The 533,108-nt window shown below is 57.7% G+C and overlaps 12 protein-coding genes and 1 pseudogene across 38 annotated transcripts in view; 6 read left to right on the top strand and 7 right to left on the bottom strand.

Moving 5' to 3' along the window:
- Positions 1 to 8,621: 8,621 nt before the first annotated feature.
- On the bottom strand, positions 8,622 to 31,578 carry ALKBH5 (alkB homolog 5, RNA demethylase). Its single transcript, XM_045985023.1, has 4 exons — positions 30,070 to 31,578; positions 21,180 to 21,260; positions 11,156 to 11,311; positions 8,622 to 10,358 (listed from the first exon to the last, which is right to left on the bottom strand). The coding sequence occupies exons 1-4, from the start codon at positions 30,837 to 30,839 to the stop codon at positions 10,181 to 10,183; spliced, it is 1,185 nt and encodes a 394-aa protein (XP_045840979.1). The 5' UTR covers positions 30,840 to 31,578; the 3' UTR covers positions 8,622 to 10,180.
- Positions 31,579 to 31,907: 329 nt separating this feature from the next.
- On the bottom strand, positions 31,908 to 32,875 carry LOC123929318 (translation initiation factor IF-2-like). The gene is made up of 2 exons (XM_045984844.1): positions 32,717 to 32,875; positions 31,908 to 32,594 (listed from the first exon to the last, which is right to left on the bottom strand). The coding sequence occupies exons 1-2, from the start codon at positions 32,873 to 32,875 to the stop codon at positions 31,908 to 31,910; spliced, it is 846 nt and encodes a 281-aa protein (XP_045840800.1).
- Positions 32,876 to 34,262: 1,387 nt separating this feature from the next.
- Positions 34,263 to 83,665, bottom strand: MYO15A (myosin XVA). Its single transcript, XM_045984143.1, has 65 exons — positions 80,008 to 83,665; positions 77,906 to 77,988; positions 77,238 to 77,301; positions 76,577 to 76,686; positions 76,160 to 76,234; positions 75,797 to 75,887; positions 72,524 to 72,529; positions 72,090 to 72,193; positions 71,903 to 71,966; positions 70,677 to 70,790; positions 70,062 to 70,223; positions 68,669 to 68,782; positions 68,161 to 68,219; positions 67,949 to 68,072; positions 67,630 to 67,725; positions 67,105 to 67,236; positions 66,529 to 66,654; positions 65,742 to 65,819; positions 64,804 to 64,952; positions 64,639 to 64,684; positions 64,343 to 64,467; positions 63,946 to 64,063; positions 63,492 to 63,667; positions 62,923 to 63,007; positions 62,220 to 62,273; positions 62,044 to 62,125; positions 61,829 to 61,959; positions 61,246 to 61,341; positions 60,049 to 60,284; positions 58,622 to 58,803; positions 58,246 to 58,318; positions 57,854 to 58,045; positions 57,451 to 57,566; positions 57,209 to 57,303; positions 56,543 to 56,663; positions 56,279 to 56,346; positions 56,126 to 56,203; positions 55,788 to 55,968; positions 55,544 to 55,676; positions 55,112 to 55,217; positions 54,900 to 54,972; positions 53,681 to 53,802; positions 53,426 to 53,485; positions 52,887 to 52,962; positions 52,423 to 52,538; positions 52,218 to 52,336; positions 51,092 to 51,233; positions 50,369 to 50,480; positions 50,210 to 50,284; positions 49,618 to 49,796; positions 48,871 to 48,986; positions 48,546 to 48,618; positions 48,225 to 48,297; positions 47,915 to 47,988; positions 47,585 to 47,667; positions 45,994 to 46,124; positions 45,145 to 45,239; positions 44,887 to 44,964; positions 44,474 to 44,570; positions 42,966 to 43,126; positions 42,430 to 42,563; positions 40,480 to 40,613; positions 40,038 to 40,171; positions 38,707 to 38,847; positions 34,263 to 35,989 (listed from the first exon to the last, which is right to left on the bottom strand). The coding sequence occupies exons 1-65, from the start codon at positions 83,587 to 83,589 to the stop codon at positions 35,888 to 35,890; spliced, it is 10,527 nt and encodes a 3,508-aa protein (XP_045840099.1). The 5' UTR covers positions 83,590 to 83,665; the 3' UTR covers positions 34,263 to 35,887.
- Positions 83,666 to 91,002: 7,337 nt separating this feature from the next.
- On the bottom strand, positions 91,003 to 108,243 carry DRG2 (developmentally regulated GTP binding protein 2). Its single transcript, XM_045984142.1, has 13 exons — positions 108,085 to 108,243; positions 105,673 to 105,833; positions 101,672 to 101,761; positions 101,164 to 101,224; positions 99,503 to 99,593; positions 98,868 to 98,940; positions 98,686 to 98,776; positions 97,788 to 97,885; positions 97,333 to 97,409; positions 96,039 to 96,127; positions 95,202 to 95,260; positions 92,122 to 92,175; positions 91,003 to 91,778 (listed from the first exon to the last, which is right to left on the bottom strand). The coding sequence occupies exons 1-13, from the start codon at positions 108,146 to 108,148 to the stop codon at positions 91,692 to 91,694; spliced, it is 1,095 nt and encodes a 364-aa protein (XP_045840098.1). The 5' UTR covers positions 108,149 to 108,243; the 3' UTR covers positions 91,003 to 91,691.
- Positions 108,244 to 118,581: 10,338 nt separating this feature from the next.
- On the bottom strand, positions 118,582 to 141,311 carry GID4 (GID complex subunit 4 homolog). Its single transcript, XM_045986301.1, has 6 exons — positions 140,849 to 141,311; positions 135,168 to 135,227; positions 128,767 to 128,874; positions 123,289 to 123,390; positions 121,573 to 121,703; positions 118,582 to 118,710 (listed from the first exon to the last, which is right to left on the bottom strand). Exons 1-6 carry the CDS (start codon positions 141,035 to 141,037, stop codon positions 118,647 to 118,649), a joined length of 654 nt encoding a protein of 217 aa, XP_045842257.1. The 5' UTR covers positions 141,038 to 141,311; the 3' UTR covers positions 118,582 to 118,646.
- Positions 141,312 to 141,489: 178 nt separating this feature from the next.
- ATPAF2 (ATP synthase mitochondrial F1 complex assembly factor 2) lies at positions 141,490 to 160,053 on the top strand. 3 transcript variants are annotated; one of them, XM_045985782.1, is made up of 8 exons: positions 141,490 to 141,806; positions 150,497 to 150,541; positions 150,813 to 150,958; positions 152,289 to 152,386; positions 153,713 to 153,793; positions 156,808 to 156,920; positions 157,424 to 157,539; positions 159,327 to 160,053. In XM_045985782.1, exons 1-8 carry the CDS (start codon positions 141,674 to 141,676, stop codon positions 159,462 to 159,464), a joined length of 870 nt encoding a protein of 289 aa, XP_045841738.1. In that variant the 5' UTR covers positions 141,490 to 141,673; the 3' UTR covers positions 159,465 to 160,053. The 3 variants fall into 3 exon arrangements, with proteins under 3 accessions (XP_045841738.1, XP_045841737.1, XP_045841740.1); XM_045985781.1 differs by lacking the exons at positions 141,490 to 141,806; positions 150,497 to 150,541 and having other exon boundaries at positions 150,820 to 152,386; XM_045985784.1 differs by lacking the exons at positions 141,490 to 141,806; positions 150,497 to 150,541; positions 156,808 to 156,920; positions 157,424 to 157,539; positions 159,327 to 160,053 and adding an exon at positions 154,111 to 155,283 and having other exon boundaries at positions 150,820 to 152,386.
- Positions 160,054 to 161,069: 1,016 nt separating this feature from the next.
- DRC3 (dynein regulatory complex subunit 3) lies at positions 161,070 to 191,670 on the bottom strand. Of its 3 annotated transcripts, XM_045983855.1 has the most exons (14): positions 191,596 to 191,670; positions 190,688 to 191,047; positions 187,249 to 187,413; positions 184,164 to 184,280; positions 181,493 to 181,659; positions 179,723 to 179,869; positions 176,620 to 176,739; positions 175,861 to 175,973; positions 174,504 to 174,678; positions 170,257 to 170,388; positions 168,416 to 168,486; positions 166,416 to 166,539; positions 161,684 to 161,815; positions 161,070 to 161,328 (listed from the first exon to the last, which is right to left on the bottom strand). In XM_045983855.1, exons 3-14 carry the CDS (start codon positions 187,406 to 187,408, stop codon positions 161,215 to 161,217), a joined length of 1,572 nt encoding a protein of 523 aa, XP_045839811.1. In that variant the 5' UTR covers positions 187,409 to 187,413; positions 190,688 to 191,047; positions 191,596 to 191,670; the 3' UTR covers positions 161,070 to 161,214. The 3 variants fall into 3 exon arrangements, with proteins under 3 accessions (XP_045839811.1, XP_045839810.1, XP_045839812.1); XM_045983854.1 differs by lacking the exon at positions 191,596 to 191,670 and having other exon boundaries at positions 190,688 to 191,587; XM_045983856.1 differs by lacking the exons at positions 170,257 to 170,388; positions 191,596 to 191,670 and having other exon boundaries at positions 190,688 to 191,587.
- A 513-nt stretch (positions 191,671 to 192,183) lies between these two features.
- TOM1L2 (target of myb1 like 2 membrane trafficking protein) lies at positions 192,184 to 307,833 on the top strand. 7 transcript variants are annotated; one of them, XR_006815799.1, is made up of 17 exons: positions 192,184 to 192,302; positions 250,143 to 250,227; positions 257,280 to 257,358; positions 264,069 to 264,218; positions 272,647 to 272,781; positions 274,234 to 274,389; positions 277,011 to 277,127; positions 287,032 to 287,165; positions 289,311 to 289,359; positions 289,889 to 290,012; positions 292,313 to 292,430; positions 293,407 to 293,482; positions 295,736 to 295,798; positions 301,309 to 301,368; positions 303,258 to 303,294; positions 304,030 to 305,793; positions 305,830 to 307,833. XR_006815799.1 is itself a non-coding variant. In XM_045983741.1 (16 exons), the coding sequence occupies exons 1-16, from the start codon at positions 192,251 to 192,253 to the stop codon at positions 304,176 to 304,178; spliced, it is 1,587 nt and encodes a 528-aa protein (XP_045839697.1). In that variant the 5' UTR covers positions 192,184 to 192,250; the 3' UTR covers positions 304,179 to 307,833. The 7 variants fall into 7 exon arrangements, 1 of the variants encoding a protein (XP_045839697.1); XR_006815797.1 differs by having other exon boundaries at positions 295,733 to 295,798; XR_006815800.1 differs by lacking the exon at positions 295,736 to 295,798.
- Positions 305,803 to 314,162, top strand: LOC123929317 (collagen alpha-1(III) chain-like). Its single transcript, XM_045984843.1, has 6 exons — positions 305,803 to 305,867; positions 305,975 to 306,026; positions 306,194 to 306,316; positions 311,727 to 311,739; positions 312,282 to 312,947; positions 313,339 to 314,162. The coding sequence occupies exons 1-5, from the start codon at positions 305,803 to 305,805 to the stop codon at positions 312,944 to 312,946; spliced, it is 918 nt and encodes a 305-aa protein (XP_045840799.1). The 3' UTR covers position 312,947; positions 313,339 to 314,162.
- A 991-nt stretch (positions 314,163 to 315,153) lies between these two features.
- SREBF1 (sterol regulatory element binding transcription factor 1) lies at positions 315,154 to 337,277 on the top strand. Of its 4 annotated transcripts, XM_045984064.1 has the most exons (20): positions 315,155 to 315,447; positions 327,564 to 327,662; positions 329,085 to 329,516; positions 329,890 to 330,077; positions 330,166 to 330,303; positions 330,383 to 330,604; positions 331,219 to 331,333; positions 331,766 to 331,977; positions 332,207 to 332,408; positions 332,529 to 332,707; positions 332,966 to 333,227; positions 333,301 to 333,467; positions 333,659 to 333,827; positions 334,222 to 334,330; positions 334,594 to 334,703; positions 334,821 to 334,953; positions 335,129 to 335,294; positions 335,749 to 335,949; positions 336,039 to 336,147; positions 336,490 to 337,277. In XM_045984064.1, the coding sequence occupies exons 1-20, from the start codon at positions 315,357 to 315,359 to the stop codon at positions 336,717 to 336,719; spliced, it is 3,534 nt and encodes a 1,177-aa protein (XP_045840020.1). In that variant the 5' UTR covers positions 315,155 to 315,356; the 3' UTR covers positions 336,720 to 337,277. The 4 variants fall into 4 exon arrangements, with proteins under 4 accessions (XP_045840017.1, XP_045840020.1, XP_045840018.1 ...); XM_045984062.1 differs by lacking the exon at positions 327,564 to 327,662 and having other exon boundaries at positions 315,163 to 315,447; XM_045984063.1 differs by lacking the exon at positions 315,155 to 315,447 and having other exon boundaries at positions 327,540 to 327,662.
- A 651-nt stretch (positions 337,278 to 337,928) lies between these two features.
- RAI1 (retinoic acid induced 1) lies at positions 337,929 to 451,731 on the bottom strand. 5 transcript variants are annotated; one of them, XM_045984058.1, is made up of 6 exons: positions 451,287 to 451,731; positions 414,700 to 414,834; positions 348,144 to 353,688; positions 343,764 to 343,857; positions 339,786 to 339,835; positions 337,929 to 339,368 (listed from the first exon to the last, which is right to left on the bottom strand). In XM_045984058.1, the coding sequence occupies exons 3-6, from the start codon at positions 353,670 to 353,672 to the stop codon at positions 339,354 to 339,356; spliced, it is 5,688 nt and encodes a 1,895-aa protein (XP_045840014.1). In that variant the 5' UTR covers positions 353,673 to 353,688; positions 414,700 to 414,834; positions 451,287 to 451,731; the 3' UTR covers positions 337,929 to 339,353. The 5 variants fall into 5 exon arrangements, with proteins under 5 accessions (XP_045840014.1, XP_045840012.1, XP_045840016.1 ...); XM_045984056.1 differs by having other exon boundaries at positions 348,144 to 353,690; positions 414,706 to 414,834; XM_045984060.1 differs by lacking the exon at positions 414,700 to 414,834.
- A 16,598-nt stretch (positions 451,732 to 468,329) lies between these two features.
- On the top strand, positions 468,330 to 468,818 carry LOC123929947 (annotated as a pseudogene).
- A 40,907-nt stretch (positions 468,819 to 509,725) lies between these two features.
- Positions 509,726 to 533,108, top strand: part of PEMT (phosphatidylethanolamine N-methyltransferase) — a 74,935-nt gene continuing 51,552 nt past the window's right edge. Inside the window, exons 1-3 of one of the 10 annotated variants that reach the window (XM_045985604.1) lie at positions 510,901 to 511,602; positions 519,659 to 519,783; positions 520,835 to 520,942. In XM_045985604.1, coding sequence (XP_045841560.1) covers positions 520,850 to 520,942 — 93 coding nt within the window. In that variant the 5' untranslated portion in view covers positions 510,901 to 511,602; positions 519,659 to 519,783; positions 520,835 to 520,849. Of the gene's footprint in view, positions 510,023 to 510,074; positions 510,321 to 510,486; positions 510,676 to 510,900; positions 511,603 to 515,575; positions 515,954 to 519,107; positions 519,128 to 519,658; positions 519,786 to 520,834; positions 520,943 to 533,108 lie in introns of those variants that run through there. The other 9 variants (XM_045985602.1, XM_045985600.1, XM_045985605.1 and 6 more) reach the window with 9 other exon arrangements.

Here is a 533,108-nt window from a genome sequence, read left to right as displayed (position 1 = left end):
TTGGATCTGGGCCGCTCCAAGATGGGGGAAGGGCCACCCCTGCACCCCTGCCCGGGAGCCGCATATAAACAAAGCTGCGCCCGCCTCCAGCGACCATGGGGCCTGTCCCCACCCACCTCCCAGGCTGCCCTTTCTCCTCTGGAGGATGGCCTCAAGGCTGAACCTCTTCTTCCAAGGCTGAGGATAGGCTGCCTGGGCTCCGGGCCGGCAGCAGGGAGCTCCCGGGAGCAGTGGGGCAGGTGGACCAGGGCCGGGGCCCATAGGCTGGGTCAGGGGAGGCGGGCCTGACTTCTGACCCCGAGGTAGCTGCCAAGAGACTGGAGCCTGGCTGTCCCCCACCGCCCGCCCACGCCCACAGCAGCCCAGCCCAGCCCTTCCCTGGGCTTGGGGCTACATCTGGAAGAGGAGTGGGCTGGGGAGCTGGGAGGGGAGTGCAGGGAAGATGGTCGGAACAGCGTTGAAAGGCACCGCCCGGGTGGCAGGCACTACTCCAAAGCCTTTCTCGGTTCAACTGACCGAATGCTCTCGGTTGATCTGTGCGGGAGGAAGCAGTATTCCCGGCTGGACTGTTGAGGAAGCTGATGGGCAAAGACAAGTGAGGGCTTTGACCTGAGCTGTAGGCAGAGCTGGCTGGACAGAGTGGCCGCAGAGCCCACTCCACACCCCAACGCAGGCAGCTCAGGCCACTGCAAGGCCCAGGTCCTGGTCCCTGCCCTGCCACCCACTGACCGAGTGACAAGACCTGAGCCCCAATCGCCTCCTCCGCAAAACGGAAGCCTCACCAGCGGAAGTGTGAAGTTGTTCATTTACATTCCCAACTCACTGCTTAGAAGCTGTGTGGCCTGGGGCAAGTTCCCCAAGCTCTCTGGGCCTTGAGTCCTCACCTGTGAAAATGTGGAGACTATTAGTACCTACCTCAAGGGGTTGCTATGGAGATGAAATGAATTAGGACTTGTAAAGCCCTTAGGAAGTTCCAGGCAGACAGGCAGGGCCCTGTGGGTGTTAGCAGTTCCCAGCGTTCTTGCTAATTGCCAGGGGAGCTCTTCCCTTCATCACCTTGGGCCAGTCCCTGCCCTTCCTCAGTCTCCTGTTCTCTGCTTTGAAAGGGGACTTAGTCATCAGGCAGTGAGCAGCCGGGCCTCCCCACCCCACCCCCGGCTCCCAATTGCAGGGGGGTGGGGTGCAGAGCTGAGTGGAGACCATGACCACCCAGGGTTTACTCTGCTGTGATGGAAGACGTGTTGGGGCTGCGGGAGCCCAGCAGAGGCATCTGACCCGAGGTGGTGTCCTGGAGGTCTGGGGGTAGACAGAGAAGGGTCTCGCGGCAAGGAGGGGTACATCAAGTGTCAGAATGCACCCTCCACATTTGTAAACAGTGCAGATCCTAGGTCCCCGAAATTTGAGTGCCTGTGGTGCGGGGGCCCAGAATGTGGATTTGAAACTAGCCCTTTTTCTCAGGTGACTGCCTCATCCGATCAGTGTGAAGAGGGCTCAGGGGGTCCACTAGGGTACAAATGAGTAAACTGAGATGCGGGCAGACTGGTCCAGCCTAATCACTTGCGGGGCAGGGTTTAGGAATGGCACCAGGGAGGGTGTCAACCCAGGCGGGGAGGGTCTGGGACACTAATGACTCTCTCGTCACTCCCCTCCCCCAGAGCCTCCTTGGGAACAGGCCTGTGATTACTGCAGTAGCCCAAGGCAAGAGCACCCCCCCCACACACACACCCGCCAGCTCATTGCTTCAAGCAGGAAACCGAGGTTCAGGGGAGCCCAGGCAAGGGCAGGAACACAGGACCTTCAGTGATCTCAGACACCATACTCATCCTGGGAGCACTGGAAGGGAAAGCAGGTCCCTCCTTGGAATCTTCCAGCCTTGGGTCAACCTCAGGCCAGGGAAGGACTGTTCCCTTCTCGGCATTTCCTGGGTGCGGTGGCCTCTCCCTCCTCTCTCCTCCTCCTCAGGCACTCCAGGGCCCTAGCCTAGCTCTGAGGTGAGACTCAGGTCTTGCTTCAAATCCCAAGACATCTCCTTGATAGCTGGATGACCTCAAGTAAGCCACTTGTCCAGCTCGAGCCTCAATTCCCCCATCCTCATCTGTAAAACATACTAAGGACTAAATGAAATTATTCCAAGCAGGAATTAAGCACGGGGCAGGTTCTTAACCTAGTGAGGCACCTGGTTTTAGGATTCTCTGCAGGACCTGCTGGCTGCCTCACCATGCTTCAGACGTGCTAGACATGCTTCTGCCACAGGACCTTTGCACTCACCGATTCCTTGTCTGAACACTTTGCCCCTAGGTTTTCACTTAGCCAAATCCCTCACATCCTTTTGGTTTTAATTTAAATAGCATTTGCTCAGAGAAGCCTATTTCCCTCACTCGTGATGCCCTTCTCTGCCTGATTCTTCTGATGACCTCTTTGTAACCATCTATTTGACTTTTTCATTTTTACAAAATTACTTGAGAGAGAGAGTGTGAGTGAGTGGGGACAGGGTAGAGAAAGAGAAAGAGAGAGCGATCTCAAGCAGACTCCCGCTGAATGCAGCCAGAAGCGAGGTTGGATCTCATGACCCTGAGACCATGACCCGAGACCCTAAATTCATGAGTTGGATGCTCAACCGACTGAGCCACACAGGAGACCCTTACCTTCTTTATGTGTATATTGTCTCCCCAGCTTGAGAGTGAGCTCCCTACAGTTTTTTTTAAGATTTTATTTTTTTGAGAGCGAGCGAGCGAGCACGAGCGAGTGCACACCAAGCACAGGCAGGGAGAGTGGCAGGCAGGGGAGAAGCAGGCTCCCCACTGAGCAAGGAGCCCAAGCAGGGCTCGAACCCACAACCCTGGAATCATGACCTGAACCAAAGGCAGCCACTTAACCCACTGAGCCACCCAGGTGTCCCAAAGGTCTTTCTGGTTTTTAATTCTATTCACTGCTGTGTCCACTATGCCTAGAACAGTGCCTGGCACAGAGTAGGTACTTAACACATAAAAATAAGTAGACAGATAGATAAAATAAATTTGAAAACTATCTGAAGCCAGCACAACAAAATATTAACGTGTGTGGGTGGTGGGTGCTCCTGTGGCTTCTCTTGTTCGAGTATTTTTCAACGTGTTTGAAAAAATTCATTAAAGGGGCGCCTGGGTGGCTCAGTGGGTTAAAGCCTCTGCCTTCAGCTCAGGTCATGATCTCGGGGTCCTGGGATCGAGCCCCGCATCGGGCTCTTTGCTCTGCGGGGAGCCTGCTTCCTCCTCTCTCTGCCTGCCTCTCTGCCTGCTTGTGATCTCTGTCAAGTAAATAAAATCTTAAAAAAAAAAAAAAGAAAAAGAAATTATTAAAAATATAAAACACAGGGACGTGTGGGGGGTGCAGTCTGGTAAGCATCCAGCTCTCGGTTTCAGCTCAGGTCACGATTTCAGGGTCATGGGATGGAGCCCCCCGTCAGGCTCCACGCTTGGTGCAGAGTTGGCTTTGGATTCTCTCCTCCTCTCCCTGCTCCTCCCGCTCATGCTCTCGAAATATATAAATAAATGAATGCTTTCCAAAAAATGTAAAACACAGGAGCCCTGACTTTGGGACGCTCAGGTGGCTCAGTTTGTTAAGCATCTGGCTCTCAATTTTGGCTCAGGTCATGATCTCAGGGTTGTGGGACCCGAGCCCTGTGACGGGGTCCCTGGGGAGCATGGAGCCTGCTTGGGATTCTCTCTCTCCTCCCTCTGCCCCTCCCTGCTCCCACATTCTATCTTTAATAAAATAAACTTAAAAAAATAATCCACACTGCTTAGAAGCCCAATCCACAGAAAAGGGCGGTGGACGGCATGTGGAGAGGCAGGAGGGTAGGAGGGGTGTCCCCGCGCCAGGCTGGCAGGCATCAAGGACGTCCTCAGAGGCAGACCCCCCAATAAATGCTGTATCTGTGCTTTATCTGCTTGAATCCTCGCAGCAACGCTGGAGGGAGGTACAAGGGCGATCTCGCTGTACTGAGTGTAAATGGAAGCTAAGGACAGAGAAGTGACTTGCCCAAGGCCACCCTGAGGGGGGAAGGAGGGAAGAAGGGGTGACATGGGAAAGCCCCAAAAAGGCAGAGTAGGGGCAGCGAGGGAAGGGGGAGGAAAACCTGGCTGAGGGAGGCAGGCCCTGCCTTCCAGGAGCTGGCCCAGATCCCGGCTGAGGCCACGACCCTCCTTTGCTGCCCAAACCACACACGTAGCTTCTTCCTGGCGGCCCCTCCAGGGACCTGGCAGGCCCGAGGATTCCTGGAGCGGAGTGTGGGCTGGGGCCCGGGGTGGGCAGGGCCTGGGGTGGGAGAAAGGTGGGTGGGGGTTGAGAGGTCACAGGGGAGCCTGGCCTAGAGGTGGGGAGGAGAGACCCCCCTCATCCCCCCTCATGCTTCACGGCATGCAAAATGAAGCTGGCTCTGAGGGCCATTCTTCAGGGCCCGGGCAGGCGAGGGGCCAGCGGATCTGGGGCTCTCAGTCCGCAGAAGGCGAACAGCGTGCTGGGCCTCCGTGGAAGAAAGAGGCCGAACGAGCAGGGAGAGCGCTGGAGCACAGCCAGCCTGTCCTCATTTTACAGGGAGAAAACGGGCTCGGAGAGAAGTGACTGGTCTCTGGACCGCCAGCCCAGGGCTCCTTTTCTGGGTGCAGGACTCAGCCCTGACACTCCCGATCCTCCCCCTGAACCTGGATCCTGAGCGGGGCTTTTCTTCAGCTCACGCTGCACCACAGCATGACTCGCGTGCACCGGCCTCCTGCTTCAGCCCGACTCTGTGGTAGGGTCATCCGTGCTTCATTCCCGTGGCCCCCCAAGTTCTAATCCTGCCTCTGCCACGGCACCTCTCTGGGCCTCAGTTTACTGGCCTACAGAATAGGGGCAAATGTTAATTGCTACCATTTATTAGTACTGAGCGTTTCATCTGTACCAAGCACCACTGTCCTTCATTGAATCCTATGCCCATCTTACAGAAGAAGAAACCAAGGTCAGAGAGGTTAAGTAATTTGCCCAAAGTCACACAGCTAGTATGCAGCAGTCGGGATTTGAGCCCAGGACCCAGGGAAGGTATTAGAGTTTGTGGTGAGGATAAACTGGGACAGCTTGTACAGGGCCACACTCTCAGAGTCCAGGAGAGGGCAGAGAGTGGGCTGGAGTGGAAGCCGTGGGACCACACAGCACACGTGGGGCTGTGCTGAAGCCAGCCAGGGGTCTGGGGAGCCCAGAGGAACCCTGAGGAATTGGGCGGGGCCCGGGGACGGCAGTGGGCACTGGCACGTGACTCACAGGCTCATGCCCTGGTGAGTCGGTGAGCTGGGTCCCCTCCACACACCCATTACGCCTGGGGTCCTGGCAGAGCAGGGCAGATGCGGTGGGGAACCTAAGTTCTCGCTCTGGGGCCTAGCTCCCCAGCCAGACAGCAGTCCCCTGCAGTCCCCTGCAGTCCCCTGCAACCCCTCCCCACCCCCACCCCGCACCCAGCACTGTTGCTTGGGCTCTGCTGCCACCCCGTGGGCACGGCGGGTACTGCACCAGAGAGCAGGCGGACACCCAGCCCAGGGACTCCGGCCCCCCAGCAGGCGGCAGGGCAGCTCTTGGGTTTGGAGCCCCTTAATCTCTTGCCAATGCCAATCTTTTAATGATTTTGACTTGTCTTCAACACAGCAGCTTGAGGGATCCTATGTCTGATCATGCCCTCTGCTCAAAACCCTCTCATGGGGAGCTACTCGCAAGAGTCAAATTGTCAAATTTTATGGAATTTCACAATTCATCTGTTAAACACTCTTGAAAATTACTTAAAATTCTGTTAGAAAAACGGATAGTATTCAAAACAAAGCACTTCCTACGTTAAGGTTTTGTTATAGTCTGTACACTTTCATTCCTTCCATCTGTGGGATCTGGGGGGTTGAGACACTGTACAACCGTGTGCTCTGTCCACCTGTCTTCAGGACTCTGTGTTCAGGGACCTCACGTTGACAGCTTTCAGTCAGCCACCAAGCGAGTGTTTACACCACAGAAATCGGCAAACGCCGCGGATCAGGCTGAATTTATTGCTGACTTTCTAGACCAGTGCCGTCCAATAGAAACAGAGTACAAACCACGTATGTGATCTCAAATCTGAGTAGCTAGATTTACAACAGTAAAAGGAAACAGGTGAAATTAAAGTGTATTTTATTTAACCCAGTATGTCCAAAATATTGTCATTTCAACATGTAACCAATATAAAGTAACTAATGATATATTTTACATTCTGTTTCATACTAACTTCAAATTCTAGTGTGTATTTGACACTTAAAGCACATCTCAATTCAAACCAGCCACATTTCAAGTGTTCAACAGCCAAACTGTCCAGTGGCTGCCATATTGGACAGCACAGGTCTAGATTTAAGAAATCAGTAGAGAAAATAATGTGGATCAAATTTAATAGAAGTGCTGAGGCTGAGAAATTTCAATCCAATTAACATAGTTTGTTCCAACGATGCAAAATCAGTAGGCCATGTACAAGATTTAGTGACAGACTATCGGGAAAAGAGTAGTGTAGTAGGCTGACCAGTGGCCTCCCCCCGCCCCAAAGATTTCAGCTCCTAATCCTTGGAATTTGTACATTTTTCACTCTGCAGATGTGACTGAAGATCATTACATGGGCAGATTATTTCTGCTCGTTCAGGTGGGCCCTAAATCCAATCACTAGTGTCCTCGTGAGGGACGGGCAGAAGGGGATCTGGTACCCACAGAAGAGGCAGCCACGTAGCCACGGAGGCAGAGACAGGAGTTCCCGGGCCACGATCAAGGAACATCAACAGCCACCAGAAGCTTTTAGAGGCAAGGACTAGAGCCTCCAGAAGGAGCGTGGTTTGAATTGTGATCTCAGCCCAGTGATCATAATTTTGGATTTCAGACCTCCAAACTGTGAGAAACAAATTTCTGATGTTTTAGCCACAAAGTTTGTGGTGATTTGTTACCGGAGCCCTGGAAAAGTATCATCAGCAATGGGATGCAACTCCATTTGCCGTATCACGGTTGAATTACAACCACGGGCACGCTACAAATTAAAGACTCTATCAAAAAAGATCAACAAAAGGCTTCTATAAGGAACACTTGGCTATACAGAGCTAGTGTACTGTGTATTTTATCTGTAATTTCTGTGCTACACATCTCTCACGTTGGCACAATTTAGAACAGCCGTGTGCGCGAGAGATCGAGACCAGGTCTTGTACCCTCAGCACCCCGCACAGAGCCCGGCACACAGCAGGACACTCGTACTTTTGAATAAAGGGACTTTGGGCCTCAACTTCCCCCAGCACAAGGAAGGGATAGGGTGCCTAAGAAGGCAGGGCTGGTGCCAGATGTCAGAGCACCTACTGCGTGCAAGACTGGGGTGGGGGCAGAGTCAGATTCGTGGAGTCAGGGACGGAGTCCCCACTGGCTTAGGGACTACTCAGAAAATTAGTTTAGTCCATGGGATGCTGTGGAACCACTAGGCAGAGACTAAAGCCAGTGATACAGCAGGACCTATAAGGGCTGAAGCCCCTTCCCCTCGTCTCTCTGTCCCTTATTCCTGCAGAGCAAAGGGCCTTTTTTGGGACTAGGAAGAGCCCAGGTGTGATTGTCACAGCTACTGTAGAGTTTCAGCTCCCCAGGCCTGCATATGGGCTCCCGTCCTATGCCTGAGCCAGGGGCCTGGGCCCTAGAGTGGGAGGTATCCCCCTCTGCCATGTAGTCTGGATGACTTTGAGCAAGTTACCATCCCTTTCAGCTCTAACATCTCCTCTCTGGGGCAACTGTGGCCCTGTCTACCCCCACAGGCCCAACTAGCTATGGAGCATATGGAGCCTCTCCCCCAGTGCCCTTCATATCCTGTCACCGATTTGCAGGACTGAGCCCTAGCCGGTCACCTCTTCCCTCTAGAGTCTCTCTTCTCCTCTCTGAAATGGGCAGGTAAGTGACTTTCCAGGTCTCCACAGCAAAGAAATGGCCAGACTTGTTTGGGCACTGGAAATCAATGAGGGAGACTCCACACCCAGGCTGACCAGAATCTGGCAGCCAGGTCCAGGACCTGGAGGGACTAAAAACCCTCTGGGCCCAACCCCAGTCCACACAAACACATCTGGCTGACGCCTGTAATTGTATCCCACAACTCTGTGGTACACATCTTGAAAGCAAGGACCAAGACTTTTGCTCACCGATGAGGTCACAATGAGGGCTTGGCCAGAACATAGTGGAACTCAAGAATTTGCTTAATGAGCAAAACCACTTGCCTATCTTTTACAAAGGCCAGGCTCTCCCTGCCTTTGCTCACCCTGTCCCTCCTTCACTGGCACACACCCTATCTGATCACACCAAGGGGGAAGGGCTTCAAAATTCAGCAGGGTATGATCCTGGCTCCTGTAGGACCGTGGCATCCTGGGCACCTGGACACGTGGTCCATCCTCCTTGGAGTGGGAGAGAGCACAGTAAGCAGAGGGCAAGTTCACCTTCGGCCCTCAGCCCTATTATCTCCCGGGAGGACCTGGATGGGCAAAGGACTCTGTCTGGCCTCCCCAGCCCGGGTTCAGAGTTAAGAAAATAAGGGGATTAGGGAAGCACCAAAGGCAAGTCCTCTCTTATAACAGTATCAGACAACTGTTTCAAAATATATTAGATTTGGTTTTTATTGTAGAGCACACATATCAGGGCAAAGTGCTGCACACACAACTACAAATCATTTTTGGGAAAAAAGCTGTAAGAAAAATAAACCTGCAACTGCTTTAGTTATGCAGTCCCGACTTGAATCCACGCTGGCAAAGGAGTTCTGGCCCCTGAGAGGGGCTGCTTGATGACGGCTGCCCCAGACTTCTGCCACCTCAGGCCTGGGCCTCTGTAAGACAAGCCCCTTGGGGTGGTGGCAGCCTGGGGACTGGGAAAGCCTCTGCTCTCAGCAGGCCCGGGTCTCGGCCACGGCTGGCAAGGACACATTCCTAATGAATCTAGACCATCAAAACCTCGCAGCCGTCAAGAATCTGAGTAGGTGGGAACTGCCGAAACCTTATCTTTTTCCTTTATGACTTCTTAACAGCCCCTTCCCCAGCTCCCACACCCCTGAGGCAGAGGAGGTGCCAACCCAGTCTGCAGACCTGAGCTCTGGCCTTGGATGCATGCTACAGGCAGACAGAGCAGGTGGGCAGGCACCTTCCTATGGGGACGACATGGAGAGAAGGCCCAAGCTGGCCAATGAAGGAGAAAGGAAAGGGTTAGGAAAAAGTCCGGAGATCAAATGAAAAAATAACTCAAAAACAAAAGAAAACAAAAACCCTACCACACACCACAACAATTTTCCATACCCCAAATGCTAGACTTGGAAGGACACCAGTCCTTCTAGCTAGAAACAATTCCTAAAACTGCCCCAACATGGCAAACCTAACTGTTCCGTACAATCACACGCATATGCTTGAAAGGAGCAACCCAGCAAAGACGTGTGCTCTTGGCAAGAAAGGTCAGAACCACTGTAGCCAGCCCCTCAGCAGCTCAGGGACCTGTGGGCAGAGCAGGCCAGTGGGCATGGAAGCAGCCCGGGAGCTCAGCCAATAGCTCTGGGGTGGCGGAGGACGGTTTAAGCCTCCACCCCGTCATCCTGGACAACTCTGCTGCAGGAGGAAGAGGGTGCTTGTGTAGGCTTCCAGGCCCTGGAGAACAGGTGAGAGGGGAGGACAGGCCCCCAGCAGAACCAGTACGGAGCATGAGACTTCAACCCAGCACGCAGACACAGGTGGGAGGGAAGGGGCAGAAGATTGAACTTCATTTACAACATTGAGAAGATTTACATTTAAAGCAAAACAAGAATTTTCTGAACCAAAACATTTTGTTGCTTTGAAATAAACCCAGCCTGACAGCCCCCCTTGAGGACAGCTGCCCCCCACATCTCTACTGGCCACTCCAGCGTGAGCTTCCGGCCCCTACAGATGCCAACAGCCTTTCCATTTTGTAGGAAAACCGAGAACGTGAGAATCAGGTCCCAGCCAATCCTGTTCTTCAGCCTTAACAGGCAACAAACCCAAGGGAAAAAATTCAAGATCAAAAAAAAAAAAAAACCAAAAAATGAAAACAAAAACCAAACAAAAACAAAACCAAAACGGAACACCGAAAAACCGAAACGAACAAAAGGAGGGGCAGCTACGTGAGGAGTAACCAGAGTCCCAGGGGCGCACGGCCCGCCTCAGTGCCTCCGCATCTTCACCTTTCGGGCGGGGCTGCCTGCCGCCTCCGAGCAGTCCTCCCCGGACTCGTAGGACTTGCGCCAGTAGTTCTCAGAGCTGAAGCTACTTCTCCGACGGTGTGTGGGCAGCAGCACCGAGCGCCGGTTCTCCTCCTTGTCCATTTCTAGGATCCGAGGCCTGCAAGGGAAGGGGTGGGTGGAAGCGTTCCCTCACACCTCAGCGTCTGCGCTGGGCCCTCACCATCTGCGGGATGGCGCGCTCCAGCTCGGCAGTTCTCCAGGAGGGATGGTAACGGCAGAAATGCTGGCATCGTCTCTTTGCCCACTAAGCGCAGCGGCCACACCTAGTCTCTGAAACACTTCCCAATTACCCCGGGGGGGTCTGCTGCGTCCAGGACACCGCCAAGGCTGCTGGACAGGAGGCGGCCTTCCCTAGTACAGCCTCAAGGCCCTGCCTGGTCCCGCCATCACCTCCCCGCGCTCTGCTCACCCACTCCACTAGCCCCTGACCAGCAAGCTCTTCCTGCCTCAGGGTTTCAGCCCAGTACCTCTTGCCTAGATGGGCCTTCACGTACGGCTTCCTTACCCTTCTCATCTCAGCTTACACATGTCCCCAGAAGTCTTCCCCAGCCCTTCCGAAATGGGTCCCTGGTCTGCGATCTTCCACATCCCAAGCTTCCCTCCTAACATTTAAGTACTCAAAAGAGCGTCTGTCTGGGTGGATGGAACAAGGGAAGTCATGGGGAGCCCACAAAGCCTTCCCACTTGTCAGAATCTCAGCCCAAGCCCTGCTCGCTGGGGGTGCAGGCAGCTGGTCACGCGCTAGGCGGGAACGCCCCAGTGCCGCTGACCCAGAAGCAGACCCCAAGGCTTGGCAAAGTGGTCAGTGCCGCGCTTCTAACCGCACACCCAGGCTCCCCACCGGGCCATGGGGCTGCTGTGTTGGCCTTTGTTGAAGGTCCCTAAGCTGAGTACCTGTGGGCGGCATCGGGGTCTGCCTTGCGATGGGACCGCTTGGGCTTCAGAGCAGGGTCCCTGTTGTTTCCCGACAGACGATCGGAAGCATAGCTGGGTGGTAACACAGAGCTGCTCAAGGACTTTGTTTCCAACCGGGGTGCGTCTAATCTCGTCCTGCAAAGGAAACACATGGGGTCACCAGTGGGCCCCATGAGACCCATCTCTGGCCAGGGAGAGGGGAGCCAGCAGCCTCTGCTCTGTGCCTCAGTTTCTTCATATTTCAACTAGGTCTGGCTGACTTGCAAACACTTGCCTTCTTACGTTCAGGCTTAGGAGTAGGAAGAGGAACATTCCTCTTTGAAGACCTCCAGTGATAGGGATCTGCTGCACCAGGGGAAAGATCTAGGGCTCACTCTCTCTCAGTTGGACAAGCAGCCCCACTCACCCTACTCCAGCCCAGAGGTTCTCCAGGGGCTTCTACTCCACCTGCCAGAGTCCTGAGGGCCCCCAAATACTCCAGCAGATGCCCTCATCCTTCCTGAAATATCAAGACAGGAAGGAAGGTTCCCCTGGTCCAGGCCTACAAAAGGAAGAGACTCTCCTACTCTCTTACACAGTAACACTAGAGCCAGGAGAGTCCAGGCCCCACTCAACATTCACACACTCGGCTCTGATCTCACCACAGCCACCTGGCAGCTTCTGCTGGTCACAGGATGCTAACCAAGTCATGGCCGAAGGGCTTTTGAAGGCAGAATCCTCGCTGAACACTAGGCCTGAGTTTTAAGGAACATGTTGCCCAGTAAAGGGAAAACATGAAGTACAGACGGGGCAGTGATCGGAGTCCTTTATAAAGCCAGGCCAGGAGGAAGCAGCCTGGGAAACCTTGAAGAAGCCCCGAGGCTTCCTGTGTGATACAGAGAAGCCTGAAGGGGCAGGAGAGAAGCCTGGTCTGGGGAGTGATGGGAACACATCTGGCAGAAGGCCATAAAGGCACCCTTCCCGTAGGCAGCCACGCACAAAACGGTCACTTGGTTCTGAGGAAGGTGCTGTGGTCAGAGCAGAGCACCTTCACAAGAACACCGCAGGGAAGACGGCAGGAGGGAAATCCGAGAGCTGCCCTGGCCTAACCCATACAGTGTTCTTGGTCATAACTGCATGCAAAACTCACGGATCCCTCTACCTACCCCCAACTGGCTGACCTGCTGTGAACAGATGGGGAAAACTAGACCCAAAGGTTATGGTAATTCACGGGTCCTGGAAGTCGTGGGAGAAAAGTTTAAGCCCAGGTGAGACTCCAAACAAGCCTAACAAGCTGGAACGACAGGGCTCTGACCCGGGGTAGCGGTTTTTCTCCTGAAGCCAGCAGGGGGCACCTTCTAGCTGGGAACCAACATTCTAACACCCTCAGGCCCAAAGTGGTGGGCAGACCAGCAGAGCAATTTCGCCTGCCTGCCTGCTTTGGCCTTACAGACAGGGAAGCCAGAATGGTCAGCTGTACTCACTGGCCCACCAGTCTCGGCCTCCACTCTGGGCCCTCCAGGCTCAGGGAACCAGGACCTATCTAGCAGCAAAAGGAAGAAGATCCAACCCTAATGGTGCCACTTAGAATCGAGGATAATTGCCATCATTTTCTGGGCCTTCTCCATCTAAACAAAGTAGGGAAAAATGTGGCTGTCCCTAGGTCCTCTTTCAGTTCTATGAGTCTAGAAATCAAGTGGCCTCCTTCAAGGCTAGGACTTTCAAGATTTTGGGGGGGGGGGGTGGCGCCTAGGTGTCTTAGCTGGTTAAGCATGTGCCTTCGGCTCAGGTCATGATCCTAGAGTCCTGGTATGGAATCCCACATCGGGGTCCCTGCTTGGCAGGGAATCTGCTACTCCCTCTGCCCTGCTCATGCTCACCATTTTTCTCTCTCCCCAAAATAAATAAAATCACTGGGGCACCTGGGTGGCTCAGTGGGTTAAGCCTCTGCCTTCGGCTCAGGTCATGATCCCAGGGTCCCGGCATCGAGCCCCGCATCGAGCTCTCTGCTCAGCAGGGACCTGCTTCCCTTCCTCTCTCTGCCTGCCTCTCTGCCTACTTGTGATCTTTGTCAAATAAATAAATAAAATCTTTAAAAATAAATAAATAAATAAAACCACCCAAAAAAGTTTTAAAAATACTTTCTTAAAAGATTTTATTTAGGGCACCTGGGTGGCTCAGTGGGTTAAAGCCTCTGCCTTCGGCTCAGGTCATGATCCCAGCGTCCTGGGATCAAGCCCCACATTGGGCTCTCTGCTCAGCAGGGAGCCTGCTTCCTCCTGTCTCTCTGCCTGCCTCTCTGCCTACTTGTGATCTCTGTCTGTCAAATAAATAAAATCTTTAAAAAAAAAAAAAAAGATTTTATTTATTAGGGCACCTGGGTGGCTCAGTGGGTTAAGCCTCTGCCTTCGGCTTGGGTCATGATCTCAGAGTCCTGGGATCGAGCCCCACATTGGGCTCCCTGCTCAGCAGGAAGCCTGCTTCCCCCTCTCTCGGCCTACCTCTCTACCTACTTGTGATCTCCATCTGTCCCTCTCTCTGTGTCAAATAAATAATTTTTTAAAATTTATTTATTTACTTAAAAAGGGGGGGGCAGAGAGGAGGGAGAGAAAGAGGGAGGGAGAAGAGAGAGAGGAGAAGCAGACTCTGTGCTGAGCAGGAAGCCAGAGTGGACTCCAGGACCTGGAGGTAATGACCTGAGCTGAAGGCACACGTAACTGACTGAGCTACCCAGATACCTCTCATGCCTAAGATTCTTGAGAGGGTTAAGGGGAAGAGATGGTGCCAGGTAACACCCAGACACAAGGGTGGGAATCAGAAATCACTGGAGCCCAAGGACCTCTTCTTTAGCAGGCCAGGCCTCATCCCCCCCATTATGGGTGTAGCCGCTGGAGAGGTCAGGGAGACAGGTATGAGACTAGACAGGCCAAGAACACAGACTGGCTCTGCTCCTCTCTCAATGCCTGAAGGTGAGGAAGGAGGTTCTGCACAGGACCATCCCACTGCCATCAGGATGCAGCCTCAAGAGAAGAGATGGTCAGGAGGCGGCCCGGCTGAAAACATCCCTGCCTCCTGTTCCTACTTCTGGGACAGTATAAGCTCTGGGGTCCAAAGTGCTCCCGACGAATCCCCCGGGCTTTACAAGTACATCTCAGAACAGCTGGAGGAGTTTCTGCCCTCCCTCCATTTCCAAAAAGCTACTGTGCTGCAGGAAGCCAGGCTAGAGCAAGATCCCAAACCCAGTGCCCACTGGTAGCTTAATTTCTGAGAACAGCCCTCTTAAAAGGCAGCTAACTTTCCAGGAGCACGCTAGACCCCTCAGGGTTCATCAAACATATCCGTAAGCTTCTGAAGTCAGGAAGTTCTGGCAGTAAGGGCTGGGCCGGGGTCTCCTCAGGTGGCAAGAGGCAAGGAGACCTGGCTTACAGATCTGAGTCAACGTCCAGGCGTATATGAGGTATATGAGGTCACCCAGGCATCAGGACAAAAGCAGGGATTGGGCAGAGGTACCTGGGAAGCCACAACACAGGATGACTGAGCATTAATGTTAATATTGGGTGAAGGGAGGGGGCTGACCATCCCAGAAGCTCTCCTCATGTTCCTTTATTACTCACTGAATCCTCTCATCTTCTGGAGAAGTTGCTGAGGAGGACTACTCCCACCGTAAGGAAGGGAAAGCAATACTAACTGGAGACCAACTCGTTGTCCTAAGCCACACAGCCACTATCCCATGAAGGCCTCTGAAGGTGGGCTCGCTGCACTGCAACAGGACAGACTGCTGTCCAGGCAGACACCGTTTCTAGGAGACCAGGAACCAGCCTGCGCCTCAGGCCAACCATCCCTCAACTTCTGGCTCCACCCTCCCACCAAGCACCCTTGCGCTTACAAAGCCGGACACCCCAACGGAGCAGAGAGGCAGTGTGGCAAGCCTGTCTGAGCACCCCTTGTCTACTGAGTGACCTGGGCCTCTAGGTCCACGCTTCAGGACCAGAGTGTCAGATTCCCACAAAGCACAGACCTGTACCGTTGTCTCTCCTGCAACAGCATTCAGACCTCCTGTCACCACTCCCCATCGTCCACCAAACTCTTTCCAACATCACACGTTGCTGTCTGCAAAACAGTTCTGACCCCAGCGGGCTTCCACACCGGTCTCAAAAAGCCTAAAAAGCATGCGAGGGGTATAACCCAAAGAGAGGGCACCCAAGGCCCATGGTCCTAGCAAGGCTTCCAGAGGACCTCCATACCCAGGCCTGCAAGACAACGAGGCCCCAAGGGCCTCTCCAAATCATTCAGCCTGATCACCAACATGTCGTATCACATACTTGTAACTCGGGGCTCCAGAAACCAGTGCTGCACAGATGATAGCCAGACAACAGGGCCAGCATCGTGGGTGCCCAGGAGGCTCCCGTTCGGGCCTGGTAAGGTACTGATATCCTGCACGACACCAGGCGGTCAGACAACAAGCTTGCTTTCCCTGGCCTGGGCCAGTGAACAACCTATCTCCAGGTTCCCTTTCCTCTCATTCGCTGTGCCTGTACTCATCTCTTACCTCGACTGGACACAGCCTTCCTCATCCCCTACTCCTGACTCATCAAAGTCAGAGGCAGTATGGTGAGGAAGAGGCCAGGAGAAGCAGGCACGACATTCTTTGATTTAACCATCCCTAGCACACCGCTGCCCCAACTGATGTGAGGACACAGGGCTCAAGCAACCAGCTCGTCCTCAGTGAAGGCGGGGCAAAGCTGGCCAGTTTCATCTCCAGGTGGTCTTACGCTCTCCCACTCCTTGTGCAGGATACATGCACGTGCACACACATAATCACTGGACCAGGCAACAAAGGTGGGCTAACCCTTGGCCCAGGGGATGAGAATCTTGGAGACAGAAGCAATGGCACGTGTCTTGATGGGGGCAATGTCTCAGGCCAAGTCAGGGAAGCCAAGAGCTGGCCACCCCCGCCCCGAGGGACGAAGCCCAGAATGCACCCTCCATTCCCACCCTCCCCTCATCACAGAGCCTCATACTTGGGCTACTCTTTCAGGAACAGTCTCCCCCTGACCCCTTGCAAACCCTGGTCTGAAGGACCAAATAAGCCATTCAGCTCGACTGCCTACAATCTCTCTCATGCAAATCCCTCACCCCACTGCTTCCTGGCACACGCCAGCCTTGGTTAACGTTCGGCAAATGAACCTCTAGCTGCTCTTCCCAGCTTCACCCCACTGCGCTGAGCTCACTTAGCCAAATGCAAAGAAATGGGCGATTAACACTGCCTTGAGCCACTTTATCTGATTAACTGGAGATCAGCTGTGCAGGAATATAAGGTTTTATAAGCAGACCAGGGCAGCCCAGGGTGTCTCCTGAAGGCCAAGGGACTGGGTGCCCTGGCCACAAACTGAAGGCTCTGAAGGCCCACAACCCATCTCTGATGATCAAGTGTTGATCCCAGACCTCCTTCCCACACCTCCCCGCAACTACAGAGATCCTCTATACTTGGCACCTTCTAGCCTTTGAGCTGTTTTTTTGTTTCTGAAGAATTTTTATTTAATTGAGAGAGAGAGAGAGAGAGAACGCGCACACGGAGGGGCAGAGAGAGAAAAGCAGACTCCCCTTGAGCAAGGGAGCCTGACGCGTGCGGGGCGCAAACCCAGGAGCCTGGGATCATGACCTGAGCTGAAGGCAGACACTAACCAGCTGAACCACCTAGTAGTCCCAGGCTTACCATCTCTGCCTGGCCGGCAACTTCAGCTCAGGAGTCAGATCCACCAATCCCGTCCCAACCCACCCCCAACCCCTACCAAGCTGGACGTAACTGCTGAATCTGTTTGCTGCTGCTCCTGTTTGCTGGACTCCAGCAGATACACTTTGTGGTTTTAAGACAGTGTTTACTCTGGTGGTGGCGTACGAGCATGCAAAATGCCAGCTCCGTTACACACCAGCAGACCCGGGTTCAAGGTCTTCCTCAGCCATATACCAGCTGTGACCCCGAAAGGACTGTAACACAGCTGAAGCCCAAGGATTCCACTCATGGGGAAACTCTCAGGTGATCACTCCCAGCCTCCAGTTCTCTCTGTGAGAAACAATGGTGCCACACACATGAAGACTCACATTCAAAGATGCCACATTGTGTGGAATCAAAAAGCACTTGGTGGCTACCCACCCATTTCCCCCCATGAGGCATTTAGGACTGTCCCAGCTCTGACTGACCCGAGCTGGTGACAGAGCCCCCAGGCCCTCCCACAACAGCCTGTGCAATTTTTATCCAAACTTAAGAGAAGGAAAGACTGGCTCCATCCCCTCTGCCTATGGAGCAGGACCAGGCTCAATGCCCAGATTCCACCCATCCAGATGTGGCCTCACCAGCAAGCAAGTCAGCCAGGTGCCCATCAAGACCACATCCTTGGGACCACATCCCAAGACCACCTGGGCGGCTCAGTGGGTTAAGCCTCTACCTTCAGCTCAGGTCATGATCTCAGGGTCCTGGGATCGAGTCCCCACATCAGGCTCTCTGCTCAGCGGGGAGCCTGCTTCCCCTTCTCTCTCTGCCTGCCTCTCTGCCTACTTGTGATCTCTCTCTGTCAAATAAATAAATAAAATCTTTAAAAAAAAAAAAATCACATCCTTAATGCCTGGGCAGTGCCTGGGCCAGGATGCTCCCTTTTTCATCCCGTCACCAGCTTGTCCTTTTCCAAGACAAGCCGATATAGCTACTCTGGAGCTGCTCCTCATTCACCTGCGTTGTCCCCCTCTGGCATCTCCTCTGGGCTGGCCCTCAGTGCTGGGCCTGGATGAGCAGGGTCCCCGTCCCCACAGAATGCAGATTTGGAAATTCACAATGGCAAGTATGCAGCCTCTAACAGTCTAAAGAGGGAGGGGATACACTAACGGGGCTACAGGTATGTGTCTGATGCTTTCTGTGCGTCAAACAGTCACACCTGAGCCTGGAGGGATGGCTAGGTCAACCGACTTTCACTGTGCGTAGGTGAGTCATCTGCAGGGTAGGATATGGAGGAAGATGAACATGTTGATGGGAAAACATTTCCAACAGAGGTCATACTGTTACAAGGATCCAAGCCCGAGGACCTCACTAGGAGCTGCAATACTTTAATGTAAGTGTGAAGTACAAGACAACAAGGAAAACTCCAAAAGGTTAGGCTGGATGGACAGGCAAAGCCCAACAAGGAGCCTGGTGTTTATCCTGGGCCTCTTGTCTAGTCCCGAGTTGGCTCCCTACAGCTGGGCGGTATCCTAGCTCAGCTGACCCAGGGAAGCTGCGGGCCATCCTCCTGTTCCTCTCCAGCTCCCTCATACCAAAGCTCTGTGCTTCTGCTGTCTAACCCAGTCTGTGGTTGGCTCCTGGGCCCATTCAGGTCAGTAGAGGACTGATGCCCTTTGACCTTTCAACAGTCATTCTCCAAAGTCAGACCACTGCGAGGAGCCCGGCTGGCCGAAGAGCTTCCAGGGGGACCTGGTGAACAGTGTAGGCTCCTAACTCCACTGAGAAGCATCCAACCCAGCCAGCCTGAGATGTCACGTAAGGGAGCTACTGCCGAAGAGGAAGGAAACAGCTGGAAGAATGACCTGCCACTCTAGCTATGGCTACTTCATTTGCACCTCCAGTAAAGATTTCCCTGGGATAAGCTATTTTGAGAGCCTTGCAGGGAACACCTGGGAAGTTGTTGCTCTGGTTTTGTATCACCCTGGGAGTTCCTCTCCAAGCTCCTGGCCTAGGTGGGGCACTTGTCCCTGGCTGCAGCTGAAGTGCCAGTACAGCCCAGGAAGAAATGACAGGGGAGAAGAGGCCAGAAGGGAGCTACACTCTGGACTGCATCACTTCCGTGTTCTGGGTTTTAGCCTGTGCTGGGAACCACAGGAAAAGAAAGCAAAAAGGCAGCTCTGATGAATTCTGGGACTATGTGCAGGCTAGAGGCGAGACACTGCCAGCTCCTGTACAGACCCCCGTCTGCAGGTCCCACATGCGCCTGGTGCTCTGCCTGCATCCCAGGATCGTCCTTTGGGTCTCTATCATTTCCATGCTACACTGGTACAACAGATACTCGAAGTTTTGACTTGACAAAGTGGCAGAGCCATGCCAAAGAGACTTCATCCGTTCACATTCACTTCAGCCAACACATTATGTTGGCATTCTGGACCCAAAAGGCCAAGATGCTTTTAGTTATAAACTGAAGTTAAAAAGATGGCAAGCCAGGGGTACCTGGGTGGCTCAGTGGGTTAAGCCTCTGCTTTTGGCTCAGGTCATGATCCCAGGGTCCTGGGATCGAGCCCCACACTGGGCTCTTTGCTCAGCAGGGACCCTGCTTTCCCCGCCGCCCCCCCCCCCCGCTGTTCTGCCTGTGATCTGTCAAATACATAAACACAATCTTTAAAATAAATAAGTAAGTACGTAAGTAAAAGATGGCAAGCCAGAAAATAAGGATGTACTTAAAAGAGAGAAAGAAAAAAAAAAAAAAAGAGAGAGAGAGAGAAAGAACTCCTAATGGCCAAAGCTGGCGTAACTGGAGCATAAAACAAATACCCATAAATTCATACTGACGTAAATAAACAACTGAATAAACATGTAAACAAATGAACGAGAGAAGAGGAAATGAAATCTCCTTGCCGAAGAATTCCAAATAACTTGGAACTCTCCCCGCTCAGGGAGCCACAGCTAACTCCCCGCTGCTTATGGGCCGGCTGCGCACAGAGACTTCTTTCCTACCCCAGGGGAAGCAGCAACTCTAGAGCACAGAGCGCAGCCAGCGGACGCAACCTCAGCCAGGCATTCCCAGTCGCCATCAACAGTGAGAAGTCCTGTGCCCTGGATAGGACGAAGACGAGCGGGCTTTACCTCCGTGGTCTTTCTCCCCCAAGCCCTGAGCCCCAGCAGAACCAGGAGAAAAATGCCAAATTCCAGTGGAGAGATACTCTACAAATACCTGACCAGTGATATCATGAATAAGGCAAGTCTGAGAAAGTGTGACAGCCAAGAGGAGCCTAAGGTGAATGACGACTAAATGTAATGTGGGGTCCTGGCACAGAAGAAGTATGTTACGAGGAGACTAAGGAAATCCCAATACATAGGAACTTCAGTTAATAATAATTTATCAATTTGCTTTCTTGACTATAACAAACATATCTCACTAATATAAGACGTTAATATCGGGGAAGTGGTGCTTGGAGTACAGAGACTCTGTACTATCTTTACAATTTTTTGTAAATCTGAAACTGTTCTAAAAATAATGTTTATTTAAATTAAACGAAGAAAAAAAAAGATGGCAAAGCTATAGGACGCTGTGTTCTAGCCAGGGCGGAGGGTGGGGGCTGTCCCGGCACTGGTTCTGCTCTCCTCACTGTCATCTGCGCAACCCTGGACAATCATCTAGCCTCCTGGACTCCACTCTAAAGACAAGCCTGTCTTGACCCAGCATCCGCTTTCATCCCATGAGCAGAAAACCAGAAGTGCGGAAGAGGCCAGGACTGGTGATACTGGTCAGTATATCCCTGACTTCCTGGCCAGAGAGGAGAGACAGCCACAAGCTGTGCACCTGCTAAACACTGCAGCCTATAACCTCCCACCTTCGTTTCCTCTTCTCACTCCCTGCTCCTCCCAGAAGTGAAAACCCAGGCATTTTAAAGCAGGCTGCTAAGGCGCAGTCTAAAAATAATCAGCAAGATCACATGTGACAAATCAGAACCAAAGAGATGGGGAAAAAGAGAGGGGGAAGGGAGGTCTGGAAGAGGGGTCCCTAAATCTTGTCTCAAGACTGTATCCATAAACACAGGGAGCATAAGCTTTTGCTCAGCCCCTAACTCCCTAGTTAAACCACCACAGAACTTAATTTTCCAATGAAGAAAAAACAAGATAGCTTTCTCCTCGAAGAATTAAAATCAAAAAGTAGGAGACCTGATAGCCTTTTCCTCTCCCAGGCTTCATGCCGCTACGCTACTGATACAGAGGAGCCAAGTTCTAAGGGAATCCAGACCTACATCTCCAGACAGGCCTGCAGGTGCCAGACACCGGGGCACTTACTTCCTGAGGATGATGACCGCTCTGCGCTCCTTGATGTCCTGAGGCCGTATGCAGTGAGTGATTTCATCAGCAGCATATCCACTGAAAATAAACACAGAGCATATGAGCTTGGAAAGTGAACAGACAACCGAAGTTCCCAGAGGGCAAAGAGAGAAATATGGTCCAGGTCTTATGGGCACCACTGCCATGTTATTTTGAGAGGTTCAAGGATCTACGTGGAAAGGGAATTCATCTGTTAAGATCCAGGACATGCCACTGAAGGAAAAAACCTGGGATGAGGCAAAGGCAGGCCTGAAGGTATAAATCACAGCAGCAATCTCTCCACGCAAGCCAAGAGCCCTTCTTTTACAGGGCCCCCAAGAAGGTATACCTCTGATCACTCTGGAGGCAGCTAGAGTGACTCAGGCCAAAGCTTGGTGAGAAGACAAGAACTCCACCACCCCGCCACCCCCACCCCCTTCAGCACAAAGAGGAAGCCTGGGCAGACACTGACAGCCCTGAGTCACCAGAGCGAACTAGGGCTGCAATGTTTAAAAAGACAATTTGTCTACTTGAAAACAAGCTTTCAAAAACCTCCATTTGGGGGGATCCAAAAATCTTGAAGACAGCTGTGTTTGGGATATTTTAAGAATTCCCATCACACTCAAATATCTATTTATTTTCATCAAGTTACACAATTTAAAAAACTGCTTAGACCAATGAATGTGGGGAGATGACTGTCCTCTTCACAGCTACCATCTTTCCGATTTGAAACTCTGGAAGCAAACTCAGCAGCCTGAGCCTCCTCACATGCCCTCACCAGGAGCCTGGCACCCAAGAGGCACTCCCACCCCACGTTCCTCCACGAAGCTGAGGCAGGGCTCTACACAGCCAGACCCACGCTCAGCCACAGGTGTAGTGGGAGGTGAACACCTCAGCCTGGTCTCGCTCAGCTTTTCCCTGGTCACCCCTAGACCACAAATCTTCCTCTCCATGGCTGCTCATCAGCTCCCTTCTCAAGGGCAACTAAAAAGACAACCGTGTAACTGTTAGAAACACTGCAGGCCTGGGAGGAACTCCTCAAAATGGCCAGGCTGCCCCAATGTGGACAAGAACTAGAAGCAAGACAAATAAAAAGTAAGTCCAAGAAGGGAAAAAAAAAAACCCTCTGCTTTGAGGCCATGCTGGAAGAGACAAAACCTTTATTTTATTATTATTTTTTAAAGATTTTATTTATTTGTCAGAGAGAGAGACACACCCACACACATACACCATGTATGTGACCGTGTGTGTGCACACAAGCAGAAGGAGTGGCAGGCAGAGGGAAAAGCAGGCTCCCAGCCTGATGTGGGACTCAATCCCAGGACTCTGGGATCATGATCTGAGCTGAAGGCAGACCCTTAATCGACTGAGCCACCCTGGCATCCCCAGAACCTTTATTTTATTTTTTTGTTGCTTGCTTGTTTTTTAAATGATTTTTGTTTAAAGATTTATTCATTTGACAGAGAGAGGCACAGTGAGAGCTGGAACAGAAGCAGGGGGAGTAGGAGAGGGAGAAGCAGGCTTCCCATGGAGCAGGAAGCCCGATGTGGGGCTCAGTCAGGACCACGACCCCAGTTGAAGGGGGCCACTTAACAACTGAGCCACCCAAGTGCCCCTTATTTATTTAAGATTTATTTATTTATTTGACAAGGACAGAGAGAAAGAGCACATGAGCACAAGCAGGGAAATCAGCAGCATGCTCCCTGCTGAGCAAGGAGCCTAATATGGGGCTCGATCCCAGGACCCTGGAATCACGACCTGAGCCGAAGGCAGATGCTTAACTGACTGAGCCAAGCAGGTGCTCCCAGAACCTTTACTTTAAAGATTCCTTCTCTGAGCTGCTCCTAGACCAGAACTTTTCCATTTTCTGTGTGAACATCAGTCGTAGAAGAGATTATGGATAAGTGTCCACAATCAAATCAACGTGGAAAATATTGAAGAGTTTAAAAAAGCACGGCTACGTTAAGAGATCTGAGAATTACTACAGCAAAAGAATCTGCTGACTTTGTTTAATTGAGCACTGACCAAAGAACCTTCTCGCCAATAACACCTATTAATATCTGTAGGCCTACAGTGAAAAATGCCACACAGAGCTAGAGGAGTTGAAGAGGCCTGCGTGAGAACCTGAGTTTTGTTGCCTACTAGCGCTGTGACCTTAGGGAATTCACTTGCTGGGCACCTAAACCTGTTTCTTCATCTGTAATAAGGACAGCAGTAGGTTTTGGGTGTTCACTTTGTTATGCTTTACAATTTAGGTATTCTTTTATGCCCACTAACGATAAGAAAGAGAGAGAGAGACACCATGGATGCAATGCACAGAAGTGGAGAGGGGAGGTTGATGGAGAGAAAGAATCCCAAGCTGACTCTGCACTGAGTACAGGGCCCAACAGGAGCTTGATCTCCTGACCCTGAGATCATGACCTGAGCTGAAATCAAGAATCAAATGCTTAACCTACTAAGCCACTCAGGAGCCCCAATGATAAGATTTTAAAAGGGGGACACTGCCTCTTCCCTTGAAGGGAGAGTTCTATGACTACATGGTTGGCACCCCAAGAACCTGTAGGGCTGTTGTGAGAATTAACTTAGATAGTGCACTGTGCCTGACACAGCATTCCCATTTACTAAGCACAGGACACAGGCCAGAGGCCCTGGACCACCCTGAGGGAAGCCCGAGACTTGGGATCAGTACCTGCCAAGGAAATGAGATCTGCGTTCCTCTTGCGGGGATCTGCCAGCAGAAGAGGCCTCATGGGCCCCATTCCTCAGGACTAGTTCTAGGGCTCGTTCTAGGCTCTTGTCACTGCCCACTGGGAGAATACAGGTGTAGGGAGCAAGACAGCCCTGTATGAACAAAGGACTTCCCCCAAAGAGCTAAGTCCAATTCGCCAAAGGTAATCCAAGGCACATTTCTAAAGCCTGAACCTGAAGCACTGGCCACAGGCAATCTTTCCTACTGTTAACAAGTATCAGTCTGTTTGACACGGCGACAGGCAACTGGGGCCCTCACCTCCCATATTCAGCAAGGAACCACTCCCTTTAATGCAGAAGGAGTAAACCCAGATGTCTGTCAAAACTTACCTGCCCGTTATATGTTAATAAAAAAATTAAAATTTAAATTGAAAAAAACAAAACAAAAAACTTTAACTGCCCCCACTCCCCAAGGGCTCCAGAACTGTGCCACTGAACGCAGGCCTCAGAAGAGCTAGTGTGGAGGTACGACCACCTGGACCCCAGAAATGACCATGTCACTGGATGCACCTGAACAGCTCATTAGCACGGGTCTTCTAGAACTTCCTGGCAGCTGTGACATGGCCCACTGACCCCTCCTCAGTATCTCAGGCTCCTGTGGGAGCAGGAGGCCCCAAGTCCTGGCCAAGGAAGCTCTTCTGGTAAACTTCCACAGAAAATGTCCAGCAGAGACCACAGAGGATGACTTACTGCTAAGGCACCGACTTACCACAAGAGAAACTCTCTGCAAGTCCCAGGCTGCCAGCTTGAAACTTAACATGCCCTGGGTCCAGCCCTGCCCTTGGCGTGGAGACAAGTCCCAGGGTCTCCTGCTCTTTGTTTCACAGGGAAAGGAGAAGAGGAAATATTCATGTGGGTCCGCCTTCGGCTCCCTGCCTGGGCTGAGCCCTTTCAAGCTCCCCCACCCCACGCAGAGAGACAGCCCTGGCTCCGTAGCCCACCAGCACCACACCGTACAGCGACTCTCAAGAGTCTTTCTTCTCCACAGGGAAGCTTTGCTCAAACCCCCCAGGAGGGGTTCCCCCCACACCACCCTCCCTCCCTTACTACTATGTCTGGCCCCTGGAAAGTGTGTCTTCCCTGTAAGACAAAGTGCCGCAAAGGCCCTACTCATCTCTGCGCTCAGTGGACGTGTGCTGGGCTCAACTCTTCTGTTTCTACAAAAAAAGTTCTCACAGCAAATCCTCCCTTAGAGGACTAGCTGCAAGTTAAACGAGGAGTCTGAAAAACTCTTTCTAAGCGACTGTGCCGGACTGAGTATCTCTCCTCTAGGGAACAGTTTCGGAGACAGCGTTAAGGCAGATTTCCAAGACAGTGACCGTTCTCCACCCACTCTGTGCCCTGCCGAGGACAGAACAGAACTAGAGGTGGAGGGACTGGCCAAGACCCCCAGCACTGCCAGACAACCTTCCTTCAGCTATAGCTACCTGCTCTGGGCCGCCCCCGCGAGCCTGCCGCACATCCCTAATGGGCCTAGAGGATTACGAAACTTGGGCTTTGGGGAACAGCAGGCCAGCCACCTGGGCACAGGGGTGGGATTGTAAGCTCACGCTCATTATAACCAGACCCAACCTTTTTTTTTTTTTTTTTTAAGATTTTATTGATTTGACAGACAGAGATCACAACTGGACAAAGAGGCAGGCAGAGAGAGTGAGAGGAGGAAGCAGACTCCCCGCTGAGCAGAGAGCCCGATGCGGGGCTCGGTCCCAGGACCCTGGGATCATGACCTGAGCCGAAGGCAGAGGCTTAACCCACTGAGTCACCCAGGCGCCCCCAGACCCAACAAGAGGACACATGGCCTAGCTTTATGAGAAGTCCTGGGACTTTATGAATACAGAAGGAAGGTCAACAGGTTCCAGGTCCCAATTCTCTCCACATCAAGGTATAATTAGAGAGTAGCTAAGCACAGAAAGTAGCTCATCTCCAGAGACATTTTACCTAAACTTCAAGCATTCAATCGCGTGAAATTCAATCTCCGTTAACAACTCTATGCCATCAATAGCCCATTTTGCAGAGAAAAACTAAGGCCCAGAGAGGTTAAGGTACAACCCAAGGTCAAACAGCTAAAATGTGACACGGGAACTCTAATCAAACTCTTAATTTCGGTATTCACGCTATCCTGCTTTTTGGTGTTTTGGTTGAGGGAGGAGGTAGGTAGTAGGGAGTAGAGAGAAAAGCCCATCTGTGTTTTCTGGTAATAAGGTCCAATCTGTCCTGAGGACCTCACTGACCTTAGAAAAGGACATTTAATACCTACCACCCCCAAGGAAGAAGTCTGCAAAGATGAGCCCATGCTCCAGAGAGCTAGCACCGTATCTCAGCAATGGCTGAACACCAACTCCCCAGGCGAAAATGGCCAGCCAGCCCTGAAATCTGTGCGGCCTGTTTACTTCCCGCTTGCTCGAGCTTCGTGATTAAGACCATGGCTTACCTGCTACCTCCTTCCCTTCGCCGCTGCTGCCTTCTTGTTGGGCCTGGCAGAACCAGGCAGCCAATCCCCTCGGCCCAGAGCGCCTCCTAAGAATGCACAGCACAGCCCTGACTTCATCCGGAGGTTCCTCCCCCTCCCATGGAATCAGACTGCACACAAGAGATGTGGCCCAGGACCTATCTGCCCTACTTTCCCAACTATTTTAAGCCAGAAAGCTAAATATTGCTTCAAAAGCTGAACAAGATCAGCCCTTAGCCCAGAACGAACAGGGGTGCTCACTCCACCCAACCTTAGTTTTCACCTAGAAGGCACAGGCTGTGCCCACCTCTGCACGTCCCATGGCTGGGGCTAACAGTCATTTCCAAACAGGTGGCTAATAAGGCCTAGGTCTCTCGGCATGCGGCCACAACCACAGACCATGGAGCAGTGATTAAAAGTAGCAGCAAGTAAGCAATTAGTCTTGAGGTAATTATTCTAATTAATCCAACTAAAATGTGTTTTAATCTGCCCCTTCACCCTGCAGAGAGCAGGAGAAAGAATGTGGAAAGAACTGATAGAAAGAGGTGAAAGAAACTTATTTCCCTGGGGAACAGTATTAAGAGGGGACCCAACCAGGCCCAACATGGCCCAACATGGGAAGGTTACAAAAACAACAACAAAAACTGGGTTTGGAAAGACACTTAAAGCACTTCCAGAAGGGTCTGTGAGGCACTGCTCTAAATGCCCGCATTTGGACACTGCTGAGTCAACGTTTGCCACGCGCTAACGTCTACACTGACGACTCTTACACATGAAACAGTACTCCTGCCCTGTAGGCCTTGGAACGGGTCTAGACTCCACCAACAACTAATGTCTGAGTCACATGAGAATTACTAAAAACCCTCCCCACCTGCAGAGAACCACTATCTTCATCAGCCCCCAGGTTCCAATCTGCAGCTTTACAGCTCATCACTTCTGGGCTGGGATACAGACCAGGACGTCAAAGACAGCATCCCCTCTTACCAGCCTGGGGAAAAGCCCAAGGAGCACTTAAAGGGGCACTACTAACAGACAGGTGTTCACCCACCTGCATACCAAGTAAACAGAGTACGCTAAGCAAGCAGGTGCTAGAAAATTAAAATTAGTGGGGGCATCCAGAACCCTAGAGCAGTGGCTCTTAATTGGAAGGATTTTTGCAGCCCTACCTACCCCGGGGATAGCTGGCAATACTTGGAGACAGTTTTGGTCACCATGAAAATGAAACTGCTATTTCGTAGACAAAGACCAGGGATGCTACTGAGCATTCTGCAATGCACAGACCAGCCCCCACAAAACGAAGAATCAGCCAACCCAAGATGTCGACAGTACTACTACGGAGAAGATCGGATGTGGTGCTTTCCCATGGCACGCCTCGCCAGAATCTCTACTTCAGGTCCAGGCTGAATGGGGAAACTAAAATCGAATTCCATCAGCCTCAAGTTAGCATCTACCTGCCCCACCCCCTTACCTATGGCTACTCTCTGCTACAGCCACCAAAGCTTCCATGCTCTCCCTGCTAACTTCTAGTCACCCTTCAAGTTCTACCTTATTTCCTCCTAAAAACTCCTAACACTCCAAAATGGGTTCCCCCACCTTCCAAGTACTCCTGCAGTTACTTTCCTGGGCTGTAACTGCCCGTGGCTTCCATGAAGGGAAGAGCCACGCTGTAGGTTGCACCAAATGCCTAGCCCTTTCCCCAACAAGAGAGCAAGGGATCACTAAATAGTTGTGTACGAAAGCAAATACCCATTTAGGTGCCTACTCTGTGCCAGGCTCTGTATAAACACCCAATCACCGTGTTTAGTTCTAACAGGTTTTGGAAGTAGGCATTACCCCCACTTTACAGATGCGAAAGCCAGCTCAAAGAACACCCACAAGGTCCCAAAGCAAATGACAGCCGAGCTGGATTCAAAGCCTGGGGCAGCACTTTTCAGGGTATGGCTGAGCCTCCCACAGTAACTGTACAGCCAAGTCAGAATCCAGGAGTTGGAAGAGACTGGGAAAGCTTTAGGACTTTACTATCCCAAGGAGAAGATGAAGAAAATTTTCCTGATGATGCAATCCTGTTGCTGATCACTAGCAGACCTGCACTTTAAGAACTTGAAACGTCTGCTCTTCAATACAGTGGGGGGGGGGGGGGTGCACGCGAGCTGGGGAACAGGAAAGCCTCAGAGTAACCAACTGTTTTTTATGACCACCCATTACACGTCCAACCACTGCTACAGCTCAGGACAACCTTAAAGACCTGTGACGATGTGGAAAATTACTATCCCCCTAAGAGACTAAACGGCCTTTGCGTGAGGTCCTTTTAGCATCAAGAGCCCTTCAACAAAGTCAGACACCAAACTGCCTTGCGGGGTAAGCCACTTGTGAGGGTCTGCCCTGGAGATCCCACCTTCAAGGGTTCTACTGAGACATCAATCTGGGATCTGGGATCACCACTTAGATCTAAGGACAAGCTCGGAAGCCCAAATGACAAAGGGGCACCTGACAGGTAAGCGGCTGTCTTCCGTTTCAGACGCCAAGTACTGTTTTGGCTACCGCTGACTTCCCCAACTTCCCCGTGAGGAGACCCTGGGGTATCACAAGGCTCCGCCGCCGCCCCCAAATGCAGAAGCAGCCTCAGCTGTTTAACTCCAAAGAGACTGGTGACCTGCCTCATATTAAGAGGGCTCCGGGGTACCCACTTCTCCCCAGACCTGGGCCCATGGCACAGACTTCAGAGGTTACGCGGGTCACAAAAACTCAGCATGTCCTGATCCTACACGAGAATTCGGTGGTCAAGCAGCGTCTCTGAGAAGCTGCAGTCTAGAGCTCCTAAGAGGTTTTGGGGATTACTGAGGTACAGTGCTAGGTCACTTGCTCTAGGGCTGGAAGGACGCAGCCTCCAGACAAATACTGCACCTTACAGAGGCAACAGAGGGGTTCCAGCAGGCACGCGTTCCGGGGCCAGGGTACTGGGTGAGTTCTCGGCAGGATCTGGGACCCAAAACAGACCAAGAACCTAAGTTCTGTGGCTGCCGCCACTACAAAGCCAGACACCTGGTCAGGAGACCTGCTTTCCTTGGTTTCACAGGGCCCCGGTAACCCGTAACACGTTCTTACAAAGGCCCAACGGGCTCTTCAGCAGACAACAGGGGCTGAATTCTCAGAGCCCGCCGCACTGTTTCTGCCCCCGCCACTGCCCGTCCGACTGCAGCGGAGCCGCTCCCTGTGCTGGGAAGGGGCCTTCCTCCATACTTTCCCTGCTAAGAAGGCCCCACACGTGTCCTCCGCTGGCCCGTTTTTGAACAAACAGGAAAACGCCGAGCTGGAGAGACTCTCAGATAAGAGTTCGACTTGTTTTTCAGAAAATGACAGGTCTGGAAACAGACCCGGGAAAGGGAAAAGTGACCCGCTAAAACCACACGCGGAAACAGCCTCCTTCCACCCCCGCCTTCTAGACAGATGCCTCTGCGGCCGGCTTGGTGGAGCCTGCGGGGGGACGCGAACTGCCCTCGGGACACACAATTCCAGACTGGCACCCTGACCCACCCCGACTGTGCCGCGGCCCGTGTTTCCAACGCAGGCCCCTTCTCCCCCCAACACCAGAAGCATGGGTCAGAACGGCAGAGCGCGCTCCTGTGGCCGCTGCCCGCGCGGAGGGCCGCCCCCTCCTCCCGGGTGGGTTACCTGAGCACAGTCACGCTGCCCCTGCGCACCGGCAGAGAAAGCACCGGCTCCGACACCCGGATGGGCTTGAACTGGAACTTGCAGCCGAAGCAGAGCGCCGAGTCGCTGAAGAAGGACACGGACACGATGGGGCGCTCGAAGATGTGGATGGGGTCCACGTGGGACACGATGCAGCCGCCCGGCTGGTAGTCGTTGATGACGGCGCTGTTGACGAAGCCCTCGGGGATGACGCGGTGCTCCACCAGCTTCTGGATCACCAGCTGGTGCACCCACTCGGGGATCTCGTCCACGTCGCCCGGCGGGTAGAGGCGCTCCTGGCCGGGCCCGCGCTTCTGCAGCTGCGCGCCGTAGGTGTAGCCCTCGCCGAAGAAGTACTTGTTGCGCAGCGGCGCGCGGTCCACCGTGTGCTCGTTGTACAGGCCCTTCTCGGCGCGGGACACCACCTCGTCGATGCGGGCCTCGATCTTGGCGCACTCGTCCTGGCTGAACAGGCGCATCTGGCGGATGCCGCTCTTCACCTTGCGCGCCTCCTCCTCCTTCTGCAGCTGCTGCTCCTCGAAGTCGCTGCGCTCGGGGTCCGAGTCCTCCTGGTACTTGCGCTTAGCCCCGGACCCCGGGTAGGGCTCGGCGGCGGCGGCGGCGGCGGCGGCGGCGGCTACGGCGGCGGCGGCGGCGGCCGCTGCCTCCCGGCTGCCCGCCTTGTAGTTGTCCCGGGACGTCATGGACTTGAGCTTCTCACGCAGGTCCGTGAAACCGCTGGCGGCCGCCATGGCCCCCGCGACGCTGCTCTAGGGTCCTCCGGGGCGGGAGGGGCGGCCGGGCATGGCTCTCGGAGGACGCGCCCCGGCGCCCCCGGGGAAGAAGTGCTCCTCAGCGCCAAGCCCCCATGCGAGACCGGGGGACCCGGCGGGGGGCGTCGAGGGGCCGGGCGCGGGGTCGGGCCTCAGGGGCGGGGGGTCATGCAGCGGTGGCGGCAACGGGGCTTCCTCCTCCTCCACCTTCTCCGCGTCCCAGGGACCAAGGGCGCCGGCAGCGCCTCATGCCGCGGTGGGCCGCCGCGGAACACCGACCCGACTCCCCGTCAGACCCCCGGACGCCCGGCCCAGCCCGCACTTTAAAGCGCTCCTCACGACGTCACGGGCCGTCCGCCCGACGTCCGCCAGCGCCGCTCCTCAGCGGGCTCTTCTGCGCGCACGCGCAATGCCGCCGGCCACCGCGGCTCCACGCGCAGCGGGCATGCGCGTGCGTGTAGGCCGGGTCACCGGAGGCGCCGGCGCAAGCGCAGACGGGGAACCGCTCGGCGTCCGCCGCCCCTCCCCCACTCACTGAAGGGCTCCGAGGGAGCCCCCTCAAACAGCAACCTGCCTCCTCGACGCGCCACCTCCGCGACCGAAGGGCTCCCTCCACAGGGGTGCGCTCACGCTGTCAACGCTGTCGCTATGCTGCGTCACGGCATCGTCCAAACGCTCGAAAACGCCTCAGCTCTCAACGCGCAACCACCGGGGAACCGCCACAACCTAGGCTGCCCCGTCACCGCCCCCTTTGGCGTTTCCAGTTCTTTCATTGGGCCACCGGCCAGGCGCCGGGCGGGCCCAGACTGCAGCTCCCGGAAGTTGGTTTGCACGCAGGCCTGTCGATCAAGCGGTCGCCTTGGCTACTGCGTCCGTCACTTAATTAGCTGCGTGGAGGGCGTCGAGGACCCCTGAAGGGTGAATGGGTGGCTAGGTGAGTGCCGGCATGTAGACGCCCACAGAGAAGACCCTCAGCCTCCTCAGGAAACTTGGGAACCCGGCAGAGACTTTTCCCGCTGCGGGGCCGAGAGCACGGGGTCCCAGCCCTCAGTCCGGACGGCGACGGCCGCAGACGCGGGGCTCAGGGGGCGGCTCCCCGCCCCCACCCCGTCGTCCGGAGTGGACGTTCCCCGAGTCACGTCCCGGCGGCGGCGGCGGGCGCGTGCGCAGCCGCGGGTGCGCGGGGCTGCGGCGTCGGTTTCCCTTCGCGATCGGGGGGGGGGGAGCCGGGGCTGCTCTTCGCAGCGGCAGCAGGAAGCTCCAGGGGACGAGCGGACTCACGGCGCGGCCCAGCTCCCGCCGACGGCCGCGGACCACTGCAGGGTTTGACGCCGGGCGTCGGACGGCGTGCGCGGCGCGGCGGGGGCGCGGCGGTTGGCGAGCGCCGGGCCGCAGCCGGGGTCTCCTCTCGCGGCCCTCCCGCGGCTCCCGGGGTCGAGTTGGCCCGCTGGCTCGGCGGTCCGAGCCTCGGGGGGAGACCCTGCGGGCCGCGCCGGCCTCGCTCGGACGAACTCTCCCACCTCCTGGCCTTGGCGCCGCCGGGTCCAGCTCCGGCGCGCTGGTCGGTGTGAGTCTCCGCTCACCTCCGGAGCAGCCGCCCGGACGCGCGCCGGAGTGAGATGCGCCTTCGGTTCCGCGGTGCGGCCCGGCCTCGGCCTCCAGCCTCCCCCGGCCACTTCGCTCCCAGCCCACGAGTGGGTCTGCATCCTCCCTCTCGTCTGCTACTCGTGCGCACTACAGAGGTCGTGGGTGTTAAGCGGAGTCAGGGTCTCGGTTTCCCAACTGGGAAAGCAGCAGGTGCAACGGGAAATGGGGCCTGAAGCCTGTAGTAAGCTTGGCTCCTGCCCCTGTCTGACAGCCGTGGGGGCGCTGGCGGGGTCGGTGGTAGGAAGGCAGCTGCAGGTTGTGAGGCGGCGGCCAGTGGGCAAGGCTGTGGCCAGGCCCCCGGGCTCCCGTTTCAGGTGTGCCTGGGCCAGGCCGTGTGAACGCCTGGGCAGGGACCCCCTTGCCTGCATAATGAGCGGCTGGCCCGTGGCGGCTCAGGCCGTCAGAACCCAGCACCCACCCACCTCTAAACTGCCCTCTAACATGGGGGGGTCACTGGATTCTGCCCACACTCCTGCTTGACAGGGAGGTCACCATCGCAGTCGTAAGAAAATCCTTCCGGAGACAACTCTGCCGAGCGCAGCGCTGCTCACCCAGCCAAGGATGAGGGTCACCTCTTCTCTGGGTCTCCACGACCCCTCCCATCCCTGACCCCTCCTCGTAAGCTTCCGTGTGCTCCTTTCTGATGCTGTGGAGCCCGGGCCCTCCCTCCTCCGAGCCTCCGCGAGACAGCCACCAGCTCTGGAGCCAGCCTGCCTGTGTTCGAGTCTGGCGCCGGCCGCTTCACCTCTGCGGGCCTCACGTTTCCCGTGCGTGAAACAGTGACGACGGCACCCAGGCACCCACCTCACGGGGTTCTTCTGCGGGTCGGGTGCATCAGTGTATGTAAACTTCCTGGTGCAGAGTAAAAACTTGTTAAGAATTAGCTTTTTAAAGGAAAAAGTGTCTTCCCCACCCCCACCCCGGACACGCATTTGTATCCTGTGCTGGACATGATGGTGGCCCCTTCGGGAATATTTGCTCTAACCCTTGTCGGTGCTTCCCGTTTACAGAGAAGGAAGCGGAGGCTCAGAGCGGGCAAGGGGCTTGCAAAAGGCCACACGGCTGATCAGGAAGCGTGGCACTGAACACCGTCCTCTCTGGCTCCACACCAGAGATTCTCTTCATAGGCTTGTGGGTTCTTGGCAGCAGGGGGAACCAGCAAGGAGAACAGGTGGACACCCGAACCTGCCAAGTCTAGCCACTCGTCCCACACAGGGGATGCAGTGAAGTCCTTTTGGTTACTTTTCGGTGCCCAAATATGGTGCCTCCTGCCACACCCATCTGGGACCTCAAGCCTGTACCAGTTGACTGTCTCGGGCTCCCGGGCCACCTAGACCTTTCTCTTGTATGGTTCTCACCACACACTCAGCTGGGAACCCTAAGGCTTGGTCCCTTCTGTTCTGGATCTCCCCACACTTACCTGGAGTTCCTTTCTAGGGCCTGGCCCAGGTAGAAGGGCCCTGTGTCGTACCCCTCCGGTGCCTGAGGGACACAGCAGGGTCTGACTCTCCTGTCACCCCTGACTCTCCTCTCTGCCTTGTGGGGATTGTGACCTCCTTTTACAAGGGCTTGAATTGGTAGGTCCTGAAATCCCCAAAGCTCTGGTGTTTGGGTTGTCCAATGCTATGTACAGCAAACTGGTGGGCTGGAAGGCTCCTCTCGGTTCCATGCGCATTAGCGAGGCTGCTCAACCTCAAGGAGCCACTTACAAGGGGACGCGTTCACACGGCCCACCTGGATTCTGAAACCCAGAAGGCCTCTTGCCTCTCCCCTGGGCAGAGTAATTGCAGCAGGAGTAGCCTGATGGATAACGCACTTTCCGGCCCCTTTCCACTTCCCTCACCTCCCAAATCAGCTACATGCGCTGGACTGGCTTCGGGGCACGCCAGCCCGACAGTGCTACGAGTGGGACAGCCCCGTGGCATATGAAGGGCTCTTCCTTGACCTTCTGTCTCAGGACAGCCACCTGCCTGAGTCCCACTCACAGACCTTGTCATGGTTTATAGCCATTTCACTGTGAGCAAGTCCCAGGGCTTGGCACTTGCCAAGTACACAGTAGGTGCTTAATAGGTACTGAATGAGTAAATACATCGGTCCTCAGGCACCATGGCTCCAGCTACTCATGCCCTCACATAGCTATCCAGGCTTCTTCTCGCAAGCCGAGTGCTTCTGTCCTCCCCAAGTTCCCCAAAGCACCAACACTTTCCGTCAACATTTATTCATTCTTTTATCCGTGTAACAAACGCTTAAGCGCCCGCTCCATGATAGGCATTGTCCTACGCTCTGGGGGACAACATTAGGGAACGAACAGTTTTCTCTGTTTGGAATGTTCAATCCCCTTCCCTCCATCTATTCCTAGCAAACATCTACCCATCCTTCCAAACCCAACCCCAATGTTCCATTCTCTAAGGAAGCCTTTCCCAGACTTCTTCCTCCCCAGACTCCGATGTGAAACTTCTCTCTCCCACCACTATACCCCTCTCAAACCTTGCGCAAGCCATCCAGTGATGGGGGCCTGGGGTTGGGGCCACCTAAGGAGTGTGGAGTTGGGGGACAGGTCTGCTAGAAGTTGTATTCACGGGCAGTGAGTCAAGGGCCCAGCTGGGCCTCCAGTTCCTGCCTCCTCCCTTAGACTGCCTTCCCAGCTACTCAGCAACTGCCGGGGGCGGGGGGGGGGGGGCGGCAGGAATGTCTGCCAGGCGCATCTTGGATGTGCACAGACATGACCAAGGGTCCCAAATCCCAGCGGAGCAGCAGTGCAGGGAGCACTCAACGAGGACATGTGAGTGGCTGAGATGTGGGGCTGGGACAGACTTGAACATCAGACCTGGGGCGCCTGGGTGGCTCAGTGGGTTAAGCCTCTGCCTTCGGCTCAGGTCATATGATCCCAGGGTCCAGGGATCGAGCCCCACATCGGGCTCTCTGCTCAGCAGGGAACCTGCTTCTCTTCCTATCTCTCTGCCTGCCTCTCTGCCTACTTGTGATTTCTCTCTGTCAAATAAAATCTTTAAAAAAGTCAGACCTGCGGTAAACCAAATTCACAGTCCAGTTTGACTAAGCCATTGGTGTGGGGCTTCTCTGCCACAGGGGTGAGTCAGGGCCAGGCCCATACGGGGTATATGACTCCGGTCCCCATGGGCCAGCCTTTGGAAGTTCTTCCTGCTATCTGACCCAAGTGTGCACACTGCAATTCCATCCCAGTTGTGGGTCTGCCTTCTTGTGTTCCCAGGGACTTAGGTCATTTGTCCTACCCAACCTTGGTCTCTGCACCAAGGGTCTGGCCCCTTCCAGGGGTCACTGGCCCACAGAGGCCCAGTAACTCCCCTGGGGCCACACAACAAGCCGTCCGGCAGAGGGCAGCAGGAGGGCTGGGGGCTGGATCAAAGCAGTGTAATCTCACTGGGGGGCAGCGTGAGCCGCTTCTCCCGGGCACTGAGCAGGTTCTCCACGTGCACAGCCACTACCCGACACAGCTCCAGGCCCTGCAGGAGAGACGGTGAGAGTCCCACACCCAGCAACCCTTCCCCAGCTCTCGCCTTGGGGTGAGGTGTGGTTGGGAGAGTCGTGGCAGGTCCCACCCTTGTCCCCACCTCCAGGCTGAAAGGGGTCAGTTCGCAGGAGACCCAGTGCATCCTCCAGCTTTGCGGCAGGTGACGAGTATGACCTCTCAGAGCCTCAGCGGCCTCAGCAGTAGGGTCCCAGTTTCCCAGGGCCCGCCTCACGGGGCTGCAGGGAGAATTCCCTTAGGTTTTGTTACCTGTAAACCCTTTGCATGGAAAAATATCAGTCTAGTAGCTAAGGGGTCCTGGCTAGTGATGTGTTGCCATGGCTACCGGCTGGCCCCCCAGGGCGAGAATAAGCCGAGGGCCCGCCTCAGGGCTCCCGGATGGGGTGGGGAGGAAGAGGCGCAGGGAAGTGTGGAAAATCCACCTGAGCGTGGTTCTCGGCGGCGGCCCCACAGGGATCTCCGAGGGGCCGCAGGAGCTGCTCTGACAGAGGTAAAGAGAAAGGACGCTGACTGAGCGGACGGTGTGCCCGGCACCGTCCCGAGAGCTTCCCGCACCCCTTCTGGTCCGCACCGCGCCAGCCGATGCTCCAGCCAGCCCTCCCACCCACGTGCCGCATGCGAGGCCTCCCTGGAGCTGGGGCCCCAGCCGACAAGTGTGGGAACTGAAGCTCTGTAAGAAGTGGGGGTGCCTTGCGATCTCCCACGCAGCCTGTCAGAGGTGGGCAAGGAAGGGACCTAGGTCTGTGGGCCGTACGCCGCCGTACTCAGTTTCACCTCCTCTTGGAAGCCCTCGCTGATTACATCCCAGATAGCTCAGCTACCTCGTCCTTAGCACTGATCGTGGGGTCTGCTGGACAGATTCTTTGACTCGGGGCTCGGTGGGGGCGAGGGCCGAGGGGATCCCTGTAGCCGGCGTAGAGCCTGCTACGTAGAGCATGTTATGTGCTGAATGAATGCCCCCGCCCCGTCAAACATGCCAGAGGCAGAGGCAGCAGCATAAAGGGGTTGGAGGTCTGCGAGGACGTGGAAAAGCCAAAAAGGCCCCATCGTACCAGTCACTTAGTGAGCATCCGCTACATGCGGGGCTGTGCTATGGCGCCAATGTGGACAAAACGGACATAGCTCTGGCCTCTGGGGGCTGGTGTTCTGGTTGGGGAGACAGATAATATGTAAACAAGTGTCGGCTCCACACGCCATAGGGAGGTCTGCCGAGGTGCGGACAGTCATGCGTCCAGGAGGCGAGTCAGGGAAGCTTCTGGAAAGAGCTGACGCCTGTGCTGGCACCCAAGCAGAGGGGAGCAGTGAGCCAGGGAGGAGCACCGCAGGTAGACAGGGCAGTGAGTGCAAAGGGTCTGGGGCAGAGAGGCAAGGGCAAGCTTGGCATCAGGAGCTGGAAGAGGCCAGGGCTGTGCGCAGAGGGGAGGGGGGTGAGAGCAGAGGCCAGAAAGGTAGAGAGAGGAGGCAAGAGGGACGGAAAGGGCCCCTGGGTTAGGGCCCGAGTGCCTGTGAGGGTTCGGAGATAAGTGCTGTCGGTCTCCAGGGAGATGAGGGGTGAGGGCAGGAGGCAGAAATGTGGGGGCTGTCACAGATGGTGGTCTCAGGGCCAGAAGGGGTGAGGAGTGCGGACTCGGCAATACTTTGCCATCATCGGGGGAGGGGGCAGCAGAAAAGGAGCCCAGGAAGACGCGGAAGGTAAGTTCACTGTGCTGTGAACTCAGAAGGTCCTGGGAAGCAGGCTAGGCCAGAAAGTAAGGCCAGGACTGGGGTGAGCTTGGCAGGAGCAGGACTGGGGTGTGGTGGGAAGCAGACCAGGGGGCTTGGTCCTGAGTAACAGGCTCTCCAAGGGGTATATGGAGGCAAAAGGGCTCTGCTGTATCCCTCACAGGCAGGGCCAGGGCGGTGGGAGTCCCTCCGTCTTGCCCTGCAAGGTCAGCCCCTCCAAGGGAGGCCCTGGTGTGGGGGCTGGTCGTAGGCCCTGATCTTGAGGGGGTGCGGAAGGCTGGCAGGCACAGACATGCATGGCCCTAGCCCAGGTCCCAGACCTTCCCTGGGCCTCAATCTTCTCTCCCCAGGGATGTGAGACTTGGAAAGGAGTCTAGAGATCAGCCAAGCCTTTTAAGAAGCAGCCACAGTTGCTCCAGATATGGGAAGGTACAGGACAGGTGGACCTCAGTTTCCCTATCTGTCACCTAGGAACGCACCCTTTCTACCCTCAACCCCAGACCCCACCATCCATCTTCCAAGCCTCCGTCCAGGAGAGCTTCCTCAGACTTCCTGTGTCCCTGCCCTCTCACCAACCTTCTGTGGCTCCCTAGTGCCCTCGGAATGCCCCAGAGTCTTATCTTGACATTTAAGGACTTTTAAGACCTCTCCTGGGCTAGCTGTGTCTCCCCAGTTCCCCACCAAACTCTTCAATCTTCTACAAATAACCTGGCCTTTTCCCGCGAGCCCACCACTAAGATGCTTCATTGCCAGACTACCGTAATGACCCACAGTTCTGTGCTGGGCTGGGTTAGCTGGTTTGGCTCTGTCCCCGGCAGCCGGCTGGAAGCTCCTGGGGGCGGGGGGCGGGCGTATGGCCGGGACCTGACCCACCATGGAGGCAGGCCTGGCAGGGAGCCTGGTGGCTGGAACTAAGGAGGGAGGGGCCGTGTGGGAGGCGGGGGGGGGGGGGGGGGGGGGGGGGCCCACCTGCTCCAGCTGTAGCTGCAGGGTCCGCCGGGCAGCTGCGTCCCCCAGGGCGATCTCCACGTACGGGCAGCTGGAGCTGGCCGTGGGTCGCTGGGTCCGAGTGGACTGGATCTCCTTCAGAGGGAACTTCACCATCAGCTCCTGGAGGGAGAGGGAAGGAGACAGGCCTGTGGGTGGGACAGTCTCACCCACGCCGACCTCTCCCCCGCAGATCAGATCAGCAGGAGGCAGGGAACCCCCCCCACCGGGGGCTGGAGTGCCCCTTCCCCGCGACTTGCTGTGTAATGTGAGGCAAGTCACTTTACCTCTGGACTTCGGTTCCCTCGCCTCTGAAACGGATTCTGCAAATAGGATGCACCCATCTCCACAGTGCTGGGCCCTGCTCTGAATGCTTGGGATCCCCGGGTGCAGCAGAAGCCAGCGGTGCCCTGACCTTCCCACCCAAGCTGCCCCTTAATGTCTGCTCCTCTTGGCCTGGAGCTTTCTTTCCACCCCTAGAAGCAAACCCTGAGCCCATGCATGGAAAGCCAGGGCAATGGGAGTTAACACCATGATTAGTGACAGGGGGTGACAAGGTGCGTAGACACCCCAGCTCCCTGGCCCCCAGAACATCCCCGCAGGGGTGTGTCCCAGGCTGTCTCAAGCCCTGTCCCCTCCCCCTCCCCACTGAGCACCAGTTCCCACTGGCTGCTCACACACCCTTCCAGAAGGTGTGTTTCCAAGGTGCAGGAGACTGTCCCCACTTCCTCATTCCAGCATCTCCTAGATCACCTCCAATAAAGTCCTAAGGCCCTGTCCCTCAGACTGCGACTATACTTGGAGACAAGGCCTTGAAAGAGGGATCCAGGTTGAAATGAGACCGTCGGGGCGGGTGAGCACAGTTCAAATCCAACCTGTGTCCTTAGGAGAAGAGAGAACTCGGACATGAGGAAGACACCAAGGATGTGCCCTCAGAGGAAAGTCCATGTGAGGACCCGGGGAGCCGGGGGCCATCTACAGGCCAAGGAGAGAGGCCTCCAGGGGAAATGAACCCCACCAGGTCCTTGCTCTCTGGCTTCGGGCCTCCAGACCTGCAGAAATCAGCGCTGCAGCTGCTCAGGCAGGCGGGGCAGACCTGTGTGCTAGTTCCGTGAGCGCCCGCAGCGCTGACCCTCATGACGGCCCGTGGGCCGGGTTCTGCTACCATACCCGTGTTCCGGAGGGGCAAGTGAGGCTCAGAGCGGGCCTGCGGTGTGTTGGGGCTGGCTTCCACCGCTGCCCCGCTCAGCGTCCCCCACCCCAGGGAGTGCGCTCGGAGGCCAGAGGGCGGGGGCCGGGCTCAGGCCACTTACGTGGGTCTCGGTGCTGAGGAAGTTGAGGCCGTTCTGGTTTACGGCGAGGATGCAGGGGGCTGGCACCGAGGCATTGCTGCAGCTCTGGACGAGGAAGAAGGAGGAGCCGAACATGGGTAGGGCACTGATGAGGCCTGGGGAGGGGAGAGGGGGGCAGTCGGTCAGCCTGCTGCCTGCATCCTCCCTCTGCTGCTCCAGCATCCAGGTCCTCGCCCCAAGGTTCCTCCTCCTCTCCAGGCCCCCGCATCTGCCTGCAGCCGCCCAGAGCCTCAGTGGTGCCTTGGTGAACTTCTTGGAAAGGTGTTCTCTCCGGGCAGCTGCTCAGCTCTGCTAGCACTGAAAATGCCTTTGTGCAAAGAAAAAAGTGCCCCCTCCCCTGCCTCCAGAACCCGTTCCGCAGTGGGGTGCCCTTCGCTTATCCACCCCAGCCGCAGACTCTTACCCAGAAACTGGGCCCGGGCCTGGTGGGGGCTGAGCGCCTGTGTCTGCTGTCGGTGCTGGCCCAGCAGGCCGAGCCAGGCCGAGCCAGCCAGGGAGCGGTAGAGCTGGGCCGGAATGTAGTCCTGTATCTCTCGCCTGCGTGTGGAAGGAAGGATGGTCCTGAGTCCCCAGCGTCATAGGCTCCGCACACGGTCTCCGCCATCCTCGCTGTCCGGCAGGTGTTAGGCCAAATGGATGTGATCTCTGCACCTCCCTAGACGGCTAAGTGCCGCCTGTCCAGCGTGCTCACTCGGCGCCCGGGGCCACGGCAGGTACTCCATGACCATGGCCGCTACTACTAGGGTCCCTGCGTGAGGGTGCAGGGATGGAGGCTCTGAGATGTTCCCCGACTGGCCCCGGGTCCCATGGTGACTGAGTGAACTGGGGGGCTGAGACTTGAACCCAAGGTGGGTTAGTCCTTTGTAGCCCCGCTCCCCAAAGGGAAGCCCAGGCCCTGGAGGTGAGGTGCACTAGAGTGGGGGAGATATGGGGGCGGGGAGCAAAGTGACCACCAGCTGCGGGTCAGAGCGTGGAGCAGGGAAGCGTGGGGCTCCAGGCTGGACCCGTTGGGCCAACAGACCCCCTACTCCAGTCCCTTCTGTCTGGATCCTGGTCCCCCACCTATTAGCTGGGTGAGCTGCGGTAAGCCCTGTAACCTCTGTGGGCCTCGGTTCCCTCATCTGTAAGGGGGAAAGTAAAGATTAGCTGAGATGATGCATGTTAAGTACCTTCCAAAGAGTAAAACTCCGTGATTTTTCCCCCCAATATTGGGATTATAGCTGTCCATCCTTCCTTGACCTTTCCCTTAAAATTAGAACACGAAAAGAGCCTTGCATCCGGAGTTCTTACCTTATTACGAGTTCCTGGAAATACAGACAGCATCCCTACGTTATCTTACTGTTATTCATACCACGGCTTCTCAGGGTGTGGCTGAGGGCCTGGGAGGTCAAAGCCACTTCCCGGAGGACATCTGAGGAGCTGAACTGTCAGCTGGACTTGCCCTCGGATTCTCTCACAAGTGGAGTTTGCAGGAGGCCCCATGACCTGTGAGATCCCAGCTCACCCACCCGCAGAAGCACATCTGAGAACCCAGCTGTGTTCGGTTATGCCAGTCGGCGAAGAGATGCGCAAAATGCAACCACCGCCACTTTCCTCACTAGATCTTTTTGGGGAAACACAGTTGGTTTTTAGAAGTTGTTTGCTGGGGCGCCTGAGTGGCTCAGTGGATTAAGCCTCTGCCTTCCGCTCAGGTCATATGATCCCAGGGTCCTGGGATCGAGCCCCACATCGGGCTCTCTGCTCAGCAGGGAGCCTGCTTTCCTTCCTCTCTCTCTCTACCTGCCTCTCTGCCTACTTGTAATCTCTGTCAAATAAATAAATAAAATCTTTAAAAAAAAAAAGTTGTTTGCATTAGCACATAAGGTTAATAATTTCTACTACTTGAGTTACAAATGCTTCTTACATGTTTTTAGAACTACAATTATTACATGGTTATTTATGTTAATGTATAATACATCATCCTTATTTTTCAAGCCATACATATCTTAAGGCGGTTCTCAATTTCAGTTTTCAGTACGGTAAGTGCGACCCACATAAACAAAAGCTCTTTGGGGTCCTATGTTTAAGAGAGTAAAAATGTTCTGAGGCCGAAAGTCTTAGGATGACCAAGGTATCGCCTCTTTGGGGAACTCAGTTTAAAGGCTGCCTGACACCCAGGATTTATTTAAGGAATCTCCTATCATGGGGGGTTGGGGTTGCGGTACGGCAGTGAACGTTTCTGCCCCAGGGCCGGGACCGCTCTCCACTTCCCAGCCAGCTGGGCAGACACGGCTGCAGGAGCAGAGCGCTGGGGCCTGGGTGAGCCAGCTCTGGGGGCGGGGGTGGGGAGGGCTGACAGGGGGCAGGTGCTCACGTGCTGGGCAGGTGGGAGTGGCCCTTGGCCCGGTGCTGTAGCACGGCCAGCTTGGACACCTGCTGCAGCTGCTGTTCGCTGGGCCGGCCGGCTGGCACGCTGCTAAAGAGGCCCTTCAGATAGTCAGGCAGGACCTGCGGGGTTGAAAATTCCGATGAGGGGCTGCAGGCCACCCCGCACTCACGGGTTCCTCGGAGGAACACGTGAACACATGCGATTGCAATAGTTCCCGTCCCGCTCGTTTCTGGGCTGGGTAGGGGGCGGCCACCCTCCTGGGCTCTGGGGAACGATGAGACGTACAAGAAGTGAGTGGGGAGGGCCGTGGCCCGGAAGCCCACATGGGAGTCCCCACAGCGGCAGGGGAAGAGTGTCCTGTACATCCGCGTCATGGCATTCGGGAACGGCCAGTGCGCCGGGGTTTCTGAAAACGGAGCCTGCACCAGAGTCCCTATAGCCGGGAAGGCCTCAGGTGCCACGGCTGTGGAGTCTGACTTCACGCAGGCAAGCGTGGAAGGTTCCAAAGCCCACGTGCTGACCTGGTTGTAGTGCATGGTCACGTAGAGCTCATTCTCGAACTTGAGGGGCTGATCCCAGAGCACACGCCGGAACCACAGCATGTAGCCCCCGTCCACCGGCTCCATCTCCGAGGCCACATCCAGGATGTACGCGCAGCGGCTGAGCGGACACACGTGCTGGGCTGTGGAGAAACAGAGGCGGCTGCAGAGCGGACATGCAGAGCCCGGGCAGGGCCCCTCCCTGCTCCAGGACGTGGGGTCCTCCCTGAAGGGGAGCATGTGTGTGGAACACGGTGCCCCGCGCCTGCGGAACGCTGATGAGCAGAGATGGGAATAATGCCAATCCAAGCTGCCAAGCTACAGCCCACCTAGGTCTCGGAAAGTGCCTTGGGTCATGCCAGGAGGAAGCCCAGCCCCTTTCTGGAGGAGGCTGGGACCCGGAGAAGTACCACAGGCCTCAGGGCGTGACACCCATGAGTGCCTTCCTACAGAACTCCTTCAGGGGAGACCTCCTTGCAGACTCCTGGAATGGGTGGGGGGTGGGGAAGATGGGGCCTGGCAATGGGGGGGTCTGAGTCTGTGAGGGAGGGTTAAGCGCTTCCTTTTTTTTTAAAAGATTTATTTATTTATTTATTTAACAGAGATCACAAGCAGGCAGAGAGGCAGGCAGAGAGAGAGCAGGAAGCAGGCTCCTTGCTGAGCGGAGAACCTGATGTGGGGCTTGATCCCAGGACTCTGGGATCATGACCTGAACTGAAGGCAGAGGCTTTAACCCACTGAGCCACCCAGGTGCCCCACGCTCTTCCTTCTTGCATAGACCTTTCTGCTGCCCATCCCAGGTCTTCAGTGACATTTTACCGAAGAGGAGGTATGGCGTGATGATAAAGTCCAGACTCCTGAGGCTAGACTGCCCATGGTGTGACCTTCAGGAAACCCACTGAACAATGGACCCCCTCCGGGAGTTTTTACAATCGAAATGCTTAGAACTGTGCCTGGAACACCATATCCGGTCCATACATGTCTGTCGTGAGGACCATTTTGTTACCACCATCCCCTGCCCCGTCTTGGCTGGCCCTGGGCGGGCAGGGCTGAGGACACACAGTTCAGAACCCAGCCAGCAGCCACTAGAGTTAGGGGCAGGAGGCTGGCGCCAACCCCTGGGTGGCAGGAGGCAGACCACGGTCCAGTGGGCAGCAGACAGAAGGGGCTTTGGGCCGCGTGCGAAGGGCTGGGGGAGACCGCTGCTTCTGCCTGAGAGACAGGAAGCAATGCACGCGCGGCGGGCTCCAGAAACCAGGGTCCACTCAAGGAAACGTCCAGGATGTGAGCTCCTTGAAGGCAGGGCCCATGGGCTCCCGCCGAGCAGGCCACGGTCCTCCCTGAGCTTCCCGTCTGGTAGGTAAAACCAACATCCGCAGCTGGGGTGCTTGGTGCACAGAAGAGTTCTTAGGCAGCCCGGGCTTCCCGGAAGTGGCATCTAACCTGGGACTTAAGGGCTGGCAGCGTCCCCAGTCCCCCTGGCCCCTCACCTCGGTTGGTGACGACAAAGATGACATACTCGCTGAAGGCCTCGGGGCGGGTCAGAGCCATCTCGGCACAGATCTCTTCCACCACGTCCAGGGCCACCTGGAGGGAGGGAAGGGTGAGGCCACGCCAGCGGAGCTGACCCCTGTCTTCCCGGTGGCCCAGGCCCTGCAAGGCCAAGCACAGAGTTCCTCGAGCCTCTGCAGGGCCGTGAAGGGTCCTCTGAGAATCGGCCTCATGCAGGGAAGGAGCACAGCCTCTGGAGTCCAAATTCTTTCTCGGCAGTATGGCCCTTTGCCTCTCGGAGACCTGGTCTGCTTCCCTGAGACGTAAGTCCTGCCCTGTGGGCCTCAGCACCCTAAGGCAACGCCCCCACTGCCCTCCCGCCCCTGCCTGCCAGAAACATTCCCTCACGTACGGTGCACGTTTTGATTTTGAGGTGGCGTTCAAGGCCTCCGGGGAGAAGAAAGAGCTGCCTCTTGGAACTGCGGCCCGCCTGGGACAGAGAGGGGAGGGGACGAGAGAGGCCACGTCCTGGGATCTGGGCCAGCCATTGTCCCCGGCCATGGAAGTGCCCAAGCCAAGGGGCTCTGGACTGGCCAGGGCTGAGAGCCCACGGCGTCTCTGGGCCGGGGTCCTGTTTCCCCCGCTCCTCCTGACCCCACCTGACACTCACCAACATGGCCCGGAGCTCCATGCTGCTGGGGAGCTCCAAGCGGCCACCGGAGCGCAAGGTCTTCTGAAGATTCTGCTCGCATGCCTTGGCAATCCCTGTGGAGACAGAGAGTCAAGGCCTTGCCCAGGGTAGGCAGTGCAAGAAAGAGGCTCTTCCGGCCACCAGCACCAGCCTCCTCGTTTTCGCTCCACAGCCTACAGGGTATTTATTTAGCTGAGCAAACAGTCCCGAGAGGGGCAGGGATTTGCCCAAAGCCAAGAGCTGCATTCGAACTCATGGCCCACGTCATTAAAGCCTTTTGTCTAGCGCATGGTCCCCGCTACCCAAGGGCCTTGGAACCAGCCGTCACCGCCAGCTACTGCCCGGGGGGTGTGCTCCCCTGTCAGCTGGGACCCCCTTGCCAACCCCCCCCCCCAGAGCTGGGTGCAGAAGACGCCACCGTCTGTTTCTCTGGAAACGTTAACCGAATGAAAGAGGACTACTGGGGGAGAGACAAAGTGAGGTCCACTATCTCCTTCATGACTGCTGTGATGACCTTTTTCTTAAGGGGAACCCAGGGGTTGCTCTGGAAACAAGGGTAGGGGTGAGGCTGAGGACCAGCCCCTTTCCTCCAGTCTCCAAGGGAGGAAAGGCTGAGACCCTGCCACCAGCTGGGTCTCACCCCTGCGCAGACCCACTCAAGACCCTTGGGGATTCTCAATGGCGGAGAGAGAAGCAGGGCCTCACCCAGCGCTCCAGGCCCTTGCTACCCACTTCCTTTGCCCGCATGTAGGCCTTTGCTCCTGCCACTCGGCCCACCCAGAAATCCCTTCCGTGCGCTCACTACCCAGGGTCGCCACTGCCCTTCACCTTGGAAGGGCAGGCCGGGAGTCCGGCTCACGTCCTGGAGGAAGCGAACGAGGTGTGGCTGGAGGACCGTGGAGCAGCTGTGGTAGGCAGCCACGATGTACAGCAATCTCCAGCCTCTCTGGCAGCTGTCCCTGTGGGGACACGCACACAGGGCCGCATCACAGCTGGCCGCGGCCCCGGAGGGCCATGCAGGGAGACTCCGGGGATGGGGCTGGACGTCTCCAGCTCTCAGGCAGCTTGTTGGCGGATGGTGCTCCCAAGCCAGGGAGAGAGGGCGGGAGGGCCCCAGAGCCATGCAAAAGGTAATTGTGCTTGGGAAGACAAAGTGGGAGACAGGGAAAGGAGATGAGGCCCTTGACAGGACAAGCCAGACGTGCACAAGACAAACAAACGAACAAAAAACAAAACAAAAAAACCCACAAGTATTCTCTGGGTGTAATCTCTCTGGGGAGGCTCCTGGATGGGGGGCCTTGAAGGAGAGCAAAAGGAACGCGCTGGGGCTGGGCACAGGGAACGGCAGGGAGGGCCAGGCAGTGGGAAGGGGCAGGAGGATTTGCTGAGTGCTTCTAGAACTCCGGGGGGGGGGGGGGGGGTAGACAGCAAGTGGGGGAGGTAGACCAGATGGGGACGGGAGGGTGGATCTGGTGGTAACAAGAGCGCCCCACACTGGCCACTTGCTCTCTGCCAGTCCCATGTAAGACACATTCACCTTCGCACCGCCCCACAGGCGAGGTTTCATTTGTGGGACCTGTTGGAACCTGGGGGCAGCACTGGGGCTTTTTTAGGAAAGCACCCACTCCTCCCCAGTTCACCGTGGTTTGGTGACAGACATGGGAGCCAGGTCTGGCCCAGAACTAGAACACTGTAGATTGTAGAACACCGTGATTGGTTTAGGGATGGTTTGTTGATCCTGATCTAGCCAGTCAGAGTTCAACCTTCCTTTGGATCCAGTGACTGGTTGAGGGACAAAAATCTGACTCAGTTCTAGCCAGTCAAAGCTCCGTATCCTCCAGCCATTGTGGTTGGTTCAGGGATGGGCACGGGACTAACTGAACTAAAATCCCAAACTAGTCCTAAAAAGACTAGATTTGGGAATTTTTGCTATAATCTTGGGTCAACTGGCTTTCCCTAAGATTACTAAACTGGGAAATGTCTTCCCAGAGCCGGTATCTTGCCAGTGGATGGGAGACATTACTTAAGAACGCTATCAACACAGAGAGCAGCAGGACTAGAATGTAGAGAAAGCCTGTTCCCAATGACACCTGGATCCAGCCATGCCTGAAGCCATACTTGGGCTTTTCAGTCATCTGAATCCTCTTTTGGTGAAACCATCTTGAACTGGGTTTCTGTCACTTACAACCAAGATCCTGGATTTATCACACGATCAATGCCATTTTACAGACGAGGAGAGTGAGGCTGAGAGAGCACCAGCGGCTTGTCCCAGACCAAATTCCAAACATGTGTACTCTATCCATTGGGTGAGGAAGAGGATGAGGGGGAAGAGAATTAGGAGGGAAGACCTGGGTGGGGGGTGAGAGCGAGGACCCAGCGTGGGGACTAGGGGACAGAGCAAAAGGCCCAGCTCACTCACGGCTTGGTGCTGGTGTTGTCCGTGATCTGCTTCACAACTTGGCAGTAACACTCGTCCCGCATGACTTCATGGTCCCCACACAGCTGAGGGAGGGCAGGCCATCACATGGCAAGGCCAGGCCAGGGCCCGTGCCACACGCCAGGCACAAAAGAACAGGATGTGTGCTTGGAGAAAGGCCTGGTGTCCTTTCCACAGCCCCCCCCCCCCCCGCAGGATACACTCCTCTTTGGGCTTCCCCTCCGCCCAAAGTCCTCAACTTTGGGTGACAGATGGGGAAACTGAGCCACACAAGCCGGAAAGGGAGCATCTGGCAAAGTCTGCCGGACTGACCTTCAGGAGGGTGTAAAGCACGTCCAGTTCACTCTGGCCCTTCAGCGGAGCATCGCCCATGAACCTCATCACAGCTATAGGAAAGACTTGCCCCACTCAGGCCAGCAGACACCTAGCTGCCTGCTCCCCCCAAGGGCACCCCAAGGTTGGTCCATCCCCGGGAGGCAGCTGGGGGCTTAATGGGGCCCCAGGTCTGAGGTGAGGGGCAAGGTAAGACTCAAGACCAGAGGGCTGGGATGGGCAGGGTCATGGGGTGCTGGATCCCAGCTGGTCCCGGGGCCCTGGCCGCGGGTCCATCCCGCCCCCATACCTAGGAACATGTCGGTGGCCATCTTGTTGAGGCTGCTGTCGCTGAGCTCGATAAGGGATTCCTGGAGCGGGGTCTGTGAGGGGAGGAAGGGAGCTGTGTCGGGGCCAGGGGCTGCCTCCCGTCTCACGGCAGGAGAGTCCATATCACAGAAGAGGCGCCAGGCTTGCTCGGCAATGGGGACAGATCCTGCCCTGGGAGGAATCAGGTGGCTGGGGTGCTGAGAGCTGGGAGGGGCCCACTGAGGACAAGGCTGTTTTCCCGAGGGGCCTGGAAGGGGGATGTTGCATCACCATTTTACAGAAACAGGCCGGGGCTGGACACCTTGGTGAAGGAGAGCATGTCTCCCAAGGCTCTGGGTTCCCGACCCTCCTCGGACTTGAGCCTGAGGCCATCCCTGCAACAGGAGACAGGCGCGGCTGACTAGTCTCGCCTCTGAGCCTCTGACGAAAGCCCCTTCCCACCCAGAATGTTCTCGACCCACGTCAGTCCTCCAGGCAGGAAGGCTCCCAGAAGCGGAGGCTGCAGGCGGACCCCACATCTGGGGGGTTTCTCACCCCCATCACGAGTGGGAGCCCCCACGTGGACGGCTGTAAGCCCCAAAAAGATCTTCCTCAGAGTGGGGATTCAGGGCGGGGCCGCCACTCACTGGGGTCTCCTCTGAGGGTCTCGGAAATACTTCTGGGCAAACTCAAGCATCGAGCACGGAGGGAGAGTCAGGCCGTCCTCGACACCGTCAGGGCAGCCAGCCCTGACCAGGGGCCCCTGCAGGAGGGCCAGAGCTAAGAGGTCCTGTCCTGCCACACGGGGCACACTCATAGCTGCCACACCCAACTCCAGGCTGACTCTGTCCAGAGTCTCTCGGGCTACCCCTGACCTGCACCCACCGAGACACACCCCCATTAGGTCGTCCTGGCCCCTTTCTCCTGGCCCCACTTTCCACAGCCCAGCTGACCCCGCCCCCTGCTGCACCTGGCCACGCCCCCACCTGCACCTGGCCACGCCCCCCATCTGAGCCTTGGGTTGGCTTCCCCCTTCCCCAGCTGCTTGGCGGTGGCTGACCTTGTCCTTCACTCCTAAGTTTTACCTCACCCCACCCCTCGCTAGCTCCATTCCACACACCCAAGCCCGCTCCATTTGCCCGCCCCACCCCTACTGGCCCCCAGGCTGGTCCTGCCCCAGGGGCCTCATCACAATCTTTCTGCTGACCCCCACCGCCCGACCCCATTTGGTCACACCTCCAGCCGTCTCTGGTCCCATCCCCTAGGTCACCCCCCTGGCTAGCCCTACCAAGTTCTCCTATCCTGGAACTGGTCACACTCCCGGCTGACCTTGCCCCCTCTGCCTCCACCATCAGGCTGAGCACCCCCCCCGTGGCCAGCCCTGCCGGTCTCACCTCCCTCCTGCGGCCCACCTCCCATGCAGCGGCTGTGGAGGCCACGGCAGCAGCCACGGCCGCAGCCTGGCCCCGGCCCGGCTCAGCGGGCAGCTGTAGGAAGTCGGGGGCGGCCGCGGGCTGCACCAGCTCCGCAGGGAAGCGGCCCACGCGCCCGTGGATGGTCCCGAACCTCCAACCTAGGGGGCAGGTAAGGGGCCTGAGACAAACAGAAGGGTCTCGTCTTGGGATTAAGGGGCCCAAGGGGTAATCGAAGCTCCTTCCTGGCCCAGGGTGGGTGAGGGAGCCCTGCCGGGAGCCTGTCTGCAGACGCAGCGTTCCCTCAGTGGAGGTGGACGAACAGACACGGTGCGTGTAGACTCCCGAGCAGAGAGAGACCCAGGCCACATACTGGGGAACACTAGCACTTGGAGAGACCCCTCAGCCCGGCGTGCAGACAGAGGCCTGGGCTAGGGGGCTGCCAGCAGGCCGCTGTGGGGCCAGAGAAACCCCACCGAGCCTGCGCAGTGCCAGCGCACGAAGCCAGTTAGGGTTTCGGTTTGGGAGCCAGGGAGGCTAGACAGGGAGGAGGGAGGGATCCGGGGGTATCCACCAAAGTCGGGGCCTCTGCGCCGCAGTTCCTCCAGGTACACGACTTTCTTGCGGACGACGCAGCCGGCACTGTAGCCTGGGGGTCAAGCTGATGTCAGCACGGGCGGGAGGCCCCTGGCCTGGCCTCCCCCTCCAGGACCCAGCGTCCCAGGGCCCTGACCCGTTCGGGGAGGCTCCAGGGGCTGCAGGTGGATGATGTCGCCCTTGTGGAAGGCCAGCAGCGCTGGGTCTTCGGGCAGGAAGTTTCTCACCGCGACCACATAGTCCGAGTCCTGGGTGGAGGGGCCAGGAGAGGGGCTGCGGTCACATCCCCCTCCTCCCAGAAGCCTGGGGCCATGCCGGGGCTCTCTCTCCCGCAGGTATTCCTCCCTGATTCCTGGGCAAGTGAACATCCCAAACGTTCCGTGGGTGCAAGAGGGAAGGACACCATGCAAGTCGAAGGGGTTCCCGCAACTGTGAAGTGTTCGAGCTGAGACTCCGAGGGACACTGGTGGCCGTCAGGACGTGTACAGGCCTTACCCATCCTCCCCCCCAAAGCTGCCCCACTGAGGCCAGCTGCTGGGCCTGAGGCTGCCTGGTGGGGAGGAAGGGAGGCTGCAGAGGCCGAGGCGGGCACTCGCCCTGGAGCTCGGGGTGGGGGGTACACCTGTGATGAGGGCATTAGGGAAAGGCTTTGAGGGAGCTGGCAAAAGTGGGAACAGGCGTCCCAGACACAGCCTGTGCAAAGGCCCGAGAGATGCCAGACGTCTGTGGACACATGCACACGCACACACTCACACCCGTGCCTCCCAGGCCGGCGAGACAGGCATGTCCACGATGCAGGAGAGCCCTGATCTCTGCCCCTGGGCCCCTGAGGAGAGGGCATCCGTAGGAGGACCCTGACCTTCTTCAGCTCCAGGATGAAGTCGTCCACCAGGGTCTTGACCTGGTGAGCTCGGGCTGAGAAGAGGATGACCTTCTCACTGGCCAGGTTGAACTCCAGCATGTTCTGGGAGGGGATGGTCACAAAGAGGATATCCGCAAAGCTGGAGGACGGGGAAAGTGGCATGAAGGCAGGGCTCCTTGGCCGGAGGGTGCCTTCCTCCCTTCCCATCCTGCTCGTCTGCTCCTGCCCTGTATGGTTCCCAAAGCCCAGTTCCACCCCAGCCCCCTGCCCCCATGGGACCTGGGAGCCTGCCTAGCCTCCCCACCCCATCCTGCCTGTAGCTCCGGCTCATTTCCCAGCACCCTGTGAACTCACACTCCAGCCCTCACTACGCTTTGCCTTGCTCTGTTTCTTTTTTTTTCTCTCTTTCTCTTTTTAAAAGATTTTCTTTGAGAGAGACAGCGTATGCACAAGTTGGGGGGGCTAGTGGCAGAGGGAGAAGGAGAAACAGGCCTCCTGCTGCGCAGAGAGCCCCATGCAGGGCTCCATCCCAGGATCCTGAGATCATGACCTGAGCCGAGGGCAGACACTTACCCACTTAACCGACTGAGCCACCCAGGCGCCCCCGTTTGTTTCTTAATCCAGTCTCCTAGGTCTTGCCCACAGAAATGTCTCTCTTTCACCCACTGACCAAATTCTCTGCATCTCTCAAAGCAAGGAGCTCTCACACAACCAGCGAGTGAGACTCTGTCTCTGGGCTTGTGTGACAGAGGACAAAAGGGGCTGCCGGCAGAGGAGGGTCCGCAGACCCCGTGAGGTCTTATGCTGGAGCACCCGCGCCCTTCCTGGCTCCTCACAACTCGACGCCCGCACTGCACAGTGAGCTCTGGGCTAAGAGGCAGGACAGGGTGGCGGGCTTCTTGCTCATCCCCTTCCTGGCTTTGTGAATTGAGACAAGCCACTTCTGTCACTGAGCCTCAGTTACCCTGTCTGTAAAATGGACTTGCTTAAAGGGCTTGGCCCAGAGCCTGGCACATCACAGGCAGCTGGCAGTTGGCTGGGGCAAGAGTAGGGGAGGAGATGCAACTGTCGGTCCACGCCCACCTCCAGCAGGCCCCATTCTCACCCGCCTGTCCCCAGTCACCTGTACGTGCGCAGGACCTGCAGCTGCCCGCCAGCCTCGCGGCTGCCCTTGACCATCCGCAGGAGCTTGATGCCTGTGTGGGACACGGCTAGGATCTGCACGCCGGTGCCCACGCTGCCCTGGGTGGGGGTGAGGGACATGTGAGTGTCTTCTAGTCTCCTCCCCGAAGCCCCTGGGTGAGTAGGGGCCGGCAGGGGGCTCGCACCGTGGCAGGGAAGAGGCGGGAGAAGTAGACCTCCCAGCTGTCACGTGCAGTGCTGACCACGGCCCGCTTCACGCTCTCCGTTGCCAGGGGCCTCTGTGTGTCCAGCTGGTTCTGGGCTAAGGGATGCCGGGTCAGGTCAGAACCCTCCCTCCCCTCCCCTGCCAGCCCACATTGCAGGGAGGGAGGCTGACACCTGGCAAGAAGGTACTGGAATTGTGTTCTCAGTGTCTACAAGGAGAAACCAAGATCCATGGACAGACAGGATGGCTAGAGACACATGGTGTGTTAGGCAAATCTGAACTCGGCCTGACACCTGGCCAGGCAAGATGCCAGAAACAGAGCCAAGGGGGCTGTCCAGGAGGCAAACAGGGCTGGGTTCGTCATCCCCAATCTCCCTGTGGGAAAGGGCTGGCCTGACTCTAGCTGGATGCCCCATCCGTGTCCTTTCCTGCCCCCTGTGGTACCAAACAAGGCCTTCATCTTCAGTCTCTCGTCCTCGGAGATGCGCAGGCAGGCCTCGGACAGCGTGTCATGGAGGATCTGTGGGAATGAGCCGCAGTGCCGGGGGCTGGCGAGACTCCCCAGCTGGGAACCCAGGCTGGACTGTTCTGGTGGGCGTGGGAATGCGGAGGGCCCTACTAATGTGGCAGTAGGGTCATCTGTGTGAATCAGATCCCAGTTACAGAGGCCCCTCTCCTTCCTCCTCTCTTCTACAACCCGTGCTGCCCTTCCTGGGCCGCAGCTTCCTCCTGTACTTACTGGGGCTGGGATTTGACTTCTGAGTACCATCCAGCTCAGACAAACGGTGTATCTGGTTAAATCCAAATTGCGGGCTTACTGACCTTGGCAGTGGAGGTGGGAAATTCAGTAGAACAGCTTCCCATCCTCGCTGTGGCCAAGGACCCACATCCAAGAGGACAGAAATGAAATCTGCAGACAGCTAGTCTATGTACCCATTGCCCTGAGGAGTACACTGAGGCAGAAGGGGAGGAGAAGACCTCACCTGCCGGAACAAGAGGTCTAGCTGCACAGGATGGCTGTAGCTGTCCTTGGGGTAAAACACCTGTGGGATCGGGGCTCCAGTGAGGCCCTTGGGACGGTCCCCTCGCTTTGCTTCCCACCGGGCTCCATACTCTGGCTCTGACTCCGCCCCCTTACGTGGACCGCGTTCTTGGCCCCACCCCCGCCCCTCCCTGCCCCCTCCGGGGAGAGGCTCCGCCCCCCGTGCAGCCCCCCTTGGCTTCAACAGGGCAAGTACCTCTTTGCGCAAGAAGATCCGCCAGGGTGCGCCCCGGTAGCCGTAGAAGTCGGGGTTCAGCAGGCGGTGCAGCCGTGTCTGCAGGGGCTCCTCGGGGGGCTCCAGGGACCGCGAAGGCGGCGCTGGGGAGCACAGTGAGTCGGGCAGGCATGAGTGAGACGCAGGGCCGACGAGGAAGGGGATGGGGGGCGACTCTTGTCAGGTAAGGGACCAGGGCTAAGAGGTTTCCCACGCCCCTGACTGTGGACACACCAGTCATGAGCGCACGGGAACAACCCTAACAGCTCAGCTCCGGCTCAGTCTTTCATTTGACGCCGGTACAGATCACCTAGTGTGCGCAGCCGGTCCTGCTAGACGCTGGGTGTGAGCAGAGGAGACAAAGCTCCTGCCCGCACGTTGATGGAACGGCGGGAAGTACAAAGGTCTCAGTTCTAGGAGCTGGGATGGGAATAAATCTCGTGCATTTAGGAGGAAGTCTAGGGTTTTGTCTGTGAGGGTCCTTCAGTCTCTGTGATCTGGCATACCTCTCCGAGATGACACTGAGCCAAGACCCGAATGACGAGGCGGCCGGGCATGCAAAGATCTTCTGGGGAGGAGCATTCTAGGTACAGCAAGTGCAAAGGCCCTGGGGTAGGAGTGGGCTTGCTGTGTTCCAGAAACAGTGTGTGCCAAAGGGAGAGTGGGAGGGGGTGAGGTTGGGAGGTGGGCAGATCGTGCAGGGTCTCATAGGCCATAGTGAGAAGTCTGGAGTTCATCCTAGAAATCATGGGAGCGCTCTTGGCAGAGACATGATGTGAGCTTTTAAGACATACTGCGGTTGCCATGAGGCAGAGGACAGAGAGATTAGGGCCCAATTATGAGGCTGGGAGGGCTGAGTTTATGTGCCTGGTCTGACCCATTTGAACCGTGTGATCTGGACAAGTCATGTAACCTCCCTGTGTCTCTTTTCCCATCTCTAACATAGAGACTGGAACAGCACTTCCTTGAAGGATTGAGTGGGGATTTACTGAGGCCAGAGCGGCTCTGGCCTGGAATCGGTGTTAAACAAGTGCTGATATACGTACACGAATGCACACACAGTAGGTCCACGTGGGCTCAGGGACACAGACACACACGCCACACGCCACGGACATGAAGACCGGGACTCCCCTGTGCTCACAACAGGCTTACACCCTTGGACCCTTGTGCCCCTCTCCCCCCTCTCCCCCTGGCTTCTCACCTGGAGTGGGTCCCACAGACGGCCTTGGTGTGCTGGTCACTGGCTTGACCAAGGCCACTGCCTCTCTGGGCACCTGTCCCCACCACAAACAGAGTGCTCAGGGGGCAGAATGGAGAGGGGGGCCAGAAGGGGAGCAGTGGCAGGGGCAGCAGCTTATAGGGGCAGCTGGCTCTGGAGGCAGTCCAGGGCCCCAGCCCAAACGTGTCCCTCACCTGGCTGCCCCCTGCTGCCGCTGGGTCACCCATCTGCCCCTTGAGGATCATTAGCGCCTCCTCGTGGGGATCCGGCCGCTTTGCAAACATCTTTCCGCCGTCCTTCCTGGTGGATTGGATAGGGGTTTCTTCTTCCCAGTCACAAATACCTGTAACGGGGAGCTTCTTCCTCCACCCCCAGCCCCACCCCGATCCTTACACGTGAGCGCCCAGAGAGGGTCAGAGACTGGCCTGAGGTCACACAGCACGACCTAGAGAGCAGCGATCTAGGCCTTCCTCTGGCTGAAGGATCACTGGGACCATCTGCGTGAGCAGACTCACTCCCTGCAGGGTGCCGGGCAGGGGGCTGCTCCCCGGGTGGATGGCCCTACAGCAAGGAGGGCTCCCCCACCGTCCAGAGTGCCGGACGGCAGGGACAGGGGCAGAGCTGACCTGAGGGCCTCGGGCCGGCCTCCCCAGGGCGGCTGCTGGTATTGCCTCACGATGTTCCTGATCTGCTGCGTGGGCTGCGGGAAGTGCTCTGAGTTGAGTGTGGAATACCGGACCAGGTCTGGGCAGGGTGCAGCTGTGGGCAAGGTGGGGTGGGGACAGGGTGAGGCCCCAGGGGACACACTACAATCCCAGTCCCCTCCCGGGAAGCCCCTCCCGCTTCCTGCCAGGGGGATAGGACACTCACTGGTTTCTGGACAAACCCGGTGCTGAGCTAGAACAGGGGCGGCCACGGGCTTGGTGGGGGGTCTTGGGGCCTTGGCCAGAGGGGCAGGGGCCAGAGGCTTTGGAGAGGAGCGGAGGAGCACAGGCTTGGCTGGGGGTCCAGTGCCCACAAACTGCGGCCGTGCTTCTGGCGGTAGGGGTTTCTGCAGAGAACAGGGGATAGGGTGCACTTCCTGGGACACACCGGCCTGTTCTTGGGGACCCCACATTTGCCCAGGATGGGCTGCGGGGCGACTGCCCCAGAGAGACACAACAATGCCCCAGAGCAGCACGCCTCTCGGCTGGGCAGGCCAGGCTCACCTCTGGGGACAAGGGCCTTGGGGTGGGGCCCAGGGGCTGCTGCTGGAGCGCCATGGCCTGCAGGGTCATCTCCCGGGCCTGGGGAGAGGTGGTGGCGGTGGTGACTGGCAGGCCCGAACTCAGGGCAGCCCCCGCCCCCCGTCTGGCACTCACCAGGAGGACAGCCTGCTTGTGGATGAAGGCCTGCTGCAGGGCCAGCGTGGAGGCATCTAGGCCTGGGACTGGGGGGGGGGGGCGAGTCGGAGGGCGTGGATCCCGAGGGATGGGAGGCAGAGGGAGTAGGAATTCCCCAGCTATCCCCCACCCTGCCGCTGTCCCCCCACCCCCGCCAGGCCCGTGGCCGCCTCCATCCTAGCAGGTGGAGGAGCCCCGAGAGCCAGCCCGATCCCGGAACCACCCCGGGGGGCAGGCACTGACTTGGCTTTGGCTTTGGCTCTGGGGATCTCCTGGGGGGGTCTTCAGGGCTGCTGCCGTCGCTGCCACCGGGCCGGCCTCCCCCTTTCATGCGGTGGGCAATGGCTGTTGGCTTCTCCAGGTCCTGGGGGCAGCAGGTGGCTCAAGTGTCTGCCTCACTGTCATGCTCCTCAGGCGCCAAGGCAACGGGCACCTGACACCGGCCACCTCCTCTGTCCCCGGGGCGTCTGCTCCATGCCCAGCCTCCGCTCATGCGGCGTACCGGTCGGTACTCCCGCAGCCGGGCAGACTCCCCAAACCCGTCCCCCCTCCCACAGGTGAATGAACAGGTTCCGGGAGGCGCTGTGCCCTGCTGAGGGCCCACATCATGCCGTGGAGGGGCTCCTGGAAGTTCCCAAAATGAACAAGGGTGCCTGAGGGGGCTGGCTCCCACCAGAGGTGGAGGAGGGGCCCTGGACCTTTAGCCGTGGGTCCTTCTGGGGTCAGCCTGGAGCATCTTGAGCCATGGGGACACCCTCATCTTTGCCGGGCCCCCAGCAGAGACCCAGGTGAGACATGCCACCCCCCAGCCCTGGCTGTGAGATGCTCCTGCGTCCCCCTGTGGGACGGTGACTTGGTGTGGACACGTGGTCCCAGCTGTCTGCAAACACCTCCCCCGCCAACCCCTACCGCATCCCCGTAGGACAGCACGGGGTCGAAGAGGCTGTCCAGGTAGCCGTCCAGTCCCTTGTGGGGCACAGAGGGTTCTCCCAGGCTGTCTGAGTCTGGTTGGGAGGGTGGGGGACACAGAAGCCAAGTTCTTTTCTCCTGCTAATCACCCCATCGCCTCCAGGATCCCTCCCCACCAGAGACAGTGGCCACTGCTGGTTGGCCTTGGTGGTTCACTGTCCCTCTCTGGGCCTCATTAGTACCGTCCTCGTCGTGGCTGCAGTAGCTATCGGAGTCAGCTACTCTGGGCACGTGTCCCTGGGCCTGGGGACATCCACATGGCATGTCCTCGTCTGAGTCCCAGCTGTTCCCAAACAACCTGTAGGGAAGGGGACCATGGAGCGGCTCCCCTCCTACGAGACCATGGCTCTCCCCGAATCACCCCCCCCCGACCTTCTCTCTGGGCTCTGGAAATGGGTGACTCCCTCCCTTTAAAGAAGGGACCCTGGGGGGCGGCAGAACATCGGGCTCTTGATCTTGGGATGGTGAGTGCGAGCCCACGCTGGGTGTAGAAGCTGCCTAACGCTGGGGATTAGAACTCAGCTCCGAGCTGCGGCTGGGAGGAAAGCCGCATGCTCCGCGCGAAGGGCCCGGGAAGCCACCTACGCTCTGGGGCCTCCCTTGCTGGCCACGGGCCCTTCTGCACCCACGAGGAAGTAGGACTTCTGTCTCGGGAAGTCCCGGAGCAGCTCGAGGTTGGACACCAGGTCCAGCACGTAGTCGTGGCCTGCCAGCTCTGCCCACTGGACCCCGTGCTTCATGGCCACCGTCCAGCCCCGCCAGCCGTCTGCCAGGCCCCTGGAGACAGCATAGGGAGGAGCAGGGATGAGGGACGGAGCCAACAGGTACTGTCTGGAGAAACCACGGAACACGAGCCAGACTAAGCCTGACCAGAGTGAGCCCCGTGGTGGGGGAGGGGTGTCTGGTCTCCTGCTCCTCCCCCTCCCTCCTTCTGCACTACCCGAGGCTGTGCCGGGTGGGGCCGTCCAGGAGCCAACCTGTGCCGCAGAATGTCTCCAGCCACCTCTTCCCCCGTGCTCCAGGAGTGCACCGGGCAGGAGAACTGGTCGCCTGGGGCAGATGCTGGGCTCAGCCAGGATGCATCCGCGGCCCAGGCCTGCTCCTCCCCTGCCTGCTTGCCCGCTCTCGCCCTGGAGCCTGGATCCGCACCCTCCCGGCCCCCGCTCCCGGCCCCCGCTCCCAGCCCCCATTCCAGGTCCAGCCCCCACCTCCACCTGCTGACCTCTCTCCCGAGCCACACCCAGAGCATCTCCTGATCCCCGGGGCGTACTGGGGCCTGCTGACTCCAGGGGCCCCTCTGAAGGGAGAGAGGGAGGAGGGAAAGCCGCCCGTGGTGGGGAGAGGACAGCTCACCGTTGAAGCAGCCCACGTCCAGCGCCATGCTGGCCTTCTGCTGGGTTGCTCTCCACTCGAGCTGGGTCGGCGGGAAGGTGCGGGCCGCCCCTGAGCCCTGCTGTTGGCCTTGGCCCATGGCCTGCAGGAGACGGTGCTGACACACGGCCTGGAAGCCGTTCTGCCCGTGATCAGACACAAACCTGATGGGCGGCAGTTGGAGCCAGGATGAAGAGGAGACTATGGCTAGCCCGCCATAGAGGGGGATTCTAAGTCCAACCTGAGGGAGGCCCAGGCTAGCCCAGAGCTGTGAGGTGAAGCTGACAAGGCTCCAGCTCTGAGGCTGGCTCAGAAGGGTCCCAGGCTAGCCGGAAGTATCTTTAGCCAGCAGAGGTCCAACGAAAGGCCAAACGGGTTCCAGGAAGGGCCACCAAAGCTTGTTGGAGCAAAATGCCATTGACAAGGTGGGCTCTGCAGCAGGGTGTGGGCAATAATAGGGACTCTGGAACACTTCCCATCCCTTCACCAAGCCTCCCAGGGGGTCATCTGCCCCCTCTGAGCCCGCCTCCAGCTTCTTACCCATATAAGAGATGGCTGAGAGGGTTCAACTTGACCCAGCCCCAATCAGACTGATCCCCTCCAGAGTCAGGTACCCCACATATCTGGCTCTCTGGCTCCTTCCCTCCCTGCTGCTGGAACAGCCGTGGAGCAGGCCCGCGGTGGCCGCAAGAGGGAACCCAGAACTGTGCCCACAGGAAGCCCCAGACAGGCAGGCAGTGGGCCTAACCTGCTGCCCCAGCTTCCCAAGACTGACTCTCCGAGCTGTCCACCTACTGGGTGCAGCTCTGCACACTGAGGCTCACCGCCCCCCTCCTGTTACCAATGCTAATTCACAGGTGAGGAAAGAGACTCAGAGAAGGACAGTGACTTGCTCCAGGTCACACAGCAGGAAGTATCAGAGCTGGGCTTTGCACCTGGGGCCTGCCTGAGCTCTCTCTTTTGCAAATCACTCTTCTCACCCAGTATCATCATCATCGGCATCATCAGTATGATCAGGATGCCGGCAAGATCCACACCAACACACCACTTCTGGTATCCTATAGGTTGAAGCTGGGATTTGAACCCTAACTGTCGCGTGTCCAGCATCTCTGCTCCTAACTCCCTGGTCCTTTTCCCATGACATGACAGATCAGCGCCTTTTCCCCAAATTCCCCAGACCCTGGTCTCGGCCATCGTCTGAGTTTTGCCTGAGCCCTACCCTCCAGAGTGAACACCTGCCCTCTTTCTGGCTCTGAGCCCGGTGGAGACGGAGACCAGCCCCGGGCCAGCCCCAGTGCCTGAGCTTCCTGCACAGAGACCTCACTCCCGCCCGGCCTGACCTCTCCCAACCCGCCCCGGGGGCCTCATGCCCGCGTCACCGTCCTCATGCCCTGGCCGGGTCCACTCACTTGAGCAGGTACTTGTTCAGGCGCGAGGAAGGCGCGAAGCCACCGAGGCAGGTCGCCAGTAAGAGCCAGCCGCGCTCGGCATTGTGGGTACTGGGGTTGCGCCACACCTGGTTCGCCAGCTGCGCCAGGATCTCGTCCCGGAGTTCAGGCCTCGCCAGCCCCTTGTGCACGACGTAGTTCCCGACGACGGTTTCCTGGGCACCGTGCAGGTGGGGGTCGCCCATGAAACGCAGGATCTGGCCACAAACAGACTCTCCTGGGCCTCTTGGAAGGTGGTTCCTGCCGGGGTCCCACCACCCCCAACACACACCCCTCCCCCGTCCTTCCCCCATGTCCCTGGAAAGCCCGGATAACAGCCCCCGTGTCACAGTATAACCTCCATGCCCCGTGCCAAATGAGGAGGTGATTTGCGCCCACAACGACAAAGGTCAGGATCCAAAGTGCATTCTGACTTTCTCTCGTGCTCATGAAGCTTCCACAAGCGCTCCCCACACTGCCCCCACTCTAGCCTGCATCCCTGGCCTCCAGCCAGCCCCCGTCTCCTGCTCCAGGCCCCAGAGAGCGCTCTTTAACGTCCATGTCTGACCAAGCACCTTCCTTGGCTTCCCAGGGCCCTTGGAATGAACTCCAAGCTCCTGATCTGGCCGACAGGCCCTTGGGACCCCTCCCTGCCTCTGCCCTTCCGACTTTCACCAACTGGTGTGTTCTGACCCGCTTTTCTCCTCTCTCTGCCTTCTCCGTCTGTCTCAGCTGGCAGATTCTGAGCTCAAATGCTGCCCCCCAACCCCGCACTCTCCCCCCAGGAAGCCCTCTCTGATTCTGTCCATCCAGAACAGGATTAGGGCATCAGTCAGCCTTCCTGGCCTCTGTGCCCAACCTCTGTCCATGCTAGTCGTCACTGGTCAGGTGTGCTCTGCCTTCCCCCTCGGACTAGGAAGGCCTCGAGGAGAGGACCCGGATCTATTCTTGGTCCCTGGGAAGCTCTTTGCCAGGAAGACGGCTGGGAGAAGAAAGGCTCCCAATCCTCCGAGTGGGATTAGCCCTAGCCCGGAGTGGAGCCTGGATTCCATCCCATGCCAGAAGTCTTTCCTCCAAAGAGCTCTGGGGTAAATGGCCTGGGCTAGTGGAGGACCAAGGATGGCAAGACAAGGAGCCTCACGGCCTGAGACTTCAAAGGCGGCCTGGGCGGACCCTTACCAGCTTGAAGACACTCACGGCCTCCGCGTGGCATTCTGCCGGCAGCCTCGTGAGGGGTGTCCTCAGGGGCACCGTCAGCATCCCGAAGGCAGGTTCCTGTGGGCACAGGGCTGGGCATGGGGACCGAGCTGGGGCTTGTGGGCGCATCTGGATCCGCTGCTCTGTGCCAGCGAGGGGGACGAGAGCCAGGGAGCTGCAGGCTCCTTTCCCCAGGGTGTGGATGGGGCTACTGAGGCCTGAAAGGGGGCAGACCCTGGCCATCAGCAAGCTGGGGGTGGAGACCATCTGAGCGTCCTGAGAGCCGGAAATGAAAGACGGGATGATGTCTCGTGGCTTGACCGCTTGTTAGACATCTGAAATAATTCCAACTGGCGGGCAAACGGCCACTTCCCAAGCCCTCGAGGGCCCCCCACTTCCATCCAGCCCTCCCCTGGAGCCCCCAGACTCCTCATTATCCAACAACTCGGGCTGATACCCCACGCCGCAGGGCACGGCCAGGAGCCTGCCCAGGCTGACATCAGCGTGAGTTCTCATCTGTCAGGGCCCACCGGCCAGGGCCACGTGGGACCACACCAGCCTTTACCTTAAAGTGGCATCGGACAAACTTGGCCATGGGGTAGTTGTTGATATCCAGGGGCAGTGTGACACGGGGTTCAGCCTGGAGCCGGGGAGTCCGCACAGGGGCCACCGGGGGCACCTGGGCCGCTCTGAGGCCTGTGGAGAGAGGGAGGTCGTGGGGCACCAGAGTCCAGCGCCCGCCCACAGCCGCCCCCACCCCAGGGTCCAGCACTCACGGACCTGCCACAGCTTGTAAGAGTCCTGCCAGCTCAGCAGGGACCTCCAGGTGGCCCACAGCCACCACTTCGCGCTTGCTCAGCTCCTGGAGGTACAGCACCGAGTGAGGGGCGGGCCCGCCACAACGCCTGCCGGCCGGCCTCCCCTCCTGCCCTGCTGCTGCGCAGCGCCCGCACCACCTCCAGCTCCCGGAGCCGCGCCTCCTCCGCCCGGAGCCTCCGCTCTGCCCTCAGCTGCAGGAGAGCAGGTGGTCAAGGCGGGGGAATGGTGGGCAGAGGCGACGGCAGGCCCCAGGCCGGGGGCAGCCTGAGCCGGCTCCCAGAGGGTGGCTGGTGCCTCGCAGGCGACAGAGGGAGGCAAAGATACGGCCGGAGAAACAGGAAGGGAAGAAGAGCGCGCGAGACAGAGGCACGAGGCAGAGGGAGTAATACTTGGGAGAAAGGGAAAGATCCACAGGAGGTTCCCGCCTCTATCCCTCCAAGGACTTCAGTAGAAGCCAGGTAGTTCTCCAAGGCTTTGGGGACTACATTTGTCCTTTGAGTCACTGGTTTATATGACAACAGGCCAAGACGGGCATTGAGGCAAAAGGAACACCATATCTGGGGTGGCTTCGGTCGACAAATTCCGTCCTACCCGACGACTGCAGGCCTCACCGTGAACCCGGCACAGGCCAAATCCTTCACGACAAGATCTCAGGGAACCCCCTACACAACCCCAGGGGAGGGCGGGGAAAGTGAGGATGGGGAGGGCCAAGGTCCCAGCCGGCGAGAGGAGGAGCGGGCACTGGGACCCAGGACTGTCTGAGCCAGGAGTGCCCTCCTGGGCGCCTCCTCCCTCCCGCTGCTGCCTGGTTCCCCGGAGCGGGAGGGGGCCGGCCTGCACCTTGAGGTATTGCCGGTGGTTCATGTACGTGTGCACCAGGGACCGGAATTTCACCAGGTTCCTCCTCATTTGCTGATACCGCTGCCTGGAGGGAGCCGGGGGGGGGGGGGATGGAAAGAAGGGTGTGGGGGGAGGGAATGGGGGATCACGGGGTGGCCAAGGTACAGAGATGCCCACGCCAGCCTGGCCTGGATATCAGTGCCCAGGGTTCTCCATGGGAGCCCTGCAGAGCTCAGAGAAGGGCGGTGACTTGGCCAAGGTCATGCAGCCAATTAAGTGGCAGGGCCTGGACCACACTGCCAGGAGCAGGCACACCCCAATGGGTTGTCCTCCCAGGGCTCCTAAGATGCAGGCTGGGGCCCCTCTTGGCTGGAGAGATCACCGGGGCCAAGGGCTTGGTGGGCAGGACGGCCCAAGGCAGAGCCATAGTGGGAACATCCTTCTGGCCGAGGCCCGGCTCTTACTTGCTCAGCTCGGGGCCAGGGAGCTTTGTACCCCAGCTCTGGCATGGCCCCGCCGGCGCCTCACCATGGGGCTCCGGCGAGCCCTGACCTACGAGGGCCGGGTACCTGGCCAGGTAGCCCCGGGCCCGGCTCTGCAGCAGGACGATCTTGCGGCGCAGCGAGCGGAAGTGCCGGCGGATGAGGAAGCCGCGGAGGCAGCGCTGCAGGGTGAGGGCCGCCAGCTGCAGGACGCGCTCCCGCATGCTCTCCAGCAGCTGGTGCAGGTGCTCCTTGAGGAACAGCTGCGGAGGGCAGGCGGCCGTGAGGGTCTCCGGGGAGGCGGGGGAGGAGGACCAGCCAGGCTGGGTGCGGGGCGGGCTGGGTGCCGAGAGGTGGGAGGAACCGTGAGTGGGAACCAGGCGGTGGGACCGGCCTGAGCAACGGTCCCGAGACGGGACCAAGCCCCACTGCGCTGCTCTGGGTCAGGATGTTTGGTCGCGCCGTGTCTCATTCCGTCATCCCCCGCTCTGAAGCCCCCGAACTTGAGGCTTCCAGGGGCTGCGCGCGGGGTGGGGCTCACCTTGCTGACCCCGACGCGGTACATACTGGGCAGGACGGTGCACAGGCGGCTCAGCACGGACACGCACAGGTCCCCGCCGGCTGGCAGGTTGGGCTTGAGGGCCACGAGACAGCGGTACCTACAGTTCCGGGGAATAAGACGCTTTACTGCCGCCTGCTGGGAACTTGTAAGAGCTTCAAATCACTCCTGGAATCCACACGCACACCGGCGTGAAACTAGGACAAATGCGGAAGGATAAATTGGCTCTGTGATAGCTAGCTGGTGATGATCTTGGGTGGTGAACAACCTGAGCAACTGTGCATGGCAGGCTGCGTCCTGCCTGGGTTCTGTACTCCTGGGGCCGCGGGGGAGCTGGGTAAGGACCTGCGGAGCTCAGGAACCACCCGGACTGCGGTACCTGTCAATGAACACCTGGAAGGGCAGGCGCACTGGAAAGCCCTCTTTGCGGATTCGCACAGTCTCCAGCACCCCGGAGTAGCGCAGCTGCGCCAGCACCACGTCTGGCTCAAAGAGGCCTGGCTCCTGTAAGGACGGCCCAGATGGGGAGTTTGCACACTGGCCCACCCACGTGCCCCAGGCACTAGCAGTCACAAAGAGTCCCCACCGCGGGCTGGGCGGGTGGAGGCCCAGAGAGGCACAGCCACCTGCCCCAGGTCACACACCACGGGGAAGAGGATGTCAGCCTTCACATACCTTCTTGTGGTTGGGCTTCAGGCACCGTACGAACAAGGGGTTACACCTGCGCGGGGGCGGGAGGGCGGCCGTGTGAGGTCCCAGAGAAGGGAAGTAAGTGTTGGCCCGTAAGGGTGGTGACGTGAGTCAGAGGTGAAGCTGGCTGCCCACCCCCTGCGCGCTCACCTCTCCATCTTTTCTACCAGATCCAGGAGCGACTGTTGGAACTTTGCGGCCACCGTGTGTGCCTTGTGGAGCCGGGTGGTAGAGCCGCTCCGGCCCGGGCGCTGAGGGGCGGCCTGTGCGGCGCGGCTGGCGAAGAGGTGTGCCACCACCTGGGCGGGGGCGGGCAGCGGCCGGGGCAGTGGTCCGGGCGCCGAGAGACAGGGAGACACGGCAGGGCAGGGGCCGAGAGACAGAAACAAGGAAACAGAGGTTGGTGGTGAGGCAGGAGGAGGGGGTGCAGAAGGAGTTAAAAACAAAATGAGCCCAATCTCCAGACCAGAGGGATCAGAAAACCACCTCCCTGGGCCCCTGCCCTCTCTGCAAGGCCGCTGTCCTCCTGGACCCCACCCCTCTCAAGTCAAGGTGCTCAGCACCTTCCAAGGGACCTGTCCCGTGTCCAGGCTGACTTTTTTCCTTCTGTCTGACTGTGCACCTGGTCCCGAGGTGGCCTTCTACACACACGGTCATGAACTCTGGCAATGACCTCAGCAGGGTGCCCATTTGACAGAGAAGAAGGTGGACACCCAGAGAATGGGGGAGGGCGTCTGGGAACAACAGGACTCTGGGAAAACTGCTCAGTGAGGGGACAGGGCAGGGCACGGCTGAGTGGGCAGGGCCAGGGGAAAGGCAGGGTGATCCAGTGGGACCCGCCAGGGGCATCGCCCTTCAGGGGGCAGGACCAGCAAAGGGAGAAAGTACAGAGCAAGGCAAGACTCTGGGTTAGGGCCGAGGTCCGCGTCAGAGCCTGCTGGACCCGGAGTGTGCTGGAGGCAGGGCCAGCACCTGGGTCCCTAGGGGACCTCCCCGTCTCCTGGACCAAGAGAGGGGCCCGATGGAAGGCTGGTTGCTCTGGGGGGGGGGCGGAGGGGGCAGAGCAGCAGCAGGTGAAGCTCGCTCACCCGTGTCCGGCTCTGCACAAAGAGATCCAGCACGTCCTGGCGCACCTGGTCGTGGTTCTTGTCTAGGAACTTGTTCACCTGCAAAGGGGTAACAAGGGGCAGCTTGGGTTGGAGCCCATGCAGCCTGGGGGCAGGGCAGGGCGATAACCTACCCCAGTGTGCATCAGTCTGTCTGCTCCCCTCCTCCTTCCTTCTTCTCTACAGCGGATGAGGGGCTCTCAGCCCCTGGGGGACCCTGGCCCTGCCCCTCCGGGCCTCTATCTCCCTATCTGTCCTAGAGAGTACTGGACCCTTCCTCCTCCTGTGGTCCCCTCCCTTTCTGCCCCCAATACCCTTCCCATCTTCCGGGGAGGGGGCACCATCCATAGCTTCATGTAAACAGTCTGGGTCTTGGCCCCATCCTTAGTGGAGGACCCTGTCCTGCATCTGTCCTCCAGATGAGGAAAACGAGGCCCGAATGGAGACAGAAGCTTCAGATCCCGGCCGACACCACCCCCTGGGGCAGGAACGTGTCTGAGATAACAGAGTGAGAGCATCCGCATCGTTACTAATAACAGCTACTGCTAATCACACTCAGCACAGGAGACGGACCCTATCGTTCGCCCCATTTTCCAGATGTCTCCACTAGGCTCGGAGAGGTAAAGCAGTTTTCCCAAGGTCACACAGCTGAGGATCGGCAGGGGGCCAGAACTAGAACCGGGGGGAGTGTCTGCAGCCCCTGGTGTGCTCCCGTCTCCAACTGCGGGACCGTTTCGCAGGGCGCTGTGCAGGCTGTCCTGGGTCTCACCTGATAGGTGACTTTGCCTGCGTAGTGCTTGATGGTGAACTCGGGCAGCGGCATTTTGGGCTTGGAGTAGAGCGGGTTGGCGCCGTGGTGGTAATGGCATTTCTGTAGAAACGTGTGGTCTGTGGCCTGCGGGCAGGCGGGGGTCAGCGGCTGGGCAGGGGAGCCGGGCACCCCGTTCCGCGACTAGTGGCCAATCCTTCAGCCCAGACTGCTTCCAGGTGAGCACTGGGGAGGAGCAAGTCGCAGCTGCCTCCAGCGGCCCCACTGCCCTGATTGGGGAGGCTTAAGCGGAATCCCACCCCCGACTGGCGTCTTCCAATCAGAGTCTGAGGTCCAGCCTCAAGGTCACCTCCTTCGGGAAGCCTTCTGTAATTTCCCAGGCTGGTACCCTCTTCTGGGCACCCACAGTCCGCATCCAGCCTCCGTCCCCCCAGGTTGTGAATTGTAGGCTGGGTGCCCTGAGCTCCTGTCCCCCAGGCCAGAGCAGGTAAGAAGGCAGGACCCGGGCCTGATGAGGCCATGAGGCTCAGAGACGTTGGCCAACCTGACCAGGCTCACACAGCGCCCGTGGCTCACCTGGGGAAAGCAGCACTGGTCATCAAGGATCCGCAGGATGCCGTAGGGCTTCAGCGAGATGAGGTTGATGCATGGCTGGTTGTCGGCAAAGGTGATCTCCCGCCAGTCGATCTGTTCCCGGATGTACTCCTCCTGCAGGCGTCCAGCGCTTGGCCTCCTTGCCCTGCGCAGGCCGCACCCACCCTGCCTCCAGGCTGGAGCCCCGTGAAAGGGTCTGGCCGGGACACCTCTGCTCGCACAGGGAGCTCGCTCCCCACACGAACCATCTCTGAGCCCTGTTCCACCCTCCCCCTGGGACAGCCCTGCAGTGGGGAGAAGGACCCCCCCCAACACCAAGAGGGCTTTTGTCGGCTCGGCACCCGGCATCTTCTGGGTCCAGAGCACAGGCCTTCACGGGTGCTGGTCCCAGCCCAGAACACCTTTCCCTCCCCTCCACCTGACCACTTCCGGTTTGCCCTTTGAGAGCCAGTATCGTCCTGCCTGGCCCCGGGGAGGCCGCTGGCGGGTCAGGGAGGCTCCGCACACCTGCTCCTCCCGGAAGACGATCTTGTTGAAAAGGTACTGAAGGTTCTCGCTCGCATAGTTGATGCACAGCTGCTCGAAGCTGTTGAAGCCCAGGTCCTGCCGGGGGGCGGCGAGGCTGGGCCAACTCCCTCCTCAGCCAGTGGCCCCCGTGTCCCCACCCAGGGCCCCGCTCACAGGCCCCGGCCGCCCAGTGCCCTCCCTGCCTTCCGCGGCCTCCGGGGGGTACGTGAAGGAGGACAGAGGAGATGGCGGGGGTGCTGAGAAGGGAGGGAGATGTGGCTTAATGTCCTCTGCCCCTCACCCACCCGTGCAGCCCTACCTCGAAGCCATAGATATCCAGGATGGCGACGGACAGCGTGTCCTGCCGAGGGGACACCAGGGCGTTGACCCGGGTGATGAGCCAGTCGAAGAGCAGCGCGTACAACACCTTGGCGATGGCGTCCCTGGAGCAGAGATGGTGCTGGGACAGGTGGGAAGGGGCGGGGGATGTGCAGGCCTCTGGGGGTTAGGCGGGGAGGGGCAAGGCCTCACCTGGCATCCACAGCACTCTCCACGGTCAGTGGGGTGAAGATCTTCTCTCGCATTGTCTCCTGCGGAGGGATGAGGCCCTTGAATGGCAGCGGGCTGGCTGCCGCCTCCAGGAAGCCCCCGGAGGATTGGGGGGAGCACGTGGAAGAGAGCCGGAATGTTGGTGTGACTGGTCTCAGGCGCATGGCTGGCCAGAGGTGGAATAGGACACCCTGACCCCCACTTCTGACTATGCTGCGGGCGGGGGCAGGGCCGCTGCTCTAACGCGGAGACAGATGCGTAAGGCGACAGACCCAGGGAGATCAGCCTTGGGAAGGGACACAGGGCCAGGGGTTGTGGGAGCCCCAGGGAGGTAATGACCCACCCAGGGCTTAAGGGTGCCGCCCTGGATGGGGGATGCTTGCATCAGGTCTTGAAGGACGAGAAGGAATAGCATTCAAAGCAGAGGGAACAGCCCATACCATCCAGGTGCTGGCAGGGGGCTCTGACAGAACGGGGGCCCGGGACTCACGGTCACTTTGAAGGTGATGGCCTTCTGCAAGCCCTCAGGGGAGATCTGGAGCAGCTCCGCCACGGCCTGGATCTCCCGGGCGCTCACCACCGAGGCCGTCTCCTGCGCGTCCGTCTACATGCCAAATGCCAACAACAGCATGCTTCAAACTACGGAACTCGGCTTAAAGTTCATGTGAAAAGCATAAACAAGCTAGAAAAACCAGGAAAATTCTGAGACAGAAGGGGAGTGAAGGAGCACAAGGAGACAGAGAGTCAAATGTGTTATAAAGTTACAATAATTAAAGCACTGAGGGGGATTTTAGGGCCGTCTGGGTGGCTCAGTAGTTAAGCATCTGCCTTCAGTTCAGGTCATGATCTCAGGGTCCTGGGATCGAGCCCCGCATTAGGCCCCCTGCTCAGTGGGGGGTCTGCCTCTCCCTCTCCCTCTACTACTCACACACTCTCCCTCTCTTTCTCAAAAAAACAAATAGAATCTTTAAAAAACAAAATAAAACAGTGGGAGGTAGACACACAATACATAAGTTAATAAAGCACAACAGGAAATGAGGAACTGGGCATAAATGTATGTGAGAATTTAGTACATGGTAAGTTTCTATTTCTTGAATTACAGGATTAGTGTAACTGCTAACCACACGGAAAAAAAAAGGAACAGGATGGCTACTTCACGCTTTACTGGGATAAACTGATGAACTAAAGATTAAATGTGAACACACACACACACACCCCATAACACGTTTTGAAAAAGTGCTGGGTGAAAGCTGTTACAATTTTTTTAAAAAATTTTGTTTATTTATTTGACAGACAGAGATCACAAGTAGGCAGAGAGGCAGGCAAAGAGAGGGGGAAGCAGACCCCCCCACTGAGCAGGGAGCCTGATTCAGGGCTCGATCCCAGGACCCTGAGATCATGACCTGAGCGGAAGGCAGAGGCTTATCCCACTGAGCCACCCAGGCGCCCCAGCTGTTAAAATTCTAGAGAGATAAGCCCCTTTCTAAAAATGATACAAAGTCTAAAATTTATCCAAGAAAATGTTCATAAAATACCTGAAAATAATTCCAAAAAACTACATGGCAAAAACAAACAAACAAACAACCAAAAACGGAACCAACCAACCACCAAGGAAAACGCCAAAACAAAACACCCTGGGTACAAATCAAAATACAAATGACAAGCCAGAAAATGTATTGGCAATTCCCACCAGGAACCAAGAGTTGGTCTCCTTCTCATATATAAAAAGCTCTCATACATCAACAAGAAAAAGAGGAGCAACCCCAATGGCTGGGGCAGGGGTGGGAGAGAGAACAAATGAAACGCACGTGGCATACCCTGAAAGGCCAGTATCCACGGCCCCCAAGCCTCTGAGGAGAGGACCTGCAGGCTGGGGCTCTCACCTCATACTTCTCGAAGTAGACATTGCCCAGGTGCAGAATGGATGCCAAGATACGGAAGATGCTGTCCTGGTCCTCACCGCTGAAGCCTAGCACCTCCATGGCGGCCAGAAGCCGACGGAAGTCATCAGAGTCACTTTTCCCTGAGATCTCACAGTTCCCGCCCTGGGCAAGGACAGGGGCTGGAGGTCAGGGACCCTGGGCAGGCACTCCAGCTCTGTCCCACTCCTATGGGCCAGAAGGCAGGCCCCTTATATATGTTTGCTCATCTCGTCCTCAATATATCCCTGAAACGTGGTCTTATGCTGTCCCCATTTCACAGATGAGGAAACTGAGGCACAAAACCGGAAGTGCCGTAACTCCGAGCTGCTTATCTTTGTTCTAGGTTGTAAAGAAACGAAGTCAGGTAGGCCTCCTCTACCCCTACTTTGGACCCCAAAGATGCCTGTCACCTTGTTGTGATAAGACACACGAAATCCAAAGTTGTGCCCTCCCCACGCCCATCCCCACCCCCTTCGCTGGCTATCAGGACACCATGAGCTGGTTCTCTCAGCCTGCCCAGGGTGATGGGGCAGGGGTACCAAGCCTGGGGGCCCTCAGATGTCTGCCAGGGCTCACCTGGTTCAGGTAGTAGTAAGTCTCAGCCTCCTGCAGACCGAAGGCCTGTCGCAGCTGGGCGGGCAGCCCGGCCAGCAGCTCGTAGAAGATGTGGTAGTTCCTCTCGTTTTTGGCCTGTAGCAGGGGTGGGCAGGGGCAGAGAAGGGAGCCACCCACCTAGGTGACCCCCAGACACACACAGGAGGCCAGGTGTGCCCGCCCATACAGATACAGGTGAGACCGGGCACCTGTGAGCAGTGAGCCCCCAGCCTGGCTCTGATTGGGGGTGGGTGCGGGGGCAGAGAAGCCCTGGAACCGCGGTAGGAAGGGGGCTCTGGCCAGGAATTAATTTTGTTTGGAGGAGTGAGGCCAAGGTCTCATGTGCACGCTGGGCACACCCGGCTACGTGTACTATGTACTACGTGCACACGCCAGGCCTCATGATGGTTTGTTGTTTTTTTTTTAAAGATTTTATTTATTTATCTGACAGACAGAGATCACAAGTAGGCAGAGAGGCAGGCAGAGAGAGAGGAGGAAGCAGGCTCCCCAGGGAGCAGACAGCCCGATGCGGGGCTCGATCCCAGGACCCTGGAATCATGACCTGAGCCGAAGGCAGAGGCTTTAACCCACTGAGCCACCCAGGCGCCCCTCATGACGGTTTTCTTAGCCTGGGCGGCCAAGCCCTAACTGCACCCCAGGCCCTCTTATAGGCCCTTGAGACCCAGTGGGGAACAAGGGACACAGAAGCCCTCGATATCCCGGAGCCCACCTGCTGGCTGTGGAGACAGACACCCAGCCAACCGCTAGTGAAAATAAGACATGTCAGAAAGAACAGAATGCTCTGGAGAGAAATAAAGCAGGGAGGGGGTGGGAGTTCTGAGGGAGGGGTGGAGAGGGGCCGCATCGTAAATGGGGTAGCTTCCCCCAAGCAGGTACCATTCCAGGGGAGACTTGGAGGAGATGAGGGGTTGGGTCACATGGGTGTCTGGTGGGGAGGAGTGCTTAGAAAGAAGAAATCGTAGGTACAAAGGTCCTGAGCAGGATCATGGGTGGTGTGCTTCAGGGACAAGGAAGTGTCAGTGTGGCTGTAGGGGGTGAGAGAGGAGAGGAGATCACAGGCTCACCCAGAAACATGTCTTTGTTCACGAATTCAACGTTGCCCCAGCTCCACCAGGTGCCAGGCTCTGCGCATCTGCCTATCCCCAGCCCCTCCCAGCGCACAAGGGCCCCGGGAGGTCCTGTCCCACCTGAAACACAATCCTGGATTTCTCGAGCAGGTACTGGGAGGTTATGGCACCAGAAATCATGCCCCTGGAAAGGGGGAGCTCAGTCAGCTTGTGCAGGGTGGTGGCCAGCGTGGGCTCTGAGGGCCCACCAGGACATGGGGTGCACCGCGAAGCCTTGGGGGGCCCCTCCTGCCACCATCCCACTCACCCTTCCAGAAAGACCTCCACGAACTTCCCGAAGCGGCTGGAGTTGTCGTTCCTGACGGTTTTGGCGTTACCGAAGGACTCCAAGAGGGGAGTTGCCTCCAGGATCTGGACCCCAGAAGACATGGGAATTGTTCTGGGGGCCCGGAGTAGGGATCATAGCTAGGGCCACCCCTAGGTTTTCCCAGATCCGGACCCCCTGTGTGAGGGGCACCTGCCGGTGGGCTCCCTGTAGCATCCTTGGGTCTCCCCAGTGTCCCCCAACACCCCTCATGCCGCCAGCCCCCACACTCAGCACAGCTACCCTCTCCCGGCCCCCGGCCCCTCCCACAGCAGCCCCCAGCCAGCCAGGCCTCTGGATGCCCCTGCCTGCCCATCCTGCCGTGGCACAGGAGTGCACGCGCACGCACACACACGCACACAGGCACACTGCAGTACCTTTATCTTCAGGAGCGCCCAGGACGGAGAAGGAGGGGAGAGGGACAAGAACAGAAGCAGGTCACCTAAAGGACTGAACCTCTCCCCTCCCGGACACCAGGGGCCTTAGAGCATGGGAGGACCACTGACCCCTTTGGGCCCCTGGGCTGGGCAGGGGGTGCCAGGGGAGAGCAAACCCACGAACCTCCGAGACCCCAGCTGTCTAGGCACGGGGCCTGCAGTGTGGCCCCAGGGTGTGGGAGTCTGCTGGGTCTACCTGCCAAAAAGCTCTGGGGATGTCCTCTTTACACCGTCCCCAAGGCCATCACCGCCTGTCAATCACCCGGGCTCCCAGGGGAGCCTCCTTCCTGGTCCTGGCCCTGCTCCCCCCAGGGGTCCTTTGAACACTGTTAGGTCACGTTTCCCCTCACGGCTTCCAGGGCGCTCGGGCTCAAAGCCAAGCCTTGCACAGCCAAGCTCCTGATTGGCTCTATCTCCGCTTCTTTCCTCCCTCGCCCTGCAAAGCCCTCCTGACCCACCCGGGCCCAGGCCAGCCTCTGGACCAGGGTTCTCACCCTCTGGAGCCCCCGGCACCGCTGGCAAATGCCCTCACTTCCTTGCATCGTGTCTCCCCCACCCTAGAGCATCAGCCCCCACAGGCAAGAATCTTTGCGTACCGTCTCTGGGTCCCCAGCATCTACACCAGACCAGGAGCATCAGAGGCCCTCAAAAAATATGTGCTGAATGAATGCCACGAAGACCAGCGTTTTAGGACTGCAGAGCTGCCCAAGGCAGAGCCAGCGGCCCCTACCACGTGCCAGGATGACAGGATTAGTGGCCCTAATTATGTGGCTGAGAACCGTCCTGGAGGTAGGTACTGACGCACCCATTTCACAGATCAGGAGAACCTGGGGACTGCAGAGTCCCACGAGTGAGATCACAACACCGTGCCAAGCATGTGGGTAACTGTGTACACAGCAGTTTTAGGCTGAGTCATTTCCTCGGGATGAATTCTCAGGAAAGAAGCAGTTGGGAGGCCTGCTCTTTGCAGAAATGTTACTTGGGGGAAGGCACCAGTTCGTTCCATCTGTTCACAGTCATGGTCCCGTTTAGTCAGGAAATACCATGTCCATCGCACAAAGGAGTAGACCTCAGCCCAGATGAGAGTGTGAGCTGGCCTGGGCTTGCTCAGTGACTTGGCGTCTGCCTGGGTGTTGGCCCACACTATCCCCCAGTCTGGAATCCCCTTGAGGGTGTCTGAGTGGGAGCCAGCCGCTCCTCTGTCCCTAGCACCCAGCCAGGGGCTGGGAAGAGGACTGCTGGGCTGGATGGCTGAACGTGCGGTCCTGGGGGGCCCCCTAGCTCAACCCGCAGATGGGGTGATGGCCTGTAGTTTGGGCTGGGCAGCATCCAGCCACCCTCCACCCCTGGGGAACGCATGTCGCATTCCCAGCCCAGTGGCAGGGACTTTGGCCCAGGCCTCGGCCCACTGAGGCACAACTGGGCCCAGAGAGGACACGTGGCCCAAACTAGTCCAACAAGAGAGAACCCTGAGACTTTTCCTGGCACGTTAGGAGGTGTGGCTGTCACACTGTGGCCCTATCTTGCTGATCAATGGGAGAGAGATTGAGAATGAATGATGCCCATAGAGGGGGATGGAGCCAAAACAAGGAACACTGTTTAAGACCCTAGATCCAGCCGAACCTGAAACTGACCCTAGGTAAGGACTGTCAGATTACGTGAGCCGGGCCAGCAGCAGCTAGGAAGTGAGCCAACAACATCACAGCTGCAGGCCCATCCTCACGTCTATGGAAGGCACAGAAGCTCCCCGACCCAGCCACATCCCACCACTCTCATCGTCCTCCCCGACCCCTGCCGAGACAGCTCTCGGCCTTGAGCTTCAAATCCCAGCTCCTCCACCCCCACACTTTGGGACTCTGGGTAAGTGCTCTCCCTTCCCAGACCTCAGATTCCCAGTCTGCAAATGGACACAAACGCACCTGCCTCCCAGGGCTGCGGGGCTGCCCTGGGGTGATTCCGTTATCACGCTAGACGTAGGGGTGCTCAAAGCCCACGTTGCCCTGCCCACCTAGCCAGTCCTTCCAGAAACCCACACTTAGAGGTTTTGAAAGTCCCGCCTGGGGCAATGGAAGGTTCTGAAGCCCGAGTTGCTGGGCCTTCGCCTCCAGCCTCAGCTTCCCTGAGCTCCAGGCTGGCGGCGTATCAACCACCTTCCCACCATCGCTGTAGGGACGCCAGGCAGACTCCCACCTGTTTTTTCTCCGCTGCCTATGGCTCGGGCCAGATGCCTGGGCTTGCCCTTGGACCGATCGATCCCCTGTCTCACACCCCGAATCTGGTCCCTCAGCAAGTCACCGGCTGATCTTTAAACTGCTCCCGGGTCCAGCTGTGCTCACCACCTCCGTCACTACCTCCCGGGTCAAAGCCACTGTCCTCCCTCACCCGGGCTCCCCCAGGCCGCTTTGCCATCCCCTGGACACACCAGACCTCCTTGCACCGCAGGGCCTTTGCACTTGCCCTTTCCTCCACCTGCTTGCTCTTTCCCCAGATGTCTTTAGGGCCCGCTCCCCTGCCTTCTCAGTAGAGCCTTCACTGACCACCATGCTTCGAATGACAAACCCCCAAATTCCCCAACCTCCTCCATTTTTTGTTGCGTTTTTTTTTTTTTTTGTCCACAACTTCCCATCCTTTCACATAGATGTAATTTCCTTGTGTATTTCTTTCCTTCTACAGTAGCGAAAATTCCCATGAGCGTGGGAATATTTGTTCGCATCGCTGCTGCCTGCTTCCTCATCTCCTACCTAGCCCAGGCCTGGCACACAGTATGTCCTCGGGGAAGTTTTCCTGAGGACCTAACACGCTCAGATTTGGAGGACCTAGCACGCTCCACAATGCTCCAAGCCAGCATCTCCCAGATTCCATGTCCTCAGTGCCCCAGCACCTTCTGCAGCCCATCCCCTTGCCTAGGCCTGTCCTGTCTCTTACACCACTAGGAAGATGAGGCCAGGCAGGAGAAATGGGGCTTCTGCTCTGGCCAGGCCCGGCAGGGCAGGAACCAGAGCTGCTCTGGAGCACGGGCAGAAGGGACTCCCCTGCAGTCGTGCCCTGGGTGGGGAGGGTGGTGGCAGAAAAGCCAGAGTCCTAGGAGCCCTCCCAGGGCAACCCTGCCTCAACCTCCCCATCCTCCAAGTGGGGCCTCGGAGCCTGTCTCGGGGGAGCACTAAGCTCGGGAGTCCTGGGGAATCAGGCAGATCACGCAACAGACAGACTCACCTGCTGCGTGATGCCTCGTTTCTGGTTCACGGCAGCCAGGTAGCGCAGGATCAACTTGGTAGACTCGGTCTTCCCAGAACCGCTCTCTCCGCTGACGGGGAAAAGGAGCCGAGTGAGCATCCACAGGGTCACAGCCTCTTCTAAGCTCCCCTCCCCTTACCCTTCTTTGACCTCCTATGACGTAAGAGGACGTGGGCAGGCCGGCCCATCCCAGATGGGATCCCAGATGGCAGAGATGCCAAGTGATTTAGCCCCGCTCCCACGGCAGGTCTGGCCTGATGCAGCCCTGTCATCTGAGATTCCTCCCGCACGTCCCCACCCCCACCCGCCCCCACGGACACAAAGGTCCCCAGCCTGACGCACCTGATGATTATGCACTGGTTCTGTTTGGCATCAAGCATTTTGGCGAAAGCAAGGTTTGCAATTGCAAAGAGGTGCCTGGAGAGACGGGCCGCAGGCATCCCTGAGACAGGACCTTGCCTCTCAAACCCCTCGGGGGTCAGCTGGAGAGCATCTCCGTCCACCCAAGCAGTCAGGTCTGCTCTACCCTTCATCCTGGGGAAATGCTCCCTGCGCCCATTCTGGTCGGGGCCACAGTGGCCTCTCACCTAGAGAGGACCGTGGCCAGACTCGGGGAGAGATCAGTGGGCCGAACAGGTAAGCTGGCCCTACACATGGCTTGGGCGCGGGCAGGCACTGGGCGAGCTCAGGCAGACGGACCCAGGAGACCCCAAGACAGCACCGCCCCACCCCCGCTGCCCCAGCCCCAGAGACACTCACGGGGGATTTTCTCCCAGGCCCCGCCCACTGTACTGCCGCACGTGCTCAGGCCCATAAATTCCAAACATTCGGTATGGGTTCACCGACACCAGGATGCTGCCGATGTAGGTCTGCTGGGCAGACGGTGGCCTTAATGCTATGCCTCCGCACAGACCTCCTCCCCTGCTTCCGGGAGCCTGTTTCCACGGAGCCAGGCGCTGGCCACCTAGCCTCCGTGTTCACGCCCGGGACCCTCTGACAGCTCGAGGGGTCCTCTACTCTGGCTGAAGGATTTCAGGCACTGTACCAGGCTGAGGCTCGGGGAAGGCTAAAGTGAGCCAAACCCCACAGCCAAGAAATCTGCAAAGGTGGCCACGTCAGCGGTTGTGTACCCCATTTATGCAAAGTCAGGACTAGGCCCCAGAAACTTCTGCCTCGAGGTGAGGTCAAACCTCTCCTGCTTGGAGTGGGGAGGGAGTCAGGAGCCCAGGGCATTCTGAGGTGGCCAGAGCCCTTGTGGGTGACATCCACCATCTAGAACCCCAGATTCTAGCATGTTTACTCAAATGGTAGAAACCCCACATTGGGAGCTCAGCAGGAGAAATCTGAGCTTCCCACTGTGGTCCCAAGAGGCAACCGCCCTTCTGATCGGAGCCCAGGGAAGGGCAGCCCTGGGACTTACATAAATGAGGTTCTGTTCAAATCTTGTCTTGAGGTTGGACAGCACGGTGGTCTCCTGGAGGTCTCTGGGAGGGCGTGAAGAGGGGACATCAGGGCCCACCTTCCCCCTCACGGCAGGGCCTTGGTCCGAAAGGCCTGAGCTCGAGTCCCGTCTCTGACACCAACCCGGTGTGAGGCCTCGGGCAAGGTCCCTGACTTCTCCGTGCCTTGGTTTCTCCATGTCTCTACTAATCGCTGTCTCTGCGTCCCTGGGTGGGGGACCCTCTGGGGAAGCGGACGTGAGGGCTGAGGCATTGCCACCAGCTAATGACACCAACCCTACCATTCTGGGCCCCTCCGAGGTGCCGGCACCCTCACGGTAGCAGCCACCCGCCCCCGTCTTGCAGATGAGAAACTGAGGCGCAGAGATGCAAACCGATCTGCCCAAGGTCTCCCAGCCAGGAGGTGGTGGGCCTGGGATTTGACCTCAGGCCTGCGAGACTCACAGCTCTGACAAGCGCACACTGGCTTTGTGCCGTCGCATGACCCCACTTCACAGGGGAGGACATGGAGGCTCTGGAAACATTCCGGGAGGTGAGAGGCCCCCTTCGCAGGAGGAGGCGCCCTGGCCGGGAGTGGGCCACCCCATGGTGACCCCTTGCTACCCCTCCACCCCCACACTCCACTCACTCCAGCTGCGTCATGTCCTCCACGCCGTCGTCCCGGCACTGCTCGCGGAACCCTGTGGGGGGCAGGCTGCGGATGGAGTGCATCTGTCGGAGAGAGTCTGCGGTCGGCCCAGATGGAGGGCACCCGTGCGCGGCCGCCTGTCCTGCGCACGCCTGGGACCTGCTCCTGCTGGGGAGGAGAGAACCCCAAGGCCAAAGCCAGACCGGGTCCTGGGGCCTCCCTGCTGTGGAATACTGTGGCCCATGGAGGCTGCCTGCAACCCCTAGGGACACAGGCCTGCCCTGTGCCCATGTCTGTGACAGGTGCTCCTGCGTCCTTGACCTGGGGCTGAGCACACACACATACTGTTCCCTCTGACAGCTTGAAATCCTCCCAACCTCCTGCTGTCCCAGCGTCGACATCCTTGCCCTGGGTGGACCCCACATCTTTGCTTATGTGACCATCTAACGAACACCCACGTCCTGGTGGAGGGCAGACCCTGAGACTGTGCCCCTCCGCACCACACCTCCGCTTCGAGCCCAGGGCAAACACATCCACCCCTGCGCTCAGACCCATATGCAAAGGCATTCACAGCTCACGTAACTCTCACCCACACATGACCACACATGGTCTTGCAACATGCCTGGGGACACGCACGCGGGCCTAGGCTGCCTGGCTAAGAGGCACACGCTCTCAGGGTCTGTCTGACCCACTCTCAAGGGCATGGGGGGCTGAGGCTCTCTTGATCACAGCCGGCAGGGGTCTCAAGACAAAGGTCCTATGCACCGCCCCCACCATGGGCTGTGGGATCTCCACCGCGCCCATCCGTGTGCACACTCGTGACACCAAGGATACCCCGTTTGCTCAGAGCCTGGCCGCAGTACACCTAAGAACGTGTCCCAGGCCCAAAGGCCTGCCTGTGACCCACACGACTGCGAGAGCGTGTGTGCGTCCCGCCTTCCCAGCCTCCCTGCACCCTCCTCTGAGCGGGCAAGGGAAGGGGACACCAGGAGGGAGCCCTGCGTGCTGCAGGCCTATCCCCAGGCTGTTAAGTAGGGCACAGAGAGTCTCACCCTGCAGGCCCTGGCCTCCCGCCCACCCGTCTGGCCATGTGCGCCAGTGGCCACAAACCCTGAATAATTCAGCCACTCACGTATTCCAGGGTGAGGAGGGCCCAGGCATCCTTGCCCCTCACCCCTGGGCGCCCCGCGCCCCGCTCCCACAAGGCTGCGGCCCACACGGCACGGGGCACCCGGCGCCGGGGCCAGGGCCCTCCCAGCAGCCAGGCCGCCCCAGTCGCCATTGCCGGGCCGGCTGGCCGCCCGCTCCCCGGGGCACCGTGTGCAGAGGCTGAGAAACACCGGCCGCCCTGCGTGCCCCGCCCACCCCAGGCGTCCCGGGGGAGTCTCCGGTGACCACCCCCCTCCACCGAGGGCCACCCAGCATCGGGCTCGCGTTCCGCCATGCGCGTGGTAGCCAGGCATGAGCTTGGCACCCTGCAGACAAGCACCTGCCTTGCACCCCACAGGGGGCCCAGGCAGACTCATCCACTGTGTGGCCTTCTGGGCCTCAGTTTCCTCCTCATACCATGAGGACACGGGAGGTTTGGATCCTGAGCCTCTCACCCTTGGACAGTTCAGAATTCTGCAGCCCAAGGAACTCCCCTTAAGCAGGAAGTCGAAAGAGGAAGACTCCAGCCCAGGGGAGGGTCAGCAGGCGGCAACAGAAACAGTGTAAACATGGATGTGAGATTGGGACGGGGGGGACAGGCATGTCCTGAAGTTCTGTGCTCAGACAAGATCTCTGAGGGGCTGCTGGGGGCAGACACGCCATCCAGACTGGCCCAGGACAGGGCTGCCCAGAGCACAGGCTGGGCCAAGATCCCTTCCCTAAAGTGACTGGGAGGAGTTTCCAGAGTCCCTGTACTGTGCCCGCCTGTGCTGGGCATCCTTCGTGTTCAATCTTCCAAAAGCTCTGGAAGCCCAGAGGCTGTTCTCCTCAGGTTACAGGTGGGAAGACAGAGGCCCAAACAGGAAGCAGCTCACCAGGTTCGTGAGGCTGTCTCCTGTCCTATTTCCCAGGACAGAACCCCCAAACCCTCCTTCTGACCTATGCCTTCATACCTTGTTCCACCAGCTTTTGGGGCCAACTTCTTCCCAGGGGCCCCCATGGGGCAGGCAGTTGGCTCCAGGGCCCAGCCGGCAGGACTGGGGGCTGGTGAGCACTCGTGGCCAGGGTCGATGGGCCTCTGCCGGCAGCCAGAAACAGGACCAGAGCAAACTCCAGGCTCTTGGCTTGGGGCGGGACTCTGGGTCCTGGGTCACCTGTACAGGGGGCTGCAGGGCGGCAGGACGAACTCGCTGGAAAGCACTGAGTTTTTGTACCTGGGGCATGACCACTGCAAAGCGCCCAGGGCCTGCCTGGCGCCGCTCACCCGCCTTGGGCAGGGGCGCTGGGGCCCCAGAGGGTGACAAGGGGGGTGGGGCGCTGGGCAGTGTCCCCCAGCGGCGCCATGGTGGCCCCGTGGCTCTCATCTTATTGCATGTGGCCAGCGGGTGGGAGAGGCTGAGACTTAATGCCTTCCGCTCTGGCAGGGAATCCTTGGGGGGTGTCGGGCTGGAGGGCTCCGGCTCTGCAGGTGGCCGAGGCTCCCCCAGCGCGGCCTCTTCTTCTGGCTTCTCAGGGATCGGGCTGGCTGACTTTAGCAACTGTCCAGGCCCTGGGTCATGGTGTCTACCCAGGAAGACATTGGTCACGTCCAAGGCTGGGTCCTCAGGCTGGGAAGCAGGGGGCCACACAGGACCCACGTGCTGGAGGAAGGGGTTTTCCCGCACAGGGGGTGGCCTGGAAAAACCGCGGAGGCTGCCCGCACCTCCTGGCCAGGGTGAGGGTGGACGCTGGGCCGGAGGCATGTCCACGTCCCAGCTGGGGGCCAACGGGGGCACCGTCCAGGGTGTCTCTGAGTCCTCAGGCTCCCGCTGGTTCTCAGGGGCAGCTGCAGCCACCGGCCAGGGGCCAGCACTGGGAGGCCCCGGAAAGGGCTGGCGCACGCACGGCTTCACGGCCCTGGTCGGGGGCGCACTGAGCCGGCGCCACGTGTGCGGCAGGTGCGAGGCCAGGTTGAGGGACCGGCACCGCGAGCTGTGGCCCAACAGAGGGGGCGGTGACGGCGGCCTCGGGGAGCCCAGCACCGGCGAGCGCGGTGGCCCCAGGCGCCCAGAGCCAAGCGAGCGGGGCCGGCGGGGTGGGAGCGAGAAGGGAGGCTGGAAGGGCCGGGCGCGGAGGGATGGCTGAGGGGACAGGCCCCCCACGGGCGAGCGGTAGCCCGGGCCCGGCAGGCTCCTCAGCGAGGGCTGGGGCGAGGGCAGCGGGGTCCAGGGAGGGCCGAAGGCCGCCGGTAGCCGGCGGGAGCCTCTGAAGGAGGGCCGGGGGCGCGGGTACGCCAGCGGCTCGGGGGGCCCCTCCGGGCTCGCGCGCTCCATGAAGGCCCAGCAGCCGGCGGGCGGCGCGAGGGGCACGTGAGCCGGGGCGGCCCAGGGCGGCGGGTGGCGGCGGAGGGAGCCGTAGGGCGACGCGAGACGGGGCAGGCCGGCGAGGGCCGGGGCGGGCGGGGCCGCGGGGCCGGGGCTGGGGGGCCGCCGGGCCGCGGGCGGGGAGAGGCGCGCGCTCCAGTGCGCGGGCGGCCGGGACGCGGGCGGGGGCGCGGGTGCGGGCGGGCGGCGCGAGTTGTCGTTGTTGCGGGCGCGCGCCCCGGCCCTCCGCAGCACGACGGGCGTGCCGGGCCGCTCCGCGTCCATGCCGGCCAGCTTGTAGCCGAAGCGCTTGTAGGCCGCCTCCCGCACCGCCGCGCCGCCCGCCCGCGCCTTCTGGCTGCTCCTGAGCCGCGGGCCGGGCTGCTTCTCCGACAGCGTCGTTTTGAGGAACCTCGCCAGCGAGGTGGCCGGGCGGGGCGGGGGGCGGCCGAACTCGGGGCCGAGGCGCGGGCCGCGGTGGGCGCCGAAGGCGAAGGCGGACAGGGCGCGCCGCAGGTTGCGCTGACGCGGCGCCAGGAAGCCCCAGCAGGGGGGCGCGTAGGGCACCCGGGCCGGCGGCGGCAGCTCCTCCTCGTCCTCGTCCTCGTCCCCCAAGGGCAGGGGGATGTCCAGGGACGGGGGCAGGGACACGTCCAGCTTCTCCTTCCCGAACAGCTTCACCTGGGGCCGCGGGAAGAGGCGGAACCGGCGGATGAGGGACAGCCTGGACCTGGCGGGCGTGTCCATGCCCTGCTGCTCGAAGAAGGCCGCGCTGGGCAGGCGGAGGGACGTGCTCGGCCGCTCGCCGCCCGCCTCCTCCGGCTCCTCCAGCTCCGCGATGTCATCCATGGGGTGGGCGTACGGGTTGCGGGGCGACAGGATGGGCGGCGGCGCCCACGGGCAGGCGGAGGCCGGCGCCTCTGGGCGACGACCGGGCGCTTCCGGCGGGAAGAGAGCCGCGGCCGCGCCGCCATAGCTGCCGGCGGCGTAGGGGGCGGCGTAGGGGTCAAAATAGGGTACGTCGTGCGGGAGGTCGTACGGGAGGTCGTAGGGCAGGTCGTGCGGGAGGTCGTAGGGCAGGTCGTGCGGGAGGTCGTAGGGCAGGTAGGGCGCCTCATAAGGGGCGTAGGGGTCCGGGTGGGAGCCGTGCGGGTGCGGCTCGCCTTCGTACGCGTCGAAGTAGCTGCAGGGGGACGCGTACCCCCCCGGGGGCGCATACGGGGGCTCGCAGTCGTCGTAGCCGTAGCCGTAGCCGTACGTGGGGTAGTAGGGGCCGTAATAGTCCCGGCGGTGGTAGTCGCAGGGGTCCTCGGGCGGGTACCCGTGGGGGTGGTCTCCGCAGGGCGGCCAGGCCGGGCCGTGGGGGCCGTGGGGGCCGTGGGGGCCGTAGGGGCCGTGGCCGCCGTGGCCCGCGTAAGGCTCCTCCTCCGCGTACCGGGAGAGCGACTGCCGGTCGTAGTAGTCGTCGCCCTCGCGGTGGTAGTCGTAGTACTCGCCCAGGTCCTGGAAGCCCTCGAGCCCGTACAGCGACCGGCGGGAGCCCGAGGGCCGGAACGGGGCCTCGTCCTCGAAGGGCAGGAAGCCCGCCGGCTCGCCCGACGCGTAGATGCTGCGGCTGCGGGGGAAGCTGCGGAGGCGGCCTCCGTGCCGCAGGATCTCGGCGCCCGACGGGAAGGGCAGCTTGCGGGAGCCCGCGCGGGAGTCGGAGCGGCTGAGCCAGGCGTCCAGCGCGGCCTGCTCGCTGCCGGCCTCCTGGGCCTTCTTGATGAGGAACTTCTTGGTGAGCCAGTTGATGGCCGAGGACGCCTTGCTGAGCGAGCGGGCGCGCGGCCGCAGGCGGCCGTAGCCGCGCCGGCCGGGGAAGCGGATGACCATGAAGGACGGCTTCTTGCCCCTCATCGCCCGCTTCTGCTTGCCCAGGCGCATCTGCGTCATGAGCTTCGACGTGGACTGGAGCACGGTGCGCGCCTTCTTCTTGCGTCTGGTCTTCCGCGGGCCGGTGTGCAGGCCCCAGAAGAAGGCCGACGCGCTCCGGAACTGGCCCTTCTTGGAGATCTTGGGCGTGCGGTCGCGGAAGCCCATGAACAGCCGCGACGTCCCCTTCAGGCTCCGTTTGGGCTTCTCGGGCTCCGGGGCCTTCTTCCCCTTTTTCCCTTTCTTAGCTTTCTTCTCATCCTCCTCCTCCTTTGCCATGGTGGCTGCCGGCTCCCCACCGGGCTGCGCCCCGTGTCACACGCTCTGGGACTTGGAGACGAAGGGACACGCTGTGTCCCCTGCCTGCCGCTCGACACGCGGCCTCCTCGGGCTGGGAGCAGCGGGCACTGGCCCGGGTGGCCCTGGAAGGGACAGCCAAGCTGCTTCTGGCTGTGACCAGATTCCGGGAGGGCGGATCCATAATTCATCTCCTCCAGAGCCGCCTTGGGTTTCACCCCAGCTGCGGTGGAAAGTGCGTGGGTGTTGTTTACCCGCAGGGGAGGGCTGGCGCAGGCCGTGCTGGGGGCGACCACCTTGGCCTTAGAGTCGCCAGGAGGACGAGCAAGCTGACGGGTCAAGCCCTCCCTATGGTTCAGCCGCCTCAGCCCACCGAAGGGAATGCTTGGACCACTGCCACTCCACAGAGGGAGACTCTGAGTCCCAGAGCAGGGAAGCCACCTAGCTCACGTGTCCTGCTCCAGAGGGGAGCCACCTCTCCTGAGCCAGCGTAGGAGGTTCAAAGCCCACCCAATTCCCTCGGGAACCTTGGACCCAGGAGGACCTGGGCAATGGAGGAGGGGACTGGACAGAGCAGGTGTCCAGGGCTGTGGTCGGTGTAACCAGAGCTGGCCAGCTCTCGGGAACGTGAATAATGCATTGGGGAGAAACGAGCGGCCAGCTCAGAAGGCAGGAAAAAGTGGGGGTGTCTTCAGGGAACTTCACCAGGGCCTTGTGAAGCTGCACGCCAGGGGGCTGGGGTAGCAAGCAGAGGGCGGGTCAGTCATGGCTCTGAGTCCTAGCTTTGCCAGCAACTGGCCGCGTGGCCTCGGGAAATCCCTTTATCCTCTCTGGGCCTCAGTGTTCTCATCTGTAGGATGGAAGCCAGGCCCTGTCTCCTCCGTGAGGGAGCAAGACTCGACGGAGCTGCTGGGTAGCACAAGTGGCTAGAGGGGCCACGTGCGTGGCTCGTACCTGGGACGCCTCCCCAGCCCTGGCCTCTCCTCCCAGTTTCTGTCCTTGGAGAGAAGGCCGTGCTCTTGTGACCGCTGCCTTCTCTGGGTGCAGCTCATTGCTCCAGTGTGGACATTTGGCCCCAAGGCCAGACACCCACCATCTAGCCAGTGACCAGTCCACTTTTGAGAATCGGCATCATAAGTGGTACGGGTTGTTGCTCGTCAGACAGTGGGTATCGGGGCATTGGGGGTTGTGAACTCAGGGGCAGGAGCTCTGAGACCTGAGGCCTCGGGTCCTCTTCCCTCCTCTCCCCAAAGATCAAGGATCAGGACATACAGGGCTCAGAGCAGCTGAAGACAGATCCTCAGTTACTGATAGGTGAAGGCAGGGGCTTAACTGAGCTGACCCCAGAGCCTGGGCCTTCCAGGAGTGTGAGCGGGGCTGAAGGCCAAGCCAGAGACCCAGTCAGGTCTCCATCACTCAGACACCGAGGCCTCCATGGTGCCCATCTCTAGACATGCCCGTAGCGATCGCCCAGGCCGTGTCCTTGTCTGGGGCTCCCACCTGGATTCCTCAGCCAGCCTGGCCTCTGTCCCGCAGGTGCTGTAGCCAGCGTGCCCTGGTTTGTTTGTTCATTCATGGGCCGAGCACTGGGGATGCAGGTAAGAAGGAGACCGAAAAACCCTGTCCTTGGGGAGTTGGCGTACGGGGTGGGGGGGATTGTCAACAAGGAAGTTAAGGAAGAGCTGTAACTGGTCAGGTGGTGATGAGCGCTGTGGGAGGGGCTGTGTGTGCAGCCCTGAGTAGGGCCTGGGGAAGGCGACACTGGGAAGGGACACGGTGGGGGCGTCCAGCCAAGAGCTGCAGGAGGTGTTGGAGGGACCCCTGGGGGGTAGCAGGAGGGCCCTGATGTGACGGAGAAGCAGGGAGACCGGGGTGACCAGAGTGCAGTGAGAGGGGAAGATGGGAGGTGAGGTCAGAGGTCAGGGTGAAGACTCGACCTTGACAGCCAGTGAGGGTGTTGCGGTGGGAGCGTTGTGGCAGAGAAGGGGTGGAATTTGACCTTGGTCTTCCCAGGACGACTCTGGCGGCTTAAGGTGGATAGAAGGCAGGGGGTGAGGGCCGAGGCAGGAGACTGGCATGAAAGCCCCAGCATGGTGGTCCAGGTGAGCGACACCAGGGGCCTGGCCCGGGCCAGAGGCAGAGCTGGAGGGCCGTCGTGGGATGTTGGTACCTTTTGCAGGCACAGCCACTAAGATTTACAGGGATCCTGTGAGTACCTCTGAGGTTTCCTCCCTGCCCGAGGGGGAGGCTAGAGATGCCACTGGCTGAATGAGGAACACTGTGAGCAGAACAGGTAGAGGCCGAATGGCCAGACACCTCAGCTTTGTACTGTTGGTCTCAGGTGTCCATCGGGCATCGCCAGGGACTCAGTGGGGGCGTGGGTGGGGGTGCACTGCAGAGATCAGGACTGACAACTTCAGTTAGGGCGTCGGGGCACCTAGACAGTGTTGGAGGACAGTTCCAGAGGACGACACCGGGGAATGAGTGCAGATGAAGGAGAAGACATGAACCCCGCAGGGCTACACTGTTGGGGACAAAGGGGGGGAAAGTACGCTGGGGAGGAGGGCAGAGCAGCTGCGCCCAGCGGGCACACGGGGCAGGTTTGAGAGCCATCTCTCAAAGATGGAGAGTTGAGTGCTGGAGGCAGCTACCATAAGGGTGGTCCCCGCCTAATGGCAGAAGGTTCAAGGAAGCCAGGGACGCCTTGGTCACAGGGCGTGCATGCCCGTGAACGTATCAGACCCTACTGCATCAGACACACTTTTATAGGTGAACCATGTGGCGTGTGAATTATATCTCGAAGCTGTTAGAAAAAAGAAAGGGGGGGAGGGAGGAGCCCATGGCCAAGACTCCATCCTGCAGAGCCCTCCTGTGCACAGAGGAATGGTGTACACACTGAGCTACTCCTTGGTACCCACACTGTTGTACCTTCCATGGTGGAGTACTACACAGCCATAAAAAGGAACACAGACGATCTCTGTGTACGGATAGGGGATGATCCCCAGAATCTGCTAACGGTCGGAGGACGGTGGAGAACAGTGCTGACTATGCTTCATACCCAGGCCTTCTTTTTTGCAACCAGTGTAGGGGCAGGAATATACATTGCTATTTGCTTTCATGTGCATATAGAAATACTGAGAAAGGTATTCAAGAAATTGATGAAAATGGTTATCCGGCTGTAAATCTTTCTGTATCATTTGGATTTCTGAACCATGTGAGTGCATTTCTGATTCCAACAAACAACATCTGAAAAGAGAAAAAGTGAAAATGGAGAAAAAAGGGATTGGAAACAGTGTGTGGAAACACCCCGTTAGAGGAGCTCTTGGGAAGAGCGTTGGCCTGGGACCGCAAGATCCAACGCGTCCCCAGGCTCCATGGAACAGTTGAGGAAACTGAGGCAGGGTAGGTTTGGGCTTCAGGACGTGTCCCAGAGTCACACCTTTCCTCTGCGGTAAGTGGAGGGTCCTTGATCCAGATGAGGAGACTGAGGTTCAGAGAGGTGAACCCTGCTGCAGGAGGGTCCACGGTGCTCTGAGGAGCCCAGTGGGATGTGGAGCGGGTGTTTAACTACTCACTGCCAGCCACTGGGTTGGGTGCTCGGGGCTCCCACGGTTGACTGGAAGCAGCCACAGGCTGTGTGTTCGTGGAACTCTCGGTGTCATGGGGACATAGAGTTGAAGCAAAGAGCCTCCCCGAGGGGGACACGGCTGGCCATGAGAAGGGCTCTGAAAGCCAGGACGTAACAGTCCATTGGAAGACCACAAAGGTGCCCCTGAGCCAGGAACTGAAGGATGAGTGGGAGCTGATCAGATGAGAGAACAGTGTTCCAGCCAGGTGGAACCGCATGTGGGAAGGCCAAGAGGTGAGGGGGCAAGGGGAAGCAGAGCATGTGGAGTGAGAAGCGGCCAGGATGCAGGAGGGACCTGCTCCAGGAGACCTGGAGGCTGGGGTGGGACTTCGGTCTCTGTCCCTGGAGTAGCATGGAGCCTTGGAAGGGTTTTAGGCTGTCAGGAGGGCCAAGACCACATATGTATGTTGAAAATAACAAAAGTAACCAACATTGCCAAGTTTTACTGTGGGCCAGGCTTGGTCCTGAATGCTTTGCTCTAGTATCTCATAATCTAAGATATATCATATCTCCTAAGATTCGCATGATATGTAAGGTGGGAACCGCTCTTCCCATCCCATAGATGAGGGGCTCCAGATTAGAGAGTTTCCATCACTGGGCAGAGAACCCCAGCGAGGGAGCGCGAACTACCCAGCCACACAGCGTTCATCCAACCCTCACTACCACCTCGGGAAGTAGGTACCATTCTTCCTACTTTACAGATGGGGAGACGGGCCCAGAGAGGTCTAGTGAGTTGCCCGAGGCCACAGAGCCTGAAACGGTCCATGCTCTGGGCCATTGCCTCACGTTGCTTCTTGGAGAGTGTGGGAGACGCTCCTGGGCCTCCGTGTGGCGAAGCCTGGGGTTTGTTCTAGCACAGGGAGTGTTGGGGGGGCCGTGGGGTGGCCAGATGAGGAGGCAGGGAAATTTAGATCCGTAGGTCACATGACACAGGCAGGGGGTGGGGTGAGCCCGTACAGGAGGACGGGGGAGGAAGTCGGGTCTCCCCCCCCCCCCCCCCCCCCCCCGCTTACGGGCGATGAGGGATGGAGGTGAGCGGGCGCTCACTGGCTACCCCGAGTTTGCTGGGCGGGTAGACGTGGTTAGAAATGCTCAGCTGTCTAGAAACGTACGGCATCGGGCTGGGGCAGGAGCTGTTGGGGCAGCAGGCTGGGGAGAGCTGGTGGCTGAGGAGACCGACACGGGGGAGGGCAGGTGCTTGGAGGAGCTGAGCCATGAGAAGGAGGCGGCCACAGAGAATGACACGTCCAGGGGCTCATAATTTTTCCAGAGGACAAGCTGCGCAGACAAAACGCTGGCTGAGGGGGGCCTGTGAGCCTGCGAGCCGAGGAGACAGGCCTCCGGAGAAACCGGCCCCGCTGCCATCTTGATCTCAGCCCTGCAGCCTCCGGAACAGCGAGGAAACCATTCCTGGGGTCTAGGACCGCCCGTCTGTGACCCTTCGTTACGGCAGCACGACCAGCCAACACAGATCAGGTGGCAAATCCGTGGGATAGACCCAGGAGAGACAGAGAAATCGAGAGAAACAGGGAGGTTGAGTCAACCTTTCCAGGGTGAAGGCCCGGAGGAGGCGGCCCGGACTCGGCCTCTCCATCCTGGAGAAGTGGGTGCGGAGAGCCTGGAGTGTTTGGAGATGAGTTTCCCAGCTGGGGGCCGAGGGGGAGCAGAGGTGGTTCCAAGAGCTGCTGAGGGAGCCCCTCCCCAGCCGGTGGAACGAGCCCCCCAGCCCCGCTCCTGGGGCCAGGCCGGAGGGGATCCTGAAGGCAGATGAGCTTTGGCCGGGGGCATCCTTGCCAACGGAGGTTGCTGAAAGCCTCCTTTCAGCTTGAAATCTAAGGTGAGGAGGAGGGACATAGAAACGCACAGATGGGGATGAATATTCACAGCCCCGGCTCCTTGGCCCCTGGGCCGCGCAAAGCTGCGGGCTGGCTCTCTGGGAACACGGCCCTGCGGTCCGGCCCGGCCTGAGGGCGGCTGTGGGTCTCACTGACCTTCATGGAAACAGGCTGTCTGAGCCGGAAGGGGCTTCCGGGCAGCCCGGCCAGAGCCTCCCCGCACAGAAGGCGGCCCGGGGAGGGGGAGTGCTGGGAACAGGGGCGCCATCTGGGGCGGGGCCCAATGTTTGCCGCTCAGCCTGCTGGGGTGGGGGCAGGGACTTCGGGGGCTCTTAGGGGGCCTTCTCCAGCCCTAAGGACCTCTTCTCTGGCACGAGGCCCTGCAAGCTGCCAGCTCACACGGACCTGGGTGTGCACAGCGCACGGTTCCTTCGGCTCTCACGCGGGCCCAGACAGTACGATGCCAGCCACTCATCCAGAAAACCCAATGTTTAGCACAGAGAGGCAGATTGCCCTGATCTGTGGACACGCAGACCTGGCCCAGGAAACAGCCTGTCCGTGGTGAGGACACGTGGCCCCGTGGCTGGAGACTCTGACAGCGCCTGCCCCGAGCCCACACTCGCCGACGATCTCTAGTCTCATTTCCCCCCGCAGCCTTTCCCAGCCAGCCTGGTGCACCGAGTAGGCCTGGATCTGATGCTCCGTGAACACAGAGCCCTTCCCCAACTGCACGGCAGAAAGTGGCAGTGACCATCACCCCGGCAGAAAGCCTTGCATGGGACCTCATGGCCAGGCCTTGTGGCCGTGGGCAGAGGGGCTGAGGTAAGCCACGCAGCACTTACCTGCCCTGGCATCGACCATCGCTGAGGGAAACTGCGCATCATGCCCAGGTTACGGATGAAAACAGCGAGGCCAGTGGCGCTCCTCGCGGTGAGTCCGGGCCAGGCCCAGCTCTGCCACTGCCCTCTCCCTTCCCTTCCCGGCAGCCTGGGGAGAGTTCCTTGTGGCAGACCCCAAGGGCCTGGGGCCAGGGACTTCTTACCTGGGTCCCGTGGCCTGCTCCCTGCCTGCATGCCGCCAGATGGGGGTCCTGCGGGTGGCCCCAGGAGCACAGCCAGCCCAGCCCGCAGCTCAGCGCTGCGGGGAAGCGAGGCCCGGCCCACCACGCCGACCGCCTGGGGCCCCATGTATATTTAATGATGTCTATTATTCCTGTTTTGTCTCAGGAAAGGAACCCAAGCAGCTGACGGAGGAGCAACAGCCTGGAAAGCAGGGCAGGGGGCCTGCTCCACACCCCGGCTGGACCTGAGACCTCTGGGGGAGCCCTCACCGCCTCCTGCCAGCACAGCGCCTGGGAGCCCCGTGAAACCTGTTACGCCCCAAAGGCCCACCTCCTCCAGGAAGCCTCCCCTGTGGCTGAGAAGCCCCAGCTGGAGCTGAAATCCCAGCTGTGCGCTCACAAGCTGTGGAAGCCCAGGGCACGCTGCCGCCCCTGGAGACCAGGCTGTGGGGACGGCCCCACACCCACCCTGGCAGGGGCCCAGCGACCATGTGCTGCCCCTCCTTGGCCCCACACCAAGGCCGTCCACCCCTGCCTGCTGAGGTAACATGACAGACCCGGCTGCTTGCTCTCCCAGGGGAGCCTCCCTGCCACCCCAAAAGCCACAAGGACCTTCTGAGAATTCTCCCCGCCTTGGCAGCCAGGCCTAGCCTTGGGAGGTACCGCATCTGGGGCCCGCGGCCTCTGGCCCACCCGCCAGGGCAGAGACCACGTTGGAGGTCCCCCACACTCTCCTCTGCACCCCGACCTGGGCCTGCTCTCCCACAGCCGAAACTCCACCCACTCGGATCCCCAGGCTCGTGGCTGGCCCGGACGCAGCCTGGTGACAGAGTCCAGCCAACTGACAGAACTATCCTCAGTCTGAACAGGGATTGTTTCCACTCTTTATTGCAGAAAGTACAGCCAAGGCCAGGGGCTTAGAGAACAAGTACAGAAACCCAATGCCGAAGCCGCCACTCCCGGCATCCGTGCAGGCCCTGGGTCGTGGGCTCTGGGCAGGGGCGGCCCTGGGAGGGCCGTACATCAGGGCTCCTCGGGCTGTGGGGGGCATGAGCTGGGGCTTAAAGCCACCACGGAGCAGCCCTGGGGTAGGCAGAGGGCTTGTCCTGGGAGGCCCCCTCCTCAAGTGCCAGAGAGGACGGAGGGAGCTGAAGGCCCAAGGCGCCCCACCAGAAACAGAGCTTCCTGGGAGCCGGGCAGGCTCGGCTCCGCGCCCCGGCACTGAGGGAACCGTCCGCATGAGGCCCTGGCTGCAGGGTAGGAGGGCAGGGTGTCCCCTCGGTGCCTGAGGGGGCCAAGTGTAGGGCGCAGGCTCAGGGTTCCAAACACGGAATCCCCATCCGAGGGGCCAGTCTCACAGGAAATGCCGCCAGACCAGCCCAAGTTCCCCGACCCTGTCCCCCAGTACACTCTGTATCACCTGCCTACTGAAGAAACTTCCAGAAACAGCGGAGACTTGAGAGACCCCTTCCTGGGGTGTATGTATTTGCACGGTATTGCCTGTCCGGCCGGGCCGACTCCCCGAGGAGGCAGGGTGGGGGCAGGGGCCCGGCAGGAGGCACTACTTCTTGACGATCTGGATGACGTCCTCGTGCTCCATGGTGTGGGTCAGGCCCACTCGCTGCGGGCTGTACTTGGTACTGGTGCCCTAGGCGGGGGACAGACAGGGGGACCACATCAGCCTCTGTCCTGAGCAGGGCCAAGCCCAGAAGAGCTATGACAGGAGGATGGCGGGTGCGGCGGTAGGTACGTTGGGGGGACGGGAATGCCGGAGACTGAAGAGGGCGCCACAGCCCTGGCAGACCACCTGCAGACGGGGCAATGTCCCCAGGAGACTGACCATCCCGGGACCCCAACGCGAGAGAGGCCAGCACGAGTCAGCACGCAGGCCCCGGACCGGGACGCCGGGCAAACAGCACAGATGCCGCGCTCCCGCCCAAGCCAGGGGCGATGCTGGGCATGACCCCACCCACGTCCGGCCAGAGACTTACCCACACCAGCGCGTACTTAAACTGGCTGGCGAGTGACCGGTGGATGCGGTGGCACTGAAAGATGGGAGAGAACAGTGAGAGGAGTCCGAACCCGAGGCCCCGCGCCGGGCCACACCCCAAGCCCCAGGCCTGTGCTAAGCGGCAGCAGTTCCCCAGGCCGGTGCTCGGAGAGCCGTGGCCTTGTGGACACCACAGGATCGAGACACACGCAGCAGGCTGTTCTGATGCTCCCACTTCCAGCCTGGCCCGAAGGCTGTGGCGCCCGTTAGCATGTTCTCGAAGCCTTCAGACGACGCCTGGATCTGGCTGTCAGCAGCGTTCTGCTGGCCTTGCCTGAATGACAGCCCCGCAGATGCCCCTTCGGATGGGTGGGGGTGGTCTTCAGGACACCCCGCCTCAGCCCGGAGTCACCGCCGCTGGTCCCCGTCTCCTGGCCACAGCTGGGACCTGAAGCCTCCCGCCCAGGACGTCATCCAACCCCGCCTCAGGAATCCCAGAGCTCTTAAAGGAAGCTGGAAGCGGGCGCCTCGGTGGCTCAGTCATTAAGCGTCTGCCTCCAGCTCAGGTCATGATCCCAGGTCTTGGGATCGAGCCCCGCATCGGGCTCTCTGCTCAGCGGGAAGCCTGCTTCTCCCTCTCCCACTCCCCCTGCTTGTGTTCCCTCTCTTGCTGTCAAATAAATAAATAAAATCTTTAAAAAAAAAAAAAAAAAAAAGGAAGCTACAAGCAGGGAGCCTTGGAGGGGCAGCCAGCTCTGCCCGAGATCGGGGGCCCCCGGGTGCAGAGTGGCGCGGGGGCAGTGCGGGGGGCCAGAGGGAAGGCTGTGTGGTGCTGCCTCACCTCCCACGCGCCCGCAAGCCTTATAGGTCCTGCTCAGAGCCCTGAGCCCTCCGCCCCACTCCTGCCAGATGCCAAGCCTGTAAGAACATCTCCCACCCGCTCTGGGCCTCCTGTGTCTTTCTCGTACTTGTCCCTAGCAGTTAGGGACAATGAAGGTCGTCCCAGGCCATCTCTTCTACTGGGGGACGGTGTTGTCTGATGACGGCAGGCTCCTGCTCCCCTGTGCCCACACCTCTCACTGCCGAGAGCCCAGCAAGGTCCTCGCTGCCTCGGGGAGGTATGGCCCATGCAAAGCCTTTGACAGCTCTCACTGAATACACACCAGGGCTGGGTGCATCACAAAGGCCTGGGGCCTGGGGGGTCAGTTACGCCCAGGACAGGAAACTGAGACACCAGGAGGCTGACCCAGGATGGGGGAACCAGGGTACGACCCTGCATCTGCCTGACTCCGTATCTCCCTGGTTCCTCTACTTTGGGTCCCTGCCGTCAGCGTCTAGGCAGGCCTCCTTGTGTATACCCTGTGGCGCTGGGACGGTTGGGTGTCCCGGGAGGGAGGCACCTGTGGGGAGGGCGAACAGGGAGAACGTGACCACTGAAGAGCACGCCTCTGGGGGACACAGTCCAGGCTCCGGAGCCGGCCCCCAAAGCCCCTCCCCACCCCACTGGGCGCTTCTCGCCCTTGGGTCTAGCTCCTCCTGCCTGTGACCCTCTGTGCAGCTGACAGTAGACAGCCAGCCCTCCCCACATCTGCTCCGGCCTCTGGGCCTTTGTACCTGCCATTCCCCCTGCCTAGAAAATCATTCTCCTGCTATCTCCCGCTTTTCTTCCCGGGAGTGGCTGAAGTCCTACATCCTCTTGGGCAAGCAGCCAGGGCCTGAGAGGGTGGAGGAAAGTACCCACAGAAGGGGCAGGGTAACCCCACCAGCACCTGGGGGGGGGCACCCTGTACCAACAGCTGCTCGGTCCCCAGGACACACCTCACTCACAGGTTCTGAGACAGGCTTGTAGGAACAGGGACTTCCCAATGGAGCTCCTTATGAGTCATCTAAGGGATGTGGCTTTGCCGGGCATGCTAGCCTTCAAGGCCGAGTCCCATCCATTTGTATCAGGGCCTCTAGGTGGCAGGGGCCTTGGGCTGGGCTTGCTAAATGAATGAATGCAGGAGCCCAGCCTGCAGGCCAGCCCACCACCTGACCACCATAAAGATCCTGAGAAGAAATGAGCTAGATGGAAAACAAAACCGCCCAAAACCAAAGCCTGGCACATTGTTCCAGGCTCTTGGGCCCTCACCGGCTCCTGAAGGGCCCATATGCCTTTGTAAGAGATGGTGCAAGGTCACATTCAGGAACAGGTGACCTTTGGGCCTGCAACAAAACTCCAGATCCGGAATGCACCCTCCCCTCGGAGCCCACAGGCTCAGCCTAGAGCCCCTCTGCCTCAGGACCTTGGCATGCCTCACTCCTCTGCCTGGGAGGGCTTCCACCACCCCTAATTCTTCCAGGTCAGGTCCTCCCTGATCTACAGGCCCAATCAGGTCCCCTTCCCCGAGACCATCTGGCCTGTCTGTGTAGACTCAGGGTCACTCCCCGTTCCCTTACTCCGTGGCACTTCCCCTCAGGTGTGACTTCTTGACTCTGGCACTGGGTGTCTGGCATCTGTTGCCCCTGAAGGACCCTGTTCTGGCTGCAACTAGGGCTGCTCGGTTTACCGTCCACACTTGAGTGCAAAATGCATTCAGAGCTATTGCGGGTGGGGTGGGAGCAGGGAGGGCTGAGGGGGGCTGGCTGGGGGACAGGAAGCCAAGAGGGGCCACGGGCAGGGAGGCCGTAACTCTGAGCCATAGGCTGGAGTTAACGATACAGAAATGCCCCAGGGCAGCAGCTCTCCGTGGTGCAGCACCCGAACAGGAGACTCTGAGAGGCCTGCGGCGCGAGGATGTGACGGGATGGGGATGACCACTACTTCCCGGACCTTCCCAGTGCCCGGCCTGCTGCCAGGGACCTCATGCAACTGCACGCCCACCTTGGGGGTGGGCAGAACATCCACGCCTCTAGGCGAGGCCTGCAGGCTCACTATGCACCTGGAACAGTGGCTGGAAGGCGACCCCAGGTCTCACTCTGGGGCCTGCCCGCGGCCACTCTGCGGCTGCAGCTGGTGTCACCCAAGCCAGTCGAGGGCTGGGAGGGCCTTTGGCAAGACCCCGCAGGGGGCACGGAGACCTCCCTGACTCGGCAACTCACCACGTGCTCCACGGAGGCCCCTTTCCGGAGGATGATGGCGTCTGTGAAGTCTGGCCTCTCTGCGAAGGTAGAGACTGGAGGTGAGGGGACAGGGAGGCAACCACGGTTATGGCCCCGAGCTGCTCTGTGGTTGCCTTCCACCAGGGGACAGAGGCCCTTCCAGCCCCCAGCCTTGGTTTAACCTTTCCCTCGCCGTTTGGCACACCCTCCCTACAAGTCCTCGTGCGGCGTTCTGCAACCTTGACTTTAACACAGGAAATCAGCATAAATCCACATCCAGGACTCAGGCGGCCTGCAACCCCGTCAGACACAAGGGCCCTAACTAAGTCCGGCCACGGGGAGCATCTGGACAGCACTGGCAAGACACGACAGCTGCTGGCGACCAGTCAGGGCAGCTGCAGCGCCTTCCTTGCTGACGAGGTCAAGGCTGCACAAAGTGCCAGGACTCAGCCGCAAGGTCACAGGGTGTGAGAGGTGGTGGTGGGGAGACCCGACATGGTGAAGGCTCCCCTGTGTTCACGTGCCTCAAGTCCTGACCCAGGGGAGGCTGGGAGGGAGGTGATCACGGTAGCCCACGGGGAACCGCAGTCCGGCCTCTAGCCACCCCCCGCCCAGCCGAGGCATCCTCAGGACCGGCAGCCCCAGGAAGCAGCATTCTTTACTGTAAAGGCTCAGCCACGGCCTCTAGCAGCCCCGGGCAGCGGGCAGTGCGGGCTCTGGGATGGGAGAAAAGCTGCAATCTGCACGGACCCGCGGAGTCGGGCACTGCCAGAGCCTGGCAGCCCCACCGCGAGGCGGATCCAGCCCGTGTCCCGCGCCGCCCGCCGCCGCACTCACGTCCTCTCTTCTTGGTGTAGATGCAGGTCAGGGCCAGGTACTCCCAAAGCATCTCGAGCAAGTAGTCCAGGTTCAGCTTCATGCCACAGCTGCCAGGGACGAAGGCGGCCAGTCAGAGCAGCCCCGTGGGCTCAGAGACCAGGGTTCCCTGCTCTCTCACTCGTGCCGAGGACAACCTGCCCCGAGGCCAGCGCGGCCCATCTGGCACCCATGGGAACCAAACCCGCAGATCTGACGGCAGCTCGACACCAGCGGCCGGAGCCTCCGGTCACACCCACGGTCATGCCCAGGAGAGCTCAGCCATCTCTCCTGGGGGTCTCCGCGGCGCTGTGGAGAGCACAGGCAGCGCTAACGGACGCAGGGTGTCTGGAGGGGGGCTTCCCTCCTGACAGTTGCTGGGAGACTGGCAGCCCCAGGGCTGCCCGGTGGGGATTTCCGTGATGGGGCAGCCCCTGGCTTGACCGTTTGCAGACATGACCTTGAGCGTGACATGTTGTGAGCACAGCAGGTGAAGATGTGGTGTGGAGGTGACCTCACGCCTTGAGGATGACATGTCCTCGGCAGCCCCTGAAGAGAGCCTGGGACACAGCAGGAGAGGAACTGAGCTGTCCTTCGGGAAGGACGCCCGCTCTCTGCTGCCCTTGGCGGTAGCTGGCAATGCCCAGGAGATGGTCCAGGACCCCTACCCACCATTTGTACCGGCACCCCACTCGGTCACTTAGCATCCTGCTTGCCCTAAGCCTGTGAGGCTAGAGAGCCTTGTCTGAGCCGGGCAGCCGGCAGAGCGGAGACCCCAAGTCAGGCTGCCCCAGAGGAAGCAACCGCAGGGACGGTGAGGAGTGAACAGACAGCCCTCAGCCAAGGTGCAGGCGGCACCCCAGGACCCCCAACTCCAAGCAGGGCTGGGGGCCACGGCCAGGATGGCCCCACCCACCCAAGGACTTCAGTTCCTTTTACCCTCCAGGCTGCCGCTGCTGGAAGGCCCGGCTTCCGGGGACCTCGAGGAGCAGGCTCGCACCCGTGGGCCTTCTGAGGCCGTTGACTACGAGGCTCTGAGGCCGCAGTGATTATTAACCGTCTGCATGGGTGGAAGGTTTCCCTTCTGTTTTCTTAGCCAGAGCCCACCCCGCATCACCCACTCTGCCCAGGCCGCTCCAGGGTAGGACCAGATCAGAGCCGTTACGGAGATGGGTCTCCTCCGCCCTGGGCGCACGTGGGGGGCTTGCCTGGCCAAGGTGCCCGGGAGGCCCGGGGGCTCACAGACGCGAAGGACTCGGGGCAGCCGAGTGCTCACCTGATGACCACACTGTTGGGCTTCCGGGCCAGGCGGTCCACTTCCTCCATTGAGATCTGGTCGATTTTGTTATACACCTGGGATCGAGACCAGGGAGGTAGGTGTTGCGGAGGGAAAGGAACAAAGAAGTGCAGGAAATGGTCCCCGAATGCCTCGGCTCGGCCCACAGTTCCTCGCTCTGCAGGCCGTAGCAGCGCGGGGGCAGGGAGGCCAATGCGTGTCCTCCCTTCCCTGCTGCCTCGAGGATGGGGAAAGGCTGTGGGGGCTGTTGTCCACGCCCAGAAGGGAAGGCTAGACTGGAGCCCGGGTGCCAAGCTAGATAGTTTGCGGGCCTCACGCAGCCCCCAGACGGGGGTGGGCGGAGCAAGGCCAGGCCCCTCCCGCTCCTCTGGGACACCTGCCTCCCACGGGGGTCCGCCCTCCTGCACATGCACCGGGGGCGCGGCCCCACTTACATACAAGCACGGCATGTACACCCGGTTGCCCACGATCACGTCGATGAACTCGTCCGGGGAGCAGTCTTCTCGGAAGAGCACCTCCGCGTTGAAGATCTCTGAGGGGCTCAGGTTAAGGGCCACCAGTGTGCCAGCAGCCCCCCGGTCCCCATCGGAGGGCCCCACCGGCCAGGCGAGCAACAGAGTGCCGAAAGGGACCTCGGAGCTCGTCTGCCTTGGCGGATTTACAAGACCGTGAAGTGTGGGGATCGCCCTCATGTTTTCAAGGGAAACCAGAACATGTGAAGTTTAGTCGGTGGCTTTGCTCCTCACCGCCAGGCGAGAAGAAAAACGTCCTTGCCAGAATGCTCAGCGGCACCCCAGGCTTCAGGGCCATGAGCGCTGTCTGCAAGCACCGGCCTAACCCACCTGCCCCCATGCAGCACTCTCCCCCGGGGGCTGCCCTGCCTCTGCTTGCATACCTGCGGTGACAGGGGCCTCACCACCTTGCAGACAGCCTGTCCCATGGGGAGTTCTCCATGTGCTGAGCTTCTCTGCCTCTGGGACTCTGCCCTGTCCTCCAGACACTCACCTAGCCCTGGTTCTCCCTGAGCCTTACCCAGGCTGTCCTCGGGGGCTGTTTCCCTCACCATGTCACCTTCTTCCAGATGTGACTGGCCACTAGGCCCAGAACCCACAGGGAGTCAGGAAGGTACCGCTGAGTGCACGGCCGTGGCCCGGCCGGCCTGCAGCTCGGGGAGCACGGAGGTGAAGGGGACAGGGGGTGCCCCGTGTCCCTGGGCTGCAGCCTTCCTGGCAGCGGCTCGGACGGCTCTGCAGCGGCTTGGGCTGCGGTGTGTCAGCGTCCTGGGCCATGCGGCGCCCATCTCCCGCCGCCCCCCGTGCGGCTTTGGGATGCTGTACTCGTGCAGGATGAGCTGCACCAGCTTTTCCGAGCACTGCGTCAGCGCGACTGTGGAGTTGAAGGAGATGCCACCGCCTTTCTTGGGCTGCAGAGGAGAAGCGGGAGCGGCTCACGGAGGGGCAGCGGCGGTCGTCCCCATCCCACCCAGGCCGGGCCTCCCAGTAGAGGGGCCTCACCTTGAAGTAGATGCTGGGCCTGTGCTTGTTGAGGCGGATCCCCACGGACTCCAGTTCCTTCTCCAGCAGGGACCTGGCCGAGCCGCAGCAAACCTTCACCAGTGCCCGGGGGCAGGCTGGGCAGCTTCCGTGCTACACCAGAAGTCTCTGCCCACCCGGAGGGAGACCAGTGCCCTCTCACCCCCACGAGGAACCCAGCAAGCCAAGGCCGCTGGCAGGCAGGCAGAGGGAGGCCCGGTGTGCCCCCCGGCCAGCAGATCAGGGCATGAACAAAGCTTCTGTGGCTTGGGGCCAGGCTCCTCGTGGGTCTGGGCAGCAACTGAGGCCCCTCAGCCTTGGCAGGTGGGGCCAGAGCCGGGACGGCCTGTGCTGACAAGGGGCCAGTGGCAGACGCTTCTGCCAGCCCAGCACGGCCCTCAGTCTCCAGATGTCTGCGTGCCAGACGCAAGCCTCTGCAAGAGGATGCTCCAGGTGGCTGCACGCGTTTAGCCCGTGGACAGGCCTGCCGCTGCTCCCACGTGGGAGGGACCCAAGCACCCCCTGGGCCACCCATCACGAGTTCAGGGTCACAGCGTCCCACGAGCCCGCCCAGGGCCCTCCCCAGATCAGCCCGCCCCCCGCACCAGCCTGCGGACCTCTGCACTTCCCCCTTGGTGGCGTCCAGCATCATGATGACAACGTCTGCCGTCCGCGCCACAGCGATCACCTGCCGGCCGCGGCCTTTCCCTGGACGGGTGGGAGACACGTGGTGACACGGTAACAGAGGCCGCGTGTGACCTGCACCCAGCCCACGGGGCCCCAGACTCCGGTCCTTCACCGCTCCTCCTGGGTCTCGGCCGCGTGCCTGCCCTGGGCTGGGATCTCCCTGGCCCTGTTCTTTGTTCCACGTGCTGTCCTACTCCCGGGGGCTTGTTGCAGAGAGAAGGCAAAGTGACACCACCACCCCCGGAGAAGTAACCCCCCTGCCCCGTCCCTACCATGCGGCAAGCCCCCTGCCAAGTGCTTCACAAACATTTCCTCACTTAGTCTTCGAAACCATCGTGTACCAGCAACGTTATCACACCCACTTCACAGAGGAGAAAACTGAGACCTCGTTTAGAGATACTCGAGCACTTGCCCAAGATCACAAAGCTAGTGTGGTATGAGGACTTCAACACATCTGCCCTTCCTGGAAACGGGCGCTGTGACCCAGCCCCACTCCGAGGGCTGCAGAGGGGGTCACAGGAGACGTCACAGAAGAGATGCTGTGGGGACCGCCACTTCATAAGGACCAGACCCTGTGGCTACGAGGCCACCACAGAACCCAGGCACCTTGCCAAGGTCACAGCACTAGGATCTAGTACAGATTTCAGCCACAACTGGCCTCTCTCCTGAGAAAGAGGGACTTGGATCCAGTGACGTTCATGGGCCAGCTGCCTCCTGACGCTATCCGCACACTGCCCCCCACTGTGGCCAGACCACCCTCAAGCCCCACGATGCTAGAAGGGACAGCAGGTTCCTGGGGGACCATCACTGCTCCCCCTGCCCCAATGCAAGCAGGTGGGACTTTGCCCTGATGAGGACAGTGGGGTACGGGAGGGTGCAGGGCAGAGACGGCAAACGGGCAGGAGGACCTGCCGCCCAGCCATGCGGGGGCTGCAGACCCACACAGGTGGGCGCTGACCCCAGCTCTGCCCCTGAGTGGCAGGCCCTTTCAGTTCAGGGCAGACCCTTTATCTGTCATCCCTGACGCTTCTCCCAGCTACGGAAAGGAAATGGTGACGCTCACTAAGTCAAAGGGCCAGCTGAGGACCGGGACAGCGGCCAGCACACAGCCCGTCACTTGCCAGAGAACCGTCAGCTGGTTCCCATCTCTGCGAGGCTGCAGGCCACCCCCCGCCACCAGAAGCCACGAGCATGTTCCCATCTCAGAACACAGAACCGAAACGACAAAGGATGGGGCTCCAGGACGAGGAGCACAACTGACGGGTGTCCACTCCTTGTCGGGGTTCCTGCGGGCCACACCGGAGCCCGTGGAGTGGAAGAGTGAATTCAAACCCGTCAGGTGAGCTACATGACCTTGGGAAAGTCACTTCACCCCACGGGGCCTTGGTTTCCTCGGCTTTAAGATGGGGCCAGCCAGGACCATATGAGGCCAGAGCAGTGTAAGCAGCTACAATCCTCCCCCGACCCATCAGGCCCCGCAGCCACGTCCAATTTTAACAGTGAGGCCAGGACGCCCAACAGGCTCTGGAAAAGGGCAGGCTGGGGTGCCGAGGTCCACCCTGTCTCCCCGCCGCCTGTCCCCACCTCCTACCTTGTGCTGCGCCCTCGATGATCCCGGGAAGGTCCAGGAGCTGGATATTGGCTCCTTTATACTGTTTTGGGGAAGAGAAGACGGTCAGGGGAGGAATCCCTGCAGGAAGGGCCTGCCTGACCCCAGGACCCCGGCCTTGTCACCGCCCCAGTCTGGCACAGACGCTATAGCGCGAGCCGAGGAGCCCCCGGGGAGGGACTCTCCGGTGACAGTAAGAGCAGCGCGCAGAAACGTCCCTGCACCGCAGCGGCCCCAGACTCTGAAGCTTCACGGGAGCCAGAGGGATCCGGCCAGCCAGGAACAAGGGACCCAAGCTAGAGCGGTGTGGGACGTGGAGCACGACGGATACCGGTGAGAGGTGCCAGTGCTTGAGGGCAAGGCAGCTCAGTTCAGAGTCTTCTCCCTCCCCAGAGACAGCCCCCCCCACCCGCCATGACACCCATCTACACCACTGCAAACCCGAGCACACACGCTTTCCCCTTCCGGAACCAAGCACGCCCCAACTTACTTCGATGACCCCAGGGATGCACGTCAGGGTGGTGAATTCATAGGACGCAGCTTCGCTGGCTGTGGAGGTCATTAGACTCAAGAAGGTGGACTAGAGGAAAAGGAGGTCGTTGTAGTGAGAACTCTTGTCCCAGCCTCCTGGGAGGATCCCCATGGGCTGGGCTGAGCACGGACTCCCTCCTCAGCCTCAGCGTGGGGTCACAAAATGGCTGGAAATGTCACCTCTGGCCCTGCCCAGGGCAGGTGGGGGCACCCCCTTCTTTGGAGGCCTCAGGCCTATCTCATGTGGCCAAAGGAAACCGGTTCCTAAATCGGGGCCCCCTGCCTCGCTCCACCAAACCCGCCAGCCCCTCCTGGGCCCCAGAGAGCTTCAAGCAGGCAACAGCCCCTGGCACTCAGAGCGGCTGCTCACCCAGGGAGGGGTGAGATGTGCAAGGGGACAGACGTGGTCTGAGACAGAGCTAGATGGCAGGAAAAGGTGTTGCCAGGCAGGAAGGGGTGAGCCGGGAAGGGTCTGGATGGGAATGCTCGCGCCACGGCTCACTGTGGGACTAGAGCCGTGGCTTGGCTGGGAGTTCGGAGAGACCGGGCTTCCCCCGGGCAAGGAACTTCTTCCTCTGAGCTTCTGAGTCCTTCGTATGCATGCTGGCCATCTGCTCGGTCCCCACCTTGGAGGGCTGCGTGGGGTGGAAGGAGATAAGGCCCAAGGTGCGCCGAGCCCAGAGTGTGGTGAGGCCACGGCAATGGGTGCAGTGGGCCAGAGGGCCAGCAAAGCAGTGGGCAGAGCCAGAGGGGGAGGAAACCCAGCCCGGGCCCCGTGGCCCCAGGCCAGTCAGCAAGGCACCAGGAACAGAGAGCCCGAGACACAGCTGTGACTGGGCCGCGTGGACCCTGCCTCTTGGGCAACCAGGAAGGCTGGGGGCACATCTCACTCATATACCCTCACGCCTTGAAGGCAAACCCTGGCCTCAAACCCAGAAACTCTCTGTCCTGGGGGCCTCTTAGAAATCTAAGGTCAGATAAAAACCTGCTGGGGCAGACGAGTATGGGTAAGTGGGGTGACCCTGAGAGCAAGGGCTGCTGAGATACTGAGTGACTGTTGCTGGAGGCCGACAGGAGGGCACTCTGACCCTGTCTGGTCTCTGCGGGGGGAGAGCCCCGGTCCCCAGCGGGGTGGTAGGATCCGGCCACAGGGCCAGACCCTCAAGGGCACACTTGGTAAACGACGCTCTTCCCCCAGCCTGGGCTTGGAAAAGAAGTCCTTGGCAGGCTGGAAGTAAAATCAAGTCCAGGTGAAAACTGGAGTCCATCACAACACCCCAAGAATTAAAGCTTAAAACCAGTTCCCGGTCACCCTGCGGGACAGCTCTGACCCCAACGTCTTGCTGGTCGTTCAACGGCAGCACACACGCACTTGTCCTGCCTTTCCAGGAACTTCTCAGGCGAGCCAAAGAGCTGACCCCGATGAGCGAAAGCGCTGCTCCCCAGAGGAACATCAGCTAATTAGCGAGGAAGGAGGAAGACAACTGGAAAATTGACATTTTACCACAGCTAACAAACCTCCTAGGCAAGGACAACTCACTGGCGTCAAGGTCACCACGGGGACGCTGACAGGGATGGACTGCCGCACGCCACCGCAGCAGCACCTTGCAGCGGACCTTCCAGTGACCTGGACTTGAGGGGACACCGACGCAACCACACAGAAGGGACACAGGGCAAGCCTCCCCCTAAGCCATTCTGGAAACACAAGCAGCGGTCAGGGGTTTATCTTTGGGACAAAATGAGGTCCGCCCCACCTCCTATGCGGATTCTGGCCACCAGTCCCGGGTCTCCACCTGACTCTCGGCTTCCAGGAAATACGACAGACGAGCCAGCCAGAGCGCACCACCGGGAAGCAAGCGGCCACCTCCCGAGTGCGGACTCTCTGCAGGGCCGCTGTCTGGTCCCTTTAGAGCTCGGGTCTTGGCAAAAGGGACCGTTCCAGAGTAGAGCAGGCAGAGGCATGACACCAACAGGGGCCACACGCGGTCCTGGAACAGACCTTGGTGGGGACAGAGCAGCCTCAAAGGTCATTTGGGGGTGAGTGTTGAAATCAGAGTGTGGTCCCGGCCTTAGATCATTCCTAAATTACTGTTCGTTTTGTTTGGTGTGGTAGCTCACGGCTACGTAGGAAAATGTCCTTATTCTTTAGGGACACAGGCTTAAATATTTTGGGGTGAAAGGTCAGGAAGCACGCTGTCTGTACTTGATTCTCAAATGGGTCAGTCGAAACAGAAAGAAAACCGCGAACACCCGCACAGACACAAATCCGAAGGGACGGAGCAATACGGCGAAATGGACGGACTCAGAGGGCAGGTGTGCTGAGCTCTCCTTTAGCCTCTTCCGCGTGTTTGGAAATTTCTAGTACACAGAAGAAAAATGAGAAACGGCCAGAGACAGAGAGGGATCCGGACACCCCACGAGGACAGAAGACCGTGAGGCTGTTCAGCCGGCAGACTGCAACGTGGGGGTCCCAGCTCTCCCGGGGGACCCCCGCCTCGAAGAGGGGGCATCAGCTCCTTCTGAGCTGCGGCAGCAGGAGGCCCCTGCGCTGCTCCGTGTCTGGCTTCTGTCCAGCTGAGGGGTCATAAGCACCCCGACACTACTATGGGGATCTGAGCTCCGGTCGGGAAGCTCCGTGTCAGACGGCGCACTCAGGTTTGACGCTGAGCATTGCAAGGCGTCGGCTGGGGGAACAGCCACGGGCCCCAGAGGAGGGGACCCATGGAGGGCAGTGGCTCATGTCCAGCCCCTGGTGTCACTTCCACCTCCAGCAACACTCCCCTTCTCGTCCCTGGATGGTAACCAAAACGACGTGGTGTCCTAAGTCCACACGGATGGAGGACAAGGGGACAGTGCAGCCCGCACCCGCCCACCACCAGTACTGACGGGAAAGTCCACCCGGGACAGGGGCGCGCTGGAGAGTAAGAGGCACCTACGAGCCCGCGGGAAGGAAGCCTGCAGACCTCGACGCCGAGTGTGGTCTCCTCTACCCCGTCCGGGCCCGGCCCACAGCCCCACGCTGACGCGGCTCCCCATGGGGGCGTCTGTGAGCGGGCGCGCGGAGACATTCCCAACTGTCCCCACCTGCGGTCAGCGCTGCGTCGGAGGGTGAACGGCGGCACGGACAGGCGTTTTTAAAACCCGCCACCTCGAGCCCCTGGGCGGCCGTGGAGGAACGCGTCCTCCAGAAACACCAGCTCTAGGACGCGATCGGCGCGGGAGGGAAGGAGCGGACTGTGAGGATGCTCTGGGCACAGTGGGGGCTTCCGGGCAGCCATTACGGGGTGAGGGAACTCTCCTGCGGGAACGGGACAGACAGCCACGGAGAAGGGGACACGCCAGCGGCCAGGGCAGCCACAATCGCATCGCGCGCGCGTGTGTGTGTGTGGACAGAGCGCAGACCAACCCGCACCTCCTGTGATATACACACCCACGATCCAGCAGAGGGAAAAACAAAACCAAACCCGCACAAAGCACAGCTACCCCGCTCAGCCGGCAGCGAGCACTCAGTTGCTGGTAGCGGTTAGCGGCTTCCCCTCGTGCGTGGCCCAGAGGCGCGGGCTTCCAGCTGAACTGGTTTAAAAGTTGCCCCACCAGCACCTGTCCAAGCCACCTGTCACTGTTCCCTCAGCCTGCATCTGCGCAGCCTCTTCCCTGGACAGAACTATCTCGTTGCTTCGCATCACCAGGACCTGGCCCAGAGCCCGGCCCAGGGTGCGCACTCAGTAAACGTTTGTACGTGACGGATGGGTCTGAGACTGAGCGGAAACACTCCTCCCAGAGACAAGCAACGATGGTCACCATGGCAGGATGATCAAGGGGTGGGACTGGATCCTGGGGGATGCCGGGTCTCCTCGGTCCCTGGAGCTAATTCAGAAAGGCAGCGAGAGAAGGCGCTGGACAGTCGTGCCTGGAAGACAACCTGCTTCCTCCCCAAGGCCCACGCTGACCATCACTGACCTTACCCACAGAGGGAAATCCAATCAGCGCCACACGGGCGTCACCCGACTTCATGACATCGAAACCCTCTCCTTTGGATGAGGCCGATTTGGATGGTTCCAGAAGCTGAGCCCGGTACTTGGCGAGTTTTGCTTTCAGCAGACCCAGGTGATACTCGGTGGCTGAAGGACGTAAAGGAAGACGGAAGGTAAGTATCCAGGGTCTCCAATCCCCATGGGTCAGGTGTGCCCCCACACACAGCCAAATGCTGGCTGGAAACATCAAGAACCAGATCGGGGAAGAAAACACCCTCTGCTTAACAGGCCCACTTAGCCTCTCACTTCATTTAGGATAGAAGCTAGTCTCCTCATTGAGACCACGCGACCCCAAGTCAGTGGTTCTCAATGGGGGCAGCAGCACTCCCTGGGGAGTCTGGGGGATGGGATGTTTTCTGTTGTCGGTGTGATGGCGAAGTCCCCATCGGCATTCATCAGGCAGGGACCAGGGAAGCCTGCAGCCCTACAAAGTGTGAGTCAGTCTGGCACAGCCATCAATCGTCCCCTGTTCCATATGAGTTTTCACAGCCCTAAGACATCTGCAGAGGGAAAACCTGGGGCCTAGAGCCTTCTGTTTCACACAGTAACACGGGACTTTTTTTTTTTTACAGTGTCAATAAACACTGGAATTTCCAGGAATACGACTTCTGTGCATGTTAAGGAAAGACTCTAGCATGTGTTGTTGGAAACTTTACCTGGAGGTTTTCACCATCTGGGGATCCCAGGCCTCTTGTAGGGTGCCCAAGTCACCAGCACAACACACTGAGCACTGGGCTGCGTCGCGGCCGGCACACGCCCTGTGATGCTGCCCAGAGGTGTGAACACCTCACGCCTCCGTTGTAACATCGCTGTGTCTGGGCCATGCCCCGACATGTAAATACTGAAATCAACACTATTTCAATTACGCCTTCTTTTTTCTCCTCCTTTGTATTATGATTAGGGCACTACACTGATTTTTCTCAACTTCTGAGCATACAAAAGTTACAGTATCCAAGGGGAGCTGCATTTCCTGATGGTAAAGGAGGTGTTACCAAATCCTGGCTACAAGAGCGGACCGGGGCTAGGGAACCAAGTCTGTTTCTGCCTCAGTGATATTCATTGCTCCGCCAGGAACAGTCTTGCCCCCGATCTTTGCGTGGTTGGTTCCTTCTCATTCTGGTCTCAGCTCAGAAGTCCCCAACTCATGGAGGTCTCCGATCATTCCACCTTAGGAGGCCCAGCTCCCATGCCCCACACTCTTGCTCTACCGGCCTCGTCTGTCGTCACAGCATTTATGGCTGGCGGAAATGATCTTGTTTATTTGGTTATTCATTTAAAGACTATCCACTGGAAGGTCAGCCCCAGGAGGGCAAGGACGTGCCTGCTGTGTTCAAGCCCAGCACAGAGTAAGGGCCTGGGGAAGATTTACATAATGAACGAAGTCCCCCAACTTCAGCCTCCAGAACTACACAGAGCCAGGGAAGGGCAGACACTGACACTAGGTACCTAGTATTCCCCACGTCCTGCCTCTGCAGCCCCGCCGCAGGTCTGCTTGGGCACCGGGCCTCACCCACCCTGGCCCATCGCATCCCCCCTTCTGATCTAGATTGTTCTAGATCTAGAACTGCCCCAGGAACACACCATGCTCACCCGGACTGCCACGGTGTGGCCTCAGCAGTGCCCCTCACCCGGGTACCCTCCCCTTAACCAGTTCAAGTCCCACCTCCTCTTGGAAGCCTTCCTGGGTGTGATCATTTGATTCTCCCCACTGCTCTTCTCCAGCCATCGCCTCCAGCCCTACCGTCCGACTGCACACTGATCCCTTACTACCGCTATCATGTTAAGGGGTAACTTGACACACGGAGAGCTTACCACGTGCCTAGTCCTGTGCGTACACTATCTAGCCTGACTGAGCTGTGGGCTAAGACGAGACGGGGTTATGATCCCCGTCTGCGGATGAGGACACTGAGGCTCAAAGAGGCGAAGTGACCTTCCAGGCTTTCACAGCAGGTACGGGGGGCGCCGGAGTTCAAGCCCAGGTCCGCCAGGCTCGCGTCCTCATGGCCTCCGTTCCGAGACGCCGGTGAGGCTGCACCCGTGAAAGGTCTCCTCCCGGGCCTTGCAGTACAAAAGGGAGAGCATCGACTCCCCAGGCCCGGCCGCCGGGAGACCCGGGTTCGAAGCCGACCATGCCTGTCTCGGGTCAGACGCCGGCTGCGGGCTGCGACTCCTGCCCGGTCGCCCGCTCTGGCGCCGAGCCGACCTCACAGCGATCGTCGGCCATCAGACCGGACCGCGCCTGGTCCTGCCCGCCTCGGCGCTCTCGCCGCGTCGTTCCCCCACTTTACAGACAGGAAAACTGAGGCAGAAAGGAAGGCCCCGCCAGGCCGGCCCTCACCCTTGTTCTTCTGCGTCCGGGCGATCTCCTTCTCGATCTCGGAGATCTTCTCCAGGATCCCCATGGCGGCAGCGGGACCCGGCGCACCGACACACACGGCCGCGCACCCGGGGACTCCGCCCTCCCGGCGGCGGCGGGACTGCGCGCGCCCGGAAGCCCACGGAGAACAGCGTCCTCGCGCGCCCGGCGCCCCGGGATTCAGAGTCCGGACGGAGGACGTCGAGCGGAGTGCCAGACACTATTGGTTCCGCCCGCCGCGCCGGGCCGGGGCGGGGCCGAGACGGGCCGGGGCGGGGCCAGGACGGCCCGGGGCGCGACGGGGCGGGGCCAAGCTCGGGGCGGCCAGGGCTCGGGTCTGGGCTCCGGGGACGGAGTGGGGGGCGGGGAACCGCGAACGCGGGCTTCCAAGCGCAGCCGAGTTGGAAGCCGGTGCCTCACCGTCGCGGCTGGCGGCGGACCCCGCTACCCCAGGTTTCCACCTGGCCGCTCCCCTGCCGTGTCCTCCTGCGCTCCGGCCCAAGTCGTGTGTCCGAGTTCAGACGCGAGGAAACGTCGGACGCGTCGGTACGTGGCCGGGGCTTCCCCACCGCCGGCGCTGGGGTGAAAGGTGCTAAATTGACCGCGAGGACTTCGCCGGGGCTCTGACGTCCTTAAGACCACCGAGAGGCCTGACTTGGGTAGGACGTTGCGGCCTCGTTGCTGATTTCCTTGGTGCGACCGCGTCGGACAAGGTCTTCACCCTCAGCCCTGTACCGGGTGGCACGGAGGGGCCGTCTGAGTCTTCCCAGGCACAAAACAGCGCGGTGCAGGGCGTGGAACAGCAGAATGTCGTCCTCCCCGCAGCTCCGGAGGCCGTGCCGAGAGCCCTGTTCTTCCACTGCGGACTGTCGCCCTCTGCCTGTGTCCTTACATGGCTTTTACCCAGTGCATGCACACAGGGCAAGAGCGAGAAAGAGCTTTCTGGTGTCCGTCCTTTTTGAGAGAGGGAGCATGAGTAGGGGAGAGGCAGACTTCCCCGCCGAGCAGGGAGCCAGATGCGGGGCTCGATCCCAGGACCCTGGCACAATGACATGAGCCGAAGGCAGCGGCTTAACCCACTGAGCCACCCAGGCGCCCCTCTGGTGTCTGTTCTTATAAGGCCACTGATCCCATTGTGATCTCATCTGGCCCTAATAACCTTCCAAAGACAAATCTCCAAGTAACATCACACTGGGGGCATAGGGTTTTAACATATGAATCCGGGGGACAAGAACATTCAGTCCATATCTGGGCTAAAGGACATGATGTTTGTATCTTACTTTAAGATGTTCCAACCAGGGGCGCCTGGGTGGCTCAGTGGGTTAAAGCCTCTGCATTAGGCTCAGGTCATGATCCCGGGGTCCTGGGATCAAGCCCCGCATGGGGCTCTCCGCTTAGCAGGAAGCCTGCTTCCCTCTCTCTCTCTCTCTGCCTGCCTCTCTGCCTACTTGTGATCTCTCTCTGTCAAAATAAAATAAATAAAATCTTAAAAAAAGATGTTCCAACCATGTATATGTGTAGAGAAGGCAGGCTAATGTAAAGTGGTCATATGTTAACAGTCTGTCAATGTGTTATATACTGTATGAAATGCACAGTTGAAAGTGTATCATTCTTTCAACTCTTCCGTATGTTTTTAGGAAAAAGTTGGGGGTGGAGAGTGTGTCCTTAGAAATGACTGTTCAGATCTGCGGCTCCTAACAGCGTGAGCTTTTTTAAGTATCTTAACCTCTCTGAATCCATTTCTGTATCTTTTTTTTTTTTAAAGATTTTATTTATTTATTTGACAGACAGAGATCACAAGTAGGCAGAGAGGCAGGCAGAGAAAGAGGAGGAAGCAGGCTCCCCGCGGAGCAGAGAGCCTGATGTGGGGCTCGATCCCAGGACCCTGAGATCATGACCTGAGCCAAAGGCAGCGGCTTAACCCACTGAGCCACCCAGGCGCCCCAATTTCTGTATCTTTTTTTTTTTTTCATTTCTGTATCTTAAAAATGGGAAAAGGCATGGCTGCTAAGAAAATGGGCACCAGGCCCATTGTTTGCCCATTAAGTTCTCGAATGTAAGTGATTTTTCCTCCATGGGTCTCACAGCCTCCTCAGATCCCAGCCACACTTACTGAATGCCTGTCGTGTACCAGGCTCTGAGCTAGAGAGGGGCTTTTGTAAGCTTTGAGTTTGCAGTTCTCATCCACCTTCTAGAAACCAGGATTACACAATTACAAGGCACATGGTGGCTCACGCTATTCAGGACAGGGCTGAGATTTGAGAGCAAAGCTTTCAACTACAAGTCCACTGCTTGCAAGGGATGTAACCTGCTAGACTGTGGATAGGGGTATCTGTGCGTAAGGTCGAAAGAAGATTCTGTGAAAGCCCTTTGGGACCTAGGGAGGCCCGCATCAATGTGGAGGCCTGTAGGAGACCCGGCCCAGGAGTGGGTCTCCAACACTTCTCTGCCTCCAGCTTCGATATGACGTGGCTCCCGGGGCTTCCCTTCCTTTCCACCACGCTTATGCCCATGGAGATGTGTTCATTTCCGGTTCGCCCTTGGGGAAACACAAGTGTTCTGAACCATGACTCACCTCCCAAGAGTCTTGGCATCTCTGCCGTTGTCACTACCCCCATGGGCCTCCATTTCTTCCTGAATTACATGAGAATCGTTCCTACTTCGGGGGTCAAAAGAGACAAACCAAATATCAGGCATTCTCTGGGCAACTGGCCTTTTCTGCTTGGAAGGTCTGGGTCCACCAAACCCAAACCTGACCATCCAAAGCTGGTTTGTTCGTGTCACTTGAGGAATCTTCGAAATAGAGTTTGCAGACTTCTGGAGAGGCAGGGACTAGACCTGGAGCAATATTTGATTGTCCATCAAAAGATTCCGTTGGCAGAGCAGAGGGGCAACCCATGAAACGGGAGAAAATATTTGCAAATCGCAAACCCAGATAAGCGGTTACAGAAAAAAAGTCCTAAAGGTAAAACAAAACAACCCGGTTTTTTAAAAGATTTTTTATTTTATTTATTCAGCAGAGAGAGAGATCACAAGCAGGCGGAGAGGCAGGCAGGGGGTGGGGGAAGCAGGCTCCCCAGCGAGAAGAGAGCCCGATGCGGGGCTCAATCCCAGGACCTTGAGACCATGATCTGAGCTGAAGGGGAGACGCTTAACCCACTGAGCCACCCAGGCACCCCGGGGCCAGCTGATTCTTACAGAGCAAAGAGCTCCCCAGTTCCCACTATGTGTTCATATGCAAACAAGCCATACAGACTTTGCACCCCCAGCTGCCTCCTTTTCAATCGCTCACACACCAAGCCAGTGTCCCTCTCCCTGATTACCCCAGGGCCAGGTACCAGACCGCTAGGGACTGGCCTCGTGCCCCAAGCCCTCCGGAATTATTTAAACTAGCCAATCCTAAATTCTTTGCCAGGTCCCGACTAGACATTCCCTCGGAATCTTCAACTAAGCCTCTTGGCCTTGGCTTTCCTCTTGCTCCTTCTGCCTTGGAGCCCAAACCCGGCGCTCCCCATGTGGCCCTGTGTAACGTGGCATGGCCCCTCCTCCTGGGAAATACAAGTAATGAAAACCTTTCAACGGCATTGACTTTTCTCTCATCCCTCCCGTCACCTCTGCAAATTAAGATCCCCCGGGCTGGGGGGCGGGGAGGTGGAACCCGGCCGTCTCAGTCGGGAGAGCGTGTGACTCCTGATCTCGGGGCCGCAAGTTTGAGCCCCACGTTGGGTGCAGGGGTCACTGAACTCAATAAAGCTTAAATAAAATAAAAAACAATAAAATTCCTCAGTAAACAAATAACAAGGTGGCCACTGCAGCCTTTGAAACCCCCCGGAGTCCCCCTCAACCGCTGTCTTGCTGAGAGTTTCAGGCCCATCAGCGAATCCTTGCGGCTCTACCGACACAAGCTAGGCAGACAAGGACCTCTCTGCTGGGGCACCGCGGCCTCCCAGGGGTGCGGTGGGCTCCGACCGCAGTCTCTGCGTGCACGCCTGCCCCTTCGGTCCGCCCGCCAGCCAGCAAAATCCTTTGAAACCTAAACCGGTCACGTCCCTCCTCTGCTCCCAACCTCCAGCAACTCCACTCTGAGGAAAAGCCAGAATGCTTATTGTGACGATGACCCACGATGTCCCACAGGGGCCGACGCTCCTACACACCCCCCATCCCCACCACGGTGGTGCCCTTGTGGCCTCTGCCCTCCCGCCTCCGGCTCAGCTCCTTGTTGTTTCTCTGGCACGGCTGGCTCACGCCCTGGGGACCCTGCCCCCATCCCGGGAACGCTCCACACATCTGTGGCTCACACCTGCCCCCCTCCCGGCTCTTTGCTCAAATGTCACCCGCTCCCTGTGGCCCAACCTGCCTGTCTTTTTAACAACCGCAACCCACCCCCTTCCCCCAGGCTCAGGTTTTTCCTTTCCTGGAAGGCTTATCATTTAATACCGCATCTGACCTGCCACGAGCTCTTCCTTATGCCATTGTTGTGCGTCCCTCCCCTCCAGAGCGGAGGCCGTTCCTAGGATTTGCTGGGCAAGGATGCGACCCAGGCACACAGAACGGCGGTTGGCACACAGCGAGTGCGTGGAAGTGATTGTCCGTGAATGAAAGCCCCGATGAAGATAAGCACTGACCTCATAAGAAATGAGACTGTCACCCCTCCTCTTTATTTTCCCAGGACCTGAGCTTTTAGATGGAGTGACATTTTCGCTGGCTCTGTCTGCACATGATAGGCATTTGTCATTCTTTTTTTTTTTAATAATCTTCTTAAAAAAAGATTTCACTCATTTATTTGAAAGAGCGAGAGATAGAGCATGAGAGCGGGGAGGGTCAGAGGGAGACGCAGACTACCTGGGGCTCGAGGTGGGGCTCGATCCCAGGACTCCTGGGATCATGACCTGAGCCGAAGGCAGATGCTTCCCCGGCTGAGCCACCCAGGCGCCTGTGGCATTTGCTATTCTGACGTCGTGATACTCAACACCTGTCTCTCCTCCACCCAGTGGGGACCATGCTCAGTAAAGCAACACCTAGAGCCTGAAAGCCCTTCTCTCATTTCTGCGGGAAACCCAATCCTCCCTGCACGCTGGCATCACCTGGGAACTTCAAGGCACTCAGGAGGTTGTGAGAGAACAGGTCTGGCGTGCTGCCGGACGAAGGTACTGGAAGTGAACTGGGAGGTTCGAACGTGCTACCAGGCTTGAGAAGCAGCGCCAGTTGGAGAAAGCGTGCAGGTTGGGGGCTAGTCACTGAGCAAACAGGGAGAGGAACGAGGACCAATGCTGAGAATGATGAAGCCTGGTGAAAAATCTGAAGGACTAAAAAAAAAAAAAAGGCAAAATGAACTTGAATTACAGCCGATGCTTCTCTGTAAAGGAAAGGCCTTGCGTATTTTGCTTGCCATGTGCAAGCAGGGAGTTTTAATCTTTAGACGTTTGGAAGGAAAATCTAGAAGAAAAAGCTGCTCAATTGCAATCCAATTTTCAGGCACTTTTCTGTGTCCCAGCCAGCTGCCTATTTCAGTCTTGGGCAACGTTAATGCTTTCCTCCTCGGGCGCCGTTGAGATCGATGTACGCAGCGCTGATATTTACAATTCCCCCTTTGTCCTGTCCTGCCGTGGGTTTCACGCTTCACACGATCCGCACACTTTCCACCGTTCCTGTCGATGGTTTAAAAGCAAAGCCAACAAAGCTTTCAAAGTGAGGCTCTAACACTTGAGATACGACAGAGGGTTTTGCCAGCTGTACGGATGAAAATGCCAATTTCCACCCGACCGCAGACTGGTAGTTCCTCCAGCCGCGGGACCGGAGCGTGTCTCTGCACCTACCCATACTTAGAAGGGCGCAGCGCACACGGCAAGCCTTGGCAAATATGTTGTAGTATTATCTGGCAAGAAGGACACGTGAATGTGTGGGGTGTTTGCACGGTTTGCACCTCCTAGAACCCTCAACTCTCTGACCCACGTAAAGGTTGTTCCTTCCGCTCTCCAGGCTCAGAGGGTTTGGCTGGTGCATGGGAGGTCCGGGGAGGACTTAAAGGGAGATAGATCTGGGATCGAGAACCCAAGCATCCCACAGCTTTCTCCCCCTACAGAACCACCAGTAAATGGTGTCTTCATCTGTAAGCAGTTCGGCCTTGTAAATAGCCTATTCCTTCCGTGACACGTCTCGGGAGAAAGGTTATTAGCATTGCCGCTCGAACAGCGGGAGATGAGAGGATACTTCACACACACACGGGAACTTTGCCCCGACAACGGGGATGTAAGTTCCCTTAGCATTTCAACTGGCTTAACGTTAAACATTTTCAACACTGAAAACATTTTCTCAGAAATTCATATGGCGTTTCCAGCCTTGTTCCTCGGCCCTGCCTAGAGAGGTGGTCTAGAAACCTAACACTGTTAATGAGAGAGCCAAGGTGTCCTGGGGCACCGGGCAGGGTGGTGTCAAAATCAAAGTCAGGCGTTAACGGGCTGGGCTAGGGCCCTCGGTTGCAAGGTGCAGAGACGTCAAGGCCCTGAACTTGGCTTCAGGGTGCCGCTGCTGGAGAGCTTTGGGGCTCGGGCATTTGCTCTGAGAACCAGTCCCCCATCCACACTGCCCGTGCTGGCCCTGGACTGAGAAGCAGACAGTGAACAGAGGGCTCTGTTCATGAATTTCCTGTGTGTGAAATAAAAGTATGAATCCTGAACACATGCAAAAACAACAACAACAACAAAACCCACAAAAGCTTCCACATTGTTACAGAAATGTAGAAATTAACAAAACGGAGCTCAAATGTCAGTGTGGCCCTGCGGCCAGCACTGGAATGAGGAGGAAAAAGGATAAGAATAATGGGGGGAAGGGGCGCCTGGGTGGCTCAGCGGGTTAAGCCTCTGCCTTCAGCTCAGGTCATGATCCCGGGGTTCTGGGATCGAGCTCCACATCGGGCTCTCTGCTCAGCGGGAAGCCTGTTTCCTCCTTCTCTCTCTCTCTGCCTGCCTCTCTGCCTACTTGTAATCTCTGTCTGTCAAATAAATAAAATCTTTTAAAAAAAAAAAGAATAATGGGGGGAGGTTGTCTCAGCCCAGGAACCTCCAGAGACACAGGGCCCAAAAGGGGACTGGTCTCTTCTAACAGAATAGTTTTGATTTATTTATTTATTTTAAATATCCCACTTATTTATCTGACAGACAGAGATCACCAGTAGGCAAAGAGGCAGGCGCCCAGGTGCCCCACAGTTTTGATTTAGAAGTAGGACAAAGATGGGGCACCTGGGTGGCTCAGTCTTCGGGTCAGGTCACGGTCCTGGGGTGTTAGGATCAAGCCCTGCATCAGGCTCCCTTCTCAGCGGGGAACCTGCTTCACCCTCTCCCTCTGCTTGTGCTCTCTCTCTCTGTGTCAAATACATAAATATTTTAAAAAAAAATAGAAATAGGACAAAGTCACTGCTTAAATACCTTTATTATTTTTTAAAAATTATTTGGACATTGATATCTCTGCAAAATACTTCTCCCGTCCCAAACCCTCAAACCCTTTCCACATGTCCTCCCTAAAGAAACAAAATATTCATACTTTGTGCCCCTTCGTATCTAATTTTTAAAAACATGTAAGATTCAAAATCAAATATTCTTTCCCAGAACTTGTTAGTAATTTTAAACCACAATGCAACATACTTAATGGCATTTCTTTTTAAAAATTAGCTTATCAGACTATTTTATGAGAAAAAAAAAAACTCAATTCAAGGCCTTAGAATATAAATTCCCTGTTTCTGAAAGCAAAAGACACTGACAAGCCCCTTTGCTCCCCTGGAGTTTGTGAGATCCACGTCACCAACAGAACCAGAACACAGGTGGGACTTTCTACTTCCTATCAGGCATTGCTTACTTTTGGGCTGCAGCTAAAATGCTGTATAGTTTAAGAGGGGCAGGTGGGCAGGGATAATTCCAGCACAGAAGAGAGACAAAGCGGGGGGCGCAGAATGGAGGCCTTCTGAGCAGTGGGAATCCCCAAGATCCCACCTCACGGCAGGTCTGGGACGGAGGAAGACGGTAGAAAATCTGCACCTGCACCGATTTCTTACTGATGACCACAGGCGTCAACCAAAACTATTGCACATAGTACCAGAGGCATGTAAACCGCTGAGGTGGTTCAGGAAAGGGTAACCCCGGTGGGGATGATCCCCAAAGTTCCTTTGGGGACTCCAGAGAGAGAAAAGCGTTGATGTCGATCGTTTGGGAATTACTAAGAGGAGGTGGACAGATAACGCCTTCCCTGTCCTCAACCGCGCAGATGTTTATGCAAACAAAGCTTCATCCCAGATGCACCCAGAAGATCTAGCAAAAGTATCATCACTTCTTCATTTTCCCCGGTACAACGCGTACACTTCATTACCTTGCTAAAAAAAGGAAGGAAGGAATCCTACAGTCGGACCTGGCCCGTCCGGCTAGCTGAGTGGGAGCAGTGTTTGCATATGGCTTTCCTGCGCGCTGGACTGACCGACTGACCTCCAGAGCCACACGGACAGGGTCCCGATGAGCTCCAGGGGGTGAGCTCACCCCTCAGGTTCAGAGTGGGGCCTCCCTCTAGCCTTCAAGGAGCTTGCAAAATTCAGCCGAGCTGGGTGAGCACACTATGAGAAGGGAATGGACGGCTCCTGCACCCCGGGAAAGCACGGCCCCACTGTGTCCTCTACTCACAGGACGCCCGCCAGCTACACAGGGGCCAAGCCAGCGTGGTCTCCTCGGTACTGTGCCATCGGCTGGTGGGACCAAAGCCAGCCATCCTGATGCCTGGACGTTTCAGAATCAAGAAAACATCGGACTCATCTCTGCCAAACGGACGGGAATCCTTTTTCCACTGCCGTCACTGGGGCTCCAACGTTCTGGGGCCTCCAAGATCCTGGCCTCCCTACAGGGGTCGGTCTCACCTCGCCCAAAGCCTTAGGAGGACACTGCCTCGGTGTCCTGGCGCCACTGCCTAGTTTCCCAAGTATTTCTCCTTGAAGGCTTCCCCGGACTTCAGTCTCAGTCACGTACAGTACAAAGGCTGTCAAAAGGAAAGTCACTTTTTAAGAATACACCATGTCCCCAACACTCCCGCAGACCGAGGGGCCGCGAGTGTGCTTACGCCGACCCCGGAAATGCAGCTTTCAGCCCGTTGTGCTCCTGTGGGTTCCAGCTCTCCCTCCTGAATTCTGAGCAAGTCTCATAAACCGCCAACAGATGCGATGCCCCAAATGATGCCAACCTACTAAGCTTTTTAAAACGTTAAACAACACCCCCCCAAAACCACACCCCGCCCACACACACCCACACACACACTTTGGCACGTGAGCCTTGAGTTATTCGAGCGTGTTCCTGTTCCCACCCCTCCCCCGACCCAACATCTCAGAGCGCCGTTTCGGGAGGACGGCGGCCCCTTGGGCTCCACGGAGAAGGTCGCCTCGGAGCACTGTTGTCGTGAGTAGCAAAAGGAGAGGTACAAATGCTAACCCGGCCCCAAAGACAGCTCTCAGGGTTAGTACTAGACTGGGTGCGATGCCGCAAAACTTCTGTACCAGGATGACTAGTTTGAAACTGCTGGTTGATTAAATATACATTTACATATAGATATAGGTATAAAAATTACTAAGTCAACATTTGCTGTTTTCAATGTGAAAACGATAAAATGTAATTCTGAATAATTGTGCATTTGCCATAGGGTCCTTGTTAAAGGGACCATAAAAATAATTTTGTAATAAAAAAACTCTTTTTTTTTCTTTTTCCTTTTTTTTTTTTTTTTTGTTTTTAAAGTTTATATTGCCCTCAAGTTCAAAAGTTTGGAGCAAACGTGCTGAGTGGAGCAGGATCGGAATCTGTTCCTGCCAGGGATCTGGAAGCCTTAAAATTCAGTGATCCCCGACGGCAGGCCCAGGGAACCTGCCAGCCACTGAGCAGGTTGGCGTGAACACGGCAGGGTGGGCAGTGCCAGGTGACCCCGTGAAGCAGCCTCTGCCTCCCGTTTCATTGGCAGATGCTGCTGTAGCTCCCCGATTCCCTGCACAGAGCTCTGGGGAGGGGTGGGGGGAGACGCGTGTGCTGGGGCTCTGCCTTCTCTTGAGCTGCCAGACTAAGCAACCGGGGGTGGGGGAGGGGCGGCACACAGGGCTGGGGCCTGGGCAGGGACCCCTGAGCACCAAGGCTGACGGGGGGCACTGACCTTCTAATCGGTTGGAGGTGGGGATGGAGGAAGGAATGGGCCTCATGGGCCTTTCGGTGATACAGAAGTTAGCTGTGCAGGAAGGAAAAGTGCATTCAAGGTAGCTTGAAACCAGATGAAGACCAAACTGCCGCAGAGAGCGGGGAAGGGCGGAGCACGCTCCTGGCGCCTGCCCCGCTGCTCGGCCATGCTCCTTGGATTCTGTGGGTTAACATTCGTGCTTTCCAATGTGAGTCTGCTCGTGAAGAAACAGGAACACGCGTTCTCCTGGTTCTGGCAGGTACAAAATTTTCTTGGCAAAGTTCTTTTTTTTTCCTTTTTCTTTTTTTTTTTTTTTTTTGCCAAGTTCAGTTTTATTTGGTTCCTACTCTGAACCGCTGTCACCGGAATTCGTAGATGGGCGCGCTGTGTTCAGGAACGTGAGTTAGATTGAGAGACTGATACCTGCAGTGTGGGGAGAGAGAGACACGGAGGCGATCTAAGCAGCCTGAAGACTGAACAGATGCGCAGAGTCCCCGCCCCACCGCCGCAGTGCCCGGTGCGCCCCAGGCTGGAACCGGAAGGCAGACGCATCGCAGACCTCTGCAGCCGCACCAAGGTTGGTTCTCTTTCTATTTCTTTGGTTCATTCTCCTGAGCCTTTGAGGAGCTGCTTCTAGGCCTCGTGCTAGGGCACCTAGTTAGGGCACCTCTTACGAAAGGAGAGGCGGGGGCGCCTGGGTGGCTCAGTGGGTTGGGTCTCTGTCTTTGGCTCGCGTCGTGATCTCAGGGTCCTGGGATCGAGCCCCACATCGGGCTCTCTGCTCGGCGGGGAGCCTGCTTCCCCTCCCCCTCCTTTCTCTCTGCCTGCCTCTCTGCCTACTTGTGATCTCTGTCTGTCAAATAAATAAATAAAATCTTAAAAAAAAAAAGAAAAGGAAAGGAGAGGCGGACAAGCTCTGGGCCTCATCCCTGCCCTCCACTCTGCCTCTCTCTGTTGTCCAGCACTCAGCTCCTCCAGGAACATCTGGCTGGACCAGCCTTGGGGCCTCATGGGGAGCACAGGCACACCCCACGACTGCTCATGGAATACAGGGACTTTCCAGCCAATCCCAAAGCCTATGTTACCATTCACCTGCCTTTTCTCGCCTTCCTAGACACGGCTATGAGGCTTTGAGAACATCAGAGTTCTGAGGTGTTTGGTTTTGCCTCGCTGGCAGGTGCTCCAAGGAGTTGAGTGGATGAAGGAAAAACAGAGGCTGGGACAATCCGCACACGGGGACGATAACCCCCGGGGGACAATCAGAGTTGACCGGGAACATGCTAGCTCTCCCCTTTCTTGTCTCATGTGGGAGTGAGGAGGAGCATGGGAAAAAGCAGTTTATTTCTCACCAAAAAAAACACCAAAAAAATGAGGAAAAGCTCATGCATTAGCCATCAGAATATACGAATCCAAATCACAAGACCCCACTTCATTCCCACTAGGACGGCTATAATTGTAAAGACATCACAACAAACGTCGGGAGGATGTGGAGAAACCGGAACCCAGTGCGTCACACGCTTTGGCGGTTCCTTCAAAAGTCAGGGAATTACCGTATGACCCAGCAGTTCCATTCCTGGGTCTACGCCCGAAGGAACTGAGAGCAGAAACTCAAACAGATACTTATACACTCTGCAGCATTAGTCACAACAGGCAGAAGGGGAAACAACCCCGCAACCGACGCACGGAAAAATAAAACGTGGGACAGCAGTCCCCCCCTTATCTGGGGGGTATGTTCCCCAGCGGATACCAGGAACTGTGCATAGTACTGAATCCTATGTACGCTGTTTCCTTCCTGTACAGAAACCTACGGTAAAGTACAATTGATTAAGTCAGGCACAGGAAGGGATGAACAACAACCAGTAATAAAACAGTTATAACGATATTCGGGGACGAAAGTTACGTGAATGTGGTCTGTCTCTCCCGAAACACCTTCTTGTGCTGTTCTCACCCTTCCTGCTGTGAGGATTGGAGGGGACGTGCCTGCATGAGGAGATGAGGCGAGTGAGGCAGGCACGTGACCACTGACCACCATCTGCCTCTGCACTGCGCTGGCCGCGGATAACCGAAACCGCGGAAGGCAAAACCGCAGATAAGGAGGGGCTGCCATCCACCCGTACCACGGAAAATTATCCAGCAGTTAAAATGAAGGGCTGACCCATGCTGCCACATGGCCAAACCTTTGAGCACCAGGCTGGGTGTAGGAAGCCGGACACGAAGGCCGGTTCGTCATGTGTATGAGGTTCCCTTTATAGAAAATGTCGGGAATAGGCACGTCTGTATGGAAAGACGGTCAGTGGCTGCCTCGGGCTAGGAGGAGATGGGGACTCGAGGCTGAGGGCGTAGGGGCACAGGGTTTCTGGTCACGGTGGTGGGAGTGATGGCCGCACAACTGGGAACATTCAGGACGACCGCACTGCACGCTTTCAGTGAGTGCATTGTATGGTATGTGAATTCTCTCCATCGAGCTAGTACTTTAAAAACGCTACAACAGGTTTGAAAAACTCCTTTGAAAACAGGGCAACTGCTGAAACCCTGGTAATTGGGGCACTGACCTGCAGATCTCATTTTGCTGCCACTGAACAAGGAACCCGAGTCAAGCCGGCGAGAGACACCACTCGCAAGTCGCCAAAGCGGGAAACGTCCGGCAGGGAATATAGTGCTCCTACGTTCGGAGAGGAAATCAGGTATTTTGCGACCGGGTTCCTTCTTCAGGTCCGGCAAGGTGCTTGGAGCAGCAGCAGCAGTGGGTCAGGAGAGTCCCCCGAAAGGGGACCAAAGCCAGCACTGGAGGTGGCACTCCGCCCCTCACCTCAGACGAAACACGGGGCAGGACCGCCAGCTCCCGTGGGGGCCCCTCGGTCACCAGACTGAGACCAGCGCGCGTGGGGCCAGCGTCTGAGGACCGTGACCCCAAAACCAGAAAGGCTGCTAACAGCAAAACTCACCCTGTCCGTAGCTGGAGCCTATGTTTTCGTTACTGACTCAATTTGGGAGGAAATACGAGAGTGGCCAAGGTTGGGAGAAACACTGCTAATAACAGAAGTGCCTGAAAGCTTTGAGCAGTGTGTGTCCTCAGCGAGCACCCTGAGCTTTACTCTGCTCTGTGGTTAGGGGTAGGAGTCCCTCCACGAGCAACTGAGATCATTCGAAGAGGCCCCCACGTGCAGGAAGAGCACAGAAGCTACGCAAAAACAGGTAGAGAGGGTTTTGGAGTCGGCAAGCGGAGGGAGAGCCCGGGGTGGGGGACAGCGGCAAGCCACGCCCTTCGCCTCTGGGGTGCCTTACCATTCTGAACTCCTATGGTAATAGTAGCCCTCTATGGAGGCTGCCGACTTCTGGAAGCAGATGTAATAGAACCCGGCAAAGGAAGCGCCGCTGATGTCTTTGATCGTGTGGTCTGGGACCAGGAACTGCTCCTGCACACAGATGGGGGCGGTCAGTAACAGACGGCGTGCTCCAGCCGCGTCCGGGACTCCCCGCCAGCCTTCAGGTGGTTCTCAGGTTCCAGTGCCCCTGGCCTTGCCCGGACTTGCCGGACGATGGTGGACATCTGCGTTTCAACCCGACCTGTCCACAGCATTCTAGATGCTAACACAGTAGCCTGTGTCTTGAGCTCACTGAGATGGCAAGGAAGAGAGGGCTCGAGAGTCCACGCATCTCAGAAATGCCTCGATACCACCTACGTGTCAGAGCCCACAGACAGAACGACCCGGGGAGAGGAGGTTTCTGGCCCAGCCCGGGAACGGGTGCTGGTAGGCCCCTGATCACCTCTGCTTCTGAGGGCAGATCAATCACCACTTGCCCCCGTAACACCCCCTCAAAGAGCCCGACACCTCATCCACGGCCACAGAAGGGTACTGTTCTTGCTCGGGCACCTTGGGAAGAGGCGAGCCTGTGATCTCCCGTAGCCAAGCTGAAAGGCTACATCCAGGGACCTACTCTCCGGGCGAGATGAGGTCAGTGGGCTCTGGGCCCCAGGTCGTCTACTGAAAGCCCACAGTGAGTCATGCTGAGACGGTCTTTGGAGACCAAACAACTCCACTGGGTTTTTAGATTTTTTTTCTTTAAAGACTCTCTCTGTCCCTTTCCTCAACCTCTGCAATGGTAGTTTTTAAAAATTTTTAAATTAGAACCTTGCAAGATACTTCCTTTAGCACTTTATTCGCTGGTACGGTTCCCACCAGACAGCAAGCTCGCAAGGGCAGACTGAAACCTTTGCACTTGGCTCGTGTCTGTGCAAGAAGGGACGACGCCCGCCCCCCTCCCCAAATTCTTAGCCGTACAAACTAAAGATTGAGAATAACGCTCAATGATTCGCCTGTATGAAAGCTGGCAAGATTTCAAGATAAAACCGCTTTTTCCTGCAGACTGGCAACCAGGGGTTGGAAGCGGGTGTCCGCTCACAAAGTGATTTCACAAACCCGCTTCATGATTTTGCCAGCCTGTGGCTGGAACCCAGTACATCCCAGGCTATCAAAAGGGAACACAAAAGACGTGTCAGCGCAAAGCCAATCTCTCGAGTTCAGCCAGAGGGAGCTCTCTGAGGGCTAGTGAGAGTGGAAAACCCAAATTCCATTCCTGGTCCCTCACTTCCTGCTGGAGGGAAGCAGGCAAGCCGAGAGTGCGCTGAAGCCTGGCTAGGACGTGACGAGGGACAGTCAGTTACACGGGTTCTCAGCTGAGAGTAGGAAGTGACCGGGAGGGACTCTGGGTCTCCCCTGAGTCCCCAGAACACCAGGGACGACTCAAGCTGGAGAGTCAAGGGTGCTGAGGGCCGACCACCCCCTCCCCCCAAGCATGAGTTCATCTGCTAACCACCAAACGGCATCACCACAGACAGACCACGGGGCATGGCGGCAGCTGGCCGGGGTGGCCTGGAGCCGTGCCCGCTTTTGTGAGCGTGTAAAGGCGCTGCACGGAGACAAGCGGTCCTAAGCACGGACCCGGGGAGCAGACGGGGCGCTGGGTGCGGTGCAGGCTCTGGCTGGCCTGGGACCTTACCTTCCACCTCATGAAGACATAATCCCCATTCTTCAGCTCTTCATAATCAAAGTCATCGGAATTAAATGATTTTGCATACTGATAAAAAGCCAGAAACTTGCCCTGAAAGCAAAAGAACAAGCATGAGGACTGACGGGCAGAGGGGGAGGCGGGAGTCACAGCTGTCCTGCGCCCAGCGGCCAGCGGCGGCTGGATGTGACCACAGGGCAGCAAAGGTGCAGGACGGGGGCAGGGAGCCCGGGGAGCCGAGGTCCCCATCCGAGCCCTCAGGCCTGACCCGCCCCCCACCGCCCCTGCCAAGGCAGCAGGGGCGACCCCTGCCTAGGTAATGCAGTCTGAGGAAAGGCCCCCCACCCCGTTGGGAACGAATGTGACTCCAGGGGGCCTTTTCTCAGGACACCTTGCCACAAGCAGAGCCAGGAAGATCTGCTAATCGCCACGAGCCACGCAGAACAACTCAGAGCCAGCACGTCACCCCGAAAGGAGAAAAGGGCTTTACTAAAGCGGGGTCCTCTGACACAGGAACGCAGCTTGGGGCCAGCCAGTGAAGTAGAAACAGGAAGTGGGTAATATACGTTAAGTCCTTTTAAAAGCGGAGACCAGAAATAGGCTACAAAACTGTGTCTCATGATCCTATTTTTGTTAAAGAAAAAAAAAAGAAAAGAAAAAAGAAGATTAATACCTGTTTTAAGTTCGGGTATTGTTGTTATAGATGATTTTTTTTCCTTCTGCTTGTCTATTTACTCAAATATTTAAAAATAAATATGTATTCATTTTATAAGAAAATACCTTAAATAAGATTTAAGATACAGAGGTATTAACTCATAGAATTTGTGACACATATATTTCTTTTTCTTTTCTTTTTTTTTTTTTTTTAAAGATTTTATTTATTTAACAGAGAAAGACACAGCGAGAGAGGGAACACAAGCAGGGGGAGTGGGAGAGGGAGAAGCAGGCTTCCCGCTGAGCAGGGAGCCCGATGCAGGACTCGATCCCAGGACCCTGGGATCATGACCTGAGCTGAAGGCAGACACCACTCAACGACTGAGCCACCCAGGCGCCCCGACATGTGTATTTCTATTCTAACTGGATTAAGTATATGGAATCTTGACTTTAGGGTACCACCGTGATATTGACAAGTATTAGGAAAACTTGAGGGTGAAAAACAAGGTCTCTGATTCCAGTTGACAGGGGGTCCTGGTTTTATTGCACTTTACCTCATTGCTCTTTGGAGATACTGCATTTTTAAAAAAGATTTTATTTATTTATTGGGGGGGGCAGAAGGTGAGGAAGAGAGAAACTCGAGCAGACTCCACGCTGAGCGCAGAACCCACTGCAGGGCTCGATCTCACAACCCTGAGATCACGACCTGAGCGGAAACCAAGAGTTGAAGGCTTAACCAACTGAGCCACCCAGGTGCCCCAGATGGTGCTTTTTTTTTTTTTGAAATAAATCGAAGGTTCATGGCAACCCTGTGTTGAGTAAGTCAGTTGGTACAATTTTTCCAACAGCATTTGCTTCCTTTGTGTCTGTGTGTCACATTTTGGTGATCCATGCAACATTTCAAAACTTTCATTACTCTGATCTGTGATGAGTGATTTTTGATGTTACTAATGGAATTGTTTTAGGGTGCCACCAATTGCCCCCATGTAAGACAGCAAACTTCATCAATAAATGTATGTGTTCTGACTGATTGTCCATTCCCCTCTCTCTCTCCCTGTCTCCTCAGGCTTCCCTCTTCCCTGAGACACAACAATATTGAAATGAGGCCAATCAATAATCCTACCACAGCCCCTAACAAAGAGTCGCATGTCTCTCCCTTGAATCAAAGGCTAGAAATGACTGAGCATCTCAGAAGCTGAGACAGGCAGACGACTAGGCCTCTTGCACCAGTGAGCCAAGCCGTGAACACAAAGGGAAAGTTCTAGAAGGACGTGAGAAGGGCCTTAGAGGGAACAGACGGATGATAGCAAAGCCATTTAGTGGTCTGGAGAGGCCAATCCAGCCCCGACACCCCCTTCAGCCCAGGCCTAACCCAGAGCCAGGCCGTGACTCCCTTCAGCTGGGGGAAGGCGGGGAAGTGAGGAAGCGGCGGGAGAGGCTGCAGCTGGCGGAGGCCGGTGCAGGCCTGAGGTACCACAGACCGGCCGCGTGAAGCAGCAGGCGCTGACGGAGAGGCTGCAGCGAGTTCTCCAGAAGATTCCAGACCCTCGTCCAGCTACAACGCTACACTAACCAACCAGGCCCAGGAACAGACTCTCAACACAGATGACACCGCTTTCTGTCGCCGGAGACGCCACCGCGGACGGTCGCGGCCGGAGGGCAGCCAGCGCCCGGCTTCAGGGTGTCGGCGTGAGGGCGACTCTCCTGCCCGGGCCGACGCGGCTGGTGACTTCGAGTGAAGCCGTCACCGCTGGCCATTCCGAGAGCCCCACGGCCCTGAGAGTCATGCGGCGGCGCCTCCCCCGCGCTCTAGACAGGGACCGAGGCCTGGTGACGGCACGTCTGCTCACGACACGGTGTCCTGGATGTTTGATGTCCGCTGTGGAGACCTGCTGCTCAGAACAAAGATTCCTTTAAAATATTACCGCTTCCGGGGCGCCTGGGTGGCTCAGTGGGCTGAGCGACTGCTTCAGCTCGGGTCATGGTCCTGGAGTCCCGGGATCAAGTCCCGCATCGGGCTCTCTGCTCAGCAGGGAGTCCGCTTCTCCCTCTGACCTTCTCCCCTCTCATGCTGTCTCTTTCTCAAATAAATAGAATCTTTAAAAAAAAAATATTACTGCTTCTTGGCAAGGCACCGGGTCACCCAAGAGCTCCGACGGCGACGGACGGTGAGACTTCCGCTGTGCTCAGGTCTGCTAACACGGCACCGGCCCTGCGGCCTGTGCAGCAAGGGCTCCTTTCAACTTTCCAGGCTTTTTATTCAAGAAACAGACTTCAGAAGGCCCTAGCTGCACAGACAGTGACTCCTCGGACTGAAGACCTTCTGGAAAGGATCCACCATCCCGGATACCATTAAGAACCTTTGTGACTCACGGGAAAAGGTCAAAATGTCAATACAGGAGTTTGGAAGAAGCGGATTCCAGCCCTGCGGGTGACCGTGAGGCTTCGAGACTTCAGTGGGGACGGTCACTGCGGATGTGGAGGCAACAGCAAGAGAACGGGAAGCAGAAGCGGACGCGGAGCCTGAAGATGGGCCCGAGTGGCCGCGAGCTCATGATGGAACGTGAGCAGAGGAGCTGCTTCTCCTGCACAAGCCGAGAACGTGGTTTCCTGAGATCGAATCTGCTCCTGGTGAAGCTGCTGTGAAGACTCTTGAAACGACAACAAAGGACTTAGAATACGACGTGAACTTCGCTGGTAAAGCCGCAGCAGGGGTTCAGAGGACGGACTCCAGTCCAGAAGGAAGTTCCATGGTGGATAAAGCGCTATCGAACAGCATCCGGGGCCACAGAGAAACCGTCCCCGAAAGGAAGAGCCCCCATCATGGTGGTCAACTTCACTGTCTTCTCGTTTGGAGAAATGGCCAGAGCCACCCGAACCTTCGGCAAGCGCCCCCGTTGCCAGTCAGCAGCCATCAACACTGGGGTGAGACCCTCCACCAGCAAAGAGATTAGGATTTGCAAAAAGCTTAGAGGATGCTAAGCGTTTCTCAGTCTTTGAATTTATTTTTAAATTAAGGCGTGTACATTGTTGTTTTCGACCTAATGCTATTGTGCCAGTCATAGACTACAGTATCATGTAAATGTAAGAGTCACAGCCACTGGGAAACCAAAGCGACTTCCTTTGACTCGCTTTACTGCAACAGTCGCTTCAGTGCGGTGGTCTGGGACAGAACGGAGCCCGCCGTGTCTCCGGGGCACTGGCAACCGCCGCAAAGCCCTGACACACGGGGACCCCACATGGGACGCTGGGACACCAGCGTGGGCTGGGAAAGGTACAGGAAACGGAGTACTGCAAAGGTGCCCAGACTGCTGGGTGAGGAAGGGCGCAGAGGCCCAGCTCCTCATCCTAACATAGCAAGGGTGGCCTTCTTCATCCCCGTGTCACTAAAATATGTCAATTCAGCCTAACAAAGGAGAAGCAGATATTTTCCAGTGTTCCAGTGGGAGTCTGGCACGCTAACAGCTGGTTTCCAGGTAGTTAAATTGCCACGGACCTAGCTTAGAACTGACTTTTCACTGAGTCTCAAAGACCTTGCCTTTTTGGCAGAGCTGATTTGAGATGGAAAACCCAGGTTGGACGGGAGATAGGCTGTGGCTCAGTACAAGGAACAGCCTTCCCGCCGGGGCCCAGAGAGAAGGGACCCATCTCGTGAGGCCTTGAGCAGCACGGAAGAGCCCGCCTTGGGCAGGCTGGGAGCAGAGGGCAGCGGGGAGCCCCTCCAACTCTGCTCCTGATGCTGGCTCCACGCGCAGCACTCGGGCTCCCCAATTCCCTCTTGTTCATTCCCTCGTGTCGTACACACACAGGACTGACTTTCGGTGTCTATTTGCAACAACAGGTAAAACATGTAACTTACCAACAATGGTTTTAAAAGCTCAAGTTTAAATTGAATTGAAATTCAGCATCTGAAAGATGTTCCTTTCCGATCTCAAGGAGAAAACATGAACGAGCAAGGCGGCTAACCTACAGTGAGGTGAACTAGGACAAGGGTGTGCGGTAGGGAGTCCTGTCCAAGGACTATCATGCTGGAATCAGGAGAGGGCTCGGACAGGCCAGGTGAGAGGTGCAGTGGGGAAGCCTGAGGCGTTCTAGAGTTTTCGTTACGGACGCAATCGCTCCAGGTGGGTTTAGAGGGTGAGCACACTGGACTTCCTCAGTGTTAAACCAAAATTCACTGGGGTGCCTGGCTGGCTCTTCGGTGGGGCGTGCGGCTCTTGATCTCAGGGCTATAGGTTTGAGGCCCACATCGGGTGCAGAGATTACTTACAGATAAAATCTCAAAAAACTAAAAACTAAAAAAAAAAAAATAATAAAATAAACCAAAATGCATCATGGCCATGGTCAACTAAGCCAGAAGGCTATTATGACAGGCTGGGAAATGGGTTTTTGAAGGCATAAACTGGTATGACAGCCAACGAAAAGACTCGAGGACGGTGACTCTAAGTTGTCTCAAAATGTTCAGTAATGGTGAGTCAGAACACACCCCACATGGGGCACCCTGATGATGCTGAAGTTGAGACCATGCATATCGGTCTGGAGCTGGGTGAGAACCCCGCCCCTCCCACCGCCAGGGCTCTCCCCACACGGAGATGCCAGCGGAGAAGGAGCTTTCTAGAAACTGTGTCTTCACCTCATGCTAACCCCGAAAGCAAAGCCACTGCTCTGTCTCCCAGGGCTCCCCAACTACAGGGATGAGGAAGGAATGGAGTACAGGTGCACTGGACAGGGGACAATGATAAGACCCAGAGAGCCAAGTTCCTTGACTTTCCAGCAGAGCCTGGGGAGCCCGGAGGAGACCAACGACCTACTCACCCAGTGTTTCCGATCCACGTCCTCGTCTGCGTCCCACTTTCGCGTTAAGAAAGGATGTTTTTTGCTGATTATTTCTCCTTCAAAGAACGTCGTAAGGGTTGGATACTCCTACGGTAAAAACCCAAATATCAGAATAAGGTCTCAGACAGGAGTTTTTACCTTTCGCGAAGGAAAAAATCAACGTGACTTTAACTTAATCCCAGGACTTTGACAAAATGATCACACTGCTAAGCAATGACCTTTGGGTCAGTCCAGCAATCCGCCAACGGCAGCAGCATCAACCTGATCTGGGTGCCCAGAGAGTCTTCTGGACTTTATGGAGTTTGCCAGGAGCAGAGAACCCTCCTTCGATGTCACTTGTTACATACTGCTCCCTCAGAAAAGAGTTTTGGACAAGTGCATTCCGAGTGTTCTAGAATACGAAGCAGACAGTAACTAAGTAGAATTTACTTTCCAAGGAATTTACTTTCCATTCTTCAGGCTTCCAGGGGTGGGTGTTTTGTTTTGTTTTGCTTTGCAGAATACTTTGGTATATTAGGGTACATTTAATCTATCATAGGAACTAAGGCCATCCACTCTAGGGAAAATACATGTAAATCACGTCTGTGATGGAAAATCACAACAACAGAAACAAATACCACAGGGAAAAAGATAAGCTGTCATCCTAACCGGGTGCTTAGAATACTCCCGTCAATTTAATTTGCTATTTGGTCACGTGCTAATAAGGAGGCACCCAAGATTTTTTTGCTAATGGAAGAAAAAGTTCACACCGTTACAAGTCCACCATTTATTTCTCTGCATTGTGAAAAAGCAACCAAATGACCAACCAACCAGGCAACCCTTGGCCCAGCCTGCCAGGCCCTGGTGTTTCCTGGAAATGTGGTAATGATGGTCATTGGCCCGGCAAGCTGCGGATTACAGTCCTAATGTCCCTGGGACCACAGAGGTCCCACTTTCTTCTCCAGACCCTAGGTAGGCCCCTCTTATTCTGCATCAGACACCTACACGTGTTTAAAATAAATTTGTGGGGCGCGTGGATGGCCTCATCGGCTCAGGTTATGACCCCAGGGTGCTGGGACTGAGTCCCACAGCAGGATCCCTGCTCAGTGGGAAATCTGCTTCTCCCCCTGCCTGCCTGTCTCTGTCAAACGAACAAATAAAATCTTTTTTAAATTTTTTTAATTTTGTTTTTTAGGATTTTATTTATTTATTTGACAGACAGAGATCACAAGTAGGCAGAGAGGCAGGCAGAGAGAGAGAGGGAAGCAGGCTCCCCGCTGCTTTAACCCACTGACGCTTTAACCCATTGGGCGCACCCAGGTGCCCCGGAAACCTGATTTTAAAGGTATCAACTAGGAGCGTCTGGCTGGCTCAGTCAGTAGAACATGTGATTCTTGCTCTCAGGGTTATGAGGTCGAGCCCCATGTTGGGTGTCAAGATTACTTAAAAATAAAATCTTGAAAAATAAATAAATAGGGGCACCTGGGTGGCTCAGTGAGTTAAAGCCTCTGCCTTCGGCTCAGGTCATGATCTCAGGGTCCTGGGATCGAGACCCGCATCGGGCTCTCTGCTCAGCGGGGAGCCTGCTTCCCCCCTCTCTCTGCCTACTTGCAATCTCTCTCTCTGTCAAATAAATAAAATCTAAAAATAAATAAACAAACAAATAAATAAATAAAGGGCTGCCTGGTGGCTCCATCAGTTAAGCATCTACTCAGGTCAGGTCAAACCTGCTCAACGAGGAGTCTGCTTCCTCCTCTCTCTCTGCCCATCCCCCTGTGCGTGCTCTCTCTCGCTCTCTAATAGATAAAATCTTTAAATAAATAAATAAAATAGAAGTATAAACTAAATCATGCTTATCTGTTTTAGGGAGATCTACTAAGAGAGAAAGTCCTGGATCAGTTAGTATCTGACTTGAGATTTTTTTTTTTTAAGATTTTATTTATTTATTTGACAGAGAGAGATCACAAGTAGGCAGAGAGGCAGGCAGAGAGAGAGGAGGAAGCAGGCTCCCCGCTGAGCAGAGAGCCCGATGCGGGGCTCGATCCCAGGACCCCGGGACCATGACCTGAGCCAAAGGCAGAGGCTTTAATCCACTGAGCCACCCAGGCACCCCCTGACTTGAGATTTTAAATGGAAGTCTACACGTGCGGATTTCCTGAGGTTTGAGCTTTAACATTTTTTTTAGGCTTCCACAAAAAAGACAGAAAGGAAGAAAATGATAAAGCGGTCGTCTTGCAGTACAAAGAAGATAATTATGGCTCAACTGTACGTTTTCCTAATGAACTGGTTCTGCGCTGGAAACGTTTCGGGCCATGTATCAAGGGGACTGCAAGGTACCCCAAGCTCTGAGAATTAAAATAAAAGAAACACTGCCTGAGGAGCGAGTCAATAGGTTCAGAAGTTACCAGAGAGATGAGCTGTCTCCCAGGGTAGGACCGGGAGATTCAATTACTTGCCTAGAGCCAGACTGGCGGTAACTTTTAGAGCCAAAGGAAGAACTCTGTTTGCAGGAGGGACATCAAGAAAATGACTCAGAGAGGAAGAGACAAAGCCAGCAACCCCTCACCACCAAGGCAGGCAAGGGCCTCCTATGGGGGGTTCCAGCTGTGGTCAGGCGTCCGGGTCGTCCAAACCACTCCCCACACGGATTCCGGGCCCACCAAAAACTCTCCGGTGATGGGTCTGGCTTTCCATGTAGACCCTCTTCCTGGGGATTAACACCCAATTGGCTACTAAGTCAGAGGGAACTTCTGGAACATAAATGTACCTCAGTTCAGAAACGAGTAAATGCGCACTCTTGAGTATATATCCGTCTCGGCAAGTTTGGTTAGTGTGACTTATCTCCTTTGTTCAGACAAGTCTGCCCAACCTCAGCAGAAGCTTCCAAATTCGTCTAGTGAGTGAGGGGAAGGCTAGCCCATGACTCCCCGAAGGCTGGGCTCGTAGGCCCTGTGCCAGGCGCGGGCCGTCCCTAGAAATGTCCCCTCTCTCCACTGGTAGTTGGCTCAGAATTGCCAAGAAAATGTTACCTGACACCCATTCTTCACAATTCTGGGATTTCATTTCCAGAAGGCACAGTTTAAAAACTGTGCTCAGGGGCACCTGGGTGGCTTCGGCTCGGGTCATGATCTCGGGGTCCTGGGATCGAGTACCACATTGGGCTCTCTGCTCGGCAGGGAGCCTGCTTCCTCTTCTCTCTCTGCCTACTTGTGATCTCAGTTTGTCAAATAAATAAAATCGTTAAAAAAAATAATAAAAACTGTGCTCATTTGTGAATGTGAGGTAGCTGAGAGACAAAAATTACCTCCAATTTAAGAGTTCACTTTCCATATTGTATGCACGAGGAAGACTGGGGCTAAAACCCAACCATTCAAATGCTTTTATTAAAATAAGTTACATATGGGGCGCCTGGGTGGCTCAGTGGTTTAAGCTGCTGCCTTCGGCTCAGGTCATGATCTCAGGGTCCTGGGATCGAGTCCCGCATCGGGCTCTCTGCTTGGCAGGGAGCCTGCTTCCCTCTCACTCTCCCTGCCTGCCTCTCTGCCTACTTGTGATCTCTCTGCCTACTTGTCATCTCTCTCTGTCAAATAAATAAATAAAAAATCTTTAAAAAAAAAAAAAAAGTTAAAAAAAAAAAAAGTTACATATGTGGGGCACCTGGGTGGCTCAGTGGGTTGAGCCTCTGCCTTCGGCTCGGGTCGTGATCTCGGGGTCCTGGGATCGAGTCCCACATCGGGCTCTCTGCTCGGCGGGGAGCCTGCTTCCCCCTCTTTCTCTGCCTGCCTCTCTACCTGTGATTTCTCTGTGCCAAATAAATAAATTTAAAAAATAAAAATAAAATAAGTTACATATGTGATATTTTTACAACTATAAATGGAAAAGCGAACAAACCTGAAAAGCTCTATTTTACAATACAGGTAATAAAGTCATTCAGAGAATCCCACCATTTTTTGGCATTTCCGTGATTATATACAGTGACCACATACTGGATTTAGAATTTAAAACTTGTATTTATCTGACAGAGAGCGAGGGAGCCTGCACAAGCAGGGGCCGTGGCAGGCAGAGGGAGAAGCAGGCTCCCCACTGAGCAGGGAGCCTGATGTGGGGCTTGATCCCGGGACCCTGGGATCACGAGCCAAAGGTAGATGCTTCTAACTGACTGAGCCACAGAGGTGCCCCTGGATTTAGAATTTTAAGTATTTAATACAGCTGTTCGGGGCCACCTGGGTGTCTCAGTCAGTTAAGCATCTACCTTTGGCTCAGGTCATAATACCAGGGTCGTGGGATCAAGCCCCGCGTCAGGCTCCTTGCCCAGCAGGAAGCCTGCTTCCCCCTCTCCCACTCTCCCTGCTTGTGTTTCCTCCCTTGCCGTGTCTCCCCCTGTCAAGTAAGTAAATAAATAAATCCTAAAAACAGAAAAAAAGAAAAATGGGTGTTCAGCGCCGTGACTGCACTAAAGGCCAACGAACTGTACCTTTTCCATGGGTGGGCTGTGTGGTAGGTCAGCTGACTCAGGACAGCTACTTTAAAAAGTGGTTAAAGAAGACAAAATTCAAAGAATCCTGAGGCGTGAGCAGGCCCCGGACAGCTCAGAAGCACGGCCGCTCTCCTGTGATGAAGCACGCGTTAGCGCCATACCCGAGCCCTGCTGCTCAGGAGAAGACGTCAGGTGGCCACACGCTCATGAGGCTAAAGGACTGGCCTGGGACGGTGGTCTCCCCAGGCTGGCCACGAGCCTAAGTGCCCCCCACCCTGGAGCCTGGCCTCCTGTGACTAGAGGTGTTTCCCTCTGTTAGGGTGATTGGCTCCTGGGGGATGCCGTTGCGGGATTCTTAATGGTACTCACATTTCCATGAGCACTCCTAGGACCACAGTGGCTGGGCTTAGGGCCCATGGTAGCATTCCACGGGACAGATTTTGCTGGGTCCTCGTGAAGCTAAATGTTTACGTTCTGCACTCCACAGACACACCTGGCTGCTGACCGGCTGAGCATACTCTGTTTCCCACTGCCCTAAATTCAAAGGCTGGAATCCTTCATTTTGCTCTCATTTTCTACCCCTACTCTATTGGGTAAGTTTCTGGAGGCGAGGAACAGGTTACCTCTTCATCCCAAAGACAAACGTCACAGAAAATTCTCAAACTTCTAATAGAGAAGGGGGAGGACCCGAGGGAATCAAAGAGACAGAAACAGCTGTTTCAAGGTGAAGGTTGTTCAGGACCTTAGTTAGTATCCCTCCATTTGTATCAGGTTAGAGCCCTCCTCTTGCTCTTATGTTGTTTCCTTCCCCCCAGGACGAGCCCCTGGAGTGGATGGAGTGGGTCTAGTTTATCCTATCCTTTTTTTTTTTTTAAAGATTTTATTTATTTGACAGAGAGATCACAAGTAGGCAGAGAGAGAGGAAGGGAAGCAGGCTCCCTGCCTGGCAGAGAGCCTGATGTGGAGCTCGATCCCAGGACCCTGGGATCATGGCCTGGGCCGAAGGCAGAGGCTTTAACCCACTGAGCCACCCAGGCGCCCCATATCCTATCCTTCCTACTCTATTTACTATCCCAGTCTAGTTGACACGCACCATCACACGGGTTGCGGGTCCGTGTGGTGATTCAACAATGCTAAACCTTGTGCTGTGTTCACCACAACGGTAGCAGAGCGGGTATTTTTCATTCTCATTTTACAGAGAAGGAAAGAGAAACGAAAGCTCATGGCCCCAGCAAGGGGCAGAGCAAGGACGTCCCTCCAGGCCTTCCCAAGGCTCGGTGGAGCTGGGCCATGGAGACAGGGAGGACTGGTCAGGCCCACACCACGGCAGCCAGGTCAGGCCCAGGCCCTCACGGAGGAGTTGGGCGGCTGGGCTTCGTCCCCTCCTTCTCTTCCTACTGACTGACTCACTAGCAGGGAAAGAATGGATGCTCTTTCTTGCTTTCCATATCCCCAGGAGTCCTGAGATTTTAAAAGTTTGGTGCAGAGAAAGGAAACCCCTCTACATTTCCCTAGTAGCTCCCTGGGTTAGGATCTGGGTGATCACCTGACATTGTTCCAGTGAGTGAAGGAGTTTAAGGAATGTCGAAGACCTGGGGCCTGGACGGATTCGTGCGTAGCTCAGAAACCATGAAACTTCGGACGACGGGTAGCCATATTCCTCCTCTATTTTTTTCCCCACCAAAGGATTAAGAAGAAAATCAATCGTGTTGGGAACACTGTGACTTCTTTATAAATTTTAAAGATGTGTGCATCCGTACACTCTCCAACAGGACACATCAAAACTACATCCTGTGTGTGTGAAGTACAACTTCACGGGAGCTTTAGTCGGGCCTCCGGGTCCACGCTCTTGGCCATTCCCAGCCTTAGACGGCCACGCGTGCGGCCCACCGTCTAGTCCTAGTTCGTTTGAAGGAGCGCTTACCTCAGTAAGGCCTTTTATCTTCAGGTATCCGCAAAGGTACGAGTTCCCCGTGTCCACATGCTGGAAGGAAAAGGACACACAGTCTGGTTACCCCTGGGATGAGCTGGGGAAGCTGTGGAAATGCACGTGTCCTGCGGGCACAGGCCGGGTGGGCGAAGGGAGATCTGGAGGTGCGTGCCCACCGGGCTCAGCCGGGGCTCACCAGCCTTCAAGACCTTCGGGAGTCTGCCCTACCCAGCGGCCTGTTCAGACCCCGCGAGCCGATCCCAGGACCCTCTCAACCTCCCAAGCTCAGTATCTCGAGACCGAGGCGCCTTTCTGGAGCGGCGAGTCCACGCACGCAGGCCGCCTGCGGTCTCAGCAGCGCACTCCTCCCCACACGCACACTAAGCACAACCCTGCACTAGTTTTCCTGTTTTTTAAGATTTTATTTATTTATAGAGAGAGACACAGAGAGAGGGGGAACACAAGCAGGGGGAGTGGCAGAGGGAGAAGCAGGCTTCCCGCTGAGCAGGGAGCCTGAGGCAGGGCTTGATCCCAGGACCCCGGGATCGTGACCGGAGATGAAAGGTTCAGACACTTAAGGACGAGCCACCCACGCGCCCCGGTGCATTAGTTCTTTATGAAACGGGCAGCATATTGAGAAAGGGCCTCATACGAAGACTGCTTGGGCAAACATCTCCGTTATGAACCAAAATGCTGACCCCCAGATCGGAATATGTTGTTAAGTGTTCACTCTGTCCATTTCATAGACGAGCGCCTGTATTTTTTGGTGAAGAGCTGGGAGGCTACAATGAACAGGGGTAACAGGCATGGGAGATTTTAAGGCTGAGTACCCAGCACTTATGGGTTGCTGAGACACTGCAGGGTGCCTACCCAACAACCAATTTCCTACCTTTCCATGCTGCCAGGGCCCAGATCCTGTTCTGGCACCCACCCTGGCCCCACAGGGCCTGGTCAGCGCTGATGAACCCAAGGAAGACACGTGCCCCTGTTCCCTCGTGAGTCATCAGTTTAGGGGTGAGTGACCCAACCAATCAGGTAGGTGCGTCCGTCTCCTGGGGGCCTCTGGGAAAGATGCTGGCTTGTGAGGAGGCCCTCTTTCTTCCCCCGGAAGCGGCAGTACCTGTACGAGCGCTCCAGGCCATCTAGAGACCATGAGGACAAACGGGCTGGGAAATGCCAAGGATGGCAGCGGAGAACAGAGAAGGGAACGAGGCCTCTGAATGACCGATCTGGAACCCAGCCACCCCCAGGTTTCTTGTAATCCGAAGTGCTGGGTTCACTCCTCCTTTAAACTGCTTTTGAGGTGGCCATGGTTTACGTACAGCTTAGTGCACCTGAACTGATACACTTCACCCAAACCTCGACAGACTGGGCCCGAACAGGCAGATTTCCACATTTCACGACAACGTGGGCTCCCGGAAAAAGCAGAGCCCTGGAAAGAAAGCAAACCCAAGTACAACGCCACTTGCACGCTGAGATGTTAATGTTAAGCGAGGTCTCATTTGAGGCAACTAGGAAAGTTTTGTGGTGTTTTTCAGATTTGGAGACTTAACTACTTTCGTTTCCACCGTAAATCAAATACTCCAGCAATCCTCCAAAACTGTAATGAGCACAGTCCGCCAGAGGAGGTCAGCACCAACGCAAACGGGCTTCAATGAAGCTGAAATGCTCCCAGTTTGGACCCGGTGACAAAGGTAGCCCATGCGAAAACCGCCAAAGCACTGGAAATATCCTCATCGCTGGCCTTGGCCTCGGATGTGGTCTAAAGTGGCTGATCTGCACTAACACGGCTCAGCAAAGAACTTTACTTAAAGGACACACAGCTCCAACCTGGGGCCATAAATCTCATGTATGCAGTTCTCACTGAATTCAATACACTTTGGGGTTTCACAGCTGCTGGAAAGGGTATCAGGTGGCCAAGATACCTGCTAATAAGATTAAAAACCGAACTGGAAGTTGGCTAACATTTTGCATGGATTATCACATGCTCAAGAATCAGAATTTCCATTTGGCCTCCGTTCAAACATGTATCCCTCCCATTCTGCCCCAACTCATCTCGATGACAGTTGGTGAACTCAAACACAATACAATGCAGAGACCCTACACCGAACGCCAGGCCAGCATCTCAGTGAGAAAGATAACAAGGCAAATGTTTAGCAAGAACGTCTCATAGCACAGCTTTGTCCAACAGCTGCTCTTTCTAGTACCCCTTCACTGTGGCCCTGGCCTTCACTTTGGTCTCGGCTCCTTGATGGCAGAGGAGAAACAGAGTAGTTACAGTAACAACGGCAGCAAGGAAAACCCAGCCAGAATCTCATGCAGGTTTGGGAAACTCTCTAAACTAGAATTAAAGGAAAGGAAGGAAGGAAGGAAGGAAGGCAGGAAGGCTCCAGAAAGCCCAAGAAAAGATATGCAACGCTGTTAGTCATTAAGGAGATTCCAATCAAAACCACAACGAGACACCACTTCACACCCACCAGCAGGACTGCGATCAAAGAGATAGGCAGTAAGTTGAAAGTGTCAGCAAGGCTGTGGGGAAACTGGACCCTCATGCGGGGCTGGTGGGAATGAAAACTGGGGCAGGCACTTCGGAAATCGGTGTGGCAGCTCCTCGGCGTGGGGAGCACAGAGCCGCCATCGGACCCAGCGCTCCACTCCCACGAGGAATGAAGACGGTGTCCACACGAAAGCTCATACAGCAATGTTCACTCCATCGGTAACTGGTTTCCAAAGTGGAAACCACCCAAACGTTCACCGACTGCTCGAAGGCTCAACAAAATGCTGTATATCCATACAATGGATTATTATGCATTGATAAAAAGAACGAAGCACGGTCACATCCTATGACGTGGGCGAACATTGAGGACATGACGCTCGGCAACAGAAGGTCCCATAGTGTGTGACTCCACGTACACTGAAATGACCAGAATAAGCCAATCTTCGGGAACGTGATGGCTAGGAGGTGAGGTTTCTCTCTGGGGGGATGAAAGGGGCTAAAATTAGGTTGCAGAGATGCTTGCCCAACTCTGAGTACACTAAAAACTACTGACCTGAACACCTTCAGTGGGTGAGTTGCGCAGGATGTGAACTGTATCTCAACAGAGCTGTTGGGAAACAAAGCAAGCAAGCAGGAAAGAGGCTGAGGTATATTCTAAGAAGGCTGAGTCCAAGAAACTGGTCCTGGCTGAAAAACCAGGGTGACGATGGGCCAATTCACAGGCCACTGATGGTCTCAGTGATGGACAAAGAGCTCACCAATCCAGATGTAGGGTGGCATTCCTGGGCACGGCCACAGCTCCCACCAGCAGACATCCTACTGAGGTCTGAGCCGGGCTTTTGCTCTGGGCTGCCCTGAGACCAGTCAGTCCTGCACCAACTCAAACGCTACTTCTATTGGTTCACGAGGACATGGGCACCCGACAGGACGTTGGAAACAACACACGAATGACAGAAGCAGGATGCTGCTGAAGAAGTCGAAGACCACTTCTCTTTGACACTTAGTGACCCTGCTGGTCTACCGCATCAGAAACCGTCAAAATAAACAATCGGCACAAATTCGCGATCATTCCAAACACGACCCACACCAAGGATCTCACTGCCAGAATTTTATGATGTTGCCCCAACAATAAAGAAAAGAGTCTTGGGGCGCCTGGGTGGCTCAGTGGGTTAAAGCTTCTGCCTTTGGCTCAGGTCATGATCTCAGGGTCCTGGGATCGAGCCCCACATCGGGCTCTCTGCTCAGTGGGGAGCCTGCTTCCTCCTCTCTCTCTCTCTCTCTGCCTGCCTCTCTGCCTACTTGTGATCTCTCTCTCCGTGTCAAATAAATAAATAAATAAAATCTTAAAAAAAAAAAAGAGTCTTTACCTTTAGACTAAATTCTCACATTTTAAGCAAAAGACAAGACGGATCACCACGTGAGGCGTATAATTATGAAGACTGAACGAATCAGTCACAACAGTTTTCCAGTTATAACAAATGCCACGGCTCACGAGAAAAAGTTAAGTTCATGGAGCAAAGATACAATTGACATGAAGAGGCAGTTTCCTCAACCAAAAAAAGATGAAACTATTGATTCCCCCCAAAACAGTAAGAAAAAAGAGGTTAATGGTGCTCTCCGGTTAGTAGGAAAAAAATGTATCCGCACTGTCTTTTGGGTGGGACTCCTACTTGCTCAGAAGAGAGGCTGTCCAAGATGTAATATTTTTAAAGAGCCAAGGGCACATAAGGCAAAGACACATCTTAGGTTCTGTCCTCACACATGGGAGCAGTAAGGTGGAACACTAGGTCCTCAGAGTTTCTGTAAAAGGCCTTTCAAGAGGGCAGATGGGGAGGGGCTTTGGGGAACAGCCCAGAGGTGGGGCCTCACACTAAGGGAAAAAGGGGCAAAGGGAGGAGGAAAGTGGATCCTGAGACAGGCAAGGGTAGCTACACGGGAAGGGTTTTGCGGGGAAGGGAGAGAAAAAGGAGTATGAACTACTGTTGATCTCTGCCTGGAGAAAAAAATGTCAAGTGTGTTGCTATTTGCATGAGAGGGGCGAGGGGCAGCAAAGGGCCGAGGAGGCAGTGCTGCTCCAAAGCTACCAGGGGCTGGCACCGGGTATTTGAAAGCCAGGTCAAATTGGGGGAGGCAGGGGGAGGCGTACACGGACAGCAAGGAAATACCGTGTGAGAGAGAATACGGGGTGAGTTCGATCTCCCAGCACATGGCTATCAGAGACCAGGAGGGAGCCCTGGTTGTGTAGATAAAAGAACACAGAAAGAGGGTCCCCTGGAGCCGAGGAGGAGGAAGATGAAGGCGTGGGTTGGGGAGGCAAGCCCAGGAGGCTGGGAGGGGACCGGAGGTGGCCAGAGAGCGGAGGCAGGGAGCATGAGAAGCCTGGAGCGGGAGGCCTGGGGCTGGGGGCAGCTGGGGGCCCAGGCCAGGAAGAGACTGGGCCAGCTGTGCGGGGAGGGAGGCCGGGAGGCAAGATCCCCACAGACTTGGAGGGGCTGCACTCAGCAGCACCCAGCATGTGCGTGCCAGGTCTTGAGGGAGTAATCACCAGAGGCTAGGAGTCGGTGTGGGCTGGGGGGCGCTCAGGGGCTCACGGAGGGAGGGTGCGCCAGGTCGCCAGGTCGGAGGGGACTAACTAGGCTGTCCCAGGGAAGAAATCCTGGGAGGAGGGCCCCAGGGCTTGCGGATCCCTGGCACTCAGGAAAGGGGAGGGGAGCAGGACTGTCCCAGGTCTGAGATCATTTGACATGGGCCCAGCCACGGGCCGGTCCCGAGTCAGGAGAAACCGATGCAGAGCTCTCCAGCGTCAGAGAGGGACTGGAGGAGGGGCTGATCTCGGGGCGACAGGTCCTGGGGAGGAAGGACTCAGGTCTGGGGCTGGCCAGCACGGGGGCTTCCGGTCCCAGGCAGGCCGGTCACCGGCGTCGAGTCTGGGACAGTGCTCGGGGTCTGCCGGGAGCTGCTCCCGACGGGCTCCGGTGTGAGCGGCAGGTCAGGGCTGGGGCTTGGAGAGTGTGAGACACCAGCGGGGCAGGTCCCGGGGGGTGAAGCGCCGGGCGCAGGAGGCCCGGCGGCGAGGGCCTGGTCCGCGGCTGCGGGCTCGAGAAGCCGGGGGGCGGGCACGGCCCGTGAGCGCCGCGAGGAGGCCCGCGGGCCCCGGCCGGCCCGGCCCGGCGCTCACCTGCAGCACCACCTCTACGTCGTACGAGTTCCCCTTGCTCTTCTGGTGGCCGCGGAACTTGGAGCCGCTGTAGAGCAGGCTGGTGGCCACGCCGGGCTGCTGGGTGTTGATGGGCGGCGGCGGGATGAGCGAGGCCGCGCAGGCGGCCGAGGCACCGGCCGGCGGGGGACACTCGGTGCGGACCGGCATCGCGGGGTCCCCCGGAGCCAGGGCTGGGGGGAGGGGGAAAGGAACCGCCGCCGCCGCGCGGGAGCCGAGGGGGGGTGGCAGGGAGGGAGGGGCCGGGGCGCGCACGCGCGGGGTGGGGGCGGAGGGCGGACCACCCGTCCGCTGCCGGCGGACCAAGCGCTCCGGCTGCCACCGGGACCCCGGGACCTGCGAGCAGGGCCTCCCTGTCCTGAGCTGAGTCCCCCTCCCCACTTGCCCTCGCACACACACCACCCTTTCGATTGGCTCAGGCGCGCCGGGGGGGCGGGAACAGGCTCACGCGGCGCTCCCACCCATTGGCGGGCGGAGAAAACACGTGGCGGGGTGCGCGAGGGGCCCTCTGGGACGTGTAGTCTTCTTCCCGAGGCGCGGCGTGGAGGGGGCGGGGCGAGGTGCGTTTGTGATGCTGATTGACCGGGGGTGTGCGCAGGAGGCGCGCGGGAGCGACGGCGCGCCGCTGGTGTCAAGCGGAAGATGGCGGCGTCCAGGGGAGGCTGAGCGCCCTGGGGAGGTTGTGAGAGGTTTCCGTACAACCGGAGCGTGCGGCTTTGGGAATCCCTTCGCTCGGTTTCCTGCCCCCAGGTTTCCCGCCGGTTGTCCCCCAGGCTCTCGGGCGCGATGTGGCGGAGCTGCCTCCGGCTGCGGCACGCCGGGCGCCGCCTCCTGAGCCGGCCCCGGGCTGCCCTCACCGCGTCCGCGGGGCCGGAGCCAAACCCGCTGACCCCCGCTCGGGCCTACGCGCCCCCGACAGGTGAGGGAGGCCAGGGCCGAGACGGGCTGCGGCGGGCTGAGGGATTCGGCTGAGCAGGGCGGGGTCACCGAGGCGGGGCGCAGGCTCGCGGGGGTGCTCGGTTCCGCGGGGTCCCGCTGCGGATCGGGAGGCCAGGCCAGGGCACGCGTCGCGTCGCCGCGTGAGACGGTAGTTGCCCCTTGGCACGTGCAGCTTTTCTCAAAGCGTAGGGGGTTCTTTCCCAGTAAGGAAAGCAAACAGCTTGCTTGTTCTCAGGCAGGGAGGTTCGGGTTCTTAACCAGGGCCGCAGCAAGGTCACAGCAGACCCACAAGTTTGTGGAGGGCAACGGTCAGCCTGACCTTTTTCTCTGCCCGTGGCTGGGCATCCTGGGACCGGGGCACTCAGGGGGTCTTCGGTCTTCCGCCCTGGACAGTTTCTCTGCAGGTCCCCAGGCCCTCAGTCCCACCGTCCTACCACAGTCCCTGCCGTCTCTTCCAAGCCGCTGACCCTGGTGCCTCCTTTCCCTCCCGACGGACAAGGCCTAGAAGAAGGTGGCGACACTCGGCGATTCTGGGAAGGGGCCCGAGGGCACGCGTGCGAAGGACTCCCGTGCTGAGCGCAGAGCAGTGGCGCTCCTCGGTTCTGTGCTGAGAGCTGAGGCCCGGTGGCCTGCAAGGTGGGCAGGGTCCTGCCGGATGCTCAGTCATCACAGTTCACTGCAGGTTGTAATAGTCCGGTTGAACAACGCTGCGTGATATCCTGTGATAAGGGAGTACAAAGAAACTGTGAAACTCCCATCTTGGGGGTTTCCAGGGTCTGGAAAGGATCTTGGATGAAAGGGCATTTCAGCTGAGTCTCTTTTTAAAAAAATATTTATTTTTTATTTGACAGAGAGAGGCACAGCGAGAGAGGGAACAGAAGCAGGGGTTGTGTGAGAGGGAGAAGCAGGCTCCCCGCTGAGCAGGGACCCCGATGCCGGGCTCGATCCCAGGACCCTGAGATCATGACCTGAGCCGAAGGCAGATGCTCAGTGACCGAGCCACCCAGCCGCCCCTCAGCTGAGTCTTGACAAATGAGCTGGAGTTCGGCGGAGAGGAGGAGGAAGAGTGTTGGGTGGACAGAACTAGTTCAGAGGTGACAGCAGGGCGTGAGGGACCTTGCTGTGACATTATTTACTTGAGAAAATCCGGAACTCTAGATTTCAGAATGATCTAGATTGGCGTGATCTCGGGCGCTGGACTGCTTCCTTGGGCCTCATTTTCCTCTGGGGGTTGAAGGATCAGGTTGCCTATGCGGGTCCTGTTAGTTTCATAATTTTATATCCATGGGGGGAGCTGGATGCAGCAAGGAGCTGACATTTCCCCTGTGGCAGTCCAAGTTGAAGGGCATGAAGGTGGGCCATGAGGAGCCCGTAAAGAGGGAGACGGAAGGGCACTTGTGATACTGTGAGTTATAAGAAGAAATATACAGTTGATGGGGCGCCTGGGTGGCTCAGTGGGTTAAGCCTCTGCCTTCGGCTCAGGTCATGATCTCAGGGTCCTGGGATCCGGCCCCCCATCCGGCTCTCCGCTCAGCAGGGAGCCTGCTTCCTCCTCTCTCTCTGCCTGCCTCTCTGCCTACTTGTGATCTCTCTCTCTCTGTCAAATAAATAAATAAAATCTTTAAAAAAAAAAAAGAAGAAATATACAGCTGACTCTTCAAACAACATAAGGGTTAGGAATACCACTACAACCCCCCACCACTGAAAAATCACATACAACTTTTGACTCCCCCAGAACTTAATTACTAATAACCTGCTATTGATCAGAAGCGTTATAGATAGCAGTTGAGTAACACACATTTTGTATGTTAGATGTTTTATTTTGTATAATAATATATATTTTATTATATAATATATGTATTATGCATATAATACATATAATTATTTAGATTCTTAAAGTAAGGTAGATACAAGAAGATCTTAGTTAGAAAATTAGAATGACTCATAAGGAAGAGATCAGGAGGAAGAGAAAATAACATTTACTGTACTGTAAAAAATCCAGGTAGAAGTGGGCCTGTTCAGTTCCAACCCATGTTGTTCAAGGGTCAACTGTCTCTTTTGGTCTCCCTTCAGTTCCTGGCACACATCTGTCTCTCTCTCTCTCTCTCTCTCTCTTTTTTTAAAAGATTTTATTTATTTATTTGTCAGAGACAGAGCACGCGCCTGCACAAGCTGGCCGACTGGCAGGCAGAGGCAGAGAGAAGCAGACTCCCCGCCAAGCAAGGAGCCCGATATGGGACTCGATCCCAGGACCCTGGGATCGTGACCTGAGTCAAAGGCAGCGGCTTAACTGACTGAGCCACCCAGGCATCCCCTGGCAGGCATCTCTTAAAAGCCTTGTAATTTACTAAGTAATAAGAACTATGGAAGAGGCTTTTGTTACAATATTTGGTCTTTTGTCCTAAAATCGCTCGAGATATAAAGTTGAAAGCAGTACCTTATTCATAAGCCTCTTTCAGCCACACCTGAGGTTATGTAAATGAGGTGGCTTTTGGAAAGCACCTAAGGATGGGGGCTGGTTGCCAGGGGAACCAACCACAAGATGAGAGGTTTGGTACTTTTAGGCCTACCCCCTGACCTCTGGGGAGGGGAGAAGGGCTGGAGAGATTGACTTGATTGCTAGTGGCCTGTGATTTAATCATTCATGCCTGTATAAGGAAGCCTCCATAAAAATCCCTGAACTTCGGGGTTCAGAGAGCTTCGGAGCGGCGGACAGTCGGAGATGCTGGAAGAGGAGCATGCTTTCTCAAAGCTACTTCTCTCAGAGAAGGCACGGAAGCTCCACTATTCCCTTTCCCCTATACCTTGCCCTGCACATCTCTTCATGTGGCTGATCCTGAGTTACATCCTTTTGTAATGAGCTGGTAATCTGGTAACTTAAATATTTATCTGAATTCTCTGAGCTGCTCTGGCAAATTCATCAAACCTGCGGAGGGGTCCTGGGAGCCTCTGATTTGTAGCCAGCAGTCGGAAGCATAGGAGACCACCTGGGCCTGTGGTCGGCATCTGAAGGGAGCAGGAAATGCAGTCTTGTGGGACTGAGCCCTTAACTTGTGGCATCTGATGCTCTCTCCAGGCAGATGGTGTCAGAACTTCACTGGATTGTAGGACACCAGCTGTTGGGTGGCAAACCCCCCAGACGTTTGGAGCAGAGAGTGTCTGTGTGAATGCATAAAGGAAAATGAGAGTTTCCTTTACGACATCCTGGGAAGGTACAACACGGCCAAAGGGGACGTGTGCAGAGTTCACTGAAATCGGCACAGGCAGAGCGTTCATGTGGGTCAGTGGCGCCTCTTCCTGTGGCTACGGCACGCGATCTACCATCTGTTTCCTTTCTACTGCAGACTTCACTAGTTTAGGCTCTTGGAAGTAGCTGGCACATGGAAGGTAGTTAAACAGGAACGAGAAGAGGAATGTAAGAATGAAGCCCAGTGGGAGAGAGGTACATGAAATGTGAGAGCACTGCAAAGACACTACCACTTTGAGATGCTGTGAGTCTTGGGAATGGTGGAATATTAACCCCAAGTGGGGGCCTTCTCCACGAAGACTCTGGCAGGCAGCTTGAACTTGGCTCCTTAAGAATGGCCGTGCCAGTGAAGGTTGTCAGAAGAGGAGGGGCTTGGGAAAGGGTTGCTGGGGTGTTAGAGGAGATTTTGCAGCAAGGAGGCCTGTTGGAGGGTATGTGGTGGTCCAGCTCTGTACCAGTTGTCAGAGATCCATCAGCTGGTTTCGAGGGGAAGGTGTTCTGGAGAGGCTGTATGTCTGGCTGAGTACGACACCCCGTGAAGCCAAGGCTGGAAGTCTTGTCTCCTCTGTTTTCAAATTGCCACCTGGACAAGTCATTTGGCTTCTCACAGTCTCTACTGCCTCAGAGGCCTTGCTTGGTCTGTCTTCAGAGAGTGATTGTGTTGGGTTGAGGGAGATTCTGTAGATAAAGCCCAGCCTGCCACTTGGTTTTCGAATAAAGTTTTATTGGAACACAGCCATGCCCACTCATTTTCATATCATCTCAGGCTACTTTACCTACTGAGTTTACTAGTTGCAGCAGTAATGTTATGTTATGTTATGGCCTGCCAAGCCTAAAATATTTACTCTGGCTCTTCATGGGAAAAGTTGGCCAACCCCTCCTCAGGATGGGTAGAGCCATTTGGAAGAAAAAACTGTGTTTAGTTATTTAGCTCGTTTATATTAGTTGCTGTGGCAGATGCATTTGCCCCAAAGCATTTTTTAGCAGCTTCATTGAGATTCAGTTCACTTATAGCTTACTCATTTAAAATGTATAATTCAGTGGTTTTTAGTACATTCACGAGTTGTACAACGGTCACCACAATTCTAGAACACTTTTATCACCCCAAAAGCACCCCTGTACCCTTTAGCTATCATCGTTCCTCCCTGCAGGCCCTAGACAACCACTCTTTTACGTTCCGGCTCTATAGATTTCCCTAGTTCGGACGTTTCATAAATGGAATGTGGTCCTTTCTGGCTGGCTTTCTTACAATGATTCTGGCGAGGTTTATCCAATCGTAGCATGTATGAGTACTCCATTGTTTTTCATAGCTGAGTAATATGCCGTCATACGGCCGTATGACATCTTATTTATCCATTCATCCACTCATGGTCATTTGGATTGATTCCCTCTTTTGGCAATTCTTTCTTTTTTTTTTTTTTTAAGATTTTGTTTATTTATTTGACAGACAGAGATCACAAGTAGGCAGAGAGGCAGGCAGAGAGAGGGGGAAACCAGGCTCCCTGCTGAGCAGAGAGTCCGATGGGGGCTCGATCCCAGGACCCTGGGATCATGAACTGAGTTGAAGGCAGAGGCTTTAACCCACTGAGCCACGCAGGCGCCCCTCTTGTAGCTATTCTGAATGCTGCCATAAACATTTGTGTACAAGTTTTTATGTGGGCATATGTTTTTTGTTTGTTTGTGGTGTTTTGGGTTGCATATGTTTTCATTTCTCATAGATCAGTAATTGCTGGTCACTTGGTAACTGTTTGACTTTCTGAGAAACTGCCACACTTTCCCAGGGTTTAACTGGCGTGCTCTTCCGGTTTGCATTTCCACCAGCAGCGTATGAGGGTCCCAATTTGTCCACATCCTTGCCAACACTAGTTATCTGGGTTTTTTAAATATTGTTATTGTTACAGCCATCCCAGTGGGTGTGAAGTTTCTCCTGGTTTTGTTTTGCATTTCCCTGATGATTATGACGTCCAGCACTTTTTTTCATGTGCTTATTTTGTATATTTTCTTTGAAGAAATCTCTGTTCAGATTCCTTAACCATTTTTTAATTGGGTGTCTTCTTATCATCGGGTTGTGAGAGTTCTTAAATAGTTGGTCTGAAGAATTTTGATCCTTGAAAACAGTTGGAGCCGCCCTAGGATTCTGGATGGAGGGACGCCCTGAGTCAAATGTAGCTTTAAGACTTCAGGCCCGCCAGATGGCACTGTTTAAAAAGATAAAGGTGTTGAGGCTGTTTGGAGGGGGCACTTCCTCTGTTCTAGGTGCACCGTGGGAGTCGTAGTTCTGAGGCTTGCAGTCTTTCCCAAAGCAAAGGCCAGGCGAAGATTGAGTCTGGCACAAAGAGCACTCGCTGGTCTGTGAAGCCTGCGACAGGAGGAGGAGCAGGTTTTTTGTGTTGTTTTCTGCTTCTCTGCTTAAATAGCCTGCCTTCTTGGGGCCAGCTTTTAACATTCAGCGCCTTTTCATGTACCTGTTTCTTTGTATCTTCGCAGTCCACACCTAAAAGGCACCGAGTGTGTTTTTGCCACTGAAACAGATGTTCTATAAATGACTGATTCATACTGAGAATAGACCCGCGTTCCGCGTGAGCCCACAAGGCTCGTCTGTTGATTTCACCTTTTAAAAGATGAGGTTCCTGTTGCCGTCAGCTCATCCCGTGTCCACTGAGAACGTGGTGCATCAAGGTTCCTGGTCTCGTGATTTATTTTACATGACCCGAGGCCTTGGAGGGCCCAGGTGCAGAACGTTGTTGGGAGCCATGCATTCTACCAAATGAATTTTCCAGATCCTGGCCTTGTCTGCCATATGAGCCCCTTGCTTGACCGCCTCTGCCTCCATACTGTGACCTACCAGCCCCTCCCCTAGATTTGGCCCCCACCACCCTCCCCGGGCATCTCTACAGCCATCTTCTACAGGGTAGCAGTCTTGTCCTCCCGACGAACTCTCGAGCTCTCGTGAGGCTGAGGACCTTTGTGAAAGCCATTTCTTCTACTAGAAATGCCTTCCACACATGCCCCCCTCCAAGAAACAAATCCGTCCGTGCAGACTGGCTAACTCCTGCCTCTCCATCTGGTCTCAGATGAAATCTGAGCGCTTGGAAGTCTTCCTTTAGCCCACGGTAAGATCAGGCTTTCCTGCCTGGTGTGTGTCTCCAGTGATCCTCGGGACTTTGGCCATCAGTGACTTTATTGTTTGCCTGGTTTAGTGTTCACTTCCCAGTAGACAGGAAGTGCCTCGAGGGCAGGGACGAGCTTTGATTCCAATCCCCAGGACTTACCCCACTTCTGGAACAGGGTCAGTACTCACTGAAGTTTGTTCCAAGGCCAGAGTTTGCACCTCTAACGTATCCACTGCATTCAGCAGAGCACCTCTCTGCAACAGGCCCCGTGGGGTGCCTGCCCTCTTCAGAGGCCCTGCAGCCTTTGCGGTCCTTTTGCCTGGGGCTATCCTCTCTTTTCACAGGGCGTACTGCTGTTTGGAGCAATCTTGGTTGACCTATCCTGGCCCTTCTGTCCTTCTGTTTTCTTCCTCTTAATCAGGCACAGAGGGGGACCTGGCCAGGACAGAGGAACTAAGGGCTGACCAGCAAAGCAGAGGGGAAAAAAAAAGACTTCCCTCGTGGGACACCTCAGTACCCCAGCCGCTTTAGGTTCTGCCCGTGCTTCAGTTTATGCCCCAAATCCAGGTCTCTTGGGCCTGTCTCCCAAGGCTGTGTCCAGCCAGCCGTATGCTAGAATGCTCTCCACTGGCACTTCCTGCCGATGGGGCCAGATCCTTCCCCCAGCGGTGGTGAGTCAGCTTCCAAGCTCTTCCTGCTTCCTGCCTGGCCTGGCTCTGGACACGTTGCCCAGCTAGGGCACTGGAGAACATACTGGACGTGGTCCGGGCGCCTCAGTCCAGGCTTCCAAGCCTACGCAAAGAGGCCTCCAGATTGGTGTGTCATCCACTATCTGAATGTGACCAGGTGGCATGTGAACTTGGGGCACGAACTTGGCACATTCGAAAGCACCAGGATGGCGTAAACTTTCCGTTTCGGTGTCAAACTCAGGAGAGAATCACTATGATGATTTCGGATAAAGGTGGCAAGTCACGTTATAATAATACAGCATCATCTTGGTGGCCAGATCCTATCACTTTTTTTTCCTTCTGAGCATTTACATAAAGACAGTGATTTTTAACATTTTTATTGACTGATTCCATATACTTAGTATAGTACCTGGCATGTGGTAGACACACAATTTTTTTGTTGGAAAACAGCTGGGGCCTTCGTTGAGTAAAGCACAGCTGTGGAAATGCAGTTTGGGGCCCTCTTTGGGGAAAGTATCAATGATTGAGCACAACACTGTTGAAAAAACTGATGTGCTGGGGAAAACGGAAAAAACACCATGTTTTCACTTCAGCGTGGTTTTTGTTCTTTGGGTTTCTGGGTTTGTTTTTTTTCCCCCAAAGCATTAAAAACAAATGAATCTCCTCCTCCTCCCCATGCTACATCAGTATTTCCAGCAAGTGACTTTAATCAAGGACCCAATGGCTCTTGGTACCCAGTGATTTTGCGACAGAGCGAAAAAGCGAATGAGGCAAGGTTTTGTGTTGACCGCAAACGTCACGGCCGGGTTATGGTTTTTAGCTTCCAAAATGTGACCTAGTTGTCCTTTATTAGTAAGAGGAGTCTGCATAATTTCCTTAGGAGGCACTCTTAGTTTTAAGTCCTCCAAGTAGAAGAGGAGAGATTTGTTTACGTTTTCGTAGAAGGTTATATTCAAGGTATTTTCAGATCTCACAGGCCGCGTATTTTCCCCTTTCTTAAAGGAAATGTTTGGAGCTCCTGTTAAATACACAGGCATGCTGGTTAATTAGGTTAATTAATTGGGTAGAGAGGATGAGAGATGCTCCTGGGATCTCTCCCCACTTTCACGTGCACACGCATGTCCACACCGGCTTTCCTCTCGTGCCGTCTCAGAGGCGTCATACTCTTGCCCGGAATAGGTCTCTGGCTTTATCGGACTCAGACACCATCTTTGGACTGGGGCACATTGTTCTGGCATGGGGGCTGTGCTGGTGGGGTGGTGTGTGGCAGGGAGAGCCTGCCTAGAAATTAAAGCGGAAGGCGCTAGAAAAATCTGTCGTGTCAGATAGTCTGCGGCTTCGAGATGCTTTGTGATCAGACTGTCCCTGGCTCGGGGGCCAGTGGGGGCCTGACCAGTGCGTCCTGTCCCTCCCTCATCCCTGGAGAGTGAATGCCCTCCTCCCCCCAGCTTTAATCAGGAGCCGTTGATTATGCCGCGTAGGGTAGGGCAGACCTTGAATAGTGATATGAAAATCAAGCCAATCAATCAGCATTAGCAGTAATGGCCCAAGCTGGTCTTGTCACTTCGTGAGCTGCCTCGATATTATTTTAAATTACCTTTTTGGAAAATCTCTTTTACAGAAAGGAAGAGGTTTTATCAGAATGTCAGCATCACACAGGGTGAAGGTGAGTGAAATTTTGACTGCCGCTTTTTCTTTCTTTGTGTGTGTGTGTGTGTGTGTGTGTGTGTGTGTGAGTGAATGGGTAGCGACATTTTTCATCTGGCTGGTTTCAGCAGTGAGATTACCCTGCGTGCTTTTGTTGGGTAGGTTTCTGTAAGCCCTCCGTGAAGGGACTCACGGTGCCTTTGTCCGCACCAATTCAAGTAGCTAAATATAGCAGTGGTCACTCGATTCCACTTAACAGTCCCTGAGAGGTTTTCATTTGATCTTTCAAGGTGGCTTTGAGATAAACCTGGACCACAGGAAGCTGAAAACTCCCCAAGCCAAGCTCTTTACTGTCCCCAGCGAGGCCCTGGCCATCGCCGTGGCCACTGAATGGGACTCCCAGCAGGACACCATCAAGTTCTACACCATGCACCTGGTAACAAGTTCCTGAACCTCTACCCCTATGCCCACGGCTGGCTTCCTAGGGTACCTGGCGAAAATCAAGACTCCTTTCCGAATTCGGATAAGGGCCTCGGGGGTGGACCCCTGCCACACTCCCCTCCTTGGACATGCTGACCGTTCCCCGCCCGACCCCCTGAGGTTGCCCTGCTCAGAACACCGTCCTGGGTGGCCGGCTCCTCCTCTGGTCTCAGGACAGGTGTCGCCCTCCCTGGCCGCCCAGCTCTCTTCGTTGCGGCCACGCCTCCTGTTCCTCTCTTTGGCCGGCACATAGGCAGTTGATAATTGTCCGTTTGACATTTGCACACTCAGCCCGTCTCTTCTGGCGCCTTGTGAGCCCAGAAGGGCAGGGCCACGTCTGTCTTGCTAGTGCATAGCCAGCCCCTTGCTTGAGGCTCGGTGGCACTCAGTATCGGTTGAGCGCAGGAACGCCTGGGGCCGGGGGCTGAGGTGAGGCAGCGCCCCTCGGAGCGAGCCGTCCATACACACATGGGCGGGTGTGGGCAGGCTGGAGCAGGGGCTGGCTAAACTCTTCGGGTCGGGGCTCTGCGGCTTCCAGACCGCCCCCTTGGGTGAGCTACTGCGCCTTCTCAGCCCCGCGATCTCCGTCTGTGAAAGGTGAGCACGGTGGTCAGGACGGATGCTGTGACGCTGGGAAGCCTTTGGCTTGGTTCCTGGCACAGAGCGAGCACTCAGTCAACCCTGGGAACAGTGCTGTCGTCCTGGTCATTCCCATGCTCGGCCTTGACATTCAGACCCATGCGAGCGTCCTCGGCATCTTCAGAGCCTGCCACGGGGCTGGCCTGCTCCGTTGGGTGTCTGAGGAAATGAGGGTGTCACGGCCACAAACGAATTGTCCTAGTACCGAAGCAGCCTCGCTGGGAAAGTCACCGGCTTCTGGTTTGGCTCGTTTGTTCCGCCGACTTCCTTCGACTTCAGTGGAACAACAGTACCTCCTCCGAAGGGTGTCTCGAGGGTTCAGTGAAATACAGCAGAGCCCGGGAGTGGAGAGCACGAGACCTGGGGGAGGCTCGTTACTCCTGGGTGACTGTGAGACTCCCCTGGGCCCACGGGCTGTCATCGTGTTTGGCAGGGAGCCAGGCTGTCGCAGGCGCTCAGTAGATGGGCTGCAGCTCAGGTTGTGGAGATACTGGGGGTCGAGGGCTTCCGTTGGGCTCCGTCACTCCCGGTGTGGCGCTGTCTGGGTTCTCCGTGGTGCCATGGGTCGGAGGCAGTATCCATCTGGAGCCCGGTGCCTTTCCCTGGGCCCCAGTGGTGGTGACAGGGCCTCTGGCCTCTTGCTTCAGACCACACTGTGCAACACGTCTTTAGACAACCCTACCCAGCGGAACAAGGACCAGCTGATCCGTGCGGCTGTGAAGTTTCTGGACACGGACACTCTCTGGTAATTGACATTTGGACGGGCATTCCCCTGGGGTTGAGCGGGGCCCCTGGGCCGTTTGCCTCATTTGCCCAGACCATTATCAGCGGAAGGAGAGGCAGACCCTTTTCCTTTATCTCCCAGGGCAGGGAGGCGGTCTGTCTGACATCCCCACTTCGCTGCCCCGCGGCTCCTCCTCAGGCTGTCACCGGGTCAGGGCACCGGGCGCGTCGCTTCTCTCCACTGCCCTGGCAGCTGTCCCTGGGTCTGGGCCGGGGCCGGTGGCAGGGTATGCAGCTCTTGCAGGTTCCAGGACCAAGGGGGTCACTTGCCAGCCCCCAGCAGGGGCCTCCGGTCCTGGACTTCGCCCATCCTCACAGAGGCATCCTTGACCTCACTTTTCTGCTTGGACACAGGGATGGTTGGTGGTTGATGTCAGGAGCTGGCTTCTTCCACTTCTGAATTCTCCCCTCGCATCTAGGTTCTTTAGCTAACTGGTCAGTGGTGGTGAAGGAAGTTCAAGAAGTGGCCAAGCAGCCCGAGTTTGTGGCCCAGATGTTCTAGAATCCTGAGCTGTCTCTCGCCCCCCTCCTCCGGCTGCCCCTTTGCCTGCATACTCATGATCTCTCCTCTCCCTGTCGCACCACCGCACTGCGGCTTTCCACAGTGCCCACTTGTCTTCCCATCCCCTGAGGCCTTACCACGCAGCTCCCCGCAGCTGACTCCCACTTCTGAGTCTCTTGGTCGGAACAAGTTGCATAGCCCGGCACCAGGTGGTGAGAGGCCCCGCTCCGCTGGCTGCACCGGGAGCCGCATGGGCTCACGCGGTGCGCACAGGCAGTTTGTGGCCAAGGCGCACAGTCCCTCGGAAGGGTTAGGGGAGGTGGGGCGCAGGGACTGAGCTGGCACAGCACCCCAGGGCAGGGGGGTGTGCATCTGGGGGTGCAGTATTGGTGTTTAGAATGGCATTGACCTAGGGCTGCACACCTTGGCCTGGGACATAAGCAGGGACATTTAGGACAGTGGTTCTCAAACTCGGGCCTGCGGTAGAATCCCCTGGACGGCTTGGTAAAGCGCAGATGGCTGGTCTCCACCTCCAGAGGTTCCGCTTGCCGTACGGGTTGGGTGCGACCTGGGACCTGGCCTTTCTAGCAAGTTCCCAGGGGATGCTCTGCCGCTGGCCCCGAGGCTACCCTCTGAGAACTGCTGCTTTAGGGAAGGACTTAGAGGGGGCCGGGGGGTTGAGAAGATTTTTTTTTTTGCTCTTGCCTTTTAGGTCTTTCCATTGTCTGTCACTGAATGAAGGATTATACTTTTTTATTAATGAAGGTGATTTTTGCCATGAATCAGCTACAGGGTGGAAGAACCAGCGACGTTAGTCGAGCTGCAGAAGAACGAGTGGGACCCCGTCATAGAGTGGGCCGAGAAGAGGTGAGACGCGCAGCCCCGCGCGGTCGGGCAGGCTGCTGGGGCCGGGGGTTGCGCTGGGCCCCGAAGCCCTCAGCTAGCTGACTTGCGGAGTTCAGAGCACCCCTGGGATTCAATAGCTCCCGGATGCTGGGGGATAGGGCCGGCCCGCTGGGAAAAAAATGCTCCTCAAATGAGCATCAGCCACCGTGCACCCAGTGCACGCTGGGTAGGGATGGAGCCCCAGGCCTGCCGCGATCGGCTGTGTGATCTGGGGCTGGTGCCTTGAGCTCTCTGAGCTTCCTCATGTGTGAGCGGACCTCCTCATCCCCACCCCTTAGCGTGCTGTGAGGAGTAAACTAAGGGATGCCTGGCGTCCTGCGTGCACGCGGTAAAGGCCCCGATCTGGGCAGTGGTCATCTGTCATTCTCACAACGGCTGCCCTGTTTAAACTGAGTCCCGGAACAGCTTGGTGACGCGTCCACACACGAGGCCAAGTCTGGTAACACTGGTCTACGGACGTAGGGCTCCTAGGAGTTGATGATACCCCGTATTTTTCCTTAGCGGAAAGATGCTCCTGTACAAAACGGCACAGACTCTTGATGTGGTGGCGAAATAAATTCAGTTTCATTTCATTCCAGGGGACTTTGGGAGGGCCGCTACCTCGGTGCTACCTTGACCTTGGCATTTTGTAAGCTTACACGGAGTAGTGTTTGGCATAAATTTCTCACAAAAGTGCCCTCTGCCTGTCTCATTTGCCCGCGTTTCCCGGTGCCCACCGTGTGCCAGGTGCGCTTGGGTTCTGCAGTAAAAGGCACAGCCGGCGCACTGAAGAAGCAGACCAGTGACGACGACGGTGCGCGTAGGAGCTCTGAAGCTACCGTGTCATTTCAGAGTCTAATGAAACGTAGCAATAGTGTCGGTGCCTGGAGAGCTCTGCTGTGGGACAAAATCGTCCACTTTCTGCGGCGCTCGAGATTCTCATCCTTAAGCGTTTACAGAACAGCTCAGCCGTTTGCCATGTTCCATTTGTACGATTAGAATTTCAGCAAGAATATTTCTAAACCAACGGGGAAAATGAGTTACACAGGAAGGAAAATGACAGAAATTGCCTTTAGTCTATTGCGTTTTCCCCGTCCTTTGTATAGTTATTATTGCCCTTGAAAATGTGTCATTCTTGAAGCCAGCTCATGTCCCAGACCAGAAGCAAAGGCCTGTATGTAGTAGAGGCTGAACAAATCACCGAAGAAATGACTGGAGAGTAGAGGACACACACACAGATTATCGTAAGGAAAATGCGGGCGCCTGGCTGGCTCAGTCAGTGGAGTGTGCGACTCTTGATCGTGGGGTTGTGGGTTCAAGCCCCATGTTGGGTGTAGAGATAAAAACAAAATCTTCATGGGGTGCTGGCGTGGCACAGTCGGTTGGGCTTCTGCCTTCGGCTCAGGACATGATCCTGGAGTCCCGGGACCGAGCCCCCGTCAGGCTCCCTGCTAGAAGGCTGGGGGAGTCAGCTTCTCCCTCTCCCTCTGCCTGCTGCTCCCCTGCGTGTACGCTCTCTCAGTCTCCCTCTCTTTCAAATAAATAAATGAAATCTTTTTAAAAAATAATAACATCTTTAAAAAAATACTGTTGTAAGGAAAATAACTTTTTAGGAGGGGGAGGGGCAGAGGGAGAGTATCTTTTTTAATTTAAATTTGATTAATTAACATAGAGTGTATTATTAGCTTCAGAGGTAGAGTTCAGTGTTTTATCAGTCTTTTTTTTATTTTTTTATTTTTTTAAAGATTTTATTTATTCATTTGACAGACAGAGATCACAAGTAGGCAGAGAGGCAGGCAGAGAGAGATGGAGAAGCAGTCTCCCCACTGAGCAGAGAGCCCAATGCGGGACTCGATCCCAGGACCCTGGGATCATGACCTGAGCCAAAGGCAGAGGCTTAACCCACTGAGCCACCCAGGCGCCCCAGTGATTCATCAGTCTTATGTAACACCCAGTGCTCATTACATCACATGCCCTCCTTAATGTCCCCCACCCAGTTACCACATCCCCTCAACCGCTTCCCCTCCAGCAACCCTCAGTTTGTTTCCTATGATTGAGAATGTCTTATGGTTTGTCTCTTTCTCTGATTTTGTCTTGTTTTATTTTTTCCTCCCTTCGCCTATGATCCTCTGTTTCTTAAATTCCACATATGAGTGAGATCCTATGGTTTAATTGTCTTTCTCTGATTGACTTATTTCACTTGACATAACCCTCTAGTTCTATCCAGGTTGTTGCAAATGGCAAGATTTCATTTCTTTTGATGGCTGCATAGTATTCCATTGTGTATATATACCACCTCTTCTTTCTCCATTCATCTGTTGATGGAGATCTAGGTTATTTCCATAGTTTGGCTATCGTGGACATTGCTGCTATAAGCATTGGGGTGCAGGTGCCCCTTCAGATCACTACGTTTGTATCTTTGGGGTAAATACCCAGTAGTGCGATTGCTGGGTCACAGGGTAGTTCTATTTTCAACTTTTTGAGGAACCTCCATGCTGTTTTCCAGAGTGGTTGCACCAGCTAGCATTCCCACCAACAGTGGAGGAGGTTCCCCTTTCTCCGCATCCTCGCCAACAGGAGAGAGAGAATCTTAAGCAGGGCTTGATCTCACAACCCTGACATCCTGACCTGGGTCAAAATCTAGTCAGACGCTGAACTGACTGAGCCACCCAGGGACCCCAGAAAAATAACTTTTTAGAGAAATCTTCTGTGGTCTCAGATATGAAAAATTTTCTTAAAGGGTTTAGAAAGCAGATACCTCATGGTTTTGATGGAGATTCTAGGCAGACGAGTCAGAATTTCAGGCAGTTGCATGGACTTCAGCTCTGTTCTGGGGCGACGGGAAATTATTAGGTCAGGAGGTCACGGACCACAATGGCAGCTGCTCCCAGAACCCCTAAGACTAGCCATCACGGGGCACGTGTATGCTCAGCAGTCGAGGACTTTGCTTCCGGGTCAAAGCATCATCGGGACATGCCGAAGCCTTTTCCTTCCAGATACGATGTGGAGATCAGCTCTTCCACCAGCATAATGGGGCCCAGCATCCCGGCCAGGACTCGGGAGGTACTCGTCAGCCACTTGGCATCTTACAACATGTGGGCCCTACAAGGTACGTGTGCTGTTTCCCGTGGGCCTGGGAGGCAGCATGATGGGCACGGGCATCCCAGGAGCCCTTGAAGGGCGGGTTCTGATGCTGTCTAACCCGTCTGCTCAGTCCCAGGAGGACAGCAGGCTCACCCTTGTAGGAGATAGCTGGCTCTCCCTCCTTATTCAAGTCTCACTGGCCTGGCTCGAGTCACAGGCCTATCTCCCCACCAGTCCCTGGACCAGGGGCCGGAGTCCTCCGACCGGCCCAGTTCAGGTCAGGTGCCCCACCCTGGGCAGGAGCAGAAGAGGGAACACACCCCCAGGGGAAATCGGCATGCTCTTGGAGAAGAATGGGGAATGGATACAGAGCTGGCCAGAAAGTGCACGTCCCTTGTGACCTTTGTCCCCCACCTGGCACCTCTGTACCTCTCTAGGGCTGCAGGGGCTTGCAAAAAGTAGGTCTGGCAACTGCCCTGGCTTGGGGTGGGGCCGCCCTGGATCCTGATCTGGCTTGTGTCCCTGCAGGGATTGAATTTGTGGTGACCCAGCTTAAGTCCCTGGTGCTGACCTTGGCCCTAATGGACCTGCGCCTGACCGTGGAACAGGCCGTGCTGCTGTCCCGCCTGGAGGAGGAGTACCAGGTGGGGAGTCACGGCGGCCCGAGTCCCCGCCTCGCCCCGCCATGGTTCAGACAGTGGTTCAGGGCAGGGGGGGGGGGTGAGGGGGTGGGCTAGCTAGCCCATCTAAAATGTTTTTGTGTAGATTTGACCTCTCTTGACTTGAGCGCACATCAGAAACCAAAACACGGGGCCCGTGGAAGTATCGTCAAGAAGCAGTGATGGAACAGAACGGTAGTAAGCGCCACCGTGTTTCGACATGCTTAGGTCTGCCCTTATCGCCTCACCGCTTCTGAGCAGCCTGGCCAGGTGGAGGCTGTTGTCATCCCCCTTTTACGCGGGGGGAAGCTGAGGCAAGGGGTCGCAGCCCTGGCAAATGCTGGAGCCAGGGTTTGGAGCCAGGTCTAGGCGGCTGCAGACCGAGGCGGTCACCGCCCTCTGCGGTAGAGGTTCAAGGGTAGCTCCGGACCGTCCGCACCCCTGCACGGTGGGCGCCGCCAGCACGGCGAGGAGCCACGTGCGCGCTCACAGAAGCTACGCGAAGCTTCGGCGCCCTGGCTCCCACGGCGGGTCATGTTGCTGGCAGAGCACACGTCGGGGGCCGCTGTTTCTACACCAGTTTTCATTTCGTGAGTTTGAAATTAATACGGTTTTGGTACACTGTCATTTGCATTTTTTAACTGAGAATTATGGCATTCTCTGCAGTCTTTTTACTGTTTTTCTCTCCAACCTCAGAAGGTTAATTGCCATTACAAATCGGCTCCTAGCATGATGAAAATCCTTTTGTAATGACATTATTTCCCAAGTCCGTCTAGTCATCTGCTCAGAAAAATGCCAGGGGAAGAAACTGTTTCTCTGCCGCAGGAGGCTAGCTCGAAACAATGAAATGGGCAGGGGCGGATTTGTTGGGGGCGGGGGGCGAGGGCTGTGGCAGGCAGGGAGCCAGGACACCCACTCTCCCGTCGGGGCTCGGTGTTTCTGCCCCCAGCCAGGCCCTCGTTCTCTGACCGAGGTTCGATCCACCACAAAACGGAGGACTTGCCTGTTCCTCCAAGTACAAAATGCTCCTCCGATGACACATCAGTCATTCATATGGAGACGGTGGCTCGTGTACCGTGGCCGTTCCCGGGTGCCCGGACCAGCTGGGGCAGCTGGGGCTCTGGCCAGGGAGGGGCCAGCAGGGTCTGGTTGGAGTCCCACTGACATCTGGACAGCCACGCTGTGAGTCTGGGGCTCTTCCCTCCCGTTGCCGGAGCCCTGGGGAGAGACCCCGCAAGCCTGCTCCAGCGTGCAGAGCCCCGTTTTCTGGAACACTGCGGCTCCCCCCGGGGAGTCGGAACGGAAGCGGCCATGTGGTCTGGGTGGATTTATTTATCCCACGCACGCGGGGGTGGAGGGTGCGGGGGGCCGCTGCAGCCCGGCCTGGAGAGGCAGCTTGCAGAAGGTGACATTTCGTAGGCAGCCTCACCCCAGCCTCGTGGGAGGAGGACGGCATGCCCGTGGCTGCCCCTCCGGGAAGATGCACGTGTGGTTTGGGGCCGAGCCGGGCCCACCCGGCGCCTTGGGTGCTCACGGGCCTGGACTGCCGCCTCCCCAAGCTGTCTGCGCGCCATCGACCTGGGCGCCTGCTCTGCCCGCCCGAAGGTGCTCCCCTGCTGCCTCCCCTGAGTGGGGCTCGTGCTTTAGGTCGGGCCCCAGTCCCCCTGCCCCGCCCCGCCCCAAGCCCGGCTCTGGGGATGGGATGTGGCTGTGGCCGGGAGGTGCCTGGGCACCTGGCAGCCACACGGCGGCCTGTCCTGTCCTCCCCTCAGATCCAGAAGTGGGGCAGCGTCGAGTGGGCGCACGACTACGAGCTGCAGGAGCTCCGGGCGCGCACGGCCGCCGGCGCCCTCTTCGCGCACCTCTGTTCCGAGAGCACCACGGTGAAGCACAAGGTCTTGCAGCAGTGAGCCCGAGCCCCAGCTTCGGCGTCGCTCTCCCGTGCGCCCCGGGACCCGGAGTGGCCGTGGAGGTTGGCTCGAGTCCAGCCGGGCGCGCCCGCCCCTGCCGGCAGCAGCGAGTGAGCCGGACGAGCGTACAAGTGACTTCCTCTCAAGCGGGTTTTGTGAAATACCTCTCTGTCCTGGAGACCGTGGAGGCCCGTTTTCGCTTGCGCCTCTCCTTTCCTCCATTCCTCTTGCCGCTTCTGGGCTTCAGCAAGGTCAGACGGCTTCCCTCCCCCGGCACGTCCTGCTCTCGGCGGCCCTTGGCCAGGAGCCTCACAGCTCTGTGCGGCCCTCAGCCCGAGGACATTTCCCCCCTGGTTTTTAATCAAGCAGCCTTTCAAAGTGAGTCCTTTTTGTCCTACACTGGTTATTTCTGTCCGTTCCTAGTATTTCAGAAGGAAGCATTGACTCTTGAAAATAGAAAGTTACAGGGGAGCGACTGGGTGGCTCAGTTGGTTAAGTGTCTGCCTGCGGCTCAGGTCATGATCCCAGCATCCTGGACTCGAGCCCCGCATCGGGCTCCCTGCTCAGTGAGAAGCCTGCTTCTCCCTCTCCCACTCTCCCTGCCTGTGTTCCGTCTCTTGTTGTGTCTCTGTCAAGTAAATAAATAAAATCTTTAAAAAAAAAAAAAAGGAAAGTATGCATTGTTTGTAGGTTAAAAGCCCGGGCAGGCAGGGCAAGGCCGCCTGCCTTGTAGGTGTCCTGCTCAGGAAGCCCCGGGTGTCCTCCCGACGTGGCCACTCGTCCCACCCTGGGTGGCCCGTGCGATCTCCTGGGGCCCATGCCAGGTGCTTCTCCACACTTGCGTGTGCTCTCCCTGAAGCCCGGAACGCTCAGACGGCGTACGGTCACGTCCCACTTCACAGAGGGGGCCCAGGCTTCAGAGGTGACACGGGAGACCCGCCTGTGCTCTTAACCTCCAGAGGGTGTCTGTGCCCTGCGGCCAACCTTAGAGACGCAGGGAGCCATGGCCTCCACTGTGGCAGGCCAGCCCAGGTCCCACGGCTATGCTGGGGTCTCTGGTCTCCCCCGCGTCCCTCCTCAGCATGCGGAGGAGAGAAGGGCTCAGTCCGCCTCCTCCTGGAGGCCTGCCTGGGTGAATCAGCAGAGCCGGTGGGCGCACAGTCGACGCGAGGCTCTAGCCCCCGGCAGCCTCCTTGGAAGTCTCAGTAGACCAGTCAGCCACAAGGCCAACTGATTATCTTAGGCTTTTTCTTCTGCACATACGTGATTAGGAGTTCTGATGGGGGTTTTTTTGTTTTTGTTTTTGTTTTTTAAAGAATTCAGAAAAGGTGGGGACGCCTGGGTGGCTCAGTCGGTTAAGCAACCGACTCTTGCTTGTAGCTCGGTCATATCTTGGGATAGTGAGTTCGAGCCCAGGTTTGGGCTCTGTGCTCGGGGCGGGGGGAGGGGGGGGTTCTGTTTCTCTGCCTCTCCCTCTACTCTTACCCCCAGCTCAAGCTCTCTCTCCCTCTCTCTCTCTCTCTAAAATCACTAAGTAAATCTTGAAAAGAAAAAAAAATGGAGAAAAGATGACATGGTCCTTTATTTTTCTCTGCATTTGCAAGTTTTCCCAGGGGTCGGGGAAAAACGGTGCTGGGGGAGGGGCTGTGGGTTGAGAGACTCCCAGTAACACCTGCGAGACGGCCAGGGATGTGCGTGGCGTGTTTGCGGCGAGGGCCCACGGCTGGGTCGCAGGGACTGTGGGCGTGGCCTAATCTATGACATCACCGCATTCCAGGTTGTCCAGCTCGTTCTGTATGTGGTCGATGTACTGATTGATCTCCTTCACTCGCCTGCGGTTCCTCGTGATCTCATCCTTGTGGATCTGAGGGGGGAAGCCAAGCCCAGGTTAAGTCAGAGAATTTGCTGATACTCTTTGCCCAAGTACGGTCTGGGGAAAAGCAAGTCGTTCTCTGGAATCTGCACAGTTGCATCCCTCGTTTACTTTAAAGTCTCCGCGTTCTGCTCATCTCTGCTTTGGGGCAGGAGTCCGGGTGGGTTGGCGTGTGGGTTCTAGAGTCTGTCTTCAGTACGGAATTCTGCCAACCTTAATTTGACCGTATTTCGGGTTGCCCAGAGTATATGCTCCCAGGGGAGGACGGCTACTTTCTCTCCGGCTTATAGCTGGAAAATGCATGCAGCCTCTTAGACCCTTCTAGACCAGGGTGCCGCCCACTCACCGTGTCCACTAAGTGTGTACACCAGGAGTTGGTCCTGGTCACCAGCTCGTCTTCGCGATTGTCGATCTTCAGGAGGTGGATGTCATGTGACGCCCCGACGGCGTTAACAATGGTGTCTTTGTCGACAAAAAGCTGGTGAGGGAGAAAGATCAAATGAGCGTGCGTGTCACGTTCCCTGCCCCCGGGTTCGCGGTCAGAGCTGAGGAGAGGGAACAGCCGAGTGTCCCCTGGCGGGGGGAGGCAGCTGCCCGGCGCCCAGTGCAGCGCCCACCTTTGTGTCCTCCTTACAGCTCATCTTCCAAGGACACCTCCTCCCAGACCCCAGGCGCGACAAGCGCTGTGGGAGGGGGCCCACCAAGGCACTGACTTTGACTGAGTACCAGACCGGTTGGGAGTGTGTTTCCTTCAGGGAGGAGGCGGGGGGCTGTTCAGAGGTGAGCTCTGTCTGCTCCCACGGTGCTTCTGTCTTGCTGGCCCTCAAAAGTCTGCTTTGCCTGACACCTGCCGGCTGGGTGGGAAGCGTGAGGCTGGCTGAGGGTCTCGGGGCTCCTCTGAGGACAGAAGTCCCTGTGAACCGTGGCTGCTCACCCCACCTTGTCTCTCCATCGCCCCTCACGCTAACCCACTTGCACTCGGATCATACTCGGGGTCTCCTGCCTTCTTGTTCCCGACCTTGTTTTCTGCCTTGTAAAAAGTTGTCGAGAATGCCCACCCTCTACCAGGCCTGGCGGGCTGGTTCCAGGTGTCCGTACTATGGCTGTCGGGTAGCGGGGCCGTTGGAGGTCAAGTGGAATCATTTCCCAGAGCAGGGCGAGGCTGGGCAGCACTTAGCAAGTGTGCTCATGCTTTCGAGGAAAGGCAAAGATGTGACTGTTCTCTGCCGTTGAGAGGACTGTAGATAAATGGTTTTTTCCTTTAATGTGGTAGTGGTTAACTTAATAGTCTCCGAAATACGTTCTGTGCGATCTTGAGATACTAGTATTTCTGCAAAAACCCAAAGTGTTCTCTTCGGGTCAGATACACGTGGGGAAGCCTAGGCCCCTTCTGAATTGTACAGGGCACAAAACAGAGAAGGCTCTGGAAAGTAGAAATTCTTTCAACTTTCTCTCTCTTGGTTTACCGGTTTCTGTGGCCACAGCCTTCTTTCCAGAGAAACGGCTGTGAGTGCGTGTGGGGAGACGGGCTTCCACAGAACCCCTCGCAGGGAGGCAGGCTGGCTGACGCAAGCACGGCGTGGGAGAAGCGGCGAGAAGCCATGGAGATCTTCCTCTGTGCGAGAGGGGCCAGACCCGACTCCGGGAAGGGCTCAAAGGTGTGTACAACCCGCCTGCCCCCGAGCTTCAGGCTCGGAGGTGAAGACACATCCCTCAAGACGCATTTGCTTCAAAGCAACTTCTGGCAGGCGGAGGGGGGAGACACGACGTTTGTCACTTGAGGACAGTGTCTGGGGAATCACAGGCTCCCTCTGTGGCCTGGGGCTGAGTGGGGGCCCTGCCGCCGGACGCTCACGTGGATGTTCAGAGCATCCCGCGAGCAAGTCTGACCTCCTCGGCCCCCTGCATGTGGCAGCGGCTCGGCGCAGCACCAGGCTCCCTGACCCCGGGCACGGTGGGGGGGACTGGTGGCATGCCGGCCGGCACACTGACCTTGCCCCCGGTGGCTGGGCTGCCGTCCCCTCCCTCCCTGGCAGCTCCCGGCGTCCTCCTTGAGACCCGCCTTCTGCTTTTCCTTCCAAAGCACCCAAGGACTTCAAAAGACAGCTTTGGCCAGAACGGTGGCGAGAGCAGATCACAATCACTCGACTGAATGATAAACAGTCTCCTCTTTGAGACATTTTTATCACGATCTGCTCCTTGATGATTAGGTAAGAGCAACCTGGTTTTTTCCTTCACTGGGGGCCCTATTCACGCATCCGGACATCCCGTCTTGCCACAGGCTCTGAGTCCAACTGCCTGTGTTCCGTCCCGGCTCTGCCACTTACGCGCTGCGTGTCTCCCGGTGGGTCACCCTCGTCTCCGTGCCTCGGGTTTCTCGTCTATAAAAGGGGACCATGATGGTACAGACTTTACTGCGTGGATGTGAAAATTAAAAGAACAAACCCGTGTCTGGTGTTTCTCAGCCGGCTGGCCCTCTGGAGGCCCTCAGGAAATGCCAGCTCTTTGTTGTTAAAAGTACTTCTTACTGTCGGGGCATCCTTTCCCCCACTGAGAGCGACATGCCCCATTTTGTTGCTTAAATATAAGGAGAACTCAGGGCATCTGGGTGGCTCTGTCGGTTAAGCGTCCAACTCTTGATCTCAGCTCGGATCTCGATCTCAGGGTTCAGAGTTCAAGCCCTATGTTGGGCTCCACACTGGGCATGGAGCCTACTCAAAAAAACAAAAACCAAAAAACTGGCTAAGGAGACCTAAGCCACAGTACCAAGGTCCTGGGGCTGTCTCGATGCGACTGCAGGCGTTTCCTAAAGGACGGAGCTCACCCTGGCCGCAGAGGGCAGGTGTCCAGGAGGCTCCACCGGCCGCCCCATGAGGCCTCCAGGGCAGCACTCGACACCAGTCCTGCCGGCAAGCCCCAGGCAGAGCCCCATCTACCCTAGCGCCTGGGGCTACCGGCGAAGCCCGAACACCAGCCTGTAGTAATCCACAGGGAGCGTCTACCGTCTCAGGCTGGAGTTGATTCCAGGCTCCGGTCCTCCCAAGCGCGGTCACTTTGCAAGGCTTACCAGACTGCTCTGAGACGCAGTCTTACCCAGTTTTCCCACCCGCAAACTGCGAATGATAACAGTGCTGCTTCTGTGGTGTTCTTTGGGGACAGAAAGGAGATCCTAGGTGAGCCTCAGGCTTCCGTGCCCCGACAGGGGTGAGCCTCAGGCTTCCGTGCCCCGACAGGGGCGAGCCTGTGGTGAGCGGAGCTCCGCGTCGCCAGCCCCTGCGGCCAGCGCCCACGGAGTCGGCAGGTACGGAGCATTCCCGGAACCGCACAAACAGGTGTCACATGGCACCAGGCAGAGTCATCCTGGCAGGAGAGAGGGCTGGCCACTGGAAGCTCCAGTCCAGCCTGCTTGTCTACTGCTGAGTCTTGGGGCCCGTATTTTCCTGTGTCCCAGTTATTAGGAAGGGACGTTTCAGTCCTGTGCCCTCTGAGCGTCACGCAACTAGGAGGCGTGCCGTGAGGGAGCTCCGTGGCCCCTCAGTGGTACCCCTGGGGGATAACAGAGTGGGCTCTTGGGGACGGCCTTATTTCAGGGCTCAGGGGAAGTGACATCTCCTTGGGTCTGGTCAGCAGCAGTATATGGCAGGGGGTTAGGGAGGGAGGGCCGGCCACATGGAGGCCTGCCAGCACGCTGCTGCCCCAGGCGTCTGTCTCAGCCTTCCCCACCCCCAGAGCTGTGGGAGTCAGACTGCTGGCCCCTTCCACGGGACCTAGCCAGCACCGGACAAAGCGCGGCTTCGAGAACCCGGGGTACTTCTGCTGGGCTGTGGCTGAGCCGCGCAAGGGACATGGCGGTGAAAAGGCCATCCCCGCCTTCCCCGTGAGTCTGGATTCGCAGTGAGTCGTCACATAAGCAAATCCACACACACACACATTATAGCCCGAACCCGTGGTAAGGGCTGTGACAGCGATAAACGAGCGTGTGATAGAGAGACCGTGAGTGGCCTTCCAGGAAGGTGACGCGGGAAGGCCTCTCCAAGGAGCCGCTGTTGGAGCAGAGAGCTGATCGAGGAGGAGCCAGCACCCGAGGCCTGAGGGAAGGGCGTGCCTGCTGGGTGGACTGTCCAATGAAGGGAGCAAGCCTGGGAGCTTGCGGGATGGCTCCGAGGCTGGGGCGCGGCGGCTGAGGCCGGCAGGCCAGGCCGGAGGGTCCGGTGGACTACGGTAACCTGAAGTGCTTGTTCCAAGGCTCATGGGAGCCCATCACCGTGTGCTGTGAGGTTTGGGTTTGCTAAGGCTCTCTGGCTGCTGTGTGGGGAACAGCCTGTAGGAGACTGACGTGGAGGGGGGAGAAGCCGAGAAACGGGGAGTGGGATGAACGATGAAGGAAGGAACGCAGGCTCCTGACAAGGATCTCGCCCGCGTCCCTCCCCGGAGACGGAACACAGAGCAGTCACCGGACCCCAACGCAGGAGACCCGGACAGCCTCCCGGGTGAGCTCAGGAGCTCGGGCGAGCGGCTGATGCGGAACCGCCCCTCACTGGCCGGCGCCAGAGGACGGCTGGGCAACAGGCGGCTCAGAGACGGTGCCTGGGCCTGCCAGCACCTGCTAGTACGGCCCACCACAGACGCGAGGGTGAGCAAGGCCTGCCTGTGAAATCTCGGAACTTCACCTCGAGCTGCAACTGCCTCTCTCAGAAACTTCCGGAAGCCCCCAGAAATGACCTTCTGGAAACCAACTTGTTGGCCAGCTGAAACCCCTTAATCATCACGAGCTCCCCGCCGCGGCTCTGCACTGAGTGCCCACAGGCGTTTCACTGGCTTCCTCGGCCAGCCACCCTGCAAAGCTGTCGTCACGGTCCCTTCTGCGGGTGAGGAAACGGGCTCCAGGAGGACTCAAGGCTGACGGGAGCCACAGACCAGACCGCGAGGGGCACGCACTGGGGCTGCGGGTCTGCTCCCGAGCCCAGTCACTACCCTAGGCCCCGCCCACCGGGCCACGGCCCCGCCCACCGGGCCACGGCCCCGCCCACCGGGCACGGCCCCGCCCACCGGGCCACGGCCCCGCCCACCGTGCTCACCGCGCGCGCGTCGTCGGGCAGGTCTTCGTCCAGCTCGCCCTTGAGGATCTTCTCCAGAGTGTTGATGGAGATCTCCAGGAGCTTCTCGTGGTGGTGGTTCTCCAGGTCCCGGCACTGGGCCATCGTGCAGCCAAGTTAAGCAAAGGCCAGGGGCGGAGCAGGCCAGGCACCTCTGCAGACCCCCAGAGGGCCGGGCCATTTCCTCCGGACAAGCACAGACTTTGCGGGGCGGAAGGGCACCCCCGGAGGGGCCGGACCCTCATCACCTTCACCTCTGGTCCTGCACATGCGCGAAAGCCCCGGGCCAGAACACACACACACACGGTCATCACTACTGCCTCTCGGTGCTGGGTCCCCTCAGAACTTCCCCATCTCTCCCTCCCACCGCCTCTGGACTGGACGGCCTCCATCTAGCCCTTTTTGCCACAGTAGCCAGCGAGCGCTTAACCATGTAGCTAGCCGACCTCATCCCTCCCATGCTCATGGCTCTCCAGGAGCTTCCCACTCTATCGCCGCCTCTCTTGGAACTGAAGCTCTCTCAGAGCCTCAGGGCCTTTGCACAGGCTGCTTCTTCAGCCTGGAATGTCCTCCCCACTTTTCTGCCGTGTACTTCTGGCCCACACTCAGGTTCTCAGAGGACCTTCCCTCAGGGAGGCTTCAGGCCCCGACCTCTGCTTGCTTCCAGCCTCCCTAACTTCTGCCTCCTTGCAGGACTGTGGGCCCAGGAAGGCAGAACCAGGAGGTTACTTGAGGTAGAGCAAAGCAGTTTGTGCCGCCCATCATTCGCCCTGGCTGTGCCCTGAATTCAGGTAACAGAAGGGTTGGTCTTGCCCCAAACATTGGCTCCTAATCCTGACATTTAACCTGACGATCTCATTATAAAGGATTTGTCAGTGTCTGCCACGTGGGTGTGGCCCCACTCCCAGGGCGTGTGCACTCGCAACACAGGAGGCAGGCAGGGATTCTGGGGTGCGGTCCCCGGTGAACATCACTCATGTGAGAACAAACATGCCAGGACTTCTACTGCAAACGGGCCCCATGCAGCAGCCCGGCATCCGAACCTTTACTCTAACAGGGCACCACTGTTCTGAGGGTCAGGGAAACTCCCTCAGACCCCGCAGAACATTCTTTCTACATTCCAAGTGGTTGCCAAATCTCCATCCTTTTGTTGTTGTTGTTGTTGTTAAGATTTTATTTATTTATTTGACAGACAGAGATCACAAGTAGGCAGAGAGGCAGGCAGAGAGAGAGGAGGAGGAAGCAGGCTCCCCGCTGAGCAGAGAACCCGATGCGGGGCTCGATCCCAGGACCCTGAGATCATGACCTGAGCCGAAGGCAGAGGCTTTAACCCACTGGCCCACCCAGGTGCCCAAAATCTCCATCTTTTGAAGTCCAGCTTCTTCCTTGTTGAAAAACAGGAGGTTTTACATGCCTCTAATCTCAAAGGTGGAGAGCCCCACTAAATGTTATCCTGTGGTGGGCTTGATGGCACCCTGACACAAGCAGAGATCTTTCTGTACGTGCAACTGGGGCTCGGGTATTTCTGGTAAAGAGTGAAATACGATTATAAAATGCTGACTTTTCACTATCTCTGCCAACCTATTTAGGACCTTGGTGGCAGTGGGAGGGGTAGGTGTGACCCAAAGGTGGCCACCTGGATGGGGACTACACTTAATTGAGTCTTGCTTAGGTCGTGAAAGAGCTGTACTCTTCTCTGCCTTTTGTTAAAAATACCAGCACCAGAGTGCCCGGGTGACTCAGGTCATGATCCCAGGTTCCTGGGACTGAGCCCCGTGTCAGGTTCCCTGCTCAGCAGGGAGTCTGCTTCTCCTTCTCCCTCTGGTCCTCCCCACCCTGCTCCGGCTCTCTCTGAAACAAATGAATAAAATCTTAAAAAAAAAAAAAAAAAGCAAGTGCCCCTCCCCTGGTTCCCCTGGAGGCAGGAGGACACTGATGTGGGCCAGCAGCACCATCCCCGGGGGTCATCGAGGAAAGGATATAGGCTCTGGACATTTTCAAGAAAGAGTGCCACCAAGTCCATGATGTTCCTTTCGAACATGTTTATGGTCTCCTGGAAATGACAGAGAACACAGTTAACGCGAATATTTAGACGTGAACTCCACTGACCTGGCGTCAGAGCAAAAGGCTGATCTGTACAACTTAGCAGGTGACTCTTCCAATCCCAGTCCTTCAGGGTAAAGACCAACTACCTTGACCTTCCCAGGTAGAGGTCTACCAACTGGGCCCCTCTCCTGACCTCTTTCTCACAGCTGTTTTCCTCTCCAGCCACTTCGGCTGACTCACCACCCCCTGAAAGGTTAATGCAAAGCTTCCTTCAGGTCTTTGCACGTGCTGGTCCCTCTGCCAGGAAGGCTCGTCCTGGTCTTTCCCTCCCACAACCCTCACATACACACACGGAGCTAACCCCCTTCCTTTGGGCCTCTCAGTGGCATCTGTCCATCACCTCCAGAGAAATAGGGGAGAATGTCGCTAAGAGCCAGACTGCCTGGGTCACTACCCCAGCTCCAGCACTGTGTCTAACTTCCTTGGGCCTCAACATCCTCATCTATGAAATGGGTTTTCTTTGTCATACCTGTCTTGTGGCATTGTGTTGAAATTTAAAGGAGTTACTTCACATGAAAGGTGCCTCAGTAATGCCGGCCGTGACCCCTGACCTCTCACCACAAGCATGCAGCTGCATGTCTGGCTTCTCCCTCCCCCGATGCACCCCCTCATTGCCGCATCCCAGCGCTGAGCTGGAAATCCAGGGCCCAAATGGTACTTGAGAGAGAGAACCATGGGAGATGTGATGGTGAGTCCTGCTCCCCTGTGACCGCCCCCCAGGACGGGTCATGCCCCAGATCGACTACAGACTCCCCGGGCGGCCGCAGGGGTGCGGAGGGCACCGGGAACCGACCGGTCTGAGGACTGTCTGCAGGCCGAGCGGCACACTTTTGCAATGTAAACACGGTCGTACTGAATAAACATGGAGTTGTTGCAAAGCCCGGGTGCCCCTGGCAGCTTCCGGGCCCCCGGTGATACCAGTACGCCCGAGCACGCACGCACGGGTTCCCGGGAACTTCTGGGTGTCGGAAAGGGGCTGTCCCCGCAGGGAGAGGTCGGGAGCCGCTGCCTGAGCCTCCCCAATGCTCCCTGAGTGGCCTTCCCCTGCGCTCGAGCCTTCGCCAGCGGGGAGCCAGCGTCTGCCATGTGCTGCGACGGGGAGATCTAGCCGTGCTCGAGCTGTCACTTGACGTGTGAGGGATGGATGAGGCGCTGTCTCTTGGCCCAACCACGGCAGCCTCCAATGAGGTTCGATTCATCACAGCCCCTCAGACTCCCGGCCTCGCCTGCCTTGTGAACCCACGAGTCACCGGGGCGGTAAGAGATTCTAGAGAGCGGCGCGCTGGGCTTCCCCAACTGAGTGCTGAATTGCAGGCTCGTCGCCCAACCCTGAGATGCGGCAAACGCAGTCCGCAATGCGGAGGAGCCTTTGTTCCATCCTAGCGCAGGGGCGGGGGGCACTTTGTTTTCAAGCACCCAGACAGCTGCCTGGATCTAATAAAAAACAAACCGTCTCCCCGCTGAGGCTCTGGGTTCTTCCAGGACTGGGGTACGTTCCTGAGGAATGAGCTCAGCTCTCATGCGGCACAAGAATCACTTACGCTCTGAATGACTGAAATATATTAAAGCCAACACAGGCCTGATGAGCGAAGGCGGCTTTAGTCGGCCGTGCTCAGTCGCACGGGCCGTTTCCAGCAGAGGAAGGCCCAGGAAGGCTCCGGCTGCAGCGCCGTTTCGCAGCTGAATTACCGCGTTCCGCGCCCGGGGCCGGCCTCACCTCCAGCTGCTCTACCAACCGCATCTCCAGCGTCATGAGCGCGTTGAACAGCTCTGTGATGTCCTCGCCGCATTCCACGATCCTCACCTCGATGCTGGTCAGGTCGGACTCCTCGCGAATGGCGTTTAGACTCTGGGAACAAAAGGCTGTGCTTTAGGAACCCACGACCCAGTGTAATCAGTTAACGACAGGCAACAGTCGGTTTCGTGGCTAAGAACTTAGACGCTGGGGTTGGACTGTCCGTGTTCAAGTGTCGGCGAGTCACCTGTCAGCTCCGGGGGCTTGTGGAAGCTACTCACGCTCCCGTGCCTGGACGGAGTTAGAGCAGGAGTTCGCACTGGTTAGTGAGGGCTCGATCCATGTTCGCTCTGGTTTTCACCGGAGGTGGCCGGGCTGGGTGGAAGGAGCAATGGCTTCAGAATCCAGTGAACCTGAACTTGAGTCCTGTCTGGGTCATTTGTTAGCAGTGTGACCTCGAGTGTGCCCCCTTCGTTCTCGAAGCTTTGGTTTCCTCGTGTAAAAGGGGAGAGAACTGTGTGTGTTACAAAGTCCTGGGGATTAGGCCGTGTATGTGAGCTCTTGGCTCAGCGGGGGCTTGGCGGGCAGAGTCTCCAATAAAAGGTCCACAGCAGGCAGAGGTAGGGAGACACACTGGGAAAAGGTTCAGTCCTTAGGAAACCAGTTGGGCCCACAGAGCACCCCAGAGCTGGACTGTTTGGAACGAGAGAATGCTCACGGGCTGGAAAGCTCCCTGGGTTTCAAGCCTGGCACTGAATTCCGGCCAATCACAAACGTCCTGGGGACTTGGCCACCAGCCACTCTATCAATTTGTTTCTGTTCCTATAAGGTATCATTTGGAAAGGAAGGAGGAGGAACTGGGCACCATTCAACGTGATAAATGATATTTATAATAATGGCTACCCCGTATGGAGAAAAATCAGATTCAATCCCTACCTTGAAACTTACATAAAAACAAATTCCCCCCAGAATGAAGATCTAAATGTACAAAGAAAAGCCATAAAAGTACTAGAAGGAAACATGGGTGGGTTTTCATAAATAACTTCAGAGTGGAGAAGCCCCTTTTAAGTATAACCAGAAAAACAAACTTGATAAATTATACTACATGAACATTTTAGAAATTCTGAATGGCAGGGGCGCCTGGGTGGCTCAGTGGGTTAAGCCTCTGCCTTCGGCTCAGGTCATGATCTCAGGGTCCTGGGATCGAGTCCCGCATCGGGCTCCCTGTGAGTTAGGGCATATTGTAAGAACAAAGAGTTCACAGAATAAGAAGTGCAAATGGTTCTGAAACATGCAATGTTTACCCTCACTTAAGAGGAAAAAACACACCCCAAGTGTGCCAGATTGGCAAAGACGAGAAGCCTGGGAACACCGGCCTGACAAGGAGCCTCCGTGGAGCGCCCCTGAGCCCGAACTAGCAGAAGCAGCCACGCACAGCTCTGCTTCCGGGACTTCGGCCCACGGTGAAACCTGCACCAACTTACCCACTGCGACAGGGCGGGAAAAGGTCGGGAAAAAATGAACTGTCCCAACGGGGGCTGGCTTAATAAATCACGGCTCATCCATGCGATGAGAGATCTTACAACTATTAAAAAAAGGAAGTGACGAGTTTTGGAAGGATCTCTGGAGGCAGAACGGTGCACAAAGTGCAAAACACCGCGCCCGCTGCGCTTTCATCCTGCGCGCACAACGGCCCCGACTCGCCTGTCTACGGCGGTCATTCTGCGCCCCTGCTTACTGCGCATGTCCGGCGTGTCCTGCCTCCCGACTGCCCCGAGTGCTGGTCGCAGTTCCGCCCTGGCTCTGCTCCCCCCCGGTCTCCCCACCATAGTTCCAGGAGGCAGTTACCCCTGTTTCTCCAATGAGGAAATGGGGGCCAGCAGAGGGTCACCAGCGAGGGCCCCACATGAACATTCTGTCCACTGCCCGCTGCCCCCAAGCTGTCCCCCCGTGGGCACCGGGAGAGCCCTGGGCTTGTGGGGGGTGCGTGGGGGGAGCACAGGGCCAGCTCGGAGAGGTCCTGTAAGGAAAATCCCAGGCGGGGCCTCAGGCTCATGGAGTCCCATGAGCTTCTAAGCTAGCAAGGGGGCTCAGCTTGGGCTGAGCATTGGAGGCACCGGGGGAGCTCGGGAAAATCCCAGTGCCGGGCGGGGGCATCTGCCCCGTGTCACATCCCTGCAGTCCGGTGTGCCGGCTGCATGAGACCACTGCTCTCGGCTCTAGGAGAGGAGTGCTGAAGGTAGTTTGCCCATCCTGGGTAGACTTTGCCGGTGTCGCCATGATGGGGACCGCGGGGACCCGTGCCTTAGAAGCAGGGGGAGCTGGCGTGCTTGGAAGACCTCCACCCTGGACGCCAGGGAGTCAGGCTTGGCGCCAGCAGCAGCACTAAAAGTTGCCTGGTCCACGTCGTCTTCCACAGGAGAGGGCGGCCCAGGCCTGGGGCTTCGGGAGGAGCCGGCTGGCTGGCGTCCAGACCTCCCAAATCCAGTGGCTTCGGGGACCAGAGAAATGTCAGGGAGGATGTGCCAGACAGGGACTGGGGGGCCTGGAAATGTGGCTTGTCCAGAGGGGACAACCGCCACTGAGGCTCTGTTGACAACTGTCTCCAGAGAAGCAGCCACGAGTTTTCTGTGAAATCTTTCCGTTTGGAATGTCAGCAGGATGTTCAAAACGTTTTAAAACCCTCCGCAGGCCAAACAAAACACACGTGAGCCAAATGTGTTCCTCTGCTGCCAGGCTTGAACTTGGGGTTGAACGCAGTAACACCCTCCCCATAACCTGAGGAGGGTCTCAAGGGTTAAATCACACGGAATGTGAGTTATTGGCAAAGGCCAACCAGACAAGAACGGGGACTGCAGAGCAAGGAGGTGAAGAGGGCGGGGAAGCATTCGGGAGCCCGTCGCCAGCCCCCTTATGTCGGAACGTACCTTATCGGGGGTTTTGCTTGACTTCAAGAGTTCCCAACCAGGAGTGGCTTCCTGGGTTCCTTCCAGCCCCTGACATTGCAGGCAAGTGCTCACAGACTTGGTGTGCACGGACAATTTTTTTTTAAATAATTTTTTTAAAATTTATTTTGAGAGAGAGAGTGAGCAAGAGAGAGCATGAGAGGGCAGAGGGAGAGGGAGAAGCAGACTCCCCATTGAGCAGGGAGCCTGATGCTTGGCTCCATCCCAGGACCTATCCCGACCTGAGCCAAAGGCAGCCGCTTAACCAACTGAGCCACCCAGGCATCCCTGCATGGACAGTTTTCAGAGGAAAAGGAATGTCCATAACTTTCCTTAGAGACTCGGGAAGATGTGTGACTTAGAACAAGAATTGGTCTTTAAAAATAATGCTAACTAGGGGTGCCTGGGTGGCTCAGTTGGTTAAGTGTCCGATTCGACTTCGGCTCAGGTTCTGATCTCAGAGTGGTAAGACTGAACCCTATGTGGGGCTCTGCACTGGCGGGCGTGAAGACTACTTAAGATCCTCTCTCTCCCTCTCCTTCGGCCCCTCCCCCCCTGCACACTTGTGTGTGCTCGCTCGCTCTCTAAAATAATTCCAATACTGACTAAAAGAAACAAGTCCCACCAAGCGCGCATGGCCGATGCTTGGGCTCGGCCAAGCGGCCTGGGGGCAGCAGGTCCGAAACGCCTGGGCCTGCTTCCTCAGCTGGAATGCCCTTCCTCCACCATCCCGGGCCCATTTCTCTTTGTCCCGTGAGCCTCGGCCTGATCAAGGCTCCCCGGGCTCCCTGCTATAGTGGGGAAGGCCTGGGTCTGCACCCCGTGCCGGCTGGGAGCTCGCTAAGGGCAGGAACCATGCCCAGAAGGGGCCCAGCTTCCCAGCACCGGGAGGGGGCTCAGAAAATGTCTGCTAAATGAATGAATGAACAAAAGAGCAGTGGTATTGTTACTGTCATTGTAACAGGAGTGGTAACAATAAGGCCGTTGCTGACAGGAACGAGGACTCTACCTTGAACCCCAGCTGTGTTTTAGGTGGAGGCCCACAGCCCTCACCTGGGGCTCAGCCTGGTGTGCTGCTGGAGCCATGGCTGGTGGGGCCAGTGGAAGGCCAAACTTGCCTCTGCCACGGAGCTGTGTGACTGCTGGCAAATGGGGACAAGGACCACGGGTGATGGGGTCGTCAGAGGTCGACGGCCTGTGTCCCCAGCAGTGGGGCCAGGCCCAGGGGTGCGGTCAGTATCAGGGGCAGGAGGCAGGGAGAGGACAGGGCGGGGCAGAGCCTACCAGCACGTGCTTCTCCTCGAACTTGGCAATCCTGTGTCTGCCCTGCTCCTGGTTTTCCTGGATGGCCTCCTTGACACACTCATTGAAGGTGTCAAGCTCCAATTTCCGCTTCTCCTGCTGTTTCAGGCCATATTCGAAAATGTTCAGGCAGATGATGACGAACTTGTCCTTGTAGGTGAGTGGCCGTTAAGGAGAGTGGCTGGCTGTCTTGGGGGCAAGGCTGCGGCGGGGCGGAAGATGGGCGTCATGGTAGCTCCTGGCACGGAGGCGGGAGTTGACAAATTCGGGGTCTGCCGTGATGCCGGGGCATTTCCGTCTCTAGCCTGAAGGATTCAGGAATGGGACCGGCCTCGGGAATGGACGCAGGGGCCGTGGGGTGGGGAACTACAGAGAAGAGAGGCATCCTGGGGGACCTCGCAGGGCTGGGGAGGGGCCAGGAGCCCAGGGGGAGCCAGCCCCCGCCGGGAAGCTGAGTGGTATAGAGCTCTGTCTTCTGGTGTGTTCTCTAGGGGGTAGCTTTGTTGGGGGCCTGTCCTCATGCTCACCTGCTGCAGGCGCGCTGAGGCGAGCTGAGGTCAGGGAACCATAGGCTCGAAGCAGAGAGATCCAGGCTCAAGGCCCGGTTCTGCTGCTGCTTCTCCCCGGCCGGCCACTTCGCCTGGCGCCGGGCCTCAGCGTCCTCACCTGCAGCGCGGAGTCCTGAGGTCAGAGGTCAGGCAGGCTCAACAGCCCCGATGGGAGCCCAGCTCGCCCAGCTGGTGTGCGCAGAGCCCAGCTGGGAGACCGTCTGCCACCTTCTGCTTACCCCCCCCTTTCTAAAACGCCGGGTGTTCAAGAGAGAGTTTCTTTCTACCCAGGGACGGCGCCATGATCTTGCCCGGAGCCACGATGACAAGTGCCAGTCACACTCTCTGGGCTCCAGCCGCCTCGGGGAAATGATGCAGGCTCTGAGCCCCACTGCCAAGGGCTGAGCCCCAGCTTCTCACTGCATGACCTTGGACAAATCTCCCTCTCCAAGTCTAGCTTCCCCAACTATAACATGGGATTCATCGCAGGACCCATCCAGTGGGCAGCTGGGAAATTATAAGCACGGGATGCAAACACACGGCAGAAGCAAGTAAATGCAGGCCCGAAGCTTAGTGCCACAGACACGCAATACACGCAATTTTCCCTCTTGGACAGCCTGGCTTGCGGAGCGCAGCAGACCCTGTGCCGTGCCAGTCAGAGACTCAGCGTGTCCCCTGACATCTAGACAGCCCTTCCCCCAGGCTGAGCAGAAGGGGACCTGCCCCTTGCCGGTTGGCGGTGTGGGGCCCAGGCTCTGTCAGAGGCAGCGGTCATGAACTTGGAAGGATATCCCTGCAGGAGCTCGCCAACGCCGGGCAGGTAGGCCAGCTTGTTGCCCTCTACGTCCTCGGTGTACATGCTGTCAAACAGGAAGGAGCCGTTCAGGTGCTCGACGAACGCGGCCTATGGTCAGAAACACAGAAGACTCGGAGGACTTGGACTCATCTCACAGGCCCTGGTGAGGGCTTAGTGGGCCAGGCCCCGCCCTGGGCACCAGGGTCACTGGACACTCTGTGGAGAGTGGAGGAGGGGATGCTCCCCTGGGGCTTCAGCTGTCGAGGAAGGCAGGGCAGGCAGGGCATGCTGGGCCAGAGGCTAGCACGTGCAAGGGTCCTGAGGCATCAACTGAAGGGGGCACGTGGCTCAGTATGGCTGGAGGAAGGGGCCTGGGGCTCAAACCTTCCTGGCTGCCAGGGAACTACCCAATGGGTTTAAGAAAAGGAGCTCGTCTATCAGATCCTTTCCCCAGGCCCTCAGGCCGGAGCCCGGGCCGCCACTGAGGAGACGAGGCAGGTGGAGTCCAGGTCGAGCTGGAGCTGGCTCCAGGGGCAGGTGGCAAGCAGAGCAAGGCGGGGACAGGGCGCTGGCCTATGGATGACGGACACGCTCCATGGGAGCGAGGAGAGGCAGCCCGGCACACATTCTCCGTCAAGACAGGTTTCCGGGGCCTGGGCCCTGCAGACGTTCATCACATCAGGCCCATGAGCCGTGGCCAGCGTCCTGGAGCCGGGGCAGAGGGAGGCAGGCGGCAGCCCCCCCCGCAGAGTACCTTGTGCTTCTCCAGCTCCACCTGCCGGGCCAGCTCATCGTCCCGCCGGGCCTGAATCAGGTTCTCCCGGTGCTCCAGCTCGTCGATGCTGTACTGGTGCTTGCTCCCCGCCAGCTCCTTCTGAGGGGACCGGGGAGCGGCACCGTTCCCGGGGCATGTTCGGGCCCTCCCGGCCGCGCCGGCCTCTGCCACCCCGCAGCCCCCCTGGCGTGGGTGGGGAGTGGACAGCCCCCAGTAAGACTGTGCGCGCAAGAATGGCTCGCTTCTTCGTGGCCTTTCCCAAGTACTCTGAGTCTAAGGGAAATTAGGGAAGGACCCGGAAGATGGGGGAAGGCAGCACAGGCAGACGGAGGATCTGTGGGACATGTCCTGGGGCAGGGGCCACAGGCCACAGTGACATGTGGCCCTGGCTATCCACAGCAGGTGTTCTGGTTCTGGGATGCACCGTGGGAGGGAGAGGTCAAATGAGTTACCCACGTCACAGGCCTGGGGACAAGGGCCTCAGACCCCGGCTCTGTGCCCTGCCCTCTTGGCTCTCCTCCTACCCCTCCTGCTCATCCCCCTGTAGCCACCAGGGACTGCTGGTCCTGGGGCTCAGTGCTCGCCCTTCTTGGCTCCCTCTGCACACCCCAGGCGACCTCACCAGCACAAGCATGTCTGACTGTCCCGCCCTCAAAGGACACTCCGGTCTTCAGCCCAGATCCTGCCTCTGAGAGCCACACGGAGCTCCTGAAGCCTTCTCTCCTCCGGCTGCCCCAAGAGCATTGCCGACTCACCATGTCCAAGATGGACCTCTGTCCTCCCATGGTCCCACGGGGTGGGGGGCCCCCAAGCATCCGGCACCCCAGCCGGAGACCCGGGAGACCTTCTGGACCCTTCCCTGCCCATCAGACCCCGGCTGCACCCAGGCCTGTCCCCTGCTAGCTCCCGATCACGTCTCCCCATCCTCTCTGGCCAGGACCCCTGCCTTAGCCTCCTCGCCGGCCTCCCCTGCGCACCTATAGGCTGCAAAGTCCCCAACCAAAAGCCAGGGCCATTCTGTGCGGTGCAAACCCCACCTTGTCAGTCAGTCCCTTGCTCCCCGGTAGGCCTTCCTCTTGGGCATAGGGTGATGACATGCTCCTGCCATGGCCTGCAAGGCCCTGCCTGCCGCCCTCTCTCACTCCTGAGCACGAGGTCAGTATATGGGTCATTGTAGTTCTGTGCCTTAATCTCGGCCTTGGCTGCAAAGGGCTTGTACTGCCGAGTTGAAATCCTTCTAAAGATCTGCTACTTGGGGGCGCCGGGGTGGCCCAGTCGGTTAAGCGTCTGCCTTCGGCTCAGGCCATGATCCCAGGGTCCTGGGGTCGAGCCCCGCATAGCAGAGGCTCCCCTTCTCGCCAGGGAGTCAGCTTCGCCCTCTGCCTCTCCCCCACGACCATCATGTGCTTGCGCTTTCTCGCTCGCTCTCAAATGAATAAAATCTTTTTTTTTTAAATGTTATTCATTGAGTTGCATGTTTATATTGTTTTCTTACGCATTGATACTTTAACAAGGACATTTAGATTTTTAAAATTCTCTAGTATCTGACCCCTCTTCTCCTTTCCATTCCCCCAGCCCTGCCCTCTGCCTCTCTGCTCCCTTCCCCGGTCCCACATCTCTGCGGCCCTCATTCTCCACACCAGTCACCAGATCCCTGAACTGCTGACCACATCAGGAATTCTGCTGAAAAAGCTCAGGGTTCCCCACGGGCCTCCGCCTTCGCTGGGATTAGTCCAAAACCCCAACACGGCCCCACTCCCCAGCCCACCCACAAAACCCCACAAGCTCCCAGCCCCTGGCCATTCTGTGTGCTTCGTGGGGACAGTCCTCTGTTCCCCTGCACTGAGTGGAGGGCCTGCCTTCAGGTACAGTCCAGGGCCTCAACTTAAAAGTGGCTTATGAGGGGCACCTGGGTGGCTCAGTGGTTTAGGCCGCTGCCTTCGGCTCAGGTCATGATCTCAGGATATTGGGATGGAGCCCGGCATCGGACTCTCTGCTCAGCAGGGAGCCTGCTCCCTCCTCTCTCTCTACCTGCCTCTCTGCCTACTTGTGATCTCTCTCTGTCAAATAAATAAATAAAATCTTAAAAAAAAAAAAGTGGCTTATGAAAAAAGGGCCTTCTGGAAGGTCCAGAGAAGGCCTATGAACACAGGGGGAGCCCTCCAGGAGAGCTCCACAGAGCTGAGAGGCACCTCAAGAGCTACTCTTAGACTTCTGTCCTCCCACAGTCCCGCTGAGGCGAGCGGCACGCCAGCCATCCAGCACCCCAGCCGGAGACCCAGGGACGTCCCGGCCCCTCCCCTGCGAGGCCTAGGTCTGTGGGCCCAGCTGTTCTGGGGCCCAAGCCCTGCGGCACCGAGAGGCCAGGAGCTCGGGGCTGGTGGCAACTGGCCTCAGGGCAGACAGTCAAGTGACAGGGGAGTTCCAGGTGTCCCGGCTTTGCAGACCTCTGCTCTGATATCCTCTGACTTATTCTTTATCTTGATGCTTCTAGCCAAGTCTCAGAATTGCGAAAGGAGCCTTTGTTTCCTTGCTGCACAATGGGAATGCCCAGACTCAGCTGTCTGCCCTTTATGGAAACTTCTGGGGACCGGGGAGAGAATGGCTTTGGAACTGTGCTGTTAGGCTGTCCCCTGGTCCTACAATGAGCTTTGAAACACACCCCAACAGCTCTCTGGCCTATTCCAAGCATTGGACCCCAGGCTGACTTTCAAATTATTGTCTAAATGAAAAAACAAAACAAAACACCAAACTTGAGAGTATTCGAGTTCAGGCTCAGGTTCTGGTACTGTCATGGGACAAGAGAAAGCCATGGTCTGAGGACGGGCAGCTCTCTGACCCCATCCCATCTCTGTGGACCTTCCAGAAGGTTCTGGCAAACAGTGGGCCCCACACTTGGAAGGTGGCCCAGTTCACCTAGGCGCTGTGCTCTGCTCTGGGGACCAGGCCGGGCAGGGTCAGCCCTGAGACCCGTGGGCCGGTCTTCCTCCCCGCTCCTGCTAGGCTCTCCCGGGTGCTCCCCGTCACCTCAGTGCCCCCTAGGCATGGGCTCGAGCTGGGAGACCCCGAGGGAGACACTTGCCGTGTGGTCGTCGATGCGCCGGAAGTCCAGGTACACGAGGTCAGGAAGGTAGGCACAGATGAACATCTTGTAATCCTCCGACTCTGCGATGGGGTTCCCGGAGAGGCTGAGCGAGCGCAGGTCCTTGAACCGCCGCAGGTAGATGATCTGGGGAGAAGCAGGAAAGCAACCCATTTTCCCGGCAGCCGCAAAGCAGAAACCGGCGGCCTCTCCCCTCGGCCCTCTGCGCGCGTCCGCAGCCTGGCCGTAGCACTTCAGTGGTGGGTGGAGTGACAGCGACGAGCAGGCTCGGGGGTCCAGGCCGGACGGCTGTCCCGATCGGCAGACCTGGGTTCAGAGACCGGCCGTGGGACCTTGGGCCAGTTGAGCCTCCGTTTCCTCATCTGTAATATGGGTACAAGGATGTGTTCTGGGTGTCACGGGTGTGGAGGGACCAAAGGAAATGAGCTCCAAAAGAAGTCCCTGGAGCGGCCTCTCACCCGCTCTGTAGATGCTGCTGCTGGTGGTGACTATTGGTCGCTCGGGGCAGGCCTTTTCTCTTATAAACCGTGCGCCAGGGTCAGATCGTTAAAATAAATGGGGCCCCGTTTCTAGTAACCTTGGATGAAGGGGGTGACAGAGGGACACTCGCCACCTGCCATTTATTCTTCCCGTATTTTATTTTAGTAAGGCCAGGGAAAGTCAACAACGCGGCCAATGTTTCCCTTGGCAGGATCTTCTGAACGCCCAGATGCCGTACTATGCCAAAGAATAAACCTAGCATGCGTTTCGGAAGGAATTTCTCTCAGTCCTGTGTTTGTTTGTTCCACAAACACTACTAAGCTCCTACCAGGCCTCAGGCATGCGTTAGGCCTTGGGGACACGGTGGGAACAACGCTCACACCGTCCCTTCCTTTGCACCAAGGCTCACGTTCGAGGGGCAGGGAAGAGGAACGGTTTAGAGAGCAAATAAAATCATTACCATTTGGGGTAAGTGTCATAAGAATATACACACGTAGTATGAGGGAACATACCAGTCGGGGACCCAGAGGTCTCCGAGAGCGGAGGAGAACGTGGCCCCGGCTCACCTGTTCTGGGGGCGAGCAGTGGGGTTACCTTGCCTTCCCCCATATCGCCAACGCCCCGGCTGACGCTGGCTTCTTGTCATCTCGCGTCTTGATTATGTGGGTGTGTGCTGGGCTCCCCCAAAGGGACCAGCCCTTGTTTATCTCCGTACCCTTGAGCTCAGGCCCAAGACCCCATATCCAATAGATCCTCATCTCAGCAAATGTTTAGAAAGAGAGTGTGGGGGGCGCCTGGGTGGCTCAGTGGGTTAAGCCGCTGCCTTCAGCTCAGGTCATGATCCCAGGGTCCTGGGATCGAGCCCCGCGTCTGGCTCTCTGCTCAGCAGGGAGCCTGCTTCCCCCTCTCTCTCTGCCTGCCTCTCTGCCTGCTTGTGATCTCTGTCAAATAAATAAATAAAATCTGAAAAAAAAAAAAGAGTGTGGGGCTCAGGGAAAGAGGCAGAGAGGTGCGATCTGGCCAAGTGTGGGTTAAACTTGGTGTTTAAACATGATCCAATGTCTGGTGGCAGAGTCTGGATTTCTGGGCTTTTCTAGGAGAAGGGGGTGATCTAGAAGGCTAAGTCTACATTTCCACTGGCCACAGATCCCCCTCCCCCGTCCCCAGCTGCTCTGATGCTCTAGAGAGCCCAGCCCTGTCCCTTGCCCCAGGCCGGGAGGCCAGGAGGAGCAGCAGGGGCGCCGCTCCAGCCCTGGGCCGAGAACTCACGTTCCTCATGTTGCCGATCTGGTTGTTGCCCAGGGACAGCACCTGCAGCTTGACCAGGGCGTCCAGGGAGTCGATCTTGGCGATCCGGTTGTTGAACAGGCTCAGGTCCTCCAGGTTCACCAGCGTGTCCAGCCCCTCGATGGCCTCGATGTTGTTGAAGGACAGGTCTGGAGGGAAGAGGGCTGTGAGGGCCAGTGGGTAGACTGTCTTGAAACCAACGCGTCAGAGCTACTCACACTCTGGGGGACAGCACCAAGCCGACAGGCCAGTCACGGACTCACTGTGTGACAGCTTACGGTTTTCTAGAAGCCGTGCCTGGATTCTTTCCTGTGGTCTCAAACTATTACTGCCCTCGCCCGTTCTGCCACTCGTCTTCCTGCCTGGGCACAAGGGCAAAGTCTCCTGTCTGCGCTCTGGGCTTGTTCTGCGATGGAAATGACAAATAGCAGGTCCAAAACGGTGCGTCTCGGAGTGGAAGGAGTCTGCAGGGAGGGCCCCCTTCCCTCACTGCTGTGGGTGTTTTACGGATAATGCCGCCTGGGGCGCCTGGCTGGCGCAGTCAGTTAAGCAGTCGGTTCAGTGTGGGACTAATGGTTTCGGCTCAGGTCACGACCTTGGGGTTGTAGATCGAGCCCTGCGTCAGGCTCCGCGCTCAGCGCTGAGTCTGCTGGAGATTCTCTTTCCCTCACTGCCCCAACTCTGAGCCCCAAAGGAGACGCTAGGCGCTCTCTAGCAGGAGCTGCTGTAAAGGCGGTGTGTGGCCAGAGCTGGCGCTGAACTGGGATCTGCCATAAGCCAAGGCCGCCCACTCCCGTTCCCACGCCGTAGCCTGTTCTGTTCTTCGGCACTGCACGGGACCTGGCCGTGTGCTGTTGAGTGTTTAACAAGGAGGCTGGGGAAAGGGGGAGGGAGGCCATGAATTGCGGTGCTTGCCCATTTCTGTGGTGTCAATCCCCCCATCATGGCTGATTTCAAGCTAGCAACCCGACGTCCCAACATCTCTTCGGGACGAGAAGTGCATACTCAGCTTTGGAGGGCCCGTGCTCGCTGGTTCCAGCAAGCCTCAGCCCTGGCACAGCCGAAGCGGTGGGTCACCAGCAGGCGTGAGGTGGGGGCTGCCGAACCCTGGGGACGTGATCTCCCTGTCCCCCCTGCGCCCCAGGGGCCAGGCCTTCCTGGTTGTCATGGGGTCCCTGGGTGACTGGGGCTGTGGCCAGACAAAGGCCATTTTCTGACTCTTTGAGCAGGATAACCTGACCTCTTATCAGAAATTTCCCCTCTGCCCTCTCACCCCATGGAAGTCTGGGTATCCCAGGAGTATCTCATGGGGACCTGTGGCACTGGTTTGATGTCAGAGACAGCGGGGCCTAGAAGCTCTTGCCTAAAAGCCTGCCGTTCGGACCCCGGGAGGCTGGCAGGCCTTCCGGAGGGGGCATGGCTCAGGGTCTGCACTGACCCAGCACCTTCTCCCCTTCATCTCCTATAGAGACAAGGACTCTTGGCAGTGCAGGGGGACCGCCACGCCCAGACTTGGCATTGACGGGTGCTAGGGTACCAGGAGGGTTCGCCTGCGGCAAAAGACCCGGCTGTGGGCCGCCTCTGCTGCCTGTAGCCTCCCAGTGTCCACGGCTGCGAATGGGACAACGTGATCCTGTCTGTGGGGCTGCTGTGGGTCGGGGACTGTCAAAACCACCGTAGCTGAGAGTCTTTGGGCAAAGCCGGAGTTGCCCATGATGGGGAGCAGCCTGACCGGATGGAGGGAGCGCGGGCTCTGGGGTCAGGCACACGCGGGCTTGCACGCCCCCTCTGCTGGAGGGCAAGTGTCTCGGCCTCGTGGAGCCTCACCTCCTCTTCCGCACATCGGGATTGTAACAGCCCCTAGTAGGATCGCTCGAGGGCAACATCAGCCACAGCGTGAAGAGCTCCCCGATGAGCCCCCTCCTCGTCCATCAAAACCCCGGGAGGCCAGGGCGCCTGGGTGGCTCAGTGGGTTAAGCCTCTGCTTATGTCTCAGGGTCCTGGGATCGAGCCCCGCTTCGGGCTTTCTGCTCCGCGGGGAGCCTGCTTCTCCCTCTCTCTGCCTGCCTCTCTGCCTACTTGTGATCTCTGTCTGTCAAATAAGTAAATAAAATCTTTAAACAAAACAACCCCCGCGTGAGGTGTTAGCCATGTGGGCCCGAGCTCCAGACAGCCTGAGAGAGCTCAGCAGTTCGGCTGGGAGCCTGAGGCCCCCACTTGTCCCAGTGACCTCGGTTGGCTCATCTCTGCCTTGGGGATGCTGTATGGATTAACGGGCCATGCTTAGCAGGTGGTAAGTGCCCCAAGTGCACTAGCAGCTGTGATGATTGTTTCTGGTTTGCTCTGGGCACCCTGGCTGCCGGGGTCCACTGAGTCTAGAATAACTAGGGGAGTCCAAGGCTGCTCCCCTGACCCTCTCCCAGTTGGGATGGTGGGTCAGAATATTCTGGCTTGCGTGTCCAAGCACATCTTTGCTGGCTCTGCCCAGCCAAGGCCCCAGGCTTTTAAAGAGCGGCTTCCTTGTTCCCAGTAGACGGACCCTACCGTCCCCCGGCCGAAGCTGGGCGGCCAGAGGAAAATCACTGGTGAGGCAGTCACCTTGGCGGGGCGGTCACCTAGGATTAGCTCGGACACGGGCAGGAGGGGCCCTTACCCAGCCAGACCAGGTGTACGAGATGCTCCAGGCCCTCGATCTTCTCGATGATGTTGTTGTCCAGCTGCAGCTTCCTCAAGTTCTCAAACCGCCAGAGGCTGTCTATGCGGAGGATGTCTGAAACGAGTGGAGGAGCCGTGGCTGTTTCCGGCCTCCGGAGGGCAGAGGTCGGGGCAGAGGTCAGAGCCAGCCTACCCGCACTGCTAATGCTAAGGCCAACGCTAACCACACGACCCTGCGGAGCCCCAGGGGTCTCTCTTCGTGCACAGAGGCCAGTGGTCAGGGTTACCGCTGAGGACCTAAAGGCCTAGCGGGTAGGGGGAGGTGTAGCGGGGTCCTTGGGAAGGTGGGATGGACCTGCCCGGGCCATGGGACTCCGTCGTGCTGCCTCTAATGCCCAGCTGGGGGGTTGCCCGGAAGACTCTACACCTGGAGACACAGACGGTGCCCTGCCTCGCACGGTGTGACGAACAGGATCGCGGCCGCGGGGTGACCGCCTCTGCCCCGCGCTGTGCCTGGTGCGCTGTTGGTGAGGGAGTCAGCCGACTAGTTCAGCCACTTTGAAGGGCGGTTTGGCCAAGTTTCCCGAAGTGTTTAACATCCGTGCCCTTTGATCCTGCAAAACTTCTCTATTTGGAATCCGTAAAGACACGCTCGTGTGTGTTGCCCAAAGAAAGACCTATGAGGCACACGAGAGGCAGAAAGATGGGGACCCGAAATGTCCCTACACGGGGAAGGGAGAAATCACCCATACTGCAGACAGGTGGGTTCCTGATGTCACTGAAACACCTGTGACCTCTGGTCCCTGAAGACCAGCTTCAGAGGGACACGGCCAACTCATGCCTTTTGCTCCCAAGCCAGGCCGAGTTCGGCTTCTGTTACTGACAGCCGGAGGCCTTCTGAATTAGGCCTAAGTACAAACACTGCGGAACGTAAACTTCGGGATGCCTAAACTTATCCCCAGTTTTTTCCAGAAGCCTTAACAGCCCCATTGTTTATCTGTCCCCTTTTTTCCCTATTTGCCTCTGTACAATGATTTCTAAAACTTAAAAAATTAGAATATGCTTATGAAAAGCACTGAAATAACACAGAAGTGAAAGGGGTCAAAGAAAAAAGTACATTTACTAACCACACATGTGGGGCAGTGGTTTCAATATTCACTCAGAGGGGCAGGGTTCAACCACGGCGTTGTGAGGTCGTGGGGGAGGCCGGGCGACACCCCTGGCTGCCCTGCCCAAGCCGAGTCTCGGTGGGGATGGGTGGACAGCATTACTCTGACCCAGGGCCCTGTGTCTGCCAGGTTCCCGGGGCCAAGCGAGACTGGAGTCTGCTCCCAGCTCTCTGAGGTCAGATTTCCCAGAAGGATGCCAGCCACCATCTCCACCCAAGCTCTCAGATACCTCCCATCCTGGTCTGGATTTTCCAGGAACCCTTCGGTCCCGGTCGCAGACTGACAGCTCTCGGCTGTGGCTGACTTCCCACGGCTCCCATAATCTGGGTGCTCTGCCTTGCACGCCTAGGTGCTAGCTTTTCCCAGGGCATCAGCAATTCTCATGGAAAAGCCACAACATCACGACAAAGCCCGGGGGGTATCTGAGAGCGCTAAGTGAGGTACCAGCACGCCAGGACTGCCCAACGTGTCCGTTTAATCTTCAACACAGACGCGGGATCTGCCTCCACTGTTGCTGGCTTGGTCTCAGCCACCGTCATTATTCCCTGATCATAACTGTCTCACTAGTCTCCCGGATCCAGCCCTGAGGCCCTCCACTCTACTCTCCTGCAGTCAGTGGGATCATAGGGAAACCCAAGTCCCATCCTGGCCCTTCTCCACTCAGGACCCTCCCAGGGCTCTCATCTCACTCACCATAAAAGCCAAACACCATCTCTTGACCCCTAAGGCTGATGCTAGCTGACCCCACCACCTCTCTGACTGGTCTCCATATGGGCCTGCCTGCCTCAGGGCCTTTGCCCTGGCTGCTTTCTCTGCCTGGAATGCTTTCCCCGGATCTCTGAGTGGCTCTTTCCCTCACTTCCTTCTAGCCTTTGCTGAGTTCTCACCTTCTCGACGAGGCCTTTGAACACTCAATAAAACACGGCACTCAATAAAAATAAAAACTAAAAAAATAAAACACTCAAAGAAACACCCTTTTCTTCTTTCCTTGATTTTCCTCTATAACATGTATTTTTAGCATATGCTATTATTTTCCCTCTTTATTTCTCCCATCACCTGAATGTCAGTTCCATGAGGACAGGGTTTTTGTCCTTTTCGTTCACTGCTGAATCCCTAGTGCCTAGAACAGCACCTGGAGTGTAACAGGCATTTGGTAAATACCGGTGGAATGAACCTTAGACAGGGGAGGGGGTAAACCAAAGGCGCTAACGGCTCTCTGGAGACAGCCCTTCTGCAATCCCTTTAGCCCTCCCTGACCACTGAGGTCGCTGAGGCCCAAGGTCCCTCCCTGCTCTGGGTGGTCCGCCATGGAGGCCACGCTCTGGGGAGGCCTGTGGGTTTCGCGAGGCTTGGGCCATGGCCGGGCTTGCCTTGCCCACTGGCAGTCCCCACGGTCTTCCCCAGACTCCTGTGTCCCTTGTCACCTACCAGCCAACCCAGCGGGGGACTCCGTTGGGACCCACCTGCCCAAGCCATGCAGGCCCCTGGCTTCCTTTCTTGCTCCATCCCGCACCCCCTCTGTCCTGACTGGCCTCCTTGAGTGAGCCAGGAGCCGTGCACCTGTTGCCCCTTCTTCTTCCAACCAGTGCTTGAGACATGGACTCTAACCTTCCCGTTAGAGACAGCCTGATGGAAACAGCTATGGCCTTCGGGTTCACTTAGATGTGGAGTGGGGGAATTTGACCTCTTGTCCTGTTATTCAGAATCGGGGGTGTTGGGGATAGGCAAATGCTAACAACATGCCGTATTAAGCTTTAAAACACTCTGGGCCACCCCTGCACCTTCTCACCCAGGCAGGCCAGAATGCCGAAAGGGGTCCTGGGATCGCAGACTCTGCGTGGAATTCCAGGGCAGAGAAGCCCGGGGCGGGATGCTGGGCTGCCTGGTGCCCCCACCCCAGCCCCGGATACGCACTCTGGAAGTCCAGCCGCAGCGACACGACATCCTTGAACAGGATGCCCTCCTGCCTGGCCAGCTGCCCGGCCTCCTCCTGCGGGCCTTGTTCCCCCACAGCCAGCTTGAGCATGTCCTCGTCCATCACTCTCGGCTCCACGGCGTCGTACGGCCGCTGCATTTTCCCTAAAAGACATCACGTTCCTCTTCCACGGTCTGCTTCTCCCTTTGAGGACAGGGTCTGGCTGGGGTCTCTTTAAGGCACTGGGGAGCACGGTGACGGTCACGGAGGGTTCGCGGTGGCCCAGTCCCGCTCCTCGTCCCGCTCCAGCCAGGACCAGTACTTTTTTTTTTTTTTTTTTAAAGATTTTTATTTATTTATTTGTCAGAGAGAGAGAGCAAGAGCGAGCACAGGCAGACGGAGTGGCAGACAGAGACAGAGAGAGAAGCAGGCTCCCTGCCGAGCACGGAGCCCGATGTGGGACTCGATCCCAGGACGCCGGGATCATGACCTGAGCCGAAGGCAGCCGCCCAACCAACTGAGCCACCCAGGCGTCCCCAGGACCAGTACTTTTGCAGCAAGGCTGCTCCAGGCCTTTTCCGGCAACCATCTGCCCTGTCCTGCCTGCCACCCACCTGCAGGGGCACACCCCTCGGTCTTACAACCGTGGCTGTGACCCTACCCCACCCAGCAGACTGGTGCCCACGGTGGTCTCTTTAGACCCTGGAGCTTGGCTGCCCTTGTGGTCGGGGCCATCTTCGGCCTCTGGCTATCCTCAGCCAGCCTTGTTCTGTGTCTTGCCACCAAATGCTGACCAGGATGCTTGGAAGCCCCTGCCAGGCAGAGCTGCTCCCCTTCTGAGACTCCCCCATCTCCCCAGAAGCTGCCCACTGTGTGGAGGCCAGCAGACACTGACCCAAGCTGGCTGTTCCCATTCTTCCCCTTAGAAATGTGAACTTGGGGCAGCAGGAAGAAAGTGCCATCAGAGCTGGCCGTGTGGGCTGGGGCGCGGGGGGTCTGGGGGGTCGCCGGCTGGCCAGACGTGTGTTAAGCAGAGAGAACAAGAGGAGGAGGAGGCAGATGGACAGAGAGAAACAGAGGTAGGAATCTAGGAACCAGAAAGTAAGACCAAAGGGCCAAAAGACCGACACAGTCTTTGCTGGCTTTCCTGCCCCTAATGATCCTAATTCCAGGCCCTGTGAGAGTCTCCTGACTTCTCATGTTAACTCTGATTTTACTTAAACTGAGTCCAGTAGCTTTCTGCCGCTAATGGGCCAAAGGATCTGGCTGAAACCCTGCAGGCAAATGGGGGATCTGTGGAGTTGGGCAGTCACAGGCTGCCCTTGGGCTGCTGTTCCTGGCTGGACAGAGCCACAGCCCTGGGAAGCCTGGGCACTGTGACCTCATTCTCATCCTTACCAACCTAAGAGTAAGAACATCCAGAATTTGGTTGGACCCTTCTGGGAAGGCGCACTCTATGGGTAGCTCCCAGATTCTGCCTCTTGAACCTTCTGGAAACTCAGTCCTCCCTTCTTCTTCCCATCCCTGTTTCTCACCTCCCTGCTGGCTTCACCATCTACCTTTGCCCTCTTGGTCCTGACACCCAGGCCTCTTTCTCGTTGCTGGGCAGCCCCTGCATTACTCTAACGAGCGCTGGTGGAGAGAGTCCTGGTGTTGGGGTGATGGTGTCCACCGCACACGGGGGTGGGCTTGGCAATCCTGCCAGCTGGTCTTCGAGACTGCCCCTGCCCTCCCCTGCCCTCCCCATCACCCACTTGGATGCAGCTTATGTAAATGGCAGGCTGAGTCCTGCCATTTCTGGGCTGTCTGTGATCAAAGGTCCCTATGCATTTAACTGTCATGTGTCCTCTCCTTCTGCCCCCAAGTGCCCAAGGAGCCCCACGCCCCCGCCCGAGCTCGACCACCGCCTGCTGCTTCTCCACCCGCATCTGCCGTCTTCCCGCTCTCTCCGGTCTCTCCACGCTGACTCCAAATCCTTAGAGTGAGTGAGTCAACTCCCAAAGACGTTTCCAGTCCTCCCCCTCTTTCCATCTCCCCGCTGCTTTTTTCTAAGATTTCTAAGATTTCCCATAACCTGACACCAACTTGCCTTTGGGGAAATTTTCACGCGCAGTGTTTGGCAGATGCTACCTGTGAAAAGTTCGTGCTTTCTCAAAGAAAAGTGCTGTACTTTGGGAAATGCTTCTTAATTCTGATTTCAGAACCGTAACTGACTTCTCATCACTCCCACTTCATCTAGGTCTGGCACCTGGGACGGATCAGGCTTGCTTTCCCGTCAAGCCCACAGTCACTACTCAGTGTGGAAGGGTTGTGAGGCACACTCTCTGTGAAGCACACGAGGGCAGGATCTGGAACCTGGGCGTGCATCTTTTGGCAACTAACCTCACCTGCGTAAGCCTCTGATTTCCCGTCTGTAAAAATGGGTAAGTCCTCCCTCCTACATTTGTTTAAGATCATTTACTCAGCCCACACACGTGTCATGAATAGCGACTACATGCCGTGAATAAAACAGATCTCCTTCCCTCTTGTTTCAGACGTGAATCAGATCATCATACAAATATTTAATTACAAACCGTGACAAGTTTGTAGATGTCGGGAACGAGGACAGCATACATTAGGGGCACCTGGCCTGGCCAGGGGAGACAGGGCGGGATCTGAAGGAGGAGTAGGAAAAGAGGAAGTGGGACCGGCACAGCGAGGGCCTGTGGGTGGGAGAGAACAAGCCATATTCCATTCCGGCTGAATTGAAGCAAGGTTGGAGGGACCTATGGGAGTTTATTATTCTAGGATCCCTGGGAAGCTCCTGGGGCTTAATGAGAGCAGGGATATCGTCAGCTTTTGGTTTTAAGAGGCTCACTCTGGCTGTCGTACGGAGATCGGCAAGAGCCGTGAGCAGGGTGGTGGTAAGATGTGGCTGAGAGAGATCTCCGGGAACTTCACTTACATGTACGACTAATCATCTGCAGTTTCCAGATTAAAAAAAAAACAAAACACAAGGGGCGCCTGGGTGGCTCAGTGGGTTAAGGCCTCTGCCTTCGGCTCAGGTCATGATCCTGGGGTCCTGGGCTTGAGCCCCGAGTTGGGTTCTCTGCTCAGTGGAGAGCCTGCTTCCCCCCATCTCTCTGCCTGCTTCTCTGCCTACTTGTGATCTCTGTCTGTCGAATAAATAAATAAAATCTTTAAAAAAAAATAAAAAACGGGAGCTAGGTTGAAAGGTTAAGTAAGATGCCTAAGTTAATACGTCTATACGCCATCCGGCAGAGGCAGGGGCCATGACTCCAGAGCCCATCTTCTCCGTCACCACTCAGCTGTACCCAGGGCGCTGTGGATTTTCACGGTCACAGTGCACAAGGTTTCTCACAGCTGTTCTGGGTCAGGGCCGAGATCTGACCGCTCTTCCCCTATTTGACCACCCAACCTGGGCTCCTGTTGACTTGCCTGACACCAGTATTGGTGGGGAAGACCAGAGGCAGGACACGGGGCAAGGAGCCCACAGTGCTACGCCGCTGCCAACGGAGCAGCCTCCTCACGGACAACCGAGACCAGAATCGTCCTGTGAAGCAGGAACGTGGGATCGATGGGATCTGATGGGTGCAATCCGCGGGCACAGGAACGTGGGATCGGTGGGATCTGATGGGTGCAATCCGCGGGCACAGGAACGTGGGATCGGTGGGATCTGATGGGTGCAATCCGCGGGCACAGGAACGTGGGATCGGTGGGATCTGATGGGTGCAATCCGCGGGCACAGGAACGTGGGATCGATGGGATCTGATGGGTGCAATCCGCGGGCACGGATGGCTGCGGGAAAACAACAGTTAGCGGGGCACATTCATGCCTTCATTGCATGTCGGGTCTGGAAACCGCTGGAGAAGAGAGTCCTGATTCCCTCCTTTCCCAGAGACTGAGGCCCCGGAGGGAAGGAAATTGTCCACGTCGTGCAAGAGCTGCCGAGAAGAGGAATGGAGCTGCGCCCCACCCAGCCCCGGGTGCAGAAAGACACGGATCGCCGCCGAGGGTCGGATATGGGGGTCCAACACTCGGCAGCACTTGCCGGCGGGCCGGGCAACAGGGACGAGGCCAGGAGGTCGGGCGATGGCGCCCCTAAACAAGACCTCTTCGGGGCGGGCTCCCCGAGGAAATGCGTCCTTCGCGTTTCTTTCCGATCCCGAGTCCCGAGAGCCCAGTGTCCAGCCCGCCGCGACCGGGCCAGCAGCGATCCGGTGCGCTCATCCGACGGACCCGGCGGGCCGGGCCGACTCCCGCAGAAAAAGGTCGGAGGAAAGCGTTAAGTCGAGGGTCTGTGTGCCCCTGCGAGTCCGCCCGCCGACCCCGCTCCAAGGTCTCACCGGCTCGAGAGCCCGTCACCCGACTGCTTCTGCGCAGAGGAAGCTTCGCCCGGTTACTAAGGGAACCAAGCGTGGCCAGGCGGTTGCTAAGGGGAAGTCGCCTGGTAGACATCCTGGGTGAAAGTTGACGGTCACGTGATAGCCGTTCTTGGGTGGGGAAATAGTCCTACAACCAACCAGCAGTAGACAAAACAAACGTTTCTCCAATCAGCACTTACTATGGGCAGGGCTATGAGTAGCCCCGCCTCTTCCCCGCCCCCCACTTGAATGATTGACTCGCCTATTGTCCAATAATAGCAAGGACTCGCTAGATTGACCAAAATATAGCTGAATCAGAATACACAGAGCCCCGTTCGGAGGCGGGGCAGGGAAGGTGCCGCTACGCCTGACGGAGATTCCTGTGACCTAGCTCGCCGCTCCGTCCAATCGGGCGCCTAGGGGTAGGCGGGGCTTCATGAGGGAGGCGTAGGGGCCAATCGGAGAAGGGCTCGGCAGACGCTGCCCAATGGGGATGCGGCAAGGGGTGGGGTCAGGGGCCGGGCGTTCGGCGTTCGGGAGGGTGGGGCGGGGGCAAGTGTCAGTCAGGTCGGGAGCGCGACGGGGGACCGCGGGGACCCGGGCGGCTGACAGGGGGCTGCCGTGTTGTCCGCTCAAGATGGAGTTCCTCCTGGGGAACCCGTTCAGCACCCCGGTGGGGCAGTGCCTCGGTAAGGCCGCGCGAAGGCTGGGCCGTCTGGGTGGGCGACGGCGGCGGCCGGCGGGGCGGGTGAGCCGCGCGGGCCTTCGCCGGGCCCCGGGGCACCCCACGGGCCGCGCGGGCCTCCGCCCACGGGCCGCCCGGGGCTGCTCGCGGCGCCGGTGCCACCGTGCCAGGCGGCTTCCCGGGGCCCGGCGTGGGCTCGGAGATGCTCGGCGCGTCCCTCCGGATCCGGGCCGTGGTGCGGCGGTGGGGTCGGCCTGCGGCTCGCGGGCTGCCAGGTGCCCCGAGCGCGGCCTCACGCAGGCGGCCGGCCTCGCCGCCACTGCGCCGGACCCAGTCCCCTCCGTCCGTGTCGTCTTGTCCGGACCAGCAGCCCCAGTCCGGGCTCCCCCCGAGGTCGCCGCCTGCGCTGCCGCGTGCCGGGGGAGCTGCAGCGCGGCGAGGCCGTCGGAGGACCGGCGTGGGGGGCGGCCCCGCAGGGACACTTCTTGGCGGGCGCGGCTCTTCCCGGGTGTCCGTGTGCGAGTCGCGGCTCTTCCGGCCTGCCGTGTCCGCGCGGCGTTCGGAGGGAGGGGCGGCCTCCAGGCCTGGGGGTCCCGGTCTCCGCGCGCGGACGTTGCTCGCGCGTTCAGTGGGCCCGAAGCTGGAGCCTCTGCGGACGGCCGAGGCAGGGCCGCCGTCGTGCCTGCGAGTGCCGGCGGCGCCCCGGACCGCTGTGCCGGGCGAGGGGCAGCCAAGGCTGCGGCAGCGGACGCAGGAGGCCGCACTCCGGGTTTCCTCACCGAGAAGCACCGGCTGCCCCAGCCCGGAATCGCCGCGGCGAGCGAGGAGGCCGCCCTCGTCCGGCGGGTGCCGCGGCCGGGCGGGCTGTGGACGTCCGTGCGCGCGACGCTGCGGCCCTGCGGGGCCCGGCCGGCTCGGGCAGTCGCTCTGCGGGTTTCCCGACGCCCGCGGGCGTGGTCGCCCACTTCCCGGCCTGCCGTGGGTCCGGGGGATGGCGGAGGCCCCTGCCGTGGGCGGCGCGGCGTCGGCAGCCGCTCCTGTCCGGGTGGTGTGGCGCGGGCCTGGGCCGCGTCCCCCCCTTCACGGACCACCGCGTGCCTCGGGGTCTGGTCCTCCTTCCCTCAGGCGCGTCTTCTCCAAAGCCTCGTTTCCCCGCGGGGTGCCGGCCCGCAGCCGGCCTGGACGCGGCCGGGAAGCCCGCAGGGACGGTTCTTCTCTGTCTCTTCCGCGTAGGAAAGGCTGCGCGCTGGGAAGACGTTGAAGGACGCTGGCGCGTGTACAGACGTGCGGGTGCCGGTGCGGTGCCGGTGCGGGTGCAGGGCGAGCGGGCGCAGCGGACGCGGCTGTCAGGAAGGTCAGGTCGAGTTCTGCCGCGCCCACCTTTTGGCTGTTTGGCCCTAGAACCTGTGTGACCCTCCGGAGCCCTAGTTGGCGGAGGGGGCGTAGGACAGCGTCAGTCAGGTGACCCGGCCGGCCCGTAGCGGAGGCTCAGTGAACTGCCGCTGCCGCTGTTGACCACGGAGGAGTTGCTAGTTTTGAGTGTGGCATCTGGAGAGGGTGTGGGGGACACCTGGCCCATGACCTGGGAAGGAGCAGACCCCAGCATTCACCAGCCCCAGGCAAGACACTTAACCAGGAAGAGAGTGACGCGGCCTCACTGTCCCTTGGTCAACAGACAAGGCCCAGCCGACTTCCCGGGTCAGGTAAATTAGAGGACAGAAGGAGGGTCTAATGTAAATTCTGCACCGTGGTGACAAAGCGTAACCGTGATTTTCGAGGCATTTAGCGTTGTTAGTGTCCTCGGAAAAGTTTTGCCAGGTGGTTGGCCGGAGAGAAGGGAGACAGGAACAAAGCGAAGCTGATGAGCCAGAACAGCACCTGCGGCTCGTGCAGAGCGGGTCTGCAGCTAATACTTGCCTCTCCGGCCGCTCTGTGCAATCAGTGTTGTCCTTCCCACTTAAGAGATGGGAAAGCTGAGGCACAGAGCAGGGAAGCTGCTGCTCAGCTGGGAGAAGGGAGAGCGGGGGTTTTGTGGCTGTCCTGGGCCTCGGGGGATTTCTGCTGCGGAAAGGGAGAGCAGCGGTGCTTGGACTGCCACCTAGTTGAGTGCTCAGGGGAGGAGTGGAGATTGTCAGTGCTCTTAGGAGTCCAGGAGATTCCAGAAGAGCTGGGGAGAGGGGACTGGCTTCAAGTCTAGGGGCTATTCACAAGGGTGCCTGGGAATTCCACAGGCAGAGAGAAGGACACCCCGTGCCTGGAGGGGGGTGTGGGCACATCCGTGTTACCAGTCTGAGTGGAACAGAGGTTGTGGTGGGGGACAGTGGCAAGCTAGGTTTGGGCCTGGGATATCAAAAGATGCCATCAAGGGGCGCCCGGGTGGCTCTGGCTTAAAGCCTCTGCCTTCGGCTCAGGTCATGATCTCAGGGTCCTGGGATAGAGCCCCACGTCGGGCTCTCTGCTCTGCAGGGAGCCTGCTTCCTCCTCTCTCTCTGCCTGCCTCTCTGCCTAGTTGTGATCTCTGTCAAATAAAATATTAAAAAAACAAAGATGTCATCAAAGATGACATTGCTCAGCTGACTTTCAGCTTTTAGCTTCTCCGGCCCTCGTTTTACCCACCTGTAAAACAATACCTCTCAACGGCTGCGTGGGGCTTGCACCCAAGAGCTTGTTGGGTGACTCTTCATCTTCGTTATGGGTTCCGGACAGCTGCACACGCTTACGGTATAGGATTTTCCTTATTCCTCTGGCCCAGACAGCTTTGTTGAGCTTGGTGTCAGTGTGTACATCTGGAGTTCTCACCTCCTTCCTGAGAAATTTCTGGATCTCTTGGGAGTGTCCGAGAGCATGCTACTTGAAACCCGCTGCACGGATGTGTTTATGAAGGTTGATGGTGTGTTCTCCGGTCAATGCCTCGTTCATGGCAGAACGGCCCTTTTCTCACCTGCTTTGTGGGAACCATTCTGCTGGGCCCAGGTTGGAAAGGGGTAGGGTAATTATTACTGTGTCATGCTTGGGGCCTCACATGGACATTCTCCCTGGGGGCTCTTTGGTTGAACAGGCAGCTAAGCCCACAGTCTGACATAGTTCCCTGTGTATTCTTGTAGCCGTCCTCACTGTCCTCCTGGAAGGTGGTTCCCGAGGCGAATGGATGACTTAGAGCAGAACAAGCAGTAGTATGAGAGGCTAGGAAGTGTGGAGGAGGAAAAACTACGTACTTTTGTTTCTGGAGTTTCTCTTCTGAAACAGATTTCAAAAGGTTCCTGTCTTAATCTAAAGCCTCCACGACCAAGGGAGGGGGGTGTTGGATATCACATACTAGGGTTTCCCCAGATCAGGTCTATGGTGCGTGCAAGTGGTGACCACCCGTTCTTTGTATTGGCTGGAAAATGCTTTCAGATGATCCTTTTTCCAAGAGTAAAGTTTGGATCCATTTAAATGGAAACACTAGGGTGTAGTTCATTCATTCGGATGGGAAATGGGAATGCTGTGCGGGTGAGGGGGTTAAGGGAGGACGGCTGTTCTCTTCATGGCTCAGCTTTCCAGAGCAGGTGCGAAGTCGATACTCTGTCGCAGAGTTTGTGCTTGTAGACTGGACAGAAACAGCCTCCTCCTGCCCTGGGAATGTTAGGTGTCCAGAGCTAGGCTGTTTGTTCCAAGAATAATTAGTTGTCCCTCGGATCCCTATTGCACTTGGCAGGTGGCCAAGCCCTTTCACATAGGTCCTTTTATTTTTTGTTTGCAGCCCTGTCCATACACAGGAAGACAACTGAAAGGAGCTTAAAATTATTAAGCACCTACTGTATACAAATTCTGTCCACGGGATCTCATGCAATCCTCACACTATTTAATTATCTGCGTGTTACTGTCTGCCTGTATGGCTTCGAAGGAGGCTGAGGGTCTGAGAAGTTAGGAGACCGGTGTAAGGTTTTGTGCCCAGGTTAAGCCTGGAATCTGCTCGGGGGCCCGCGCTTCTCTTGCACTGCCATGTTGCTTCTTGCTCTGCCGACCTCATGGTTCAGGGTCAGCAGAATCACCCGAAGGGCTTGTTGGAATGGGTTCCTGGGCCCTACTTTTCAGAGTTTCTGATTCAGGAGATATAGGCTGGGGCCTAGCATTCTGCATTTCTAAGTCCCGAGTGATGTTGCTGCCGCTGCCGCTGCTGCTCCTGGTCCAGGGACCACACTTGGAGAGGGATAGCTCCAGATGGAAAAGTTCTGCTCTCTTCTTTACCTTTCCTCAAACAGTAAATATGGGTTTTCTTTTTTATTTTAAAAGGTTTTATTTATTTATTTGACAAAGAGATCACAAGTAGGCAGAGAGGCAGGCAGAGAGAGGGGGGAAGTAGTCTCCCTGCTGAGCAGAAAGCCCAATGCGGGGCTCGATCCCAGGACCCTGAGATCATGACCTGAGCCGGAGGCAGAGAGGCTTAATCCACTGAGCCACCCGCAAATATGGGTTCTCTTACGGACAGACTGTAAGTGGGGTTATAAGAAATCGGTCCTTTAGAGGCTCTGTCGCCTTCTATATATATATATCAAGCAGAGCATTTCTGGGGACGCTCAGTTTAGTAAGGGAGCTAAAGCAGGTACGTAAATCAGATACGATGACAAGTGGAGGCATTAGATTGGACAGATGAATGAAGTAAGAGAGTGGAGGACCGTAGGGCTTATTACCTCCAACAGTAACAGTAATAGTAGCTAAAGGTTTCTGTGTGCGAGAGACTGAGGTAGGTGCTTTCTAGATCCTGCAGCCTTTAATCCCCACCAGAAAACCGTGAGTCAGGTACTGTGTGATCTCCATTTTGCAGATGAGGACCCTGAGGCAAAGAGAGCGGGTCACACAGGTAGCAGGGAGGGAGCTGGAGCGGAATCCAGCACTGTGGCTCTGGAACTGGTGTGCTGTTAGGCTGTGCTGCCCTCAGCCGGGGAGGAGTGAGGAGGAGCACCTTCGGAAGGAAGGAAGAACTCAGACTCAGGAAGCAGTGGCCACTGAGCAGGGCTTGCGCGGATGGGTAGGGTTGGAGAAGGAGGCTTGGAGGGCGCTCTCTAGCAGAGAAAGCATCTTGAGCAAAGGCTGATACTGAGTTGGGGGACGGCATCATAGGATCGGTTCTGTTGATCCAGCAAAGGAGAGTGGTGGGAGCTAAGGCTGGAAAGGCGGGGTGGGGGCTTCAGATGTTGGCCAGGGAGTTGGGGCTCTGATGGGTGACACTGGGGGGTCAGGAAGGGTTTCTAGGGGTGTTTGCAGAGGTAGGGAGGTTCCCCTTGGCAGTCGCTGAGAGGTCATTCTCCTCTATTCCCATCAAAGCTCCCGATGTGCAGAGTGGGGTTCCTTCAGGGGAGTTGGGAGCGGGCACAGCCAATTCCTCCGAGGTCGAGGTTGGGGCAGGGCACTTCCTATGCGCCCGGGTCAGAGAGGAATTCAGGTTGGGGGACCAGGGGAGGAGGCCTGGGGTTCTGAGAGCATTTGTCCTGAACTGCCTGGACAGCTTATGAAACGCCTGTCTCGCCGTGGGGTCAGCCTGCCTCTTGTCCTGCCCTGCTTTCCACGCGCCGGCACAGGAATGCACTCACAAGGGCTTGACTGAAGGGCTGTCCTTGCTTACAGTGGGCTATTTGGGATATTAAGAATTCTCATAGAATCATGGTTTTTAAAAAAGTGTTTTCCATGTAGAAAACTTGAAAAATGCACACACACACACAAAATGCAAAGGAGAAAAAAAGATCATAAAGTGTTCTCTTGCAAATTCATTGAGATTCTCATTTCTTGTAATAAGTGGAAGGGGTGGAGTCCTTGTATATTTCATGCTCTGGTTTTTCTCTTGGATGGCAACATTGTATAAGTTCTCTTAGCATATTTCTGTGTAATCTACCTGTTTTTTTCTTGGTTGGGGGGGAGGGCTGAAACAGTGCAAAGAAGAGAATCTGAGTAAAGTCCCCAGAGGAGCTTCAGTTAAGCGTTGTTGATCTTGACCTAGCAGATACATCATTCAGAATTTTTAGGTTAACCTAGTAGTCTGAAGAGATATAAATAGCATTCAGGCTTTTCTTTTCTTTCTTTCTTTTTTTTTTTTCCTTTCCCCTGACCTAGCTTGTAGTGGCTAGGAGAGGGGCCTTTAAAGAAACCATTTTCAGGAGCTCCTGGGTAGCTCAGTCGGATAAGCCTCTGCCTTCAGCTCAGGTCATGAACCTGTGGATGTGGGATCCAGCCCTGTATCCAGCTCCCTGCTTAGCAGGGAGTCTGCTTCTCCCTCTCTCTCTACCCCCTCCCACCCCGGCCGTCCTCTGGTTCACACTGTCTCTCTCTCTCTCAAATGAATAAAAAATCTTTAAAAAATAACAACAAAAACAAAACCCATTTTCAGACTTGGTGTCTATTTTAGTGTTCCTACCAGTCCTCTGACCTGGCCGAATGTCGTGGATCTTCTCTATCCAGTCAGCCTCCCTGCTTTCTGGCAGCCTGTGCTGCCTCCTCCGGGAAGCTTTCCTAGACCACCCTGTTGGTGGTGCTGAATCTCTTCTCTAGACCCACAGTGTTTGCTCTCTCTTTTGGCTCGTTCCTCACCCCCAAAACAGCAAATTCCTTAGCGCTCCAGGTGTTCGTGGAGGTTAAACGAGAGAATGTACGGGAAATCTCTGGCACAGTGCCCTGCAGTCAGCTACTCTGCTCAGACCTGTTGATCGCTTCCATCCTGCCTGGTGCAGTTTCCCGAGGTTGTTTATTGTATGTCTCGTCACGTGTTTATTGCCTTATCTTCCAAATGAGACCAGAGGCTCCCCATGGCAGGATGCGTGCTTTCTCTTTCCCCGTGACCTTCACAGAACGTGGCAGAGCATACACAGCACAGAGGCTCGCTCCAGAGGTTTCTTTCTGTCCATCTGATTTTTTAGCATCTTTCAAAGCTCAGAATACTAGCCATCATTTACCGATCCTTCAGCATCCTCCAGACACCCTGTCGCATGCATTATCTCATTAAAATGTTTTTTTCTCTGAAAACTCCACTAAGTCCGTGGGATTATCTCTATTTTACAGATGGAGCTGAGAAACTTGCCCAAGGTTCAGTGGTTCGGGGTCGGCTGAGCGGTGCTCCGCATGCAGGGAGTCAAGCTCCCGGGCTTTTTGTACATGTTGCCTTGCAGACAGCAAGCCTGGTCTGTTTCCATTTAGACAAGAAGGGGCCTTAACTGATTCCACGTGGGAATTCCACGAAGCTCGCATAAGTTGCATCAAGGAATTTTCGAGCAGTATGGATGCCCATCGGCCTCTCTCTGTTCTCTTCCAACACGTGGCCCTTCTTGTTTGGGTCGGAGTCGTCCGTCTCTGTCTCAGGTGTGACTGCTCGGTGTGAGTTCGCTTACTGTTGTGATGCTCACTTCCCCGATCTGTAAGCAGGGAAGGGGTGTGTATGTGACGGGAGCACTTGCTCTGTCACGTCTTACAGGACTGTTAAGAGGATCAGTGAGATTCCGGGCGGAAGAGCGAAACCTGGTATTACGCTACAGCTCCTTCCATGCGTCCTCTAGACTCTGTGTTCCACGAGCGCGCCTGTTTTTTGTTGTACTTAGTGATTGGCTTTTAAAAACCGTGATAAAATAGGCATAATACAAAATTTACCATTCTGTCCATTTTAAAGTTCGGTGACATTAAGCACGGTCACACCGGTGTGCAGCCATCACCGCCATCCGTCTCCAGAACTTTCTTCATTTTGCCTAAATGAGCTCTGGATGCATGAAATGAGAACTCCCATTTCTCCCCACCTCCAGCCCCCGGGAACAGCCTTTGTACTTTCGGTCTCTAGGAATTTGATGGCTCGAGGTACCCTCACCTCACATAAATAGAATCAGACAATAATGTGTCTTTGTAGGGGCGCCTGGGTGGCTCAGTGGGTTAAAGCCTCTGCCTTCGGCTTGGATCATGATCCCAGGGTCCTGGGATCGAGCCCCACATGGGGCTCTCTGCTCCGCGGGGAGCCTGCTTCCTCCTCTCTCTCTGCCTGCCTCTCTGCCTACTTGTGATCTCTCTCTCTGTCAAATAAATAAATAAAATCTTTTAGAAAAAATAATGTGTCTTCGTGACTGGGTTATTTTACTTAGCATAGTACCTTTTAAGATTCATTCACGTTGGAACATGTTTCAGAATCTCCTTTCTTTTTAAGGCTGAACAATAATCCGTTGTATGTATGTACCACATTTTATTTATCTATTCATTTGTCTCTGTATTCTTGGGCTGCTTCAACCTTTGGCTATTGCGAACAGGGCTGCTGTGAACATGGGTGTGCAGATATCCGTATGTGTGTCTGCTTTCGGCTGGTTCGGATATATACCCAGCGGCGGAATTACTGATCATACGGTAATTCTGTTTTTACTCTTTCGTGGAAGAACTGCCATACTGTTTTCCACAGTGGTCGTACCATTTTTTATGTTCCCACCAGCAATGCATAGGGCCCAATTTCTCCTCATAATCACTGAAATTTACTAGTTACTTGGCTTTTTAATGGCAGCCTGTCTTAATGCGTGTGAAGTTATAATATCTCATTGCCATTTTGACTTGCATTTCCCTAGTCATTAGTGACAATGAGCATCTTTTCATATGCTGATTGGCCATTTGTATATCTTTGGAGGAATGTGGGTTCGAATCCTTTGCCTGTTTTTTTCTTTTAAATTTAAAATATTTTATTTGTTTAACAGAGAGAGAGAAAGATCACAAGTAGGCAGAGAGAAAGGTAGAGAAAGAAGGGGAAGCAGGCTCCCTGCTGAGCAGAGAGCCCCATGAGGGGCTTGATCCCAGGACCTCGAGACCATGACCCAAGCCAAAGGCAGAGGCCCAACCCACTGAGCCACCCAGGCGCCCCTCTTTGCCTGGTTTTTAATTGGGGAGGTTTTTATCGTGGTTATCATTGTTGACTGTTAGGAGCTCTCCGGATATGACCGATGTTAATTAGTAGCTACATGATTTGCAGATAATTTTCTCCCATTTTCTGGGTTGCCTTTTTACTTTTACTGGATTGGGTCCTTGGATGCATAAAAGTTTTTCATTGTGATGAAGTCCAGTTTGTCTCTTTTTTCTTTTGTCGCCTGTGGCGTCATGCCCTAATTTTTCTGGAGAGTCTAACACGTGCCTTCAGAACAGTGACGCCAGCAGTACTAGTCAGCGTGACTCTTCACCAGGAATTGGGCTAAGTACCTACATGCATCATTTCCTTTCATTCCCAAAGCAGCCCTGTGAGGCAGGAGCCATCATTCACGTTTTCTAGAGCAGGAAACCAGGGCTTCGAAACTAAGAACCTTCCCCAAGGTCTGTGCCAAGAGCAGGGACTTGAATCCAGGCCTGAGGACTCCAGAGCCGGCGCTCTAACCACTAGGCTGGAGAGCTCAGTTATTATTTGTGGGACTGAGTGAATGAACTTGGAGGCTGAAACTCTGGCAGGAGTTGTCCCCGGTTCAGGTGTACTCATGCTAGAAATGATTCACCCTGTTCGTCCTAGTGTGATTCGGCACCCAAGTGTCCTGGTCATCCCAACGCATTTTCTGAGATCTCCGTTAAAGGACGGGCTTTCTTCCAACTCAGTGAGGCTCTTCTTGGTCATGGCAGGCCTGTGGATCCCTGTATTTACCTTCTCTTTGGATTTGCTTTGAAACTATGGTCTTGGGGGGTGCGGGAAGAGGGGCTTTAAACAGATGTTAAGTTGTCTAACTGACCAACTTGCTTTTAAGACATTACCAGCTGCTGTTTGAATCATTCATGAAGCACCAGCCTTGTAGTCTGGAAGGCACGTCAAAAATTCTGTTTCAGGTTTTGGCTTAAAACTGAGTGTAATGGGGAGAGACTGCTTCCTTCATCTCGGAGAACTGGGCTGCGCATCCTTAGAGGGCTGGGGACAAGGATGTGGCCCTGTAATAGGACACTTCCCAAAGCAGAAATCACACAGAGTCCTGGCATGCCGTTAGTCAAAATAGGAAATGAGGCCTGAGAAATTATGTTGCGTGGCGTTGGAGAGCAGAATTTGCTAGTGGCTTCCAGAGGGTGAGAATCCCTCGTGTTAACTCTGGAAGTTCTTAAACCGGCAATTCAAAGACTCACTGAATTCAAGGTAGAGGGGTGTTAGCAGCGTTTGGTCCAACCCCCTCATTTTTATAGGTGAGGACGCCTAGGCCCGGCGAGGGTGGGCCTGTGCTGTTTTTACCTGGACGACACGTCAGACACCTAATGTGTGGTGGGTTGGTTGGTTGGTTTGTTTGTTTCCTGACAGCAGCCAATTCTGACACCAACTCCCTGTTCTACAGTTCAGGGCTGCCCTGACTGCCTGGAGTTGTTGCAGACCCTGCTGGTTAAAGGTTCAGCCCCATGGGACTTGTCCCCGGTTCAGACACCAGTCCCTAGTTCTCCGTTGCCCCCCAGAGGACTGTAAAAATTGGGGGTTCCTATGACTCCTTCCTCAGGTTCAAGCATTTGCTGGAAAGGCTCACAAAACACAGGAAAAGCACTTTACTCATATTTACAAGTTTACTCTAAAGGATACAATCTAGAAAGAGCCAAACGGAAGAGATGCGGGAGGCGGGGGAAACGGGGAGGGGCACAGAGCGCCCATGCCCTCACGGGCGGGGGGCACCACCCTCCCAGCCCCTCACTGTGTTCACTAACTCAGAAGCCCCTTGAACCCCACTGTGTAGGCACGATTGATTACATCATTGGCCGTTGGGGATTGACTCATTCTCCAGCCCCACTCTCATCCTGGAGGTTGGAGGTGGAGGGGGGCTGAAGGTTCCCAGTCCTCTGGTGTCCGGCCCCCACTGTGAAGCGATCTAGGGCCCCATAGTCATCTCATTAGCATACAGAAGCCACCCCTGGTACTCTGGAGAGTCCGAGGATTTTAGGAGCTATGTGCTAAGAACTAGGGACAAAGATCAGATACATATTTCTTACTGTCACAGTAGGTGACTTGCCAAAGTCCCACAGGGAGTCAGTGATAAACCCGGGGGCATCCCTTGACTCTTACCCAGGGCCCTTGCCCAGTTATGGATGTTTGTATATGGGCAACGACTCGAAGGAAAGTAGTAGCAGCCTGCCATTTGATGAAGGGGCAGTTCTGCTTTTCCCCTAAGATTTTATTTTTAGTAATCTCTGCCCCGAGCGTGGGTCTCGAACTCACAACCCTGAGATCAAGAGTCGCACGCTCCACTTACTGAGCCAGCCAGGCGTACCCAGACGGGGCAGTTCTTGACCTAGACTCACGAAGGCAAATATTTTTTTATTTCCTGAAAGCTAATCACATTCACACATAATTTGGTGGGGGTGACTGTTTAGCTCTAGGTTTGAAGGTTGAAATGAAATTAGTTCATAAAATCACCTTTGGTACTCTGTTCCGGCTGCTTTTTCTGGCAGCCGTCCAGAACAGACAGATGGATCCCAGGCTAGCACTTGGGAGGCCCGGGATTGGTCAGCTCTGGGACTGATCGGCTGTGCGATGGTGGGTAGGTCACATTCTGTCTCTTTACTCATTTGGAGAGGAGGATTGAACAAGAGTCTTCAAGTTCATTTCCATGCCTAAAGCTCAAGGCCTGAATCCAGAGTGGCTTTTAGTTTTTCTTAAGTAAGACCTTGAGCTTTCGTAGAAGATTCTTTCGAATCCAACTTAAATATAGGGGTGTGGATTGTGAATCTTATGTATTATGCACACACACATTTTCTAACACATTTTTCCTTGAGATGTAATTTACTTCTGGTGAACTGCACGAATAATCATTACAGTGTTCACAAATGCATTCACAGTTGTGGCCCACACCTCTGCCAAGATAAAGACTTTGACCGTCGCCCCCAGAAAGTTCTCTCCTGCCCCATCCAAACAGCCCTTCCCTACAACACACCCTTTGCGCAGGTAACCACCAATCTCAACTCGGTCACCAAGGGTGAGTTTTGCCCGTTCCAGACGTTTTTCGGCATGGAGTTGTCCAGTGTGTGCTCTTTTGTTGGATTCTGGGTGGTATTTTGAAGAGGTTTTCTGCTTTCTTCCTGCAGTCCTAAGAAGTCCTGTGCATTCTTTTCTCCAGCTGCCGACTTGAAAAGTCATGTGGTCTGGGGTCCTGCTGGTCCCTGGGGCTGCTGTGGTTTGAGCAGTGAGGGCCCGTGGGCCGCCGTATTGTCTGCTGAGTTGAGGGAAGACATGGAGAGAACAGCTTGACTCCCAGATACTGGGTTGGGTTTGTTTCTATAATTATTGGTGTCACAGTCTTCTCACTTGTCAACTGGGCAAATTGGATCTACCAGCAGACTGAGAAAGAGACTAACTCTGACACCCGAAAATGTCACTCGTAATGGCACGTTCTGACAAGGTGCCCATGAGATACACTCATTTCAATTTCATAAATACTCTTGAACAGAAAGGCAGATTGCTTCAGGGAGCAAGAGCAAAAGGAAGGGTGGTCTGGAAGGGCCAAGCAGGGAGACCTGGGAGCCAGACTGATGGCGGTTCTGGGGGCCTCCCTTGGTCTCGGAGCTTCACGTCAGTGGCAGGGAATTTGTTTGCTTTTCTTCATACCGTCTTTAGGCTTTGTTTCCTCTGCTTGGTTTACACCACCTCTAAGTTAGTCCCACCCCGCTCCTGGCCGGGGCGCTTGCAGAGACCTTCCAGCCTGTCTCCTCGGTTCCATTCTCCCTCCCTTTGTACACGAGAGCACTCAGAACCTGGGACAAATCTACCAGAACCCTCCTGGAACTCCCTGTCTCCTTGTGAATGGGTTATAAGCATAGCCTGGCTTTCAGGGCCCCACTAATGGGGCTGCTTACCGGACCTTTGACACACCCTCCCTGCCTGTGCTCCTAGTGCTCCTTCCTCCCACAGGACTCTGTTTCTCTCTCGTTCCAAACCCAGCTTAAGTCCTCCCACTGCTGCAGAGCTGGCCCCATATGGACCCATGAACTACAAATGACACTTTTAGTTTATAAATAGTTAATAATTATGTGACTCTTAATTTCAGTGCACCGTGACAGTGGGGTGGGATTTTGAATTCTGAAACGAATAATGTTCTAGCCCTGCCTGGAGAGGCGCTCTGGGTATTGGCCCAAAGGGAGGCACCAAGGGATCGGAGGTGCCTGTGTGAGCTGGGGACTGTGCTGGGGGCCTTCTAACATTCTGGCTCACTGAACCCTCTGACCTTGTGAGCTGCGCCTCCCCCCCCCCCACCCCCGCATGGTGACTTTCTCAGAATCACACGACTAATGGGGCGGAAACCCGGTGAGGTCTACAGCAGCCTTTGTGCTTCCAGCCAACTAGCTGGGCTCCCACGGTGTTGGATGGAGGTGGGGACAGGTCAGGGGGTCAGAACTGGCTGGTCTGTACCCTGTTCGTGCGAATGCCAGCGGGTGGGACTTTCCTCCTGTGTTGAGGCCTTGCAGTGCTATGGCTTTGCCCCCACGTTCGTCCTTTCTTGGGATCTTTTTTTCTGTTCCCCACATAAATGGTGACCCCCTTGGGGGGACTGTGGTTCTTTATTCTCCTGGAGCCAAGGAACGTGGCCTGCTTGGTTTCCAGCAGTTTTTAGGAAGAGTTCTGGAACCAAATTGCTGTTTCTGACTGATTCACTCTTAGGGGCACAGAGCAACCCTTTGCATACTTTAAAAAAAAAATTGCGGTAAAATGCACATAACATGAAATTTATCATCTTAACCATCTTTAAGTGTACAATTCAGTTATATCGGCAGTATTGTGCAACCGCCATGAACATTAAACTCCAGAACTGTTTTTATCCTGCCAAAGTGAAACTCTGTACTCATTAAACAACTCGCATTTCCCCCTGTACCTCCCCCATTCCCTAGCAACCCCCGTCTCTGAATTTGATGACCCTAAGTATGAATGGAATCATACAGCATTTGTCCTTTTGTGACTGGCTTATTTCACTTGACATAATCAAGATTCATCTATCTCGGAGCATGTGTCAGAATTTTTTTCCTTTTTTTTTTTTCTAAAGATTGATTTGTTTATTTTAGGGACGCCTGTGTGGCTCAGTTAGTTAAGCATCTGCCTTCAGCCCAGGTCATGATGCCAGGGTCCTGGGATCAAGCCCCATATCAGACTCCCTGCTTTGTGGGGAGCCTGCTTCCCCCTCTGCCTGAAACTCCTCCTACTTATGCTCTCTCTCTCCTGTTCTCTGTCAAATAAGTAAAATCTTAAAAAAAATATATTTATTTTGGAGAGAGAGTATGCAAACAGGGGGATGGATAGAGAGAGAGGGAGAGAGAATCTCCAGCAGATTCCCCACTGGGCACAGAGTCCGGTGCAGGCTTAGTCCCACAGCCCTGAGATCATGACCAGAGCTGAAATCAAGAATCAGACGCTTACCCGACTGACCACGCAGGTGCCCCATAATTTTTTCCTTTTTTAAGGCTGAATAATATTCTGTTGTGTGGATAGACCACATTTGTTCCATTCATCCATCTTTGGACCCTTGGCTTGCTTCCACCTTTAGGCAATTGTAAATAATGCTGCTATGAACAGGGGTGTGCAAATACTTATTTGTGTTCCTGCTTTTAGTTATTTTGAGTATATTCCGAGAAGTGGAATTGTCGGATATGGTACCACTATTTTTAATTTTTTTGAGGACCCTCCATACTGTTTCCCACAATGGCTGCACTATTTGACCCTCCCACCAACAGGGCTCAAGGGTTCTAGTTTCTCCACACCCTTGCTGACTTGGTTGTGTCGATAGCAGCCATCCCAATACGTGTGAGGAGTTTGCATGGTTTCTGGGGGTCTGTCATTGAGTACCCACATAAATCCAGGATCCTTCAGCGCTTATGTGCTGAAGGGTGCGTATCTGGAGTAAGGCAGAACATAAGTCTCGTGGGGGCCACGTTCATTGCTCAGCAGGTCGTATTTGTTAAATGATGCTGTTTGGTTGTTTTGGGACAAAATTGCTTTGTTAGTGGCCACATAGTCTTCTGGATTTTGAGGCAATGGTGGAGCAGAGGGCCTTCACAGGTCACTTGTGGCTTCGGTGACAGAGCAGAAATGAGAGCCCTCAGTGGGGCTGGTGGCATTATCGTGGCCCCGGGTGAATTGAGGTCCTCCAGGAGAAGCGACCTCCTGTCTTGGGGGAAAGCTCAGTGCTCTGGGTACACAGGTTGCAGTGTGATGGGGTTGGAGGAAAGTGGGACACCCCCCGGGGTCTCTGAGTGCCTGCCCTGCTTGGTGCTGGTGAGACAGTCACCTGAGCACGTTCCACTGATGGGGAGATAAACATGTCATCTCAGTGCCCAGGGCAGCCTGCGATAGAAATCAGGACAAGGCCCAGGGAAGTCTCAGAAGAGAGCAGAAGGCAGGTTCCTGAGAAGCACTGCCGGAACCTGGTTTTGAAGTTCGAGTAGGAGTTGGCCTGAAAGAGAAGGGAGTTGGAGGAGGGAACAAGCCATGGGGCTTGTCCCAGAACTTCATCAGATGATGAAGTTTTGTTTGAGAGAATGTCCTCAGGGCTCTTTGTTTTCCAAACTCGAGGGACTTAAGGAGAAGGGTGTGGGAGGTTACCTGCTTCCGAGCCCCACCAGGGACAGGGCGGGGGTGCGTGAAGGCAAAGAAGCAGCCTTTGGAGCCGGCTCCCAGAAGCCCCATTGCAGTCCCACTGTGGTGGCGGGAAGGCTGCGTGGAGGAAGGCGCACCGCCCTCCCCGCCCGCCTGTGGCCCAGGCTGAGGGGGGAGAGGGCTCCCGCGGTGGCCACCGGCCTTCCGGGGCTCCCTGGCTCCTGCAGCCCAGACGCCGCCGGCTCTTTGTTCTTCGGTGACCACTGTTTGTTTGCCTTTCAGTGAATGGGTGTTGAGCTCATTCTTGTTGCAGAATGAGACAATGAGAAGCGTGTTCTGTGTGAAGTGTGGGTGCCACTTTCCCACCCTTACCCTGCTCCGCAGAGGCAGCCCCGTCGGTCGCTTAGTGTGCGGTCCGTGTGCCACGAAGTTTCTTTTGTACAGCAGGATCCTGCTGCGGGTTTCACTGTGCAGCTTGCTTTTGTCATGCCGCCGTGTGTCTGGGAGCTCTTCCCTGGGCGGCGTATGCTCACGTACCTCCTTGTGCAGAGCGCCGCATACAACGGACACACATTTATTTGGCCGGCCGTGCTCCAAGTAGGAGGCAGTGGGGTTTTGTCCTTAGAAACAATGCTGTAGCTACGTATTTTTGTGCACTGACGTCGTTGGTCTGCCTTCCCAGCAGCAAAAACCTGGGTCAGGCTCTAGAAGCATTGGAAGCTTCGAGAGAGACTGCCAGACTCGAAAACTGTGTTCCGCATGGGACTCTCACGACAGAGCCCGAGTTCCTGTTTCCCTGCAGCCTCATCAGTGCTGCTGTCCCCTGTATTTCTGCACGTCTGCGGACAGAAAAGGCATCTGGCTGCTGGTGGTCCATGCTTCGTGGAAAACCAGCTCCTGGACGTGTGCACTAAAGCTTGCGGGGGCCAGCTCCCTTCGTCGGGTGCAAATGCAGAGACCGTGCCTGCGGCCAGACTCTGGAGTCTCTCTGTTCCTCCTGCCTCCTTGGCCTGTCAAGTGCCTGCCTTCTTGGCGCTGCCTGCCTGCCTGCCGTGAGGGGCCCACAGCTGTCTGCCACCGTGCCCGGGTAGCGACCCTGATGCCCACGCTCACAGTCCCTGCGCGTTACTGGTGACACGCTAGCCCTGACAATCCATGGGGTCTCCCTCCTTGTGGCTAACCCGAGACAGTACACGAAAGCCAGGCATTTTGCACATCTTTTATTCAGGGTCAGGACAGAGGAGGAAAATTCTCTCCGCTCCCAATCAGAGGAGCACTGTCAAAGGCTGGATGGCAGATTTGGGTCCCTGCCAGAGAGCTAGAAAGGGAGTTGGGGGAGGAGGGAACTGCCATGTATTGAAGGTTGCTGGTCATTCTCCTTGCAGCAACCTCTAAGGCCGTGGTGTGATTTTTTCTCTGATTTATAGCGAGGCTGAGTCACATGCCGGCGACCTCCCAGGGAGTAAGTGACAGAGCCCAGAGGTGAATCTAGGTTTACCATGAAGCGCTACCGCTGCTTAAAAATCTTAAAAAGAAAGGGGGGTGTGTGTGCCTGGCTGGCTCAGTGGGTTAAGCCTCTGCCTTCGGCTCAGGTGATGATCTCGGGGTCCTGGGATCGAGCCCCGCATGGAGCTCTCTGCTCGGCAGGGAGCCTGCTTCCCCCCCTCTCTGCCTGTTGCTCTACTTGTGATCTCTCTCTGTCAAATAAATAAATAAAAATCTTAAAAACAAAACAAAAAAAATGCTGCCGCTGCTCGTGGTTGACCCCAAGGGATGCCATCCCAGAGATCCTCCCCCTAGAGGCGAAGATAAACAAGGACCTCCTTCCCAGTGGGCCTTGAGGGTCTCTTGGTCACCTGGAAAAAGACACTGCAGTTTCTCCACCTGCATGGCTAGGCCCTGGCCTGGGACTCCCCAGATAATCACGGTTTCCATGAACTCCTGGGGACCAGCTTTGTAAATCTCTCGTATCCAGGAGTCATTTATGCTATTTATAGAATATACTTATTTTTTATATCGAGTCACTTTTTTTACTTGGGCGAATTTGCTTTTAAAGGACCTTTATCACTACTGAACATTGAAAACCAGTTTCACTTGGCGGTGACCCAAAATACCATAAACATAATAAAAAATAAACACAGGGAGACCAAAACAAGGTTAGTCCAGCCTGTAGCCATCCTAGGGCTGCCAGCTGAGGCCCCTCCTTGCGAGAACAGGAAGCGTTCGTGGTGTTGGCGCAGCCAAACTAGGGCAGAAGCAGGAGAGCCTCAAGAGGACTGATTCAGTGTTTGCACACCACCTCCCTGGCCCACTTAAAGTCGCCCACTGGTGGTCCAGCTCATTGTGGAGTGGCCCGCTAGCTTCTGGCTACCTCGGATCGTGCCCGTTTTCAAGGGACCCCGCCTGTCTCTGAGCTTCGTGTCTGCCCTTGCCTCCCCCAGGATGTCTCCCCTCTCTGCCTCTCTTGCTGTCCTGGTCAGGTTCTGCCCTTCCTGCAAGGTGTGGCTCGAATGCCCCTTCACTCAGTCACCGCCTCGGATGTCCTAATTACTCCGATGATATTTTTCATAGACCCCTCCTGGCACAGATCAGGTTATGGAAGGGGGTGTGTGTGTGTGTGTGTGTGTGTGTGTGTGTGTGTGAGTGTGAGTGAGACAGGCTCTTCCGATTAGAACTGAAGTGTTGGAATGTGCCCTGCGCTGAGCCCTCTGTCCCGCCATGCTAGATGGCCGGTGTTCCACAGCTGCCACTCCCCACTCCAGAACAGCACCTACCACCGGGGAGAGGGGGACCTGGGGACCCTGAGCAGCAGGTAGTACCTGTACAAGAAATGGATGGCGTGAAACCCCCCCTGGTGGGGGGGAGTGTCCCAGTGGTACCAAACAGTATCAAAGCCAGGTCCTCTGTAGATGCCCAGGGGCCCTGAAGTTCTCTTGGCTTTAACCTGTTTTGGCTTCCTGGCTCCAGCTCCCCGTTCACCTGGTCTTCAGGACAACCTGCTCCCCATGTGGCCCCCTCTGGCGGTTTTTTTTTTTTAGATTTTATTTATTTTTTTGACAGAGATCACAAGTAGGCAGAGAGGCAGGCAGAGAGAGAGGAGGAAGCAGGCTCCCCACTGAGCAGAGAGCCCAATGCAGGGCTCCATCCCAGGATCCTGGGATTATGACCTGAGCCAAAGGCAGAGGCTTTAACTGCACTCCCCCCCCCCCCCCCCCCCGCGTTTTGAGCCCTGTTTGGCACTGTCACTTTCTGGCGTTGCCCATGACTCACTGTGAATAGATCTGGGTCCGTACCCCAACCCTGCCCTCGGAGTCAGCATGCCCACATCTCATGGCCTGGCTGGCTTTGGTCGGGAGGGGTATGGGAGGGAGGCTCTGTGGCCAGCGAGGGAAAGAGAACCAAACACTCCATCGCTCTCCAGCTTCTGTTGCTCTCACTCGTTGCAAGAGGAGGTGTGGACAGCAGAGAGGGGCACAAGGCTTCTGAGCAGGCTGTGCTCTGGGGCTACTCCTGCTTTGAGAATGGGGAGCCTTTGTCTCATTTGCTCAAGCTCTGTATGGGCCAGCAGCAGCCCTGAAGAGCTGTGGCCTTCCCCTGCTGGGCTCCACACCCCCTCCTAGTTAGAGACCAGGCGGCATTCCTCCTGGTATCCAGAGAGCCCAGTGCTGCTAGTTTCAATGCAAGGTCAAGGCATAGAATTTATTTCAGAATTTACTTGGTCTGTGTCAACTTAAGTAGGTGTTTCAAAGGGAAGCTATTAGATTGGGGAACTTAGTGAACGATAAAGGCGGTGCCAGGATGCAGACATTTAACGTCTCTGTGCTTCAGTTTCCTCGCTCATGACGACTACGCATCTCTTCGTTCAAAGTGGATAATGCATATAGAGCGCGTGCTCGCTAAAAGGTCTTTTCCTCCATCAAAATGGTTTTGAGGGGCACCTGGCCGGCTCAGTCGGTGGAACGTGTGATTCTTGATCTTGGGGCCGTGAGTTTGAGTCCCGCGTCAGGTGTAGAGATTGCTTAAGAGTAAAATCTTTCAAAAACTTGTTTCTGAAATGAATGCATTTGGAATTTGGAAGGTATGTTCTGGGAAGAGTACATACTGGTTTTTTGAAAACAGAACAAAAGTTTTTCTTTATTTTAATAGTCTCATCCCTCGTGCTGCAGAAAAGTTAAAGATAGATCACAGTCTGTGTACTTCTGGAAAGAACAAAAACTTTGAAATCAGACTTCATCTTGAGTCTCAGCTCTACTAACCTGTTTGAGCCTCAGCTTCCTCATCTGTAAAATGGGACACTATTCCTACTTTAGAGTGTGGGGGCCATAGATGAGACATTTGATAGAGCTTCCATAACAAAAAGCACAGACCTAGTGGCTTAGACAGCATTTATTTTCTCATGGTTCTGGAGGTGAGAAGTTAAAAAAGATCAAGGTGTCCAGGTTTGCTTTCTCTTGAGGCCTCTTTCCTTGGCGTACAGATGCTGCCTTCTTGCTGCGTCCTCCCATGGCCTAACTCTGCACGCATCCCTGCTCTCTCCCGGTGTGTCCACATTTCCTCTTAGAAGGATACCGGTCAGTTTGGATTAGGGCCCACTCTGTCTTCATTTTACCTTTATCATTTCTTTAAAGACCTACCTCGGAATATAGTCCCGTTTAACATAGAAATTTTGGAGAGTGTTGGGCTGAGGGTTAGGTTAGCGCATGTACAAATTAACCCATAATATTTGCAAAACAGCCCGATGCATGCCGGCTAGCTCTTCCCATTTAATTCCGTGGTCTTGAATTCTCCACTCCAGAGTGTATCTGGTGTGTGTGGTCGTCCCGAGGGCTGGTAGTTCTATTCAGTGTCTTCCTAACCTAACCCCCGGGTGCTTTCTGTTAAAAGTAGACCAGTATGGTTGGCTCACACATAGAGACCAAACAGGCTTCCTTCAGCTTCTGGACCAGCTACGGGTCAGTAACTCATTGTTCAGCAAAACCCAGGGTGACTTTATTTTTTTAATTTTTAAAAGATTTTATTTATTTATGTGAGAGAGAGACAGTGAGAGAGAACATGAGAAGGGAGGAGGTCAGAGGGAGAAGCAGACGACTCAGTATCATGACCTGAGCTGAAGGCAGTGGCTTAACCAACTGAGCCACCCAGGTGCCCCGGGCTTGACTTAACAGAGTTAGCAGAAGATTATGCTTTAAGTGTATAAAAATTAAGATAGGAAGGAGCAAAGTGCTAATAAAAATTGGATTAGGTGAAACATTATGGTGAATGAAAGAAGCCAGACACAAAAGGCCACGTGTTACATAATTCGACTTACATGAAATGTCCAGGATAGGCCAGTTTATACAGAGAGAAAGCAGATTCGTGGTTGGGGGGGCCTGGGATGAGGGGGGCAGTGGGCAGAAAATGCCCATGGTACAGCATTTGTTTTTGGGTAGAGGAGAATATTCTGGAATTAGATGGTGGTGATGGTTGCACAATTCTGTGACTATACCAGAAGCCACTGAATTGTACCACTTCTAATGGTGCATTTTATAACACGTGAATTATATCTCAATAAAGCTGCTGTAAAAAATTGGAATTAGGGTGCTGGCAGGCTTCTGTGAATAGCTTTCCTCCTTTTCTCTGTTCCTCAACTTTTCTGTAATTACCTTTTTTAAGTGGAGAAACCCAGAGTCCTACATTTCACGAAGATGACCTGGGATCCAATTTTGTGTGGTGCTGAACGCTAGCGATGCAGAGAAAATTCCCATGAAGTATTAAGGGGTCGGGGCACCTGGGTGGCTCAGCCAGTTAAGCCTCTGCCTTCGGCTCAGGTCATGCTCTCAGGGTCCTGGGATCAAGCCCTGCATCGGGCTCTCTGCTCAGCGGGGAGTCTGCCCCCCCCCCCACCGCCTGCCTCTCTGCCTACTTATGATCTCTCTCTCTGTCAAATAAATAAATAAAATCTTAAAAAAACCAAAAAGAACTATTAAGGGGTCACTTTGGCTCCCAGAACATCAGCCACCAACTAGGATTTACAGGCCTAGAGAAAGCGGTATGTGAGGAAGCTTAATGAATTTGATGAGTGTAATGCGGTCTCCTAAGAGAGAGTCTGCCCTCTCAGTAGCAGATCTGTGGGTCTTAGGTGTGTTAGCGCTTTATTGTCTCGTGGAGTGCAGCTGATATCGGGCATTCAGATTCAGGTTTGTTTCCTTGGGTGTGGATTCTCTTAGAGAACTGCTCGCTCCCAGTTCGACAGTGTTTTCAATCCAAGAGATTTCTGAGCCATATATATTTTTAATATATGTTAAATAATTCACCAAGGAACGTATATGTGTGTGTGTGTGTGTGTTGAAACATTGGTGGCTGCCTCACTTCCAATGTGCCCGTTTCTCCCCAGTTTTTAACCCCGCTGGTCCTAGAGGCAGTCTGCTTCTTGGTTAATGACATCAAATCATCTTTGAAAGAAAAGCTAAAGACTTCTGCATTCTCTTTCGCCAGTTTTCTGCTTTAAATCTACCCTTTGGTATTTGCAAAGGTCAGATGAGCTATTTTGGTGTCCGCGGCCCTGATTAATGGGAAATCATACATTTCCATTGGCCCCCGAGGATGAAGGATTAGTGCGGCGGCGGCGGCGGACAGCATCTGCTGTAATGTCAGAAGTGTGGTGTTGGGAATTGCAGGAGCAGCAGGCCTGTGAAAAATGGAGGAGGAGGGAAGCTCCTCTCACGCTAGCCCCTGACGCGCTTTTCTCCGTTTGCAATCATGCAGACATCTCCAGGAGCATTTGTTCTCCTCCGTTAAGCCTTGTCGCTAAGAATTTAATATGGAGAGCGCGCGTACCCCGTTCCTGAGAGGGCTGTGGGCCCCGTGCAGAGGTCTCGAGCTACCCTGCCAGAAGGTTCCTCCGTTCCCTGAGAGCCGGCATGTTTGTGTTCGGCTTCTCACCCCTCCTCAGAGGAGACGTCGGTTTCATTCCAAGTTAAATAAAAAGCGTGTTGGCTCCTGGATTTTTGCAAGAAAAGCAGGTGCCTGGTGCGCTGGGCAGGGAGGGGGAGGATAACTGAACGCAGGGCTCCCTGTCCCCACCCAGGAGCAGATGGTCTACGTCAGTTCATCCTGTGACCTTTCTTTGCTTCTAAGACACCAAATCTCTGAGCCCACGGATCATAAATCTTCTTTAGGTTGGTAGCCGTGGAGGTAGGGGAGTGTCAAGCTGTCGCTGTCACTTCCCGTTCGTCGGGAACCTTTGGAAGGAAACCATCACGGCATTTTTTAGGCACTAAATAAGCCTCCCGCAGCCGTGGGCTTTTCAGACACACGAAGGGCACCGCAGCAAGGCTGTCTCAGCCAAGGTCAGGAAGGGGCCCTCTGCTCAGTGTCTCGCCATTTTCCCCTGTCCAGGCACTGGGCAGCCTGTTCCAGAAGCCGCTTTGTGCCAGGCACTGGGATGGCCGGCATGGCCTCTGCCTGTCTGCCCGGGGGCCCCAGTTTTTAAGACACGACTAGTGACAATAGCCATAGCTACCTTGTATTGATGGGGAGGAAGGAGAGGGGTGTCCTCTCCGTGCCCGAGAGCCCACTCTCGAGAGGCAGATCCGTACACGAGTGCGGCATGGGGCTGTCCTGGTAATGCGGCTGTGCTGGGGCAGTGAGAGGTGACGCCTGAGCTGGTCTCCTGCGGGAGCTCGTAAGGAGGGGGTGGGGCACACTAGGAAGAGGGACATTAGAGAAAAGGTCCCCGGGGAGGGGTGTGGGGAGGAGGCAGCTAGCCCCAGGCTCTGGTATCTGTGTGGGGGCCTGGGAGGGTGGAGGGCGCAGTGAGGGCCGGTGAATGACAGTCACCCAGAGAATCAGGGTGAGGAGAGCACACGTTATCTGGAGTGAGTGGGGGAGCTCAGGGAGGTGTTTCACGTGCACGGGGAGCATGTGATCATATTTCTGTTTGGGGGAGACCGTCCTGGGGTAGCGTGGAGCGTGGGCTGTAGGAGGGGAGAGCGAAGAGAGCCGAGCAGGCGGCCTGAGCCTCTTACTGCTCCTTCCTCCTCTTCCTTAACCCTCCCTTCTCCTTCAGATCATCCAAGTCCTTGCCACACCCCGGTCTGGCTTCTTTTCTTGTCCGGACTTCTGGCAGTAGGGCTCCCCGGCCCCTTTCCTCCAGCAGCAGCATGGGCTGCTCAGTGGACCCCCAGAAGCAGCATGGGACCCTCAGTGGAGACTGCGCGCCTCTCGGAACTGCCCGGTTGAGATTAGCAGCCCGGGGCCTCCCGAGTGATGCCCCTGGCCTCACGGGGCTGGACCGGACACTGCAGGAGGGAAGGAGGAGGGCATTATAGCAGTTATCAGGGGGTGGAGAGGACTCAGGTTGGGGACGGACACCCACCACCTCTGCCTTTTGCATTCTCTAGGAGTGGGGATGATTTTTTTTCTTTGTACTTTTTGTTGTGGATAATTTCAAACATGAATGGGAATAGGGAAAACAACATAGTGAACTTCTGTGTACCCGTGACTCAGCTCCGGTGGTTCTCAACATCTGGCCCCTCCCATCTTGTCTGATCTTCCCACCTCCCCCACCCCATTATTTGGAGATTCCAGAGCTCCTACAATTTTGTCCGTAAACACTGACGTGTATGTCTGTAAAGATAAGGAGTTTCTCCCGCAGTCTGAGCCCCAGCTTCGGCAGGCATGCCGTGCGAATGACGATGGCCTCCTCCATCCTGGGATGGCACCCCAGGAGCGCAGCGGCTATTTCTTCTTCACAACCTGCTGGGTGCCAGGGACCGCGTGGGCACCAAGAGCACAACGTCAGGGGCAGACAGCCCCGGGGTCCTTCCTCGGGCCCAGCATTCACCTCCTGTGTCTTTGAGGCATGGCGCTCAGTCTGAGCCTCGGTGTCCTCGCCTTTAAAGTGGGGGCAGTGGTAGCGACGTCACTGGGTAGTTGTAAGGTTGAAATGAGCCTGGGTGTCAGCACATGATGAATTTCAGTAGACAGTGGTTGTTACCGCAAACATCCTTTAGTATTTATTTATTCATTTTTGGAAGATTTTATTTATTTCACAGAGAGCACACAACACAGAGCAGCAGGGAGAGAAGCAGGCTCGCTGAGCAGGGAGCCCGATGCAGGGCTCGATCCTCGGACCCCAGGGTCCTGTCCTGAGCTGAAGGCAGACGCTTAATGACTGAGTCACCCAGGCGACTCCTAAACATCCTTCGAATGCAGATATTATTTCTGATTCTCATAGCCATGCTGCCAAGCTTTGGTTATTTCCCATTTTGCTGATGAAATGACAGAGGCTTAAAACCAGGATGAGGCAGGGGAGCCTGGTGGCTCAGTTGGTTAAGCATCTGACTCTTGGTTTGGGCTCAGGTCGTGATCTCTCGGGCTGCCGCGTGGAACCTGCTTAAGATTCTCTCCCTCCCTCTCCCTCTGCACAGCCCCCTGACCTGCGCTCGCCTGCTCACTCTCCAGAAAAAAAAGAAAAAGAAAAAAAGAAAAGGAAAGAAGCTTGCTCTGCGGCCCTGTGAAAAAGAACATGCTGAGCCTGGGTCAGGCCGACCAAGGTCATGCAGTCCTTACCTTGGTCTGTTTGAAGCCAGTCCTGGTTTTGCAGAAGCTGATGATCCATGTTGCAGATTTCCCCTACCCTCCTTTGTCCGCGTCTCCGGCCTTTTCCCTGCTTCTCACTTGGGGAGCTTATTAGTGGCCATCAGCACCTGCACTGGAAAGAAACGAGAGCAGGGTGAGGAGGAAAATTGACATAAAAAGGTTCACATCAGCCCTATTGTGCTAAGTTTGAGTGAAAAGGGGCTGAAACTCTAAGGCAAAATGAGGTTCACAGGTTATCTGTGGATTTTTGTTTTTCCATCAGCCAAGATAGTGAAGAGTGGACAGGGCGAATTTGTCCATTTCAAGTGTAAAATTGCTCAGAATGGAAAATGAAGATAGTGTGGCCGAGGTGGAAATCAAAGGCAGACCTAACTCACTGCCTGGCTGGTCCCATTATTCCACATTGCCTGTGGGGAAGATAGGTTCCAGCGCCACGGGCAAAGAGTGGAGGCCTGCCCCTGGCTCGCAATCCCTACTCGGAAAGGTCTGGTCTGGTTCTGGCTGAATGGGAGTCAGCGTCATCATCCCGGTACTCGACATTTTGTCTGGCTTCCCCTATGTGTTTCTTTTCCCTTGTGCCGTGGCGTTGTCCTTCACCCAACTTCATAAACAAGGAAGCCAAACAGGTAAGTGAGTCGTCTGTGGCCATCGGGGCAGAGCGAGGACTTGTATGGCGTGTTTAGACCACAGCCAGTCCCCTTCCTGCACCACCGCAGAAGCCTCAGGAACGGCCTTGTCAGCGGTGCCCCCTCAAGCATGCGAACAGCAGCATTGCCCGGGTGGAACAGGAACTACGGGGCCCTGTGGCTCCCCGCCAAGGAGCTCTGCGTGCCGTGCTGCGAGTTGTGACAGTTAGCAAACATATGAGGCTTTGCTACGGAGATGGCCCGTGTCTGCCTGTTTACTGGAGAAATGGTCTTCTCCTGGGGGGTGGGTGTGGGTAGTGTGTTCTTGGGTGTCCTGCCTGGACAGCCGTCATCAGTGGCGTAGTTAACCCCCCCCCCGCCAAATAACCACCGGAACAGATTTCAGGGGCAGGCTGAGAATCCCAGTGGCTCCCATCTCACAGGTATGATTTGCAGGGTCCGTGGAGAAGCCTTCCCTCCTGTTCGGGTAGGAATGCAAAACCGATCACCTCCTTGCTGGAATGACAGCCTGGCTTTCTTGGGATTCAGCCAAGAAAACAATTTATGAGACTGACCCACACACTTAACTAGCTAAAGCTTTGGGCTGTGATCCAGAATCCTTATTATGGAAAGCAGAGTTAAAATTGTTCCCTCTGAAACCCTGTGGCTATTTATCTGAATTAGCGAGGTCACCCCAATGACAGCTGTGGACACCAGTCTTTAATTAGAAGAAGAATTTGCCCCGAACTTCATCACAGTGGCATTTCCGAGGGTCTTGAGTGTTTTTCTTCCTTCCTTATTTCAGCCTTACTTTATACCTAGTCTTTGTTCAAAGAGCTCATTTTCCCCCTGGATCGGTTCATTCCCCACGTTCTCCAGCAATCACGGGGCGCTCTCTCGCCAGTGGCATGCTCCGAGGAGCCCAGCCAGAAGCCTGCTTCTGAAACGCAGGCTCTCCCTCTTCCCGGCAGCATGACCTTCTAGACAAGTTACCTCACTTGTCTGAGCCTCAGTTTCCTCAGCTATAAAATGGGTCTAATAATACTGATTGCATAGCACTAGATGAAGCTGCCGTTTATTAAACGCCTTTGCTGTGGGCGGGGCAGTATTTTCAGCATTTGCTGTGTATAAGCTCATCTCAGTAACAGCCAGGCAAATCCAAATTCCTTTTTTTTTTTTTTAGATTTATTTATTTATTTGTTTGACAGACAGAGATCATTCTTAGGTAGGGGGGCGTGGGGGAGGCAGACTCCCTGCTGAGCAGAGAGCCCCATGTGGGGCTCGGTCCCAGGACCCTGAGATCACGACCTGAGCCGAAGGCAGAGGCTTAACCCACTGAGCCACCCAGGCGCCCCCAGGCGAATCCAAATTCTTGCCATTCCCATTTTATCAAGGAGGAAGTCGAGGTGTAGCGATCACCAGCTGGGGAAAAGTGCAGGCCGCAGAGCCTACTACGTAATAGGGACTAAATAAATATTTATTGAGGCTCAATGTCTCCCTCACCTAAATGTCCAAGAAATTTATGATTTATGCCCTGTAATTTTTACTTTTAACTTTTCTCTGAGAACACTGAATGTACCAATCTTACCTTCAAATTTGGGTTTACTTTTTTTTTTAAAGACTGTATTTTTAAGTAATCTCTGCATCCTGTGTGAGGCCCAGTCTCACGACCCCCGAGAGCAAGAGTCGCACGCTCCTCTGACTGAGCCAGCCAGGCGCCCCTGGGTTTACTTTTTAGACTTTGTATTATGGAAAATTTTAAACACATAAAAAAATAAAAGGATCTTCCACTTACTCTTTCTATAATTTCAACAATTTTCGACTCACAGCCTATTAATATTTTGTCAATACGCCTATCTACTTCCTTTCCTGGTCTGTATTGTTTGAAATAAATCCCTCAAATCAGATTAGTTCAGCCATATATTTTAGTGTGTATCTTGAAAAGGAAATGAACTCTTCATTTATTTAATTTTTATATTAGCAGACTCCTTGCTAAGCAGGGAGTCCTGATGTGGGACTCAATCCCAGGACCCTGGGACCATGACCTGAGCCACCGTTAGATGGACTAAGCCACCCAGGCACCCGGAAACGAACTCTTCTTCAAAATAACCGTGGGGGCACCTGGGTAGCTCAGTCGTTAAGCATCTGCCTTCAGCTCAGGGCATGATCCCGGGGTCTGGGACCGAGCCCCGCACCGGGCTCCCTGATCAGTGGGAGGCCTGCTTCTCCCTCTCTCACTGCCTCTGCTTGTGTTCCCTCTCTCACTGTGTCTCTCTGTCTCTCTGTCAAATAAATAAATAAAAATCTTTTTAAAATAAATAGAACTGTAATACCATTACTATACTTCAGAAATCAACAGTTATTCTTGAATATTGGATATATAGTTAGTATTCAAAATTTGTAGTTGCCTCATACTGTCTTTTTTATAAGTTTTTTTAATTTTTATTTTACTTTACTTATTTATTTGACAGAGAAAGATCACAGGTAGGCAGAGAGGCAGGCAGAGAGAGAAGGGGAAGCAGGTTCCCCGCTGAGCAGAGAGCCCGATGCGGGGCTCGATCCCAGGACCCTGAGATCATGACGCAAGCTGAAGGCAGAGGCTTAACCCACCGAATCACCCAGGCACCCCCATAATGTCCTTTTTAAAAAGAAATTTATTTATTGGGCGCCTGGGTGGCTCAGTGGTTTAGGCCGCTGCCTTGGGCTCAGGTCATGATCTCAGGGTCCTGGGATCGAGTCCCATGTCGGGCTCTCTGCTTGGCAGGGAGCCTGCTTCCCTCTCATTCTCTCTGCCTGCCTCTCTGCCTACTTGTGATCTCTCTCTGTCAAATAAAATAAATAAAATCTTAAAAAAAAAAGATTTATTTATTTAGTGGAGAGAGCGCTGGCGCACGCACAAATGGGCGAGGGGCAGAGGGAGAGGGAGAGACTTCCCACTGAGCACGGAGGCCCACGGACTCAGGGCTCCATCTCATGACTCTGAGACCATGACCCAAGCTGAAACCAAGAATCGGACTTTTTTTTTTTTAAGTTTGTTTGAATAGAACCGAATAAGGTCCAACATTACGATTAGTCGATATGCGTCTTATGTGTCTTTTAATCTAATTTGCTCCTGCTCTGTATTTAGTTCATGTGCAATCTATTTGTGGGAGAAACCAGGTCATTTGTTCTCTAGAGTTCCCCATATCTTTTTTTTTTTTTTTTTTTTTGCTGAATGTATCTCCACGGTATCGTTGAATATGTTCGCGTGTTTCTTCGTCTCCCGTATTTCGTGGAAACCGGAAGTTGGCTCTCCAGCCCGATCGAGGTCAGGTTTACGCTTTGGGCAGACGGGGCAGAGGGGCTGCCTTGCTTTCTCAGGAGCCTCAGGAGAGCCAGGTTGTCTTGCTCTTGGTGACGTTCACAGCCACCGTTGATCAGTGCCTAGATCCATGGATTCTTTAGGGATTGTGGAAGGGTTTCCAAACTGGATTTTAATTACCTAGAGGGCCCGTTCCTCATGATGCCTCTCCCAGGGCTGGGCATAAAATAGACTTCAATAAGAATTCGTGCTAATTAAGGCATTCTTGCCCCTCTTCAACATTCTTGCTCACTGGTTGGTCATTAAAATAGCCCTCCCTGGGGCGCCCGGCTGCCTCCGTTGGAAGAACATGTGACTCTTAATCTCAGGGTCGTGAGTTTGCGCCCCACGTTGGGTGTACAGATTACTTAAATCAATAGACAAGTCTTTAAAACAAATAAAAGGAAGAAGTAGCCTTCCCTACGAAAAGGAATTGTCTCACCGACTCGGAGGCCCCACCACATTTTCAGTGCTCTGTGGTTTTCCTTCAACCTTTAGTCATTCAGAGGACACTGGGTGTGGGGCATGATGGGAAGGGCACCGAGGAGGTGTCAGCCAGCCGCGGGGCTCTCCTGGGCTCTGCCTGAATTGCAGTGTGGTGCTCGCTGGCTGTGAGCTATTAATAGCCCTTCTCAGAGGCCTCTGCCGAGGTGAGAGTTAGGGTTCCTTCCAGATCTAAAAGCCAGCTGTCTTCAGTTTCAACACCAGAAGGAAGGCGGTGTGAAGGATGGAGAAGTCACCCAGAGAGGGCTGGCCTCACTTTGCACACCAAGGAAGGAGTTTAATTCAGATGGAAGATGCTTTTTTTTTTTTTTTTTTAAGATTTTATCTATTTATTTGACAGAGAGCTTACAAGCAGGCAGAGAGGCAGGCAGAGAGAGGAGGAAGCAGGTTCCCCGCGGAGCAGAGAGCCCGATGCGGGGCTCGATCCCAGGACCCTGAGATCATGACCTGAGCCGAAGGCAGAGGCTTAACCCACTGAGCCACCCAGGCACCCCCGGAAGCTACTTCTCTGTATTGGGTGAAAACAAATCAGACGCCGTCTGTCTATTGGGTTCTCCATTTTATCCCTTTCATCCCATCCCTGAGTAACTATATTATAACCTGCTGGTATTAGCTCTTGGGTTTCGACAGAGCTGGTTTCTGGTCCAGATCCCGCTGCTCGCTATGTGTGTGTCTGGGCAAGTCCCCTAGCTTCTCTGAGCCTCACCTCCCAGGTGAGAATAAAAGATTTCCACATCATTGTCCTGGCAAGGATGAACTAAAGTAGCAGGGTAAGACAGCACGGATAGTGTAAGAAATGAGTAAGGTTAGTTGGTGGCGTTTCCCAGTTCTCTGTGTCCTGGAACGAGTCCCCGCACGCTCACGTCGATGTGGGTAGAAGTGGAGTCTGGAGAGATGTGCAGCGTCGTGGCTGATTGAGTCCCGGAGGCTCCTGCAGGCCGGGCCGGCCCTCAGTCCCCAGGGGAGGAGCAAGTGGCTCCTCGCCTCCCCCCCCCCCCCACCCGGGCAGGCGTTTATCACGCGGAACATCCGGTCAGGCGCGGGCTGTCAACGTGATGCTGCGAACGAAGAAGGCAGTGTTGGGCCTTCCGTGAAATCAAAGGCGCGCAGGGCCTCAGAGGTAGAAGGAGCCCTGTGGGTTACCAAGGGCAACATGTCTGGCAAAGCAGTCATCCCTTCTAGAACGTCCCGCCAGTTAGCTCCCAGCCAGACTCGTAATACTTAAAAGTGCTCACAGCTGGAGCATCCCACTGCGGGCCTCCTCTCCAGTTAAACAGCAAGGGCTTTCTTCATTCTGTCTGAAACCTGCCTCCCTTTCGTCTCCACTTGCCAGTCGTGGGTGCTCTTTCCATGGCACCGTACCGCTGTCCGGGGGCGGGGTGACTTGGGTGAGGGGGTCACACAGAGGTGGTCTCTGCTCTGGGTGGCACTGTGTTTGGAGAGAGCCCCCTCAGGGCACATGTGGCACGCCTGTGGCCCTGCCTTTGTGTGGATCAGGGTGGAGACCCTTCTAGGAGCCTCAGGAACGGAGTGTCATTCTCTCTTGGGTGGTGTCCGATGCGGGTGGGTGAGACGTGGAGGGGACTGGTGTAGCCACTGCCTGAAGCTCACGGGCTGTGATTTGGAGTGCGGTGTGATGTGTTCACCTTTGCACGCGCCCCTCCACCCGGCGGCTCTCTGTGATGGACGTTGTGACTCTCCGTTGTGAGTGGTCCTCACCCCTGCGCTGTTTAGTGCCTTCCAGCCCTGTACCGGCCCATTCCCGCAACTCGCGGGAAAGTTCTCTGCAGCGTGTGGGCTGCGTGTCAGGGGCGGGCAGTTTGTCAGCCGCAGACAGAGCTGCTAGCCAGCCGGGCGTCCACGGCGGCGGCCGGGGATGCGGAGCCTACACGCTTCGGGCTCCTGCATCGCTGGGGATGGCCCTCCCACAGTGGTGCCACAAGGAAGCAGCAAAGCATCTTTGTTTCCTGCCCCCACTTGCCAAAGACCTTTGGCCCGCACCTTGCCCACCTGTGAAATGCCCCCAGTTCCGAACCCGACGGGACCAGGCGCTGTGCGTGGAACAGGGGTGGATGTTGACGTACGGGCTGCCATTTCCGTGTCGGCTGACTCTTAATCAAAGATAAAAGTAAGAATTCCGGTATTTCTGGAAGGGGATTATAGTAGAATGCTTGTTCTAAAGGTAGAACAATAAATCAGACTTTTCTGTGGGAGGAGGAGGTCTTACTGAACAGCCTGCTTTGAGGTGACCAGATAACTCTGTGAATATGTCCCACTTGGGGGACACCTGGGTGGCTCAGTCACTTGGGCGTCTGCCTTCGGCTCAGGTCACGGTCTCGGGTTCCTGGGATCAAGCCCCGCATCAGGCTCCCTGCCTTTCCATTCTCCCTCTGCCGCTCCCCCTGCGTGCACAAGCTCTCTCTCTCTTTCTCTCTCTCTCTGTCAAATAAATAAAATCTTAGAAAAAAAAAAAAGTCCCACTGGGGTAGAGACCATCTGGCAGGTATTGCTCTCCTTTATCTTCGGGGTGCAGGGACTGATGGCCTCAGCCCTCCTTTTGCTCCGCTGGCATTTGTCAAAACATGCTGTAGGTCTGGAGACTCTGAGTGAAGCGTCCTGGGAGGTCAGCTCTGCTGGGGACGAGAAGCGTGATCACTCGAGCTGACCCTGAATTACAAGTCTGTCTTAGAGCAAGGTGGGAGATTCGGAGAGGTTGAATTTAGGCTCTTATGCCTTTTATCCCCCAGCAAAATAACAGCATGAAGAAATACAGAGAAGTAGAGAAAAGTATTCATTATCCTGATACCCAGAAGTCACTACTGTAAACATTCTGGCATATTTCCTTCTTGTATTGTTAATGCCTTTTTCTTTGCAGAGATTATACTGTAAATACAATTCGGTGCCCTTTTTTCCAGTCACTTAACATATAATAAGCATTTTTCATTAAAACACAACTTACAAGTATCACTTTAAAATGACTGCATCATGTTCCATCATATGGATATACTCTAATTTACTTTACCAGTCCCTTAATGTTGAACATTTAGATTGTTTCTGTGTCTTTTGTCCTTGTGGTTACAATTAACTTAGCGATAAACATGGTAGGGCTTAAATCTTTGTCAGCGTTTTAGTTTATTTACTTACTTTTTTAATACTTTCATGGATGAGTTTTTTTATTACTTTTATTTATTTTTCAATTTTTATTTAATTTTTTGGTCTGAGTGAGCTCTACACCCAGTGTGGGGCTCAGACTCATAACCCTGGGATCAGGAGTCGCACGCTCCTCTGACTGAGCCAGCCAGGCGCCCATTTTTAAGATTCTTACTCCAAGGAATTGGTACTGCTTTTTATTTGCTCAGCATTTATTAGGACCCAACCTAACCTGGTCTGGGTTGGGATGGAAGGACGAGTATGTGGAATGGGGCTGGGGAAGGCTTCCTTGAAGATGGGTTTTTAGGCCATGTTCTCAAGGTATTGAATGTTAACTAAGGTGGAAGCAGGTGGGGACAGTGGGGAGAGAATGTCCCAGAAATCCAGACACAGGGGATAGACTGTGCAAATGCCCCAGAGCTGCTCATGAGCACAGGCCTAGAGGAGCCGAAGCCAGAGGCCATGGAGGGTGCCGTGAGATGGGCTGCCGATGAAGGCAGGGCAAGAGAGAGCAAAGCCTGGTGACAGATTGTAAACTCGACCCTAAAGGCAGTGGGAAACTGTAAAGGGGCTTTAAGCAGGCCAGTGACATGATGGGGCTTGTACTCTAGAAAGGTCACTCTGGCCGCAGTGTAGAGAATGGACAGGACCGGGCAGAAAAGGATTCTGGGAGACCGGTTAGGACTGCTGCACAAGAGGGGCTTCTCAGAGTTGGCTAAACTGGTAGGGGAGAGGACATTTCCTCTGTATTTCCATTTCTTTAATTCCTGCCGAGGGTGGATGCTTTTATATTGATTTGCCATTTCTGACCTAACGGCTCCTGAGTGTTACACACTTTGAGACGGTGTGGTCAGACCCAGGATTCAGCTTTGCCTGGGAGCCCTCGAAGATCCAGCCAGGGGAGGCCATGCCCTGGATCCCTGGGACCAGGATTGTGGCTTCCAAGGCACACCGTCCTCTGCTCTCTCCAGTCTTCACAAAGCAGGCACTGTGACTGGGATGGTAGAAAACACAGTGTAGCCCGGGACCCGGTGACCAGAAAGAGGTCACTTCTCTGCCATCAGAGCTGGAGGAAGAGCCCAGAATTCAGCAGACTCTGTTGTAACGGGGGCACGCTCAGTGATTGGGGCAGCTTTGTTTCAGAAGAACCTAGCCAGGGCTGTTTATTGCCAGCAGGCCATAAGCATTTGCTCGAGTGGAAAGGATGAGTGGAGAAAAGAGCCTTAGGTGTGAAGTTTACCTCCCCAGACCCCGACTCGCAGCTCAGCTGCCTCCCCTAAGTGAACAGCATCCAGCTCGCAGATCTCGCCTATTAATATATTTATTAGCTCGCTCGTTTGGTAGCCACAGGCTTCCTGAGGAAATTGCAGGCAGGGGTTTGCGAAGAACATAGCCTGATTGGAAAAACTTTTCTTACTAGCTGGATGCTTGCCATGCTGTGGGGTCTCGTGCCTTTTGGTGCCTCCCAGAGGGGGGCCGGCTTTGTATGCAGCGGGCACTGCACCGCGAGTTCCACCCTAATTGCTATGTGCGGGATGGCTGAGTGCAGCGCGGTGGCTGAGTAATGACCCTGCATTTCTCTTTGCGGCTTCTCGATTAGGAAGTCACAGGGACCTTGAGCCTGTGTTTCATTCCGAGCGTTTTCCCCTGTTAAATCGGAACGGTTGCGGGTTGTTAAAATGCTTCCATTGTAGCCAGCGGCCTTGTCCTGGTACCCTACGTACACACGGTCATGCCCTTGCTTTGACTAAAGTCCTTCTTATCTGCCATTTAATTTTACACAAAGACAGAGATAGGGCATAGAGGTAGATGAGCCGACCCACCAGAGGCCTTCCAGAAGTTACTTTCTCATTCCTGGTGACTGCATGGGTTGACACATTTTGAAAAAATCATAAATCTGGTTACAGAAGAAATACGTGTTTTTTGTAGAAATTTTTGGAAAGTTACCATCTCTCCCCTTGAAGACCCAAATGAAGTAAAACGTAATTACACTCGCCAATAAGGTGTTCCTTGCTGTTACCAATTAGGATTAGCTTTCCAGGCTTTTTTCTTCTGCACAGCCGTTTGCTTCCTTCCTTCAGTTTTTTTCTTTTTTTTGAGATTGATTGATTTATTTGAGAGAGTGTGTGTGAACAGGAGGAGGGGGAGAAGGAGGGAGCAGATTCCACACTGAGCACGGAGCCCGGTGAGGGGCTTGATCCCACAACCCTGAGATCATGACCTGGGCCAAATGAAGAATCGAAAGCTTAACTGACCGAGCCACTCAGGCGCCCCTTTAACTGTACACTTTTTAGTATAAAGTTATATGTACTGTTTTTATCTTGACACCCCCCCCCCCCCGACTCCCCGCTTACACCATCACTTTTCCCCCTAACCCAGTGCGGAGAGAGTCAGTAGAGGGCAAGGAACCTTTCCAGTCAGTGAGTCACCTTGTGGGACTGGGACTGTACTGTCATCCAGTCAGGGTCTCATGGCTTCAGCCCGTTCTGAGCACCCAAGTCATGTTCTTTAAATATTACACCATGCTTTTAAGGATGGATTTGATTTTTTCTTTTTTTTAATTTGAGAGAGAGAAAGAGAGTGCACAGCAGGGAGGGGCAGAGGGAGAAACTTCAGCAGACTCCAGGCTGAGCGTAGAGCCCCATGTGGGGCTCGATCTTCCCATCCCAACATCAGGACCTGCTGAAACCAAGCGTCAGATGCTTAACCACCGTACCCCCCAGGTGCCCCTATAATGTAATTTTTTTTTAAAGATTTTATTTATTTATCTGACAGACAGAGATCACAAGTAGGCAGAGAGGCAGGCAGAGAGAGAGGAGGAAGCAGGCTCCCCGCTGAGCAGAGAGCCGGATGCTATGCGGGGCTCGATCGCTATGCGGGGCTCGATCCCAGGACCCTGGGATCATGACCTGAGCCAAAGGCAGAGGCTTTAACCCACGGAGCCACCCAGGCGCCCCTGGATTAGATTTTTAAAACAAGTCGATAACTTACCGCACCCCAGCGTCCTCTGCCGAGCAAAGCCAAACTTGAGATGTGGCTGTAGCAAATGAGATTAGGCTTTTCTGGGTGACTTCTGGGGGGGAGGAAAGAGGATGGCTGGATGTTCATTGGACACCAGGACGGCCCCCCCCAGGCTGAGTCCTTGAAAGCCAGATCTAAACATCTGCATGAGCCCTGCATGTGCGGCGGGGGTCCTCAAGCCTTTGGGGGGGGGGTTAGAATCTCCGCAGGAGCTTGGTGCAGATGCCCCCCTGGCCAGCATTGGTAGGGGCACGGGGAAGAGACGGTCAAAGGGACACAGACCGAAGTACTGTGACTGCAGTAGACCCGGCTCATTTCCTGCCCAGCACCCAGGCCTCCCCTCTCCTTTACTGACAGAAGCTTGAGTTTTGCTTGGGGCGGCTGTGTGCCTGGCTACAACATTCAGCCAGCCTCCCTGGTGCCCAAGTACGGCCCGAGGCCGCAGTTCTGGTCTCCGAGGTGGAGGCAGAAGGTCCCAGGGAGAGCTCCTTCATAAATGAAATGGCACAGCCCTTGGCCCTTGTGTCTCCTGGCTCTGTCTCACAGTTCCAAGCACGGAAGCCCCAGGCCAGGGAGGGCAGAGCAAGAAAACCCAAAGATCCCAGGCCCTTCCTGTAATGGTCGGGTGGTTGCTGCCTGCCGCGCCGTACTGCCTGCTTCTAGATTTCTTCTTGTTCCGTGAGAAAACTAACCCCCCATCTGTTTAAGCGACTGTTAGTTTTTTTAATTGCTTGCAGCTGAATGCAATCATAACTGATAAGGTAATGTTTTAATATTTTACAAGGGGGAAATGTATTTACATATTGTGTAATTAAAAATGAAAAATAATTTAAATCCCCACAGATTTCTGGGCCCCACGTCAGACGCACCGAAACAGAATCTTTGGGGATGGGACTCACGTATCTGTATTTTTAGCAAACTCTCCAAGTGATTCTGGTGCACCGTAAAATGTGGGGATCATTTCTGCATTCACTGTTACCGTTAGCCCCGTTTTATATAGGAGAGGGTTGAGCCCCAGCAAGGTTAAACAGCTTATCACAGGTTTTTTTTTTTTTTTTTTTTTTTTAAGATTTATTTATTTGAGGGTGCCTGGGTGGCTTAGTTAGTTAAGCGACTGCCTTCGGCTCAGGTCGTGATCCCGGAGTTTCGGGATCGAGTCCCGCATTGGGCTTCCAGCATCATGGGGAGTCTGCTTCTCCAACTCTGACCTTTTCCCCTCTTGTGCTCTCTCTCACTCTCAAATAAGTAAATAAAATCTTAAAAAAAAAGATTTATTTATTTGATACACAGAGAGAGAACGATCAGGAAGGCCAGAGAGAGCCTTGAGATTCTGAGCACAGACCCTGACCGTGGGCTCGATCCCAGGACCCTGAGATCATGCATGACCCGAGCCGAACCCAAGAGTCAAACACTTAACCAGCTGTGTCACCCAGATAACCTTGTCCCAGTATTAAGGGAGCCTTACATCCAGCTGCGTCTGATACCAGAGTACGCCCCCGTCCTGCCCCACTGGCCCGCTCCAGGGAGGCTTGGGTTTTGCCCCCATAACGGAGCCACACTGCTTCTGGAGGGAACTTCCAAAGTAGGAAATTCTGAACGGTTTTTGACATACTTTTCTACTGTTTGCTGTCAAGGGACAGCGTCACAGCAGCGTATATGTCCCCAGGAAATGGAGGGATACGGTTTCTGGCATGTTTGTTAAAAAGTGGACTCGTACGTTCTTGGTCTTATCTTCTGCTCTGGAAACAAAAATTCTTTGAATTAGCTTTTTCCATAGACTTTCTAGGGTTAACTCACTTCGGAATTACTAGAACATCTCACCCATGAAAGGTAATTATGGTTGTTTTATGAGTGTGGAAGACATATAGCTTGTAAGCGCTAGAGTAGTCTCTTGTGAGTTATTAGAACTCACAGTATTCGTGTTATACCAAATTAGCCATCAAGGGCTGATAGATTTTATCTCCAGTTCATCAAGGCATTGGTCAGCACTATACATTCATAATAATTAAATACACACCAGCTCTCCTCAAATAGGATCTTTGGATAAGGTGGCCACTTCAGGTTGTAATAATGTGATTTGCATGGGTATTTGGAGACCTGTATGATAAGAATGACTTTCTGATGGGGGAGAGAGGGTTTTCACCGTGGGCAGCAGGAGGTCAGAGTGCTTGAGACCGTCAAGGGGCTGGCAACATCGTGGGGATGAAGTATGGCCCGGGAGTTAGCAGCTTTGTGTTTGCACCTGCATCTGGCACCGGTCCACCACGTATCAGCATCGCTGACGTAATTCCAAATAGACTTCCAGAAAACGCTCCGTTATCGAGGTCCTCCTATATGGGAGACATTTTGGGGGGTACTTCTCTCTGTCACCTTTAAGGAGCTCCTCTTTTAGTGCAGGAGAGAAGACCAATACCCAAGTCTACAAAAGAAGCCATGGCCACCCCCCTCCTCCTCCCGAGGGCTGCTGTGCCCCAGGCCCCTTGCATGCCTTTATAGATGTTCAGTTTCTTCTTACAAAGCTTGGCAAGGTGTGGGTATTATTTCTGGTCTATAGACGCGGAAACGGAGGCTCAGAGAGAGCTAGTTACTTGCGTGCAGTCACACAGCCGATAAATATCAGCGTCCCATTTGGGTTCAGGTCATCCTGGCTCCAAAGACCCTGCCCACCCCGCCACACCTGCGTGACCGCCCACATGGGGCGCTACCCTGCAGTGGTGGCAGCGTGAGGAAAGTGTGCTGGGAGGACACCTGTCTGACCGAGGGGACTGGGGAAGCCCTTGCACAAGAGGCAGATTTAAAGAGTTTAGGATGGATCAGTCGGTAGAGCACAGGACTCTTGATCTCCGGGTTCTGAGTTCCAGCCTCACTTTGGGCATGGAGCCAGTTAAAAACAACAACAACAGCCCAAGAGTTTAGGGTGAGTAAAGGTAAGTCAGGAGAATGTTGGGTGTGCTCTGGGGATGAGGAGTCTGCTTGGATTGAAATGTGTAGTTCCTTGTGGGGATGGGAGGAACAGGAAGAAGGAAATGGGGCTAGGAAAGTAATTGGGATAGATTATGAAGGGTGGAAGAGCACATATTTTGTATTTTATATAAAACTATTGCTGAAGACGATCGGTATTAAGCCACTTGTTTTTCCTTAATATAAGCGTGAATTTCAGCTCAGAACTTAGTGTCAGCAGAAACAATTACCATCTTCCCTAGGAGAATGTCTTCTATTCTGCCTTTTATCAGAGAGCGAAGACTGTGGAACTCCTTGTCTTCCCTTTTTTCCCAGGCCACCAGGAAGCCCAGGCCTAATTTATTGTCTAATCATAATTGCTATCTTATTTCTCCAGTGCTTGGTAAAAATTTCATCTTTTATTCCATGTGATTTCCAGTCTTTTATTTTATTTTATTTTTTTGCCCTGGGTATAAATTAGTATTAAAAACTACCTGAAATTCCTTTTGGAAGTATGCAGGATAGATTTATGTATTTAATGCTAACTAAGAAGAAACTAGACTGACTCGTTGGCCTGTCACAAGGCAACAAAGAGCTGGAACGGGACAGTGAGTGATGCAGACTTCCGTGGCATACTGATGAGGTGTTTGCTAGAGGCTGCTGGGAAGGGTTAGGGTTAGGGGCAGTAGATGGAACTGGTCCGTTCTTGGGAAGCCCAGGAGCCCCCAGAGTCCTCAGATCGTCAGGAGGGGTCTGCCGGGTGTGTGTCTGTGGGGGGCTCTCTCCAGCCCTCCTTGCCCCTTGCCAAGTTTGAAGTCCTATGCCTGGATCACCCCTTCTTCCGAGTTCACAACAGTCTCTGATTTGATCATTCCCCAGGACTACCTGGGCCGATTTTTTGGCTCTGATTAGGACAGTGGATGTAAAGTTTCTGTGTTGGGAATTCTCTGTACCCCACTTTCTGGAGCATTTCTGAAACCCTCAGTAAAGTGACACGGTGTAATGAGTAAGTAGTGTCAGCAACCCTGTCCCATGAGAAGAGGCTGTCTCGTGCTCCACAGGCCTTGATGATGTCAGGCTGGGCCGTCTGCTTTCTGAAGATCCAGAGCGGACAGGATCTTAGCTCTGTGTCTCCTTCCTCTGTGCTCGCAGGCTTGGGCTCTGTGTACCTCTCCTGGTGGTCTTCGTGAAGCCACAGGACCCTCCCCAGAGGGTTGTCGCACATCGCTTTCTGAAGGCCCCTCACACATCACAGCTGCCTTGCTGGTGTGGAAAGTCATGTTGTGGTTGGTTTTCGCAAGTGGTCGTAGCAACAGCCGCAGCTGACGCACCTGAGACACTCTAGGGTGGGAGGGGCATCTGGGCGGGGCCGGAGGTTCTCGAAGAACCCGCTCAAAGTCTTCAAAGTCGTGCGGAATTGCATATGTGTGTGCACTTCTGGAAAGGTCTTACCACATCCAAAGGGAATACATCCTCCCGTTAGCATTTGATCCCAAATGAGTTCAGAACTCCTGTGATGAAAAATGACCTTCTATGGATTTCTTCCCGACATCTCGAGTAACCCCATCAAACCGCTTCCCCCAGAGCCTGCGGCTCAAAGCAGCTCTGAGCAGAAGGGATGGAGAAACACCCAGACTGGGCGGGAGCTGGCCCTGGCAGGTCGTGGGGCTGGTGGTGCAACCGCCCGCGTAACCCTTGAAACCCAAGGGCCATCTCCAGCCGCGATGGACAGCTCTTGTCCGCAGCGTTTGTCCCCGGCTACGCTCTGGCTCGAAAGCAGCCGCCCCGCGTTCCCCTTCCAAGCGTGCTCCCAGCTGTGCCTGGGGAGTCTCTCTGGACTTGGTGTTAGGAACCACAGCCATGAGACTTGTGACGCGCCCGCCAAACAAAATGAGGCTTTTCTCTGTGCTCTGGGAGGCTCCAGACCGGAAGTCACTGGATTTTGTTTTGCCTTGCTCTCTCCACAAGCCCACGTGGCAGAAGCCCTGTGTGAAATCAGAAATGCGAGCTTTGTTCCCTGGTGATCACGGGGGATGCCTTTCCTGAATGCTTACTGTGGGTGTGAATAGCTCTACCACAAAAGAACAATAAGCAAAGCAAAACCTAAGCCCCAGAGGGCGGCGATTGATATTCTGTTCCAGTGGACAAGCATTTATTGAACACCTACTGTGTGCTGGTAGAATTCCCGGTCTGCTGGAGAAGGCTGGTCCAGGAGGAGTCACTGCAGGGTGACAGGGGCTGGAGGAGAAACAGTGAGCGGGGCTGCGGGTCCCAGAAGAGCACAATTAATTCAGCTGGTGTGTGCGTGTGCGTGCGGGGTCGGGGCCTGGCCGAGAGGAGGCGGTGGAGCTGGAAGTTGAAGGACGGAGGGAGCCTCCCGGGTTCTCTTTTGACCCTCTCCGTTGAGCAAGCATGCATTTTACCTGCGGTGATTAGTATGCACATAATACACGTTATGCTGCCTGTTTTTCACTTAGCATTCCTATACCGATTTCCACTTAGCGACTAGGCCAAAGTATTTATCATTTTAAAAAGCCACGTAGCATTTTTGCCTTATTGATGTACCCTCGTTACTCAGCCATCCTCTCATTTGTTGGGAGTAACAGAGTTTTTCCGTAATTAGGCAACTTTGCAGAATCAGCTCTCCCCTCCCCCTTTCTTATTTCCTTGGGGGTGTATTGCTGGGTCAAAGTTATGAATGGTTTTATGCCTTTCCTACTGAATTTTTTTTTTTTTTAATATCATGGGAACGTTCCAACATGCATAAAAAGAGAAAGACTGTTAAGATGAACTCGCATGTATCTGTCAGCGAGGTTCAGCTCCTGGCCGTATCAACTCATGGTTATCCACACCGCCCTCCTCTGCCGTCTGCTTTCCTGGATTATCTTGTGGTGAACCCCAGACATCATATAATTTCACCTATAAATACCTACATATGTATTTACCCATAAGGGATAAGGCATCTTTTTTTTTTTTTTAAAGATTTTATTTATTTATTTGACAGAGATCACAAGTAGGCAGAGAGGCAGGCAGAGAGAGAAGGGGAAGCAGGCTCCCTGCTGAGCAGAGAGCCTGATGCTGGGCTCTGAGATCATGACCTGAGCTGAAGGCAGAGGCTTTAACCCACTGAGCCACCCAGGTGCCCCAATAAGGCATCTTTTAAAAGTATAACCATAGCTTCCTTATCACATATAAAAAAGTTAACCAAAAGTCTTAATACCATAAAATATGTAGTCATCAACTGAAAAAAATTTTTTTAAGCTTTTATTTATTTATTTGGCAGAGAGAGTCGAGCACAAGTAGGGGGAGCAGCAGAGGGAGAGGCAGGCTCCCCACTGGGCAGGAACAACCCCCCCTCTCCCACATGGGCTTGATCCCCAGAACCGTGCATCATGACCCAAGCCAAAGGCAGACGCTTAACTGGCCGAGCCACCCAAGTGCCCGCCCCATCAACTGAAAGTTTATGGTTGCATGCCGTTTTCTGTGGCCATTCTCCGGAGGCCAAATGGTTGTTTGCACCAGCCTGTGCTCTAAGGAAGGTTTCCCTTGCCCTGCTATTTGCGGGCGGGAATGTCTTTATGGAAAAGGTTGCTCTTCCTGCAGGTCCTGGTCTGGGAGGGAGAGGGAAGCCTCTCTCCAGGGCCTCTGCTGCTTGTGTGTTATGATTTGTGCTGCCCCGGGCGGTGGGCACTCTTCACCCGTTGCTCAGGCTTCCTGGAGTAAATCTGACTGTGCCGCTGTATCCATACACCAGCCTGCCTCGGTGTGATGTGTGGAAAACGTCAGGCTCATTTCTCCCTTCGGACCCGCTCCACTGAAGAATGAAAGGGCCTCATGCTGTTTCTTCAGTGGGAGGAAGCTAGATAGATACTATGTTTCTTTTTCTATAATAAAAATTCCAAGATGCTAGGAGAATGCCCATTCCCCACTGCATTCCCCACATGATCATCTTATTTGCATGTTTCCCTTGGCAAGCTTTGTTTGGTATGATTCAAGGTGACCCAGTTAGAACCACTGTTTAAAGTCACGTTGTCATTAACAAGTTATACAACCTGTGTGTGATAAGTCTGTTAGCTCTGAATATTGTACAAGTAGGGATACACGCTGTGTCTAGTCTCTTCTTCAGTTTAAATATGGTTACATTTAAATGTAATCTCCCTGTTTGTTCTCGCTGTTGATATTCCCGATTTTTCTATGTTGATGGATAGGAGCAATTTCCCAGATGATTCAGAACCCTGTTGTATTTGTCTTTGGAATGCTAATGACATGTGTGTATTATGTCCGCCTTTCCCCCGTACCAGCCCAGATTGGCTCTGGGTTTGTTTCTTCTTGACTAGCTGGGGACCCTACCAGGTGGTGCAAAAAACAAGTCATGAGTAACTCGCTATAGGGCAAGGGGGGGGGGGTTAATATTAATAGGAAGGCCTGGTCAGGATGGAAATGGCTTTTGGAAGATACTGGGGTAAGAGGGCTTTTATTCTTGGGGAAAATAGTCTTTAGAGTCCATGAAAAGGCTTACTTATGTTCAGGGCAGCCTTATGCCTGGTGCCTGGCTCTTTTTGATGGAAGAATTTAAATAACTGGATTTTGGTTTTGGTTATATGAGTTTGCCATTTTATTTCTCAGTCTGTTGCAATACAGTATCCCCGTTCTTTGTTTTTAAAACAATGAAACAGAACAAATTTTTAAAGATTTGAGTCTGTGCCAAATGCTTCAACACATGGATTATTTTTACTTTTTACCATTTCTCTTCCAGGCATTATCCATATCCATCCCTTATTTATTTATTTATTTAAAAGATTTTATTTATTTGACACAGAGAGAGAGATCACAAGTAGGCAGAGAGGCAGACAGAGAGAGAGGGGAAAGCAGGCTCCCCGCTGAGCAGAGAACCTGATTGGAGGCTCAATCCTAGGACCCCGAGACCACGACCCAAGCTGAAGACAGAAGCTTTAACCCACTGAGCCACCCAGGTGCCTCCCCCTTTAAAAAAAAAAAAACAAAACCATTTTTCTTTTATGCCATCACAAAAGGTTTCTATGTGACTTTAATAATGGCTGTATATAAAAAAAAAATAATGGCTGTATAATATTCATTTAAGTTGATAAATATACCATAATTTACGTAGCCATCCTTTGCTATTTCATATTTGAGAAGTTTTGTGAATTTTAAATAATACTGTATTGAACATGTTCGTGTTTAGCTTTCCCCCTCCTTTGTTCAACGGCTTTGGTGAGACGTAGTTTGTATACTGTGCAATTCAGCCATTTAAAGTGTACAGATGAATTTTCAGGGTTGTGCGGCCTTCACTGCTACCAGTTGGAGAACGTTCTCATCATCCCTTGTCCAGTAGCGGTCACCCATGTCCCTCAACCCTAGGCTACTGCTAATCTGCTTTCTGTCTCTCCAGATTTGCCTCTTCGGGACGTTTGGTTTAAGTGGAATCACAACCTGGGGGCTTCTCTTCACATATTGAAAATACTGTGATCAATATATATAGTATACAATTAACCCTTTCTAAGTGTATAGTTCAGTGACACTAAGTACATTCACATTACTGTACACCCTCTTCCACCGTCCATCTCCAGAACTTTCTCATCCTCCCCAACTGGAATCCTGTCCCCACTCAACACTGATTCCCCGGTCCTCTCCCCCCTGCCCCTGGCAATGACCCTCCTGCTTCCTTTCTATGAATTTAACTACCCTGGATACCTCCAGGGTATTTGTCCTTCTGTGTTTGGCTTCTCTCCCTTGGCATATCGTTTTCAAAGTTCATTCCTGCTGCATTATCTAAATTTCATTCCTTTGTATTGCCCAATACTGTCCCATTGTATGGATATACCATAGTTTGTTTATCTGTACATCACCTGAGGGACATTTGGGTGGTTCCAACTTTTTGGCTGCTAGAATAGTGCTGCTGTGAACCTTTCATGTGCAAGTTTTTGTGTGGATATATGTTTTCAGCTCTCTTGGCTGTGTATACTTAGGAGGGGAATGCTTGGTTGTGTAGCTTTTTTCTTTGCAGTGTTTCTTTAAGCGGTGTCCCTTAGCATGATGAGGTCAAAGGATAAGAACTAAGAACCTTTTACAGCACACCCCTTGGTATCCTTGCCCTCGTTTTTCCAAAGAGTTCTTAAACGGATGCTCCCTTCAATAACGTCACGATCTGGTTTCACATCAGCTTTCCCAGCAATGGGGATTATTCTGTTAAGAGTAAGGATTCCACTTTATTGTCTTACCATGGGCGTTTTTTAGTAGCTGCTGTTCCTCCTAAGATGAGGCCCCCGGATGGGAAAACCAGCTAATAGTTGAGCCTCACTCTATGGGTTGCTTTTGACTGCTCCCCACAAATGCCTTTGAATACTGCAAGCGCTGTGATGGTGGCAAGGAGAGTGTGTCTCTTTACCTAGTTCTGAAGGACAGCTCTTTGCAGGAGTTCGTCAAAGCACTCTGGCTTTACTGAGCACAGCAGGTGTGAGCCTGGGGAGCTTTGGGGAGTCTTTCTCCCGGCTTGGAATTTTGTAATCGCTCTTTGAGGCAGAAAGGAGACCTTGCTTTTTAGCTTGGCTCAGGGTGATGCCTGTGGTCTCTGGCTGGTCTCCTAGGCTGATTGGTACGTTGCCAACAGAATGCAGCCCTGTCATGGTCCCTCTGGGAGGGACTTAAGGTGGCCTCCTCACCCTCTGTCTGGAGGCTTCTGGAAAAGCCTGGGAGAGAGTGACGCCCCCCTTCTGTCCTCCCCACATGAAATCAGTCTTTCCCAAGGTCCAGTCCGCTTTAAGGCACGTATTAAAAATCATAGTTCGTATTTGTCACAACACTCACGGTGTGCCGGGATCCCCACGTCGTGCTCTGTATCGTTCGCTCCTCTCATCCTCACGGCCATCTCGTTGCGGAAGAGCACCTGTTCGGCCCATTTCACGGATGACGAAACCGTAGTTCAGAGAGGTCAAGAAATTTGCCCGGGGTCAAATGAGCCAGGACTGACCCCTAGAACATCAGCTTCATGACCATGCCCTTGACCGAATGGATGCTGGCCTGTCTCCCGTCTCCGCCCAGCGGGTCTGGTGACCTGGCCCTGCTTCCTGCCTGCGGTCTCAAGGCTGCGGTACAGCCCCCGTGCTAGTCCCAGAGGGATCTGCGTCAGGCGCAAATGTTGAAAAGCCCTGTCCCTTGCCTCCTGCAGAAAGCCTGGACTCCTTACAGAAAATGAAGGCGCTCGCCCAGCTGGCCTCCTCTCCCTGCTTCCCTCCACCACGTCCCCGCCTTGCCATCCAGACCCCGACAGGCCTTCATATCTCCGCACGCCCCACTCGCATCGCCTGCAAGGACCCCTCTTTCTCCTCCGAAGTTCTGCTTTTTCATTCCACCAGGTCCTTTCCGTAGCTTTCACAGACCCTTCCTCCCCCCCTCCAGCATGCTGAAGCGTTCCCCCATCATCTGTCGCCCATCAGTCTTCCTCCTCGGCCCCCTCCCTCCGATTAGAACACTCACCATATTCTGTCCTGGCTGCTTGTTTGCAAGTCTCTTGTCTGGTTACCTCCTTAAGGGCAGGGGCTCCGTCTTGCTTATTTTTCTGGCCCGCTCTAGCTCAGTGCCTGGCACGGAGAGGCCTCTCAGTTGCTTGAATTACCCTGGGAAGCCTGTGGGTGGCCTTGCGTGTTCCCGTGCCCTGAGGACTGGCATTCAGTCTCCTCCAAGCATGTACGTCTCTGTAGTCAGGAGTAGCTAGAGCCAGGGCTGAACTAGGGCTGCGCACGGGGATGTTCGCAGGCCGCCTGCAGAGTGCTTGCAGAGTGCCTGTGGGTAAGGTGCACAGCCCCCGCCCAGGCACTCTGGGGAAGAAGAAATCGGCAACATACCCGCTGTGCTTTAAGGCAGCTCTGACCTGAGCACCAGTTCCCTGGGGATCTTTTATCTTCCCGGCGGACTGGCCCACCTGCCTGGCTGTTAGAGAGAGCAACAGGCTGGGCTGGCCAGCCTAGGCCGGGCCCATCACCACACCCTCCTCCTGGCCTGGGCCTGGCCCTGGCCCCTGCAGAGACCTCTGTCTCGTCAGGCCCTAGGTGCCCAGTGCCGCCCCAGCCCTAAACCCGAGTCTTCGCCCCAGCTCCTTTCTTGCACACTCATTTACTCCACACATAGAATATTCTAGTAAGTACAAAGAAGAGACTACATCAGACCAGGGCTGTGCTTCTAGAGAACACACCCCAAATGCATTTTAAATCTGTGGATCCCTCTCAAGGGAATGCCAGTTAAAAAAGAACTTGGATCAGCAGCCCGGGGCCTGTGTGGCTAACAAGCTTCTATTTTCTCTGTTGTTTGGCTGGCCTGAAGGACTCCTTTGTTTCGGGAGTGGGAGGATGTGGTGTCCTAATTAGGCCAGGGTGTGGAATTGTGGCTCATACAGAGCTGCCCTTTGGAACTGAGCTCTCCAGACAGGAGAGTGAGTGCGTGATTTTGTGAGTTTGTCTGTCTTTAAAGAAAACAGAAGACTAAAAAGAGGGGAAACCCAAGGCAGTGTGGTCTTCTGGGTTGGATCATGGACAAAAAAGGGGCGTGAGTGGAGAAACCAGAGAAATCCGAGTCAAGGCTGTTCAGTCCATAGTACTGTGCCAATGGTAATTTTTTAGTTTTGACAAATGACCAGTGGTTATGTAAGATGTGAACATGAGCAGAAACCAAGAGAAGGGCGTATGGGGACCCTTTGCATGATCTTTGCGACTTTTCAGTACATCTCCGATTATGCCGGTGTTAAAATTCATTAATAAGAAAAGAAGAATGAGGGAGACGGCTGACCCAGCAGCTAATTTAACCTGACCTTTCACCGGCACTGTGTTTTACCTTCGCCTGCTGAGTCAGGGGTCGGGATCCAGGAACTCCAGACCTGTCTGCTCTTGAGGGCAGGGTCCTTGCCCCACCAGACCTCTGTTTGGGGATGGGTCCGAGGCCGAGGCTGGGTCTGCCAGGAAGACGGGGTCATATCATTGGCCGCTTCCTGCCTGCTGTGCACTGGGGGGCCAGTCACCAGGCCGGGATTCACATTCCTCACCTATTAGAGTGGGATAACCTGCCAGGAGGAGGAAGGAAGGGTTAAATAAGGTAATGTAATTGAAGAACCTAGTCCAGACCGAAAGTCGTGCTGGTAGACTTTGGCTTTCATTCTCCCTTCTGCGTCTCCATTTTCAAAATTTGTTTATTTAACCTCTTTACGGATGAAAGGGGAGCTGTTTCCTTGAAGACTTGAGATCAGTCGTCCCACACTAGCTCTGAGGGCAAGAAGCTGTCGGTGGGAGCTACCAGCAGCATGGTGCCCCCCCCAGACCCCACTTCCAGAAGTCCGGGAAGTGTGACGTCCGTTTCGAGCAACTCCCGGGGAATCTTACTAGACGCCGCTAACTCCTCTTGGAGTTTGAACATTCGGTCTCCTCAGGAAGTCGTGCTGTGGCGGTTTCTTGACCTTGTAGCCGGGCCAGGCTGTTTGGGGGCTTCCTTCTGGAACGGGAGCCCCTTTGTGGCTTCCGGGCCAGGGGCTCCCCTGGCTCAGAAACCAGAGCGGCTGGAGGCGCTGATGGCTGGGCGCAGCCCGAGGACAGCCTCTGTCCTGTAGGTGGCAGTGGTGGCGCAGGGATGCTGAAGGAAGGGCCGCGGGGAGCGCTGGCGGAGTCTCCGTCACAGGAGCTAGAGTCGTAGTGTCAGTGACTGTCACGGCCTGTGCAGGAACGTACCTCTGTGTTAGAGGCTCTGTCCGGTGCTTTGTTCCGTTGTTCAGTTTGTCTCACGACAACTGTGTGAGGAAAGGGCTATCGTTATCATCACATTTTACAGATGACAGGTCACATGACTGCCCTGGGGTCGCACGGTGATGGGCAGAAGTAGGATTCGGCCAAGTCTGAGTTCAGACCCCTGTTCATACTGTCCTCCATGATGTCCTTTCCTCGTGCTCCTGAGTCCGAGGGGAGGACACGGGGCAGCTGGGAACCTAGTTCAGCTCTTGCCAGACTGCCGAGTGCCCATCACCCCCGACGTCCTCATCTTACTTCTAGAAAGACCCTCGTCAGCATAATGTTGGACCTTCCTGAGGAACTGAAGACATCCTGCCTTTGTGCGGCTTCAGGCTTAGATACGGAGCAAAGAATCTTCTCATGGCTCATTAAGCCAGTAAGATTGGAAGAAATTCTTTTTTTTTTTTTTTTTTTTAGGTTTTATTTATTTAAGTCACCTTTACACCCAGCATGGAGGTCGAACTCATGACCCCAAGATCAATGGCTGCGTGCTCCTCCGGCTGAGCCAGCTAGGCCCCCCTGGAGGAAACTCTTAGAATAGCATTAGAATGGGGGGCCGGGGGCTCAGTTGTTCAGCCTCTGCCTTCAGCTCAGGTCATGATCCCAGGGTCCTGGTATCAAGCCCTACATCGGGCTCTCTGCTCAGCAGGAAGCCTGCTTCTCCCTCTCTCACCACCCCCTGCTTGTATTCCCTCTCTCGCTGTCTCTCTCTCTGTCAAATAAATAAAATCTTAAAAAAAAAAATAGCATTAGAATGGTCTTGAAAGCTCAATCCTCGCATAGATTATGCCTTCAAGTGCTGGAAAGTTTATCACAGGGCATCAGTTGGAGATGGTATGGAAGGAGCCTCTGGATAGGATGTGGGATTGAAGCTAAGCATGGGCAAGTCGGCTGGTGTGAAGGCTTTCCTACCAGGGCAGTCTGAGGTGATTTCCTTGGGGCTAGAAGCAGAGATAGAAAAAGCCCTTGGCTTGCAGAGCCCTGTGGATCCTGATGTGCTTCCTGCTTTCACGTGCCCCTCCCCCCAGCAGATAACCTGCTTTCCATGCAATGAGGGCTCAGATGGGTCTCCTCTTCAGCTATGTTTGCTCTTAACAGTGTATGTTCAGGTTCTGTGAAAGCATATGTTAGCCCAAGAATGCCCACTTTTACCGCTTCTCTTTCACTTAGTCTTAGAAGTTCTAGCCAGAACATTTAGGGAGGAAGAAGTAAGAAAAGCTATCCAAATGGGGCACCTGGGTGGCTCAGTTGGTTAAGCATCTCTCTTTTTTTTTTTAAGATTTTATTTATTTATTTGATAAACAGAGATTACAAGTGGTCAGAGAGGCAGGCAGGGAGAGAGGAAGAAGCAGGCTTCCTGCTAAGCAGAGAGCCTGATGTAGGGCTCCATCCCAGGACCCTGAGACCATGACCTGAGCCAAAGGCAGAGGCTTTCACCCACTGAGCCACCCAGGCACCCCAGGCATCTGACTCTTGATCTCAGCCCGGATCTTTTTTTTTTTTTTTTTTTTTTTTTGACAGAGAGAGATCACAAGTAGACAGAGAGGCAGGCAGAGAGAGAGAGAGAGGAAGCAGGCTTGCTGCTGAGCAGAGAGCCCGATGTGGGACTCGATCCCAGGACCCTGAGATCATGACCTGAGCCGAAGGCAGCGGCTTAACCCACTGAGCCACCCAGGTGCCCCTCAGCCCAGATCTTAATCTCGGTCATGAGTTTAAGCCCCTCATTTGGTTCCATCCATGCTGAGTGTGGAAGGGTACTTAAAAAAAAAATCCAGTGGGAAAGGAAAAAATAAAATTACTTCTGTCTGCAGATGACATGACCTAGTGTGTAGAAAACCCTAAAGATTTCATTAAAAAAAAATACTAGAACTGATACAGATTCAGAAGTAGAAGGGTACAGAATCAACGCTCAAAAATCAGCTGTTTCTATACAATGAAGAATCTGAAAAGGAAATTAAGAAAACAGTTTTATTTATAATAACATCAAAAAGAATAAAATCATTGGGAATTATCAAAGAAGTAAAAGTCTTGTATACCGAAAACTACAAAACATTGCTGAGAGGAATTAAAGAAGACATAAATAAATGGAAAGACAGCCCATATTCATGGATAGAAGGCTTGATATTTTTAAGATGACAATAGTACCCAAAATGGTCTACAGATTCAACGCAGCCCCAATCAAAATCTACCAACCTTTTTTGCAGAAGTAGAAAAATCCATCCTAAAATTCTTACAGAATTTCAAGGGACTCCAAATAGTTTAAAAAAACACCTTGAAGAGGAAAGGCAGTTGGAGGACTCATACTTCCTGATTTCAGAACTCACAGTAATCAAAACAGTGAACGGTGTGGTACTGGCATAAGGACAGACATAGACCAATGGAACAGAATAGAAAGCCCAGAAATTAACCCTCTCACATATGGTCAATTGATTTTCAACAAGGGTGCCAAGACCTTTCAGTGGGGAAAGAACAGTCTTTTCAACAGATGGTGCTGGGGAAACTGCATATCCACGCACACTTTAACCCACTGAGCCACCCAGGCGCCCCAATAAAATCTCTTTTTTAAAAACGGAGAAAACCAAAAACAAACAAACAAACAAAAAAAATGAAGAAAACCGGGGCACCTGGGTGGCTCAGTGGGTTAAAGCCTCTGCCTTTGGCTCAGGTCATGATCCCAGGGTCCTGGGATCGAGCCCCGCATTGGGCTCTCTGCTCAGTGGAGAGCCTGCTTCCCCCCTTTCTCTCTCTGCCTGCCTCTCTGCCTACTTGTGATCTCAATTAAAAAAAAAAAAGAAAGAAAAAAACACAGGGAGAAAGTGTCATGATGTTGGATTTAGCAGTGATTCTTGGCTATCACACCGGAAGCACAGGCAACAAATTAGAAACTTTTGTGTATCAAAGGAGATGATCAAGAGGGTGAAAAGACAACCCATAGAATGGGGGGAAACATTTGCAAAATATACATCTGATAAAGGATTAATATTCAGAATAATAAAGAACTTTTATAATTCTATAACAAGATGATGTCACTTTATATGTAGAAAACCCTGAAGATTTCATGGGAAAAAAAATCAGAACCAGTAAACAGATTCAGCAAGATTACCTCCTTCAGAAAGTGACTTGAATAGACATTCACTTAAAGAAGATAAAGAGATGGCCAGTAAACGAGTGAAAAGGTGCGCTGGGGAGCTCTAAGTCATTAGGAAGGGCACATCTAAACCACAGTGCGTTATAAAATGACAGGTGTTCGTGAGGACATAGAGAATTTGCAACCCTCGTCTGTTACTGGAGGGAATATAAGATGCCAAAGCCTCTGTGGAGCCCAGTGTGGTGGTTTTTAAAAAGTTAAACCTAGTATTACCATAAGATACAGTAATTCCACTTCTGGGTATATACCGAAAAGAATAGAAAGAAGGGAGTCAGGGCACCCGGGTGGCTCAGTCGGTTAAGCGTCTGCCTTCAGCTCAGGTCATGACCTCAGGGTCCTGGGATGGAGCCCTACATCGGGCTCCCTGCTCAGCCAGGGATCTGCTTCTCCCTCTTCTTCTACCCCTCTCCCCTGCTCCTGCTCTTTCTCTCTCTCTCAAATAAAATCTTAAAAAAGAAGAAGGAGGAGGAGGAAAAGAGACTCAAACAGATATTTGTATACCCATGTTCTTAGCAGCAGTCACAGGAGCCAAAAGGTGGTCACAAGCCATGTGTCCACCCACAGGAGAGCAGGTAAACAAAGTGTGGTCTCCACATGGGACAGAATATTATTCAGCCCTAAAAAGGAATGAGATTCTGACCCCTGCTACAACATGGATGAAGCGTGAGGATATTCTCTGAAGTGGAGTGAGCCAGACACAGAGAACTACGCGCTTCCCCTTATTTGAGGTTCCTAGAGTTGTTGCATTCACGGAGAGAGAAAGTACAATGGGGATCGCCAGAGGCTGGGGGGAGGGGAAGGGCCAGTGAGTGTTGAATGGGGACAGAGTTTCAGTTTGGGAAGATGGAAAGTTCTGTGGGTGGATGGTGGGTTGCACAGCAATGTGAAATGTATTTCACTCCACTGAGCTGTACACTTAAAAAAGGCTCAGATGGGGATGCCTGGGTCTGCCTTTGGCTCAGGTCATGATGGAACAGGCCTGGGATCCTGTCCCCTTTCGGGCGTCTTGCTCAGCGGGGAGCCTGCTTCCTTTTCTGCCTGCTACTCCTCCTGCTTATACTCTCTCTCTGGCAAATAAATAGAGAAAATCTTTTTTTTTAAATGGCTCAAATAGTAAATTTTATGTTACGTACATCTTACCACAATTAAAAAATATCACCATTGCCAAAAAAAGGAGAAAAATTGCACATAGGCCAACATGCTGTTAGAGTTGGGGGGGTAGGGGATGAGGATGGTGAGGCTCAGAGGTCATCTGGGCCCATTAGTTCATTTGTCAGGAAACCTAACTCCCAGAGTAGAAACGGACATAAATATAGTCCCAAGAGTTGAGCATCACCGGAGGCCGAGTCAGGACCGGAACCGGGGTCACGACTCCCTGTCCTCCCGTGGGCCAGGAGCTTCCTGGGGCGGGGACTGGACCATCTTACCTTCCACTGTGTCCCCTGGGCCCCGCACTTCATAGCCGTACAGCCCACTGTCAGCTGGATGACCCTGTGGGCGCTCCTTCCCCGTGTTCTCAGCCCCGGCTGCGTGTGGAGGCTCGGGCGGGGCTGTTAGAGCGTGTGGGTACCTGGCCTTGTGCCCTAGAGGCTCTGATCAGACCGTCGGGGGTGGGACCAAGGCAGGAATACTTGTAAAAAGCTTCCTCGTGAGGGTCTGCTGGGTTGGCATAGTCGGTTTAGCATCCGACTCTTGGTTTCAGGTCAGGTCATGATCTCGGGGTTGTGAGGTCGAGCCCCGATATGGGGCTCTGCGCTCAGCACGGAGTCTGCTTGGGTTTCTCTCTCCCCCTCCCCAGCTGCCTCTCAAATAAGTAAATCTTAAAAAAAAAAAAAAAAAAAAAGGCATCCTGGTGATTCTAAGCCGCAGCCAAGTGTGGGACGCCCTGTGCTACCCGCTGCCTTCCCTTGGTGCTCTCTAGCTGGGGAGTGAGGGACGGAGGCTTGGTCGCTTCCTCTGGGACTTCACACAGTCACCGGCTGATTCTCTCTGGCTTCTCTTGTCAACCTTTGTGTTCTGCTCAAAGAAGCGAGCTGTTGTCTGTCACAGTGTGTGTGCGGGGGCCGCTAATTTCCTCCCTGCTCCTTGGCACCAGGGCGCAGGTATCAGAGCCCCCCAGAGTGCCGTGGTTGCCGTCGGTCACAGCTCAGGCTGGACCCGTGTCTTTACTGACTGCCCATCTGGGTAGGGTCTTAATCACCTCTCTCTCTCCGTCCGCAAGGACAGCGCACGGCCCACCCCAGGCTCCGCCAATCTCAAGGAAAGGGCGTGGGGACCGTGGGGCTTTATTTTTGCCTTTGCCTGAGAAGAGAAAGCTGTCTCCCAACAGTGTACAGGCTGGCCAGACGTACTTTGTCTACCTTCTTCTTGTCCTCTTATCTTCCTTTGAGGGGGGTGAGAGAGAAGCAGGGACAACTGTCAGAGAAAAGGACATCCTATAAAATAGGGATGAGTACTTGGAATTCATTCTCTGTCTCTCCAGTGGAAGGGGAGCCGCTGCAATTAACATTCACAAAGCATGTGAGGAATTCGAAGCAAGAGGCAATAATGGCTCTGTGGAGAATGTCAGGATTGATTTTTCTTTCCACCTGACTGGTATGTGCCAGCCTGCCTCACGAGCATATAGTAATCCAGAAGGTTCGTTTCCTGTTACTGGTGCGTCTTATCAGCTGAGCTTGCTGCCCACCCAGACCCCCTTCTCTTCTTCCCCTACACCGGGCATAAAGCAACCCTGTGCTGTTCCTTTGTGCCACTGCCTCAGGGCGCCTGCCCACACCCTTGATTGTTGGGGAGGTAGATAATTTGGCTGTTTTTTCTCCGTTTCTCCGTTCTCACCGAAAGGATGTTGCTGAATGCGGAATGCTAAAGCCAGCCCTCTTTTTGCCTTCTGGTGCTGGCTGCTCTGAAGTCACTATATTTAACATCAAAGTGTAGACAGCAGCAGCCAAGAAACCGTGCCGCTGGCTTGTGAGGCCCCTCCCAGCAGGACGGCCTAGGATTCCAGGCGGTGGGGGCGGGGGCGGGGGGCACGGAGACACCAAGCTGGAGAGAGCGCTGTCATTGCCGGCAGGGTCCAGGCTTCAGGGCGTCCCCAGCCTCCACCAGGCTGGAGGCAGCCTTTTCTGAGCGGGGAAAATGCCATGGCAACAGCGTTAAGCTAGCCTACTGTATTGCACTGAAGGTTTAATGGGAGCTGTTTCTGCCCAGCCCTTCCCGGTCCAGCCCAGCCGAGTCCAGCCCCGTGAAGTCATGCCCTGCCCTGCTTAGCCCAGCCCTGCCCTGCTCAGCTCAGTCTAGCCCAGCCCTGCCCTGCCCTGCCGTGCCCTGCTCAGCTCAGTCTAGCCCAGCCCTGCCCTGCCCTGCCGTGCCCTGCCCAGTCTAGCCCAACCCTGTTAAGCCCTGCCCTGCCCAGCCCAGCTCAGCCCTGTCCTGCCCTGCCCTGCCCTGTGTAGCCCATTCCAGCCCTGCCCTTCTCTGCTCAGCCCAGTCTGCCCAACCCTGTTCAGTCCGGCCCAGCTCTGCCCAGCCTTGCCCAGCCCTGCCCTGCCCTGCCCTGTTCGGCCTAGTCCAGCCCAACCCTGTTCAGTCCTGCCCTACCCTGCCCAGCTCTGCCCAGCTCTGCCCAGCCCTGCCCTGCTCAGCCTAGTCCAGCCCTATCCTGCCCTGCCCAACCCTGGCCTATTCAGTGCAGCCCAGCCCAGCCCAGCCCAGCCCTGCCCAGTCCAGCCCAGCTCTGCCCTGCCCTGCTCAGCCCAGCGCAGTTCAGTCCAACCCTGTTCAGTCCTGCCCTGACCAGCCCAGCCCTGCCCAGCCCTGTCCTGCTCAGCCCCTGGCCATTAGCATTTCACCAGAGAACTCGGAAAGGTCAGCTTTTGTAGCCAGGGTCACCAGCGTTTTGATCTTTATCCGTCCCGAGGGCTGGCTGCTGGGAATGACTTGGCCCGGTGCTCCCTGGAGCATTGTGTTTCTGCTGTTGCACCAGGATTTATCTTCGGTTTTGACGATTTACGTGACAAAAGAAATGAGATTGAATTTTGCTTCCTCTGGGCCGGGGACAGGGCCGAGTGAGGGATCCCGCACTGAGTGGCGGCCGTTGCAGGGGCAATCAGGTACAACTTTGTTCCCGTTGCTGGGAAGCCTTTTACGAGGAGAGCAGAGTCAGAACCGGTTTGAGCTCCTTTGTCGGCCTTGCTCCCCTCCTCAGTTTCAGCCGAGCCGAGCACCCCCGCTTGTATTTATGTGGCATTTCCAGCAAAATGAAAAGAAAGCAGCATTCTTTTTGGGTTGATTCTTTATAATCAAAACGAGTATATACCTTTTAGCTTGGAAACTCAGAATCCCAGTAATTGAATAGAATCTGCTACCCGGAGGATAAGTTATCATGCCTTTGAACCCCTTCCCGGTATGATTAGAGGAAGGGAGCGGGTGAATATAAGGTTAATGGATTCTGCTGCTAAACCGAACTTGGAAATGAGGTTTCATTGATTTAATATTTCCTCCATTAAGCCTCCCAAGACAGTGTCCCTATGGCCCCACCAAAGTGCAGTCACAGACTTTTTTCCTCGTGAGAGTCTGGGCGCGGCCGGTGCTGTGACAGGGACAGATGTCCTGCTCCGAAGGGCCCTAAGGCCATTAGCCTCTCCCCAGGCCGGCTCAGAAGGGGGATACCACAGGCCGAGTGGCTTTATCTTGAGGGCGTGCTCTGCGTTTATGGCCGCAGAGATTCCCTTGCTGTTGGGGCCTTTCTGGGGAGTCGTCTCTTCTGGGAGCGGACACTTTGAAGGGGAGGGCTGCTTGGACACAACTGAGGGTAGCAGGGAGAGCAGTGGGCTGGAGGCGTGAACCGTTTAACCCACACACCTGCCTGCCCGGTGCCCCGGATGAAGCCCGGTGCCAAGGGAGCACACTGCAGGGCCCGTTCCAGAAGCTTCCTCTGGCCCGTCCTCTCAGCCTTCCTGTAGCCACTGCTCTTAGTCCTTGCTTCTGCAGGCTAAGCCGACTGGTGTTTCGAGCTGTCTATCCAGGGGGCCTCAGCCCTCCGCCTTTCCCACCATGCCTCTTGTCCCCACCCCCGAAGGGGCTCTCCTGATGTGGCCCCTCTTTTCCACATGCATGCCGTGCACCGTGCTGGGGAACAGTGTCTCTGGGGTCCGTCTGCCTCTGCCCGGTCTCGGACACAGGTTCCCATCCCTGCCTCTCCATCTCCGTACGCGCTTTCCTCTTCTTGTACAGGGCACTCACCAAACACTACCTCCGTCCCTTGCCAGCCTGGCATGCTCGAGGACTTCGGGGACGGGGCCTCTCGTCTCCCAGTGCCCTGTCCAGTCTGCTGCACGTTCCAGCGCGTCAGGGGTCTTTGGGTGCTGTGGTTGATGGATAAAGAGGGCAGAAAAGTTGGGGATATGCCTTTTTTGGCAAAAATTTAAAACAACGCGGCTTTTTAAATGCAGACCAAAGCTGTCGCACAAATGTTCTGAGCAACAGCTGTATTTCGGGAGTGTGTTGGCGCCGCCTGGAAGGGCAGGCTTTGTTTGGGTGTGTGAGCTCCAGTATGCGCGTAAGGACACGGGCACTTCCTGCACGCAGGCGGGTCACCGGCGTCATTACTTGAGTAGCAGCGGAAGTGTGGGTTGTATGAACAAGACGGTGGCGGTGTTCTCCCCCTCATGGAGTGTGTGTTTGGGATGGGTCAGGTTTGGAATTGGTCTGGATCCGAAGTCCAGCCTGGCTAGTAGGCAGGGTGGTGTCAATCAACTGTTTAGGCTTTGGAGACGGGCAGACCTGACCTTGAACGCACGTCAGCCCCAGTCCAGTAGTGAGATCCTGGCCAATCACCCAACATTTCCGAGCCTGTTTCCTTCCTTTTAAATGCAGGAGGGAATAATACCTGTCTTAAGGCGGCTGTGGGTTTTTTTTTTTAATTTAATTTTTGAAAATTGTAATTGTATTATAACCCACATCCCGTAAAAATTGCCGTCTTAACCATGTTTTAAGTGTTAAGCACCTTCACGCTGTCATGCGGCCAATCTCCAGAACTTTTCATCTTGGGAAGCTCAGGCCCAGATCTCTCTCTCCCCCCCGCTCTGGATTTTCCCTGTGCAGGCAGCGCCCCTAGAACTGCTCTGTTAGCCCATCTGCTTGGGAGGAGAATGTGGTGGTTCTGGGCCCTTCCTGTTTCCTGCCAGGGCCCCCTTGTTCCGGGAGAAATGTAAATCCGTCTTCTCTCTGACTTTACAGAAAAGGCAACAGATGGCTCCCTGCAGAGCGAGGACTGGACGTTGAACATGGAGATCTGCGACATTATCAATGAGACGGAGGAAGGGTATGTGTGTCCCCCTCCCCCCCATCTCCCGTGAAGCCGGTCAGCTCCTGGGGGGTCACTCAGAGCCTGTCAGGGCTTAAGGGCGGGGGTGTTTGACTTTGTTTTGTTTCCAGGCTGTTCGCTTTGGCATTTAATAAATGGATACAGTTCATTATCTTTCCTCTCGCTGCCCGCACTTGGTGGGGACCCCAAGTGTCCCCCAAGCAGTGAGGCCCTCTTTTAATGACCTACTTTGAATCGTCACGACAGTGAAGTCTCCTGGTTACCTGGTCCCCTGTGCTGGTCACCCCTCCTGCCCTCCTCTCTGGCTCTGCCTCCCCTTCACCAACTCGAGGCTGTCTCTGTCCTGCTTTGCTGGTCTGGAGGCGCAGGAGGGAGAGGGCCCACGGAGTTCTAGAGGGAGAAGGTCGGTGTGAGGCACAGAGCAGCAGGTGTGTCTGGCAGGGTCCCCTCACCCCCCAAAACATCCCTCCCCTGCCGGGTTGGTTCTTTCTGGCTGTTCCCTTTGCATCCTCTTCGGCATTCCAGCTGCGTTCTGTTTACGCTTCCTCCAGATCGGTCTGTGTTCGGCTTCTGTTCATGCGGCACAGAACGGTGCTTCCTGTAGCCATGCCCTCTGCAGCCGTCCACGGAGTGCCCAGGGGGACAGGCCGGACTCCGGCAGCCCTGGGCTCGCCTCTTGGCGCTGGCCCTTGCCGCCTTGCCATGTATCAGCTGGGCCGGTCCTGCTCTCAGTGAACAGATACTGACTGAGGGGCTACCTCGTGCTGGGCCCTGGTGTGATGAGTGTCCAGGGCACGGCAGGGAGCAGGACAGAAGCCCTGGAAGCCATTGCGCGTTCCATTACGTGGTCACATTACATGGTCAGCTGGTGACAAGTCTGGATGAAATGAAGCAAGGGAGGGTGAAGGCTGGGGCTTAGCTTTTTTTTTTTTAATGTTTTTATTTATGTATTTATTGAATAAATATTTATATTTATTTATTTATGTATTTATTGAATAAACTCGAGCCCTGGGGCAGTGAGGCAGAGGGAGAGGGAGATAGAACCCCAAGCAGACCTTTTGCTAAGCGCGGAGCCTGACTCGGGACTCCATCTCACATCCCCAGGTCATGACCCTAAGCCAAAATCCAGAGTCAGCCGCTTAACTGAGTCACCTGGGCGGGCCCAGGAGTCAGCGATTTTAAGCAGAGGAATGAAGGAAAGCCTCACTTGAGAAGGTGACATTGAAGAGCGACTGGAAGGAGATGAGGGGGTGAGGTGTGAGCCTGACAGCAGGGAAGAACCTTCTAGGCAGAAGCCGCAGCAGCACAGCAGCCCTGGGACAGAGGGCGGGCTAGTGTGTTGGAGGACTAGCAAAGACGCTCGTGGGGCAGGTGTGGAGAGAGGGAGGAGAGCGGGACCTGCCCCCATCCTGACAGTGCAGGACTCTGGCCTTGACTTGGAGGGGAGGGGATTTGTGCAGAGAGGGGCATGGTCGAACACTCATTTTATCTATTTATTTATTTATTTGAGAGCATGGAGGGGACGGCAGAGGGAGTCTGATGTAGGGTTGGATCACAGGACCCTGGGATCACAGCCCTAGCTGAAGGCAGACACCCAACCAACTGAGCCACCCAGGTGCCCCAAGTCTAATGCACATTTTAAAAAAAGTTTTTGTTTATTTGGCAGAGAGAGAAATCACAAGCAGGCAGAGAGGCAGGCAGAGAGAGAGGGGGAAGCAGGCTCCCTGCTGAGCAGAGAGCCCGATGTGGGGCTCGATCCCAGGACCCTGAGATCATGACCTGAGCTGAAGGCAGAGGCTTTAATACTCTGAGCCACCCAGGCGCCCCTCTAACGTCCATTGTAAAGAGATCTCTCCTGCTACCGTAATCAGAGTGGCCTGGTAGGAAGGTCCAAGGGCAGAAAGAGGGGAAGCGAATTAGGAGGAGTGGGGTGTTGGCAGTTTTGACATGGACTGCAGTGGAGGAGGGAGAGGGAGACGGTCAGCTTCGGGATATATTTAGAAGGTGGGGCCAGCGGGTGTGCAGAGGTGGCTGTGGGCGGGAGAGAAGAGAAGAGTCAGGAAGACTCCTGTGTTTCGGACTGAGCCACCATAGGGAAGGAGCAGGACGAGGAACAAAGATCAGAAGGTCAGCTAAAATCCTACAGCTGCGAGCGGCCCGCTAGGCCCCAGCGGGGATGCTGTCCATCTGGAGGGCCTGGGTATGGAGCTGGGGGCGGGAGCCTTGCTGCAGGCGCGTGTTGGGGCGTCTTCAGCCCAAGATGGCATACTGCTGCCTCTAAGTGCAGGTGGTCAGCTCGGTGCCCGGCACACAGCCACATCAGAGTGGTTGGCGGCTCTGCATTTCCGCTGCCAGAGTCACGGGCTCCCCTTCTCTCTCATGTCCCCCTCTCCTGTCCTCCTTTCTCTGGTCCTCCAGCCACATCAGACCCCACAGACAGAGGTGGAGCCGGTTCCAGGATGCTAAGGCTAGTGCGCCCCAGCTGCTCTGATGGAGGGGTCCACCTGGGGGGCCCGGGTGTGCTGTGGCCGAGGTGTGTGCCCATCGCCGCAGACATGGGGGGCAGGCTTTGGGCTGGACCTCAGTGGGCCAGGAAGAGAGGTGGAGTACGTTTGCGAGCATGAAAGGGCAGTGTATTGGGGCCGCAAGTGGTCTGGGCGAGCAGGGAGAGTACGGATATGTGAGAGATGAGCTTCCTTCTCCCAGAGTCGAGGCGGCTGGGGCACCTTCTAAAGTGGCCCACGCTCCCAGGCCTGCAGTTACGAACGAGGGCACAGCACGTCCGTCCGTGTGATGTTTGTGAGTGGCTGTCTCCCCCACAGACCCCCCTCGACTGTGCACCCCATGCAGGCAGAATTCTGTTGCACGTGCCGTTTTCTGCCACCACCTAGCGCAGTGGACGTCTGACTGAGTCTTGACAAGCATTCGGTACGTAAGAACACACGGATGGAGTCCCTGAGGGACTCCTCTGCTGAGGAATGCAGAATGCAACCCCCGTGACACGGCGTGCCAAGAGACGCTGCCTCTAACCAAGAGAGACCAGAGCCACGGCAGCTGGCTGGCCCTGGGGCTGTCCGCGGCAAGGGCTGCTTGGAGGAGGGGACACCCACGTGGCATCTTGTAGCATAGGAGGGCACCCGCCGGGTGAGGCGGGTGGATGGCAGGCAGGAAGGCAGACACCCAGGCTGGTGGACCCGAGTGGCAAGGGGACTGTCGTAGGATCAGAGGCGTGGAGCCCGGAGCCACCTGCCCGGGCTGGCATTCTAGGGCCGTGTGCGCCCCATGTCTCGGAGTCCTTGTTTACGAAGTGTGGTACCGCTAGTGCCTATCACAGAGGCTTGTTGGAAGGATCAAAGGAATAAACATTACGAAGCGTCTGGCTCTGTGTGCGTCCATGTCCGCGCTCTGCATAGGGACGTGCTCTTCACCCGTTAAAGACGTCACCTGGCTCGTGGTGTCCCCCGCCGCCTTCACCTGTGGTGGTCTCTGGCTAGTCCTGGGTGCTGATGGCTGTGGGCTGCCTGGCCCACCCTGTCCGCTGTGCTCTGAGGGCTTGCCGTGTCTGCACGCCAGGCCGCCGCGTGCCAAGCCTAGAAGGCAGAGGCAGCCCATGCTGAGGAGACTGAGGTGTCCGGAGTGGTCTGGTCACGTGCCAGAGGTCGTCACCGCCTGGCTGAGAAGGGCAGAGGCAGGATGCAAGCCCGCGCTGGCCTGGCTCCAGCGGCCCAAACTCTGCCTACGCTTTCTTATTCAGAGCTTCGCCTCTGCGATGCTGTGGTCCTGGGGGTGCAGATTGGAACTGGCCCATAGGCCCCTCTTTGGGCTTTCTCTAAAGTGTCCAAGGCTGAGATGCCCTCCATCGTAAGGCCTTGTGTGACCGTCCCTTGTCCCCTGCGTCTTTAGTCATTAACCAGGAGTGCCCAGCTCAAGAACCTAGCTAGCTGGGAATGTTTTAGGCCCCGCTTACCAGGCCTTGCCCAGACCGACCTAGTTCGGACCCAGGTGTATGGATTGGTGATGTGCTCCCCAGGGACTCTGGTGTGTGTCTCGGAGAAGGACCCGCTGACCCGCTGACCTGGGGCATTTTCCTAACCACGTCCGGACCTTCCCTGGCTCAGGGAACCTTCAGCCTCTAAGCGGGGGCCTGCAGGGAGGAGCAGGATAACAGCAGAGAGAGGGCTCGGAGGGAGGGAGGACAGACAGGAGGGAGAGGAAGAGTCCCGAGTGGGGGAGGAGGGACAGCCGTGTCCTCAGAGGGAATAAAGAGAAAGCCGCTGCAAAGCAGTGGTTCTGGAACCAAAGGACGAGATGAGTTCCGGTATGACGAGAAAGAAGGGTTCTTAGGAGCCTGGGGTGGAGGAAACCTTGGGGAGGCCGAAGATGGCCCAGAGGCCAGGTCCTGAGGCCCGGAGTGCTGACCTTCCTGCTACCGGGCCTGGGGTGGGGGTGGGGGGCATCTCCAGGGGGCCCTCCCTTCCTGTTCCTCTCTGGGCTCCATCTTGGCTCTTGACTCTTCCTTCTCTCCTTTTTCCCTGATTCCAGCTCCTTGCGGTCTAATCTGCGGCTGCTGCTTGAAACTTTGCAGTTCCTCTGACATGACTTTGATCCTCCTTTCTGAAGCTTCTCCCCCCGGGGAGAGAGATAAATACTTGCTTTTGTGCTCACCCAGTCACTCCGAGGCAGTACTTCCCGCCGCTGAATTTCCATTTTAACTCTAACCCAGGAGCCTGCTGACTCTCTGATTTCTCCTCCCGCTGCCATCACCCCCACACTGGGAGAGCTCTCACGCTCTGCTCTGTGAGCTCTAAGTGATCGCGGCCCTTGGAGGCTGTTCTCATTTTTCTGCTGGGTGGAAGTTCAAGAGGAGAGGGACAAAACTGGATTTGAGAGGGATGGCAGCTGGGGGTCAGGGCTGACCGTGGCTTGGCAGAGCCTTGGAGAGAAAGGAAATCAATCCACGCTCCTGGCCAGCAGCCACTGACCTTCACCAGCTCAAGTCCACAAGCAGTCCTCAAAGCCAGGAGCTTGTCAAGTCCCATATTTGCAGAAGTCAGCATTCCTGTTTGGAAACTGCAGCCATACTGCAAACACGCTTGGCAGGGGCCCATTCCCCAGAGAAACTCATCCCGTCAGCCTTTGGGCTCAGGAGCCAAGAATTCCTTCAGGCAGCCACGTTTCAAGTTCAGGATGGGAAATAGGTGACTCTGGGCGTTCTAAAATTTCTTCTAAAAGTCTTGGCTGCCTCCTGTGTATTTCTGTCTCCGTGGGGCTGATTGCCAGAGCTTCCAACCTCCCTTCCCCCAGCTTTCTCACACATATCCGAAAGGGCTTTTTCCTTTGGTAAAGAGATCATAAATATTTGAGAGCTATAGGAATAGGAGGTCCCTGACTTATAAACCTTCAGCTTTCGAAAGACCCAGATATTCTGACATGTTGATCAGGGGAGGGCTGGAGCCCGCGTGTGTAGCAAAAGGCCAGCCTGCAGGGAGACTGGGGACTCCCAGGAGTGCGGGTGATGGGGCAGCAGGGCCCGGGGACTTCATGCCAGAGGTAGCAGAGTCCCACAGCTTTGGTGGATCCTGGCTTAGAATAAACGAAATAACTTGTTAGACCAAAGGGCTGCACCTTCTAGCTGCTTCTAGAGGGCTGGCCGGGGACCATGACTCCCAGCTCTGTGATTTAAGAACGTATTCCAGGTTCCAAACAATCAGCTTATGAACATGCCTTTGGGAATCCGCATCAGCTCCATTACCTAAAAACACACAAGTCTTTGGGTTTTGAGAAGACTTAATTAAGTTTTCTTTCTTTCTTTTTTTTTTTTTTTTGAGACTTTCATTTATTTATTTGAGAGAGAGAACATGAGCAGGGCCAGAGGCAGAGGGAGAAGCAGACTCCCCGCTGAGCAGGGAGCCCGATGATGCGGGCTTGATCCCAGGACCTGGAGATCATGACCCCAGATGAACGCTCTTAACTGACCGAGCTATCTAGACGCCCCTTAATTAAGTTTTCTCAGGGCAAAAAGGAGCTCCATGGAACTGGGGAAGAGCTGAACATCCAGGCCTTAGCAAGGAGCTGGCCATTCTTTCTTCTGTGTCTGTCTGTTGTCTCTCAGCGTACCCCCCCATCAGTGGGTTAGTTATTGTTCTGAATAAAGAATATTTGCACGGGATGCAAAATGGAAAAAAGGACCGTAAAGAAGCCCCGTGACAAACCCACCCTCTCCTCTCTGCCACCCAGCTCCCCTCCTAGAGGGCAGCCAGAGTTACCAGCGTCTTGGGGCCCCATACAGAGATTTTCTCCTCCCTGCTGGTGTGTGTGTGTGCGTGCATTACGTGTGTTGTCTTTTTATAGCCAGAGAGGAGCGTACCTTATCGCTGCTCTGCACACGACTGTTCACAATTCTTCGAGTTGGCTCCGTGTTAAGGAGTGTCTTTATTTTTTCCCATGGCTCTATCGTGTTCCATTGTGTGGATAAACATGACTTAAATCAGCCTGTCTCAGGGCGCCTGGCTGGCTCGGTCAGAAGAGCTACGCGACTCTTGATCTCAGGGTCGTGAGTTCGAGCTTATGTTGGCTGTAGAGATTACTAAAAAAACTTAAACTTTAAACAAATTAGAAAATGTTTCATTTAAGTTAGAAAAATTTAAACAGATTTTTTTTAAAAGATTTTATTTATTTATTTGACAGAGAGATCACAAGTAGACAGAGAGGCAGGCAGAGAGAGGAGGAAGCAGGCTCCCCGCTGAGCAGAGAGCCCGATGCGGGACTCGATCCCAGGACCCTGAGATCACGACCTGAGCCGAAGGCAGCGGCTTAACCCACGGAGCCCCCCAGGTGCCCCTAAACAGGTTTTTCTTAAAGTTAAGCTGCTGCGCGGTGATGAGGATTTCGTTTGTTTCCGGTCTTCTGTGTGTATAGACGTGCCACCTGATCCTTCGTGTGTAAGCAGCAGCCGCGTATACACGCTGGTTCTCACCAACAGGAGTGACTCTATAGGGTAGCGCCCCCGAGTGGAACTCGCAAGGGTTTTAACGTTTCCTTCTCTCCAGGCCCAAGGACGCCATTCGAGCCTTGAAGAAGCGGCTCAACGGGAACCGGAACTACAGAGAAGTCATGCTGGCATTGACGGTGAGTGCTGCCCTCGTGGGGGTGGGAGGGCGTCTGGGGAGATCCATGTTCGTGGTCCTGTCCCGCTCCCATGGCCTTCGCTCCGCCCACTCAGCACAGCCTCTGGCAGCCATGGCCTATGGATGGCTTGGCGGGAGCACCCCTGGGGTGTACCAGAGCCTTCCCATAGTGCCCTTGGGTTCTCCTGCCTTCCCCCGAAGTGGAGCACGAGCTGCAAGCTGATACATACGAACAGGGGATCAGGCACTGACCAGTACGGAAACCCAGAGCAGACAAGCCAAAGGCCTGGCTGTGGACGTCCTTCCGGCCACCAGGCTGCTGTGACGCAGCCCCGCCGGCTGCCTTTCTGGCTGTCACGTCCCTCCTTACAAAACTGCTGCCTTCCACCCAGAACCTGCCCGGGACTATGCTGAGCTTTTCAGGTGTTGAATCGGTTGCTTTCAGTAACCTTCCCAAACAGATGTCATCGGCCCCTCAGTGCGGACAGAGCTCTGTGGGTTCACCCAGACTTCGGGCTAGTGAGTGCCCAGCTTTGGATTGTGGAGGTGTAGAAACTGGTCATTGGTTCAGAGATTCTGGAAAAAGTCAACCTAGTGACTCCTTTCCGGAAGAGACAGATCAGATTTCTGCCCTTTCTTAACATGTCGGGAAACTCAAAAGGACAACTTTGGGTGTTATTTCTGTCTGGAAAGCTAACAGTTACTGAGATGTGGCAAAATCTGGGCCACAGTGAGTTCTTACAATGAAAGCTGTAACAGGTCAGCACCGGGCGGGGGGCGGGGGGCTCTCTGCAGGTTTGAATAGTTTGTTGTTTATCCAAAACAGCTGTAACATGTTTCCTTTTAAAGCAGAGAAACTGGATTTTACAACCAAGTGGAAACCCAAGACTTATTAGAAGAGTGTTCTCTGCCAGAGAATTGGGGTTTGGATAATAAAGACGAAAAAGACCAGCTGAGAAATAGTGACTTGAAAGCTTTGGTGTTTTCTCAGCATTTGAGCGATGGCATTCACCAAACCCAGAGTGATGCCCAAAATTAATTGTTTTTAGTAACTAAAATCACCAGGGAATGAACTCTAAGATGTTGGGGCAGTTTCCTGGTATCTAAAACATACCCCTTTACACACCCAACTTTGTGCTAACCATGTTGGTAAGATGGAAATCTTTCTTCCTTTTTTTTTTTTTTTTTAAGTTTTATTTATTTATTTTAGAGAGAGTGCATGAGTGGACACGAGAGCAGGGGGCAGGGGAGAGGCAGAGAATCCCACGCAGATTCCACACCGAGCACGGAGTCCGATGTGGAGCTCGGTCTCACGACCCTGAAATCACAACCTGAGCCAAAACCTGAGAGTCAGACATTCAACCGACTGAGCCACCCAGGCACCCGTGGATGGAAATCTCTAACGTGGTCTCTGTCTTTACTTCCTTCTGGAAGAATATGGTGAACATCATAGAAACTTCTCTGATGGCTAGGCTTATTCTTGTCACTCCCCTTGCTTTACTGAGATACTGACCTATAACACATGTAAGTTTAAGGTGCACAGTGTGATGATTTGATACACACGTATATAGCAAAATGACGATCACCTTAAGGTTAGTAAACATCTCTGTCACCCCACATAACTACCTTTGTTGGGGAAGGGGGAGATGGCATTTAAGATCTAATTTCTTGGGGCGCCTGGGCGGCTCAGTTGGTTGAGTGTGTAGCTCTTGATTTCTGCTTAGGTCATCATCTCAGGGTCCTGGGATCCAGTCCTGTGTTGGGCTCCCTGCTCAGAGGAGAGTCTCCTTGAGGGTTCTCGCCCTTTCCCTCTGCCCCTCCCTCGGGCTTATGCATGTGTGCACACGAGTGCGCGCTCGCGCTCTCCTCTCTTAAGTAAGTAAATAAATAAATCTTTAAAAAAGATCTAATTTCTTAACTGCAAAGTATATACTACAGTATTGTTAATTATAGTCACTATGGTCCCGGGATCCCAAGAGCTCACTCATAGCTGGGAATTTGTGCTCTTTGACCAACATCTCCCCATTTCCCCTGCCCCGCAGCTACCATTCTACTCTGTTGATATGAGTTCCGCTTTTTTTAGATTGTGCATGTAAGTGAGAACATTGGGTATTTGTTTCTCTGTATTTGAGTTGTTTCGCTTAGTGTAATGACCTCAAGGTCCATCCACGTTGTCGCAAAAGGCAGACTTTACTTCCTTTTTATGGCTGAAGATTATTCGTGCGTGTGTGTGTGTGTGTGTGTATACGGACAGAGAAGGAAGTAGCACACGCATGTCACATTGTCTTTATACGATGACCTGGAATACTTGCGACTGCTTCCGCGTCTTGGCTACTGTGAGTAATGCTGTGGTAAACATGGGCTTACAGAAAGCGCTTTGATACCCTGTTTTCATTCTTTCGGATGTATACCCAGAAGTGGGGTTGCTGGATCATATGGTAGCTCTGTTTTTCCTGGTTTTTGAGAAGCTCCTTACTGTTTCCCGTAGCGGCTGCACCAATTTATATTCCCACCAACAGTGCACAAGGATTCCCTTTTCTCCACATCCTCGCCAACACTTGTCTCTTGTCTTTTTTAAGATTTTATTTATCTATCTGAGAGAGAGAGATCACAAGCAGGCAGACAGGCAGGTAGAGAGAGAGAGAGGAGGAAGCAGGCTCCCCGCTGAGCAGAGAGCCCGATGCGGGGCTCGATCCCAGGACCCTGAGATCATGACCCAAGCCGAAGGCAGAGGCCCGACCCACTGAGCCACCCAGGCGCCCTCTTGTCTTGTTGAGAATAGTTATTCTAACAGGTGTGAAGTGAGCTCTTATTGTGGTTTTGATTTCAGTTTCCCTGATGATTAGTGATGTTGAGCATCTTCTCATGTGCCAGTTGGCCATCGTGCATCTTCCTTAAACACGTCTGTTTAAAGTCCTTTGCCCATTTTTTAAAAGTTTATTTATCTATTTTTAGTAATCTTTACACCAGGTGTGGGGCCTGAACTCACGACCCCGAGATCAAGAGTCCCATGCTCTGAGTCAGCCATCTCTCCAATAAGGGGTTAATATCAGAAGTATATAACGAACTAACTCAAGAGCAGAAAAGGCCCCAGAAAACAACACCTTTGGCCACCTTTAATTGGATTGGTTTTGGGTTTTTTGTTGTTTTCTGGGAGCGTTTTTGCTCTTGATATAGTTCCTTATATACTTCTGGTATTAACCCCTTATTGGATAGATGGTTTGCAAATATTTTTTCCCATTCTGTGGTGTGCCTTTTTACTTTGCTGATTGTTTCTTCTTTTTAGTTTGACATAGTCCCACTTGTTTATTTTCATTTTTGTTGCCTTTGTTTTTGGGGTCACATCCAAAAATATCTTTGCCAAGGCCAGTGTCAAGGAATTTTTTTTCCTGTGTTATCTTCTGGTAGTTTGACGGTTTCGGGTGTTACATTTAAGTCTTCAGTCCATTTCAAGGTAATTTTTGTGAGTGGTATAAGATAAGGGTGCACTTCAATTCTTCTGCGTGTGGTTGTCCAGTTGTCCCAACACTGTTCATCAAAGAGACTACCTTTCCCCATCGTCGTACCTCTCATCAAATATTAGTTGACCATATATGTATGTATGGGTTTATTTCTGGGCTCTCAGTTCTGTTCCATCGTCTTTTTTATTTAATGCCGGTACTATACTGGTTTTGATTATTATAGCTCTGTAATAGAGCTTGAAATCAGGAGCCATGATATCTCCAGCTTTATTATTCTTTCTCAGGATTGCTTTGGCTATGCAGGGCTTTTTTATGGTTCCATATGGATTTTAGGATTGTTTTTCCTATTTCTGTGAAATCTATACATGGCTTTGGGTACTATGGACATTTTAACAATATTAGTTCTTCGAATCCATGAACATGAGCTACCTTTCCATTTATTTGTAGCTTCTTTAATTTCTCTCATCAGTGTCTTACAATTTTCAGGGTACAGATCTTTCCTCTCCTTGGTTAGATCTACTCCTAAGTTTTTTGTCTGCTTATTTGTTGATGTGGTCAGGTCTTCTCTGCAAATCCAGAGATGCCTTTGGGAGCCTTCTGACATGTGCGGATCCTGTCACTATACCAAAGGCCCCAGCCTGGTGCATGTTGTGTGATCTCATGTCTACTTTTATGGCTTCTCTGTCTTTGTCTTCCCTTACTATGTTAGTTGTTCTCAGTCCTCCTGCTCCTTGTGGACCTTTGTCAAAAATATTAATATTTACCCCAAGTGGGAGTTCATCAGAGGTCCAGAGAGGCTCTCTGCTTGGGTGTATAGGCAGTGTATGGACTTGAAATGGACTTGAAATAGCCATTTCTGATTGCTTAGAGGTACCTTTTGTTACTCCGTAAGCCTTGGCTGCTAGAAAATAGCTGCTGTGTGTCTCATGCTCTACAAGGACTCATTTACTAAGGCCGTTTTGGGCAGAGTCCCTGAAGTAGCTGAGTGGCCCTTGCCAGCCAGTGAGGGCCTCCTGCATCTCTTGCTCTGCTAGGCTGCGGGGCTGCTCTGGAGCACATGCCACCTCTGTCCGGGGCATTTCCAAACCTGTATCTGAGCCCGAAGGGTCAGCCTCGGCCACACTGACTTCAGAGTCTGCTCTCCTGGAAGACGTGAGGATGTGCTCCCGAAGGTGTGCGGGCGTCCTGCGACTGCCCTGAGCGAGATTGTAGAGCACGGCTGCCCTGCCGTACCGGCCTTCCTGCTCCCGTTTGTCCATGTCCTTTCCCACCACACCTGCTCTCTTCCAGCCTCCGGCCCTTCCCTCCCCACCTGCTGCTCATAAAATACACCATTCTTCCTGCCACCTGCCTTGGCCCCAGCAGCCCGATGCCTGCATAGGCAGAGTTAGCAGAGGGTTTTAGAGGCTGCTAGAAAGAAGGGAAACTGTAAGTTCCCGGAGGGCAGGAAGAACCCCTCTCATTCCTCTCTGCAGTCCCCGTGGTCCCTGTGAGGGTGACACCCAGAATCAGGCACACGCAGAGGCTGAGAAAGAGAATGCCCCCTTGGCTGAGGGAAACCTTGGTGACCCGAGGATGCTGGACTGTGGAATCTTCCTGGACAAGCTGAGAAGAACCCAGAGCCTCCTACGGTGCAGGCAGGCAGTGGAGAAAGGCACCGTTTTGACGGGCTCTGTGGCTGCCGGGCCGGGGGCACAGGCCAGCTGTGGCCTCCTCGGTGAAGTTACCGGCATCTCCAGGCCTCAGCTTCATCATCTCGAAAATGGGATAATGCCCCTCTTAGCGGTGATTTCCAGGACCGGATGAAGGAACAAGAAATCTGGCACCCGTTGCCTGTCATCTGTGGGACTCCCGATTGATCTTGGAGGAGAACTGTTGGGGGGCGGGGGTGGCCCTGTGGCCTCCTTGTGGGTGAGGAGACAAGGACTTCGGAGAAGGCTGACCACTTAAAGAGAATTAATTCTTGTGAGACTGGAATGAAATGGTGTGTAACGTGGAGGCTCCCGCACAGTGCCCAGCGCGTAGTCCGCTCTCTGTTAGTGTCAGGCGTGTGGGCCTCTCCTAATGGCCATGCCTCGTCAGTGCCTCATCCTGTGAACCCAGCCGGCATGGGATGGGTGCATGAGGTCACCAGCGGTCAGCTCAGTTTGGGCCACTGAAGATACCCAGGCAGCCAGAAATGTCCTCTGTTGCCAGGCACATTCTGAGGAAGCGTTTCCTGCTATTTGACCATGGCATTGGGGGATGCTGGTGTGGGAAGGACCGAGTGATCGTCTGGGCGGTTTACTGAGAGCTGAGAAGTTCAGAAAGCCGTGTTCAAGGCCGGAGAGACCCTTCAGTGGGTACCCCTGAATTCCAAGAGGGCCTCTCCCCTGTCCTGTGGGGACTGGGAACTTTTCCCTTTCCTCCAGTGTGTTCAGCAGCCTCCTGAACGGTAATCATGCCATCTTAGTCCTCATTTACAGCCCCGGCCGCAACGCAGGGTACTGTGCCAGGGGCATCAGACACACTCTGTCGTCCTTACTGTGGTCCTGCAAGGGGGCACTCGTGTACCTGCTTCGCAGATGAGGCAGCTGAGGCTCTGACAGGCTTCTCCTGGGCCATTTTGGTGACAGAGCTGAGATTCGAGCCACACTGGCCATCGGCCGGAACCCACATGCACTGGGTACCTCATTTTTCCAAACGGGAAGACAGAGCAGGGTTGGGAGTGAACGTGGACCTTGAAGCTGACGGGCAGCGGAGGCCCACGAACCATTTGTCAAGAAAATCCTTAGTCACTGCCGGTCGTAGTTGCCGAGGCAGGGCTGTGTGAGGCGTGTGTGAGTTCACTTGCTTACTCACACACAAGGGCCCGTAATTCAGGCGGCAATTCAGGCTGTCACAGCAGCCCTCTCTGTGACAAGAGCCTGAGTCCCATTGGCTGATGTCTCACACCCAGAAGCCTGGAGAGAGGAGTTAAAATGCTAATTTTCAGGGACCGCTCAGTCATTTTGATCTCATTAAAACACCAGCATCCTTCTCATGCAAAACTGGTGCTTCAATTACCAACTAATTGCCCGATTATTGTGCAGGGACAGGCGACTTTAGTCAGCCAGGGACGGGGAATTAGAGTGGAGGGAGGCAGGGCCATCCCGGTGTGACTCTGGAGGAGACGACGCGACGCGGCTGTGCGGGAGAAGCAAAGGCTGGGGTCGGGGTGGAAACTGAGCTGCCCCCGCGGTGACCCTCCTTTCCTCCCCACCCGCCTCAGGTGCTGGAGACGTGTGTGAAGAACTGTGGCCACCGCTTCCACGTTCTCGTGGCCAACCGGGATTTCATCGACAGCGTCCTGGTCAAAATCATCTCTCCGAAGAACAACCCTCCCACCATCGTGCAGGACAAGGTGCTCGCTCTGATCCAGGTAGGCGAGCTCCCCTTGTCCGTTTGCTGGGACCCAGTGAGGTGGGGCCCCTGGGCAGTGGGTCCTCGTGCTTTCCCATGGTTTGGAGGAAAGAAGGGAGGCCCTTGGGTCTAAAGACCTGTTGCAGAGTGCTTGTGTTTCTGTTCTTGTGCCGCTGGGATAAAACCCTGAGGGGTCGCTGTCAGCCGGTTGACAGAGCCTCCACTGGTTTCCTGGGTGCCTGGCTCTCTGTTGCCCGCCCCCCAGGGGCAGGTCGGGGGCCCGGATAGGCCTCCGAGCCATCGGGGACAACGTGGAGCAGGAAGGGCCAGACTAGAGCCAAATGCAGGGCTGGCCGGGTCCTGGTCGGGAACAGCTCTGTGACAGGCAGGGTGAGATCCGAGGAGACGGTGTTACAGAGTGATTCACTGAGGAGGTCCCATTTCTGCTGGACCCTGCAGGACGTGGGGAGCTTGGCGGGAAGGGCAGAGCGTGAGAAATAGCGCGGGCAGAGGGCTAGCACGTGCGTCGAAGACAGCAGTTGACATGGGTGGGCTGTATTCAGCATGAGCGGCTCTGTAACAGTACCCCAGAACTTAGGGGGTTAACACAGCACCTGCTTATTACCTCCTTGTTTCCGTGGGTCAGAAATTCAGGAGCAGCGTAGGTGAGTGACGGTGGCTCTCCAGAGGCTGTGGTCAAGACATCAGCCAGGATTGCCTCCTCTGCGAGCTCGAGGGGCTGAAGGAGCCACGTCCAAGGTGGCTCACCGCCGGGCTGCTGGCGGGAGGCCCCAGCTCCTCGCTGGCAGTTGGTAGGAGGCCTGCGTTTCTCGCCGTGTGGACTCTTTTGAGTGTCCTCATAACATGGCAGCGGGTTGTCCCTGGAACAAGGGATCCAAGAGGGCTGGAAGGAAGCTGCAGTGCCTCTTGGGACCGACTCTCCGGAGTCGCGCACTGTCTTTTCTGTCATATTCCATTTGGTAGAAGGGAGTCACCAGGTCCAGCCTTGAGAGTGGGGGAATGAGGCTGCACGTCTGAAAGAGAAGGGGATGCTTTAAAGCTGTCATGTGGCTCATAGAGTGTGATAAAGAATGTCTGGGGCCAGGAGATGAGTCCGGAAGGATGGCCAGGGGCTCGCGGGCTGTGCACGCCGGCAGCTGGTGCTCTGTCCTGTGGGCAGCGGGGCCACTGCACTTGTCTGAGCTGGGCGCACACGGACGGGCCTGGGTTTTCGACCGAGCCCCCCGGTGACAGGGGGCAAGCACATTTGTCAACAAGCATGTTAGTGCTGTGGTGGAGGACAGATAAGGGTCTGGAGGAGCCAAGACGATGGGAGGTGGGGAGGGCGACGGCCTGGGTTGGGCGGGAGGCACTGTGGTCGGGGGGCGGCGTCGGGGGCACTCAAGGCGGTGGCGGCCCCTGAACCTGGACAGGAAGGTAGGACCCCGGCCGAGGTTCCTCCTGTGTTTTCTGCCTACAAGTCCCATCCACCCTTCAGGCGGCCCCCGGAGGCCTCCCCGCTCCTAGGTTTGCAGTGTGCCCTCTCCGCTATCCCCCTCTTTGGTGGTCTTCTCTGCGTCAGGCTAACTTCTCTCTCGCCTGTCTGGCTCTGAGCTCCCCGAGAGCCCATGGGCATCATACCCCGGGGTCTAGAGCGGTTGATTGTGTAGTGTAGGTGTTCGGTAAGTTGTTTTTCCTAACGAATGGGTGAGTGTGGTTTGCCGAAGCTCTAAGGAAGGAGAGGAGTGTGGACCACCGCGGAGCCACTCCTTCTTAGCTCCCTGTGTCTTCATTCTGCCCTCCTGGCTGGCCGGTCTCCATGTGTCCCCTTCCCTCCTCCCTCTTTCACACGCTCGCACACTCAGGTTCAAACCACTCACCGACTCCCCTCAACTCCCCCATTCGGGGACTTGCCCAGGACTCTCCCTGCCCCAACACCCCAGTATGTGATGTCGGGCCCGTAAACGGTGGCTTTTCGCTCACTACGGAGGGGGCACCCCAACCTGAACCCCTTGTGCCCACCGGGCCTGGCCACCCGCTGACAGGCACAGCCGTGGCCAGACTTGTGATCCGCATCACCCTGTGGACGAGGGCTCTGGGACGCCTCATGAACTGGCTGTGGCTGTAGCTGTCCCTGGGGGCGCCGGCCCAGCTTTCCCGCCAGGCTCTCAGCCTCCTCCCGGCACTGCTTCTTACAGCCGTGTAGCCTCAGCAGCTGCTGGAACCTCGCTGGGCTGCCTCCTCCTCATCTGCAGAATCGAGGCCGTGTCCCTGCCTCCCCACTCCCAGCCCAGGGTCTGAGATCAGCCCGCGGGGGCCCAGCGGCCGGCGCCCGTGTTGTGAGGGCTCCCCCTGCCGGCTCGGCGGTGGCATGAGCGCCCGCCCACGGGGGCAGGAGCGGGATGGGCCCCCGAGGGCCTCATGGGCTGGTCAACCAGGATGCTCTGGACGGTCCCGCTGGAGAACATCAAGGGCTTTGGATCAGGTACTCTCTGGTGGGCTTGCTTACCTGCCTGGGAGGGTTCTTCCTCTGCATTTTGAACCTTCCTGAGGAGCTTTTGTCTGAAAGCGGACAGCACTCAGAGCTGGCGGCTGGCGTGGCTTCCGGGATGGGGTGGACAAAAGAACAAACGGGGTTTTCAGCCCTTTCTTTTCTTTTCATCGAATTCTGTATGTGAGCAGGAGGTCACACATTAAACCAGCTCGTACGGCTAAGTTTTCACAGACTGAACCCACCCAGGTAACCAGCCCTGGTGTCATGACGCAGAATATGACCCATGCCCAGAGAGCCCCAGCTGCCTGGGAGCACCCCCCCACCGCGCAGCCTGGATGGAATGCTCGTGTCCTGAACTTCACGTGTGTGGCCTCTGCAGCAGCACTCTGTTAGGTCGGCGCGTCTGACTGCGCCTTGTTGGTGGGTCTCACCTTGTCACTGGGTATGATCGTTGGCCTTCTGTTCCCGTTGCTCACTTCCCTGGGCCAAGTCCCTTTGGGTGAATGCACCCTGCACCGTGTCTCCTTCCCACGGATGGTGGGCACGTGGTGTTCCCAGTTTGGGGCCCCTATGAAAAGTGCTGCTGTTAAGAGCCTGAAGGCGTCTTTGGGTAGGCATGTGGGTCTGTTTGTATCAGGCCTGTGTTAAGTCGAATATGTGAAACTGCCGTCTTTGTCGGTCAAAAATAGGAAAATACGAGTGATTCCTTAAGGCTCAGCCTCACAGCTGGGAGCGGAATTGCGGGGGGATGCGGGATGGCCACGCTCCGGGAATTACGCCTGCAGGCCCTGCTGCTCCTTCCCGCCGGCCCTGGAGCGGTGTAGTTGGGCAGCTGTTTTCACCAGCGCATCCTCGCCAAAGCCCGACTGATGAGTGTGTGGACGTATGGCATCTTGTCAACCTGTTCTTAACTCCTTGGAGAAGGAAGATGACTTTATGTGCCTGTCGAATATACTTGTAAGAACTGGGAGTGTGCCCTGAGCATCCACTGTTCCCCTCTGGGAAGGGCAAGTGCTGCTCCCGCCATGGTAAGGGTGGGGGGCCGGGGCGCCGGATCCCCGGCCTTCCTGCCAGCCAGAGAGGAGGCAGCTGGCCATCGTGGAAATGCAGCGAGACCGAAAAGAGGAGCGGTCAGGTGTATGGGTGCCAGAGCCGTGACAGTTTCTTCCTCGCCATCCTCGCCATCCGGGCGTTTCCTGGTGCTCTTCGGAGCCCACTGCCCGGAGTGGAAGTGGGCCAGTCCCAGCCCCACCCCTGGGAGCCGGTGGTTTTATGGGGAGACAGAAGCTTGCGGGTCAAAGAGGGCCAGGGCCTACCCAGGGAGGACTTGAGCTGGCTTTGGGATATTTGAAGGGCAGCCCTAAACCGTGAACGTATTGACACTTGAAAAGCTTTTAAGGCCAAGGGGTTAGACGGAGAAGAGCTCCCCACCCCCAGGAAGCACGCCTGGAGCTCCCAGGTGGAGCTGGGACCTGCGCTCTGATGACCAGGAATCAGCCTGAGCCCATTGTCCCTCTGATCACTCCCCTACAGTGGAAGCAGGAAGGGGGCCTCTCTCCAAACTAGCTTTTCTTTCTTTCTTTCTTTTTTTTTTAAAGATCTTATTTATTTGACAGCTCCAAGAGACCAGGGGAACAGCAGACAGAGGGAGAAGGAGAAGCGGACTCCCTACCGAGCAAGGAGCCTGATGCGGGGTTCAATCCCAGGACTTTGGGATCATGACCTGAGGCAAAGGCAGATGCTTAACTGACTGAGCCACCCAGGCACCCCTCCAAAGCGGCTTTTCTAATAGTCTCCTGGTGCCTGTAGGGAGACAGGTGCTTGTTCTCGCATGTTCTCCTGGCTTCCAGCCCACCATGCCTTCTAATTCCTTTCCTGGGATGCAGGTCACAGGCCTTGTTAGCCTGAGATTGGACACACTGGGGTCCTTGCTGCTGGCACACGTTTGCTGCCAGCGGCCCTCGGGGGATTTTTGAAGAGAATCAGTGGATGCCTATTCCTCGTCCCCACATTCTGTCCCTCTTCTCGTTGAGGGCATCGGTGCCCTCTGGCTGTCCTCTAGCCATCTGTGGCCACCCCAGGCCCCCCAAAAGAGACACCCCTCAGGCTTGTGTGCACCAGAGGCCGTGCCCTTCAGAACACCCGGGGAAGACTGCCCTCCATCTCCCCCAGCCCGGAGCCCAGCGTGTAAGCCGTGAGACAGGGCAGCAGGAAGCAGTCACCTGACTCAGGTGTGCGGGCCCAGTGGGCTTCCCTGCCGCAGGAGTTTGCCCTTTGGGAGGGGAGTTGGTCCCACCCGGCAGCAAGAGAGGAGGGACGTCAAGGGCACGGCAGCCTGGTGAGCAGCTTTGCCGACTTTCTTGCTCCCAGCCTTTGAACTGCCTGCCACTTTCAGCCCTGGCTCTGTGTCTCACCTGATCCCCCGCTGGCCTTTGGCTGCGTGCCTTTCTCTGTCTTCATGTGAAGTCCCATTTGTTCAGAAGACAAGAAGGACACTTGTGCTCTGTGCCATCCCTCAGCCTTTCCCTTGCAGTTGCTTTCAGGAACAGAAATGATACCATCCTGGTACGGCAACCTCATGGCTGTGCCTCTCCTGCCTCCCTCCCCCTCCCCCCTGCCCCTTTAGCCTGCCTCCCCACCCCCTGCCTCCTAGCAATCGAATCTAAAAATACCCTCTTTCCACAGCAGGTTTTTCTTTCCGCTGAAGAAAGTGAGCTGGTGGGGGCGGGGGGAGGAGGAGCTGGAAGTGTTGTGTTCTTGGAAGGTGTCAGAGAGACGTGGTGGCCCGGCCTTTGGCCCCCTTCCACGTGGACTGGCAGTTCTCGGGAGACCCTGTCACTGGGACTAGGCAGTCTGGTCCAGAAGCAGAAGCCGAACATGGTAGAAGCCAAAGAACAGAACCCACAGTCTGAGTCAGCCGTCGCTCATGGATCTGAGATTGGGTGATTTAAAACTTTGTCAAAACTTGTGGGAGTCAAAACTTGTGGGATAGGGGCGCCTGGGTGGCTCAGTGGGTTAAAGCCTCTGCCTTCGGCTCAGGTCATGATCTCAGGGTCTTGGGATCGAGCCCTGCATTGGGCTCTCTGCTCAGCAGGGAGCCTGCTTCCTCCTCTCTCTCTGCCTGCTTGTGATCTCTGTCTGTCAAATAAATAAAATGTTAAAAGAGAAAAAAAAAACTTGTGGGATACAGAAACAAGGACAGTACAGTTTGTGTTCGTATAAGACCACAGTCTGTCGTTCGGTGTGTAGTCCCAAGGAGCAAAGGAAAAAAAGCATGAAAAATTTTTTTTCTCTCCCTGTTCGACCTCCTCTGGGCCTTCCAGCCCCCAGCACTGCAGACAGAGGCCAGAAAAGCACTTCACTTTCCTAGAGGCCAGCTTGCTGGGACCAGCCTTATGGCTCCTTGGCTTTAGGTTGGGGACCCGGAGTGAACCAGACTTCCTGAGCTTTGCCGCCTGTCTTCTGGCTCCTCACATCCCAGCGGAGTCCGCCGTCCAGAGGGCCCCCTGCTTCCTCTGTCGCGGTCCCCTTGGCCCGTGACAGCCCAACTGGCGTCGTCCCGTGTTCCCCCAAGTAGAACAGTAAGGATGCTTAGTAACCGTGAGATCTGAAGTCCGTCTGACGTGACAAACGGTGGCAACGGTGAGACCGGCTGTGTGCCTGCACAGCTGTGACCTCGTGGGGAGGAAAGGTAGGAGCACAGGCATGTGGCTGTTGTGCCTGGAAGACGCCAGGGGCCCGGCGTGTCGGGATGGATCCCAGTTCTGCGTTTCCACTTACGACTATTCCCTTAAAGGTGCCCCCCACCCTGTACCCCACTGACATCAGAATCTTGTTCGGTAGAGAACGCCGCCACGAACATATGCTCTGTGAGCAGCCGGCTCACCCCAAGCTGCCCAGGGTCCCCTGCGGGGGTTCTAATAGTAGCAGGCAGGAAGGAAGCAGATTAGCTGTGGCTGCTTGGCTACAGGTAACGAATGCCAGTTCCAGCTTGCCTAGGCAAAGAGGGCAGTTTGTCATGACCAGGCAGGGGTTCCCAGAACGCTGGGGTGTGACTGGAGCTGGGGAAGGAACAAGAAGGGATCAGGGAAACCCTCCAAATCCTCTCTTGGCTGCACCTTCCAACACATAGGCTGTCTCTGCTCCCCGGTCCCCAGTGGGCACGTGGCTGCCTCCCAGGGCCCCGCATCTATAGAGGACAGTGTCACGTACCCAAGGAGAGCAGCCCAGCTCTCTCTAAGCTCAGGGTCAGGCTCCTGGGAGGAGGGGAAGCTGACTGGCCTGACTTGGGATGTGTGTTTCCCTGCTGGTGGCACTGAAAAATGGAGAAGGGGGGCTCGTTGGCTCGCTGTTAGGCCAGTTGCCCCGAGAAGTAGCCACTGCCTGGAGAACACCGCGATGGTTCTTTAATTTCCATTCTTCCTATCTCCAATCTGGCTGACATGGAGGGCGAGATGAATGAAAAGTGGTCCCCTGGAGCTGCTTGTCCTTCCTTAGAAACAGAGGCGGGGAGCGGCACCAGGAAGAACTGTCATGCTTTTTTCTCCCCAGCCTTCCCCAGCAGCCTGTAAACCCAGTCTTAGACCCTAAATGAACACGCTAGCTGCATTTTGAAGCCAGCCTCCCGGGACTCAGCTGGATTTTGAATCCGGTGGCGGCAGCCAAAGCAGCTGGTGGAGAACGGGGCTCTGGGGCGCTCCCTGGGGGGACAGGCCTCGGTGCTGCTGCTCTCCAGCTGGCGCTCCAGACGGGCCCCTGCAGGCACCTTGGGCCCTGCTCAGCCTCCAGAAGGAAGTGTTGGCCAAGAGGGGCCGTCCTCCAGCGGGCATCAGATCCCCGAGCGCACAGATCGAGTGCGTGGATCAAGGAAGCCCGGCTGACTGTAACGTTTGTGGCGAGACACGCCTGTCAGAGTGAGCGAGGCTGTTTGGAAACTGACCTTTTCACTTCAAACGGGTCTGTTGGTTAGAGAGAGCGTTTCCGTGGCTGCCTCAGGATCGGCTGGAACGCGTGGCTAGAGCTGGGGAGGCACTTAAAGGCTTGTGACAGCAGCAGAATTGGCCACAGAACCGTGGGCGCGAGACACTGCCGCCACCTCTGGGTATATATTTGGTGGGTGACACGGAGCCGAGCTTCGTCGCGGGGAGCCTTTCGGAGATCGATCTTTCTCTCTTCCGCTAGATTCCGTAACTTCCAAAGAACAAAATATTTAAAAATTGCTTAGGAGTTTCGCCAGCTGATGCAAAGTGACAGTCTATGGAAACGTGTTCTTTTCCTCTCTGCGGGGTGTTTTCGTCGAAGGGACTCCAGTGGCCGTGCTTTGCGGTGGCTTTGGCCACGTGGCAGGTGTGCAGTGACGCTGTGGGCGGCGCAGGCGCTCTCGCCCTGGGGCGCCCTGGGGTGCCTCTCCGGCTGGGCTAGGCGGTCTCCTCTTTCGCACGCTCTGATCCATGGAGGAAACCCCACCTTAGCCTTGATTTCCCGTCACGCATCAGTTTCGCCTTTCCTCTCTGCCCCGTCTGCCTCTGGCTCCCGCCCGCACCCGAGAACTCTGCAGAGCTGAGCCGTGGCACTGTGGTCCCCCCATGGCGTCCCGTGGGCCCGGCAGCGGGGCCGCATCTTCATGCCCTTCCGCTCAGCACCACCAGGAATTGATTTCCTGGCGATTCGGGAAATGCCTCTGTTTTAGGATGCGCCACCGTGCTCAGGTGTCATTTCCCTGCATCTTCCAAAGAAGTACTCCATGCTGAATCAAGTTTTGTGTTTTCGTTCATGCTCAACAGCACCATTAAAAACCCCCCATTTCGCCCACCGCATCATGGCAGCACTGGGCGTGGGGGGCCTGGGGGACAGGAACAGAGTGGGTTTGGGCAAAGAGCATGGGCCTCTGCGACAGCACGTGGGCTGCCGTTGGTGAGAAAGCCTTGCTAACAGGCCCTCTCTTTCCTCCCAGGCGTGGGCTGATGCCTTCCGAAGCAGCCCTGACCTCACCGGCGTGGTGCATATATACGAGGAACTGAAAAGGAAAGGGGTCGAGTTTCCCATGGCAGACTTGGACGCTCTGTCTCCCATCCACACGCCACAGCGGGTAAGCTTCCAGCTGGCATTTTCTAGAAAGACCTACTGCTGGACGGGCCAGCCCCCGCCGCCACCCTTCTGCTGCTCCCTTTGAATTATTTAGCTTGTCATCACGCTTTCTTAAAGCTTGAGGGCATTTCTTTTTAATAACCAGGGGAATGCGGGAGTGAGACAGCTGGTTGACTGGTGATTAAGTGGCCGCGGTGATCCCCCGTTTTCATCTGACTGTGGAAGGATCTAATAGAGGGATCAGTTCCGACATTTTTGTGCTCATGGCCTCTGGGGCAGAGCCGTCCACCCCCTGAGAGCCACCAGCGCCTGCTTCTCAGAGGCCCCGGGAGCCTGGTGCGGGGATGCCGGCGTCTTCCCGGGGAGCCCCGAGACGCCTCAGAGCCGGCGGTGCAGAGGAGCTGACGGTGTCACTGGTCGTGGGACAAAGGCAGCTTCTGGTTTTTTCCGACTGTGCAGGTCAAATAGGTCGAAATTTCATTTTGAGCTTCTAGTGTTCAGCATCCATGCGGACATCCTTGGATGCTGCCAGCCTTGGGATGCAAAGCCCAGGGAAGGCCCATTTAGGGGCCTGCCACAAAGCTCTTGCAATGTGGGGCAGCTCTGTGCTTCTAAATGGAAACCACGCCGGTGATGGACGCCGTTCATCCCGGGAAGCTAGTACGTCTGCTGGCGGGGAATCAGCCCCTGGCCCCACGGGACAGCCAGGAAGCTCCGGGATCTGGGAGAGGCACCTTGACCCAGCACGTTCTGCCCTGTTGGCTCCATCTGCCCGTCTCTGAAATGGGGGCAAGGAGCCTCGAGCATCTCTCCAGGTCCCTCGCGTGGATCACAGTTAACGTTCGAGAGGCTATCTGAGATACCGAAGGGGAAAGCCCAAGACATCGCACTTGGCAGAGCCTTATTCTCACTGTGACCCTCCAAACCACTTGCTGTACTTTGTGGGACAAACGTAACCCATTTTATTCTCCTAATAATGACACAGAGCAGTGTTGTGCCTATAATTACAAAGAGCATTCGGTAAATTGCATAATTACTATTTATATTAGTCTCCTCCGTAAAGGCCAGAATACCATCTTCTGCTAGCAAATAGGAATTCATGATTAACAACACTTGGTAGCAGGCCCCGTGCACTCACATTCTCAGGTGGTCCTAATAAGGGGAGCCCTGACCAAAGCTCTCACAGAGCACCCTCTCTCCGAGTGACTTTGGTGGCCTGCGAGGTAAGTAGAAGGAGGAACCGTCGGCGGCCGGCGGCCGCTTCGGGGCTGGAGAGGCGGGGAGCAGAACAGGCAGCGGGTGCCTCCAGCCTCACGGGTCAGCAGCAGAGCTGGGCCCCCCGCCCGCCTGCCAGCTGCCGTGGCGGGAAGGGCTGCCCTGGGATGGGGTAGGTGCCAGGCCCGGCCACACAGGCAGCCCAAGTGAACGGAGGACTTTGTTGTTGCCGTGCCAGAGCGTCCCCGAGGTGGATCCAGCCGCAGCCATGCCCAGGTCCCAGCCGCAGCAGAGGATGAGCGGCAGCTCCCACTCCTCGCCTCCTGCTCCCTCCTCCGCTCCGCAGGCCCCGGCTCTGAGCGTGACTGGCCCCATCACGGCCAATTCAGAACAGGTACTCGCAGACTTCCGGGCCACGGGCAGGGCGGCCGACCGTCCTCGTGCTCCCTTTTGGGACGTATACGGAAGCCTTCGCTGACCGGGCGCCGTGCCGGGTGTAGGCGGCCCCCAGACGGCCGGGCCCAGATCCTCCCCCAAGGGCTCGCCTTGTCATGGGGAGACGCGGGGCGCAGACCGCGGGAGCGGGAGCCAGGAGCTGAGCCCAGAGCCGAGTGCTGCCTGGAGGCTCGCCCCAGTTGCTGATGCTGCCGAGGCTCTCAAAGCCGGAGGGGGGCCTCCAGGTCTGACAAGATGCAGGACCAGAGGCATGGAGGACGGGGCGTTCACGGGAACAGCAGGCGGAGGGTTTGGAGGATCAGTGCGGGATCCAAGAGACGGGGGAGGCCAGAGGCCAGCGACCTAGTTGGGCTGTGAACAGCCGTGTGGGTCACGCAGAGCGGTCTGGATTGATCTCGCCAGCAGCGTCAGCTGTCAGAGGCCGGGGACGCGATCCGCAAGGTGCCGTGCAGGCGGAGGCCAGGATGAGGGAGGCCCTTAGGAAGCGCCCTTCCTGCCTTTATTCCAAACCACTGCCCCCCTTCCCTGAGTTGCTTCCTGAGAGGCCAGTGCCCTTTAACCCCAAACTGGGTTTTTTAGATGAGTCTCAGTGGCTGGTACTTAAGTGAATCTCCAGAGTGTCCGTTAGTGTAAAAATTTGAGGATTGATCAGATTTGGGGAAAACAAAAAAAAAACCCTGTTCCACCGTTTACATTTTTTAAATCCTTACTTAATATTTGTGACAGCGTCGTCATGATGGAAACTCATTTAAATAGAGGGGTCAGGCGATGAGGTGTGGTTAGCCGAAGCGTCGGGCTAGGGCCGCTCACATTTCCGTTCTCTGCTGGCCCCGAGGAGGCCAGCTGGAGGTCAGACGGGCCTGGGCTTGAGTCTCCGCTCTGCCATTCACTGTGAGGCTTCCGTTGGCTCAAGAGAACAGGGCAGTTGTCCATCTCTTGGACCCTGTGGAGTCGTCGTGGGCTTGACAGGCAGCTGGAGAGGCCTCGTGGTCACCCACGTGCTATGTGCGCTGCTAAGGAGAAGTCGAAACCCACAGCTGAAACACGGGCTGTACGATAACCGTGGGCTTCATTCGCTCCCTTCTGCCCTTTATCCTGACGCAAAATGGCCAGGACCTGTCCCCAGAAGGGACGCCCCGGGGAAGAGGGTCTCTGGTGTCTGCGGGCTCTGTTTCCAGCGGCAGAACTGGGCCCGTTTCTGCTCAAAGCAGTCTGACACGTTTGGAGTTGGACGGGCCCCCTGAGACCTTCCACTGGTTCCTTGTCAGTGCGGTGTGAGCTTGGGAAGAGCCCTCGCATGGAGGCCAGAACGGTCTGGAATGGGTGAGAAGGCATGCCTCCCGCCCCTGGGGGAGAATGGAAGCGGAGCAGGAACCCGGCCTGGCCTAGAGGGACCCCGGGGGCTTCTGAGCCCATGTGGTGTCTGTTGCTTTCCTGAGCTTCCAGGGCCGGAAACCTCTTGTGGCTAAGACGTGGGAGGAGTTCATCCACCAGGCAGAACCAGAGGGGAGAGGAGCCTCTCCGGACCTGGCCCAGTGCCCTCATTGACCACTTGTCCATCTGTCTATCCAGGATACGTGTACTGAGGGCTCCTGTCCCTGTCCCTGTGCTGAGACCGACCTCCACTCGTTAGAGTCCCTTCCCCCAGGAGATTGGGGGGGGGGCGGGGCCTGCAGTAGGAGGGGGCTGGTTGGTTCTGCTTCAGGGAGCGGGGCAGTGGAGAGTCCATAAAGGCTTCAGGGAGGACAGAAGGTGTCATTTGAGCTAGGTCAAAGTGCTCTTGGGATCCGTAGTAAAATCCTGCACTCTGGTTGTTGTGGTAGAAAAGGGACCGGATGCGTACCAGCACCGCGCGGGGGCTTCACTTCTGTGGTTCCGAGCAGCGCGGAGGCGTGGGCAGTGCTTTCCCCCTCTCCATGGTAAGGAGACGGAGGCTCAGGCAGGTTCAGGTCTGCAGGAAAGGTGGCTGAGGCCCAGGCTCCGGAGAGCTCTGTTGGATGGGCAGGTAGGGAGCTGGGGCGGGAGGGGGGTCTCCCCGGAGTCTTGTCTTGTCCCTCTCCCTCGTTCTTGCCACACCAGAAACGTGCAGCTGACACCGGCCAGGCCCTCAGAGGACCATGGTGCTTCGAGTGGAAACCCCTGGGGCCAGTGTCTATAGCAACGAGGGCCTTGGGGATCGATCACACGTTCCACCACTTTCACTCGGAAGAGTGGGGACAGAGGCCCGAGAGATGAACTCTCCACTCGAGCTTCTGCGGCGGGAGGGCCGAGCTGCTCACCAGCTCCGTCCACGCCAGATGCAGAGCTCTCTTCCCTCCGAGTCGTCCGTGCCAAGCTCTCGGTAACCAGGGCCCTTGTGGGGTGGCCTCGCTGCCCCATTCACGTCTCTCCCTCACCCTCACGCACAGACCAGAGTGAGCCAAGAAGCCTTCGAATGCCGAGCACATTCAGAGGTGTGACCTAGATGCCACAGTGAAGGGGACGGTCACCAGACAGGTGCAGCTTGACTGACTTATGCTTCCTGGTTTCCTCCCCACTCCCACCCCCCTGGCCCAACAGATTGCCAGGCTTCGGAGTGAACTGGACGTCGTTCGAGGCAACACGAAAGTCATGTCGGAGATGCTGACGGAAATGGTCCCGGGGCAGGAGGACTCATCCGATCTGGAATTGCTACAGGTGAGAGGGGGTAGGTCCTCGTCTTGCGGAAGCTCTGGACTGGGGACCCAGCCGTGAGGCACAAGCAGGGCCTAGGGGGACTGTTGGGGGAAGGGACCGAGTCCCTATAGGCTTGCCCTCAGCCTCATGCTTCCTTCCTGGGACTGGTCAGAAGCCAGGACCAGGCTCTCTTTTTTATTTTCCTTTGTGACATTTTTTTTTCCTGACTCTAAAGTGCCGATCACAGAGTACATGCCCACCAAAAGGTAAAGGACATATAAAAAAGAAAATACTCATTTTCTTGATTCTAGCACCCGCAAATAACCACAGTCCATGTTCTGATGTAAAAAGTCTTTCAGACTTTTTTCCACGTTAGTTTTCATCGCACACGCAGTTGACATCCTGTTGTGTGGACGGTGTCGCGTGTCGCTTCCCTCCCTCAGCAGTACGTGGTGAGCACTTGTGACAGGACCTCCCCAACCTTCCCCGTGTGCAGGAGCCCATCGAGCCACACTTTGCCCCGAGACAGTCCTGAGACTGAGAGGAGGTGGAGGATTCTTTTTTTCCCCTGAATACTGAGGGGTCCAGGCCGGGGTTGGGCGCCTGATGGTTCTTGGGCTTTTGCAGCTAACTGGCCTCCCCGCCCCCTGGGCACCCTGCAGATCTGGGTGTGCGGCAGGAAGGGGTCTAGGAGCAGGGCTGGCCTCCAGGGCCGCCCTCAGACTAGCTTCAGGGATCGTGGCGAGCCAGAACAAGAGCTGCAACCAATCTCCACCGCCGTCTCCGACGACTCTGGCACGTGTAGGAAGTGGCGGCAGCGCAGCCCTTAGGAGCAGCGACCTTCTGGAGGGGTGGAGAAGGGCTGCTCTAAGCTGCAAATGCCGGGTCTTTTCAGCGGGAGGCAAGATGCTTGAGTAAACAGGTCAGGAGCCAGACTGGCTTGGCAGGAGCGTCTCACGACACGCGGCCGCTCTCCTTGTCTGGCACTTGGAGCCGGCGGTCTTGGCCCCCCAAATGCCATTCCTCCCAACCCGCAGTTGGCACCTACTTGCAGCCCCTGAAAGCCCGACCTGGGGGTCCCGCCTGTCAGCAATGACCCGGCCACCGTGCCCGGGCCCGCTCCCAGGCCGCTTCTCGTCGTGCCCTCTTCCTCCCCTGAAGCCGTCAGCTCCCAAGCAGATGACTGTGTTGGAGACCTGCTCTGGGCCGGACGCAGAAAAAGCAGAGGTGCGTGGAGCACGGTCCTTGCTCTGGAGGAGCGCCCAGCCTGGGGGAGACCGACAGGAAGCGGGTCGTTTCCATGAAGCCGTGATGTCAGGTTGCTCTTAAAGCCGGGCCGAGTACCCTCAGCCAGCCCAAACGAGGAGCCCCGAGCGGCCTCTCCCAGACCTCACTCCTGACACCTGCAGCCGGCCTGGTTGGCCTCTGTTCAGTAGGGGCCAGCTGTCTGCACGCCACACACTAGGGGACCCAGTGTCCCTTTAAGGCACCATTGACCTCCACTCCCAGCCTATAGGGGGAGTTCTTCGAGGCCTTAGGCGCCGAGGAATCTGAGATCAGTCCAGAAATAATCCAGAAACTGCGAGGGCCTCTTGAGGCAGCTTTGTGCTGTGTCAGCATCAGAATTCCTGCTGACGGGGGGTGGTTTGCAGTGGACAGAGCTGAGCTCCTGGCAGCAGGGGGTGGGCTGAACAAAGCCGACATGCTTCCAGACAGCCAGAGCAGACCAGACAGCAAGCATACTCTGTGCATGTGTGCGTGTGTGTGTGTGTGTGTGCGTGCGCGCTTAAACAAGCCCATCAGCCAAGACAAACAGAGCCTAATCTCCTGGCGTCAGCTCACAGTTTTCAAAAATAGGTTGCTTCCCATGACGTTTTTCTTCCCTCTGTTTTGTTCCAACTCCAACCCTACCAACCCTCCCTGCTATCTTATAAATCAAACAGAGAAAGAATGGCTCTGGGTGCCAGTGGGAGGCTGGCCTCTCGGCCCGGGAGATTCAGGAGTCGGGCAGCTCTGCGAGCAGCCGCGGCCCTGCTGGCTCCCGGCCGCACTCCTCAGTCATCCCTGACATCTCCCCTTGTCGTCTTCCCCCGGCAGTCGGAGGCCGGCGGGGCAGGGGCTCCCAAGGGCGGCGGCTACCCCAAACTCGAGACCTCCGTGTGGGAAAATGTCACCAGCTGCTTGGAAAGTGATAGGATCAGAATGTGGCCTGAGGACCTTTCAGCTGAGCTGGAAGGCAGCCAGCTTGTAGGGCAGAAGCTGTCCAGAGCTCACGGTGCTGGCTGGGGCCATGGAAATAAACCCATTTGTCACCAACCCAAGTTCACGCCAACAGAAGCCTCTCCTGAGTCGAGTGTAAATTGCTGGGTAGGAGGCAGAGGAAACGCAAAGTGAGGAAATTGGAGGTGTCAGCCCCGGGATGCACCGGGGGTGGCGAACCGCGGTCCTGGACGGTGATGTCCCCAGTTGCTTCCTGTGCCTCGCAGAGCACTTTCAGGCGTGGCCTTGAAGAGCCACAGGGAAGCTGGGCAGGAGAGCCACTAGCCTGAAGGGAGACTGGGCCACTCCTTACGGCGTGCCGTCATCTTAGCCGGAGCCCCTGAGGAAAACTGAGGCAGGGGGCCCACGGGGAGCGATGTGCCGGGACAGAGCCCTCCACTCCCTGAGCTGGGACGGACCTTCTAGTCAGCTCCACACACGTGCTCGGATTCAGCGGCCACACCTCATTTTTCTTAGCATTTTCTTGACATGACAGGCTGTTTGTGTGAGCCCACGGAAACACTTCCGTCTGCAGACGCACGTCCTGGTCAGACTTTGGGAAGCACTGCAGGAGGGCGGGGAGAGTCACCGGGTTCACATCCAGGCCAGACCACTGACCTCCGGGCGAGACTGGGCAGGGCCTGGAGGGATCACACTCCCCTTGGAAGGATAGAAATCGTCCATGGGAGAGGCGCCTGTGTGGTTCAGGCGTTTCGGTGGCCGACTCTTGATTTCGGCTCGGGTCATGATCTTGGTGTCGCGAGATCGAGCCCCGTCTCGGGCCCCACGCTCAGCACAGAGTCCGCTGGAGATTCCCCTCTCCCTCTGCCCCTCCCCCTGCTCATGCGGGAGCTCTCAAATAAATAAAATCTTTTAAAAAATTGTCCATTTAACGTGGCTGGCCCATGCCAGGCGCAGGCAACTCATACACAAGGCAGACCTCCTGCGGTTACCGTCAGTACATCCTTGCAGAGGGCAAGCCAGTCTGTCTCCCTGTAACTGCTACCCTGGTCTGTCTGCTCTAACCACAAAGCAAAACAAAGTCCTCTTTGGCAAAGGTCGGTCCTTAAACATTTGAAGACTGCTGTGAGCCCTGCCAGGGCCTGGTCTGTGTGGTACAGATGGCTGTTGGCGGCCCACCTTGAAGAGGCGTCCTCAGCGGGAGGCTATGGAATGGAGAGCCCCGTCTCTTTCTCCTGGGGCTGGGAAGCCGCATCTTCCGTACCCCGCGTGTGGGCACTTGGGTTCAGGCCTGAAATTTGAGACCGTTTCTATGTCTGCCGAAATTCATGTCCTTAGCTACAGCCTGGGAGTCCGCTTTTGGAAATGTTTAACGATCCTGCTGTCATCCAGTAACTCCCCGTCTCCCCCAAATTAGCCTCCTGAGCTTTGTTTTCAAATAATAATAACTTTTAATTAATCCAGTGATGTCCAAATTGGGCATTCCTGCCTGGCTAGCCGACACATCATGAAAGAGGCTCTCCTCCGCGTTGTTTCTTCAAGTAGCAGATGGCACGTCCCCTCCTGCTTCTTGCATCTCGTTTCAACAAAAATTGGGATGTCCAGGACCATTTTCTCTAGAGAGATCTAGTTTACTCTCCATGTTCAGCTCCATTATTCCCCCTTCCCTTCAACAAAGAGTTTCTTCTTCTCCCCGCCTTCCTTTGCCGCTGTAGAAAGATCTTCAGGACCTTGTTCTGCGTTCCTTAGAACTTGGAGAAGGTTCAGAGGAAACCCATAAAGATGATTAAAAGAGTGTTTTGCGAGGTGGGGATGAGAATGTCCCTTGAAGAAAAGATAAAGGCATTGGGATTAATTGGAAAGAGGTTATTTTAGTAAGTTCTGATTGACGGAGGGCCTTTGCACAAAGAACCCTGACCAGCTGTTCCCCTCCTCTGTTGAGAACCGGACATAGGAGGAGGCTGAAGCCAAAATCCTCAGCGTGTAGGAAATGCCTGTCCTGGCTCTTGCACGGTGGGAAGAATGACCAGGGCAAGCTGTGGGCTCTCATGACTTAGGATCAGAAGAAAGTCGCTCGTGTGGCTGCTTTAAAGGGGAGAGCAGGCAGAGGAAGGTCTCCCAACCGCACCTGCCATGGGTCTGGCTGCGGGTGACCCGACCGAGGTCCTGCAGACGGCCCGCTGGTGTTTGGTGGCAGAAATCTCAACGTGCTGTTCTTCTTCTCCCCTTTGATCTCTTTGGTTTTTTTCTATTTATTTATTTTTTTTTTTTTAAGATTTATTTATTTGACAGAGATCACAAGTAGGCAGAGAGACAGAGAGGGAAGCAGGCTCGCTGCTGAGCAGAGCCCGATGCGGGACTCGATCCCAGGACCCCGAGATCATGACCTGAGCCGAAGGCAGCGGCTTTACCCACTGAGCCACCCAGGCGCCCCTATTTTTTTTTAAGGTGAGGACATAGGGGCGCCTGGCTGGCTCATTCAGTGGAGTGTGTGACTCTTGATCTTGGGGTTGTGGGTTCAAGCCCCCTGCTGGGTGTAGAGATTATTTAAAATAAAATTTTTAAGAAAGAAGAAGAAAATAACTTAAAAGCTTGAAGAAGGACATGGTAAAATTTTCCGCAGAGGCCCTGGGACATCCTTGATTTGGAAGCTCCAGGCAGACTCTGTGGGTCAGTTTAGGCAAAGCTCTTTGAAGGACCCCTGAGTTGCCCCTCTGGGATCAGAGCATGCGAGGCTCTGCCCTTGGGGTCGGGGGCTGTCTTCCCCAGTGCCCAAGCTGAAGGCTGTGGGGAACAAGGCAGCAGGCGCAAAGGGCAAAGCAGATGCTTCTGGTGCGTACGGTCCATGAGATCACCACATTCTGTGCCCTGCGGGCTCGTTCTTCCTCCACGCTGACGATATTAGAGCTAACAGAGGTCTCAGACATCATCTCGCACTTTCCGAACATTTCTGTGAAGTACGGGGACCCTTTTTCCACAAATAAAATTGCACAGAGAACTGCAGTGTCTCGGAGATAAAATGGGAGCCGCCCTGTCCTGGCTGCCTTGGGGGATGGGGTGTCCCAAACCCCAGGCCATGGGGGGACCTCAGGGACCCTCTGCAGAGCTTCCCCACTTCTCCGACCCCCTTTTCCTACCCAGGGAGAAACAGGCTCAGAGAACGCTGGAGAGCTGACCTAGACATGGCTGCTTGCTGCCTGCCACTTGGTTCCCAGCACCCAGGAGGGCCTGGGCTCCATGGGGGGAGACTGAGTCCATCCCTGCCCTTTTCTGTCTAGTGGCTCAGGTGCTTTGGAGACACGTTTCTGAGACATTCCCTCCAGTCTCCTGAACAATCTGGTTTGTTTCTCCTTTGACTCAGGTGGACCATCCTTGAGGCCCACTCTTTCTTCCCAGGCTTCTGCAGATTGGGTGGGGGTAAGGGCTTGTTCTCACTTAATGGAGATACACGCGAGCCGGAGGTGCTCGGGGGAGGGAGCTCTGACCACGTGGGGCAGCAGCGCTGAGCGGAAGAATGTCCAGTCTGGAGGGGGTATGGGTTGGGGAGGGCCCCAGGAAACATTCTGGGTGGATAGCTGTGCGGACACATGGTCAACTGGAAGTGTAAAATGTTAATATAGCTAGAATCCAGGGGTCTACTCTAACATTTTAAAGTGTTTTTTCTACTTTTAAAAATGTTGTGGTTAAGCATTGGGGTAGGGAAACATTCTGGGGCCTTGAAGGATGAGTAGGAATTTGTTTGGTGGAAAAGAAGAGGAACATGGCAGGCAGAGGGCTGGCTGATTGGGGGCCCCAGAGCAGTAAGGGGCCCGAGGCCGTCGGCTGTTCTAGAAAGTCTGAATGGTATTTGGAGAAGGCCGGTGGCTCTGGGAGGTGATACCACCAGCTTCTGCCAGGGCGGCTCAGGACCTCTTTCCGTCTTGGGATTGGCCTACAGTTTGGATAGGAAGTCACTGACCTCTTTCCTTTCCCGCCCCAGCCCAGGGAGCCAGGGCTTGCTGCTTGGCCACAAACCCCAGACAGAGCCACACTTCCTGTTCTGGACCTGCCTGGGGCGGCGGGTGGTGGCTGTCTTTGCCAGAGGGAGTGGGCCTGTGGCTGCGACTCATGAGGATTGTGTTTGCGGACACCTCGAGGGCTTGTCTCCTCTGACCGGGGCGTACACACATCCAGGAAGGGGTCCGAGCGCTGCCCCTCTTCCCTCTGGCCGCCACCTGGCCGCCTGTGTCCCCGGGCTCTGGCTTTCCTGCTCTTCGTCCCCACGCACTTTGGCGGGTCTCCAGCGTGTCTTCCAAAGCACTAGGCAGGATCTGCTGCCCGAGAACGGCCAAATGTCTTTTTCCTTTTGCTTAATGAGAGCTGGTCCTTTAAAGTGAACCCGCGGGGCACCTGGGTGGCTCAGTGGGTTAAGCCACTGCCTTCAGCTCAGGTCATGATCTCAGGGTCCTGGGATCTAGTCCCGCATCGGGCTCTCTGCTCAGCAGGGAGCCTGCTTCCCTCTCTCTCTCTCTCTCTGTGCCTGCCTCTCTGACTACTTGTGATCTCTCTCTGTAAAATAAATAAATAAAAATATTTAAAAAAAAAAATAAATAAATAAAATAAAGTGAACCCGCATCCGTGCTCCCTTACATGCCCTGAGAAGGTGCTCTGTGCGCTCTAACGATGTATCATAAATATGATTAGATCATTTTCATTGTTCACTTCAGCGCTGGATGTGGGATCCTTCCCGTGACCTAACGTGATTGCTTTTTTCAGAAGTTCATCTGTGTGGGCTTTCGTTTTGTTTTTCGATCTTCATCCTAGCCCTTCCTCGTGAGCGCACTTTGTTTCTGTAATTAGGATTCCCCCTGAGCCTTTGGCTTTCCTGTGTAGTCACTGTCCCTGCGGTGACTGGATTTGACCTGTGGGTGTCTACCAGCACCGGTGGCTGGGATTGTGGCAGTCCATCACCGAGTTCTGGCCAGGCTTCGGGTCCCAGGCCTTTTCCCTTTTTCCTCTTGGGGCCGGCTGGGGGATACGAGCCTTTAACAGTGGTGAAGAGTGGACAGTTCTTGGCATCTTTGTGGATATGATGTCCTGTGCGATTAATTTTTTTATATTTGCCTCGTGTTATCCTAACGCGTGCATATGTCTGTGAATGCTGACTGCTGGGTCACTGGGGCCTGGGATGAGTCCTGGAGAGGGGAAATTTGATTCTAGGTGAATGAGAATTGCCCATTCTTCCGAGTGGAGAGGGGGCCAGCAAGCAGACTAAGCTGGCGTCGATCCTGAGCCAGGACGGTGGTGGGGAGCAAGGAGCGTTGCATGGACCAAGGGTTCAGAGCACCGAAGAGTGGCGGTGTCCTCAGCCTTCCCCCTCCAGCCTCAGTCTCCTTCTGGCCTCCCCTCCTCCGCATCACCTGCTGGTGGGAAAGCTACTCCCCACGGGGGTGATTTGGTCGGGGCACAGCCGGTCCCTGAATCCCCATGTCGAGGAGGGAGAGAGGAGCTGTGAATACCCAGTGATTTGCTGACAGCCCCTTAGTTCCAGGACCACCCTGCCTGCTCCCAAACCTAGAATGGGAGTCATAGCAGAACCAAGAGTGGGACTGTCTCCACAGAAAAAACTAGAAGGTCTGGACATTGGGCTTGCTGGCCCCGTACCCCAGAGCAGCATTCTGGTTGTACAGAGGGCCAGCAACAGGGTAGAACGAAGACGAGGCCGGTGTTTCCACAACCAGGCAGGGCCCAGCAATCCAGAGCTCTCCAGTGAAGCCTTTTTCCTTCCGGTGAACACCAGACTGTTTTGGACCCAGCTGCCCAAATCTAGAAACCTTCTGTCTTGACACCCCTTCTGTAGTGGGGACACTGTGGGCTGACCCATGTGGGTTGGGCTTCTTTCCTGAGCTGCCCCTGCTCTTGGGGAAGGAGCCCCCGCAGGCTGAGCAGCCGGGGTGGGGCTGACGGCAGAAGCAGTTTCCAGACCTGGCGTCTGGCTGCCCATGATCTGCTTATTCTGTGATGGGGAGGTCTGTCAGGGTCGGTACTTTGGTCTTAGCTGCAGGATCAGGCTCAGGACACTCATCGTCCGGTGGTGAAGGGTGGGTGTGTGCACCTGAGTGTGTAGGGAGCACTATTTAGAGACTTGGACTAAGTGTGGATAGAAGGAAGGCAGCCTGCCTCCGTCAGTTACTTCTCTCCAAAGTATTTAGGGTGTAGCTTCTATGTATCGGTCACGGATGGAGAAACTGGGCCAGGAGAGGCCAGCCCTGCCCCCAAGGAGCTTTGGTGTAGAGGGGGAGACAGGCAGGGGGCCCAGCCGTAATGCCCCTGCGTGCCAAGCGCAGTGTTACACGGCACTGCTGAGCCCCGGGCTTCCCTGCTTCACGTCTGGCCACGTCGGTGTTCGGCTCAGCAGATGATCACTGGGCCTTTTCTCCACGTGTGGCTCAGCGTGGGGTTTGCGGTCATCCCCGGGGGAGGAAACGATGGCCCCTGCTCCTCCCTCAGGGTGTTTTGATCTGGTGGAAGGGGAAACCTCGTCCTGGCCGAGCCGGCCAGATGAGGAGACAGAATACGAAGCCGAACCGAGATGGTGTACATGTGCGGTGTCATAGCAGTTACGTCCATCAGAAACATTTCCGAAGGAGGTGGTTTGGAGGCTGAGCTGTGAGAAGGAAGGACCGACCCCTGGTGCATCTCTCATCCCCGTCATGCACTGGGTCATCGGCTGCCTCTGGTGGTCGCGGGTGGGGACAGCCTCCCTCTTTGTTTCACCCCCAGTGGGACTCGGAGCTTTTCTCTGTGGAACGTTCCTGTGGTCAGTTGGGCAGGTGGTTGAGGGAACTCCACAGGCAGGTTTCAGCGAGAGCACGAGTCAGGCCGCCATCCGGAGGAGCCTGTGGAAGCCCGGTCAGGAAGTGGGAAGGGTGCATCTGCAGGGGAACAGTTCTTCCAAGGGTAGAGCGGGCTCCAGTGGTGACCGGGGTCCGTCGGAGTGCTCCGGGGAAGACGCGTCCGCTTGCTGGCTTCTCAGACTTGAGCAAGATATCGGACGTGCCACCAGAATGTACCCAATACAGTCATGACGTACACTCTTGCTGTTCCTGGGAGCGTAGATGACCTGGTCCCGTCTTTCTGGAGGGTCTTTTGTGATTACCAGTCCGTATTCTAAATGACCGTATACCATTTCACCCAGGAGTTCCACTTCTAGAGCTTGTCCTCTGGAAGCACTGGTACAAATGTAGGAGCCTGTGTGTGTATGAATGTTCCTGGCCGCATTGTTTGCGTTGGCCAGAAAGAGGCCTTACGGCACGTGCCCAGCAATGGAAGCACGGGGAGATGCTTCATGGTGCAGAGTGGCGGGGCCACGCGAGGCCATGGGGAAAGGTTAACGAGAGTATTCTGTGGAAGAGAAGAGGCAAGCTGCAAAGGGTCATATTCTTAGACATAAAGGACGCTCTGTGCAAACTTGTGCCGATGTGCACGTGAGAGTACAGAGCTGGGGACCCTTGTCTGTCTGTTGAAAAAGAGCTTCCTTCCTCTGGGGCAGCAGGAGGCAGTGAGAGAGGGGCCCTGCATTTGGCATCCCCCCACGTCCGGCTTTCTCGGGCAAGCGTGCACTCCTTTTGTGATTTTAAAGAATTGGCTCCCGCTTGGCCAGCGGAAGTGGAATGGGACACGCACTGTCCCCAGCAGGCTAGCCAGAGGCGCGTGTGTTCCCTAGGAGCTGAACAGGACCTGCCGGGCCATGCAGCAGCGCATCGTGGAGCTCATCTCCCGCGTGTCCAACGAGGAGGTCACCGAGGAGCTGCTTCACGTCAACGATGACCTCAACAACGTCTTCCTCCGCTACGAGAGGTGGGGCCGGGGTCCCTTCTCGGCCTGCCCAGAGACTGTTGCCAACGGAGGGATTTCTCTCCTGAACGGTGGGGAGAGGGAGAGGAGGGTTGGAAAATGCTCATCAGAGATGCTAATTTGTTTTCGGCTGACAGGGAAAATGCTTCTCGTTCTCCTGGGAACCGAGCAGCAGGAAGGTGACGGGCAGAATTAGGCTCTGCCCTTTGCAAGCCTCAGGCTGCCCTGCCTCCCCCAATCCCCCCCAGGCCCATGAGGGGAGCTTGCACCTGCCCCTTTGAAGGTCCTTTGAGTTTGAAAAGGATTAAAGGGGGGGAAATCTCCACTAAGGAAGAAAGACTTCCTCTTTGCCATCTTTAAAGAAAGAAGAAAAAGAGATTTTCCCCTCCCTTTGCAAATGGTAGCGTGTCTAGAGTGTTTCAAAGAAGGCAGGGTGCTTAGGGGGACACACACACACACACACACACACACACACACACACAGTTCATTTGAGTTTTTTCTGCAGCCAAATCATTTTTGGATTTGAGGTAACCAGCTTGGAAATTCTTTTCCAAAGCCTCCCCTGAGGAAGGAGTTGTCAGTAGGAGGAAATGGCTCCCAGAGCATCACTCAGCGCCTGTGGCTCAGGCTTCCCCCAGCAAAGGCACCAGAAGGCACCTTGCCCAGGCCCACCTTCTCCCAAGTCTGAGGCCCTGGACCCTCAAGAGACTGGGGGCCCTGGTCCCCGCACTCACAGCGTGATGACCTGGCATCAGTTAGGGTCAGTGGGACAGATACTTGGGTCTGGGGGCTTAGACATTTTGCTGTGGGCGTCATGACCCCGGGCCTTGTCTCCGCTTCCACTGGGGAGCAGGGCTTGGTGGTCCTGGATCTGTGGGACAGATTTCAAAGAAACCTCTTTCCTAAGAATGTGGGGCCACCCAGGGGCCTCGTGTGGCCTTTGGAGACCAGAAGCAGATCTTGGGTGCCTCGACTCCCAGCTTGAGACCCCTTGGTTTTGCCTTGTGGTTCCAGTTTCTCTACCTTAAATGAGCCTGGCCTTTCACCTGTTAAAGCCGTTTCTGCCCTTCCTCGGATAGGAAGACGGGCTCATGTGAGCGTTTCCCCCCCAAGTCTGCCATGGCCGGCCTGACCACAAATTCAGAGGCAAAGCCCTGAGGTGCCGTTCTGGCTAGAGTGCTGTTGGTAAGACTACTAGTCCCTCCAAGATGGTGTGAGAAAGGTACTCCAGGGTTAGAGACCTTTCAGGCCTGTTAACGTTCCGCTTCTCCTGGTAGGCCATGATTCATAAAAACACCCGAGTGTCTCTTGAAACCACAGGGGACACACACAGCCTAACCGGATTATCCCTCGTGGGGATCCCTACTCACCAGGCGCTGAGCCCAGCAGGTCTCAGTAAAGGCTGGTTTCTCCAGCCTCTAGCTGCGGGAGGTCTCTTAAAAAGCACCTCTTTGCCTGTGGCATTTTGGAACTTTCAAATGCAAAGGGCAGTCCATATGCATGCCTTCCAGTTGCCCTTGGATTCCCCACCTGGTGGGTACTGGAGAGGAGAGGCTCTCCATGGCTGCTCCTAGCCAGGTCCCATCCACAGCTGCTGGGGAGTCTTTGGGCCAGGCCAAGGGCCTGCGCCTGTCTCTCTCCTCTAGGCCTCTGCCCTGTGTGCTCCCCAGCACCTCTCCTCCAGCACGCTGAGCTGGGGGCATTTTAGTGACATGGGCTAATCACACCGAGCACAGCTCTGTGAAAAGGGAGGGGATGGCATTTCTTGCCTGGCTTTGCAGATCCATATCTGAGCTACCCCTGGGTACATGGTTGGGCCAGCCTCCCTTCTAGGAGCAAGAGGAGCACTCTGGGCCCAGAGCAGGAGGGGACAGCTGGGGACGCTTATAATGACCGCCTTATGATGGCACGTGCCAGCCAACACCTTCCTCCCTCACCTCCGTGTGCTCGTGGGTGATCCTGGAGGCCGATCCTCCAGAGGAAGGCATGGCGAAGTTGGGGCGGGGGAATCCGCTCTCCCTAGTCCGCCAAATGGCCCAGATTGGTTTCCTTTCCTGGAGCCTCGGTCCCTAGCAGCTCTTCACAGGACCAGCGAGCATCACTGTGCTACATCACCCCTCCTCACTCTGCTTTCCCTTCCCCTGTTAGGTTCGAGCGATACAGGTCAGGCCGATCGGTGCAAAACGCCAGTAATGGAGTAAGTATTCCTTCTGAACTCTCCTCTCCAGATGCAGGGAGACCTGCCTCCGTTTGGTCTCACCTCTGGCGTTTCTAAGTGGGGCTAAATATGTGGGTCATGAGGGGCACCTGGCTGGCCCAGTCTCTAGAGCATGGGTCTCTCAGGGTTCTGAGTTCAGGCCCCACGTTGGGGGTAGAGTTTTCTTTAAAAAAAAAAAAAAAAAAATTAGGGTAATGAAGGGGCACGCTCTGGCTGACGGGACACCGCAGAACTAGCCGACGTTCCTGGCGGGAGCGTGGCAAGCAAGCCCCAAGTTCCAGTTCCCTGGACAGCAACTGTCCTGGCGACTGCTTCACTTGCCTCCTTTGGGGGCCGCAGGGAAGAGCCCATGGGCAGGGCCCACCATGGAGCCCTGAAGTCCTGGTGAGGAAAACTGCCTTGTTCCTGGGCTAGTGCAGCGTTGCTGCTTCTCGGGCGCCCTGCAGCGGCTCGTACCTAGGACCTCCGCTCGGGGCTCGGGGCTCACCGATGTCTCACGTGCTGGCAGGTACTGAACGAGGTGACGGAAGACAACTTAATAGACCTGGGCCCGGGGTCTCCAGCCGTGGTGAGCCCGATGGTGGGGAACACGGCACCCCCGTCTTCTCTCTCCTCTCAGCTTGCGGGCTTGGGTAAGTGTCTCACCGGGCTATCAAGGGCCTTCTTTTCGGTCCACTTCCCTGTTGTGAGTCCGGGCTGAGGCCCCTTTGTCTCTCTTGGTTGGAAGGCCCAAAGAGAGCCTTTAGAGGGATCCATGGAAAAGTGTATCCCTGACACCCTGTGGCACCTTTAGTTGATGACTTCTGTCCCTAAACTTCAAAGTTTAAACCTGTGTTGGAAAGAAGGGGGCATGGGGCGAGTTCCAAGCAACTGGAAGCTATTTGCCCTTAAGGAACGGTAGCTGCTGTGTTTTATCTGGAGTGTTCTCTGTAGTCAAAGTGATTGTCTTCTCAAATTAACTAGGCCAGGGATGGCAAATAGGTGTCAGCTCATCGGCTGCTTGGGACAAGGTCTAAGAAGGATGCTGCTTGGGAGATGAGTCTGTGGTTGATTGGTGATGCCTGCCACGGGCTTGGAAATGGGAGGTGATGGTGCAGGTGTATTTGCTCTTCTTGAACTAACCAGCAGCCCAGGGTGCTGTCTGAAGCCTAAAACAAAAGAAACTCACCACTTTCCCACTTTTCTGTTCCCGAGTGTGGATATGATTCTAGATGCTACAAATAACACTAGTTGATACACCGATTTGTAACAGATAGAATTACGGTATTGAAGTGATAACACGCAGCCCTCACAAAATTCTTCCAGCTTGCTTTTCTGTTCGCCTTTTTTTTCCTTAATATTTATCTTTAGGGGCACCTGGGTGGCTCAGTGGGTTAGGCCTCTGCCTTCAGCTCAGGTCATGATCTCAGGGTCCTGGGATCGAGCCCCGCATCGGGCTCTCTGCTCCGTGGGGAGCCTGCTTCCCCTTCTCTCTCTGCCTGCTGCTCTGCCTATTTGTGATCTCTCTGTCATATAAATAAATAAAATCTTAAATATTTTTCTTTATACCTTCATTCCATTTCAGTTGAATCGGGCTTTGATTTACTGGCCTGTCCATTGCTGTAATTCTGGCTTCTCAGCATCTCATGAACCCACAATCCAACACGGCCACTGTTTCTCTTTTGGAACAGATTTCTCTGGCTTCAATCCACCCAGCATATGGCCACCAGATTTAATATCTGAAAGTCAAATTGAATTCTGCCTTCCATCTTAAATAAAGGTCTAGTATTGGGGCGCCTGGGTGGCACAGTTGGGTAAGCGTCTGACTCTTGATTTTGGCTCAGGTCATGGTCTCAGGGTCATAAACTCAAGAGTCATGAGATCCAGCTCCGCGCTGGGCATGGAGCCTGCTTAAGATTCTCTCCTTCTCCCTCTGACCTTCCTCCACCACTTGCACATGCTTGCTCTCTCTCTCTTTGTCTCTCAATAAATAAATCTTTAAAAAAAAAAACAAAAGAGGTCAGGGGCGCCTCGGTGGCTCCGTTGTTTGAGTGGCTGCCTTCAGCTCAGGTCATGATCTCGGGGTCCTGGGATCGAGCCCCACATTGGGCTCCTTGCTCAGTGGGGAGCCTGCTTCTCCCTCTGCTTCTCTTCTCTGCTCATGTTTTCTCTCTCTCTCTCAAATTTTTAAAACCTTTTAAGAAAAAAGGTCTGGTGTCCTTCTCATTGGCTCCTTTACCTGGCTTTTGAGGCTTTTCACAGCCCAGCCACTGCCCACCTGGCTTTCTAGCCTTTTCGTTCATCATTGTCTCCAGAAGCATGGTTCACTGCACACACCCTGACTTCCCGGCTCTGTGCCTTCGTACCTGTCTCTCCCGCTTCTCCTCACAACAGAGTCCCCCTTGTCCTTTAAGCCCCACTCGTGGGTCAGTTTTGAGTCTCTTCTAATTGTCTCAAGCTAGGTCCTGCGGGTGTCTGTCTGTCCCCCACCTACTCGGTGTGCTCCTAAGGCTGAGGACCGCGATAGTCTCAGTTGGGTCCGCTCACGATCTAGCTCTGAACGTGGTGGGTGCCTGCGAAATCTTTGTCAAGGAAATACATGAGCCGCGCGCTTAGATGTGCGACTGAGCCGGCGAGGCGCGTACTGATGAGAGCGCCACGGGCCGTCTACCCTGGTCTCCTCCTCGCTGCCAGCAGTCTCCCTCTCTTTCATCATGACTCTTCCCCACCTTGAGCAGCTCTGGGGCCCGTGGTTTCTGTCCCCCCCATCGGGGCCCCAGCATGGCTCCTCCTGCACGTGGTGGGCTGGGGTGCCGAGAGGAGGCCTGTGTCCCCGCTGCCCAGCCTCCCCGTGTAGAACCCTAACCTGTCCCCCGGCTTCCGGACCTTGGGACCCTTAGTGCACCGGCCGCATTTTCTTCTCATCGTCGCCTCCTTTGTTCTGTCGCCGCAGACCTGGGGACGGAGAGCGTCAGCGGTACACTCAGCTCACTCCAGCGGTGTAAGCCCGGGGACGGCTTTGACATGTTTGCCCAGACGAGAGGGAACTCCTTGGCTGAACAACGCAAGACGTACGTGGGGACCGTTTCGGTGGCTCTCGGAAGCCATCGGGGGAGGATGGATCCAGGCCTGGTCACAGGCCAACACAGAGACGCCTTTTAGTTACCAAGTCCAGGGCTGCCAAGAACGCTGAAACATGTCTGTGCGGACTTGGCAGTAGACACAGATTTTGAATGAACACCCCCCACCCCCCAGCTCCCCGCCTTGGGGTTGGATGTGGTTGGATTTCTCCCGTCAGTCACCAGAGAGCGCCCTGCGTTCTCCCGCTCCCCGCGCTGCTGAGGAGGAGGTGGGAGCTGGGGGGCCGCCAGGCACGGCGCGGAGTAGCTCTTACCAGCGTGGCTTGCCTGCGCGGGGGTGGGTGCAGAGGGTTCCCTGATGGCAGCGCCTGCCAGGAGAAGCCATATGAAATCTGGGACGTGGGTCCCAGAATAGACCACTCCCTGCATCTCAGGGAGGCACAGGAATATGGCTTTGAGCTTCTCGTTCAACCTCAAGGCAGGCCAAGAATGCTTTCCTGCCTCTCCCCGGGGCCCGGCACCTCGAGGCACTCGGCTTTCCGCGCTCCCACGCTCGCGCATCAACAGCTTAACCAGAAACCCAACCCGAGGCCCTGTTCACGCTTCACCGGCTGCCACCACCTGCCCTGTCGAAGGCCACAGCGGCGGCTGCTTTTAAAATCAGAATTAATGTTGCCTTCGGTTTCAGGGCACTTTTGACGTTCTCTGTCATTGGGCTTTGGAGATGCCCTTGAGAGGAACATTGAGAGTGGCCCAGACCCCAGCGGAAAGCAGGGGCTGAGGCTGGAACCCTGGCCTCCTGGCTTTAGCTGCAGTCAGACGGGGCACGAGCCCTTCAACGCCAGGGCTGTGGGCAGTGGTTTTCCGAGCTCGCATGAGGGAGGTGCCAGGGCTGGAAAGTGAGTCTAGGTCACCGCCCCGTCCCCTGGGACCACTGCAGGGCGCTCACCGTGCTGCTTGTCTCCAGGGTGACCTATGAGGATCCCCAGGCTGCCGGAGGACTGGCTTCTGCATCAGACAGTCGGAAACAGAGCTCTGAAGTGGTAGGTTTTCCAGCCCGTTTTTCTACCCGGAGTCCTCTGGAGGGGAAGTCGGGCCGGGTAGGGAAGCAGATGCCGGGCTGCGTTGGGGGCAGGGCCCGCTGGGGGAGACCAGCGTGAGAGCACCTGACTGCCTCACTGCGTCCGGGTGAGGCCCATTCAGCCCGCCCGTGGACCCAAGAGCGGATGGGCCCCGAGAGCTGGCAGCGTGCTCGGGCCTCCCTCCTGGGACGCCTGGCCCCAGAGCCCCTTCCCTTCCGATCTTGGTGGCCCCGAGCTCTCAGGGCATAGGTCTCCGTAGCCAGATGGGATCTGGCAGCTGGTGCACTGCCCTGGGGGTGGGCAGTGCTCTGACCAGACACGGGTCTGTACAAAGAAGGAGAAGCTCATCGGAGCCACATCTGGGCTGCTCGTCCGTCGTCGGCCTCGCGATGCAGTACCAACCCGCTAGCAGGCAGCGGAGGGCCAGGATTTGAAGCTGGGCCTCCCGGCTGAGGGTGGGTGGGAGGGGCCGTGGGGTGGAGGCCAGGAGGGCATTCTGGAAGGGGCAGCGCTAAAGGCAGAGGTGCTTTGAAGTGGAGGGAGGCGCTTGTTAGAGCCCCAGAGGGCAGCTGTGGGTTCGGAGGTTTCAGGTCATTGCCGGAGGAAGGATCTGTGTCTTGATGCTTCTCATGGGATCATCCCCCTTTTCACCTAAGGAACGTGTGTGGCAGTGTGTGAGTGAGTGTCTGTTTGCAGGGACAGAGAGGGGAGGGCGGGTCAGGGCCCTGGAACAGCGGAACCTCCTTTCAGGGTCCCCCAGCTGGGTTAGGAAGGAGCAGCGCTCATCTGCCCACTGGAAAGGGAGGTTTGCTTCCAGCACAAGAATTCCTGGCCTCCTGCTGCGCGTGTCCAAATGGGCCCAGGCCAGCACCAGTTTCCCCTAGAAGGCTCACCTTGGGGAAGGGACTTGGCCCCTCTGTCCTGGCTCAGCCAACTTGGTAGCCGGCCTGTGCGGCCCTCTGCACTGGCCACCAGGGGGCACAGAAGAGCCAGCCCAACCGCCTGGGTCTGAGCACCCTGCCTTTCCACACCCGCACCCCTACCCCAGGACTGGGACTCCTAAAATCTATGCATTGGTCATGTCTCTGTTTCTCCCATTACTCGGCCTGTCTCCCCCCAAACTCAGAGGGCATCAGGAGGCCGGGCCGAGGGCCCACCGGCACCTGCCCTCCGTTCTGGCCCCAGCCTGGCCGGCCACCCCATCCCTACCCCAGACCCACCTGGTCTGCTCCCCGCTCTGCCGCCTGGCCTGCCCCCATCCGCGCCAGGGTGTGTCCTGCCGCACCTCTGTCCTTACCAGTGTCTAGGCCTGGATCCATGTGCAAGAGGTGGCCAGCTTCCCGCCCTTCGCGCTTCGGGGTGTGTGGCTTGGCCCATCTCCCTGTTTTTAGAGATTTTGATGACTCCGGCATGAAGGCAGGCAGATCGCTCTCATGTGTACTGCTGCACGGGGGGAAGTAGGGTTTGTGGGCCCTGTGTGTGTGTGTGTGTGTGTGTGTGTGTGTGTGTGTGTCTGTGTGTCTGGGTTGTCTCTGTGCACACACACACGGACCCACGTGCACCCTCTGGCCAGGATTGCAGCTTCTCTTGTCCTGCATCCTAAACTGTGCTGACCTGGAAATGAAAACCGGGCCACAGGAGAGAAGGAGAACGCAGGCAAGGGGGCAGAATTGTAGCACCACACCGCCGGGCAGCCAGACCCAAATCGTGACTTTTTACATGCTTGTATCCGTTCAGAAAGGCCAATACACCCAAATTCAGCGTTCAAGTTAAGAGTTTGGAAAAAGAACGCACAGGTAACTGAGGAGGAGGAAAAAAGCAGAAATAAGAAAAAAAAGTAGAAATGACTTCGTGAAAGCTGGTTCTTTGAAAAATTGACCCTTTGCCAACCCCAGAGCCCTACTGAGCAGCAGCAGCAAGACCAGCCTCCCGTGAGCTCACGGAGCTCTTTCAGTGTGCAGGGATAGTTGGCATGAGTACTTGGTACCCTGTTGGGATTCGCGGTTACTAAATTTCTCTTCTCTTTTTCAGGCAGGTAAGGGGAAACATGCTGGCGGGGGGCGGGGGACGGCGGGTCCCATCTCCTTGCATACTGACGATAGAACAGCTCCGAACGGCGGCTTTTCTGTCCCCGTGATACATACTGTTGCTTTCTTCCTCCCGGGTCTTGCTGTGACTATTCTTTCTGGGACTTTTCTGTCCTCGGCCCAGAAGAGGGGTAAAGGTGGGCACTCTGACCTGGAGCCCATAGACAGCTGGCTCATAACCCAAGGAATGGTGAGAAGTCACCAGCTGCGCCGAGCCCCTGTCCTCCCCGGCGCTCGCCTGTGTCACCTGCTGAACCCTTGTGAGTCAAGACAGTACAAGGCCATTCTCTCCTTTCTGACTGGGCGCCAAATTTCCCCTCCTGCGTTTGTGCGATCTCCCGAAACCACAGACTTCCAGCCCCGGAAATGCCTTCTCTGGTTTTCTGCTGCGGTCCGTGCCCCTGGGCCTTAAGGGTCTGGGGGCATTTGTGGGAGTGAGGGGAGGGCTCCTTCCCTCCTTTTACTGTCTCTGGAGCTCTCGGCAGTATTCAGTTTTCCAGGATAGAGCACAAGTTCCTGTGGTTTTTGCTTTGAGGTGGGGGGCGTTGCTAAGAGAACGGACTCGAAAGTGTCTGATGGGTTGAAGAAGCCCCCTCCAGACTACGAATTTGGCAGTCCTAGGCTGATGGCTTTTTATAATGGAGTTATCTGTGTCCACTACATCCCCTGGAAGAATTTGAGACATCTTTAAGAGACACACACACAATGGGAGCAGAGTGAAAAGAAGACAGAGCCGGGGGGGGGGGGGGGGTTCTTTTTTTTTTTTTTTTTAAAGATTTTATTTATTTTTTTGACAGAGATCACAAGTAGGCAGAGAGAGTGAGAGGGAAGCAGGCTCCCCGCTGAGCAGAGCCCGATGCGGGACTCCATCCCAGGACCTTGAGATCATGACCTGAGCCGAAGGCAGCGGCTTAACCCCCTGAGCCACCCAGGCGCCCCTGTTTTTTTTTTTTTAATTCCATAGCCAACATACAGTGCAGCATTAGCTTTAAGCTGGGGGAGTTTTAATACCATAAACACATTTCTCATGCGGTAGAGCTCTTCCGCCACAGAGTCCTGGGTGGGTCTCTCCCGCCTCATGTGGTCCGGTGGCCCTGAGTCTGGTACAGAACGAGAGGGTGACCTCGTTCCAGGCCGCTCGCCTTGGAGCGATGATTTCATTCCGATTAAGCCCTGGCCCTCACTGAGCACCTCTGACCTAGAGCCCAAAGGTCTGGACGGGTTGCCCAGAAGGAGGCTGGAGAGAAACCGTGAAGCGTCAGCCCGTGGGGTGGAGCGGGGCAGACACTAGGCACACACACCGGGGGAGGACGCACGACTGCCAGCCGCGGGGTCATCTGCCTGCCACTCCGGCTTGGAGCTAAGGACCTTTGCATGGCCACACTCGGGTCCCAGCAGCAGGCACTCCATACTGCCGTGTTGCTGCACGAGACCACAGCAGCTCTGAGACACGTAGGCTTGCCCGGGCCCTTCATTGACTTCTTTAGGGACAGGCTGGGGCTCGGATCCCGTGTGCGGGTGACTTTAGAGCAGGACTCCGGGAGACCACGTCCACATCAGTTCCAAATTGGGAGGATCCAGCCATGTGTCCTTGTGCCTATTAATCCTGCAAAAAAGGATACTGCCCGTATCAAGTGCCCTGAGTGTGTCTTTGGCCGCTGGTGGCGCCTGCCTCTGCCCACACAGAGCCCCCGTCTTCCGCCCTGTCCCCGCATAGAGCTCCAGTCTCCAACTTCCCAGAAACAAGCCCAGCTAACAGCTAACCCCGTATCTCACCTGCCTGACTGCAGTGTTTTTGTTGTTTCTCTTACACAACGTCTATTAATTGCTTTGCCTTATTTCCCATAGTGTAGAAACCCTGAGTCTTTCCCAAACCCCCCCAAGTACAAATTCTTTACTTGGAAACTTTTTGTGCTATTGAATGAGACTGAAGGGCTTCTAGACCGTTCCTCCTATTTCGGTGGCAGTGGGACGCGTCACAGGGAGGCTTTCACAGTTCTCTGGAAAGAACACACCTGAGCTTTTCAGAAATTGCTCCTGTTGGCGTGGTAGATCAGACTCATGGGCTGCCTTGTAGAGTTGGGGCTCGGTCTCCTGGGACGCTGGGTGTCCAGATGACCAACACCGCAGTTAACCGTCCCAGATTTCTTGGCCATTGAAGAGAACCCTAAGAGGCATGGTGAGCCGGCCTGCCCTGAGACTGCTGATGTACTGTGCACCCCCCCCCCCGGCCCCACGCCCTCTCCACATGTGGAGTGCAGCCAGGAAGACCCCCTGAGAGGACTGTACGTAAGCCCCAAAAGGAGCCCCGGTAGGTTAGGGCAGTGCACTGCGGCCAAAGCCCAGGTTTGGGCCTGGGAGCGGTGGGGTGCCCTGCTCAGCCCTGGAGGACCCCCAGACACAGCAAGGCCAAAGCCACAAAGATGCCTGGCTGTGGCCAGGCCCACGGCGCCGCCCGTCCCGCACCTGCAGCCCGGCGAAGGACAGCGGACAGCTCCCCAGCGCGCATGTCAAAATCCGTCTCTTCTGGCACTCAGCACGCCAGTTTCTCTTCGGACTCTGCAGATGGGCCAGGCACGCCTCCCCGTTGCCTCAGCCGAGCCAGCCCCACGGGCGCTGGTCTGTGTGGGATGGGTGGTCCCGTGCCAGCTTCCTTTATGTTTCTGTCTTCGCATCCTTTTCTTTCTGTCCCCCTCCCCCAACACCTTCCTCTTCAGACCCTTGGACCAGCCTTCAGCTCTGGACCATTGCCCAGGAAGATGCTGTAACCGTGGCCTGGCAGAGGCCGCAGTCTCTTGGGGATCCGCTGGGCCCTTCTCGTTTCAGACGAGAACACTGGGTCCTCCCAGGGGCCTGGTGACAGGCCCAAAGCCACGGGGCAGTGACAGAGTCCATTGCCCTCTTCCCTGGCCAAGGCCTCTCCCTTCCCTTCCGTCGGTGCGGACGGGAGAGCTTCCTCTTCCCCCCTCCCCATTCTGCAGTTCCTGGCTGGGGAGCAGCGTGGGTGCTAAGTCCTGTAGTACCTGCGCTACTAGAAGGAACTTTGCCCTGCGGGCAGTCTCAAGGCGTTGATTTATCTGGGAGGTTTATATAGCTGAGGTATTCTGTCCAACCACGAGGGAATCAACCCTTGCCCTGTGTTCTATAAGCTTTACTCCTAGGTCTCCCCGTAGCTGCACGGGGATTCCCACCCCGAGGCCAAGTGCCTTTCTTACTGGAAGGACTCACTGCCAGCTGTGTACAGTATCGTTGGGCTTCAGAATTAGAAAACAGAAACCCTGACCTGGAAGTTAAGTGGTTCGGAGTCCTCGGTGGTGAAAACTAAGTATGACCCAGCCATCACCCTATTTCACAGATAAGGAAACTGAGGCCCAAGAATTGCCCAAGTCCCGTCCCCATTCCTGCTCTGCCTCTTCACCTGAAGACCTGAGGCTTCTTAGGGTAACAGAGGCTCCAGGGCGCCCGAGCGAAGAAGCAAATCCAGGGAAAAGTGATTTGCTCGAAAAATGATCTGACCAGCCCAGCCCGAGGGGCCCATCGCTGGGTGTCCTGGCTCTCGGGGCTTTGCCTAGAGGATGTGCTTCCAGAAGCCCACTGTTTATTTGGAGACGTCTAAGAGAAGGAGAAAAAGTGTTCCCATGATCCATCTTTTGGGAAGTTTTGTTTTGTTTTGTGAGGAGTTTCTCAAATGTCGATGTTTATTTTCTGAGTGTGCTGGGTTTCGGGATTAAGCCTCAAGGACGAAAACTGGAGCATGATACGCATCCTCGAGGGGCTGACTTTGGAACGGGAACAAAAATATTGTAAACCAAATCAGAAGGTTGAAGGCCCGTGACCCTTCATGGCTTTTTCTCAAGCTCCCACCACATGTCGGAAAGCTCTGCCCCTCAAACCTCCGTTTCTCCTGGATAGGCTAAAGCTGGGTCGGTATAAAAAACCGCGGTGCACACTCCCAGCCACTGTGGTTGGCCGTTCTTTCTGTTTGGAGATGCTGCTAACTTTCCAGGCTGTTTCCGGGAACTGGGCGTGGCTCACATCGTCCCAGACCAGGCATTCTGACTTAGAGCAGCATCAGGATCATGAAAATCGGCATCTCCTGTTCCACGAGCGTGTCAAGACAGAAGTCCTGCCAGCGAGCGTGAAATCAGCAGGTCATGCCCCGCGTGCCCTGCTGCCGTTTTTTGCTGTCGAGGGTGGCGGGGGCCGCCTTGGGTACCGTTAGCCCTTCCATGCCAGGGATCTGTGCCCTCCAGAGGGAGAATCACTTGTTCCTTGTCCCTAGGAGTCCTCTCAGGGTAATTTGAATTTGCCGTTTTTTTCATTGCAGTGTTAAGTTCCCAAGAAGTCAAATAAAATGACAACGTAGATAGACTCTTCCGGATCTGATCGCCGTTGGGCTTGCACCTTTACAAAGAGACCGCTGGGTCTTTAGTTAGGCCCGAGACCCGGGAAGCTACCCCAGGTGCCTGGAGTGAGGGGCTGCTGCCGCGCCAGCTGTGGGCGCACGGAGCAGCTGCAGGATCGCAGACCTGCCCGGTGCGCTCTGGCAGGCTTAGGGGTCCTCGCTCTTCCTCACACCGCAAAGCCCGTCAGCAGCAGGTTTCGGCCTCCAGGAGTGGCTTGGAGAAATCTTTGTTCTTTTCCTTTGTAAGGTCGTGTTATTTTTTAGATTTGGCAAACACGAAGGCAGTCCGCTGGTGGCCTATTTTACTAGGGTACCCTTACCCTAGATTGCGACGCTGGGGGAAGCCAGCCATAGACACAGTGCTAGTGAATTTTCTGGAAATAGCGGACTTGGGAGCTCCTCTTGCCTTCTAGCCAAATGCAGGTTTCAGAATCACTTCTCACCCCTCTCCTGCCCCCCCAGGCTTGGGCATGGCTGGGCCAGGCCTGGAGACGGCTCAGGCACCCGTGAGACATACCTTCGTTGGCTCGGAACCCACCCTCCATTGCTCCCCAGTTCTCCGTTCTCCTCCCGAACTCTTTCCTTTGGTTCCCGAAGCCCAGCCAGCCCTTGAGAGCCAGGGAGATGGGCTGAGACTCAAGGAAGCACCGCATTCCAGGGCCACTTCGTGATTCTCCCCTGAAGACACAAAGCCGACCTTGGTTATCAAAGCTCTAGCTTACACCCGTTTCTGTTGGCGAGAGACGGGCCTGCTGTGAGCCAGGCCTACCCAGTCCCCTCCTCCCACTCACCAGTGCACCGGGACACAGTCCGAAATACTCCAGTGCCCGCCTGACCACCTGCCCCCCCGCTCCGGGCAGACGGCCCATTGGCCCAGTGACGTTGGAGGGGGGCCCCTGGTGTCTCCTCTTGTCACCCCTGGGGTGAGGCCCGACAGCCAACATGGGGCCCTAACCCTGTGAGTTCAAGTTTAAAACCATCCTACAGGACCAGTGCGTTTCCTGAGACAGAAGGGGCTTTGCAACCCCGGGCTGAGAGTAGTCAAAAAGTTACCATTTCAAGAACGCGTACCGCTGCCCCCCCTCCCCACCCGGTCAGCCCTGCCCCCGCATCGCTCCCTCATCTCCTTGTGGCTGCCTTGTGTTGCCCGCATCTGCTCTGCCAACGCGTTTTTTTGCTCTGTGTACGTTTTGGTTTCGTTTGGGGGTGGCTTTTGACGATTTCCTTTGTTCGGTGTTCTGTCTCCCCTCACCTGGCTGTGGGGCTGCCTGACCCGCTGCTTGCCGCCTCCATAGATCCCCGTTGCGCAGCCGTCTGTCATGGACGACATTGAAGTGTGGCTCAGGACGGACCTGGTGAGACTCGACTTTTCTCTATCGTGCGCGGGCTGTGGCGAGGCAAGCGCTTCTGACGACGGGCCGGGGGCCACCGGCTGCTCCCCCAAGGGGTGGCGGAGGAGGGTGTCCAGCCCGCTCTGCTCGCCTGCCCTCCTGCCCGCCCCGGGCTGTGGCTGCCCCCGTGTACCTGCTCCGAGCAGGGCTCTGGCTGGCTCCAGAGCACACACTTGTCCCCCGTTACTGTTCTGTAGCTGCTGTGTGTGTGCTTTGGTTTTTTTGTTTTGGGTTTTTGTTTTGTTTTGTTTTGCTTTTTGGGGGTTTTTTGTTGTTTTTGCTTTGGGGTCTTTGCTTTAGGGGTTTTGGATCTTAGCGGGGTTGATTTTTAATTTTTTTTTCCTTTTCATGTGAAATTCTGCACAGATGAGTTGGGTGTTTTGTTTTTGCTTTTGTTTTTCAACTTACCATCATTCCCACTTCCCTAGCGTCTTCTGGTATCTTGGATTTAAAAGAACCCTTGCCCTAGAGACTGTTTAGCCGCAGAGCTAGGATAGGAAGGTGAGGACATCGCGCACCAGGCAGTGGCGGCAGGTCCCAAGAAAGGAGGGCTGTGGTGGCTGGTTCCTCCCTCTGCTGCTTACAGAGCACTTCCCTGGCCGCAGAGTGGGGGTTGTGGGCCGGGGGGCTGACGAAGAAATGCACTCTGGGAGGGGAAGCGGCTTGCCCAAGGGCATGGCTGGGCAGAGTCCCAGTCCTGGAGATAACCTCATCTCTTCTTTCTAGCTGCCGCCTCTTTAGGGGACCCTGTCCCCAGAACAGAACATCTTTAACCACAGGGTTGGCCTGGCTGGCAGGGGGCTGCTGACTTGCCCCACTCCTGCACCCCAAGGGGCCACCTCCCCACAAAGCCAGGCTTTCTGTGAAACACTCATTGCCCAACAAGGCAGACACCCAGATGCCTTGCCAGGGAAGGAAGAGAATCCCCCAGACCTCTTTCCCAAGGGAATGCCTGGAAGAGAAATAGCTCGTCTCCCAGAAAGAAGCAAAGCAGGAAGGACCGAGGCCTCCCCCTCACAAGGGGGGCCCGGGGTTCAGAAACGGGCAGGGACCCACCCAGCAAGGCTGAGCACCAGGTCATGGCAGAGCCAGGAAGGAAACCAGATCTCCTGGCCGAGCCCAGGGCCTGGACCACTTCCCTATCCCGCTTGCTTCCCTGTTGCTGTACGGCGACTTCACAGGGACCACTGCATCCTCCAAGCAAAAGTCTCACCCACCACATTGCTAAGAGCTCTCAGAGCTTCCGTGGCCTCTTGGGGACTGGCAGCAGGTGATGGAATCTGGGCCACAGGAGGCTGCGGGACACGGCTTCTGGGACGGCACTCCAGCGGCCAGAGACTGGCTCCTTGTCAGCCCTGTGCCCGGAGCTTCGTGGTGCTCTCGCAGTTCCAGCCGTGGGCACAGACATGTGTTCCCAGAACCATGTGGCTGCGGAGTGAATGAGCACCTGAGGGGGCCCTGGGCACGCTTTGGGCTCAGCCTCCCTGAGACCCCTGCTCTGGGAGAGTGTAGATGGGTGCGCGGCGGCCTGCTCTGGTCCCGTCCGGAGCTCAGCCCAGAGAGCCAGCCTGCGCCCTTTTTTTTTCTTTTTTCTTTTCTTTCTTTCTTTTTTTTTTTTTTTTTAAATTTTTCTTCCTGGCTCTTCTGGAGGATCAAAGCCTAGAACTACTTGGTTTGGGGTTTTTGTTCTGTTTTGTGTTGGTTTTGCTTTTTGGAAAAACAAACGTCCAAGTCTCTGCTGGGACAGGCAGTACTGACTATTGCGGAACTCCGGGAAGGGGAAATGGGAGGGTTGGCTGAACCCGTGTCGCCAGGGTGGGGCCCTAATGCTGTTCTCTCTGCTCCTCCCGCAGAAGGGCGATGACCTGGAGGAGGGCGTCACGAGTGAAGGTACGACCTGGTCAGCACCTTGACAGCTCCCCACCCTCCGTGGGTTCCTCCTGCCCAGGGCTCTTGGGGTGCACAGGGGCCAGCACCCACGTGGTCTCGGGCCTCTCCTGGTGCCCATCCGTGCTTGGCCTGGCATCCTCTGCCAGGGGCTGCTCTGCTCTGCCCCAGCCAGGCCCCGTGCTGATGAGGGGAAGTTTCAGAGAAGGTCCCAGAGCTAGTGACAAGTGGGGCTGGACGGCCATCCAAGGTCAGCACAGCCCCCAGACCTGCAGTCCTAACCAGTTTGTCCCTCCCCCACCGAATTCTTAATCCAGTGGAGATGAAAGATACATGGCCGGGAGTCCACAGGGCACAGAGGGCACTTCTCAGGCCTGGCGTCCTGTGACCTCGCTTCTGGAGGCCAGTGGCCCCCTTCCTCCTGTACCACCTGCCGGCAGCCAGGCTTCCTGTTTGCCTGGGAGGCCACAGAGAAGGGAATCAAGGCTGGGTCTTCAGGCAGCCGAGGGCCCTGAAGCAGCCCCTGCGCAGGCTGTCTGCTCCCCTGCCCCTCCCCGTCTCCTTCCCTGGTAGGCAGCCCAGGGCCAGGGCGGTGAGGGTGGGGACTCTCACAGGGGTGACCCCTCTTGGCACGGGAAGGGGACTCCGCGGGGAGCAAGGGGGATGTGGTCCTTTGAGCCTCATTGCGGGCCTAACCCCCTACCAATCCTGGCGCTTGCCCGGGGTTTTGTATTGCAGAATTCGACAAGTTCCTGGAAGAAAGAGCCAAAGCTGCCGAAATGGTCCCCAGCCTCCCCTCGCCCCCAGGGGAGGCCCCGGCCCCAGCCTCAAACCCCTCTGGCCGGAAGAAGCCAGAACGGTCAGAGGACGCCCTCTTCGCCCTGTGAGCTGGTCTGCGGTTCGGCTCCCCAAACGGCAGGTCATCTCCCGTCTCCCCGGTCCACACGAGGCACTGGCCGCCCCTCCTATCTCCAGTCCCCACGTGGTCCTGTGCCGCTGTGTCTCCATGGAAATGCCCCGCGTTTGCTCCCAGGCCTCCCACTAGTCGGGACCAGCTTCCGCCACCTTCTCTCTGGGGAGTGGGACAGAGCCACGGCTGCCGGAGGTTCCCACGCCTGCCCCCGCCCCTCCTGCCCACAGGCTCCCTCTGCCCGTGTGTCCTCCCTGGAAAAGCAGGCCGTGGGACCATTTGCCGAGGAGACACCTGGACGGTCTTGTCTCCGGTCCCCTTCCCGCAGAGAAGGGGGTCGGACCCCAGGCCCTTCCCCCACACGGCCCGCCCCTGCCTGCCTCAGCGGGTCTCCTTGGACCCGCCTACCCTCCCAAGCCCCTGTTCCAGAAAGGGCTTGTCTGCACCTGTGGGCTTGGTCTCCCTCCCTGGAATGCTGCTCCCTGACGCGTGTCACGCTGTGGCACTTGGCGTGCTCGGCACTTTAGAAGGCTGTGTGGGTGCCCGTGGGTGAGGCCTCTCGTTCTCTTGACCCCCTCTCCATCACCAAGCTGCTAGCCCAGGCCCCCGGCCACGCTGGCTCAGCGGCTGAGCCCGGGACCAAGGGGGTCCCATAGGCTCCTGGGGTGCAGAGGGAGAGCCAAGGGCCGTTGCGAGGACGGCACGCACCCCGCCGATGGTGGTCACGAGGCACGTGGGTTAGCCCCGCAGAGAGAACACTACCGGAAGCCAAACCGGCCCGTGCCCACCACGCGCTGCCTCGTGCAGTTGTCCCCGTGTCCCGACAGTCTGCCCTCCTCCCCCTGCGCCTACCCCAGACCCCCCGCTGCAAGCCGACCCGGAAGGCTAACGCAAGCCCGAGGCTAACTACACTTGCTTCCGTGACTGGTTCCCGGCCACGGCCAAGGTGCCCGAGCCAGCCTGACCCACCCCTGTTCTGTGGTTGCCCAGAAGGAGGACAGCTCTGTGGCAGCTGCTTCCGGCCAGCCCGCGGCTCTCTGGGGCCCGGGTCGGTGTCCCCGTGTGCGCTGCCCAGGTGTCGGGCCGGCATGCTCGTGAGCCGTGGTGCCATCAGCCCTTCCCCCCGGCAGCCGGAGCAGGGAGCATGTTGGCGTAGGCCGCCTCGACGCAGGCCAACACGGGTGCCCTGGGCTCTGGGAGAAGCATCTGGGCTGGGCCTGGACACCTCCGATGCAGGGCGAGGCACCTCCCGGCCCAAAACCCCTTGGCCAGGCGCGCGCCACAGCTTCCCCATAAGAGGAGGCCTGGGGTCTGGCTGGGGGCTCGTCTGGCAGGACCAGCTGGGGAGGTCACACTCCAGTCCCTCAGGGGACATGCAGAAGCTCCTCCTCGGAGATCAGAGCTCGGCCAGCCTAACTCCAGCCCTGCCCTCCCGGGCAGTCAGGACCGTACCCTCCCTCTTCCCCCGCCCCTGCGCCTCGGGCCACCTGCCCCTCTCTCCGCAACATGGCTCACACGCAGAGCCCCCCCCGAGGCCTGCTTGCATGGTCCCGCGTCTGAAGTCAGCTGTCTTGACAGGAGCTGCAGAGAAGGTGGCCAGCATGGTTCGGCTGGACCCAGTGGCCCAGGTGCCCGCCGTGTGGCCCAGTCTGGAGCACTTGGCTCCGTGAGAGCCGGGGGCCCACCTTCGTAGCTGGGCCTTGGGGGTCAGTTCTGGGACAGCCGCCAAGCCTGGCTTCCTCTGAGGGGAGAGCCAGCCTCCCTGCCTTACAGGAAGGAAAGTCCCCACAAGAACGGGGTCGTGAGGGGAGAGGGGGTCCTGGCAGTGAGTGAAGCTGAGGCCAGCGTCTGTCTGGGGAGACCGCGGCACAGCTGCTCTGTACTCGGGGCCCAGAGCTGCCCCCCAACTCCGCGCCAGGCTTGGAGAGACCAGGCCAGCCCCGTGGGGGTGCTGGGTCCTGTGAGCTGACAGGGAGGTGCTGGTCTCCGCAGGGAAGTGGTACTCGCCTTCCCGGCCTGGAGCTGCCCCTCCTGCTGCCGCACATCAAGTCCGGAGGCAGAGCCTGCCTCTACCTGGAGGCCGAGGGGACGCTTGAGGCCTGCCCAGAAAGCCAGGTGGGGGCCCCGGTGGCCTTAAAGGGGTGCTGCCCAGCCCTTCCTGTCCCCAAGGCCATCGGCCCCTCAGCCACAGACTGCTGGCTGCCTTCCACCTGGGGAGCACAGGCTCCCGCTTGGAGGGGAGCAGAGCTCTAGCACGTGAGCTGGCCGGAGCCTGCGCCCCAGGAGAGGGAGACCCTCACGAGCCACCAGCCTTTCCACGAGTGTTAGAAATCACAGATACAGTGTGTGCTTAATGACACTAAATTATTGCTGGGATTCCTTATAAGCACTAATTATACCTGATTATAGGTTAAAATATTTATTTTGTCAAAATATTTTCTTGGGGATGTGTTGAACCTTTTCTGTGTTCGTTGTGTGCTAAGACGAGAAAACTCACCATTGCTTCCCACCTGCCTTCGGGGCCAGTGGGCAGCAGTGACCCAGGGCCACGGTGGGCTTCTGGCTGGCCTGCCGCAGAGGGGTCCCTGACCGGGAGCCCCAGACACCGAGCCGGCCGCCTGGGGCCAGGCTGAGAGGTGACCCGCCTGCTTATCTGTGCAGGGGACAAGGGCTTTCTCTGAGCTGACAGGGCTTGTGGCCGGTGTGGGCCAGAGGAAAGGGTGACTGTTCGTCTGTCGTCTGTCCTCCTGTCTTTCGTTGTCAGCCCCATCCGTGTGAGCGACCGTGCTGTCTGCCGGGGCTTGCCGCCCTTCCCCTGCTCCAGAGCAAGGGGGCCTGCCCTGCCACGCAAGGCCCCCACCTGGGAGAAGGGTGGCAGGGACGCTGGATGGCTCCGGGGCAGCAGGCACCCGGACTCGGCCTCCCACACACCCGCCCCTCCTCTTCCTGCTGCCCACCCCCACTTTGCCTTCACATACAGCCGCTTCTGACTCAGTGCACCCAGCCTTCTGGGTGGTTTGAGGGCGACTGTGGGCTCGCTGGGGAAAAGCTGCCACCAAGAGTCCTGTGTTCTCAGCCCGGCCACCGTGAGCCTCTCCTCCCTGCGCCGTCAGAACACTGTCCACCCCGTGGGGAGCAGCGGCTCCAGCACCACGGCTCGGGGCGTGTGCCCCTCCAGAAGACGCCCCTTGAGGTGCCCGCCTGTCCCAGTGCCCACCGCCCATCCTTCCGGTCCGTGGGGTCCCCGCCAGGCTTCCCCTGCAGCCAGCAGCCCTTGGGGACGGCTCTCAACCCCAGAGTCCTGCTCCCATGTGTAAGAGCTCCAGGCTTTCCTGGAGAACAGGGGACGGATGTTTATTTCCTACGGTTTGCACTTAATTTGTGAGGGTCTCAGGATCGTCGGGGGCTACCGTGAAGAGAACTGTGTTGCGTCTGTCGTCCAGCTGTCCCCGGAGTCTGGCGTTGTGTCGCTGTTGTGCGTTCCTGCGGGCAGAGCCGGGTCTGGAGGGCGGGTCCGTGCGCTCGAGCCTGAGCGCGTCCACCCAGCCACTGGCTCTCCTAACAGATGTTGTCTCTCTAGTTTGGGTTCTTGCATGTAAAATACTCCACAATAAACAAACAGACAGACAAACTGTTCCTCTGTGGTCTTTGTGGAGTCCGTTCCGGACACTTACTTTCTCTAAGCCGGGGCCGCCTTGGGGTCCCCTAGAGGGACCAGCTGGCGGGGGAGCTTGCTCCGCTCTCCCCTGAAGCACGCCCGGGCTGCCGGAGCAGGGCCGGGGGAGTCTGGGCTAGAGAAAAATCCCCATGCCTGTCTCAGTTCGGCTGTCCTGGGGCACAGCCTGGTTTGGGGGTGTTGCTTGTAGCAGCGAGAACCTGCCACGGCCTCTGCCTGAGAGCTCTCGCAGGGCCTGGGGCTATTCGTCTGTCTCAACCGGGGTCCCAGGCCCTCGGCCCTGCCCAGAGCATGCATGCCAGGCCTTGAGCCACAGGCCTGAGCCACTGCCTCAGCCCCCCACCACCGGGCTCCCTGGGCTTGGCCTGGCATCCTCCAGATTACCCGCACAGCTTGGGCTGGGCACTGAATTTGAGAGCCGCTGCTCTGAGGACCCCCCCCCCCAGGCTTAGGAACTGCTTTTTGAGATAAGATCCACGTAGCCTGTACTGCACCCTGTAAAGTACACGATTAAGCAGCCTATGTTTTTTGTTTTTAAGACTGTATGTATTTATTTGACAGACACAGCGAGAGAGCGGAAGCAGGCTTCCCGCCGAGCAGGGAGCCCGATGTGGGGCTCGATCCCAGGATGCTGGGATCACGAGCCAAGCCGAAGGCAGACACCTGACGACTGAACCACCCGGGCGCCCCTGTTTTTTGCTTTTCTTAAGGAAGCTCCACACCCAGCACGGAACCCGGCGTGAGCCTTGAACTCACGACCCTGAGATCAAGACCTGAGCTGAGGTTGAGTAGCTTCACTGAGCCACGGGGCGCCCCTGGGTAGTTTCCAAGTTTGCCGCGGAGCTGCACAACGGTCGCCATGACCGGTTTCAGCGCGTTTTCAGCGTCCCACGAAGCAGTAACCAGTTCATCTCCACACCCCACTTCCTACACCCTCCAGCCGCTCTCCCTTTGAGAAAGATTTCTGGGGGCACCTGGCTGGCTCCGTCTGCGGAACATGCGACTCGTCCTTGGGGTCATGCGTTTGAGCCCCATATTGGGTGTGGAGATAAAAAGGAAGGTTTCTGTCCTCTCCACCCGTCCTGGGAGCTGGCCGTCCCTGCCTGGGGTTGCTTCCGGGCCACGGTCCTCTGGGCTGCAGGCCTCAGCAGGGCCAGGGCCCCGGGGTCCTTGAGGGGTGCAACGTGGGGGCCGCGTGGTGCCTGCCTCTTTTCTGCGCGACTCAGAGGAGACTGGGAGCCCTTTGATCCTTACAGGTTTGAGGATGGAGCTCTAGTGTGGTGGACTCATCAAGCCGCCAGTGAACCTGGGAAAACTGCAGAGACAGGGCTGGGAAGGTCCTCTTGCCCAAGTTTTCCCAGGCCTCGGCAATGGGGGCCAGCGCTGCAACTGGGACCTTGGACCTCCTAGGCCAGGGCCGTGGAGGGGTGGGTGGCACGGGCCGTCCTGACCTCCTGGAACAGCAGCCCCTTGGGAAGGTAGCTCAGTAGGGGGCTGCCTTGCCTACTGATAGGAGGCCGGTGGGACCCTGTTGGGAGGCCACTTGGGGACCATCACCAGCCCAGGTCAGAAGCAGCAGGACAGCTCCCTTGAGCCAGTTGCCTCGAGGGGCTCTAGGGACCTCTGCGAAGTCTCTGCCTGTTTCTGGCCAATCAGAATGGGACAGAGGCTCCCACACCAGGGGGAGTGGGGGGGGGCTCTGAAGTGTGGGTGACCCCCAGTCCCCAGTCCCGGTGACTAGAAGCCGTGGATCCTGAGCTCTGCTCCTGCCCTGTGGCGAGCGGCTCGGCCCTGAGGTCAGCACCGTGGACTTGTCAGGGCACTTCCAGCACCTGATCCGGAGACCCTGCTGTGGGCCAGGCCGGCGCCCGAGGGGAGGGGCTGCTTGCATCCTGCCCTTGGAGAGCCCACAGCCTGTTCAGTTCCCAGAATCAAGCACGCTCTGTAGCCAGGAAGCCCTGGAGCCCTCTTCCAAGGCGTGCAGAGTGGGGGAGCAGCCAAGGCCCAGAGTAACTGAGCTGCGTGAAGTGGCAGTGAGCAGGCCGGCCACAGGGGAGGGAGAGGCTGGTGAGGCAATTCTGACCTAACAGACAAGCCTCCTGGGAGAGACCTCAAGATCCCGGGCAGGCATTTGCCAAGACGCATTTCCACAGTCCATTAACAGCTGTTCCTAAAAACGAGGGGTTCTGTGGAGAAAGATGTTTGGGAAATGCTAAAGTCATGGAGCGTCAAGATCTCTTTGTCCAAGATAAAGGGAGTTTGTGGCCCAAATTCCTCATTTAGAGATGCCATATTAGAACTTTTTTTTAAGCTGTGGTAGAAAGGTATTGGATTTAATCAGGAAGAGGAATTTCTTGGGTTATGGAACTGAAGAGTTCTGATAGTTCAGCTTCAGGCATAGCTGGATCTAGGTGCTTAGGGATGTGGTTGGGAATCTGCCTCTGCTTCCTCTGGGTAGGCTCTTCCATGTGGTTGACAGAAGGCTGTCTGCAGCTCCAGGCTGACCTTCCACTAGCAGAGAGAGGGGACTGCTCTCTCAATAGTTGTAGCGAAGTTCCTGAACCCACTCTGAGAAAACAGACTTTTGGCAGAGGGGGCATGAAATCTGAGGAAACAGGGCACCGGCTGACTCAGTCCGTGGAGCTTATGACTCTTAATCTTACGGTTGTCAGTTTTAGCCCCATGTTGGGTGTAGAGATTACTTAAAAATAAAGTCTTCAAAAAACTATATCGGAGGAGGCATTAGGTGGACTGCAGTGTGGGTGGAGATGGCCAGAGATGGCAGTGCACAATGAGGGGCGGAGACTTGGACAGAGACAAGTTTCTGGATTCCTCCCTCAGTGCTCCCTCGTCAACCTTTGGTTGCCTCCCTTCACCGGAGCCTGGGAGGAGCTGCTTTCCAGCAATAGTTGGCTTCCCCAGAGATCTGGCGGGCACCATGCGGGAGCACTGTGGGTCTTATCATTGCTTACCGCCCCCCTGCTCGCTGGTCACACTGAAGCACCCGGAGGAGAGGCTTCTCCCAGCCCACCTCTTTTCCAAGGAAAGGGTCTCTTTAGGGTCCCCAGGGACCAGGGGTGGTCAGAACAAGAGGACTTGAATAGGCATGAGTCACCCAGAAATTCCAATTTATTTCAGAGGACCCCCTACCAGGTCTTGCCCTCAGAGGAGTCTGGCCAGGGCCTCCAAGCCCAGGCCCTCGGCATCCCAGGAAGCAAAATCTCTGCTGTCAGCACTGGGGGGTCAGTGGGATATTTCTGGAAACTGGGTGGACTCCTCTGCCCGGTGCCGTCTCCCCGCTCCACCCCCATGTCTGCTTTAAGAGCGCCCTACCAGGGGTGGCAGGCTTCCCTGCAGGTCCCGGAACGAGTCACTGGTCCTCTCTGGGGTATACTCCCCCATCTATAAAGTGGGATTACAGGTGGTCAGCCCAAGACCCACAGGGGCCTTTTTCTTGTACTCATTTACGAGTGGAGTAGTCTAGGTCTGATACCCGGGGACTGATGGGGACAGCAGAGATACCACAGCCCTGGCTAAAGGGGCACACCAGTTGCTGAGCCCGGTGTGGCTCAATACTCCCATTTTTCAAGGAAAGCCAGAAATCCAGCCTTCAGCCGGCATCTCCTACATTTGACAATTAATTCAAAATCGGAACCCGTGTAGCACTGGATTTGGCAGGTAAAGGTCAAGTGATGTCTGGGGTCCCCATTCTCCCTACTGGCACGTCAACCCACCCCATTCTGTGATTCCCGTTCAATCTACACCTGGCCTCACCCCAGATAGCTGGTTGACCCCCAGGGGACCCGTGCCCCCCTCATTCTTCATTTCCGTCAGCTTCACCCCTCACAGCGCAGTGGAACCGGTGGGCCCGCCAGATCTGGGTGGCGTGTCTATTGAATTGACTCCTTGATGAGCCCGGAGGTCACCGCCGTGAGTGAGCGTCTTTGGGCAAAGCTGACCCAACAAGCTCAGAGAGGGCTAGAAATAATTTGCCCAGCACACAGCAGAGGCTCACGCAGAACGAGAATACAGGGTCAACGAGGACTAGAATCATCTATGTCAACAGCGATCTGGTTCCACCATGTCCAGAGAGGGGAAATGAGGCTGCAGCCTTTGGCCATCACCTGGCAGGTCGAAGCTGCCACGGAAATGAAGGATAAACCGGCCGGCAGGGTTGACGGGGGAGGGGTCTCAGCTTTCTCCTGGTCAATGCCCAGGGTGGCCAAGCCCAGGCCTCTCGCCCAGCGCCAGGAGCCCCGGCAACTCCAGGGCCTGGCCCTCTCCGTGCCCTGAGCTCTGCCGAGAGCAGCCTGGGGAGAGGCCAAGCGGGCCTCCGGGCCGGACACCCACCCAGACGACCCGGAACCCACAGATGCCTGTAAGTCGCTGAGGCGCCTGGACAAGTGGGGGGGGCACCCCTCCTTCACGGTCGGGCCACCACGCGGAACCCCCTCCGGAGCTGGGCGCGTCCCGAGAGCCGAGGGCCCAGCCCGGGCCAGGGGGCGGGGCCGCCCCAGCAGGTGCCTGGTCTGGAGGCCGAGCAGAGCCCAGCTGGCCCCAGGGGCCCGGACCCGCCAGCCCGCACCGCGGACCCGCCCCCGGCTCGAACGGGCGCATGTGACCCAGGGCCCGGCTCGCGGGAGTTTCGCGCTGACGCCGCGTCACCCCACTCGGGGCCGGGCGCCCATTGGCTGCGCCGCGGCCCGCGGGGCGGGACTGGCCTGGCTCGGCGCCCCAGCTCCCCCGGGTCTCCGGCCGCCGCCCGGCCCGTTCCTCGGGCTGTCCCGATCGTGGCCGTGACGAAATCAGGCGACAGCGCCGCGCGGTCGTGGGGACGTCGCCTTACGCCCCGTGCCGCGGTGTCCTCGCCCGTCGGACCGAGCCGGTCCTCCGGGCTGCTGGGGCGACGCGCGGGCCCTGGGCGCGCTCCGACCGCTGCCGCGGCGGCCGCCCCGCCGGCCTCGCTGGGGGCCAGCCGGACCCTGCCCCCGCCTGGGCGCACCGGGGCAGAGGGGCCCACCGCCACGGCTTGCACCCCTCGGTGCCCTCGCGCACACCCCCTTGCGTGAGGTCAGGTCACGCCCGCCAAGAGGGACCTGGGGGGCTTGTTTGGGGGTCTCCGTCTCTTCAGGGGGAAGAGCCACCGGAGAGGCACAGCCGCCCCTTCCCCATCCCTCCCCAGCCTCGCGCTGAGAATTTCCCTGAAGCAAAGTTTTGCCTCTTTGGCTGCAAAGATTTAAAAACCCAAGTATGCCCCATGGCATTTCTGGTCTGGGTGGCAGTGCTCCCGCTGGCCCTGCCGCACCCTCTCCCCTCACCTCTACACTTACAGCAGCTTCCTGACTGAACCACGCTCCTCACACACAGCGAACGCTTTGAAAGGGCAGTGGGGCAGGTCTGCTGGGACCACCTGACCTGCCTCTGCAGACTGACTGCAGGAAAGCCTTTTCTCATTTTCCAGGCCAGCAGCTGAGACTCAGAAAGAGGAAGTGACAGGTTCCGGCTCACACAGCCAGCAGGTGAAAAACCAGACCCGCTGCCCCACTCTGGAAAAAGTGGTCTTTAAAGGCCCTACTCAGCACCTGCTCCTCTCCCCACTCCCCTCCCTGGGAAGGGCTGTTGGGATTCTCAGGGAAGTCACCAGACTCCCAAGGCCTCCTGGGTACTTGGCTCGTCCTTGGGTGGTAGGGTCTGGGGTAGCGGGACGGGATGGTAGATGGCCGAGGAGAAGCCAGGTACGTGTGTGCTCCCAGGAGAAGTTCATCTGGATCCCTGGGTGGGTTCCCAGAGCAGGGCCACTTTGGGGGGAGATGTGGTTTGGAGACCCCCATGGCTCCTGGCCGCTCCTGTTCTGGGTAATTTTCCACAGCAGCCACTTCCGGGAGGGGAACAAAGAGAGCTGCTCCTGCAGGCTGAGCCCCTGGGAACTGGGCCTCCCAAGTCCTCTCCTGGCCAAGGCCCCGCTTTGAGAGTGCAAATTGCGCTCCCTCAGAAGGCGGGGCCAGACGGGCTATGTCTGCAGTCTGAGCACGACGGTGTTGGGGATGGCGTGACTCACAGGCCAGGGGCTAGGGGAGACTGGGGGCATCTAGACCTCCAACGGGTCTTCCTGGCTGCCCTCCTCCAGGGGTGCTTTTGTCTGCTTGCATCATTCCAGGGACAGGAAGCTCACTGCCTTTCCAGTTTCAGATACTCAAATGTTCTAGTTTATCTCTGTGTTTATCTAGTTTATCCCACCTAGGTGGGACCCTACCCCCCCCCGCCCCCCCCCCCCCCCCCCCCCCCGCCGCCTAGCTCTGTCGGCCTTCTACAGGGCCCAGGGTTCAGTGTCCAGCCATTTTCCCAGTCAAGCTGCCTCCTCCGACCCAGACCCAGCCTGTCATGATCCACGGCAACCTGGCTCAAGGCTAAGGCACAGCCCACCTCTTCCCTGTGTCCGCCATCCTGGCTGCTCCCGGGCGTGGGGTGTGGGGCTAAGCACCAAGTCTGAAGTCAGAAGAGTCCTGGGGCCCAACCCTGTCGCTGTTTCTGAGTAGCCGTGTGCTTGGGTAGTTAGAACTCTGGGTCTTCCTGTCTACCTGGGTACTGAGGCCAGTCTGCTTCCGGGGGTGGACGGAGTCCACTGGCGTCTGGGTCCCTCTACTGCCACCACGGCTGGATCTGGGAGGAAACCAGATTAAATCAGGAAGGGAAATTCACGTCTCTTCCAGGCTCCATTTGGGCTACCCCTAATCGGGAGACCAATCTGATCTAAGGACACTGGGGGGCAGGTTGATCTCACAGGCCCAGCGCGCCCCCCCCCCATATAATCACTAACATCCCAACCGGCCTAGGGAGAAGCGTCGCCAAGCCGTGCTGGTGGCTGGTGCAATGGACGCAGAGTCCGCCCGACAGCAGGTCGTCCGAGCTATCCCTGGGACAGATCTGTCCCGTTCCAAAGAGCCAAGTCTAGGAAGTGAGGTTTACCCAGACCCCACCCGGCTCCTGCCCCAAGTCCAGAGACCTCTGGCTCAGGCCCTGTCCTGGAGCTCCCACCCAGCCCCCTTGCTGGTGTTGGGGAAACTGAGGCTCCGGCAGGCTCGCGGCCCTGCAGGGGGCCAGACGCGGCTGTGCCCGAGGCTGGGTAAAACGGACGGTGGCGGGCGCACGGATGGAGGGGCCGGTTGGGGGTCGGTGGGTGAGGCAGGCCCTGAGGCCCGGTGCCGGCTCTCCCCACGCGGGGTGGGGCCCCGGCTACCCGGGGGGCGGGGCCTGCCGGGAGGGCCCCGCCCCGCCCCGCCCCGCCCTCCCCGCAGAGCCACCGCGGGGGAACCCGGTTTCCGAGGAACTTTTCGCGGGCGCCGGGCCGCCACCGGGGCCAGGACGGGACGCGCGCAGGGCAGCGGGGCAGCGGGCCGGGGTCGGCGGACGCGGCGCTCCCTGCGGAAGTCCGTCCGCGGCGGCGGGCCCGGCGGGCCGCCCGGAGGAGGCGTCCGCGCCATGGACGAGCCGCCCTTCAGCGAAGCGGCCTTGGAGCAGGCGCTGGCCGAGCCGTGCGAGCTGGACGCGGCCCTGCTGACCGACATCGAAGGTACGTCGGGGCCGGCTGGACTGCGCGCGACTGCGGCGACCGGCGGCGACCGGCCTCGTCTCCCGGCCGGCTCCCGGCTGCGTGCGCGGGGGCTTCCCGGCGCCTCCGGGCAGTGCGGGCCCCGCGCCCGGACCGCGCCGCCCTGCGCCCCCCCGGCCCCCGCGTCCGGACCGCGCCGCGCCGGCTCCCGTGGAGGCTGCGGGCCGGGCACGTGCGCCTCCGGGAGTGCGGGGCCCCGCGCGGCGGCCGGCGAGCTCTCAACCCTGGGGCGGTCGCCGCAAGCCGGGGGACCTGGGCGTCGCCGAGGCCCCGCCCCTGACCCAGCCCTGACGTCAGCGCGGGGTTACTCACGGTCATTCCCTCCGGCCGGGAGTTCAGCTCCGCGCCGGGCTCCTGCGCATGCGCGGCGCGTCCCCTCCGCCTCCTCCGGGTCCCGCCCTCCCGCCGCGTGCGGGTCCGCGGGTCCGGGTGGGCCGCTTCTGCGCAGGCGCCCGCTGAGCCTCACAGCACGCGAGTCCTCGGCGCGGCGCGTCCACGCCCCGACCTGGCTGCCGTGTCCTCGGGAGCTCGGAAGCCCTCAGGGAACCCGCGGACGGACGTTTAGCGGCGCGTTGGGTGCCGCGGGGGTGGGCTGAGCCGCTGGGACGGGAGGGGCAGAGCGGACCGCGGGGAAGGACGCTTCCCGGCGCCGAGGGCCTGGGCGGAGCCGCGGCCGGGCGCACTCAGGCCTTCGAAAGCATCTTCTTTTTTTTAAGATCTTACTTATTTATTTGACAGACAGAGATCACAAGTAGGCAGAGAGGCAGGCAGAGAGAGAGGGGGAAGCAGGCTCCCTGCCGAGCCCGGGATCATGACCTGAGCCGAAGACAGAGGCTTAACCCACGGAGCCGCCCAGGCGCCCCTGAAAGCATCTTCTTTGCTAGACAAAGGAGGGGCTTGGGGACCCTGCGCAGGTGCCAGCTGGGAGGCTGTTGCCCCTTGTGTAGATGGGGCAACCGCAGACCCCAGCGGACGGCGCTCCCTCCGTGGTTGCTCGGGCTCAGTGGCTCTTGCTCGATGGGGGGACCTGAGGCCAAGAGGCAGGACTCAAACCTCCCACCACGTGGACAGACGTGTCCGTGGAACCTGTGGCCACATGATCTAAGTCCCTCGCTCCTATTGCAGCCTTGATAGGATTGTGGGGGTTTTCCAAAGCAGCCTTCCCCATCACTGTGCGCCGGAGTGATGAGCCCCAAGCCCCAGACCCAGGGGCCATGCGGGCCTGACTCGGCTCACAGTTCCACAGGGCCGAGACCCAGTAGTGCAGCCTGAAAGCCACCATGACCAGGTGGTGGGGACTGGGGCGTTGGGGTCAGGACTTGAATCTGGACACTACTCACATTCTCTGCTGTCCTGCCCAAGCTCTCTAAACCTCTACGCCTCAGTTTCCTACTCAGGATGTGGATGCTTCCCTTCCTGGGGGAGTTGAGACAGTGGAATCAGGGCAGGTGTATGGCAGCCGTGGGTCTGGCAGAGACTTTTCTCACTGACTCATTGATAGAAACACACTGACCAGGCCCCTGCAGCCCTTGGGGTGTGGAGGCAATTATGCTCGCGCTCTAATCGGGGAGAGAAGGGGGTCGACTGGGGCCTCTTGCTGGGGTGGACCTAGAGTTTGCCCACCGCAGCAGGAAATTTGGTTTTTATCCAAACTTTCCATTTTCCCCCTAATTGCACAATGAATCTCTTTGCGTTGTAGAAAATTTGGAAAATTCAGGGGAGCAAAAAGAAGAAAAGAAAATCTTCCTTAAACCGGTCATGCACAGATAGATTCTGTTAATTATGTGGGGATGGTTTTCTGGGGGGTGTGTGTGTGTGTGTGTGTGTGTGTGTGTCTTTTTTTTTTTTTTTTTTGGAACAGCTGGATACTCGTGATCTGTTTTTAAAAATACTACCATTGAGGTAAATTTTACCTGCCCTAAGATTTACCCATTTTGTTTTTATTTTTTTAATTACTTAATTAATTAATTTGACAGAGATCACAAGTAGGCAGAGAGGCAGGCAGAGAGAGAGGAGGAAGCAGGCTCCCCGCTGAGCAGAGAGCCCGATGCGGGGCTCGATCCCAGGACCCTGGGATCATGACCTGAGCTGAAGGCAGAAGCTTAACCCACGGAGCCTCCCAGGCGCCCCAGATTTACCCATTTCAAGTGTACAAGAAGTTGTTACACTGACCAAGCTGTTGGCCACCACCAGTTAGTTCTAGAACATTTTCACTGTCACAGTAAGATCCTTCCTGCCAACTTACAGCTGCTCCCTGGTCCACACCCGGCCCTAGGCAGCCGCTAATCTATACTTTTATAAAAATTAGAACAGGGTCCATTGGCTCACAGCAGATTGTAACCTGACCTGCTTGGTTCCGTATCAACAGCCAGACCACAACCAAGTTCCCTGGTTTATCCACCAAGTCCCCCACTGATGGACAGCCACGCTGTTTTGTTCTCATACTGTACTGCAGTGGGCCCCAGGCCAATCTGTGCGTGCGCGGATCCTCCCTTAGTTCCATAGGCAGAGGCTCTGGGAGGGGAACTGATGCTCCGACGCAGGCCTCCTTTTGAGGCTCTTACCCTGCCCTTGGAGTGAGGCAGATTCAAGACTAGAGAGAGTGACTTGGGGGTGGGAAGGCAGGGCCCGAAGTTCTGCCGGCCCCCTGAGAGGAAAGAGGATTGAGAGGTGGGCCAGGCAGGGCTCGAGCTCCTGGAAGGGTAGATGGACTGGGTCCTGGAGGCAGTGGGGGGTTTTGGGGGGGTCGGAGCAGGCCGGTGCTATGCTTGGGTTGTACGTGGGAAGCTTCCCCAGGCAGCTGGGGTTGAGGACCACAACACGAACGGGGACCACTGATGGAGCACGGACTGTACCCCAGGCTGCTAGTGACCAGTGAGCCCTCCTGACAGCACTAAGTGGGTAGACTTAAGATCTTCATCTCACAGATGAGTGCCTTGAGGCGCACAGAGAGGTTAAGTGACTTGCCTGAGGTCACGCAGCTAGAACATTCCAGGTCCAGATTCAAACTCGGGCTGTGGACTCCTCTAAGAGTCGGAGTGGGGGCACAAAGCAATAAAATGGGGAGCCCGGGGTACCTGGGTGGCTCGGTCAGTTGAGCATTGACTCTCTTTTTTTTTTTTTTTTTTAAGATTTCATTTATTTATCTGAAAGAGAGAGAATGAGAGAGAGCGAGCAGGAGAGGAGGCAGGGTCAGAGGGAGACGCAGACTCCCTTCTCAGCAGGGAGCCCAATGTGGGACCTGATCCTGGGACTCCGGGATCATGACCCGAGCTGAAGGCAGTCGCTTAACCCACTGGGCCACGTGGGTGCCCCTGAGCATACTGACTCTTGATTTGGGCTCCGGTTGTGATCTCAGGGTCGTGAGATGGAGCCCGGTCGCCGCTCTGCGGGGAGTCTGTGTGGCTCCCTGGCCCTCTGCCTCTCCCTGAAACTGCTCACCTGCACTCCTCTCTCTCTCTCTCAAATAAGTCTTTAAAAAAAAAAAAAAGTGATCGGGGAACCCAGGAGGCTGCTCCACGTGGGGCTCTGCTGGTGGCCAGAGAGTAGGTTATGAAGGGGTCAGAGGCCAAGCGGCCGCCTCCCCCTCCCAGCCTGGAGCGCGGCCTTGGAGTCCTGAGACTGAGGACTGTCACCTGACAGACTGAGGACTGTCACCGGAAGCTGGCCAAGGGCCTTAGCCCCAGCCAGCCCTGCTGCCAGCCTTTGCCAAGCCCTCTGTCATGTGAACGGGCTAAAGGAGCCCTTAGCTCTGTGGGTGAAGGCGTTAACCTGGCTGTGGCCCCATAACCTCGGGTTTGCTCATCCCCCGGGGCCTCCTGGGTTGCTCTGTGCTTTGGGGTCCCTGGTGGCTGCGGGCGGGCGGCAGGGACAGGAGGGCAGTCCTGCGCTTTGTGGGGTTATTAAGCACCTGCCTCTTTGCTGATTCATTGATCGGATCTTGCGCGTGCTTTTAGGAGCAGAAGAGGCACACAGAGATGGGGTTCCGGCTGGAGGCCTTCCTGGCTACCAGTGGGGCCCTGGGCCTGGCCGAGGAGTCGTCCTGGGGGCTCAGGTTTGTCTGAAGCCATTGGTGAGGCTGTCTGTCTGTCCCCTGCCTGGATGGCTCCACCTTCGTTCTTTGTCATACACCGGGGGTCCTCCAGGCCAGAGTAGCCTTCCTGGACCTCAGTCCTCCCTGGTCCTGCCGTCCCTCCCGAGGTGGACAAGCCATAGGGGGGCCTGCTCCTAGGGCTGTTTTCTGGGTCCAGGCCAGGCCCCGACCCCACGCCTCTCCCCATGGTATCTCATGCCCGGTTCTTTTGCCCTGTCCCACCACGCTTGGGCCCTTCTTAGAAAACAGTTCGAGGGGTGCCTGGGTGGCTCAGTTGGTTAAGCGTCTGACTCTTGGTTCCAGCTCAGGACATGATCTCAGGGTCGTGAGATGGAGCCCGGCATTGGGGCCCAGCCCGGAGCCTGCTTAAGATTCTCTCTCTCCCTTTCCCTCTGCCTCTGCCCGTGGACCCCATGCGCGCTGCCACTCTCTCAAAAAAGAAAAGAAAAGAAAAGAAAACACAGCTCAGGACTGCTTACCGGTCAGCCCCCGGCTCCAGCCATATAAGCCCTCCGTGCCCCAGGGCGATGTTCCCTGTGTTGGCCCTGCCTTCCAGACCTGCAGGGCCTGTGCGGCCTGTCCCTTTGGGGGTGGAGAAAAACATGCTGGGAGTGGGTTGAGGTGTCTGGGATACCTCCTGCCCGATGGTCACCTCGCTGGACACAAACAGCCTCGGTGACCTGGTCAGCCCCAGGCAGGGGTCACCGCCAGGCAGAGGCCTGGGATCTGGACTTTGCCTGCCGCAGGGGCAGCTCAGGTGGTTCCGGCCGCGCACGCCAGAGAAGTGTCTGTGCCGTTGTCTTGTGCCCACCAGGGCCGTGCATGTGCCCTTTGCCCCCAGACCCGACTGGGATGCGGCTCCACGGACAGGAGCGGGGAGAGCCTTAGAAATGGATTTGGGGCTCTTGGGAAGGAGGGTGTTTGAGGCTGGATCCAGGCGTGTGGGTCCCCTGCTGGGTTTGGGACTTGGTGGGAGCGAGGGCGGCGAGGGGGTCCATTCCACCTGGCTTGGAAAGCCCACCCGGACCTGGAACCCTGCCCAAACTCACCCCCTGCCCCCATATGACCCAGCAAGCCTTTCCCTCCCAGTCACAAGCCAGGGCTACCCCTCCTAGGGCTCTGGGGTTCCTGTTGGAGCTCAGGGGTCTTCGGATTCGACCCCTGTTGTGTGACCTTGAACAGGGGGCTTGACCTCTCTGAGCTTCTCATCAGTGTACTGGGAATAATAATAGAACCGTCTTCTCGGAGTTGTGGGCCTCAGATGAGCTCATTTAGGTCAAGGGCTTAAGCAGCAGGTAGCAGACCCTGGAGCAGTTTTCAGCATTTAGAGCACTTACCTGGCACCCAATGGCACCCAGTGGCTTTAGCTTAACAAATGTTGCCAGATTATCCAAGGATCCTGTGTTGGAAGCTTCTCTAGGCTATGGTTTCAAGTTCTCAGCAGCCACCATTTGATTCTGGGTCTCTGCTTGGGAGACAAGGTGGGGCTGGTCAAGGTTAGTGGGGAGCAAGCACCCTGTCCTTAGCTACCATCACAGACAGAGAATGCGGGAGGGCTGCGGGGCTCAGTCGGTTAAGCATCTGCCTTTGGCTCGGGTCCTGATCCCAGGGTCCTGGGGTTGAGTCCCACATTGGGCTCCTTGCTCAGCGGGGAGTCTGCTTCTTCCTCTCCCTCTGTCCCTGCTTGTGTTTCCTCTCTCATTGTCTCCCTCTCTCTGTCAAATAAATAAATAAAATCTTTTTAAAAATAAATCTTTTAGGGGCCCCTGGGTGGCTCAGTGGGTTAAGCCTCTGCCTTCAGCTCAGGTCATGATCTCAGGGTCCTGGGATTGAGCCCTGCATCAGGCTCTCTGCTCAGCAGGGAGCCTGCTTCCTCCTCTCTCTCTGCCTGCCTCTCTGCCTACTTGTGATCTCTGTCTATCAAATAAATAAATAAATAAATTTTTTAAAAATAAATCTTTTAAAAAATAAAGAAAGAGAGACTAGAGCTGGAAGGAAACTTCGAAATGCCTTTGACACCTCCTCATCCAATGCGCAGATGAGGACCAGAGGCCTTGGAATGCCTGACTCACCATAACCCCCTCGGCTGCCCAGCCTGTGTGGCTCAGGCCTGGTGGTAACAGATGGGGTTGAAGGAGTTAGAGACCACTGAGAAGCAGCGGGAAGGCCAGACTCAGCGGGGATTGCTTCCCAGGCTGAAGAATCGAGCTGGCAGAGGAGGGCAGACCAAGCAGGTGTTTCTGAGCCTCTGGTCATCCTTGATAGTTCACGGCACAAGACATCTCAAAGCAGGCAGCCTTGGAAATACAAATTAAAACACCTTTGGGGTTCCAGTCACACAGCTCTCAGGGGCTAAGCAAAGCAACCAAAAGTAAATAAAAATTATAAAACCCAGTGCTGGTGACGCAATGAGGAAATGGGGACATGTAGCAGGGGAGGTTGAAGGGGTTTCTCTTTTCCAGAGAGCAGCCCAGCAACTCTAAAACAGCGTGTTCCCTTTGAACCCATGCCTCCACTTCAGGTTTAAAATAGGCTGCGGGGAACAACCCCAAAGGGGGAAGTGGATAAAATTTGTATAAAGAAATGTGCAGCACTGCTATTTAGACTGGGAACGGTTGCTTAGCAGTAGGGCACTACGCCCGGATTGCCACTGTCTCCAGCCTCTGGGTCGGTTTTCAGCTGCCAGGGTGGAAAGTCTGTGCCCCGAGACCACACCTGACCACACCTAGGACAAGATGTCTGAGTTGGGGCTGACCAGCATCTTTTGAATGGCCCTCCTACAGGTCATGTCCAGGGTCTTTTGCTCTGGGGAAATGGGACCTAGTGTGTGGGGTGACACAGAGGGGAGAATCTGAAAAGGTAACCCCAGAGCAGGTTTTGAAAGAGGACAGGAGTTTGGTGGGTGGACAGAGGGTAGTGGGAAGGAGAGCCCTGGCAGAAGGAACAGCCTGGGTGAGAGCCCGTGGCTGCAGACCAGCCGTGGGGTGGCGGCTGGCTGGCTCTCGTCCCCTCTAGGCTCGACCTTGTGCTGAGCGATGCTGGGCTCACGTGCTGGTTCAGGCCCCGGCCCTTTCTTGAGGGGCTCCCCGCCAAGGCCTGGCCGTTAACAGTGGTCAGGAAGGTCTCTGGGAAGGGGCGGTGCCCAAGCCGAGCCTTACTGCGCTTCGCGCCCTCCCGATCCCGCACTCCACATGCGCCTCCTGACCGGAGACAAGTGCTGCCGGCAGGTTGGGGCACAGCCAGGCTGGAGCTGGGGCTCCCTCCCGTCCCTGGCAGGCTGGAGCTGATGAGGGCGGCTCTGGGCTTGGTGGACCCGGGTTGGAGTCCCAGATTCTCTACTTGGCAGTGGTGGGCCCACGGACACACACGGCCTCTCTCTCTGAGCCTTAGAGTCCTTGCCCAGCTAGAGCGCCCGTGCCCAGGTACCCCTGGGGCTCCCGCCATGGGCCCCTCCCATTCCAGGAAAAGCCAGCACACGCTCGCACCCCCAGGCGGGCCTGAGTGCACAAAGAGCAGTCTGTCCCCGTTGCATACATGACTAGCTGAGGACATGCAGCCCTGCTGACCTGAGTCCTCGGGAGGATGGCGGAGGCGCTGGGAGGAGCAGCAGCTCCCTGGGAAGCCGGCTGAGCGCCCCACCCCTGCCATGTGCCCTTCACGAGGCGGCTGGAGGTGGAACGCTCCAGGGGTCCCGTACGCCCTGTCGCATACCCTCTCCTTTGCTGGTGCTGCCGTGTGCCCTTCATTCTTCTTCACTCTCACACTTTGCTATTCACGTCGCACCGGCGGCTTGCAAACGGCCCTGCCGTTCCCTGGAGTGTTGGCGTCCTTGTGACAGAAGCTCGCGTCGGATCCCGCTCCCTGGCGGCCTCCCTGGCCTCTGGCCCCGCTTTGTTTCTCTGTTCCAGTTGCACCGGCCTCCTCGCCGTCTCGTCTTTCTCACGCCGGGCTCACTCCTACCTCAGGGCCTTTGCGCTCGCTGTTCCTTCTGCCCCGGACGTTCTTCCTCCCTCCTGCCTCTCCTGTCATCCAGGCCCCTGCTCGGATGTTGCCTCCTCAGGGAGGCTCGCTGATCGCCTCATCTGTAGTGGCCCCTCACGTTCTTTTTGGACTGCCTCAGTTTCTCCGTGGTGCCCATCACCCTCTGCCCTGACCTCCATGTGTGTGCAGACCGTTGGTCCCTGGAACATAAGCTCCATGAGGGAAGGTCTTTGTGCTCTGTCCCTGTGCCCCAGTGCATGGCAGAGGCCTGACACACAGAGGACACTTGAGAAAAGACAGTAGAGGGGCGCCCCGGTGGCCTGGTTGGTTAAACATCTGACTTTTGATTTCAGCTCAGGCCACGATCTCAGGGTCGTGAGACCCAGCCCTGCGTCCAGCTCTGTGCTCTGTGCAGGGTCTGCTTAGGAGGCTGTCTCCCTCTACCCCTCCCCCTCACACTTTCTCTCTTTCTCGCTCTCAAATAAATAAACAAATCTTTAAAAAGGAAAGAAAAGGCAGTAGATATTGTCAGATAAACAAATCTGGGCGTCATGGACCAGGCCAGGTGAGTACGGTGGTGAGCTCCCTGTCCTGGGACGCATGCAAGCAGAGCTTGTTTGGGTTCAAAGCCTCATCCAGGCTGCATGGGCTAGAGGCTCCTGATGATCAGGGCTGAGCTCCTGCCAGTTTGTGGCATTGGGTCCTCCCAAGATTTCCATCATGGCCTCGCAGAATAAACAGGCCAGAGGATAAAAGGCTGCCCCACGTCTGCCTTCCAAAGGAGGTTGGGGGATAGAGCCGGGCGGAGGGCGGGGGCGCTGCTCAGGTTTCCTGTTCGGCCCTGAGAGAATCAGGCAGGCCGGGAAAGAGAGGATAAAGGAGGAATCCAGGAGTGGGGAGCAGGTGGGGAAGGTGGAAGTTTCGATGGGGTGTGAGGTAGCCCCCGAGGCCCAGGGTCTACACCCCCCTCTTCCCTGAGGCCCAGGAGGCACAGGCCTTCTGAGTCTCTCTCTGTACTGGGGGCCCAGCGCTCAGCTCGCGGGACAATGGCCCACGAGCTGGGGGACGTGGCCAGTCTTTGGGGGCCCGCTGTCCTGGCTCCCAGGGCTGGGGGTGGGCACCTCTCTTGCTTCACCCTGTCCCAGCCCAGTTTACTGTCTGCAAAGCAATAGCCATTGCAAGTATTGGGCAACTCACTACCTGCCCTAACAGTTCCAGACCATTCCGGTTGCTGCAAAGGGACTAACCTTTATTGAGATCTTGCTGAATGCTGGGTACTTCATGCACTTGCTTTTTTTTGGAGAGAGAGAGAGGGAGAGAGCGCGAGCTTGCGCAAGCGGCGGGAGGGGCGGAGGCGGGAGCAGAGGGCGGAGGGAGAGAGAATCTTAAGCTGGTTGCACGTCCAGTGCGGAGCCTGCCTCTGGGCTCGATCTCAGACCCTGAGGTCATGGCCGGAGCCGAAATCAAGAGTTGGATGTTTAACCGACGGAGTCACCCAGACGCCTCCATACACTTGCTCTTTTATTATTTTTTTAACTTTCATGTTTGTAGTTAACATGCCGAGTTAACATGAGCTTCGGGTGTACGATATAGCGATTTAGCATTTCTTGACGTTTTTCTGTGCTCATCATGCTAAGTGTCCTCAGTCCCTGTCACCTGCTTCACCCATCCCCCACCCAACTCCCCTCTGGTCACCGTCAGTTCGTTCTCTAGAGTTAAGAGTCTGTTTTCTCAGTTTGTCTCTTTTTCCCTGGTTTGGTTCCTTAAATTCCATATATGAGTGAAGGATGGCACTTGTCTTTCTCTGACTCATTTCACTTGGCATATTCTACTCTCTGGATCCACCCATGTTGTCGCAAGTGACCGCACTTCATTCCTTTTGATGGCTGAGTAATATTTCATCGTGTATGTGTGTACACACATCTTCATTCATTCGTCATCGATGGACAGCCTAGGCTGCTTCCGTAATTGCGCGTTTGGAAATAATGCTTTGCCCTTCGGGAACCCCAGCACTGCTACCTCTGGGAGACGAGGGATGGAGGCTCAGAGAAGGGGAGGGACCTGCCTGGCATTACCCGGCAAATGAGGCGCAGAGGGAAGGTCGGCCCCTGGGCCGTGTGGGGGACGAGGGGGGCTGTGGGGCTTGGTCTCGAACTTCCGGCCCAGTGTTAGCTCGGACACCCAGCTTCTGCGGGAATAGGCTGACGGATTCAGCTCGGGGGGAGAGTGAGATGGGGGTTCGGGAAAAGCTAACCCCTGCCTCAGAAGCCTTTCCCGACTCCTGCTACCCTCAGGGGGACCTTGAGCCTTCTCCCTGCCACCTCCTCAGGATGGAAGGGGGGCAGAGCCCAAAGATGTAAGGAATGGAAAGCAAAGGGAGTAGGATGAGACAGGAGGGGGCGGGCAGGGCTTAACCCCTCAGGGCTGCCTCTGTCTCGGGCAAGTCCGGCAAGTCCGCCCTTCACTTGTCGGCCCTGCCGTACTCTGGGCTCCACAGCTGGGGACCCTGGTAAGGAAGAACAGAGCCATGAGGGTCTGCTTTTGAACTCGGTGTCTAACCTGTCTTCAGTTACCCCAGTGGGGCCAGAGCCTTTCCAACAGCAATGCCTTGTTCTGTGTTTGGGGGTGAGGGAGAGTGTGAGCACCCACCCGCTGAGGGGAGAAGGAGGTGGAAGTGCTAGAGGACAACTTCCTTATCCTTGGCACCCCCTACAAAGCCATGGAAAGTTCTAGGAAGATTGGGAACTGGATGTGTGTGAGGGAGATGAGGCTCTGTTTCCTTGTTTAGGCTGGTGGAGAGGGAGAGAGGTGGGGGCTGGAGTCCCTCCTGCCGCGCTGCTCAGTGGCCAGGCCCGCCTGCCCAGGATTCGGCCCCCCGCCGGGGCCACAGGAGGCTGGGAGCCAGAGGAGGGGCAGGTTGAAGGCTGAGGCAGGACTTGCTGGTGGTCTGTTTGGCCACGAAAGCTCCAGCCGACAGCCTGGGCAGTTGGCCATGCTTTGTTCCTGTGTGTGTGGGTTGAACTTTGACCTACTCAGAAGGGGGGCGGTCCTAGGTACGTCCTCAGACGACCCCCGGGGCCTGTCACCCTGGGACGACACCCCTGGCTTCCTCACCTCGTGTCCCAGGGATTGGGTTGCCTCTTGGTCTCCCAGGCCCCTACAGTGAACAAGTGAGTCACACTTGACCTGGTGACTGCTGGGGGCAGGTTGTGAGACTTGGAAGTCTGGGCAGACTTTACTGACCCCTTCCCCTCTCCCAGACCCAGATGTCTCTGCAAAAGGACAACTGTCCGAAGACAGAGGAATCAGGTTCAAGTATTCGGTGCACGTGTACTTTGGGATGAGGGTCTCCCTTCCCCACTCTGGGCCTCAGTGTCCCAGCAGTGACCTGTTATCAGGCATCCATGTGGTGGAGGGTGGCCCCATGCTGGGGCTGCCCCGGGAAGGCGAGGTCCCTGCGCCCACCACCAGGCAGCCCTGGGCCTTAATTCAGCGCTTCGTGGTCCTGAGCGCCTCCTTTACTTCCCCCATTTGAGGCCTGGGAGGTGTGATTGTCCCCTTGTCTAGAGAAGTCACCTGAGGCCTGGAGCGGGGGACGAGTGTCGGGGCACCCTTGCCTGGGTCGCCCGGCCCCGCGCCCACTCCGCCCCACCTCTCCGCGGCGCTCACGCACGTGGTGGGAGCTGGCGGCGCAGGGGCCGGTGACCGCCAGTAACCCCGGCGGAGGCGGCGCCGAGTGGGTTAAGGGCCCGCGCCCGCGAGTAACCCCGGCCCCATTCAGCGCCGCGGGCTGAAACCCGAGCCCGAGCCGCCGTCGGGGGTGGGGCGGGGGCAGGGGCGGGGCCCTAGTGAGGCGGTGGCGCGGCCTCTGATTGGCCGCGCGCGCTCACCCCATGCCCGGCCCGCGGCCCCGGGGGGCGGGGCGGGGCGGGGCCGCCGGGCCGGGGGCGGGGCGGGGGGCGGGGCGCGCCGCGGGCCTTATAGCGCCGCCGGGCCGCGACAGGTGAGGTCGGCGCGCTGCGGAGACCGGCGGGCCGGCGGCCGGGGCGCCCCGAGGGGGCGGCGGGCGCGGGCCGCGGAGCCATGGACTGCACGTTCGAAGGTATTCTGGGGGGAAGCCCCACCCCTCATCGCAGCCTCCACCTCCGCTGCGGGGTCACCGTCCGCGGTTTCCTAGAGGGCGCGTGTGTGCGGGCCGTGGGACTGCCGGCGGCCCCGCGGGACGGGCTCCCCAGGCGGCGGCTCCGGCGGGAGTTGGGGCGCCGCCCCCGCCCGCAGTCGTTGCCCCACCCCCGCGTTTGCGGTGAGCGTGGCTTTCCCGCGACCTCCGCACCCCCCCACCCGGGGCAGCGGGAAGGAAGCGGGGAGGATCCCAGTTGTCCCCGCTCCCCAGAGCCAAATCACGGACCCCAGTCCTGGAGTCACTCAGCTTTTCTTTCAGGGCCTCAGTTTCCCCATCTGTCCGAGGGGCTCAGGAGGGCGGGGGTCAGGAGTGGGGGGCCCTGCCCGTGTAAGAACCGCAAGCCTTCCGGACCTGCCGTGTCGGGGAGCGCCCACGAGGTGTTTCCCATGGAGGGCCCGGCCCGAGCCCGGCACCCCATCTCTGAGGCCGGCACCCCATCTCTGAGGCGGTAGGAGGCCAGAGGGCTGTCCCCTCCTGCAGGAACGGCCCCGCCTCGGCACCTGGCAGGAGGCAGGAGGCCGGAGGCCGGCAGTGGTGAGGTGAGGTCCGCTGTGGGCCAGCTTCCTGCCCTGCCATGAAGGGCGTCGTCCTTTTTTGTTGTGCAGATGAGGAAACTGAGGCCCAGCGAGGAGACTTTTGCCCCAGGTTGCACATCAAGTGGGCAGTTGGGCAGGGCCGGGAGCTCAGGCTGGGATCTTGCAGGCACTTTAACCCAGTGGGTGGCTGTCCCCAGTGGGTTAGAGGGCCCCAGGCCAACAGCAGGGCAGCTAGTTGCCCGCCAGCTGGGGGAGAGGCCGGAGCCGCGGCAGGGAGTGGGTCCCAGTCTGCGCGAGGAGGCGGGAGTCAGGACGCCAGCATTTGCCCTCATGGAGGGAACTGAAGCCCTGAATGGCCCGGCCCCTCACTTGGCTGCAGGCATGGTCTGGGCCTGTGCCCAGCACCTGCAGGGACAGGCTGGTTGGCACACACATGGCCGGCAGCTGGGCCAGCCCCAAGCCTCGGTCTGTTCCACGGAGGAATGGGTTGAGGTTGGCGGCTCGGAAGTCAGCCATTTGGGGCCCAAACCCCAGTTCTGCTTCAGCGTAAGCATGCGGACTGACCCTGCCCAGCTCTCGTCCGGGCTGCGGCGTCCATGAGAAGCACCAGGCGCTGCTCCCGATGTCACAGGTGCCCAGGACGTGGCCGTGTGTCCGGGAGCATGGGCCCGTACAGATGGCTTTCCGTTTCTGCGTCCTTGCCCGGCGCGTCCAGCTGTGTGGCCGGAGGCACGAAGTGTGCGAGCCCGGTGCGGGCCGGCTCCCGCGCAGCTCTCACTCACGCAGCCTCTTCTCCTTCCTCCAGACATGCTGCAGCTCATCAACAACCAAGACAGCGACTTCCCGGGCCTGTTCGACCCACCCTATGCCGGCGGCGGGGCAGGGAGCACGGGCCCTGCCAGTCCTGATGCCAGCACCCCGGGCAGCTTGTCCCCATCTCCTGCCGCAATGAGCTCCCCGCTCGAAGGCTTCCTGGGGGGACCCAAGGCGACACCTCCACCCTTGTCCCCTCCCCAGCCTGCACCCGCCTCCCTGAAGATGTACCCCTCTGGGCCTGCCTTCTCCCCGGGGCCTGGTGTCAAGGAGGAGCCTGTACCGCTGACTGTCCTGCCGCCCCCGACCCCGCAGCCGCTGCCGGCGTCCCTCCTGCCCCAGAACTTCGCGGCCCCAGCCCCACCACAGTTCAGCTCTGCCCCTGCCTTGGGCTATCCCAGCCCCACGGGAGGCTTCCCCGCAGGTAAGGGGGGTGGTGTGGGGGGAGGGGAACACAGGAGCACAGAGAGCAGGGTCTCCCGTGGCCTCAGCAGAGGACTTCCCGGCCTCAGAAACGGGGCCTCAGACGCCCGTTAGCAGCAGTACTTGGAGGTGCTTGTCATTGTCGCGTGAAGACTGGCCTCCCCCACTGTCGCGGTGGCCCCTCAGCGCTGCCCTTCCAGGGACAAGCGCGTGGCTGGAAAGCTAGCGGCAGGCAGGGGTTGTCCCCACGGGAAACCGAAGCCATCAGGGCCGATGACTCATCCCGGGTCACAGGGCGGCAGGGCCCCGAGGGGCGGGTGCAAGTGGGTTAGGGCGGCGGCCTGTGCCCGCAGCCCCAGCCTTTATCTCTGCAGGGACCCCTCCAGGGAGCACCCTGCAGCCGCCGCCTGGCCTGCCACTGGCTTCCCTGCCAGGGGTCCCGCCCGTCTCCTTGCACACCCAGGTCCAGAACGCGGCCCCCCAGCAGCTGTTGACGGCCACGGCCAACCCCACGGCAGCCCCTGGAACAACCGCGGTGACCTCGCAGATCCAGCAGGTCCCGGTGAGGCAGTCCGGCCAGGCATCGGGGAGGGGGCAGCCCCCCCCGGCCCGACTCGGCAGCTCTTGGCTGAGGCCGTTCCCTGTCCCAGGTCCTGCTGCAGCCGCACTTCATCAAGGCAGACTCGCTGCTCCTGACGACCGTGAAAACAGACATGGCAGCCACCGTGAAGGCGGCGGGCGTCAGCTCCCTGGCCCCCTGCGCGGCCGTGCAGACGGCGCCCTTGCAGGTGCGTGGCGTGGGCGGCGCGGGAGGCCGGGGCTCTGCGCCAAGCACACACGGCTGGTAACCTGCGCTTGGCCCCTCAGACGCTGGTGAGCGGAGGGACCATCCTGGCGACGGTGCCACTCGTAGTGGACGCCGAGAAGCTGCCTGTGCACCGGCTGGCGGCTGGCGGCAAGGCGCCGGGCCCGGCCCAGAGCCGTGGGGAGAAGCGCACAGCCCACAACGCCATTGAGAAGCGCTACCGTTCCTCCATCAACGACAAAATCGTCGAGCTCAAGGACCTGGTAGTGGGCACCGACGCGAAGGTGTGGGCAGGGACCTTCAGAGGCACACTCCGGGGCGACCCTGGGAAAGCAGGGGCAGGAAGAACCAAAAGGCTTGGGACTGAGCCTGGGCCCGGGGCTTCAGCCTGTTCGGGCCGGTGGTTCAGCTGAGCTTTGTGGCGGGTCCCCAGCATGCCAGGGGTGTGTCAGGGCCCTGGGGACATCACAGGGAACAGGCAGACAAAAACCCTGCTGTCCAGAGACTGATGTTCTCGTGGGAGACGGGGGGGACGATACACAGAGTAGAAAAGTAAGCGTTAGAGCCGCCAGGTGGGGAGAAGTGCTGTGGAGGAAAACCACGCGGGGAGAGGGACGATGAGGCTACATGTCGCAAGCACATCACAAAGGTGACATGACGGCAGCAAAGACCTGAGTGAGGGGAGGGGGTCAGCCAGACACTGTTGGATGCCCTTGACATAGGAATCCTCATGTCCCTCCTGGGCGATGGGTTCTACTAGGGGAAGAACATTCTGCTTAGAGGGAAGAGCAAGTGCAACGGTCCTGAGGCAGAGGTGTTGCGAAGTAGCCCCCTTGCTTAGGTGCCCGCTTGCGAGGCCTGACCGGCCCCTGTGCCATCTGCCTCCTACCCCTCGCAGCTGAATAAGTCTGCCGTCTTGCGCAAGGCCATCGACTACATCCGCTTCCTACAGCAGAGCAACCAGAAGCTCAAGCAAGAGAACCTGAGCCTCCGCTCTGCTGCCCACAAAAGCAGTGAGTCCCGCCCCGGCTCTGCACCCCGCCCCCCAACTCTCACTCCCGCCCCCCAACTCTCACCCCCGCCCCCCAACTCTCACTCCCGCCCCCCAACTCTCACCCCCGCCCCCCAACTCTCACTCCCGCCCCCCAACTCTCACTCCCGCCCCCCAACTCTCACCCCCGCCCCCAACTCTCACCCCCGCCCCCAACTCTCACTCCCGCCCCCAACTCTCACCCCCTGCCCCCAACTCTCACCCCCTGCCCCCAACTCTCACCCCCGCCCCCCAACTCTCACTCCCGCCCCTTAAGCCCTAACCCTGCAAGGGCCTCAGCCCGTACTCTGGCCCCAACTTGGCCAACTCCCATTTCCCCCTCTCCCCTGCCCGAGGCTGATTTGGAGGGGGGTGTCTAGCCTTCACCCCGGCCCTGCTCCTTTCTGGCCTACAGAGTCTCTGAAGGACCTGGTCTCGGCCTGCGGCGGCGGCGCAGACACAGACGTGCCCATGGAAGGCGTGAAGCCCGAGGTGGTGGAGACACTGAGTCCGCCGCCCTCGGACGCCGGCTCGCCCTCTCAGAGCAGCCCCTTGTCGCTTGGAGGCAGGAGTGGCGGAAGCGGCAGCGACTCGGAGCCTGACAGCCCCGTCTTTGAGGACAGCCAGGTCGGGCCCAGCCCTGTTCCCCGCGGTCCTTCTCCCCTCGGTATCTGAGCCCCGGGAACCCCAGGTCAGGAAAGGGCCCCTCACATAGTCCCGTTTGACAGAAACACGGAGGCCTGCAGCCGCGTGGGTCCCACAGTAAGGCCCGGCGGAGGGCTGATGCCCCCTTCCCCGCAGCGGCCTCCCTGGGCCGCCCCCGCTCTGCCCTCGCTGACCTGCCTGCCCCTACCAGGTGAAGCGCGAGCAGCGGCTGTCGCCCCGCAGCCGGGGCATGCTGGACCGCTCCCGGCTGGCCCTGTGCGCACTCGTCTGCCTCTGCCTCGCCTGCAACCCCTTGGCCTCCCTGCTGGGGCGCGGGGGTCTCCCTAGCCTCTCCGATGTCAGCAGCACCTACCACGGTCCTGGCCGCAGCATGCTGGGTGCTGAAAGCAGAGGTAGGACAGGTCCCCAGCGCGGCCCTCCTTGGCAGGGAGGGGGCTGGGGGACTCCGGGAGTGTAGCTGGGGACCTGGATTTCCAGGGTCCTGGGTCCCCGGCCCTTCTGTCTGCCCCTAGACGGCCCTGGCTGGGCCCCGTGGCTGCTGCCCCCGCTGGTCTGGCTGAGCAACGGGCTGCTGGTGCTGGTCCTCCTGGCGCTTCTCTTTGTCTACGGAGAACCAGTCACGCGGCCCCACTCGGACCCTGCCGTGCGCTTCTGGAGGCATCGCAAGCAGGCTGACCTGGACCTGGCCCGGGTAAGGGCCTGGAGCCCCGGGGCTGGGCTCGCGCTGGGGCCGGGCCAGGACAGCCCCCGGGGAGGTGCTGGGGGTCCCTTCTCTTCCGTTCCCCGCCCTGCCCTTCCTGCTCCTATCGACCCCTCAGACTCACGCTGATGGGGGGACACCAGGGTCATGGTGGGAGCCCGGGGTGGGAGGCTCTTCGGAGCAGGAGGGGTACCGTGTGTTCAGGTCCTCTGATCCCCCTTTTCTCACCTGGAAAACGCTCGCCGCCAGGGGGACTTTGCCCAAGCCGCCCAGCAGCTGTGGCTGGCCCTGCGGGCCCTGGGCCGCCCGCTGCCCACCTCCCACCTGGACCTGGCCTGCAGCCTGCTCTGGAGCCTGATCCGCCACCTGCTGCAGCGCCTGTGGGTGGGCCGCTGGCTGGCCGGCCGCGCCGGGGGCCTGCACAGGGACTGTGCCCTGCAGGCGGACGCCCGCGCCAGCGCCCGGGACGCCGCGCTAGCCTACCACAGGCTGCACCAGCTGCACGCCGTGGGTACGCCGGGCAGGGGCCGGGCCGGAGGGGCTCCCGCCGCCGCACCCCTGCCTCACGTCCTGCCCGTCTTCAGGGAAGTACACGGGCGGGCACCTCGCTGCTGCCAACCTGGCCCTGAGCGCCCTGAACCTGGCGGAATGTGCAGGGGACGCCGTGTCCGTGGCCACGCTGGCCGAGATCTACGTGGCCGCCGCGCTGAGGGTCAAGACCAGTCTCCCGCGGGCCTTGCATTTTCTGACAGTGAGTGGCGGGGCGGTGCGGACGGGGCCGGGGGCTCCCTGGGCAAGGCGCTCATAGGAGGAGGCAGTGGGCTACGGGGTGGGCTGGGGAGGGGAGGGGAGGACTCCGGGCGCAACTGGGCTCTCAGCCCTGGGGGTGGGTCGGGTCCCTGGCTGGGTCCAGTGTGACAGCCCAGCTCCCCTCCCCCACAGCGCTTCTTCCTGAGCAGTGCCCGCCAGGCCTGCCTGGCGCAGAGCGGCTCGGTGCCCCTTGCCGTGCAGTGGCTGTGCCACCCCGAGGGCCACCGTTTCTTCGTGGACGGGGACTGGGCCGTGCACAGTGCCCCGAGGGACAGCCTGTACAGCTTGGCCGGCAGCCCAGGTGCGCTCTCGCCGCCATGCCCGTGCCCTGTCGCCCTGCGTCCTTCGTGGCCCATTCCCATTCCACATTCCTGCCCCGTCCCTTGTCCCTGCCCCGGCAGGTCTGATGTCCTTGCCCCCGGCAGGAATTTGGGGGCGGGTATTGATCTGGGAGCCGATCCCAGGCAAGACCGGTGTTGAGTAAGGAGACCGGATGGAAGGAGCGGAGTTGGTCAGGGCGGGGTATTGAACAGATTATTACTGTCTGGGGTAGTTGATCCTATCCAAGGGCACCTCGGGGCACTTATCTGTCCCACTCGCGTGCCCAGGAAAGAGCCGGTGGTTGGAGAGCTCAGTGTGGAGAGGAGGGGTGAGGCCCTTCCTGCCCCGGCCCGCTCACCCACTCCTCCCCACAGTGGACCCCCTGGCCCAGGTGACTCAGCTGTTCCGCGAGCATCTCCTGGAGCGAGCACTGAATTGTGTCGTTCAGCCCAGTCCCAGCCCTGGATCAGCTGATGGGGATAGGTGAGGGACCCTGAGCCTAGAGTCTGGGAGTGGCTGTGCCCGGGGCCATGCGTGGGGGCCTGGGCCGGGCTGCTGTCCACCTGCTGTGTGGCCTGAGGCACATCTCAGTTCCTCCCTGGGTCTGCCTCCCCAGAGGCTTGCCGGCAAGAGACGGCGCTGGGAGGGCAGGCTGTGCTCTGGGGGGAAGGCGGGAGGGCTGGGGCCTTCCCCGGCCCCGGCCCCCCGGCCCCCGTCCTGACAGCCGTGGCTCTCTCCTGCCGCAGGGAGTTCTCTGATGCCCTGGGGTACCTCCAGCTGCTCAACAGCTGTTCCGATGCCGCTGGGGCTCCGGCCTGCAGCTTCTCCATCAGCCCCAGCATGGCGGCCACCACCGGTGAGCCCCCAGACCCCCTGGGACGCCTGCCTGGGGCCCAGCTCTGCACTGGCTCAGCCTCAGCCGCAGCGTGGCTCAGCTTCAGGGAGCCCCCCCCCCGCCCCCCGCTCCCTGCAGGCACAGACCCCGTGGCCAAGTGGTGGGCCTCCCTGACAGCTGTGGTGACCCACTGGCTGCGACGCGACGAGGAGGCGGCCGAGCGGCTGTACCCGGTGGTGGAGCACCTGCCCCGTGCCCTGCAGGAGTCTGAGTGAGTCCAGGCCGGATTCTCCCTGCCAACCCCCTCCCCCGCCCCCGGCACGGTGCTGCCCGCCAGGCTTTACTCTGCGCAGCTGGGGTCGCGTGAAGCCAGAACCAGGACAGTGGGAGCTGACTGAGGGCCTGGGCCCTGTCTGACCATCGGTCCTCTGCCCTGGTCCCAACAGGAGACCCCTGCCCAGGGCTGCTCTGCACTCCTTCAAGGCTGCCCGGGCCGTGCTGGGCCGCGGGAAGGCAGAGTCTGGCCCAGCCAGCCTGGCCGTCTGTGAGAAGGCCAGTGGGTACCTGCAGGACAGCCTGGCCACCGCCCCAGGGGGCAGCTCCATCGACAAGGTGAGGGGCGGTGCCGGGGGCCTGGCGGGTCTGGGCGGGCTGGGGGTGTCACCGCTTTTCCGTCCCTGGCCATTCCCTCTCACGCTGCAGAAGGCCGTGGGGTTACCCCGCAGGACCGGCTGGCCTTGGCGGGTGCAGTGGGCCTGGCTTTTCTGGCTGAGGCTGGAGTTCAGGGGAGAGTGGCTGCCCCCCTCTGGCCCCAGCCTCCCCACCCGCAGGAGGGGTGGGGCGAGGGGTCCGGCAGAGCCCCCCTTGGAGGCCGCTCCTGTGGCAGGGGGCAGGTGCGGGCCAGAGAGGCGGGCGGCCCCGTGGTGCGTTGCTGTCACCGGCGAGTGACGCGCCTGCCGTGCCCCGGCACTGCAGCCCGGAGCGGCCCCTGGCACCGCGGGGCCCCCGCCCGCCCCCCACAGCCGGAGCCCCCCGTGAGCCCTGCACCGCCCCGCCCCCATCGCAGGCCGTGCAGCTGCTCCTGTGTGACCTGCTCCTGGAGGCGCGAACCAGCCTGTGGCGGCGCCAGCAGCCGCCTGCTCCCACCCAGGCCTCGCAGGGCCCGGGAGCCCCGGCCCAGGCCTCCGCCGTCGAGCTGCGCGGCTTCCAACGGGACCTGAGTGGCCTGAGGCGTCTGGCACAGAGTTTCCGGCCCGCCATGCGGAGGGTGAGTGTCCACGGGGCCCTTCGCCCTCGGGGGCGGGGAGACTGGGGGCCCGGCCTGAGCCCCGACTCGCCTGGCCCTCTCCGGCCCAGGTGTTCCTGCACGAGGCCACGGCCCGGCTGATGGCGGGGGCCAGCCCCACGAGGACGCACCAGCTCCTGGACCGCAGTCTGCGGAGGAGGGCGGGGCCCTGTGGCAAAGGTGGGTGGGGCCGCTGCCCTGGTCAGGGTCGGGTTTGGGCGCCGCCTCGCCTCCCTCCCCTCCGCGCTGGGAAGGCCTGATGGATGCTGCGCACCCCTGCACGGAGAGGCACCCCTGCACGGAGAGGCGGGGCGGAGGAACTTCTCGGCGGCTGCCAGAGGGCAGTAGCCTGAGAAATGCGCTGGGGCCACTGCCTCGGGTGGGGTAGGCGGCTGTGCCCGAGTGCCCTGTATGGGGCAGGCCCTGGGAAGGGCATCGGGGGCTCCACGGGGCCCCTGAGGTGGGCGCGGCTGGAGGGGCGGGGCCCGGCCCTGAGCCCCGACTCCCGTGCGGTGTGCGCAGGCGCAGCGGCCGAGCTGGAGCCGAGACCCACGCGGCGGGAGCACGCCGAGGCCCTGCTGCTGGCCTCCTGCTACCTGCCTCCGGGCTTCCTGTCGGCGCCGGGGCAGCGCGTGGGCATGCTGGCCGAGGCGGCGCGGACGCTCGAGAAGCTCGGCGACCGCCGCCTGCTGCACGACTGCCAGCAAATGCTCCTGCGCCTGGGCGGCGGCACCACCGTCACGTCCAGCTAGAGCCTGTCGCCGCCCCGGTGGGGCTCGTGGGCCGGGCCGGGACCTCGACACGGCCAAAGGCAGCGCTGGAGGCCCCAGGTGTCCACGGTCCACCCACGTACTGCACTGTCTCCTGGGCGGATGGGAGGTGCTCAGGGGCTTTCGCTGCCTCTTGACCTGGGAGGCCGGAGGGGGCGCGACCCTGCCACCCCCGCCCCCCACCGCGCCCCAACCCGATGGGCCACGGCCAGCGTGGTGCTGACCTCTGGTGGCCGATCGGGGGGTTGCAGGGGCCGGGCCGGCCGCTGTGACCCTGCTCTGCAAGAGCCCAGTGGCTTTTCTCTCTCCTGTCCCGCAGGGGGGTGCATTTCACTGAGCTGAGGGGGGCCTACTTGGCCAGCTAAGGGGGTCCGACTCCAAGGCGCCTCCCTCCCTTCCGGGGAGATTTGTACATAGCGTAGATCAGGGCGCACCAGCCTCCTGGCCTCTGAGGCTCAAGTGTTACTTTGCCTTTTGCAAACTTTATTTTCATAGGTTGAGAAGTTTTGTACAGAGAATAAATGATGGAATTATTTATAATCTGGGTTTTGTTCCTTTGGGGAGGAGGGTGTGTCCTTCAGCTGACGGAGGAGCCCAGCAGTGGGAGGGCTTTGGGCCTCCCCCCCCCCTCCTACCTCAGCACCCAGGCAAAGGGTTCCCACTGCCGTCAGTCCCAAGGGACCAGAATTTCCCCTTCCATGTGGGAGGCCTGTCGCTGTGACCTCCCGGTGACCTGCATTCCACCAGTTTATGGACCACACGGTTGGGCTCTCTCAACCCTTAATCCCGAAGGGCTGCTGTGGTCTGAGCTGTCCCTTCCCACCCCCCTGCTTCTACCCCCGAGTTCCCAGGGTGGCATGAGGCTGTCTCGGCCTGGTACCCCGTTTGCCGGGGCTGTGGGTCTCACCTCCCCCACGCGATCTGGGCTCTCCCTCAGCCCTGCTTGGGGAAGTCCTGGTCCCCATCAGGACCTGAGACCCCGGGGCTGCATGGGGTGTGGGCGGGGCTGCGTGGGGTGTGGGCGGCTGTCCACCCAGCAGGGCCTGCCTCTTGTTCTCGCCCTAAGGGTAACAACTAAACCCTTTGGCTGCCTCTAGGCCCCGCTGAGCCTTCCTCTCCATTCCCACCCACCTGCCTAAGGCCTGGCCCCCTCTCCCAGCGGAATCTGGTGAGAATCCACGGGCTGCAAACTTCCAAAACAATCGTTGTATCTTTATTGACTTTTTTTTTTTTCTGAATGCAATGACTGTTTTTTACTCTTAAGGAAAATAAACATCTTTTAGAAACAGCTCGATACACACAATCTTCAGTGTGAAGCAATATACTAATAAGAACACTAGTCGTCTTAACATTTACAGTCTTCATATATATTATATATATGTATATGTATACATATATATACACTATATAACGAGGCCAGATATAATACACACGTTTACCATTTTACAGTCATATGTACAGGAAGTTGCTAGGGCAGCCCCAGTCTGGGGGCTGCGTCAGGCCTATCGAAGCGTGGACAGAGCTGAGGACACGGACGGACAGGCGGACGGACTGGCGGGGACTGGCTTGGGCCGGTGGTGGCTGCGTGGGGAAGGCGGGCATCTCCAAAGCCCCCTTCCCGGCAAGGGCCCCGTGCTGAGGGACGCACGACGCACGGCGGCGACACACGGGAGAAGCGAGCATGTTCCCAACATATATACATTCTATGTGACATATATATAGAGGGGTACACAGGTTTGTACACGAATCTAGCGCTGTCTCTGCTCCCGTGCCGGGTGGCTGCTGCTGTCCCTGGAGACGGGTGGTCGTGCGGAGGGACGGTCACACGCCCGCCGGAGGTGCGCTCTGGTCACTCCTTTCCTCTGCGTTCGCCGGTGGCGCTCCAAGGGTGGGGCGGAGGACTGGAAAGGGGACGACAGAAGCCAAAGGGGGGGCAGCCCCACCCACACCCGGGGAGCCCGCATCCCCTGAGCATGGGTCCCGGACCCCCCACCCCCGGCTCTGCCCGAATCGCACGAGGCCGGGTGGCTGGGAAGGACACGATTCCACTCAAAGCCTCTGGCCTAGTGCTCTCCAGCAAGGCGTCGGCTCCCTCCCCACCCACCCACCCTTCTCCGCCCGGAGCCTGGAGCCGCCCTCCGCCACCTCCAGGGCCCTTTGGACCCCCACCCCACCCCCACCCCCGGGGCGCCCAGCTGCCAGCCAGGCCGGCTGCGGTGGCGGCAGCACCCACGGGGAAGGTGCCACGTCGTCTTGGAACTACCAGGGGACAAGCGTGTCCCCAAGCTAAAGGCGTCTCCAATCCCCGCCGGAGGCTGGGTGCCCCAAGGAGTCTGGCCGCTCCGCTTCTCCAAGCCCCGCCCGGGGGTGTGGGCGGGAACGCCCCGTGTCGTCCCGGTCCGGGAGCAGGCGGTCCGGAACGCGTTTTCCTCCCACCCCGGGACCGCGAGTCCCAGCCCCAGGCGGCCAGATCCAAGACCCGGAACCCGGATCGGGGATCGGCTCTGGCCCCGCGCCGGGAGCGGCTCAAAGGCCCCGGGGCTGCGCCGGCGGCTCCTCTCCCTCGGCGGCGGGCGGGCAGGCGGGCTTCCGCGGCTTCTCCGGCCGTTGCGGCGATTACAACGGCAGCCTCTGCGGGACGAGAGACGCCGAGCGCCCGTTATCGCCGCTGGTGGACACGTGTGGGGCCGAGTAAGCCCCGGCCCGGCCCGCGACAGGCTCCGCCCCTTCCCGCCGCGCCTTAGGCCTCCACTTTACTCCAGCCGGGCACCCTGACCTGCCGCTGGGCACCGCGACCTGCCGCTGGGCACCGCGACCTGCCGCTGGGTACCCTGACCTGCCGCTGGGCACCGCGACCTCCGCGCCCCCGTCCTGTGCCCGCTCGCCCTGCCGGTGCCCCACCGGCCCGCTCCCTCCCGCAGGGCTGTGTCCTGGGACCGGCGTGTGCCAGCCTGCCCCAAAGGCCCAGATGAGCTAGGAGCGGACGGCTGGGGCGGGCTCCCCTCCAGCCTGCATCCCCTCCAGGAACGGCCCCTCGTGGTCACCTACCTTATGTTTGGGACACTTCAAAGAAAAGTTCTCTTCGATGAACACGCAACCTGGCACCAAAGAGAAGTGCGGGTGGTTAGGACGGGCTGCGGGTGTCGCGTCGGGGCGCCGGCCGGGGCGGGGGACCCAGTGCCCCGGAGCCTATGGGCAACAGGGCCTCTTTGCGAAAAGTAAAGCCGACCTGCTGGAATCCTCCAGGGTCTAAACTCCGTCGGGCTGAACTGACCTCCATCTGCCCCGAGCCCCGCTGGCCCTGTGTTCCTGTTCTGCCCTAGGCAGAAGGGCCTTCTTGTTACTTGAGAGGACTTCCCTGACTCCGAGCTCCAACAGACCCCCTGTGCCTGTCTCTCCCCTGCCCTGCCTCCCTTCGCTTGGCCACACGTGGCATTTCCTCCTAGTGGTCTATATCCCAGTGACTTGCTCATGGTCTCTGCCCCACTGGAAGGCAAGCTCCGTGCACCCGCTTTGCCCTCCTCCCTGGATGCATGCCCAGCCCCTGGAAGGCCTTGATACCGAGCAGGCTGATGGACTGGGCGGTGCGGTCCCAGGTCTGGAGTCAAGTGTCAGCTACTTCTTCGAGCCTCGGTCTCCACATCTGTAAAATGGGCCTTTATCCCACCTACCGTGTCTCTATCCCGGGGACTGATGTGGGCCATGTATGTAAGCCACCTGCATGTGTGTGGCTCAGAGCAACTCAGAGTGGCACTCACGATATGGGTTTGTCCCTGTGGGGGCCTCGAAGGGAGGCAGACTGAGTCTGGGGGCAGGGGAAGACTGAGGTCTTGGATCTGGGTGAATCCCAGCAGGCACGTGGGTGCCCACAGCACTGGCCACCCTGGGGGAACAGAGGGGATGGCTGTGCATGGCCGGTTCCTGCTGCCCGCCCCAGTCCAGGCGTGCATGGGTATCTCAGCAAGTCCCCACTCTGGGGCCTGGTGCCACCCGCGGAGGCCCTGGCTTCCCTACCCCCCAACCCTGAGTCCCCGTCCACCACCCCCAGTCCCTCCCTCCACGCCCCACAGGCCATTGTTCTGAACAAACCCCAGTCCCATAAATAGACAGAGGCCTGAGCCAGCCAAGCAAGTTCTCTCCCTCCAGCACATTCCTCCTGCTCACGCTGTGGCTCTGAGCCGTGGCATCACGACAGCGTGGTGGCTGGTAGGCAGGAGGGGAGGCAAGGGCAGATCCGCGGCCCGAGAGCGGGGTGCGGAAGGTTCCAGGCCTGCGGCTATCTCCCCTTTCTTCCGACCAACCGCTGCCAGAAGCGGGGGAGCCTCAGACTGCCAAGTGCCGTGCGTCTCTGCACTTCTGGGCCAGCAGCCGGGGGCAGGTCATCAGTTTTTCCTCTTCCCTCTGCTCAGACAAGCCAGACACGGCGGGGGGACCGAACGCACACCTTCCAAGGAGCAGGGCGCTCAAGCCCCAGGCCGGCTGCACACGTGGTGCCCTCCCCGGCCCACAGCAGGCCCTACGCTCAGGGGCTCGGGTCTCCACATGGGAAGGGCCGGAGGTCACCATGGCCCAGACCAGCTTGCTCAGCCAGCACCCCCTGCATCCGCCCTGGACGTGCGGGGACCACAGGAAGGAGCCAGGTCATCGATTCCCGGTGCCTCTCCCGGTGTCTGCGCCTGGGGGACCTGGGGGCCTGGCTGCCAATGGGGGCCCGCGGCCTGAGTGTGGAGAGGCTCAGACAGGACCCGTGGCGCGCCGGCTTCTGCCAGCAATTCCGAGTCACTTAGCCCCGGGAGGTGCTCCTTAATGGGGTTCAGAGGAAGGGGTCAGTGGGCCAAGGTGGCGGGGAAGGGCAGAGGGGAACAGTCCCAGTGCCCTGAGGTCCAAGAGCCCGTCCCCTGGACAGCCAGGGCTTGGGTAGGTGCCCAGTGCACCCGGAGGCCGGGGGCTCCCGCTTGCCACACACCAGAAGGCCTGCCCAGCCCCCAGCCTTGGTCCCTCTGCCCCGCACCCCTCCTGCCCGCTGCCGGCCGCCAGGCTCACTTGTTCTCCCAGCTTCTCTGCTGTCACTGCTCTGGCGCGACGGCCCCACCCCCGCTCCCTGCCGGCGGCGACGTGCTGACTCCCACTGCCCGCACACCGCCCCCTCCCGCGCTCTGATGACCCCTTGGGCTGACGGCCAGCGAGTTTCTGTCCACAGGGAAGCAGCCGCATGTGGCGGACGACGGGTGGCCAAAAGATTTGCTCCGAGAGCCCTCCCTGGACCGCAGGCCTCCTCAGCAAGGTGGCTCTGTCGTTCCGCCCGCGCAGAAGAGACAGCCAGCGCGGGAATCTGGGTGGCCTGGGGGACCTGGTGGGGTCAACGGTGGGGGTTGGGCCGAGCGCGCTGGATGGGAGAGACTGCGTGGAGCAGGGCGGAGCTGACCCGACAGCCGACCAGAGCCCCCGGCCCGAACCCGTGGTGCAAGCAGCACACCCCTGCAGCACACCCCCGCCGGCCTCACACCTGCCTCCCAACGTGGGGAAGTCGGAGGTCGGGCTCCACGCCCCCGCCCCCTCAGGCCTGCACCTTCAGTGCCAATGTGGTCTCTGCACCAGCAAGCCCTGCTGACGGCGCCGGCTTCTCCTCCCGCAGCTCCCAGGCCCCCTTCCTGTGGCCATCCCCGGGGCTACATCTCCGCTACATGGAGAACCCTCTGAAGACTTCATTCAAAACAGAACTTGTATCACTCCAAGCCTGGTATATATGTCCACCCACTTCCGGCTGCTGCGCACCGCCCCTGACCATGTGGAGCCTGGCAACAATGCCGCCTCCCCCGAGAAGTCCTCCTGCATTCCCTCCCAGCTCAGACAGGATGAATCTCTCCGACAGCACGCACACTCTCTACCCTGTCTGGGCTCCATAACGTTGGGCAAGCAAAGATCATGATTTCCCTGTCTGTCCCACTCACCAGTGAGCCCCCAGGAGGCTGGACAGTACTGGGGTGAGAGAGAGAGAGAGCATGAGCATAGGACGTGGAGCCAGACAGGCAAAGTCTGTCCGTGCTGCTCTGCGTGGCGGCGGGGGAGGCCGCCTATCTGTAAAGACGTAACTGGGGACAGAGCCGCGGTGCTGAATTAATCCCCGTAGCAGGAGGGGTGCAGCTCGCCGTAGTTATTCCTGGGGTAAGGCCATGCGTCTGGTTAAGTAGCGGAGTCCACGTTAATGTCGGGTTCATGGTGTGCGGACTGGGGAGTGGAGCCCGGGAGCAGCCCAGCCTTCTCCCTGCACAGTCCTAGCGCCCCAGCCCCGGCCAAGGACCTGTCACCACTTGGTCCTGCGTGAGCTTCTGCGGTGGCTCAGCTGGGCTGCTGCTGGCCTGGGACCAAGTGGGCGGCAGGGAGGGGCACAGTGAGGGGGTCCCCCGGCCCAGGGCAGAGCCAGCAGGCCTTCAGGTGGGCAGGAGGGGGCCCAGCTAGTGGGAGAGCCTGCTGAGGCTGTGTCTGCGCTGCCGTCCGTGAGGCAGGGACACTGATCACGTCCCCCCAGTTCCAGGCCGGAGGAGTCTGGGAAGGGAGGCGGGGGAGACAGCCAGAGTTGGGGGCAGTTTGGGGCTGGGGCTGCATTTTCTGGGCAGTGTTCGTTACTTCTTTCCCGGCGCCGAAGAGCCCCAGCAAGAAGAGATGACCGATCCCAGGCCCTGGGCAGCCGCGGGCAGAGGCGTCCTGAGCCCAGAGCCCCACGGTGAGAACGCCACTGCCTGGGAATGCAGACCACAGCGGCCTCTGCGGCTGCCTAAAGTCTGCCCTCGTGGGGACTGACGTTCCACACGAGCCATCCCTTTCTTTGGACGAAGGGAGGGCTGTCTGTGAGCCTGGGTTTCCCTGCCTGCTCGGTGAGGCTCGGGGCTCCCGGACCCCTCCGGCCCGTGCTGTCTGCCATTCTATGCGCCCGCTGCTGGCCTGGGGACAGGGGAGCGAGGGGAGACGGGGACGAGGGGGAGCGGGTGCAGACGGGCCCTCCTATCCCCTGGGGCTGGCTCTTACCCGCATCGCTGGCACACGGGTAATGGTAGGTGTGGCTGCACCCTTTGTGACCGCACCCGATGGTGGCCCCAGCTTCTTGGCAGCCGGAACAAGTCTGGCAAAGAAAGAGGGAAGACGGATGAGTCTGCGGCTGAAGGCCCGGGCCCCCCACGGGTCCCCCACGGGCCCCGCCTCCCTCCCTCCCCAAGAGGGTCCCTGGAGGACGGCAGGGAGGAGGAGGCAGGTGGCCTGAGGGCTGACTGTGGCAGCCCCGGGCTAGGACGAGGGGACCCTCTTGGGGCAGGGAAATGTCGAACCTCACGGATAAAGGTTGAACCTTGTGGGTTCACATCCCAGCGCTGCATGACCTCAGCTGGTCACCCGGACTCCCCAGGCTCCACCTGGGCAAGGGGGACGGGGCCTCCCGCTATGGGACGGTTGTGAAGATCACACGGGAGACGCCATGTGCCCAGCAGACAAGAAGTCTTGACGCCAGTCTCCGCTGTGGCTGTGGCCACGGCTGGCGCCGAGGGGGTGGGGTTCGGTGTGCAGGGCACGGGGCGTGTCCTTACCCACTGGCTCCTCCCGGCAGCCCTTGACTGGGGGGAACTGTCACGAACCCCACTGTCTAGACGGTGAGACTGAGGCCTCCACTCCGGGCGAGCGTGAAGGCAGTAAGCATTGTCTTCCACCCTTCCTAACAGCCACGAGAGCACGGAGCCCGGGAGGGAACCGTCCCGCCCTCCGAGGGGCCCCCACCCTCCCTGGGTGCACGAAGTGGGGGGCAGGGCAGAGCCGCTGTAGATGACACGCAGTGCCCCACACCTGGCCCAGCTGTCCGCGGAGGGATGTGGCCGGGACAGCGGGGCCACCCCAGGAAGATCGAGAGCAGCCCTGGGGCCCGGAGAGGGACAGGCTGGGCCCCAAATCACCCAGAGTCCGGAGCTAGAGCCCCTGTGAGTTGGGGAATAGATACCACGGGCAAGCAGAGCCGTGGCAGGCCCAGGCCTCAGCGCTAAGCCATGGGATAGGTCATTCATGAGGGGCCCCGGGGCCTGGAAGCAGCCGCCCTTTATGATGGTATGTTGGTATTATCACAGTTCGCCCCAGGAGGGCCCAGAGAGGCCGAGTAACCTGCCTGAGAGCACACAGCAGCCAAATAGCTGAGCTGGGCTTGGAGTGGGCAGTCGCCACCCGTACTGCTCGGGGCCGGGGGTGGGCTGCGTCCCAGGTCCACGACTAAGAGAGACCCCACAGCCAGCATCTGGGAGAGGCCAGGAGTGAGCAAGTCTTCTCCCACCTTCCCTGGGGAATGCCTGGGAACGCTCCCTCTGGCATCCAGCTGGGAGTGGGGCTGGGTATGTTCTGGAACACCAGGTTTCCATGCACGCCTTTAGATGGCCAGTCGCCTTCGGGTCAAGGCTGAGACCTCCTGGGGCTCTAGGAGCCAACAGTCCCTGGATTTCTGGCCCAAGATGTGACCGAGCGGGAGGGGGCACCTAGCCCAGGGTCAAGCCCTCAGGGAAGGGAGACCGCCAGAAAAGCGGCTTCATGCCCCCTGCCTGCACGGAGGCCCCCGCAAAAAGAAACAATGAGGGGCGTTCTGGACATGAAGAAATCAGGGTGCAGAGAGACAGAGGCCTTGAGCCCTTCCGAGCCTAGCCCCCGGGCTCTGAGCCCTGCTCGCCCGGCCAGGCTCGTGAACCCGCCCAAAACTCCCAGGCTGGTGGAGGGCCCCAACGGGGGTCTGGGCCCTTACTAGAGGCTTCCTGGCAACACCCAGCGAGAAGAGCGCGCCCCCTGCTCGGCATCTGTGGCCAGGCCTCACCTGGACAGGAGACGGGGTCCACAGTGGTTCTGGGCAGACTGAGAAACTGAGGTCCTGGGAGGGCCGCGAGACAGCAGTTTGCGTGGGGTTCTCAGGAGGGGCCAGAGAAGAAAGAGGGCTGTCCCTGAGGGCCCCCACAGAACTTCTGTCCCCCAGAGAATGAGAGTGAGGCCAAGGTACCAACAGGTGTGCAGGGGCTGGGAACCCTGCGGGACGGGGCCCCCCTGTGAACTGGGAGCCCCACCACGTGCTAATGGAGCGCGGCCGTCCACGGCTCCCAGAGGGCAGCGACTTTCTGGAGTCTCAGAACCCACTCTCGGCAGAGCTGAGATTTGAACCCAGGTCTGTGTGTCGCCAAGGGAGCCAAGGCAGTAAGAAGTCTTGGCGGGGACAGGAGGCCTAGGCCTCAGGAGGGGAGGGCATGGAGCCGGGAGCCTCGGAAGTCTCAGAGCCTGACCATCTCTTCGGAGTGTTCTGAGGGCACGGTCTGCTCCTTTGGGGGGCGGGGCACTCTTTAATGGGCCCTTCTGAGGGGCGCCCAGTCCTGGGTGCCTGGTTCTGGGTGGCTCAGTCGGTTAAACGTCTGCCTTCAGCTCGGGTCATGATCCCAGGGTCCTGGGATCGAGCCCCACGTCGGGCTCTCTGCTCAGCGGGGAGCCTGCTTCCCCCTCTCCCTGCTGCTCCCCCTGCTTGTGCTCTCTGTCAAATAAATAAATAAAATCTTAAATAATAATAGGGGCGCCTGGGTGGCTCAGTGGGTTAAGGCCTCTGCCTTCGGCTCAGGTCATGATCTCAGGGTCCTGGGATCGAGCCCCGCATCGGGCTCTCTGCTCAGCAGGGAGCCTGCTTCCTCCTCTCTCTCTGCCTGCCTTTCTGCCTGCTTGTGATCTCTGTCTGTCAAATAAATAAATAAAATCTTAAAAAAAAAATCTTAAATAATAATAATAATAATGGGCCCCTCGGAGGCTCACAGCCCAGCCCTGGCCCAGCCAGGACCATCTAAAAAGCCAGGCCTTTTAGATCCCATCTGAGTGCCCTGGGGGAGGGAAGATGTGGCTGGGGAGCAGGGAAGCCTGCTGGTGTATGTCCTCTACCGTGACCCCGTCCTGACCTTCCCAGGGATGGTCCCAGTGGCGGAAGGCCACAAGGCCATTTTGGGCATAGGGCAGGTCCCACAGGTGAGACCAGAGCCCTGGAACAGACCTAGGCTCAGCCCATGCTCAATCAGCCCAGCACCATGGAAGAGACTGGATCGGGCCCCGGCTCAGAATAGCCTGGCCCAGAGCCATGGAGGCAAGGAGGGCCTGGATGGGGGGCCTGGTGGGGCAAAAGCGTTGGAGGCGGGAGCTGGTGATCTGAATGTATTACTTTCTAATGACGCACGTGCCCTGAGCCCATTTCGGGATGGCTGGGAAGGAGCTGAGAGCAGTGAGAGAGAGAGAAAGAGGGAGGAAGGGATAGATGCAGAAAGTGGCAGGTGTCCTGTTGCAGGTGGGGTTTCCTCGGGCCTGGAGAGGTCTCCCACCATGGCCCACGGCAGTGGAAGGTGGCTGCAGGAAACCCGGGGAGGCCGAGGCCCTCGGGCACGGGGGCTGGGCAGGCAGTGGGAGGGGACGTGCCGAGTGGCCCGTCCCAGGAGTGGCTGCCCATCTGTGTATGTGTGTGTTGGGGGGGGGGCAAGAGCACAGGCCCCAGGAAGAGACCGCTGACCCCAGCGCCCAGTCCCTGCGTGCTCACTGGGCCGCCTGCACCCTCGGAAGGGAGCGTGAGAAGCAAGACCGCCCCGTGGCTGGAGTGGTACTAACAGAGCTCACGCGCCGTGGCCCGGCCGCGTTCCGCGTCCTGGCGGAGGGCCGTCGGCGGGAGTTCAGACAGGCCTGGCAGCCTCACGGGCATGAACTCCCTCGGCCCTCACAGCCCTCCGGCAGTGGCAGCCACCACCATGCCCACGCCTGCGATGAAGACTTCGGGGTACGGAGGGGTGACGCCCCACACCCTGGGGCGTGCGGGGAGGGATGGGCCAGTGCTGGGTGAAGCGGGAAGGCAGCCGGAGCTCCTGCTCACAGACCTCAGGGACCGGAGGTCCTCCAGCAGCGTGGGATGGCCGGGGCGGAGAGGTCCGCAGACCGCCCTGCCTGTGCGGGACACATCCGGCCCACTGTGCGCGGAGAGCTCTCTCCCTAAGCCCCAGCTCCACCTCAGAGCCCAAGGGGACAGGCAGGTACAGGACGGGGCAACCTGCTTTTTTAGGCAACCCTGATGGCCCCTTCTGGGAGGCGGCCTGTTTTCTGGGGCCCCCGGCAGGTCAGCTGATCGCACGGTATGGGGCTGGAAGGTGCGGGGTGTCGGGCTAGGCAGGCCGAAGGGGCCGAAGTGGGAAGTCGGGGACGGGGTAGGCGAGCGTGTCCTGCCGCGGCCTCCACTCGGCCCCAAAACTCCCCAGAGAGGAATCTGCGACGGCGGCTATGTGTGGCCCAAACCGCGGCGCTGGCAAGGAGGAGGGGGCTCCCCGATGGCCCGCCTGCCTGTCCTGTGGACCCCCGCTCCCCGCCCCAGCCGGGCCGGCCTCTTACCATGTCCATGGCCACCTTCATGGCCTCCTGTAGCCCAAAGAGCTTCCCGGCTACCAGGTAGATCCCGCCCGTCCACACGGCGCAGGCCTCGTGCACCCAGTGTTCCTGGGTGTCCCCACCAGGCTCGGCTGGTGGCTCCTTGCTGCACGCGTGCTTACGGCTCTTGTCGGTGGGGGCCGCCTCCTCGCCACCGTCCCCCCGACCGTCACAGCAGTAGCAACTCTGCAGGCGCCGGGACAGGCCCCGGGCGCTGGTGCGCAGCGAGCCCTGCTTGACGGGGTCGGCCGGGCCCTCCGGCCGCGGGGGCTTTCCAGCGGCAGCTGGGGCTGCGCACTCGAGGTCTTTGAGTGTTCTCTCGAGGGGCAGCGAGGCCTCCTCGCAGGCGCCCTCCGGCCGCACCTTCTCCTTGAGTTTTGGCTTCTTTTTGGGGAGGCAGTGTTCGGGGTAGTAGGGCCCACAGAGGTCCCCGAGGTCCTTGAAGTTGGCCGGGTTTTGGCAGAGGCAGCAAACAAGGCAAGAGGTACTCAGGGCCTTGGAGACCACGGGCCCCAGATGCATGGTGGAGGAGAGGGGCAGGGAGGGCCGTGGCTGCAGGACAGAGCCTCCAGGGAGCGTGGCCAAGGAGGCCCCGGTCGCATCCAAGGAGAACGAGCATGAGGATGAGGAAGAGGAGGCGGAGGAGGAAGGCTTCCTGTGGGGCTTGGGCTCCTCCCCGGGGGAGTTGACCACAGTGCATATGGTGGTGAATGCGTCTCGCTTCTCCACCCGCACAAAGGGCGAGAAGGCCGGGGTGCGGCTGTCTGCTCGAAGCCGCTTGCACGAGGAAATGTACTTGAGGCGGATTTCAGGCTCGGCGGGGTCCAGGGGCAACACCTGCTGCTGCCGCCGCCGCTTGGCACGTCCCTTACAGGGTGAGGAGGTGGTGTTCTTGGCCCGGCCCCGAGTGAGGCGCTTTCGCTTGGAATAGCTGCTGTAGTTGGTGTGGCCCGGCTGCTTCTGCGCCCTTGTCTGGGGCTGGCAGGGCCGGCCCTCAGGGGACTGGGAGGCCAGGCCCAGCTCCTCCGTCTTTGGCTTCTTGCCTCCCCCACCAGCGCTGTCCTCACTGCCCCCCTGAGTGCCATTGGCCCTGTCTCGGGGGGTCAGGAGCAGAGCCGGGCCTAGATGGGGCCGCTTCTCCAGGGGACCTTTGGGGAGTCCGAGGGCTCCAGCCCTGCCTTTCCGGCTTCTCTTCTTAGGTGCCAGGGCAGTGCCGCCGGGCAGTAGGGCCTCTGGAGACGTGAAGGCCTCAGTTTTGAAACAGTCAGTCGAGGACAGTTTCTTACTGTTTAGGAGTTTGCCTTTTAAGGATCTGTTGGTTGGATTTCTGCATAACGGGTCGGCCCCCGGAGCTGCCGGGAGCTTCTGCCCAGGGCCCACATTTAAGAGACCTTCTCCTGCCCCAACCGGGCTGCCCCCCGCACTCTTGAGCCCACGGTCCTTCTCAGGGAGAGAAGGGCTCAGGGGGTTTCCGGAAGGGGCCCCCGGCACCTTGCACGCAAACTTCTTCAGGCTGGGCGAGGTGATCTTCTGCACGATGGCCTCCAGCTTGAGGCCCCTGCCTTTCCGGGGCGGAAGCACCTTGGTCTTCATGGCCCCCTGGAAGGCCGCCCGAGAGGCGAGCTTCAGGCAGGTGTCAGGGGTCTCCGGGGTTGGAGGCTTCACGGCAGGCTCACCGTTGCCCTTGGCGGGCTTGGCCTTCTTGGGCGAAGCCATCCTCTTGAAGAGGGGGGAGGGGTCCTCAGCCCCCTCCTCCTTCACGTCCCCCCCGCTGCCGCTCCGCAGAACCAGGTTCCGCTTCTTCGTGGGAACGGGCGCCAGGAAGGCCGACTTCCTCTTGAGCGCGTGGAGGGGCCGGTCGGAGAGCTTGCTGCCTGCGCCGGGCTTGGCGACCCGGGCCCGCTGGCTGGCCCTGCCCTCCTTCTGGGGGCTGCCAGAGACCTTGAACGGGGCAGGCAGGTGGTTGTTGGCCAGCAGCTTCTTGGTGGCCCGGCAGCTGGGGAGACGGCTCTCGGAAGGCCGCCGCCGCTTGGAGTGGAACGCCTCCTGGGTTTTCGTGCGGGACCGCAGGATCATGGAGCGCTGGTCCTTGCCGGGGGTGCAGGGCGAGTCTGTCTCCTTGGTCTTGGAGCCCATGGGGCTGCTGTCTGAGGCCACGGGCAGGGCGGCCGGGTTACTGGGGCTGGAGGCCGCCTTGGGTGACGGCTTACCCACCCGCTTGCCGGACTTGAAGGCGGCTCGCTGCTTGCCCCCCAGTTTGTCCGGGGGGGCGGGGGTGGTGGTCAGGCCCGGGGGTCCAGGCGTGCGGGGCTCACTCAGGGCCGTGAAGGAGCGTGTGCACATCCTGGGGAGCCCTTCGGAGGCCCCCCGGCCCGGGGCTCCGGCTCCTTCCATCTGTCCCTGCGGGGGGCCGGTGCAGGATTCCGGGAGCAAGAGGTCCTTGGGCAGCACGGGCGCCCGGCACGGGGAGTCCTCAGCCTCCGGCAGCCCCCGGTGCACCCGCCGGCTCCGCAAGCTCTTGCCGCGTGGCACGGGCTCTTTCTTAGCAATGGGCGCCTCCGGCACGGCCGGCTTGCTGGGCTTCTGGGCCAGGGAGGCCTCCGGGGCCAGGGCGGCCGTGTCGCCGGGCGCCAGCACCCCGTCTGGGCCTTCTTCACCTGGCTTCATGTGCGACAGGGAGGACTCAAACCAGCTCTGGACCTTGGACTCGGCGCCCACGGTGGGGCCCAGCAGAATGACAGAGTCGCCGGACAGGTGGCACGGGGAGCCCCAACCGGTCTTGGGGTCCAGCACGTCCTCCACCCCCTCCTTTGTGCACAGCAGGGGGGCCTTCGGCGACAGCGGGTCCGGCAGGCCTGGCCTCTGCTCGGGGCTGCCCAGGAGCTCGCACAGGGAGGAGTACTCCTCCTCCGCCTCCAGGTCCTCCTTCCTGCCGGGCGGCGGCAGCAGGGGCAGGTCCCCGAAGTCGGCGGCGGAGCAGCGGTGCTGGCCGTCCTCCAGCCAGCGGTCGGCCCTGCCCACGTCGGGGCACGGAGGCAGCCCGCCCACCTCCTCCTTCACCCCGCCCGCCGCCTCCTGCGCGGAGTCCCGAGGCACCGTGGCCTCCCCAGGCGGCGCCTCCTCCTGGAAGCCCGGGCAGGCCGAAGCCTCGTGGGCATTCTCCTTGCCCACGCCGTCGGAGGCCTTCCCGCCCTGCTCCAGGCCCTTGGTGAGCTCGCTGGGGTGCAGGCCCCACCGGGGACAGGCATCCCCCAGGTTCTCTTCGGGCCAGGCAAAGGGGTTGGCGCCGTCCGCCGAGCTGGCGGTGCTCGCGTCCGGGAAGCAGTCAAAGGCGGCCGCGGCAGGGTCCGACGTGGCGGCCCCAAGCGTGGCCTTGGCGCTAAAGGAGAGGGGACCGGCCGTCTTCTTGGGGTCCGGGGCGGCGAAGGCCACAGAAGGGTCTTCGAACAGCCCCGGGCTGAAGTCCTTGGCGCCGCCACCCTTGTCCAGCTGCAAGGACTCAGGCAGGGCCTCTGGCTCCCCCGGCCGTGGCCACGCGTTCTTGCCCACGGAGTCCAGGCAGGCGCTGTGGTTCTCCAGCGAGAAGGGAGGAGGCTTGCTGGCGTCCTTGGCCAGGCCGGGTGCCTCGGCCCAGGCCTTCTCAGCCTTCTCGCCGATGGCCTCCTGCAGCCCGAGGATCTCGGAGGCCAGGTCCTCCTGCGCCAGGGCGCTGAGCAGCAGCCGCGGGCAGTCCCGCTCGCCCGCCACGAACTTGGAGAAGCTGTCGAGCGGCAGGCTGCCGTGCAGGCTCTGGAAGGAGTCGTCGGACTTGGTGGACATGTCGTCGGGCGAGGTCACCGAGCAGGTGGACACCGACTCGGGCTTGGCCTTCGAGTTGTTGTTGACCCTGGCGGGGCTGCCGCGGGCCTGGCTGCAGTAGAGGAAGCCGCGCTCCAGCGGGTCCTCGGAGCCGCTCAGGTAGTCGGCCTCGGGCGGCTCGGCGTGCGTGGACCGCGGCGTGCTGCTCAGCGGCTCGGACAGAGGCGTGCCCGCCGGCTCGGCCGAGTAGCCGCTGCCCTCGGGGCTGCAGTGTTGGCTCCGGTGCTGCTCCGGGGTCCTGGACACCAGGTTCTTGCCCTTCTTCTGCGGCACGGCGGCCTTGGAGAGCAGCAGCTGCTGGACCGTGGTGGAGATGCTCTCCACCTGCGAGGTTAAGGCCGTGAGGCTCTGTAGGCTGAGGTCCGACAGCAGGTTCTCGGGCAGCTTGTCCTTCGGCGGCGCCTTGCAGTTGCCGGGCTGGGCGTCCACTGTGCCGGTGGCATCGGTCGGGGAGGGATTGAGCAGGGGCATGAAGTGGCTGTGGTCCGTGATGCCCGCGGGGAAGGCGCCGGCACCGAGCGGCTGCTGGTTGTAGGGAAAGTTCTCCAGGTTTGGCATCAGCGGCGACGGGGTGGAGCTGTAGGAGGGCGAGCGGCCCACGGAACGCGCGGGCGAGTGGCCAGAGCCGGGGCTGAAGGTCTGGTAGTAGTGCTCCGGGGTCCGCACGGCTGCGTCCGGCGGGCAGTAGCCCGCGCCCTGCGGCCCGTAGTGTTGGTACTTGGCGAGGTTTTGGTAGTGGAGGGTTTCCTGGGCATGGTGCCGGCTCTGCAGGGACGCCTGCTGCTGCTGCTGCTGCTGCTTCTGCTGCTCGTAGCCCAGGCGGCCGGACTGGTAGGCGTGAAGGTTCTGGACCCGCTGCCCCGGGGCCAGGCTGGCGTTGGCGGTCAGCGGCCTGTCGTGGGGTGGCGCGGACGGCGCGGTGCAGCTCTTGTAGGAGTGGGCCCCCTGCCCGCCCCCGCCGCCGCCCCCCTGCGTGCCCTGGCCCCCAGAGGAGTAGGTGGAGGAAGGGGGGAAAGACTGCGAGTGCTGGGGAAAGGGGCCGCCCTGGGGGAAGGGCAGGGGTGAGGCCATGTCGTTCTGCAGCTTCTGCCTTTGGAGTTTGGGGTATGCCAGGGGCTGCTGGGGCTGGGGCAGCTGCGGCTGGACGTGCAGAGAGTGAGTCCGGAAGGGCAGCTGCGCACCCTGCTCTGGGTACTGCCTGCCGGCGGGCACCGCCGCCTTTTTCATCAAGCCGTCGTCGTATTTGCCCACGCCCCCGGGCAGGGGCTGCGGCTGCGGGGGCGGCGGCTGGGGGGCCCCCCAGGCCTGCAGGCTCTCCTCGCCGGAGTAGCGGCCGGGGTACGGGCTGCTGTCCGGCACACCGTAGCCCGAGAAGGCGGGCCGGCCCTGCAGGGACGGCGGGGAGGCCAGGCCCTTGCTGCCCCGCGCTGAGCTGGCGGGCGTGCCCGCGCCGCCCTCGAAGGCCGGGTAGGGCTGCGGGTTATAGTAGTCCTTGGCCAGCAGCCGCGGCCGGTCGCAGCTCAGCCCGGCCTGGCCCGGCTGCCTGTAATTCTCCAGGCGGGATGTCTCCTGTGAGGTCTGCTGGTAGGTCTGCTGTTTGCCATGGAAACCACACCTTTCTCGGAAAGACTGCATGACGCGGGCTGGTCGTCTGTGAAAAGAGAAAGGGGGGGTGGGGAGGGGAGGGGGAGAGCGATTCAGAGGGGCCGTTTCCCTTCCCCTCCGAGAGCCGCCTCCCCGCCCCCCGCCGGCCCTCTCCCCGGCAGCTCTTAATGGTCTCTCCGTGGCCTGAGCCCCCCCACCAGCTGAGCACATCTCGACAACTTCTGTGCCAGGGAGGTGTGCTCTGCAGTTCCCGCTCCCAGGCCGGCCCCCGCTGCCCGGGCAAGGACGGCCACCGCAGCGGGGAGGCGCAGACCTGCCACCCCCGTCCCCCCCTCCGTCCCCCTGCTGCCCCAGGGCCCCCGGACCCTGCTGGGGGGGGGCAGGTCCTCCCCTCCACCTCACCCACCACTCCCCGCGCCTCCCTGCCCCACAACCATTTAGCAGAGCGATTCCCACTCCCGTCCCCTGGGGCTGGCCAGGTCCTGCCATCGAGTCGCAGGGCAGCAATGTTCGGGTGTGACCCAGCCGTGCCAGGACCAAGGAGGGGTCGCCCCTGCCCAGGGAAGCCACTCACCAAGGCCGGCAGAGACCGCGCGTACACACACACACGCACACACACCTCTGCATCACTGCCATGCCATCTGGAATCTGTCTGTTCCTCCTAGCAGACGTCGATTAGGGGCTGTGGAGCCATTGTAGGCATAACCGTCCCTTCTCCGACTCCCAGTAACGCAGGACAGCAGCACCTGCCTTCTGGTTTTGATATCATAGGTGCGTAAACAGATTACGTGGCCCAGAGTGAGGGCGTGCATGCTAATGGGGGACAGAGCCGCAGTCCCTTGGCCACAGAGACGCGCCCCACAGCTGGGCACGAGGCCACCCCCGCCCTCCGGGTCGGCCCCTCCCGTCTCCAGCTCCACAGGGTCAGCACCCGGGCACGCCAGGCCAAGAGTCCATCTGTTTATGATTTCAGGGGCTTGGGCCCCTGGTGAGGTCTAAGCAGCCCCAAAGCAGGATCTCGGAGCAGGAAATGACCCCGAAGAAGGGGGGCGGCGCTTCAGGGCGGAGCAACTAGGTTCACACAACAGGCCGGGCGTGCAGCGCCCAGGCTAAAGATCCCCCGACCGGAGGCCAGGTCGTCCCAGAAGACCCTCGGAGGAGGGAGGCGGGGGAGCAAGGACTGTTCCGGGCTCAGGAGAAATCGCATGGAGGAGCCTGGCAGTCAGCCAGAGGCCCGGGGGTATCAGGATTTACCCACAACCATGCCGCTGGTCAGGGGCCAGGAGGCGGAAAGAGAGGCCCGGGTCCCCCAGAGGGCACGGGGGACGGTCCAGTTCTCGGCCATTCCCAACAGTGATGGAGGAAGGGGTGGTCTGCTTCGAGCCACAAAATTCCAGGGTTCCAGGAGGGACCAGAAAGGAAGAAAGAGTCACCGAGGACAGATGGACACACAGACGTGAGAAGGAGGACAGAGATGTGGAGTGGGGGGCTCCCTCCTCTATTCTCCGCCTGGATCCCACTTAGAGCCTTTCCGGTGATGGGGCTGACCAGGGAGGGGGACGGGGAGGGGCTCCATCCAGCTGAGCGGGGTGAGTCTGGGGAGCCAGAAGCCCCCAGGAGCCCTGTTGGCACAGCCCAGGCCCACCTCCCCTGACCTGGGCAGTCAGCTGAGCCGGACTCAGGGCTGGATGCGCCTGGGGCTGCCGTGAGCGGGGACCGGTGTCCCACAAGGTGATCCCCTGCCCTCCAGGCTCCATGATGAATGAACACCGCCCAGCGGCCTTCCCTCCCGCCCGCCCCCGAGTTTTCACAGGCGTCCCCAGCAAGGAGAAACGTGCCCGCCCTTCTGACCCACTTCAGCCCCATCCCTGGCGGCGTGGATCCAACAGTACGTGAGGTGCCTGCCGTGGTGACCACGCCTCGGCCCAGAGGAGCGGAGGCGGCCCTTGGTTCTGGCCTGGTGGCTCTTAGCCAGGCAGGCAGCCCTGCGGACAAGGGTGCCGGCCGGCCCCCTCCCACCCTTGGAGAGGAAAGGAGTAGGCGCACAGCCCAGCTGGCAGGGGAAGTCACTTCTTTCGGGTGTCACCGCCCGGCAGCAGCCCCGGCCAGCAGAGCCCGCTCTAGGGGCCGCTGCACCGTGCGCCCCGCCTGCGTCCCCGGCAGTGTTTATGAGCCCGGAATGCGCCCACCCAGGCCCCGCTCTGGAGACGGGAGCCTCGTATATCTGCACAAATTACATTTCGGCTTTTATTAGTCCCAGATCGCTCCCATTTCCTGCTGAGTGTCCTGTGGATATCATTAACATTTCTCCGGCTTTTTTTATTTTTTATTTTTTATTTTTCTTCACATTCTCCGAGATGCATTACCAGAAACATTGCTTAAAAAGAGAGTGCTATGACCAGTGTTGTCCTCCCCCCCCCCGCACCCCTCCCCGGCTTTAATCAGTCCAGCTGCGGTGTCTTTTCATTTAGCCGAGCTGCATTAAAGGCGGGTTTCCCAATACGCCCGAGCAGCTGGGTGCGGAGGAAGCATCTATCTCTAAGAGAGGACAGTTCAATTAAAATATGAGAAGCCCAGTGCCTGATGGAGAATGCAGGCAAAAATGCTCACCCCAACACCACCCTCCAACCCCGGGGGGCGGGAGGAGGGGGGCTGCGGGAACAAAGGCATCAAAGCGGGGCTCCCGGAGCCAAGGAGGCCCACCAGCTCTGCCAGGAGAAAATGGGGTGCTGCCTCAGGCCTGCCACAGGCTCTGTTGTTATTAATTATGATGATTATGATTACTTTTCAAGAGCACTAGGACAGGACAAGGAGGGGGGAGAGAGGCAGGCAGCAGGCAGAGGTGGGCGGCAGCAGGAGGGGGCCCCTTTGGCGGAGATGGCGACCTCTGAACCTGGGCAGGGGAGGAGGGGGCAGAAGGGGGACAGACGGGGGGTTTGGCCTCAATGGGTTCAGCTGGAGGGAGGTGTGGGGCCCGGGGAGGACACCCTCTAACACATCCGCTCGGGGCTCCTTCGGGTCCAGTCCACCTCCCCATCCTTGCTTCCCACATCCACTTCTTGCGGACACTGGGTCGAGGTCTGATCTCTGAAGTTCTTGGGGGGAGGGAGGAAGTCAGCCTTGAGCATCTTCTAGGCACCTGATACACGGTGCTTCGGACACGAGTCCCTTATGAGGACTCCCGGGGGGCAGTCGTCCAGGCCCCTGGACCGAGGGAGCAGAGCTCAGCCCCGCTACCGGCTGATGCTCACTGCCACTCCCCCCCCACCCCCGGGGCCGGGGCAGGAAGTAAGGGGGGGGCATGCCGCGGCCAGCCCTCTACCTCATGTCAAAGGCACTGGGAGTGGGGGCTGGCAGGGGCACCCTTGGCATTGGCCGGAGTGCTTACTCCGTGCAGGTCTGCTCAGCAACACTTCGTTCTGCTCTTCCAGGGAGAAAAGATGCGGTTCAGAGAGCAAGAGACTGACCTTTGAGCCTACCCACAGTGCCGTTCCTTTTGCTGGATTACCAGACCTGGAGTGCACGTTCCCTTCCCTGGACCCCACACCAGGAACTCCCACCTACAAGAAGGCATCTTGGAGCATGGCAGCAAGAAGGTGCTGGAAGGGGAGGGCAGAGGGGCCCTCTGCAGCCCCCGAGGCCCTGAAGTCCAGGCCAGGACCCCCCCCCCCCACTTATTCAGGGAGCCAGACCCCACAGGGAAGTCCACTCATGAGCAGTGGCGGTCACTGGCCGCCTGCTATCACCCAGGTAACTGCTGTCCCTGGGCAGCCTCAGAGAGAGGTCCCTGGGCCCACAGCCCCTCCAGTACCCCGGGCAGGGAAATGGACACATGGTGAATGAGAGCTGCCGCAGCGCCCACGGGGACCCAGGGGAGCCCAGCTGGGAGGCTGTGACTGGAAGTCTCCCTGCGGGAGAGGGCTGGTGGGAGACAGAGAGGAAGAGAGGGAGAGGAGGAAGAGAAAAGGAAGCTTTCCATTCTCCAGCAGCAGCTGTGAAGCCGCTGGTTCCATCCCACCCACTTACCCAAGGTTGTTTTATGACCCCGTTTCTTGATTTGTAGCTGCAGGCGAAAATGTGACAACCCAACCCACACGAGGCCTGGGAACGAGGAAGATGGAGAAAGTTACCCAGGTCAGGAGGCAGGGGATGGGGCGGGGGTGTCCAGCGAGGAGTGAAGAAGGTAGGACCACCCTGAGCCTCCCCATCCTTCGTGGTGAGTGCTGAATACTAAGTAGGAAACTTCGATTAAAATGGTAAATCACTAGCCAGCTTTCCTGCTGTCCTGGGGGGTCTACTTTGAATCCTAAGGCCTGGCTTGAATAGGGGAAGGGATGAGCTTCCAAGGAGTCCACAAGATAAACAACTCAGTCCTTGCAGGCCCTAGGGAAGGGTTAGGGTCCTTGGCCCCGGGACTGGTGGGGAGGGAGGGACCCGAGCCTTCTAGGGCAAAAGGAGACCATCCTGGGGCATAAAGAATTCCAGAGAACAAGGCAGCCCCCATCTCAAAGGAGGGCCTCTGAAGACCACTCCATATGGGCAGCACCCCCCAACACACTTGACACGCACCGCTCGTCATTCACGGACACCCACGCAAGCTCCATGGGAGAACCCCATGGGGGTCAGCATACGCCCCTGCAGAGCCTCCTCGGGTGGGAGGGTCTGGGGGCTCAGGTTCTGAACACCCAGTGGCAAGTTACAGGGGAGAAGGGCAAGCCTTGGGAAGGCCACCTTGCCTCTCTCCAGATGTGGGGCGAGCCCCCAGCCAGCCTCCGTCTCAGAGGCTAGGAACCCCAGGTGAGGCAGGATCTCAGGGCTCTTTGGAGGAAGTCGCAACAGGGACCAGAGGCTTCTGGACTTCCCAGACGTTCGGAAAGCCTTCCCTTGAAGCCCACCAATGCGGTCCCCTCCAAGACCCTGGCCGCAGAGGCCTCCGAGACACTCCTAAGGCCCGTGAAGGTCCCGTCCTCGGGGTCTAAGCTCCAGGAGGGCACCCGTGGGGCATCGCGGGGTGTGTGGGGTGCGGACTGTGCCGGTTTCTGGAAGTGCCAGGCCCAGTTAGGAAGCCACAGCACCATTTCCAGGAGGAGTAACCTGTGCGAGTCCCATAGCCCAGCGACGGGGCGGCAGGACCTGCGTCTCCCCAGAAGGCTGACTTCTAAAGCCGAGAGCCACTCCACAGCCGCACCCTAGTGCCCCACACGCGGTTTCGGGGTGCGGCGGTCAACGGGCCCTCGGACCTGGCCCTGTGGTCCGGGTGGCCAGGCAGCCGTCCCCGCTGGGAATCGTGGGGTAGCAGGACAGCAGGACGGGATTCAACAGCTGCGCTGTTGGCCTTCCAGAACCCGGCCCCCCACCCCCAACCGGGGCAGGGGGGAGACTGGCCTATCAGCTTGGTACTTACCAGTCTCTTATTGATAGTAACTGTTTTTAGATTGTTTTATTCACCATTCAACAAAAAAGAAATCACCACCTCTCCCCCTGGCTGTCAAAATGAGCACAAAAGGAGACCAGGTGGTGGGGGGCAGCGTCCTGACTCCTAGGAGGGCTAGGGTCTGGTTGCCCACCCATTCAGGGACCCCAGGGTCAGCAAACCAACGCACTGATTCAGAGGCTGCTGTGGACGTCTGAGGGGACCCACAGGGCGGGGTGGGGAGGCCTCCAGGTCTGTTCCAGATGCCCCCACCAAGCCCCCCAGATGTTCCCGGCCTTGCGGGCAGCCACGCAATGTGGACGAGACGGGATCTGCGTGTCTGACAGCTATGAGGGCAGGCAAAGGTGAGAGAGAGCCCAACCCTCACCCAGCCTGTCCTTGAGGGCCACCCCGCAGGCCCCGAGGGACCCTGACTTCCCTGGAGAAGTGGTCTCATCGGCTACTAGCTTGTCTGGCTGCTTCCTGAGCTGGGAAGACCGTTCTGATCCATGCGCGCCTCCCTCCCTGGGCGCCAACAAGACTTCTGCTCGTGTCACCTTCCCAGGGACCCACTCCGACCGCTGCGCTTGGAAGAGTCCCCTTGCTCTGTCAAGTGCTCCCCTCCTTGTCGTAAGCCACGTGGCTGGCTTTACAGCTGGTCTCTCCTTTAGACACGGCTCCCCGAGAGCAGGTGTTCTGGCCCGATTTGTTCACAGCTCTATCCCCATATCCCGCACAAGAAGTATGTATTGAATGAATAACGTGTCCATGTCACATTAATCCTATGGAAATATCCAGAACCAGCCGTCGATGGCAGCGAAGAGAGCAACCGGGTGGGCAAGGGGGGCTTATGGCCACAACCACACATTCATTTGGGCCTGGCAGGCAATGCACCTGGGCGAAGCCAGCAGGTGGGGATGGAGACGCACAGAGGGTCCCAGGTCTCAAATACAGTGACGGGCGCCCTGCCAAACTGGAACCAACTGCCTCGTGGGAACAAGGCTCCAGTTTTGGAGATCTGTTTTGTTTTGTTTAAATAAGAAAGGAAGTCTCTCATTTTAACAAACGTTACCGACCAAGTAAAAAGTTTAACACCCCAGAGTGGAAGAGAGCCCGTCTGTGGGCTGCCGCTCATGACAAGCTCCTGGTGTCGAACGCCGATGTAACTGGTCCGCACGGACCTTTGCAAGGGCAGAGCCAGGGCCTGGTCAGAAGCAGAGTCTGGGCACCCAGTAGGTGGCCAGGACGCAGGCAGGCGTTCAGTGTGAAGGAATGAAAACAGTGGGAGCAGCCAGAACCTTCCCTGGGCCCTGGGAGAAGTCCCAAGACCAGGGAAGCGGGGAGTGGAGCCGCAGGTTGAGCTCCCAGGCCGGGCTCAGGGAGGAAGTGGGGCCTGAGCGGCTAGGGCCCTTCGGGAAGGTCAAGTTCAGAGGTGCTCAGCCGTGGGGGAGCCACAAAGGCTGGGAGGCAGGAGGCCACCCCAGGTACCAGATGAGGCTCTGCTGGGTCCCTGCAGGGCTCCTTGGTGACACTTATCACAGTGGTAATTACATAATTAATGGCATAATGAGCTGCTTTACATGCACCGCCCTCGGCAGAATGTAGCCTGATGAGGGCAGGGGCTTCTTCATCTGTTTGGGCCTACGCCCTAAGTGCAGAAACCGTCCCGGCTAGCTGCCAGTTAAATATTGCCCAGATGGCTGGGCAGATGGCACGGGTGAGGGGTTCAGCGCTAGCCTGGGTGCATCATTTAACCTCCTCACAGCTCTAAGGGTTGCTGCCCAAAGAGAGGCCTGAAGCCAGCCAGGACTGATGCAGTAGCCAATCAGGAAGGAAAGCCCTGGCTTCTGCTCTGTAGGCCACACCCCCTGAGTCACAGCCACTCCCTCACCAAGCCCATTTCTATACAGCTTACAATCAGAAGGGGTGGGGTGGAGTTGGGGGCCGAAGATACAGAGGAAAAAGCAGCAGGGCCCTGTCCTCCCAAGGCAGACACCCAGGAGGGTGCAAGGTTGGGGTCGAGGTGGTCAGGGGATGCCGGCAGGAGGGTGTAATTAAGTGAGGAAGGGTGAGGGCCCACCGGATGGAAGGAGCAGCCCAGTGAGGCTGGAGGCAGAAGAGAGGGAGACCTGCACTTATCTCCCCTCCCCCACCTCGGGGGCCCACTGCCCCCGCTTCTCACAGCACCAATCCCTGGCCATCCTGCAAAGTCACCCTGATTTGTTACCTGCCCATGTGGCTGTGGGGGGGCTGGCACTCTCCCATGTGCCTTTGGGGCCCACGGGTCTGCGGCCCAGGCTGGAGAGGGGTTTCTTGACCTGGTGCTGCCTACCTCCCCCTCTGGCTCCTGCCCACAAGGCCAGCTGGCAGCAGCAGTGAGCCACCAGAAGCCACTTTCCACAGAGCACATTCTAGGTCAAACTCCCCCCCTCGTTTTGCAGAGAGATTAACCAAAGCCCAGAGAGGGACGATGACGTGTCCAGGACATCCAGCAGGTCTGAGATCCCTCCACAGCTCTGGGCCCCTTGGTGGAAGCCAAGGGAGAGGAACCAGAACCAGGGAGAGGTCAAGGTTCTCCTGTTGGACACCCCAGCTCTCTGGAGGAGCCAGAGAATGTCCCCCTCCTTCCCCAGCCCCGGGGGAACAACCCCTCCCTTCCTTGCCTTTGACACCCACTCGGCGCAGCAAGCCAGCCCCTCCCAGCCCCGTTCCACCTGGGGGAGCCGGGGATTGGCGCCCCTCCCCCAGCCCCCAGGGGAGGAAGCCGCCTGTCAGGCCGCCGCGGCGTGTCAAATCCTCTTGCTGCCTAATTGTGAGACGGCGGCGTTCAAAGAAACGCTTTTCTGGCCGCCTGCCACACCGCAAACGGCTTGGTATAATTTTATTATTAAGGAGAGAAGAAGAGGGAGGGAGGAGGAAGCTGCTTGGAGCAAGTCGGCGGAGGAGTCCGCGCCGAGTGAGCGCGGGGACGGCTCTCCGGTCGCCCAGGGACTCCGCTAATTGCGCACTCGGTCTCTACTTAGGGTCACTGGGACGAAGCGGGGCCCAGGTCTGACAATGAGGGTCTGCGGCTGCCATTAACCCTTTCCGCCCCCGATGGATACCACGCGGCCTCCGAAAGCGGGGCAGGGCCGCCGGGCACCCCCGCGAGAAGCCCCTCCGCAGCCGGGGCGCAGGGGTCCAGGCGGGGAGGCGCGTCCTGCGGCGGGGGCTGCCGGGCGGGCGCCCCGGCGCGACAGGTTAACGCGGTGCCGAGCCGGGGCCGGGGGCGCCGCGCGGGGTGTGGGGCGTTTGCGGCCCCGCCGCCCTCCGCGACAGATGTCCCGGCCGTGTAAGACAAAGGCGGAGCGCCCGCGGCCGCGGGAGAAAACCGCAGGACGCCCTCGGGGGCAGGTACAATTCCACCTTCTATTCGTGTCCCCCGCACCCCGCTCGCCCCCGCCCGCCCCCCGGCCTCTGCGCCAATCCGGAAAGCGCCACCAAAGACGCCGCGCCGCCGCCTCCGCAGCCCAACCCGCTGACCCCAGCAAGGTCACGGCGACCTCGGGCTCCGCCAGCGGCGCGCCCGCCCGTCCTCCGCCCGCGAGGGGTGTCTCTCCGCGCCCGGCCCCTCCCGGGGCGCCCCCCGCCCCGCCCCGCGCCCGGAGACACAGGAAGGGGCGCCGCGCTCGCCACGAGGCGGAGCTGGACGCTCCGCGCCTCCCTCCTGCCTGCGCCGGGACCCCGGGGGCTCTGCCCCCCCGGCCCCCATCATCCATGCCCCGGTTCCCGCTGGATCCGCCCTCGGAAGTCAGCCGAGCGCAGCAGCTGTTCCAGGCACACTCCACTTGCCCGAAGATGATGATAAATGAGGCCCGGGCTGCGTCGGGGACGCGAGGGGCGCGCAGGGCGGGGCGCACGGCCCGCAGCCCCCTCCCCGCGGCTCGGACCGGGCGAGGACGCGGAGGACAGAGGCCGAGGGGCACAGTCAAAGGGCCGCACTTCCCTCCCGGCGCCCGGCGCAGGCCCCGCACCCGGCGGCGAGCAGGCGGCGGCCGGAGGTGCGCCCGGAAGGCCGGGGCCCAGGCGGGGACCTCTAGCCCGCGGCCCCCGCCGCAGCCCCACCTCCGCCCTGCCCCCTCCCTCCCCACCCCTTCCCCCGAGGCCGCGGCCCCCACGGCGCCCTCGCCCCCCACCCTCCGTGCCTCAAGCCTATTAACGCTCGTAAATAATGAATAATGGAGCGCTCCCTCCAGCCGCGCGGGGCTGCGGGCGGGGGCCGCTGCCAGCTGCGCCCGGGCCTGGGGAGGGGCGCCCCCCGGCCGGGTGCAGGGGGCCCGGGCGCGCGGCCCCGCACACGTGCAGCCGCGGCGCGCAGGCGGGCACCCCGCCCCGCGGAGGAGGGGGAATCCCGCGCTGCCCTCCCCAACGCCACCTCCCCTGGAGTCCTCTGGCACCGAACGAGGCGAGAGAGCGCGCGCGAGCTTCCCAGCCGAGAGGGTTATTTTTAACCTGCCCCCCTTTCCGTATCTGCCTCTCGGGTTTGCGCGCCCGCCCGCCCGCTCCACCAGCCGAGGACGCGGGCTCCTCACCTCGCTCGGCGGCTCCGGCCTCTGAGCGCCTCCCCCGGCCCGCGGCCCCCGCCCCTGCGCGGGCATCGCGCGGCTAAATCCCAGCCTGGAAAGGACCGATTAGGAGCCGCGTGCCTTTCTGCGAAATGTTGGAACCGGGTGGGTGGGGGCGGGGAGCCCGGCGCTCTCGTCCCCTCGCCTCCCTCCCCGCTCGCCGTGACTGCGAGAGGCGGCTCCGGCGCTCCCTCCGCAAAACAGGGGGCGGCCAGGCCGGGGAGCCGAGCCCCCCTTTGCTTTCCGCCCTTCACTCCTCGACGCCCACCCTTCAGTCATCGGCAAAGCTGGAGCTTCTAACGCACCGACCCTCCGGCGGCGGCGGCGCCAAGTGGGGCGCTGCCTCCCCCATCTCGGCCTCCTCCCTGCGCCACTCCAAACAAACACACCATTGAAACCGCAGCGGCTCGCACACCAACTTCAAGGCGGACCCCGCCCGTGCCCGTGCCGAAGGCGCACCGGGGGGGCGGGGGCCCTGTCCCCAGCCTCTCTCCCTCCTCTCGGCCTTGGCCTCCTTAAGGGTCCCCCTCGCCCCTTCGCTCCCGTTCCCTTCCCCTTCGCGCCCAGCAGCCCTGACCCCCCCGCCCAACCCCCCTTCCACGGGGAATGAGGCAGCAGGAAGTTCATGTCCATTCCCATTACCTTGGTTTCCAAAAGGCCACCCACCCAAACCCCAGCCTGTCCTTACCCCCGAAGGAGGGGGCAGCAGAGGAACTGGCTGAGCTCAGAAACCCCCTCCAGGCTTTGACTGGATCAGTCACTTGACATTTTCCAGACTCTGCTCACGCCCAATCCTGGAGACCCACAGGCACAGGGCCCCCTGAGGACCCCCCTGCCCAACGAGGTGGGGTAAAAGACAAGCGGCTGCAAAACACAGGGGAAAACTGTGGAGGAACTGGTGGGCTGAGGAGGGAGAAGGGCATTCCGGCGGCAAGGAGCCGTCTGGCTTAGTGGCAGGAAAGAACACGGCGTATTGGGGAATCCAAGCCGGATTTCTCTCCCTAGCTTAGGGTGGGGGAGGGCCGGGCCCCCACCCCAAGGGAGCCGCCTGTGGCTGGGATTATGGTAAGAAGCGGGCAGGCTGGGGTGGGGGTGAAGATGTGTATGGGCTACAGATGTGAGGACAGCAGGTGCCACAGGGCTTATCTGATGACCCTCAGGGCCAGGAGCTGGAGCTGGGGGGCCCAGCCGGCCCCAGAGGTGAGGCGGGTCCAGGAGGCAGGAGAGCGGGACCCCCTCCCCAGCACACTCGGGGCCTGGCAGGGCAGACTTCGGGGTCTCCACAGGATTCTCTCTAAACCCCCCCTCCCCCCGCCAGCCTATCCACTGAGCCTGGGGCCACCCCCTGGTCTAGAAAGTTCTCGGTCACCTCAGACCATCCGAAGGGGTGTGAGAGCAGCAGCAGCAGACAGCATGCTGGCTGGGCCCCTCCTGTGGCCAAGGTGCCTTGATAGATTTTACTTCTAACCCTCAAATTGCCCTTCTAGGAGGTGACGTCACCTCTCAATTCACAGGCGTGGAAACTGAGCTCCGGAGCGGGGGAAGGGGCCATTCTGGGGGCCTTTCGCAGTCCCCCCCCTTCCCGCTGGGCCTGTGGGTAGGGCCTCCAGCTGGTTTGCTTTGCTTCCCGGCAGCTGGGCATGAGGGAGGTGCCCAGGGGCTTGAGGGCACGAGATAATGAGGTCCTGGTTTGCTCCTTTGGAAATTTCAGAAAACTGGTTTTCTCGGGAGAAAGAAAAGGGCAGGGAGTTGGTGTGGTGGGGAACCGAGAGAGAAGTCACAGTGCCCACCACCAACTCCCCCCACCCAATTCCTCCCGCAAATCCAGTCACCTGCCAGGCCCCCTGTTGAGGGACCCCGGGTGGGGGTCTGGCTCCTGAGGCTGCACATTGTAAGGGAGGCCTGGAGTCCACACTTGGGCCTCCAGTACTCATCTGTAGCCCAAACAAATCTCACGCACCTCGGACCACCGCTTTTCCAATGCGCACGGCTGTTGTGACCGAGAAGTCACAAATTCATTCAGGGCCTGGTGGCTCTGGGGGGTGATAGCCCCCTGCCCCCCCAAAATACACGAACAGCCCCTATTTTGACATGGAAAGTGTCTCTGCCCCGAGACTGGCTGCGGAGTGGGGGACCCCGACCGGATGAACAGCTAGGACCACGGGACTACCCTGTCCTCCTGGCCACCACTGCCCTCCCCCTCCCCCACTACCTTGGCTGCCCTTCCCCTTGACAGGAAGGGAACTTCCATTTCTGGGCGAAGCTTAGATGGATGGCCTCCTGCCCCCAGCAATCTCTGAATTGTGGGGGGAATCCTGACCAGCCCCCCCACACACACACACGTAGCCTGTTGACCAGAAGCGATGACCTTTGGGGAAAGAGAACCACCAGCCACTGCCCCAGAGGCCGGGCCGGAGGTGGCCTGAGCCTGCTTGCCTCAGGACGGAAAATATTTGCCTTTGGTTTTCAGCGGCCGCTGCCTCCTGCCCGACTTCCCTCCCTCTCTTCCACACAGTTGTGAAATATGGGGGTGCTTATGGGTAAAAGGGAGGGAGGGCAACCGTCCGAGTCCGGCGGCTGCCCATTCTGAATGGCGTTCTGTTTCTGCCAAGGTGAAGAGAGGATCCTTTCCGCCTGCTGGCCCGCACCCTGCACCCCGAGTTCCCTCCGCCCAGGCCCAGCCGCCTCGGGCCTCACCTCCAGCCGCGCCAGGCCCGGCCAGAACCGCCCCCCGCCATCCAGGGCAGACAGCCTCTTCCAGCTGCTCACAGCTAACTCCGTCTGACCCCAGCGCTGTCTTGTTCTGGAAAGTTGTTTGGGAGAGTCCTTCCTGGCTGGTTCTGCTGTGCTGGTGACCGCACGGGGAGCGGCAGGCCTCTCTGGCTCCCGGGAGAGGTCAGATTCACAAGGGCCAGGCCCCCGCCAACTGGGAGGGCCCCCAGGCAGCCAGCCCTGTGGCTCTGGGGTGCAGAGGGGCGACATTCTCCCCCGGACCTACCCTGACCGAAAACACCAGGGCCCTGACGCCGCATGGCTCTGGGTTCAAATTCCACTGCTGCACACCATCGCTGGCTGGCCCTGGGCAAGTCACCGACTGGCTCCGCGTGTCCGTAGGCTGAAACCTTAAAACCACACGCACAGGGCTACGGCGAGTTGGGAGGCTACGCTGAGCTTCGCACCTCGCGGCCCCCACTGGCACTGTCCAACGAGGGTGAGGGCCAAGCGCCAAACTGGGTGCGTGTCTGAGACAGACGGAGCACGTCTTCTGCTGCGTAGGGCTTTACAGGGGATGATGATACCCCCGAGCTGGGGAGGCTTCTGGGACTGAGAATTAAGGTCTGTCCACAGACTGTGTCCTGTCCCCCGTGGCAGGTGCGTCATTTTCCCAGCGGGAGCTCCGGTGTTTGCCACACAGCACTGTGCACGTCTTAGGAAGAGGCAGATTCCGATGGGGGGCGGGCAGGGCTGCGGCCCCGGATCCTGCATCTGTGAGAAGGCACGGGCTCCTCCAGCTGGAGTGAGGTCGCAGCCCTCGGACACTCCGCGTCCCACTGAGTCCTGGAGGCTGGGGTCGCTGAGGGGCTCCAGGTCTCGTCCTGTCCTGAGGACCCAGGACCAGGCTCTGGTTTGGCAGCTCTGAGCCTCACGTCTCAGAGCCGAGTCCCTGCAGGGGCGCGAGCAGCCCCTGGGACTCTGCGTTCGGCCTGGCTTCGGGCACCCACACACCGATGAAAGACGGCTCCATGCTGCTAAGCTCGCGGCCACTTCCAGGCTGGGCTTCCTGGGCCTTGGTGGCACCATCAGCACAGCGGGGAGCCGGAATAAAGTGATTCCACTCCTTCCATCGAAGGTTCCCCACACCTTCTTCCGTTCCCCGGCCCCTTCCAAAGGTACCGCAGATCTCAGTCCGAGTACTGACCCCAGGGGCAGACCCTCGCGGCCGCATTCCTAGGGCCCCAAAGGTCCCCAGACTGACAATAAACAGCACCCAGTTCTTGCTGGCTTTCCTCTGTGCCAGGCCCTGTCCCAATAAGCACTTTGCATTTACATACCTCCTCCTCCTGACAGGCCCCCGAGTGGAGAGGGGGCTGGGCTGGGGGCGTACTTCATTACGGAAGGTCCAAAAGCTGAAACTCACCGCCTGAGGCCACACCAGTGCTCAGGAGAGCAGGGCCCGCAGGGTAACTGAACTCCCAATCTTTCCAGGCCGGGCCCCCCAGTCATACACGGCTTTTGAGGGTTTCCTTATGGGAAAGAGCCACGTTGATTTCCGAGGCCCGGGGCAGGTGTGGATGACGCACACTGTGTCTACCTGGCCAGTCAGGGGTGGGGAGAGAGGAGATGTGGGGAGCAAGCCAGCACAATCTCTCCGGAGAGGCTTCTGGCCATACAGACCCAGATGAAAACTGCATGTGCCCTCTGGCCCCGCGGTCTTGCTCCCAGCCTGGCCTGGAGCTTTCTTCGCAGGGCCAGGACCCTGGTGTCCTTTGTAGCACAGGAGGTCCCCTGCTGTGTCCACGTGAGGAGGATGAAGGACACACACTCGAGGAGTCCCACACAGTGGAGTCTGGAGAGTGAGGAAGGGCTCCTTGCACGGAGGGGTGCAGTGTTCAGGTCGGGGAGCAGAGCACAGTGTAGAAAGCGTGCAGAGGGGCGCCTGGGTGGCTCCGTGGGTTAAAGCCTCTGCCTTCGGCTCAGGTCATGATCTCAGGGTCCTGGGATCGAGCCCCACATCAGGCTCTCTGCTCAGCGGGAAGCCTGCTTCCCCCTCTCTCTTCGCCTGCCTCTCTGCCTACTTGTGATCTGTCCAATAGATAAAATCTTTAAAAGAAGCCTGCAGAGGTGGACCAAAGGGGAGAGGCTATTCTATTCTATTCTATTTTCTTTTTACCATGAGCCTATAACCCCTGCAAAAAGATTTTAGAACTTATGTGGCTAATCTCCATCCCGTAGGCTAGCCGAGGGGCTGAGGAAAGAGCCTTGTTTTGGGCTCCAGGCTGGCAAGGCTCATTCCAGCTTCCGGATTACAGGCCAGACAGTCACATGACCGCAGCCTCATCCGTAGGGTGGCCTGAGGCCCCGCGCCAAGAGGCGTTAGCATCCCTGCGTCCCTCCCTGGGCAGTGGGCGCGATGGGGATCGTGCCCCCATTTCACAGGTGGTGGGATACGAACTGGAACCCCTGTATAGTCTGCACCGTCACTTCTGGGCGCACAGGCTCGGGGGACACACAGGCCAGGATTGGCTCGTGATAAATCTGCAACCTACTCCTGGTACCATGTGTCACCGAACATCCCAGTCCCTTCCCCCCCACAGTGCGCTTCCTTCCGTCACGAGAACAAAGAACAAAGGCAACGCACATTCTACAACTTGAAAGCAGAGGCTGATCTGGGCTTGGCTGAGACAGAGGTGGCCCAGGAGTGTCTGTGGCCAAGTCCTGGCTTCGACACCACTGAGCTGTGTGGGGCCCCAGTGGGCAAGTCCAGCACTGTGCCTCAATTTCCTCATCGGTGAAGCAGGAGGAAAAGTAAGTCCCTCCGAGGGTAAGAATTAACTGAGAAAGTGGACGGTCATCCAAGCCATGCCTGGCAAAGGAGGGCCCAACAAGTGAGCTGTTATTTCTAAAGGGTAAATATTTATATACTTTTTTATAACAGAGGGAAAGTTCAGGAAAATCCCTGACTGGTCCTAGCTGGCTTGGGAGGTGGGGCCGGCGGGGTGGGAGGGGGCGGTGTGTGGCGGGAGCTCCTTGGAGCGACAGGAACCCAGCTCTAGCACCCCGGCCCCAGGAGCAGCTGGTGCCTTCCCCGGGTGGGCGGACCCGCGGTCCCAGCACCGACAGGCAGCGGCCAGAGCGGGCTCGGCCGTCTCTGTGTTCTCTAGCTGGCCGGTCGGGTGGAGCAGACTTGGCCGGACGCCCCTCCAGCCCCAGGCCCACGGAGAGAGGGCTCAGAAAGGGCTCTGTGTTCCACCCCACTCCGGGGCTGGCTTTTTCCAGACCAGAGCCTCGTGAGTCTTTGGAAAAAACATCCAGTCCCTGAGACCCTACACTGACTTTCTGTGTGACCCCAGGTGAATCACCTCACCTCTCTGGGCCTCTGTTCCTTCCCTTCTGGGACCCGAGGGAAAACAGCCATCAAAGTGCTGTCACCACCAGAGTGCTCCTGCGTGCAGGGCCCTGGTTTAGGAAGCAGCCTACCTATCCGAACTCCTCTTCCAGATGAGGCAACAGAAGCACAGAGAGGTAAGGTCACCTGTCCAAAGTCACACAGCTTCTAAGAAGCCAGAAGCAGTAACAGGAGGTCAATGATGGGGAGTCGGATACTATTGTTACAGTCCATGGCTGTGAGGTCAGGCCTAGGATCTGAAAGCTTTGAACTCAGTTCCTGGAGGCGCTTTGCCCAGGAGGGAGCACTGTGTTATGCTTGGCTGTGATTTTTCTGGGGCAGAAGCTGCTGCCCAGGCACTGGGATTTTACATCCCGTTATTTCCTGGGTGCCCTCCACAGGCCGGGCATCGAAGCGCCTTCTTCCCTGCCACATCATTTTAATTCCAAGAGGAACTGTGCCAAGGAACCTAAGAGCATCCCCATTTTGCAGACAGCACCATTAAGGCCTGGAGGCCAAGGGCATTTCTTGCTGAGCAGCAACATTCAGACTTCCACTCAGCTCATCGGGCTCCAAGTCTGCTACTCAGGGCAAGGATCCTGGGCACAAGCAAGAGCGGTGGGCACCCGAGATCCCCCTGAGGAAGGGAGATGTTTGGAACCTGCAGGGAGTCCCTGAAAGCTGCTCTGCCTCCACGCACCGTCCCTAGAGCCTGTGCCCTGCTGTCTCCGGGCCTGTGCCTTCGCTTCCGCTCACCCTGAGCCTGACGAGCCACAGGTGCGGGCAGGACCACCTCACAGACGGGGACAGCGGGGAGCCACAGAGGGCGAGGAAGGGAGTGAGTGCCGCTACTGCCCCACGTGCTCTAAGGTCCCTGGGCTGCAGGGATGGACGACGGAGAGCTGAAGGTGAGGACGGGAGGCCAGGGAGCGAGGACAGTTTCCCTGAGAGCAACGAGGGGAGCCAGAAGCCCGGGGGGCAGCTGGAAAGGATGGTTGAGACTCTAGAAGTGTCAGGAACAGGGCACCTCGGGACTCAACAGCCGATTCCAAATACTGCAGGGGAGAAGGAGGGACAAGCCGCGGGGCTCGCCCAGAGCCCACTCCTCAGCCACCCGCCAACACCGGCCCCTCCTCGGCTTCGCTGCCACCGTCACACTCGTGTCCCCAAAACCTCTCCTGTACATACCGCCAGCCCGAGTGTGGCTCATGACAGCCGGTGTGTCTGAACCCGTCAGACCGGAGGTGGCAGATCGCGTGTCTGAGTCCCAGCAAGGGCAAGGAGGCCAGGCAGCAGGGAGGCTCAGAGCTGAGTCCTCCAGGGCCCCAGGGCTGGCCACCTCGCCTCTCCCCAGCCCGTCTCCGCCATGCCTGTCTCCCTGGCTGCTGTCCGGCTGGGCTGGGGCACAGCTTGGGGCATGGTGGCGAGAGGCTGGTGCTGAGGCCTCGGCGGGGGGGGGGGGTAGGGGGTGGACTGTGATTCCCATGGGAAGGGGCTGGCTCTGGGCCCTACGCCCTCCAGGCCAGCTTTACTGGCAGAGAAGCCGGGCATCTGCCCCTCACTGGGAAACAAAGGCAGCGGCAGGCGGTGGCCGTGGAAACACTTGCAGGCAAGCCCTAGACAGCCCGACCTTGCCCTTCTTCTGCGGAGGCACTGTCTTGACTCCTGTCCCTCCTTCTCAGGCCGGCACGCTCCTCTGGAGGACGGGCCGGGCCACCAGGTCTCCGCATCAACCCCCCATCCTCGGAGCTGCTTTGCCACTTCCCCTCCCGCCCTCAGAGCCACCGCTGGAAAGATTTCGTCTTCTCAGGCGAACGGAGTTTAGAGATCACCCACTTGTTCTCTCCCGTTGGGTCCAGCAGCTAACTGGCGCCTTTGATGGACGTGAGGCAAGCCAGGGGTTTGTGGGCCGCGGGCCTGTCGCATGAATGAGTGAGTGGGTGGGTGGGCGGTGGATGAAGGCAACGCCAGCCCCACGTGAAGCCACTCTGCTATTTCTGTTAGCTTGAGCGAAATACGATTTCCCTAAGGCTTGTAAGAACATGGCAGGTCGTTCCCGGGGGTCCCACAGGTCCCCTCTGCAGCCATCTTTCATGATACCTGGGCTGGGACCCTCAGAGGGGAGCAGGCCTGCGGGGCCCCAGAGGGAGGGGCCCCTGGACCACTGTCCTTCCTCCCCCCGAGCCCCTGCCTCCCCATCTCATGTCATCCTATCTCCTCCGAAGTCCCCCTTTGGGGCGCCCTGCCTGCCTTGTGGCTCCCACAGACCCCTGGGGAATTCCCCTGACCTGTCAGTGTCCCCAGGCCCGGGGGGTCCCAGGAAGCCTCTCCTTGGGGGCCAGAAGGGCATGTGAGGAAGGAGGGGAAGGTGCCTGCCGGAGACCGCCCTGCAGCTTTGCAGAGCTGGACAGAGCTGAGCGTTTGTCATCCGCTGAGGACAGTGGGGATGGTTTCAGGTGAAATTTAAGCCCATTAGTGTCCGGCTAATAGCATCAGCAGAACAGCGAAAATGAAGGCAGGGTGTATGAGCGTCCATAAATTGTCAGAGCGCGCCGCCTCCGTCCTTGGGCCTGGCTCCCGGGCCCCTCCTCTGGCCTGGGCCAAGTCCCGCCCCCTCCCCCGCCCCTGTCCCCTCCCCCTTCTCTGTGTCGCTGGGCAGGCCCTGCCCAGGCCTGGCCGGGACAAGCAGGCCGGGGCCCGGGGTCAACGTGCGGCTGGGGCCTCCGCCCGGGCGTGAGAATGGACTCGGCCAGGGAGCCCAAGCGTGGAGGCCGCATCTTCCTAATCTCCCTCCTTTTATAACTTCTGTCTTTTTTATGCACACGCAAGGATCCCGGCTCAGCCACCGGCATCTCTTCCCGGGCTAATCCCTGACAGCTCTGTTTATGTCTCCCATAATTCTCCAGTTTTATGGTTTTTTTTCGGGGCCATTAAGCTCCCAGCCACAAGCTCCCTCCCCTGCCCCCGCCTGCCTTTGTCCTTGAGGCTTGGCAGCCCACTGGCCTTTGGGAGACAGGCTGTCCTTCCCCAGCAGGTGGACAAGGACCTCGGCCAGAGGACTCGCTCAGGGCGGCCCTGTGCCTGCAGATTTCTGGTCCCCAGGCCCTCCAGACACCGACTCCCCTGTCCCTCCCATCGCAGTCTTGTCCCTCCTGTCCACACCACGGTCCAGGAGGACCTGGCAAAGCAAAGCAAACCACTCTGGCCCTGGGCCACGCCCGCCTCCCCGATGTCACTGTTCCGCAGTCCCATCCCTCGACCTCTCCTCCTGGCTGACCTCTTCTCCTCCCAGGGTCCCAGCCAGCTCCTGAGAACAAAGCGCCCCACCTTCCCCCTCCCCCCACCACCCCTGCAGCTCTGGACCCCTGGGTTCAGCGAGGCCCTCTTTGCTCCAAAGACCTTGCTTTCTGCCCATGCCCTTCTGTGGCTTGTCTCTGAGGAGGCTTCAGTGTCCTGGGGGCTGGGAGGGGGACCCCTGCCCAAGGTCTCCTCATCGACCCCGCCTTCCTCCCTCAGAGCCACAGCCCAGAATCTGGTCTCATCACCTCCCTCTGGGAATTCCGCGCCCATCTCCGAGCTGGGTTTGCGGGTTCCCAGCCTCAGCCCCATATGGCCTCTCATAAGCTCTGCTCGTGGCATGGTCTCCCTTGCGATAAAGCCCCCAGTGGCTCCCCAGTACGTTCACCTGCTTGAGGCCCCATTGGCCGTGTTGGTGTTCAGGTGCCGCCATCCGCAGTCCGCCCTGCACCGCAGTCTGAGGTTAGACCTCAGCTGTCCCCAGCAGGGGCAGTTCCCGCGTCCCGGGCTGCCCTTCCCCATTGCTGCAGGCCGGTACGCAGGGCGGCGGGGGCCACCTAGAGCCTTTCCTGGGTTCCTCCCTAGAAGCAGGTCTTTGCTTGCCTCTGGAGGCACACAACCCCTTCCAGGACGCCGACATCTTGTGGGGTGCCTCGTCCCCTCAGCATGGACACCAGGCTTCCTACGTCAGCGTCACCCCACAAAGGCCAAAGTGGGGCGTTTCAAGGCAGAGCCTCTCGTCGACGGCCTCTCCTTCCCGGGTACACCCCCTCCCCTGCTGCTCTCACTCCGTAGCCAGCAGCCCCTGGGCGACCCAGCACGGAGACTGCAGGCACCCCTCCCATTCCCAGGCCCCTTCCTGAGGAGACCTGTGCCCCTTGGGAAGGCACAGACAGTATTCCTTCTCGGTCCGTCCTCCACGTCCTCTTCTCCCTTCTCCAGAGGCCCCTGGCCCGGCCGGCCCATCCAAGGTGTCCGCGATGCCCTTTCCCTGCGCATGCCGGAGGCCCAAGTCCCACCTGTCCTGGGGCTGCTGCCCGGGCCTCTCGCACACCACGTGGCCTGGGCCCCGCTCCCTTTCCTCTCTCCCCACCTGGATAGGTGCTGGGGGGTGAGTCCGCCTCCCTGAAAACGGAGGGAAGGAAACAGAGCCCGGAGCACCTTCGCGCTGGGCGTGCCGCCCCCGCTAGCCAGGGCCTGGCTGCCTTTCGATCGATTCCAACCTGAGTCGTCTCGCGTCTCCCCAGTGTGTCTGGCTGCAGCCCGGCAGGCCCCCCGCTCGGCCCTGCCCGCCCCGGCTGGCATTCCACCCAGACGGCTTCCTGCCCTTGGCAGCCTTCACCGCTGCACTTGCAGCCCCTGACGAGGCGATCGGAGCCCTCCTTGGCGCCTGCCTCTGTGTGCGTCCGGGGCCCAGCCCCAGACCTCACAGGACAGCGTTCCTCTCTGAACAGGGGCGGGGAGAGCCGTCCTGGCCCTGCTTATCACTGGCCAAGAGCTCGGAGCACAGACGACGTGTGGGGTGCCAAGCCAGGCGAGCCCTTGGGCTCGTGCAAGGAGTCCCGTGAAGTACCGGGCACGCTTCGTGCTGAGCGGGGCCCCTGCGCCAAGAGCATGAGTCTCAAGACAGCGAAGCCCAAGCATCGGACTGAGCACAGGGCATTTCTGAGGCCCGGCCCCATGTGGCTGCACAGGTCACCGGCCCACGACGCCAGCCCTGGCTCCAGGAGAGGGTCACGTCCCCTAGGCCCCAAACTCCCTCCAGAATGCTGCAGGAAGACTACGACTTAATCCACCAGTCACACCCGAGGCCCCAGAGCACGTGAATCGCTCCCAGTGACTGAGCACTTACTATGTGCTGATTGCCTGGCGCAGAGTAGGTCGACAAACTATCACAGCCCCACCCCCAAGCCCGTTCTAGCGCTACTGAGGATGGGCGTTTGGAGAGCCAGTGCTCTCTGCCTGAGATCACACAGTGGGAAAGTGCTGGAAGCAGGACCCCCCCCACCGCCCCGTCCAGGCGGCCTGGACTCCACAGCTCCCACTTGCCCCCGACACCAGGCAGGAGAGCCAGCCCTGTGCCCACTCTGCCCCAGAAGTCACCGTGCTGGGGGTCAAGCCTGCAGCAGACAGGCCACCGTGGCCAGTGAAACGTCTACACTCCTGATGTCATCTCGGAATGAAGCCTGGCCCACCGCCCCCAACCTCTCCTTGTAGAGACGCAGAAGCGGGCTCAGGGAGGGCGGCCGACCCTTGCAAGGTCACGGAGACAGCGGCACCGCCACGTCCCAGCCCCCAGCAGCCCTGCTTCCGCGGATCCTTTTCCGCCCTCCGGCAAACGCTCACGATCTGATGCGTGAGGAGGAACACGGCAGGACGCGAAAGCGGGTGTTTAACATGATCCTAATTTTGTTCCACAAACTGGGCGGCAAGGCACAAAAATGTTTTGCACACCAGCCTCTCCTCCTCCGAGAGGCTGGAGGGGACTTCTGTTTTCTTCTCTTTTCTTCAGTGAGGTAAGATTTTTTTTTTTTTTAAAGACCAACAGCTCTGAATTTTTTAGAATGAACAGGACCAGGAGTCTGTGGCACCCGGTTCTGGTTGATGAAGAATCCCACAGATGCCAAGCAGGGATTTACACACTCCCCAAGAACCAGAGCACAGCAGACTAGCTTCGGGCCCGTGCTGGTCTGGGTCTCTCTTCCCTTCTCCCCGGAGGGATCAGAAGGTTCCGCAGGACCCAGAGGCCTGGGATTATTCCTGGGTTGTCCTTGCCTGGCTCCCTAGGGAAGTCTGGGCGGCCTGGATGGCGTGGGCTTCCAGAAGCTGGGAGTCTTGGCGTCGCCCCGGTTGGCTCTGAAGCGAGTCCGTGTATACCCGGACCATGAGTCTGGCCCTCACTAGTCCCCACCTCCTCTGTCCTCCTATCCCAGAGGCCTCCCTCAACCTCGAATCCCCCTCCTTCTGCATCACAGCCAATCAGATCCCCATGACCCCAAGACCCAGGAGACCAGACTCCTGCTCTGGCCCCCACAGCCGGCCTCAACCCCATGCCCCCAGTGCTCTCTGGCCCTTCAGAGACCTCGACTCCCTCCCGGGCTCCGCACCTTTGCCGTCGCCTGCCTGGAACACCGTTCCCCGCCACCCCCTCCGCTTAGAGCAGGTGGCCAAGTCAGTCCTTCTAGGTTCCTAGCCCCCGGGGGGGCCTCGTGCCGTGCTGGAAGAATCCATCAAGAGTCCCCTGTGCCCTTTGGAGGTGGGGCCCCCAGCACACCCTCCGCCGACGCGGGGCCTTCCGCAGACAGCGGCAAGCCACCTCCTGCCTGGAGAGCCCCCTGGGTCTCTGGCCTGAGGACAGCTGACAGCTCCTTAATAAAAGCGGCCACGACGCGCCTGAGTGACACCGCGCCAGGCCGAGAGGCGGCGGCTTGCTTCAAAGCCTCATTTTTCTCCTTCCTGTTAGGCACCGAAACAATTTACATAAAGAGCCCCACATGTGTCTGTGACAAAGATTCAGTTCTGCTCACGACGGGCTCGTGTCTCCCCGGTCCTCTCCCTCCCCTCCTGCAGCACCTTGGCCCACTTCCTCAGGAGTAGGGGTCTCGGGGACCACCTCGTGCCTGGGTCACCCACACTCGTGCCAGGGGAGGCTGGAGCCAACAATGACCGTGCCATCTCTTTAATAAACAGAATGAAACGAAAACCCACCAACCCCTCAGGGCTTGGCGGTGGGGCCGCTGCGCCGACCGGCCTGGTCTGAGGATCTCAGCAGAGCCTTGTTCTGGTCTCAGACGGGTAGAGGGGTTTGGGCAGACGGAGGGCCGCACACAGTGGCTTCACGCGCACCGGTAAGTTCACGTGTGACACCCCCACCTCCCCGCCACTGAGCAGGTCACCCGTCCAGCCCCGCAGATCAGGCCAAGAAGCCACGTCCTCCCAGCGCCGAGGCCCAAGCGTGGAGCCCTCGGCCGCCTCTGCTCGGCTGTCCTGAATGCTGAGGCAAAGTCCCCAGACGGTCTCATCTCCCTATGGCCGAAGCCTAAAACCCCACTGTTCTCCTGGTTTCATCTTGGGCAAAGAAGGACCCTCTCTTGGCTCCTCTATTAAGAATTGTCACGCCAAGAAGTAACAGGGCAAGTCTCACCACCCCGTGAGCAAATGACCCGCGCCCCCGGGTCCTATGCAGCCCGGAGCAGGGAGTGGAGGGAGGCCCCGTGAGCCAGGCTCCCTCTGCGGACTCGCTGGATGGCCTCAGGCTTCCTGCGTGTCGGGTGGGCGAGGAGGCAGCTCTGGGTGACTTGGGGGTGCGGGTGCGCCTCACAGACGTGGCTGACAGGGTGAGCTTTAAAACACGATACGGTTCTTCTCGCCTGAGTACTAGAATGTGCGGTCGCCGCCCGACTCCCACAGTGAGGACCTGCAGGCTATCGCTGGGGCAGAGCCTGCGGCCCCACGTGCCTTTTTCTACCGGATTTTAGGAGGTACCGACTTTTTTTTTCCCATTTAAAGACTGTGTTTCTTAGATTGCAGGAAGAGAGAGAAAGACGGCAGGGTGAGGGGCAGAAGTGGACGGGGAAGCAGGCTCCCCGCTGAGCTGGGAGCCCGATGCGGGGCTCGATCCCAGGACCCTGAGATCATGACCTGAGCCGAAGGCAGAGGCTTTAACCCACGGAGCCACCCAGGCGCCCCTATGTGATTTCCGTCTTACGTTCACGATACAGAAGGTCCAGCGCCGTGGACGATAAGGCTGTACCGGGGATGTTTCTGGATTCTGCGGTTGAGGGGCCCAGGGATCTGGCCCGACCTTTGCCCATCTCCTGGTTTGGTTCACTCTCTTGGGGTCTCCCCAGTGCTCCTGGGGGCCACTTTAAGTACCACGAGACCCTGATAATTCCACTTCCAGGTGCACAGCGAATGCTATATAGGGGCACCAAACCATGCATTCTAGAATGTTCGCAGCAGGTTTACTCCTAAGATCCTCAAACCGTAAACTACCCAAACGGTTGCCAAAGGCAGAAGCTCACAGTGGAAGACTACACAGCCGTGGGACAAGACACGCACAACACGGGCAGAACCGCCGGCTGGGTGAGAGAGGTCGGGCCGCGGACACTGCCGTGGATGAAATCTGCCGACGGACGCACCCCGGGGCGGCCGATGCCTGGCGGGGGCACTGGGACTTGGTCGGGGCTGGTACTGCCTTTATCGTTGCTGTGAGGGCTGGTTATGTGTGCGTGCGATCAGCCGGTAGCAATTCGGCGGCTGTTCCTTTGTGCCCTTCTCTGCGTGCGCGTCAATCAAGGGCTCAAAACTAAAACAGAAGAGACTCCAGTCTCCTTTCCTCAGTGGCCCCCGAGGCTCCTCACTTGGCTTGGGGTGAAGGACAGAACCCGCCTTGTTCTGTGCGGTCAACATCGGCACAACACCAAATACTTCCTGGTCTTCTCGGCCACAGGGGGCAAGTGCGTCCCCTCCCCCGCAAGAAGTCAGGACGCGGGGGACACGTTGGTCAACGGAACTCAAGTGACAGTGACAAGCACTGCTTTGGGGGGCCGCACAAGCCCATATGGCTCTGCCTCGCTCCCTCCGTGACACGCAAGTGTTCCAGAAGGCTGCTGGGCCGTCTGCGTGGATCCCTCGGTGACAGCCGTGAGCGGTCCCTCCGCTGTCTGGTCCCAGACACGGCGCCAACGAGGAATGCAGCCTGCTGGAAGGCGCCGATCTTTCGGGGATGTTCGTCCTGCGGCACAACCAGTCCATCCTGCCCAGTACACCGGGCGTTCAAGGCTCTCTGCGGCCGGTTCCCCGCCAACCTCTCCGGCTTTGTGAATCAGAAATATCCCGGCTGTGAGCCCGCGGGGACTTCGGTTGTACAAACGCCCTGGGTTTGGTTTTTTTTTTTTTTTTTCTGTTTGTTTGTGTCTTTTTTCAGGGCCTGTGTCTTTGGCACTCGCCGGCATCCCTCCCCTGCCCTGCCTCCCAGGCAGACTGGCCACGTGGCGGCTCCCTCCCGGATCCGTGGCCCGTCTTGCTGCTGCGAGCGGCTCCTCGAAGGCAGGCGCGGAGTCAGTGAGCCATCATTATTCCCACGAGAACAAGCAAGGAGGGGCGTGAAGACACACAGGCGCGACCTCCAGCTCCTCAGGAGGGACCTCAAAGGCAGCTCCCCCGTAAGTGAGGCATCACAAAGCCGGGAGGCTGGGAGCCTGGTGGGTTGCTAGGCCCCCTCCCAGCGATGGCCACGCTCCTGGGCCAGCTCCGGCAGCTCCCACGGCTGGTCTTACTCCTCTCCTCCCCACTCACGTTTCCACGGAGCACCACCCCTGGCTGGGGCCTCCTGCTGGCTGGGGAAAGTTGGGGGTGCAAAGAAGGAACTGGGGGCCCCCAGGGAGGGGAAGAGCGCTGCCGATTAACCTATTTTAGAGGATACAGACTGGCACCCCAGGGAAAGTACGTTTCTTTCCCGAAAGGCCTCTGAGGCCGTGTGGCAAGGGATCCCAGCGTCGGCACAGGCCTCAGGTTCCCAACTTCAAACGCTGCCAGGGGGCCTCCCAGAGCCGCGGGGTTTCAGAGCGGCCCACCATTGGGCAGCGCTGGGGGAACCCTGGCTGTGTCTTGCTCCCGCCTGGTGACAGGAGAGGGCCGAATGGGACCCCGTGGACAGGAGTCTGGGATGTCAGGAAGCCAGTCGGCCACGGAAGCAAAGTCCTCCTGGACCCCCGTGTCCCTAGGGCTCTTAATCCCACTGAACTGTCTCCACCTGCTCCGCCCACGAGTCCCAAATGCCCAGCCAGTCACAGCAAGGAGGGCTCCAAGCGAGCACCTGTCCGCCTCTCCATTGCCCCAGGGCAGCTTGGAAGCTCAGAGAAGGTGGGCGACTTGCTCAAAATCACACAGGAGAGCGAGTATGGTGGGCTTTCCTGCCTTGGTAGAGGGTGGGGGGCGCTCCCTGGCTGCTGGGGGTGTAGAACTTCCCCTCGGATCAGACTGAGCCCCTTGGCTCAGCCTGCACTGTTCTACGGGACGCCACTCCTCTCCAGCCACTGGCTCCCACTGGCTCCCTGTGCACATGAGGCCCTGACCTCCAAGCCTTTGCACACACATCCTTCCCTCTGCCTGGGACCCCATATCTTCTCTGCTCAAAAGCCGCCTCTTCCTGGAAGCCCTCCCTGACTGCCCACCTAGGGGAGCCCTCCACCCCCACAGCTCTTACCACTCTCTGAAATCACCTTGTGTATTTGGTGACTCACTTTCGGTCCACCTGCCCCAAGGACGGTAAGTCCCATGAGGCAGGACCGGGTCCATCTTGCCAGGGCACACAGGAAGCACATCCGGAAAGGACTCTGGGTGCTGGGACTCCCAGTCCTGAGCCAGGCACAGGGCCCCGGGGCTGCAAGTGAGGCCCGTGGCTACTCCCAGGGTCCGGGACATCCTGACATTCAGGAATTCCTGGCTTGGCCCGCAGGCCCTTGGGCACTGGCAGTCCTCCCTCCCCTCCCCCTGCACCTGCTGGCCCACCTCCTGAGCCCACTCTGCCTCCCCTGCCCTTCCTTGCTCCTCAGACTCGGCCGTCTTTCTCCCAGCCCTGCCCCCACCCCGCTCAGACCCCTGGTACTCAGGAGACAGTGTTCCTGCTTCACTGGCCTGGCATTCGGGGATGACCTCCAGCCACCTTCCCAACTCCCAAACCTCATGCCCCAGCAACTCAGAGCTCCCTGCACCTGGCCGCTCTTTCCTGTCCCCCAACTTCGGGCCCACGGGACACGATCCTGGGGTATGCCTCCCCCTCCTTGTCTGCCTGGCACAAAGCTAGCGGGCCTCCTTACCTCTGCCCAAGATCACCGACTCTCGGCTCTCGCTGTGGCTTTCCAACAGACATCTTCCCGGTCTCCCTCCCTGACCCCGGGCACCACCCACTGTCACATCGGTCACTCGCCCGTCGGAACATGCCGCTTTTGGTTCCCTCCCCGTGGCCCCTGTGCCGGGCACAGAGTAGGGGCTCAGAGAAAACCAAGCGCGCGTGCTGGAGGATGGATGGTGCCACGTGACTCCAGAGGTAGAAGCTGGTCGTGTGCCAGGGCCTGGAGGGACCGGTGAGGGCATCTGCCACCCCCACTGCCCGGGGCAACCGTAGAAACAACCATAGCCTTCGCGAGCTGGCTAGGCCCTGTGACGAGGCCATTCGCACACGGATGTCCTCTCCCAACCCTCAAGACCACATGGGTGTTGTCACGATCCTCAGTGCAGAGAGAAGGACGCCAAGCACAGAGAGGGTGAAGAACTAGCCCAAGGTTACACAGGCAGGAAGTGGGGAGCTAGGACTTGAACCCACGACTCCAAAACACATGCTGTTTCACTGCCGTGGGCCACCGCCATTCGAGCACGCAGTTCTAGGACGCTCCAGGGGCCCTGGGGACGGGGCCATCTGTCAGGGCTCCTTCCTGGGCTCCTCTTGCCATCTGCCTACAGCCATACCTTGTGGCCGAACCACTTCTCCCATAAGTCAGTCCCCAAATTCTGGAAGGTGAGGGCTTCTCCCTAGAGCCTTTCTCAGTGTGGTCTTGGGCGGCTGGGGACAGGCAGGGTGGACGGTGCCACCATTTGACAGCTGAGGAAACCAAGGCTCAGAGAGGTTAAGGGATCTGCCCCTGGCCACACAGCTAGGTTCCAGCTCCAGCTCTGAGAAGCTGTATGGCTTCTGGGTGGGGGCTCTGGGAGTGGGCACTGGCCGCAGGGGGCCCTCTCCAAGGCAGGGAAAGCTGGGACCAGGGCACCAACCGAGCTGCCATCAACCCCCAGCATCCAGAAGCTCCCAAAAGGCCAAGGGGGTATTGGACTGAGCCAAACTTTTGGGTATAGTCTGCGTGACTTTGGCCTTGATGCCAAGCCTCCTCTGCGTCTCTGGTTCCTAAAGCTTCTCTCAGGGTCGCTGGGCCCTCACTGTCTACCTCTCGGTCACCTGAGTGTTGAACATACACCCATGTGTCCTGGGCACTTGGGACACTCTCCCCAAACCTGACAGCACTGTGGGGCAGAACCTGTCAAGGTCGCCAGGCCTGCCCACACAGGGTTCTGGCCAGGAGGGACGGGCCCTTAGCAAGTGTCTGTTAGATGAGCGAATGGACCATTATGCATGTCCTTCCCTTCTGTAATGTTCCACGGGCCGCCTCCTCCAGGAAGCCCTCCCTGAACCCCCTACCCCCTCTACCCCAAGGAAGCACAGACCTCACCCCCAGACTCCATTTAACTCCAGAGCTAAACTGGCGCATCCCCATGGGCTCCACCCAGCTCCTGTTCCCTCACCTTTGGGGATGGAGTGCTCACTTCTTTCTAGAATTATTCACTCGGCTCCTACTGGGCGCTAGCCTCTGCACTGGGCGCTGGGTGCAACCGCAGAACAGCCGAGGCTCCTGCCCCCGAAACAAGCACTGGACATTCTAGGTCAGCTGGGTCCCCTCCGGGTGGCTCAGCTCTTGGCAAACTTCACCCGTGGATATGCGAGGACACGGGGAACTATTCCCAATGCATTAAGTGAGAAAAGCAGGTCACCACAGGGACGTAGCGAGAATATGATGCCACTCTGTCTCAAACAAATCTGTAACTGCTTGCTTCTGGAGCAACGGGGCCCAAAATGGGACCCGGCCACTGCAGGTGGTAAAGGTCCCAGGGGAGCCTTATTTTCCTGCGCCCCTTGTCTATTTGCTGAATTTTCCACAACGAACGTATATTATCCGTCACTAGGGGGGAGCTCTGCCAATCAACACCTCCTCTTGGCTGGGCTAAAGTCTGCGTCCCCGTTTGTGTCCTGCTTTCTGGAGCAGCACGGAGCAAGGGAGAGAACTCCTTGCAGGAAGCGGTCTGTAGTTTCCCCCGGCCCCCACCCAGGGGCTTGTCCGTCTCCAGGCAATCCCCAGTCCCTCACCTGGGCCCTGGCCAGCCCCAGGGCCTCACACCCTGTCCATGCTTTGCTTCCCTCATGGAATCTGTACTGATCTGCCCCCCAACTGTGATGACAAGTTCCCCATGGCAGAGCCCACAAGACCCAATGTGGGGCTGAGCATACAGTAGGTGCCTCATAACAGCTTGCGCAGAATGGCATCTGCTTCATGCCTGGCAAGTGGTCTCACCTCTCCAGGATGGCTAATGGCAGCAGCTGGTAGCGGTTCACCTACCCCAACATCCCTAAACTGGAACCAGAGAGAGGCCATCTATGGCTCCTCTGTAGGCCCCAACCTGACTTGGCTCCTCTGTAGGCCCCAACCTGACTTTGCTCCTCCCCAGTCTAAAATCTTCCATAGTTCCCCTGAAATAACCACTCCACTTCGGAGCTTTGCATCCAAGGTCTTGTACCCTCTGGCCCCTGGTCCCTCCCCCAGGTCCTCTCCTCCACCCAAACACTGCGGCCTATAATCCACTTGCCAAGGGATCCACTTCATGCCCCCGGGCCTTTGCATATGTTAGTCCCTCTATCCACAACAGGCCAACCCACCCCTATTCACCCTTCAGAACCCTGTCCAGGGGCCGACTCCTGTGAAGAGCCCTTCCTGATCCCTTACCCTCCCCCAGATCTGGTGAATCGCCCCTCCTGCTCCTGCGCTCCAAACACACATTGATTATCGCACTCAATGCAATTAGGGGTTGACAAGTCTGTCTCCTACCAAACCGGATGCAACAGGGACTGGGCCTTTTGTCTTTGTTTTAAATCCCCGGTGCCCAGATACCGCCTGCAGACAAACAGGCACTCAGGAGCGTCGAGCTGACAGGTGGGTGAGTCGGTAAACAAATCTGCACGGCCCTTTACAGTTTACGAAGCCTTTTCCCGTCCTCCATCTCACTGGGCTCCTCTCATCAGGGCAGCAGGGAGGGGAAGGCTCCCGGAGACTTTGAAGGGCCTTAGGGGCCCCTCCTCTCCGCCTGGGCAGGAGCTGAGGTTTGCCAGGTACCTCCCACAGGGCTCCCCAAGAACAGCCCGGACCCCCTTTCAGCAGGAAGCCAACAGTTGCCCCTGCCGAGGGCCCTCCTGCCCACCCCCCACCCCCCGCCTCGGGGGAGCCGCCAGCAGGTGCCCAGGTGGCGGCCGGCTGGGCAGAGGCTGGGGTGAGGCCGCCATCCATCCCCCCCCACCCGGAGCTGTGGGATGCGGCGGGGCTGGAGCTCAGCTCCACCAGCGAGGCTTGGTAACAGTTGCTATGTAAAACGCTCGGAGGGGGAATTTACTGTCAGCGTTAATAATAGATGAAGGTTTCAGAATTTTTGATGCCTTACGTTCTAAGCCGTTTGATTTATAATGTCTCTGGAAAGGGAGAGATGAGGGTGGGGGGCGAGGGAGGAGGCCCAGAGGCGTGAGCGGGAGGTTGGGTCCCCCTCCCTGCCCCCTCCCCACCCCGACCCCTGCCGCCACCACCTTTGACGGACCGGGAGGGAAACTGAGGCCCGAGGGGAGAAGCCACGGAGCCACGTGATCTGGATGCCCGTGGCTGCCCGGAGTCCAACGGGAGGAGAAACGAAGTCCGGGCCCCTCCCGCCCCCCCGGGGTTGTTTTGATGGATTACTGCTTCTCCTTTTAGCGGAGCAGGTGTGTCTGAAGTAGTCTCCGGAAACGGCACTGATGGGCGCCTGTGGCGGGGGCTGTGTGGGGCTGATTACAGGCGCGAGGAAGGCAAAATGCAAGTCCCAACTTCCCTTCTGCTTCCCTGCAAGTGGCGGCTGTTGAGTTGGGGGAAGACATCCTCCCTGGGAGAGCAGGCGGCGCGGCTGGGCAGGAAGCAGGGCTGTTTGTCTGTCCTGGCTCCTGAGAGCCAGAGGGGCTGGAGGGGGAAGGGGGGGGAGCAAGGGCGTTGGGGGGGGGGGGTCGGGGCTGTCCTGGATGCAGGAGGGCCCGGCCCCGCAGTGGCCGCCGGATCCCCCGTATACACGCCTGGACACACCCCTGAGCGTGGGCTTGGGCCACCCCCACGTGTGGCAAGGCCGCTCCCCAGCTGAGGTGACCCCAAGCCGAGCTGGTTTTAGAGAGGGCGCCTTCCCTTTGGGCTTTCCCACCAAGCCTTTGCTCACGCTGCTCTTTTCATCTGGAATTCTCTCCTACCTCCTCCAACCCTCCTTGGCCTCTTACCCCAGGCTAGGAACTCTTCCCTGACTCAGCAGCCGGATGGACTCTCTCCTCCCTAGATCCCCAAGACCCTGGTCTTTGGGCCACAGAAACTGGGCCTGGGGGTCCCGACACCCAGATGACACCCCCCTCACACGACAGCTTGGTCCCCAAAAGTCACGTCATCTCCCACTTACAAACGTGGATGTGTCTGGGCTCAGCGTCCTCCTGCCTCATTCCTTGGGCCCTGAACGCGTCCAGGAGCCCGCCCTGACCACCACTCCAAGCAGACGGGAGAACCCTGGCCTTCCCTGGCCTCCATTTCCCCCTGCAGGGATCCGCTGCCCTGCGTTCAGCACAGGCCTGGCGCGGAGCCACAAGCAGCCACCGGGCTGTAGGAGGAGAGTGACACCCTATCCCTCACAGACCCCCTCTGGGGACAGCACATGAGGGTCCACAAACTTTGCAGAGCTGTGGTCACGCTGTTAACAACAGTGACCAGAACCCCGTTCTTGCCGGCTAAGCCCCTCGTCCCAGAGAGAGGCCTGCTCTGACCGCCTCTACGGCGGTCCTCTCCTCCTGGCCCCCAGCGCAGTCCCTGCTTCATCACTGGCTCACCTGCTTTTTTCAGGGTCCTCCATTCACACATTCGCTTCACAGATAAGGGTTTTGTGTGCGCTGACCACCGCTGTGCCCTTACTTAGCACCTGGAACAGTCTGGCACAAAGCAGGTGCTCGCCAATGCGTGTAGGAAGGGAGGGATGAACACGGCCTCTCTGTGTGCGTGGGGCCCTTCCTGAGCCCTCCCAGAAACCAGGCCCGGCCTGAGGGCATAGGGCTCGGCTGCGGGGTGCAAGGTCATGGGTACAGTCACAGCTTGCCCCACCAGCACTTCTCCATCCCCTCATTCATTCACTCATGCTGCACCCCCTGACCCTGGGCTCCCCCCAACACCAGTCCTGCACTGGGCTCTTAAATGTCCCAGGCTCCAGAATGCCCTTAAGTGGGGACGCTGGAGCTCCCATCCCAAGGGGCTAGGACACACAGGCCTACCCGAAGGCTCTTAAATAATCACCCACAGCCCCAGCGGAAGTGGCCTGGGCCCCCCTTGCCCTCCAGAGCGGGAGGGATTCACGCAAGCACTGGGGGGCATGGAGGGCTCTCCCGGGATGACACGGCAGGTGAGTGCCGTGCCCCAAGGTAGAGGCTTCCCCTGGGAGGTAAGGAGGCCTCCTGGGAGGTGTGCTTTGCCAGATGCCACCCCCGGCCCACTCCTCCAGGAAGTCAGCCCCTGCGGGAACCGGGCTGTCACTCACTCACCAAGTACTCTAAGGCCCTCCTCTGAGCCAGGCCCTGTGGGGCCCATACTGGGGACACGGAGGAATCGGACATGGTGTCCAGCTGGTGGGCACCGCAAGAGACATACTGAGAGGCATGAGAGGCTGGGGGGGGGCAGGTCTGCGGAGTGCCAGGTGCGGGGTTAGGAGTTGGGCTTGGTTCAGAGAGCCACGAAGTGACTCAGTCTTACCTATGAGTGAAAGGCTCAGGGAAGGCATGGCTAGGCCCAGACTAGGAGGGACGAGCAGGGAAGAGGAGACGGGGTGGGCGGAGTGTGTGTGCCCCCTGCCTGATGGTGACTGAGACTGCTGCCTGGGGAGGGGGCCTGAAGCCATCATGGATCCCTGACATCTTTAGTGCCCAGAGGGCAGGGAACCCTGAAGAGGCTATGTGCAGCCTGTGGGTGGGGAGAGTCTCAGGGTCTCCAGTAGAGAAAGGACCCGTTGTGGAGAGCTCAGCTTCAGGGTCTGGCAGCCTCTGGCCTCCCCGAGCCTCCCTGTCTGGGCTCTGCTGCGCTCCGGCAGGCTGAGCTGGGATGGGAGGTCACCAAGGGTGGCCGCCGGGACCTTGGCAAACAGGAAATGCCAACTCACCCTTCGGGTCGGCTCCAGAGCCCGAAGCTCCCCTGGGCCTGTCTAACCTCAGGCCTGAGCCTCTCCTTCCTGCTCCAGCTCCTCCCACCCCGGGCCTCCCAGCGTGGCTGCCCTCGCCGGCCTCCCGTGCCAGGCCTTCTCCTCCGGTGGTCCAGAAGCCAAGCTGCTAGGAGCCTTGAGCCCGCATCAGCAGCCACTCAACACACGTTGCTTCAGCAAAGCTGCGTCTTACAGCGTGTGCCAGGCCTGGGGCCACGGCTCTAGGCGGAGCGCTGGGTGCCGGCAGGCTGCTGGGGAGACGGCGCACAAACACGCCTGCCAAGCTCGGGCGGCAGCACCGTGACACTGTGACAGGAAAGCCCGGGCTGGGGGAGCCCAGAGGAGGCCTCTCGTCAGTCCAAAGGTCAGGGAAGGCTTCCAGAAGGCTGGCAGCAGGGTCTGTGGTGCAGTCGGGCATGGCCGGAGGGACTGCCCCTCCCCCTCCCTGGCCTCCTTTCTGGCCCACTCCAGAGCTTTTGCCCATCAAGTCTAGATCTTCTCTGTCCCCAGTGACCACCTACCTCAGAGCCTCAGTTTTCCTGATGTAAAGAATGGACCCCATGAGTCATCCACGTCGACCGGGTAAAGATGTAAATATTGACATAATACGTGCTCCCTCCCTACTATTCTCCCCACTCCGCTGAGACCCAGGCCTAGCTGCCCTGACCACTTTCCTATCCCAAGTGAAGCCTGTGGGCAGCTTCCAACCCCTGCCCAGTAAAAGCCCAGGATTCTAGAAGCACCAGGAACCAAGCATTAGTGCGGGAGGGCTGCTGGGTCATTGGTTGCAACTTTAATAATGGAGTTTATGGAAGGTCTCCTAGTCAGCAATAACGTGCGTAATTTCTGTAACTTCATCGGTGCCGCCAACCCGAGCTGTCCTGGGAGGCAGGCGGGCAAGTGAAGATGAGGGTTAGGGCATGCTATATGATGCCTTTGTACAAAACAGAGAAAGACACCCCAGGTGCCAGTCTGCACAGCTCAGCTGGATTTCTGCCAGGAACGCTTGTGCAATGTACAACCCATACAACTGTGCCCTTTGGCCCTAGGTTCAGGTGAGTGTCAGCATGGAGGCCGTTCCCCAAACAGGTCACTCTTGCTTTTCAGACCACTCAAGCCAGGTGTGAGAACTTCCTGAAACAAAATGCAAAGTGTGTGTGTATGTGGGTGCACAGGCACCCTTTATCTGAAGACAATACAGAACTGTTTTTTTTTCCAATTCTCAAAGGGTTCAGAGTTCGAGGAGTCTAGACTTGAATCTGGGACCAGGGTCTGGGATAAAGAGTGGTAGACGGGTCTCGCTAGAGCCTGGGAAGGGGTTTGAACGTGTTCAGAATCACAAACATTTGTCATTCCATTTCTCAAAAATTGGACTCAAGATTCTATTTTTTTTTTAAAGGATTTCATCCTTTTTGGGGGGGGGTTGCTGAGGAAGAGGAGTGGAGGGAGAAAGAGAATCTTAAGCAGGCTCCACACCCAGGTCAGAGCCCGACTCTGAGATCACGACCGGAGCTGAAATCAAGAGTCAGACGCTTAACTGACTGAGTCACCCAGGCGCCCCTGGACTTAAGATTCTGAGCAGCAAAACCACACAGGCTTGGAAAAGAGATGATTCCTGGGTCCCACCCCTTAAGATCTGTAAATGAACTTGCCCCTGACACAAACTCTGAAGTTGATGAAGCTCTGATTTAATGCTCTTCTCGTTGGCTCTGCTGTAGGCTGGAATTTTTTTTTTTTGGTGTTGGTGGGAGATAACGTATTTACCCCAAAGTCCATCAAAACCCCACAAAGGATATCCATGGATGACCGTGTAACTGATTTCATGACTTCAGCTCCCTTTTCGTTGTCGGAGTGCTTTGGGGGTAGAGCTGGGAGGTTTCATCCAGTCCACCGCCTCCAGCCAGGGAAGGGCACAGGGAGTGTTCCACAAAGGAGACGCCAGATATCGGGGCCTCCCAGCAGCCTGCGGCCGGTGTGCTGGGCAGCCCTCACCAGCTCATTTCTGTTTCTCGCCTGCCTCCCAGGGCCAGCCCCAGGCTCCCCATCTGGCCAACACAGTGCGCCATTCACCAGGGGCACAGAGCAAACCGGGCTCCTCGGGCCTGGGGTCCAGCCAGACACTCACCCCACGGCCTGGCCTTGGACACAAGCTCTTCTGTGTCTGCAAGTGAAGGAGCATCTGTCTCCCTTTCTCCCAAGTCCCGGCATCCAGCACGCGGCCTGCCAAGGCGGCCTTCGGGGCAGCCTGATGCCCGCATTCGTTCAACAGTGCAAACTGAGCGCCTACTGTGTGCCCGGCCGCAGGCAGCCCCACCCCCACCCACGGCGCCGTCCGGTGCGCGGATCCGGTACAGCCGCAAGGGAGACGAGCTGCTGAGCAGAGCAGGGCAGCTGGTCTACAGGGAAGCTTCCCGAGGAGGAGTGAGGGTCGGGCCAGAACAGGCCAGCGCGCAAGATGACGACCGGCCCCGGCCAGGTCGGCCCCGGCCACGTCGGCCGGGGAGACCACCGGGTGCCGGCCCACTCGGGCCTCTCGTTCTCAGACTCCGGGGCCAGAGAGAACTACAAGAGGCAGAGGCGCGGGCACGAGGCGCCCTTTGTCGGGGCCGCCATCATGGCGCGCTCACCCCCAAACCGAGCTCCCAGCGCCGCCGCTCCGGAAGCCCCGCCCTTCCCAGCAGCGCGCGCCCGCGCCGGCCGCTTCGTCACGGGCCGCGCACGCCTCGCCCGGTGCCCCGCCCACACGCCTCGGCCCCGCCCACTTCCGGGCCGGGCGGGGCTCCTGGGGCCGCCCCGCCCCCCAGCCGCGCGACGTCTCCGGGGGACCGCGGCCCGGGTGCGGGGCTGCGGCTCGCGCGAACACAAAAGGCAGGAAACACAGGGCGTCGCAGGCCTGTCACCATGACTGCCTGCGCCCTCGCGCCGCCCCGCGCCCTGCCGTGGGACCGGCCCTGCGACGCCCAGAGCCGGACGCTAGAGATGGGCAGGTCGCTGGGCCGCCCCGCCACGTGGCCGCGACGCCCCGGGCCTGCAGCTTTCGTCTTTGAAACGGGGTCACCCTCGGCCCAGGGCTGCGCTCGCTCACTGATTTCACACTGTGCAGCGCCAACGGCGTTCAGCGGCGAGAGCGCCACCACGGAACTAGACAGGAAACAAAACCCGGGGGCACCCGACTGGCTCAGTCCGTGGAGCAGCCACTGCCTTGATCGTGGGTGGGGTGCTGGGGTCCAGCCCCACGCTGTGGTTCTGAGCGGCCTTGGGGTAGGAGTATACTGTGGGGAGGTGGGGAGAAGGAGGGAGCCAACAAGCAGAAACATAAGTAAGCGGAGTGAACAGGACATGAGAAGGTGACCATGTGCTTTGGAGAAAACACAGAGTAAGGGAGTGGGAATGTGAGGGAGATGGTTTGTAGTTTTAAACAGGATGATCCGGTAGGTCTCACTAAGAGGTGACATCGAGATACAACTAAAGGAGAGCAGAAGTCAGCTGCATGGCCGTCTGTGCTGAGAGCCCTGGAGTCAGAGCCAGAGCCAACAGCCAGTGCAAAGGCCCTGAGGCGTGATGCGCATGATGGAGAACAAGGAGGCCACAGTGTCCATAGCTGAGTGAACAAGGGGAGAAGGGAAGAGGCCCGAGGTGACAGCAAAAAGATCCAGGCCCCTTCAGGGCCGCAGCAGGTGCTCAGCCAACGCAATATTTGCTCCTTCTCCCTCCTCAGCTTCTTCCTTTCATGATGTCCTTTCCTCCTCCTTCTTCTTCCTCTCCTCCTCCCAGACTAGGAGACATTCCCTCTTCAGCACAGGCTGGAAGGACCTGGGTCACTGGTCTGGGCAACAAACCTGGCTCTAGGGGTGAAGGCGGAGACAGGAGCCAAGAAGGCAGACTCCCTCAGTCTTTGCACAAGCTGTCACCTCTGCCTGGAATGCCCTTCCCATCTCTCAGTCTGACAAACGATGGCCTTCGCCTTCAAGGGACAATCAAATGTCACCTCCTCCAGGAAGTCTGGGCTACCTGGCTTGGGAGGATGCCACTCCCCGAGCAGACCTGGTCACAGCACCGACCGGCCTCTACCTGCCGCTCTCCCACCAGGGGTATCTGTCCTTTCTCTGCACGGGGTGAGAGGCAGGGGACTGCTGCTAAGTGGCAGAAAGGCCAGCAGGAGAGCAACTGCCAGTCATAAGGGGCTGGGAGACAAAACACAGAGTGGACAGCCAATAGTTGGTGACCACGTTGTATGCCTTCTCGCTGTGTGGGAGGGCCAGCCCTGCCTTACCCCACCAGCCACAGTGGGGCCCGGCACAGGCCCGGAGCCGGGGAGGCAGTGAGGAACAGAAGCCCTCCAAAAATGGACAGCTGGGGGCGCCTGGGTGGCTCAGTGGTTTAAGCCTCTGCCTTCGGCTCGGGTCATGATCTCAGGGTCTGGGGTCAGGCCCCGCATCCGGCTCTCTGCTCAGTGAGGAGCCTGTTTCTCCCTCTCTCTCTGCCTGCCTCTCTGCCTACTTGTGACCTCTCTCTTTGTCAAATAAATAAATTAAATTAAATAAAAAAAATTCAAAAATGGACAGCTGAAATGATGGAAGAGAGCTGAGCCTTCAGAGAAATGTACCCCCACCCCATCCCAGGCAAGGGCAAAAACCTGCGCAGACCAGGGCAAGGGGAAGCCCGCAACTGCTGCTCAGTCTGCATACAGTTCCTTTCTTCTAGACACTGGCCTGCTTGCTTAAACACCTGCGCAGAGGCTTGGGAAGGAGAGTCTCCCCTGGACCCCGGTCTGTGTTTCTAGGAGAGACTTCAGACAGGCAGACTTGAAGGAAGCAGGGCAGGGTCCTGGAGTCAGCTCTGCCCCTTCACAGAACGGTGAGCCCCAGCCTCCTCATTTATGAACAAGGACAGTAACGCCCACCGGGCAGGGTTGTTATGCAAACGAGATGAGCCAATGCGAGAAAAGCACTTCCAACCGTGGGAAGGACTTGGTAAAGGCTGACGCTGGTGTTTAAAGAGACGGAGAGTAACCCTAATGGGAAGCTCCGGAGTCCACAAAACCGACAGCCACAGCTGGACTATGTTCCCCAGCCTCCCTTGCAACTGGGCAGGTCACATGACTTGAATTCTAGCCAATGGAATGTGAGTAGGAGTGATGCACCCATTCCGTGGTGGGGACGGTGGTGAGGTCACGGGGAAGACTAAGGCCTTTCACTCCATGGAGGAAACTGTCCACCAACCGGAAACTCTCGCTATCCTCACGCATGGAGAATAAACTTCTAGAAATATTAGGGTGTCTCTGTTACTGCAACTAGCCTTCTCCTAACTAGCGCAGGGAGCCACTTACCCATTTGCTCATCTACTCATTCAGTAAATATTTTTGAGGGCCCGTATGCCCCATATTGGGTGCTAGGGATACAGAGAGGGTAAGTCCTGACCTTGTGGAGCCTGCTCAGTGCGCAGAAGAATGCCGTCCTTAGTGACTACCAAGGGCAGTGGTGGTGGGGCATGGAGGCTTCCCGGAGATGGGATCCGAGAGAGAGAGGGAAGGGAGGACAGAGCTCCAGGTAGTGGTGAAGGTCCTGCGGGTGTGAGGGAACACGGGCCACTTCTGGAAGTGGAAGAGGAGGAGGAAAGATGAGCCTCAAACACCTGTCTGCATCGTGGCTCCCTTCTGAGCGTCAGTATTCTCATCTCTAAAATGGAGGCCACACTAACAATACTCTCACAGGGCATCTCTGTCACTGGCAAGGGGCCGCTGGGTGCTCGTGCATTCCAGATATTACCCAGAGCGGGCAGAAAGGCCTCTGCCTGATGCCTGGGGGCAGGGGAGGTCAGCTCAGAAGGTGAGCAGGGCTATCTCTGGGGCTCAGGAGGCAGGAGTGGGGAGGGAGAATTGCTGCTATTAAGGCTTCTGCCACGCGGGCTAAATATTAGGGCTAAATATTAGGGATCGTCTCCAGCCGAGAGAGCCATTAGGCAGCAGCGGAAGTGCTGACTCTCTGGGGAGGCGGGCAGGACCTTCCCTGGAGGCAGCTCAGCGAGCTGGTGCTAAGAGCGGGAACTCTCCACTGACGGGCAGATGCTGGCTGCCGTTCAACCTCTTTATGGACAGGGACAGTGGAGATGGGCACTGCACGATTTGCGGAGAGGTCCAGGAGGCCCCTGGGGGGCTGATGTGTTGGGCATTTCCCTGATGCTTGACGCCAGCCTGCCTGCTGTCACCAAAGGTCAGAAGCAGGAAAAGACATAGCAGATCTAGGAAGTATGCCAGTCACCAGGTACCTAAAAGGAGTCAGGCAGGCAAGGGTGCCCCTTGCAGTGGGAAGCTGCCCCAACTCACATACCTGCTGTGGCTCCCCAGCTCTCTGCGCCAGCATTCAAGGCTCTCCATGACTCAAGCGCCCCCTGCTCCCTCTAGCATTACGTGCCTTCGTGCCCCAGCAGCTCCCACTGCCCTGCTTTTGCCTTCGCTGTTTCTTCTGCCAGGGACGCCAGACTCTCCTCCCGTTCGCTAACATCTCTTCTCTCATCTTTTAAGAACCACTTGGAGTTCTAATCCTGGCTGAGTGAGTTGGCCAAGCAACCTCCCCTCTGATACTTAGCTTACTCATCGAGAACATGCGGAAGCTATTTCCTGCCTCACAGAGTTGTTGGTGCAAATGAAACACGACAACGTATGTGAAAAGCACCTAATGGCATGTGGCGCAAAGCAGTTATTTAAAAAGCAGACCGAAAAAAAAAAACCCAAACCCAAAAGCACTTAGCAATCGTACCTCCTCCAGGAAGGCTTCCCTGACCACACAGCCCGGTTTAGGGTAGGTACCTTCCCGTTGGTCCCTACCTTCCTGGGCAACCCGGGGCTTGACACCACACAGGACAGCCATGACCTATCTGGGCATCTGCCTATAGCCCTACTAGACTACGAATACCTTGAGGTCAGAGACGTTCCTGGTGGATGGCAGGCCACACAGTCAGTGTTGGATGAGAGGGTAAAGAAGGGGTGGATGGCACTGGGTGCCACTGGGTGCTAGGGATACAGCTGTGGGAGGGCCAGCCCTGCCTTACCCCACCAGCCACATGCCAGGTATCCCAAGAGCTAAAAACGTAAGCTTGATATACCCCCTGGGAGGTGAGAGGATAAAGTCTCAAGTGCCCTGGAACCCCAAGATTCTTAGCCTCTGTGCTCAGGACCAGCTTGCCAGGACAGTGCCCTCCAGTTCTGCCCACAGCAGTCCTGACCTCAGCCCAGGCTCCCATCTCCGTCCCAGGCTGCCACGAATGGCAGCTTCCAGGGATGGGGACAAGCCTACTCCTTCTCCCTCATCCTCTGCCAAGCCGTCGGTCAGCCAGTGGCCTAGTGCCAAGCAGCCAGCCTGAGCTCAGAGCCGGCTGGAGGGGGGTGATAAACCATCCCAGGTGGCCCCAGGGGCTCGGAGAGGCGAGGTGTGGGGGGTCTGTGAGCTGTCTCTATTTCTTCTAGAACCCTCAGGGGTACTGTGCATTTACCCAAACAAGGCCACAGTGACACAAATCTAGCAGTCCCCCCCGCTCTGGGCCAGAAGGCTGTCAGCTCCAGGCCCTGCTGGCTATCTCCCCCACCCAAAGCTCACACAGGCAGTTATGGATGTCTTTGATTAATAAGAAATGGGGGCAATGAATTAATCATTACGTAATCAATGCAGTTTGTTTGGCAGCCGTATCTTTCAAAAAACATGGCTTGTGTGTGTGAGAAATAATGAAGGGGTCCCTGGGCAAGCACATATGGCCTCTGGGGGAGGGTACAGTTGTTGCCCCAGGAGCCCCTGTCCTCGAGGGGAGGCGGCGACAGCATCGACGGTGGGGGAAGCACCCAAGTGCACCGAGGGACAGAGGGACAGAGGCGGGCGGGCGGGCCAGGTGGCAGCAGGTGGGTGCAAACCGGGCCGAGAACGGTGGTGCTGGGTTTCAAACCCTTCGGGCGGGGGTCCTGGGCTCAGCCACGTTCTCCACCCTCCCGGCCAGCGCCGGGGACAAGCCGGGCGGCGTCCCTGTCCCTGTCCCTGTCCTGGGGCGGCGGCCCGCCCGTCTCCGGGAGAAGCAGCAGCAGGTGTTTCCCGGGACCGGGAAGAGAACGTCGGTCCCAGACGGGCCGCGGCTGCACGGGGCCTCGGCCGCTCGGTCGTCACCCGCGCCCGGGACTGGGCACAGGGGCGTCCGCGCGGGTCGGGCAGGGCGGCGGAGGGCGCGTCGCGGGAAGGGGGGCGGGGCCGGAGGGTCAGGCGCGCCCCGAGCTGGGGGTCCCCGCGCCGCCCCGCCCCCACCCCGCCGCCGGGCCCGCCCCTCCGGCCACGTCCCGGCCACCGCGCGCGCCTCCGGGCCGACCCCTGCCCTCCCGCCTGCCCCGCCGGAGGGCGGCCGCGCTCCAACACGCACCGGGTCACTTCCCTGCCTCAGAGCCTGCGGCGGCTCCCGTGGCCTCCGGAAGGAAGTCGAGGCTCCGGCCCCGCGCCCCGCGCCGTCCCCAGCACACACGTCGCCAAGCGCCCACGGGTGGCTTCGCACGGAGGGGCCGAGCCAGGCCGTCCTGCCGGGAGCCCAAAGCCCGCGTGTCCCGGCCCCTCCCTCCCTCCCGCTCCCCCACCGACCCCCCACAGTGAGAGCCTTTGCGCACCCTCTTACCTCGTCCCCTTACAGCTCCCCTCAAAGGCTAATTGACCAGGGTCCAGTGTCCCCAGCAGGACCCAGAGCGCCCCTAAAGGCAGAGTCGCCCTGCATCCTCAGGGTCCCACACACAGTAGGCTCGCTATGAAGGTTTCCGAGTGTGTGCACAAATGCTCACGTGTGCACGCGCAAGCACACACACACACACACACACACCATCCAAAGGCGCACATTGGACAAGGAAAAGTACTGGCCTCCAAGGAACCTCTGCGCCGAGAAACTGACCAATTCATGTACTTCCAGACTTCCTTTTCTACTTAACGACCATCACGTTTGTCTTTTGCAATTAAAAAACTATTTGGAATGAAAACCACACCAAAGCCACCCCCGGGAAATCACCTGGTAAGGACCCGGTTCTGTACAGGGGCTCGCCTCCCTGGCTACCACCACTCATGGCCACCCTGGGTGTGCCAAGATGATCAGGCCGGGTTTACAGAACAGCCAACAGAGGCTCAGTGCCGGGAAGGTCACCCAGGGCAGGGGGGCTGGTATTTGAATCATGGGGAACCTGAAACTCACAATACTCCAGGCTGAAACTGGGTCCCCCCCAGACAAGGTGGCTATCGGTGAGAAAGGGGGTGATCCTGGCAGTCCCAATGGGACCCCAAAGTCAGCAGAGACACAAGCATCACCATTCACAAAGTCACTGGTGTCTGTAAGCAAAGTCTCTTCGCATTCACTGCATGCCAAGAACTGTGCAGGGAACACAAAGGTGACCTATGTCACTGCCCAAACCAGAATCTTCGGAAGCATCATCTCCTGCTGGTCCCCTCCCCATCCTGAGCCCATCAGCTCCCCCACTGCCCAGCTGCAAAAAGGACCAGGCCCTGGTCACCCTAAAAGATGTCCCTAATATTGCTATGCCTTGTATTGGTTCCCGGTCCAGGCTGGCATGCAGTGGTCCCCAAGGGGTTTATTAGAGTTCCAATTCCGGACCACCCCCAAGGAATGTGATCTGGCCAGGCCCAGGGAAGGTATGCTGGGCATGTCTGTGTGTCTCTTCCCAAGCACCCAGCCAGATGAGCCCCAGGATGCTCCCACGTCTGCTGGCTGAAGTACAGCACGCGGTGCCTGGGACACGGATGGGGGGCAGGGAGGGGCGGGGGAGGGCGCCTCCATGCCTCCACGCTGGGGTCAGCCCCAGAAAGGACGCTGTGTGTGAGATCTGCTTGCCAAGTGGCATAAATCAGTCTGACAGTGCCCAGGTGGGGCAGTGACGGGCTGCTGGGCGCCTGATGTTGTTGCTGGGGGGCGGGGAGAGGCTCCTCACCCCTCTGGAACCGTGGGGTCCCTGGTACACAGAAGGGGTACGAGAGGTGTTTGGGGCATGGAACCGAGTCCAGATTCGTCCCATATCGCAAAGGCTACCATTTATCACGTGCCCACCTGTGGTACGTATTCTGCCTACACAAGCTTGTTTAAAACTGGGACTGGAATGAAGGTTATTTGTAACAGCAAAAAAACGCTGTCCCCATGTCCACCCTGCAGAGACAGAGCACTTACGTGAGGCCCTACTGTGTACTTCCTGTGGCCCAGGCTGGGGACCGGGCCAGGGGAGGACTGACTACAGAACAGTGTGTGCGGAAGGGTCCCCCTGGAGGAAGTCCCAAAGTGGACCTAAGGCACAGAATTCCCGGGGAAAGGATCAAGAGCTAAAGGATGGGGCCCCTGCCTCTGACTCTGCGGACTCGGACATGGAGCTGTGGGGACCTGAAGTTCCAACTTGACACCCTTCTGTTTTGTCTTTAAAAAAAATTAAATAAACACATATTTTAAAAAAAGATTATTTTTGGCAAGTTTCCAGTCAATTCAGTGCCAGGGGTGGTCATGGGGGGTCGGGGGGGGGCGCTGAGGAGCTGCGAGTGGTACAGGGTTGGTAAGTTCTTCCAGACAGGTGACTTCAGACTCCGGAGAGGCAGATTCACGCGCGCACTCATGCGTTCACTCATTCGACAAAGATCCAACCCTCTGAGCATCCTGCCAGCTGCCCAGGCCTCAGTAATAAGAATTCATGCCTTCATTCATGCCACAAATATTAAGTGTCTGCTATGAGTCTTGGGGCTTGGTGGTGAGCCTGGAACCATGGCTGGAGGCCGGGCTGGGGGAGGACAGCCCACAGCACTGCCTGCCATCTGCCCCGGGGTCCCTGTACAGAGTCACTTCTGGCCACAGGAGCCCATCCCCTAGCCCCGAGCCGGCAGGCACCCAAGATGGGAATTACGGTCTCTACTAAGAGACACTGACACGAAGCTGGTTACTGCCTTTTCAGCAAACGTAATTCCTTTTTATTAGAAAATTAAAGGGTAGGACCAGCTTGCCAAAAGCCGAAAGAGCTGAAATGTGCCTTCCTAAGATATGCAGCGTCTGATAAAACGGATTTGCTTGTCTCTCTCCTTTTCCACCGTCATCTCCCCTTGGCCAGCCTCGCCTCCATTCACACCCCTTCTATTGGCACCGCAGCGATGGCCGTGAGCTTGGTGGAGGCCAGCAGGCCCAGCAGCCGGGGAAGGGATGTGGGGAGCGTGCCTTTGTTTCCCCGGCACAGGACAGGGACCGGTGCTCCATGCTGGGCTACTCCCCAGGTTTAAGCCTTTTTAGAATCACCTTGGGGATTCTCCAGCTTTCCTGAGCTATGAAGGCTGCCCATGGCCTCTGCTAAGCTGGGGATGTCAGGAGGGAAAGGCAGGAACAATAACGGCCCGGGCTCCCAAGAAACGAGCTCATCCATCTGGAGACCCAGGAGCACGCGGCTCCAGACGGAGCAGTGGAGGGAGGCGGGTTGGGCAGGGCGCCGAGGGGACCAGTCCCTCACTGCCCACACAAAAAGCAACTAACTATTCAAAACCACCCAGAGAGTTCTCTCTTATTGAAAAGTCCTTGATTCTTCCCCTTCTGCGGCAGAACTCGTGAACAAGGGCCCCATCTTATTAATGGGGTGACGGAGGGGCCCGGGAGGGAGGGTCCTCGCGTACGCAGGAAGGTGGCCGAGCCCGCCCCACGGAGCTGGATTTTCTTCCCACTAATCTCTCTGTTTCTTTTCCCCTTTCTCCTTTTTTTTTTTTTTTCCCCCTCTGCTTCCTGGCTTGGAGGGGACCTCAGAGGATGGTGGGGAACACGGGAGTGACACGTGTGAGTGCCTAAGGGTGTGTGTATGTGCGTGTGTGCGTGTGTATGTGAGAGCGCGTGTGCCTGTGTGTGTGTGTGTCCACGCATGCTGAATACTAAAATGACCACCAGGCTCTTGATGTTCTAGCGGGGTAGGGGTAGCTAGAAATCCAGTCTCAGGTCCGCCCCTGCCCTATCCTTAAGCCTATACCCACCCCCGCACCCTGGTCTTCCCCCCTCCCTATTCAAGGGCAAATCCCTTCCCTGCACTCCCTCCTTAAGTAACAAAAGGTGGAGATAAAGTTCCCTTTCACCTGCTGGACTGAAGCTTTGGCTCTGGTACACCTCCTAGAGGCTGCTTTGTTCTGAGGGAAAACGGAGAGAGAGGGTCTGCCCTGAGGCCTGCCTGCCAAGGTGGGCCAAGGGCTGGGGGGTCAGAAATAAATCCCAGAGCACTGTGCCACAGGCCTGCGCTGCCCGAACCTCTCTTCCCTGGGAGCTGTGCTCTGCGGTTGCCGGTTCGAATCCCAGCCCGGCCCAGGCAGCCCCGCGTGAGTCCTTCCACTCTCTGGCGGTCCTGGCAGACAGGACACAGTGTCGGGTCCTTCCCAGGCTGGCCATCTCCAGGGCTGAGAAGGGGTGGACGTGGAGCATCGCGGGGGACAGTGACCCCAATTCTGCAGGGCAGCCCTGTTCGGGCTCAGAACCCTGGGAAGGTGCCGCAGAGGAGAAAGCACAGCTCGGTACCTGGGACAACTGGGTGTCTCCGCACGGAGGAGGGGCTGGGAGCCGCTGGCCACAGGACTACAAAGGTACGCATTTCTGTGTCTGCACACCTTCTTTGCTCCTAAACACGGAGGTCCCTGAGGGTCCCCCAAGGCTCTCGCTGGACACCAGAGCAGCACGGGGTCTGAACCAAGCAGGTGAGCGATCCCATGTCCTCTGGGATGCTTCCTGCTTCCCCCCAGTGGGTAAAGGGAATTGTGTGACTCACGTCAGCTCCGCAGGCTCTGTGCGCGTGGGGGAGGGGCCGCCCTCTCTCTGGACCCAGGGTGACAAGGTCAGCTCAGCAGCCGACTGACGGGGCTAGACTGGCGCCTGGGAGCCACCCCAGGTGGCCTCTGGGGTGCCCCCGCTGCTGCTCCCCTCCACTCCCTCTCCCCCACTGCCAGGAGAACCCAGCCCAGCTCCTGGCGGGTGGAGGCTTAAGGCCTCAAAATCCCCAAGCAGTGGGCCAAGGGACGCCGCGTGTGGGCGGGAGGTCGGGGGAAGGGGCAGGTCTTGGCGCTGTCTGGAGCTGAGCCAGAACCGAGCTCCCAAGGGGGCCGTGGCCCAGGCGTCCTGCAGCCATCCTGCAGCTGGGTCAAGCTCCGGCTCCAGGGCCCGCCAGCCCGACCCGCTGCCAGACTGTCTCTGCCATCCTCGTCCCTCCCCCATCTCTCCCGGTCTGTCCTCTCTCTAAGCAAAGGACTACGAATGCGGTGGTACCTTCTCCCCTTCTTCAGCTCCTGGAGCTGACCTGTCCCTTCCACGCATCTGCTTCTCCTCTTCTCCTTGGAGGACACAGACCCCCGCCACCTCCTTCCCCGCCATGGAAGGTGGGCTGTGAGCTTTGCCGTCCAGGGGTCAGGCGAGACACAGGGACGTGGACTTGCTGAGCAAGGCTCTCCCCTCAGTGGGTTTTCTAGAGAGCTCTTCATGGATGTGCGATGCCCGCGTGCGCGCGTGGGAGCCACGTGAGTGGAAAAGGCAGCACCTCCCCATTCCCCTCCCGCCGGTCCTTCCTCCGAACGGCCTCGCCTCCCTTGTCAGAAAACCTGCCCGCCCAGGGGTGGAGGCGGCCCCGGTCCCTGACAGCCACTTCTGGGTGCCGGGAAGACGGCGTGTCAGTCCCAACACGGATGACAGCGCTGCCATTCCCTGGGCCCCGACTGCGCACGGGGGCCGGCCTGGCCTGCTCAGGCTGAGGCACATTTCTTCGTAACCACAGGGAGTGGGGGACAGCCTGGGCTTGGGGCCTTGAGCACCTGGCAGCTTCTTTCAGCCCTGAAAACGAGCTGACCACAAATCCCATTTCCCAGCTGGGAAAGACTGAGACCCTGAGGGCAAGCACCAGGGCCTGGGGGCGGGGACGGCCACAGCTGCTCCCTTGTGATGGGGCCTGTTTCGGCCTGAGTGGACAAATGTGGGCAGAAGCCGAAAGCCTGGACGTTTAACCTGAGCACCTCAGAGCCGCCGCTCAGAAGCTCAAGGAGGGGTGGACCCTTAGCCTGTCTGGAGCCCATGGCTCCCCCCCCCCTACTGCCCCCCCTTCCACCAGCAGACGGGCCTCAGGCTCTGTGGGGTAGCAGGGACCACCCAGGTAGCGAGCGGGGAAGGGGGGAGAGGGAGAGAGAGAGAGTGTGTGTGTGTGAGTGTGTTTGCGCGAGTGTGTGAGAGTGAGTGTGTCTGAGTGTGAGTGTGCGTGCCCGCGGTGACCCCGCGCCCAGCCCGGACGCTCCGCCCAGCCTGACCGCGGCCGGGAACAGGCCTCCTCAGCGGGCCCCACCAGCCACGGCCCCCCCCAGGCCAGCTGCCTCACCCAGCCCTGAACCAGGAACTGGGCCCGCCGCCATCCTGGCCTGCCCCGCCCGAGTCACAGCCCCCCAGGCCACCCCCTCAGATCCCTGCCAGATCTGGGAGGAGGCAGCGGCTCCCCCCACCCCGGCGGCCCACTCCCTCCTGCCGCCCCGGCTCAGAGCCGGTCAACAAGGCGGCCCCCATCGTACACCTGCCTCAGGCCAGCCGCCCCCTCCTCTCCACCTTCTCCCCAGCCGTCAGGTGAAAGGTTCAGCTTCTTAACTGCAGTTTGGCGCAACTGGCCCCAAGCAACGCCCCCCACCCTGACCCCCGTCTCCCCCCGCGGCCGCCCTCCGCCCCGCGCCCACCACCAGAGTTTGGGGCCTGGAGGCTGGCGCTGCCTCCCGGCTGCTGGGGGCAGACGAGGGGCTCCCCACCCTCTCCCGCCCCACCAGGCGCCCTCCCCACCTCACACTTCTGAGGCAGGATCGCTGAGGCTGAAATTTCAATTAAGGAAGAGAAATAATTACTCCGGGGCTCCAGGCCGGCTCAAGTGGCCTCTATGGCCGCCTCCTTGGAGTTGGGGGGCCGTGGCCTGGCACACCTTCCCCCGTGCCCCCTCCACGATCAGCCTGGGCTGGAGCAGGAACCTTGGCCTTCACCCATGTTCAGCCTTGGACACCCCCACCCCCCGTTTCCTTCTGTTGAAGCAAGGCCAACCTCGGGGCTGCTTCAAGGTGGGGGGGGGTGTGGGATACCAGCTCGAGAGAGGGAGGAGGCTCCTGGCAGAGCGGGCTGGGGAGCAAGCCTCAGATGGCTCCAAAGAAATTGAATTAAATTAAATTTAACCATTCAGTCACTGCCTGTTCCTGCAGTGAGCCTGGAGGGTGGAGGATGGGGGTGGGGACCCCAAGAACAGGACGGAGAGGGCTCTGGCCTCCCTTGGGGAGGACTGCAGCACAAGGCTGGTGGGGAAGGGATTGTTCTGGAAAGGTTCTCAGAAGGCCTGCTCCGCCACTTACAGGAGGAGCGGGCCTGGGCAGGGGCCTCCCCTCTGGACCTCAGGCCCATCTCCTGCGAAACAAGGGTCACAGGTAGGCGGGTGTTCCTGGGCCCCCTGAGAGACACACCCCCCCATCTACTCCTCAAAAGGCAAACAGTCAGCTTTAGCAGTGGCCCCTCATCTCCAGAAATATCCCATCTTCGGTCCCCCTCTGAGAATGACAAATTTCCTCTCCAGCAATGCTTGGTTTGAATCCAGAAATGTTCAGCTCCAGAACGTTCCAGCTCCAGAAATGTTCCACGTTATCTCCAGAAATCCTCTCTCATCGTCAGCAATCCATCTCCACAAATGCCACCGCTCTGTATAAAGGCTCCACCTTAGCTCCAAGAATGTTCCATTTCCAGAAATATCACATCCCATCTCTAGAGATGTTCCATTTCAGCTCCAAAAATACCTCAAATCCAGAAATGCCCTATTTTATTCCCAGAAATACTCCTGCATCATCTTCAAAAACACTCCATTTCTAGAGGTACTACAGTTTATCTCTAGAAATAGTCCATTTCCAGAAATGTTTCATCTCTAGCAATGTCTGGAATCCAGAAAGGCTTCATCTTTCCTCCAGAAAATGCCCTCCCCTATCTCCAGAAATGTTCACACCTCATCTCCCAAAATGCCACTTCGTCTTCAAAACTGTGCCCCCCCCCTTAAATGGTTTCCATCTCCTCTCTAGAAATGTTCGCATCCTGTCCCCGGAAGCGCCCTGTCTCGTGTTCTCATGTTCTCAAAACATTCCATCTCTGGAGATGCCCACGGTGGCTCCAGAAAGGTCTCCCTGTCGGGGGAGACAGGGATTCAGAGACTCAGAAACCCACCTCGCAGGACCTTCCGGGAGGGGCTGGGCGGAGACCCGGAGGCCACCTCTTGCTCTTTTGCCGTTGTCCCTACGGCCTCCTGAGCTCCCTTAGCCACATGCTCTTGTGCCCAGAGCAAGGATGAGGTCAAGTGGAGGGGTGGGGTTTGGGGCAACTGGGAGCCCCTGAGGTCTGACCCCGGGGCCAAGGTGGTGATGGGGGTCTAGGGTGGGGAAAAACGGACCAGAAGGAGTTGGCGGGGTGGGGGGGCTCTGCACGCACGCCCTGAGACACACCCACCGGCCCAAGTGCATTCATGCGCATTTGACGGTGAACACCTGCGAAGCGCAGACACACGGGCCCGCGCAGCTGCCTCGGCCCAGAGCCACGGGCACTGCACACTCTCTACGCCGCGCGAGCGCCCTCCCCACGTGAGTACGCGGCACACACAACGCAGACACACGCACGAGTTCCGCACCACACGTGCGCCGTGACACATCACCAACCTCAGGCCCGCGCCCTGGGTCTCTCCAGGCCAAGTTCAAGGGGGCAGAAGCCCTTTGTCGTCCCTCCAGTGAGTCTGGGTTGGCAAGACCGAAGCGTCTTGGGGGCTGCTGTGCGCGGCTGGGGGAGGGGGATGCTCCGCGCCGGGACTGGGCTTAGAAGGGACTGCAAATGACGGGAAGGTGCAGACAGACGTCTGGCCTCTGCTCGCACACCTGTTAAGACGGGACACTCCCGGCCCCCGGAGCATCCCAGGCCTCCTACGGTCACTCTAAATGACACAAGTTCCTCTCTGGGTGGGACCCAAGCCGTGCGCCGCCACCTGTGTCCACACCGCTGCTCTCTGGAGTCCCAGGGCCCACGCCCTGCTGAGAACCCGCCCGGGTTTCTTCTCTCTGCCCCGGACAGGTACGGAAGCAAGGGGCCCGGAGGTGGCCCAGTCCCGGCACACACGTGGGCACGCTCACAGGCACACTCACACCGCAGGCACGGAACACACCTCCATGCCCCAAGCCCACACACAGGAACGGAGGAGGCGGCCCCTGGTCTGCAACCAGGTCTGTTCCTGATGCCTCGGTGGGCGGAAGGTCTCGGAGCCTCTAGGAGTGTGGGAGAGGCAAGGGGCCCGGAATGCATGATCTCTGCTCCCAGCAGCAGTGGTCGCTCTGGTCTGCTCCCGCAGGACGGTAATTACCATTTCTTAAGCCTCCCGATTTAGAATCAGCCTCAATTAACTGAAACCTCCCAAGCCCCCTTTTGGGATCCTTCGGGGCCAAGGGCAAATGCTGAGCAGATCTTGAAGGTGCCTTTCGATCTGCCCTCAGCATGGGCCCCTTTGCCTTACCCCCTCGCCAACTGGCCAGCTCTTGCCTGCAAAGGGGCTCCCGTGTCTGTCCCACCATCCCGCTCGCGGTCCCTTTGCGTCCTGGACACCGTTCCTGACCTCCTTCTCTAGGAACTGAGACGCTCACTCAAAAATGTGAGGAAATCAAGAAAGGCCAAACAGTCCAGCATGATCTGAACAACACGTGGTCTCCGGGCACAAGGTGGGAGAGCACTGGAGGCCTGGCCTCGGTGTGGGGAGGTGAGCCCCCCGACCCCCCCACCGGCATCCCAGCTCCCAGGAGCAGCGGGCCTTCTGGAGAGGTCTGCATTGGTATTCTCTGTCCCTCACAGCCCAAATTACACCAGCTCTCCTGGGACCCTTTTACAGCACGTTGTCGCTTCAGCAAAAGGTTACGTACGAGCACATCGAAATCCTTCCCGCATATTAACTAAAAGAGCATTTTTTAAAAATGCACAGGAAAAGGCAGCTCACCGAAGAGGCAGTTCTTACAGCATCTTAGATCAGAACGAGCCCCCGTGACCCGTCGTTGAGCATCGGAGCCCTTGTCCAAATTCTGCCCATGCTGGGACCCAGGGCAGGTCACCTCACCCCTCTGCCCTCCGCTTTTCTCCATCCAGCGAGAGGGAGGAGAAAAGGCCCCACGATGGAGCACTAGTCAGGGATGCTGCCAGGGCCCTTGGAATGAATGGAATGAATGAATCACGTTACGGAACCAAGACAGTCCAACTGGCCTCGGGTTCAGGCTTCACCAAGCACGCAGGCAGCAGGCAAGGAAAGCTCCGTATTCTCAAGTATCCTGGGCCCTTTTGGACCTCCCTATCTTTCCCCAGGCAGTTCCTGCACCATTTTTTTTTTCCTTTTTCCCCTGCCTGGAGAATTTCTGGAAAACACCTTCAAGACACAGTTTGGAATCAGTCCCTCGGTTCTGACTTTTTACGGATGAGGTTCAAAGACGGAATCCCCCCAAGAGCGGAGAAAGCTGGGACGCCGGGATCAGAACCGAGGGCCAGGCAGGGGGGCAACTCTGCCCAGAACCGGGCAGAAGGTGGCAGCCCGCGTCAGCTCTGCCTGTGGCCCCCTGTGGGCGTACGGAGTTCTAGTTTCAGAGAAACAAAAAGTAGATTTTTTATGTGAAATCCCAAGTTGTATTTAAGACCCTGGGCGCAGCTGGGGCTGAGCGTCGGACTCTTGGTTTCGGCTCAGGTGGTGTGTGATCTCAGGGTCACGGGATCGAGCCCCCCATCAAGGCTCCGCACTCAGCGTACAGTCTGTTTGAGATTCTCTCTCTCGGTCTCTCTCCTTCTCCGTCCTGCACGAGAGCATGTGCTCTTGTTCTCTCTCCCAAATAAATCAATCTTTAAGGCCCTGTGCTGGTCCAACAGCGCCCGTCTGAGGGCGTCACCAGCCAACAGTCTCTGCTCTGGGTTCCCAAGCCCTGGGAGGTCTGGTCACAGAAGGGGGGAGCAGTGAAGTGCCCACCTTCCCCTAGCACGTGAGAGCTGAAGCCCCCCTCACACGGCAAAGGGCTCAGAAGGTCCTCCTGGGATGAACGACGGAGGGTGGGTGCAGGAATTCTTGACGGTTACTTACCTCCGCGGTCGGGATGTGCCCTACTGGCCAATCCAACGGTTCGGGCTACAAGGAATCCTAAGATTATCTGAGCCTTTACCGATAAGGAGACGCCCCAGGGAAGAGCAGCTCCCTTCCGTCACCGCGGTGTGACCCATGATTCCCCTGCTCCTCCCACACAGACAGAAGACCCCAAACGCAGGGAGTATCAGGTGGGGTGCAGGAAGGTCTGCCCTGCTGGTCCCCCACAGGGATATCCAGCAAGAAGGGCCATGGTCTGCATGGCTGAGCCAGAGTTAACGGGCCGCTGCCTCCTTTCTTCATCGGTGACACGGGGATGGCAGGACCTACGCCCCGCAGGAAGGGTTGAAGCCTGGAAATAACCAAGTGCTCAGGGCCCAGCACTGGGGAGGCCTCGCTGAGAAGCCACACTGGATCACAGGATTCCAGGCATCACCCGGATCACCTCGGGCCCTGGGCCGCCCTCATCCCCCGCGCTCCTCGTCCTCCTGTCTTCTCTGGGGCTCCGGGTGCCAGTCCTCCCTCTCGGTGCCGGGCCTTCTTTAGGGAACTACAATCTGCTCTGATTACTGGTCCCCGAGGAGTTCCACCACCTTCCCCAGCGAGAGGTAATAACCCCTCCCAGGGCTCAGACAGGCAGGGCTGGGGGGAGCTGCCCGGAACCCAGGCAGGAGTCTGGCAGCAGGGTCAGGCCCCGGCTTCCCTCGGGAGCAGGTCCGGGAACAGCTCCGTGCAAGGAGGGCCCGGCCAGGCCCCACCACTCAGAATCAGAGGCCTTGGCTCTGAGGGGGGACACAGAGGCCCAGAAAGGCTCACGGCAGGCCGAAAGTCACACAGCCCCACGGGGGCGGGGGGCTTCTCTGATACTCCCTGCCTTTTCTCCAAGGCCTCAGGCTCCTTTTCAGCCTCCACTCCTGCCTCCGCCTCCCACCTCCGACCTTCCAGATCTCTTCTGACTGTGTCGTGCCTCCAGGCCTCCCAGCCCGCTGTGCAGCACCGAAGTCCCTTCTGTCGTCAAAGGCCTCCCCTTCCAGACCCAGGGCCCACGTTCCCTTGGCCGGGAGGCCCGCCCCCGACTCTCCCGGGCATGGCCTGAACGTGCCGCATCCGGGCTGTCAGCGAACGTCTGCCGAACGCAGAACGAAGGACTGGAGGAAATGAAACTCGACTGACAAACCAGGTGCCGGTCAGATGCCCGCGGCCGCCCCTCCCTGCCGAGCCCCGTCAATGGCAGCAGCTGCGGGAAAGTCGGTCGTGCTGCAGACGGGTCAGACCGACCTGTTCCCAGCCAGGCTGCGGCACCCCTGTGGGTGAGCTCTCGGCTCCCACGCCCTCACCGTGAAGACCACTAACGAGGGCAGGGCGAGCGTGGGCTGGGCACGAGGCTGGCACCGTGCATGCTTCTCAGGGCCCTGCGGACTGGGGCTCAAGGCCGGGCACAGAGGGCAGGCGTAGAGCCCCCTGGGGAAGAGCTACTCAGGTGACAGGCTCCAAGCTGGTGGCTGGGGCAGGGCTCACGCTCGCGCGCGTGTGTGTGTGCACACGCCACGTCTGAATTGGGCCGCAGGTGGGTGGCTGGATTAGGTGACAAGAGGCACAAACCAGGAGGTGTGATGCGAACATCTGAATCCTGGTTCCTAAGAAGGGGGGTGACAGGCGTGCCGGGCTGCTGCTCTGGCAGAGCTGAGTGGCTGCACCCCGCGAAGGCCAGATGGCCCCTCATTAGCTCTGCCCATGAGCCCCGCGGGACCGAGGTTGCCGGCCCCTGCATTATGCAAACATGAGTTCAGCTTCTGATCACTCCCACAAGGTAATAGGTTTGCATTTTAAGCAGGGCTTTCAGCGCTTTGACCCTGGGCTGTGACGAAAGGAGTCATTTCAGGCCCTGGGAAAGGGTTTTGGGGAAAGCAGATATCCCAGGGGTCACAGTGCTTCCGGGAGATGGCACCTTGCAGGGTGACCTGGGTGGGCACGGCCTCCACGTGCTTCAGCTCAAAGGGCTTTTGGGGGGATGAGGAACATCTGCCCGTCTCTCTTCCAACTGTGATCTTGGGAACAAGAAGCTGCTGAGTTTTTGGGTCCCATCTGCCTCATTCTAATGACATCATTTCTGGTCCCGGCACCCTCCCCTTGGACAAGGTCCTCCTAAGAATGTGAAACTTGGTCTAGGAGTACCATCCCCTCCCTCTCCCCAGACACTCCACCTTTGAAACGCTTTTGGGGGGGGGTTTCCTATGAAAGTCTTAGCTCCCTGGAGGTTTCTACTGAAATGACAGTCACCTCAACCCCAGGAAGCATGGGAAGAGTACAGCATTACCACCCAGCTGCCCTGAACGGACAGACGCACAGATGGACGCTGAGCGAGCCCGTCTGCGCGTCCCAACGCTGGTAGACGTCTGAACAAACTTGACCTGGTTTTCCTTACTCTTCTGGCAGTCCTGTCAGGACAGAGCCATGACCCCCATGGCCCAAAGGAGAAACTAAGGCTTGAAGAAGAGGAAAAAGTCCCTGTGCTTTTGGGTGTGGCTGGCCTAAAGCGGGGTGTCCTCCTCTCCGAGAAGCCTGGCTTGGGCGCACAGGGGTGTGTGGAGTGGGACGGGATAAGGCAGGGGGCCACCCACTTGGACAGCTGAGTCTCCACACATGCAGAGCTAAACCAGTTCCCCCAAACACCTATCACTTACGAACCAAGACAACACTTGATCCTGGGGCGTCAGCTGAGGGTCCCTGGTTGATTACTACTACGGGTACGTTCAATTCCCGCAGCCTTCGTCGCAAGGCTGACTGGGAGTGAGATAACTGGGTAAGGCAGTGTGGCAAGGCCCAGATTTTTTTCCAGAAAGACCTTGGTGGCACATGCTCAGGAATATGGGTACATGGTGGCCAGCCGCAGGCACGAAGGGGCACCTGTGACTGGTCTGCTATGGAATTGCCAGCCACTTTATGGGGAACAGTGAGAGGGAGGGGAGACGGCCCTGCCCAGGATGGCGAAGGTGACAGGAGCTGGACCACAGCTGCCTAGGGCCAGAGCATCATCTGGCTCCCCACGTGAACGGACACCACAGCCTTATGCCTTGTGCAGCTTGACCTCAGGAAGGAACGATCTCAGGGGGGACAGGGAAGATAAGAAGGCCTGTCCTTGACATCTCAGGTCCCCAAGGTCCTGCAGAGGGAGGACCCCTCATCATGGGAGTCGGGCGCAGCTGGGAGCTAGGTCGCGGGGGGAGTGGGGGGATCTGGGGCTTAGGGTCAGAGAACTGGGTCCAGCCTGGAGTCCCTAACTCCTGGCTCCGTGACATCAAGCATGTCACCACAAACACTGACTTTCAGGATCCGTGCAAATGACAGGACCAGTGCCTGGCACACAAGTGGGGATCTATGGAGCCTGGTGGCTGCCAACCAGCCCCTGGGAACTTGGTGGTGGTGGTGGCCTTTAAAATTCAAAAGAGAAGCTCAGATCTGCCTTGGGCACAGAGCCTCAACACCTGGCCACTCAGCCCCCCCCCCCAACCTCCCCAGGTGTGCTCCCCTCCGTGGGCTGCTCCCTGCATCCAGACCCTGCCCCAGTCTCCATCCTCTGGTCTCCGTCTCAGCCCTCCCAGCCGGGGGATGTAAGCAGGAATGGCTCAATCAGGATATAATCGTTTTTAATTAACGTGCGGATCATTTCACAGGCTGATCTCCTTGGAGACCAGAGGGAAGACGGTCTTTTAAGATTTTCTCTTGCCTCCCCCCCCTTCCCAGTTGAAGGCCGCCCCCCCCCTTCACCCACCCAGCCGCAACCTTGAAAGGAGCACAAAAGCCTGCTGCCTGGATCCCTCTTGGGGCCATTAGGGGGAAAGTGTGTGCTCACACACACATAAACACGCACGTGCCCAAGCTCAGGGGCGTGCTCTCCCCCCACCGGAAATGCACAAATGGGCTCAGAGGCTCACAGACATACGCACACACCCACAGACGAGGCACACGCAGGGATACACACAGATTGGCGCACACACACACACACAGACAGACATGCACGCAGGCACACGTGCCCAAGCTGGAAGACGCACAGGTCCCTTAAGAAATATACAAACAGGGTCCAAGACCCACGGACAAGAGCACATGCACACACCAGGCTGGCAGGCAGACCCACCCCCACACAAGCAGGCTCAGACACACACACAGGCACACACAGGCACACGGATGTGTACGCATGTTCACGGATGCGTTCCAAAGCACAGACACACACTGCAGAAATGCCCAAATACCCCACACTCGTGGGAGGGGTGCGCTTAACCTCCACAGCCAACTGGTGTCCGGGCACTGGGAAACAGAAGGTCCTTGTCCTGGGATGGGAAGCACAAGCCACCATCCCCTTGCCCCCTAGAAGCACCCAGGGCCCCAGCCCCTCCCTGGGGGTGCCCTGCCGCCTGCCCCACAGGGAAACCCAGGAACACAAGCCTCAGAGGTCTTGCCTCCCTGCCACCCACCTGGTCTGGATCCTTCCGTTCCAGAGCCAGGCCAACTGCTGTTTGACTCAGCTCTCACAAGAGCCCCCCCCCCATCCAGCCATTCCTGCCAGCCAGCGTGGGCTAGCCCTGATACCCACATGGGGAGAGCTGTCCCCCAGGCTCTCCCAGCGGGGGAGGGGGGTGTGCTGCCCAGTGAGGGGTGGGGCCAGCTCTCTCCTTTCTTCCTTTGCATTTTCTTCCCTCCTGACCTCCCCTCCCTCTTTTCTAATCCCTCCCTATCTCCTCTTCCTCCTCTCCTTCCTTCTGTTTCCCCTTCCTCCCCAGGGGCCCTCCTGAGGTCAATCTAAGATCAGAATAAGTTTAAAGATGACCCTGATCTTTCCCCGCTCCCCCCCCCGCCCCCCCCCGCCCCTTGGCTATCTGGGCCAGCACCTACCCCCCCTACCCCCCCCAACAGATCCCAAGTTAACGTCTTTGGAAAAGTAAACTGAGGCACAGGGTAAGGGCACCATGGGATCCACGCTTTGGATCCTCAAATTGTCCTTTTGGACAATGGGGTGGCAAAGAGGAAGGAGGAGTTTTGAGGAGGGGCAACAGGGAGCCCACGGCTGGCCAGCCACAGCCTAGTAATTTCGGTGGCTCCGGGAATCCGTGGACAGGGCCAGTGTGCGTGACACAGAAAGTATGTGACAGGTTTAGGAGCCTATCTGGTGTTCCAGCTGGCAATGCCAAGGGCAAGCTTGGTGCTTCTCCTCTCTTGGGGTCTCAGCCCCCTCCCCACCTGTGAAATGGCCAAGGTCAGGCTACAGGATCCCTAGGAACTCTTCCTACAAACTGAAAGCACATTGGCCAATCAGTAGCTGGTTCCTGGCTGCTGCTGTGTGACCTTGGGACTCACTTCCCCTCTCTGGGCCCTGGTTTCCTCCCCTGTCAAAGAAGGGGACTCAGGCAGGTGATTCATTGCCAAGGCTCTTTTCAGTTCTGACGGAAGGTTCTAGATTGTGAGGAAGGAGAGGGAATAGCACCCCACTTCTGGAAAAATGAGAAGCCCATTTCTTCCACAGCAGGCATGCGGGAGTCTTCAACATGGGCCACGGCATTTTGAGGAAATCAGCTCAAACATCACACAAAAAAGTGCTCTGTACAAACACATTCGCCACCTCGTTCGTCCATCAGGAGCCTCCCGAGTGTTGAACAGAAGGGGACTATTAAGTAAATGATGGCACGTCCACCCGATTGGAAAAGCCCAAAGACATGAACTGGGGTGTTTATGCTGGTTACAAAACAGGAAAAGGCTCCTGTTCGCCAACGAAGAAAGCAGGATATACATCTGAATGCAGAGAATGGCCACAAAGTCCTTAAAAAACAAACCAACCGCGGGAGTCGAAAAAGACTGTGAAGCACAACATCAAAATATTAACATTGTCATAGCCCGCTGACAGTCACCTTGTTTCTCTTTCTCTCTGTTTCAGGTTTTCTCTGAACCACATTTTAAAATGTATATGTCGGGAAGGTTTCTTTTTTTAAAATGTCTAAATGCCTCCAATTGAGAAACTTTCCCCTTTCTCGTTCATTCATTTATTCATTCATTCATCAGGGATTCATTCACTCCTGTTTGTCCAGCCAAAGCTGAGTGCCCGTGTGCCAGGCCCCAGGGCTCTAAGATCCGCAGGGAACACTTCTCACCTGCAGGAAACAAATGCGTGTGTGTTGGGGGCTGGGGGAGGGGGAGACAACCTCACAAATAACTCTACACCAGGGCACTTGTCCCATAATGGGGCCCACTGAGGGAGCAGAAATCAATCCTGTCGCTTTCAGCCCTGCCTCCCCCTGGCCTCAGCCAGGTCTGCCCTCAGCCGCTGGGGTCTTACAGTCTGGCCTAGGGATCAGACGCTCACCCTTGGCCGCCAGGCCTCCAGCTGTGCGTGGTTAAGGGTGGGGTGGCGGTGGGGAGCAGGGCAAGTGTTGACCCCCAGCCCAAGGGCGAGTCCACTTCAGGTTCCCTAACCTGGCCCCTAACCGGGCTCCCTGGCTGCTGTACCTCCCTCGGCTCTGATTTCTGCGTCCCCCCAGGGTCCCTAAGCAAGGCGCCACCCAGCCAGGTCCTGTCCCGCTGCCTGCGGCTGCAGAGAAGGAAGCAGAGAGTATGGAATCTGGAGCCCCCGTCAGCCAGCGTCACGCTGTTAGCACGTCAAAGGGTCCGACCGTGTGTCCCTGCTGTGTGGGGGCTGACAGATTTCTGGGGAGGGTTAACTCTTTATACTCGTGGACCAAGCCACAGAACAGCCTGAAAACGGTCCGCCAGCCCCCCCCAAGGTGCCTCCCCTCTCCCCCCAGGAATTCCCTTTTTAATAGGGAAAAGGATTTCCTTCCCCTGCCTGGGCTGCCAGCTTGGGGGTCCCCGGGCATGGCTCCCTACCGCGGGAGGAGAAAGAGGAGGCGCCCCCTTTAGCTCCCTCCCACGCTCGCCTGGGAACCCAGTTAAGGCAGGTTTCCGTCGACTCTGCTCGGCCCCCACTCCTGTTCCAACGAGCCCTTCGCCCGTCCCACACTTCTCCCCCCGCAAGGGAGCAAAAGGATTCTAGACGCTTAGGGCGCCGGGAAGCTTCTGACCCCCACTTGGCGCTGAGCAGCCCCCCAGGACTGCGGTCCCCAGAAAAATCTCCGGCCTAGCAGCCCCTCCCGCGGCCCCAGTGGGCAAAGGAGAAGTTCTCACCACTCCCCTCCCCCTTCCGACCCTCCCCCACCCCGAGGGAGGGGGCGAGGCGCCCGGCTCGGCGGGTCGGGGAGCCGCGTCTGCGGTGGATCGCAGGAGACAAACACTCCGTCACACACATCACCCTCGGGATCACCTCTGCAGCCCGCATTGTCCAGGAGCGGAGGCGGCCGAGGTGGGGGCCTCCGCCGGGCCCCAAGTCACCAGCCAGCCCAGGAGCGGCGAGAACCCACGACCCCGGCCGAGAACCCCACCTTGCTCCCGCCCCTCCCCCGCACAGCGCCCTCCGACGCCGACGTCTCCAACCCAAACAAGCCCCTCCCCCAAGAAGTCCTCCCTCCCCTGCCCCCTGCTCGGGGTCAGCAACCCCCCGAGAGACCAGCTACGACCCCCACCCCGACGGCGAGGCGCGAGAGTTCATTGTGAGCCCGGCCACTCCGGCGCGCGCGAGGCGGGGTGCGGGGCAGGGGGCCGCGTGGCAGGCTGTGGCGCGGGGAGTGGGGAGGGGTCTCCAGGGGAAGTGCTGGAAGCGGCTGCTCCAGCTCGGTCCAGAGCCGGAAGCCGCCGGGGAGGGAGGAAGGCGGGGGTGGGGAGAGCGCGACCTTAAGCGCTCGAGGCGGCGAGGAGGGGCCGCGGCGGCCGGAGGAAGCGCCCGGAGGCGTCGGGGGCGCCGAGTCCCCGGGGACGCAGCGCTCTCGGGAAGTTTCCCACCGGCGGCCCGGGGCAGGACAGGGCGCGCGGACGGCCCTCCCCGGCCTGACCGGCTCCGGCGCGCAGATTGCCAACTTGAGCAAAACTCCTCCCGTCCCCGGCGTCCCTCACCTTCCCATCAGCGGCCACCGGCCCCGCCATCTCAGCCCCTGCCTTCCGCCAGGGCCACAGACCTCTCCCCGGCGTATTGTGGGGAAGAGGGAGGGGGAAGTCCCCAACACAAGCAAACTGCGGCCACACACACACACACACACACACACACAAAGAAAGAAAAAAAAGAAAAGAAAAGAAACAAACAAAAAAAAAAAGAAAAGAAAAAAAGAAATTCCTTCTCCCGAGACCCATTCCCTCACCGGCGTGGAACACCCCCAAACGGGCAAATCGGCAACTCAGCCAAGATCGCGGCGCGGCGGGAGGGGTGCTCGCGGCCGGCGGCCACCACCGCCCGCGGCCCGGGCTTTGGGGCAGGTCTGAGCGCGGCGGCGGCCTGGGGGCTCCGGGAGCCCTGGCGCCCCGGAACGGCCCCCGAAGACACAAAGCTCCGCCGCCAACAATACCTGCGGGCTCCTCCTGGATCTCCCGGGCGCCGGCGCTGCGCGTCTCGCCGTCTCCCTTTCCCCGCGCCGTCTCTCTCCTCCTCCTCGCGCGCGCTCCCCCTCGCCTCTTCCAGAACGCGGCGGCCAGATGAGATCCTTGGGAGAAAAAAATGTGAGCGCTCGCACGATTCCTTTCTCTCCGCCCGCCGCTCGCGGCGGCACCGGGCTCGCTCCTTTCTCCCTCGCGCTCCCGCGCGCGCCGCGCCTCTCGCGCCCCGCGTTTCCTTCTCAGCAGCCCCTGCGAGCGCCCTCAGTAGCCATTATTCACGGGCCACCGGGGGACAGGAGGTAATTAGAGACCGCCCGGTGGCCGCATCCACTCGGCAAGCGCGATGCGGGCGCGGGGTGCGCGCGGGGAGGGGCGCGCGACGAGGGGGCTTGGCTGCGCGCAGCCCGCGCCCCAGACGCGGGGGAGGGGAGGAGGAGGAGGGGGCAGGGAGGGAGGAGGCGAGGGGAGGAGTGGTGAGCTCGGCCGGGGAACTGGAGGAGGGGGCGCCGGGGAGACGCTCCCGCGGCTCTCACCGCGGGGGCTCGGGGTCACCGGCTAGGAGGCTCCGCGGCGCTTTGGGGGTGGGGGTGAGTGTCTCCGTGTGTGTGTGAACGTGTGTGTACGCGAGCGCGCGCGCGTGTGTCAGAGATAGGAGGGGAGGGAGGGAAACGCTTTAATATTTTTCCGGTGACTTACGAGCCCGTGGGTGAGCTCCTGGCGGCGCGATTAGGTCCGTGTGTGCATCGGTGTGGCTGTGTATTTCTGGTCTGTCCTACGTGTGAATGTCACGGGACTGGGGGTCTGGCTACGAGCTTGTGTGCTGTGGGTCTCGGAGGAACCGAGTCATGCGGTGTCTGCGTGGACTTGTGTCCGTGTGAGATCATTTACCGAAGGTTGTGGGACTGCGTGGGTGGGACTGCGCCCATGTGGGGCTGCGTGTGTCCGAGGGGCTGTGCGTCTGTGTAAGGCTGTGTGTATCGGATTGTGTCTGCGTGGGCCCGAGAGTGTCTCAGGGGTGTTGTGTATCTGTGTGGGCTGGTTTGCGAGTGGGATTGCGGGTCTGCGCGTGGAGGGGGCAGTGCGCCTGTGCAGGGCTGTGGGTCGACGAGAGGCTGTGGTGCGTGTCTGCAGGCGGTCTTGTGTGTGGCTGCGTAGGGCTGTGTTCTGCGTGCGGGTCTGAGGCCTGGCGGGCGCGGGGGGCGGGAGGGGGGCTCCGCGTGGTGTCGGGGACGGCACCGCCGCAGAAGAGCCGCTTAAGGCGCGAACAAGCTGCGCTGGGGTCGGGGCGCAGCGCGGAGAGTAGTGGCGGAGGAGGGGCGGGGACAGAAGGCGGAGACGAGGGGACCTTCATCCCGCGCCCCCCCCACCCCCGCCCCGGAGACGCAGCTTGGAGATCCTGGTACTTGCCGGCTCCGCGGTCCTAGAGGCACTGGGTTTGGGGGACCCTGCTGGGCGGGGGAGACGCCTATGGGCTGGGGGCCACGGGATCTGAGGCTCGGAGACCGCAGAAGCCCAGAAGTGCGCGGCGAGGGCTGCCCGAAGGGGCGGGTAGCAGTCTGGAGACGGCAGAGGACCGGGCCAAGACAAAGAAGAGCGGGGCCGAGGCCTCGAGGCGGGACCGCACCTCCAGGTTCTCCCCGCGGCCGAGGGGCAGCCCGGCCTGCGCGTTAAAGGCTGTCGCGCGGAGCCCCGCGGCGGTGGCGCAGCCCCTCTTCGCCCCGGTCCGGGAGCAGCTCCAGAGCCCTCGGGGCACGGAATTACGCGCCCCGGAGGGGCCGCGGGGGGTGGGGGGTGGCGGTTTTGAGCGTGGCGGGCGGGCGCCGCGCCCCGGGGCCGTGATTGAGCGCTCGACTGGCCCGCCCCTCGCCAGGCGGCTCACCGCCCACGCAGCCATTCATTCATTCATCTCCGTCTCCGCATCTACCCACCCTTCTATCCATACACGTGTCCGACCTATCGTCCGTTCGCCCAATTATCGCGCCAGGGATCATCCAGACACGTCAGCCCTGGCGCTCTCCACTTTCTCCGGCTTGCCAGTCTTGTTTGTCTCGCTCTCCTAGGCCCCCCACCTACGTTCCCGCTCAGGCCCCTCTCCGTTCCGCCAAGAGGGGAGGAGCACACCCACGACCTCTGTCGCACTTGGGTTCTGCTGTTCAGTGATTGCCGGACTTCCTCTCTTAACCCCCCACCCTGCGGCTACCAACTCTCCATACATCCTACACTCCACTCCCGCAGCAATTATGAGCCAGCTGGGCGTGGGGAGCCTTCTCCCCACCCTGCCGGGCCCCCCCTGGGGCCTGGTGGCTCCTTAGAGAGGGCTGTGGCAGGCAACACATCTCCAGCCACTGCTTGAGCGCTTCCCGGGGCCCAGCCTCCTCCAGGCTGGGGTGAGGGAAGCGGGGAATGGACGAGAAGGGGTTTCATGGACTGCTGTGCCTCAAGGTCTTTGGGTAAGGGCTTGAATAGTCACTCCTGAACTTACCATGTGTGCAGAGTCAAATGGGAAACTAAAAACACAGACTCCTAGGCTCTGGCCCAGACCTAACCAGCCCGAGTGCCCAGAGCCTTTGCACATGGCGCTCCCTCTGCCTAGGAATCAACAGCTTAGCCAGGCTTGGCAGTCACTGGCCTGGATAGGGTAGGCTGTAGCCTACCCAGACTCCTGAGTGCTGCTGCCCAGGGGTTTGGGGCAGGCCTCTCTCCCAGAAATGGGCCCTAATGCGCCCTCTGGGCCGACCGGTAGCTGACCTGGTAAGGAATCAGCAGAAACAAGCCAACTGTGGGCACCCCCTCCCAGCCTGCAAGCCCGAGGCAGCCCAGCTCCTCCAGTCTTTCCCTCTCTGGAGTGCAGGCTACTCGGTCCTGTCTTCAGTGATCTGGCCTGGGAACCAGGGTCACGCAGTCCTGAGGCTGAGGAGAGGCCCACGGTGCGCATCGTTAGACAACAAAGCCCAAATCCCTGCTGGGGACCACCAATCCAGTCACAGCTACCCCTGTCATGGTGACCCTCAGCCTAAAACTGTCCCTGTCATCCTGATTCAGCCACCTTGTCCACACCCATGGCCACAAGGTCCAGATTGGCAGGTAGGGGTGTGGGGACAGGCTCCTTCCCCTCCCTGGTTTCAGAGTGATCAGAAGTGTCTGATGAGAGCCCATCCCATCAGGCCCCCCGGCCACCTCTCTGACCTCATTCCCATCCCCCTTACTCACCACTCTATCTTCTAGATGTTCCTTGAGTTCACCAGACACAGGGCCCTTGCACGGGCTTGTGCCTCTGCCTGGTGTGCTCATCCCCACCTTCTGCTGGACCATGTAATGTCTTTACTTAGGTTCCTTGTGGTTATTTTTGTCTGTGTGCTCACTGGCACTCCTTCCCGCACCTGGAACGGTGCCCGACACACATTCAGTAAGTGTTTGCTGAGTGAATAAATGAGTACATGAATGAATGAAGGAGGCTGACCCAGCCCAGGGCTTTCTCCTCTTTGAACCAACGGCCCCTCTGGAGAAGAGTGGGGGAAGGGGCTGGAGAACATCAGGGCGAGGGCAGGTCATGTGACTGCCACATCTCAGGGAACACCCTTCGCAGATTCTGGATTCTGAGCGCACATCCTAAGGGTCTGGAGGAATGACATGGTAGTGGGATGGCTTGTCCCAGAGGAGAGCTGAGCCCTTCATCTGTTCCAGGGGCCTCTTGGTCATTAGGGGGCCGTGCGGCGGGGAGGTCCGGATTCACGCCTGCCGATGGCCGACGGAAACCTCCTCCACAGGTGTTGTCAGAGGGTCGTCAAGATAGCCCCCGAGAGGGGACCTGCTCATGTCCGAAAGGAGAACCCCAGGCTGTAGGGCCATCAAAGGACTCAGCGAGAGCACACAGGCAGACGTTCTGATCCCCACCTGACTATGTTTCTAGAGAGATCTCACTCATCTCTCCTGGCACAGAGCAGGGGCTCGATCCACATTTAGCAAATGAGTGAATGAAGAAGACACAGTGTTGAGATGGAGACTTAGGTCTACGCGGCCCCTGAGCCCTTGCTTGCTCCATCAGACCCTGCTGGCAGGAGGCCATGGGATCGTGGTGCAGGTACCCAGCACGCAGCAGGCGCCCCATAAATGCTGAGGGCATGACTGGCAGGGGAGGCTGGCCGCCTGGCAGGCTCCCTGCTCCAGGCAGGGGTTTGACACCACGTGAGTCCTGCCCCAGGCTGCGCGGAGAGAGAGGATCCCCCATGCCTGGCTGGTGGGAGACTTTTGTGAGCTGGGGCGGGAATGCTCACGGCTCTCGCAGGGCCAGATGCCTCCTGGCGAGGGAGGCTGTATTCAGGAGAGCCTGTCCTGGACAGGTCACCCTTTTGTCGGCCTAGAACCATCTGAATAGCTGCTTTCCTGCGAAGTGTGTGTCCAAATACCATTCCAGGTCAAATAATAAACAGGGGCCCGCGGAGTCAGCAGGGCAGTGGGGGTCAATGGAGCTGCCAGATGTTAGGCTGACAGGCCACCAGGGACGGGGGTAGCGGGGGGCCACCCAGGTGGGCACAAGAGGCAGAGAGGAGGGTCTGGACTCCGCACACCAGGCCAGGCAGGTGCCACTTGAGACAAAGAAGTCGCGTTCAAGGTTAGCAGCCTCGAGAGGCCCTGGGTCAGAGGTGCGCCAGGCAGGTTTCAACATCTCCTCTACACATATTTACAGAGCAGTCAGCCGGCAATTTCAAATCTCCATCTTTCCCTCACATCCGTCATGCTTCCCCCTCCCCATTTCAGACCGGGTCACCGAGTCCAAACAACGCACCAAGGTCACAGAGCTTGCGTCCGGCAGACATATCCGTCCACTTGTCGGGCGGATGTTCACTGAACATCTACTATGTCCGAGGCCCTGTTGCATGTGTTGAGGATTCAGAGCAAGGCCCAGGACAAAGCTTCTGTTCTTTGTGGTCATGAGTCAGACAAGAAACAGAATGAATGGGTGAATTACATAGTATGTTACATTTAGGCACAAAAATAAATAAAGCCAGGGAAGGGGACAGGGAGCATCTGGGAAGGGGCTGTGTTTTCCCACTGGGTGGTCAGGGAACTTGCACTTGGAAACATCTGAGAATGGACTTGAGAGACTAAGGTGGTAGGGCACACAGCTACGGGGGGCGGGGAGGTGTGCACGCAGAGGGGACAACAAGGACAAAGGTCCTGAGGCAGAAGCAGGGTGGGAGTTTCCATGTGGCTGGAGCTGAGTGAGCAGCGGGGCAAGTGGGGAGAGATGGGGACAGAGAGGTGCCAGGAGCCACAGGACCTCAAACGCTTTAGTAAGAGCTTCGGCTTTTATCCGGGGTTGAGCTGTCTGCAGGGTTCTGAGCAGGAGAGGGACAGAGGGACACGATCTCCCTGAGGATCTCACAGTAGCCCCAGCTGGTGTGAAGAGAGCAGAGATGGGGCCCGGGCGGGAGCCGGGAGGCCGGTGAGTCAGCTCCTGCGCCGGTCCAGGTGGAGGAGGACAGGGCCTGGCCAGGGTGGGGGGTCACGGAGAGCCGGGAAGACAGGTTCGTGAACTTCACGCCGATGAGCTAGTTCAGACAACGGCTGAAGAGGCCCCATTCTTACGGATGGAGTGGGAAAGTGACTGCCTTCCCTCCTGTGTGTCTCCTGTTGTTCCCCAGATCAATGGGCCCAAATCTGCTCTGCAGGTCTCTGCTCTGGGGTGCCTTTGTGGGGCACCTGCCAAGTGCTAGGCGTTGTTGGGGGCACGGGGGGAGACAGCCATAAGCAAAACAGACAGCCACCCCGCTCCGCGCTTGTGAGCTGGCGTGGTCACTGAGCCATTCTAGTACTGTGACTCTCTGTCCCCACCCCCCCAAAACCCTCCACTGCCTAGCACGTCCTAAGAGCTGGGCCACCATGTGAGACTAAGAGCAAAACACTTGAGAAAATGTTTTTCTTTGTAAGCAAAGAATTTGATGTTTCAGCTGGGGGTGGGGGATCGGCATTCTACACAACTTCCGGGACATTTTCCAACACATGGTGTACCCCCTCCCCCGCGGAGCCCAGGGAAGGCAGTGGAGGTCAGAGGAAGATCTGGGGTCTCCCCATTTAGGTGCTGGCCAGAGCCAGGGCAGGAGAAAGGTCTGGGGGCTAGGGGTGCGCACTTCGCTTCAGGACCTGCCTCGGGCTGGCCCTGCCCGCCCTACAGGGGCTGCCCATCAGGGTCTGCGGAGACCAAACCAGTTTCTGCCTTTGATCTGCACGACCTTTGATCTCTGCTGTCTGGGGCTTTCTCTGCCATCTGTCTGTCCATCCATGCTTCTGTACTAAGCGGTGGGAGGCCACCACCCGATGAGGTCATACAGCTTCAGACTCAGACCAAGGCAGACCCACCTGCCATGGGACCCCCTTCACTGGGTGTGGGCTTTGGAGGAGAAATGTCGTCGGGGGTGGGGGGCAGGGGGGGCATCCTCTCACCCTACAGCCCCCTCAACCTCAGATTCCTGGGCAGTCCAGGCAGGCGCAGCCCGAGCCTGAACCCCGCGGGCATCCCCTCCCTTGCTCAGCATCTGCGTGCTTGTGACCCTGAGCTTGGAGGAGGCAAGGCCCTGCCTTCCAAGGGTGGCAGCTGAAGGCAGGGCTAGGGGTGGGGAGTGCGTGGGGAAAAGAGGAGGGTCACATGGCTGGAAAGACAGAGGAAGGACAGAGGGAAGGAGGAAGGACAGAGGCTGAGGAGTAGATGAGGGGCAGGGAGGGCACCAGAGAGACCCAGGGAGAGGGGACGCAGCACGCGGACCGGCTCGCTGCCAGGAATGGACTTCTGACGCTAGCCACAGTCCCTAGCCACAGACCGACACCTGCGCCTTGCTACAGACTGACCTGTGACCCCAGCCCCAGCCCGAGCCTGAACCTGATGCTGGCCGAGGCAATCTGCTGTGCTGGACACATTCCACCAGGCCACTGGGGACCGCGTGGGAAGGAGAGACGCGCCCCCCGAGGGAAGGAGTGCCCTCAACCCCAGACACGGGGCATGCCGAGACCTCAGCGTCAAGCAGTGAGCAAGAAGGGCCCACGGCCCCTGACACTTTCCCCAGGCAGAGCTGACTGGCACTGAGCAGGCCAGACACACGGACATACTCAGAGCCGGACAGACCTGCACATGCGGTCAGGTCCACCGGTCCAGCCCCGAGACCCTTGCACACAGAAACGCACGTGCAAAGACACAAAGATGCAAACCACAGACACACAACCAGACACGCTTGTGCACACACACCAGCCTCACCCCTGCCCCTTCTCACTGGGCCGCACAGCGCCTCTGGCCCAGGGGTGCTCAGGGACTCTCCAGAGGCCCAAGAATGGGAAGGACAACAGCCCCCTCGCTTCCTCTCCTTCCCAGAGGATATGGGTCTGACCCTGAGCCCCAGCGGCTTCCCCGGCCCGCCTCAAAGAGAACTCAGCCAGAGGGCAAGGATGACCCTTCCCCCAAACTCAGGCCGTTTTTGACAGAGAGGCCCCACATCACACAGCAGGCGGGCAGCAGGGCCGTCAGGACACGCATAAACACGCAGGCTCCCCAAGACGGAAATACGCGGGCACACACATCCGTGTGCGCACACACCCACAAAGCCAGAGACATACGTGTGCCTGTATGCCGCCAAGGAAGGGGAGACGGACACACACTAATGTGCCCACGTTAGGGACACACACGGCCTCCTCACACATAGTCACGCCTGCATGTACACCTGTGTGGCGGCCACCTGCCTCCACACTCCTTTGTTCCCTGACCCCAGAGCCCATGGGTATCTCTGGGGCTCAAATATTCCTCGGTTGACCCTCCAACCCCTTCCCGGCCCAACTCAGGGCTCTGTGGGCCTCCGCCCTCCCTCTACCTGGCAGCCCTGCGGATGCTGCCCCCAGGCCTTCTCTTGGCCCCCAGTTCCCGACCCTGGCCACGTGAGGACCCCCGGTGTCCTCCTGACCTCATCCCATCTGACGGCTGCAGCTCCCGCCCAGACCGGGCTGGCTGCCGCATGCCCTTTGTCTCTGGCACAAGGAGGCCAACTCCTTCCCTGCTGAGGGACAACCCGGTCCTGTCACCTAGGCCTGTCCGCCGCAGAATGGGACGAGAGACCCAGGCCCAGCTTAGCTTCTCCCAGGGAGAGTGAGTCCCCAGGAACGTTCTCACGGAAAGCCCTTTCAGGGGTGCCGCTCAATGCGCGGAGATCAGCTCTGGAAGCGGAGAGAAGAAACTGCTGATCAAGAAGGACAGGAGGAGGGGAGGGATGCTAATTGTGCTGTGAGAATTTTTTACCACGAGTGTATGCGGAGGAGGAGGGGAGCTGGGGGACGAGGGAGGGGAGGGAGGAGGAGGGGGTATTGTTCTGATGCTTCCCTCCCTGTTTGGCTTCATCCCCACATTCCCAGTGGAACCCAGGTGACTGTGCCACGGGGCATGGGGTGGCGTGCGGAGAGGCTGCTCACGCTGCCAGGCACCCCATGGAATCCGCCCAGAAATCCTCTGAGGGAGGTGTCCTTAGCCCATTTTGGAGATGTGGAAACAGCCTCAGAGAGCGCAAGGTCTGAGTGACTTCGGGGGAGCCCGATCCACTCACTCGTCGTCTTGGGAGCTGCTCTCATTCACCTGTTAGACCCCAGGGCCCAGCTCGGAGCAGTCTAGCCTGGGCACGAGTATGGAGGAAGGGGGTTGAACCCGCCTGGGCTCTGACCTCTAGGAGAGTTAGCGGGCATTGAAGTCCCAGCTCCCGTCCTCCCCACACACCCGAAACCAGAAAAGGCGCTGCCTCTGCCCTCCCCCAGGGCAAGCCCGGCTCTGCCACTTCTTGGCTGTGTGTCTCCGGGCAGCTCTGCACCCTCTCTGGGGGGAGAGGTGATGCTTCGGCTCCTGCTTCCCTCATGGGGACGATATGGGCTGGAAAGCAGCCTTCTAAGCTGTGATCTTTCTCCCTTTAAATTCAGCACAAAGTTCACAGTCCGAGAACAGGCGACTCCTCCCAAGCCCAGCCCCCTGGACGAGGTTGCTACAAGGGGCCTTCACGCGGCCGACTGACAGGGCCAAGAGCCAAGTCCAACCCACCCCGAACAGGACGTCCTTCCAGCCCCGTCTCCATACCTTTCTGTGGTGGAGAGGGCTGCGGTGACTTTCTTAGACAACCCACAGCACTCCCAGAACGTGTGGAGAGAGATTCGCACCCACGGCTCCACATTGTTTCCAGCCACTGTCACCTTGAAACGGGAGGCTGGCAAGGCCCGGGTTGTGTTGAGAGCTAATGGAAATTTTTATGTGAACATCACTGCGGGGCTTTGCCTCATCATGCGCCTTGACAAGTGCTGGTTCTGATGTTACTATTCCCTCTTGGACTACGGAGAGATGTGAGTTTTCTTTCGATGGCTGGGACAAGGACCAGGTTTCAGGTTCGTGGTGACGGTCTGAACTATTCATTCAGATGAACTATTCGTTCAGAAAGCCTGCTCGTGCTGCTTGGGGCCAAGGCCCGCCCATGCTCCGTCCCCAGTACTGAATGACCACTGACTTGTGCTCTAGGCTACTCATGCCCAGATCCCTTTACAGCCTCCCAGCAGCCAAGGGAGGGGCCTGGGAGCCCCGTGCTGCAGACCCAGAAACTGGGGCTCAGAGAGGGAGCTTAGGAGGAGTAGAAGCAACAGGAAGACAGATTTCACCTCCATATAAGGAAGAGCTTGTTAACAGGCAGAGCTGCCCAGAAATGGAATGAGTGAGCTGCCTTGGGAGGTGGTGAGCGGCCTGTGGCTGAAGGCGTGCAAGCAGAGAAAGGGGGTCTCTGGGTGGAGAGAGCATGCTGGCGGCTGAGACACTAAGACGGGGGAGGACCACGGGGATCTCTGGTCCTGTGACTTGACCAAGGCCATGTGAGCAGGAATGGAATTCCAGAAGGCCGGAGCTGGGGACCAGAGCAAAGGCTTCTCCACTCCAAACCTGCCACATAAACAGCCGGCAGACGGAGTGCAGTGGGCTGGGACGAGAGGCCTCTGAACCAGTCCCTTGTCCACCCCTCAGATCACACAGCGTTGATGTCTCAGAAAGAAATACCTTCTTTTAATTTTAGAACTTTGAGAGTATACAAAAGTAGAAAGGAAAAACACCCCCGAGTCCCCCTGACCCAGTGATAATTACTGTTACTGTCTCCTTCCAGTCTTTTCCATGGGCACCCATTTTGGTGAGAAGTCCTGGTAGGCTCTGAGCAAAACGTTTTCTCATTGAGATACAATCCTCGTACTGTACAATTCACCCCAGGAAAGTGGTTTTTGATGCATTCAGAGAGCTGGATCACTGTCCCCACTATTTAACTTCAGAACATTTTCTTGCCCCACCCCCCAAAGGAAAGCCATGCCCATGAGCAGTCACTCCCCGTCCCTCCACCACACCACAGCCCCTGTCAAACGCCATCTGCCCTGTCTTTATGGACAAGTCTAGTGGCCTCTTCTCAACCTCCCTGTACCCACACTCACCCCCTTTCAGCCTTTTTGGCAGCCAGAGGAGCCTGCGGAAACTTAAGTCAGATCTATCCCTGCTCACTTGGAGCCTCCAGGCCTCCCACCTCACACAAGCTAAAACCAAGCTTGTACCACAGCTTACGATCACCGACACAGTCAGACCACTACCACCTTGACCTCATCCCCTCCCATTCTGCCCCCACCCTTGTGCTCCTGCCACAGGTTGGGGGGGTCCTCCTCCCCAGCTCCTCAAGTACCTCAAGCACAGGCCGGCCTCAGGGCCTTTGCACAGGCTGTTCTTTCTACGTAGAACCTGCTTCTCCTAGACGTCTGCTCAGCTCTTCTCACCACTAGCCCTGCAGCCCTGCTTTTTCTTCCTAACGCTTATCGTCTGACACGTCTGTCTTTCTGTCCGCTCTCTTCTCCTCTCTAACATGGCGGCACCGTTGCCCGGTGTCCTGTTTGTGCCTAGCTTGAGGTCGCCGTTCACTGACTATTTGGGCTGGCTCCAGCAAAGCAAGCAACGTAAGAGGAACAAATGCAAAAGCGAAGCACCCCACAGAGCAGACGTTATGAACGAGGCCCTCTGCCTGTGGACGTGTGCGGTTTCAACCATACTGTGCCTTTTGTTAACTGAGCCAGGCGAGTTCACATAAAAATCCAAATTCCAGTTCCTCTTGAAAACACAGATCTGGTCTTGCAGGGCCGCACGCCCGGGTGACAACTGTCAGCAGGCACTGAGAGGCGTGGCCCCAGAGCGTTGGGGTCCTGGCTCTGGGGCTGCCTCTGCCGGGGTGGGGGGGCCCTCCCCAGGTCAGAGACTGTGAGGTCCTGAGGGGTGAATGCCTTGTGGTGCCTTGGAGCTGCCCAGATGTGCTGCCTAGAAGCTGGCCTCTGTCCGCCAGAGGCATGAGTCCTCCCCCGTAGCTGCTCCTGGCATCGGGGGCCCTGAGTGACCCCAGCCTCATTTCCCAGCCACCTTGGACATCCCAGTCACGCCAACTAGCAGCACCAGCCCAGGCTCCCCGAGGCCTGTCACCCTTAGCAGCCGCTGCGCCCTGTGCCCGCTCCCAGCTTCATCCTTAGGTCTGTCTTGGGGCCTCACCTGTCCCCAAAGGCCCTTGAGCCCCCCCTCTTCGGACTCTGAGATGGAGCAGCGGAGGGCGGCAGCCGCTCCTCCCGGCCTCCCCAGCGCACAGTAGGCCCTCAGGACGCTCGGCTAAAGGACTAGATGACTGCGCCCACCCCTCTGGGCTGGAGGAATTAAGGGACAACACCCAGAGAGGGTCCAGCTTGGGTCACACTCCGGTCTTTGCCAGTGGGCAAAGACAGAAAACCTGGGGAAGGCCTGCAGGGGGGAGGCTGGTCTGGGGAGAGGGCGGCCCGACTGGAGCCTGGGTATGTTGCTGCAGCTGTGCGTGTGCGCGTGTGTACACGTGCCCGTTCCGCGGATGAGGGAGGGCTCCGCAGCAGGCAGGGTCCGGTGTTTTCCTGGGGCCTCAGTCTCCCCACCTGCATGTGGGGCTCCAGCAATCACCAGCCCCTCTGGCCCCATGCTTCAGGCCTGTCTCCCCACCCTCGGGAGGTTTCAGGGTACTGCAGCCCTGCCTTCCCATCCATCAGGATTTTGCTGCATTCCTGTGAGTCACTCTCCAAACAAACCCCTGCGTGCAAAGGAAAGGAGGGAGCAGGGGAGGGGGAGAGGAGAGGCTGGATGCAAACCCAGCCCCGCCTCCTCGCTCCTGCCTGCTCCCCCTCCATGGCCCTCCCAGGCAGGCTTGTGTCCCAGCCCCTGGTCCCAGGAGAGTTCTGGAATAGCAGTCTGGTCAGCTTGTACCATGGACTTGCTGTGTGACCTTGGGGAAGACCCTGCCCTCTCTGGGCCTCGGGAGATGATGACCCTGGAGGTCTCCACCTACAGGGTGCATAGGCTTCCAAGGCAGACCGTCTCAAGGTATGGGGGGACAGTATGCGATGGATGTCCTCAAAGCAGCCCGTGCCCACTGCCTTGTCTCAGTTTCCCCACTTCTGAAATGAGGAGAGGGCAAGTTCCTGGGAGGCCTGGGGGCTAGGGGACCCACCTGACAGGTGCAGCTGGGCCAGGGGCCTCAGCATGGGTCCAGCAGCCTGTGCCAACCAATCGTGGGGCCCAGGCCAGCCTCCAGCCCCAAAGCTGGGGGGCGGGGGAGGGCTCCTGCCGGAAGTCCCAATCTCCTGCACTGAGGCCTCATTGTGCAGGCATTTCCCTGGGGGGTGGGGGAGGGGGGCACTGGGTGTCTCTGAGTCACAGAGCCAGGGGCCAGGCCTGCAGGAATGTCTCTAGGGGCGGACCCCAGCTCTGGGAATGGGAGATGAGACACTGCTGAAAAAAGGAGGAAAAATCCCCACACCAGCAGCGCAATGGCCGTGGCTGTAGGCCCGTGTGTGTGTGTGTGTGTGTGTGTGTGTGTGTGTGTGTGTGTGCGCGCACGCGGGCATGGGCGTGCATGCGTGTGTGTACGCAGGGGGGCAGGTCCCACAGGCGTCTGTGGCTACAAGGCTCAGGTGCTGGGCCCCGCTGGTCCAGATAAGTAAGGACTGTGGGCAAACATCCGAGTGCCAGGCCGTGTCTGCACGCATGGCACGTGAGGGAAGGATGGGGGGCTGCAGCGCGTCTCCCCAGAAAGCTCGGTCTTGGGGCTAAAATGTCCTCTGGGCTCGGCTTGTTGGTGAAAATCCGGATTCTCAGTCCCTCTCCCGGCAGCCGTCATCTCTGCCGGGGGCTGTGCGCACCGGTCCGTGTGCCCCGCATACGTGTGTCTGCGTGTGCTGGTGTGCCCTCAGATTCCCCAAGCGAGCGCGGGGAGCGGTCACGGCTGAGGGTCGGCTGGCGGTGGAAAACATGTCTGTGCGTGTGTGACAGGTTTCGGAGGCTGTGAGCGTCCACGGATGCGACCCCCAGCGACGGGCCGCGTGGGTGTGTATCAACAGTGCCCCAGCCGGCCGCGTGGAGGGATGAGCGTGCGGGCGAGAGGATTTCCGCCTGAAATACCAGCTCCTGGAACTGCCCCAGCCAGTCCCCAGCTCTGCCTCTGCCGGGGCGGAGCTGCCCCCTCAGTGGGCTCCCTCCCTCTGGCTCCACGAGAAAAAGCAGCTTTCCAGAGCCCCAGGAGCTCTGCGCACACCTCCGCCCCGCCCCGGCACAGGGCTCTTATCTGAGGCCCTGAGGGTCCAAGCAAAGCTCCAGACCAGTGCCCAGACCAGTCCCAAAACACCTCACTTGGGGCCTGGTATTGGGGTTCAGAGAGCCCGGGCAGGGGTTTCACCTTGACCGAGGCCCAGCAGGCCTGGAGGCCACCCAGGAGGTAGACGGGGGCTAGAGTGAGGTGGGGGGCCTGGAAGGGCCGGCTGTGATGAGAGGGAAGGTGGGGGCTATGGGCGCCTGGGGGCAGGAAAGGGCGTGTGTGTGTGTGTGTGTGTGGGGGGGGGGGGGGGGGGGGGACTGCCCGGGATGGTCACGCGGGACCCACGGGGCACGGCAGACCTCACTGCGGGGAGCTGAGGGCCCAACTGTCTCCCAGCTCCTCCTCTCAGCAGCCAGGGCCGTGGACTCGGCCTCAGGCGCCCCTCCACGGCACATGGACCCCATCTTCCGGACAGGGCGCAGCAAGGGGCTGAAACACTTTCAGACTCTCCGAAAGTGGTCACTCTCATCAGGGCGACGGTCCCCGGGGGCTATGACAGCTCTGGGGAAGAGCCCCAGGCCGTAGGCTTCTCTCACACGCCAGTGGACTTGCCCTAAGTCCTTCCTGCTCACCGGGACTCGGTCTTCCCACCTATAGAGTGGGGGGTGACGCAGCCCAGCGCACCCAAGGGTGGGAAAGGTCCGAGAGGAGGACAAAGCACTTCCTTTGTGCCTGGAGTGAGGGCAGCAGGGCCGCCGGCGCAGGGCTCCACCGGGCAGTTGTAAAGCTGGACGGCTCTGGGTGTGTCCCCTGGGGGTGAGGACCTGAACGAGAGAGGGTGGGCTCTGGTTCGCTGGCGCCTGGCCCGGGACAGGGACCTGCTCTTAGGCTCGGGGGCCCCTGCTCTGTGCCCTGGCCATGTACGGAATCCCTCGGTTGTCGGAAGAGGAGTACGGGTGAGGGACGGCCACCGCTGAGGGATGGGCCCATGGGGACACAGAGTGTCCCAGTCCCAAAGGACAATCGATGAGCTGCCCGGGGGCAGGAGGCATGCGAGGGGGTGCGGGAGACAGCGACCCACCCAGCCGGGACGCGGGGATTTCACGATTTCGCAGGGGAGCCTTTCCACGCGGTCCCCTGGCCTCACCCACAAGAACAGCCCAGAGGGGAGGCCCCCCGAGACAGCTCCTCGCTCGTTTAGTCTGGGCTGATGAGCCTGTGTCCGGGAGGAAACAAGGGGCTTGCAGAGCACCCGGCTTCTCGGGGTTCGTGAAGGGGTCTCCTCCGGGGAGGGCTGCTTCCCCTCCCCCTGCGGCCACCCCCAGGTCATCTACGCTTGGACAGGCCCCAGAGAAACCCAGCGGCTGAGGAGTCATTACAGGGAAGTGGGGGGGGGGGCAGAGGGAGCCAAACAGGGTGCGGGGACAAGGACAAGGATGGCAGGGTGACACCGGAGAGGCTGGGAGGGCGTCGGGGGCAGTGGAACCCACAAGCTTGTGGCCTCTGAGGCCTGTGCCAGGCTGTGGGGCCCGCCGGATCCAAGTACCTCCTTCTGCTCGCCATACTCTCTGTCGGGGGCCCTGGAGGGCCAGGGAGCCTGGGCGCTCCTGACGCTGCTCAGGACTCTGCTGGGACCTGCAGCGGCCCCACGTCACTGAGAATGAAAGCTGACGTCCCGTCCCCGGCCTGCGGATCGCTCCCGGGTCCCCTCCCTCCCACCACTGCAGTCACACGGGGGAGCCCTGAGCCGTTTGTGCAACACGTGCGGTGTTGCCTCAGGCCCTTTGCACAGCCTTTCCCTCTGCCCGCAGTGCCCTTCCCCCAGGCATGCACCAGGCTCACTTGCCTCCCTCACAGAGCGCCTGGTCGCGAGGCCTTTCCCGATTCCCGACTTTAAAACTGCAAACATCTCCCGCTTCCCAAACCTCTCCTCGGCTCTGTATTTTCCTCCTTGCGAGTACTGCCTTCTAGCACACTCCATGGTACTGTCCCCCAACAGGAAAGAAGTTCGCCGCAACAGGGATTCCTGCTTTGTTCCCTGATGTGCACTTAGGGCAGTCCCAGACACACAGTAGGGGTCAGGGACTGTGCGGAAGGGACAGCGCCCCGTGTGACTCAAGAGAGAAAAGCCTCCATGTGAGGGCTGAAATCTTTATAAACCTTCCCCCTGTGGGAGTTTCAATTCTTTTTTTCTCCAGAGAGTGCAGAGAGGAAACTTGCACCATCCGCCTCCCGCTCAGGCCCTGCCCCCAAATCAATGGTTCACTCTTGACAAGGGGGTGGCTCTCCTTTCCCTCCAGTGTTTGGTCCACTAACCAACCCATTTCCTGGGCAAGCTCCTCTGGAAGTCGCTCGGGCACTGGCTCCTCGGTGACATCCCGAACTTGCTGTGTCGCTGTGCAGGGTGCCCCAGCCAGCCCCCCGCGGCTCCCCTGCGCTGCAGAGGCTGCCCACAACTGCTGGCCACCAGCCCTGGGCTCTCCCTGACCCTGTGCTTCCTTTTCAGATCCCTGGTCCTCATCCTTCAGCCCAAAGTTCTAGGCCAAAGTCTCCCTCCAGCCCCTTCACTCAAGAGGGACCCACTGCCCGGAATGCCGGTCCTTCCCTCTGCCTGACTCTGTGGGTCTGATGTCCACCGCATCCCCTCTGGGCTGTGAGCCGTGGCCTTGTAAAACCATCCCCGAGCTCCCCTGGACCTACGAAACAGGTGCTCGAGAGAGCTTCGCCGAACGAATGAATGAGGTAAACAAATTAGCAAGAATGTGAATGAATGAGTGAGAGTCCGAGTGGAACGAGTCTAGAAACAGGTCAGCAATACAGTTCTGCCTTTTGGCTGGCCTCCTGCACAGCCCCTGGTTCTCCAGCGTGGACCCCTGGTGTGTGGGGATGGCACGTGAGTGATATCGATGACGTCTGTGGTCACAGCAGTCAGTCAGCCTCGGCTAGGCTACCTTGCTATGACAAAACCCCCACATCTCAAGAAGTGTATTTCTTCTCCTTCACACCACGGGAGGTTCCTGCTCACTAAGAGGTCGCCACTTTGGGCTGTCTGAGGGAGAGAACGTTCCGGCACGTCTCCCTCAGTGGTGAAGTGCTCAGCCTGAGGGCTGTGCTGTCCTGTGACCCGACCCCCCCGTAAGGCATCCCGGAAGTTAGATCCCTACCACGCGCACGGGCAGATGAGGAACTGGAAGTTCTGGCCAACAGCTCTAATGACACCTTCAGAAAGACCAATGGCACTGTGAACAGTGGAGGCCACTTATCGAGCAGTTCCTGTGTCCCCGACGCCGGGCTTAGGACCTAAGTGGAGCTTCACTGAATCATCCTGAGTTCTGAGGCTACTACCAGGAATATACCCATTTCCCAGACTGACTCCAGACTGGAGCGACTCACCAAGGTCACATGGCTTGGAAGGGGAGGTGACGTGGAGATCAGGACTCACGCCTGCGATTCCAGGCCCCCATACGCCTCACTGCCTGGCTCGGGCTCTTGCCTCCACTGAGGCTGGCCGGGGCTCAAGGATGACCCTCAGACCAGAGGTCCCCATGCAGAGGGCCATAATGACCATCCCTACCGGAAAGAGCCTCCTCACCCCGCCATATCTCATTCCCAGACTTCTCCAGTGCGAGAACCGCCGGGGAGGACGAGGCCAGTCCCACATTTTACTGAGAGAGAAAAAGGCTCAGAGGGAGCAGCGACTGAACCAAGTTCACACTGTTGGGCAGTGCAGGGCTGAGACGAGATCCCAAGTCTCTGTCCACCGCGCTCGGAGTGTCCCCAAGTGTCTCGACAGCACTGGGTGCCCTGGGGTACCCTCAGTCTCAGACACGGCACCTCAGGAGTGAGGGCGGTCATGACCACTGAGGAAAGGCCCAGTTCCAGACTTCCACACGGCAAGTCTGTGGCCCTGACTGCTGGGGCCGCCCCCCTGAGGCGCTGGGCTGAGTGGCCAGCCAGCGCTGGAGGCTCCCTGCTCCCAGGGTCGGTCCCCAGAAGGGAGGCCAAAGAGGGATGGAAAGAGGTAGGTCTCTACGCCTAGGAGTTCTGAAAACAAGGTCTTGGGCCTCTGAAGCCCCATGGGGATCTACGAAAAGGGTCACGGAGCAAAAAATAAGAATTCGGTGGAGTGTGAAAACGGACCTACCTGGAATCAGATCGCAGCTCAGCAGAGCTTGATCTTAAGCTCTGAGCCTTGGCCTTGTCATCTGTGAAATGGGCTGTGATCAAGCAGCAGACACCATAGCCTGCACCTGACACCAGGCAGGTGCCCAGGGAACACTGCGGCTCTTCTGACTGTAAATGGTGTTTTTTGGCCCACCAAGTTCCTCCCCTCCTTCCCCAACCTGAGCCCCACACCATGACTAACCCTTCCTAAGCTACAGCGGAGCCCACACAGCAGAAAGGTACGGCTAATGACTCTTGCTCCGGGTGCCCCAAGAAGGCACTGCCCGCGCATAGTCCGTCCCTCCTCCCAAAGATTTGATGCCGAGCAGTTTGGTCAGACGAGCCCCCACGCTGCACCCAAACCCTGCTTCGCATCCATACCCAAGGAGTGCCAGTGACTCACAGGGTGGCCGGCCCCAGCAGCCGGCCTTCAAGGGCAGCCCATCCTCCTCATGTGGACAGGAAGTCAGGGCCTTCCCAGCCTCCTCTGAGCCCTCTCTCTTCGACGGAGCCTGGAGTCTCCAAGTCTCCTGACCCCTTCGCCCCTGTCCCCAGCTCCTGGAGCCTCCCCCCGCCTATGAATCCTGTGTATAGTTCATGGTCCCAGTCACCTAGTCCGTAAGCATTTACCCCGCACCTACCCCGAGGAGAGCATTGCCAATCACCACGAGAGAGGCGGGGGCTCAAGGCACAGCCCCGCCTCCCCGTGAGCCCAGAGCGTAGCAGAAACCTATGCATTCCTGATGCCCCAGAGCCCAGTGCTACCAACCCGGGTTTGCAATTGCACAGCACCAGTCTGAGGCCCAGCCCCGAGACTCTGGACACACTAACCTCAGTGTCTCTATCTGCAGAACGAAAGAGTGACCCAGAAGCTACCTCACGGGTGAGAACAGTTACTGAGTCCCAAGACCTTTGCACAGAGCCTGGCACACAGCAGGGGCACAACCCTTGTAAGCCTCATTCCTCGCCTTGACCGGGCAAGGGCAGAGTCCCGAGGCTCGCCAGAACAGACCTCCCCCGGGCTTCCACCACCTCGTTAATCAGAGGACTGTCCACCCGGCTAGGCTGCCACCTGACGCCCCTGGCAGCCTGCCATTCACCTCCGTCTTGTCTGCAAGGACGTCTGGGGACGCGGGCGGAGCACGCAGACTCCGGCTGAAGGCGACCAGAAGAGGCCCACCCAGCAGGCCCCACTGCCATGGAGCTCACACAAGGTCACTGCCACCTACCACACGCACTCTGCAAGCACACAGTAGGTCCACAAAACACCCTAGGTGGAGTGGGGAGCAGACTGAGGCTAAACGGTGCCCGGAGGTGGGGTGGGTAGTTCGAGCTTTTGCCCTCAGAGGGAGTGAGTCTGCTTCTCCGCCGTCGGGAGCCACCGAAGGTTCCTGGCCAGCAGAGGGACCTCTGCCCACCTCCCCACCCTCTAACAAGCTCGAGGTCTTTGGAGGTGTCCCTTCCCCCCCCCACCCCCAATGTGAGTTAACATTCTGGCTCAGGCCTTTGCTCCCAATGTTCTCCCCACCTAGAAAACCCTTCCCACAGCCCCTCTGGTCAGCTCATCCTCCTTCCAGGTTGAGCTCAGAAGCCCCTCCAAACCTTCTCAGTCTGGGCTCAAAGCCCCTCCTCTGCCTCCAGCAAAATGATCTTTTTTACATTAGAGCACAAGAATTCCGTTCTCAGGCCACCTCGCCCAGACAGGAGTCCTTGGAGGGCGGAGTCCTGATCTGACTCCCCTCCGCCTCCCAGCACTGACTGACACCGGGCAGGGCAGGGACCCGTGGCTCCTGATGGACATCACTTTAGGCGCTCGAAGTCTGGCTCCCAGATGGCACGAAGGGAGGACGGTGGAGCCCACCTGGGGAAATGCTGTTGGTGCAGACCAGGGGGGAAGAGAAACTGGGGGGCGGGCAGCAGAAAGGAGGGGCTGGTGCACAAGGGGCAGTGGAGAAGGGGGCCATCTCGGAGAAACCACATGTCCAGTCCAGAAACCACATCTCTCCCCTTTCTCCTTCCCTTTGCAGAGAGTTGAGAGAGAGAGAGGGGAGGACTGGGGGAGAGACAAGGGGGTACAGGCGCCTAGCTGCGTGCCCCTCCCAGTGGCTCACCTGGTGGGGTGGACGGGTGCAAAGGCAGGTCCCGCAGAGAACGCCTGAAGTCTCAAGGTGTCCTGACCTTCCCTACAGCACCCAGGGACCCCAGTCCAGCCAGTGGGCTCAGGGCAGCACCGCAGCCCACAGCCCACACCATCCCCCGGCATGCACGGCGAATCAGACCAGACTGACCTCAAGGAACTGTCCGTCTAGGGGAGCAGGACACACCTGCAGGACACAGGTGACCCCACATCCCTGGCAGCGCCTTCCCCCCACAGAGGGAGCAGAAGGACAGAGGCTGCCTTGTTGGAGGGGACAGGGATGGATCTCAGGGCCGGTGGGAGCGGTAGGAGAGGGGTCTTTGTTCCAGGCAGAGGGAACGGCTTCCAAAAGGCAAGGGAGGTGAGGCAGAGAAAGGCGTGGAGGGGGTGCTCTGAGAGGTCACCCTGATGGCCCCCCAGGGCACCTGGCACTGAGTGACCACCATTATTGCTGGAGCAGAGCAGGTGGCACCGGCCGGCCAGGGGGCAGGGGCCATCCCTAAGGGCCTCCAATGCCAAGCCAAAGATGGCCCAGGGCGCGGGACCGGGGTCGGGGGAGCGCGGAGGCCGCTGGCGGAGCAGGTCTCCGCCGAGGCAGGGCGATAAATTAATTAAACGAACCTGCCTCGCCAGCCTCTCCCCAGCTCGCGCCGCGCTCCGAGGATGAGCGGGACGAGCGGGATGAGCTGGACGAGCGGGATGAGCGGGGCCGGGCCGCGCCTGCCGAGGCCCCGGCGCCCCCTCCCTCCGTCCCCTCCCCGCCGGGCGCCGTTTTCCAGGTAATTAAGGCCGTCGGGGCGGGCGAGCAGCTGCTTCCTCGGCTGGCCGCGCCTCCGGCCCGGGCAGGTGCAATTAAACCCACGTTCGCAGCCATTAAGCATCGATGCAGCTCATTAGCATAAGGACGAGAAGATGCTTCCATGGCGGCAACCCCGCAGGGACAGCGGGGTGTGGCTGCTGGAGCCCAAAGTGGCCACAGGGCACCCCGCCAGGGAAGGGGCTTGGAGGCCTGACCCCCAGCCCAGATCAGGGACAGAAGGTCTTTGGAGGGCCAGGGAGAGGCTCACCAGCGAGGGGAGGGGTCTCCTTCCCAAAGGCACCAATGGGTAAACTGAGGCCTGGAGGAGCCACGGGTCTCCCACAGGGGGTCCCGCTACTGGGGAGCTAGAACCCAGGTCTCAGCCTCACAAGTGGCTGCTGTGTTAACAGTAACAGCAGTCAACACTTAGGCCGTTTCTGCGCACTTAGCGGAAATTCTCACTTGATCCCACCTGCCCCCTCCACCCAGCACCCCCAGGAGCTAGTGGGTACTTGTAACTGTGACCTCCCTTTTACAGGCGAGGGGACTGAGGCTTGGAGAGGGACTTGCATTGACCTCAAGTGTCCCAGCTGGTAAAAAGCCAACGGGCGGGTTTGAACCCGGGCAGTCTGGCTCCTGAGGCTGCGCCCATCACCAGGAAACCACACTACTGCGGCGACACAGACGGGGAGGCGGGGACTGTGGCTAGGTGGAGGCTGTGTCATCCCACCCCGACGGGGGGTCACACCATAGCCAGGGCCACTGGTCATGGCCTTGGGGGAAGCAGGTTGTATAGTCCAGAGGAGTGGTGAACCAGAAACTGGGGGTGAGCCCGCCCGAGGATTACTCACTGGCCGCTCGGGTTTTTATCCCCCCAAACACTGGGTGGGCCTTCAAAATGGGTCTGGGCCAGATGCGGCGGGAGGACAACCGGTCTTCTCCTTTGGTCTAACACCTGGCGATTCAGGTCACAGGAGTTCCGGAAACGCTATCGCTAAGCAAAGGAACAAGTGAACGCCTGGGTACGTCCTCTCTCCACAAGGTGGGGGGAAACCAGGGACTGATTCTCCGTTTTCATCTCTCCCAGGCTTCCTTTGGGCCGGGAGGTGGCTCTATGAGAGCAAAAGGACTAAGACGAAATGGCAGGTGGGGCCTGAGGCAGCCTTGCTGCGCTGTGGCTCCCGGAGTCCCCCGGGGCAGTGCCTCTGGCGTTCCAAAGTCAAGGCTGTTGCCGAAAGATGTCTTGAGGGCCCTGGTGGGGCAGGCAAAGAGCACAGCAAGAGGAGACACAGGCTGCCCGAGTTCCACTCAGAGATGATGGAGCTAGAAAGAAACTTCCAGTCCCTGTGGAGCTCAGAGAAGGTGGGCAGTTCTCTGGGGCCACACAGCAAAACTCTCCCGACTCATTCAGTCCTAGATGTGCCGTTGTTGTTACGTGTCCCGAACAGTCTGCAGCCGAGACACAGGACTCCTCTCTCCACGAGTGGCTTTGCAATGTACTCGGCAAGCCTCGGTCTTGGCTTGTGATAAATGCGCATTCCCATACACGAATGTATCATGACACCAATAATTTGATTATTCGGTTGCTGTCTTTTCCCCCTTGGCCACACGTTCCCCAGGGCAGGGATCCCAAACACCCAGATCAGGGCTGATTTCAGTGCTGGACCGCAGGAGGCTTGCAAACATATCTGTCTGTCAGATCAAGTATTACGACTGCAAGCAGTCACAGCGCCTAAGAAAAATGCATTCCCGGGTGGGGGCTCTCTTGCCTCCGCAGCCGTCAGATACCCCTCGATCCACACAGGGACACATCGCCTCATGGCTGGCTCACGGATCTGGTCAGGCCTCCACGCCTCCACAGGCAGGAGAGGGGCTCGGGCCCCCCTTCCCAACCTGACCCTGAGGCCAGCTGACCCCCTCAGCTGCCACGCTGGCCTGCAAAGGTGTCTGTCCCGAGGGGCCCTCAGCGGCCTCATTAGGAAGTAGTGACAGACACATAAGCTGCGAAGGGTGTGTGTGTTGGGTGCCGCTGAGGGCTGTCACAAGGCTGAGGAAAACCAAATGCCTGCCACCTCCGGGGCCTTTGGGCCCCATCTGGGCCAGGGGCTGCGGCTGGCGAAGGGACAGAGACAATGGTCCAAGCACAGAACAGCCCCCTGGGACTCAGGTTGGATCTCAGCGCCCGGAGCAGAGATCTCCCAGTCACTCCCTGCTGCTCTTGCTGCCGGCCTCCTGGCTGAACTAGGCTCACTGACCCTTGACAAGCCTGGGCCGTTACAGCCCCGATGCTCTGTGTGAGAGGGACGCAGGGACCCGAGAACCAACTCCCGTGTAACAGAAGAGGAAACTGAGGCCCAGAGAGGTGCCGCCCCAGAGCAGAGGACTAGAGCGGGTGCCGGGCTCTGCATGAAGGTCCTGGCTTGGCCACTGACAGGCTTTGTGGCCTCTGGACCTCAGTTTCCCTGTATGGGAAATGTAGGCCTGGACCACAGTGACCCTGACCACAGTTTCCTCCAAACTCTGAGCCCAGGGAAGGCCCAGTTCTGCTGGAAGAGGGTCAGGGATTATCATTGTCCCCTCAGCCCCCAAAGCCAGTCCTTCCTGGCGCCTGAGGCACAGCTACCCACAGAGGTCACCGAACTCAGATCTCCCCGGGGCACTGAGTTCCGCCCAGCAACCGGGTCAGTGGCCACGGCCTCTACCATTGATAAAACGCAGGTGGGAAGAGTCCTACACCACACCCCACACGCACACAGGAACAGGCCTCACACCACAGGATATACGCACTAACAAGAAGACAGACACTCAGCCGCATACCCAAGTCCCCTGCCCACAAAGGCAGACATACAAACCACACACACACACACACACACACACACACACACACACACACAGAGCAGCACGGCCCCCTCCCCCGTTGAACCAGTGAACCTGAGTACCCAAGACGTGCTCGGACGGACCAACCCCCTCAGCTCATTTCTCCAGCCCAGACACACACAACTCGCATACACACAACCACACGTCGGTCCCAGCCACAAACACAGACACCCCCACTATACGCACGGATCGCACACACACAGGCACATACTCCGCAGTCAAGTACAGACAGACTCACACACGTGCCTGGACGTACCAGCCACGCAAGAACCATCACCCCCTCCACATCCCCGTGCCGGTCAGTGGACACAGCCACATGCTGCCCACACAGGCCCCAAGCCCCGGAACACACAGATACACACCCCTCGCCACTTGGTTTAATTCCATACAGTAGGCGGCGCCCAGCCCAGAAGAGAAAATCCGGATAAATAAATCATGTTCGGAGCATCAATCTCGGCCCCAACCTGGCTGCCTCCTTGCTGCAGGTAAAGCAAGACGGGTCTTAAATATTTTATAAATGAATAAACCTGTTAAGAGAATATAATTTACAGGGCCATTGGCTGGAGGCTCACAATAGCCCTCCCACATCTTTTCATTTCGGAGAGCACGTGGTGGTGGCAGGTGGCGGCCACTGGGGCATGGTGTCCGGTGCCCCACCCGCTGCCCTTCTGCCAGGGGTGTTATTTCCAGGGAAAGGGGCATTCTGTGCTTTTCCATCCACTAAATCCAGCTGCGGCTCAGAGACAGGGCCCTGCATTCTCTTGTCTTTTCAGCTTTCCCCCCCAAGCCTTGGATGCCTTTTCAATGCCAATCCATCCCTGGCAACTGTGATTTTCCAAGGCCTGTTTCACACAGGACTTGGATGTGTTAGAACTGAACTGTTCGGGAACGGGGAAGAAGAGGAGTCCTGGCAGCAGGGGAGGGGGGCAAGGACAGCTTGTAGCCGGCCCGGGGGGGGGGGGGGGGGGGGAGCTGCCCCTGGGGAGCCTGTGCCTGATGCCAGGCCTGCATGCCCCCAGGGAGAGGCGGAGGAGCCTAGGGCAGCAAAAATGGCTCCTAGGACAGACAGAGGGAACAGAAGGGGGGTTCCAGGACCAACAAAGGGTCTTTGGGTCTGAGCACAGCTTGGGAAAAGGAGGCTGGAATGAGGCTGAGGTCGGAGCCCTCACCGCAGCCTCAGGCAGCTGGGGCCAGTTCAAGCCCCTTTTGCTGCTGGGACCTGCATCTCAGCGGGGGGGCGGGAGTCTTCAGTGTCCCTGAGCAGGCTAGGCGGCCTCCTCTGCCCCCAGCTGGCAGGACCCCCTGGTTCAGGCTGCTTTTATCAGAGGTAAGCGGCAATGACGAAGGGCTCCTCTGAGCCCTCTCCACAGGCAGGAGAGAGGCTGAACAAAGTCAGAAAGGGATCATCCAGTCCGGGTGTTTTCTGAAGATCTCCCAAGAATGTGGTTCCGGTTCTCTCAAGACTCCCACAGATGCGGGGAGAAGGGAGAGTTACACAACATTAAGTGGGAAAAGCAGGATATCAAATGGTACACACAGGAGGAATGACCGCATGCTTAAACAACAACAAAAAAACCCCGTGAGCAGGGGGCCAAGTCAGATGTGGCTGCCTTTGGAGACTGGGAGTATGGGTGAATTGTTTTCCTTTTAACTTGTCATATTTTCCCAAAGTCTATAATAAGCCTGTCCTCCTTTTATAGTGAGAAAAAACCCCCACCAAGTGCCTTACAAAACCAAATACACAGAACGGTCCCATATTTTACATTTCCTTATCATACACTTTTTCATCTGTCTAGAAAAAAAATGCCGACCGTGGTTATGTCGGGGTAGGGGTAGAAACAGGATTTTTCCTTATTTAGCCGTATATTTAGATCTTTCCAAAGTCAACATAGTAACATGATAATTTAACTAAAAACAAAATGCTTCTCCCCATCCCACTCGGGTGCACCGCGTGCGGCCTGGGCCCGGGCGCGGCTGCTCAACAGGCCCACAGCCTCTCCTCCGAGGCTGAAGACGGGCACTCAGTTCCGCTGCCTGCCCAGCCCGGGTGGGGGACAGAGCGTCTGTCTGATGAGTAGCTGCCCCTGCAAAGACGGGGGTCAGAAGGCGGCCCTGGGGCGACCCGGTCGGGGTTTAAAGCACTGGAAGGAAGGAAAGCGGAGGAAGGGCTGGGCTGGCAGCAAAGCCCCGGCAGGGGCTGCCCCAGGGCGGGCGGGGTGCCCGGGCTCGGGAGGGAGGAACGTGTCTCCGGCCAGGCTGCCCCGCGGCTGCCAACTCGGGCGGCCCGTGCTCCTGGGCTGGAGGGAGGCCGTCTGGGCGGCGGCGTCCAGGCCTGCACGACGTGGTGTCCCACGGGGGAGCGTCCCGGGCCCCTCCGCTCTCCTGCCCCTAGTGGGGAGGGCGGCCCGGCCGGCCCAGGGGCAGCGCCCGCGGAGGGCGGAGCCGGAGGGCCCGAGCCCGACGTCCAAGGCCTTCCCTGCCCAGGGAGTGGGGGCGCAGCCTCTCCGGGAGCCTGGGCCCCGGGAGGCGCGTCCTGCTGCCCCTGATGCGGGGTTGCGGGGCTCTGACCGCAGCCCGTCCCGAGGCGGAGCCGCACCGGGCCCGGTCGCGGCGCGAAGCTGGACGGAAGCCCCGGCCCACGGCCCCGGGTTCCCGGAAAGACTCGGGCTCGGCGAGGGGGCGGGGCCTCGGAGCCCCGCCCAGCGGCCCCGCGGAGCACGCCGGGACGGGGCGCTGCCATGGCGACGGGAGCCGGAGGCCCCGCCCCGCCCCGCCCCCCCGCGCGGCCTCCGCGCCCAGACGCTCCCGACCCCGCCCGGCGTCGCCCGCCCGCGCGCCCGCCCGCCGGGGCTGGTCAGGCCGGACGCCGCGGAGGAGGCCCCGGCGCGGCCAAGATGGTGGGCGCCGCGGGAGGGGTGCGGAGGGGAGGGCAGGAAGCGCGGGCGTTTGCCCTCTCGCCGCCCCCTCGCGAGGTCGCGGGAGGAGAGGAAACGGCCCCGGAGGCCGTGGTCGAGCTGCCGGCGCGTCGGGCCCGCCCTGGCCCCCGAGGCCGCGCCGGGGCGACCCGCGCCAGGATCCGGAATCTGACACCGCCCCGCCCCGCCCCGCCCCGGCCTCTGTCTCCGGGCTCCGTCCCCCCCAGCCTGCGGCGCCTCCGCCCCTGCACCCCGGAGCCGGCTACGGGGCCGCAGGAACCGGCCTCCCTCCCCGCAGCTGCCCTCGAGGTCCCCCGGCGCGGAGCCCTCCCTGCAGACCCACTACCGCGGGGGACCCCGGCCCTTCCCCGTGTTCCCCCAGCAGCAGTGGGACCGAGCGGGATGGGCCCGGCCAGCCGGACAGATGACTTGATCCCCGGCCTGCGTGCAGTGGCCTGCCCCGTTCTGGCGGCCGACAGCCCGGGTCTGCTGAGCAGCGAAGCGGCAGGGCTGGGACCGGCCGGGGCTCTGGGTGCCTGTCCGCACACAGTGGCGCTCCCCGCTCCCTGGCCGCCGGGCCTCCCGCTCCCTCCTCCTTCCCATGCCACAAGCCGGCCTCCCTTCCCAGACGCCAGTCTGCAGCCACACAAAGCCCTGTTTGTTTGCTTTCTCTGCGGCTCGCCTGCACCCGATGTCTTTCTCTGCTACCTGCCGGCCGGGCTTCCTCTCCAAGCTGCCCTCCCAGCCAGCTGAAGGGAAGGCGGCGGCGGCCGTTCCAGCACGCCCTGCAGCCACCCCAACATTCCTCGACTCCACCTCCCGGCGCGGGGCACCCAGCTGGGGCAGCCCGGCCCACCACAGTTTTGCAGCCCCCTTGCTGCCTCTCAGAACGCAGGGTGTCAGCTGGTGGAACAGGAAAGATGCCTGCAGCCAGGGGCTGGGGCAGGGGGAGGGGAGCCCAAGAGGCCCAGCCAGCCTCCCCTCTCCTTTTGTGAGCAAGGCTTGTTTTGTTCGTCAATCAGGAAGGCAGCCCCTGACTTCCCAGCAGCCCTGGGCTGCCAGGAGATAAGGAGATGAATGGGGCCAGGAGGGCTGCATTGGAGAAGGCAGAGGGACACCCTGCTTTCACGGCCCCCCACCCCTCATCTCTGGGGGTTCCTGGGTATCCCAGACTCTGGGATGAGGGCTTACAGGCTGCACTGGAAGCCTTACGTGGTAGGTGCCCTCTCCGTGCCGACCCTGGGTAGGCACCTGAGCAGATCCCTCTCTGCACGGTGGGCACCCAGAGTGTACAGCCTTGGGCACCCTCCGCAGTGTCTTGGGAAGCTTCATCGGCCTGAGCTGAAACAAGGCTTTCCCAGGCAAAGAAAAATAAACACCCGCATTCCACACCACCTTCTCTACCTGCAGAGTGGGGGCTGCCCTCTCTCCCGTTCAAATAAAGAAACCCAATACTGATACTGCACCAGATCGAACAATCAATCTCTCCCGGTTCCCTCTACCCAGGGCTCTTTTATTGTACCCTGCCGCGCTGGGTGGCCCAGGGCAGGTCCTAACGTCCCTGGGCCTCCCTCTTCCCCTTCCTGTCCCCTCCATGCAGAGTTTAACCCTTACAGCAGCTCAGGATAAAGGCACGATTATGCCCACACATGGCAGGAGGCTCCACGAGAGAAAGCCACAGAGACAAACAGGCCCTGACCGGATCAAGCTCATGTCTGCCTGAGTCTAAGCCAAAAAACTTCCTACCAGGGCGGCAGTATCATTTCACAGCAGTGAATCACAGCCGACGGGACGAGTGACCACCATGAGAAGGTGAGCAAGGAGCGGGCAGAGCCAGCGGATGCCGAGTCGTCTCGGCACTGCCACTTGGCTGCTGTGTGATGTCAAGCAGGTCACTTAGCCTCTCTGGGCTTCAGCTTCCTTGACAATCCGAATAGGGCAGTTGACAAGGCTTAGAGAGGACGGACCACCCAATGCCCACGAAAATAGGCACTTGTTAAAGGATGGCTTTTCTCTGTGATTCCTTTCAGCATCCAGAGAGACAGGCGTCCATTTCTCCGAGGAACCAGACATCTCCCACTGCTGCTCTCACCCATCTGGCCCAGCTGCTGGTCGTCCCCCCAGTCGCCATCTCTGGCCCTCTCGAACACTCAGGCTATGGCCAAGGGCTTCCAGATTGAGCTCCCCAGGCTCCTGTCCTGCCCAGGAGACCGGGGCCTCTCTGTTTAATTAGCCAGGGCGAGGGCCCCAGGGGACAATGTCACCCTAAGGGAACAAAGCCAGCTCCCATCCACATCCTGCTGGACTCAAGAAGAGAGAACCACTCAATTAAGTCTGATTTGCCAAAACGTCTGTTTTTAGTGCTATTTCGGGCCATGGTGGGGATTTTCTGTGCTTGTCTCAAAGGTATCCTAAACCAGATTCCTTCCTACCTCCCCCACCCCTACTGTGTTTGAAATGAAAATATGTTCTTCCTCTTCTCTCTTTCCTTTTTCCTGCTTCTCTTTCCCACCTATCAGAGGGATGCAAAGGAGAGAACGGGCGGAGGCTGGGGCCCCAGGGAAGGTCAGCACTCCACACCCCCCACTAGGCCTGGGCAGGTCCCCTCAGGCCCCAGGGTCCCCCACGCTGGGAGCTATGGTTTCCTGAAAGCCGGCTGGTTGAGGGTTCCTGCCGGCCTTTATCTTCTCCCCAGAGTCGGATCATCTTCTGCTGTCTCACCAGACACACTCCAGGCATCTGCCCTTCCCTCCACACACCCTTGTCTTCCGCCGGGCCTCGGAGCTACTGCTTGGGCTGTGCCCTCCCCCAGGGTCTCTCCTTCCTGCACTTCACCTTCTTGGCGGGCAACAGGACGACGACTAAGCCACATCTATGCCATCTCCCAAGGCAGATGCTTCGAAAGGACGGGGGCGGCATCTGCTCGGCCAGTACCGACTCTCGGGGGCAGGGGTCCACCTCCTTTGGTGCCGCTGGCATCTTGGGCCAGATAATGTGTTGTGGGGCCCATCCCGTGCACCCCAGGACGTGCATCACGTCCGAGCTTCTGTGCACCGGAGGCCAGCACCTCCCCAGCTGAGACAACCAAAAATGTTTCTGCGCCCGGCTCGCATGACTCCGGAGGGTCAAACTCACCCCCAATGAAGCAGCACTGCCCTAAAGCCTGGCACAGTGCCCCCCCAAAAGGAATGAATGCAGGACCCCTCCTCCCTCCCCCGGAGAGAACAGGTGAGCTTTATTTTCTCTCTTTACCTCTTATCATCATCATCTTGTACAGATTTAATTTGCCCTATCAGACCAGAAGCTTCCAGAAGACAGGCCCACGTGACCTCGGCTGTGTGTCAGGGCCGACTGCCCGTAACTGCTGCTGGAGGAGTAAGTCTCAAAGCGTCAGGAGCACCAGACGGAGGCCTCCTTCTGGCTTCCCCTTCGCCAAGGCGCTGGGTGGCTGTGTGACTTTGCTACGCCAGCTAAACTTCTCTGGGCATCCGCGCCTCTCCAGTCACTGTTACAATCTTTGTCCCGCAGGGCTTGTGGACCCCCCACCCCCACCCCAAGAAGATTCTGTCAGGTGGTTTTCAATTTACGTTTTCTGAGACTTTTTGTTATTACAAACAGGGACACGGATTCGCCACTCTTCGAGTTACCAAGTTCAGCTCAGGGCTCTAGAGGCACGATCTGTTTTAAAACTCCTGTTAAAAACAAAGCTACGAAGGGGGTGCTGTGATTTTCGTTTCTTGATCAGGGAGGAAATCGAGGCTCAGACGGCTGGAGGGAGCTGCCAGAGGACACCCAGACGTGGTCTGGCGGCCTGTGGCGCCTGGGGATGCCTTGGTCAGCGAACGCTGCGCTTCCGCACCTGATCATGAACTCTTCCCCAGTCTGCAGCCGGCCTTTCCCAGTGAAGAAGCCCCTAGCAGGGCCTCCCTACCGGGAGGCCTCACCGCTGAGCTCCCCGGACAGAAAGAGCTCCGGGTCACCAGGGAAGGGTCCAACAAGGCCCGGAGGTGGCAAGCGCTGATTCAAGAAGTTGGCCTGTCTTGGAGGGGCTGGGAAGGCCGCCCGCCACTCCTTTCCCTTCCCTTGTCATCCCTCCCAGGAAAGCCCTGGCTGGGACACACTTCCGCCGGCACAGAGCCCTTCTGAGCTATTCTTCAGGGCGCGAAGCAAAAACAGATGGGAGGAACCATTCTCTAGCACCTTCTATGTAACAGGCGCTGCTGTAAGTCTCTTACCAGCATTAACTCATGAACTCTCCCAACAGTCCTATGCGCAAGGCGCTGTCCCTTTCTCCATCTCACAGGTGAGGCAACTGAGCCAAGGAAATCAGGACCTCGTCCAGGTTAGCAGGGGGCAGAGCCGGGATCTGAACCCAGGCGGCTAAGCTCCAGATCCCCGTGCTCCGCCACGAGACCGAAGCAGAGATGCCGTGGCTGTGTTCCCAGCGCCCTGGGGGAGCCGCGGGGCCTCCATGTGTGATTCAGGAATGAGTGAGTGAACGGGTGAGCGCGTGGTTACCCGGGCACACAGCCGCCGCAGTCCCCAGCTGCTGGAGGCTTTCTCGGGGCCCACCCACGACACTGGGACACAGCCGCTTTGGAAACAGAAGCGCTCGCCAGGAAACTCTCCTTCTCACCTGCCCCGCTGTGTAACGAAGACCCGCTCAACCCATATCCTCAACCGGGCCAGAAAAGAAACCTGGTTTTGGCCCACGTGCCCGCCAGGAAGGTTTAGAGGCACAAAGCTGCCATCCTTTCCAGGTGCCGAGTCTGGGAGCAGGAAGAGGAAGGGTCCCGTCTGCTGCGTGCAATCCAGAGGGGCCGCGGACGATGCCTACCCGACAAGTGGGGGTACGGGGCCTCGGAGAGGGCAGTCTGTAGCCGGACTGTGCCCAGGCTGGCCTAACCCCAAGTGCGCAACTCCTCATTCCCAGACCCTAAAACAGCCCGACACGGGCCTCGCCCTGCAGAAACCAGCGCTCCCACCGCTGGCACGAGAGGGAGGTGCGGGGCCTGGTGCAGCAGTGGGAACCCAACCTCTCCCCGAATCCCGACCGACCGTGCTTCTGCTCCCCCGCCGTGTGGCCCGGCACACAGTCTCCAAGGCGGGGACTCGAAACAGGGCCATGGTCCGCTCCAGTCCGCAGGTCCCTCCTCAAGACCCCCATTCATGGGGCCTGTCCCCGTTCGTTCAGCTCGCTCTACTCAGTCTCCTACTTTCTGAGCCCCAAGCTGGTGACTCCCCCAATTTACAGCTGAGACCGAGGCCTAAGGGCGGAGGGGAGATGTCCCCACAGTCCCTAACAGGCGGCCCCCAGTGCCCACCCCCTGGCCTGCTGCCTCTGTTTCCCCTCCCAGGACTTGCTCCTGGCCCTCCATGGCGCCCCAGATGCCTGCTCCCTTGAGGCCGATCACTTTGTAGAGAAAGTGGATGTCTACTGCCCCCCCCCCCCGCCCTTGGACTTGGAGGGCCTGGAAGGTCAGACCACACGCTGGCTGGTCTCTGGGTCACAGGGTGAGCACGCGGCTGAGGGAAGGAAGGAACGTTGGGCGTCAGAGCCCCGGTACTCCTGGGTATTTCCTCTTCTGAGTCTCCGCTTACTATTTAGCAATAAGAGCATCTCCCTCCCTCCTCCTTCCCCGCGCCTCTCACCCCCCACCTTCTCTTCTCCTGCCTCACCTCCCTGTCCCTCCCTCCCTCTGTCCTACCACACTGCACCGTTCCCTAGGGTTCAAGAACCAGAACACAATCCCTTCTTTGCCTTCAGCCATTGGCACTCACCCTCGCTGTCCCCTGCCACCCCCCCACCCCGTGCCAAATTCCAGTCTCGGATCCCCCTGACCTACCCAGGCACAGGGCACAGCTCTGCCTCACACGGTCTCCTCAATCCCCGGGGAAACAGGCCGAGCCAGTTTCTCCTTGGGCCCCCTCAGGGAGCAGCCTGGGGGTGCCGGGCCCCTCTCTGGCCTCACTTCTCTCAGCAAGAAGCCTCTGACCAGGGCCCTGAGAATCTGCAAAGCGCCAGCAGGCGCCTGCCCAGGATCTCAGGGGCCCCAGAAACCACAGACACCGCGCCGGACTCTCACGCGGCCCGCCGCACCTAGCCCTTCCTGCCAGGAAGCATTTCCAAGTGTCTCCCCTGTTCCAGCCTCGCCCTTGGCAGTGGGGCCAGGAGAGGAGGGAGGTGTGTTCTCGGGCCTGGATGCTGAGCCCTGTGGGGAGGACAGACACTGACAGAATTCCCGATAATGCCAGGATAAACGCTAGGCTGCGGGTGTAGACAAAGGGAGATGACTCAGTCCGCCTCGCGGGTCAGAGGAGGAGGAGACAGGACGCGTCTGTTTTGGTCTCGGGAGACAGGGAGGAAGGTGAAGGGCATCCTAGGTGGAAGCCGCAGCCCAGGCACACGTGCAGAGGCAAGCACGCACACGGCCGAAGCCTTGGAAGAAGGCTGTGCTGGGGCTGGAGGGGAAGGACGGGGTTGAATGGGGCAGAGCAGGCGGAGGACGCCAGAAGGGGCCCCGGCTGTGGGGGAAGGACCACGGGCTGGACCTGCACTCAGAGGGCAGCAGGAGCCCTGGAAGTACCTGCTGCGGTTGAGAAAGATCCCTCTGGGAGTGTGGCCCATGCTGGGAGGGGGTGGGACGGAGGCAGGGAGGCCCGGGAGGCCCCAGCAACAGCCCGGCCTCTCCCGTCGTCATTCTCTCCAAGCTGGCTCCTCCCCTCTTGGCCACGGAACACGCGCCACGTCCGTTCCAGCCTCCGAACACTTGCTGTGTGTTCCCTCCACCAGGATCGCGCCTGTTGTTCTCACTTACCCGTGCCGAAGCACCTGCTTTCCAAGCCCCCTCTTCCACGAAGCCCCTGCCTCCCGAAAGCTCCCAACTTCGGTGGAGACGGAATCCTGAAGCTCACGTGATGTGCCGAGCCCGTCTCGGAACGGAATTCCACACCGTCTCCCTCTGCGCTTCTCTGCGTGGACAAGTCTTCCCAAAGACGCTGCCTACACTCTTGCCCTTATCATCCCCGAAACACCTACGTGGGCCCTTCACAGGGGGACCTGTTTTCTGCCCCCTCCGGAAACCTGGCTCAACTCCCATGACAATGTGGGTTCCCCTGGGTATTTTCTGGGTCTCGGTCACCCACAGGGCTGTGACCTTCCTGGAGGCTGGTGCACGAAGCACGGGAGGCCAGAAATGGTGGGTCCTCGGAAAACACCTGTTCCCTTGGGGCCAGTGAGCCCAGGAACCTCTCCCACAGAAACCCTGCCCAGCATCCACTGCTCCCCCGTGCCTCCCTGTGGAGCCACACATTTGAAAGTGGGGGGGGGCGGGCATCCACCTCCCAGCCACAGGTGGCCATTAAAAGCAACACGATGGTGCGCCTGGGTGGCTCAGTTGGTTGAGCGACCGACTCTTGATTTCAGCCCAGGTCATGATCTCAGGGTCGTGGGATCGAGCCCCGCATAGGGCTCTGCGTGCCATGGCGAATCTGTCTGAAGATTCTTTCTCCCCCTTTCTCTCCCCCTTCCCCTGCTTGCACGCACTCTCCCAACTAAAGGAAGTAAAAGCAATGCGATGCGTGTGGACTGCGGCGGAAATAAACGAGCGCTGATAAGGGTCACAGTGCCGACCAGACCGGCATTCGGCGGGACAAGTACTGTTCTAAGCTCTGTGTGTTTACATGGAATAACCCATTCCGCCTTCACTAGAGTCCCGTGGGGCCAGTACCCTCATCATCCGCACTGGGCAGACAGGACTCGCAGACACAGAGAGGTAACTCATTAGGGAGGTAGCTCATTCGGTATGTGGCAGAGACAGGAGTCAACCCCGAGCCTTGCCCTGGGCACCTCACCCTACAGCCTCCCCAAGACAATGGAAAGGAGCGAGGAACTTAGAGAGCCCGAGATGTATTCTCATCTGGGGTAAAAGAAAACTGACTTTCGGCATATATGATACATACGTATTCATGCACGCAAGCCGCAGAACTGTCTAGGAGGCCACAGTCAAACTCTTGACTGGGGTTTCTTGTGGGAGGGGTGCGGAGGACACTTTCACTCTCTATACTTCTGGGTTATTTGCATTTTTCACTGTAAGAATGAATCCATGTATTACTTGAGTGATTAAAAAAGAGAGAACTTGTCAGAGCCTCAAGTAATGTTTGTGGAATGAGTAGAAGCCAGATTCATTTTGGAGGACTGTTTTTTCAAACTCTGGGTATGACCCATTAGTGGATTATGAAATCAGTTCAGTGGGCTGCAAGCAGCGTTTAAAAAAAAATTTCAAATAGGCTAGAACAGAAAGTATCCGCTCAGCCGACAAGCAGAGGAGGAGTTATTTCACTAAACTTTTGTTTCAGTTTTATATGGTGGTGGTGAAGAGAGTTGTGGCCTAAAATGTATTTCTTATACATTCTATAATGTATCCTTGAATCAGGTTTCTGGCAGAGTTTGAAAGCCACGGTCTAGACTTGGGGGTCTAAACGGAATAGTGGGGATAGTGGGGGGAGGGCACCGCGCCGGACTGTTGGTCCAGTGGAAGAGAGATGGTTTCGCCCAGGGGGTGAGTTCCCTCCATTTAGGAAGACGCCGGAGGGGTTCCTGGCTCTCGGAAAATGTCCTATTTAGCCCACTCTAGAGTTGGCTTCTGGGGCCTGGGCCCTCTCTTGATACCTCTGCCTCCTTCCAAGGCTTTTTGCCTTGAGAACTGGGATGGAGCCTCTCCAGGCCCAGAAGGTCTGCGCTCACTCCTGTGGGTCACCCAAAGCTCCTAGGGGTGCTCCTGGGGTCCCAGAGACCCCCTCTGCTGTCAAAGGGGGGGGGGGAGACAAGATTCCTTTCCAGCTTCCAGATCCCAGAACCACATCCCAAGGAAGCCTCCGGAAACAGCTGTGTGGTCGGTCGGGAGGGGCCTCCACGGCGTCCACAGCGAGGGCGGCCCCCCCGGGTGAGCCCGCCCTGGGCAGAACAGGGTCTGTGCGCAGGAAAAGCGGCAGAGCCCCCAGCCCGGGGCTCCCCCGGCGCGGGCGCCTCCACTTCGGAGCTGGCGAACCCCCGCCTCCCCCCCCAGGGCAGCAGGCAACTAAAAAAAGATAAAATAAAAAGAAGTAATTCCCCTGCTCTGACGTCAGCGCGCGGTCTTCACAGCCCGGCCGCGGCCTGAGACCGGATCGCAACCAGATGCCCTTGAAGCCTCCACCCGCCGCTGCGCGGGGCACGGGGCGGGCGGGGGCGGCCCCCGGGAGGGTCCTGGGTCCGGGCTGGGGCACCGGGAGGCGCCGCGGGGGCAGCGGCGAGCGGGGACGCTCCGGGCCCGGGTCCGCCCCGCGCGCCGCCTCCCCTCCCCCAGCCGGTCGCGCATTGTTACGCTCGGGCTGGTCCGCGCCGAGCCCCGACCCCGCGCCCCCGCCCCCGCCGCCCGGTCGCGGGCTCCCGGGAAGGCTCGGCTCGGCTCTCCCGCCCTCGGCGTGGGCTGAGGGGGACCGAGAGCCCCAGAGGGCGACGGGCGGGCTGGGAAACGGGCGCCCCAGGAAGCCGGGCGGCAGCGGCCTCGGGCCTGGCCGGTGTTTCGCTTCCCTCCGCCCTCCTCGAGGCCCCGGCGCGACCGAGCCTCCGAATGTCACCCCGCGCCCCGACACCCCCTCGCCCCGCCGCGCCCGGCCCCGCGCCCTCCTCCCGGGCCCTGCCTCCCCGGCGCGGGTCCGACTCGCCGCGGCCCGGGACTCGGCGATCGCGTGTCCGGGGCCCCCGGCCGTGACGTCAGCCCCGAAGGGCCCGTGCGCCCGGGGCCTGGCCGCGTCGGAGCTCCCGGGGCCTCCGGGGCCGCGTCCTGCCGGGTCGCGCGCGGGGCCTGTCCCAGGCCGGGGCGCCGCGGAGAGCCCCGGGAGCTCCGTGTCCCCAGGCCGGCCCCCGCCCCCCCGCGCCGCTCGCAGCCCAGACGGCCGCCCGGCGACCGCGCGCCCCAACCCGGCCCGCCCCCTCCCCGCCCGGCCTCGGACCCCGACGCCTCGCGCCGCCCCGGCCCCGGCAGCGGCCCCCGGTGCTCACCTCGGCGCCCGCGCTCACTCGGGGGCCCTGGCTCTGGCGCTGCGACTTCGCGGCCCGCAGGCCCGGGCGGCCATGGGGGTCAGGGCGCGGCGGCCCGGCCGGCCCGCGGCCAGGCAGGAGGGACGGTGGGCCGCGGCGCCCCCTCCTCGCGCCGGCGCTCGGGCGGCCTCTGCGCTCTTCTCTCGCCCTCGCCGCCGCCTCGCTCTCCCGCTCGACTCCGAGCCCAGCCGCGGCGGGGGCGGCGCCCGGGGGCGCGGGGAGCCGGCGGCGCGGGGAGCGGGCCCTGGCCGCGCACCCGGCCGGGCCTGCCTGCTGTCCGCGGGGGCCGCGGGGAAGCGCGATCCCCTCCGCACAGGAAGAGCGCGGGCGGCGCGGGGGGAGAGGGAGCGCGCGCGGGAGGAAGAAAGTTCCCGGGCGGCCTGGCTGCGCCCGCTCGAGCCCCGGCGCCAGGTGGGCCGTGCGCGCCCCGACAGCACCCTCTGGCGGCCCGCGCGCCCCACGGCGCGTCCCCCGCGTCTCCCCCGCCCGCTCGCGCTCCCTCGCGTCCTGGGGCGGGGTGCGCCCTGCGGGGGTCCAGGCGCAGCCCTCCCAGACTCGCGCGCCCGGTCCCGGGCCAGGGCACGCGGTGGGACCGGGGGCCGGGGGGCGGCTGGAACCTCGGGCAGAGGATGTGGACTGGCATCCGGCGCCCAGAGGCGTCCCGTCTCCGGCCTGGCTGCTGGGCCAGGCTCCCGCCTTCGCTCCACCATCCACCGTCCCTGTGACCGCGTCTTTTCCGATTGGGAAACAGGTTTTCACTTTCTGAACTCAATAGGCTGGACGGAAATCTCTCCACATACTGGGTTCCCCGCACCTTGCTGGACGCTAGGGAATGAGCAGAGACAAGGGGTCTCCGCGGCCGCGGAGCTGACCTCCTGCTGGGGACCGACCGACAGCAAACAAATGCTTACGTCCATGAAGAAGGTATTTCAGGGAGTTATGAGTTCTGGGAAGCGCGTTAGCAGGCGAAGTGTCGGTGGGGGCTATTCAGCTGGAAGTGAGAGAAGGGGGCCTATCTGAGCAGAGAACTGAAGAGCAGGAAGGAAGCCTGCCCTGGGTAGAGTCTGGGGAAGAGCATTCCCGGCAGACGGAAGAGAAAGTGCGAAGTGCAGAGGCGCCGAGACAGGCGAGAGCTTGGTGGGTAAACACCCAGGTGACCCAGGGCGGGCGCACTGAATGCGGAACCGTACGGGAAGGGAAGCCCTCTGTCTTCAAGGCTGCAGAGGGCCTGGTGAGGGACTTGGAGGCAAAGTTCTGGCGCTCTGGGAAGGAAGCCGTTGGCAGAATTTACGCAGAGGAATACTGAATAAATGAGTGAGTGAATAAGCCTATGAACTTAGAGGATCCCTAAGCAACGGCTACTCCAAGGCTTTGACTCACCAGGGCTCGGGCAGAAACCCACAGCCACCTGCTCTGGGAACCTCCCCGTCCCCCCAGGACCCCGGCCTCTGGGGTCTGTTGGTCCTATGGTGGGGAGGGGGGAGCATCAGAGCTCCCAGGTGCCCCGAGACCACCGAGGTCTCCTATCAAACCTCAGCTTCGTCACTGGTAAAAGAGGGACAGCGGTAGGTAAGTTCCCCTTACTCTGTGCTAGACACTGTCCTTCTTTCTGGGTTGTCCTGCTTGCTCCTCAGTCAGAGGAGACTGAGACACAGAGGGGTGAAATCACCTGTCCAGGTTCTCAAGTGAAAGTGACAGAGCCCGGACCTGCAGCCAGGTCCCTTCACTGAGCTCAGCCACCCACCTGTCTCCCATGGAGAATGGCGAATGGGAGAAACAAGGTAGAGGCAGACACAAGGTGAACAGCACTGGTTTTTTGTTTGTTTTAAAAGATTTTATTTATTTTAGGGAGAGCAAAAGCGATCACAGAGGGAGAGGGAATGCAGAGGCAGAGGGAGAAGCAGACTCATTATTGAGCAGAGAGCCTGATGCGGGGCTCGATCCTAGGACCCCGAGATCATGACCTGTGAGGAAGGCAGACGCTTAACCGACTGAGCCACCCGGGTGCCCCAGCAGCACTGTTTTAAGCTAGTTCTAATCTCACGTTCTTGAGTGGATGGCAGGGGCAGGGCAGGGAGAGACAGACCAGGTTTCTAAGACTTGCTGGGTCTCTGTTGCCTCATCTGTAAAATGGGGATAACAGTCCCAACTTCCTGGGCTTGTTGAGAGGACTGAATTAAGTCAGGTGTGTGAAGCGTTTAGCCCCAAGCCTGGCATGCAGTGGATGCTGCTACTGTTTTAGGTCAGACACTGGCTGAGTGCGCAGGGCCCCTTTCATCTGGCCAGCCGCTTCCCAGCCCCCAGCATGGCCAGTGTTCTCCCCTGCTGCCTTAACCTGCCTCTGGGAAAGCCGAGGGGAAGGCCTGACAGCAGGAACCTCAGTGGACTGCTAGAGAGGAAACCTCCCTCCCTGCGCAGGGCCCCGCAACCGACAAGTGTCATTGTTGAGCACCTACAGTAAAAAATGTAAGTGTGGCGAACGACCATGCGGTAGTGGCTTGAAACGACACACATGTGTTCTGTATGGTTCTAGCGGTCAGAAGAGCCTGAAATCAGTTCCTCGGCGCTCCAGGCGCGGTGTTAGCAGGGCTAGTTCCTTCTGGAGACACTGGGGCGGAATCTGTTCCCTGCCCTTTCTAGCTTCTGGAGGCCACCTGCATTTCATGGCTCGTGACAGCCTGGTGACCTCCAGAAGCTCAAAAAGGCAGGAAGACAATAGCTTCTGTTGTTCCACCTCCTGCTTCCTCCCTTAACCTTCCTGCCTCCTCTTATAAGGACCTTTGTGATGACATTAGGGACACGTGGATAATCCGGGATAATCTCCCATCTCAAGACCCTTAATTTAGGGCGCCTGGGTGGCTCAGTGGGTTAAACCTCTGCCTTTGGCTCAGGTCATGATCTCAGGGTCCTGGGATCAAGCCCCACATTGAGCCCCGCATCGGGCTTTCTGCTCAGCAGGGAGCCTGCTTCCCCCCCCCAACCCTTTGCCTGCTGCTCTGCCTACTTGTGATCTCTCTCTGTGTGTATCAAATAAATAAATAAAAATCTTTAAAAAAAAAAAAAAAGACCCTTGATTTAATCACACCTGCAAGGACACCTCCCACCCACCCCCCTTTTTTTTTGCCATGCACAAGAATAGTCAGTTTCCAGGGATTAACACCTGGATTTCTTTGTGAGCCATTTTTCAACCTCACATTCCATACCTTCTCTGACTCCTCCCTCATTATAACGCATTTTACAGTTAAGAAAATCAAGGCTCAGAAGAGATGAAGTCACTTGTCTGAGGCTGTACAGTGGTTATTTACCTATTCCCACTGTGGTTCAGACATCAGGTCAGAGTCTGGATTGTGATGTAAAAGTTTCCTGGAGAAAGCGTGCTGTGGACCACAGGCATGAAGTGTAATGAATGACCTGGTCCTGTTGAGGAATTCAGGGAAGACTTCCTGGAGGAGGTGGCATGTGAGCCGGGATCTGAAGAGTGATTTTCCCCTGGCTGCTTTTGTCAGGGGAGGGCCTGGGGCTTCTCAGGAGAGAACCTGGAACTGATCGGGGTCACTGTCAGCAAAGCCAGCACCCAAGAAGATTTCTGCTGAGAACTTGCTTGTCATTCTTAGCCGGATGCAGGTAAGAGGGCCAGGAGGGAGGGGGCCCACTGTGCCAAAAGACAACCCCCCCCCCATAAAGACAGTGTTGGTACAAAAGTCTCAAACTTAGCAGCTTGAGTGTGGAATCCTGGCTGCTGGGTGTGTCTTGACTGGAGGGGAGAGCAAAGTGTTCGAGAATTTGGAGTTGAATACCTTTAAGGAGGCTAAGTTCTTGCGGAATTGAAATACCTTCAAGGAATGTAAATTCTACCTATTGTTCCATACCCAAGTTTAAATCACCCCAAAAGCATTTGTGTTTGAGATATCCTCCGTCTCCCCAGGAGTCAAGACCCAGTTCTGCATCTGTGTGGCCTTGACCTTGAGCTCCCCTTAGTTTTCTCATAGTTGAAAGAAGACAAAGACCTCTATTAGGGAGAGAGAGACCCTTGTGGGCTGGAGGACGGGGAGAGGGGAGGATCTAGGCTTATCATCTGCTCACTCAATAGAATAGGAAGGGAGCCTTTCACTAAGCCTCCACCTGGTTGGGTAGACACCCCCGTTCCACTAATCCCCTGGTCCACACCAAGAAACTGAGGCCACGGAGGGGAAGTACCTAGAGCAGGAAAGTGCAGAGCAGGATTCAGTGGTATCCACGTGCCCAGCGGAGCCCCCCCTCTTGCTGCCAGCCTGCCTTCTCTGGGACCAAAGCTTCTGGGAGCTCTGGGCTGTTCCTACAGAGCACGTCTTCCGCAGCAGCAGGCCTCCCATTAGGGAGTACTTAGCCCACAAGTACTGAGCACTCACTGTTTGCCAAGCCCTGTGCATTTTGGTCATTGACGTGGAGACTCACCATCCGCCTTTTGGAGAGGAAAAAATAGAGGCTCACAGAAGGGAGGAAGCATTCCCAGAGCGGGTCAGCTCAGTGTTTGTCCCCACTTAGTAACCGGGGGAGCAAGAAGTGGAGCGAAAGACCCATCCCAGCCCTGCCCCAGGGCAAACAACTTGATTCTGAGCCATCATATCCACAGGGGGAGCTCAGCGATGCCCACCTCAAGGGCTTATTCTGAGAAGTTTAAAAAGTTGGGAGCTGGGAGCTGGGCATGGCCGCCAAGGCTCTTTCCCTCTCCACCTCTGTGAAGTGAGCCCATCGTGCTGCTACCTGGAGGGCAAAAGGGAACAGAGCCATTTCTTGCAAAGATCCTGATGGTGTTCAAAGCTCTTGAGAAGGAAGGCAGGCCAGGGAAGGGGGGGGGTGCGTCCATTTCAGAGAAGAGGGAGTCAATGGGGGGCGGGGGTGCATAGCAGCGAGAGACCCCCGGCTTCCCGCAAGGCCTCTGATCTCCAACAGAGAGACCGAAAGGAGGAGGTACAGCCATGCTTAGCTCCGAGTGAGTCTGCGCACTGTAGGGTCAGGGGGCCTCTGTCTAGTCCCAGGATGTCCCTTAAAGGGTCCCCGAGCAGTAGGTCCAGGGCCAGACAGGCATCGCTCAGCCCCTCCACTCGCTCGTTCATTCATTCACTCACTCATTAATTAGTTAATTCAATACACAGTAGTTGAGTGAAAGCCCTGTTCTGGATTCCATCTCCAGGAAGAGGCGCTGCAGCCCCCCCGACCCCACCCCACTCCACCCGACCCCCGTGATTGCTGAGCGAGACAGACATTGGACCTATTCTGAAGGCCTTGTTATCTCAAGAAAAAGGCCATTTTGACCACATATTCCCTTAAACTGGGAATGCATGCTTCTTTGTTATTAGAGAAAAAAAAGTTTAATTTTAATTTTATTTTGAAAAAAAAAAAATTAGGGACGCCCAGCTGGTTCAGTTGGAAGAGAGTGCAACTCTCGATCTCAGGGTTGTGGGTTCGAGCCCCACAGCGGGTGTAGAGATGACTTAAATAAATAAAACTTAAATAAAACGAATAAAATGAAGCTAAAGCTCAGAAAACACATAGAAAATACATATATATTATCTTCTATGCAACAAAATCTAGGTTAATGTGCTAATTCTTAGATTAATGTACTCACAGTTAGAATGCAAAAAATTGACTTTGGGGAGGCCTGTTTCTTCCCACAAAATCTACCGAAGGTCTTTACTAGACCTTCTGGGCACTAACTACTCAAAGGCTTTATCAGGTCCTGGCAGTCTTCAGGCCACTGAGTTCCATGGTTTTCAAATCCTGTCCTGGGGCTGCTTGGATGGCTCAGCTGGTTAAGCATCCAACCGTTGTTCCCAGGTCAGGTCTTGATCTCAGGGTCGTGGGTTCAAGCCCCGCATTAGGCTCCACACTGGGCGTGGTGCCTACTTAAAAAAAAAAAATCCTGTCCTGAAACACTTCTTCACATTTGGGGTTTTCATTGTTTAGATGGGGGTGACCCAGTCAGATGGAGCCTCGATTTGTCAGCCACAGTGCCCTGGGACCCCAGGAATTCTCTAGCCCCTGTCACCGACTCTGAAATTCTACACTTTTGGTCAAGATTTGAAGATTTCCCTCCCCATCAGCTGGCGGGAGTGAACCCACCAGAAAAAATACTAATGAGAGGGGCGGAGAGAGAGCTGGTGTAAAACGGCGGAGATGTCTGAGTGAGGACTAAGTTTGTAAGTGGCAGGGACGGTAACAAATCCGGTCATGTTTTTAACAACCTTGACTTCCAACACAGATAACAAATGCTCAGCTGCCCGGGACCCCCATCATCAGGATTAGCCGGATCAGCCTGGGAGTGCTTGCATCAAGAATTACATGAAAGAGGGATAAAATTCCATCCTGTCTCAGCCATTGTGGATCTCTTTCCAGAAGCTTTGTGCTACCTAACACAACCTGTCTTTTGGTGGTAATAACACATTGATTTTCCCGTGGGGACCATTCTTTCCCACTTTCAGCCCCCATGTGTTTCAGCCAGGCTGACCCTACCTCTGGGATGCAGAGATGGTCCTATGACTCAGATTTAGCCAATCAGAGTGCCCCATTTGCCCATCCACAGCGACTGGTTCTGGAATAGCCACAGGACCCAAGCCCTCTGGGAGTTTTGCTAGAGCTGTTGAGCTTTCCAGGCCCCTCCAGGATTGGCTGTGGACATGAGAATAAAGCCAATATGGAGAAAAGCTGTATGGAGATATATCCAGTGATGCCCTCTGGGCACCTGGATCCAGCTATACCTGAAGCTCAGAGACTCCTAGACTTTCAGTTACACAACCAATAAATTCACCTGTTTGTATAAATTAGTTTGAGCTGATTTTCTCTCTCTTGTCTCAGAGAGAACCAAAGCTGCTTTACCCAGAGCAGAAAAATGAGGAACGTGAGAACAGCAGCAGAACCACTGTCTCCAAAGATCTGGAAGACTGCCCTGGCCTTGTATACCAGCATACCGATTGTGTGGTTGCAGTGGGTGGGCGGACCTGGAGCAGGATGTTGACTCCATGAGGAAGGACTTTCCCACAGTTAGAACTGTTCAAAGAGGACCACGTACCACCTGGAGAGAGAGTAAGTTTCCTGTCTCTGGGGGTATGCAAACAGAAGCAGGATGTGATGAAGGGATTCAGGCTGGCTAGGACAGCAGCCTTATAATTGAACATGACTCAGGACCTCAGACCTGCATTAGCGGAGAGCTGGAGAATAGCAGTCACTCCGTTTTTCATTGTAAAATAGTTAAAATATTCAAGAAGGTAAGAGAATAATTCAGTGATGGCCACTGAATCCCTTCTCATCAGCTCAAGAAAGAAACCTTCACCGGTACAGCGGCGTTCCTGATCATAGGGTCCCACCCCACCGCCGCTGCCCCCTTGCTGGCCTTTAAGCTTTTACTACGCATGCAGTATTCCCAGGGGTGTGCGATCCGCAGGTCTGTCTTAAACAGAGGGGGTGGGCCCTCCAGGGTTTTGTTATTGTCAGTGGTGAAAATGAAAGCGCTTAGCTACCCATAAAACATGTATTTTCCTCCTTCCTTTTTTTAATCATAGAAAAGTCTTACAAAAGCAGTCTCCAAACAGTTCTTCATCCTTTTTATAACACAACTCCATTACCTCCCCGCCCCAGCCTCCCCCGCCTCCCCTGCTCGGGTTTCTGAGTCTGGGGGCTGAGACTGAGAGGAGGCGGAGGAAGCACTTTGCTCGCTGCAGGCATGTAGTAAGTGCTCAGTTATAGCTCGGAGTTGCTGCTGCTACGGGAATGGCTTCCAGCCACCGCCCCGCACCTCCCACCACTCTCCCCTCGGTGGAGAAACCATCCCCTCCTCCCTCTGCTTTCCTCCTCCCCCTGCCAGGGTGTCATGAAACCCTGAGCGTTTTACCCTTTGGTCCTTCCCCAGTGACGGCCTCTGTGACTGGTCTCTGGTCCTCAGTCGTAAGCCGCACACCCACCCTCCTCGAAGTGGCCCCAACAGTAGCTCCCCTCCAGTGCGTGACTCCCTGACTTGCCCCCCTCCCGCCCCCCAAAAACACACCCCAAGTCTGGCTCGGCCCTTATGCGCAACCTTCCCTGCACAATGACTTGCAGGTCCTTCCAACTCCTCTGAGCATCCCTCCCTGCTGTTCTATCTGCCTGAGGCACCTTTCTCTTTGGCTCAGTCTGGCTGCTCCCTTCACACCCTTGTGGCCTCAGCTCAAGAACGGACTCCTCCAGGGTGCCCTCCCAGAGCTCCTCAGGCAGATTAGGCCTTGGTTCCCTCGGCTGTGCGCCTGGACCCTACTGTCCGATGGCATTCTCCGCGATCCGATGGCATTCTCCGCGATCAGCCTGTGTTAAGAGTCTCTCTTGCTCCAGGTGGAGAGTTTCTTGAGGGCAGGGGTGCTGTCCTCTGCGGGACCTCGTGGATGGTTTTTGCACATCAATGATTAAAAACAGTACCATTTCCTTTTCTAAGCTCTCTGCACCCATCAACTCATTTAAACCTTACAAGAGCCCTGGAGGGGAAGTACCGTATTAGCCCATTCTGCAGGGGAGGGAGCGAGGCATGGGGGGGGGGTATGTGTTGCCTGTGGCTGCCAGCCAGTCACCACTAACCTGGTGGCTGAAAATGACACAGATGTTCTCTGACTGTCCTGGAGGTCAGGAGTCCAGAGTCAGTCACTTTGGGCAGAGCTGGTTCCTTCTGGAGGTTCCAGGGGGAGAACCCGTGTCCTTGCCTATCCAGATTCCGGGGGCTGCCCCCGCTCCTCGGCTTGTGACCCCTTCCTCAGGTCACTGCTGCCCTTGCTTTGGTTGTCACCTTCCTGCTTCTGTCTTCTGCGACCCTTGTGGTGACTTTGGTGAGTCACCAGGTAAGTGATTCCTCCCATCTCAAGACCCTTGCCGTAATCACGCCTGCAGAGTCCCTTTTGCCATCTGAGGTCACAGGCACAGGGTCCGGAGATTGGACATGGATATCTTTGGGGGCCATTATTCATCTGACACAGACCAGCGGAGCTGAGACTCAGACCCCGGAGGTCGGGTTCCTGTTCCGGGAGGTCTGCCGACCGGCTGACTGGCCACATGGGGCGAAGCATTCCCAGCAGAAGGAAGAAGGTGGATTCTGGCCTGGGGACAGGGACGCAGAGGCAGGGCGGAGGGAAGTTCACACAGCCCTGCGGTCAGACAGCGCTGATGAGGCATCCCGGCCACCACCACAAGAGTCCCCAGAGGGCAGGGCACAGCTGTTCTTCCCAGCTCCTCCCGGCGGTCAGCAGGGCCCAGACCAGGGTCCTTCCTGAGAATTCGGTGTTTAGAATGTGCCGGGCAATGGGCCCAACTGTGTGCTTCTCTCATTTAATATTTATTCATTTATCTTATTTATTGAGAGAAAGAGATAGCAGGGGGACGGCAAAGGGAGAGAGAGAATCTTAAGCTGGCTCCACACCCAGCATGGAGCCCAGTGAGGTGCTTGGTCTCACGACCCTGAGACCATGACCTAAGCTGAAATCAGGAGTCGGATGCTTAACCCACTGAGCCACGCAGGTGCCCCATTTCGTTTAGTCTTTACAACCGTAATCTATCATATACCCATTCTATGGATGAGCAGACTGAGGCTTACCAAAGAAGGCTGGTATTTCTTGAGCATCGACTGCTGGCCGTGACCACGGCCATGCCCTGTGCACCGTACTTCCCAGGTTCGTGCTCAGCCGGGGCTCACAGCAGCCCTATCACAGAGGTACTGGGAGAGGAAACTGAGCTTACCAGTACAGTGACTAATCACAGAACGCTGAGGACTTTGGGGGACGAGGCTGAGTTGGGCTCTAGAGCTGCAGTTTGGTCTGGTCCAGGCCACTCCCCCTCGGCCATGGGGCATCTAGGAGGTGTAGGGCCTCTGTCCAGCTGCCAGACAGCAGGGGGTGGGACAGAACCTGCTCTTGGGCTGTGGGGTGGAGCACAGGGAATGTCTGCTGTGGGTAAGCAGTGGGGGATGGGGTAGGGAGGAGTGGAAAATAGGGAGTGGGGTACAGAGGGGAAGTGGGCGGATGGAGGGGGAGTGGGGAAGGAGTGGGGAGCGAGGGGATCTAGGGAGTGGGGGGGAGGAGGAGAGCTGAGTACTGGGAAGCAGGACGGGGGAGGAGGCAGGGGTGCAGAGAGAGGGCAGGTGGGGAGTGGGGGGAGGAAGGAAGGGGAGGGATTAGGAAGTGGGGAGTGGGGGATGGGGAGGGGGAGATGTGGGGAGGGAGTGGGAGGGACTCAGGGAGGTCCAAGAGGGTCGCCATAGTAACAGGAGCCCGTGCTGCTCTGAGGCTGAGCTGCCCCTGGGGAAGGAGATAAAATGTTTTCTATCGATCTCTGTCGGGAAAGTCATCAGCCAAGACAGGGCTGGAGGGGCCTGGCTGGTGGGAGTGTGTGTGCGGCCACATGCCCCTGTGCCCGGGGTACCCAGGGTGACCACCAGGACTGGGGTCAGATTGGGAAGTGACAGCCCCAGCCAGGGCGGTGCTGGGCAGGGGGCCACTTTCATCGGCTCTGGCCTCCTGGCTTAGCCTCCCTTTCTGCTCAATGGGGGCAGTGACACCTGGGCGGTCTCTACCTCTCTTGGGGCTGTGATGAGTCACGGATGGGGAGGCAGGAGGAGGAGGGCAGGCTGGGGATCCGGCTGGTGCGCTGAGCCCTGGGATGCCGTTCTCCGTGTCTGAAGGTCCAGCTGCAATCAACTTGTTCTTTCTCTTCCAGGAAACTGGCGAGATTAGTCAGGTGCCCAGCGGGGGCATCAGCAGCCACGGCTGGGGCAGGACTCGGTGGCCCCTGGTGGGGACAAACACTCTAGCTGCCTATGCTGGCAAGGCCAGGGCCTGTCCGCTGTCCAGGGCCTTGTTGGAGCAGGAGCCTGTCTGCGTGTGTGTGGGTGTGTACACACGCGCACGTGTGTGTGAGGTCACCAGGACTCTCTGTCCCATGTGCACAGGCGTGCACGGCTCACCTGTCCCTACGGGTCTCCATGACCGTCCGCCTGTGTCTGTCTGTGGCTCCTTCACTCCACAGGTTAGCGCCTGCGATGCCCAGGGACTGGGCTGGGCTGGGCGGGGGGCAATGGTGACCAAGGCAGGCACAACTCCTCCTCGCAGAGCCACTTTTTGCGGGGGTGGAGAATCAGACTGAGAAAATAGATAAGTATACACACAGGCAGGAGCCTAGATGTGGCGGGAGCCTAGAAAGGGGCAGGAGGGTGGGAAAGTGGCTTCTTGGTTATGTAAGGAACGGTGGAGAGCAAAGGAAGGGCCTGGGCTGGGGAAATAACAAGTGCAAAGGCCCTGAGGCAGAGAGCACGGCGGGACCATTAGCCCCTGTGGGGCTGGAGTGCGAGTGAGGGGCAGAGAGGGTCAGAAAGGGCTTGTGGGGGCCACACGAGACCTCCCGCTCTGACTCTGAGTGAGGGGCTGATCTCCCCGAGGCTCTTGCTGCCCTGCGAGGCATCCACTGCAGGAGTCCAGATGGGCATCACCAGGGCCTGGTCGGGGCACGAGCCGCGTCCGTGTGAAAAGTGCCGATCCCGGTTACATTTTGAAGGTGGAATTGTCAGGCTTTGCTGCTGTGGGAGAGCAAGAGGGGAGTCCTGGACACTCCAGAGTTTGGGCCTCAAAGACGGGCTCTGTGCTGGCCTGAGGCGATGGGCTGGTGGCTCTCCGTGGGGGTCGGAGGACGGCCCTGGTGCCTCGGGCGGGTCTGTGTGGGGGTGCGTCCGCACGTGGGCTGTGGACATGCGCGCCTGCCTGAGGCCTGAGTGCGGGCCCAGGGGCTCCGCCGGGCCGGTTCCCCGCGCACTGGCTCCCCGCCTCTGGAGCCTCCCGGCCTTCCTCCGCCTCTCCCGCTGGCCCGGGTGTGTGGGCAGGCGCAGGCTCTCATCCCTGCTGTTCCTCCCCAGGGAGCAGGCCGGCAGGAGCGGAGACACAGGGATGGAGGGCCGTGGCAGGTCCTGGAGAAACATTTATGAGTAAGAATGGCCCCTTTCGATCTACCCCCTCCCTGGGGACCGCTCGTTGGTGGCCTCCGTCCTGCAGGCCCTGAGAGGAGGCACCTGCCCAATGGCAGAGATGCTGGTCCCCACCCTGCACGTGTCCTCCTTCTGGAAACTAGAGAGAATCCTATAGGTCCCTTCAGCTCTCAGAAGCCATCCACCTTCTTTCTCCACTCCTAGAGTTCTGTCTGTCCCCCAGGACCGGCTCAAACTCCGGATTCAAGGAATCTCCTGAGACTCCAGGAAGATGGGTACTTGGGTCAGTCGGAGGGTATGTAAGCCTGCCGCCTGTTGCTGTGTGACCTGGGGCAAGTCACTTGGCCTCTCCGAGCTGACCTTCTTCCCTGTGCAGCTTGGAGCTTATAACGCCTGTTCCATGGGGTTGTTCAGCCTTTATCTCTGTGAGCCTTAGTTTCGTAGTCTGTCAAGGAGGGCTGAGGGTACATAAAATGGGACACTGTGGAGGTCCCCGCTCAGTGCCTGGCCCATAGGACACCTATCCCTGCATTCATTCCTTTCTCCTCCCTTGGAACCCAGCCCCGTCTCCCCAGTCTGCTTCTCTGGTGCACCCCCCGTGATTCTAGGGCTCTCTCACTGGGCTGTGACCACACAGCCCACGAGGCGCATGATGTCAACGCCAGGCAGGGTCTCCAAAAGCCGTTGCCGTACATGGCCCCACTTGGTCACCTAGCTGATCAAAGCCAGAGCTGGCTCTGGGAGCTGGCCACAGAGTGTCGGGGGCTCTGGCTCAGATCCCATGGGGCTTGCTGCGGCAGACTGAAAATGGCCCCAAAGATACCTATATCCTGACCCATAGAACGGGTGGTCCCCAAAAGTGTCCCTGCTGGTGTGATTGAGTTAAGGGCCCTGAGATGGGGAGATTGTCCGGCATCATCTGGATGGACTGTACTGCCGTCGCAAGTGTCCTTCAAAGAGAGGTAGAGGGAGATGTGACATTCGCAGGGGAGGCGGTGACACGTCACAATCCCGAGCCCAGGGAGACCGCAGCACAACTGGCAGAAAGAGGGGCGCCTGGGGGGCTCGGCGGGTTAAGCCTCTGCCTTCGGCTCCGGTCATGATCTCAGGGTCCTGGGATCGAGCCCCGCGTCGGGCTCTCTGCTCAGCGGGGAGCCTGCTTCCTCCTCTCTCTCTCTCTCTCTCCGCCTGCCTGTGATCTCTGTCTGTCAAATACATAAATAAATCTTAAAAAAAAAAGACCTGGCAGAAAGAAGGGATGAACCCCCCACCGCCACCCCAAGCCCCTGGAGGGAACGTGCTGCCGCAACGCCACCACGTCAGCCACTGATCCTGCGTTCAGACTTCCGGCCTCCGGAGCGGAGAGAATCAACGTCTGTGCTTTCAGCCCCCAAATTTCTGGTGATCGCTTACCGTGTCCCTGGGAAACTCACACATGTGCATTTCAGGATGTCCTCCCTGCCTACCTTTCACCCAGAGCTGGGTCGGGAGAGGTCATGGTGGGTGGGTGGGTGTTGCCTCGTTCCTGTAGGACACCGGGGTCCCAGCGGCTGGCGGGAGGCAGGGCAGGTGCAGGGCAGGGGGGTAACCAGGCTCCAGGAATCTGGACTGTGTGGGTTTTCTGTGAGAGGCTGCCCCTCAGAAGCTGGCTTGACTCTGTCTCATCTTAAATCAATTGAAATCCTCTTCTAAGCCCCCATCCTGCTGACTGGTGGAAATGTGCATCTCAGCCATTACTGGGACTCTTCTTCCCCTCTAGAGTGATGCAAAGGTCCTGGGACCCCACAGTCTGGCCACCACCTTTGACAAGGCAGGTAACTGACACTTCCTGGCTGGCAGAGAGCCCAGTGAAACTCCCTTAGAAAGGAATGCAAGGAGCCTGCCTGGAATTGAAGCGTGGGGTAGGGTTGGGTAAAAATAGAACAAAATCCACATTAATATCTGGTATTCATCTAGAACCCTAGAGTTGCATTGCTCAGTATGGGCATTGTTAGCCATGTGTGGCTGTTTGAATTTCAGTTAATAAAAATGAAACAAGAATATGTAACGTAGTTCCTCAGTCGCGTAGCTGTACATTGCAAATTTCCAGTGGCTGCATGTGGCTATGATCACAGAAAGTTCTACCACTGACGCGGGTACTCCCCTTTTGAATGGAGTAACCCACCCACCTTACAGATGGGAGCGCTAGGACTAGAGGGGCCATGCACAGTATGGCATGGAAGCTTTGAGCCCTGCGATGCCCCCGTGGTGTCAGGGTTGGTGGCTGTAGTAAGCCTTGGGCTCCCGAAAGTGGGCACCAGTCAGTGCTCAGTGATGCCCCTGGGCCATCCTCTGCATTCCTGGGGGAAAGCCGCCTTCAGCAGAACAGTCCTGTCTTTGTTTAGAGGTACGGTCTCCTGAGCTTGGCTTGTGGAGGAGCCGTGTGGCTCTAAGACCTGACTCAGGCGTGATGCTTCGCTCTTTTGTGAGTCAGGTTCGCCATTCATGAAATGGAGATTGTGACTGCCTCACCGGCCTGCCACGGAATTTCTGTGAGTTAATATTTGTAAAGTGCTCAGGACACTGCAGGGTGCCCCGTATTGCCAAATAAGAGTGCATCCGAGTGTCCTCTCCCAGAGGCAGGGGCTGGGATTCACTTAGAATTAGACCTCCAATTTTATTTGTGCCTCTTGCATTCACTTGACTGAATTTGCTTTTGGGGGCTGATAGGCTTGTATGATGCAAATCTGGAGCTCGTGGGGGCCACCCTGGGGAAAGGGAAAGCTGGTCTGAGAATAAGGTGAACCCAGAGGAAGTCTCCTGTTGATATCTGAGAGCTGGATCCAGCTGTTCCTGAAGCTGGTCACTTACCAGTTATGTTTGCCAATAATTTTTCCCTTGTCATTTGCAACTCAAAGACGAATGTGAGGTCATCTCATCTAACTCCTTGCTTCCTGATGCCTGATCCTTCAGAGCAGCTCTGACAGCTTCTTCTTGAATGCTGCTCCCAATGGGGAATTCACTACCTATCAAGCTCCACAAGGATAGTACCGATTCTGGCACTAGTGAGGGCTGAGGGTTGGTTGCTCCTGCCTGGAAAGCATGTGTGCGAAAAGATAGAGGAGGGCTCGGATACAGGGCAGGGCAGTGGAAAGAAGATCCTTCACAGTCCGGCTGACCTGGGTTCAAATTTTCGCTCGTGTTGTTGACTTGCTGTGTGACCCTGAGCAAGACACTTTCCCTCTCTGATCCTCAGTTTCACCACCTGCAGAATGGGTTCCCTGGCAGCAATCATCTGGTAGGATGTTGTGAGAATTGTGGAGGGGGGCTGTGAAGCCGCTGGGCACACGAACATGCCTGGTACAGGCAGACACTCGGGAGTGGGAGCCGCGTCTTCTATGCGGATGACAACGGGACGTGTTCTGTGCACGTCTGAAAGGGTCTGCTCTGTGCGCACAAGGGGCTGGCACTAGGGGTCTACGAGGAGCCCGGGGATGCTCCTGTTCTGGGAAGCACCCACTGTGATGCACACCCTTCCCCTGGCCGCCCGAGATGCAGGAGCTGCCTGTTGTCATGGTGACGGAGGCCCATGGGCGTCCCAGGCCCGTCAGTCACCCAGGCCTGCTGCTGTGGGCGCGTGGGCACAAGGGTGTGGGAGGCAGGGTGCACATAATTTGTGTGCCTGTGTGTGGATGGAATTCCTGAGTGTGCAAGGCTGCGTGCCTGTGTATGTGGGTGTGTGCAGAGAATTCCTGCCTGTGTGGGGCTGGGTGTGTCTCCGTGGCAGGAGACCCTGTCGAGTGGCGTGCGGTGTGTGTGTTTGGAGTGTGTGTCTCTGGGACGCTGGGCCCGAGGCAGGGTGGGCAGGAGGGTGGCTCGTGGGGAGGGGAGTGGGCTCAGGTGTCCTTTGCTCTGAGCGTGTGGCCCCGCTGTGCCACCGTACCTTTCCGAACCTTGGTTTCTTCCTCTGGCAGCCCAGCAGGCCGTGAAGGACAGTCACATTTGGTATTTCACATTATCCTTGTGGGTCTTCTCTAGCAAACGTATTCACCTAACACGTTATTCATTGATGGCTGGCGATGTGCGAGACCCTGGGGTTACAGTGCGAGCCGAGTTCTTTCCCTTGGGAATCTTCAGCTCGGCAGAAGATGGACACCGGACACAGAAGCAAACGGAAACACAGTGATGTTGGATACTGGCTGGGAGCAAGAGCCAGATGAGGGCACAGAGAGGTGGGAGTGAATTCTGAAGAGGATGTGGTTAGGGAGGTGGCCTTTGAGCAGAGGCTTGATGGAAGGAGGGACAAAGGCATGGGAAGAGCATTGCAAGTAGATGGGATGGCAAGTGCAAAGGCCCTGAGGCAGGGCTGGGCTTCAGGTGTCTGTGGAGAGTAGATGTGCTGGAGCCATGTGGGCTCTGCAGTGAGAAGGCTGTCAGGTAACGGAGACAGACGGAGGGAGGAGAGAGAACGGATCTTTGCACAGGGTCTGGACAGGCTGGGGATTTGGATGCCGGGCTGGGGAAGGGCCCACACCCCTCCCCTCGCAAGAAAGCCTGGAAAGCTCTTCACATTGAAAAGGCCCGGTAAGTCTGGGGACTGGTGTTGAAGACGCACAAAGGGCCCGGGAGCTGGGTGACAAAGGGCACCGGCGGCAGCAGACGCCCCTCCCTTCTTGTGCAGATTCTGCTCGGCCTGTGTGTTCTCTTGGCCAAGCCAGTCTAGAACTCTCACGACTTGATGATAAGAAAATAAGCCAATCGAAGTGAGCGGAAGATCAGAATAGACACTTCCCCGGAGAGGGACCGAGGGTCTGAAAGCACACGGGAGGAGACTCAATGTCGTTAGCCGCCAGGGAGGATTGCGTGGAAACCTCCCTGAGATACTGGCACAGCCCCACGAGTCTGGCTAATGTGTGAAAAGTGGGTAATGCCAAGTGCTGGTAAAGACCCGGGACGGTGGGGACGCTCAGACGTCGCTGCGGCAATGTGAAATGGGGCAGTCACTCTGGGAAGCGGTCTAGCGGTTTCTTATGCATTTAAATATGCACTTGCCGCTCTCTCTCTTTCCGGGAGCGGAGCCTGGAGAAGACGCGCAGAAATGGCACCTCGCAAGGGGAAGGAAAAGAGGGAAGAACAGGTCATCAGCCTTGGACCTCAGGTAGCGGAAGGAGAAAATGTATTTGGGGTCTGTCACATCTTTGCATCCTTCAATGACACTTTTGTCCATGTCACCGATCTTTCTGGCAAGGAAACCATCTGCCGCGTGACTGGTAGAATGAAGGTGAAGGCTGATCGAGATGAGTCCTCTCCCTACGCTGCTATGTTGGCTGCCCAGGGTGTAGCCCAGAGGTCAAGGACTGGGCATCACTGCCCTCCACATCAAACTACGGGCCACAGGAGGAAATAGAACCAAGACCCGTGGACCTGGGGCCCAGTCAGCCCTCAGAGCCCTTGCCCGCTCAGGAATGAAGATCGGGTGGATTGAGGATGTCACCCCTGTCCCCTCCGATAGCAACCGCAGGAAGGGCTGTTGCCGTGGTCGCCGTCTGTGAACAGGATTCCTCAAATGACTGTTTTCTGTTAATAAATTGCCTTTGTGTAGCTAAAAAAAATAAAAATAAAAATAAAAAACAAGTGCACTCGCCGTATGATGCAGGCTTTCCGCTCCTAGCTGTTTCCCCAGGAGAGATGCAAGCAGACGTCCATGCATATGCTCAGGGCGCTTTTATGCATAATTGCCACAACCTGAAAGCAACCCAAAAGCGCATCAGCTGATGATCGGAGAAGCTAAATGTGATACGCTCACACCATGAGATATTATTTGGTAATAAAAAGGATGGAGCTCTTGGTGTAAGGATGGGCACAGGCAAAACCAGTGGTGAATCTCAGATGCGTTGTGCTGAGCGGAAGAACCCAAGATCACAGGGCTACGTACTACGATTCCCTTTATGTGACATTCTCAGAGCGTCAAGATTATAGGGACAGAAACGGATCAGCCTTTGCCAGGGGCTGGGGCTGGGGAAAAGGTTGACCACGAGGGGGCGTGAAGGAACTTTTTTGGGTCTATGAGAGCGTTCAAGGTCGTAATAGTGGCTCTGGTTCCGTGGTTGTATACATTTGTCAAAACCCATTAAGCAGTACGCTAAGAATTGGAGCCTGTACTTATGCGTAAATTATGCTTCATTATATCTGGTCACAAATGATGATATCTGGCTCTGCGGGGCGTAGCTTCTCGATAAATACATATTTTTATTTTTGATTTATTTTTTAAAAGATTTTATTTATTTGACGGAGAGAAACACGGTGAGAGAGGGAACACAAGCAGGAGGAGTGGGAGAGGGAGAAGCAGTCTCCCTGCTGAGCAGGGAGCCCGACGCGGGGCTCGATCCCCAGACCCTGAGGTCATGACCTGAGCTGAAGGCAGAGGCTTAACCCACTGAGCCACCCAGGTGCCCTCTCCGATTTGGAAACTGGCTGATTTGGAAATGATTCCCTCCCAACATAGAGGCTCCTTGATCTTGACAGGTGAGGGAGGAGTGAGCAAGGACTTCAGGGGCTTGCTGAGAAGTGTGTGCGTGTGTGCGTGTGGGAGAGAGATGGCGGGTTTCTGTGCAGACCACCGCAGAATACGGTGATCCGCGCCCATCAGCAGCGCTGGGTTCTCCTCCTAGCACCAGGCAAGATAGGGTGCACTCCCGGCTTGCTTTGAAGTCAGGGGTGGGAGGCGACTTGCTCTGGCTAATGAAATGGGAACAAAAGTGAGGACAGCACTTTTAGGAAGCAGCCTGGAGGGCAGGTGTGCAATTCTTCCCTTTGCCTTTGCCCTGACCTGCTGACACCGTGGTAAGACAGAGTCTTGATCAGTGCGGACCCTGCTGTAAGGAGTGACTCTGATATGTGTGGTCTTCTGGCTCCCCTCGGTCAGGTGTGGGGCACGAGCAAGACAAATCAACTGTTTTCCTCCCTCCCTTCCTTTTTTTTTTTTTAAATTAGAGCGGGTTTATTTATTTTTTCCATTTTTAAAAATATTTGTTTATTAATCTGAGAGAGAGAGAGAGAGAGAGCGCATGAGCAGAAGGGCAGAGGGAGGGGGAGACTCTCAAGCCCATTTCCCGCTGAGCTGAGTGTGGAATCCAGTGCAGGTGGGGCTCGATCTCACGACCCTGAGGTCACGATCTGAACTGAAACCTAGAGTCAGATGCTTGACTCACTGCACCCTGGGACGCTCCTAGAGCTGTTTCAGACTCACATGAAATTGAATGGAAAGTACAGATTTCCCCGGCTCCTGCCCCGCTCCCTAGCACCCACATGCTCAGGCATTTGCTACAGCTGATGAGCGTACACGGACACATTGTTATCCCCCAACCAGTCCCTGGTTCACTGTCAGACTTCACTCCTGGTGGGGCCCATTGCAAGGGTTTTGAGAAATGCAGAATGGCACGGAATAGTTTTACCGAAGAGTTTCCCTGCCCTGAAAACCCTCCGTGCTCTGCCGATCATCCCTCCCTTTCCTCAAAGCCCTGGCAGCCGCTGATCTTTTTACTGTCTCCGTAGTTCTGTCTTTTCCAGAATGTCATGCAGTTGGAATCATCGAGTACGTAGCCTTTCCAGATTGGCTTCTTTCACTTAGTGATCTGCATTTAACTTTTCCCTGTGTCTTTTCGTGGCTCGATAGCTCATTTCCATTTCGCGCTGAATCATATTCCGCTGGATGGATGGACTACGGTTTGTTTACCTGTTCATCTGGCAAAGGACATCTTGGTTGCAATCATGAGTAAAGCTCTTCCAGCCATCCGCGTGCGGGTTTCTGGGTGGGTCTGAGTTTTCGAGTCATGTGGGTAAGTACCAAGAACCGTGATGTCTGGATTGCACGGTAAGATTATGTCGTATTTGGTTAAGAAACTGCCTGTCTTAGTCAGCGAGGGCCACCGTAACATAATACCACAGACTGGGTGGCTTATAAAACAGCTATTTATTTTTCAAGTTCTGGAGGTACACCTTCTTGGTGTGACTTCATATGGTAGGGGTGGGAAAGAGAGAGAGAGAGGGAAGGGGGAGGAGAGAGAGAGAGAGAGAGAGAGAGACGGAAAGAGGCAGAGAGACAGAGAGAGAGAGAGGGAGACAGGGATAGAGAATGATAAGGAGGACTATGTAGTGTCTCTCCTTATAAGACTATGAATCAGGGCCCCTTCCCTGATCACCTCATTTAATCTTCATTGTCTCCACAAAGGCTCTCTCTCCAAATATAGGCACACTGGGGGGTTGGTGCCTCCGCGTAGGAAAATTCCATCCAAACACCGCCTAATTGTTTTCCAGAGTGGCTGAACTGTGTTGCATCCCACAAGCGGGGAATGACGGTTCCCACTGCCCCACACCCTTGTCCGCTCCTGATGCCTGATGCCTGTGCTGTGGATTATCTGTTCGTTCATTTGTCTGTTTATTTAGAGATTTCATTTTTAAAAGGGATTTATTTATTTATTTGAGGGAGAGAGAGAGTTCGGAGAGGCAGAGAGAGGAGAGAATCTTAAGCAAACTCTCGGCTGAGCGTGGAGCCTGACGCCGGTCTCGATCTCAGGACCCTGAGAGATCCTGACCTGAGCGGAAATCGGGAGTTGGACACCGAACCGACTGAGCCACCCAGATGGCCCTGTGCTGTGCATTTTAGTCATTCTAACGGGTGTGTTGTTTCCATTTGCATTCCCCTAATGATGTATGGTATGGAACATTTTCCTGCATGTTTATTTCCTATTGTTGAGTTTTAAGAGTTGTGTGTGTGTGTGTGTACATTTTTAGATTTTTATTTATTTATTTGCAGAGAGAGATCACAAGTAGGCAGAGAGGCAGGCAGAGAGGCAGGCACAGAGAGAGGAGGAAGCAGGCTCCCCACGGAGCAGAGAGCCCGATGCGGGGCTCGATCCCAGGACCCTGAGATCATGACCTGAGCCGAAGGCAGCGGCTTAATCCACTGAGCCACCCAGGCGCCCCTGTGTGTGTACATTTTTAAAAGAGTTCTTTGTATATTTCTGATACTAGTCCTTTCTCAGATATTTCCATTGTGAATACATCCTCCCGGTCTGTGGTTTGTCTTCCGTAGACCAGAAATGCCAACTTTTCATGAGATCCAACCTATTCCCTCTTTCCTTGCCGGACTACGTCTCTGGTGTCGTATGTAAAAAGTCGCTGCTCCGTTGTTATTCTTTCACAAGCACTGAGATGTGGGGGATGGTTGTTACCGCAGCATCACCTTGCCAGTCCTGACTAATGCAGCAATGAACAGAACCAGGCTGCAGGACTGAGCGTCCTGGAGAGCTGCTTGTTCTGCAAGAGTCTGGATGGTGGGCAATCAGGAACTGGCGCCGTAGCCAAGTCAGGGCGCCCTTGATGCCAGGGCAATCTCTCAGTCCTCACAAAGCAGGACGCTTGAGCCTGCGAGACTGCAGCAGCAGAACAGCTCCCCAGCAGGGAGACATCCCCGTCTCACTTCCTCCCTTCTGGTCTTGTGTGTCAGTGTGTTGAAAGGCCGTGTATCTAGAGTTGATTTCCCGTCCCAGCTGCAAGGAACCCAGGAACGCAGTTCCAGCTTTCTAGCTTCACCGGCCAGAGAGCCATGGGAGAAGGCGATGGGCATGGGTGCTAAGGGTCACTTGACCATGATCCACACAGTTGGGGGTGGGAAGGGGGCGCACCATGGAGAATGAGAAGAGGCAGAGAAGGAGGCTGGAGACAGGGAGGCTCAGGGTGGGCAGAGGGGCAAAAAGAAGGGGTTGCCGAGGGGAAGGGAGAGGGAGAGAAGTTTGGGGAGGGGGTCAGAGACAGAGGAGAGAGGTGGGCTCTGGTTTGATCTCAGCTATAGTGGGTTGAATAGTCTCTCCCAAAATTCAAGGCTACTGGGCTCCTCAGAACATGACCTTATTGGGAAGTGAGGTCTTTGTGGGCAGTGATTAAGGATTTCAAGGCAACATCATTCTGGATTTAGAGTGGGCCCCAAATCCAGTGACCGGTGTCCTTGTAGGACAAGGGGAGGACACAGAGGCTCACGGAAGGCAGCTGCAGAAAGACAGGGTAGAGATCAGAGGGATGTGTCCGCAGGCCTGGGAACGGCAGGAGCCTCCAGGACGAGGTGAGGTGAGGAGGGACTTCCCCTCGTGCCTGCAGGGAGAGCACAGCCCTGCAGACACCTTGAGTTCAGACTTCTGGCCTCCGGAAGGGGATTCGCGTGTCTGTCCTGAAGGGTTTTCTCGGCCCTGGGTCCACACAACTTGGCTTCTCCCAACTTGCTGTGCAGGTGGACAGTCTAGCCCCTTTGCGCTGCTGGGAAGACCCAGGATAAGGCGAGACAGGCCGTTAGCAGTCCTGAGGGCGAGGCCGGGCCGAGGGGCGTGGCCACTGTCACTCTTGAGAGGAGGATGAGGGAAGACCCGCGGAAAACATGGTGAATGTAGGGGAAACTGAGGAATTCTTTCAGAATCCTGGCTTCCAAAGCCTGGGAATTGTCATAAGGGAAGAGAATGCTTCCATCCTCAGTCCCAGCTGAGGGTTAAGTAGGGTGACGATTTAATCCAGGGGGCGGCAAACTATGGCTGACCATCCGGTCATTCATTTCTATGAATAAAGTTTTATTGGCGCCAGCCAATAAAAACACTCACTCGTTTATACACAGTATGGTGGCATTAGGGTCATGAAAACAGGCCCAGTGAGAGGACACTCAGCCGTTGTGCACAAACTGGGCTGTCCTGCTCAGGCCTCGGGCTCCCTGTTAGTGACAGCCATCCCTGCTTGCCAGTGCCGAGGTGGGATGAGGCGCCTACATGGGACCTGCTGGTCAAAGTCGCCGCAGAGCTCCCCAGGGCTCCCCAGACTGGGACTGAGGCCTTGGGACCCAAGTGGTGGCCACATCCCGGTAGAGCCCCAGAAAGCCCTATTAGGAGGAAGGGGAGAGAAAATGGAGCTTAGCAGTGTCTGTGGGCCTGAGAGGCAGGGCATGGGCACATGTCTGGGTGAGGTCCTGGGCGTTTGGAGTCTCTGATATCTCTCTCTGCACCCCTCACCTGGTGCCATGCTTGTCCTTGAAGTTCTGCCCACTTACCTGCAAACGAGGTCCCTAACCTCGTTCCTCACCCTGCTGCTATCATCATCCACGCCCCCAGGATTGTGGTGTTTCTATCTTCCCCCCAAAGTCCACACAACAGCCAAAGTGCTTAAGAAGTCAAACAGGCTACATCATTCTGCTACTTGAAAGCTCACACCGCCTACCCCATTTCCCATCATCCTTAATATGAAATCCCCATCTCTCCTGTGGCCAGTAGAGACCAGCATGACCCAGCCCGCCTGGTCTCTCATCTCATTGCCCCCACAATCCCCCTTTCTTCACTACACTCATTGCTGGTTCTGAAAGTTGCCAAGTTTGCTCCTGCCCCAGGCCATTTGAGCAGACCGTTCCGTCTGCCTTCCTCTATGCTGGCTCCTTGTCAGCCTTCACCTCTCAGCTCAGATGCCATCTCTCCAGAGAGATTTTCCTGAGTAACTTGGCAAAAGCTCCTGGAACTTTATTTTTTTCAAGATTTTATTTCTTTGGGGGCACCTGGGTGGTTTAGTCAGTTAAGCATTTGCCTTTGGCTCAGGTCATGATCGCTGGGTCCTGGGATCGAGCCCTGTGTTGGGGTCCCTGCTCCATGGGGAGCCTGCTTCTCCTTCTCCCTCTGCCTGCTGCCCTCCCTGATTGTGCTCTCTCTCTGTGTCAAATAAGTAAATAAAATTAAAAAAAAGTTTTATTTATTTATTTGAGAGGAGGGAGAGGATATGAGCGGGGGTAGGGGCAGAGGGAGAAGCAGACCCCCTGCCAAGCAGGGAGCCTGACGCGGAGCTCGATCCCAGAATCCTAGGATCTTGACCTGCCTGAGCCGAAAGTAGACATTCAAATGACCGAGCTTCCTAGGTGCCCCTAGTGCTGCTGAATTCTTAACCAAGGTCTTATTCCGATGATTTTCACTTTAACTGACTTATTTATAAATATTTATAAAGATTTATTTACTTACTTTAGAGAGAGAGAGAGAAAGGGGGAGGGTAAAGGGAGAGGGACAGACACAGGCACACAGTGCTTCGCACAGAGCCCAGCGCAGGGCTCGATCTTACAGCCCCGAGATCGCGACTGGGATCAAAGGCAGGGGGCGGGGGGCCACCGCTCACATTGCCGTTCAAGAGAAAGCTTGCTCCTCTACAGGGAGCGTGGTCCTGCTGCGGCTCCCGTAGGCTCCAGGGCAGCCTTGGAGCTGAAGCCATGCTCTCCAGGACAGCCTTCAGCCAGATCCTGAGCACCGGGGCTGGTATGCACCAGAGCCAGCCCTGCCCAGCATGGGACTTCTGAAATGGGCAGTCTTTGCTCTAGAGCCCCCGATTGGGTTGGCCAAGACTTTTCCGGATTTGCACTGGAGTCCAGTGGCCTCCCTGCCTGGTTCTGCTTTCCTCCCTTTCATCTCTCCCAGGCGTTACTCATCGACACACTTCTGTGCTCACAGCCTCTTGGCGGTTGCCCCCTGGAGAACCCGAGCCCACACCAGCCACAGTCGGTATTGCCGTTAGCACGCCGAGGAAATGCCACTCACAGCCGAGCTGCACAGTCTACCGAGTTGGAATGTGCTTCCCTGAGCAGCACGTTGCCCTCCCCTGCAGCTAGACTGAAGAGCTTTTGTTTCGTTTTGTGTGTACTTGTCATGAACTCGGCCCCCAACCTCCACCATTTGTCTAAGTCAACTTTCACTTCTTATCTGCCGTGGGTGCCGTTATTTTTATTTTGAAGAAATCCCTTCAGAGCCTTCTGCCCTGCCCTGATCTGGTCTGGCCACCCTCTGTCTGATGCACAACTTAAGATCGCCTTCGGGTCGCTACTTCTCTCTCTCCCCAGCTGGAGTTCCTGTTTCCTGTATCCGTGATTTCCTCTTTCTTGTTTCTTTTGTTGTTTTTTTTCCCTCTTATTTTGGTAGAGCTCATCTTCCACCCTTCCCAAGAAAGAATACGGGGAAGTATATTTATTAAGACTTTTTGTGTCTGAAAGTGCCTTTATTATTTATTTAATTAATTTATTTAGAGAGAGGAGGGGCAGAGGGGGAAAGGGAGGATGAGAGAGAAAATCTTAAGCAGGCTCCATGCCCAGCGTGGAGCCTGATGCAGGGCTGGGTCTCACAACCCTGAAAGCACAACCTGAGCCAAAATCAAGAGTCAGATGCTTAACCGACCGAGCCACCCAGGTGGCCCTGAAAGTGCCTTTAGTCTACGTTGCTACTTGGTTTCTAGTTTGGCTGGGTATGAAACTGAAGGTTGGAAGTAGTTCGTTTTCAAGTACGGGGGCACTATTTCATTGCGCTTGGGTTTCCACTGCTGCTGTTGAGAAGTCTGGAGTGAGTCTGATTTCTGATCCTTTGTACGTGATCAATTCTCCCTCTTTTTGTAAAGAAAAGATTTTATTTATTTACTTGAGAGAGTGACGGAGAGAGAGTACAAGTTGGGGGGGAGGGGAAGAGCCAGGAGGAGAAGGAGGCTCCCCACTGAACAGGACACTCGATGCTGAGCTCGATCCCAGGACCCCGAGATCATGACCTGAGCCGAAGGCAGATGCTTCATCGACTGAGCCCCCAGCACCCACCCCCACCCCGACCAACTCCCCCTCTCCTTCCTCTCTCTGAAAGTTGTAGGAAATTCTCTGTCACTAACCTTCACAAGGATATTTTGATGTGACTCTACTTTCATCCATTGTTTGGGTTCTTAGTGAGCCCTTTCAATCTGCAAAGGACAGAAAAAGCTCTTTGGATCTGGGACATTTTCATAACTTCTATGAGTGATGATTTCTTCCCTCTTTTTTTTTTCTGTTTTTACTTTCTGGAACTCCTATAACTCACATGTTGACACTCTGGTACATTTCCTCATCTTTTCTATTTTCCATCTCATTGCTCTTGGAAATTTCTCACATTGAAGTTTTAATTTCTGTATGTATATATGGGAGTATATATATATATTCTATAAGATAAAATATATTACATATACATTATAAATATATTTTACCAATAATATAATACGAATATAACCTATAGATATAATTTTCACGGACCCTTTTCTGTTCTTGGAAAATTCTTTTTTTTGGTGCATCCTGTTCTCATTTTGTGGCTGTAGTCCTCTTATCTCTGTGAGGAGATTAATGAGATTGTCACTCATTTTAATTAATTAATTAATGATTTTCTTTATTTGAGAGAGAGAGTGGCACAAGTGGGAGGAGGGGCAGAGGGAGAGGGAGCAGCAGACTCCTTGCTGAGCAGAGCCTGACATGGGGCTGGATCCCAGGACCTGAGATCATGATCTGAGCTAAAGGCAGGCGCCTAACCATCTGAACCCCCAGGGGCCCCACTGGTACTCATTTTAAAAGTTTTCCTCTTCCCGTAGAGTCTGTTTCATTTTTGCCTTTTCATGTTTGTTGATGTGGGTCTCTGCCCTTCTTCTCAGAGGCCTCCCCAGGTTTCGGGTGGTTTCTGGAATCTTCATGGGCCTTGCTGACTCGGCTTCTGCAGGCTCTCGCTGTGGCTCCTGGAAGAAAGTACCAGAGGGCCCTTCAGCAGCAGACATTTATTTCTCACGGTTCTGAAAGTCTGAGATCAAGATACAGCAGGGTTGGCTTCTCCTGAGGCCTCCCTCCTTGTCTTGTGGAGAGCCTGTTTCTCTCTGTGTCTCGGTCATGTTTGCGTCCAAACGTCCTCCCACGAGGACACCAGTCAGATTGGGTAGAATGAACTCTAGTGGCCTCCTGTTACCTTACTCGCCTCTGTAAAGGGACCCCCAGACGCAGTCCTATTCTGAAGGATGGTTTAGGGGTTCAGTATATGGGGGGAGGGGCCACAACTTAGCCCAAAATACCTCCCATGCTCCCGAACCCCTGAACTTGGCCCACTTCCCTCCTTCACGGAAACAGCTTCCCCTGGAGTGTCCACCAGGCAGAGGCTGCTCCGTCTCCATCCAGCTGGGCCTCTCAGCGGCATGGGCTTAATGCTGACGTGCTTCCTCCTGAAATCCCATCCCCTCCCCTCCATGCTTTGGTTTCCTTTCTCACCCCATGTACTTTGGGCAACCCCTGGGCTTTTTCATCCTCCTTTGACGTTGCCAGGGCTGTGAGGGGGCAGGTGGGATGCTAGTTAGAAAGCCAGATTGCCAGGTCTCATCAGAAACCTTCTGAGCTGGAACCTGGGGGCACGGAGTCTGGGAAGCTTCCTCTTGAGTCAGGTCCCTAAGTGACCACTGGGCGTACGGCGTCGTAGCTGCCATTTCCTGCGCGATCCGCGGGCGCCCGTCTAAGCCCTGGGCCACCGGCCACCGTTAGCTCATGGGGTCCTCACAACCTGTGACAGCAGCTCTGACCGCCTCCACTTCCTGGCAGAGAAGGAGGCTCAGAGGGATTAAAGCCACACGGCGCATAAAGGGCAGTGCTCCGTGTTACTGGAATATACTAGAATTACACACACACACACACACACACACACAAAGACAGTGCTCAGATTTGAGCCCAGACCATGAGCTTTGAGAGCCTGTGGTGTGAAGCGCCTCCACGGGTTGTCACAAGGTTTCAGAGCCACTGTCCCAAGTACTCTCCTCCGTCTGGTGGCCTTCCTCCCTCAGCAGGTTCTCCTGGACTCCTGTGACCTGCCCAGACCTTCCCGGATGTTTCTTGGGCACCTCCAAGCCAACACATTATGGACCTGTTCATCGTCCTCCCAGAGTGCTCCTGCCCTGGTGCTCCCCACCCTGGGTACAGTCACCCAACCTAAAACCTGGCTGGCAACTCGAGTCCTCTCTCTCCCTGCCCCTTCCTGTGCTGTCCTCCCGGGCCGGGCCTCCGATGGGCCTCACCTCTCCCGTGGTCCTGCTTCCCGCCCCCCCCCCCCACCGCCCCAGACTCATGGTCACTCATCCCCTGCAGCTCCTGACCCTCTCCTACCTCAAGCCCAGTCTTTCCCTGCCTAAGACCCACCATGGCTGCCCTCTGGCGTCCCACTCAACCTGAAACCCCTTTCCTGGCTCTCAGGGTCACGTGCCGACCTCTCTTGCCATCTGCTCTGTGCATTTCAACTCCTAGGAGACAAGTTTAGCTTCAGGTCTCGAGACCTTTGATGTCACTGGTTCCGCTGCCTGCTAGGTCCCTTTCTGCCTTTCTTTTCTTTAAAAAATTTTTTTATTCAGAGATGCCGGGGTGGCTGAGTTGGTTAAGCCTCTGCCTTTGGCTCAGGTCATGATCCCAGGGTTCTGGGATTGAGCCCCAGGTCGGGCTCTCTGCTCAGTGGAGAGCCTGCTTCTCCCTTATCCTCTTGCCACTCCCCCTGCTCATGCTTTCTCTCTCTCTCTCTGACAAATAAATAAAATCTCAAAAATTTTTTTTTCAGTGTTGTGTAGTATATTCGCAGTGTACAACCATCCCTAACTAGTTCCGGAATATTTTCATCACCCCACAAAGAAAGCCCGTGCCTGCTTCTTCTGCTTAGGGCGGTGTTTTTGTTTTTAAAGATTGATTTATTTATTTGACAGAGAGAGTGAGCGAGCGTGCAGGGGGAGGGGCAGAGAGAGAGGGAGAGACAGAACCTCAGGCAGACTCCCTGTGGAGCACAGAGCCCAATGCAGGGCCCAATCCCAAGACCCTGAGACTGTGACCTGAGCTGAAACCAAGAGTAGGACACCCAACCTACTGATCCCTCCAGCCTTCCACCCCGTTCTAACTGGATCTTGAGTTCAGAGACTTGAGTCTGTGGCCCGGTTGTGGGTGGCCACGGATGAGTCACTCCCACTTCCAGGCTTGCCTTTCTCCCCTGTTAGTGGGGATCCGAACTCTTGCCTGCGGTAGTTTCTGTGGATGCCCGTGTTAGCTTCCGAGGCCCACTGTAATGAACCGCCACGGGCTGGGGGCTTACACACAGAAGCTTCCTGTCTCAGTTATGGCGGCCGGAAGTCCCATCAAGGTGCCGCGGGCTGGTTCCTTCCGAGGCTGTGAGGGAAAGTCCTGTTCCAGGCCTCTCCCCTTGGCTTGTCTCTCTGTGTCCCTTCATATTGTCTTCCATCTGTGGATGTCCGTCTCTCTGTCCAAATTTCTTCTTTTTATAAGAACACCAGTCATACTGGAGTCGGGCCTGCCCTTTTGGCTTCATTATGACTAATGAAATGAAATTATGACTGAAATGAATGAAATTATGACTAAAGACTCAACTTGATGACCTCTATAAAGAGACCCTGTCTCCAAATAAGGTCTCATTCTGACGGGCTGGGGGTTAGGACTTCAACACATGAATTTTGGGGGACACCAGTGACCCATAACAACCTTGCAAATGAACTACTTGGCCTCAGATCCTTGTCTCGGGGTCTACCTCTGGGGCACCCCCCTGGAGCCACAGCCTGGCTTTGCTCCCAGACTTGGAGAGACTCAGTTGAGCAAACGCAGTGTCTACGGATCATCTGCTGTCTCGGGGCTCCCAGACTCAGCACCTAACACGGCAGACGAAGCCCTTGACCTTGTGAGGTTCATGGGCCAGGATGGAGGGAGGGGGCAGAGGGCCACCATGCGATGTAGTTGTAGACGGCAAGAAGCCTGAAGACTGTCAAGCAGGGGGTTGGCAGAAGTGTGACTGGGAAGGCTGTTAGAGCCTGGGTGGCCAGGGAAAGCCTTGCTGAGTAGGCGACATTTGAGCGGAGACCCGACTGTGGAAGATTCCAGCCTTGGGAGGTGTTGGGGGGAGGGCATGCCAGTTAGACGAAACAGCTGAAGGATTGTGTGCCTGCCACTTCCTTCCCACTCCCTAAAGGCCAGCCCTTAAGATGAGGACAGCGAAGCTGGGCGGAGGAGCCAGTTCAGGACCCGGGAATGGTGGCGGAGGAAGCCCAGCCCCAGAGGAGATTCTTCTGGAATTCTGAGAGGCTGTCGGAAGGGAGAGGGGTCAGATGAACTCTTTGGGGAGGTAAGGGGAGAGCAAAGAGTGGATGTTATAGCGAAAGAAGAGGAAGAGCTTCGTGAGGAAGACGCGCAGCGAGCGAGCGCCCCATCCCTGGAGGTATGCAAGCCCAGGCGGGCGATCTCCTGGCAGGGTACTGCGGAGGGAACTCGGGAGTTGAGTCGGATGCTTGAGCACCTCCGAAGTTCGGCTTCCCTGTTGGAAGCACCAGGAGGGACCAACTCTCTGATTTTCGTCTGTGGTCATACACGGGGCCCTCACTCCTATCCCTTTCCTGAGTTCAAAGAGAAGCCCCCTGCCTTGGCTTTGAGTCCTGGACGCCTGGGACGGGTCCCCACGGGCTCGCCGTGCCTGGAGTGTCTCTGCCGCCACCAGGTGGCACTGCGCACCCGGGGTTGGGGCCGACGGCGCTCGCCTTCCCGGTTCTTTGGGCCGGGGCAGCGCTCGGGGACAGGAGGGTGTCAGTCCCCAGGCAGGCCGGAGTGTGGAAAACCCCGAGACCCCGGCACCAGCCTCTCCACGTGCAGTGACTCCCAAGAGTCTTTGGTGGCTCCTCAGAGGGCCTGACGTAACCGGTCCTTAAATTCCGCGAGGGGTTTGCTGTGGACTGTGGGGCCTTCCCGACGCGGTTGGTTTCACTCGGGCGGTAAGTGCTGAGAGCAGGTTGCCTGAATGTCCTCAGGAATTTTGTTTTGTTTTATAAGATTTTATTTCTTTATTTGACAGAGACACAGGGGGAGCGAGCAGGAGCAGGGGGAGCGGGAGAGGGAGAAGCAGGCTCCCCACCGAGCAGGGAGCCCGGTGCGGGGCTCGACCCCAGGACCCTGCGATCAGGACCTGGAGGCAGATGCTTAACCGACTAAGCCCCCGGGGCGCTCCAAGAATTTCTAAAAAGATTTATTTATTTATTTATCTGACAGACAGAGATCACAAGCAGGCAGAGAGAGAGGAGGAAGCAGGCTCCCCGCTGAGCAGAGAGCCCGATGCGGGGCTTGATCCCAGGACCCTGAGATCATGACCCGAGCCGAAGGCAGAGGCCTAACCCACTGAGCCACCCAGGCGCCCCCATTTTTTATTTCAGGGAGAGAGAGAGAGAGAATGAGCGGGAAGGGCAATGGAGAGGGAGAGGGAGTCCCAAGCAGACGCCACGCCGAGCGCGGAGCCAGAGGTGGGACTCGATCTCACAACCCTGAGATCACGACCTGAGCTGAAACCAAGAGTCAGATGCTTTAGCCGACTGCGGCCCCCAGGTGTCCCCTCAGTATTTTTTTTCCCTAAGCATGCACCCCAATGCACATTTTTATAAAAATGATTACTACATTTAGGAAGTGAAAATGTACCGCTTCATTCCCTGGGGCATCCGTCCTGTGCCGGCCCACGCTAGTCCCGTGCACGCAGAAAACAAGGCACTTGCAATCCTGCCCTCGTGGCGCCCCCGTTCTCGTTGGGAAAGACACACGCGCAAGAAAGGCTGCGTGCGACGGTGGCGGGTAAAGCGGAATGAGGGGTTAGAGGTTGTGTTTGCGCCTGGTGTGACGCACTGCTGTAAGCCACAGAAATGCATTCTGTTGCGGGGTGACTGCTGGACGTCCAAATCAGTGTGGCCAGGCCAAACAAGGTGCCGGCAGGGCGGCAACCCCCCCTCCCACCCCCAGGCTCCAGGGGAGGATCCATCCCTCATTGCCTCCTCCAGCTCCCGGTGGCCGCAGCCTTCCTTGGCTGGTGGCCGCATCATCGCGGGCTTCAAAGCCAGTGTCTTCTCATCTCCCTCTGCCTCCCTCTTACACGGACACACGGGGCTGCGCTGAGGGCCCACCCCGATAATCCAGGACAATCTCCCCACACGCCTGCAAAACCCCCCTGCTTTTTTTTTGTTCTTTTGCCATACGAGGTGGCATTTCCCAGAATTAGGACAAGGACATCTTTTGGGGGCCACGTTTCAGCCTGTCTGGAGACAGGTGCTATTTCAGGAAGGGGACACTGAGGCAGAGGCCCAAGAGAGATGACGGGGCGTGGCGCGGGCTTGGGCTCAGCCTGACACGCCGAGCGGGCACACGCTTGACCAGCTTTTCCACTGCTCCGTCGCCGAGTGAGGGAAGGGGACGCTAACAGATCTCCCTCTGAGGACAGAAGCGTGTGCCCTGCCAAGTGCTGCAAACTGTTTTCCGGCTAAAGCCACGCATCCGGCTGCTGGGCGCCGAAGCTGGTGTTGGCCAGCGTCGCCTGACCCTGGGCGTGGGCACCCCCGTGTTAATCCTATGTGGTCACTGGTGCATAGGGATGCCCCCCAGAGGGCATGCGGCGGTCGGGGAAAGAAGGGGACTGTGGTGCTGGCAGGGCCTGGCTTCTGTCCTTGCTGTGTGGCACAGGGAGGTCCCCTCCCCTTGGGTCACCGAATGCCAGCAGCTCCCAGGCCAGGCTCTGAGGTAGCAGCGGAGTCAGGACTTGGGCGGGGCCCGCTGGCACCCGGAGCTGCCCTCTGTTCCCCGCCGCGCGTGCGACCCCTGGCCCTTGCGCTCCCCGGGGTTCTCTCAGCCTGGGTGAGCGGCGGCCCCAGATGCCAGGAGCGCTAAGGAGGTCCCCTCCCACATAGATGGCTGCTCTGGTGTTCTCATCTCAGGGTCTGCTTCTGAGGGGACTCAGCCCGAGACACCGCTGAGCCCCCGGAGCTGGTGCTGGCCCCTTGCGTAGGTGGTGTCGTTCACTCCTCCGCGGTCCCTCAGGCATCCCCAGCCCTGTCCCCCAGGCCAGAAAGGGTGCCGGCCACCGGCTCGCACGGCTACAAGGCCGTGGGCTGGACCTCAAAAAGCCGCGAGGTGGATCGCGTCACCTTCCCCCACCCCCCATCCTTCGTCCCTGCATTGGGTCTCCCAGAATGTGCTCGGAATGCCTGGGCTCAGCACGGGGTGTACTTTCCTGAGGGCCAGACCGGCGGGGCAAGGCGCCCCAGGGCACAGAGGGGAGGAGGGGCTGCCCACTGGTCCAGGCCTGGGAGCCAACACTCTCTTCCCAGAAGTGGCTCTTCTCGACAGGCACTGGGAGGCAAGGGCAGCTCGAGCCATTCCAGCGCCGAGGCCCCTTCCGAGGGCCAGCTGAGACCCTCCGCGCCTGTCCCCGGCACACAATGCTTCAGCAGAGAGAGCGCTGGCCTCTTGGCTTGGTCACAGCTGTCCCCAGGCACCCGCTCAGCCACCTGGGGCAGGGACCCGGCCGGACCCAGGGCCACCTTCGGTGCACCTCTCAGTGCAGGCCGCCCGCCCACGTGACCCTGGCGGTCAAGGCTCCAAAGGAGTCAGGGTGGAGTGAGGAGCAGGGGGAGAGCGAACTGCCGCGGAGACCTCTGGCTCTCCTGTGTGCGGTGGGGGTGTCATTTTCATTCATGTAAGGGGACCTGCTTGCAGAGTTAGGTGTCTCTTTGTCTCTCTCTTTCCTTTAAGAGTTTGTTTATTTGAGAGAGAGTGAGAGAGCGCGCATGAGCAGAGGGAGGGGGAGAGGCAGAGGGAGAAGCAGGCTCCCCGCTGAGCAGGGAGCCCCATGCGGGGCTCGATCCCAGGACCCTGAGATCACGACCCAAATGGAAGGCAGACGCTGAACAGACCGAGCCACCCAGATGCCCGTCAGCATCCCTTTTTATATGTGGTGGAAAGAATATATGTATTTAGCACCAGAGGGGACCGTTTGGACGCTGTAGCTGGGGGAGGCTTGGTTTTAAGGAATGAATCAGATGAAAAGAGGATTAAGTGACTACGAGACCATTTTTTGTGTAATAGATTGGAAAGGACCAAGAAGTCCGATGAGGCCAGGCGTCAGGGAGGATGCTGCGTCACGGGACTCCCCTCTCTCCCCGTGGGGGCACCCAGTAGCCACGTGGGACCACACCGTGTTCTTACTTAGTGGAGTCACAGACCTGTACCCTGGGGCTAATAATACAGTATATGTTAATTAAAAAAAAAAAAAAGTGCATCTCGGCTTCAAGGACTGGACCTCAGAACAGAACTTCTGAAACCTGATGTGGGCACGGATGACCTGCGGAGCCTTGTCAGGAGGCAGAGTCGGCCTGAGGAGGCCCGGTGAGCCGACAGGCCATGGACTTCCGCACGGTGCGCGCTCCGGAATGTTCTCAGCCGGGGCGTTGGCGGTAACGCGGGTTACAACAACACACGCGGCGGTGTTGGGGGCCTGGAGGGGAAACCGTGGCAGGGCTGCACACCAGAATGCCATACGGCCCAGAAGGGGTTCTGGACCCGCCTTAGGAGCTCCGCGGAGTCCGGACAGAGCCAGATTCCCCCACCCCAGGCCTGGAACTTTCCCAGAGTCGCTTGGTGGAGGGGATGAAGGGGGAAAGCCCGTGGCCCTGGCAGCCAGGTTCCTGGTAACATTTGCATGTGAAACATCACCGTGGGCGAGTGTCCAGTTCCCGGGTGGAGAGAGCATGTGGCTGCTGGCTGGAGGCCGACCGTGACGTCTCCCAGGCCCTGGCCCAAGTGCTGAGACAATCATCCCAGAGGAACCCTCTTGTGAATCCCAGCTCCGCTGTGTGACCTTCTGCAAACTGCACGATGTCTCTGAACCTTAGTCGCCTCATCTGTAAAATGAGGGATCCCAGGAGCTCCTAGCAGCGTAAGGGCTGAAAGGTGGCCATCCTCAGCAGGTCCCCCATTCCCCACACCCCCGGCCACCCTGCCCTGCAGTGGGGCCTCTATGCCTTCGCTGGCCAAATCTTGCGGGGGGCACTAAATGGCTTGGGCAGGCTCCTAGGGCACCTCATCCTGACAACGCCGGTCTGCACTGGCGTGGCCCCAGCACCTGGGGGCTCGTGGAGATGGCTCACCCCAGAGAGCAGATGCCCCTCAACTCTGGGCTTGGACCAGGCACGGGCAGGTCAGGGTTCGGCCGCAGACACTCCTTCTTCGTTTGACTGCCCTCTCCCTGCCGCCCCGCTCTGGTCTCAGTCTGGGGCCCAGCCCCAGCCCCTGGCTTTGTCCCCCTGCCCCCCTCCTGTCACTACCCTGCGTCCCTCCCATAGCCCTGCAGCCACACGGGGTTCCTCTAGGTTCCTCAAAAGATCTTGGTCCCGCCTCCAGGCCCCTCTGTGCCTGCTCCTTCCCCATCTGAGATCTCTGCCCTGACCACTCTGCAAAGCTGGTTTTCTGGCCTGCGGGTCTCAGGCAGGAAGAGAAGCCAGTCCGAGAAAGCACTCCCCGAGCGGGAGGAGACGGAGAGAGGCCTATGTATCTGCAAACCCAATACGTGGAGAAAGTTAGGGGTCTGCAGGGAGAGACCCGGGGATGGGGCGGGAGGTGTGGCTCCAGGCCAGCTCACCGAGTTCAGCCTTTCTGCGGCCTGAAGTTAAGACTCAGCGTCTGTAAAATGGTCGGTTCTCTAAGGGTCCTTCTTCAGCCATCCAGTAGGTCCCCCGGCAGAATTTCTTGGAGGCAAGTTAAGCTTGGGGCCCGTGGCTGCTCTGGTTGGGAAGACACAGGCCTCATCTGCCTCTTGTACCTGGAAGCCCATTGTCCCGCATTTGGGGCTCTCAGACTCAGCCTGTGGTCCCCCGGAGCTCCTCGTGCTGACTGGGGTCATCCGTCCTGCCCTTTGGATTTCTTGCCACGTAGGAGTCAAGTCTTTGCAAGATAACATCGCTGGTCCGCTGGAGCCCACCTCTAGGTTCATTTCATTGTGTGATGCGTCCCCTTGTCTCTCCAACCCCTGCTCCTGTCGTCCCCCCCCCCCGCCCCCCTGCGCCCCCCCCCCCCCCCGCCCCCGCAAGGCTCCAGCTTAAGAAAACTGAACTTTCATCTATCAGTCGGTTTCCAAGCTGAGCTGGGGTTTATCTCAAGCTGTTCCTTATCACCTTAACTGCGCCTTGTGATCCGTCCCCGGGGCTAGGAGTGCTCCTAGTTCACCGCTTTTCCCAGGCCACATGGACCGCCCCTCCCCCCCATCCATCCCAGTGCCAAGGAATGTTATGGGCATGCGCGGGGGATTGCCGAGTGCGGGGAGAAGGATGGTGTGATGAATGAAGGCTGATGGTTCAGCCTGTGAAGCAAGGAGGATCCCACCTTACAGCAAAGCAAAGGAGGGGTCCTTTGCATGAAAGATCCAACTCTAAAAGGCTAATTGCATATACTGTTTATAAGAGGGGAAGCCAAGGGTAAATGTGGGTCGATGGCTTTGTGATCATGGGATGGGGAAGATGAATCTCAAATGTCCCCAGCATTAAGTATGTTCCTATGCTTGAGAGAGAGAGAGAGAGACCACGTCTGTGCAAAGCAGAGAGCAGAGAATCTGACTACAGAAAAACGGATTTCTGTCTCATGAAGGACAACGCATACAAAAAAACACAAATGACAGACTTGGAGAAAAAGAATTTTTTAAAAGTTTTATTTATCTAAGTAACCTCTGCACCCAATGTGGGGCTCAAGCCCACGTCCCTGAGATCAGAAGTCACACGCTCTTTCCGACTGAGCCAGCTGGTGCTCCGAGAAAATATTTTTGGTAACTGGAAACACCAAGGACAAATGTTGTTGAAAGAAACTGAAGAAGACAGAAACACATGGAAAGGCCTCAGGTGTTCACGGGGCGGGAGGCTTAGGATCGCCCGGATGGCAATCTGCAGATCTGATGCCGTCCCGAGCCAAATCCCAGCGGCCGTTCTTGCAGAAATGGAAAAGCCAGTCCACAAATCCATAGGGAGATGCAAGTGACCCTGAATAGCCAAAAATAATCTTGAAAAAGAGGCATAGAGTCAAAGGACTCACGCTTCCTGGTTTTATTTATTTTTTAAAGATTTTATTTATCCACTTGACAGAGAGAGAGAGAAATCACAAGTAGGCAGAGAGGCAGGCAGAGAGGAAGGGGGAAGCAGCCTCCCGCCAAGCCGGGCTTGATCCCAGGACCCTGAGATCACCACCTGGGCCAAAGGCAGCGGCTTTAACCCACTGAGCCACCCCGGTGCCCCTGCTTCCAAGTTTTAAAACTGACAACAATGTTATAGCGATCAGCACAGTGTGGTGGTCCCACGGAAGTCACGTAGACCAACAGAATAGAATTAAGAGTCTGTGGCCCGCTGATTTTCTTTTTTAAGATTTATTTATTTGTTTTAGAGAGAGAAACAGAAAGCTGTGAGGAGGGGGAGAAGGAGAGCAATTTCCAGGCAGACTCGCTCAATCTCATGACCCCGACATCGTGACCTGAGCCAGAACCTAGAGTCAGACACTCACGGACTGCACTGCCCACGGCCCCTGCCCTTGATTTTTGACAAAGTGTCAAGACCACTCCGTAGAGAAAAGAATAATTAACAAATGGTGGGGGGGGGCACCTGGGTGGCTCAGTTGTTGAGCCTCTGCCTTCGGCTGGGGTCATGATCTCAGGGTCCTGAGATCGAGCCCCGCGTCATACTCTCTGCTCAGTGGGGAGCCTGCTTCTCCCTCTCCCACTCCCCCAGCTTGTGTTTCCTCTCTCACTGTGTCTCTCTCTGTCAAATAAATAAAAATAAAGTCTTAAAAAAAAAACAACAAATGGTAGGGGGACACTGGATAGCCATATGCGATAGAATGAAGATGGGCCCGTATCTCACACCATAGGCAAAATTCAGCTCCGAACGAATCAAAGATCTAAACTTAAAAGCTAAAACTATAAAACTCTTAGAAGACAATATAGGGAAAAATCTTCATGGCTTTGGACTCCACAAACGGTTCTTACATATGATAGCGAATGTGCAAGTAACAAAAGGAAAAATAGCTACATTGCATCAAAATTCAAAGTTTTGTACATCAAAGAACACCATCCGGAGAGTGTAAAGACAGCCTACATAATGGGAGAAACTCTCTTCAAATTATGTTTCTGATAAGGGTCTATAATCTGGAATCCATACAGAATGCCTACACCACATGACCAAAAGAGACAATCCAATGTAACGATGGGCAAATGATTCCAAAGCGGATATACGAATAGCCAACAAGCAATGAAAAGATGTTCAGTATCATTATTCATTAGGGAAACACAAATCGAAACCGCAATGAAATATCCCATCACACCTCCTGGGATGTCTGTAATTTTAAAACATGGGAAATAGTGGGGACGTCCGGGTGGCTCAGTGGGTTAAAGCCTCTGCCTTTGGCTCAGGTCGTGATCCCAGGGTCCTGGGATCAAACCCCATATTGGGCTCCCGGCTCAGTGGGGAGTCTGCTTCTCTCTCTCCCTTTCTCTCAAACAAAAAAATAAATAAAATCTTAAAAAAAAAAAAAGGGAAATAGTAAGTGCTGGTGAGGATGTGGAAAACCAGGAGCTCTCATACGTGGCTGGTGGGGATGTTGTTGCAAAATGGTGTAGCCTCTGGGGAAGAGGGTTGACCAGTTAGTCAGAAGGTTAAACATAGAATTACCATATGAACCAGCAATTCCACAGGGAGCTGTACGCCCCCAAGAATTGACAACAAGTGCTCAAACAAATCCTTGTCTGTGAGTATTCATAGAGCACGACTGACAATAACCAAAAGGTGAAGACAACACGTATGCCCATCAATGGAATAATGGAAGCAGGAAATGTGGTGTGAGTCGGATGAATATTATTCAGCCATATAAAGGAAAGAGCACTGACTCATGCTACAACACGAATAACCCTCAAAAACATTGTGCTACGTGAAAGAAGACCACGCTTTCTGAGGTTCTATTTATGGGAAATGTCCAGAAGAGGCGAGCCCAGGGGGACAGAAGGCTGGTTGGTGGCTGCCAACCAGGGGTCGGGGAAAGGAGGGAATGAGGACCAAAGTGAGTGGGAATTTCCCTTGGGTTGATGAAAATACTCTGGAAGTAGATAGAGGTCATAGTTCTGTAGCACTGGGAAGGTACTAAATGCCACCGAATTGTACATTTCAAGTGGTTAATTTCATTGTATGTAAATTTCAGAGCAAAGCGTTAGAATAAGGAATCCGTATTCAGCACTTTCAAAGGACGCCTACAGGCCAACAAGAAAAAAAACTGGAAACCCAACAGAAAAATGGGCAAGGTACATGAATGGGCTCTTCATAGACGGGAACCCAAACTGACCGATGAGTGTATGAGAAGGTGCTGGGCTCGTTAATAACCAGAGAACGACCCGCTAAGACATCAGTGCGGCCCTCCATTTTCCCGCCAGACTGGAGCGACCAGGTGAGGACAACAGCTGTTCTTAGTGGGCGCACGGGAAATGGGAATCACCCTCCACACCAGCCCCTGACTCGCCTCCCTCCCGGCACTCTCCCCTTCCTTGCGCCTGAACAAAGAGAAAGGGACAGAGAAGCAACAATGAACAAATCTAAAATTTGTCACTTCAGATTTGCCCCCCCCCCATTTATCTGTATTTTAGATATTTCTCTTTAATGTTAAAAAACAAAAGACGCAGTGAGAGTGGCTGGCTGAGGATGGGTTTAGAGGAGGACTGTGACAGCTGGGATTGTGTGTGCGAACGTGTATGGTGTATGGCAGCATGTGTTACTGCAAACGACACGACTCAGTGCATCGAGTGTGGACTCTGGTCTGCAAACGGCGAGGAGACGCAGGAGAATAGACTTTGTGGAATGAGAGACAGAAACACACACAAAGTGTTCCCTCTGAGGGGATCTCACATGGCTGTGGTTGGGGGCCTTCCAGAGGGGAGGTTCTCCCCCAGGGGAGCAGAGGTGGAGGGAATCTCGTGGCTGCTTCCTGCAGCTTAGCAGGAGAGTGAAGGACCCACAGCCAGGGGTCCTGCTGCCAGGACCCACAGCCCCTCTGCTCTTTTGCCCTTCCTCCTGAGAAGCAGGAACGTGTGATGCTGTGTCCTTTTCCTGTCTCTGTCTCAGACAGCAAGGATTGCTGCCCCTTATGCCTCCTCTAATCCGCAGACCTTCATTTCCTCGTCTGGGCCAGAGGAAGTCTCAGGGGTCGGCGGGGTGAGGAGCAAGGTGGGGCGGAAGGGCATTGCCTCTGGCCAAGCTTATTTCCACCATCCGCGAATGCCTGCTTTTTAGGACTTCCTGTGTGATGGCAAAGGGCTGTTTATCATTCTCTCCATGGGTCTGTATCTTAGAGATCTTTCTTAAAAAAGGAAGAACAGAATAGTCACTAAGCCTTCTTGGCTCAGGATGGGTATATCGAGGATTTTGAAACCCGGCTAGGATTCTGGGTATGAATGTGTGAGTGTGCGAGGGGGTGTATGTTAGTGCCCCTCCCAAATGGGTGCAGGGATCATGACAAGGATTATCAGAGCCCAGACCCTAGGACTGGCCAGAGACCCACCACACACCCCTCTGTCCTTTCCAGCAGCCCCAACAGCTACCCACTTGGCAGAATTAAAAACTGAGGCTCAGGGAAGTGAGGCAACTTGCCCTAAGTTCTCACGCGCAGCCAGGGACAGAGCTGGGATTTGAGCCCAGGTCTGGGGCTTTCCTGACCTGGGCCACAAAGCTGCCAGAGGACAGGTCTTATTTGCATGACTTGCTCTAGGGATCCCTAATACGCAGGGCACAGCCCACATGACCCATCCTGGCAGCCCATCCCTGGGAGGTTCTGTCTGTTGCTCTTGAGATTGAACAAAGCAGGGGTCCTCCCTGACCCAAGAGGAGTCAGGTCCTGTGTGCATGACCTGGGGAGTCTCCCACTGCCCCAGAGAACGCGGTGACATAGCACAGCTCATCAGGGGCAGGCCTGTGTGAGCCAACCGGGTCTACCTCATAGTTGACATTTCCCTGGCCAAGCTTTCCTTCTTAGAAAGAAAACACAGGATCTAGGGCAACTCCAGCAGCTGTGTTTAAATGCCAGAGTTCATTTGACCTTCGGAAGCAGAGAAAACTGTCATGTTTCTCACAAACATTCCCATCTCTTCTCAAGGGAACCCCGTTATTTACAAACACAGCAATTCCACAATGATCGTGACTGCCAGGCAGCACTGTGCAGGTTGCGCACTACCTAACTCTAGGGAGAATGCCAGTCTGTGTAAAAAGTACCCTTTAGGTGTTGCACAGTGCCCAACCTATGCAACAGTGCATAGCGGCCCTGAGTCTCCAAAAACATTTCCACTAGGTAGACAGGTGAGTGGGTCCCCTGAAGCTTTGAGAGGGTGGTTGTGCTTACCTTCTTGTTGATATACATCCCCTGGAGCAGGAGAAACTGACCAGTTCCACACAAGGGACCCGGAAGTGGATGCCTCACCCTCACTGATGAACATTGTGCATGTCTTCAGCTCAGTATCTCACTTCGCTCCCCCTCCTCCCTCCCCACTCTGATGTTCACATCCCAGACTTGGCTTGTGTTGAAAGTTTCTGCAGCAGCTCTTCTCCTGTACCTGACTCTAAAATTCTCGAAGGGACTTTGGGTTGCTTGGCTCCTGTGTCCTCCACCTCCTCTCCCAGCCTCCACCATCCCACTTTGCCACCACCATGGCCAGCCATGACCCTCCCTGAGTCCTCAGTGTCCTTCCCTGGCTCGGTCCAGGTGCAGGACGTCCCGGCGGCTGTGCCCGCAAGATGCTCTTGGGTCCCCTCCTTTCTCCCCAGCCTGCCTCCTACCTGTCCTGGCCACCAGCCTCCCTCATCTGATGGGGCCTCCAGCCTCCTCCTGGCCTCCCTGCCTCGACCATGCCCCACTATGGACCCTCCTTCTCCTTGGGGCAACAAGAGGGGCCTCTAAGAAAGTAAGTCGAGAGACACCAGCCACCAAACGTCACCTACTGTGTGATTCCGCGTCTATGAAATGTCCAGCAGAGGCAAATCCGCAGAGAGAGAGCAGGTTCTTGGTTGCCAGAGGCTGGGGGTGGGGGGACGGAGGAGGGGGAGGGACCACCCAGTGGGTTCAGGGGTTTTCTGGGGCGGTGACAGCGTCGTGGAACCAGGTAGAGGTAGCGATTGTATGACCCTGGAAGTACCGCGGCATCTGGACATCGAGAACGCAGCCACGGGGAGTTTTATGTAGTTTTAGGTGGATTCTGTCACAGTAAAAATAAAATGAAATCAGCCCATTGATGAAAACCCTCACCGGCTCCCCAGATGCCCTCAAATAACCCAGAATTCCTGCGCCCCTGGCCCCCATGGGCCCCTCCTTTACATATTCCCAGGCTCCTCCTCCAGGTCTGGGCGTGGCGGGTCCCTCCCTTGTCCTCAGACCTTCTGGGGCTGCCTCTTCCCCACCTCTGAGCCTGAGCCTGAGCCTGAGCCTGAGGCCCCCCACCCCCCCGCCATCTCCTCTGGGGCGGGACTTCCTGGTCCACAGTCTACCCTTCCCTTTGCCCCATGTCCAGTTCCCGGGCCCTGTTTGCTTCTGAGCTCTCCACATCACTTGAAAGGGTCCGGTGTTTATAGCTTGACTTGCCGATTCCCTCTCTCCCCCTGAAAGATTCATCCACGAGGGGCAGGGGCTTTCTTTGTATCTCTGCAGCTGACTCCTGGGTGCCGGGCACAGAGTCGTGGCCTTCGTGGGCCAGCTGGTGGGAACGCGGTAGCTGCATGGGCTGCTCCTGCCCTTGGGGCTTCTGCTTGCTGCCTCCCAGGGGCCTCCAGCCGGCTGGTCAGCCCTTGTCCCCCTCGGGGGCTTGCCAGAGCGGAGCCCTGCTTCCTCTCTGCCCTTCAGAATCCTTTCTTCTTCAACAGATTCGTGAGCAGTGCTGGTGTCTGCCTCGCTGCTTTCTGCTTCTGAAAATCCTCTGGGGCTTCCACGCCGCTCCCTGCTTCTACTGTGCCCTTGAACTTGCGACTTCCTCCGAGTTTGGGGCGAGGCTGTCCAGAGCCCTGGAACCGTACCCACACACTCAGCCTAGGCGGTGGACTAGAGGTGGGGAATGGAATGACCACAGCCCATTGTGCAGGTCATGGGGTGGGAGGGGCAGTGGGGGGGCAGCCCTGGGACTTGTTCTGAGACGTCCCTGCCTGTTTACCCAGGTTGGTTCCGAAGTTGAAGGTCAAGAATGTCTGTACCGTGTCAGCTGGTTTGGCTGCCTCTATATGCCCACAAGTCTGGACTTTTGGACCAGACCCACAACTCACCTTCTCAGCGAGGGAACTTCTTTACTTAGCATCGCACCCGCATCCCCCTGGGGCCTCGTTTGTGTTTGTTTGTTTGTTTGTTTTTTGTTCTTTTTTTGGTTTTGTTTTGTTTTGTTTTTTCCCAGAGCCCTCCTCACCATCTGATGCCCCATGTTTTAGCCATTCATCTCTTTGGGACATGCGAGTCCCATGAAAGCAGGGCCTCGGTGGTCCCACGGCCTGGATCGTGGGGCAGCACCAGCTCAATCCATCTGTGAAGGGAGTGGAGGATTTCCTAGTCCGTCACTTCCTTGTCTGAATTGTTGGCGTGATGCTCAGAAACGGTCAGAGGACAGCCAGGCCGCCACCCACCGGCTCTTCCAGGGCCCAGTGCCCGCTGGGACTCGACTGCCTTGCCCCCTGCCCAGATCCCCGCTTCCTGCTCCTGGAACCTGTCACCCGGCTGTACATTCATCAATCTTGGTCCATCTTGTTTCCGTCTGAACCTACCCATGCCTCTCCTTGGCTGCTTTGAAGCGAATCGCAGACATCATATTATTTCACTTGTAATTATTTCAACATTTACTTCTGAAAGTCAGAGGCTGGGGACACCTGGCTGCTTCAGTCAGTAGAGCACGAGACTCTTGATCTTGGGGTTGTGAGTTCGAGTCTCCTGTTGGATGTAGACTTACTTTAAAAAGAAAGAAAGAAAAGAAAAGAAAAAATTGAAAAGATAAAGACTCTGTTTTTATCACAATAACCGCGTACACAGTCGCCGCTGTTGCTTTGTCTGTTTGGGTTGGGGTCCAAATAAGGCCCAGCATTGTAACCAGTGGACACTCACGTGTCTTTTTCTTTTTTTGAGAGAGAGAGAGAGAGAGAGAGAGAGAGAGAGTGGGAATGCGGTGTGCGGGAGGCTGCAGAGTGAGAGGGAGAGAGAGAGACGTTTGGCCCACATCTTCCAGCACAGTGGTCTTCGGACACGTGGTCCGTGGAATGGGGACCCCAACAGAGGCGTCTTTAAACACTTTTGTCTCCCCAAGGCGGTCAGCCTAGAGCGGGAGTGGTTTGGGAGGGTCCAAGGGAAGAGAAAGCCGCTGTGGGAGTCAGTGATACGCACAGAGGTGGGTGGGAACTAGCAAGTCGGGGTGCTGCTGGGTGTTATGCTAAGCATTTTACATTGGTTACCTTATGATAAGAACTCTATGAGGAAGGAAGTGTTATTGACATTTAACAGATAAGCAAACTGAGGCTTAGGATGATCGGTGATTTACTCTAGTCACTAAGTGGTAGAGGCGTAATTCATACCCAGTTCTGGGTGATTCTAAAGGGGATGCTCATAAGATAGAAACTGCAATTGGCAGTTAGAAAGAGATAACTGACTCTAGTCCCTTAAACAGAATAGGGATTAATTTTCACAATAAGATGACTGGAGGTAGGGCTGAGGGCTGGCTTGGCAGCTCCACAAAATTACCAGAGACCCAGCTCCACCCTCTTCAGTTTATAGCTTCCGTCTCCAAAGTCACCTCATGGTCCAATATGGCTGCTGAAGCTCCAGCCATCTCATCTGTTTTATAGGTGAGAAGAAGAAAGAAGAGGCAGAAAGACCTAACTCCTAGTTTAACTGGCTCTTTAAAGAGGGTCTTTCCTAGTCCCACTCAAAATCGTCCACATCATTGGCCATCCCAACTACGAAGGAGGCTGGGAGTGCAGTCCTTTAGTTGGGCCACATTTGCTGTGCAAAGGCCAGAGCTCCATAGTGAGCAGGAGGAAGATTATGTTATAGGCCCCCTTCCACCTCGCCTCCCCCCCAGAGGAGCCATATTTCCATGCCTTCCAGTCTTTCCAGCGACGCATGTATTACTGATGGGAGTCACTCGAGGCTTGGAAAGTCAGTCACCCACTCCCTTCTGGACTGCTTTGCTGGGGACACAGGCGCAGAGGGGCACATCTGGGCCACGTGCTGCTGAGGGAAGTGTTACATTCTCACTGCTCACCCTTGGCTGTGCCTATGGTCCCCTAGGGGAGCTGCTGTGTGTAGAACGTGCCGTTTTGTTAATTATCTTTGGCGTCAGGCGACCGGCTGGTGGTTTAGAGCATGGGCGGCAGTGTTGGCGAGACCTGGCTTTGACCCTTGGCTCCCCCTTTTGACCACTGGCAAATGCATAATTGTTCGGGAATTTCCGTTCCCTTACCTGTGCAATGGGCATCACGACGCCGCACACGTGGCCCAGCATTTGCTCCGTCCCGGCCCTTCTGAACCGCGCACACTAACACACGAGCCTTCCCAGTAAGCCTGTGAGGCAGGAACTACGATCATCCCCATATTGTGTAGGTGCGGGAGCTGACGCACAAGGCGTTTAACTGCAGCTAGGGAATGACCCAGCGGGGAAAGACAGCTGATCTGACCAGAACTCACATTCTGGACTCGGTGAGGCTCTGTTTCACTACACGTAGAATACAGTGAAGACAGTACTTCCTTGGGCGGACCTGAAGACCCAGCGAGAGACCGAAGTCATTGTGTGCTCCATACAGTACCCGATGTGTAGCAGACGCTGGGCGTGTGTGGCTGATACGACTCTGCTTCCTGGATTTCTTCCCTGGATTCCCACATTCCCACTGCCCGGCCGCTTATAGCTCCATTCCCTCCTCTGGCTATTTTTGTTTCTATTTCCTTGGAACTCTAGATTCAATACGTGAGCCTCAGTGGTTCTTCACATCTTGCATGGAAAGACCAGGGGCTTTGGGGAGACGGGACAGCTTCCCAGATGGGAGTAACTGGGAATGCTGTGTTTATTCCGCTGGAAAGCACGGACACAGCTGCCTTTTCTGGGTGAGTGACCCTGGGGACAGGGTGGAGCTTGGCCAGAGTGACCGAGAGGGTCTCTGCTGGGAGAGGCCGTCTGGCCAGGGTGGAGCACAGGCAGAGCTGGGCGATTGCGCAGAGGAGCCGTGAACCCTCCTGCTCTAGCATCTTCACAGTGGCTCCGGCCTGGAGGAGGCCAGGCACGGTACCTCTCTGGGTCTTAAGAGAAGGGGACTTTCTCACAAAAATGGAGGCGGACAGCGTCAGCCGATTTCCCAAGACCTATTCGCTTTGTTCTAAGAAAACATCGATTGCTTTTTTAAGTCAATGGTCTAAGCCAGTCATGGCCATTTTGTTATCAAATTTCCCAGCGTCTAGTGCTGATCATATGACCCAGACCTTGCCAGTCAGTCCTAAAGTGGAAAGTCTGCTGGGGGCATCTCTGGGAAAGCTTTTGCTCTCCTGATGAAGAGAGACAGGCGTAGCTTGTGTGGCCCTTGTCCTTTCCCTCACCTTGGGCTTGTCTTGCGCCCAAGCGTGAGGACTAGAGCTAGCCGTCATCTTGTGACTCCGAGGCCAAAACCTCAGGATGGAAATGAATTATATTAGGGAGGTGGAGTCAGGGTCCCTGATGCTAGCCACTACCTGCCTCTAGTTACGTGAAGAAAGGAACCCTCTGTCCATCTGTTTAAGCCTCTCTTGGTTGCATTTTGTCTTTTGCGGGTGAATGTGTTCCTTCCTTTCCAAAGCCAGTTTAAACCCACCTGAAGGCCCACGTGCCAAGCTCGGCGAAAACAAGAGAAGAGCATGGAGGGGGGGGGGCAGAAGGCCTTGCACAGAGCCACCAGGGATCTTACGGCTCGGTCAGCCCTACAATTATTGCAGGGGACTTTCGTCTTCCAGCTTTCACATTTCGGCTGGCCCCGTCTGACGTTAGTTTAAAAGGACCAGCGGCTAAGACAGGGAATCCCCAAGTCTCAGGAGACGGCACAAAGAAGATGTAGGGATTGTTCACCTTAGCTGGACATGGGCTGGGGGCAGGCGGCGAGCCTCCCTTCCACCTTGTGACTCTGCCTTCCTCTAGGTCTTCCTCCGGGGCTTCTGGGTGCTGTCACTCAGCAGGGACATGCGGAAAGAGAGAGGGTGGCACCTGCGAGGGTCTTCGCCTCAGACCTGGGAGCAATGACGTCACTTCCTCACATTCCATTGGCCAGAACTCGGTCATACGGTCGTGGCTAACAGCAAGGGGGGCTGGGAGATGGAGTCTCGTTGTGTGCCCAGAGATCCCGTGGACGCCCGTGGACTGACCTTCAGAGGCGGTGGGCCGCAGAGTCCTTTCCTGTCTCTCCAACGCCCTTTCTACAGCTGCTTCTCCCCGTCTTCTGTTCTGCTGCGTCCCGGGCCTTCCATGTAGCAGATGCTCAGGAAACTGCGTGCACGGAGAGACCAGGCCATACATGACAGAGCTGAGTCGGAAAGGGTGCCCTATACCAGCCGGACAGGACTGGGCTCTGGTTTGTGCAGGTAGGAGCCACTGCAGAGCTTGGAGCAGGGGAGTCACCTGCTGGTGGGGTGGACGCGGGGAGGCCAGCCACGGTGACCGTCCAGGTGCGAGCTGATGAGGCCTGAGCACAGCTCCTTCGGAGCAACAATTAATACGGTTGCTGATGACTGATTCGTTGCGGCAGGGAGGGAGAGCGCAGGAGGAGTCTGGTGGGGCAGAGAGGGCGTTCTCGGTCATGGACAAGTCTCGGAGTGGTCTGGGGGCGGGGGGTGGAGGAGTTCAGAAGGTGGAAGGAGTCTGGAGCCTGAAAGGGAAGTTTAACTGAGAAACAGAAAATTAGGAGTCACTCATGTGTAGTGCCTGGAAGAAAAGTCAGGTGATTCTGTTTTTCAGAAGCTGGCTGTAGCTGTTTATGCATACGTACAAGGCGGCAGAAAGAACAGCTTTTGTCTGGAAAAACACTCTAAAGGACTCTCGATTGGGTGAAAGGTCTTGGGCTTGCCTAGAAGCAAGCTCGCAGGGGAAGGAGTGCTCCATTCCCCCCCAGAGAGGGGGAATGCGGGTGTGTGAAAACGCTGTAGCAGGACCTTAGGGCAGGGATAGGAGTTTCCTTGGGGGACAAGCCTGACACCCTTGAGAAGCAGAGATGGCCAACATTCCATTTTAAATGAGCGTGTAATGACCCTTTCTCTTAGAACTCAACAACAGAAAGGCAAATAACCCAAATAAAAATGGGCAAAGGATAGGAACAGACCTTTCTTCAAAGGAGATAGACAGATGGTCAATAGCACAAGAAAGGTTCTTAACTTCATTCATGATCAGGGAAATGCAAATCAAAACCACAAGGAGAGGGGCGCCTGGGTGGCCAGTGGTTAAGCCTCTGCCTTTGGCTCAGGTCATGATCTCAGGGTCCTGGGATCGAGCCCCGCATGGGGCTCTCTGCTCAGCAGGGAGCCTGCTTCCCCCTCTCTGTCTGCCTGACTCTCTGCCTACTTGTGATCTCTGTCTGTCAAATAAACAAATAAAATCTTAAAAAGAAACAAACAAACCCACAACGAGACACCATTTCCCAACCTACGAGGATGGCTAGTATCAAAAAGACAAGAAAGAACAAGTGTTGTTGGGGCGGTGGAGAAGCTGGAGTGCTCTTGAGCTGCCGGAGGGAGTGTAAAATGGCAGTCACTGTGCAAAATGGTCTGGAAGTTTCTCAAAAGGCTAAGTATAGAGTTATCCTATGACTCACCAATTTCACTGTTAGAGAGCGCCCAAGAGAAATGAAAAGTGAATCCATTAAAAGACAACAACAACAACAACCTGGCAGGCGCCTGGCTGGCTTGGTCAGTAGAACATGCGACTCTTGATCTTAAGGTAGTGAGTTCAAGCCCCACACTGGGTGTGGCACCTACTTAAAAAAAAAGTTTAAAAATCCAAACTGTACATGAAATGTACACACAGCGGGGCACCTGGTGGCTCAGTGGGTTAAAGCCTCTGCCTTCAGCTCAGGTCATGATCCCAGGGTCCTGGAATCAAGACCCGCATCGGGCTCTCTGCTCAGCACAGAGCCTGCTTCCCTTCCTCTCTCTCTGCCTGCCTCTCTGCCTACTGTGATCTCTGTCTGTCAAATAAATAAATAAAATCTTAAAAAAAATAAATGTACACACAGCATTATTCATGACAGCTAAAATATGGAAACAGCCCAAGTATCCCTCAGCAGACGAACGGGTGGACAAAATGGCTATGACCATACGATGGCGTATTACTCAGGTATAGGAAGGCACGCGGTATGGATACATGCTACAATGTGGATGGACTCGAGAACATGCTGAGTGAAGGAGACACGAAAGTTCACACCAACTGCATGAGTCTTCTAGAAGGCGCAAATCCATGGGATGGAAAGTTGGTTACCAGTTGCCAGGGGCTGGGGGGCAGGGTGCAGAGCGACAGCTGATGGGTGCAGGGCTTCTCTGGGGGTGGTGGAGATGTCCTGGAATTAGATCATGATGACGGTCACCAGCATCGTGAATGTGACTCAAACCACTGAACTGTACGCTTTAAAAGGGTTAAAATAGTTCTTTGGAGAAAACGCAGTGGCCGCTGTAGGGAAGGTGGGGTCTCCTGATCCTGCCGTCCGCCCCTGTCATTGCTTCTTAACATACCTGGAAGACATCCGTGGCACCCGAGGTGCCGGTTCACCGAGTCTGAATGACTCTAAGCAGCCGCAATGGGGAAAATCTTTGGAGAAGATGCACGTTGACTTGACCAGAGGCTCCAAGGCAAAGAACCCTAGTGTGACAGGACCAGCCTACCAAGACTGTGAGAATCACTCCAAGAAAAATCTCCCAGTGCAGAAGGTTCTAAGACTTGGGGTCTTTGCCAGATGAGGACCCACGAACGACTCATGGATTAGCACCGTCCTTCTGCGCTGCCCAGCAGATGCCCCACACCCCCGCCCCCCCCCCCCCCCCCCGTAAGCCAGGGGTCAGGGTGGAAGTCACCATCACAGATGGTTCAAGCGATTACCTATTGTTAAAAAATAAAAGAAGATAAGGTGGTTAAAATAATGACATTTATCTCAGTACAGGTTTTTTTTTTTTTTTTTAAGTAGGCTCCATGCCCGACCTGGGGCTCCATCTCGTGACCCTGAGATCAAGATTTGCAAGTTCTACCCACTGAGCCAGCCAGACACCCCCACCCCCAATTTTTCTTTTTTTAAGTATGTGGGAACTCTCTGTACTCTGTGCTCACTTTGCCAAGAAAGTACTCTAAAGTGTATTGATTAACAAAACAAAACACGAACACATGAAGCGGCCAGGAAGAGACGAGATCTGTGCCGCTGGGTCCCATGGAGCCACCTGCAAGGCGTTGGGAACCCTCCCCGTGTCTTCACTGTCATGGTCACTAGCCTGCACCTCCCCGGCCCCTCCGTGTTCATCTCTTCCTCTTTCTGAATGACTGAGTTTCCCGTAGGTCTGCAGAAGCCGCCCACAGAGGGCAGGTCAAAGGGCCTGTTGCCTTTGACCCCATGACAAGCCCATGAGGAACTGGGGGCTCGAGGAGGTCGGGACATTTGCCCAGGATGAGTTCGTGGGTAAGTGGCAGAGCTGGGATGGGACCTCAGAAGGGTCCGGCCCAGGAGAGGGGTGTCGCTGTGAGGTCAGGTCCCAGGCAAACCTCTGAGTTTGGGAACAGCTCGCCCATGGCCCTCGAAATGCAGACCCAGACACTAACACTCCCGCTCCCACGAGGGCCTGGGCTCTGTAGCTGGCCTGTCATTTAAAAGTGCTGGTCATCGAAGGCCTGGGCTGAAGCGGGGGAAATAGGCCGGCTTTGAGTTTTCCACGGCCGGTGGGTCACTTTGACCTGGCCGGCCCTCACCAGCAGGCACTTAGCCATCTGGTCCCCGAGCGGCCTGTTCAAGTGCTCACCTGGGGGAGTCCAGGTCAGGGAGGGGGTAACTCAGGGACCGGGGCAGAGTGGTCCTGGGGGCCACACCCTTCACCTAGGGCTGACTCTCCTTCTGATTCATTAACCTCCGACTGTCTAGTTCTTGAGGGAGGGGTGGTAGCATCCTTACTAGACCCGGAGGGTCACTGCTCCTGGTAACACTAGCCGCAGTGGCGGACGGTGTAATACAGTCAACACGGGACTAAACACCTTCTGTGTCCCGGGCCCTGTTCTGAGAACGTTACCACCCTTGAGCTTTACAACACGCTTGTGAGATCAGGACGGTCTGACGGGGGAGCAAAGACCTGCAGATGCTTCTAGGACCTGCCCAGACCGGTCCTCGAACCCAGATCCCATCAGTCAGCTCTCGCTATAGTATTGCTGCGTAACAAACGGTCCCAGGCTCCGGGGCTCACAGCAGGGGCTTATGCTTGCATATGGGTCTGCAGGGGTGCGGCCAGGTTGGTTTGTCTAGTTTGAACTTGGCTGGGGGCTCTGCTGCAGTCTGGGGTCAGCTGGGCCAAACTGAGTTCAGGTCTCCCCCACAAACCAAGTGTGTTGGTTCTGAGGCCCAGGCTAAAGGGGCGGCCGCCACCGAGGATAGGTGCTTCTTGCAGGAAGTCACAAGAGCACGAGAAGTCAAAGCAAACCACACGAGCTCATTTGAGGCCTCTGTTTAGGTTATGCCTGTTCTCATCCCATCAACCAAAGCTGGTTACACAGGCCCAAAGTCAATGGCACAGAGCAGTCTGCTCTACCCTTGATGGGAGGCCCAAGGAGGGGTGGAGGCTAGACCAGGAGGTGGCCCCGGGGTCCTCTGTAAACACAGCTTGGCTGCCAGGACTCAAGGACGCAAGGACCAGGCAGCAGGGCCCCCTGGCGACAGGCTGGGATGACTGTCCCCCTGGGCGCTGCTGAAGCTGGCTGTGCCAGAGCTGGGCTATAAAAGCAGGAACAACACAGCAGCAGCCAATGACAGACCCATAACTCAGAAGACAGGACACAAACTCCGCACACCCCTCCGAGGAGAGTTCTGACGCTCCCGGTGATCAAAGCTCACGCTGGAGGTCGGAGGTCGCTGCAGCACTTTGGTGTCGCTCTGGCCCCTCGAGGCACAGCCTGTGGGGAGTCGTGGGCGACAAAACCTACCCCGGGGACCGTCTGCACCATCCCCGGGGCTCTCCCCAAATGTCAGTGCTGTGAAAGACAGAGTGAGGGTAAGGATGTTTGCATCGAAGTCAGCTGTAGGAGGTGAGTGATGGACCCTGGAGCCTGGACCTCATGCAAAACCCAGCATGAAGGGTGGTCTCAGGGTAATCGGGGAGATTCGCACGTGCCCTGTACGTTAGACACGCTCCTGTAGCCACAAGGATCTTCCCGATTTAGGTCATTGTTCCAGGTTTCGGAGGAAAACGTTAGAGTTCTTAGGAAATATCCCCCGAAGTATTTAGGGGCAAAGAGTCTGCAATGTACTTTCAAAAGGTAGAGTAAAAAAAAAATTACAGGACACCTGGGTGGCTCAGTCGGTTAAGCGCCTGCCTTAGGCTCAGGTTATGATCCCGGGGTCCTGGGATCGAGCCCCGCGTTGGGCTGCCCGCTCCTCTCCATGCTCCTGCTCTCTTGCCCGCTTGCTCTCTCTCAAATAAATAAGTAAAATCTTAAAAAAATCATTACATATAAACAGATAAAGCCAACACTGGGAGATGGTCATCGGCACACCTAAATGGAGGATATATGGGTTTATGGTACCGTTCTTGCGCGTTTTGGATGGGTTGGAAAATTTTGCAGGTAGAAAACGTTTTTTAAACCCATAAAATGGACAGCAGCCTGATTCATTTCATTAAGTAATTTGAAGAGATGCCTGAGTCAGGCTCACGAGTCTTTTGAAAGAAGGCGCAGGAAGTGCTCGGCAAATACAACACTACTCCCGTCAGAGAGGAAAGCACGCGGGAAAACGTCCAACATCACAGATAATGGGGGGGGGGAGAAGCCAAATTAAATAAAGCATAATTCTTCAACTATTAGTATTAACTGTTTGGAGAAATCACGCTCTAGGCTGGCGAGTCAGGGAAATGGAAATTCCACCTTTATTCGCGGAGGCACGAACCTTTACTGATTCATGTTTTTACTGACACGTAGCTGACACACAGTGTCACGTGAGTTTCGGGGGTGCAACATGGCGATTGGACAAGCGTGTACGTGACGTCTCGCTCACCCCAAGTGTAGTTACGGTCAGTCACCCCACGGCACGGCGACAAGGACATTGACTGTATGCCTTGTGTTGTGCCTTTCATCCCCGTGACTTCCTCACTCGGGAGCTGGAAGCTTGGTCGTCCCTCTCCCCCACCCCTTTTGACTCATCACCCCTGCCCCCCGCCCCCGGCACCCGTCAGTTTGTTCTCTGTCCTTATGGATCTGTTCTGTGTTGGCTTTTTGTTGGCTTGTTCATTTGTTTTGCCTTTTAGATTCCCCATAGGAGGGAAACCCTGTGGTACTTGCCTCTGTCTGGCTCCGTCCACTTGGCACAATGCTTTCTAGGTCCCTCCGTGTTGCTGCATGTCGTGCAGAGGGACAAACCTTCAGGAAGGGTTTGTTTTTTTTTAAGATTTATTTATTTGTTTGTGTGTATGAGAGAGAGAGCTACACAAGTGGGGGGACGGGAGAGACGGAGGGAGAAGCAGGCTCCCTGCAGAGCAGAGAGCCCCATGACTCAGGGCTGGATCCCAGGACCCCAGGCTCATGACCAGAGCCCAAGGCAGATGCGTAACAGACTGAGCCACCCAGGCGCCCCAGTCCTTAGTTCTGACTGCTTCTGGCCCTTTCTTTCCTGCCTCCTTCCTGGGCATAGCCCTGCTGTGCAGTTTTCACGGTAAGGTAAAGAGCTGCTGAAGCTCTGGTCCCCTTTGAGCGTCTGGGGCAGGGACTGCTTGGTCCTGCTCCCCTGGCCGCCCCGCCCCGTTAGGGTCTGTAACGCTCAGTGGGCTCAAGGCTCTGCCGCCCCCCCACCCCCACCCCGTGTCGATGGGAAATGCCATCTTCTCCTGGAGTCCGGACACTCGCCACTCCCTGGCCACTGTGCCTTGACTGGGATTGGTCACCTGACCTAGTCTAGCCAGGTGTAGTCTCATACCATCTGCTGCCCTTACTGGTCCATGTGGAGCCCACGGGATCTCATCTCTGGGGTTTATTATTACTTTTTAAGATTTTATCTGTAAACAATCTCTACATCACACGTGGGGCTCGAATTTATGACCGGGAGATCAAGAGTCACCCGCTCCAGTGACTGCGGCTGCCCGGCGCCCTTCATCTCTGGGGTTTCAAAAACAAACGTATTCTCTCCTTTCCAAACATGGGGAGATGTTTTAGTTATCTTCTTGTTTGCTAGCTTAATCCCAGTGTTTGGGAGCATAAACTATGGGATCTCAATCCCTTGAAATGTTTGAGATTTGCTTTATGCCCCAGCATATGGTAGAGTTTGGTAAATGTTGTCTATGACCTTGAAAAGAATGTATGTTCTGCACTTGCTAGGAGGACAGTTCTGAAGAGAACGTGGTAGAAAGTTGGTTCATCATGTTGTTCAAATCTCTGGCCCTACAGGGTTTTTCCTACCTTTTCCCTCAGTTCCCAAGATAAATATTCTAACCCCCATGAGATATTTTTATTCTTTTTTTTAAGAGAGTTTATTTATGTATTTGACAGACAGATCACAGGTAGGCAGAGAGGCAGGCCGAGAGAGAGGAGGAAGCAGGCTCCCTGTGGAGCAAAGAGCCCGATGTGGGGCTCAATCCCAGGACCCTAAGATCATGACCTGAGTTGAAGGCAGAGGCTTAACCCACTGAGCCACCCAGGCACCCTGAGATATTTTTATTCTTACGAACATCTAACACCCTTCATTCCTTCCTGTGTTCCTGGGCTTCTGACTGGGTTCACTTTCCTCTTACCTGCTGGTGATGAATTCTCTCAGCCTTTTTTGGTCCGAAAACTTTGTTACTTTGTTTCCATTTTTGAGGGATAACTTCCTGGGGCTAAAATTCAGTCTTGCCCTTCCTTCACTCATCGATTCCTTTGGTAAACCTGGTGAGTGACTGACATGGGTGCTGGGTGTGTGCCCGGTGCCGGAGCTGCAGTGGTGGCAACGTCCTTGCTCTCCAAGCAGAGAAGGGAAGGGTGTGTCTGACAGGGAACAGGAGGTGCAAAGGCCCTGTGGCTGGAAGCAGCTGACGAGAGGTCAGCGTGGCCGGGGCACAGAGAGCAAGAGCTGGAATGGTGGGCTGTACCTGGCCATACAGGACCTCAGGGTGGGGGGGCATGGTGAGGAAGAGTGCTTTGCCTTAGTCCTTAGAGGAGCAGGCAGACTTCTTAGAGAAGATGAAGCTTATCTGGACCTTGAAGGATGGATGTGATGAAAAGAAGCAGAGAACGGAGCAGAAGCATGCCGCGTTTTGATCACTGAGTATTTGAAAAACTGCTGAGCCTGCTCTGGGCTGCGAGCTGGGTTTTTGATGTTGTTTCCTCCATCCCAGGGAAGCAGGATTGCATAGTGGGAAAAGGCCGTGTGTGGCTTTGGGCTGGCCGGCCTGAAACACGTCACTAACTCAGCAGTCTGACCGTGGACCGGTCCCTTCCACAGAAGTCGGTTCCCTCACCAGGAAAGCCAGAATGACACCGCCCACCCCACAGGGCAGTCTGGGGGCTTATACAGGGAAATGGTGCCGAGAGCTGAGCTGACAGTTGCAAGAGCTCAAAAAGCTTAGCGGTTTGTTCCTCTGGGTAGAATTTTCTCTTCTGCTGAGAGCCACAGAGGGTAAGTCACTTGCCCCAGACCCACAGCCAGAGAGTGGTGGGGCCGGGACTTCATAACTCACGGGTTGCTTGGATTTCCCACTCACTGATCCTGTCACCCCCCCTTTCCACAGGCAGGGGCACAGAGGCCCAGAGAAGTGGTTTGCCCATGGATACCCCAGAAGTCAGGAGTGGTAGAACAATTCATTCACTCACTCATTCTTTCATTACTTAGTGAGAGCCTGCTTCGTGCCAGGCATGATCCAGGGGCCACAGAGAGAGCTGTGTATAAAGGCATGAAAACGTTCCATCTTCGAGCTCGCATTCTACCCCAGCGAGACTGACCCATGAAGAGGTGGGGGAGGGGGCGGTTGACGGGAAGGAGGGGAGGGAGGGAGGGAGTTGGGAGGACTTTGGAGGCAAGAGCATTCCAAGGTAGAATGCTCATCATCTGTACAAAGGCCCTGCGGTGAGGGTGTGCCTGGAACAGCAAAGAGTCCAGCTAGAAGGCAGGGGTTGGCTGCTCTGTGCACCACGGAGGGGTCGGGGAGTCTCGGCCAGTACCCACTTCTTGCTGGAATTGTCGGGGCCTTAAATGGCTGCATTCGGGTGAGTCTACTGCTGAGCCCCCTTCCCAGCCATAGGAGGTTGTGGGGGGGCTTCTTCCGACTCTGGGGAGGGAGAGAAGGTTTACTCATGATCCACATCCCTGTCCTGCCCCAGCTTCCTCCCAGGCTCCTGCTGAACTTGCTTCTCTCCTGTTCCTGGACCCTCCTTGGGCCAAGTCGGGGCAGTGGAGCCTGAGTATAGGAGGGACGTGCGGGGCGTCATTACTCCTGGTTTAAAAAAACTACTGATAACGTGTTCCTTGTGCACTACCTGTCGCCGCCACCCCACCCCACCCCCCGCAAGCTGTCTGCTTATGCTGGACTCTCATCCCATCTCTTCCTGGGAACTCAGTGCACCCCTGAGCTGGGCTGGCCCAGACGCCTGCGTGCCCATGAATGTTATGAGTGTGACCGCAGTTGCTGAGTCTCAATTACATACAAGAGAGGGAGACAGAGATTTATTGAGAACCTACTGTGTGCTGGGCACATTTGTGGGTATTGCTAACTCCAGTCCTTATTTCAGTCTTGCTCAAGAGATATCGTTAAACCCATTTTACGAACAGTAAATGGATTCCGAGTAGGGAAAGGTTTAGGTTTTACCCAAAGCCACCCGATAAACAGATGCTAATTTTCATAATAAAAGACCACTTCAGTAATTCCTGGGGGCCAGGCAGCCAGATCCAATGCCGGTGGAGGCTGGGGGAGAAGGAGGGGAAGGCAATGAAGAAATGGCTTTTAGTTTTGATCCCCTCAGAGCAAGTGTCAAATTCCTGGCCAGAGATGGCAGCAGGAAATGTTTGCCCTGGAGCTACCTGGGAGATAGTCTGTGATAATGGCTTCCCATTATCTGAAGAATAATCAAGGGGAAAGGAGAGATAACTCCCAGGTTAGAACCGAGCTGTATTTGTTAAAATTTAGGAAGGGTAGCTTTGGGTCTGTTTCATGAGTGAAACACTGTGTCCAAGACTGGAGCAGGCTACCTCAAGAAGTGGTGAGCCTCTTATCACTTGAGGTATGTAAACAGAAGTGACTTTGCTACTTGGTAGGGATGCTGAAAAAGAAATATTCCAGCAGGAGAGGTTGGCTTCCACGATCCTAAAAGCCCTCAGACCTGGGAGTTTTCAAACGGCCCAGCAGAGACTTCTGCCCCAAATTATCTTGGGCAGGAGGCTTTTGATTTGAACCACTCCCATCACATTTGAGGCTGCGGTCTGCCTTCTCCGTGTCTGGGTGTTTTCACAGAAAGGGGCAGAGGGCGGATCCCGGGTGGAGAAGTGGATTCCTCCAGTTGAATCAGCTCTGGCGTGACCTCTGACGTGACCTCTGACGTTCTCCAGATACACCACACACACACACACAAACTCATTTTTCTGGCCTAAATAAACAATGCCAGTGGTCGGGAAGGTCAGGAGAAAACTGGGGCTTGGGGAAGGTAGGCATGGGGTGGGAGTCGTGGTGAATGCCCTTCGGAGCACTCTGCCTTGACGGGCTCCCCAGAATTGACTCTGGGTCTGGCAGGCCCTGCCTGGACACCCTGAGAGGGGGAGCGCTCCTGACTCTTGCGACAGTGGTCTGTCGGCAAACCAGCTTTTTAGCTGGTTTTTAGGCCCTGCTGTGTACTCAGCCCTGTTGTGCCCAGTGGTCATTACTTCACGTGGGTTAGATGTATACTGAGTTTTACCGACGTAGATTTCCTTTTACCTTTTTTGGTTTGTTTTTAAAGATTTATTTGTCAGAGAGATAGAAAGAGAGCGCAAGCAGGGGGAGCAGCAGGCAGAGGGAGAGGGAGAAGCAAACTGTCTGCTAAGCAGGGAGATCCATGCAGGGCTCAGTCCCAGGACTCTGGGATCAGGGCCTGAGCTGAAGGCAGATGCTTAACCCACTGAGTCACCCAGGCGCCTCTTCCCTTTCACTTTTGAGGAGACTGAAATTTGCCCCTAGCCAGAGACCTAGGGCATGCTCTGAAGCCAGAATCCTTCCTGTCCTCCCTGTCTCGTTGGTGGGCCTGTCCCACCCTAAGGATGTTATAAAGGTTGGGCTATCTGTAAAGGGGTCAGAGCAGGGACAAGCACACGACGGCTGCTCAGCAAATGCTGGAGGACATGGGTGCTCAGGCCTAAGCTTGAGAGAAGTGAGACGCAGGGCACCTGAATGAGGAAGCCGCCGGCCTTGCAAAAGTCCAGCCTGGGCTCGCACTGGCTGGGAGACTGCGCAAATCTGGGACTCTGAGTCTGTTTTCCCATTCAAATTAACACCTAGCTGCAAGAGGGTCTCTCTTGGACCTGACCATCCCGCCCCCCCCCCCCCCCCCCCCCCCCCCCCCCGCTTTCCTAAACTCCTTTCCTCCCCGCCACTCCACAGATGATCAGCGGTTGCTGGACTCCGTAAGGACGCCTAATTCCGCCCTGTCTCCTGGCCTGTGCCCATGGGTCTCTCTCCAAATCTGCCCTGCCCCGACCCTTCCCAGGTCTTGCACCTTCTCTCCACGCATGCCTTCCGCAAGGGAACCTAAGGTGCTTTGCCTGACGGTCCTCGGACCTGGCCCCCAGCGTCTTCCCATCACTGCACTTCTCCGGGCTACAACCCTTGGCTGCTGTTGTGTCTCTGCTGTCCGGAGACGGCGAGCGCAGCCTGCACTGTCCCTGCTGCACCCGCAGCACACTCGAGGTCAGCGGGCGCCCGGTGAGAACGAACCAACAAAGGAGCGGAGGAGGTGTCTCTGCCCGAGCCCGAGAGCCGGGGGGCCGCGGGGGCGGGGGCCCGGGGTCCGCCGAGTAGCCTCTGCAGGCGGCTGCGGGGTGGGGTCGGCCCGCACCGCCTCTGCCCGAAGCAGGTCTCAGAGGGGGCGGGGGACCCCAGCCCGGGCCAAAGTCCAAGTCCGCAGGGGCCGCGCAGGAAGCGGCCGACACCCGGGACCCGCGGCCGCCGGCTCCGAGCCCCGGACAGCCAAGGACAGGGAGGCCAGGTCAGTGGGCGGCGGGGGCCGGGCCGGCCGAAGGGTCGAGAGAGCCGCGCAACCGGCCGCCGCGTCCGACCCGGGGCTAGGGGCGCGCGGCTGCTCCAGGTGCCGCCGCGAGCTCCAGGCGGCGCCCGCGGGGACCCGGACTACGTTTCCCAGAAGGCCCAGAGAGGCGCCCCGGGCGGCCCCGCTTCCCGGCGCGACAGGGCGGGTCTGGGGTGCGGCGGCGGCCGCGAGGCCCCAGCGGAGGCCCGTGGAGGTGGGCGGGCTGGCGGGACGTGGCGGCCGGGCAGAGCCGATGAGCAGCTCCGCGGCGGGGCCCGACTGCTGCGGGGGCCTCGGCAACGTGGACTTCGGGCAGGTACGGACCGGGCCGCGCGGCGGGGGCGGGTCTTCCGGCCCGCGGCTGCCGCGGCCGCCGACGCGCAGTGGGCGGGGCTCCTGTTGCCAGGCGACGGGGGCGGGGCTGCGCGTTGGGGCGGGGCGCGCGTGCGCGTGTCACGGAGGGGGGGCGCGTGTCCGAGGACGAGGTCCTGAGTGCGCGTGCGCGCGCCCCGGGCGCCCCGGGCGCCGCGGTCCGAGTCGTGGGTTGTGTCCGAGCGGGCGGGCGCGGGGCCGGCGGACGCGGCCGAGCAGGTGTCCGGGAGCGGGCGCGCTGCCGCGTGGGTGCAGGGAAGCGGCGCCGGTCCCTGCCCGGGCTGGAGGCCGCTCTGCGGAGGACGGTGTGCGCCCGCCCCGGGCCCGAGCGGACGGCCTCGAAGCCTTGCGCCGGGTGGGGCGGGGCGGGCCCTGCCGGCCGGACCCCTGGCCGACCCGGGCCGGAGCGATCGTCTTTTCAAACCCAGGCCCCGGCTCCCTTCCCGGCGCGCGTCCTCTCCGCTCTCGGCCTCCCCTCGGAGCTTCCTCTCCGGCCCGCCCCGTCGTGGTCAGCCGCCCTCCGTGCGGCCCGTCTTCGGGAGCAGCCGGGGGCAGGGGCCGTCCTCGAAGGGAGTCAGACTGGGCCGTGTTTCAGAGGAGCCGGGAGAGCGGTGGGATGGAAGCCCCTGACCTGCGAGGAGGTGACCTGTGGTCCCAGACCTGGTGACAAGCTCTGGTCCGCAGGGACAGCAGGGCAAAGGCCCTAAAGGCGGGGTGTCTGTTCAAGGACAAAGAGAAGGCGAGCGTCTGACCCCGAGAGAGTGCAGGGTGACTGGACACTGGGCAGTGGGAGCAGGGGATGATGGCTCCTCGTGGAACCCTCAGAATCTTGCACCACAGACGGCCATCGGAGAGTCTCTGGGCCCACATGGTCAGTGGCGGGACTTCAGGTGTTTCCCACCAGAGCAAATCCTGGGTGAAAAGAGCACTTGGAATGCCAGGGGGACCCTCGGCAATGCCTGGCTTAGGGGGTGGATGCTTCCTGGATGAATGACTCCGTGTCACCATTAACTTGAGGTGGGATGTCCTTGAGCCAGAGGCCCCAGTGTGAGGGGGCAGTGGGCCCAGCACAGGCCCAGTGGAGTGTTCGGGTGCTGCAGGGTCGTCTGAGCAAGGGCCATGTTCTAGACCCAGCAGCGGCGTGAGAATCAGCCACGGAGAGGGGCAGGTTAACTGGGTTTGCGTGGACAGGCTTCTCTGCTCTCTCCCTTACTCCAGAGTGTGATGGGGCTGTGGGGTTGGAGAGAACTGGGAGTGCTTCCGGGACTAGGTCAGGGTGACCCTAGCTGACTAAAATTCGGTTTTTTCCCACTGCTGCGTTGTTGGCACAGTTAACCTTCCTGTTACCAAAGGATTTTTTTCTTACAGCAGCAGCAGCAACAACAACAACAACAACAACACAACACAACATTATTATTTTGTATTTGTCTGTGGTCGTTCTCCTCCTCCTTCAGTCACAGTCTCTACTACTAAAAGATGCCGGTCAGTCGCTGGCCCAAGTGACCACCGAGGTTTCTTCTGTTCCACAGGCAGGATGTCAGCCTGCTCGCTTGGCACCATGGATAGGAAGGCAATGTGTCCCATTTATCATGTAAACTTCTCTAGTAGCCACATTTTAAAAAGTAAAAAAAATTGGTGACATTGCTTTTTTTTTTTTTTTTTAAGATTTATGTATTTATTGCAGAGAGAGTGCGCGTAGGAGCGGGGTTGGGGTGGGGTGGGGTAAAGGGAGAGAGAATCCCCAGCAGATGCCCCGCTGAGTGCAGAGCCCCACATGGGGCTTGATGCCACGACCCTGAGATCATGACCTGAGCTGAAGTCAAGAGTCGAAGCTCAACCAGTTACCACCCCAGTGCCCCAGCGTTCCTTTCAAGAGTATATTCTGAACGGTACAGCCCTTGGGTACAATGTCCTTAACCAGCTATTTGCTGCACCTGTTTCAGCTGATACGGAATTTTGGTTTTGTTTTTAATAAAAAAAAAAAAAAATCACCCTTTGGGATGAGGAGCGTATCTGCTGTGGCCTTGCTGGCAGGGGCCCTTCGTAGCCCTTTGCCCTCCCTGCCATGGGATTCCAGAGTCTTGCTCCTTGGCCTGCCAGTGGCATGAAGCAAGCTGGCTTGTGGATGGATGGCAGCAGGGACTTCCAGTTTGCTGTCCGCGGGCAGGGATGCCTCCAGGATCCAGAAGGTGGTTCCAGTGGGGCCCAGGGCTGCTGGCTCCTTGGAGAACCCAGTCTGGCCAGGCATAGTCACGTGGGCCCCTGTCATGCCCTTTTCTGTATGGACTCACCCGTTCTCACGAGCAGATGGCTGGTTTCACTTAGTGTACGTGTCAAGAGGTGCCCTTCAGTTTCTTGATCTGTAAATTGGGGATAGTAAATGGGGCTTATGAGGAAACCCAGAATGAGCTAAGGGTGTCGAGGAACCTTACAAATTGTCAAAGGTGGTGTTCAGAAGGTAAAGCCCTTGTGTTCAGGAAGCTTTGAGGCCATGACGGTGGACAGGTGTTGAGTTGTGCAGTTTCCATTTGTGCTGTGAGAACCTGATAAACTGTGGGAGGTAAAATCCAGGGGCAGACGTGGGAGAGCTCGACTGCCTTTGGGGGGAAGATGTTTGCCTGCTATATAACTTGTTTAGAAGAATCTTTGGATGCGTTACTTTATTGGAATAACTATCAGTCCGTTTGATTGGATGACCAATTTTGCAAAGTTCTCAAGGACCTAATTTTTGTCATCAGTGTTTTGGGCCAGAGTCAAGACAACAGGGCAAGGGCTTTCTTCAGGCCCTCGTTATAACCTTGGGCAAGTCACTGAACCTCCTAGAAACTCAATTACTTCTGCTCCCGTTGAGATGATCACGTGGCTTTTCCTTATTTGGCTGTTAATGTGATGAATTACATTGATGCCTTGATGATCGAACCAGCCCTGCATTCCTGGGGCCATGCAGGGTCCTGAGGTGTTATCCTTTGTCTGTATTGCTAGATTTGCTTTGGTTTTGTTGTTAAGGATTTGGATGGCTCAGCTCATGGATAGGGTTTGTAGTTTTCTTGTCGTGTCTCTGTCTGGTTTTGATGTTAAAGCAATGCTGGTCTCTTCGTGTGAATTATGAAGTGGTCTCTCCTGTTCTGTATTCTGGGAGAGATTGTGTGGAATTGGTGTCATTTCTTCCTTAAAAGTTGGTAGAATTCATCTAGTGAAATCTTCAGGGCCTGGGGCTTTCTGTTTCGGAAGAGTTTTAACTGTGAATTCATTTTTTAAAAAATAGATATAGGACTATATGTTGAATGAATTTTGTTAGCTTATGTCTTTCCATGATCGGACCATCTGATCTGAGTTGCTGGCTTGTGGTCATAAGCTCTTTTATTACCCCTGTAATGCTTGTGAGGTCAGTGGTGAGGCCCCCGTTTCATTCTCAGTATTGGCAGTTTGTGTCTTCTTATTCCCTTGGTTGGTGTGACTAGAGGTTTATCTATTTTATGTTTTTCCCAAACAACATGTTTCAGATTTGATTTTTCTCCCCTCTCTGTTTTTCTGTTTTCAGTTGATTGATTTTTGCTTTTATTTTTTCCTTCTGCTTGCTTTGGGTTTATTTTACTTTTCTTTCCCTAATTTCTTTCTTTCTTTTTTAAGATTTTATTTATAGGGTGCCTGGGTAGCGCAGTGGGTTAAAGCCTCTGCCTTCGGTTCGGGTCATGATCCCAGGGTCCTGGGATCGAGCCCTGCATCGGGTTCTCTGCTCAGCGGGGAGTCTGCTTCCCCCCCACCCCCCGCCTGCCTCTCTGCCTACTTGTGATCTCTGTCTGTCAAGTAAATAAAATCTTTTTTAAGAGAGAGCACAAGTAGGCAGAGAGGCAGGCGGGGGTGGGGGGGAAGCAGGCTCCCCGCTGAGCAGAGAACCCGATGCGGGGCTCTATCTCAGGACCCTGGGATCATGACCCGAACCGAAGGCAGAGGCTTAACCCACTGAGCCACCCAGGTGCCCCTCTGTCCCTAAGTTCTTAAGGGTGAAGCATATATTACTGTTTTGAGCCTTTTCTTCTGCATTAGTGTAACTCTTGCCTCTTAGCCTTGTGTCCCGCAATTTCTGATACGTTGTATTTTCATTTTCATTCTGTTCAAGATATGTTAAAATTTCCCTTCCGACTTCCCCTTTGACTCATGGATCATTCGGAAGTACGTACTTTAACAAGTATCTTCCTGTTCATGCGTAGTTTAATTCTGTTACGATTTGAGAACATACTTTTATGCTTTCTGATTCTTTTAAATATAAGATTAGTTTGGGGTGCCTGGGTGGCTCAGTTGGTTGAACGCATGCCCTCCAGTTCCAGCGTGGAGCCTACAGTCGTGGGTCGGTGTCCTCTCTCCACCTTTTCCGTAGGGTGCGTGTATCCCCGGAGGGCCCCTTCAGAAAGAGGTGAGGTGTCCTCCTGCGCTCTTTTAGCAAACGGAGGGAGGGGACAGAACAGCCTCGGCCCTGGGAGCACCCTTGGCACCTTCTGCTTTCATGCCCCGTCTCCCCTCCGTCCAGAGTCACCTGGGGAGCTGGAGGGCTGTGGTCTTACCACCCCCGTGTCACCCAGGGGAAACCCTAGGCTGCGACTGGTCACAGAAGGCCCTACCTGTGGTCCTCCCGGGAGGTGATCCGACCCCAGCTTGCACCGTGAGCTTCCCGGAGACGACCTTCTGAGCCAGGTGCCCCCCCACCCCACCCCGTGCGGAGAACAGACGAGGTTGGGGGCCGCCTTAGGAAAACTGTGAGACTCTGGGATGTTCGTTCTTGTGTCTGTGTCCTGTGTCAGACACAGAGCTCTAACCCAAAGTTGCCCCGCTCCGTAGACAATGCCGGAGGTGCTCTGGGGTCCCCTGGGAAAGGCAGAAGAGGCTTGTTGCTGAAGACATACTTGGCAGCGGTGGGGAGCCGGGCGGGAGGACCCCAGCCCCTCTGGCTCCCGCCCTCACGCCGTTCCTCCTGCCCTTTGCTGTCCGTGCTATGTGGATCCCACTTGCGATCGATGCGACTTTGACTCTCTGGGCCCCTACTGTTTGTTTGGATGTCACAATGTTACCCCGGGTGCTGTTGACCCGCGGCAGATCGTGCCCCTAAGTGTCCTCGGCACCCGCAGTAACGTGAAGGTGCTATGAGCCGCTTCCTCAACCACCCGTCGGGTGTCGGTAGCTGAGCCCACTGGTCGGTGGCCCGAGTGGAGTTACTCCCCGTTTGGGTAGGTAGCGCCGTCCTCTTGTCAAGCGCAGGACTCTGCCGTCTGGGACCGGGGAGCGGGACTCTGTTCTCAGAACCGCCCAGGAGAGAAGCCAGGGCTTTTGCTCCTTTAATACGGTGGGGGAGGGGAGGGGGAGGACCCTCCCCTTAGGTCAAGGCAGCCCACCAGTGTGCAGGGGCTACCGAGGGACCTGGGGTCGGGAATTTTTTGTTCTTTCCGTCTGAGCCGCTTTCGGGAGGGAGGTCCGCCCTTTTGGGTGAGTTCTGGGACGTGACAGCAAGCCGGAAAGGACGTTCGGGCCTCTGGAGGAACACCCCGGTGGACCTTAGTCATTCTTTCCTGCCAAGCAGGCCCTTCTCCAGGCAACGCAGATCCCGGTGCACTCAAGGTGACCCGGGTAACTGGATGCTTTCCTCCCACCAAGACAGGTTGACCTGAGGGCACTGGGACCTGGTGGGGGCTGAGGTTCCAGTTTTAACCAGTTCAGCCCTAGTGGGGAGCCTCTGCTGGATATCCCTTGGCTGCCAGCTTTGGCTGGTGGTGTCAGCTTGCTAACCTGTAAGTGCCTCAGTTTCCCTGCCCCTCAGCTCCCACCGAAGGCAAAAGCAGCACATTTGACCTGCTCATTTGCCCGTCGCTTTGGGAGCATTTGAGGCTTTTCCTTGCCCCACTGGCCGTAGTGACCGCAGCATTTCCAAGTCCTGACAGAAAGCCTCAGTTTCAGTCCGGAATCTGGAAGGGCGGGTCTGGCTGTGGCCTGGTTCTGTCCCCTCTTGCCTGTGATCTGGGGGCTTCTTTGAGCCTTTGGCTTTCTTACCTGCAAAGTAGGAATAACCACAGTGCTTGCCAAGATGGGGTCTGTGAGCCTTAAATAAGGCCTCTTTGATCTTGTTAGGTAACAAGATCACCGGGAAGTTTCTTGCAGACGCGGGTTGTGGTCCTCGGACTCCCCGCCACAGAGTCACCTCCCTGGTGGATTGCTCAGAATGACACTGAGTTGAATCCTTAGAAACGCCTTCGGCATTTCCAGAGGCTACGGTTTCCCACAACGGCCAGTGGGGAGATAGGGGACACAGTTCAGAGTTCCCAGCGCGGAGGCCCTTGCAAACTTTCCTCTCTGGGGAGGTGTCATTTACACACAGTGAAATGCGTCGACCTTTGTGTCCAGTTGGAAGGTCTAACATGCAAGGTCCTGGCTGGCCAGGCTCCCGCTGAGATGGCAAATACTTCCATCACCCCCGAAAATGCCCTGTGCGGCTCTGGGCCAGCGCCCCGCCTTGTTTCCTAGGCAGCCACCATCCACGTGCCTGTGCCTTCGTGGGCCTGCCCTGAAGCACTGGTCCGGTTCTCTCCTGCTGGCGTCCCCGGGTTTCTAGCCATGACCCTCTGGCCACCACCTGGACCCTCTCTCCGGTTGGATGGGTCCCTGCTCTGGACCTCACACTTCACCTCTTTCCTCCGTCTTGGTCGCTGGGGATGCCGAGACAGGGCAGGCTGTGTGGGCCCGGAGGGGGGCCTGGAGAATCAGGCCTGTGGATGACTCTGCCTGTCGGTGAAATGAGGCTGCTGATGACCGTGGGAGGATAGGGTTGGCGGGAGGCTCTTGGTGGGGGAGTGGGGGGATGTTTCACGTCCCAGGTGTGCTGGCGCTGTGCTCCGCTATGTGATGATGCAGGGGGCAAGCCTGGGTCTTAGAGGCCTTCTGTGTGCAGCTTCTGGCGGACGGGTGGTGCGGGTGCCCGGCTGATGGCGTTCCTGAAGGCTGCAAGTGGGATCCAGAGGAGATGATGGGGAGGAGAACTTGGGGGAGGGGGCAGGGCTTCGGGACTGCTGATCACCCCCCGGTGCACCGCCCCACTCTTTCCGCCCAGCTGTACACCCTAGACTGACCTGCCTCGAAGAGACCCCAGCCCTGGGGTTTCTAAGAACCGTAGAAAGCCCTATCCCGTCCCTGGTCTGGCCATCCCGCCTCCCGCCAACACTTGGGAACACTACTTGATTTCTCAGCCTAAAAGGCGCCATAAAAATATTGATGAAGCACAGCGCCTGGGCGGCTGGTGAATCTGTCTCCTCAGAAACGGAGGGATCTGCTGGCCGCCGTCGGCCGCCCACCTGCAGAATCTCCACGGCGGCTGCTTGGGCAATTTCCTGCCTCCAGTTTGAAGCCAGAAGGGAGGGGATCAGAGTCCTAGGAGCCCTGGCAGCTGAGCTGGAGGGCCCTTCTGTACCTTTAGCCTCCGCTTTTTACTGATGATGCAACAAGGGCCACCGTTCATTCAGCAAACATTTACTCTTTGTGCGGGTGGAAGACACAAAGTCGGAGGAGAAAATGGCCCCTGGCCCGGAGGGATGAGTATGAGATAGGGACAGATAACCAAATAATCACAATACCTTGCGCACGAAGGACACAGAAGAGAGTGCCATGGGTGAAGGTAGAGGAGATGCTCCCGCTGGGTCTTGAGGGGTGAATAGGAGTTCGTCTGGAAGTGTCAGAGGGATAGACAGTATTTCAGGCACATGTGGACCCACCGTTAAAGGGTCTAGAGCATGCTGTTTGGTGTGAGCGATAGGGCGGGGCAAGAAGAATCGCAGGTGGGGTGGGTGCAGGGGAATTCACCACCTGTCGGTGAGTCCCGGAATGGGCGGGCCAGCCCAGGGCCGGTGAGGAGGCCCGGGGTCCAGAGTGTGGCAGGAAATGAGGCATGGGAGGCTGGCTGGGGCGAGGGTGCCCCATCCTGAGGGCAGTGGGAACAATGGGGTCAAGGCACAGATTGGACTCCTCGATGAGAAGGGGGGAGGGTCGATGGCAGGCAAGCTGGGTGTTGAGGGTTGATCTGGGGACGGGGGAGCGGGGGCAGTGAGGCAGGCCCTGCTCTGGAAGTGGCCGAGCAGGACCAGAGCAGCAGCCTGGTGGCTCCCAGGCCAGCTCTCCTTCCGTGCCTCCTGGGGCTCCTGTTTCACCAGTCAACCCCATCGCAGCCTCGCAGTGGGCCTTGCAGTCGGGGGCTTAACAAACATTTCCTTTCAAACAGAAGACAGAACATCCTTTGGTTCAGTCCCAGGCTTCAGGGGCTTTGGGGCTGAGGTGTGCCCGTCTCAACGCCAGGGGAGGACAGCCTGTTCCGAGGCCTGTTCGAGTTGTTTGGTCCTTCACGAGCGGCTTTGCCTCCTCTGGTGTGTTCTCCAGGGCAACTTGGAATTTCCCTTTACAGCCTCAAAGCCTCCACTGTTCTGCCTGACAAGCTGGGGGCCTCGGGGCGTCTGACCTGGGGCCAGAAGAGAAGGAGGCTGGAGGGCAGGGTGTGGGGTTGCCTGCCTGCTGGGCGTCGGCACCATCCACGGGGCGCCGGACACTGCGGTCAGCGTGGGGCCAGACTGTGCTTCCTTGTCACCCTTCCCTATTTGCTGAGTGTTCCCGCTTTGCCATTTGCTTATTAATAATGTGCTTGGGCGGGGCGCCTGGGTGGCTCAGTGGGTTAAAGCCTCTGCCTTCGGCTCAGGTCATGATCTCGGGGTCCTGGGATCGAGCCCCGCATCAGGCTCTCTGCTCCGCAGGGAGCCTGCTTCCTCCTCTCTCTCTGCCTGCCTCTCTGCCTACTTGTGACCTCCGTCAAATAAATAAAATATTAAAAAAAAAATAATGTGCTTGGGCACTCATGTGGCCACTCCGTCCCTCAGCCATTTCATCCCCGTGTTCATTCTCAGCTCTGTCCTTGGCCCCTCAGAGGTGAAGATTGCCCTTGACTGGGACTGGAGGCCCACATGCGCCAAGGACACATCTTCCGTGCGCAGTGACTTTCCAGAGTCTTCCCACCGTCTCTGCAGGCAGGGTGTGAGTGCTGCCCCTGGGGGACATTGGGGCCACGTATGGAGACATTTTTGGTGCCACTGGCCCCGAGTGGGTGGCGGCCAGGGGTAAGGGGGACAGTCCCGCCACAGGGAGCGCTCCAGCCCGAAGTGTGGATGATGCGGGCCGCAAGTCTAGCCGTAGATGTGGCTGGTCGCATGAGTCGGGTGTGTCGCTCTCCGGGGTCTCTTTTGAAAGACACACTCAGAAAGAACATTTAGTACAGTGTGGTTATGTGTTATTTTCTAAAAACGCGTATGTGTTTATGCCGTGGGAAGTCGGCAGCTCTGTTCGTTGGACTTTTTAAAGAATATCACAACTTGACGCGGAACGGCTGGTTTGAATTCAGCAGCTTTGCTGCTTGGGGAACGGGCCCGTTCTGTGTGGCCGTCCTTCCACAGGTGCGCGGCTTCATGCTTGTCTTTTTCACGCACTCGGCGTGAGTTTCTCCGGAACAGGCACTTGGGAGTGACCTTGCTGACAAGTGGGGAGCACGCCTTTTGCTTCGCCCCTTCCCCAGCACTCAAGCCGGGTCCTCGTTCAGGTTGCCCTGGAGGAGGGACAGGGCTGCTGTCCTCGTTCGCATTTACCTGATGACTAGGGAGGTTGAGCGTGTCTTCGCACGAACGACAGCCCCTGGGGTTTGCTCTGGGGCCTCCAAAGCCTTTGCAGGTGTGGCCCCAGTCACAGCAGCTGGTGACCCAGACCTGGGTCCCGGTGGGGTCCCTTCGCCATCAGGGTGCTGGCTGCTCGTGGTTTCCTGGCGGAGTGTCCCCGCACACCGCTCCTCTGCTACTTGCCGGGCCACCTCCTGACAGGGCGCGATGCGGCTGATTGGGTTTTGGCTTTTTATCTGCAGTTTTATGATTACACTGTAGTAACCTTTGCTGGACTTGCTTGTGCCCGAGCCTCCCGGCGTGTTCCCAGAGGGTAACTATGTTTCTGAGTTCTGGGGGCTTTGCAGTCCGTGTCCCGCGTGCCGGGGCCGCCGGGGGCCTGGGCGGTCTCCCGCTGACGCTGCTCTGTCCCTGCAGGCCGACCTCTACGTTATGACCTGGCTGCTGGGCTACATGGACCCCTTGGATCCCTGCTTCGTGGCTGCCGTCCTCACCATCACTTTCAATCCGCTCTTCTGGAATGTGGTAAGCACCCTAGCCCGGCCCTGTGCACGGACAGATGGACGGCTCTTCCCTCCCTGCATCGGTCTCTGGCCAGTGCGGAATCGTCCTTTCTGTTTCCCCAGCCAGGTCAGAGCCCAGTTGGGGGATGCTGGCCAGGGAAGCCCCTCGTTCTGGGGATCCCATGAAATGTGGCCAGTGACAGTCCCAGGCTGCCACTGGGCCGGGCCAGCGGGCTGTCCCGTGATGAGGCTGCCCGCATGCGCCCGCGATCTCAGTCTTCTAGAGGCTGCCGTAGATGGCCTCGGCTTAGCGGCTCCCTCCCTTCGCTGCCGCGCCGTGCCAGGGTGGAGTTGTGAACCTCCACCCGACCTGCTGTGCTCCAGAAACCTGGTTCGTTTTTCCCGAACGCGGGTCCTGGCGAAACGGGTTTGCGCGGCACTGGAGTGAGTGTGCCCGAGCGAGCGCCAGCGAGCAAGAAGCGCGGAGGGGGACAGAGCAGCACCCGGCTGGTCTGTGCACGGGGATGCTCAGGACCCAGAAGTGCGGGGGGCAGGCTGTGTGGGAAGGCGGCCCGAGCCCTCTGAAGGAGGTGTGGGAATGGCGGACGGCCTCCTCCCTGCTCTTGGGGGAAGCTCTTGGGGTTTCTGCAGGGATGGAAGGGAGTGGCGGTGGTGCCCCAGGGCTGCTTCCCGAAGCTCCTGCCCTGTGCCTGTGCCCGGGTTTGCTGATGCAGAGCCACGGACGTCCTGTGATCGCCCTTGAGGGTGGCCTGAGGAGTAAGGTCAGCCTCCGGGTCAGCAACACACTGTTCCAGACTGTTTTCATTTTGGGTGACCACTTGGTCCCAGGGGCGGAATACGACCTATTTGTCATCTGGTTGCTAAGTTAGTCTTTTCTCTATCTGGGGGGAAGGGCGGTGGGTGGGAGTGGGGGTGGGGCGGGCTGCTCACCCACAGAGGCCGCATTCGGAATGTGCTGTCCCTTCTGCTCTGAGCCTGCGGGGACCCACCCTGAGATGGCTGGTGCAGGCCCCCGGCGGGGGGACCCGAGGGGAGAGGGGAGCTCTGAGGGTCAGAGGTTCGGGCTCACTTCTTTGTGTAAAACCCTTCTTGAGGCCTCCGGGACTCCTGCCTCAGTCCGAAGAGGAACCCCACAACTACCCCACCCCGCCACATCTGAGCCCTGACCTGACAGAGGCCTCCCACAAGAGCTGGGGTCCCGCGGGGCCTGCTTCTGCTCGTCATTCTCTCTCCCCCAGCCCCGCGCCCCACCCCCAGCCTTCCTCCTGCCGCACAAGATCACGGTGGGTAAAACAGTTGGAAAAATGGCCCTCAAAGACGTATGCCCATGTCTTGTCCTTGGAACCTGTGACCGTTACCTTATATGGCAAAAAGGGAAGCTTTGCAGGTGTCAGGGATCTCCGGATGGGGAGATTGTCCTGGATTATCGGGGTGGGCCCTCAGCGCAGCCCCGTGTGTCCGTGTAAGAGGGAGGCAGAGGGAGATGAGAAGACACTGGCTTTGAAGCCCGCGATGATGCGGCCACCAGGAGCTGGAGGAGGCAGTGAGGGATGGATCCTCCCCTGGAGCCTGGGGGTGGGAGAAAGGGGAAACACAGCCCTGCTGGCACCTTGATCTGGCCTAGAGACACTGATTTGGGACTTCCGGTCTTCAGAACTGGGAGAGCATAAATTCCGTTGTTCTAAACCACCTAGTCTGCGGAAATGGGCTACAGCAGCCCCAGGAAGCGGGTGTGGGGTCTCAGAGAGGCTGTTAATCGGTGCTAGGAGGGCTGGCTGTGTGTTGGGAGTCTGCAGTGCTCTCCCCAGTCCACCGTCCATGCCCTGTGGGCCTGGCTGGTCCCCAGCGCTGGGGGCTCCGTTACTGAGTGTGCGGTAGGTCCTGGGGACACTTCTTCATGCGCAAGCCCCTTCCTTTATTTCTCATGGGCTCTTCCAACCGTGCGTTCAAGGTCATTTTGTTTTTTTTTTAAGGTTTTATTTATGTATTTGAGAGAGAGAGAGAACAAGAGAGCTCCTGTGCACAGCAGCAGGGGCCAGGGGCAGAGGGAGAGGGAGAAGCAGGCTCCGCCCCCAGCAGGAAGCCCGACGGGGGCCTCAATCCCAGGACCCGGGGATCATGACCTGAGCCCAAAAGCAGATGCGTAACCGACAGAGCCCCCCGGGCACCCCAGCAGGTTCATGCTGAAGTTGAGCCGTGGCCCACAGCCGCGTGGTCAAGGTTCTTAAGATTCGGGCAGCTCAGAATCCGGGCACTTGTCATAGGCTTTTTTCTCTGGTCGTAGTGTTTGAGTGGCCTTGCTTTTAAGAAAGTTATTCACCGGAACAGTCTGCGGTCATCAGTGGGAGAGAGGCTCAGAATGGGAGCCATCAGGGGAAGCACTGTGGTTTCGTGGGCTGCTGCGGGCCAGACAGCGGCGGGACAGGCAGAACCGGTCTGAGTGGCCTGCAGCCCCTCCCCCTGCTCTGCGTGCGCAGTGGGGGTGGGGGGGACCTGTAGAAGAGGGTACTGAGCATTGACTCAGCTGATACTGGGCGGGACCCGCGGCAGGGACACACACCGTGCCGGGTGTTCCGCACAGCGTTTCAGTTGCTCGGCAGGGTGAAGGCCGTTGCTAACCCTTTGGAAACTGCCCGGAAGAGGTTCGCTCGTGTCGTCAGCTGCTTACTGATGGCCCACCACACACATGCCAGGCACAGTGCTCAGGTTCGGAAGGAGCTGATGTCCTGAATAAACTCACAACCACCATCGCGCTGGTTGGGGTTGGGGGGGAGTGAAGCTGGGGAAGCAGGTGACCCCTGAGCCGAAACCTGCCCCTCACCCCACGGGAGGGAGCTCCCAGGTATCCCAGGAGGAGAAGGCAATAAGTGCTAAAGTCCTGGGTGAGTTCAAGGAAGGGCCGCGGCGGGAATGCGACCCAGCGAGAGTGGAGAGCAGCAGGTGGGGGGGGGGGGCAACAGCACAGGCCTTGTAGGCCAAGAGGAGCCGGGGACTGTGGCCTGGTCTGACTCGGGTTTCCCGGCCGCTGCGGGCTGACAGCAGATGCGGAGGCAGGGGGCGGGGCCTGAGGCCCAGTGGTGGCCTGGATCCCAGGGGCACCAGCGGGGAGAAGAGGTCAGACTGGCGCCGCCTGAAAGCCGCCAGAGTCAGCGGGATGCACCCCGGCTGGGTGGAAAGAGCCAGTGAGGAGCGCCGCCCGCTGCAGTGGGGCCGAGCGACTTCTCAGAAAGGAGGACCTGGTCGGCCTGGCACATGGTTCCCCAAACCCTGGACGTGTCCGAGGCGTGGGAGGCCCGCAAGGTGTCTCGTGGGGTTGACCAGGCGACGCCAGGCCCCTCCCCCACCTAAGGACGGGGGAACCAGAGGAACCAGCCCCGGGCGGGGGGGGGGGGGGGTGCGGAGCGGGAGGTGGAGGTCCCCGCCCAGGGTGCTGGTTGAGTCAGTCGGTGACCTCTGTCGCACCCTCTGAGAGACCCCACAGGGGTGGGGTTGGGAGATGGGGCGCCTGCCTTCCGCTCCAGTCCTGATCCCCGGGATGGAGCCCCGTGGGGTTCCCTGCCTGGCGGGTCCACTGCTCCCTCTGCCTCTGCTGCTTCCCTGCTTGTGCGCCTGCCTGCACGCGCTCTTAAAGAAAGAAAGAAAGAAAAATCTTTAAAAATAAGCAAAGAATGGGGTTCGGAGAGCTGCTGGGTTGGTGGACACATGGAGCTTCAGCGAGAGCGGCCTGCCCAGAGAGCCTAAGCGCTCAGCACCCCTCACCCCTTCCCTCGCCCATTCATCTTTTCAATTGGGTGATGATTCCTGGCCTTTCATATCCTTTGTAACAAGCTCGTTACCAACCAAATAAGCTCGTTCCCTGAGTTCCGTGAGTTGGGCAGAAAGGGTCAGAAGTGAGCTGAATTGTGGGACACCCAGCGGGTGTCAGAGAATTGGCTGGGTGTGCAGGGACGAAACCCACACGTCAAAATTGGGTGCAGAATTGTAGGGCCTCGGCCAAGGTAGGGGCTGCGGCAAAAGAGCTCCAATCTGAAGGTTTTGGGGAGATTCCGAGGGGAGACCTTTGAGTCTGCAATTGAGGGGAGCAGGATGGCTGAGGCTGGTGATGATGTGTGAGGAGGCCATGGACAGTAGCCCAGGCTGAGTATGGCCTTGGAACACTGCCTTCTGGTTGTTCCAGGGCCCGCTGTCTGCCTCCCCAGGGCTGTAACTCTTGGAAGGAGCTTCAGCATTGGTTGGAGGGCCTGCCTGCCTGTCAGGGCCTGCGTGTACATGAGGGGTGCCCCCTCCCCGCCAGCCCCCAGCCCCATCTCTCTCTTCTTCCCTGTCCCTCTCCCCAAAGGTGGTTTTCATCTCCTCTATTCTGTTAGAATTCTGCTTCCAGAGCTTCAGAGGACTTTCTTGCCTTCTGCTGTCCTCTTGATGGATCTTTGGGGAAACCAGGGGTGACCATCACATTTTCTTGTAACTCTGTTCTCCCTGGGCCTCACACTGCTCTTCTGGCTCAGTCTGCTGCTCGTGAACAGCTTCTCCTCATTCGTTCATTCATTCACCCATTCACCCATTCATTCATGCAACCGGTGTTCGTTGAGGGTGCCTGGGTGGTGCTGGCCGTTAAGCATCTGACTCTTTTTGTTTTTTAAAGATGTTATTTATTTGAGAGACAGTAAGTGAGAGAGAGCACACATTGCAGAGCCAGAGGGAGAGGCAGAAGCAGGCTCCCCTGCTTGGCGGAGAGCCCGATGCAGGCCTTGATCCCAGGACCCTTGGATCGTGACCGAGCCGAAGGCAGCTGCTTAACCAACCGACCGTGCCACCCCGGCGCCCCTAAGCACCCTACTCTTGATTTCAGCTCAGTCATGGGGTCCTGAGATCATGCCCAGTGTGCTGAGCCCGGAGCCTGCTTAAGATTCTCCTTCTCTGGGGCGCCTGGGTGGCTCAGTGGGTTAAGCCTCTGCCTTCGGCTCGGGTCGCGATCTCGGGGTCCTGGGATCGAGCCCCGCATCGGGCTCTCTGCTCAGCGGGGAGCCTGCTTTTCCCCTCTCTCTCTCTCTGCCTGCCTCTCTGCCTAGTTGTGATCTCTCTCTGTCAAATAAATAAATCAAAAAAAAAAAAAAAAAGATTCTCCTCCCTCTCCCCAGCCTCCCCCACCCCCACAGTGTTCACACTCTCCAAAAACAAAAGAAACAAAGTAACGAATGTTCGTTCCTCCAGAACCTTCTATGTGCCAGGCGCCGGAGCCAGGGAATAAAGCCGCGTAGCCTCCATTGTTAGAGATCGCAAATGGCGTTTGTATTTGCAATGGTGAGAAGGTCAAGTGCTACAGAAGGACTAACTGGGGCTTCTCCCTGTGTCGTCGTGTCTCTGTCCCTGGCCCAGAATCTTCTCAGTACCAGTACCTGAGGTCCAGGTTCGTGGCCTCACCTGGGTATGTCCAGGCCCCAAACAGAGCTTGCGGTTTGGACCCTGGCCAGGATGGGGGTGTGGGCTGTGTGCTCCCCTTCCAGGGGCCCTGGGCGGACACCTAGCCGGGGTCCCCAGCACTCCCTGCGCCTCTCTACCCATTTGCACCGCGTACTCGCTCCTTCACATGTGAACACAGGCCAAGGCCAAACCGCCCAGTACCCCAGCACACTCTCAATTGCTTAAAGGCGCCTCACACCTTCCAGCAGAAGATGGGAGCCCCTTTCCGGCCCCTGAGGCCCCTCTGCTGGGCTTCCTGTTACCTGCAAGCTCTGTGGTTCTGGTTCAAGCCTTTCCCCGAGACTCCTCCCCCTGCCGAGGGCATCTTACATACCTGTGCCGCCTCTTCCAGGCAGTCGTCCTTGCTTTTCTCAACCCCCCTTCCCAGCCCACCTTCCAGGCCCAGGTCACTCACATTGGCATTGTTGGCATTTTGGGCCATCCTGTCCACTGCGGGATTTTTTTTTTTTTCAAGATTTTATTTATTTATTTGACAGAGGGAGAGAGAGTACAGCAGGGGGAGCAGCAGGCAGAGGGAGAGGGAGAAGCAGGCTGGTTCCGAGCAGGGAGCCCGGCACGGGGCTTGATCCCAGGACCCTGGGATCATGACCTGAGCCGAAGGCGGATGCTTAATGACTGAGCCACCCAGGTGCCCTGACTGTGGGGTGTTTGATGATGTCCCCTGCCTCTAACCACCAGGTGTCCCGACAGTCTCAAAGGTCTCCAGATGTTGCCAGGATCCCTGAGGGGCACAGCATTGCCCTGGTTGGTGTGAGTGAGGCGGCCCTCTGTGTCCACTGCACGTGTCCCACGTTCCCTTTGGCATCACCGCTTGCCCTTTGACCTTCCCCTTGGCCTTCCCCTTAGCCTGGGTGTTCCAAGAGAGCTGGAGCAGCCCCTGCCTTGCGGCCCCGTACCCCCACCCTGGCCCGTGCCGGGGCTGTGTGCTGTTACGAAGGGCAGAGCCCCTGCCTCACCTCTCCATGCTCGTGCCCTGCGCGGCTGGCACAGACCCGCTGCCCGTGTCTACTGGGTTCTCAGCAGTTGGCCTCTTCCCCAGTTTTCCGGGGTGGCGTCCATGGAGGGGGCCCGTCTCCATCGGGGCCATTGCATACTCTGACTCTGCAGAGGAAGGGGGACTGCGGGGGAGGGGAGAAGCGGCCGGCTCTTCTGGCATCCCAGGAAAGATAAGGGAGACGCAGCCCGGCGCCGTTCTAGCTCTGGGCACGCCCCCCAGTGTCAGAGCGCAGAGAGCCCGCGCGGGCTGTGATGCTGCAGCCTTGAGCTCGCCCGTTGTTTACAGAAGAAAATTGGCATGCTTCGGTGCCTTGGCCGTTTTCGAAGGCAAACTGCTTGTTAGGACGTCAAAGCCGATTGAGGCTATCGCACGTCCGGACGCCCCGCTAAACGGGATGCGTTTACGGACAGAGAGCAACGAGGGCGTGCTTCTCATGATGCAGCTGGGGTGGCAGGTGTCTGTGGGCACTGTCCCGGCCAGCGGGTGTCTTCAGCATGGAGCGTGCCTCTGAGTTGTGCGTTCTTGCTTGCCTGGCCCAGCTCTCTGTACCCGCCTGCCCCGGGTGTCTGCTGTCTCACACCCTCGCCTGCTGGCCTGGCGTCTTCTGCCTGAGGCCGATCTGGGCGTGTGTGCAGTGCCCCCCACCGCCCCGGGCCTCCCCAACCCGCTGCCCCATGTTGCGTCCTGGCCTCAGACTCCTCTGGGGGTGGATACAAAGCCGGTGTCCGGGCAGCCCGTGCCTGCGGCAGGATGGCCAGTCTGCTTATTGACCGGGGCTTCTGGGGTTCGTCCTTATCTTCCTGCATCCCCAGAGCCCCTCATGCCTGGGCTGGTCACCCTCTCTGTGGGGAGACACAGCCCCCCAAGACGGTGCACTGGGGATGAGGCAGCTCTTCCCCTCCAGAACGTAGGTGCACTCCCCGCTCAGCCTGGGGCAGGGGGTCCCTCAGCAGAGGGATGTCCGGCTGGCTGAGTGCCTGAGGCCCCTGGGCCGGCGGCCGAGGGCTTTGGTGGGAGCCGCGAAGGGTGGCCAGTAGACGGCGCTGTGGGTAAGGCCAGCGCAGCCAAGGGCAGGTGGGCTGACACCTTTGCTGTGCATTTGCATTTTCTGGGTTCAGATCCCCCGCCAGCAACCTGTTGGCTAATTTCAGGTACCCCAGAGCCCCCCCCCCCCCGGTGCCAGGAAGCTGACCTGCAGCTGTCACTGGGCTGAAGCAAGGAAACCAGCCTGGCACCTGGGAGGGAGACCCGGGTCCCTTTCCCTGTGTTCACACCAGCTCTGGGGCTTGGAGTCTCCATCTGTGAGGTGAGGACCCCCAGCTGAGGTCCGGTAGAGCCCTGAAGCACAGGGACCCACCCACTCTGCCAGGCGCTGCCCTGGGATGGCCCTTTGCTGTGCCCAGGGGAAGACGGCACCCCTTGCCCTCCTGAACTGGCGCTTGGGCCACCAAGGTAAGGTTGGGTGTCCTGAGTGCCATCTAAAGTCAGATGCCAATAAAGCTTGCAGGTGCAGGACACATCCGGAAAACGGGGGACAGGAGAGGGGTTGTGAGTGTCCTAGGCTTGCCGGCTGCACAGGGCCCTCTGAGGCATGGCTGGGCTTTCTGAAGAGCAGCAGGGGGGAGGATGGGGGGGGCAAGAGTCGAGGAGACCAAAGAAAAGGGGAGGTGTGTGGAGAGAAAGTGGACTGGCGGGCCCGGGCCCGGAGGGAGGACCCTGAACTGGGCTGGTGGGGTGTGTGTGTGTGTGTGTGTGTGTGTGTGTGTGTGTGTGTGTGTGCATGTGTGTGTGTGTGTGGTTCAGACAGGCTGGGGAATTGGGATGGGCATGAACCCAAACCATCTGAGACTCTGGGTCCCATCTGGCCCAGGACTCTGGCTCCCAGGGCATGGCCATGGACCCACTGGGCTCCCAGGCAGCGTTTCCAGGGGGAGAAACGTCCCCCTGGGCCAGGGGTGCACCTTGCCGAGCTGGGCGTGCTGGTGCTGCCCTGGGTGCAAGCAGGAAGCAGGGTTTCCACTGAGCCGAGCTGGCGGGCGGGCTGGGCATGACTAAGACCTTGGCTGCTAGAGCCAAGAGAGCCCAGAACTCCGGCTAGCCAGCCACATCCTTATCTCTATCGGCTGAGGTCGCCCGGGACACCACAGCCCTCCCCCGGCCCTGGCTCCCCGCACCCCCCACCCCCCCAGCTGTGCTCAGAGCTGGCGTTGACCGAACCAACCCAACGGCATGTCTGGTGTCGGCTTCCCAGCTGGGGACAGTCAGCGCCTCGTCACCAGGGACCCTCGGTGGCTCCTCTGGCATCTCCATGTGGGCTCAAGGGGAAGAGGCTCCGTGTGTGTGTGTGTGTGTGTGTGTGTGTGTGTGTGTGTGTCTTTTCTGAGCCCGGGAGGAGCCACACATCTTGAGCTGGAGGCGGCTCTGGCTGCCCTGCGTGCAGCCCCATCCCTGTCCGGATGCAGAGCGGTTGGGCCGGCGCGTCGCTCCGTGGGGCTGTGGCCCTGGCTGGCGGGGCAGCATCTTGCCATCAGCCGTGGCTAACTTTAGACTCTCCGTATCTGGGCACCATGGTGGTCGAGCGTCCACAGCGCCTGGAACTGGGTCAGCTCACAGCCTTTGCTGGAATCCCTCGGAGCGACACAGTTAAGAATAAAGAGGGGAGCAGAGGAGGCTGTCGCCCCCCGAAGCCCAGGCCGAACCCTGACCTCCTCCTCCCCCTCAGCCTCCTGACTTTCCGGAGATGTGATCTGAGTTTTCTTAGAGAGTCTGAGCTGGATAGGGGTGAGGTGTGGTGCTGAGGGGGAATGTCCAAGTGCTTCTCCCCGCTATGAGGTGTTTTGGGTTCTGGCCTCTGAGGCCTTGAGAGGACATCAGGCACGGTCAGCACGCGTGGGATTGAGACGCACACATTGGAAAGGGCTGCTGGCTGAGTGGTTTGGTGAAGGTAACCTTCCTGCACAGAGGGGCCCAGAGCGGAGTTTTGTTACCCCAGTGGGGTCTGAGCCTATCCTGTCCTCCTGTGCCAGCCTTTAGACCCTGCTGGCCTTCAGGCTAGATCTGTGGTTTGGGGTCATTCATCACCCGGACTCATCCGCTGGCCGCCTTGTGACCCCCTCCCAGAGTGCTGGCCGTCTCCCCTCCGCCGTTCTGCAGACCCGATCTCTCCCCTCCTTGTACCTTGGCACTGTGTTCCTCTTGTGGAGGGGCCTTCCTTCCTCCCCACTCAGCTGGCTCCTGTCTCCTCCACAAGCCTTTGCTGGTCCTTTAGCCAGCCTGCCCTGAGCCCTAACCCCAAGTGGACATGGCCGAGCGTCCTGCCCTGCGGCAGGGCTCACCCACCGCTCCGTGGACTCTGTTCATTGTGCGCTCGTGTCTCACTCCTCCCTCAGACTGAGTGCTCCCGGAAGCTAAGGACAGTGTCTTGGGGCCAAGGACAGGGCCTCGCCTGGTGTTAGAAGGAGTGGATGGAAAGGTGTTCTTCCTTCATCGGGGGCGAGCCCTGGTGGCTGGGGAGTGGTGGGCCAGGCAAGGTGGTGCCCTCCTTTCTCCGTGCGTGAGAAGGGTGCCGGGTCCTTCCGCGGACCCCGCGGGTGCTGCCGTGAGAGCTCTGTCAGGGGCTAATGAGACGCAGCCCGGAGTGTTTAGCTGCCGGGGGGGTGGGGGGCAGCCTGGATGTGCTGTTGGCTTTGCCCCATTGCTGGGTCTGCTTTGGAGGCCAGCCGAGATTCCACGGACGATTCCCAGGGTTTGAGGTTTTGTCCACTTTTGCTCCACTTGTTCTGTGACCTAAGTCAGTCCCCTCCCTTCCCTAGATCTCACTTGCCTCATCGGAGATCTGCTGGGGCAGCCTTTGCCTGATTTCCTCAGCATGTGGCAACGAGGCTGTTGGGGAGGGAATGGGTGCAAAAGGGGTTGGAAGCATAAAGTGCCCAATGTCGTATTTGGCTGGAGGGGGAGCCGCTGCGGGAGGCGTCTGGTTGTAGGCGCGTCTAGTGGAAACGCCCAGAGCTTTATCCTCCCTGCCACCCCCCCAGGCTTTAGGCCAAGTGCTTCCACTTGTTCCAGAGTCTGCGGCCCCTGAAATTTAACCGTGGCTTCTGGATACAGCTTGGAGAGTAATTGCTGTAGCTGGCGACCCCTCTCTTGTCCGCGGGAGTCAGGAACGAGCCAGGGAGAGACTTCGACTCCGGAGGCGATGGGCATGCGTGGGGCCGGCCAGTGCCGTGCGTGGGACCACGCGTCACCAAGTGGTATTGTCCGGCTCTCCAGCGTCACCGGGCACCACGCCAGTCTGTAGAGTTCCGGTCCACCAGTGGCCCAAGAGGCAGCCCCTTCTTGGCCACCTTTGTCTCTGATTCCTGCCCTCCTTGTTCCCTGCCTCGGCGAAGTCAGACTCAGGAGGGCTAAGGGGGGTGCTGGTCAAGTGCCCGTCTGATCGGTGTGGGGCTTGGGTCCGAGGACCTGGGGAGATGCCCCATTGCATTTCAGGGAAGGCATCCAGGCTTGTGTGTCTTCTGGATATGGGACAACAGTGCCAGGACGGTTCTTCAAAGAGGGGACAGTGTGGGCCTCGGGTGCCGGGCTCCTGAGGTTTTGGGGGCCAGGGAGTCTGGACTGGCCGGGGGATGGAGAGGCGTGCATTTGCAGGGGCCAGAGATCATGAATAGAGTCTGGAACCAAAGATGAGCTGCTGCCCGGAGGTCCTGGGTGGGGAGCAGTGGGGGATTCAGACACCTGACAGAAAATGAGGAATTAGGGGTGGGTCTTGGAGCCGAGGGTGGGAGGTGGAGCCTACACAGAGTTCCCAAGGGTAGCTTCCGAAGTCTGGTCCTCACTGTCCGAGGTTCCGGCCCAGCCTCAGGAGGCCGGCCCCCATACTCGGGTGTGAGGTTCTGCCAGCCTGCCGTTGCTGCTCTCCACTCTGTCCCGATGGCCCGCTGAAAATGCTCCTAGCGGGCTCGTGCTGGCTGGTGCGCAGGGCAGTGGGGGAGGGTGTGCGTAGAGACCTCGGCTCTCAAGGAGCCCAGCCTGCCATCCTTGCGGCGGCAGCAGGACGTCTGGGTTGACCCCAACTGGTCATGCCCACAGCAGGTGCGAGTTCTCCAGCCTTCCAGGGCTGTGCTCACAGGCAGAGGGGCCTGCGGTGAGGACAGAGCGGATGCTGGCTCTTTGGCCTCATGACTGGATGGGCGTATCCATCTTCAGGGTTCTCCTGCGGCTTAGGTGGGCATAGGGCGGGGAGGGCCGATCAGGACATTACGAGAATAGCAGGCGTGAAGCGGGTTTGTAAGCAGAAAGGCCAAGCACGGGCGGGAGGAGCTATGTGATTTATAATAAACATGTATTTTGTCTTCACTCTGTTCCCGGCACAGGCTTCCTAAAGCTCGCAGCTTCCTAAGAGATGGGAGTGGGAGCCGGAAGACTCTTTTGTTATGCTAATGAGCGACTTTCGGGAGGCCTCCGGGTGGGCTAAGTCTGGGTACCAGCGGAGCCAACCACAGCCGGAATCCCTGACCTCCCGGGAGGGGAGGGGCTGCAGACTGAATTCAGCGCCTGTGAACCGCAGCCTCTGTAAACCGGCCCCCATCCTCCCCCTGCCCCCAGCCCGGGCAGCTCCGAAGGCAGACGCTGGGTGACTTGGAACCAGCCGCTGATTCCCAAGGCCTCTCCAAAGTTCAGCGTGTCTGCC

Source organism: Meles meles, chromosome 18, assembly GCF_922984935.1.
Source record: "Meles meles chromosome 18, mMelMel3.1 paternal haplotype, whole genome shotgun sequence".
NCBI classification, from domain to species: domain Eukaryota; kingdom Metazoa; phylum Chordata; class Mammalia; order Carnivora; family Mustelidae; genus Meles; species Meles meles.
The sequence above is the reverse complement of the archived record's forward strand: the minus strand, read 5'-3'. Positions and strand labels throughout refer to the sequence as shown.

What these genes read in the sequence shown, in the direction of transcription:
- ALKBH5 (XM_045985023.1), bottom strand. Translation starts at nt 30,839, where the DNA reads ATGGCGGCCGCCAGCGGTTTCACGGACCTGCGTGAGAAGCTCAAGTCC. An exon ending in GGCAGCGTGACTGTGCTCAG is followed by an intron (nt 21,261 to 30,069) that starts GTAACCCACCCG and finishes GTTTATTTTCAG; the next exon opens with TGGATATGCTGCTGATGAAA. An exon ending in GACCCCGATGCCGCCCACAG is followed by an intron (nt 10,359 to 11,155) that starts GTACTCAGCTTA and finishes CTTCCCTTGCAG; the next exon opens with GCCTCGGATCCTAGAAATGG.
- LOC123929318 (XM_045984844.1), bottom strand. Translation starts at nt 32,875, where the DNA reads ATGCAGGCAAGGGGGTCCCTGCCCAGGCGTTCACACGGCCTGGCCCAG. An exon ending in CCGCCAGCGCCCCCACGGCT is followed by an intron (nt 32,595 to 32,716) that starts GTCAGACAGGGG and finishes CGACCTCTGTAG; the next exon opens with TGCGCACGAGTAGCAGACGA.
- MYO15A (XM_045984143.1), bottom strand. Translation starts at nt 83,589, where the DNA reads ATGGCAAAGGAGGAGGAGGATGAGAAGAAAGCTAAGAAAGGGAAAAAG. An exon ending in TCTACTTCGAGAAGTATGAG is followed by an intron (nt 68,783 to 70,061) that starts GTGAGAGCCCCA and finishes TTTGGCATGTAG; the next exon opens with ACGGACGCGCAGGAGACGGC. An exon ending in TCATCCTGGAGCTGAAGAAG is followed by an intron (nt 50,481 to 51,091) that starts GTCAGGGTCCTC and finishes CCCTCCACCCAG; the next exon opens with GACTCGGACTATGTGGTCGC.
- DRG2 (XM_045984142.1), bottom strand. Translation starts at nt 108,148, where the DNA reads ATGGGGATCCTGGAGAAGATCTCCGAGATCGAGAAGGAGATCGCCCGG. An exon ending in GATTTCCCTCTGTGGGTAAG is followed by an intron (nt 101,762 to 105,672) that starts GTCAGTGATGGT and finishes CTTTTCCTCTAG; the next exon opens with TCCACCTTCTTGAGTCTAAT. An exon ending in TTAAGTACGCGCTGGTGTGG is followed by an intron (nt 91,779 to 92,121) that starts GTAAGTCTCTGG and finishes TCCCCCGCCTAG; the next exon opens with GGCACCAGTACCAAGTACAG.
- GID4 (XM_045986301.1), bottom strand. Translation starts at nt 141,037, where the DNA reads ATGCCGGTCCGCACCGAGTGTCCCCCGCCGGCCGGTGCCTCGGCCGCC. An exon ending in AGATAAAAGGCCTTACTGAG is followed by an intron (nt 128,875 to 135,167) that starts GTAAGCGCTCCT and finishes TTTTTACCGTAG; the next exon opens with GAGTATCCAACCCTTACGAC. An exon ending in TACCATAGGAGTTCAGAATG is followed by an intron (nt 118,711 to 121,572) that starts GTAAGGCACCCC and finishes CCCACACTGCAG; the next exon opens with GTATCAGTCTCTCAATCTAA.
- ATPAF2 (XM_045985781.1), top strand. Translation starts at nt 151,716, where the DNA reads ATGCTCGGCCTTGACATTCAGACCCATGCGAGCGTCCTCGGCATCTTC. An exon ending in ATAGAGTGGGCCGAGAAGAG is followed by an intron (nt 153,794 to 156,807) that starts GTGAGACGCGCA and finishes TTTTCCTTCCAG; the next exon opens with ATACGATGTGGAGATCAGCT. An exon ending in CAACATGTGGGCCCTACAAG is followed by an intron (nt 156,921 to 157,423) that starts GTACGTGTGCTG and finishes GTGTCCCTGCAG; the next exon opens with GGATTGAATTTGTGGTGACC.
- DRC3 (XM_045983855.1), bottom strand. Translation starts at nt 187,408, where the DNA reads ATGCAGCGGCCGTACGACGCCGTGGAGCCGAGAGTGATGGACGAGGAC. An exon ending in CGTACACCTGGTCTGGCTGG is followed by an intron (nt 181,660 to 184,163) that starts GTAAGGGCCCCT and finishes TCTTCCCTCCAG; the next exon opens with ACCTGTCCTTCAACAACATC. An exon ending in GGCGCATCGACGACCACACG is followed by an intron (nt 176,740 to 179,722) that starts GCAAGTGTCTCC and finishes CGGTCCCCTCAG; the next exon opens with AAGGAGCTGGCGGGGAGCAA.
- TOM1L2 (XM_045983741.1), top strand. Translation starts at nt 192,251, where the DNA reads ATGGAGTTCCTCCTGGGGAACCCGTTCAGCACCCCGGTGGGGCAGTGC. An exon ending in CCCGGTGGGGCAGTGCCTCG is followed by an intron (nt 192,303 to 250,142) that starts GTAAGGCCGCGC and finishes CTGACTTTACAG; the next exon opens with AAAAGGCAACAGATGGCTCC. An exon ending in CCATCCACACGCCACAGCGG is followed by an intron (nt 272,782 to 274,233) that starts GTAAGCTTCCAG and finishes TTGCCGTGCCAG; the next exon opens with AGCGTCCCCGAGGTGGATCC.
- LOC123929317 (XM_045984843.1), top strand. Translation starts at nt 305,803, where the DNA reads ATGGTTCGGCTGGACCCAGTGGCCCAGGTGCCCGCCGTGTGGCCCAGT. An exon ending in AGTCTGGAGCACTTGGCTCC is followed by an intron (nt 305,868 to 305,974) that starts GTGAGAGCCGGG and finishes CCTGCCTTACAG; the next exon opens with GAAGGAAAGTCCCCACAAGA. An exon ending in GGGGAGAGGGGGTCCTGGCA is followed by an intron (nt 306,027 to 306,193) that starts GTGAGTGAAGCT and finishes TGGTCTCCGCAG; the next exon opens with GGAAGTGGTACTCGCCTTCC.
- SREBF1 (XM_045984061.1), top strand. Translation starts at nt 315,357, where the DNA reads ATGGACGAGCCGCCCTTCAGCGAAGCGGCCTTGGAGCAGGCGCTGGCC. An exon ending in GGGCCTTGCATTTTCTGACA is followed by an intron (nt 333,468 to 333,658) that starts GTGAGTGGCGGG and finishes CCTCCCCCACAG; the next exon opens with CGCTTCTTCCTGAGCAGTGC. An exon ending in GGATCAGCTGATGGGGATAG is followed by an intron (nt 334,331 to 334,593) that starts GTGAGGGACCCT and finishes CTCCTGCCGCAG; the next exon opens with GGAGTTCTCTGATGCCCTGG.
- RAI1 (XM_045984057.1), bottom strand. An exon ending in TGAAGGTGGCCATGGACATG is followed by an intron (nt 343,858 to 348,143) that starts GTAAGAGGCCGG and finishes TTTCTTTGCCAG; the next exon opens with ACTTGTTCCGGCTGCCAAGA. An exon ending in CCCGTGTGCCAGCGATGCGG is followed by an intron (nt 339,836 to 343,763) that starts GTAAGAGCCAGC and finishes CTTTGGTGCCAG; the next exon opens with GTTGCGTGTTCATCGAAGAG.